The 469,686-nt window shown below is 41.6% G+C and overlaps 4 protein-coding genes, 3 long non-coding RNA genes and 3 pseudogenes across 8 annotated transcripts, besides 26 other annotated features; 6 read left to right on the plus strand and 4 right to left on the minus strand.

Annotated features, from left to right (window-relative positions):
- Positions 9,762-9,821: an enhancer, noted in NCBI's record as "active region_8750". NCBI's record gives its function as "activates an Ori minimal core promoter by ATAC-STARR-seq in GM12878 lymphoblastoid cells {active_cell/tissue: GM12878}" and the evidence as "EXISTENCE:reporter gene assay evidence [ECO:0000049][PMID:35858748]".
- Positions 27,253-27,818: an enhancer, noted in NCBI's record as "H3K4me1 hESC enhancer chr14:75980965-75981530 (GRCh37/hg19 assembly coordinates)". NCBI's record gives its function as "activates a minimal SCP1, AML or CMV promoter by ChIP-STARR-seq in naive H9 embryonic stem cells {active_cell/tissue: H9 hESC(naive)}" and the evidence as "EXISTENCE:reporter gene assay evidence [ECO:0000049][PMID:30033119]".
- On the plus strand, positions 28,477-32,405 carry LOC105370572 (uncharacterized). The gene is made up of 3 exons (XR_944037.3): positions 28,477-28,616; positions 29,174-29,284; positions 30,022-32,405. It is a non-coding gene; the product is annotated as an uncharacterized LOC105370572 (long non-coding RNA).
- Positions 29,904-29,973: an enhancer, noted in NCBI's record as "active region_8751". NCBI's record gives its function as "activates an Ori minimal core promoter by ATAC-STARR-seq in GM12878 lymphoblastoid cells {active_cell/tissue: GM12878}" and the evidence as "EXISTENCE:reporter gene assay evidence [ECO:0000049][PMID:35858748]".
- Positions 35,068-35,397: an enhancer, noted in NCBI's record as "active region_8752". NCBI's record gives its function as "activates an Ori minimal core promoter by ATAC-STARR-seq in GM12878 lymphoblastoid cells {active_cell/tissue: GM12878}" and the evidence as "EXISTENCE:reporter gene assay evidence [ECO:0000049][PMID:35858748]".
- Positions 35,100-59,623, plus strand: BATF (basic leucine zipper ATF-like transcription factor). The gene is made up of 3 exons (NM_006399.5): positions 35,100-35,376; positions 37,715-37,819; positions 59,093-59,623. Exons 1-3 carry the CDS (start codon positions 35,314-35,316, stop codon positions 59,300-59,302), a joined length of 378 nt encoding a protein of 125 aa, NP_006390.1. The 5' UTR covers positions 35,100-35,313; the 3' UTR covers positions 59,303-59,623.
- Positions 46,233-46,302: an enhancer, noted in NCBI's record as "active region_8753". NCBI's record gives its function as "activates an Ori minimal core promoter by ATAC-STARR-seq in GM12878 lymphoblastoid cells {active_cell/tissue: GM12878}" and the evidence as "EXISTENCE:reporter gene assay evidence [ECO:0000049][PMID:35858748]".
- Positions 51,271-51,485: a silencer, noted in NCBI's record as "fragment chr14:76004983-76005197 (GRCh37/hg19 assembly coordinates)". NCBI's record gives its function as "represses an EF-1alpha promoter that drives an FKBP-Casp9 reporter gene in an ReSE screen in K562 erythroleukemia cells {active_cell/tissue: K562}" and the evidence as "EXISTENCE:reporter gene assay evidence [ECO:0000049][PMID:32094911]".
- Positions 51,716-51,765: an enhancer, noted in NCBI's record as "active region_8754". NCBI's record gives its function as "activates an Ori minimal core promoter by ATAC-STARR-seq in GM12878 lymphoblastoid cells {active_cell/tissue: GM12878}" and the evidence as "EXISTENCE:reporter gene assay evidence [ECO:0000049][PMID:35858748]".
- Positions 51,836-51,895: an enhancer, noted in NCBI's record as "active region_8755". NCBI's record gives its function as "activates an Ori minimal core promoter by ATAC-STARR-seq in GM12878 lymphoblastoid cells {active_cell/tissue: GM12878}" and the evidence as "EXISTENCE:reporter gene assay evidence [ECO:0000049][PMID:35858748]".
- Positions 52,186-52,235: an enhancer, noted in NCBI's record as "active region_8756". NCBI's record gives its function as "activates an Ori minimal core promoter by ATAC-STARR-seq in GM12878 lymphoblastoid cells {active_cell/tissue: GM12878}" and the evidence as "EXISTENCE:reporter gene assay evidence [ECO:0000049][PMID:35858748]".
- Positions 61,789-62,038: an enhancer, noted in NCBI's record as "active region_8757". NCBI's record gives its function as "activates an Ori minimal core promoter by ATAC-STARR-seq in GM12878 lymphoblastoid cells {active_cell/tissue: GM12878}" and the evidence as "EXISTENCE:reporter gene assay evidence [ECO:0000049][PMID:35858748]".
- On the plus strand, positions 70,802-72,549 carry LOC107984653 (uncharacterized). Its single transcript, XR_001750830.1, has 2 exons — positions 70,802-70,837; positions 72,259-72,549. It is a non-coding gene; the product is annotated as an uncharacterized LOC107984653 (long non-coding RNA).
- Positions 72,443-72,602: an enhancer, noted in NCBI's record as "active region_8758". NCBI's record gives its function as "activates an Ori minimal core promoter by ATAC-STARR-seq in GM12878 lymphoblastoid cells {active_cell/tissue: GM12878}" and the evidence as "EXISTENCE:reporter gene assay evidence [ECO:0000049][PMID:35858748]".
- Positions 74,908-74,987: an enhancer, noted in NCBI's record as "active region_8759". NCBI's record gives its function as "activates an Ori minimal core promoter by ATAC-STARR-seq in GM12878 lymphoblastoid cells {active_cell/tissue: GM12878}" and the evidence as "EXISTENCE:reporter gene assay evidence [ECO:0000049][PMID:35858748]".
- Positions 87,532-92,219, minus strand: FLVCR2-AS1 (FLVCR2 antisense RNA 1). The gene is made up of 3 exons (NR_110552.1): positions 90,408-92,219; positions 89,036-89,176; positions 87,532-87,724 (listed from the first exon to the last, which is right to left on the minus strand). It is a non-coding gene; the product is annotated as an FLVCR2 antisense RNA 1 (long non-coding RNA).
- Positions 90,357-90,416: an enhancer, noted in NCBI's record as "active region_8760". NCBI's record gives its function as "activates an Ori minimal core promoter by ATAC-STARR-seq in GM12878 lymphoblastoid cells {active_cell/tissue: GM12878}" and the evidence as "EXISTENCE:reporter gene assay evidence [ECO:0000049][PMID:35858748]".
- Positions 91,127-91,196: a silencer, noted in NCBI's record as "silent region_5949". NCBI's record gives its function as "represses an Ori minimal core promoter by ATAC-STARR-seq in GM12878 lymphoblastoid cells {active_cell/tissue: GM12878}" and the evidence as "EXISTENCE:reporter gene assay evidence [ECO:0000049][PMID:35858748]".
- FLVCR2 (FLVCR choline and putative heme transporter 2) lies at positions 91,251-160,798 on the plus strand. 2 transcript variants are annotated; one of them, NM_017791.3, is made up of 10 exons: positions 91,251-92,272; positions 134,710-134,851; positions 137,243-137,383; positions 146,260-146,327; positions 147,541-147,644; positions 151,983-152,093; positions 153,586-153,691; positions 153,813-153,924; positions 154,474-154,529; positions 159,032-160,798. In NM_017791.3, exons 1-10 carry the CDS (start codon positions 91,604-91,606, stop codon positions 159,101-159,103), a joined length of 1,581 nt encoding a protein of 526 aa, NP_060261.2. In that variant the 5' UTR covers positions 91,251-91,603; the 3' UTR covers positions 159,104-160,798. The 2 variants fall into 2 exon arrangements, with proteins under 2 accessions (NP_060261.2, NP_001182212.1); NM_001195283.2 differs by lacking the exon at positions 91,251-92,272 and adding an exon at positions 118,171-118,255.
- RPS24P2 (ribosomal protein S24 pseudogene 2) lies at positions 108,367-108,874 on the minus strand (annotated as a pseudogene).
- Positions 115,131-116,010: an enhancer, noted in NCBI's record as "H3K27ac hESC enhancer chr14:76068843-76069722 (GRCh37/hg19 assembly coordinates)". NCBI's record gives its function as "activates a minimal SCP1, AML or CMV promoter by ChIP-STARR-seq in naive H9 embryonic stem cells {active_cell/tissue: H9 hESC(naive)}" and the evidence as "EXISTENCE:reporter gene assay evidence [ECO:0000049][PMID:30033119]".
- Positions 116,804-125,308, plus strand: RNA5SP387 (RNA, 5S ribosomal pseudogene 387; annotated as a pseudogene).
- Positions 160,977-161,271: an enhancer, noted in NCBI's record as "tiled region #2473; HepG2 Activating DNase matched - State 5:Enh". NCBI's record gives its function as "activates a minimal TATA promoter and a strong SV40 promoter by Sharpr-MPRA in HepG2 cells {active_cell/tissue: HepG2}" and the evidence as "EXISTENCE:reporter gene assay evidence [ECO:0000049][PMID:27701403]".
- ERG28 (ergosterol biosynthesis 28 homolog) lies at positions 162,422-173,507 on the minus strand. The gene is made up of 5 exons (NM_007176.4): positions 173,406-173,507; positions 170,001-170,164; positions 167,517-167,607; positions 164,402-164,520; positions 162,422-164,265 (listed from the first exon to the last, which is right to left on the minus strand). The coding sequence occupies exons 2-5, from the start codon at positions 170,131-170,133 to the stop codon at positions 164,186-164,188; spliced, it is 423 nt and encodes a 140-aa protein (NP_009107.1). The 5' UTR covers positions 170,134-170,164; positions 173,406-173,507; the 3' UTR covers positions 162,422-164,185.
- Positions 173,569-173,618: a silencer, noted in NCBI's record as "silent region_5950". NCBI's record gives its function as "represses an Ori minimal core promoter by ATAC-STARR-seq in GM12878 lymphoblastoid cells {active_cell/tissue: GM12878}" and the evidence as "EXISTENCE:reporter gene assay evidence [ECO:0000049][PMID:35858748]".
- Positions 173,729-173,948: an enhancer, noted in NCBI's record as "active region_8761". NCBI's record gives its function as "activates an Ori minimal core promoter by ATAC-STARR-seq in GM12878 lymphoblastoid cells {active_cell/tissue: GM12878}" and the evidence as "EXISTENCE:reporter gene assay evidence [ECO:0000049][PMID:35858748]".
- TTLL5 (tubulin tyrosine ligase like 5) lies at positions 173,877-467,710 on the plus strand. Its single transcript, NM_015072.5, has 32 exons — positions 173,877-174,018; positions 175,686-175,854; positions 182,047-182,153; positions 194,176-194,258; positions 196,181-196,287; positions 202,823-202,953; positions 211,819-211,901; positions 219,649-219,718; positions 220,254-220,338; positions 230,492-230,593; positions 232,366-232,457; positions 233,227-233,334; positions 244,969-245,050; positions 246,620-246,681; positions 247,826-247,920; positions 257,726-257,839; positions 258,121-258,212; positions 265,524-265,586; positions 277,246-277,403; positions 278,693-278,999; positions 284,365-284,485; positions 288,115-288,261; positions 289,378-289,481; positions 292,206-292,333; positions 295,118-295,204; positions 295,778-296,161; positions 305,547-305,731; positions 332,638-332,792; positions 376,298-376,493; positions 395,316-395,533; positions 414,773-414,855; positions 467,055-467,710. Exons 2-32 carry the CDS (start codon positions 175,781-175,783, stop codon positions 467,075-467,077), a joined length of 3,846 nt encoding a protein of 1,281 aa, NP_055887.3. The 5' UTR covers positions 173,877-174,018; positions 175,686-175,780; the 3' UTR covers positions 467,078-467,710.
- Positions 186,271-186,360: an enhancer, noted in NCBI's record as "active region_8762". NCBI's record gives its function as "activates an Ori minimal core promoter by ATAC-STARR-seq in GM12878 lymphoblastoid cells {active_cell/tissue: GM12878}" and the evidence as "EXISTENCE:reporter gene assay evidence [ECO:0000049][PMID:35858748]".
- Positions 210,363-210,563: a silencer, noted in NCBI's record as "peak2202 fragment used in MPRA reporter construct". NCBI's record gives its function as "represses an SCP1 promoter by STARR-seq MPRAs in K562 erythroleukemia cells {active_cell/tissue: K562}" and the evidence as "EXISTENCE:reporter gene assay evidence [ECO:0000049][PMID:32103011]".
- Positions 224,510-224,619: an enhancer, noted in NCBI's record as "active region_8763". NCBI's record gives its function as "activates an Ori minimal core promoter by ATAC-STARR-seq in GM12878 lymphoblastoid cells {active_cell/tissue: GM12878}" and the evidence as "EXISTENCE:reporter gene assay evidence [ECO:0000049][PMID:35858748]".
- Positions 324,827-325,332: an enhancer, noted in NCBI's record as "H3K4me1 hESC enhancer chr14:76278539-76279044 (GRCh37/hg19 assembly coordinates)". NCBI's record gives its function as "activates a minimal SCP1, AML or CMV promoter by ChIP-STARR-seq in primed H9 embryonic stem cells {active_cell/tissue: H9 hESC(primed)}" and the evidence as "EXISTENCE:reporter gene assay evidence [ECO:0000049][PMID:30033119]".
- On the minus strand, positions 351,159-351,769 carry RPS2P43 (ribosomal protein S2 pseudogene 43; annotated as a pseudogene).
- Positions 376,173-376,677: an enhancer, noted in NCBI's record as "NANOG hESC enhancer chr14:76329885-76330389 (GRCh37/hg19 assembly coordinates)". NCBI's record gives its function as "activates a minimal SCP1, AML or CMV promoter by ChIP-STARR-seq in naive H9 embryonic stem cells {active_cell/tissue: H9 hESC(naive)}" and the evidence as "EXISTENCE:reporter gene assay evidence [ECO:0000049][PMID:30033119]".
- Positions 388,648-388,737: a silencer, noted in NCBI's record as "silent region_5951". NCBI's record gives its function as "represses an Ori minimal core promoter by ATAC-STARR-seq in GM12878 lymphoblastoid cells {active_cell/tissue: GM12878}" and the evidence as "EXISTENCE:reporter gene assay evidence [ECO:0000049][PMID:35858748]".
- Positions 429,890-430,391: an enhancer, noted in NCBI's record as "NANOG hESC enhancer chr14:76383602-76384103 (GRCh37/hg19 assembly coordinates)". NCBI's record gives its function as "activates a minimal SCP1, AML or CMV promoter by ChIP-STARR-seq in primed H9 embryonic stem cells {active_cell/tissue: H9 hESC(primed)}" and the evidence as "EXISTENCE:reporter gene assay evidence [ECO:0000049][PMID:30033119]".
- Positions 445,894-446,075: a silencer, noted in NCBI's record as "fragment chr14:76399606-76399787 (GRCh37/hg19 assembly coordinates)". NCBI's record gives its function as "represses an EF-1alpha promoter that drives an FKBP-Casp9 reporter gene in an ReSE screen in HepG2 liver carcinoma cells and K562 erythroleukemia cells {active_cell/tissue: HepG2 | K562}" and the evidence as "EXISTENCE:reporter gene assay evidence [ECO:0000049][PMID:32094911]".

Genomic DNA, 469,686 nt, shown 5'->3' on the forward strand with positions numbered 1-469,686 from the left:
AATGTTCGAAGTCTTTGCATTTGGAGAGAAAACACCATGCCCATTGCTGCAGCCTGAATTCCCAATGAGTAGTGCCTCTGTCTGGAGTTAAAGGATGATGTACCATGTGGAACCAGGATGTGGTAACTCCTTAAACCCTGCCACTCTTTCACACCTTTGATATGACTCATTTTGATGAAATTCAACGAACTCAGAGCACCTGCTCATGCAGCAGAATATTTTTGAGCTAGAAAGCTCCACGACTTCCTCTCCCTAAGACTGCAGAAAGCTTAGCCCCAGGCTATGAAGAGAGCCAGCAGAATGACCACTGGCACCAGAGGACACTGGTCTTGCCCGCCCACCCTTCGCTGTGCCGGCTCCTCACCCCTGTGCTGGGTGCAGTAGAGGCTGGTCCTCCAAGTCTCACTTGGGACTTGCCCAAGTGAGAGACACTAGGGCAAAAAATATAGCCATATATGCATGCAGATATATACCAGCAGAATGACCACTGGCACCAGAGGACACTGGTCTTGCCCGCCCACCCTTCGCTGTGCCGGCTCCTCACCCCTGTGCTGGGTGCAGTAGAGGCTGGTCCTCCAAGTCTCACTTGGGACTTGCCCAAGTGAGAGACACTAGGGCAAAAAATATAGCCATATATGCATGCAGATATATATCAGCAGAATGACCACTGGCACCAGAGGACACTGGTCTTGCCCGCCCACCCTTCGCTGTGCCGGCTCCTCACCCCTGTGCTGGGTGCAGTAGAGGCTGGTCCTCCAAGTCTCACTTGGGACTTGCCCAAGTGAGAGACACTAGGGCAAAAAATATAGCCATATATGCATGCAGATATATATGGCTATACTTTTTTTTGCTGTTGGGTTTTTGTTGTTGTTGTTGTTGTTGTTTTGAGACAGTCTTGCTCTGTCACCCAGGCTGGAGTGCAATGGCGCGATCTTGGCTCACTGCAACCTCCACCTCCCAGGTTCAAGCGATTCTCCTGCCTCAGCCTCCTGAGTAGCTGGGATTACAGGCGTGCACCACCATGCCCGGCTAATTTTTTGTATCTTTAGTAGAGACAGGGTTTCACTATGTTGGCCAGGCTGCTCTCAAACTCCTGACCTCATGATCTGCCCACCTCGGCCTTCCAAAGTGCTGGGATTACAGGCGTGAGCTACTGCGTCCAGCCTGCTGGCAGACCACCAATTCGTATATACTGACTGATGTCAGTTTCAGGAAATCAAAAAAAGTATATGTATATGTATATGTATATGTATATGTATATGTATATGTATATGTATATGTATATGTATATGTATAATCTAAATTTCCATCCATTTCTACATCTGTCCAGAAGGATATTCATTAAAATATTAACAGCAGTTCTCTCTGGATGGCAGGATTATAATTATTTGACTCACATATTTCCAGACCTCCCAAATTTTCCAAAGTTCCTGTGCATTAGCTACATGAGCTGAAGAACAAGCCCAAAGCCCATTCTTTTTTAAATAGCTGAGACTCCAAGTCTAGGGGATGCTCCGAGTGACGGACAAAGCCCTTCCTTCGAGGATGATTCTAGGAAGATCCTGGGGCGTCAGCCTTCTCTGGGCAGCGTCTTTGCTGCCCTCTGCTGGTCATTTGGAAGCTCGGCAAGTCCAAGTCCAGCCCCTTTCTTGTGGAGCAGTTTCTTCTTTAGGTTTGCCCTCTGAGGCCCAATTTCTTAGAACTGTTTTCGTTTTGTTTCATTTTTCTGAGATAGAGAATCCTTTTAAACTTAAAAAAAAAAGAAAAGGGCCGGGCGCGGTGGCTCACGCCTGTAATCCCAGCACTTTGGGAGGCCGAGGCGGGCGTATCACAAGGTCAGGAGATGGAGACCATCCTGACTAACACGGTGAAACCCCGTCTCTACTAAAAATACCAAAAATTAGCCGGGCTTGGTGGCGGGCGCCTATAGTCCCAGCTACCCGGGAGGCTGAGGCAGGAGAATGGCGAGAACCCGGGAGGCGGAGCTTGCAGTGAGCCGAGATCCCGCCACTGCACTCCAGCCTGGGCGACAGAGGGAGACTCCGTCTCAAAATAAATAAATAAACAAACAAACTAACTAAAAAAAAGTTTAAAAGAAAACTTCTAAATGAGGTGGCTCCAGTGTAAGCCTCTTTAAAGCTCTGATGGAAAAGTCATTCTTTTAAAAACCCAAACCACTCAGCCTCCATTTCACAGCCAGAGAGAGCTGCAGTGTCATTGCTGGAGGGGACCCAGGGCGCGTTCACCTGCTGATTTCTCACTGTTGATTGAGGATCAGTCTTTGGTTTTGGTCAGCGTCATTACTGCCAAAGCCACCAGCACACCTGCCAAGATGCAAAGGATGGTGTTTCTCACGGAGTCAGAGGAGGCCGTCTGCTCCGTGCCCTTACAGAATGCCAAGAAGTCATGGCTGGTGCTGGAGCCCTCAACCCCAGAACACCTTAAGACTGTGTGGCTTTAACAATTTACACCACCTCTCTGTTCCTTCATCTGCAGCATGGAATTGTAACCATGCCTTCCTAGATTTAAACTCCAGTTCCACCATGTACCAGCTGATAATCTTGGACATGTTACCGACACCTCTGTGCCTCAGTTTCTTCATCTGTAAAATGTGGGGGGGAAGTAATTCATAGGGCTATGAGTATGGAATTAATTAATAATTGTGAATAATTAGAAAAGTGCCTGGAGCATAAATAGTTCTCGGTAAATGTTTATTATTATTGTTACTGTTACCAGTTACCAAAGCATATTATTAGTTAAATGTCATTCTATGAATGCATACAGTTTGGAGTAAGGGATTTATTATCTGATAAGCCTTTTGTATTAGGAACCATCCTAGGTTCTATTTATTTAATACTCTCTGCAACCCTTCAAGGAAGATATTCTTTTCCTCATTTTACAAATGAGGAAACTAAAATGCAAAGATATTAAATAACTTGCCCAAGATCACACAGCCAGGAAATATGGAGCCAGGGTTTGATCCCATTATTTGCCTCAGAGCCTCTGTTCTTTCCTGTCCATTTGGTTGAATGCTACCCACTAAAGTTAGGTTGGTTGTTAGTCTTTTTTTTCCAGACAGAGTCTCACTATGTTGTCCAGGCTGGTCACACACTCCTAGGCTCAAGTGATCCTCCCACCTCAGCCTCCCAAGTAGCTGGGAATACAGGCACATGTCACCGCTTTTACTAATTTTTTTTTCTGGCATACTTTATCTCCCACTCCTACTTGGTTATAAGTTAGGGTAATACCAATTGCTGTAACAGATAAACTCCAAATCTCCATGGCTTTACAACAAACTTTATTTCTCATGCATGCAATAACTCCCCATTGGTGGACAGGTCTTCCATGTGGTGATTCAGGGATCCAGGCTCTTTGGTCTTGTGGTTCTACTTTCCTCTGGGACATTGGAGTCTTCTGCATTTAGCTAGTGAATGAGCAAAGAATATGGGCCAGGCCTGGAAGTGGTGCTTCTCAACTGTCCACATTACATTAACTTAAAACTCAGTGGCGTAGTCACACCTCACTGCAAAGGAGGCTAGGAAATGTAGTCTTGTTCTGTGTCCAGGAGGCAGAGGAAACATGAGAGCTAGTCTGCCATGCCGGCCTATGTCTTATAGAGCCTTGCTGTCTTAATTTAAATTTTAGTTCCTCTGGGAAGAGATCCTGACTCCCTCAGGTCTGGATTGGACACCCCTCCTCTGTACTTCTTCCCTTCCTCTCTTGTGGCATTTATTGCATGGAAATACACACACAGACACACACACACACACACACACACACACACATATATATATATATATATATTTGAGACAGGGTCTCACTCTGTCATTGAGGCTGGAGTGCAGTGGCACAGTCATGGCTCACTGCAGCCTCAACCTCCTAGGCTCAAGCGACCCTCATATCTCAGCCTCCCAAGTAGCTGGGACTACAGGCATGCACTACCATGCCCAGCTAATTTTTGTATTTTTTTTTGTAGAGATGTGGTTTCACCACGTTGCCCAGGCTGGTCTCGAACTCCTGAGTTCAGGCAATCCTCCCACCTCGGGCTCCCAAAGTGCTGGGATTACAGGTGTGCACCATCACGCCCGGCTGGAATTATAATTGCTTATGCATCTGTCTCCCTCATTAGACCGTGGGATCTAGGGCAGGGGCTCCATCAGTTTTGTCACTGATGAATTCCCAGCTGTGACATGGAGCCTGGCACAAGCCAGTGTTAAATAGTTGTTCGATGGATGATGTCTGGGATAATGACTGAGGGGGCAGAGGAAGTGGTTGCGATTGGTCTCTTGGGCTCCCCCCAGAGTGGTGTGCTCCCCTCCTCCGCTTTCAGTCAGTTTCAGAACCATGGGACAGCTTGTCCGGGAACAGGGCTGGAAAACCCTCTGAGGTTGAGGTTGGGGCCTCTGTTCTTTAAGAGTGGAACTGAGACGTTGCGTGTGGTCACAGGTTGTCTGCACCTCTGCACCTGGCACCAAGGAGGACCCCACACAGACGTTCCCTCCATCAGTGAATTCCAGCACATGTACCCTACAGAGCCCGGCTTTGAACTTAGGCAACATAAACCACCACCATAAGGATAAAGCAATAGATTGCACTTACTTATTTACGATTTAAGTCTTGTTCACTCCCCAAAATTTTTGCAGTAGCTTACAAAGTGAACACAATGAGAAAGAAGCTTGAATAGAAGAGAAAAACCGGTCAAAGTGATATTAGATCACTGAAAATCTGATGGCTCCAGGAATAACAAGATAAGTGGTGTTTAATTTTTATTCTTTGTTTCTAAGTCTTTATTTTGGGACAAGTTTTAGTTTTTTATAGCTGACCTCTTTTTGTCCTCCTTTCCCCCCTCAATGCCTCTGGGTAGCTGGTATTTGCAAGTCTTGGCATATAACAGATCAGGACTGGGGAGGGGCCTGTGGTCAAGTCTTGGCCTCTCTTTTTGGGGTTCCAAGCACCTCTTCAGACCCAACCCCTCAAGCTCATCTATCGCTCCTTTTCCCTGACTACAGCTCCCTCTCCACAGCCTGATATTAAGATGACGGTTGGCCAGGCACAGTGGCTGACACCTGTAATCCCAGCATTTTGGGTCACTGAGGTGGGAGGATTGCTTGAGGCCTGGAGTTTGAGACCAGCCCAGACAACACAGCAAGACTCGCCCCCTCCCCATCTCTATCAAAAAATAAAAATAAAAATTAGCAAGGCGTGGTGGTGCAAACTTGTGGTCCCAGTTACTCTGGAGACGGAGGCAGGAGAATCACTTGAGCCCGGGAACTTGAGGCTGCAGTGAGCTGTGATTGCACCACTGCACTTCAGCTTGGGTGACAGAGTGAGACTCTGTCTCAAAAAAAAAGAAAGAAAGAAAGATGAAGGTAGTGTTCATGAACAAAACCATAGTCCTTACATACTGTGTATGAGAAACCTCATTTAACAAGACAAGGGGATGGTACAGCATGGTGGTAGGGCAAGAAATCCCAGCCTGGCACCTCCTGGCTGGCGATCTTGGCAAGTCACTTCATGGCTCTGAGCCTCCATTGACTCATCTATGAAATAAGATCATGGGACCCAGATGATCTGAAAATGCCCTCAGAGGGGCAACATATTACATCAGGTGGACTTGAAGGAGGACAAGTGAATCAGTCTGCTGCTCTCATTAGCAGCTTGGCGGTGGGGAGGGTCGCTAAGCCTGCGGGGAGAGGGAGGAAAGAGGGATGGCACCTGTGGGGGCACCTGACTTGGGGCTCTTTGTGGAGAGGAGTCTAGGGCATGTGTCATCTCATCATGTTCTGGGGGTAGCTGAGTTTAGGGGAGGGGAGCCACCGTTTCTCCCAGGGACCTCTCCCCTCTTTATGCATGTTGATTACAGGGACCCTACAGATTGACTTTGGAATGGGAGAGTGGGAGTCTTGTCTCTGGGCTCGCGCCCCTGGAGAAAGGGAGGGTAAGGTGCAGCTTGGGGCCTGGGCTGAAGTAAGCCTGGCCTGTGCCCCTAATGAGGCAGGGAATCTGAGGGAGGACGGAGGTATCTGTAGGCTGAGGTGCACCAGGCCTCAGCGAGATTTATATTCTAGAAACTTCTCTGGCCCCCACACAGGCCAATTCTGTGCTGATTCATAAAAGAGAAGAAGAAGAAGGAAAAAAAAAACACTCTAGGTTCCAAAGGAGCAAATTTGTGTGAGTTTTACAAAGTCAACCTGAGCTGGAGAAGGGGTTTCCCCCAAACTCTCCCTGCACACCCAGCAATTCACTAAGAGCCTGGGAGTGTGCTGGGAGGTGGGCTGGGAGGAGGCGGGGATGGAGAGTGGGGAGGGGGACTGGGGAGGGTGCTTGTCTTCTCCTAGGACATTTATCACCAGGTTGACAGTCCGTGACCCCCCGCTTCTCATAGACTTTCCGCTATGTCACTCTGAGGCTGCAAAGCCCTGCTTGAAACCAACTTCTCTACCCTGTAGTATAATGCATCAATGTACAAAAACAACAGAAATATTTACCAAGGGGAAAAACATCCCCGATAATCTTATCACCCCATCAGATGAACTGTTTCCATTTTTCTGGGCTTCCTTCCATCCCAGTCTTCATAGTTGAATCATAAATCAACTACACTTATGGTATTAACTTTTTTTTTCTTTCCTAACGTGGTGTGATATTGGGCGAGTTTCAGTTTCCTCATCTGTAAGATGAGACCCTCATAATACCCGCCTCACACAGTGGAGTGAGCCTCAAATGAGATTCTGATTGTAAAGCACTTGGCATGGGGCCTGGCATATAATAGGTGCTCAATGAATGATTAGAATTTTTCAACTCTTTATATTATTGTGATAAAGAAAGTTGGAACTATTGTACTAACTTTAAAAGAAGCCTGGTTATAGTGAAATATCTTATATGATTATCCATTAAAGGTTTGCATCAGCAGATGTACATGTGCCCTATTATTCCACAACTAGGGGAGCCAGCCCCTGTCCATGTGGTCATTTTGGGGGTGGGGATGGGGCAAGGTGGTCTCATTATAGCTGAGACCTTTTCTTTTCTTTTCTTTCTTTCTTTTTTTTTTTTTTTTTTTGAGACAAAGTCTCACTCTGTCCCCCAGGCTGGAGTGCAGTAGCGTGATCTCGGCTCACCGCAAGCTCCATCTCCCGGGTTCACGCCATTCTCCTGCTTCAGCCTCCCAAGTAGCTGAGACTACAGGTGCCCGCCACCATGCCTGGCTAATTTTTTGTATTTTTAGTAGAGACGGGGTTTCACCGTGTTAGCCAGGATGGTCAGCTGAGACCTTTTCTGGCCTGAGTGCATGGTAGCAGGCCATGCTGATGTCACCTTTCTTGAAAGATGGGGAGATTCCAACACCCCATCTTCCCATCCCCATGATGCCCAAAGGGTCCCTGGGAATCTCAGCTCAGTTGTCCTCTCATTGTGTGTCATGGGAGAAGCGACCTTTAGATGTTCGCACAGGTGAATCAAAGTGCTGGACCCTTCCTCTACCATGCTGCAGAGAAGGGGTGGTGTTGGGGAATATTAAGTGGTGCATCTCTGCATAGCTAAAAGGCTGAGCTGGAGCATGGGCCACCGGGGCATGTGTGGTTTTGCTGAGCTTCCATTCTCTGGCCAGTGAAATGAAGTCTGTGAACATGGCGGTCATGGAGCTAAGTGATTCTTGGCTTTGGGAAGGAAATTGGCGATGTCACCGGACATTTGCCCCAAAGACTTGTCACATGATGTGAGACCTCTTTGCCTCTGAGTCACATTCTGAATCACAGGATATGGCCATATTAATGATGGCAGAGGCTGCCATTAACCAAGTGCACCCAAGCTGTAAATTCATGGAATCCTCCAAACAGCTCCATGATACATATACTGGTAATATCTTCATTTTTCAGGTGAGAAAATTAAGATGCGGAAAGATTAAATAATTTGCCTAAAGGCACATGGTTTGCAAGGGGTGGAGCTGTGATTCAATTCAGTCGTCTGATTCTAGCTTCCCCCATCCTTTTTGGAGGAGGGAAGTATCATAAAACTGTTGATTTCATTTAACAGAATTTTAAATGAAGTCTCTGCGTAGATGAACATAAGAGATAGCTAAAATCTCAATGTGAAAGGATATCCTTTCATAGAGTTTCTGAGTTTCAAGGTCCTTCCAACTGCTGACATTTGACATTTGACACCTTGAGATTTTGTCTACAGAAAGTAGCAACATCATCCTTATACAAAGACCCAACTGCGTGAGGTTGTAGTTCCGAGAGTTTCAAAATTAGTTTATTTTCTTTGTGTCAAATTTCAGTGCCATTTTCTTCCTCATTACCTCCTCCCCTCACCCTTTTCCCCTTCTCCTTTTTCTTTTTTCCCCTCCCTCTTCCTCCTCTTCCTCTACCTCTTCTTCTTTCTCTTTTCTTCTTCTATAAATTATCAAGCTATTTGAAAACACTTAGGACCTCTGTTCATTTCTCTTCATACATTAAGGTAATAGAAATTGGCCGACTTCCAGTCCCACAACAACCCTAGGGGTCACCTGATATTATTGATGGGAATTTAGCCAACACCATAATTTCAAGTTTGGCAACCATATGGGTAACAGCAAAAGAAGCTGAAAGCTTAAATTTTCCGGAGTGGTAGAATTTGTTCCAGAATGCCGGTCAAGATCCCAAATGTAGGTAGGAAAACATAGATGTCATTTGGGTTGTCCAGAGCTGGCAAGCTTCCAAATGTGCAAAACCACGGGAGGTGGGAGGTCTTCTGCTTTTGCAAAGCTTATAATACCACAGGAAGCAGCCAGACAGTCCACTCTAGAACATTCTGCCAATGAGAAGATACTGCAGAGCATGGATAAGTCACCTTTTGAGAGCCCATGCTCCTAACCAATCTGCCGTGTTGCATTTTCACTTTGAACCACGATAAGACCATTGGAAATTAGGAAAGGAATCATGTTGCCCCGACTTTTCATTCTGAAGAAGTTCTAAGGAGTTGGAGATAACATTTTTCATAGACTCTTAAAGTTTTAAGCCTCCCTAAAGGCTTCCCTAGAGTAGATCAAGCATCCTCAGCCTACAGATGAGGCCACTGAGGCTGGACCAACGGCATCTTCAGGGTCACACAGCTAGTTAGTGGCAAAGCCAGAACCAGGTCCCTAGTGATGGATTCTCAGTCCCTGGTTCTCTCTGCCACACCACATCATGTCCCTCTCAACACCAAAGCTGGAGTGGTGAGAAAAGGCTTCACAGAGGAGGAGGAGGAGGAACGTGATCTAGGCCTTGAGGGATGGGGTGTGGGTGGGCTCGAAGGAGGGGCCAGGCTTTCTAATGCCACTTTAGTTTCCTTTGTGACATTCCCAAGGGATTGTTAGCTCCTTCAAGGTAAGTAGGTCTCCCACCTTCTGCCCTATTGCAGAGTTCCTGGCATGAGGTGGACACAAAACCCTAACCCTCTTCTCCAGGGAGTGAAACTCCTTATTTTTAAGACATTTGCCAAAGCATCGGGCCCTGAATAGAAACTCAGCTTCTATTTTTCTGCTTCCTTCTTTACTTCCTACAGATGACACTTTTGAGAGCGTGCTCTCAACTACAGTCCCCTCAGCCCCTGTCTGTGGGAGCTGTCCAGCGCCCTCTGTAAGAGTGGGCTCTGGCAGCCATGTTTGTAAGACCCCCAATGAGTGACTGAGGGGCCCAGGAGTAGACTCTTGACTCAAAGTAGACTCATGAGAGTCCCTCTCCCAGTTTGGAATTTTGACTTTGAGGGGCTTCTCAGACTCCTCTGATGGCTTGGACTGAGGCAATATTGGCTCGAGGAGCTGGGGGGTGTCCATCCTCAGACACGTGGGGAAGGCCTGTGCGGAAATGGAGGGAGATGAGCAGAAGCAGGGGAGCTGCAGTGATGAGAAACCCTGAGAAGCCAGCCACCCTGGGCCTCTGGAGGTCCCTGCCCAGAGGAGGCCTTCAGCTCTTTTGAAGGCCTCTTTTCCAGTCACAGCAGAAGGACGGTCTGCTGCCTGGAACCTCACCATATTCTGATGTTATCGAGTTTCTGCAGAAGGAGCTCGCTCAGCCTGGGCTCTGACAGAGCCACCAGGGGAAGTCCTTGGTTAGACTTCGTGCTGGAGGAACCACAGTCCTGAGGGGGTGTAGGGGGAGTGTTGTTGAAGGGGAACTTTCTTCTCTTTCTTGAAGAGAGACTCTTGGCCTGGCAGTCACAATTTGACCTATGCTCTGGAAGGAATGGGAGTCTGGAGAAGATGCTCCTTCTTTTCTGCAACGGGTTTTAATCAGTGGTCTTCCTGGCACCATGAATGGAAGAGAAGAGGCCTCCTTGGTAACTTCACCTGCAGGCATTGTAATGGGTACTGAGGAGCAGAGGGACTAAGATGATCTTATCTACAGCTAGTGAGTGAGATGGACCTGTGGATAGCGCGGCAATGAGATGAAAACGCCATGCTAAGGGAATGCACAGGCAGTGAAGGGCTCCCAAGAACCTCCATCCTGGTGCATCAGAGAACGTTTCCCACTGGGGATGGCAACTGAGTGCAGGCCTAAGGAACAACTAGGAGTTGGCTAGGCCAAAGGGGTAGGAGAAAACCCAGAGGAAGCAGCAAGAATAGAAGAGTACTTTGGGAGGCCGAGGTGGGCGGACCACGAGGTTGGGAGATCGAGACCATCCTGGTTAACACAGTGAAACCCCGTCTATACTAAAAACACAAAAAATTAGCCGGGCGTGGTAGCAGGTGCCTGTAGTCCCAGCTACTCAGGAGGCTGAGGCAGGAGAATAGAGTGAACCCGGGAGGTGGAGCTTGCAGTGAGCCAAGTTCGCGCCACTGCACTCCAGCCTCGGTGACAGAGCGAGACTCCACCTCAAAAAAAAAAAAAAAAAAAAAAAAAAAGAGTAGACGAGCAGAGCTGAGAAAGACAATGGTGGGGGTCCTGGACCAGTGGCCAGAGCAGCGAAGAGTGGAACGTCTCCAGCTTCTGGCTGGAAAGCTTACCAGAAAGAAGAGGGACCACATGAGGGAGTGGGGGCTTTGTCCTGCAGAGCTGCCATCTCCAATCCTCCTGGATTATCCATTCCATCTGTTAAATTAAAAGAATTTTTTTAATTTATAAATTTCATTAGAAATTATTTTGCACAGGGACCCATGGCCTGGGACACACTGCCTTAGCCCACCCCACCCCCTGTTAAATTTTTTAGCATGCAAAAATATTTGTACATGTCTGTATATAATATAAATACAGGGCTGGCTGCAGTGGCTCACACCTGTTATCCCAGCACTTTGGGAGGCTGAGGCAGGCAGATCACTTGAGGTCAGGAGTTCAAGACCAGCCTGGCCAACATAGTGAAACCCCATCTCTACTAAAAATACAAAAATTAGCTGGGCATGGTGGTGCGCATCGGTAATCCCAGCTACTCGGGAAGCTGAGGCAGGAGAATCGCTTGTACCCAGGAGGCAGAGGTTGCAGTAAGCCGAGATGGCACTGCTGCACTCCAGCCTGGACAACAGAGTGAGACTCCATCTCAAAAAAAAAAACAAACCATATGTATAATTGCTTACAAGACAGTATACAAATATTTATTTACAAAATAGATGTTTGCTCTTATACTAATTATTAAATATGATCATAGCTTAATTTCTTTCTTATTACTTTTGGATAAAAATAAGTAGACATAGAAATTCTGAAATAGGCTCTACAACCCACTGTACATACAAGAGAACTGCTCTATAAATGAGGTTGGGAGCCCCCAGAGAGTTTGAGGACCATCCCTTTCCTCAGAATCAGCGAGATGTGTAACTGTGGCTTGGGTTGTCAAAGCCACTGCTGGTTGCCTCTGTGCTGGGTGATTCAGAGCAAGAAACCTCAGTAGCAGGCCCAGACTCTGTTGCCTTAGACTAAACATCTAGAAGCCCCTGGGCCTGGTGACCCGCAGTCTGAATTTCTGGATGTGCACACCACCATGACCGTGTGCTTTTCTTTTTTTTTTTTTAAGTCAACTGGAACCTGGACTTTATGGTTTCAGGGCTGTCAACAGAAAATGTAGAATTCACGTAGCTGCGGTCTTGCTGTGAAATTTTTGGGTAGAGTGAGCTGAACTTTCTGCCTGGACCATCTGTCCTGAACACCATACACAGCAGAAAATGGTCGAGCTTTGTCTGGGTCCAGGACATCCAGGCCAGCAAATGGCGGAGACATCATGCTGAGTAGGGGATACGGAGTTTTCCAACCACATCACAGGAACTTTCCCGGGGCTCAGGGCTCAGCTCTCAGTGTCATTAAGGTAGTTAGAGAATTGACTCTGACGTTGTTCTCTTTGTCTCTGGCTTGAGAGTAGGGACTGTTGGAAGCACTGGGACCTTATTTTGCCCTTGGGGCTGAGCTCTTCACAAAGGAGATGCCTAATGAGGCTTGAAGATGGCGTCTCCCTGAGCTTTTTCAGAGGAATCCAGGAGCAGCGGTGACAACTAAAAGGTAGCGGCAGTGACACCAACACAGCAGACATTTAAGGAGCGGTGACCACGTGCTCAGGCCTAAGCGCTTTCTAGTCATCATCTCATTGAACTCTCCCAACAAAGCGTGTGGCTACTTTTATTATTCCCACTCCACAGATGACGCCTGAGCCTGGGAGAGGCTTTCTCAGAGTCCCACAGCCATTTGTAGAGCTGGGGTTGCCAGGAGTCCCGGGCCCCAGGCTCCAGTCGCTCTTCCCACCATAGGAGCTGGCAGGACTGGGCTTTGGAACCTCACCTCCTACCAGCGTGTTTTTGGAAGTGGCTATTCTTTTAGGTTCTGCTAACCAAGCCAGGACTAAACCAAAAGGAGAACTCACAAAAGGGTAGCCTTAGGATGTTCACTCAAAACTGCAGGGCATACAATGGTAAATAAGTAAATAGGTTTAAATGGTTTTTAAATTTTAATTAAAAAAAAATAAGGCTGGGCATGGTGGCTCACACCTGTAATCCCAGCACTTTGGGAGCCCGAGGTGGGCAGATCACTTGAGGTCAGGAGTTTGAGACCAGCCTGGCTGACATGGTGAAACCCTATCTCTACTAAAAATACAAAAATTGGCCAGGCATGGTGGTGCGCATCTGTAATCCCAGCTACTCAGGAGGCTGAGGCAGAAGAATCGCTTGAACCTGGGAGACAGAGGCCGTAGTGAGCTGTGATCATGCCACTGCACTCCAGCCTGGGTGACAGAGCAAGACTTCGTCTCAAAAAAAAAAAAATTAAAATTAAAAACAAAACTGTAGAGTATTATCTAAGCCTGGTCATCTTATGCTTTCCGGGCAACACTTTCGGATCAGGAATAAGATGTGAGAGTCCAGATTGAATCAGTTTATCTGTTGGAAGGAGATAAAAGGAGAAAGTTTTTCCAAGCAGCTCCTAAGGGGGAGATTTTTTTGTTGTTGTTGCTATTGTTCTTAACTACTATAAAAATGGTTCATGTGTGTGGTAATAAAATTTCAAACAGTTACAAAAGGATAAAGAAAACATAAGTTTTCCACATCTCCCGGCCTACCCCTAGACTGACTCTTTAGACGTAAACATTTAAAATCAGATCTAGGTTTTGTCCTCCTGTGGTTATAGGCAGAATTCTAAAATATGTTTATACTTCTCTCTCTTAGTTTATCTACTTTAAAGATTGTTTGAAAACTCCTTTATACTTTGAATATTGAGGAATTTAACTCAGTTATATTTCACCGCATGTTCTCCCTCCCAATTTTTATTTTTATATTAAGTCTATCGGAATCTTTATAACTTTAAATAATATACTTACATCTCAATTTCTTGGCCCGTCACCTTTTACAGTATGTCTAACTTACAAAGTGTAAGTTCAGGAAAATACACAAGGCAGACTTCCTTCTGCCTTGTAATGGACACTGTGGTGTGGCGTGCTGCCCAGATCCCTTTCAGGACCAAGGCCTTGATTCCCCAACTTTGGGGAGTGCTGGCAGCTAAGAGGTCTCAGCTGAGTCCCTCTCCAAGAATTGCTTTTGGCTGAAGGGAGTTACCTGGAGATTATGTGAGAGATTATGCCACCTCCCAGAGGGCAGCCCATATCCAGTGACTGGTCAGTATGGGTTATGTGTTATAATGGTGTAGCCAGCCTATTGGCCTCAATGGAGCAACTTTGAAGAGCCATCTGCCTCCTCCCAAACTTCTTGCAGCATTGACTGGGGCCTTGTATCTACTCACTCCTCCCCTGCCTGGTCTTGGCTCCCTCAACTCTCACAGGTGATGTTTCTGAGAACACTCTCCAACAACCTCCCTATACCCAAGTCTTAGAGTCTCAGAGTCTGTTCTCTGGGGAACTTATAAATACCTTCTCTGTATCTCCTATTTCTATTTCTGATTATGGTCAGCTAATAAACAATTACTTTTAATTTTTTTTACTGTGAAATATTTCAAACATACAAACAAGAAAATATAATAATAAAATTAAAACCGGAAGAAACACCACTATAAATAACATTGTCATTTTTTATTCTACCATGACTTTATTATATTACTTTACTATAACTTAGTCTTCCATGCTTTATTCAAAGATTGTTCCTAAGAATTGAAAACAGAAGACAGTAATTACAATAATTTTATTGTGTATTCTTTAGTGACAATCTAAATAGTGAGGTTTGACCTGCAGACAAGCAAATGTAATCCTATGCTATTCAAACTGAGCCGCCTAAAGGGAACTGTTGCAAGATCAAATGTCAAATGGATTTTTTTTATTGTTACAATCTACCAATTGCATAAAATTGTATTACATTTTGGTTTGCTTCTTTTTCAAATTACAACTTTCTATATAGATTTTTACTGGAGTCACCTTTGTTTCATCTTGGTGACAAAATAACATAAACTTTTCCTACTATGATCATGTAGCATTTTATCACCCATTTTTAAAAATTTTTGGGGAAAAAAGCAAATCAATCAAAAAGTTGCTATACTAGAACAGTGAGCCTCCATTCTGTAATAGGTTCACCAGTTTTAAACACAAACACACACACACACACACACACACACACACACACACACTCTTACATATTTCTTTGTAAGCCATTAGAAAATAACTTGTAGAGAACATGACCTATCAGTCTTAAGTACTTCAGTGTACATCTCCTAAAGACAAGGACATAACCACAATGTCATTATCACACCTAAGGAATTTAACAATAATTTAATAATATCATCTAAGATACTATCTATATATAACTTGTAGATAACATGACACATCACTCTTAAATACTTCAGTGCGCATCTGAAATTAATTCGTTCTGGCCAGGCGCAGTGGCTCACACCCGTAATCCCAGCACTTTGGGAGGCTGAGGCGGGTGGGTCACTTGAGGTCAGGAATTCAAGACCAGCCTGGCCAACATGGTGAAACCCTGTCTCTAATAAATATATAAAAATTAGCCGGGCCTGGTGGCAGGCACCTATAATCCCAGCCATTTTGGAGGCTGAGGCAGAAGAATCGCTTGAACCGGGAGGCGGAGGTTGCAGTGAGTCGAGATCTCACCACTACACTCCAGCCTGGGTGATAGAGCGAGACTCTGGCTCAGTAAATAAATAAATAAATAAAAATAAAATTGATTAGTTCTGCTTCTAATAGAACTAATTGGCCACATTCAAGGGCTCAATACCCACATGTAGCTAGTGGCTATCATGTTGGATGGTGCAACTTGAGGCAGTACCCTGATGCCCACCTTCATTTCTGCTCCGTTTTCTACTCCAGTCTTGGCACTTGCACGTTACTAGTTTTAGCCAAGGCTCTTTCCACCATGGTTTCTCTCTCACGATGGTTCTTTCATTTTCTCTTACCCAGAAATTATTCAGGCTGTCTCCTGACCTGCTCACATTTCTCCCTCCCATTATTAAGCTTTGTTATGAATCTGTTTCTCTCTGCATGTCTTCTCTGTCATCTCAATGGCACGTGAAGCACACGAGCTTAGTAGTCTGTCTTGGATTAGAGATGTGAGGGGGTTTTAAGAGTAATCTTTAGATAATAATGGAATTAGAAAGCCCACTGGTGCATCTATTTTCTCAGGCCTTAACTTTTTTTTTTTTTTTTCAGACAGAGTCTCTATTGTGCAGTGGCAGGATCTCAGCACACTGCAACTTCTGCCTCCCAGGCTTGAGTGATCCTCCCACTTCAGCCTCCAGAGTAGCTGGGACTACTGGTGCACACCACCACTCCCAGCTAACTTTTTTTTCTTTTCTTTTCTTTTCTTTTCTTTTCTTTTCTTGTGTTTTCTTTTCTTTCTTTTTGGAGAGATAGGGTTTTGCCATATTGCCCAGGCTGGTCTCAAACTCCTGAGCTCAAGCAATCCACCCGCCTTTGCCTCCCAAAGTGCTGGGATTACAGGCATGAGCCACCATGCCCAGCCAGTCCTTAACTTCTTAATCCTACCATGTATCTACGTGGATCCAAAAAAGCTATCCCTACCAGTAGAATGAGAGAGGAATAATAATCTTGTATCCTTCCAGATATATCCTTGAGGATAGTAGTGTGCATAGAGAGGCTGTTATATGCTTTATCCTGCCTACTTCCAGGGTGGCAATAAAAACAAAATGCCCCGTAAATCAGTACCACAAGATTCGTTTAGAAATACATTGCTCAGATATATTTCATTTACATGAATTCTATGTTCAAAAGGATGGCGGCTCACAGGGAAATCTCATCCTTTCATTCCTGAGTGGCAGTTAGTAAGGCTCCATGGAACTGGCCCTTTATGTTGTCATTAAGATTCCCAAGGATGTTTATGTCTACCATGGGGAGACTAGATTAAAGGAACGTTGGAAAGGCCACAAAGGGGAGAATGGGCAATGTAGGAACATGTATGTCCAAACATGGAAACCATATGGAGTTAAGACAAATCATGTTCTATTTGCTGAGGAACCAGGTTGATTAAAGACTTTCTTATGACATGAATTGGAAAATTTGACATATGTACACATGAGGCTGATGGAGAAAAAGATGCTTAATCTTGCAAAAGTCTATCAATTTTATTGAGCTATATAAACCCCAATCTGTCCATACTACTGCCATTCCCCTCTAACAGCCACATTCTTAAAATTGCTTGGAGATATTCTAAAATCTGGTCTCCGGTAGGTATATAACAATTTATGGTCATTTCTATTATTACATTATATATGTCTTGGTCCACTTTGTGCTGTTATAACAGAATACCTGATACTGGCTAGTTAATAATGAACAGAAATTTACTAGTATATAGTTCTGGAGGCTGGGAAGTCCAAGATCAAGGTGCTGGCATCTTGCCATAACTTTCTTCCTGTGCCATCACATAGCAGAAGGTGAAAGGGCAAAAGTACAAGAGAGCAAACTTATGCTCTCAAACCCTTTTTATGATAACATTAATCTATTTGTGAGGGCAGAGCCCTCATGACCTAAACACCTCCCATTAGGCCCCACTTACTGGCCCCAGTACTGTTGGATTGGGAATTAAGTTTCCAAAACATGAATTCTGGGGGACGCATTCAAACCATAGAAACTTGTTTGCTAGAGAAAACATGTACATTGTTTGTGTCATTGTTACCATTTTGATGCATAATCTGCCAATTAAATACATAGGTGTTTTCTTAATAAGAATACGAACATGCTAAATACATTGCTTTTTAACTTGCCTTTAAATTTATTTATATTATTATTTAGTTATTATATATTGTATATCAATATATTTATAATAATTTAATATATCGTGAACATCATTGTACATTATTATTTTATCATTCTTTTGCAACATCATTTTTAGTGGCTGTATAGTTTTCTATTGTACTACTGTCTTTCTCTCTCTCTAGTCAGTCTCCTTTCATGTGCTAAACTGGATTTTTACTGATCGACTAAAGAAGGCACATTTCAGCCAGGCACAGTGGCTCATGCCTGTAATCCCAGCACTTTGGGAGGCTAAGATGGGTGGATCTCTCGAGTCCATGAGTTCGAGACCAGCCTGGGCAACGTGGTGAAACCCCATCTCTACAAAAAGTTTTTTAAAAAATTAGCCAGGTGTGGTGATGTGCTCCTGCAGTTCCAGCTACTCGGGAGGCTGAGGTAGGAGGAACACGCAGAGCTGAGTTGTGATCACACCACTGCACTCCAGCCTGGGCAACAGAGCAAGACCTTGTCTCAAAAAATAAAAATAAAATAAAATAATACACGTTTCCAACATTTTTTTAGTCTTCTAGAAATACATCGGAATCTCTAGTCTGCTGATGCCCCTTATTTCCCTGATCAGTTTTATCCTGAGTCAAGTCCTTACTGCAGTTTTTTGCTGTCCTTTCAATGAGAATTGGAAAAGAGCGGGATATTTGGTGGTTCTCTCAGCCAGTCAACAATTCAATGTCAGGAGGCTTGCCTCTTTATATAGCAGCCTTTTTGTGTAATTATCTAATATTTTATTTCATATTGCTTTTTTCTTAAAATAGTAAAAACTAGAAAAGTGAAAGTGCTAACATTAATGATATGAAATGTAGATCTTTCAATCTCCTAGCAACTGAGACAAAAAAATGGAATTGATTGCATATGCTGAGAGCAGTAAGTCTTTACTCATTGGATGTAAGTCAGTTTTCTGGGTATTCCATTGTGAAAGGGAAAAGATAAAAATACATAAAGAATAGGATTGAAGTGCTAGGAACATATCAAAGATGTGCCTAAAAACCCAAAATTTATTCAATAATTGAATAAACAAATAAATTATGGTACATTCATTCACTGGAATATCAACAGGAATCGGAAAGAATAAACTACGACTGTACTCAGTAGAAAAAAGGTACAGAGAAAACCAACAGAGCAAAGATAATCAATAAAATCAAAAGATGGTTCTTTTACACAGTCAATTAAATCCATAAATAGAAAAATCTATAGAGACAGAAAGTAGATTAGTGGTTGCCTAGGGCTTGAGCGAATGGATAGATGAGATTTTGGGGGGGGGATGGCTAAGGGGTGCAGGGTTTATTTTTGGAGCAATGAAAACGTTTTAAAATTGATTGTTGTGATGAATGCGTAACTCTATGAATACACTCAAGGCCATTATATTGTACACTTTAAATGGGTGAATTATACAGTATATGAATTATACTTTTATTTTTAAAATAATTTAAAAATGAAGGCAAAATTAAGGCATTCCCAGATAAACAAAAGCTGAGAGAAATCATTACTAGATCTGCCTTGTAAGAGACACTAAAGAGAGTCCTTCAGGCTGAAATGAAAGGACACTAGACAGTAACTTGAATCCACAAGAAGAAATGAGGAGCGCCAGTAAAGTTAACTACATGGGTAAATATACAAGAAAATGTAAATGTATATTTTGTTTATAACAATTTTTATTTCCAATCTGACTTAAAAGATAACTGCAAAAAGTAATAACTATAAATATGTGTTGATGGACATATAGTAAATAAAGAAGTAATTTTATGATAATATTAGCACAAGTGAAGAGGAGGAAAATGGAGTTATAAAGAAGTAAAGTTTTGTAATTATTAAAATTAATAATCTACAAACTTAAAATTAAAGTTTGTATTCACCTGAACTATATTATTCTAAGCTGTTAATTGTAATCCCCAGGGCAACCATTAAAAAAAAACAACTCAAAAAATGTGATAAAAGAAATGGCAAGTTAGTTAAAATAGTACACTAGAAAATATCCATGAGACACAAAAGCAGGCAGTAATGGAGGAATAGAGGCACAAAAAAGACATAAGACATGTAGAAAACAACTGGCAAAATGGCTGATATAAATCTTACCCTATCAGTAATTACATTAAATATAAATAGGTTAAATACTCCAATCAAAAAACAGAGACTGGCAGAATGGATAAAAAAAAATCCAACCAAATGCTGTTTATAAGAAACATATTTTAGATTCAAAGACATAAATAGGTTGTATGTAAAAGGATGGAAAAAAACATAAACGATGAATACAGTATTTAAAAGAAAGCTGAAGTAGCTATGTTAATATCAGACAAAAATCAACAAATGTTACTACAGCAAAGAAGGACACTTGACAATAATAAAAGGGTCAATCCATTAAGAAAACTTAACAATTATGAATATATATATGCAGCTAACAATATAGTCCTTAAAATAAATGAAGCAAAAACTCACAGAATTAAAGAGAGAAATAGACGATACAAGAATAATAGTTGAGGCCGGGTGCAGTGGCTCATGCCTGTAATCCTAGCACTTTGGAAAGCTGAAGTGGAAAGCTCCTGAGGTCAGGAGCTCGAGATCAGCCTGGCCAACATGGCAAAACCCCATGCCTACTAAAAATATAAAAAACTAGCCGGGCCTGGTGGCAGGCGCCTGTAATCGCAGCTACTCAGGAGGCTGAGGCAAGAGAATCCCTTGAACCTGGGGGACAGAAGTTGCAGTGAGCTGAGATCGCACCACTTCACTCCAGCCTGGGTGAAAGAGTGAAACTCTGTCTCAAAATAATAATAATAATAATAATAGTTGAAGACTCTAATACCCCACTTTCATTAATAGATGGAATGACAGAAGATCAACAAGGAAATAAAAAACTTGAACCTAAATCAGACATTAATAGAATATTCCACTCAACAACAGCAAAACACACATTCTTCTCAAGTGCATCATGAAATATTTTCCAGAAGAGACCATATGATAGTCTCAATAAAGTTATAAGGGCTGAAATCATACAAAGTATGTTCTCCAATCACAGTGGAATAAAATTAGAAATCAATAGGAGAAAATATGTGGGAAATTCAAAAGGATAGGGATATTTTAAAACCACTCCTAAAGAACCAATAGGTCAAAGAAAAAAATCACAATGGAAATTAGAAAATACTTTGAAATTAATGAAAACAAAACACAACATACCAAAACTTATGGGGTGAAGCTAAAGAATGGCTCAGAGGGAAATTAATCACTGCATACAAATATGTTAGAAAAGAAGAAAAATCTCAAATCAATAACCTGATCTTCCACCTTAAGAAACTAGAAAAAGATCAAACTAACCCAAGGGAAGCAGAAAGAATGGAACAATAAAGATAAGAGCAGAAGAAAGTGAAATAGAGAATATAAATGTAATAGAAAAAAATGAAATAAAAAGTTGGTCTTTGAAAAAATTAACAAGTATGAAAAACCTTTAGCTAGTCTGATGAGAGGGAGAAATAAGACTTGAATTACTAAAATAAAAAATAAGAGAAGGAAAATTACTGTTGACCTTACAAAAATAAAAGGAATTGTAAGTGAATACTATGAAAAGTTGTATGCAAATAAAGTGGATAATCTAGATAAGATAGACAAATTCCTAGAAAGACACAGCTACCAAAACTTAATCAAGAAGAAATAGAAAAATCTGAATAGACTGAAAATAAATAAAGAGACTGAATTAGTAATCAAAAAATTGTCAAAAGGGAAAACCTGGAACCAAATAGCTTCACTAGTGAAGTTTATCAAATGTTTAAAGAAGAATTAACACCACTCCTTCTCAAACTCTTTCACAAAGTAGAAGTGGAGGGAACACTTTTCAATGTGTTCTATGCAGCCAGTATTACTCTGATACCAAAGCTAGAAAATAACACAAGAGTACTAAAGGCCAATGTCTCTTATGCATATAGATGCAAAATTCTGGACAAATTACTAGTAAATTGAATCCAACAACATATAAAAAGGAACATACATCATGATCAAGTGGGACTTAGCTCAGAAAATAAGATCGATTCAACATATAAAAATCAATGTAAATATTGGTATTTACATATCAATTTACATATTGATATTTACATATCAATATTACTATATTAATACAATAAAGGACAAAAATGACAGAATTATTTCAATATACACAGGAAGGCATTTGACAAAATCTAACTGCTTTTTATTAAAAACCACTTGAAAAACTATGAGTAGAAGGGAACTTTCTTAACAAAGAACATCTATGAAAAACCCACAACTAGCATTGTGCTTATTAGTGAAAGACTGATCAAAATCTTTCCCAGTAAGACCAAGAACAAGACAAGGATATCCTCTCATACACCACTTCTATTTAACATTGTGCTAGAAGTCCCAGCCAGGATAATTAGGCAAGAAAAAGAGAGAAAAGGCATCCATGTTGGAAAGAAAAAAGTAAAACTATCCCTATTTACAGATGAGATAATCTTGTATATAGAAAACCCTAAGAAATCCATCCCCCCTAAAAAATATATTTTTACATATTATTAGATTCAATATATATCTATTAGAGCTAATAACAAGTTCAACTAGGTTGAAAGATATAAGAGCAATACACAAAAACTACTTATTTCTGTATACGGGCTATGAATAATACAAAAATGAAATTGAGAAAACAATTCTATTTATAATCAAAACAATTTATATCAAAAAGAATAAAATACTTAGGATGAAATTTAACCAAAGAAGTGCAACCCTTATACATCAGAAATTGCAAAACAAAGAAGACTAAAAAATAGTGGGAAGATATCCCTTGTTCATGGATTGGAAGACTTAATATTGTTAAGAAGGCAATGTTTCCTGAATTGCTCTACAGAGTTGATGCAATCTGTATCATTTTCCAGCTGTCTTTTTGGCAGAAATTGGCAAGCTGATCTTATACAATTCATATAGAAATTCAAAGGTTCTGAGTAGCCTAAACAATTTTGAAAAAGAAGAACAAAGTCAAAGGACTCATACTTCCCAATTTTAAAACTTACTACAAGACAGTGTGGAACCAGCAGAGGTAGAGACACATATATCAATGGGAGAGATTTCAGAGCCCAAAAATAAACCTTCACATTTATGATCCATTGATTTTTGACAAGGGTGACAAAATTACTAATGAGGAAAGAATAATCTTTTCAATAAATGGTGCTGGGACAACTGGATATCTACATGCAAAAGAATGAATTTGGACCTCTACCTCACACCATACAAAAATTAACTCAAAATAGATCAAAGACTTAAATGTAAAGCATAAAACTACAAAACTCTTAGAAGAAAGTCGATGTAAATCTTTGTAACCTTGGGTTAAGCAATGGCTCCTTAGATATGACACCAAAAGCATAAGCAACTAAAGAATAAAAATAGATAACTTGGGCTTCATCAAAATTTAAAATGCTTTACAAATGATATTATCAAGAAAGTGGAAGACAACCACAGAAAATATTTGCAAATCATATACCTAACAAAGATCTAGTATCAAGAATATATAAACAACTCTTACAACTCAACATTTTAAAAAATCCATTTTTAAAATGTGCAAAGGATTTGAATAGACATTTCTCTATATATACTTGAATATATATTATAGGCAATAAGGATATGGAAAGAGTTTCAACATCATTAGTCATTAGGCAAATGCAAATCAAAACCACACTGAGATACAACTTCACAACCACTAGGTGATTATAATAAAAAAGATGAATAACAAGCATTAGTGAGAATGTGGAGAAACTGAAACCCTCAGATATTGCTGGTAGGAATGTAAAACAGGGCAACTGCTGTGGAAAACAGTCTGGTAGTTCCTCAACAGTTAAACATAGAGTGACGTATGATGTAAAAGAATTGAAAACATATATCCACATAAAAACTTGTACACAAACTTTGTAGTAGCCTCATTTGTAAGAGTCAAAATATGGAAACAAACCAGATGTTCATCAACTGGTGACTGGACACAGTGTAGTATATCTATACAATGGAATATTATTGGGCCATTGAAAGGAATGGAGTACTGATACATGCTACAACACGATGAGCCTTAAAAGCATCATGTTAAATAAAAGAAGCCAGTCACAAAAGGCCACATATTACATTATTCTATTTATGTAAAATAGCCAGAATGGGCAAATTCAGAGACAGAAAGTATATTACTGCTTTCCAAGAGCTGAGGGGGAGAGGAATGGGGAATAATTGCTAACAGGAACAGAGGGGTTTTTTTAGGGTGATAAAAATATTCTAAAATTAGATAGTGGTAATGGTTTCACAACTCTGTGAAACTCTGTACACTGAATTGTGTACTTTAAAAAGTTAAATTTCATGGTTTGTGAATTGTATCTCAATTTTAAAATACACTAAAGAAGTATGAACAAGTAGAGTGCATTCCAGGAATGCAAGGTTGGTTTAACATTCAAAAATCAGTTACTATAATTCATCATAATAATAGAATAAAGGAGAAAAACTATAAAATTATATCAATAGACTCAGAAAAGGCCTTTGTTATTTTGTTAAATGACAAAATTCAGCACATATTCAGGATAAAGGGTCCCAACACATTAGAAATAAAAGGGAATTTCCTTAACCTGACAAAAGAGCATCTACAAAAAAAACCTATAGCTTACATTATATTTAGTGGTAAGAGACTGAATGCTTATCTCTTAATATCAGGAACAAGGCAAGGATGTGTATTCTCAAAACCTTTATTCAACATTAAACTCTACAAAAAGGCAAATGTGTCTGGGTGCAGTAGCTTATACCTGTAATCCCAGCACTTTGGGAGGCCAAGGTGGGAGGGTCACTTGAGGCCAGGAGTTCAAGACCAGCCTGGGCAACACAGAGAGACTACATATTTACAAAACATTATTTTAAAAATTAGCTGGGCCTAGAGGCAGGCACCTGTAGTCCTAGCTACTCTGGAGGCTGAAGTAAGAGGATCGCTTGAGCCTGGGAGCTTGAGGCTGCAGTGAGCTATGATTCCACCACTGTGCTCCAGTGCCTGGGGAACACAGTGAGAACCTGTCACACACACACCAAAAAAAAGAGGCAGATAGGTTGGAAAGGAAAAAGTAAAACAGTCTTTATTCACAAACAACATAATCATCTAAGAAAATCCTAAGGAATCTACACAAAAGCAACTCAAACTAACAAATAAATATTGCAAGGTTGTAAGAAGTCCCTTCTAGGTATACACCCCCAAAAAGTGAAAGCATATGTCCCCCAAAAGACTTGACATGAATATTCAGTCACTTTATTCAGAACAATCAAAACCTGGAAACAATGCCATTGTCCAGCAACAGGTGAACAGATAACAAATTGCCCCTGGAGGAGGCATCTTTGTTTGGGCCTTGTAGCTATAGAACCTTTACCCTGTGGAGCAGGAGAGGGTGGAGATGCAGGTGTGGGAAAGGTAGGAGACACTAACCCTGGCCTGGAGATGTCCAGCTGAAGAACAGAGAATGCTTGGTTGGGAGGTAGAGACTTGAGTTGCTCAGCAAAGTAGGAATAAAGGTAACAGGGCTGTGAGATTTGGGAGCAGTAACAGAGAAAGCCTCAGAAGGGAAGGGGTAGACAGGCACAGAAGGCATGAGAAGGGTGACTTTCGAGGGAAACTGTAGAAAGAGGATTTTTTGATTTTTTTTTTTTTTTTTGAGACAGAGTTTTGCTCTTGCTGTCCAGGCTGGAGTACAATGGTGCAGTCTCAGCTCACTGAAACTTCAGCCTCCCAGGTTCAAGTGATTCCCCTGCCTCAGCCTTCCTAGTAGCTGGAATTACAGGCACCCGCCACCATGCCCGGCTAATTTTTGTATTTTTAGTAGAGACGGGGTTTCACCATGTTGACCAGGCTGGGCTTGAACTCCTGACCTCAGGTGATCCACCCACCTCAGCCTCCCCAAGTGCTGGGATTACAGGCATGAGCCACGGTGCCTGTCTAGAAAAAGGATTTTTATAGAAAGTTGGTATGTGATGTTATTCCCTTTTTCCCTTTTCTTTTTTTTTTTTTTTTTTTGAGACAGGGTCTCTCTTGTTGCCCAGACAAGAGAGAGTGCAGCAGCATGATAACAGCTCACTGCAGCCTTGATGTCCCAGGTTCAAGCAATCCCCCCACCTCAGCCTCCAGAGTAACTGGGACTACAGGTGTGCACCACCACATCCAGCTATTTTTTAAATTGTTTTTAGAGGTGGTCTTGAACTCCTAAGCTCAAGTGATCCTCCTGACTCAGCCTCACAAAGTGCTGGGATCATAGGTGTGCACCACCCCATCCGGTCTTACTCTCTTTTTTTCAATATTTCTATTGGATGAGACTCTACTTGGATAATCCCAGTTTTATATGGGTTACATAAAACAAATATTACGGCAGTAATAGCTAATAGGCACTGTATGCTTACTAGGCACTAATCATTGCACTAAGCAATTTAAATACATTCAGTGGTATGAGGTGGCACCATTATATAGATGAGGAAACTGAGGCACAGAGTTTTAAGTGATTGTCCAAGATCACAGAGTTATGAAGCGACAGAGCCAGAACATTGGATTTCATATTGAAACCCAAAGCTAAGAGGCCGTTTTCGTGTTCCTGCTTTCCTCCTTGACCATGTCTCTCTCTGTATGCTGTCAGGGTTGAGTGAGTGAGGGAAGGATGCTGAAAAGTCATTTGGTTCAGGCCTCACATTTTCAAAGCACTTAACTCCAGTGAGGCCGTATATCCAGCCTGAGATATTTAGCCGGGCCTGAGAGATGAGGAGATTTACCCAGCTTTTGAGTTACTTTCCATTTATTGATGCTACCACCTCCAGAGACCCAGGAATTAAATACTCATATAAATTCCATCATTTTCTGGTTGTAGTATAAGTACATTACTTTTAAAACATACCATATTTTTTGTTAACCTTATTTTGATATATCTTCATTTTTAATCTGATGGGAAACTGAAAAATGGAGTGGCCTCTCTCTCAACCTTTGAGAGGCCTCACTCCCTTTCCTACTGTCTGAAAGGTGCAGGAAGAGGAGGCCCTGCAGGAAGCAGCTCTGATGCCCACTCCGGCTGCTGCCAGTGGCTGGCTGGATGTGCTATCAGCATGGCCATACCCACAGGTTGAAGTAGGTCAACAACCTGGGGACCCAGAAGCTGCGTGGTGCAAAGTGCATCTATCCGGAAATTTCCTGAGCTTCAAGGGGGTTTATAAGGCAGCCACCAGGCCCAGACTGACCAAGAGAACAGGAGCTTTGGATGCATGTTCTTTAACCCAGTGGCTCTCACCTGGGGCGATTTAGCTTCTCCTCCCCGTAGAACATCTGGCAATTCTAGAGACATTTTTTTATTTTCACAACTTGGGGTTCTACCAGCAACTAGTGGGTGGAGACCAGAGAAGCTGCTAAACATCTTACAATGCACAGGATGGCCCACCGCCACAAAGAATTATCCGCCCCAAATGTCAAGAGTGCCACAGTTGAGGAAATGTGTTCTAACCCTCTGGGGCTGGCCTTATGAAGCGCAGCCACACCCCTCCTAAGAGGCTTCCTCCAAGGCTGCAAAGCCTGAGAGGGCTGGACTGTAGGCCACTCCGCCGCGGGATTTCCCCTTCATCACCTGGCCACCCACTCTGGCCCCCTTACTGGAGGGCTCCGCCCTCAGGTAAATGTTTTCCCTACTTGTTTGGGAAACTTTGAGAAAAATCCCCTTTAGCCATCTTCTGAGCAGTGAAGATGTACCATGTGTGCTTTTTCCACCAAAAAAACATTAAAGCGGCTAGGGGATTTTTATTATTTTAGCTCAAATAACTAAATAGTGGCAGCCAACTCCTTTAAAGGCGACTGTCAGCCCTCAAAGGGGCGCTCAGATGGAACTCAGAAAAAATTAAAAAAAGAGTGAGTTTAGTATCAGTGGATCAGGGGAGTGGGGATAACCTGGGAATTCTGGTCTGGTGGGGCAGGCGACACAGACCGAAGGCCTCCGCCCACCCCCAGCCTCAAGCCCCCTCTGCGTGGGGCCCCTGGGGGCCTGGGGACATTTGCATGTACTCTCAGGAGATTCTCCTTTCTTCTCCCTGGGTTTCATCTTTAATAACTAGATGATGGGCTGTTGGGGAATGCAGGGCCAGCGCTCTAGGAAAGTGAAACTGCCTTGCAGAGGGAAAGCAACCCACTGTGGCCCCGAAAGACCCAGACCGCCAGCGGCCCCGGGCAGCCGCCGAGGGCACCGGCTCACACTTCCTGCATTTCACAAGCTCTTGCTTGGCATGCATTGATGACTTGAACTGGGGGGTTAACCCAAAAAGATCAAGTGCGAGCTCAAGGCGGATGATGAGAACAGATTCGGGGCTGGTTAACCTCAGAGAGCGGGAGTCCGTTGGTGCTAATGAGGCCAAGGGAGCCCGGCTCCTTTCTGCCCCCAGGCAGGTGAGAAAGAAAGAACGGAGACGAAAGAGGGCCCGCTGTGTCTACTCCTCTTGGCCCAGAAGCCCAGCTGGACCCTGAGGCCACAAACTGCCCCCTACTGGAGAAATCGCTGCAGGATTTCTCCTCCATCAAATCGCTGTGTCAGAGCCAGTTGGGGGCTTTTAAAAGACGCCCACGCTCAGGCCCGCACCAGGCCACCTACACTGGAATATCTGAGGCTAAGTCCCAAGCTAGAATTTCCCATCTTCTTTCTGGCCTTGGGAGATTTTGCATCTCCTTCCAGGGAAGGAAGCCTGACTTCTGAAATGATTCTCACGAAGGAGAAGTGCTCCGTTCTGCAGTGAGCCTGGCCAGGGGGGCCACACCACAGACTCCCAGGAGGCTTCTGCTCTGCGTGGTTCTTCTGCTCTCGTTTCCTTAACGATTGGGCCAGAGCATCTCTGCTCTTGTAAAATAGCAGGCAATTAGATCTCGAAGTCTTTGAAGTGGGCAGATTCACCAGGCGTTGGACTGAAGTTTCTATTTGTCCTGGCACTGAGAATAGCAAAGGAACAGGGGGACTGAACTGGTAAGGATATAGCAGGTTTGTTGCACTTTTAAAAAATATGTTTTCAATTACCTTAAGAACCCATTTATGTGCAGTATATCCTGCTGCTGATTTTGAACAAGGATGATCCAATAGGCACTGGTATTAAAACGCTGAAATAGAGGTTGACAAGTAGCTGCTTCCCTAAATCCTTGGAGTTTCCTTCCTCCCTCCTTCCCCTCCTTTGGCACCAACCCCCTTCCCACCTCCCCAAGATCCAGCAACTAAAAGGTTATTTGCTTGGCACGGCAGGGAGTAGGGGCTGTGCTGAATGGTGGGAACCCACGCTACATGGGTTGTCAGCTGTGTCACCCCTAATTAGACATCATTTCAATCTACTCATGAAAGCAGCTTGCTGCAGGACTCTGTGCTGGCCATATTTAATTAGAGCAGTATAAGGTTTTTTTTTTTTAAGTTAAAAACTCATATTGTATTGCCCATGTACCAGAGACTATTCTAAGAACTTTACAAACATTAACTCATTTGATCCTTATAACGACCCTATGATATTGGTGGTGTGATATCCTCCCGTTTTCTAGGTATGGAAAGAGGCATAGAGAGGTGAAGTCTCTTGCTGATATCTTCTAGACCGGGCTGGCTGCAGGGTCTGTTGCTCTCAACCAGAGGAAATAGAACCATGAAAGAACAAGGTAGGGTTTTCCTCCTTCTGCCAAACTGAGATTCACAAAGTGGACTCTAGCATTCTTCCTCTCTGCCATTCCCTCCCACCAAATTTACACCTGGGGAAACAGTGGCCCAGAGAGGGAAGGAGACCTTCCTACAATCTCAGAGTCAATTGGGGGCAAAGCTAGGACCAGAATGCTGCCTCTCAACTCCCCCTCGACCTCATATCATATTGCTTACATCCAGCTAAATGTCTCCTCAGAAATCAGTTGGGGAATATGGTGATTTTAAGTCCATAAATTCTTTATTTAATACTCCTCCCTCTAAGAGGTAGAGACTCATTTGCCTCCCCTCAAGTGTGGGCTGGACTCAGTGCTCCATTCTACTTTTTTCTTTTAGGTCAGCCTGTTGCCCAGGCTGGAGTGCAGTGGCTCAGTCTCAAATCACTGCAACCTCCGCCTCCTGGGCTTAAGTGATTCTTCCACCTCAGCTCTGCCCAGCTAATTTTTTGTAGAGACAAGGTCTCACCATGTTGCCCAGGCTGGTCTCAAACTCCTGGACTCAAGCAATCCTCCTGCCTCGGCCTCCCACAGTGCTAGAATTACAGGCATGAGCCATGCCACCCGGCCCCAAGAGTAGAACAAAGATGGAGGACTAGGTCATAAAAGACACTGCAACTCCTCTCTCTCTCTCTCTCTCTCTCTCTCTCTCTCTCTGTCTCTCTCTCTTTCTTTATTTCTCTCTCTTGTTGTTCACTCTCCAGGGAGCCAGTTGCCATGTCATGGGGAGGACACTCAGGCAGCCCCGTGGGGAGACTCATGTGAGGAGGAACTGAGATGTCTTGCCAACATCCATATGAGGGAGCCATCTTGTAAATGAATCTTCCAGTCCCAATCAAGTCTTCAGATGACCAGAGCCTCAGCTGATAACTTGGCTGCAGCCTCATGAGAGATCCTGAGCCAGAACCACTCAGCCAAGGTGTTCCTAGATTCCTGCCTCTCAAAAACTGTGTGAGATAATAGATGCTTATTGTTTAAAGTTGTTTAGGGTAACTCATTGTGTAGCAATAGATAGCTGAAACAGGAGGCTCTACATTTACTCTTTTTTTTTTTTTTTCTTGGAGACAGAGTCTTGCTGTGTCACCCAGGCTGGAGTGCAGTGGGGCAATCTCCGCTCATTGCAATCTGCGCCTCCCTGGTTCAAGCAATTCTCATGCCTCAGCTTCCCGGGTAGCTGGGACTACAGGAGTGCGCCACCATGTCCAGCTAATTATTTTGTATATTTAGTAGAGACAGGGTTTCACCATGTTGGCCAGGCTGGTCTCAAACTCCTGACCTCAAGTGATCTGCCTGCCTTGGCCTCCCAAAGTGCTGGGATTACAGGCATGAGCCACTGCACCCAGCCTACCTTTATTCTTAAAATGCCATAAATGCACAGAGTGTTTTGAGGAGTCTTTTATCCCAAAGTATTCCAACTATATTTCTTTTAAAAATTTAGGGCAATTAAGGCATTTTAATGCATGTGACCCTCCCCGCCCCACATTCCCCCACCCTTCATTATTTCAAACTGGAGTGGTCTTTTGAATTTTTTCCTGAACGTGTTTCCAGAAAGTTTATACCAAGTAAAACAGCTATATCCAAGTTCCTAGTAATTATTACAGCAATTACAAGGGTTCCAAGCCTAATAAAGTAATCTAAGGGCAGGAGGTTTGGAGGTATGGTTATTTCTTGGCATTCTTCTAATGACAGCCTGGAGCTGAGTAGCATCTTGGCAGTTGTCTACTGTTTGAATACGTTAGACTGCTCCCAACTCTGTCACTTGCTAACTGTGTGACCTTGGGCAAATGATCGAACTCTCTGTGCCTTAATTGCATATAAATTTTAGAATCTAATTATGATACCTGCTCTGTGGAATCCTGGGGAAGATTAAAATGAGATGTGGTAGAGCATGGTGCTTATAAGCATTGAACCAAATTGCCTGAGTTTGAGTCCTAGCTCCAGTGACTTTTCTAGCTGTATGATCTTGGGAATGTTACCTAATCTCCTTGTGCCTCAATATTCCACATACATAAAATGGGGTGAGGTGGGGAAACGGTGCTTACCTCCTGTGACTGTCATGAGAATTAAATGGAGCCAATTCATATACTATTCCCGGTACACAGTAAGTAGCATATGGCAAGGATGCTAGGTATAGTTGTGCAGGTTGTTCACTGTTCAAGGGCTCCAACCTGAGAGGTCAAGTGAGGGCTTGCCAGGCCATACGCTTTGGTATGAGGTTGCCTACCTAGAGGTGGCGCTGTTTTCTAGTTTGTACCAGGCCCTATATCAGCCAGCTGTCAGCATAAGGGTTTGTAGTATCCAGCAACCACTACCTTAATACTATCTTTAGGCTTTAGGCTGATGTTCACTGAGCGCATGCCAGTTTTATTATAACTGTTACTTGGTAGCTTCCTGGAGTTCTCCAGGATAACATCAGTGGGATGTGTATATCCCAAACCTTGCCATTACCATTCAGATACAATGCTGAAAATCAAATAAAAAATATTAGCAAGGTAAAAAGTTTAAAATCCTGCAGGACAATATTATATATTGCTTAGGCATACATACAGGTTTGGTTCAAGTATAGAAAAATGCATAAGAATGATAAACCCCACATCTGGATAATGGGTTACCTGGGGTGGGGAGGAAGCGGAATTAGAAAGGGATGAAGGAAGCTTCGGCTCTATTCATAATTTATTTCTTCAGCTTAATGGTGGCTACATAAGTGTTTATTATTTTTTAATCTTAAATATTTAAAAATAATGTATAATTAATACTATTAAATAAGACCCGTCTTTTTATGTAAAAACTAATTTTGCATTTCTCTCATTAGTCTCTGTTAAATATTAAATCAGTACATTGATTGGGAATGACAGAATCAAGCAATCATTCATTCAACAAGTGTTTACTTGTTGAATGATAGGATGTTCAAAGAGCTAAGAACTTCATCCATACGCTGTAATACTTAGAACGCTTGTAACATTTATAATAACCTGTTTGGTTATTTGACTATGTTTTCTTTTTTCTGTGAGAGCAGAGTCTCTGTCTTATTCATATTTAAGAATTCTGCTCTGTAATAGGTGATAAATAAATGTTAATTTAAACCGAATGAAACATAAATATGACTATTATTGTCCTGAAAGGGCTTTCAATACACTAGGATAATGCAGGTCATAAGTGCCATAAATGAAGAGCAAAGTGAATTCACTTATGCATTCATTCGTTTGAAAACCATTTACTCGGCATCTGTTAGGTACTGAGCATATGACTATAAACAAGAGAAACACAGACTTTGGTTTTTACAGGGCCCACTTCTCACCACTTTCATCACTGTCTAACTGGCCTATGCTGCCAGCATCTTTTGTTTGGATGGTTGCAGTAATCCAATACTGAAATCCTGACTCATCTCCCTGCTTCCACTTTGCTCCCCTATCGTAAAATCTCAACTGTGTCCAGAGAGATCCTCTAAAAACCTAAGTCAGATCATGTCACTCCTCTGCTCTGACACCTCCAATGGCTTCTCATCTGTAGGAGATTGTAGAAATTGCCACAATTAGTTAAATTTTTCCTATCGAGAAGTGAAGTCTGTTTCTCAACTCATTGAGTCTGAACTGGCCTTGTGACTCTCCTCGGCCAATAGAATGTGGCAGGTTCTGAGTTCTGTGCTAGCTCTGAGCCTGGGTTCCATGGGGCTTCGAATGCTTCTGCTCCTACTCTTGGAATCCTGCCACTATCAAATAAACATGCTCCGACCAGCCTGTTGGTGGATGAGAGACCATGTGGAGGAGAAATGCCCAAGGCAAAGCCAGGCCAGACCAGTCAATTATCAGCCAACCTACCAGCTGTCTGAGGACACATGACCGAGCCTAGCCGAGATCAGCCTAGCCCAGCCTATCCCCAAAGAACCTTTCAGATGACCCACAGACTCATGAGCCAAATAAATGGCTTGAGTCATCGAAGTTTCTGGTAGTTTTTTGGGCAGCGAACACTGATAGACTATCTCATTTAGACAAAAAGTCAAGCTTCTTTTTACTAACTGTATCCTCAGTACTTAGTGCCTGGCACATGGTAGATGCACCATGAACGTTTGTTGAATATATTAATAAAGGTGTAAATGGTTTTAACATTCTATTGAGGGAAACAGGAAAAAGATAAATCAGTAAACGAATAAAATAAGTATAAAATTGGGTAACTGCTATGGGAGAAATGAATAGTAGCTGAGGTAGAGGATAAGAATGAAGGTGGAAGGGGAAACCCTCCATGGGCTCACTGTGTCTTTCAGAATGAAAGCTAAAATCCTGATGTTGGCCTCTAAGGCCCTCCCTGACCGGGCCATTACCTCACTGACCTCATCGCCTGCCACTTTTGCTGCCTCTGATATCCAACTACCTGGCCCCCCTGCTCTTTTTCCAATACTCAAGCACACTTCCACCTCAGGTCCTGGAATGTCCTTCCCTGAGACACTCACCATTCACTCCCTCTCTTTCTTCGAATCTCTGCTCAGGTATCCCCTCTTTGGGCAAGGCCCTTCTGACCACCCAGAATTCCCTAACCTCCAACCCTGCTTTATTTTCCTCCATAGGAAAGGAATTTTGTCTTACTTAATTTAACCTTAGGGCAATATTGTCTTAGTCTAGAAATTCAGCTCATGGATACAAAAATCCTCTAGGAGCCGTAACTTCCTGTCAATCCTAAAATTTAATAAGGCAAATGTTTGGCTTCGAGCCATACTGGGAATAAGGTAAGGCCTTTTGAAAAAGCCACGATGCCCAGGTGAGGGTTGAATTGATCACTGAGAACCCTACAAATGCGCTCATGGCAAGGCTGGGAATACCCTACACTTACCCTCTCGGTCATTTACTTCAGAGTCTGCGGGGCATTCTAATCCGCGTTGTCATTTGCTTTGTGCCACATTCCTAAGAGGTAGGCAGGGCAGGTTTTATCATCCTCTGTTTACAGATGAAGATAATGAAGGTCACATAGCTCAAGTGAGCTACCCAGGGCCACAGACATACAAAGTGGTAGAACCAGAATTTAAATCTTGGTTGGTCTGACTCCAAGTGTAGTATTTGTTTCACTTTTTCTTTCTTTCTTTCTTTCTTTTTTTTTTTTAACTGTTTCTGCATTCTGGGTTCTGACCAGGTGACCTTGAATCATAAAGATTCAGGGCCTGTCTTGAGCTGCTCAATATGGAAGGCATCTTTTCTCTAAAGAGTGTGAGCTCCCTGCCAAGCAGCACAGGCGCTTAATAGGCTTTCAGAGCAGCAATTCTAGAACCTCCCTTGTGGCTTTCTGATCTCCCACAGCCCTTGTGTTTGATGGTCAGGAAAGGAGAATACCCTTGGATCGTCTTATCTCCAGACCACCCCGAGGCTGGCTGGACTTAAGGGGTGAGGAAAGACAAGATGGGTGAGCAGCTGCTTTCGGCTGAAAACCAGAAAGAAATCCCAGTGTTTTTGCTTTATTTTGGTTTAAAAATCAAGTCGTATGACAATGGAAACATTTTCCTGGTTGTCCTCTCCTCTCTGCCCATGTTGACAGAAGACGGACTTGCTAATTCTGGCTGGGGTTTTTCCCTGCCTGGGCTGTTTTTCTCTTTTATCTTCATCAATTGAAGAGGGCTGCTGTGTCTTTCAAACTGTCGGAAGGTATCTGTATTTTTTTTTCTTTCACATAATTCTGTAGGTCTTTTCCCAGATATGTATTTTTCTCTCTAACTTCTAACTCGCTGAAGTTTCCGCCCATGTGACTTCCAGCGTGAGTTACCAGAAACCACAAGAGAGAGAGAGAGCGTGCAAGCCCCAAAGCGAGCGACATGTCCCTTTGGGGAGCAGTCCCTCTGCACCCCAGAGTGAGGAGGACGCAGGGGTCAGAGGTGGCTACAGGGCAGGCAGAGGAGGCACCTGTAGGGGGTGGTGGGCTGGTGGCCCAGGAGAAGTCAGGAAGGGAGCCCAGCTGGTGACAAGAGAGCCCAGAGGTGCCTGGGGCTGAGTGTGAGAGCCCGGAAGATTTCAGCCATGCCTCACAGCTCCGACAGCAGTGACTCCAGCTTCAGCCGCTCTCCTCCCCCTGGCAAACAGGTAGAGTCCTCCTTTTTCTCTCTCCTACCTTCTGATTCTCCTGGGGGATGGAAAGAGAGCCAGGCTTCCTTGTCCTGCCCAGGGAGCTGAGGATGGAGGAAGTGGCTCGTTGCACGGGCACTCTGTTAGACTTAGGACATGGAATTTGCTACTAAGCTGTGCATATTGGCAGAGATCCTCATCCTTCCACCCATTCTGCCAAAGCCCCTTTTTCTCTCCATTTTCCAAGGCTGCCTATCACCTCTGCCTCACTGGGGTTGCCACCCTAAAAAGCTTTCTAGGAAGCAAAGAGGAGGATGAACATCAAAGAATGCAGAGAAAAGAGTCTACTGTTCTCCAAGGCTGTAGAAAAGTGAGAGGAGTTTTCAAGTGGGCCGCTGGCATGCACAGCTCAAATCCTAGATATGCAGTTTCCCAGGAGACAGCCAATAGGGAAGGGGAGAAAAGGGGTTAGGGAAAAGTTAAAAAAAAAAAAAAAGAAGAAGAAGAAGAGGAAGAAGGAGGAGGAGGAGGAGAAACCCAGGCTAGCATAGAAGGATCTCTCTACTGGGGCACTGCCTCTGTTGCTAGCACAGCCAGCAAGGGGAGATGCTAGAGGTCCAGCCAATATCTCTTTGCTTGTGGCTTCTGGATAGGAGCAAGGAAATGAATGAGGAGGTGGCTCTGGAAATTTGTTGGAAGACATTTGCTGGTAGTTCATCTTAGCTCTGGGGAAACCAGAGAGACTGAGATAGGGATTGTGGGAGCATTTGGAGTCTAGATTGTGACTTCCAAGTCCAAAGGTTTTAGCTTGAGGATTACCAAAAAAGGAGTGCCCTGCCCATCTCACAGCTTCTAGGGTTTTGTTCTGCACCACACTCTTGACATCCCTTGCTGTAGGAAGCCCTCCTCTTTCTCATCCGACATGTATCCGTGGGTTAAAATTTTCTCAACCTTCATAGTTTAAAAACTTCATTCTTTCCTTAGCACAGATATCCACAAGGGTTTTCAAAATGCTGCAGCCAAAATAAAAGTATATAAATATTGAACAGGGCGTATATCCTAAGCCTCTAATAACGGAGCAGCAGGCTGGGATGAGTCTGGGTGGAGACCTCTAGAAGGCACAGAATCCAGTCTGCTGCTCAAGATGGTGTCAGAGTGGCTCTGACTGCCTGGAAGTTTGTACTTTTCTTAGGAAGGAAATTACTCATGGCTTCCATGGTAACCTGGTGCCCCATCCCCCTTAGAGGAAGAGCACTTCCTTCCTATCTATGCCAATGACCTCCTACCACAAAGGCCTGAAAGTATTGGACATGTTGGTGAGCCCAGTACTTAGTGATCCCAGAGCTTTGCCCTTGGATCTGTGCCCCTCTAGCCTGTGGGAGACGTGGAAGGGAACAGGGCATGAGTTGCCAGGACTCCTACACCTACACTGCAGCATCTGGGAGAGAACTGGAGCTAACCTCTCTGCCCAGGCACAGGACATGCCTCTCTCTGGGTGTAATTAGAGAACACCCAAAGATCCCCTTATCCTACCAAGCACCCATCTACTGCCCACCACAGCCAGGTCACCTCCACCATTAACGTTCTTTTTGGCATTGATGTGCCAGGCATTGTGCTGGGGCCATGGGGAATGTCACAGTGGCTGAGCACAACGGAAGGAAAGAGGAGGCAGATCTGGGATGCACCCTCAGCTCAGGAATGCAGCAGAAGACCACATGGGGTGCAGAGTAGCTAGCGGGGAAGGGTCTTGGAAAGCCATTGGGCTCAGCACCAGAAGATGTAGCACTCTCAGATGACCAGGAGTCCTTGGGCACACTCTTAGAGCCTCAGTTTCCTCACATATAAAATGGAAATGATGATATCAACTTCACAGCATTGGGGAATTAAACAAGAGCACTTCTGAAAGAACACTTGCCCAGAGGTTGGCATATAGTAGGCACTCAACAAAGTCTGAAAAAAAGAAAACAGCTAAAAGAACAGCAAGAAGAGCCTAAAGGCCAAAAAGTGAGAGGGCGAGGGTGGAGCAGCCCTACAGAGGAGAGGTGATAAAACACACTTCATCGCCTTAACCATTTTTTTTTTTTTTGGCCAAATACAGCTCTATTGAGTCCTCAAGTTCTCTTTTCTTTTTCCTGTAGCTATTGGTCAAAAAAGTCAGAGACCTGGGAATGTGTAAGCAGGCATGGAGAAGAGCTCTCCTTCGGGTGCAGGCTTTTGGTAAATAGAGGGATGGAGGGTTCATGCAGAGACGAAGGCATGGAAGGATGGCTGGACGGATACCACACACCACCAGAGCCTGCTTTCACTCAGAAGGGAGATGCAGACCCATGTAATCCTCCCCGTCTCTGCTTCCCAGGACTCATCTGATGATGTGAGAAGAGTTCAGAGGAGGGAGAAAAATCGTATTGCCGCCCAGAAGAGCCGACAGAGGCAGACACAGAAGGCCGACACCCTGCACCTGGTAAGTGTTCAGATCAATCTTCATCCTCGTGAGCTTTAGGCTTTGCCCTCCGCCATCTGGGAACCCTTGGACCATAGCTTTGATTCTGCTTGTGTGGGGATGTGTATGTGGGGTGGGTTAGTGGAGGGTGAGGGCCGTGGGGTGAGGTAGGGAAGGGAAGCTGTCGTGAGAGTGCTTTAAGAAGGCTCTGTAGTCCGGGCGTGGTGGCTCACACCTGTAATCCCAGCATTTTGGGAGGCCAAGGCGGGTGGGTCACCTGAGGTCAGGAGTTCGAGACCAGCCTGGCCAACATGGTGAAACCTCGTCTCTACTAAAAATACAAAAAATTAGCCAGGCATGGTGGTGCATGCCTGTAGTCCCAGCTACTTGGGAGGCTGAGGCAGGAGAATCACTTGAACAGGCAGAGGTTGCAGTGAGCCGAGATCGCGCCATTGCATTCAAACCTGGGTGATAGGAGTGAAACTTCATCTCAAAAAAAAAAAAAAAAAAATAGAAGGCTCTGTAGCAGGGAATGGGCCAGGAGGCTGAACAGAGAAATGGGCCTTTCTACCCCAGGAGGGCTCAAGGGGTGGGAGAAGGCAGAGCTGTATTGGGAAAGAATTTAGAAGGTATCAAGTGCTTTGGGGACGGCCCATTGTCTCGCAGTGCAAGGACCACACATAGTCGCATCCCTTGGCAGAGACCCAAATGCCCCTGCATTTGACACAAGGAAATTCACAGGGCGCTGTACCAGATTCCTCTTTTCAGAGCATTATTAAAGTCTTATTTTGAAATTTCTGTCTTTAATGGTATCCCAAGGGGTCTATGAAAGATGCAATTTCAAGTGCCCTTATCTGGGATGATCACCATCCTAGTTGAGTTGCCTCTAGTCCCAAATTTTTCTAGAGAAAGCTTTTACCTCTGTCTTGAGTGGTCCAGGGGCCTTGAGCAGTGCTGAACTGCAGTTCCGCCAGTGGCCAAGGCCCTAGATGGTGTTTCTAGGTTCTGGCTGTGCCCCTTATAAAGTACTGCTTCCTCCCCATTGCTCATACCTTACCACCTTACCTCTCTTCACTCTGCCCCCAGTATGGTTCTTGTTCAACCAACTCTTCACTAGTTCCTTTCTCTCCATCCCCTCATCCCCTTCCCTAGCAACTCTACCTTCCTGCCCTTGCTCCAGAAACATTCCCTTACCTCTAATAGCCTAGCAATTCCTTTCCATGGAAAAAGTGCAATTGGCACCAAAAATCAATAAGCTTGTATTTATCTGGAAGATTAGCATGATAATCAGCCAGTTAGAATGGCTGTGTTAACCGTATCAAGAATAAGTAAGTAAGATGTAGTTTTAGGGGAAATAATGCATCTTTCAGCTTTACAAGGAAACAGAGCAGACTGCACCAACAGCTCTGATTGGGTGCTTGGGTTTTATTTGAAATGTATTCAGCTTACACTCCATTGCACACTAACATTAAATTCACAGCTATTTGTTAACTTTTTGGAAAGAATGAATGAACAGAAAGTCTGTACTAACTGTGCTCAACAGTCTGAATGTCAAGTTTTTGGTGGCCCTGCTGCTTGTATGTTCTCCATGATTTCACTGTGTCCCCACATTCTGGTTTACCACCTTAAGCTTGAACATCTATGATCCTTACCTCTTTCTCTATCAGAGTCTGATTCTGATTCACTATTCTTTAGGGCAAGCAAACAGACCAATCAAAATTTAAAAGGATAAAATCTTCCTTGTGTACAAGTAGACAATGTCCTCAGACTGGCAAACTGCTGTAAGCTTTTTAAGTGTGTACCTGTTTTCTTAAGTGGAATGTAAGTATAGTTCGGCAGCTCAGCAGTCAGAACAGGGATTGAATCCCAGCCCTGCTGCCTACTATCTGTGTGACAGAGACGTTCTTGGCCTCCCTTGGGCTTGGTTTCCTTATCTAGAAAATGGAAAATGACAATAACTACCCTATACAGATCGTACATTTAAAGAGCCCAACACAATGCCTGTCATTCATAAATACTCAAAAATTTAAGTATAATAAGAGTAATAATAATTATCATAAGAAGCAAGATAATCACAAATTATACACACATTTTATATATATATGAAAACATATATACATTTTGTGTATATTTAATCACAGAAGCTCAGGGTTGAAAGGTTTCTTAAAGGCTAGAAAGTTTAGACATAAGTTTGATGCTTCAGACTTCTCTGCAACACCTCCAGCCAATGGTCCCATTGTATGCCTGGTCACTTCTAGGGCTGGAGATCTTCCTCTCTCCCAATTTATGAACAGAAGAGTCTTTCCTATGTTAAGCTGCACCCCTGTCTCCCTGTAAATTCAACTCACTGGTCTTCATCCAAACCCTTGGGGAACGTATTAATGAGGGTGACACAGATGTCTCTTTGCTGCGGCAAGGCTTTCAGCACTGAATCAGCTCTCTCCCTCTCCAAGACAAATGTCAGAGCCCAAAGAGTCAGCTCATCTAATTATACAAGTCATGTGACATTAGGGTAATCTCTAGAGCTTGAGGGTCCACAGAGCCCCAAGTCATATAGTCAACATATCCATAGCCACACCCCAGCCTCAGTTTCTAGAATGTTCCAATCTTCCCCACATCTGAACACAGATTCCTCCTCCACTGCTTTCTTTTGAGCACCACAGCATCGTCTTTACCTTTTGCCCAATGAGTAGGTCGCAGCGGAGTTGATGCAGCAAGCCTGCGGACTGCTGCCAATGCAACTTATGTTTCTTGGCTTCAGGTAGAAGCTTTTGGCAGCAACGTGTTCAATCTGCCCTACATCAAATTAGCTGTGGTTTGACATCTTCCTTTCCTCCGAGATGACAATCACCTATCTTCTCCATCCATTATCCTCTTAATTATGTCTGAGATTCAGGTGAAAAGTCTTCTGGTTTACCACCAGTGTCAGGGCTCAGTGTGTGGTTTGCCCTTGACTCCTTTCCATGCTTGGCTCCACATGCTGGGGTTGTTCTCTGGCCCTCAGACATGGCCATAGGCCTCGCCTACCAGTGCTTTACAGATGAGGGTTTGGGAGCTACTGAGAGTACCATATCAAAAAAGGACCACATTCCTATTAGGGTTCTAGCCTCATATATACTGGTATGTTTTCTTAGTTTCAACTGCTGTCACTATTATCAACCTTAAAATACTGAAACAATTATCTTGTTCCTCTAGTGAGAGTGTGGGATGCTTACTATTCGACATTTTCAGCATCTATCCTATAAATGGCTGGCACCAAGACACTGTACATCGATTGCTTTAAAAATTGACAGAGTAGGGAGAGAGCCTCTTTTTATGATTGTGTTATAAATCCCTGGCCTTGACTATCTCTGACATAAAATGGATCGGTGATTCCTTTCGTAATTGTGACATCAACAAACAATCTAATTCTGTTTTAATTCTCCTTTTGTTGAGCATCTCACACAAGCACCCTGCACACTTAGTTCCTTTTCTCCTGCAGACAACTGTAGGGTTCATTGTATATAGTACAGATGTTGATTAAAAAAGAGAAAGGCATAACTTGACCAGTTAGTTTCTAAAAGATATCAATAGCTAATAAGTGGACCTAAGATAATCAGCTGAAAAATTATTTGAAATAATAAGAGAATGCAGTCAGCTTCTAAAATTAAAACAAAATGTAATAACGTTCCTATATGCAAAACATAACCAATTAGGAAATTAATGGAAGGAAAGATCCTGTTTATAATACCAATGACAACAGCAAATGGAAGGAAGGAATAATTTAACAAAAATTATGAAGAGTGTATCCTAAATGATTTTTAAAAGATTCAAATAATTGGAAAGATATACCTTATGTAAAGTTAGCAATTTTCCTTAAGTTAATTGATAAATTTAATGAGATCCCAATAAAAAACCCAATAGGGTTTTCTGGGATTTGGGCAAGAACTAGATTAGCTATTCTAAGTTTCCAGTGAAAAAAAATCATATGACAATTGCCAGGAAAATTCTAAAGAAGAAGTATAATGAAAAAAGATTAACTGACCAACATATTAAAGTGAAACACAAATACAGAAATCAAAACAATGTGGAAAAGACAGAACATTGAACAGGATAGAATATGGAAACAGACCCAAAAACAAATTCAGATTTTAAGACCCAAATACATATTTCAACTCCTAGGACACAAGTATAAATACAAAATGGGCTGGGCACGGTGGCTCACGCTTGTAATCCTAGCACTTTGGGAGGCCAAGGTGGGCAGATCACTTGAAGTCAGGAGTTCGAGACCAGCCTGGCCAACATGGTAAATGTTAAATTTTTTAAAAAAAGGAAGCTAAAGAAACTTGAAAAGACAAATAACCATTAAAAATTTATCTTGGAATGAGGAATTATTTTCTAAATAAAACATAAAACCCTGAAGCCATAAAGGAAAAGATTGATATACATTACTTTTATTCATAAAAAGTAAAAGTTTCTTTATAGATCAAAATACTGTATGCAAAATCAAAGGCAAATGACAAGCTGAGGAAAAATATCTGTAATACATATGACCAAAAAAGGTATGTTTACTTACTATATGAGAGAGCTCTTATGAATAGGAGATGATTAACAACCCAAAAGAAAAATGAACAATGGGCCGGGCGCGGCGGCTCACGCCTTAATCCCAGCAATTTGGGAGGCCGAGGCGGGCGGATCACGAGGTCAGCAGATCGAGACCATCCTGGCTAACACAGTGAAACCCCGTCTCTACTAAAAATACAAAAAATTAGCCAGGCGTGGTGGCGGGTGCCTGTAGTCCCAGCTACTTGAGAGGCTGAGGCAGGAGAATGGCGTGAACCCGGGAGGCGGAGCTTGCAGTGAACCAAGATAGCGCCACTGCACTCCAGCCTGGGAGACAGAGCGAGACTCCGTCAAAAAAAAAAAAAAAAAAGTAAAGAAAAATGAACAATGACTATGAATAGGCAATTTACAGAAAAGAGAAATAAGTGGCAAATAAATGTGTGAAAAGATGGTAGACCTTATTTAGTTAGGAAAATGCCAATTAAAGCAGCAGTGAGGCTGGCAAAGATGAAACATGTTGTTGATACACGATGTTGCCAAGGTAATGGAGAAGCAGGCACCATCACACACAGCTAGTAGTAGAGTCTGCATAACCCTGGTAGAAGGCAATTTGCCCACGTCCATTCAAATTATAGGTGCACATACCCTGCGACTCAGCAATTTGACATCCAGGAGTGTGTTCACAAACAAATCCACACATCATACAATTCTGTACATGTAAAGATAATCATTGCTGCATTGTTTCTTATAGGAAAGACTGAACATAAGCTAAAAAAATCCACCAATAAGGGATTCAATAAATTATTGTCCATTCTGTGGAATATTGCAGATATGTTAAAATAATGAGTTACATCTGAATGTGCTAATCTGGAAGGATTATCACTTCTGTACTTTAAGTTAAAAAGGCATAAATATAGTCCATAGTTTGCTACCATTAGTTTTTTAATTTAATGTTTTATTTATTTATTTATTTTTTATTTTTAGAGACAGGGTCTCACTATGTTGCCCAGGCTGGTCTCGAACTCCTGAGCTCAAGTGATCTGCCCTGCCCACCTTGGCCTCCCAAAGTGCTGGGATTACAGGTGTGAGCAACAGCACCCAGCCCCTTCTGTGTTTTTAATAAAAAGAAAAAGTTACATATATGCATAAGTATAAATGCAAACTTTTTCAAATAGATTATAAAAAATTGTTAATGATATTTATTTCTGAAAAGTAGGACTAAAGATCTAAAGCAAGAGGGAGATACTTGGCATTCTTTACCTTTTATACAGTTTGGGATTTTTTATCACATGCTTTTATCTTTATAATATAGATATCAAAATTCTCAGCATTGATCATTACCACACATGCATTAGGAGGATTTCTTTTCTAATTTTGACATCAAACATTGAATAATCTTCCATCACGACATGGAAGAGTATTCAATCTTGACGTTATCTTTTGAACATCATACATAAATATCTCAGCCCTTGGGAGAACCAACTGTAAGTTGGGATTTGAGTGACTCTAAGGTCCACAGTACTATATGATAAAAGATGGCAAATCCGTTTCCTTTGTGTAGCCATCTTGGTTGGTTGGTCATGGCTATCTGGTGCCGTACAGCTGGAAGGATTTCAAGTCAAAGACCAGGATCAGTGGAAAAGAGAGCTGAGGTCAATTAAGAAGCTTTATTCATGAAAAGGCTAAAATCAGTGGAGTTGCCGGGAGCAGTGGCAAATAGCAGTGTTAGCCCTGAGCCGAGCTGTTGACAAGTCATATCTGGCCTGGTGGATGGAGCTGAAAGCAAGTGAGAGTAACAGCCAAGTTTGAAAGCTTGAGATTTAGGTACTGTCTTAGATGGAAGTGGGCCAGGTGCTTGCCTGGGGCTGCCTCCTGAAGGAGTCTCACACCAGTATAAGAAAAAAGAGAGGTTTACAGGCTCCAGGGATGTGCTTTGTCATATATGACAGAAAAGTCATGAGTATAAATTATGCATTAAATGAAGCTTTGAGCTAACACTGTGAGAAATACGGTATTTACAATTGGAGAAAAATTGAGTAATGGAGGAAAAGATGTTTGGGTAGCACTATTGTTCTTGGCCTTCTGAGGAGGCAGAGAAGGATGCTTACGGTCCTATTTCACTCCTGGAATTCTTTTGCTCTCTCTGGGAGACCATGCCATAATGTTTGTTGGCACAGATAAGTCACAGGTCAGGAATGTTCAGGCTAGTTCCACCCTTAAAAAGTTCAATGTAGAATCAGTGAACCATCTATGGAAAGAGATGCGACCCTTCTGTCTCCATTGCTATGAATTTCTTTTAAGAAAAAACCATGTTAATTGAACAAACGACTATGTATTAACCACTGTGCCTCAAGTGCTCTCCCTGCAGCATCTCATTTAATCTGCATAAAAGCTGTATTTTATAATTCCTTGCATTAAGTAACTTGATGGAGATGACACAGCTTGTGACTAGGTCTGTCTGACGTCAGAACCCATTTTCCTAACCATTAAGTTTTACTGCCTCTTTCTTCAAACTCTGATGAAGATGTATTCATCTTCCCTAACCTATATTTTCCTTGAATCTCTACATGAATTAATTTTTTTGTCTTTTAAGCAATATCCTCCAAAATCTACACTGTCCCCCAGCCATCATCAGGCGTGATCAAGAAAGTAAAGACATGTTTACTTTCAATACAGTATATCCATTGTACAATTGATATCATATATGTCATATATATCATGATATCAACATATATAGATAGGTACTATATATAGATAGATACAATTGGTATATCAAATGATACAATATGTCAATTGAAATCTTTTTTGAGAAGTCTGTGTAGCAATAAATGTTAACATCTTTCACAGGAATTACCTTTGACACAACAGAGTTTGAAGAAAAAATAATTTACAAAGATGCTTAGTTCATCATTATCTGTGAATAGTAAATACTTTAACAATGCTATAAAACTTGACAGGGGGCTTACAACAGAAGATGAAGCATATTATGATACATTCATACAATAAAAAAATTTATGCTGGTACTAAAAATGATTATGTAGATCTGTATTTATCAGCATAGAAAGATGTCAGTGATACAGCATTAAGTGAAAAAGGCAAATTACAAAGAGCATGCAGAGTATAACCCTTTCACGTAAAATTTGTGGGTTTTGGGCATGGTCGCATGCATAAAGAGATATCCGGAAGGATATTCTCCAAAATGCTAATAGCAGTTATGAGTGGTTGAGTTTGGGTAGTTCATCTTATTCTTGGTACTTTTCTCTCTTTTTTATTATAATGAATGTGTGCCATTTTAAAAATCAGAATTTTAAAAATTAGGCTATTTTCATTTGGGGAGGGAAAACACATCAAGGAAATCCACCACCCCTAACTGCTTGTCTTACCGATGACGGGTCGGCATGGCTAAGTTTGGGAGGCATATTGGAAATTGGGAGTCCAGCTCCATGCTGGTGTTGATGCTGTAAAGAACGACTGTTTGGGAGGCCAAGGTGGGCAGATCATGAGGTCAGGAGACTGAGACCATCCTGGCCAACACAGTGAAACCCTGTCTCTACTAAAAATGCAAAAAATTAGCCAGGCGTGGTGGCGGGCGCCTGTAGTCCCAGCTACTCGGGAGGATGAGGCAGGAGAACGGCATGAACCTGGGAGGCGGAGCTTGCAGTGAGCTGAGATCACACCACTGCACTCCAGCCAAGGCAACAGAGTGAGACTCCGTCTCAAAAAAAAAAAAAAAAAAAGAATGACTGTCTGTCTACATAGGATGATGGTCCTAGGTCACAAACTGACAGCTGCCTGTTCAGCAGATGTCTTGATGGAGCTATTCTCAGCAGCACCCAGACTTCCTTCTCTTGAGCAGAATGGGAGTCTCCCCAGAGTGCCCTTGTGCAAGCTTCTCAGAGGTTTTCTTACTCCCCTCTTTTGAACTTAGTCTAGTCCCCTGCTTCCTAGGAGGGGTGGGTTGGGTCCACAGTATAAAGGCCCCTTCAGATTGTGGGATATCTGTAGAGGGTTCCACTACGGGTTCACATGATGGCTTGTGGAGGGAATAACAATCATAATAGTCATACTACCTTGTTGATAAAATTTCAGAATTAAGTGGGAACTCAGAGATCTTCTAGGGTGACTTGCCACATTTCCAATGAGGAAACTGAGGACGCCCAAGAACCCAAACCTCTTGCCTTCCCACCAGTCTGCTTTTGTTTCATGCCACTTTGCTGAACAGAGCTTTACTAGGCAGGTGTTTACATAAGGCCTATTGCAAAGGTGGGCCAAGAAGCAGGCCATTAACCAGAACACTTGAACTGCCTAGACACTCATCAGCTCCAGAACATACGGCTATACATGAGACCAGAAAGAGAGTGAGTCCAAACTTGACAGGGGCTGAAGTGTAAATGTTTCTTTGTTTAAAGAGATTTTAAAGTTGTAATCCAAAATTAGAAAGGGCAGTGACATATTGGGGAAAATATTTGCATCAAATTAAAGAAATGAAGGTTTAATATTTATGCTACAGAAAGAAACTCTTATAAAGCAAAACATCAGGACTCCAATAGACAAGTGGGCAGAGGCAATGAACAGAAAGCTTACATAATATTTTTCCTACCAAAATGAAAATACCCTAATTTCCTATTCTGATTATGAAAACGATACACACTAAGGCAGGGTTTCTCAACCCCAGTGGAACTGATACTTCGAGTCCGATAATTCTTTGTTGTTGGGGATTGTCCTGTGCCTTGTAAAATGTAAAATTTACCCACAAGATGCCAGTAGAACACCCCCTCACCCTGCTTAGTTTGATAACCAAAAATATTTCCAGAACTTGCTAAATGTCCCTGGAAAGGCAAAATCAGTCCTAGTTGAGAACGCTACACTAAGGAGAAAGACACATGGAAAGTTGTTCTTTCTCCTTAATACTTGACAACCTGTAACATTAACATGAAATTAAGAAGCCTTCATCAAGCTAATTGGCAACAAGTAAATTATTTAAAATTATAACACCTAAATGCCAGTGAGGTTGTAGTGAAATGGATAGAAGCATTCGCTAGTGGTGACATTATATACTTGATATGACCCCTTTTCAGTAATACTTCTCAGGACTGGGAAGATTGAATGCCTCCTTTGCCTCATTCATTTCATTCCTAGGAATTTCTCCAAGGAAATCACTGAACAGAGACAAAACCCAGTGTGCATCACGATGTTCATCTCAGCATTATTTTTAATAGTGACAATTTGATAGCAACCAAGATGTCCAGCATTAGAAGACCACTTTAAGTAAATTGTGGATAATCAATTTGATGATGCAGTCATTAAAAATTATGTTGACTATGTAGATGTGACAAAGTTATGACAGAAAGCAAAATACAAATTGTATGTGTACTATGATTGAAATTTTGTAAAAATAAGTATGCATGTTTGTTCAAAAGGATGAGATGGCCAAGTGGGATGGTTCATGCCTGTAATCCCAATACATACGGAGGCCAAGGCAGGAGGATGACTTGAGACCAAGCTGGGCAACAGAGTGAGATCCTGTCTCTACAAAATATAAAAATAAAAATAAAAATAATTAGCCAGGCGTGGTAGCTTGCACCCAGCTACTTTAGAGGCTGAGGTGGGAAGATCACTTGAGCCCAGGAGGTTGAGGCTGCAGTGAGCCCTGATTACATCACTGCACTCTGGACTGGGTAATAGAGTGAGACCCTGTGTCAACAAAAAGGATGAGATCTCAATATGTGTAAATGAAAACAGCTGTATTAAGGGACTAGGATCATGGGCGTTTTTAACTTTTAAAAAATATCTTTAATGTAGTTATACTGTATTTTTTTATTTTTAAAGAAACAGAAGAAAATGGCCAAATAGAGAGCTGAAGGAACTCTGGAGGACATCAAGTACAAAGAGACAATATTACTGAGCTCGAATTTGGGGATCAGGTTTTGGTAGGAGACCTTATAATTTATACCCCAAATAGGAATACTTCGAGAGTGGAAGATGGAACTTGTAAATATTACACCAGGAAAACAGGTGTCCCAGTAAATGTCTGGTCACCCTAGACAGGGAAACCAAGAAAGATGACATGAAGCTCTTATGAAAACTCAGAAGTGATAAAGTTCAGAGTCAAGTAGAGGGGACTGGATTCCTATGACCAAAATGTGATTTCCTGCAACTGAGGACCCTGTAACTAAAAAAGGGTACTCAGCTGGCATAAGAATATGTCTTATCATTAAGAGAGTAGGATGACACAGAAAATTATAAAGCAAAGGCCATATTATCAGTACTAGAGCTGAGATCAGCGGAAGTGATTCATCTACTCAACAAATATTTATCAGCCAGGAACAGTTCGTTCTAGGCACTGAGAATATTGCAGGGACAGGACAGACAGAGTCTCTGATTTCACGAACCTTACAGTCAGTTGGAAGTCAGGCTGGAAAACAAATAAACACACTAATCACATGACATGTAAAGTGCTTCAAAGAAGATGAAATCATGCAATGTGGAAAGTGTCTAAGGGACGGGATTGGGGCAGCGATCAGGGGAGGCCTTCCTGAGGCCCTGGAATTTGAGATCAAAGGTGAATCAAAGAGGAGACTGGAAAGATCTGGGGAGAGGGTGATCTCAGCCTAGAGAGCCTTGAGGCCAAGCTGCGAGGCCAGGCAAAGGTCAGAAAGGTGCTTGGTAAGGTGGAGACCAAGTTCAAGACCATAAGGGAGTGAGGAGGAACTCAGTAATAATGGCAATTGTAGGGCTGAGCACAGTGGCTCACACCTGTAATCCCAGCACTTTGGGAGGCCGAGTTGGTTGGATCATTTGAGGCCAGGAGTTCGAGACCAGCCTGAGCAACACAGTGAAACCCCATCTCTACAAAAAAAAATTTTTTTTAAATATCCAGGCATGCACCTATGGTCCCACCTACTTGGGAGGCTGAGGCGGGAGATTTGCTTAAGTCCAAGAGGTCGAGGTTGCAGTGAGTTGTGATAGCACCACTGCACTCCAGCCTGGGCAACAGGGCAAGATCCTGTCTTTAAAATAAAATAAAATAAAATAAAATAAAATAAAATAAAGGCAATTGTGCTGCTAGGAGCAGGAACTGGATGGGGCATGTGGTGGGGACCCAACTAATTCAAACCCTGCCTGGGGGATTTCTCTGAACCTAAACTCTGATCATAAGTTGAGAAGCAATAGCACCTCACTAGGCTGTTTGACCGTTTAATTGAGAGGGCAAATGTAAGAACAAAGCAATATTGTCATTTTTTTTTTACACTGTTCCTTTGTTTAATGCAGACAGCCTGCCCTTTTCCTAGAAATCAATCAGATATATTATCCTACATGAACACACACGTTCTTCTTTCTGGTTGCTTATAAACTCTTTAAGGATATCAGTAGTTTCAGGGGCTTGGCCTTTCACAACTAGGCAAGTCTCCTTTGTTGGGTATGAATGGAGAGAGGGTCAAATTTGAACTAGGGAAATGGCACGACGAAGTTCTTAAAGTGGTTGTAATTCTGCCACTCCCACGCTGTTGGTTCAGTTTGGGGAATAAACAGAGGTTTGACCTAGGCCTTTTGAAAAAATGAATCTCTTGGATTCATTTGGAAGTATCCCAGATTTACAAAGTAGAAGCTATTAAAGTGTTTGAGTGGTGGTTAATCACTCTCTAGGAATTCTCATGGACATCACAGATTTACTCAGCTGACCCTTCTTCATAGGCACATCTCAGATTTTGGAAAATTATTCCAGATTATAAGTTGGCAGTCAAGCAACGTGATTTGATCGAACACTTACTCTATGGCAGGCACTGTCCTTGTCACTGAGAACAAAACAGTGAAGACAATAATAGCTCCTGCCCTCACAGAGCTCAACAATGTAAATGGTAAGGAAACGAAACGGTTAAAGTTATAATTAATGAAACACGAATAGATCCCTGAGCTCTTGCCTTTCCATTATATGAATGAACTGTGCTGGACTATTTAGAATTGTTTCCACCAATTTAAGAATATAATAGTAGTGTGCTTAAATGGACATTTTGTTTTAGAAATTTTTTTAACTAGAAATAGTCTCCCAACTCTTTAAATTTTTTAATATTATACTATAAATGATAAAATAAAATACATATTTAATAAAATGAAAATATGTAAAAATATAAACTCTTTAAGGATATCAGTAGTTTCAGGGGCTTGGCCTTTCACAACTGGGCAAGTCTCACAAATTTAATTTGTTTGTTAACAAACAAATTTAATAAAATCAAACACTATATAGTTATGTTATATTTTTATTATTTTGAGATAAGGTTTCACTCTTTTCCCAGGCTGGAGTGCAGTGGTGCGATCATGGCTGACTGCAGCCTCCACCTCCCAGGCACAAATGATCCTCCCACCTTGGCCTCCCAAATAGCTGGGACTACAGGTGTGTGCCACTATGCCTGGTTAACTTTTAAATTTTTTGTAAAGATTGGGTATCACTATGTTGCCCAGGCTGGTCTCAAACTTCCGGGCTCAAATGACCCTCCTGCCAAAGAAGCCTCCCAAAGTGCTAGGATTACAGCAACTGCACCTGGCCTTATGTTATTATTAAAAGGAATCCACTATGAACATGATTTTTTGCCCATTTGGCTCACTTAGGAAGCATTTTTAAAGTCTTGATGCCTGCAACCACTCCAGAACAATTAAATTGGAACCTCTGGGGGTCTGGCATCCAGGAATCCAGACTGTTTAAGGCTCTCCGGGTGCTGGCAGTGTGCACAGCCAGGGTTGAGAATCAGAAGCAGTACATTTGCAGCCTATCAGGTCTGTACCTGAATATGTGGAGTGAGTAGAATGTGTGGAGTGAGCAGAATGTGTGGAGTGAGTGTGGGGCAATTGTGTGGGTAAGTACACAGATACTCTGTCACATACAGTGGCCTGATGGCTTAAAACAAAACAAACGGCCAGGTGCGGTGGCTCACGCCTGTAATCCCAACACTTTGGGAGCCCGAGGCGGGTGGATCACGAGGTCAGGAGATCGAGACCATCCTGGCTAACACGGTGAAACCATGTCTCTACTAAAAATACAAAAAATTAGCCGGGCATGGTGGCGGGTGCCCGTAGTCCCAGCTACTAGGGAGGCTGAGGCAGGAGAATGGCATGAACCCGGGAGGCGGAGCTTGCAATGAGCCGAGATCGTGCCACTGCACTCCAGCCTGGGCGACAGAGCGAGACACGGTCTCAAAAAACAAACAAACAAACAAACAAACTATTCAAACCCTTGCTTTGATGGCAGTTATTATTTGTTTTGTTGTTTGGTTTTGAACATTGATAATCTTGCTAGTGGTAACCTTTGTAACTCGAAGCATCAGTATCAGCCAAGATTGCATGCATTCAGAGACAAGTGAGAGACCAGCCATCAAATGAGGAATCAACAAATCATGGCCTACTTTTCTCATGTAACAAGAAGTTCAAAAGTGGAGAGACCAGGCTACAGCAAGGAAGAACCAAGCTCCTTCTCTCTAAGCAGCCATCCTCAGTATGAGGCTTTCATTCTCTAGGCTGTGAGATGGGTGCCGAGCCTCTCGGCATCAGTCTATGTTGAAGGAAGGAAGCCTTTGTCCTTATGAGCAGGCTGTGCCTTTTTGGTAGGAAGGGAAGCTCTGCCTTCACCTCCCTCCCGCCCATCAGGTACTTCTGCTTACGTATCTTTGGTCAGAATTCTGTCACATGGCTACCCCTAGCTACAAGGTAAGGTAAGCTGGAATTTTTTTTTTTTTTTTTTTTTTTTTTTAGCAATTCTTTTCCCAGTCTTTCTAGAGGAAGGCAAGGCAGAAGGGGTTTGGGATGGACGCTGAATGAACCAAACTATAGTTTTTTTCACATTTGAGGGCAATGAAATCATAGTCTTGAAAACCAAGGACCAGGCGATAGCCTTTTCACCCTGTGACTAGACAGGTCCCTGAGGGCACGGCTGATGTGGCCAATCTTCTGTAAATGCAAAGGTGCTTATGGCCCTAGAGCTTCAGCTCTAAGACATGAAAGTGAAGGTTCCTCCAGAATCACACACGTGCATTATTCAGCGCAAAGATCTGTGGTTTGGTGATTCTTCTTCTCCTTTCATAAGGTGAGAGGCAGCAGTTGGGGTGAATTTCCCCAGGAATGGTGGGAGATGTGGGCCTAGATCCTCCCGCTGCTTGGGAAGAGTCGTACTTTTCAGTTGGAAGCCTGCTCCAGGAATGGCGGGCTCCACCCTCTGCATGTGACGTACAGGGGCTGGTAACTGATGGAGCCTGAACATATATCTGGGTGTGAGGGATAAGCTTCGAACGCCACTTAAGTGTAGGTGGGAGCCAAAAGGTCACCCTGCCAATACATGATTACATGTCCTGTTGAGGAGAAAATACACAGGGACTATTTTCACCCTTCTGGAAATTGTGATTAGAAAATGCAAGGAGAAGGCCAAGACACTAAACTGGAGCTGGTAGGGAGGAAGCCTCAGCCCTGCTCAGGGTGCCTGGACAGTCCCCACCAGGGCCCAGCTAGGAAATGCCAGCCTTGTCCTTGGTCTTCGTCCCTAATGGCTCCCGGCGGGTGAGGGAACTGCCTGGGGATTCCCCATCGTTGAAGCGCTCTGTGAGTGACCCCCTCCTAAGCCCCTCCAGTAGGGGATTTCCCAGAATGTTCCCACGCCCCCAGGAAGCCTCTTCCTTAGCCACCCCCAAGCTGCTTGCGGTTCATGGTAGAGGTAGGTGGCATCAAATGACCCCACAGGTGAGGGATTTGCCTGAGGTGGGAAAAGAGGGAAGATAAAATTGGAAAGCCACCGGGGCTGAGGAATTATCTCATAGGAGAGAACTGTCAAACAGTATAACGTTTAAACAGACTTTAAAGGCAAGAAAGGATGGAGGGCACAGACTCTGAAGCCAGAGTGCCTCAATTCAAGTACCGGTGCTGCAACTTCCAAGCTGCGTGATCTTGAGCCAGTGACTTAACTTCTCTGTTCCTCTGTTTTTCCTCTTCTGTAAAACGGAGATAATATTTTCTACCACACAAGTTTGTTGAAAATATCAAATGTAATGATAACCATAAAATACTTAAAAGAGTGATTGGCACACGGAAGTATTCAATAAATGTTAGTTATTGGCCAGGCATGGATGATTCACGCCTGAAATCCCAGAACTTTGGGAGGCTGAGGCAGGCGGATCACTTGCGGTCAGAAGTTCAAAACCAGCCTGGCCAACATGGTGAAACCCCGTCTCTACTAGAAATACAAAAAGTTAGCCAAGTGTATTGGCGGGCACCTGTAACCCCAGCTACCCAGAAGGCTGAGGTGGGGAGAATTGCTTGAACCAGGGAGGCAGAGGTTGCGGTGAGCTGAGATTGCACCACTGCACTCCCAGTCTGGGCAACAGAGAGAGACTCTGTCTCAAAAATTAAATAAACAAATAAATGATAGTTAAGTTAACCTAGGCTATTTTTTTAAAAAAATTTTGGTTTCTATCCACCTTTTTCGTATAAATTGAGCCAGGTTACACCTTAGACCTATTAGATCAGAATCAGGCATCAGGATTGCTAAAGCTCCCCAGGGGACCCCAGTGTGTGGATGAGGTTGAGAATCATTGTTTTGGTCCAGTCTTTCCATTTTAAAGTGAGGCAACTGGAGCTGAATAGGGAAATCGAGTCACTGAGGATCACCCAGCCAGGACCAGGGCCCAAGTTCCTATTCCCATTTACCGCTGATGGAGCTCACCGTGGTCATGAGTTCAGGACCTGGCTCTGTGTCTGGAGGAAGGTCTGGCCTCGAGTCAGCCCTTGTCCAGAATATCTGGCCAGGTGACCCCCTCTCCATGCAGCCCAGGAGGCAGATGGTCAGCTCTATGATTGGAAGAATGTGAGTGACTCAGGGATCTTGTGTTGTGTTGTGTTGTGTGTGGGTCACCAAAACCGAGACCCAGCTTTCTCCTGGGAGACAACAGGGTAGCCAAGGACTTATTTTTTTGTTTTGTTTTGTTTTGTTTTTTGAGACAGAGTCTTGCTGGGTTGCCCAGGCTGAACTACAATGGTAAAATCTTGGCTCACTGCAACTTCTGCCTCCCAGGTTCAAGTGATTCTCCTGCCTCAGCCTCCGGAGTTGCTGGGACTACAGGCATGCGCCACCACGCCCGGCTAATTTTTGTATTTTTTGTAGAGACAGGGCTTCACCATGCTGGCCAGGCTGGTCTTGAATTCCTGACCTCAAGTGATCTGCCCACCTCAGCCTCCCAAAGTGCTGGGATTACAGGCGTGAGCCACAGCACCTGGCCAACTTTCTAGTGTTCTCGGGAGACCTTTGCCCACTCAAGTCTCCAGTCTCTCGGGGGAAGCAGTCAGTGTGAGAGAAGGAACACAGGGCCCCGAGCCAAGCCCTGCTCTGCGCCTCCCTCGCGGGCAATGAGTCTTTGCATCAAACACTCAAAGTTTCTGAACTTCTGAGAAAACAAGTGCCTTGAGGTGAATCCTATAGCACAGCTGTCACCAGCCTGTGGTCATTTTGGAGGGTATGTGGCATAGGTTTGTCCCAGGGTCTCAGTTGTCCTCATCTGTAGAGTGGGGATAATAACAGCTGACCTTCCCTATCCCACACAGAGCGTTATTGTGAGGAGTCTGATGGACCTGGATGAATTCTGAATAGGAGAAAGATGGGTACATGGATGCCCAAATGCAGGCTCACCCCCACCCCTCTCAGTAGCAGAAGACATGCATATGGGAGAAGCTGCATTTCCTCCCAGCCTCACTGTGCTCTAGGTGTCCAGCCCTCATTGTTAGGGGATGTCACTGTTGTACCTCTGGATAAACAGCTGCTCTCATGCCACCTTTGCCAGTTGTCCCTTCAGCTGGGCGAGCCCTTTCCAGGGCATGACTGCCCCAAGGAGGGCCAGAGGGGACTGGGCAATAGCAGGGACATGGAGGGACGAGGCCCCAGATCAGCCACTTCCTCCTGCAAGGGAAGTCAAACCCTTTCTCTCATAAGTGTCAGGCTGGCTGCACGGTCCCTGGGCTGGCAGGGCAGGTTTCTTGGGGGCCCTAGCAGGAAGCACTCTTGCTTCCCAAGGTAAAGACAAGTTTCTTATCACTGGCGGTGGTTTTCTGGTTAGAGGCAGCAGGCAGCGGTTACAAACTTTGCCTAGAGCTCTGGGATCTGCAAGCCAGGGAGGGGGAGGCAGACGACAGAGCTAGAGTGAGCTCAGCAGAGCTTGCTTAGGGAGGAAGGACCCGCTGTCACTTCCCGAAAGCTGGGCCAGCCTCTAGGCGGGGAGAAGGTCAGAGTGGCCCTCCCTTCTGCCTCGGGGTTTGCCCAGGCTCTTCAGAGCACAGAATTTACAGTAAATGTTGTCACCAGTGGAAACTCTCAGAGGGGGCGAAGAAAAGGGCTAGAGGAAGGAGCCAGGACTCCCGGCCCCCAGTTCCCGTCTTACCAACACCCCCTAGTCTCATCGTGTTGCTTGATCTTACCTTTCGGTAAAGAGGGGATGCCCTCCTTCTGGGATGTGCCAGGAAATACCCAAATGGTAAAATGAATGAGCCGGCCACACCTTGCAGAAGGCAGGGCTGTGACTCCATCATCGTGGCTCTTGATAACTCCTCTGCCCCGTTTTAGAGGGGCTTCCTTTGTACTGACCTTGGCACACTTTCTAGCTCAGAGCCCCATTCAAGAAATGCCAGGTTGAGGCTGAGCATGCTTGTGTCTGTCCTTCACAGATGATGGAACCTGGCTTGATGAGCAAGGCCATGTTGGTATATGCTTCTCTGCCATTTAGAAAGACCCCCCCCAGGATGTGGGGTTTAAGATGATTGACAGTATAACCGATTAACCTCATTAGCCTACAGCTCATGCACCTGATGGATTCGTTAGGGCAAATTTTATTTTATTATTTTATTTTATTTTTTGAGAGAGGACCTCACTCCATCAGTGAGGCTGGAGTGCAGTGGCATGATCATGGCTCACTGCAGCCTCCAACCCCTGGTGCTCCATAGCTAATTTTCTTTTATTTTTATTATTGTAGATACTGGGTCTCAATAATGTTGCACAGGCTGGTCTTAAACTCCTGGGCTCTCAGGAGGTAGAGGTTGCAGTGAGCTGAGATCGCACCATTGTACTCCAGCCTGGGAGACAGAGCAAGACTGTCTCAAAAAAAAAAACCCAAAAAACCAAAAAACTGCTGGGCTCAAGCGATCCTCTCACCTCGGCCTCCCAAAGTGCTGGGATTATAGGTGTGAGCCACTGCACCCAGCCTATTTAGGGCAAATTTTAAATGTCAAGTTATCTTACATCTGCTCACCACCCACCCTATTTTTGAGTTACCTTCTTCATTCCAGCAGATGATGTCATAAGTCTGTCAGTCAACAAACATCTGAGTTCATACTATGTGCCAGGCATTGAGCCAGGCATTAACAAATAGGCATTTAATAAGTGCTTGAATAATTAAAACAAATTTAAAATAATATTTAACTAGTGCTTTCCAACTTGCCTGATCATTAGAATGACCTGTGGCACTAGTTAAAAATCCAAATTTCACTCCCTAGTAGTCTAGTGGCTAGGATTTAAAAAAAAAATTATTATTATTTTTTTAATTCAGCTCTGCAGCCAGGCATGGTGGCTCACGCCTGTAATCCCAGCACTTTGGGAGACCAAGGTGGGCAGATCCCCTGAGGTCAGGAGTTCAAGACCAGCCTGGCCAACATGGTGAAACCCCGTCTCTACTAAAAATACAAAAACTAGCCAGGCGTGGTGGTGCCTGCCTGTAATCCCAGCAACTCGGGAGGTTGAGGCAGGAGAACTGCTTGAACCTGGGAGGCAGAGGTTGCAGTGAGCCAAGATCACACTACTGCACTCCAGCCTGGGTGACAGAGTGAGACTGTCTCAAAAAAAAAAAAAAAAAAAAAAAAATTCAGATCTGCAGACTTCACTCCGCAAATCCCAAAACCACTGATTCACATTCCTAGATTTTAGGATGGGCCTGAAATTCTATTCTTAACAAGCCTTCAAATTAATTCTCATGATATGGCAAGTTTGGGAAATACTGACCTAATCCAAATAGATTTAGAAAGGTAAGACCTGGTCTCCAAATATCAGGTTGCCTTTTGAACTGAAATTTTTTTTTTTTTTTTTTTTTTGCATCTCCAATGATATTTGCCTTTCCTCTGTGGTTACCAATGCTTAGCAGAGAAAGTCTGTTTGGTTGAGTCGAATAATGTAAACCTTAAAATTATACCGGAATTGCGATCTCCTGGGCTTTCTGAGGATGGGATTGCTTTTCCATAATTGCTAATTACCAGATTGCAATTGTTGATTAATTAATGATGTGATCAGAAATCAGCACTTCTTAGCAGGCATTTTTCTGATTAGCATGTATTTGATGGTTCCCCCAAGCAACAGGGAAAAGAGTTTCCAGAAAAAAGAGAAGCTCACAGGCTTGGGACACCCCCAAAATACCGTCAGAATGCTTTCTGGTAGGCCGGACAGGGTGGAACAAAACGTTGTAGCAGACTTTGACCATTTAGTATTTATTTATTTCATTTTTATTTTTATTTTTATTTTTGAGATGGAGTCTTGCTTTGTCACCCAGGCTGGAGTGCAGTGGCATGATCTCGGCTCACTGCAGCCTCTGCCTCCTGGGTTTCAGCAATTCTCTTCCCCGAGCCTCCCGGGTAGCTGGGATTACAGGTGTGCACCACCACGCCTGGTTAATTTTTTTTTTTTTTTTTTTTTGTATTTTTAGAGACAGGGTTTCACCATGTTGGCCAGGCTGGTCTCGAACTCCTGACTTCAGGTGATCCACCCACCTCCGCCTCCCAAAATGCTAGGATTATAGGCATGAGCCACCGCACCTGGCCCCATTTACTATTTATAAAGACCCTGAGCATTCTAGAATCTGGGTGCAGTAGACAAGTATCCAGTGACTTTATTTGTAAGACGAAATGCAGACACCGGGAGCTTTTGGAAAACACGTGGCATAACACAGTGGAAAAGAGTGAAACTGGTGTAAGACGTTCTCACAAACGACCTTCCATTTCCTTAGGCTCTGGCCTGCCAGCTGCTTTCCCTTGCTGTATTCCCGCCACCTCCCACCCACACACCCTCACAGAGACCCCTACATGCATACACGCAGAGGAACACACTCACACACACCCCTCTATCAGGTTGAACCATATGAAATTGCTTTTTTGCCGGGAGGAGAGATGTAGTCTTGCTGTGTTGCCCAGGCTGGAGTGCAGTGGCTCAATCTCGGCTCACTGCAACCTCTGCCTCCCTGGTTCAAGTAATGCTTCTGTTTCAGCCTCCTGAGTAGCTGGGACTACAGGCGCACTGCCACACCCAGCTAATTTCTGTTTTTGTATTTTAGTAGAGACAGGGTTTTGCCACGTTGCCCAGGCTGGTCTCAAACTCCCCACCTCAGGCAATCCGCCCGCCTCGGCCTCCTAAAGGGCTAGGATTACAGGGGTAAGCCACCGCGCCCGGCCTGAAATTGCTATTCTTATAGGTCACAACAGACAAATATCAGCAGCTTCACGTGGTTCAGCCTCATATCTATGTGTATACATGCACACCCACCCATGTGCTTACGTAAACGCGCCCATACACACCTACAAACATATATACACTTGTGCACACATTCACACGTGCAGGAAAATTCTCTGGTGCCCTTCTCCATGGCTGTGCTAGTGAACAACTAATCTGGCCCCTCCTGTGTCCCTCCGCACCCCACCCACCTTGCCTCCTTCCTAGACACTAACCTCCGGTGCTGATCCCCACCCCTACAGGAGAGCGAAGACCTGGAGAAACAGAACGCGGCTCTACGCAAGGAGATCAAGCAGCTCACAGAGGAACTGAAGTACTTCACGTCGGTGCTGAACAGCCACGAGCCCCTGTGCTCGGTGCTGGCCGCCAGCACGCCCTCGCCCCCCGAGGTGGTGTACAGCGCCCACGCATTCCACCAACCTCATGTCAGCTCCCCGCGCTTCCAGCCCTGAGCTTCCGATGCGGGGAGAGCAGAGCCTCGGGAGGGGCACACAGACTGTGGCAGAGCTGCGCCCATCCCGCAGAGGCCCCTGTCCACCTGGAGACCCGGAGACAGAGGCCTGGACAAGGAGTGAACACGGGAACTGTCACGACTGGAAGGGCGTGAGGCCTCCCAGCAGTGCCGCAGCGTTTCGAGGGGCGTGTGCTGGACCCCACCACTGTGGGTTGCAGGCCCAATGCAGAAGAGTATTAAGAAAGATGCTCAAGTCCCATGGCACAGAGCAAGGCGGGCAGGGAACGGTTATTTTTCTAAATAAATGCTTTAAAAGAAACCAGTCTGACAAGGCAGTTTCTCTCTTTCACCCTGTCCCTTGACACTCTAAATTCTGCGATGTTGGGACCTTCTTTGTTTTTTGGACTCTAGTACCCTCAAAGAGCTCTAGGGACTCCACTAACAGCTCCTCTTTTCCATGGTTTATTGATGTACTTGGGAAGCTTTCAATTCCTTCTCTAGGTGTCTCCTTCTCCTTCTCCTTCTCCTTCTCCTCCTCCTCCTCCTCCTTTCTCCTCCTCCTCCTCTTCTCCCCCTTCTCCTCCTCCTCCTCCTTCTTCTTGACAGAATTTCTCAGATCTTGGCTCAGGCTGGAGTGCAGTGGTACGATCTCCGCTCACTGCAACCTCCGACTCCCAGGTTCAAGAGACCCTCTTGCTTCAGCCTCCCTAGCAGCTGAGACTACAGGCACGCACCACTATGCCCAGCTAATTTTTTTATTTTTAGTAGAGACAAGGTTTCACCATGTTGGTCAGGCTGGTCTCGAACTCCTGGCCTGAAGTGATCCACCCGCCTGGGCCTCCAAAGTGCTGGGATTACAGGCATGAGTCACCATGCCCAGCCTAGGTGTCTTCTGGATTGCCCTCCCATGCTCCCCTCACGGTGACCTCCCACCTTCCATTCTTCACTGCTTTCTAGACCATGAGCAGGTTGTCCCCTAGTCCGGGAGAAGGCCCAGTGCAGGATGGCCTCACCTGGTGAGGTGGTAAGTCAGGTTGACCTTCTCGTCTCCCACTCATGACTCCACTCACCCAGCCAACTGGCTCCATCCTGACAGCCAAGTCTCCGGATGCTGCAACCAGGCCCTGTGCCAGGCTGCCCTTCACATGGAAGGCGGTGTCTTCCTAATGCTCTCAAGGGGCAACATGCAGCTTGGGTCCACAGGGACTTCTCTGCCAGTGGTGTACATGTCCTGCTGAAGACTCCACCTCCCTTAGAAGGCGGTGATACAGAGCACAGGACTTGTCCTGTCCCCGCAGGGCTCCGCAGGCTGCCATTTGAGCACTTTGAGGGCTCAGGGAACACAGGGTCATCTTCAGTTTGGCAGAGCCTGAAACCAGCATGCTCCACCCCCCTGCTCTTCAGAGATCCCCAGGCCAAGTGCCTGCTGGCCTGCCTGACACAGCCTTACCCACACCACTGCCCACGAGCAAAGCCTGCAGCAGGGCCTGGCCACACACAACCCCTGCTGAGCCAGCTGGAGACAAAAGCAACGGAGATCATTGTGCCAGGCGCCCACCTGATTGAGCTCCTTCAGTAGCCACCCTCAGTCTCATCCATTTGTCCTTTAGAGGGACAGCCTCTGCCTGCTGCCTCCCCGGTGGCATCCCTCATGGGGTGACAGAAGGGAGGAGAAGTCCTGCTTCCCTGTGTCAGTGCCCCCTGAACCCGCTGGCCAACCACTCTGGCCGGTTTGAGGCCAAGTTTCAACTCTAGACCTCCCCTGTGTGTGTCTCTCCTGCCCCTCTCAGATGATGCCAGTGTTGGGCTATTGTGATTATTAAATGCCATAGAAGTTTGGATGAGCTGCATCCCAGCAGGTGGTGGGGTCACAGCCCCTTGGGAGGAGTCCAACCCAACAGCCTCTGATGGCACATTGCAATCTTTGGGGCTCTCACCAGAGAAGCTGGTGCCCATGGGAGCCTAGGATGTGGACACTGGGCTGAGCCCCGTAATTCAGAGCCTGGGAAGACAGCCCAGAAGACGTTCCCTGAGTGCTGGCATTTCTCCCAGCACAGAATCTTGCATTGTAACCTTTGGTCTCCCAACGAAACGTGGCAAAACAGGCTCCCCTTTCAGTGCAGAGCCTCCATGTGGACTGGGCAGATGTGTCATGAGGAGGAGCTTTCTTAATTTCCTTCAGAACCTGGATTTTGGTAGCTAACGCTCTGTCTAGCTCTTTCCCACCCCTCTGTTAACGAGAAGAGCAAAGAAGCCGATCTTCACTTCAGATGTTGCAGTCATAAAATATAATTCATTTTTCTTTCATAATTATTATTTTTTCTTTTTTTGAGACACGGTCTCACTCTGTCACCCAGGCTGGAGTGCAGTGGTGCAATCATGGCTCACTGCAGCCTTGACTACCCACACTCAAGCGATCCTCCCACCTCAGCTTCCCAAGGTGTTGGGATTACAGGCATGAGCCATTGCACCTGGCCTTCTTTCACGATCTAAAGACGTAGAACTTTGAGTCCAGCTTTCTTTGCTACTATCTCTGCCAGGGCCTGGCCTCTTGTGGGCAGGCTTTCTTTGAATCAGAGATTTTCATCTCCACCCATGCTCTAGCACTGTGATTTTCCCCAGAAACCCCCACAGAAGGCACATGACTTCTGCCGGCATCTTCTGAATGACATTCAGGGCCAGAACTAGAAAAGCAGAGTTCACGTGCACGGTTCCCATCTCTCAGCAAGGACTTCTCTTCCCCTTTCATTCTCTACTTTCTACTGACCCCAGGCAGTTCCACTTCTCCTGTCTAGTCAGCCCGGTAGAGGTAGCAGGTAGCTGAGCCTGGAGCTGGTGCCAAGGCTGACTTCATGTCCATGCAGGCAAATTGGAGAGGCAGCCATGAATAGAAATTTGAACATCCGTAGCTTTAACCTTGGATGTTTCACCAACCAGGTTCTGTCCCAGCCTTCTACCCATGACAGGGATGGCTCCCTCAGTCTGGTGGGCCACTTGACCCACACTCAAACGCCTTCTACCCAGGCAGGCACTGTGAAAGCATGGGACCCACTGGATGTAGGGCAATTGGGAGTGGTGGAGAATGTGGCAAACTAAGGAGAGTGTGCAGCTGTCTGTCGTTCAGTTCTCTCCCATGGTGCCATGTGGGAATTTAGGCCTGGGCTTGCCATGTCTTCCAGTTTGTCAAGAAAAGCCAAAATCAGAATTTCTACATGAAATCTCTCAATTCTTTTTTTCTTCCCTTCCCTTTCTTCCTCCCTCCCTCCCTCCTTCCTTCCCTTCCTCCCTCCCTCCTTCCCTCCCTCCCTTCCTTCTTTCTTTTTTTCTTTCTTTCTTCCTTCCTTCCTTTTTTTCCTTTCTTATTCCTTTCTTCCTTTCTTTCCTCCTTTCTTTTTGCTTTCTTTCTTTCTTTCTTTCTTTCTTTCTTTCTTTCTCTCTTTCTCTCTTCTTTTCTTCTTTTCTTTCTTTCTTTTCTGACAAGGTCTCACTCTGTGGCCCAGGCTGGAGTGCAGAGCTGCTGTCATAGCTCACTGCAGCCTCGACCTCCTGGGCTCAAGCAATCCTTCCACCTCAGCCTCCCAAGTAGCTGGGACTACAGGGGCATGCCACCACACCCAGCTATTTTTTTATTTTTGTTTTTTTCATTTTTCTGTAGCAAGGGGATCTCATTATATTGCCCAGACTGATCTTGAACTCTTGGCCTCAAGCCATCCTCTCATTTCAGCCTCCCAAAATGTTGGGATTACAGGCATGAGCCACCACATCCAGCCCATGTGTCTAAATAAAATACTTAAAACATTATAAATCAAGCTTACAAGTTGTTAACAAAACACATTCTTTTCTTCTTCCTTGACAAGGATACTTTCATCACAACCTAAAAGGCCAAGTTTGAACTCAGAATTCTTAGACACTTCAAAATTTTATATTAGCACAAGGTAGTGAGAAAGAAGCAGTACCCGGACTGCAGCTTGCCGCTTTCTTGCCCTCCCCTGGTTCTTCCTGTACCACAGCAGCCTCCAGTTCATGCCGGCGGACATGCCAGCCTGGAAGACCAAATTCCGTCCACATTCACCCCCACAGGACCCATCCCTTGGGTCCAGAGATGCACATACCAGTGGTCTGGTCCACACTCGGGAAGAAGTATCCAGGGAAGAGGCTTCAGCTCCTGGAAGCCAGCCCAGGGCCAGTTACTAAGGGGATTCTGGTGTCCTTGGAATGTTGGGCACAGTCTAAAGGGGGACACAGGGTTCTAGGTAGGTGTCTCCTTAGTTCTAAGGACTTTTTGCCCCAACAAGAGGAGCGTAGCAGGAGGAATGGCAGTGCTAGTCCCTGCATTGTCGGGAGTTCAGAGCAGAGACGTCTTTTGTCCAGGTCTGAAGGTGGCACTGCAGAGACCTGCCCATTTGCAACTCTGATCTAGGTCAGCAATATCTCCTGGAAAAGCCCAGGCTACAGGAAGGCCCTGTGTAGCAAGAAATGGACACAAGACAGCGTCGTCAACATCTGTCACATTGAAATGCGGGTTCCTGGAGAATGTTAGTTTCCCCACCTGCCATCCTCTGCATTTATCTCTTACTAGCAGTGTCATTCCCTGAGTGAGTGTCAGAGCAAATTACGAGAAAGCCAGATCTTCAGTCCTCAGGATGAGAAGTGTGGGTGGGGAGAGAAAGGGAGGCAAAGTCAACTCAAAGGTCACGAAGTTGCCGTCTGCTGGACCAAAACTTACCAGCAGTTTATTAATACCTCCAGCCGATGTTACAGTTGTGGCTTTACGGGGAAGGAGGTGAGACTACTGGATGCCCCACTTCTCTTGGGGACAGATAGGCTATCTCTATTTCTCTTCCTTCTTCCCCACGGGTTCAGTGCTCCAAAGCTGCTTGGGAATTCCAAGGGGGAGAAAGGGCTAGTGAACTAAGATCAACACCAACGTAGTAAAGATTTAATACTCGTTTCTGCCAGAGGAGACTGTCATTTTAAGAGACACCTAGGAGCTCAAGGCTATAGTGAGCTATGATTGCATCACTGCACTCCAACCTGGGCAACAAAGCGAGATGCAAAACCCTGTCTCTAAAACAAAAAAGAGAGATGCCTAGAGAAAGTAACACTTGACCCAAAGGAAAGAGTTTTTATGGTAGCATTTTAGGCTTTGTAGCAAGTGAGCAGAGGAGATATTTAATGGAATTCTTGCCATGGGAATGACATGTGACTGCATTGGCCTCATGTAGATACCAGAGGAGTGGGAGATGGGGATGGGAGGGAAAGAGAGATGTAGCCCTTCTAAAACTCTTGTGGGTTTGTGTGTGTGTGTGTGTTTTTTTTTTTTGACTGAGTCCCACTCTGTTGCCCAAGCTGGAGTGCAGTGGTGCGATCTCGGCTCACTGCAACCTCCACCGCCCGGATTCAAGCAATTCTCCTGTCTCAGCCTCCTGAGTTGCTGGGATTACAAGCATGCGCCACCACGCCCAGATAATTTTTTTTTTTTTTTTTTTTTTTTTTTTTTGTGGAGATGGTGTTTCACCATATTGGTTAGGCTGGTCTTGAAAAATCTTGTTTTTTAACCACCTGATATGTGATTTAATTTAATCACTTATAGGAAGATAAAATAAAAACCTGATCCTGGTTTGAACAATCTACTGGTAGGTAGAGATGAAGAGCCCCCTTTTAGAGGACTTCAATAGGAAAATTTGCACAAATACCTTTGCTACCCAGGAGGTTTCTTTGGCTTCCTCTGGAAGATTCCTGTAGACAGATTGCTGAGTTTGTCATTACACCTAGAAACCAAGGCTAGGAGGGGTAGCTGAGACTGATAATTGCCCTCCCAAAGCTATTCTTCCATTTTTCCTTACTACGGAACTCTTGTTTTGTCTAAGATGGCAATATGCCTAGAGAAAAGATTACATATCCCAGATTCCTTTGATGTTTGGGATGGCCATATGGCACAGTTCTGGCCAAAGAGATATGCAAGAATTTGCTAGGTAAGACTTTTATGGGAAAGCTCTTCAAAAGGTGGGGCTGTCTCAGTTGGCACATGCCTTTCTCCTCCTTTCTGTCTGGAAGGCAGATATGGTGTTAGAGGTGAAGCAACCGTGTACACAAAGGAGGAAGAGATTCTGCGTCCCTGGTAATACTGCAGAAGTGTGAAGATGATAGAAGCTCCAGCTGGCCCACTTCTAGACGGCTTCTAAGTGAAAGTGGAAAAGAGTTTATTTGGTTACATCACCTTGAGTTGGGTTTTCTAAGTGCAGCTTAACTCAATTCTGTCTAATGCAGGAGCCAATGGAACAACCAAATAAGGAATTTAAACAATTCCCCTAGCTCAGTGGTTCCTAACTGGGGGTGATCCTCCCCATTCCCCAAGATATTTGACAATGTCTGGAGATATTTTTAGTTGTTACAGCTTGGGAGAGAGGTACTAGTAACATCTAGTGGGAAGAGGCCAGAAATGTTGTTGCTAAGCATGCTGCAATGCACAGGGCACACCCCACAAACAATAATCCAGCTCAAAACATCAGTAGTACAGAGGTGGAGCACCCCTGCAGCTGGCCCTACTGCTTCTAGGGCACCAGCCCATCAGGCCACCAACCTACCCTGACACGCTTGTCCATCCCTTTCTCAGAAACAAACCCTGTGTATTGACCAGGCTGAAAAAGCCACGTCCTTCACCGTATCTGGCACTTTCCTCTCTCTAAGCCTTTGCTCATGCATCATTTCCTCTGCCTAGAATCTCCCTCTCATCTTCTCAGGTGGGGACCATGACTCTTCATTTTTTTTTTTTTTTTTTTTTTGAGATGGAGTCTTGCTCTTGTCACCCAGGCTGGAGTGCCGTGACGCAATCTTGGCTCTCGGCTCACTGCAACCTACACTTCACAGGTTCAAGTAATTCTCCTGCCTCAGTCTCCTGAGTAGTTGGGACTACAGGTGTCTGCCACCACACCCAGCTTTGCTTTGTGTTGGGAACATTCAAAATCCTCTCTTCTAGCTATTTGAAAACATACAATAAGTTATTGTTAACTGTAGTCACCCATCAGTGCTAAGACACTAGGACTTATTCCTCTCATTTAGCTGTAATTTGGTATTCTTTAACCATCCTCTCATTATGTCGTCCTCATCTCTGCCCTGCCTTTCCAGCCTCTAGTAACCACTATTCCACACTTTACTTCTATGAGTTCAACTTCTTTAGCTTCTGCATGTGAGTGAGAACATGTGGTGTTTATCTTTCTGTGTCTGGCTTATTTCACTTAACATAATGTCCTCCAGGCTCATCTATGTTGCTGCAAATGACAGGATTTCATTCTTTTTTATGGCTAAATAATATCGCATTGTGTATATGTACCACATTTTATCTGTTCATCTGTTGGTGGATGCTTGGGTTGATTCCATATAGTACTTTGCATTGTTGCTTTTTAATGTGCATAGAAGATAAGGAATACAGGAGTAAAAGAGTTTGGAGGCAAAAACTCAAACTGTGTTTTTCCTCTGCTCTCACACCACTCTGCAATCAACACAGATGACTTCTGTGACCAAATGTGGGGAGTTTTCCCCATACACCGAGCAAGCAATCAGTTCTGCAGCAGACACCAGCTGAGTATCCTCCAATTCAGTTCTGACCCTGTCTGCCTGGAGATAGCATCAGCTCCTACAGGTTGAGAGCTCAATCCCACAAGACTCCAACCAACTTCAGATGCCAGTCGCAAGTCCAGGCATCCAGAACTTCTGGCCACTGGCTTCAAGTTAGGTTCCCACGACCCTCTCTTTGGATTGGACAAATGTGCTAGAATGGCTCAAAGAACTCAGGGAAACACTTACATTTACTGGCTTATTATAAAGGATATTGCAAGGGATACGGATGAGATGCATAGGGTGAGGTACGGGGGAGGGGTGCAGAGCTTCCATTCCCTCCTTGGGTGTGTCATCCTCCAGGAATCTTCTTGTGTTCAGCTATTCAGAAACTCCCCAAACCATGTCCTCTTGAGCTTTTTATGGAGACTTCATTGGAGAGCCATGATTGACAATCATGTAGAAATGCAGCTGGACAAAAAGGGTCCAATTACATGATCTAGTATGAGTCACATGATCTAATACTAACAGGCTAAGCAGAGAAACCCAGCAAGACCTGTCTGTGCAGATTCTTTTTGGCCTCTCTGTGTAGCATTCCTTCCTTCAGGGTATGCAGCAGGACTGCTTCTGAAGTGAGGGTCTTATGACCACAATCAGAAAAGGGGAGGAAGATTAGGGTCCTGCTTTGCACTAGGGAAAGAAGGGTAGAGAAAAGTCAGAGATAAATTTTGTTTTTTAAGGCCTGCCTCTGAGGACTGAAGTGCCCAACATTATTAAAAAAAAAAAAAAAGACTGTAACAAGGTGTTATATCACAGAGATAAATAAGACCTCTGTGTTATCCAAACCCAAGATTGGCTGTACTCTTCTTTTGCTTAAAAAACATATATATTTAAATTAATAAAGCTTGGCAAATATAGAGTATAGACACTGAAGTTTGGAGGCCTACAAGCATTCATGAAATTTCATCTTTTCATTTTCTCAATAAAGCATCTCTCTCAATCCATTTGTGTTGCTATAAGAAAATACCTGAGATTGGGCAATTTATACATAAAAAAGATTTATTTGGCTCTATGGTTCTGCTGTCTGGAAAAAATCGGGCACCCGGTGAGGGCCTCAGGGTGCTTCCACTTGTGGTGGAGGTGAAGGGGAGCATGTGTGTGCAGAGATCACACAGTGAGAGAGGAAGCAAGAAAGAGCAAGATGGAAGGGGCTGGGCTCTTTTTAACAATCAACTCTTGTGGGAACTAATAGAGTGAGAACTCACTCAACCCCCACCCCAGGGAGAACATTAATCTATTCATGAGGGGTCTACCCCATGATCAAAACTCCTCCCATTAGCATCCCACCTCTGAGTTTGGGATCAAATTTCAACATGAGGTTTGGTGGGGTAAACATCCAAGCTATAGCAGCATCCATGTGTGGAAAGTTAAGAGCATCTTTTTTTTTTTTTTTTTTTGAGACATGGTCTTGTTCTGTCACCCAAGCTAAAGTGCATGGCTCACTGCAGCCTCAAACTCCTGGGCTCAAGCAATCCTACCACCTCAACCTCCTGAATAGCTGGGACTACCAGTGAGTGCCACCATGCCTGGCTAATTTTGTGTGTGTGTGTGTGTGTGTGTGTGTGTGTGTTTTCAATAGAGATAGGGTTTCACCATGTTGCTCAGTCTTGTCTTGAACTCCTGGACTCAAGTGATCCACCTGCCTTGGCCTCCCAAAGTGCTGGGATTGCAGGTGTGAGTCACTGCACCCAGCCAAAAGCATCTTATCTTCTTTCTCTATCTTGTGGCATGTGAAGATACTGATACTAAACTTTGCCAATCATCTTTCAACTTGCAGCCATACACATAGGTACCCATTCCTAGGGATCAGCTCTTCATATCTGGGCCATGGGAGCTGTGAAATTAGATTGCGAGTCACATTAGCACCACGTCAATCCTCTCCACCCCAACCACCATTAGCACATCTTCTCTAAGTGAAGTCAGCATTATTCACATAAAATGTTATCCATTGACTACTGGTGCACAGTGTGATTGGGGTTTATGAGTTACTCGGGGTGATTATATGATGAAGACTCAATTCTTAGTGGGGGCGCTGGAGACCTTGCACCCTCTGTCCCCCAGCTCACTTCATATCACCCTCTTTTCCTCTGCACTGGCATCTGTCCCTTCCCCAAATCTCTGCGTGCTCCCTCCAGCCCAAGAGCCTTGCTCATTCTGCTCAGCCCTAACTGAAATGCTCTTACCCTTCTAGCTCATTCATTCCTACCTTTTGTCAAATACCAGCTTGGGGAAATTTTGCTTGATTCCCAGGCTAGATCAGAACTGCAATTTCAAATAGTTTCATAGCACCTCATGCCCTTCCTTTATACCCATTAACACAGACTGAAAATTTACATTTATCTATGTGGTTATTTGGTTAACATTTGTCTCTGTGACTGGACCATCCATTCTATAATGTCAGGGATTGCCAATGTTTTGCTCACCATTGTATTCTCAGCTCCTTGCACAGTAGCAAAGAGCCTACCACAGAGTAGAAATTCAATAAATATTCATTGGCTGAATGAATAAATGGATGGATGGATGGAACACAGTGCCTGCCTTCTAGGAATGTAAAATCCAAGCCAATTATTATTCTGACGATGGAATACAAATGACAAAATAAATATTCAGTTAACATATAAAAAGTAAGAATCAATCAGATATTTTAAGAGCAGGAATCAAGGGAAGGCATGTATTCTTGTGAAGATGGTAGAGATTAGGGATAGAGTCCCAGGTGGGGCTGGAAGAGGCGAGGGCAGGGAACTGTGTCTCCTCAGTCACAGTGTTATCTAGCTTTTAGTCTGTGTCTAGCTGTCACCTATTAGACAGAGGGAAAGACCAGGATCAAAGTAAAAGCAAGTTGGAATCCTGCACAAGGCCCTGTAGAAATAGATTAGCCCCAGTCCACCCTCATCGCCTATTTTCTATTACTCCAAATCCTGCTTCCATGGTAATGGAAGCTGGTTGGCCTGCCTTGCTGGTGGTTCATGCCTCTACACCCTACAAACACGAACACAACCTACGTACTGCTGTAATTGAATACCACAGACTCAGTAATTTACAAAGAAATGAAATTTATTTCTCACAACTCTGGAGGCTGGCCAGTCCAAGAGCATGGCACCAGTATCTGGCCAGGGTCATCCCATGGCAGAAGGGTGGAAGGCAGAAGTGAGCACATGAGACAGAGAGGGGAGCAGACCAAACTCCACCTTTTTATCAGGAACCCACTCCTGCAACAACCAACTCATTCCTGTGATAATGGCGTTAATCTATTCATGAGAGTGGAGCCCTCATGAGCTAATCACCTCTTAAAGGTCCTGCCTCTCAACACTGTTTCAATGGCAATTAAATTTCAGTATGAGTTTTGGAGGGCACATTCAAACCGAAGTGGCTCCAACCCCACATTTTCACTTGGGATTGCCCTAGTGGGGACTCTCTGAGGTGACCGTTCCCCTGAAGCAGATTTCTACTTGAGCTTCCAGGTGATCCATGACATCCTTTGAAATCTAAGCAGAGGAAGCCATGCTTCTATAGCCCTTGCATTTTGCATCCTTGCAGACTTAACACCAAATGTTTGCCATCAAGGTTTACCACCTATTCTTTCTGGAGCACCCAGGCTGCTTGAGCCACAGCTGGGAGGGCTGAGAGGCACTGTGCTGAAATTCAGGGAGCAGAGAGAGAGAGTTTCACTTTGTCACCCAGCCTGGAGTGCAGTGGCATGATTATAACTCACTGCAGCCTCGAACTCCTGGGCTCAAGGGATCCTCCTTCCTCAGCCTTCCAAGTAACTGGGACTACACATGCCACCACACCCAGCTAATTAAATTTTTTTTTTTTTTTTTAGAGATGAAGTTTCACTACATTGCCCAGGCTAGTGTTGAACTCCTAACCTCAAGTGATCCTCCTGCCTCAGCCTCCTGAGTTGCTGGGATTACAGGTGTGAATCACCATGCCCAGCTTGGGTAATTTGTAGGGAAAAAAAATTATTTCTCATAGTTCTGGAGGCTGGGAAATCCAAGAGCATGGCGCCAGCATCTGGCAAGTGTTATCCCATGGCAGAAGGGTGGAAGGTGGAAGCAAGCACATGAGACAGAAAGGGAAGTGAGCCAAACTCGTCTTTTTTATTGGGAACCCACTCCAAAGATAAACCCGCTTCTGTGACAATGACATTAATCGAGGGACCCATTAATCCATGAGGGCTCTGTCCTCATGACCGAATCACTTCTTAAAGGCCCCGCTTCTCAACTCTGTTACAATGGCAATTAAATTTCAACACGAGTTTTGGAGGAGACATTTAAACCACAGCAATCATTGAGAGAAGATGACAGAGACCAGATATCTACTTACATCGTGCCCAAAACCCCCAGTGGTGACTCATGGTGGACAGTTAAATGGCTGTCCAGATAGGCCATTCACTAACCCATGAGTGAGGGCAGAGACTATCTGTGTCTTGTTTACTGCTATATTCCTAGTGCCCAGCAGAGCAGATATGTGATATTTATAGGTTTGATAAATGAATTAATTAATCATAAATATAAATAATTCATTCATTCATATATTCTCAAGCCTTGTCTACTTCAGGTTGAGAATTTTGAGTTTGGACTGTGACTAAATTACCTATGGCTCCCTCAAAGGTTTGTGTCTCATTGTTTATCCCCAGGGGGTGGGGGAACAAGTCCATAAGAGCCCTAAATGCCCAGGAAGCAGGACTGACTGGGATGATCTGGTGGCCTCAGGAAGGTCACTGCACTACTATAATGGGGATCTAGTTCTGTCTGGGTCTAAAACCTGGGGCTGAAGGCAAGATGTCACGGAATTGTGACCTAGAGCTGAGATGCACCTGATTACAGTGACCCCCACACACTTTTTTTTTTGCTACCCAGAATCCATTTCTTCTCCTTCTCCTTCTTCTCCTCCTCCTCCTCTTCGTCCTCCTCCTCCTCCCCTTTCTCCTCCTCCTCCTCCTCCCCTTTCTCCTCCTCCTCCTCCCCTTTCTCCTCCTCCTCCTCCTCTTTCTCCTTCTTCGAGATGGAGTCTCACTCTGTCACCCAGGCTAGAGTGCAGTGGAGTAATCTCGGCTCACTGCAACCTCCAACTCCCGGGTTCAAGTGATTCTTCTGCCTCAGCCTCCTGAGTGGCTGGGATTACAGGTGCATGCCATCACGCCTGGTTAATTTTTATATCTTTAATAGAGATGGGGTTTCACCATGTTGGCCAGGCTGGTCTTGAACTCCTGACCTCAAGTGATCCACCCGCCTAGGCCTCTCAAAATGCTGGTATTATAAGCGTGAGCCACTGCGCCCCGGCTCTATTACTCCTTCTTCTGACAAAGCATCTGCATTTCCTTTCTATGTGTAGAGCTGTCAATCAAGGTGTCTTCTCTGCCTTATCTGGCCAAGATACAACCAAACACCCAGACTGGGCCAATCAGACTACTGGGAATCTCGCTTTGGAGCAGAGCAAAGAAAAGACCCAGAAGATGTTTGGAGCCCCTCTACTCTAACTGTGAAGCCCTGGCCAGAGAGAGAATTCCTGTGGTGGAGAATTGTCCTGGCTTCTGCCTTGTTCTGGGCCTTGTTCTCTGGGCTTCTTTTGAATTCTGTGAGCCACATACATCCTTCCAATACATTCATTTACTGCTGATGTCAACCAGAGTAAGCTTCTATTGTGAAACCAAAAAAATGGTGACTCATTGTACCTGGGTTTCCCAGAGAGGGGGCGAGGGGGCAGGGCACTGCATCCTAATTCTCAGGGGCTAACAGGAGTAGACTGCTTTCTGAGAGGGTTTGAGGGTGTTCTGTGCTCCACCAGAAACTGGGCATGCAGCCAGAACCACACCAGCCTCTGGATTGCCCAACCTGGATACTACCCATTACTGCTTCTGGAAGGAACCCCAGGCTCTAATTTGAAAACCATCACTGGGAGTTGCAACTCAGCCTCCAGGCTTCACTCCCCATCCTCTTCAGTCCATTCTATGAGGAGCTCAGCCCATCAGCTAAAAGGCAATATTCAAAATCCAGGCCAGGCACTGGCAGTCAGAATGGGGTCGGAGCTGGAGCAGGGTGAAGGCATGCGTCTGCGTTGTTGCATGGAGGGGCACTAGGGTAGGGGCTATCAGTCAGCCAGATGTACATATTTTAATATTTCAACAGCCAGTTCAACTGCACCGGTGCGCACCATCTCGCTATCAGCTTAGCACCTACAGGACTGTGGGGGTCTTGGAGGGAGGGACTCTCCAGTGTGTTCTTGTAATTCTCCTCGCCTCTCCCTCTTCTTCCCCACCTGTCTCTGCCTCGCCAGAGGTTTGCACAGAGCAGATGATTAACATATTTGTAAATAAAAATCCCAAGATAGAAGAAAGAAAATGAAGAGGAAGAGAATGGGTGCAAGGAGGGGAAGGAAGATTAAAAAGTTGGGTCTGTTCTAAAAAAAAAATCACACCATGGACCATTCCTCCTGCCGCCTCACTCCCCCACCCCAAAGTGTTCATCTACATATGCTCATTTAAAATAAGCATTAGGGGCACCCTTGAAAGAAAAGAAAAGTGCAAAATAAAGGTGATGTATGAAAGAGTGAGGGGTCATCTTGCTAGGGGCAGGGATGATACTGGCTGCCATTTATGATCTCATTTTCTGTTCACTCTATTATTTTAGGAAAGATTATTATCCCCATTTTACAGATAAAGAAAGACTCCGAAGAGGCTAAATGGTTTGCCCAAGGTCACACAGTTAAACGTGGAGATGGGACTCAACCTCTCTTTGGCTGCTTGCAAAGTTGGAGCTATATATAGCAAGCGCAAGCGCACCTGGGGAACTCCCCACATTCCAGGATTACAGCCAGGACCATTGGGACAGCGGTCCCGGGTTGGTGCTGCCACCTAGTGACAGAGAACTGCAGAGATCAACTTTCCTCCCTCTCCTCCGTTCCCCCTCCCTCCTGCATCCTCCTTTCCCAGCTTGAGAGAGTCCTGAACCATGGCAGCCAACCATCACTTGTTTGGGCAGAAGCTTGAATACAGAGAATTGACCTCTAGATGCAAGCTGGCGCCTCATTCAGCTTCCTCACTCTATCCTAGGGCATAGCTCTGAAGAGATGTTTGGGTGAGTGACCAGGAATGCAAATCTGCACAGATTTGGGCATCAACCTGGTTTCCAAACACAAGCTCTGCAGATATTTTACTGTGAAACTCCGGGTAGCCGTGAACAGGATGTTGGCTACATCCTGTTTTAGGGTGATAACTACGTTGTACCTGCACAGTCCCAATCATTGAATACCTGCTAGCTCCCCGGTAACATGTTAATAGCAGCCTCTCATTTCCTTTTTGCCCTATCTTTTTTCCTTTTATTTTAGATTCAGGGGTACATGTGCAGGCTTGTTACATAGGTAAATTGCATGTCACGGGGGTTTGGTGTATAGATTATTTCATCACCCGGGTAATACACGTAGTACCTAATACCTGATAGGTAGTTTTTCAGTCTTCACCCTCTTCCTGCCCTCCACCCTCGAGTAGGCTCCAGTGTCTGTTTGTCTTATCTTTGTGTCCTTAGCTCCCACTTACAAGTGAGAATATGCAGTATTTGTTTTTCCATTTCTGTGTTAGTTCGCTCAGGGTAATGGTCTCCAGCTCCATCCATGTTGCTGCAAAGGACATGATCTTGTTCCTTTTTATGGCAGCATAGTATTCCATGGTGTATATGTACCACATTTTCTTTATTCAGTCTATAGCTGATGGGAACTTAGATGGGTTCCGTCTCTTTGCTATTGTGAATAGTGTCTAATTTTATGTGAAGCCCAAACACCAACACATGTTGCCCAAGCTCACTGAGCAAGGCCTTCAGCCCTGATCTTCAGACTCCAAGTGCAGTGCCCTTCCTACTCCGCTGCCCTGTGCTGTGCCCCGCTCCCCCACAATTCAACTCACCCTGTGAAACCTTGTTTTTGTCAGCCTAGTCATCCAGACATGATGACTCAAGGGTCGCTGTGGAACAGGCTGTCAGGGGAGGACCTGTGTCAGCACAGTGGCTTTCTTGACCTTTATGGCAGTGGGGAGTTACCTCAGTCTAAAACGTGTGGCTGCCAAGTGACTTCAGTCTCAACTGAAGCACGGACATGATCGATGGGCAGATAAGGAAAGCCATTCCCACTCCCTGAGCTTTCCACACCTCCTTCAGCGTCTTCTCTCTTCTCCTAAGTCCAAGATCACCTGGAACATAGAAGCCACGGGTTAAAATTTTTCATTCAGACCTGGCTCTCAGAATCTTGTTGCAAATGGAGAATAAAGGGTCACCTCTAGAAGGCAAAGTGGTCTCACCAAATATGTGCCTCACCCTGTCCACAATTAATCTAGTAATGTCTCTGTCTAGTCCTGCATAATTTGTGTCAGGAAATCCACTTTAGTTACCCATAGTGATGAAATAAACACAACAGTCAGATCTGCACCTAGCACAGTGTATATAGTCAGGGCAGATACTAGGTGACAAGCTCGAAGTAGATTTTTAAACCTGAAATGTATAGATTATCCATCTAAACCGTGATTTATTTCATCTGGGGGTCATTGGGCTGCTTTGACTATCTGATGAAACTGTGGACTCCCCCGCCTCTCCCTTTATAAAACATGTTTCTTTTTTCTTTCTTTCTTTCTTTTTTTTTTTTTTTCGAGACAGAGTTTCATTCTTGTTGCCCAGGCTGGAGCACAATGGCGTGATCTCAGCCCACTGCGACCTCCACCTCCTAGGTTCAAGTGATTCTCCTGCCTCAGCTTCCCAAGTAGCTGGGATTACAGGCATGCACCACCACGCCTGGCTAATTTAATTTGTATTTTTAGTAGAAACAGGGTCTCCCCATGTTGGTCAGGCTGGTCTCAAACTCTTGACCTCAGGTGATCCACCCCCTTCAGCCTCCCAAAGTGCTGAGATTACAGGTGTGATCCACCATGCCCAGCCAAAACACATGTGTATTAATCAATTTGGATGATATGATTTCAGGGGTTTGCAGGATTCTGAAACCCATTCGTAGACCCTTAGATAAAAACTCTTCATCAGTCAACACAGCAGTCACCCAAGACTCAAGAAACAGAGCTGCTGGTAGCAAGCATGGCCCAGGACATCGGCATTGGATTGGAGTGCAGAAGCTCCCAGGTCGCCACAGTGTGGTGAGCCAGGAGGGCCTCACACTCCCAGGAGAAAGCCTACTCCACGTGAGGCAGAATCTTTGACTCGGGCCGTTTCCATCTGTCCACTCTGACACAATGTGTCATTAATGGTGAGCAGGAAGGAGTGGAGACGAAGGATGCAAAGAGGTTCGGGAACTGGATGAAGATTTATGTTATGTACATTACTTGATAACATTTTTTAAAAGGTTGAAAGCTTAATAGATTTTTTAAATGATGTACTCTAAAGATGTCCTTCTGATTATAGGTGCGGTTGCTCACACCTGTAATCCTAGCACATTGCGAAGCCAAGGTGGTTGGATTGTTTTGAGTTCAGGAATTGGAAACCAGCCTGGGCAACATAGTGAGACTCCGTCTTTACAAGAAGAAAGTTAAAAAAAATTAGCTGTATGTGGTGCATTCTTATAGTCCTAGCTACTCAGGAGGCTAAATTGGGAGGATTTCTTGAGCTCAGGAGTTCAAGGCTGCAGTGAGCTATGATGATACCACTGCACTCCAGCACAGGTGACAGAGCAAGATCCTGCCTCTTTAATAAATGCTTGAAACGCTTCAACAGCAAACAAATAAATAAAAATGTCTGTTTAATAAACGCTTTCATGCTAAAGTAGCCACGTGTCCTCTGAGGGCCGCAAATGCAGGATTAGGCAAACCTGTGTGAGATGACTGGCAGCCAGGGAATATGATCCTCAGGACATATGAACCTTTCTGCCTGCTTTCCCAAAACAAATAACCTCTTTTATACCTTGACTGATGACTGAAATCCTATTCTTAGAACTTTGTTCCTATGATGTAAGGTATTTATCACCCACCAGGTGCCTGCAAGTGCCTTGGTTTGGATTCTAAGTTGAAATGAGCCCTATTCCTTTGCAGCTCTTAGGAATCAGCTTGCCTCCCCTGATGCTTCTCTTGCACCTGCTGTCCATTCCATTTGCTTATTGATTCATTCATTCAACAAAATGTATTGAGCACTGACTTGTGTGAGACACTCTGCTAGGGAGTAACCAAGGGGCGAAGAAGAAAGCAGACCCAGCACCTGCCCTCATGGAGCCTACAGTCTGCCAGGGGAAACAAACACCAAAGAACTAATTATTCTATTTTTATTTTTTAATTTATTGAAACAGAGTATCACTCTGTCACCAGGCTGGAGTGCAGTGGTGCCGTCTTGGCTTACTGCAACCTCCGCCTCTTGGGTTCAAGCAATTCTCCTGCCTCAGCCTCCCGAGCAGCTGGGATTACAGACGTGCACCACCATGCTCAGTTAATTTTTGTATTTTTAGTAAAGATGAGGTTTCACTATGTTAGCCAGGCTGGTCTCGAACTCCTGACCTCAAGTGATCCACCCGCCTCTGCCTCCCAAAGCGCTGGAATTACAGGTGTGAACCACTGCGCCCTAATTATCCTAATTAAATAATGACAATTGTGGTAAGTGCCATGCAAAAGAAGCATCAGGAGCACATACACTCAGAACATGTGACCGATTTCAGGAAGGAAGTGACATTTCAACTGAGCCTTGAAGGAGGAGTAGAGTGAAACAGATGAGGAAGGCAGGGAAGAGCATTCCAGGCAGAAGGAAAAGCATGTGCCCAGGGTGGCCAGCATGAAGCATGGAGATTCTATCTCCTGGCCTGAGGAGCCTAGTGAGGTCCCCAAGTAACTAGAAAGATGGTCCTACCTCTTCCTAACGTCACCACCTCCAAAAGTTCTGGTGCTGTGTCCTACTTCACGGAAGGAATCCCCCATTTTTCACAGCTGGTGACCCACTGCAATCATCTGGCACAGCCCTACCCGCCTACCTGCCAGCACCCCCAGACCTTTCCTCCAGGCTTTGCCAGGAAACCACAGCAGCCTCCTAACTGCCTCTTTGTCTACTCCACATAGCAGCCAGAGAGATTCCTTTATAGCGCAAGTCCGCCACATCACTCCTCTGCTTAAAACTCCTTCAGGGCTTCTGGCCTCACTCAGTGTCCACATCCTAATCAGAGCCCACAAGGCCCTGCAAGATTTGACCCCCACTTACCTGTCTGAGCCCTTCTCCCACCAGCCCCCTGTTCTGTCTCTCTGCTCCAACCACACTGGGATCCCCGCTGTGTCTGGCCACACCAAGCACGTTCCTACCTCAGAGCCTTTGCACATGCTGTTCCCTGTGCCCGGAACACTCTTGCCCCAGATATCCATTTCCTCCCTTCTGCTCAAATGTTTTTTCCCTAACCACCATCTCACTCTTCATTGTGCTACCTCACATGATATTATGACACTTGTTTATCCATAGACTGTCTTCTCCACAGGATTATAAACTTCAAGAGGCTCAGGACCTTGTCAAGATGTTCACCATTATTTCCCCTGTGTTTAGAGCAGCACTTTCACATAGGGCTAACAATATGTTTTTATTAACATTTATGTGTTTATTTTTGAGACAGGGTCTTTGCTCTGTTGCTTAGGCTGGAGTGCAGTGGTGTGATCATGTCTCACTGCAGCCTCAACTTTCCAGGCTCAGGTGATCCTCCCATCTCAGCCTCCCAAGTAGCCAGGACCACAGGCATGCACCACCATGCCTGGCTAATTAACAATATGTTGAGTGAATCAATTAATGAATGGGTGTCACCACCCCCAGCACCACCCCACCCCCATCCTGCCTCCTCCTCATCCCTCACTAACTTTGGCAAAGGGGATGGAAGGAAATGCATGATGTCAAGACCCCATAATTCTTTCTGGTGCCCCCAAACTTTCCCAACACATTGGTCAGGAGCAGGTCTTCCTTCCTTCTTTCCCCTTCCTTCCTTCCTTCCTTCCCTCCTTTCTCTCTCTTTCTCTCTGTCTTTCTTTCTTCCTTTCTTTCTTCTTTCATTCTGCCTATCTTTTTCCTGCAGTAGGGAGCAGGCTTTAAATAGCCATGGAGAGGGTGGGAACATGTCAGCTTCTAAAGGATGTGCGTGTCTGGGACACAGAGGGAAACACCTCCTTGCTTGGTATTGGGGCCCAGGCACAGAGGTGACACTGAGTCCCAGCTTGTGTGCCACCAGGACTGTGAAGAGATGGAAACAGGTTATGTAAGTACTTTTGTGTTTGTTGTGGTTATCTGATTCACAGGCAGAGCTGAGCCATACTAACACATGACATTAGGTGACACACAGCCGTTGCCATCGCGTGAGCCCAGTGACTGTTTTCTGTCTGGGGTTATACCCACTCCTCTAGCTCAGCATCACCACCCACAGGCTACCACCACTGCTTCTGCTGCATCTATAAACTATCTGTACTATTTTTTACTCAGCTTTTAAAATGGACTCATTTTTATGACTTGAATACATGCATTTCAAAAGGATACTAGGAGCTAAGGAAGACCAACAGACAGGTGTGACAAGCAGGACAAACCTGGCCCCCAAGAAATGGCCGCGTGCAGAGGTCGAAGGCAGAGGCCTGAAGGGAGAGGAAGGCAGGAGCCGCCCACTGGGTGAGGGAGTCCCGGTCCCAAGGGGCTGAGCAGAGGGAAGGAGGAAGGGGGAGTAGGTGAGGTCCTAGGACTCTGGGAATCTCATGGGACTTCCAGGCCTGGGGAGACTGGGAGTGGAGAGTGGGGTGAGGGAGCTAATTGTGACGTGTTTTTGGTGCGTGTGGGGTTCAGGTGAGGCGAGGATGTGACTGAGACAGAGGGCACAGCCTCAGGGCAGAACCAGGGGAACCAGAGGAGGTGTGGGGGAACAAAAGTGGGATGCAGTTTAGGGAAGGAGTACTGAGGAGTTGGGTACAGCGAGAGCCACAGCGCAGAAAAGGACCCTAAAGAGTGAAGCACGGCCGGGCGCGGTGGCTCACGCCTGTAATCCCAGCACTTTGGGAGGGCAAGGCGGGAGGATCACGAGGTCAGGAGATCGAGACCATCCTGGCTAACACGGTGAAACCCAGTCCCTACTAAAAAAAATATAAAAAATTAGCCTGGCGTGGTGGCGGGCAACTGTAGTCCCAGCTACTCGGGAGGCTGGGGCAGGAGAATGGTGTGAACCTGGGAGGTGGAGCTTGCAGTGAGCCGAGACTGCGCCACTGCACTCCAGCCTGGGTGACAGAGCAAGACTCCGTCTCAAAAACAAACAAACAAACAAACAAAAACAGTGAAGCACTTTGGAAGGCCGAGGCGGGAAGATCCCTTGAGCCCAGGAGTTCAAGACCAGCCTGAGGAACATAGTGAGATCCCATCTCTACAAAAAATATTATAAAAATTAGCCTGGTGTGGTGACATGCTCCTGTTGTCCCAGCTACTTAGGAGGCTGAGCTGGGAGGATTGCTTGAGCCTGAGAGGGCGAGGCTGCAGTGAGCCTGGATGACTAACTACTAGCCTGGGCTACAGAGCAAGATTCTGTCTCAACAAGAGAAAAAAAAAGAGTGAAGGGGAGCAGGGCTGGGGGCAGGCCCGTGACAAAGTGGAGACTCTGGTGGGTGAGGGTGTCGAGGAGGGACCGCCCTGTGTGAGCCAGAAACGGGTTTGGAGGGAAGGGGAGTGAGGAACGGAGTGGGTGCTGGTTGGGTGTCCCACCACCCCAGGCAGGGCTGGCTGGGGACTGGACAGTGAGTATGATGGTCTCTGCTGGCAGCTTCTCTGTCGCCCACATGCCACCTGAAGTCATCTATGTATACACTCCTGCTCTAAAGCAAGGAACATCAGTCCACCTAGGACTTTGGAGGTCAGAAAGACAGAAACATATTCTACTACCCTATTGGGGAGATAGAGTTCCTGGGAGCCTTGGTGACTAAGAAGCATGTTAAGGAATGAAAAAAAACTCAAGGAAGACCAGAAAGGCAAACTGTCATACAGAGATCTGTAAAAGCAAGAAATAACCGCGAAGACACAATGCTGGGTTTTGGATTTTAGAGTCGTCTGCAGAATCACATCGATTATGGTGCACGAGAAATTGCACAGACACAGGAAGCCCTCTAAGGTGGTGGTGCTCCCGAGTCACTACTCTGGCCAATGGGATGGGCCTTATTCAGGTGGATGGGGCTTTCAAGCACTGAGAGGGTAGGGAGTTAGGTTCTCTGTTTCTAAAGGCACTTGGGGCGGGTGGAAGGCATTGATTGTTTATCTGCCTGGTTAGTTGCCCCTCTCCTTCTGGGAACTGCCCCTCCTCCACTCCAATACGGATCCCCCTGGGGAGCTGCCCTGTTCTTATGCGGCCTTTGCCACCACGGTCATGGTTGATGAGGCTGGGAATGGGCATCTGGGAGTTTGTATTTAAGACACAAAGGGCAGCTTCTCTCGGGCAGCTGAAGCTGTCATGAGGTGTAATGCCAGGGCTGCTGGCTGCCATGTTTTCTGACAAATGGAGAAACTAGCCTTTAGGAAGAGAGAAAATGCAAGCTGGCCTGCAGGGAACATGGGAGAAGCCGAGCATCCTGAATGTGTTGCAGTCCTTGGTTCTCTCTGCTCTTCTGCTACTTGACCACCAACTCCTCTTGAGGTCTCTGAGAACCTCACCTCCCCCAGCCGCCGATGTTCTTCAGATGTACTATCTCTGAGCTTAGGCTGATGAAAGCTGAGCGTCTGTCATTTGCAATCAACTCAGCAGTGAAAAGAAAAAAAAAACCTGGGGGTACAGTCAGCACTTTCGGTTTTCTCATCTGAGACACTAGAACACACTTTCAGGGACTACTCGGGGCCCAGGGAGGCTGATGGCATCAGGGGGACTTCACACAACTACTGACTTAAGCTTAAAGGGAACCCATAACTATCTGGGTTTTATTTTGGAATTGTTTGTTTATTTCTAATTCTTCTGTTCACAGAATTCAGGGGAACCTGAGCCAAGTGTCCTACCTGTAACCTTGAGGAGGCACCATGCCAAGGAGTGAAAGATGAGGTGAGGAACTCAGGACGCCTTACTTTCCATAGAATTTGATGATTGGATTTTCATGGGAATTCACACTCTGAATTGGAAGTAGGTTCTCTGGCCTCTTGATCTTGTGGTGACAGAGGTCACTGTAGGGAAGGGGTAGAAGGAAGAATAAAGGAATGAGGAGGAAGAGAAGAGCAGGAGGCACGGGTACACAGGCACCTGTCCTTGACAGCCTCGCTTCCCTCTGCGGAAGATCTCAATGTCGAAGCTGGGATTCTCCCTCCAGATGGCAGCTCCATCTGCCCAGCTGGTCACATCTGAAACCCAGGCAGGGCATTCTCCTGACCCCTCCCTCTCCATCCTCCTGCAATTCCAGTCTAGTCCACCCCCATCTACCCCTGCTCACTTCTCTCCATTGTCTTGCCATTGCCCTCATTCAGTTCACAAATTCCATTCTCACCTGAGTGACCATAGCAGCCTCCTAAGAGGGCCATCCCCACCCAAACTGGATTTGCCACAAGCCCAGCTGGAGCAGTCTGTACAGGAGACAAATCTGACAATGTCCTTCATCTGCTTAAAACCTCCCAACGGCTCCCCTTTGCTCCCAGGATAAAGTTAACAAACAAAAACAGAAAAGCCCTCAATAAGGCCCGTGCAATCTGGCTGCTGCCTCTCTCTCCAACCACGTTGGCTTTGCTTCTCACCCTCACTCTGCTCCAGCCTCATTGGCTTTGTGGCTTAAAAGGGCCCTGCTCCCTCCTGGTTCAGGGCCTTGCACATTCTGTTCCCTCTTCCTGGAAAGCCCTTCCCCCCTCTTTCACCAAGTTAAGTCTCACTTTTATTTTATTTTTATTTTTATTTTTTGAGATGGAGTCACTCTGTCACCCAGGCTGGAGTGCAGTGGCATGCTCTTGGCTCACTGCAACCTCTGCCTCCCAGGTTCAAGCGATCCTCCTGCCTCAGCCTCCAAAGTAGCTGGGACTACAGGCACCTGCCACCATGCATGGCTAATTTTTTTTGTATTTTTAGTAGAGACCGAGTTTCACCATGTTGGCCAGGCTGGTCTCGAACTCCTGGCCTCAGGTGATCCAGCCCCCTCAGTCTCCCAAAGTCCTGGGATTACAAGCATGAGCCATAAGTCTAACTTTTTAAAAACGTATTGCTTAAGATCCCACTCATCTGTTCCATCTATATAAATTCTTACAAATAACCCTCATAGCACTTATAATTTTACTTATGTGTGTATGTAAGTGTTTGATTGATGTTTGTCCTCTCAAGGACACTGTAAGCTCCATGAAGGTAGGGAGGGACCACGTTTGTTTTGCTCACTCCTAGGATCTTCAGCACCTGCCACAGGGCCTGGCTAAGTCTCATCTATCCCTCAAGATCCCGACCTAGCATCTCTCTGAGAAGCCCCCCTTGACTCTAAGCTTTGGGAGTCCCATGAACCAGCATGGACCACACATTTATTGTACCACCTGGCAATGATCTGCTCACATAACTGTCTCACCACTACTTTGTGGATTCTTGGAGGGCAAGAGCCTCATCTTTGTTGAATTTGTTTCCTTTACACCCAGCACAGTGCCTGGCCTGCAGGAGATCAATGGTGGGTAAATGAATGACTCTGTTAAGACAGTCCCCTGGGCCCAGGTATTATACCCTGTACATCAAGGGGCTGGCTGAGATGACTTTGTGTGTCCTTTCTCTGTCACTGTGGCTCCAGCATTGCATAACCCTGCCCAGCCAGCACCCCTCTGCTTTGTCATGCCATGTGCCTTTAACTGTTGCCCTGGCAATCAACAAATCTTGCTGCTACCCCCGTTTCTCTATTCCATTATGAAAAGGGAGCCTCACACCTCCGGGCTTTCTATAGATTATGCAAAAAGACAAGCCATTTTAATGTCTCCTTCCTCTTTGACTCATGTTTTTTAGTTAGCTCTTTCTCATATTTATGGGGCAACTTTTTTTTTTGGTTTTCTAATTATTAAGAAGCATTTAAAATATAGAACAGGTATGAAGAATAACACAGTGGCCACCCATGATCACACCCAAGGACATGCAGCTGAGGATACAAAATGTGACCCACGTACAGGGACCTTGTCTTTAGAGGAGGATTGATACCATCTGAGGCCTTTCCAGATGTACTCATGTACTTCCAGGGAACTGAAATGTCTATTTCAAACCATGTGTCCCGGGCAGAGCCCAGCATCTACATGTCCAGCTAGGAGGCCTTTCTTCTAGACTCTCGTCTGAGAAAAATGGATCTTCTTCTTCTCTGAATCCTCAGCAGCCCCTGAGCACATTCCCTTCTAGGACAGACTTGGAGACTCTGAGCTGGGAGGGCCCTGGAGGAGAAGAAATCTAGACTCCCCCATGGCACAGGAATGCCCTCCCAACTTTCCCACCCATGGGCTCTGTGAGGTGTGGCAGTGGGGCCCAAACACCACAGGGGACACATTCCAGAAAAGAGAAAGGAAGACACAATCAACCAAGGAGATATGAGCATCCGGAACAAGCTGGACATGTTTTTATTTCTTGTGAGGCCACCTAGAAATAGGACTCATCTAGGAAATGCATCCAAAAAGTCAATGCAGTCAGGCCTTCATTTTCCTTCTGCGGGCCAGACGCGACACTAGAGGTTGGGATTTGAAGATGAATAGGCCATCATTTCTAAGCTTGAGGAGCGCACACTGAGTCGTTAACTTGAAGAAGTAAACAAACATTTATGAAACTGTGTGACAGGAGCTACCACAAAGCTGCACATGCAGGGATGGAAAGAAATCTCTGAGTCACACTTAGGGCATGGGGGAAGGCTTCCTGGAGGAGGGGACGCTTGCCCTGCATTGTGAAGCACGCTTATGGGGAGCTGCAGGTGGCTCCACCTGTCTGGAGCAAAAGGTGGGGAGTGGACAGTGGTGGGAGATGTGGCCAGAACAACATCACAAAGACCTTGTGTGCAGAGCTGAGGAGTGCTTGCCTCTAGTGGCAGATTCCTGGTTTCCTCAGCCTTAACCTCTCACCCTCTCTAGGTTTCCTTCCTTGTTTTGGTGGCCACTGGAGGGTTCAAGGCAGGGAGTGACCTGAAGAGAACTGGAAAATCCTGTGAGGCGACATCCGGCTGAACTGGAAGGAGCGAGAACAACGAGGAGGCAGCCGTGGGTTGGAGGTGAGAAGCCAGGAGAGGCTGCAGCAGGGTGGTGGCAGTGAGAAAGGACAGGAGGGAAGACTGTAAGGAAAGAAGCATCTGTGACACTGAGAGTGAGTGAAGGGGGATCTGGGGAATCCTTAGTCTTCAGGCTTGGCTCACTGGGAGCTAGTGGTGCGCTTTGTCGACAGAGAGAACTCCAGAGAAGTAGACCTTGGCACAGGTCTTTGGATGATGGGACGGAAGTTGAGTTGTAAGTTGTAGGGATAAGAGCCCACAGACTCTATAAGTATGAAAGACGTTAGAAGCAAAAAGAAGGCCAGGGAATGGTCAAACAAGACTAGGATGTGGGGAATAGGTCCTCTGACTACACACACAATTTCTCTGAGGAGACGCCCTAATGGACTTTGGAGGACATAGCTTGGCTGAAGAGGCATCCCTGAGGTTCCAGAGTTGAAGTCTTGGGTGTCCATCATAGCACCAACAGTATAAACTCTAGGACAAGTTGACCACACTTTGAGACATCACCTATGGGCTCCAGTGAAACAGCTGGAGCTCGGTTAAATTTGATTCCATTTTTTAATTTTAGGATTTTTTTTAAGTTCAAAAAAATTAGTTGGCTGGGCACAGTGGCTCACGCCTGTAATCCCAGCACTTTGGGAGGCTGAGGTAGGCAGGCAGATCACGAGGTCAGGAGATCAAGACCATCCTGGCTAATACAGTGAAACCCCGTCTCTACAACGAAATACAAAAAATTAGCCAGGCATGGTAGCGTGCGCCTGTAGTCTCAGCTACTCGGGAGGCTGAGGCAGGAGAATCGCTTGAACCTGGGAGGCAGAGGTTGCAATAAGCCAAGATCGCACCACCGCACTCCAGCCTGGGCGACAGAGCAAGACTCCTTCTCAAAAAAAAGAAAAAAGAAAAAATATTAGTTATACATAGTTCAAACAATAAAATAATCATGTATGAAACATATCAGTTGTGTACCCCCCTTTCCTGCGCTCCAGAGGCAAGTACTTCCAACTCTTCTCAATTCTTTTGGTACTTAACCACCATAGCTGTAAGTGCCACGGGTTTATTAACACTTCCGGACTTTTTCCATGTTAGGCATTTGCATGCCATAGCCTTTTCTATACGGCAGACAAATCGCATGATTGGAGTCTAGATTCCTTCTCCTCCGGGGTCTGCTCAGAGATTCTCCAAGTTTGTCCTTGAAGGGAATGTGCTTCTGCCAAAACCCCAGGGAAGAAAACCAGCTCTCCTTGTTTTTAGTTTTTGGTTTTTGTTTCTGCTTTTGATAGAGACAGGGTCTAGCTATGTTCCCCAGCCTGGTCTCGAACTCCCGAGCTCAAGCAATCCACCATCGTCGGCATCCCAAAGGGCTGGGATTACAGGTGTGAGCCACCGTGCCCGGCCCCATTCTCCTTGTTTAACTGTTTACCCCACCCTCATCTCAACCCTGCACAGGTGCCCGCTTCCCACTCCCCCATCCTGCTAACTGTGTTATATCATAGCTTTAGATACATCAACTCCCAGTGTTCACTTTATTAGGATTGTGTTCATGCTATGCAAATCAAATCACTTAGGGTATATCATGATTATTTTTTCCTTTTCCTCCATAGTTTGTTTATTCCACTGGAGTTAATAATGCTTCCTTTTCCCCATTTACTTAGTTATATTTATGGTACTTATCATTAGTCCAACCCCTAATCTTCCCCCTATTGTGTAAACCTCTCAATATTTTCAAACATGATTCTTTCAGTGTGACTTTCTTGAAGAACTCTTCCTTGGAGTCTTCAAAGCAGCTTCAGCCTGAGTATGCTGCTTTCTTTTTTTTTCTTTTTTCTTTTTTTTGGGGGGACAAAGTCTTGCTCTTGTCCCCCCAGCTGGAGTGCGATGGCACGATCTCGGCTCATTGCAACCTCTGCCTCCTGGGTTCAAGCGATTCTCCTGCCTCAGCCTCCTGAGTAACTGGGATTACAGGTGCCTGCCACCACGCCCGGCTAATTTTTGTATTTTTAGTAGAGATGGGGTTTCACCATGTTGGCCAGGCCGATCTAGAACTCCTGACCTCAGGTGATCCACCCGCCTCAGCCTCCCAAAGTGCTGGGATTACAGGCATGAGCCACCACGACCAGCCGAGTACACTGCTTTTTATGCCTGGTAGATAGCTGTCTACCCAGGAGTTTCCTTTAGCTGGGTGATTCCCATTGTTTGCCTTTTGTGGCGGATTCCCGGTTTCCTCAGCCTTAACCTCTTCCCCTCTCTAGGTTTCCTTCCTTGTTTTGGTGGAGCACATCCTTCAGCAGCTTCCTGAGAGAGAAGATAAGGCAGTATCATTTGTTGTTTCACTCTCTTCTCAAACTGATTTTTTGGTAGTTTGGATATAGCATTCTAGGTAAGAAACGGTTTTTCTTCAGAAGGCATTGTTCCACTGACTTCAAATTTCCAGGCTTGAGGCAACTGTGTTGATATTTTGTATCTGGTTTTTTTTTTTTAACTTTTTCTGATTTTTTAAAATCTCTGAAATCCTGTTGGATCTCCTCTTTGTCTCCAGTTTTGTAAAATTTCATGGTGATATGCAGTACAACTCAATTCTACAGATACGTATTGAGAGCGTGTGTTACATAGTTTATCTCACTAAACACTCCAAAATATACAAAAATATCCACAAGTCCTGAGACAGCTAGAAATCTGAGGGAAGTGGGGGAGATAAGGCAAACAGAATATTGATGAGCATGTAGTATCACACATATAAATTATGCATGTAAAACTTGTAAGGGCAACATTTTCACAAATTCCAAGTGTTGATATTTTTAAGAAAGAATAATGCCGGCTCCCAACCTGATTCATTCTGTTAGAAATTTGGCCTTCCCCTGCACTCAACAAACTCCTTACCTCTTAAATCTATAGCTCTGTTTGGCTAGTAGTAAGCTATAAATAAGAGGGTGATGTTTTGGCTTTGAATCCAGGAGTTGCTGATAGCCTCCAGTGGGCTGACTTAACTATCATTCTGCAAGAGGCCACACAAGCTTGAGTTCAATGCCAGAGGTTCGTTCCCTCAAGCTTCCTAAGGTGTCAGTTGGAATAGAGCCAGGAACCAGGAACCAGAGCCCCCTTTCAGGAAGCAATCCCTAAAATGTATTTCTCCTTACCCTTCAAAGTGTACCTATAGGTACTGATAGATAGAACATCATAAAGATAGATATGCTACATAGTAAGAACATCATAAAGATAGATATGCTACATAGTAAGCTGCTCAATACATGTTTTTTCAATGGGATGAATACAGAATATTTCTCTCTATGTAGTATCTACCCAATATTTATAGAGATGACCCCAACACCCTACCCCCCACATTAGGAATCAGCCAAGAGTCATCCCTACCCTGGTGGCTCCCAGAATATGATCATTATTATTGAAAACAGTTTATGCATATTAGCTTGTTTAATTCTCACAGCAATTCTATGAGGCAGGTTTTTGTTTGTTTTGTTTTTTTGTTTTTGAGACAGAGTCTCGCTCTGTCTCTCAGGCTGGAATGCAGTAGTGCCATCTCAGCTCACTGCAGCCTCTGCCTCCCAGGTTCAAGTGATTCTCCTGCCTCAGCCTCCCAAGTAGCTGAGATTACAGGCATGTGCCACCACACCTGGCTAATTTTTGTATTTTTAGTAGAGACGGGGTTTCACCATGTTGGCCAGGGTGGTCTTGAACTCCTGACCTCAAGTGATCCACCCATCTCGGCATCCCGAAGTGCTGAGATTACAAGTGTGAGCCACCGTGCCAGGCTGGAGGCAGGTATTTTTAATCCTTATTTGATAGATTCAGAAACTGAAGAATAGAGAGGTCAAGTGACTTGCTCAAGATACCAAAGCTAAGAATGACAAAACAGAGCTTCAAGTCTAAGCAGACCCAACCCAGATCTCACAACAGATCCAGCTCGTTCCACCACAAAAGCAATTCCAAATCTCACTTGAATCCCAGGTTAGACCCCTTGGAATCTCTCACCAAGCTGAAGGGCTGCCCCAGAAGAGCTCATGGGAAAGGCCACGTGGAAGGAGCACCCATTTTATTGCTGCTTGTTCTGATGCTATTTCACTATAGGACGCTGAGTAACACACCCGCCTCTCCAGGCCTCAGTTTCCTTATCTGTAAAATGAAGTTAAGAATATATTATGAAGAGTTTTGGAAGAGGCCCATGATGACCGAGGGAAAAGAAGCAGTGAGAGGTCTCAGAAGGCCTTCTAAAAGAACAGAGTTCTGTGCTCCCTGGAGAATGATGGGAAACACAGGAGGAATAGTGACAATACGAGATGTTAAATTACTGTAGAAATTCTTAGATCTGAGTCTGAACTCCCTCTCCAAATATTCCATTATAATCCAAGACTCTATAGTTTCTACCAAAAAGTAGGTGCCTTCAAGCAGGGAGTGATCATTTGAATCTAGTTCTCTCCTGGGAATCAGTGGTTCTAACTTGGCTGCACGTTTGGATGACCAGCGGAGCTTGTGACATGCAGATGTTCAGGTCCACCCTCGGAGATCGCTAAATGGGGTGTTGCCCGAACACTTGGGATATTAAGAGTTTCTTCATATGATTCTAATGTGCAGACAAAATGGAGAGCCACTTCCCAGAGCTTCAAGTTATTCATTTTCTGGTCTGAAGTTTAACAAAGAAAAAAAAAATAAAGAAGCAGTGATGCCCAGTAGCTCTCAAAATTTAATGTGTAAACAAATGAATCTCCTGGGCATCTTGTTAAAATGCAGCTTTCAATTCAGTGGGTCTAGGTTGGGCCTGACAACCTTCTTGGTTGTTTTGTGGTTGCCGTTTTGTTTTTTAAGGCCTTAACACTGGAGGGGATTCTGGCCTTCTAAAAAGCTCCCACAGGTGCCCACGCTGCTAACCACAGACTGTGCTTGAATAGCTAGGCTACAGCTTGAATGATTACAGACTTGAACGAGAATTATGGCTCTTCTTGCCAGCTGGGACCTTCAGAAAGAAGTTACTTCACTTCTCTGAGTCTGGGTTTTCTTGTCTATAAAATTTAGGCCAGCAATAGTAACTTTATCACAGAATTCTTGTGATGCATAAATGAGCTAATGCATTCAATTTGTTTAGCACTGTACAACAAATGTTAGCTTTTTGCTAGGATAGCCAGCATTCGCGGAATGCTTACTATGTGGCAGGAATTTTCTAAGTGCATTCGTGTATTAATTCATTCAAGTCTCAGAACAACACGGTGAGGTAGGTACTATTATTTCATCATTTCCATTTTACAGATGAAGAAACTGAAGCGCAGAGAGGTGGAGTTCCTTGGTCTACAGTGGCACCTCATTGTAGCTAAGCTGGTGTTTGAACTCAGGGAGAATTTGGGCTCCTTACCAGGATCCCTCGCCAAGGACAGAGGTCAGTGCAACGAGTCGAGGGTTTGCCCTTTGAAATGGGCTAGGACCGGCAGGTGGCAGACTAGGGCTGCTTGAGTTCAAAGACCGCTTCCAAGACCAAGCCCGGAGCCAGCTCTGTGCTAAGCGTTCCATCACACAACCGCGGACAGCTTCTTCGGCTTCTTCAAACTCTCCTTTCCCTCCCCCGCACCCTAGGGTCTTCGCCCAGAATCCATCAGGAAAAATAGCCCCACATAACAGGTTCAAATCTAACCTCCCCAAGACAAAACCACGTCCGCAGGGAAAGAAGCGAGTAAAGCGAGTTTTCTGTAACTCCCCTTTAACCCAGGAGCGCAACCAGCCCGGGAAATCTACAAATCTCTCTTTAGTTCAGCAAAGGGCTGGGAGCCTAAGCCAAGGGGGAGAAAGTTGGGGAATCCCTCTTGAATTCCCCAGAACACTTAGGTGGCGCCGGGCTTTGGTGCACGCGCGCAGGGCATGCGGACAGGCACCGGAGAGGCTCTATTTTGGGCATTACTTCGGGAAGGCGGATCTTCTTGCAGGGTCCGCTGATAGCGGGTGGCAAATGAATATGAGGGGCAGTGCAAAGGGTGGGGGTTAACCGGGCGGTTTCCATGGCGCCCGGGGCGTGGGGGAGGAATGCATCCCGCAAGCTGTGGCGAAACAACTGCTCTGCCCGGAGGACCGGGCTCGAGAAGGCAAGAGACACTGGGTCGGGGGTGGAGTGGTGGCGGGGGGGTTGGGGGCGGAAGAAGCCAGGCAGGACGGGGGCGGGGCGGTCACGTGTGCCCGACTGGGCGAGGCCCCAAGCTGGCCCGGGAGAGGACTCTGCGGGCGAAGTGGCTGCGCAAGGAGAGAACTTTTCCTGCACAAGGAACGCCTCGTGGGGAGACCCAAGGCAGGAGCGGTCCGGAGCCGGCTGCGGCGTGTGCGGCCGGCCTTGGGACAGCGATCGCCGCGGGTGGCAACAGAGAGCCCCAAGCAAAAGTGGGAGCAGGAGCTTGGAGGTGAGCACAGGAAGCCCCACTTGAGGCTTTTACGCAGCCTCTAGTCTCTGTTTCTTCTGGAATAGGCAAGTGTCCTTTCAACTCTAAGAGACCAGCAGAGGCCACTGTCCCTTAAGACTGCCGGAGTCCTCACCACTTCTCCAGGATTCCAGAGGAGACTGTGGCGATGGTGAATGAAGGTCCCAACCAGGAAGAGAGCGATGACACCCCTGTGCCGGAGTCCGCACTCCAAGCGGACCCCAGCGTCTCGGTCCATCCCAGCGTCTCGGTCCATCCCAGCGTCTCCATCAACCCCAGCGTCTCTGTCCACCCCAGCAGTTCGGCCCACCCCAGTGCCTTAGCCCAACCCAGTGGCTTGGCTCACCCCAGTAGCTCGGGCCCTGAGGACCTCAGCGTGATCAAGGTGAGCAGGCGCCGTTGGGCCGTGGTCCTGGTGTTTAGCTGCTACTCCATGTGCAACTCCTTTCAGTGGATCCAGTACGGCTCCATCAATAACATCTTCATGCACTTCTACGGTGTCAGTGCCTTTGCCATTGACTGGCTGTCCATGTGCTACATGCTGACTTACATCCCTCTGCTCCTGCCAGTGGCTTGGCTGCTGGAGAAGTTCGGCCTGCGCACCATTGCTCTCACTGGCTCGGCTCTCAACTGCCTGGGGGCCTGGGTGAAGCTGGGCAGCCTGAAGCCGCATCTCTTTCCGGTCACCGTGGTGGGCCAGCTCATCTGCTCTGTGGCCCAGGTTTTCATCCTGGGCATGCCCTCCCGCATCGCTTCCGTCTGGTTCGGGGCTAATGAGGTTTCAACAGCCTGCTCCGTGGCTGTCTTTGGCAATCAGGTAGGTAGAACAGTTTGTGAATGTTCCCAGGGGCGTGTGTTAGATTGCACCTAACTATTGGGTGTGGTAGGCTATAATTTGCTGATTGTCCAACAGTGTTTGTGACTCTGGGTGACAGTAACTGGGTGTGACAGGCAGTGATTGTGATGCTGTAAGAGAGGCGGGAAACAAAAGCAGGGGGACCTGCTCTTTCATCCACAGTTGCTCTTGCCCCAGCCAAAAGCATGCTTCTAGAACATACTATACCTTCGCTGTGTCGTTCTCGAACCTGTGTCAGTCCACCAACTTAGACCTGTAATTTCAGGAATGCTCTTCTGTCTGGCAGCAGCCCCTGGGCATCAGACTATTCTGGTGTCATCAGAACTTGGCAGTGCTTTCAGTTGGACCAACCAGCTTTCCTAGAGTGCAGTATCTCCTCTACTGCATAGAATTGCAAAGCCATGCCTGGTGGTGTTTGGCACTGCTTTTACCTTGTTTTACACACAGCTGAAGCCAGGACAGTGGGAGCAGTGCTTTGTGCCAAACTCCTTGCCTGGGATTTAGAGCCAAGTCCAGCAGGATGGAGTAGAAATCTCACTCTGAGTTTCCATGGCCTAGAAAGGGTAGTTCATGTCTTAATCTTTTTCTCTTTCTTTCTTATTGGAAGGAGAAGCTCAAATTCTTTGCATCTCAATGTGGTTATGATCCAGAAAGCTGGGCAGGTTGTGAACCTGAATGCCGTCTCCAAATACTCGAAGCAAATATTTATGGGAATATTTAAAGCAAACGTCCTTTAGCCAGACCACTGCCTCCCAGTCTCGCATCTTTCCAAGCACGTACAGTCCTGGCTGTGTGTTTAACAAAGGATTGGTAATCCTGTCTCACACGTCCATGTGAAGAGACCACCAAACAGGCTTTGTGTGAGCAACAAGGCTGTTTATTTCACCTGGGTGTAAGCAGGCTGAGTCTGAAAAAGGAGTCAGCAAAGGGTGGTGGATTATCATCAGTTCTTATAGGTTTTGGGATAGGTGGTGGAGTTAGGAGCAATGTTTTTCAGACAGGGTGGATCTCAAAGTACATTCTCAAGGGTGGGGAGAATTACAAAGAGCCTTCTTAAGGGTGGGGGAAATTACAAAGTACATTGATCAATTAGGGTGGGGCGAAACAAATCACAATGGTGGAATGAAATCAGTTAAGGCTATTTTCACTTTTTTTGTGGATCTTCAGTTGCTTCAGGCAATCTGGATTGCCTGAAGCATGCAGGTCACAGGGGATAGGATGGCTTAGCTTGGGCTCAGAGGCCTGACATTCCTGTCTTCTTATATTAATAAGAAAAGCAAAACAAAATAGTGAAGTGTTGGAGCAGCGAAAAATTTTGGGGGTGGTATGGAGAGATAATGGGAGATGTTTCTCAGGACTGCTTCGAGCGGGATTAGGGGCAGCGTGGGAACCTACAGTGGGAGAGACTCAGCTGAAGAACGGTTTTGGGGTAAGGGGTGATACTGTGGGGTTGTTAGAAGAAACATTGGTCGTATAGAATGATTGGTGATGGCCTGGATGCGGTTTTGTATGAATTGAGAAACTAAACGGAAGACACAAGGTCTGAAAAAGAGAAGGAGAAAAACAGGTATTAAAGGACTAAGAATTGGGAGGACCTAGGACATCTAATTAGAGAGTGTCCAAAGGGGTCCAAGGGGATTTAGCATAATTACTTGTTTGTTTGGTGAGTTTTTGGGCTCTATTCTTGACAGAGTCCTCTTTTTTAAGTTTGAAGCTGAGCTTGGTGAGGTGTGTTTTTAAAAGACCGTTAGTCCATTCTACCTTTCTTGAAGATTGAGGACGGTAAGGGGTATGAAGGTTTTACTGAATACCAAGAGCCTGAGAAACTGCTTGGGTGATTCCACTAGTAAAGGCTGGTCCGTTATTGGACTGTATAGAGGTGGGAAGGCCAAACTGAGGAATTATGTCTGACAGAAGGGAAGAAATGACCGCAGTGGCCTTCTCAGACCCTGTGGGAAAGGCCTCTACCCATCCAGTGAAAGTGTCTACCCAGACCAAGAGGTATTTTAGTTTCCTGACTCGGGGCATGTGAGTAAAGTCAATTTGCCAGTCCTGGGCGGGGGCAAATCCCCAAGCTTGATATGTAGGGAAGGGAGGGGGCCTGAACAATCCCTGAGGAGTAGTAGAATAGCAAATGGAACACTGAGAAGTGATTTCCTTTAGGATAGATTTCCATGATGGAAAGGAAATGAGAGGTTCTAAGAGGCGGGAACCCACATGGAAGAGGTTATGAAATGACAACAGAATAGAATGGGCCTGTGAGGCTGAAAGGAGATATTTTCCTTGGTCCAAGAACCGTTTGCCTTGTGTGGGAAGAGATTGGTAGGTTGAAGTTTCAGTGGGAGAGTAGGTGGGAGTGACCGATGAGAAGGAGAAAAACTGGCCGTGAGGGACAGAAGTTGTAATGCTAGCTGCTTCTTTAGCTACCATATCAGCATAAGCATTGCCCTGAGTGATGAGATCTGATGCCTTTTGATGGCCCTTGCAGTGTATGACTCCAGCTTCCTTTGGAAGTAAAGCAGCCTTGAGAAGAGTTTTTATTAAGGAGGCATTAATGATGGAGGACCCTTGCATAGTGAGGAAACCTCTTTCAGCCCATATAACAGCATGGTGGTGTAGGATATGGAAGGCCTATTTAGAGTCAGTATAAATATTGACATGTAGTCCCTTCGCAAGAGTGAGGGCTCGAGTTAAGGCAATGAGTTTGGCTTGCTGAGAGGTAGTGGAGGGGGGCAGAAAGTATATGCATCAGGTGTGAGGAAGAAAATAGATTTTGGAAGTTATGAGAACTGTAGAGAGTGAGTTGAGCATAGTTTGTGATTTTGAGGGCCTCTAAAAGTATTAGGGCAGTGGCGGCTGCCACACGGAGACATGATGGCCAGCCTAAAACAGTAAGGTCAAGTTGTTTGGACAGAAAGGCTACAGGGTGTGGTCCCGGCTGTTGTGTAAGAATTTTGATGGCACAGCCCTGTACTTTGGCTGTGTGTTATGAAAAGGGTTGGGATGAGTTAGGGAGATCTTGTGTGGGGGCAGCTTCTAGGGCTGTTTTTAAGGAACGGAAAGAGGAGTGGCGAAAGGATTTAGGATCTATGGGGTCAGCTAGGTTTGCTTTTGTGAGTTTATAAAATGGTTTAGTCAGGATGGTAAAACTAGGTATCCAAAGGCGGAAGTACCTAACCATGCCTAGGAAGGAAAGAAGTTGTTTTGTAGAAGGTGTTGGGGTTTGGGAGATTAGCTGGACACGATCAGCAGGGAGAGCACATTGTTTTCATTAAGAATTATGCCAAGATAGGTAACAGATGAAGACGAAGTTTGGGCTTGACTGAAGTAATGGGCGCTGTCCTTGAAGCCTTGTGGCAGTACAGCCCAGATAAGTTGCTGAGGCTGATGGGCATCAGGGTCAGTCCAAGTGAAAGCGAAGAGAGGCTGGGATGAAGGGTGCAAAGGAATAGTAAAGAAAGCATGTTTGAGATCCAGAACAGAATAATCGGTTATGGAGGGGTTGTGGAGGGAGGCATTGAGGATAGGAGAGTATATGGCTTTGGCACCACGGACTGGATAGACAAGACAATTTGGTTGATAAGGCGCAGATCCTGAACCAACCTGGAAGGCTTGTCCGGTTTTTGGACAGGTGAAATGGCGGAATTGTAGGGAGAGTTTATAGGCTTTAAAAGGCCATGCTGTAACAAGCGAGTGATAACAGGCTTTAATCCTTTTAAAGCATGCTGTGGGATGGGATATTGGTGTTGAGTGGGGTAAGAGTGATTAGATTTTAATGGGATAGTAATGGGCTCGTGATCGGTTGCCAGGGAGAAAGTAGAGGTATCCCATACTTGTGGGTTAAGGTGGGGGGATACGAGAGGAAGACGCGAAGGAGGCTTTGAACTGGGGAAAAGGGCAGGAATGAGGTGTGGCTGTAGCCTAGGAATAGTCAGGGAAGCATATAATTTAGTTAAAATGCCTCGGACCTAATAAGGGAACTGGGCAGGTGGGGATAACTAAAAAGGAGTGCATAAAGGAATGTTGTCCAAGTTGGCACCAGAGCTGGGGAGTTTTAAGAGGTTTAGAAGCCTGGCCGTCAATACCCACAACAGTTATGGAGGCAAGGGAAACAGGCCCTTGAAAAGAAGGTAATGTGGAATTGGTAGCCTCCATATTGATTAAGAAGGGGATGGACTTGCCCTCCACTGTAAGAGTTACCTGAAGCTCAGTGTCTGTGACGGTCCAGGGGGCTTCCGAGGCGATTGGGCAGCGTCAGTCTTCAGCTGCTAAGCCGAGGAGATCTGGGAAGGAGTTGGCCAAGGAACATTGGGTTTGGGCTCCAGGGGCTTTAGGAGTGGCCGCGATGTGAGTCGGACAGTCCGACCTCCACTGGGGGCCCGCACAGATGGCACGGCTTAGGAGGAATCCCGGGCTGCGGGCATTCTGAGGCCCAGTGGCCAGGCTTCTGGCATTCGAAGCAAGGTCCACAAGGATGTTTTGAAGGTGCCCCTGGGAGCTGTGGCTTGGATGTTCTGAAGGTTTTGTATGCTGGAGACGTGGTTGTGGGCTGTCTTACAGCAGAGGCAAGTAGCTGTAACTCAGAAATGTGTTACTGTCTGGCTACCTCCTATTATTGTACACCTTGAAGGCGAGGTTGATTAATTCCTGTTGTGGGGTTTGAGGGCCGGATTCCAATTTTTGAAGCTTTTTTCTAACATCAGGAGCTGACTGGGTGATAAAATGCATATTGAGAATAAGGCGCCTTCCGGCCCCTCTGGGTCTAGGGCGGTAAAGCGTCTAAGGGTTGCTGCCAAGCGGGCCATGAACTGGGCTGGGTTTTCGTCTTTACCTCGGGTAGTTTCTCTAAGTTTGTCATAATTAACAGCTTCGTAAGCTGCCTTTTTAAGCCCTTCAACTAGGCAGGAAACCATGTAATCTCACCTATCTATACCTGGGGAATCTGCCTGAAAGTTCCACTGGGGGTCCTCTTGGGGAACTGCTCTAATGCTTCCTGGAGGTCTGGCTCGTGAAGCCGGCAGTTATCAGCGTGAGATTGGGCTAGAGAAAAAACTCTTTCCCGTTCATCTGGGGAGAGGGTAGAAGTCAGGATGACATTTAAGTCACTCCAGGTTAAATTATAGGACAGAGTTAGATATTTGAATTCCTGTATATATTTAGTAGGGTCTGACAAGAAAGAGCCTAAATGCTGGCTGATTTGGGAAAGGTCTGATAGGCACATGTACCCTGACTATGCCTTTAGCTCCAGCCACCTCTTTAAGAGGAAATTGTTGGGCAGGTGGGGGAGGGCTAGTCGCTGAACGAAAACTGTAAACCAGACAGTGTGTGAGGAGGGGAGGTGATAGAAAGATTATAGGGTGGGGGAGCAGAGGCTGAGGAGAAATTGGGGCCTGGCTCAGCCTGGCGAGGAGCAGCCTGGGGAGAAGGGGAGAGATCAGATGAGTCTGTAGAAAAGGAGAATTCAAAAGACTCAGAGCTTGGGGTGAGACTGAAGGAACAGACAGGAGAGAAAGAAGAAAGATGTGGGATGAGTCGCATGGGAGCAGAGACTAGGGAGGGACTAATGTGTAAAAGAATGCCTGGATGTCAGGCACCTCAGACCATTTGCCCATTTTTCGACAAAAATTATCTAGATCTTGTAGGATGGACAGATCGAAAGTGCCATTCTCTGGTCACTTGAAACTACTGTCAAGTTTGTATTGGGGCCAAGCGGGATTGCAGAAGAAAATAAGGCTAACTTTTAGGTCAGGTGTGAGTTGAAGAGGTTTTAAGTTCTTGAGAACACAGGCTAAGGGAGAAGAAGGAGGAATGGAGGGTGGAAGGTTGCCCATAGTGAAGGAGGCAAGTTTAAAGAGAAGGGTAGAGACACAGAGAAGGGGGTGGGGAGCAGCCCTGGGCTGTAATGTGGGTGAGCAGCCAAAGCAGGTGTCCCCGCAATTGACTTGCCACCAAGGGAATGTGGGTGAATGACCAAGGCAGGCGTCCCCGCGGTGGTCAGACACCAATGGAGTGTGGGTGAATTATCAGGCAGGCGTCCCCGCAATGATTAAACACCAAGGGAAGGCTGCCTTCCCGAGTCCATGACCGGTGCCGGAGTTTTGGGTCCACGGATAAAATGTGCCTCCTTTATCTCTACTAGAGAGGAAAAAGAACTGGAATTGGAAGGACAGGGAGATTGATGGGTAGCAAGAGAGGAAGATTGAAGGGTAGCAAGAGAGGCTGGAGAAGAGAGTGAAAAGACCGCTTACCCGATTGAAATTGGTGAGATGTTCCTTGGGCTGGTTGGTCTGAGGACCCGAGGTCGTAGGTGGATCTCTTCACAGAGTGAGGGTGAGGACAGGGGACTGGTCTCCTAAAGAAGTCCCTCTGACCTGGGTCTTCGGCACTAAATGTCTCACGCATCCACGTGAAGAGACCACCAAACAGGCTTTGTGTGAGCAACAAGGCTGCTTATTTCACCTGGGTGCAGGCAGGCTGAATCCGAAAAAGGAGTCAGCAAAGGGCGGGAATTATCATTAATTCTTACAGGTTTTGGGATAGGCGGTGGGTTAGGAGCAATGTTTTGCAGACAGTGGGTGGATCTCACAAAGTACATTCTCAAGGGTGGGGAGAATTACAAAGAACCTTCTTAAGGGTGGGGGAGATTACAAAGTACATTGATCAGTTAGGGTGGGGCAGAAACAAATCACAATGATGGAATGTCATCAGTTAAGGCTATTTTCACTTTTGTGGATCTTCAGTTGCTTCAGGCGATCTGGATGTATACGTGCAAGTCAGAGGGGATATGATGGCTTAGCTTGGGCTCAGAGGCCTGACAAATCCCAGTTCTTCTCATTGGACTATTTTCTCCTATCTATTAATTTCATTTAGAAAATGTAACCTTTAATTTAGAAATTTTTCATTTAAAACAGAAACTTTACAAAACTTCTCTAAAGGCAAATTTCCCTTCTGTTCATCTTTACTACCAGGAAGGTAATCACCTTACTTTGACCCTGACCACACAGATCACCATAACGCTTGTACTCCGGTAATTCTGACCTCTCTGTTCAAATGCTTCTTACATACTCCACGGGAGCATTACCTTCTGCTTGCATTAAAATCCAACATTCTTCCTTTCGACAAGCATTTATCTAGTTTTTGCAAGACAGTGTGCTAGGGCTGCAAAGATAATCTTTGCCTTCGAAGACATACTATACCAGGTTTTAAAAAATTGTGCCAGGAGCCAAGATTCAGATTGTATTAAAAAACAAACAAACACACAACAACTGAACAGATCATAGCATAGAGGATTTGTTTTCAGCTAGAGGATTTATTTTCAGTTCTCCATGGGGTTTTTAGCATTTTCTTTACCTAATTGCTATGGGAAAGGCTGAAGAAGGTAAAGGAAGCTAATATCTATTAAATACCCACTATTATGCAAGGTACTTTTTCATCCATTATTTAACTTAATCCTTTCAACAACTCTGTGAGGTTGGTGAAATTGTCCCCATTGTTGCAGGAGAGGGAACTGTGATCCAGATAAATCTTGCAACTTTATCCAGAGTCCTATAACTACTGAGTAGTAAAAGAGAAATTTAAACCCAGTTCTACCTTCAAAGCCACTCTCAGTAGGCCAGTATTACTTGTGCATCAAGCATACATGTAAAAAAAAAAGAAAAGGCAGATTCTGAGGATTTAATTTTTCCCCCCGTCTCCAGGGTTATTGGTGATAGTTTCCAGCAGTTTTGTTTAGAGTTTGAGGGCCTAACACTTGTCTTCTTTTTTGAAGTTGCTGCTAGAGGGCTGATTCTGCCTCTTCTAACCTAGCATGGTCATTGTATTGTCAAGAAGGTGAGGGTGGAGTCTTTAGCAGGAAGAAACCAGTGAATCCAGAGCTGGGATGAGGGAGGGAAGATGAGCCTGGAGAATACAACTGAGGCCCTTCCCTTTTCTTGGTATGCTCTGACCAGTTGCCCCCAGGTAGTAACAGCCTGGAATTTTTAGCAACACTTGTAGCATTGTTTCAAGGGGAAATGAGCTGTGTGGGGTTTTAAGAGATATGCACACATTGTTACTGTGCAAGGGTCAAAAGAAAACCTTGTTTCCTTGGTAGTACTGGATGAGATAGATGCAAGATCTAAAAAAGATATTCGAGGCTGGTCCTAACCCAGGTGAGAGTCCTATAGGATGGAGGTTTGTGAGGGGACTTCGCCAGGACCTTTGGGTAGCTCATAGCACAGTGCAATCTAGAAATAGAATAGGAAAGAATCAGTTTGCTTTTAGAAGTGAATACAGTCACTTTACAGAACCAGTCTTATAGAAACCACAGCTGTCTGTCTAAAATAGCACTGTCCAATAGAAATATAATGCAGACCACAAATGCAAGTCACATGTAACTAAATTTTCTAGCAGCCGCATTAAAGATGTAAATTTTTTTTAAGTAAAAAGAAAAGGTGAAATTATTTTAGTAAATGCCTTAGTTTGTTTTATGCTGCTGTCACAGAATACCACAGACTGGGTAATTTGTAATGAACAGAAATTTATTTAGCTTACAGTTTGAGAGGCTGGGCAGTCCAAGGCCAAGCGACCAGCATCTGGTGATGGCCTTCTTGCTGCGTCATAACATGGTGAATGGCATCTCATGTTCAAGAAAGAGTACAAGAGAGGGCCAAACTGACTTTTATGACAAACCCACCCTCATTTTAATGACATTGATCCATTCATGAAGGTAGAGCCCTCATGACTTAATCACCTCTTAAAGGTCTCATGTCTCAGTAGTGTTACATTGGGAATTAGATTTCCAACACATGAACTTTTGTTGTTGTTATTGTTTTTGTTTTGAGATAGAGTCTCATTCTAGCCACCCAGGCTGGAGTTCACAGACAGCATCTTGGCTCACTGCAATCTCCACTTCCCGATTCAAGCAATTCTGCCTCAGCCTCCAGAGTAACTGGGATTACAGGCACCTGTCACCATGCCCAGAAAATTTTTGTATTTTTAGGAGAGATAGGGTTTCACCATGTTGGCCAGGATGGTCTTGAACTCCTGACCTCAAGTGATCCCCCTGCCTCGGCCTCCCAAAGTGTTTGGATTACAGGCGTGAGCCACTGCACCTGGCCCCCCAACACATGAACTTTAAGGGACACATTCAAACCATAGTATTCTCTCCATGGACCCCAGAATTTTATGTCCTTCTCTTGGACAAAACACATTCATTCTATCCCAATAGCCCTGAAAGTCTTAACTTGTTCCAGCATCAACTCAAATGCCCAAATTCTAGAGTCTCACCTAAATCACATATGAGGGAGACTCAAGGCACCGTTCATGATGAGGCAAATTCCTCTCCACCTCTGAACCTATGAAATTAACAAGAACCAGCCTGGACAACATTTTTTTTTTTAAAAAAAGAAGCTGTGCATGGTTGCACATGCCTGTAGTCCCAGCTACTTGGGAGGCTGAGGTACAAGGATCGCTTGAGCCCAGGAGGTCAAGACTGCAGTGAACCATGTACATGCCACTGCACTCCAGCCTTGGTGACAGAGAGAGAGACCCTGTTTCAAAAACATCCCCCCAAAACTAACAAGTTATATGCTTCCAAAATACAATGGCGGGACAGAGATAGGATAGACATTCACACATACCAAAAAGGAGAAATAGGCAAGAAGAAAAGGGTAACTGGTCCCAATTAAGTCCAAAACTCAACGGGGAAAACAACATTAAGTCTTAAAGCTGGAGAATAATCTTCTTTGACTTTATGTCAAAGAAGGGCACACTGGGGAAGGGACTGGTCCCCCAAGGCCTCAGGCAGCCCTGCCCTTACAGCTTTGCTGGGCTCAGTCCACCCAGCAGCTCTCACAGTTGGAGTCTCATGCCTGCAGCTCTCTCAGGCCAGTGTTGCACACTGGTAACTCTACAGTTCTGGGGTCTTGGTGATAGCCACACTTCCATGGCTCCACTAGGCATTACCCTTGTGGGGGCTCTCTGCAGTGGCTCTGCCCCTGAAACAAGTCTCTGCCTGAGCCCCCAAGCTGTTCATGACATTCTCTGAAATCTAGATGGAAGCCACCATGGCACCATAGCTCTTGCATTATATGCGCCTGCAGATTAGCATCATGTGGATGCCACCAAAGTTTATAGTTTGTACTTTCTAGAGAAGCAGATCAAGCCACACCTGGGACCACTTGAGCCATGGCTGGGGTAGCCAAGGAATGCCATGCCAGAATGCAAGGAGCAGAGTTCTGAGGCAGCTCTGGACAGTGAATGCTGAGGTCCCACGGTGACTATCTGGAAACCTTGCTGTCTTAGTCGATTTTGTGTTGCCATAATAATGCCCGAGACTGAGTAACTAAGAAAAGAGATTTATTCAGCTCATGGTTCTGCAAAATGAAAAGTTCAAGGGCATGGCCCTGGCTTCTGGCAAGGGCTTCTGTGCTGTGTCCTAACATGCAGAGAAGGTTAAAGGGGAAGTGGATGCATGTGAAGAGGCATAACCTAGGGACATCCTAGCTTTATAACAACCCACTCTCTTAGGAACTAATCCATTCCCTTGAGAACAATCCAGTTTCATGAGAGTGACAACTCACTACTGTGAGATCAGCACCAAGCCGTTCATGGGGGATCTGCCCACGTGACCCAAACACTTCCTACCAGGCACTACCGCCCAACACTGCTCTATTGAGAATCCAATTTCAACATGAGTTTTCATAGGTATAGACTCAAATCATATCCAAACCATAGTATTCTGCTGTTAGCCCCCCAAAACTCATGTCCTTTCACATACAAAATACAGTCATTCCATCTCTATAGTCCTGAGAGTCTTAACTTGCTGATATGGTTTGGGTCTGTGTCCCCACCAAATCTCATGTTGAATTGCAGTCCCCAGTATTGGAGGTGGGGCCTGGTGGGAGGAGATTGTCTCATGGGAGTAAAGTTCTCATGCATGGTTTAGCACTGTCTCCCTGATGCTATTCTCATGACAGTCAGTTCTTATGAGATATGGTTGTTTAAAGAGTACAGGACATCCTCCCTCTCTCTCTTTCTTGCTTCTACTCTGTCCAGGTGATGTGTGTGCTTCCCCTTTGCCTTCTGCCATGATTGTAAGTTTCCTGAGGCCTCCCAGAACCCTAGCAGATGCCAGCATCATGCTTCCTATACAGCCTGCAGAACTGGGAGCAAATTAAACCTCTTTTCTTTATCAATTACGCAGTCTCCAATATTCCTTCATAGCAATGTGAGAATGGAATAATACACTTGTTTCAGCATCAACTCAAATGTCCAAAGTCCAAAACTGCATCTGAAACTCAAGGCACATACTTTCCAGGTATGAGCTTATAAACTCTAAAACAAGTTGTTTACTTCCAATATACAACGGTTGCACAGGCATTGGGTAAAATTACCATTCAAACATAGGGTCTTGCTCTTTCACCCAGGCTGGACTGCTGTGGTGAGTTCTTGGCTCACTGCAATTTCTGCCACCTGGGCACAAGTGATCCTCCCACCTCAGCCTGCCAAGTAGCTGGAACCACAGGCCATGTCACCACACCCAGTAATTTTTGTATTTTTTTGTAGAGACGGAGTTTCGCCATGTTGCCCATAGTGGTCTCGAATGCCTGCACTCTAGTGATCCTACCACCTTGGCCTCTCAGAGTGCCTGGATTACAGGCATGAGCCACACCAAGCCCTGGCCAGCAGACTTTAAATCTTAAACCTCCAGAATAATCTCCTTTGGATCAATGTTTTGCATCCTGGGCACACTAGTGCCAGGAGGGGGTTCCCAATGCCTCAGGCAGCCCTTTCCCCATGGCTTTGCTGGACATAGCCCACATGGCTGTACTCACAGGTTGGAATCACATGGCTTTGCTGGACATAGCCCACATGGCTGTACTCACAGGTTGGAATCAAATGCCTGAAGCTTAGCCAGGCTGAGGTCACATGCTGCCAGTGACTTTAGCATTTTGGGGTCCTTGCGGTGGCCCTACTCTTGTGGCTCCACTAGGCATTGTCCTAGTGAAGACTCTTTGCAGAAGAGTCCTCTGCTGTGGCCTCACATTTCTGCTTGGCATTGTCTTAGCAGAGGCTGTCTGTGGTGGCTCCCCCACATGGCAGGTTTCTGCCTAGGCTCCCAGGCTCTCTTTTTCTCTTCATTCCTTTTTTTTTTTTTTTTTTTTTTTTTGACAAAGGGTCTTACTCTGTCACCCAGGCTGGAGTGCAGTGGTGTGATCACAGCTCACTGTACCTTGACCTCTGAGGCTCAATCAATCTTCCAGCCTCAGCCTCCCAAGTAGCTGGGACTACAGGCATGCACCACTGCACCTGGTTAATTTTGTTTCTTTTTTGTTTTTGTTTTTGTTTTGTAGAGATGAGGTCTTGCCATTTTGCCCAGGCTGTTCTTGAACTCCTGAACTCAAGTGATCCACCCACCTCATCCTCCTAAAGAGTTGGGATTTCAAGCATGAGCCACTGTGCCTGGCCTGCTCCCAGGCTTGCTGATACATCATCTGAAATCTAGGTGGAAGCTGCCATGCCCACCACTCTTGCATTCCACATGCATGAACAATAGTACCATGTGGACATGGATGCCACCAAGACCCACAGCTTGCACTCTCCAGAGCAGTGGCCCAAGCTGTACCTGGGGCTATTGGGCCATGGCTGCTCTGGCCAGAGCAGCTAGGAGAAGCATCCTGAGGTGGCTCAGGGCAGTGGTATCCCACCATTCTGTCCTCCTAGGCCTCTGGGTCTGTGACAGGAGGAATGGCCTTAGACTTTTGAAATACTTTCAGGGCCTTTTTTCCATTGTTCTGTTAGTACCTGGCTCCCTTCTGTCAGAACTAATCTCTTTAGCAAAAGGTCCCTTGGCTGCACCCTTAGATTCCTCTTCTGAAAATGTTCTTTCATTCTCTACCACTTGGCCAGGCTGCAAATTTTCTAAATTTTAATGCTCTGCTTCTTACACATTTCACCTTTAGGTCACTCCTTTGCTGTGTTTAAGCTGTCAAAGTAACCACACTGTGTCTTGAGCATTTTGCTGCTTAGAAATTTTTCTGCCTAGGCCGGGCATGGTGGCTCATGCCTGTAATCACAGCACTTTGGGAGGCCGAGGTGGGCGGATCACCTGAGGTCAGGAGTTCGAGACTAGCCTGGCCAACATGGTGAAACCCCACCTTTAAAAAGAAAAAAAAAAAGAAATTTCTCCTGCCAGATGCCCTAGGTTATCATTTTTAAGTTTGGTATTTTATAAAGCCCTAAGGCATGGACACAATGCAGCCAAGTTCTTTGCTGTGGCATAACATGGGTGACCTTTGTTCTAGTTTCCAAATAAACGCTACTTTCCTTCATCAGAATGGCCTTTACTGTCCATATTTCTATCAGCATTTTGGTCATAACCATCTAACCAATCTCTGAGAAGTTCCAAACGTTCCCTCATCTTTTTGTCTTTTTCTGAGCCCTCATCAAAATTACTCTTAATGCCCTGTTCACAGCAATTCAGGTGTTTTCTAGCCTATTTCTTCAAACTCCTCCAACTTCTGCCCGTTACCCAGTTCCAAAGCTGCTTCTGCATTTTTAGGTATCTTTATGGCACAACCCCACTCCTTGGTACAAATTGTCTGTCTTAGATCATTTTGTGTTGTTATAACAGAATACCTGAAACTGGGTCATTTATAAAGAAAAGGTGTATTTACCTCACTGTTCTGTAGGCTGGGACATTCAAGGGCGTGCCTGCAGCCTGCAGGGGGTTGTAGCTCTCATGCTACATTATAACATGACAGAGAAGGTTAAAGGGCAAGTGGACACGTGCAAAGAGGCAAACCCAAGGGATCTCTTGGCTTTAAAACAACCCACTATCATGGGAACTCACCCATTTCTGCAGGAACTAATCTAGTCTTGCGAGAGTGAGAATCTGCTTCCATGAGATCAGCTGGTGGAGGATCCTCCCCCATGATCCAAATGCCTCCCACTAAGCCTCACCTCCCAACACCACCCCATTGGGGATAAAATTTCAACATAAGTTTAAGAGGGGACAAACTCAGATCATATCCGAACCATAGCACTTGTCCTCAAGGCCCCAGCCTGCTTAGACAATCTCTGAAATGTCTTCAGGGTTTTTCTCTCATTGTCTTGATGAATAGGCCTGGTTGCCTTCTGTCTACTAATTTTTTTAGCAAATGATTTCTTGGCCACGCCCTTGGTTTTTCTCCTACGGACACTTTTTCAGTCTACATGGCCAGCCTTCAGATTTCCCAAATCTTTCTGCTCTGCTTTCTTTTTCATTACTAATTCCACCTTTTAGTCATTTCTCTCCTCTCATGTTTTACTATATGTGCTTCAAAGTAGCAATACAGCTCCTTCAATATTTTGCTTAGAAATTTCTTTCACCAGATATCCTAGTTCATCACTCTTAAGTTCTGTCTTCCACAAATTCCTAAGACACTGACAGAATTCTGCCAAGTTCTTTGCAAGTAGATAACAAGAATGGCTTTTACTCCAGTTTCCAATACCTTGTTCCTCATTTCCATCTGACACCTCATCAGAATGGTCTTTACTGTCTATAACTGTCTATATTTCTACCAACATTCTGATTAGGACCACCTAAGTAATCCCTGAGAAGCTTTAGGCTCTTCTTAAAGTTCTTTTTTCATCTGAGCCCTCTCCAGAATTCCCCTTAATACTCCATTCATGGCAGACTTTTCTCTCCTGATCCTCCAAATTCTTCCACCTTCTACCCATTTCCAGTTCAAAAACCACTTCCACATTTTCAGGTATTTGTTATGGCATCAGACTACTTCATGGTATCAATTTTCTGTCTTAGTCAGTTTTATGCTACTATCACAGAATACCACAGACTGGGTAATTCGCATTGAACAGAAATTAATTTGGCTTATGGTTCTGGAGGCTGGGAAACCCATGATTGAGGGGCTGCATCTGGTGAGGGCCTTCTTGCTGCATCATAACATGGCAGGAGCCGTCACATGGGTGACAGAAAGAATAAGAGAGGACAAACTGACTTTTATAACAAACCCACCCTCATAATAATGAGTCCACTCCTGTAATAATGACATTATCACTTTTTTTTTTTTTTTAAGAGACAAGGTCTCACTCTGTCACCAGCTTGGAGTACAGTAGCATGAACACAGCTCACCTCAGCCCCAACCTCCTGGGCTCGAGTGATCCCCTGCCTCAGGCTCCAGAGTAGCTGGGACCATAGGCACACACTACCACACCTGGCTAATTTTTTATTTTTCATAGAGATGGGGTCTTGCTATGTTGTGCAGGCTGGTCTTGAACTTCTGGGCTCAAGAGTTCCTCCCGCCTCAGCCTCCCAAAGTGCTGGGTTTACAAGCATGAGCCACCATACCTAGCCACATTATCACCTCTTAAAGACCTTAGCTCTCAACACTGTTACACTGGGGATTGAGTCTTTAACCCATAGATTCTGGGGGACACATTCAAACTGTAGTTATATGTAGGATTATGTTGTATTTAGCCCAATGTATCCAAAATATTATTTCAACAAGTTGTCAATATAATAAAGTTAGTAATGTGCTATTTTACATTCATTACTAAGTCTTTGGAAACTCATGTATATTTTATACTTATAGATGGCCGCATAAGCAATGGCCCCTAGGTTAACTAGTTGGATAAACATAACCAGCTGGATAGTCCAGGTCTAGAACAATGATAGTATTTCAGCAGTGGAAATCAGATCCTAGCAGATAACGAAAGGCTCTAGAAAGTGACTCAGGCCTTGAGGAGGTTGTGTTTGCTGGACAGGCTGATCATATGGTATCACCCAGAGAGGCTGAGAGTTTCTGAGGTTGACTTGGGATTCACAGTCATAAAGTGTGTGGTCAGCCTAGTCTTGTTCCAAAGTCATGGCCACTTGGGTATGTTGCAGTCCAGGGTTGTCATTTTGGATCTTGTAATGTCAGAGGTCTTTCAAGGTCTGAGGGAAGTTTGCGGAGGTGAAGGCAAACTCTTTTGTTCACATCTATTGATTGTTATTGCTATTGACAGCAAACAGAGTGCTTGCTCACATGACTGTCTACTTTTTGTTTGTTTGTTTTTGTGTTTTCACATGAAAGTGTTTAGTTTATTAATATTCTTGTGAAAAATCCACAATGGCCACAGATTACACCATTGCAGCACCTTTACTCCTTCAGCTTTTTGCCAGCACCAACATTGGCCTTTGCAGTCCCCCTGACTTTCCTCATTCTGTTCTTGCGTTCCTCTCATTGCTTTCTTGAGGTCTTTTTCTTCTCATACAGGCCATGTCTTGCAAGTCTATGTTTGGGTTCATTTTTCTTTGCATAATCCAGGGGATCATAAATCATGCCAAAGCCGGTTGTCTTGCCACCACCAAAATGAGTTTTGAATGCAAATACAAAGATGACATCCAGTGTGGTCTTGTACATTTTGGCTAGTTTTTCCCAAATTTCTGTCTTAGGCACTGTTGCCTTCCCAGGGTGAAGGATATCAATGACTGTTTGTTTCCTCTGAAGTCGTCGGTTGATCATGAACTTTCTAGTGTGGATAGTTACTGTGTCGTTCATGATGGTGGTCTATCCTCAGACAGCCAGGGAGGAAAAGCATGACTGTCTGCTTTCTAGCCTCCTATTGTGCATTGGAGGAGAGTAGACAAGGGCTGGGAGCAGAAAACAAGGCCAGTAGTGACTAAAGGTAGACGGGGTAGGTCTGAGACCACCCTCTGAAATGGTTATGGGGGCCAGCCAGTCCATATAAATGCTGAAGCAGGCCTAGTAAAAATGATATTGGAGTGTGGTGGGGTCCCAGTGAGCTTGAGAGTTTTCATCCTATCTAAAGGCACCAGTTGCTTCAGCTCCCACCAATCATTGATATATACAAAGCATGACTCGGTGGTGTCAGATCTGCATTTTTTTCCTTTGAAGAGAAATCAGAAATCCAGATTTTTATGTGAAATCTGTATTTTGTAATCATGATAAAATATAAATAATATTTACCATTTTAACCATTCATTAAGTGTACAGTTCAGTGACATTAAATGCATTTGCAATGTTGTGTAACCATTACCACTATTTATACCCAAAACTTTTTCATCATCGTCAATAAAAAATCTGTACTCATTAAGCAATAACTCCTCTTTTGCCCCCCCCCCCCGCCCCCACATCCCCTGGTAACCTTTATTCTACTTTCTGTCCCTATGAATTTGCCTATTCTAGGATCCTTGTAAAAGTGGAATCATACTTGTCCTTCTGTAGCTGGCTTATGAAATCTGTTTTTTAAATGCTGGTAACTAATTCATTTCATTTTTTAAAAATGTATTTTATGTCTTAAAACTGCATCAGATTAAATTGCCAGTTTGAACATCAGGCATGGTGGCATATGTCTGTAATCCCAGCACTTTGGGAGGCTGAGGCAGGAGGACTGCTTGAGCCCAGGAGTTTGAGACCAACCTGGGCAACATAGTGAGACCCTGTCTCCACAAAAAGTACGAAATTAGCTGAGCATGGTAGAGCTCACCTGTAGTCCTAGCTACTCAGGAGGCTGAGGTGGGAGGATTGCTTGAGCCCAGGAGGTTGAGGCTGCAGTGGGCCATGATTATGCCACTGCACTCCAATCTGAGCTATAGAGCAAGACCCATCTCAAAAAAAAAAAAAAGAAGAAGAAGAAGAAGAAGCCAGTTTGAGACTTCTGGGAAAGGTTGCATGGAACTGAATTTCAGTTCTGCTTTCTCCTTCCTCGAAAAGCTCTCACCAAACGTGGGCAGGTGGAAACAATGTCAGAGGCTAGTAACTCAACTTGGGGGATTAGCCCAGAACTTCCAGAAGTGGTTGGTGATTTGCCTAATCCATGGGGATAGATGAAAATACAGAGGTCTGCGGCCCCACACAGACTGTCTTAACCAAACTGTCTAGGAAAGGGGCCCAGCATTTTGTATTCTCTTTTTTTTTTGAGATAGAGTCTCACTTTGCCCCCCAGGTTGGAGTGCAGTGGGGTGATCTTGGCTCACTGCAATCTCCACTTCCCAAGTTCAAGTCATTCTCATGCCTCAGCCTCCTGAGTAGCTGGGATTACAGGTGCCCGCCACCACGTCTGGCTAATTTTTCTATTTTTAGTAGAGATAGGGTTTCACCATGTCGGCCAGGCTGGTCTTGAACTCGCGACCTCAGGTGATCCGCCCATCTCAGCCTCCCAATGTGCTGGGATTGCAGGTGTGAGCCACCATGCCCAGCCAGCATTATATGTTTTCAACTGGCCTCCCAAATAAGGCTCGTGATCAGACACTTTTTGAAACCACGAGGAGGAAAGAGCAGCATGCATGGGAAAAGACTGCCTGCTTGGAGCCATATTCTTGTCAGGGCTGATTTTTTTTTTTCTTTTTCTTTTTTTGTAGAGATGAGGTCTCGCTTTGTTGCCTAAGCTGGTCTTGAACTCCTGGCCTCAAGTTATTCTCCCACCTCAGCCTTCCACAGTGCTGGGATTACAGGTGTGAGCCACTGCACCCAGCTGGTCAGGGTTGATTTATGATACGTTTGCTGTAAGGTTCAGTGGGAAGCAGTGGGAGCTTGGGCCACTCACCCTTCAGATTGAGGGCAGAGGCTGGGCTGAGGCTCATGATTTTGATTCACCTGAGGTACTGAAAACGTCCTGAAAACCTTAGGGTTGGGGAGTTGAGGAGCCCTAATGGGATATGAGCTTGAAACCATGCATATGCTCCACATCTTTTGGGTTCTTTGACATTCAATCCAGTGCACTGGAAGAAGCTCAGATTGGCCTGGCCTGGCTTCTGCCTTGGCTTTTTATATTTTTTTTTCTCTATAACCTAATCTTGGAAGTGATTTTTCTTTTTTCCGTTTTTAGAGACAGAGTCTTGCTCTGTTGCTCAGGCTGGAATGCAGTGGCACAGTCTCAGCACACTGCAGTCTTGACCTCCTGGGCTTAAGCGATCCTTGCCTCAGCCTACAGAGTAGCTGGGACTACAGGTATGTGCCACCATGCCTGGCTAGTTATTTTATTTTTTGTAGAATCTGGGTCTCACTACTTTGCCCAGGCTGGTCTTGAACTCCTGGCCTCAAGCGATCCTGCTGCCTCCGCCTCCCACAGGGCTGGGATTACAGGCATGAGCTATCACCCAGCGCATGCCTTGGCTTTGTTGCCTTGCCAGGCATTGTTATAGTTGCTTGTTAATTTCACAGAATTAAGTCTAAGTCTTCAGTTTCCAATTTCCAGACCTCCGCTCCCCACCTTTTCCTATTTAACTTGTCTCTTGTTACCTCTCAGCCTTGGCTCTGCTCTGACCACTGAGGCTCCATACTATCTCCTTGGGTTATACCCTTTGGGTCTAAGATTTAGGCAGTGGAGAGGAATGTCAGCAAGATGGTGGACTAGAAAGCTCCAGGCCCTCATTTTCCTACAGAAATGTTAAATAACCAACTAGGAAGTGGCTAAAATAACTTCTTTTGACAAGCTTTGGAAGTCAAAGATCTACAGCAACCAAGCCCACCCAACCAAGAAAAAGACACATTCAAAGCCATAGGAAATTTCATGGCTTTTTAACTCACCTTTGCCCCATTTCCTCCCCCATGCTGTGCCTCCAGTCCCCAGTTCTCTGCAAACTGAATAGATGGAATTTGCAACATTTTAACCTGCTTTAACTCAACTTCATTTTTATACACTGACAATGTACAACACCCCCCCCCAAAAAATTAAGAAACAATTCCATTTATAATAGCATTAAAAAATAAAATACTTAGGAATAAACCAAGGATGTAAAAGTCAAGTATATTGGAAACTACAAAATGTTGCTGAAAGAAATTAAATAAGGTGTAAATAAATGGAAAGACATCCTGTGTTTACGGATTGGAAGACTTCATGTTAAGATGTCAAAACTATCTAAAGCAATATATAGATTTAATGTAATCCCTGTCAAAATCCCAGTAATGGTTTTCATAGAAATAGAAAAATCCTTACCCTAAAATTCATATGGGATTTCAGGGAACCATCAGTAGCCACAACAATCTCAAAAAAGAAGAACAGCATCGGAGATCTCACACTTTCTGATGTCGGAACTTACTACAAAGCTACAGTAATGAAGACAATGTTGTATTTGGCATAAAGACAGGCATATAGACCAATGAAATAGAGAAGAGAGTCCAGATATAAACCCTTGTGTATGTGGTCAAATGATTTTCATCAAGGGTGTCAAGACCATTCAATGAGGAAAAGACAGTCTTTTCAATAAGGGGTGTTGGGAAAACTGGATAACCATATGAAATTAGACCCTTGTGTTGTCAGAGGCGTTTGAACAAGAGCGACTCCATCTTGAATAGGGGCTGGGTAAAATGAGGCTGACACCTACTGGGCTGCACTCCCAGGAGGTTAGGCATTCTAAGTCACAGGATGAGATAGGAGGTTGGCACAAGGTACAGGTCGCAAAGACCTTGCTGTTAAAAGGATGCAGTAAAGAGGCCAGCCAAAACCCACCAAAGCCAAAACAGTGATGAAAGTGACCTCTGGTCATCCTCACTGCTCATTATATGCTAATTATAATGCATTAGCATGTTAAAAGACACTCCCACCAGGACCATGACAGTTTACAAATGCCATAGCAAATCAGGAAGTTACCCTATGTGGCCTAAAAAGGAAAGAAACCCTTAGTTCCTGGAATTGCCCACCCCTTTCCCGGAAAACTCATGAATAATCCACATCTTGTTTAGCATATAATCAAGAAGTAACAATAAATATAAGCAGCTGAGCAGTCCATGCCACTGCTCTGCCTATGGAGTAGCCATTCTTTATTCCTTTACTTTCTTAATAAACTTGCTTTCACTTTATGGACTTCCCCCAAATTCTTTCTTGTATAAGATCCAAGAAACCTCTACTGAGATCTGTATCAGAACCCCTTTCCAGTAACATCGTTATACTATATTCAAAAATTAACTGAAAAATGGATCAAAGACTTAAACATAAAAGCTAAAACCATAAGACTCTTAGAAGGAAACAGAGAAAATGCTTTATAATGTTAGTTCTGGCAAAGATTACTTGGGTCAGATACCAAAAGCAGAGGTACTAAAAGAAAAGAAAAAATTAAACTACATCAATGTAAAACTTTAATGCATCAAAGGATGCTATTAACAGACTAAAAAAGTCACCCATATTTGGGAGAAAATATTTGCAAATCTTATATCTGATAAGGAATTAATTTCTAGAATGTGTAAAGAACTCTTTACAACTCAACCGCAAAAAAAAAAACAAACAAACAATCCAATTTAAAAATGAGCTAACAAATATACAAATGGTCAATTGCCAAGACCAGCTCAGTTGGGGAGACCCTAACCTAGCCGCGCTAGAGGAATTAAAGACACACACACAGAAATATAGAGGTGTGAAGTGGGAAATCAGGGGTCTCACAGCATTCAGAGCCGAGAACCCCCAACAAAGATTTACCCACGTATTTATTAACAGCAAACCAGTCATTAGCATTGTTTCTATAGATGTTAAATTAACTAAAAGTATCCCATATGGGAAATGAAGGGATGGGCTGAATTAATTGCAGCAGGAACACGCCTTTAAGACACAGATTGCTCATGCTTTTGTTTGTGGCTTAAGAATGCCTTTAAGCGGTTTTCCGCCTTGGGCGGGCCAGGTGTTCCTTGCCCTCATTCCCGTAAATCCACAACCTTCCAGCTTGGGCATTAGGGCCATTATGGACATATCACAGTGCTGCAGAGATTTTGTTTATGGCCAGTTTTGGGGCCAGTTTATGGCCAGATTTTGGGGGGCTTGCTCCCAACAGTCAATAGCACCTAAAAAGGTGCTCAACATTAGGGAAATACAAATCAAAACCACTGTCAGATACCACTCCACACCTATTTAGGATGGCTATTATTAAAAAAAAAAGTGTTGGTAAGGATGTGAAGACATTGGAACTCTTTTGCATTGCTGGTGGGAATGTAAAATGGTGCAGCTGCTATGAAAACAACATGAAGCACCTCAAAAAAATTAAAAATAAAATTACCATATGATCCAGCAATTCCACTTCTAGGTAAAAAATTGAAAGCAGGAACTTGAACAGATATTTGTATACTCGTGTTTATAGCAGCATTATTCACAATAACTAAAACTTGGAAGCAACCCAAGTGTCTGTGCTTCCAGATGAATGAATAAAATGTAGTGTGTGTATGTGTATGTATGTGTGTATATATATGTACAGTGAAATATATACATATACGTTGTTATATACAATGAAATATATAAAAAACTTCTGGCCAACCAGCTGTGAATTGGGGGTTCCCATAACTCCTCTTCAGGTTTGATTTGCTATAACAACTCACAGAACTCAGGAAAACATTTTACTCACATTTCCTAGTTTATTATACACTTTACTCACATTTCCTAGTTTATTATAAAGGATACAACTCAGGAACAGCCAAATGGAAGAGATGCATAGGGCAGGAAATTGGGATGGGGATTGTGGAGCTTCCAAGCCCTATCCTGCCACCCTCTCAGCACCTGGATGTGCTCACCAACCAGAAGCTCTCTGAAACTCAACTGTTCAAGAGATTTTATCCAGCACGGTCTCTAGCCCCCTCCCCTCCCCTCCCCTCCCTGGAGTGGGTAGGGGGATGGGGTTGTACATTTCCAAGTTCGAATCCATGATCTTTCTGGTGACCAGCCCCCTTCTGAGGCTACCTAGGAGCGCTACCTATGTTGCCTCATTAGCATAAACTCCCTGGAGGGGGTAGAGGGATGGGGTTGTACATTTCCAAGTTCTAATCCCTGGTCTTTCTGGTGACCAGCCCCCTCCTGAGGCTGTCTAGGAGGGCTACCTATGTCACCTCATTAGCATAAACTCTGGTGTCTTGGAAAGGGGCCCCTTAGGAAATGATGAGATATTCCTATCACTCAGGAAATCCCAAGGATTTTTGTAGCTCTGTACCAAGCACAGAGGACAAAGACCAAATAATATTTTTATTATACCACAGTTACCTGCAGTAGAAACAGAAAGTAGAATGGTGATTGTCAGAAGCTGAGGGAAGGAGAGAATGGGGAGTTACTGTTTAACGGGTACAGAGTTTCAGATTGGGAAGATGAAAAAAGTTCTAGAAATGGATGGAGGTGATGGTTGCACAATAGTATGAATGTACTTAACGCTGCTGAACTATACAGTTAAAAATTGCTTAAAAATCAACAATTGTGTATATTTAACCACCACCAAGCAAACGAACAAAAGATACTCTGCTTTTGAGATGTTCCCTTCTAGCTGGAACCCCTGTTCCCCTGCTGCCCTCATCCACATCAGCCTTTATGCTCTAAAGAATGCATTTCCAAGCCTGTGTACCTGCTGGGTCTGTTCCAACACTGGCCTTTGTTTTCTGGTGGTTCGTCTATTTCTCCTTCTTCCTTATCCCTTCTCTTGTCCACCTCCCCTCCATCTCCACATCTTCCTACTAAATGGGAAACTTCCAGAGGGCCAGAACCTTGGCTGATGATAGGGACAGGAGGCAGAGAAATTCTAGGCAGAAAAGGGTGGGGTCCCTGGCGAGGGCCCCACCCTCAAGCCTGAAACCGCAGCCCAAAGTGAGAACTTTACATCATTTTCCTGCTGGAATATTGCCTTTTCCAAAACCACTCCTGGCCAACCCCCATCCTATAGCCTTAAAACCCCCAGGCTCTACTGACAGAGAGCAGAGAAGGGGAGAAGCATTAGCCAGACATCAGAGAGAAGCAGGTTTACTTTAGAGAGACGGCTGGACAGCGGGACTTCAGAGAAGAGTCAGCTGGGGACAGCCAGACCTCAGGGGTGGAATACCTTCCTGCTCCATCTGCTTTCCAGCTCCCCTTCCCACTGACAGCCACTTCTATCGGCAATAAAATCCTCTGCATTTACCATCTTTCAATTCGTTTGTGCTATCTGATTTTTTTCCTGGATGCCAGGTAAGAGCTCAGGATAGAGAAAGCTGTCTCACTGGCTCTCTGCCCTCATGAAAAGGCAGAGGGTCTATTGAGCTGTTAAACACTTAAGCTAAAGGAGCGCAGTGTAACAAACACACTCTGGAGCTTCAGGGGTCACAGATACTCCCCCCTTAGATGCTGCCGCAGTACCCTCATGGAGTTTTTCTCCTGCTGGTGCCCAAAAGCGATCACTCCAGCTCCTGTGCCCGCTTGCCTGTGTGCTCCCACTCCCTCGAGGGGTTGAGAACTGAGGGCTAAGTGAGGCACCCCTGTCATGAAGCCCACAAAGGGGTCAAGGAAAATTTCCTGTTTCACTGACACATCTGTCCTGTGTCTCAGAGCAAGGCCCTGGGCATAGCAGCTGCTTGCAGATGGATGGGCAAATTAACAAGTTTTCACTTCCTGAAAGAAATTAAGATGACCAGTCAGTTAACTGAGAGTTCAGGTGGTTGGAGGAGAAGATTCTCATGCCTGGGTTGTCTTCTTGATGTGACTTGTTCTTATTCCTTATGTGGAAAAAGCTACTGAATCCTTACAGTGTGCGTTGGACTGTGCCAGGCCGAGGGTGTTGAGAATACTGTCGTCTACGGCCATACCACCCTAAATGCACCCGATCTTGTTTGATCTCGGAAGCTAAGCAGGGTCGGGCCTGGTTAGTACTTGGATGGGAGAATACTGTCGCTAGATCTGCTGTGTACCCTTTGACAAGTCTCATAACTTTCATAGGTTTGGGCTTCTTTGGTAAAATAGCATTCATACTGGCAACTGCAGAAGCTACAGGAAGGGATTCAATGAGACAATATGTGGACAGCATTTAGATAGTAGTTTCTCAGATAAGAAGTGCTAAATGAGGTCTGCTGTCATGGCACATGCCTGTAATCTCAGCACTTTGAGAGGCCAAGAGGGAGGATTGCTTAAGCCTAGGAGTTCAAGACCAGCCTGGGCAACATAGTAAGATCCCTGTCTCTACCTAAAAAAAAAAAAGTATTAAATAAAGAACAGATGTTTTCAGTACCATCATCAATAAAGGTAATCGCCTCTGTCTTCTGTTGGTTCTGGATCTAGAAAGAGAGGCCAATACTGAAATCTCTCCTAATACTACCGGACATTGCCCCAGTGTGGGTGCAGTGTGGACAAGCAGGGCAGCTTCCTTAAGGTGAAGGTTGAGCTGATTCCTAATGAGTGAAGTGACCAGGGGTTGGTACATAGGGGAGGTTGGGCCATTCCAGGAAGTATCCCAGTAGTATCCTGATGGAGACTTGTGCCTCTTGAGAGCTACTTAAACTAAAAGCAATATGGGTGCAGGAAGTTGGTGTAATATTCCCAGAGTGCGGTGATGAAGACTTTGGAGACTCTGGGGTGACACAGATACTCACTGGGTCAACCCCTATGCCTGTGCACAAGACTTTAGTCTCACAAACCTGAGACTGAAGGAAGCGGGCAGGGGTAGGGGGACCGGGCGGGGGGCGCCCAGGCTTATCAGGTGTTCACAGCTATTTTCCATCTCCTTGTTCTTGATCTTTTTCCAACAATGCTGTTAACAGGATGTCCTTCCCTTGACTTGAACTCCCCCCAAGCCTCAACATCAAACAGCCCTGTGTGGATTGCAGGATGTAGGTTGGAGTGCCATCAAGGATGATTAAAACAACAACCACCACCACCATCACCATCACCATAGGGTTAAGGTGATATGTGGTGTTTCCTCTTCTTTCTTTCTTGACCTCCTGACTTCTTTCTACCTAGCACCATTCCCAAGTTAACCCAGTGGAATATCTCCCCTCCCTTGATTCTACAGAGCTAAGGGCCTTTTTCTTTGGTGAGTCATTCATAGGTGGGAGGGCACCCTGTAAGCTCTGGTGGCCCAGCCAGACACTTCTGCTTTCTGACTTGATTACAGGCATCTTTCCTTTTTCATGCTGTGCAAAAACTTGAGCTCAGCCTCTCACCCCAACACAATTCAAGACGCAGCCTTGTCCCAGCATGAGCGCAGATAACAGCAGCACCATCTGTGTTTGTAGAAGCGTGAGACAGGAGGTGAGGATAGATCTTACTTCCTTCCCAACTTCTTTGGGTTCAGCCGTGTGTCCGGAGCCTTAGGAGGGAGGAGTGTTTGCTTTGGCTCCCCTCCGATTGCTTCTCCAGAGAGGAGTTGAACACAAGTATTTTTCAGTTCCAGGAGGCTGCTTTTGATTGCACAGCCCTGCCAGCTCCGGAAAAGAGGGACACAGAAGCTGGAGCAAGGTTGGGAGCTGGTTTTCTCCTTTTTTTCTTCTCTCCCCTGGAAACTCCTGATTTCTGCATACAATGACTGGGTTGACATGGCTGGGTCTCCTTTGGCGGCTCTAGAGGTAGCTGTCTGTATGCAAGTCTATTTGCTGTGTTCATCTACTGGAAAACATAGGAGGTGAGCAGGCATAAGGCATTCGTGGGCTTTTGTTTCGTTTTTTGAAACAGTGTCTCAGTCTGTCGCCCAGGCTGGAGTGCGGTAGCATGATCACGGCTCACTGTAGCCTCAACCTCCCCGGGCTCAGGTGATCCTCCCACCTCACCTCATCCTTTCGAATAGCTGGAACTACAGGCTCATGCTACCACGCCTGGCCAATTTTTGTATTTTTTTGTAGAGATGGGGTTTTGCCACGTTGCCAGGGCTGGTCTTGAACTCCTGGGCTCAAGTGATCTGCCTTCCTCTGTCTCCCAAAGTGCTGGGATTACAGATGTGAGCCACCACCCTGGTGAGGCATCCATGTTAAAGCAGGGTTCATTCTCAAGGCTGTTTGTTTGGGCTAGTAGCTGCCTTTTGAGCAATCTAGGCCTCCTTAGACCTTTATCCCGGGCTTCCTGTTGGGTGCTGGACAGGTTTGTGGAGACACCCATTTGAGCACACCCAGGATTCATCCCTTCTCTGCTGAGAAGCTAGACAGGAACACACCTCTCTCCCACCATTCCTGCCTAGGGTACATAGGGGAAGCCAGCAGCTGAGAATTCTCTTGATTTCCTTCCTCAGAGTGGTGGAGATCAATTGTTTCTAAAGTATGCTGCATGAGCCCCTGCACCAGAACCACGTGGGTGTTCATTAAAAATGCAAATTCAGAGACTCACACCTATAATCCCAGCCCTTTGGGAGGCCAAGGCAGGAGGATTGCTTGAGTCCAGGAGTTGGAAACCAGCCTGGGCAACATGGAAAAACCCCGTCTTTACAAAAAATTAGCCAGGCATGGTGGTGCCTGCCTGTAGTACTAGCTACCCAGGAGGCTGAGGTTGGGGGATCACCTGAGCCTGGGAGGTGGAGGTTGCAGTGCGCCAAGATCATGCCACCTCACTCCAGCCTGAGGGACAGAGTGAGACCCTGTCTTAAGAAAAAAAAAAAAGCAAATTCCTGGGCACCAGAGCAGACCCAAGGAATTAGCTCCTCTAGGTTGGGACCCAGGAATATGTATTTTTGATTCTCCTTCTAGGGATTCTGATGCCCACTGAAGTTTGAAAACTCCTGGTATAGAAGCCATGGAAGCTGGACCCAGCAGCCATGTTTGGGGCCTCCAGCAGGATACCTGTCCTCTTTGGGCATCAGCTTTTTTTTCTATAGCAAGAATGCCTGCCTCACAGGGTTGCCATGAAAGCTAAATGAGGCAATGTCTATGTGAAACAGCTCCTGGAACCAAGTAAGCCCTCTGTAAACATTTACTGAGTCCATATCTATCTTTTCCCTCTCTACCAAACTCATGTTCTACAACATGCTAGTGTTAAAAAAGGTAAACGGAGGTGCAATTAAAATTTTTTTAAGAGTTTATTTGAGCAAACAGTGATTCATGAATTGGCTGGCTCCAAACCAGAAGTGGTTCTGGATCATCCTGAGTCTCAGACCATGTCTTCTGGGGATATGATGCTGCTTTGTGCCTTTTTGAGACTCAGCAAGGTTCCATGGGAAGAGAGCAGGGCTGGGAATGGAACCTCAGAAGTCTCGATGTTGATGATTAGCTCTGTGACTTCAAGTTGCTTCAACTCAGTTATGAAGTAGAGAAGACAGTTTGGCCCTGACAGGTCTCTGCTTCCTCGTCTGGACTTTGGGCATCCTGCTCTTGATCTCACTGGGTGGTTTTGAGGCTCTGGTAATATATCGGATGTGTAGGTGCCTTGAAAATGGTGAAATATTTTGCCAGTGTTGACTTTTAGTGCCCTTTCTTGAACTCAAAAAAAAAGGGGGGCTCGGTGTGGTGGTTCACACCTGTAATCCTAGCACTTAGGGAGGTTGAGGTGGGAGAATCACTTGATGCCAGGAGTTTAAGGCCAGTCTTCGCAACATAGTGAGACTCTATCTCTACAAAAATAGTTAAAAAGTTGGTTGGGTGTGGTGGCACATGCCTGTAGTTCTAGCTACTTGGGAGCTAGAGAGGATCACTTGAGCCCAGGAGTTTGAGGTTACAGTGAGCAGTAATTGCACCACTGCACTCCAGCCTGGGCAACAGTGTGAGTTCTCATCTAAAAAATCAAAAAATACTCTGGACTTGCCCTTTGACAGTAGAATAAAAAGGGCTTCTCTAGACACACATCGTGTCCTGCCTGGATTGGGGGCCATGCCCTCCATGTAGAGGGCTCAGCACTCCTGCCTTTACACCGGCTCATGGTTCAGGATAAGCTCCATCATCCTTACCGTAGGAGACTCTCTCAGAGCTTCTGGGTTTCAAAGCCTTCCTCTCATCGGCAAAGAAAGGAAGCTATACTTGCTGATTTGATCCTCTTGAGCTGAGCTGTTCGGCGGCTCCAGGAATCCTGTGGAGCATTCTGGTTCTTTTTCATTCCAGGAAACTGACCGCTTGCTGCAGAGGGGCCTTTTGCCAGGAGTGGCACGATGCAACGTTTGAGTCTATATGTGCCTAAGATGGTTCCTCTCTTCAGTGTAGGAAAATGGCTGTGGTGGCATAGCACAGAACTGATTCATCCCCACCCTCAGGACATAGGCCTGGGAGGGAGAAGTTTTATCCTGAGGGCATGGTGGTCCTGGCCCTACCAAGTTTTCTCGCAGCCCCTCACAGTTAGCAAGTGGCAATGATCGATGGTAACAAATGGGGATCGGTAGGGCTTGGACAGCCCTTGTGAAGATGTTGGAACCCTTAGGAAGATGTTGCAGTTTCCGTTCGACAAGCTTCTCTCTCCAGAATTCTTATATCTCTCCTTAGGGAGGAAGGTTCCTCATTGTCTTCCCTGGGTATGGCTGCCCCCGTATTCTCATGCTGCCCCACCAAAAGCCATGTCCTTTATTAGTGTGCCCCCATCCTGGGCCAGACCTCTGTCCCTTGCAAATAACCCACACAGTCCCCTGGCTATCACATCTTTGTCTCTGTTCTACAACAAGTTCCTTGAATCCTGCTTGTCCTGAATTGCATCCCCTCCAGCCAGCTTCCCTATGTCTTTCCAGTTGACAGCAGGCAATGAGAGAAATGAAAGCCACTAAAGAAGGCCCTCCTCCCCTTGGCCTGTCATGTGTTTTTTTTTTAGACAATGCACCATAGCCTTTATTTTATTTATTGAACAAATATTATTGAGCATCTACTCTGTGCCAAACAACAAACATTTTCACAGCTGGGGATGCAGCAATGAATGGGAAAGGGAAGGTCCCTGTTGGCAATAGCCCTCTGTTCTTGTAGAGTTCACATTGAAGGGAAGAGAGATTACACTATAAGCCAGTCACACCGGAGCGGCTAATGGTGCAAATGTCAGCCCAAGTAGGAGGGCGGGTGACTTCAAAGCAGGATATTAGGAGATGTTTTTAGCTAAGCAGGTCCCTGAGTAACTCCCTAAATAACAGGGCCAGATCTAATGGTGCTGCAATCTCTCTCTTTCTCTCTCTCAGGGCGTTATAGATGTGAGTGACTAATAGTTTTTTTGGTGTAAGCTTGAGATTTCTTTTTCTTTCCAGCTGTCTGTCTGGGATCCTGAGGCAAGCTTAGTTAACTTATGAAGTTGGCTTCTTAGGAAAAAGCTACATGGGTCCCATCCTATCTATTTCTTGAAGTGCATGCTCCAGAGGAACTGGGTTTTGCCCATGGCAGTCCATGAAGCAGCAACTCTTCCAGGGCCTGCCAGTAAGTAATTGGCAGGGTTTTACCCCTGAAAAAATCAGAATAGGAGGGCTATTACCAGAAAGTCCATCCAGATTTAGAAGGAAACATGGGAGGATTAGAAACATTGGTCGTCACGTGAGCATCCCTTTTAGGAATGCCAGAATGTTGCCTTGCAGACAAAGGAGACAATTATTCTCCTTTGGGCTGTTTTATCTGTCAAAGGTCAGGGAGTGGCACCTTTGAGTTGGGGGGGATAGATGGGGGGTTAGTGTTAAGGGAATGCAGAAGACCGGAGAATCCCTCTGTTGGCTGTTGATTGCTGGTGTCTGGGACAGAATTGGTGGGCAATCAGTGCCAAAGCATTTGAATGGCGCTTTGCACATCGCCTACTTCAAATGTGAAAACTTTGGAGTAAGATTTGCATGATGTGATCTGATGTGATCTCAGCTGGCCGGGTGGTTTGAAAGACACCCACTCATTTTTCCTCCTTCCTAGCCGAGTCATGGGGAAGTTCTGTGACCACTGGCTTTCAGCACAGTCAGCTAGAGGGACATTAATGTATTGAGGTGACAGTGATTTGTTCTCTCACTGAAAGAAAAGGCAGTGGATTCTTCACTTCTGCACCCAAAGTAGACCTAGGCTGGCCCTTTGTGGAGTTCACCATGAGGACAACTTCAAGGGGAACACCAAGTCCTTAAAAGGAGGAGTGTGTGCCAGGAAGCTCCTGAGTTCATGATGACAGAAAGCAAGCATAAATACCGGGCTTAGCTAAAAAAATAAAACACGGCCTTTGTCAGTGTTCCTTTTTTTTTCTTTAATCAGAAAACTTTCCTTGTGAAACTCATTTTCTTCACCTAAACTTAGCAACTTCTCTGTTTACAGCCTAGTGTATCTCTGCTCTTCAGCTAACTTGCACCCCCCACAAAGATGAGGAGGAAACCCAACACCAAGGCTGTAGGTCAAGATCAAGGTATATTACATTATAAACCGGGTGAGAGTGAGCTCCTTGTCTTGCATCTTTCTCTTCCCTTCTGAGTAGGGTGCCTAGTATGCAGCAGGTGCTCAATAAATACTGAGTGTAGGTCTAAGAGTGAGAAGTTGATTGGTCTGCATTCGAATCCCCTCCATGCCTGATCTTGGGGCACCCCAAATGAGAGGTCTTCCCTGTCTGGGGGCTTCCTTAGGTCATTTCATCTGGCATCTACTCGCTTTGGGTGGTTAAACTCTTACAATGCAGCAAACTGCTACTGTGCCCAACTTGTTTACTGCAGAGCAGCCTGGAAAGACTTGAGTGAGGTTTGAGCTGCACAGTTCTAAGAGTTATTTCTTCACTCAGAAAATATTTCCTGAGTGCTGTCTCTGTTCTTGTGATTGTGTCAGACGTGGTATGCGGGAGGGTCACATGAGCAAATGTGAGTCAATGTCCCTGTCCTCAAGGTACTAACAGTTTAGTTTGGGAGACAACACACTACACAAAAAGAAACAAAACTAAGCATGACATAAAAACAAGAAACCTGTAAAGTGTAACTGTGGCAAAGAAACCAAACTGTAGCTGGAGACACCTCTCACCCTTGCTTCCTCCGACAGCTACACATTTGGGGACATTTGAACTACAGAATGGAGCATATGAGACTGGAGGGAGTGTCGGGTGTGAGGGCAGTCACTTTTCTGTGGCATTCACCTTGTCCGTTGAGGGCTTTGGAATCAGATAGCCAAGGGTATGAATCTCAGTTTTGCCAGGAGAAGCTGTTTTGACCTTGGGCAAATTATAGAGGCTTTCTCATCTGTAAAAACCAAACCAGAGGCCAAGGCACAGTGGCTCATGCCTGTAATCCCAGCGCTTTGGGAGGCCGAGGCAGGTGAATTGCTTGAGCCCAGGAGTTCGAGACCAACCTGGGCAACATGGTGAAACCCCGTCTCTCCTAAAAATACAAAAAATTAGCCAGGTGTGTTGGGCGCATGTCTGTGGTCGCAGCTACTTGGGAGGCCGAGGTGAGAGGATTGCTTGAGCCAGGGAAGTAGAAGCTTCAGTGAGCCGAGATCGCACCACTGCACTAGCCTGGGCAACAGAGTGAGACCCTGTCTCACAAACAAACAAACAAACAAACAAAAAAACCCACAAACAAAACCCAAACCAGAGATGATGGTGCCAACTTCAGGGGGTAGTTGTGAGGGCATAGATGAAATATCATGTGAAAAAGCCTTTAGCATGCTGTCTAACACATAGCAGACACTCAGTACATATTCACCTCCTTCCTCCTGGTTTGAGTAACATTTAAGACCAGCGCCTTTAACCTAATGGATAAGAGTACAGATGAGTACTGATGGCCAGAGCTTGAAGTTTAGCCTCATCGCTTACTGTTATGTGACCTTGGGCAAGCTACTTAAATGCCAATTTCCTCCACTTTAAAATAGACATTAGGGGAGCACGCCTTCTATTTTATGGAGTGAAGTGTTGCCCCCCAAAAGAAAAAAATTAATAATTAAAAAATAAAATGATTCAAAGAGTATATATATTTATAGGGTGCTTTGAGCACAGTGTATCAGCTCTCATCGCTATTATTATCTTCCCTAGGGATCAATGATTGTAGGCTATCCTAATTTCAGTAGCTGCTGCTTCCTGCATTTCTCTAACCTCTTTCACCCAAAGAACTGAGGGAATCCAGGAGTCAGGGCAGTAAAAGCCACCAGCATAATCACAGCTTTCAGGACAAACCCTGTGACGGGGGCGGGAGCTTGAAGGAAGTCTGGAGTTGGCCAGCTGTAACCCTACTCCCTAAGTTCTTAGAGATCTTAGCTTAGCCTTTAAATCCATAAACCCCCTTCCTGAGTGATTTTCCACCAAATCAATGAGGTTGTTTAGATTGTCTTTGTCTTTGAAGGCCTGCTACCTCCTTGATCCCGAGTTGACCTTTTCAAAAGAAGCCTTGGATTTGGAGATTTCACAAATAACAGTCATATGAGCGGTCTTTGCCTGGACATTATCGGTTACCGTGGAGCCGCCTGGCATTCCTGGGTGCTCGGGGCTCATTCTCATGATTAAGCTCAAGCTCTGGGTTCTTAGTTTTGCAGTGTCTCTCAGCCCCAGCAGCCACCTTGGACTCTCCTTGCTTCTTTCTGGGGCATCCGCAGACTCAGTCCCAAGACCCCCTGCCAAACCTCGACTACATGTCCCAAGGTAGCTTGCCTGGCAGAGTGCCTTCACTCTAGCCTGGTCTCCTCCACTTGAGGTCTTGGAGCCCTTGTTTATTCTCCATGTTGCTAGATCAGTTATTCACTAGCAGGTATAAGCAAACATCTAAATGATGCTGGCCAAGGGGTAGAGAGCAGTATTTATAGCAACAGAATTATGGACTGGAGTGTGCAGACTTGCCTAAATAGTACCAACTTTGTGGTGTTTCAATGCACACAGCACTGTGTGGGCATGGGCAATGAGTGTGGAAGTCACTTCCACATAATTCCCCAGGTGGACATGGTCCTGGGAGATGGAGCTTGTGTTAGTCCATTTTGGATTGCTATAAAGGAATATCTGAGGCTGGGTGATATATAAAGAAAAGAGGTTTAATTGGCTCATGGTTCTGCAGGCTGTACAGGAAGCATGGTGCCAGCATCTGCTTGACTTCTGGCGGGGCCTTAGGAAGCTTCCAATCATGGTGAAAGGCAATGATGGAGCTAGGGTGTCACATGGCAAGAGTAGGAGCAAGAGAGAGTGAGGGGGAAGATGCCACACAGGTTTAAACAACCAGATCTTAGGAGAATTCATTATTGCAAGGAGAGCACCAAGGGAATGATGATGGCACTAAACCATTCATGAGAAATCTGCCCCCCTGACCCAATCACCTCCCACCAGGCCCCACCTCCGACACTGGAGATTACAATTCAACATGAGATTTCTTTTTCTTTTTCTTTTTTCTTTTTTTGAGATGGAGTCTTGCTCTGTTGCCCAGGCTGGAGTGCAGTGGCACATCTTGGCCCACTGCAACCTCTGCCTCCCGGGTTCAAGCGATTCTCCTGCCTCAGCCTCTCGAGTAGCTGGGATTACAGGTGCACATCACCATGCCCAGCTAATTTTTGTATTTTTAGTAGAGATAGGGTTTCACCAGGTTGGCCAGGCTGGTCTCAAACTCCTGACCTCAAATGATCCACCCACCTTGGCCTCCCAAAGTGCTGGGATTATAGGCATGAGCCACCACACCCAGCCTCAACATGAGCTTTAGAGGGGACAACATCCAAACCCATCATGCCCCTTTACATAGTAACACTTTCTCCCAAGTTGTCTGTGCAGCTGAAGTTTTCCTCAGCTGCCCTACTCTGTGAACTTAACTTCAGATTAATCTTTAGGCCATAAAATCATTGGTAGTGTGCATAGAGGTATGTAGATATACACATTTACCTAATAACTGTATCATGTAAAACATCCTTTGGCAAGGACAGCATCATACTGAATGCTTTAAAATTGCTCATTTGGGTTGATGGGCTTACAGTAATCCAATGTGTGAAAGTCTAGATTGAACCTCAATGTATCTTTTATGAGGCTCTTATTTTAAAAGGATCCTCAACCATGCTTTTTAAAGTATCAAACTTTCTCTGAGAACCTTGTCTAGACTTAAATTTCCAACCACATCTTTCCACAGTTCTGGGCTCACATGACAAATGTGCAGTGGCAATGGTGCTTTCCTGACATGCCAGTTAACTGCAGCTCATTCTTTCAACAACCATGTATTGAGTAAGCGCCAGACTAGCAAGTATCAGGAAAATGACTGACAACCCAAAGATTAGAGGAAGTTAGAGCAAGGCAATCACGCCTAGTGAGGATCGTCAAGGAAAGCTCTGTGAGAGAATTCACATGGTGATGGGCTCTGAAAGATTAAAAAGGGGATAACTTGGGATAAAGGTATAGACGAGATGATGGGAAGGTTGGAATCATGACTTGTTCAATCTGGCTGGAATATAGGGGATTTATAGGGATACAGAAGAGAAGGGTCTGGAAAGGAAGGTTGAAACTAGCAAAGACAGCTGTATTAGTCTGTTTTCACGCTGTGATAAAGAACTGCTTGAAACTGGGTAATTTATAAAGAAAAGAGGTTTAATTGACTCACTGCTCCAAATGGCTAGGGAGGCCTCAGGAAACTTACAATCATGGTGGAAGGGGAAACAGGCACATCTTACATGGTGGTAGGCAAGAGAGCGAGAGAGAGAGCGTCTGAAGGAGGAACTGTCAAACATTTTTCTAACCATCAGGTCTTGTGAGAACTCACTACCATGAGAATACCATGGGAGAAACTGCCCCCATGATCCAGTCACCTCCCACCAGGCCCCTTCCTTGGCACATGGGGATTACAATTCGAGATGAGATTTTGGTGGGGACACAGAGCCAAACCAAATCAATGGCTAAGAACAGTAGCTGAGGGGTTTGGACCTGCTTCCTTCCTCTGAGAGGGCTGACACCTTGAAGTTCTTTAAGCAGGGACGGTGGGGTCAATGCAACGCCAAGGACCATGAATGTGAGTACATCATGCAGGTCGGGCAGAGGAGAGATCACAGTTGCCTGGGAGAAAGGCAGAAAGGTCCGAAGTGGGACAGGGCAGATTCAAAGAGGACTTTGCAGAAGGGTTTGGGAGGATCTGAGACGAAGTGCATATAAGAGGGCAGAGTCAAAGATGACTAAGATAATTGAGGAAGGACACGCAGATGGAGCCAGAGAAGGAAGTGAAGCAGAACCAGGGTAGGATGATGGTTTGTATGACTTCCCCAAATAAACCAAGTGCATCTTGGGAGTCCCAGTGGCCTCTGCTGCCTGTCACCTCTGCTGTGTGAGAGTGTGTGGGAAAGGGCCAACCCTGCAGACAGGGAGTGAGCCTCAGCCCGATGAGCTAGGTGGTATTTTCTTCCTCTTGTGGATTAGGAAACACACAGAGAGGTCAATTAACTTGCCAAGCTCTAGTAACTGGTAGGGCCGAGATTTGAATTGAGATCTTTCTGACCCCTGACCCTGAGCCCTTAAGCACTATATTAGTATGATGATGTCTCTGAGGAATGTTGAAGCAGAAAGGAGAAGTGGGAGATTCATTTAAAAAAGCATAAGGCCGGCTGGGCGTCATGGCTCATGCCTATAATCCCAGCATTTTGGGAGGCCGAGGCGGGCGGATCACAAGGTCAGGAGATTGAGACCATCCTGGCTAACACATGAAACCCTGTCTCTACTAAAAATACAAAAAAAAAAAAAAATTAGCCAGATGTGGTGGCGGGAACCTGTAATCCCAGCTACTCGGGAAGCTGAGGCAGGAGAATGGCATGAACCCGGGAGATGGAGCTTGCAGTGAGCCGAGATCGTGCCACTGCACTCCAGCCTGGGTGACAGAGTGAGACTCCATCTCAAAAAAAAAAAAAAAAAAAAAATAGCGTAAGTCCAGTTATGGTGGCTCATACCTGTAATCTCAATATTTTGGGAAGCTGAGATGGGAAGACCACTTGAGACCAGCCTAGGCAACATAGTGAGAGACCCCAATTCCACAAAAAATTAAAAAATCAGCCAGGCATGGTGTCATGATCCTGTAGTTCCAGCTACTTGGGAGGCTGAGGCAGGAGAATTGCTTGAACCCAGGAGGCGGAGGTTGCAGTGAGCCAAGATTGCGCCACTGCACTCCAGCCTGGCGACAGAGTGAGACTCTGTCTCAAAAAAAAAAAATTTTTTTTAATTTAAAAAATAAAAATAGCATAGCATGGGCATGAGGCAAGCCCCAGATTAGGTCATAAAGGGACCAAATTTGATGGAAGCCTTCAGCCTCAGGGACTCTGGTGCAAAGAAAGCAGCTGGCTCAATAAAGGGATACATACATATATATATTTTTTAATTGATACATGGCATTTTACATGTTTATGGAGTATGGACTTTTTTGACTCAGCACTAGGAAGATAGCTCCTGAGAGCTCTGAAATCTAAGGGAACATGTCCAGCCATACCCAGTGATTATGCCCAGGGGAGAGGAATGAGCCAATTGGTTTGAGCAAATTGGGGCCCAGCCCTAGGGGTGAGGGTGGGCTTGCCTTTGTCTGAATAGCACAGCACGTTGGGAGAGGAATGAGTTTCAGTAGGTGAGAACCTGTTTGTGGAGGTTGTTGTCTCCTAACAGGAGCAGGATCCACCTTGCCAGTGGCTTGGGTCAAGAGGATAAGCTGCCTGGGACCCAGCAAAAGGCTCAGATGGGGACTACTGGTTCTTTTCCTGTTCCATTTGGACTGAAGCCCTCACCACTGTGTGGACAAAGAGCTCCTTGCCTTGCCTTTTGGGGAAGCTCTTGGATCCTCCCTGGATGGCCTGGCCATATTCTGGCCCCATGACTAGGTAGGATTTAGGAGGGCATCTGTGTGCTAGGGTTCTGATTCAATTGTGACTTAGGGCTTTGTGAATGGTGGGTGGGGACAGTGGATGGTGGAAGAGGATGGGAAACAGTGGTTCTGTGGATCTCAGAGCTGGCATAGCATGTGTGTTGTGTTGTGTAATGGGTTGGGTATGGAAATCTTACCCCAGACGCAGCCTGATGATTTTCTGGTTTTATTCTTGCTCTGCCAAATGCATGAGCTAGAATCACAAGTGAGACATCATTCAAAGTATGGCTTCTCCCTGTCACCTAGGGCCCTCAGACGACATAGACATGTTTTTAACTGTGACATTTGCTCTGGAAACGTTCCTGATTACTGACATTACAGTAGCATTTAGAGGTCACCTTTGAGTTTGCAGAAAGGGTGAAAATAAAATAGAAAATGAAAATTAAATATCCCAGGCTGCCTCTCCATCCCTTCATTCATCACATTTTTTGTTAAACACCCTCTATTGGGATGAAGTAAACTATAGTTGTAAAGCTTACCTAACTTTGAAATACTGTATGTTGAAAACTCTAGCTTTGCTACCTATAGCTGTGTGACCTTGAGCAAGTCAGTTAGCCTTCCTGCATCTCAGCTTCATCATCTGTAAAATTGGGACGATGTTAGACCCCTCTTTCTGGGGTTGTTGTGAGGCTTGAGATACTCTGCATAAAGCTCATACATTTTACTATGATGAGTATTATCATGTGCCAGCCTGCAGAGATCAGTGTGAGCCCTGCCCTCATGGAGCTTATAATCTGGTTGGGAAGACAGATGTTAATTAAATGATCATACAAATATAAAATTACCTATGCAGGAACCCAACCTCATGTAAGGGATTAGAGCAACCTTCCTGAGGAAGCAGGATTTGCACTCAGACCTGAAGGATATCTGCATTGACTAGCTGAAACAGGGCAGAGAGAGATTCTAGTCCAGGTAGAGGAGCTGGTGCAAACTCCCCATGGTCACTTGAAAGACAGAAAGGAGCTCAGTGTAGCAAAGTCCTGAGGAACAAGCTGGTGACAAGGGTCAGACCATTAGACAGAGCCCATGTGCAGAACCTTGTGGGCTGTGCTTAGGATTTTTACCTCTAATTTAAAGCAAGGAGAAGTCACTGCAGGGTGTTAAGCAGGACGTTTTCCAAAGATGGCTGGCTATCATGGAAAATAGCTAGGAGCAGAGCTGCATGGAAGCTATTAGGAGGCATGAGTCATACTTTTTCAGAGGCCAGTATCTCCCCAACTCCCTTGATGAAGATGGGGATGCCTGCATATGAAAATACAGGTACCTAGGACCCACCTCAGACCTGAGGGATAAAAACGGGGTTGGTACTGGTGACGTTTGTTATGGGACAAGTTTGGGAAATACTGCTATGGGATGGGTAAAAATGAAGAGAGCCTAATTTTGAAAAGTATGTTCCAGAAGAGCTAAGACTATGACTTGGTTTGACCATGAATTTTGTATTTTGCCCATGACTTTGTGTTTTGTTGAGAATGATAAAACTAGAACAAGTGCAGGGATGTAAGTCAACTCAAAACCAGTTAGCAGTGACATTCATTCATTTGCCTTCCCAAGGTGGGTCTCCAGGAAAGATGCCAAATGCTCCATGTGCCCCGTTCTCCCACATTTTAAATTAATGTTTCACTGATTCAGGCCCCAGGTCTCTGATTTGTACCCCAGAGGTTTCCTGTCAAATGAATGACAACCCAAATGGGTGAAAATGTAGACTTCCGTGTTGACTAGTATCACACCAACATTTCATGGAAGGCAGCAAAGTGAGCCTGGGTTCTGACATCAGACAGAACTGGCTTAGGAGCCCAGCTCCTCTGCTAGCTGCCTGTGTGACCCTGGGCAGGGTGCTGAGCAGCAGGGTTTTTTTTTTTTTTTTGCCCTCTCTCTTTTTTGTTGTTACAAAGTTATTGGCGATAGGCTGGGTGCAGTGGCTCACGCCTGTAATCCCAGCGCTTTGGGAGGCCGAGGCGGGCAGATCACTTGAGGTCAGGAGTTTGAGACCAACCTGGCCAACATGGGGAAACCCTGTCTCTACTAAAAATACAAAAATTAGCCAGGCATGTTGGTGGGCACCTGTAATCCCAGCTACTTGGGAGGCTGAGGTAGGAGAATCACTTGAACCTGGGAGGCGGCAGAGGTTGCAGTGAACTGAGATCATGCCACTGCACTCCGTCCTGGTGACAGAGTGAGACCCCGTCTCAGAAAATAATAATAATTAATTAAAAATAAATAAAGTTATTGGGGTTAAATGAAAAGATAAAGTGTATTACATATTCGGCGCATAGTAGATGCTCAAGATACACTAGGGTATCCTACCCTCTCCTTACTTTCCCATACACATTTTTTTTTCTTACCACTGTGAGTACAATGTAGAAAGAACCTGGACCTTAATAGAGAGATGTGTCATTCCTAGCTTTGTGTAGACAGGATTTTCCACCAACGTTCATCTGCTCATCCATCCATCCATCCATCCATCCATCCATCCATCCATCCATCATGACTATGGAACAGACCTATATACTAGGAACTAGAAATAGACTCTCCCTAAACACTGCTCTTAAGAAGCAGGAAAAAAATATGTATTGAAAAAACAAAAGAGGAAGCAGCTTACAGTCTAATCCTGATGTTTTGGTTTTCCACACTGGGCATAAATGTACCTCCATAGCCAATTTCCTCCTTGAGAAAGGTTACCATGAGACAGTGTTGCTGCCCAGCTGGGGTTACTGTAGGCCACTGCTAAGGCCCACCCATCCAACCTGCTGCCTGGAGAAGGCTTAAAAGCCGGAGTTGGGGTGGAACAGCACTCACTCAAGCTTGGTGTATAGATGGAATGAACAGAGTCCAGCTGCCCCAGAGGAGGAGGGCATACAGTGTAGCACCAGCTGGGAGGATTTCTTTAATGGGGCAGAAGATTAACTGAGAATTAAGATATCCTGTGTTGGGACCTCAGAGCTTTAATTTTCCTTTGGAAATGAAAGAGTCACAGAGCCTCAGATGATGTCTGTATCTTTCCTCACTCTTGCAAATGGGACCCTGGGAGATTCTACTTAACTTCCAGACCTCCAACTCCAAAGTGCTTAGAAGGCCATATATGAGCTGGAGTGGGCCCAGCTTCCCAGCTATGAAGAAGGTTGCATTTGCCCCTCTGCTTGTGGCTGGTTTCTACCTTCAATTAAAGTCTTGAAGATGAGCAGTAGGAAGCCTGACTCTGACAAACCAGTATGACCAAGGATCAGCTAAAGCTCCAAGGACACAAAAGAGGCCTCTGTTCTGCAGAAGCCTGCCTGCCTGGGCCTTTCTCCAGGCTCTTAGCCTGGGATGCACTGGCCAGAGAAGCCAGGAGATCTGCTTTCTCACCTCCACTCTGCTAGAACTCTGGGTGACCCTCAACAAGTCACAGAGCTCAATTAACCTCACTTGGCCTTTGTTTTCTCCTGTAATTATTGGGTTTGTAATTATAATAAACGATTACAGATGAACTTTCAAACTGTAATATTCTATCATTTTAACCCACAAATATGGCCAGTTGTGTTATCTGTTGTATTTTTGTTTTAACATTTTTCCTGCTAACAGATTATTAAGCTCCTTGAAGGCAGAAACTCTGTCTTATACCTCTTGGTACTTTCTAAAATATCTAGCAGAGTACGTTTTAAAGATGCATTTGGTTAATTGATTACATACTGGTATAAAGAACTCTACACAGCAACTATGAGTGACCACTTTTGTGAATATTCCAGAACTGAGAACCACTAGTAAACATCTTGAATGGCTGTAATTGACAGAAGGAAAAACGAATCAAGGGGGTCAGCAGATTGGCAGTTGATGGATGATGTGAAAGTGAGGAGCGAAAGCAAATTGTTTCTTTACCTGTAGCTCTTTCAAGTACAACAAAGGAAAAATGAGACCTTACGACAAAGGAATTACTCATCTTCCTTCACTCTTGGAATCTGAAGCTTGCCTGAGTTCACAAGCTATTTTCCCATTTCCGCCTCAATATTATGTGCAGCAGAAGGGCTTTTGGGAATTGTATCACAGCCAGTCAGTACTGAAGCCAAGCCTTTCTGACCTCGGAAACACCCAAGTCATGTTATCTGTCGGTCACTGGAGTTTGGACTCCAACCCAGATAAGAAATGGTTTAGCACTTTGGGAGGCCAAGACGGGTGGATCACGAGGTCAAGAGATGGAGACCATCCTGGCCGACATGGTGAAACCCGTCTCTACTAAAAATACAAAAATTAGCCAGGTGTGGCGCACGCCTGTAGTTCCAGTTGCTCAGGAGGCTGAGGCAGGAGAATTGCTTGAACCCAGGAGGCGGAGGCTGCAGTGAGCCGAGATTGCGCCACTGCACTCCAGCCAGGCGACACAGCGAGACTCCATTTAAAAAAAAAAAAAGAAAAAGAAAAAAAAAAGAAATGGTTTAATTTGTTGGGGGTGTGTGTGTGTTTATAGCCATTTTTTACGTGCCTATCTCCTATGTGTATAAATTTATGCAGTTATGTGTGACTTCACACTACAGATGCTTTAGAAGTTACTACGTTATTCACACAATAAACTGAAGCTTCCATGCTTGTAAATGTGGTAACAGCTTTAGCCTTCCAACTCTTACTGAATGCAAGTTCTTGGGCTTGCAGGGTATAGAATTTCTCCCCAGCTGGGCTCTCAGCTCTGGGTTAACAGATTCAGTGAAACTAAAAATTTGAGTAGCACAAGAAAATAATGATCAATGTTATTTTAGTCTACTCCAGATATGGGAGTAGAGGAACCATTTTTCATCAATTTGCAGCTAGAGAAGAGCCAGCCCGCACTGAGACCATCAACTACATGTTCTTATAATAGGCATTGATAGTGAGGGTGGTCAGAAGGATGTATGAGCCAAAATGTCAGTCAGAAGAAAGATTTCTCTGGTGTTTTGAGGTGAGAAATAATCCCTGCATGGGTGTTAGGAAGGATTGGAAGTTGGAAATTAGATTTCTTATTAGGAATCTCTTTACATTTGTGTTGTCACCTCTTGGCCATTGGTAACTGTGATTGGGTTGTCTCTGTCTTCTATAGCTTGGAATTGCGATTGGGTTCTTGGTCCCTCCTGTTTTGGTACCCAACATTGAAGACCGGGACGAGCTTGCCTACCACATCAGCATCATGTTCTATATAATAGGAGGTGTGGCCACTCTCCTCCTCATCCTTGTCATCATTGGTAAGGTCATTAGTAAACAGATGGGGTAGCAGGGGGCGAAGGGGCAGGGAGATTCTGCTGACTTTGATGGGACCCTTGTGAACATGCCCTGAAATACCATGGATATTTACAGAAACTGGAGTCTGGGCTTCTTATGGTCTTCAAATGTTTTAGCCTGGGCAGTTGTCCCCACACAGTGGTAGCTGGTCCTATGCACTTTGTTAGTGGCTAAGGAAAGGTTTAATTGTCATTAACCAGTTCCCCAGTCCTACCTCATCAGAAGTAATGGGTAGAGTGCTAGTCCCCTTGATGAAACCCACTGAGCACTTAGGCCATCACAGGCACTGTACTGAGCATGCCTGATTTCATTTAGTTGTCAACAGCCCTATCAGTGAGGCACCACTATCAGTCCTATTTAACAAAGAGAAAAATGAGACTTAAGGGAAGTTATATAAACTGTTTGAGATTAGATAGCTCGTAAGTGGCAGAGATTGGATTCAAGTCTAAGCTTGTCTATGTCCCTATTCTAAATTTCTAAAAAAAAAAAACTGAAATTGATCCATAAAACTAATAATTTCATAGATTAACCTGACAGTACTTGGGGATCATAGTTCTTTAATGCCTTTTAAAAAAATTATAAGAGTAACATATGCTTATTATAGAAAAATCTAGAAAATACAAAAAAGCATAGAGAAAGGAATGACCATTAACTTGTCATTGTACAAGTTAATCCCAACCACAAACCTTAGATATCTACTGTTAATGTTTTATTTATTTATTTATTTATTTGTTTATTTTTGGAGATGGAGTCTTGCTCTGTCACCCAGGCTGGAGTGCAGTGGCACAATCTCAGCTCACTGCAACCTCTGCCTCCTGGGTTCAAGTGATTCTCCTGCCTCAGTCTCTCGAGTAGCTGAGATTACAGGTGCCTGTCACCATGTCCGGCTAATTTTTGTATTTTTAGTAGAGACAGGGTTTCACTATGTTGGCCAGGCTGGTCTCGAGCTCCTGACCTCAAGTGATCTACCCGCCTCAGCCTCCCAAAGTGCTGGGATTACAGGCATGAGCCACCACACCTGGCCGGCCACTACTGTTAATATTTTATATCCATGTACATTTAATGATTGAGGTATTTGGTAAGATAATTTTACATCCCTTTTTTTCAGCTGGGTGATATTATATGGGCTATGATAAACTTAGAACCAGCAAGACAGAGGTTTTTATTTTCAGTTAGTCACCTGTCTAAAGGTTAACCAGCTTTCTTCCTAATACTTGAAAGTTCCACCTCACATGTTAAAGGTTTCATTCCTGCCTACTGACCCCACCTCCAGAGTCAAGCAGTTATATAATTGGGTACCTCATTCAACCGTTCTCATTGCATTGTTCCCCACCAAGAATCCAGGATGAGAAAGCTTTTGCTGCTTTTCCATCATGTGTTGCTAGTGTGTTTTTTCAGTTCTCTGTGGTATGTTATTTGCTGGTTATTATGAGTTTCCTTGATCTTTGAACACTGCCTGGGAGGTCCAGTGATTTCAGCCTTCCAGAGGTGATTTAAAAAAAAATAATCAGGGCTGGGTGTGGTGGCTCATTCCTGTAATCCCAGCACTTTGGGAGGCAAAGGTGGGTGGATCACTTGAGGTCAGGAGTTCAAGACCAGCCTAGCCAAAATAGTGAAACCTCGTCTCTACTAAAAATACAAAAATTAGCCAGGCATTGGTGGTGTATGCCTGTGGTCCCAGCTACTCAGGAGGCTGAGGCACAAGAATCACTTGAACCCGGGAGGCAGAGGCTGCAGTGAGCGAAGATCACACCACTGTGCTCCAGCCTGGGCGACAGAGCGAGACTTCGTCTCAAAAAAAAAAGAAAAGCAGAAGTAATCAGTCCGGGTGCGGTGGCTCACGCCTGTAATCCCAGCACTATGGGGGGCTGAGGCATGCAAATCGCTTGAGCTCAGAAGTTTGAGACCAGCCTGGGCAACATGGCAAAACCCCATCTCTATGAAAAATACAAAAAATTAGCCAGGTGTGGTGGCATACGCCTGTAGTCCCAGCTACTCAGGAGGCCGAGATGGGAGAATTGCTTGAGCCCAGGAGGTGGAGGTTGCAGTAAGCCGAGATGGCGCCAGCCTGGGTGACAGAGCGAGACTCCGTCTCAAAAAAAATAAAGAAAAAAAAAAAGAAAATGGCATAAAAAATAAAAAAGTGAATGGTATCAAAGGACCATTCACTCAGCCTCAAACAATGAGAAGCAGCTTCAAGAAGGGGGCTGTTAAGGGTTTAATTAAAGAATTACTATTTCCTTTGGGAGTCTTAGCTCCTCTCAGATGATGGAGCAGCTTTCATTCATGTGGAACCAGCTCTTCTGGGGTGGGACCATGGGAATTTTCAGCCATCTCTGTTTTTTTCCTTTCAGTGTTCAAGGAGAAACCTAAATATCCCCCCAGCAGGGCCCAATCCCTGAGCTATGCCTTGACCTCTCCTGATGCCTCATACTTAGGTTCCATCGCCCGGCTCTTCAAAAATCTCAACTTTGTGCTGCTTGTCATCACCTATGGTAAGGTGTCAATGTGTCTAGGAATGCATTCGAGCTGGAAATGTTAGATGAGAGGCCTGATGTGTCTTCATATATTACTCTTTCTAAATCCCAAATGTGCATGTAAAGCTGTTGTCTAGGGTCAATCCAGAGGACCCAGCTATGCCCAAGGGCCTTTGCATGTGTTGTAAAGTCCACCTAGAAAATAATTTCTTCCCATGTCAGGTTATCTGACAAATGCCTGTTGGTCCTCCAAGTCTCATCTCAGTATCACTTTTGTAAAGCAGTAGTAGGTAACTTTCCCTCTCTTACCATGCTATTCCTTGTACATCTTAACACCTGTCATTAAAAAAAAATTTTTTTGCAGGTCTATTTCCCCATTAGACTGAACTCTCTGAGTGTGGATTTATGTTTTTCATCTTTATAGTTCCTCAGCAGTGTCGGGCCTCGAGTGACTATTCCAGTAGTTACTGAATTAGTTAATTAATTAATGCATGCATGCATATATGTGTCTTGCCACATGAGTCACTCCTCAACCAGTCCTCCCTCATCCTGTAATTGACTTCTATTTTATCTGAATGCACAACAACATCCCTCTTTCATTTCATTTGCTTGGCTCTTGGAAAGATAAATTGGAATCTTTATGCTAACATGTTGGCTTTCTTTCCCCGCATGGTGTTTTCTGTATCTTATTTCAAACCTGTAATAAGATTGTTGGATCGAACAAGGGCAAAGACAGAGCCTCATAGCATTCCACTAAAGAGTGTCCTCCAGATGAATGCCAGTCTATTAGTTAGTACCCTTAGTTCAAGCTGCTACATATCTACCCACCTTTATTGCTATTCAGCCTACATTTGGTCATTTAATCCACCAGTTAAAGTTTGATTAAAACTAAGCGTTAGCAAATCTGTGACATGTACCGTAACCATATGAAACAAAGAAATGAAATTGGTTTGACATGACTTATTCTTAGTGAAACCCCAGTTGGCCATGGCTTCATGTTGCCTATAGACTCAAAAGCTATTGTTTTATGTTTTATAACAACAATAGTGCTTACTATGTGTCAGGTGCTTTTCATATCTGATTTTATTTAACTTCCAGTACACCTATGTGATGTTGGTACTAAAATTATCCCTATTTAACAGATGAGGAAACTAAACTCAAAGTGGCCAAATAACTAGCCCAAGGTCACACAACTTTCAAGTGGCAGAGCCAGAGTTCAAATACAAGTTTGTCTAACTCCAAAGTCTCATTCTTTTGCTTTTTTTCTTTTTTTTAAGACAGAGTTTGCCTCTTTTTGCCCACACTGGAGTGCAGTGGTGCGATCTGGGCTTACTGCAGCCTCTGCCTCCCCGGCTCAAGCAATTCTTCTGCCTCAGCCTCCCGAGTAGCTGGGATTACAGGCACATGCCACCATGCCCGGCTAATTTTTGTATTTTTAGTAGAGCCAGGGTTTTGTCATGTTGGCCAGTCTGGTCTCAAACTCCTGGCCTCAGGTGATCTGCTCACCTTGGCCTCCCAAAGTGCTGGGATTACAGGTGTGAGCCACTGCGCCCAGCCAAAATCTGCATTCTTAATGCCTGTTCTGTAATTGCTGATGTTCCTTCCTAGAATTGTGCCAGAGTTTCATTTTAGGCTCAACAATACATTTTATCTCAACTAAAATGTTTATCTGCTGAAACACTAGATAAGAGGTGGCTTCATCCTGGTAGAGGGGCAATCCTGTTTTTCAGGCATACATAGAAATTAGGTGACCTTTCATCTGGAATAGCTGTAGGTTTGTCTTCAAGATCTTGGTCCTCCGTTCCTCATTTCCTCCAGTTTCTCAATTCTCTGAGTATGTCTCCCCATTCATCCGCAAAATAAAGACAAAGTTTCCAATGCTTAGAGAAGTCCAACTAAGGAAGTTACAAGTTCCCCATCACCGGAAGGTATTCAAGCATAGATGGGACTAACCACTTGATGGGAATGTTGTAGGGGATCTCAGGCTAAAGATGGATAGTGAAACCAGATGGCCTTTGGGGGCCCTTCTAGACTCAGGATTCCATGACTCTAAGAGCTTTTACTTTCGCTAGAGTTGGACATCATGAGTGCATTGACCTCTGACAACCATAAATCTTGCTGCATCTAACAAGAGGATATTTGAGGCCTACCTGGGATTCTAGGGCAGATGAGTGCTTCATAAATATTTTCTATAGCTGAAAATGGTGACAGTGGTGATAACTGGGCAATGGTCCCATTCCAAAGGCTGTGGTCCTCAGTGCTGGAGGTTGTTGGTCTTAGGGCCAGGTCACTGACTCATGAGAACAAGAAACAGAGACAAAATGTACCAGAAACATTGTTGCTCCTGGTCATCGAGGGGTCAAGCCTAGGCCATGCTGTGGGGAGCAAAGCTACTCCTCCTCCTTCCTCTCACATGCCTGTTTGCTTACGTGGTCTTTAATCTGACAAAGTAGTTTTAATCCTGTACTTCTGGACACTTTTCCTTATCTATTTGATTAAATGATAACCGAGGAAATAAATAGGAAAGCACTTCTTGAATGGTGGAGTAAGGACCTTAGAAAATCCGCTCCTCTATAGAAACAAGAACAATGGCAAAAAATATCCAAATGAATTTTTTCAGAACTTTTAACAAATGGCTTGCAACAATCCAAGCAGCATTTATTCAAGAGAAATGGCTAAATATCAGTAACAACAGTGGGCCTTGTGTTTTCACTTGCCCTATTCCAATCCCTTTCTCCCTACTACAGCCTTGCAGCCATGGGGCTGTGACATCCAGCAGCCTCGCAGCCGTGGAGCTGTGAAAACCAACTGTCTCATAGCCATTGGAGGGAGCAAAGTCGATTTGGAGCTCCACCCCTGAGAATTACTATTTGACCTACCTAGCAGGTCCCCGGAAAAGCCCTATTCATAGGACATGTTGCTATTTAACCTGACTTGGAGTTTGCTAATGGGAAAAGCCCTATTGCCAGGGCATTTGTTGAAAACAGTCAATGGCACTGCTTAACATTGTAGCTGCCTGCAGTGGGGATAACAGTTGGGGTGAACAAGAGGCTGCCTGAAAATGCTGAAAGGAAACTCTGGAGAATGTGATGTCCATATGGGGTTCTTTGCCAAAAAGAAAATGATTCTTAGACTTAATCACAGATTTGAAAAAATTTTTGACGGAGGAATCATGTTAATTGCTTTACATGCATTATCTCATTTAATTTTCAAAACAAACCCATGACATAGCCCTTTGTTTCATTTTATACATGAGGAAACTGAGGCTCTAGAGTTTTAGCTTCTTGCCTATAGGGCGAGAACTATAGGCACTTACTCCAACTGTTAATCTTTGCTTTCTTTTCCTACTGTGTTTGTTCCAAATTAAAACAAACAAAAACAAAAACAATTTTTTTTTTTAAACAGAGTCTTACTCTGTCGCCCAAGCTGGAGTGCAGTGGCATGATCTCGGCTCACTGCAACCTCCACCTTCCAGGTTTGAGCAATTCTCTTGACTCAGCCTCCCGAGTAGCTGGGATTACAGGTACCCGCCACCACATCCAGGGAATTTTTGTGTTTTTAGTAGAGACAGGGTTTCACCATGTTGACCAGGCTGGTCTCGAACTCCTGACCTCAGGTGATCTGCCCGCCTTGGCCTCCCAACAAAAACAATTTTCTAAAATGCCCTCTATCAATTCAACTAGATGCTTTGAAATCCTCCAGAATTACCCCAGTCCTCCTAATCCCCTTGCAGTTTCAGATTGGACTTTGAAGAACAAAATGGTTCATACTTTTTACATTGTACACATAGTGTTCATATTTAGCTCTGAATTATATGCATTTAAAGAGCATGTGGCTAGGAATTAAGCAGGCAACAGCATTTCACAGGCACATGTACTGGACATGGGTGGACATGTCTTGGGTTAAGAGCCTTGAGTGCTGGACTCGTAAGTTCAGAGTTGGCTCATAAGAAATGGGAGGTCTGAGTTTTGGTGTCAGCTCTGCCAGATACTGAGTGTACCACCTTCATCCATCTGTGCTGCCCATCCTTCATCTCTTTAATACTCTCCACCCCCACTAGAAAACAGTAATGATACTTATTTCCCATTGGAGTGTTCTGAATGGAAGTGAAAGCTTTTAATGCAGTTGAGAATAAAGACATGGCATGCCTCCAGACTGCCAGTCTGCCATTGCCAGACTGCAATGCTATTGCATTGGTAAACTTACTGGTTTCCAGCGTTGCTTCTTTGGTCCAAACCAGATTTCACTAAGAGGGGGAGTAACTGTCCTGCAGCTGGTGGTATTGTATTTGTAGTGGCTTTTCAAGTGGTTCTCCCAGCTGATGAGTCAACTGCCCAGAACTGAGGTGCAGCGATAATTGAAGGCCTTGGAGGAAATCGAGGGTCCAAGTGTTGCTGGCTTTTCCCTAGACTTCTGGCTACACTCTTAGAGGTAGGGTTGAGAGATAAAATAAAGACCATCCAGTTAATCTGAATTTCAGATAAACAACAAATACTTTTAATATAAATATGTCTTATGCAATATTTGTGGCATATTTATACTAAGAACTATTATTTATTATAAATGTATTTATTTGCTATTTTTTTTCAAAATCTGGCAATTCAGTTTAGAGGGGGAGAGGTGCAGGGGTGGAGCTCGTGCTTGATGTTGCGGAAATATCATATCAGTAAGAAACTGCCAGTAAAACACCCTTCCTCTCTCCTTTAACTTTGGCAATGTGGGAAGACTCAGGGAACCAGAAATTCCACCTGTCTGCCAGTGTCTTTGGTGTGTTTCACAGTAGGGTAGGGTGGGATGGAGAAAGGAACCTTCCTCTGGCTACCTTCTCTTTGTGTCTCTGGTGTGTTTCACAGTAGGGTAGGGTGGGATGGAGAAAGGAACCTTCCTCTGGCTACCTTCTCTTTGTGTCTCTGGATCTTGCATTCACATGGCCTCCTCTAATGTCTTATTATCAATGGCATAACAACTGCCCTGTTGAAAAGAATTGTTGAAAAGGCTTCTCTTCTAGAAAATGGCATACTCAAAGGGCGTACTTTTCCCATAGTTATGCCCCAGACTTGCTGCCAGCAAGATTATTCATGCTTCTGAATAAACTTGCAGTGCCTCTGGCATCTGAACTCAGAGCCTCAACTTGTGTATCCCAAGGTTCACCTTCCCTTGGGGCTCTCAGCACTTTATCATTGCTCCACCTACATGGACCTAGGGAGGGGGCTTCATGCCCCCTCTAAAATCCTGGCTGAGGAGTGGGCATAAAATCCTCCAGATTCCTGGGAGCTTTGCCGAGGTCAAGCTGGCCCTTTAAAACAAGGACTAAAGGGAAACGCAGAATAACCAAAACCCAAAGATATGATCTGGGGTCAGTGTTTCCCAGACTTCCCTGAGGATAGGACCCCCTGGGGTGCTTGATTGAATGTGTGCATAGATTTCTGGAAATTCAGATTCAGAAAGTTTGGGTTGGGGCCTAGGAATCTGCTTTCTACCAGCATCCCAGATAATTCTGACTTGCAGCAGAGTTGAGAACCTCTGAGGTAGCTGTGTGATGGGTCTTGAAGCGCCTTCCCATCCCAGCTGCCTCCATGTTAACCCCACCACCTGGGAGCCTGGGTCTGGTCCCTGATCTTTTGTATCTTGAAGGCCATGTATTCTCAAATTCCAGACATTTTAACAAGTGCATTGGGGTTTTATTGTTGTAGTTGCTAAAGATGCAGATTCCTGGGCCCCATTCCAAGAGATTCTGATTCAGTAGGTCTATGGTAGGGCCTCAAAATCTGCAGTTTTAAACTTTAAGGAATTCTAATGTCAGTAGTCACCGGAACACAGTTTGAATAAAATTGTTATTGGCTGGGCTTGATGGCTCACACCTGTAATCCCAGCACTTTGGGTGGCCAAAGTGGGAGGATCGTTTGAGGTCAGGAATTCAAGACCAGCCTGGTAAACATAGCGAGACCCCAAAGAAATTTTTTACAAAGAAAAAAATTGTTTTTGACAAAGGAGAGAAAGAGACTCAGAATGATGACAGAGTCCTTTCTGCCTCTCTAAAGCCTGCCTCCTCAGTAAGTGGCACTACTCCCAGGTGACTGATTCCAGGAATGACCAGGCCTTTCAGGGAAGATCACATTTTCTCTTCCCTGGCCCAGCAGGCTCACCTTGCTGAGGATGATCAGACCTGAATAGAATGCAGTCACCTGTACTCCTGTAAGGGGTACTCACACAGGAAGGAGCATGCATTTCATTCCTGCCCTTCTGTGTGGGATGCCCAACCCCTTTGTTTTGGCAGTAGAGTGGACTTACGCTGGTTAACTGTGTCTGGCAAACTTTGACAATATGGTGAGGGACATCTAGACCAAAGATGGATTCAGAAAACATACATAAGCTCCTAAATCCTCTAAGGTGGGGCTGCAGAAACAGTGGAACAGATTGGCAGCCCTCCAGGATGAACCCCTGCTCTTCCTTCCCTCTCGCCGCCCTTTAGCCCCGCTTCAGTCTGCTGTCTGGCCTGGAGCAGGGATGGCTGTTGTTTAACCACATTGCTCTAGGGAGCCAGTGCTTCCACCTGGAGCACGATCAGAATCACCTGGGAGGCTTATTCAAATGCAAATTGCCGGGGGCCTCACTCCCAGAGTTTCTGCTGCAGTAGGTCTGGGGTGGAACAGAGACCACACTTTGGAAACTATTTCACTAAACCATTGAGCCCCAGAAAAACCACTCAGCTTCAGCAGTATGGGCCAACCTGTTCAGGACTCTGTTCCCCAGGTCTTTATCAGGACCAGTGAGCACTGGTGTATTTTTTTTGCTCCCAGTCCTTCTGGATAATTTCCTTTCTTTTTCTGTGGATTCTGCCATCCTTGGCTCATCCCAGTTAGCAAAGCAGCTGTTCCCCTGAAGCTAAGCCTGAGTTGGAACATTCCTTGCCCTTTGCAGTATCAGGCTAGGGCAGGCAAGAGGCTTAGAGAGGAGCGGGAGGAATGAATGGGAAGACGGGAGGAGACTATTTTCTTTCTTCTCCTTCCCACGCTCCACCTCACTTGGCTTTTCAGGAATGTCTCCTTACGGGATCTCTTCACTCGGAAATGGACTTTCTAAGTGGCTGAGTATGTACTATGAAGGGCAGATGGGAATGCTGCTTGAATGAGATGTTGCTGAGAGCCTCATGATCATTGCAACCATCAGCCTGTCAGTTGTAGTGATGTTTGGGGACATGTCTGGGTTGGTTGGCCCACTGTGGCTCACTGTGCTGCTCACTGTGTGCACAGTTGGCCCACTGTGCTGCTCAGGAGACTGCATTGAGCCCAACCTTGTAGCATCCCTGGGGTGAACTGCTGGGAGAGGCTGGGACATGAGGAAATTGTTCATGACCTGAGCTGGGAAAATCTGATTCAATAATCAGCTTTGTGAGGATGTAAAGCAGAGTGATTAAGATCAAGAAATCTGGAGCCACAGGGCCTGAGTTCAAATCCAGCTCCATCACTTAATACCTGTGTGATTGCAAAGCAAATTATTTCCCATTTTGCAAGATAATTTGACCTTCGCTTAACTTTGTATCTTTTACTCCCTGGGAACCTGATAAAGGGAGTACGTCAACTACCTTTAGGCAACATTGCTTATGATAAAAATGTCCTCTGGTGATACAAATGGACAGAGAGACCTATTCATTCTTGTGGGAAGCCATTCTTTGTGCTTCTTGGAGTACAATGACTCTTTTCACTGGCCTGTCACTTATGGGGCCCCTGGAAGCTACCCCTACGGAATTGTTACAAGTAATAGTGGTGCCTGTGAGCATTAAGCCAGGGTGGTTGCCATACCCACCTTCCCTTGCACCTTAGCCATCATCTGAAAGACAGTAGCTTCCGGAAGGCTATATGAACTGGGGTTCTATGGATTGGTTCCATTGAAGAGGAACTCCTGAGGCTGCCCTGTCCACAAGCTATGTGTCCTGACTTACACCCTTCCAAGTAAATCTAATATGGAGTGTGCCGGTGGTAGTCTTGTGAGCCTCAATGTTTAGTTAAAGTTAGAAAGACCCCCGGTGGGCATTATGGAGTGGCAGTACTTATTATTTTAACTGTGTGTGCATCTTTATTATCTCTAAAATGGTGACGATAATACTACCTACTTTCTAGAGTTGTCATAAAGTGTCTAATCCATAGGTATGTGCAGCCGCCATTGTCATCATCATCATCACCATTGAAGGGAGGCCAGGAGGCCTTTTCTCCTTTGGGTCAGTTCCAGTCTCAGCTACTCACTTGCTGTATGACTTTGGGCAAATGACCTTATTCGCTAAAGATACAGCCTTTCACAGCATATTCTAGGTGCTCCTTTGGTGAATGAATTGGTAAAGTAGGAGAGTCAACTGAATGCTCTTTAGGATCTCTTCTAGTTTCATGTAATAGATTTTGTGTGACATTGAATCAGCAAAGAAAGTTGGAGGAGGAATGGAGAAAGAGGAGAGAAATCACCTGCAGAGGGATGGTGTCAGATGTCAGAGGTCTGGAGCAGCCTCAAGAAGGGGCAGGGTCATCAGGAAGAGGAGGGTGTCCAGGACTTCTACTGACCACCCCTTAGATCTACCCAACGCTTAAGAAGAATGTAGATGACTCTGCCCTGGGAGTAATACTCAACAGAATCTATTTTCCAGGGCAAATTAAAGGGATCAGAGAGCAATAGTGTGTGGCTAAGGGAAGGTTAAATGGTTACTTTTGGTTGTTTTGAAGTATTTCTTTGAGAAAACTGCAGAGTAGCCTCAGACCTCCCTGGAGTTTTCTTCTCTGAGGATACTGCTCAGAGTGGCAGTGAGATGAGGATTTCTGCCCACCCCCCAAATGCTGGGGGAGAAGTTAGCAATGGCCCCAGAAGAAAGCTGACCCTAATGTTGTATTTCTCGCTCCCTTCTTCAGGTCTGAATGCTGGTGCTTTTTATGCCTTGTCCACTCTTCTGAATCGCATGGTGATCTGGCACTACCCGGTAAGGGAGTTCCCTAAGCATGTTGGGCCTCAAGATGATATAGTTTCTAAGTCTGTCTTGGCAGGACCTGGGATGACCGTTAAGTCTTCATTCCCCCCAGTTCTAGGTAGGGTGATATGGTGGTATGCTTATGGGATTTGGAGGGAGATGGCCCTAGATCTCAACCCTAGCTTTGGTGTTACTAAACTGTGTGATGGCTTGACAGTGTGACAAGCTAGTTAGTGTTTCTGAGCTCTCATTTTTTTTTTTTTCTGCAAAAGAAGCATAATTGCTTCTTGCAAGGTTCTTTTTAGGATCAGAGAGTAAATAATGACGCTTGTGTATGTATACATAATTATATGTGATACATGTATTTATTATACAGCATAGTGCCTGGCAACACTGTTGGCAAATATATATATAAAATATTTCTGAATTTAAATGTTTCCAGAACCCACGAGGGCTGGGCTGGATGCTGGGAATGGAATACTGAGTGGCCTGGAGTCAGGAATACGGAGATGCAACCCTCTTTTGAAAGGACTAGGCTCTCACACTTGCAGAAGGGGTAGACTATATGGCTAAGTGTCCTAGTTTTGGAGTTCAAAGGCCTGAGTTCAGATCCTAGCTTTGAACTTAACATATGCCTTGTGACCTTGGGCTAGTAGGTTAATTTCATTGTGCCTGTTTCTTCATCTGCAAAATGGAGAAGACTGACTCCTAACCTTATGATGGGGAATGGCGAGGAGTAAATGAGATAATGATATAAAACCTTAGGCATGGTGCCTGGCTTATAGTAAGCACTCAAAAATATATAACTATTATCTTTCCATTCCTCTTGGCATTGATAGTTCAAAAAAACCTAAGAATGGAAATTTTAACATATATATTTTAAATTCCCCATCTGTGAAATGGAATTAATGACAGATAAGATAGAAGAGTTGCTGTGAGGTTTACATTTTTTAAAAAATTTGCCTAAAAGTAGTTCTAAGAACAGATTTGGTTCATCCTTGTCACTCCAGCATCCAATATCATGCACACACAGTCAGGGTTATATTGTTGGGAGGAGTAGTTATTCTAGAATTTTCTCCTAGGCCATCTTGTCCCGATATGTTCTGAATATTGACTCTGATGGAGCTTGAGTTACCTGCCTTTGTTCCTTCACCCCATGGTGACTGTGCTCTGTCCTGGGTCTTGTCCCATCGCCGGGTGATCTTTGGGGTTATGGTTTCCCCAGGGGGAAGAAGTGAATGCTGGAAGAATTGGCCTGACGATCGTCATTGCAGGAATGCTTGGGGCTGTGATCTCAGGAATCTGGCTGGATAGGTCCAAAACCTACAAGTAAGTGACTCATCCTCTTGGACTGAGAATTGGGGACCTGTTTTTTGAAATGACATATTCATAAGCAGTGTGACTCCAAGTCATTGTTTGGAGATCCTAGTGGCCAAGCAGGTCATTCAAGTTTGACTTCTCTGAGCCTCACTTTCCTCATTTATCAAATGAGGGAAGCTATACCCGTCTTAAGATCCCCACAGGATCTTAGGAAGATGGGAGCTACTGGACTTGAAGGCCTAGCATAGTCCTCTTCCCCATCCCCACTCTCTAAGTAGCTTTGTGAAAGCAGCAGAGGAGGGAGAAATGAAAATGAATGGGGAAAAAAAATCTCAGCGGTGGAAAATTTGTGGAAACCCCAAAGAGTGGAGATGAGGAGGAGGTGATTTCACTCTCCTGTTCTCATGGCACCTTGTGGACCCCATGGGGTTGACCAAGGTACTCTGAGCTTTCTCCAGTTTGCAGTGTATATTATTGTGCAATTATTTATACCTTGTTGGTAAATATTATAACTTACTTTGGACCTGAATGCCCAGTGCATTTCTAAGAGCCTGGAGCTATTTTAAAAGGTTTTATCAGGCTGGGCGCAGTGACTCACATCTGTAATCCCAGCACTTTGGGAGGCCGAGGCAGGAGGATTGCTTGAGTCTAGGAGCTCAAAACCAGCCTGGGCAACATGGTGAAACCCCATCTCTACAAAAAATACAAAAATTAGCTAGGCATAGTGGCACACACCTGAAGTCCCAGCTATTTGGGAGGCTGAGGTAGAAGGATCGCTTGACCCAGGAGGTGGAGGTTGCTGTGAACTGGGTTCACGCCACTGCACTCCAGCCTGGCTCAAGAAAAAAAAGAAAAGAAAATGTTTTATCGGTGTGCACATGGGTTAAAAAAAAATTAAAAGGTTTTAGTGAATGCCAGGCCACTACCCGCCCCATGGATGCCAAATCAGCAGAAGAATCTGCATTTGTAGAAAGCAGCCTGGGTGCCTCCATTCAGCAGCTGGCCTTGGAGAAAATCCTCTGGCGAACAGCAGCCCAACATCCTTCCCTTGTGATTTTCCAGTGCTCCCCGTTCACTGGGTACTCAGTTAGCACTGGCTGGCGGGGCAGCTGTTGGGCTGTACTGTACCGGGGCAGAGCAGTGTCCCCGGCTGCTCTGTCAAGGCCTCCAAAGTTCCCAGTGTCTGCAGGCAACAGACAGTGGCAGACCTGTTCTCTGCCACACAAACCCGCTTCTGTGAGGCCCTGGTCAGACCAGGTCTCATTCTGGCTGCCCTAATCAAAGGCCAATTGAGACCATCCCTAGGGAGGTGGCGACGAGGAGCCTGGCTCGGCTTAATTACTGCTGGCGGGGCTTGGCTGCCATCTCATCGCTGCCATCTGTTAGTTGCTTGCTTCAGCCAGACACAAGAGCAGTGAGGACTGGCCATCCCCAAACCACTGAATAGCAGTGACCCTTTTTCCGGGGCTTGCTCTGCGGCAGGAGGAGGGAGGGATGGGAATGCTGGCTGGGCTGGGACATGGGCAGCCGGATGATTCAGATGAATTAGAAAAGATAATGAGAGGACTGGGAAGAACACTTTCTCAGCCCTCTTCAGAACCTAGATGTCACCAGTTCCTAGCATCACGTGATGTCTAAATCCAGTGGTCAGCACAAGATATTTTTCTCCCTGTGCCACTACCCAGGCAGAGAAAAGGCAACTCCCAGTGGGATGAGAGCTCTGTGATCCCATCATTTCGGAGCCAGTCCTCGTCACTCTAAGGCTCCCAGATTTGTCTAGTTTTGTTTGGAGGTTGGAAATTGGGTGGTGAGGTCTGTTTATCTCAGACTGGGACTACAAATAGTTTTTCTAAACTGGTCAGTGGTTTAGGATGAAGCTATGGTTAAAGCTTCATCCTGGTGAGCTTGTGGGATCATCGGGCAAGACTGGCGTCCATGACGTTGCTTTCAGCAGAGTTGGTAGGAAGAGTGTGAGGGAGGAGCGTGAAGGGAGGAGGAAGCTCCTCTACCCTTAGCAGCTGCTTTGAAGCACCAGGTGGGAGCAGCATCCTTTGGAGACTCTGACCTTGAGCTTTTCCAAAGATGCAACCACATAGTGCATCGTTATTCCCGCATGCAGTAGCAGAAGGGACACAGGTTTCAAATCCAGCTTTGAGTTCACATCTCAGCTCTGCATTTATTCAGCTGGTGACTTTGGACAAGTAACTTGAGTGGCCTGAGCTTCAGTTTCTTCATTGGTAAAATGAGAAATCATCAGATATTTCTTACAGGATTTTTGTAAAGGTTGAATTGAAATAATAAATGCATGTGAAGTGCTTCACAGAATCTGGCACTCAAGAGATGGAGGGTTTCGTTTGACACAACCGTAGCGTGCCATTTGGTGCCTCCACCATGATTCTGGCTTCAGGGGTGATGTGTAAAGAAAAGCTTTAAAGATTTTGGCCAGGTGCGGTGGCTCACGCCTGTAATCCCAGCACTTTGGGAGGCGGAGGCGGGCAGATCATGAGGTCAGGAGATCGAGACCACCCTGGCTAACACAGTGAAACCCTGTCTCTACTAAACAAACTACAAAAAACATTAGCCAGGCGTGGTGGCGGGCCCCTGTAGTCCCAGCTGCTTGGGAGGCTGAGGCAGGAGAATGGTGAACCTGGGAGGCGGAGCTTGCAGTGAGCAGAGATCGTGCCACTGCACTCCAGCCTGGGTGACAGAGCAAGACTCCATCTCAAAAAAAAAAAAAAAAAGAAAGAAAAGAAAAGCTTTAAAGCTTTCATCATCTGAGTCCTGATGTTCATGGTAGGGGGGCAGAGGGATGTGCAGTGCCTATGCCCTGCCTTAGGTAGTGCAGGGAGAAGAATGCAGGTCGAATTGCAGGAGTCGGGGCTGCATCAGAGTCCTAGGTGGGCAACATGGGAAGAGAACTGCTGGAGGGGCACAGGAGGGGGTGAGACTGAAATAGAAACCAAGACTTGCTGATGGTACTCCTGAGGGGATCGACACAGGGAAATGTAACAGGGAGTGGGCGAAGATAGAGAAGGTTTCTCACATTGGCTTTGGAAGTCAAGCACTCAGTTCAGGCTGAGAGAATATTCTCTCTTAGTTCCTGCTCTCTGGAGTGGAGTAGTTCAGACTCAACAGAAAAAGCTTTGCTGGGCCAGGCGCAGTGGCTCACACCTCTAATTAGAACACTTTGGGAGGCCAAGGCGGGCAGATCACCTGAGGTCAGGAGTTTGAGACCAGCCTGGCCAACATGGCGAAACCCCATCTCTACTAGAAATACAAAAAATTAGCCACGTATGGTGGCGCATGCCTGTAATCTCAGCTACTTGGGAGGCTGAGGCAGAAGAATCGCTTGAACCCGGGAGGCAGAGGTTGCAGTGAGCTGAGATCACGCCACTGCACCCCAGCCTGTGCGACAAGAGCGAAACTCCATCTCAAAAAAAGGACAAAAGAAAAAAAAGAAAAGAAAAAGCTTTGCTGGGTCTGTTGGTCTGTTCAAGTAGGGACAGGAAGAACTTGTAGGTGACAGAGCACATTGCCCAGCATTGTCATGGGTCTTGGGATAAAGCAGACAAGCAGAATTGGACAGCTTCTGGGGTAGTCCTGAATGTCACCGCCACCTCATCATGGCTGATGTTTGTCCTGTTTTTTCTTTTTTCTGGTGAGGGATGGGAGAAGGAGAAAGGGCTTTGCCCTTCTTGTCTGTGGCTAGGACATGACAAGTCAAGGGGCAGATTGATATTGTTGAGTGGGTTCTACAGAAAGGGAACAAAGATATCGTAAGATGGCTTCATACTTTACTAGTCTTACTTACCCTTTGTAGCATTGATCATGATGTAATTAAATAATTTTTTTGTGTGATCATCATCTGTCAGTGTCCATCACCCTCATGGAGAGAAAGTTCTATGAAAGAAAATGTCCAAGAACAAGGCCAGGCCTTGGCTTTGTAAGGCCTGTAATCCCAGCACTTTAGCAGGCCAAGGCAGGTGGAGCACTTGAGGTCAGGAGTTCGATACCAGCCTGGCCAACACGGCAAAACACCGTCTCTATGAAAAATACAAAAATTAGCCAGGCGTGATGCGCACAACTGTCCCAGCTACTCAGCAGGCTGAGGCACAAGAATTGCTGGAGCCCAGGAGGTAGAGGTTTCAGCGAGCTGTGATCACGCCACTGCACTCCAGCCTGGGCAACAGAGCAAGACACTGTCTCTGAAAACAAAACAAAACTCCAAGAACATAGCAGAGGGCTTGACATGCGGCAGATACTTAATAGATGCTTGTGGAATAAATGAATGAATGAGCCTATTAAAGTCAGAAGTGTTTGATTCAATTTCTTTGCCTCTACTTGTAGAGAGACAACCCTGGTAGTCTATATCATGACACTGGTGGGCATGGTGGTGTACACGTTTACCTTGAACCTGGGACACCTGTGGGTAGTGTTCATCACTGCTGGCACAATGGGGTAAGTTTCACCTCTGGCTGATTTATTAGAAAATACCATGCCATGGCTCCCAGAGCTTCCAGCATCCTAGAATGCAATATTGATGCCTTTGCTGCCTTCTAACTGACCTCAGGAGATATGGACATGGTGCCCAGGGGTCTCGGTAATACTTGTAGTACTTCCAAAGGCAGCCTGGGCTGTCTGTTCTTTTGGGATGGAATGAAGCATGAAGCACACCCTTCGCGACCTCTTGGAGGCTAGAACCTGTTCAGAGTCTTTTTCAGTTTTGCCTGGACAACATGGGATTGTGGAAAGTACACAGGGCTTGGAACCAGAGACTCTGGGTCCTGGTCTCAGTTTTGCTGCTGCCTACCTGTTAGACCATGGGCACAGCACTTAACCATTCTGAGCCTCAATTTCCTCATCTGTAAAGAAAGATAATAGTGGCCTGCCTTGTCAAGTTGTTGGACAGATTGAGAAAGATAATAGATATGAAAGCATCAAGAAGCATTGTGAAAATGTAAGAAATTAAAGTTGCCGGGTGCGGTGGCTTAACGCCTGTAATCCCAGCACTTTGGGAGTCCAAGGCAGGCAGATCACAAGGTCAGGAGTTCAAGACCAGCCTGGCCAATATGGTGATACCGCGTCTCTACTAAAAAATACAAAAATCAGCCAGGCATGGTGGCACACACCTGTAGTCCCAGCTACTTGGGAGGCTGAGGCAGGAGAATCGCTGGCACCTGGGAGGCGGAAGTTGCAGTGAGCCAAGATCGAACTACTGCACTCCAGCCTGGGAGACAGAGTGAGACTCCGTCTCAAAAAAAAAAAAAAAAAAAGGAGAAATTAAAGTTGGAATTTTCTAGACCTGTTGTATGAGAAAACATAGGAAACAATACCTCTTTCACAGGAGTCTTTGTTCAGCTCTGCTTCCCAGTTATTTTCCTATGGGCAGTATATGAGTGTTTGTGTGTGTGTGTGTGTGTGTGTGTGTGTCTGTATGTGCATGTGAAAGAGAGAAAGAGGGAGAGAGCATGTGCTGGCACTCAGTCCTCAGCTGGTTCCTCTCTGGATGGAAATAAGGAGGACTCTAAGCTCCTCCTTCCAGGTCCCAGAGAGCCACGGAGATCCTGCTCAATATCCAGGAAGTTCCCACTCCCAGCACAGGGCCTGTGTACCCAGGACATAGTCTCTCAGCTGAAGGTTGAACACACCAGGCATCCTTGCCCCTTCTGTAAATGCTGACTGGCTGTCACTGATGGCAAGATGGAGAAGCAGCAAGGGATCCCAGAGGCCTGCTGAGCACAAGGTCTCCCTGTGAACTTCTTCCTGGCCTTCAGGGGTGCCCGTCTCCTTGGTATGATCACATAGAGGATGCCCAGATCATTAGAGGGCCTAGTATGTCTTGGTGGGAAGAAACAAAACAGCAAAGGGAGTCCTAGGGGAGGAGGTGGGCTCCCCATCCTTCTTGTTCTGGAAGTTCTTCATCCCCTTGTTTCTCTGGTCTGGTCTTCAGCTTCTTTATGACTGGCTATCTCCCACTGGGATTTGAGTTTGCTGTGGAGCTCACGTACCCAGAATCAGAAGGCATCTCCTCCGGCCTCCTCAACATATCTGCACAGGTAGAGCTCGTATTTCCTGTTTGTTTCCTGGCTGGGAAGGCATTGCATCATGGCAGCTCAGTTCTTCCTCATGAGTTAGTTGACTGGGCCCTTGTTTCCTATCTTCTTTATGCCTTTCCAGGTATTTGGGATCATCTTTACCATCTCCCAGGGCCAGATTATTGACAACTATGGAACCAAGCCTGGGAACATCTTCCTGTGTGTGTTCCTTACTCTTGGAGCAGCCCTCACTGGTGAGTTGGAGCCTGAGGGCAAGATGAGGCTCAGGTTGGCCATTTGGGACCCTAGTGTCTCGATGGAGCAACAGATAGGGAGTACGTACGTAGGGGGACAGATGGAAGGGTTTGTTGGGGAATCTGTTGGGAGGCAGCACATTGTTTTGGTAGAATGAGCATGGGTTTTGGAGCCAGAAGACTCATGTTGGAATCCCAGACTGTGACAATGACTTCCATAGCTATTGACCTTGGATAAGTGGACCAACCTCTGGGAACCTCAGTTTTTAATCTGTAAAATGAGGATTGTTGTGATGATTAGAGCAATGTGTGCAAAGTCCCTGATCCATAAGTGAAGGCCACTGTCATTGTTGGCTTCTGCCTGTCAGGGACGGCAGTGATCCTCGGGCTCTCTCAAATTGGCTGATGGTGCCCTCAGTCACCAGCTCTCTTGACTATCTGAAGTAAGTTTGGGATACCTGTGACCCTTAGGAAATGAAGGTTTCTTCTCTCGGATGAACGTGATAACTGTATTTTTGTCTCTCTTCCTTCTCAATCTATCAACCTTAGCATTCATTAAGGCAGATCTCCGGAGACAGAAAGCAAACAAAGAAACTCTTGAGAACGTGAGTATATGGGAGCTTTGTGGGGCTGAGATCGGGGTCCAAGGCTTTTGATGAGGATGTGGCAACATAGATGGGGCAGGGAGAACTCCCACAGGGACTGGTTTTGTCATAGCTGGGAGACCAGTTCATCCCTTACACATGGCATCCTAAGACTTTCCTCAGTGGGCATCTTTGGCATTGCGTTCTTGCTACTGCTACCCTTTCTTGGACTCTTCTCCCACTTCCTGCCCTCTTTCTGGAGCCCCCGGCCTCATCCCCAGAGTGTGTCACCGTTGTCACAGTCTGCTGAACAGCACCCCTGACTGGATCTTGAGCCGAGTCCTGAGGCTCTGGCTCCACTGTTTTCAGCCTGGGGTCAGTGGCTGGGGAGGAAGGGGAAGCCTGGCTCCACCACTCTGTCATGGCAGTGCTGGCCCTAAGGCTGTGACTCTCCTGGCATGTGACAACTCCTTAGGCAGGGCCATGGGGACGGAGCCAAAGAATTGCCAGTGGGGCTCTGAAAGGACAAGTCAGGAAGCAGGAGCTGGCGAGGTAGCAGAGGAGAGGACCAGGAGTATGACCTAGAACAGAAAAGTGTTTTCCATCTGTTCTAACCAGCTGGGAACCACTTTAAACAAAATGTTAGGTATCAAATCTGAGTGATGATGAAAGGAATTTCAAATCTGAGAAAGAGCAAAGGTAAGATATTTCTTCAAAAATTAAAAAAAAACTTATAGAGGTAATACATGCTCTTTGTAGAATAAGTAAAAAATACAGAAAAGTGTACAAAATTTAAAAATCATCCTGTAATTTCATCATTTAGAGATGAGATGCCTTTTTTGCATTGATTGCTGCATGTCTGTATCCACTTATAATATATACGTGGATATATGAATGTGTGTATATAAATGCATATTTTTAAACAGAAATAAAACTGCTTTTTTCACTTATTGCAAGCACTTTATCAGGCAACTAGTCTCTTACAACATACTTTTTTTTTATGAGACACAGTCTTGCTCCGTCACCTAGGCTGGAATGCAGTGGTACAATCTCAGCTCACTGCAGCCTCTGCCTCCCGGGTTCGAGTGATTCTCATGCCGCAGTCTCCCAAGTAGCTGGGATTGCAGGTGCACGCCACTATGCCTAGCTAATGTTTGTATTTTTAGTAGAGACGGGGTTTCACCATGTTGGCCAGTCTGGTCTCAAACTCCTGACCTCAAATGACCCACCAATCTTGGCCTCCCAAAGTGCTGGGATTACAGGAGTGAGCCACTGTACCTGGCCTACAACATACTTTTAATGCCTGCATAGTGTTCCTTTATACGGATAAGCCATGATTTATTTAGCAATTTTCCTGTCTGTGGACATTAAGGTTGTTTTGAATTGTTACAAATAATATTGTGATTAATATGTTGGAAGCTGAATCTTTGTGCATGTTCTCAAGTACCATATTTCCTGGAGAAATGGAATAATGGTCATGCCCATTTCAAAGACTTTGGTATGTGTTGCTAAACTGTCCTCTAGAAAGGTACTTTGAGTACTAGCAATTTCTATTGCTAGGCAGTCATATGAGCGCCAACACTGAGTATTTTTCATTTTGAAAAATCTTCGCCAATTTTCTAAGGCAAGAGATATCTGTAAGGGATATTTTTAGTGTTTGAAGGATCTGTGTTGGCAGATAGATGATAATCTTTAGGTCTTTACTATTTGTCTTTTGCTATTACGTTCTAGAGTTGGCAGGCAGCAGCAGAAAAGCATGTGGAAGAAGGAGCCTAGAACAGGAAATTCACTGGGGAGACAGGGAAGGCCTTTCAGCAGGAATGACATTCTTTAATTCTGTGTCAGGGCCATAGTATGGCCACTGTGGAGATGGATTTTTCACCCACACTGTGTACAAGGGGACATAATGATTTGGTACACTGGCCGGGCGCGATGGCTCATGCCTGTAATCCCAGTACTTTGGGAGGCCAAGGTGGGCAGATCAGGAGTTTGAGACCAGCCTGGCCAACATGGTGAAATCCTATCTCTACTAAAAATACAAAAATTAGCCAGGCTAGTGTCGCACGCTTGTAATCCCAGCTACTCGGGAGGTGGAGGTTGCGGTAAGCTGAGATCATGCCATTGCACTCCAGCCTGGGTGACAGAGCAAGACTCCATCTCGAAAAAAAAAAAAAGAGAGAGAGAGAAATGATTTGGTACACTTGGGTAAATATATGTATAGCCTAGTGAAAGGTTTCAGTTTGGAACGTGACGTATTATGTCAAGTGACATAAGATTTGCTGTGTTGACTTTATAACCTGTGTTTATGTTGGCAGACATAGGCAAACAAAGAAAATAAAAATCACCTATAATCCTGCTTCCCAGAGATAACCTAGTAGCATTTCCAGTGTTGTAATCTATGGACATGCTTGCGTATATTTTGTTTTCTACCCTGCTTACTTAGTATAGCTTGATAACATTTCTACAGTGTTACATTATACCACAACCTCATGTCTACTGTGTATTTCCATCTCACTCAATATTTCAGTTGTTCCACTATTTCATTATTCTTGCAGCCAGCTCTTTGTGTACATGGACCAGGTTTGTTAATCAAGGTTACAATTGTTGGCTCAGTCTCTTTTGAGTGTGGGGTGCTGGAAATAGCGCTGAGTAGGAATAACAGCCTTAGGTTCCAATAAATGGTGCTCACCTGTCTTGTGTCCCTGGATAATTCACTATGTGTCTGTAGACCTCCCTGGCACCTGTGGCAGCATGGTATTATGGGGGGTCAAAGTCATGCTGGGACTGACACCAGCAAGGAAGCCAGGGCCATCACAGAGCAGCCCTCCTCTGGAGCCGTGACATTACGCACCCCATGGCAGCTGGTGTAACTCAGAGACCTGTGGACAAATTCATTGTCAGAGTCAGGTGAAGACTGGGCACACGGCAGATCTGGCCAGACCTGCTCTTTCTAATCAGTGAGATGTATAGTTTAGGGAAAAAGAGATGGGACTTCTGGGACAGGGTAATGATTGACCTTGACTATGAACATCTTACTGGTTTGGGTTTCCATTTTTCTTCTAGCACATAGACAGTAGTTGCACTTCTGTCTCCACTAACTTGTTTCCCATTTGTGATTGTGATTTCCAGGTGATGGCTTTGGAGGAGGCGGGCGTGGTGTGTGTGTGTGTGTGTGTGTGTGTGTGTGTGTGTGTGTGTGTCAGAGAGAGAGGGGAGACTAAGTGACTGAAATAGGCTGTTAGTTTCCTGAATGATGGCTCCTCATGGCTGAGGCTGACTTGATGCCAAGTGTTAGCAAGATTGAGAATGGGAAGGTTGGATTCTACAGCTGTCTCCATTACCACAAACAGGCACTGAGACACTCCCTGGGGAAGAAAGCACCATTTGTCCACTTGACATTGGCTTCTGTCTTAGCCCTGTGCATGTCCTCTAGGCCTTGAGTAGTGTTGGCTGTGTGGTGCTGCACCTGTGCCCAAGGCCTTCTTGTGAATCAGAAGAACCCTTGAGGTCACAGACAAAGTACTTCTTAAAACAGTAGACAAAGGCCCAGGTTGGCAGTATGTACCTAGGGGCCCCACAGGATAATTTCCAGGCCATGTTGAATTCCAAACTCACCTAAAAAGTGTGACTTAGAAGACTTTCCTGTAAATGAATCCTGTGCCATCCCTCCCCTAGAAAGCTAAAGCCATTGAGCTTACATATGCAATTATGCATGCTGCTTTGGCATCTACTGCATGTTCATTATGATAGTATTCCTCAGCTGGGCGCGGTGGGTCACGCCTGTAATCCCAGCACTTTGGGAGGCCAAGGTGAGTGGATCACCTGAGGTCAGGAGTTCGAGACCAGCCTGGCCAACATGGTGAAAACCTGTTTGTACTAAAAATACAAAAATTAACTGGGCATGGTGGTGGGCACCTATAATCCCAGCTACTTGGGAGGCTGAGGCAAGAGAATCACTTGAACCTGGGAGGCGGAGTTTGCAGTGAGCCGAGATCGCGCCATTGCACTCCAGCCTAGGCAGCAAAGTGAGACTCCATCTCAAAAAAAAAAAAAAAAAAAAAAGTATTCCTCATCCTGGGGCTGCCTCCAAGTGGGGGTTGTTGGAAATTCCAAGGGAATCGCAGACCTGGCACCTTGGACAGTGATTTGATGGTTAGTTGAGGTGAGTTTTCAGCTGTCAGAATGTGGAGGGAAAAGGGGCTTTGCTTCTGTTTCAGTCCCGAGAGTGAGCCTGAAAGAGTGGCACTCGGAGCTGGATCATTTGTGGTGGCCTTGGCATCATAGAAAGCTTGCCCCTTTTTCCCTCTGATGACCTCATGATGTTGGGTGGTGTGTGTTTGTGGGTGCATTTATGGCAGGGGCTGGTTGCTTCTTTTCTTGTTCTCTTTCTTGGCTCTCTGGGATGCTGAGTGGCCCCCGGCTCTTGTATTCCCCACTGATTAGTCATGGCCAGGCAGCTGCTCCAGCCAGGGTGGAGTGCTGTGCCTTTACCCACAGCACTGCCTGTTTGTTTTGCTTTATAGAAACTCCAAGAGGAGGAGGAGGAGAGCAACACCAGCAAAGTGCCCACTGCTGTGTCAGAGGATCATCTCTGAGAGGAAGGTGGTGACAACTCAGGGAACACGAACACCCCACCTTTTCCTTCAGCACAGCTCTCACCGCCAGCACAAAGGGCTTCGCTAGAGATGTTTTTGGAGGGAATCAGTGGGACTATTTGTGGCATGGATGGCCTATTCCTCCTAGAACCCACGTAAGAGCTTGGATGATTTAGTTGGAGAAAATTGCACCTATCACCAAATGCAAATTTGATTCCCACCTCCACCCCCTTTTAGGTTATGGGAGTTGGTGTTGGGACAGGGTGGCAGAGAATATTGGAGTCAATCCTAGCTTGGTCTCTTGCCTTCCCTCTTTTCCTCCATCCATCGTGGACAATGCCTGCAAAATTTTCACAGGAAGAAAGCCTATTCAGGATATTAACTTGAAATTTCCAGTGTCCTAAGAGCCTCTCATGAAGCCCAGTTCTAATAAGTGGCAAGCTGCTCTGCCGGGGTCATCTCCTGGGTCATCGGACTGATTGCTCAAGTTCTGCAGGAGAGGAAGCACCATTAGAACAACTCCATCAGAACAGCTCCACCGGGACTTGTGGGCCTAAATTTTCCTGGCCTAACGGGTCTGTCTCCAAACCCTCTTTCCTAAGAGCTGAGCAAACCAACCATAATAAACTTGACAAAAGACTTTGTTGTGGCCATGACAGAGATACCGACTCAGGAGGGCTACCTACCTAGGTGTGATCATGCTGGGGGCTACCTTCTGAGTATATTTGTGAAAGCACATATTTGGGAACTCTGGTAGCTTGAGTTGGGAATGGGAAGGTTCTTTTTTACAGAAGTACTTCCCCAGGGACTTCTGTGTGTCACAGTCACCTCTGATGCCTTTATCTTGATGTTGCATTGGGAATCTCAGCCATCAGCCCAAGTGCTTGTTTTATTCCAAGGCAGGGTAATCCCCGTCAACTTACTCTAACCTTTGCTGAAAACTAATCTTGATTCATTCTACTCTGAAAATCCAAAGGTGCTTCTGAGAGATAAGAGGGAAGGGGTAGAAGGAAAGGTGCCCCTTGAAATGGGAATTGAGCCTGTTAGAATTAAAAGCTTATCTCACCTCTGCTGGGGACAGTATTTGCACCACCAACCCCTCTCCTCACCTGCTTTGAGCGATAATCTTTATCAGATATTCTAAACTTAAAGGGATTCCCTTTAAACCAACTCAAGCTGATCTTTCCTATCTAGCCTGCTGTTTGGCTGTACTCATGGGCTTTGGTAATATCTCCTAAAAATGAGGTTTTGGTAATTTTTCCTATGCATTGGGCAACTGTGATCGTGACCACTGTGCTGTCTTGCTCCAGCCACTGCCCTGGCCTCAGCATATCAGGGCAGCCTGTGCTGGCTGCAATACTGTGGTGCTTGGGCCACTGCCTGAGAGGAGCCAGGTTTGTGTGTGTCTGCATGTGTGTGTGTGTGTGTTTGTACAGATTCAAGCAATGGATGCAAGGAACATGCTGTATGTAATAGAAGAAAGAAGTCCACGTTTTCGGCAGAAGTAGTGAGTCAGTGTGGAAGAGAGGTGAGGGTGTGCTTTACTTTTTGATAAAGAGAAAGATGTTTACTCATAAACCCTTCAAAAGGTATTAACAAAATGTTTACCAAACCTATTGCTTTATTTTAAAAACATAATTTGTGTTTTCTATTTGTAAGATCTGACATTTCGAGGCAATAAAAACTTCTCAGAAAGTGGTCTGCCTTATCATTCAGTGGGGCAGAGATGGCTCTTAGAAGTCCCTGCAAGACTGTCACACATTCCTGAGGCTCCTGTCTTAGGTGTGGGGAAGGGCTGGGCTGGGGCGGGGGAGTGTGAGGCTAGAGAAGCAGCAACTGTGGTCTTCCACAGGAGCATCTCACTGTTGCCAGACCTTACCATCTGGGAGGGATATTTTTTAAAGACAAGGCTGTAAAGGTTACTGTTTGCCTACATGGAGGGACTGCAACTCAACATCCAGCACGACCCTGACCTCTTTCCATGCTGTGTACGCGCTGGAATGTGAGTGACTGCTGATGAGAGAGTCCACTGTTGTTTCTGGCTCTGCCTCAAAGGGTGGTTGAAATGTTTGTTCTCTGATTACCTCAGCCATGCATCAGCTTGCTGTGGCTGGGGCCCATGGCTCAGTCCCAGCAGCTGCAGTCTTGCGTTACCATTTTTCTTCCTAACTGGCCAACGTCCTGTTACTCATCCCTCCCCAGTTGTGATCACCTTGTGCGTGTTACTTGAATATGCTGCTACTATCATCTGTGTTCTGTACATTCTTTCCATAGAGAGTTGTACTGTGCCTGTGGTATTCTAGCATCATATTTATAGCAACTCGTAGCTGGGGAGGAACAATATTATGATTCTATTTTAAATGATCTAGGAAGGGACCCAAGCCTGGGCTGTTAAGAAATCTAATATCCATAGTGTCTGCTAAATACTCTAACTGTACATCTCTTTAGATCCTTTGGGTCCCTGCCTTTACTAATCTGGAATCACTTTTTTTTTTTTTTTTTTTTTTGAGATGGTGTCTTTTTCTGTCGCCAGGCTGGAGTGCAATGGCGCAATCTCGGCTCACTGCAACCTCCGCCTTCCTGGTTCAAGCAATTCTCCTGTCTCAGCCTCCCAAGTAGCTGGGACTACAGGCACACGCCACCATGCCCAGCTAATTTTTGTACTTTTAGTAGAGACGGGGTTTCACCATGTTGGCCAGGATGGTCTCGATCTTTTGACCTCATGATCTGCCCGTGTCAGCCTCCCAAAAGTGCTGGGATTACAGGCGTGAGCCACCACACCCGGCCAGGGCATCACATTTTCATGACACATGCTCAGAGGACCTAAATCATCCAATGTTTTCATTCACTCCTTTCATAAGGTCTTCATGTGGATCTGTGTTCAAACATTAACTGTCATCACTGCTTTTTTACTGCCTCCTAACAATATAGCTGACAAGTAAAGAAAAGATAGTTCTTACCATTGAGATATTTTTCTAGATACAGTGTTCTGGGCATATGAGGCCTGGAATTTCTGCAACCAACTTTGGTACCATAAAAGAAGTCAGCCTGAGGATGCCAGCACACATAGGTAGTGCTGAAAGAATCGTAAAGAAATGGAGCTGGAGTCTTGATCAAACCCTTCCTGAAGCTAATCTTGTAATTTTTCAGTTATATGAGCCAGCTATCTTTATTGTTTAAGCTAGTTTAAGGTAGGTTTTGTCCTTTCACCTAAAGAGACTTAACTGATAAGAGAATTCCCAATGTATTTAAGTGTAAACATCAAGCTTCTTATCACACCCTTATAAGCCCCTTGCCTCCTTTTCTGACCTTTTCTTTCACTTCCTAACTCTTCACCATGCTGTGATTACATAGTTCTTATTCCTTGAATAAGACTATTCTACCTTCCAGTTGCTGCTCCCTCCTTTCTAACGGCCTGCTCCATATCTTAAGACATTTAACTCCTGGGCATTCAAGTCTCAGCTCAAATCCCACCTCTTAGCCTGGACAACATAGTAAGACCCCATCTCTTCCCACCCCCAAAAATGTTAGCTGGATGTGGTGGTACACACTTGTAGTCCCAGCTACTTGGGAAGCTGATGCAGGAGGATCACTTGAGCCCAGGAAGTTGAGGCTGCAGTGAGGTGTGATTGTGCCACTGCACTCCAGCCTGGGTGACAGAGTGAAACCCTGTCTCTAAAAAACAAAAAAATCCCATCTCCTCAGGGAGGACTTTCTGATGATCTAATTTAAGTTACGTTCCCCACTGCCCACCCCACATTCCTTCTTGACCAAAATACCTTGTGTTTGTTAGAGTTCTTATCCCTATTTGAAGTTCTTTATTTTTGTGTTGGCTTGTTGATTCTGTTACCTTGACTATAATATAAGGCCCACAGGGCAGGGGCATTGCCTGTGTCGTTCATTTCTCTTTCCCAAGTGTCCGGCATGGAGAAGTACTCAACAAATATTTGCTGAAATAGCAATGGCCTTTTGGATACACACACTGTGTATGAGGGTCCAGCTGGGGGAGGCCCTCTGGGTAGGGTTTAAGAGCAACTGTCCATTCCAGTGCATTCTCCTCGGGGTTTAGTTGTCTTCTTCCCATGTCATGCAGTTGTTTCATCTATGCTGCCTAGTTCTATTTTTTTGTCTCTGCTCTCTCAAGAATCTGTTTCTTCTTTAGGAGGAAATAAGAAAGGGCACTTAGTGTTTAGTTGTGAACGCAGACTCTTGAAGGTGAGAAAAAAGAAGATTTGACTTCAAGAATACAAGAGGAATGAGCAAATGACAGTAAGGAGCCGGAGGCAGCCAGGCTGACCTGTGTCATGAGCTGTCCTACTCACTATGGTGTATTCAATCAGGCATAAAGCTGTGATTCTCCTAGGGCTCAGAGGAGGCAGCCATGCTCTTGTCTTAGCAGAGGTCAAAGTACAAGAACTGATCAGAGCAGAGGGTTTTTCTATTTATTACAAAAGTTGTTACACAAATACAGCTGACCAGAAGGTCTAAAAACAGCCCAGACTCTTCCAACCCTCATGCATCTGTAGATAGAAGGAGAGCTGTGGTCTTGCTCACACACAGGGGAGCCCTTCTTAGAAGAACTGCCTGTCCCTTGGAAGGTTCAGAGTCTTGGGTCCAGCAGCAGAGAGGAGCCCAACCTGCGTGGACAACCCCTTGAGGCAGCCCTTGGTCACAGCTGCTCTGGGTGGGCAGCAGGTTTAAGTTTCATAGTTCACATGTTCCCACCACACAAGTCAAATCAAGGCATGAAAATAAAAGGGAAAAAGGGGAAGGCTGGAAAAGGGAGCCTGGAAGAGGTTGCAGGTAGGGGAAGGAGACACAGTGGGCTTCCGAGAAGCTGGCAATTTCTTGACTTGGATGGAGTTACGTAGTATTCACTTTAAAATTATTCTTTAAATTGTACGTACATGTTATATACTTTTCAGTATGCATATCTTTAAATTTTAAAAATTAAAAAAAGAGGCTAAAAGTGAATAAAAGGGCAGATGATGGAATAGAAAAGAAATTAAAGAGGAGAGACGACGAAGGAAGAAGATGGCCAAGGTGGAAAACGAGAAAGTCCTGGAGGTGATAATGCTGGCCTCAGTTTCTCTTCTTCTGTCTGGATACTGGTTCTACTTCTAGATACCGGAGCCCGACCAGCATACCCAGGATGGAGAAACCTTAAATACAGAGGAAAGACTAGTGACTAACATACATACGGTACCTTTCTTCTCTCTCTCTCCTGTGTCCACCCTCTGTACTAGCTCTAGAGCTGGCACAGCTCCTGTAGGAGGTCTAGGGTGGTTGGATGCTTACTTGCCACCATCAGGGGTGCCAGGACGCCAATCGTGGGAGCTGCAGTTCCATAGACAAACAACTCAGAGAGGAAATGCCCCAGGGCAAGGAGGAAGGTCCAGAGTGTGATGTGATAGAGCCTATAAGGAAGCAGACAGAAATGGGAACCAAAGTTACTGTTTGTTCAGAACAGAGGAAAAGTATCAGACTTCATACAGACAAATAAGAACCCAGGATGTCATTAAGACTTAAAAGAAAGGACACTTGTTCCTGAGGAAGAGCTGGTTATTTGATCACAACGATATTCTCATCTAGGGCAAAACTGAAGGTTTCAACTGCTAAACTGAGAGGAGAATGGTTCAGGCATCCAGAATGAACGTCCAGGTCTCAGCAAAGTGGTGAACTCAGCTATAGCAAAGCAGAGCCTGAATGATGACAATCGCAGGCAGTGTAGACAACTTTGGATCCAGCACGCTTACATATTCTATTTATCCAAATTGGTTGACTCTGCAGTCTAATCCCACCTGGCAGGCATCTGGCCATGCACTTGTCGGTGTTTATAAGATGGATGCCACAGAACGAACGGCCTCATGGGGAGTAAGGAGCAAGGACACCTCTGGGGCTTTTAGATGCTCTTGCAATATACGTTGGTTACTTTGTGCCTTAGCCTAGAAAAGTAGTCACATTGAGGACATGGTGACAACCTCATGGGAAAAGAACTTATCTTTCAGCTTTGACTATAAGGTAGAGAAGAGACAGGCTACTAGGTGACTGACCACTTTGTTTGCTGATATCTTTTTAGTATAAAATTTTTTAAAATTATGAAATACTTCAAACATACAAAAAAATTACTGAACACTATAATGAACACCAATGCAACCAACACCCAGCTCCCTCAGATCTTAACATCTTGACATTTTGTTTCAGACTCTTCTAATAAAAACTTACAGAGAAGAGTTAAATCATCCTGTGTATACTTATCCTGCTCTAAGTCTGTTCTCCCTCATCCCCACAAGTAACTGGTATCTTACATTTGATTTGTATCTCTCCTGTGCATATTTTTACACCTTTTTTTTTTTTTTTTTTTTTTTTGAGACAGACTCTTGCTCTGTCTCTCAGGCTGGAGTGCAGTGGCACAATCTTGGCTCACTGCAACCTCCGCCTCTTGGGTCAAGTGATTCTCCTGCCTCAGCCTCCTGGAGTAGCTGGGACTACAGGTGCACACCACCACGCCCAGCTAATTTTTGTATTTTTAGTAGAGATGGGGTTTCGCCATGTTGGCCAAGCTGGTCTCAAACTCCTGATCTCAAGTGATCTGCCCACCTTGGCCTCCCAAAGTGCTGGGATTACAGGCAGAAGCCACCCGCGCCTGGCCCATTGTGGAAACAATATGTATGTGTGTTGACTTTCAGTCTCTAGTTAGGGAGGGAATAGGATCAGAATGCACATCAGAAGTGCATCGATCAAAGTCCTAGGCTAGAAAGGTCTAGAAACAGGAGTCAGCGTTTGCAGCTGTCCTGTGTGGGGAGAGGTGAAAGTAAATGGTAACTGAGGTAAAGATAAGTCTGGGTCAGGCCGGGCACAGTGGCTGAAGCCTGTAATCCCAGCACCTTGGAGGCCAAGGTGGGTGGATCACGAGGTCAGGAGTTCGAGACCAGCCTGGCCAACATGGTGAGAACCTGTCTCTACTAAAAATACAAAAATTAGAGGGGCATGGTGGTGCGCGCCTGTAATCCCAGCTACTGGGGAGGCTGAGGCAGGAGAATGGCTTAAACCCAGGAGGCGGAGGTGGAGGTTGCAGGGAGCTGAGATTGTGCCACTGTACTCCAGCTTGGGTGACAGAGCAAGACTGTCTCAGAAAAAAAAAAAAAAAGAGATAAGTCTGGGTTGTCTTCGCTCACTTCAAAAGCACAACAATCAAAAGATATATCCCTCATACTCATCAGCAATTCTTCATTGTGGTACAGGTCTTTAAAATGATTGTTCAATCCTCCCTTCCTCTTAGTCACCCTGAGAGGTAGAACAGATATCTATTCTCATTTTATGGATGAAGAGGCCAAGGTGCAAGGAAGGTGAATAATGGACTTGCTACTGCAAAGCTAGTTACCAACAGAACTGGGCCCAGAACTAAACACACTGCTTCCAAAAGTATGTGTCATTCTAGGACAAGTAAACTGCAGGTTCAAGTTTGAAAAAAAATTAAAAAAAAAAATAAGGTTGAAGAGATCAAACGGCTAATAGCCCTGCTTCAAATCTCACTTGAGTCAGTCTTTCTTTAAACTAACTGTATCTCTAATATTTAGATGTGCAAAATCAGGAATGAAAATCATGACCTCCAGGGCTGCTAAGAAAAGACTTAATCAAGATCACGTAGATAAAAGCTCAGCATAATAAGAGGGGCTCAATAAATATTATCGCCTCCTGTTTTCCCCAGATGCCAAGAGCCTGGATAAGACAGAAAAACATTTTAATGTGAAGTTGGCATTCAGATAGCCTCCCTCGGTGACCTGAACAAACTGTTTCCACCTAGAGTGTGATGATGACTCCCGCTGGGAAGAAAGCTCGAGCCCCCTCTAGTGGCCAGCACTGGTTATGGCTTCTGATTGCCTGCAATTGTTCCACCCTGGTCTGTTTGAGTACCCAAGACAGGTAGATTCAGGAGCCCTAGCTTCTCTTTCACCCTCACCTGCTGATGCTGCATACACATACAACAGTTTACTTGTGGGTTCCTCTTTTTTCATGGATTGTGATTTCTGTTCATTCCTGCTTCTTAAGGAGGAATGTGAGAAAGGTATGTGTGGGTGGCTACTCTAAAAAGAGCATACCACTCTACTTCTTTAGTAGAAGAAGGGCTGATTCTTTCATAAAGAAGTGGAGGGGCATGATGCAGGCCACTGGATAATGGCCTGCCAGTTTGCTATGTCAGTTCCAAAGAATTTTCAGACTTTAATGAAGACCTGTTAGGTCTACTATGTTTTCTAGGCTTGGAGGGAATGTAACCTGTGAGTTTTTTATTATTCACATTCTAAGCTAATGCATTAAAATGATTAACAGTTCCCATTACTCAAGGTAACAGGTATGCCTCGCATCTGATTTCCAACAAAAGGATGCTAAAGCTCTTCCTTCCCTTACATACGTCTTGTTGTGAATGTCAATGGCACAGAGGCAGCGAATCACTGATGAGAGCAGCGTCCAGATCCCAAAGGTCCGAGCTTGGAGGCCATTCACTGTGTAGCAGAAAAAAGCAAGAGTGTTCAGAAGGGGAGACTTGAGGTTCCTTCCAAACTCCTCCTATTTCACTGGTGGTTCATGGGAGATAGGGAGCTGGACCTGACCTCTCTGTGGCTGGGCAGGATGGAGGTCCTAGTGGCAACATGGGAACTAGAAGGAATAGAAGGAATTCCAGAATGAGAACTTCTCAGATTCTCTTCAAATGTCTACAGTTGGAAGGGAAGTTCCAAGAGTGGAAACCCACAAAGAGCCCAGTTAGGCAAATAACTCCTAGATATAGTAATTTACCCCTTTTGTCCTGGAAGCCTAGAGGGTCTGGATCAGGACAGGTTTTGGGGAACGTTGTAGAGACTGATCTGGAAATGCAAGATGCCCAGGAGGCCAGCAGACTTTCAAGGCTGATCCAGGAGAGAACTCAGAGATACTGGGGACCAATTTAGATGCCCATATATGGTCTTTAAGATATGTGAGTGCCTGGGTCTCTTCCTGCATCCAGATCTATGCTGTTGGATGAACCAATACCAGGTTGGTTTCCTGTGTGCATGGCAGTGGGACAAAGCACTGTTTCTTTGGTGTTTGCTGGGGGCATCCTGCTGTTGGTAGCTTTGTTCTGACATTGCTGTATTAAATATCTTGTCCTGAAAGTATAGGTCATATTCCACCATAACAGTGGTTCTTGACTTTGGGCATTTATTACAATCAACTGAGGTAGTTTTATAAAATTACAAGGCCTGGGTACCAGACCAACTATATCGTATTCTCTGGAGGAGGGCCCCAGGCATAAGTATTTTCTAGAAACTCCCTGTTTGGGTAATTTAAATGCAAAACCATTGAGCTAAGGCATCCAGTGGCTCGGGGATGCCAAAACAGTGAAAGCAAAGATACTTCCTTTGCTGGTCTACTACCTGCTGAGTAAGATAAATTTTAAGGGACAAAATTGACAACTGAAAAGTCTACTAATGTTTACTTGGGCTTTAAGGATTTTTCCAGCCTTTGGAAAATCAGACAGCTCTCCCAAATTCACAATACTGAAGACCATTAGATGGTAGTGAGAAAAAATTCCATATGCCAACCAAATATCTAGCATTAGCCCTGGATAGCTATATTCTTTATAAACCAATTTGATAATGAGAAGACTAAGGACGTTTCTCTAGTTAAGAGTACTCAACCAGCCCTAACCAGATTAGGTATGAGGTGAAATTCTGTGGGACACTTTAGAGCACTGCTACTTTCAGAAGAGTACCATGAAGGCCCCTAGATCACAAGGGAGATGGCAGCCTCAGCTTCCGTGCTGGCTGAACACACACACACACACACACACACACACACACACACACACACACATAAAGTTCTGCTCAGCTATATGCCTTTAAGTCACATGACCTCTGGACCTCTTTGCCTCAACTTTAAACTCAAAGGGCTAGACCAGATGACCTCTAAAAATGTGTGAATCTATATAGGGTTCCATGACCACCTGAGGGCAGCATTTGAAGGTGAAAAGATGGAATTATTCTGCTCACTTTCCCAGGTTCTTTACTCTTATTATATTTGAGCTTTCTTAAAATGAGCCTTAGCCTACTTAATTTCATTTTATACTCAGACACTGCAGAAAAACGAGCTAGGTCAGAGCCTGAATCTGGGTTAGCTATAAATGTGACACAGAATTGTCATCTGCTGTGAAACAGTGCTGCAGCTTAAACTACCCCACACATCAGCGTGATGAAGTGGAAGCTGAAATGGACACTCTCAGTAGAGAGGCTCAGGAAGCCAGGAAAGGCTGCCATGGGCCTTCTTAAGTTTCATTTTGGGAGACCAACTTGAAGGGATTTTAAATACCTTCTCAGGGACTATGTCACGGAAGACCTTGAATTAATAACTCTCCATCTGTAACATGGAATATGAGTCATGTAAGCCCCAGAATCATGTAAACCTGATTCTGAAGAGGGCTTTGAGATATATGTAAAGCTTCTTTATGGCTTTCTTGTCAGGCATCACAGAGTCACCAAGTAAGTCTATTTCCTCACTTGCCCTTATAATGCTTTTTTTTTTTTTTTTTTAAATACATGAATTGCCCAGGGCAGTGTAAAATCAATGAAAAGTATTCAGAGAAGCTTGGGGGAAAAAGGGTCAAGTGCTCACCACAAAGTCTATTACTCCAGTAGCTGCCAAAGGCTAGCTAAGGCAGCATCAGAATCATCTGGGAAGTGTTTTAGCAACTGGATTCCTGAGCTCCACCCAGGTTCAATAAATAGGTTTGGTGAGGGAAATGGGTACCTGTGTTTGTTGACGTTTCCTAGGTTACTCTGATGTACAGCCTGGTTTGGGAACCACAGCATAGGGCCAGTCCTATAAGTCCTATAAAGGATGCAGAAATTCTTTGATTTCTTACCAAGGTTTGGCTTGCCAGTGTAGAGCTTTTCATAGAGAAAAGTGTGGTCTCGGAAGCTCTGCAGCGTGTTCCCCATGGCTATGATGGACACCATAACCAGCCAACTTCTTAACACATTCAGGAAACGGCTCATGACTCCCCTCAAACGTGGGAGGGCTTTTTGCCTTGGAAACAAAGGCAGAGGACATGAGACAATGAGGGCCAGTCTATGTTAACCATAAGCAGGAAGGGAGGAAGAATGAAGCAGGCCAAAAAAAGAAATTCAGTCACACTAATAGTGGTGAATGAACAGTATACTTTGCAATAAGTGGCACAGTACTTATCCTTGTCTAAGCAATTTCTCCAAAATATTACCCTAAATCAGAACTCCTTTTTCTGGGTTGGAATCAGTCCTCTATCTTTACTTCTATACCTTCATGTTTTCATGCCATTCCTTCGTAATGCAAATAGCTCAAAGGCGATTATAACTATACTCACAGACACCTGCCTGGCTATTGATGACGGATTCTTCCAAGTGTATGGAACTTTATAAATTTGAGTAGGACTTATGGTGTGAGGTCACTATTTACATCCCTAGGTTTTCTGGACTCTGGTTCTCAGGTATACCATGCTCCATAAACTAGAAGAACAATCTAAAAGTTAAAAATAAACTGCTGTGTGTCAACTCCAAATAAAATCCTAAGCCCATCACGGACTGAACAGAGCCCCTCTTGGCCTAGGGGACCCCAGAAAAATCCTAAAACTGAGCTCCTGGCCATGACAAGATGGGAGGTCTGACATGCCCTGTTATATTCGTTGTGTTTTCAGGTTTAGAGACAGCAACTTACCAGCATTAAAGTTAAAATAGAGATCATAAGAATGACACAACAGATTCTTTGTGCAATAAGATACCAAATTATAAACAAGACCTAAGGCCATGCCAGGCAAGGGTTAAGTTACACACTCCTACATTTAAAGAATAAAAGTTATATTCTGCCACAAGGTTTTTTTTTTCTCCAGCAGCTAGATGAACACTGGCCTTGAGATAAGCAATATTAAAACAATTGCAGCTCATCCAGCTCACAGAGGCTGACTACCTGACCCCTGTTCCACCAGTTGTAACTACAGCTTTGATTGGACAAGAGACTGATTTCAGTAATTTTCTCCAGATAAGACCACCAACCGTGGACTGCTCCTGGCCAGTTTAGCAGGATCACACACTTGAGTGTCTTGGTGTCCTGAAAAGACTTTTTGACGTATAGAGCCTAGGTGTGATAGACTTAAATGTTAGGTCTCCACTCCAAAGTGAACAGGGTTCATATGTGGTTACATATGTTTGTTCAATATGCATGTGTCAGGACAACCTTCAGGAATATTCACAGCTCCTCCTGTAACCTGTCGAATGTGTATGTTTAGCAAACCTGTTCAGCATGAAGCTCTACCCCAAACCCTTCTCCTTCAAAGTAACTGTCTCTGGTCTTGGTGGGAGGCACTCTTCCCTGTTGGGTGGCTGTAACCCTTTGCAAGAGATAAAGCCTCTTTTCCTTTTTTCCAAATTTATAAATTGTGTGTGTTTAAGTTAACGTGTGAGTTTAGGACTAGTAAGAAAATTATATAGCGAAGGAAACAGCAATCTTGGTGTTGGGTTGCAAGAAAATAATAGGTTTCAGTCATTGAGCACTTACACCGTGAACTGTGCCAAGCACCTAACATATATTACCATTTAATCTTTACAATGAGGTAAGCAGGCACTATTAATATTTCCATCTTACAGATGAGGGTTGGAACAGAGAGGTTAAACAAGTTTCTTAAGGTCACACAGCAAAGTTGGCAGAGCTGAGATAAGAATCATGGTCTGCTGGACTGCTGCAGTGCTACCTCATTGTTTGAGACTATTTTAATGAAGTTCCCATTTTTTGAGAAAGAAAAGCATACCATATCCACTTTTGTCTTCAAGTTGTATGGAAAATACAATTAGATTACATACTTTTTGTTTTTTAATTTATTATTTATTTATTTATTTTTTTGAGACAGGGTCTTGCTCTGTCACACAGGCTGGAATGCAGTGGCATAGTCATGGCTCATTGCAGCCTTGAAATCAAAGGCTTAAGTGATCCTCCTACCTCAACCTCTCCACTTGGGCTCAACTGATCCACTCACCTTGGCCTCGCCTCCCAAATGCTGGGATTACAGGTGTGAGCTACAGCACCCAGCCTTTTTTTTTTTTTTTTTAAGGCTTAGTTCAACTCTTGTTGAGTAGTAATTTCAGTTAGTCTGATTTAAATAAAACCAAAATAGATAAATAATCTAATAATGGAATGACTTTTTCCCATCCTCATTATTATTTTCTTGGTCCACGGTTTATCTGTTGTCAGGTTAACCTCTTGGGCCTGAAGTGGTAATAAACTAACAGGCTTTCTTTGTCACTTTGGCAATACAAGTTTCGGTATTGTTCTCTGCTACCCAGTGGGACAGATATTAAAGTCAGCAATGGCCCAAGACAGTGTGAAACACCGCCGCCCCCCCCCGCCAACTCCCCGCCCCAAACAAGCAATAAAGAGATCTAGAGAAGGAAGGGTGAATTGATGAGCCCTTCAGGGAGAGCTGGATCACAAAGGTGGTCTCTGTCGAAGATCAGAGAGACTGAGGGTCTACTGGACATCACAGGCCATTATCATTTGGGCCAAGATCCACCCATCCTCTTTATTTTCTCACTCTCTCTCAAGAGGAGACTCCTCCGGGGTTTAGAAAAGCTGCATGGATGCACCTCTCCACTTTTCTGCACAAGTATGCCTTCCATTTCACAGAAGTGTTATCTGTTAGAAATCCCAACAGATAGCTGATGAGGACAGAGCCTGAGCACTTCTGAATTGCTCTGCCAATTTCTCAACCTAATTTCCCTAAAGCTTAAGGGCCTCTTAGAGTGTATACAACATCTATTTCCAAATTTTGTCCTGGCCCTGGCCCAGCCCAGCCAAGCCCAGCCCAGCATAGGTGTGCTGTTAAAACTTAATCAGGAGAAAGGGATTCTTATCCTGGCCCTACCACTTAGTAGCTGTGTGACCCTGGGTAAGTCATTTACACTTTTCAGTCTCGGTTTCCTCATCTGCAAAATGGAGATAGAAATATCAACCCGAAGGGCTATTGTAAGAATTATATGACAAAAAGTGAAGGCTCTTTGTACAGTGCTAGGCTCATAGTGGCTGCTCATTCGCTCATCCATTCCTTCGTTCCTTGAATTCACCAAGCCTTCTCCATCTTCCTAGCTCCCCCTTGTCATCGCCTCTCGAAACCTTTTCCCCCCAAAAGGTTGCCTTCCAGTTATCTTCCTTCCATCCCACCTCCATTTTTCCAGACTCTCCGGATCCTCTCAATCAGAAGCAACACAGACACCTACATCCCTCTTCTCCCCCATATTCTCCTTACCTGGCGACCGGGCCCCCAGCACAGCAGTGGCAGCAGCAGCCGCTGCCGCAAACAAGCTCCCCCAGGACAGCTCCAGCCCGGAGTCCACCTGAGCCATTTGTCCCCGCCCCCTCCCTCAGCCCTGCTCCAGGATTGGGCCGTTTCCGTCAGTACTCTCTCTGATTGGCTGTCCCGGTTTCGCCCGAGCAGGAGATGGGGAGTGAACCCCTTTACTGCCAATCAGCGGTTGCCGCTGCCTAAGCCTCTCCCCAGGTACGCCGCTCACGCCGTAAGCCCTCCTGTTGGACCTAGCGGAACTCCGGGTTTGGAGTCAACCTCTTAGGGGCGGAGAAAAAAACAGCGGAAAAAAAAAAAAAAAAGAAGACTCCCTTCAGCTGAGGGCAGGGCTCTGCGCCCGCGCTGCGCGGCGGTGACGACATTCGCCCGCGTCCGCAGCTGAGCGTTATGAGCGCCTGCGCAGTGGCTCCGAGCGGGCGGTTGCTTGTTGGTTGTTGTAGTAACCGGGGAAGCAGCCGTCGGCGGCTGCCCTGAGCCTTCCTGGGGAAGGAGGAGGGAGGTAGGCGCAGAGCGCGGTCCACGCCTGCTCGCCCCGAACCATGGGAAGATGAGACAGGTAAACGCCTGCGCCCGCGCGCTTCCCTACCCTAGGGAGGAGCATTCCCGGGTCCGGGCTGGCGCCTGCAGCAGGACTTCCCGCTCAGAGCCCGGGAGTAGCTGTTGGCTTCCGGGCGCGCCGCGTTGAATCGCGGCTGCGGGGTCGTCCCGTCCTTCCCGGGGGGAGCATCTGCGGACCTACGTGGGATTGGGGTGAGCTGGGGGTGGGGCTGAGAAGCAGATTCCTTTCGGGAGAGGAGTCTCCTTAGGTGAGTATCTCTACTCTTCTTCCGATAGACCTGTTTCTCCCCGCTCTGCAGGCAGCCTAGGAGAGGTTGGCATCCCTTCCCGTTTGGAGGTTTTGTTTGTTTAAACTTAAAGGGCTTCCCAGCATTTTGGGAAAGATCAAGAAATCCCGTTGAGAATCCCCTGAAGAAAGCCATTGAAGTTGTTAGACATTGCCTATTGCGCCGAAGATCTTTGATCATTATCGGGGTCTGTTTTTTTTTTGTCTTATTTACAGTCTCATCGTATTTATGAATGCATGGAAAAGTTAAGAAGGATTGACAGCAAGTAATTATCGCTGAGTAATTTGGGATTATGGTCATTTAAACATGTTTCTTTTATTTGTAGTTCCTATTTCTTCTTCTGACACACACAACGAACATGTACTTTTTTACTTTAGAAAAAATATTTTAAGTTAGAAATGCAGTGTTGGAAATTTCCTAATTTCATCGTCTATTTGAGAGTCGTACCAAACTTTGTGATTTTTAGGAAGAATAATTTTTAAGAGTGGAAGGGCATTCCTCCCCTCCCCCACCTATTTATATGGACCTTTGATTCAAGAGAATATATTCATCTTTCGGTTCATTGTTGAATTTATTTTACTGGAAACATGATGGCATCTTGTCAGCGTGCTTGTCATAGAGTCTAAATAAATGTTGGCAGGGGTTTTTTGTTGTTTTTTTTTTTTTGAGACGGAGTTCACTCTTGTTGCCCAGGCTGGAGTGCAATGGCGCGATCTTGGCTCACCGCAACCTCCGCCTCCCGGGTTCAAGCGATTCTCCTCCCTCAGCCTCCCGAGTAGCTGGGATTACAGGCATGAGCCAGCACACCCGGCTAATTTTTTGTATTTTTTTTTTTTTTTTTTAGTAAAGACGGGGTTTCTCCATGTTAGTCAGGCTGGTCTCGAACTCCCGACCTCAGGTGATCCGCCCGCCTTGGCCTCCCAAAGTACTGGGATTACAGGCGTGAGCCACCCTGCCCGGCCTGCAAGGGTCTTAAACCTTGAGTTTTTATTTATTTATTTTTAACCCAGGCCAGGTTTGTCTAGCAAGGAATATATGTTTTAGGGAATCAGTCACCTGCCTCAAACTGAGTGAAAGTGAGGAGTCTATCCTTTTGGTGCATATTCGATTTAGTAAATAATGAGAAACTCAAACTTAGTAACAGCTCTTCAAATATATAGAGCACAGACTGTATGTTTGAAAAAAATCTTGATTTTTGTGGCATATTGAGGCACATATTGAGGCACATTCCATATGTTATGGAAAGTAAACTTCTAGAGGTTGAGCACTGTTTAGGAATATAGTCATTTTCATTACTTAGATTATCAGCAATAACCAATAAATAGACAACTGCATTGTGTTTCAGGTCAATTGATCCAATCAAGTTGATTTCTTGCAGGAATCTGTGCCATCCAAATTGCTTGATCCAGTGAATCTGCTAGGAAAGGTCTCTGAGGCCCCCGTCTGCTGACTGCATGACAAACCCTAAAGGAAATGCCAATCGTGATGGCCCGGGACCTGGAGGAAACAGCATCATCCTCAGAGGATGAGGAGGTCATAAGTCAAGAGTAAGTAATAGCAAGCCTGCTTTCAACCTGTGCTTTGTACTCTTTCACTTATATACTCTTATATACTGTTTTACTATATACTCTTCTCTTTTACTTATGTACTCTTTTATCTAGTGTCATTCCTTGGGGATTATCTAACTCTGGTTTTAGCTTCTATCCATAATGTCATTTAAGGTCTTGTTACTCAGTCCCTATCAGCTATGAGAAATGAGATAAGGCTCTCTTTCTGGGCCCATAAGTGAACATCAGCTCTAGATGTTGTAAAATGCAAGTAGTAGCTCTTGGTGAACTCTTGCTCAGAACTCCCAACAGAAGATTTTGAAATGTTTAAGTATTGAAGAAAAGCATGTCCAAACTCTACAACATTAGTTACGTTTGCTAATTTTCTCAAAAGCCTTTACAATGATAAAATGGTGGTAATATAGAGAGGTCAGGTAACTTACCATAGTAACTCTGAGGCAGGATATTAGAGTTCTATAGCCTGTGTTGTGTCCATTGACCCACACTGCTTTCCTGAGTTCTTTTAGTTAAGAGTCCAATTTCATGATTACTGGATCATCACAATAAGAATGAATAATAGCTAGGTGTGTTGGCTTATGCCTGTAATCCCAGCACTTTGGGTAGCCGAGGTGAGCGGATCACCTGAGGTCAGGAGTTCAAGACCAGCCTGGCCAACATGGTGAAACCCCATCTCTACTAAAAAAACAGAAATTAGCTGGGCGTGATGGTGGGTATCTGTAATCTCAGCTACTCGGGAGGCTGAGACAGGAGAATGGCTTGAACCTGGGAGGTGGAGGTTGCAGTGAGCTGAGATCTCACCATTGCACTCCAGCCCGGGCAACAAGAGCAAACCTCCATCTCAAAAAAAAAAAAAAGAATGATAATGATAAATATAGCTACTACAGATGACGATAAAGGCTTTATCTCATCTATATCTTATATCTTTTTAAATCTGAAGGTGTTATTATTTTCACTTTTTTAAACTCAGTCTTATCAGGAAATTTCCTCAGTGACCCATAGAGAGTAAGTGATGCATTGAGATTTGGACTTAGCTTTTCTGGATTTTGATCACTTTGCTCTTTTGCCTCCTTTAATTATTGCTTGACACAGAGTAAAGAGAGAATCTGGTTTAAAGGTAAAATTCATTTTTAAGATTCTCCCTGAGTCCTTTTGGATATGTGTGTGCTATGTAACCTGAAAAATAGAGATAATATCTCCCAGGCTATTTTGTAGGGGTCTGGTTAGACTCAAATAGCATAATGTATGTGAAATTACTTTGTAAGTGCTATACAAATGTAAGGCATTATTTTTACTGGTTTTAATATTGAATTTATGGTGGGCTTCTTGTAAGATACAAGATTACTTGTAATTTGAAAAAAATTGTTGAAGCATTAAGAAAGCTTTGAGGAAACGTTTCTTATCACTGTTAGGTCATAGAAACTAATAGAGATTTGAAAGTATATTTGGGTCATTCTTGTTCAGGATAATTAAATGGATAATTCCCTCTGGTTACTTTCCCTTCTTCTGACTTTTTGCTTTCGGTGTGCTGCCTCTTACCCATTTCATAAAACTTTTAACTTCTGCTGCAAGTATCAGTCTTTCCCTTTTTAAAGGTTGTTCTTTTACTCCATTACTGTCTCTCTTATTAGTGGGTTTACAGATTGGGCCTGACAAATGTTAGATTGAACTATATGAAACTGCCATTTTGGTAGGTCAGAAACAGTCAAATACTGACGATTGCAGATAGTTTGACCTAATATTATAGTAGGTACTTAGTAAATTCTTGCTGACTGAATAACGAAATGAAGGAATAAATGAAGGCTTTATACTTTACATTACCTTAGATCAGAGTTGTTAACTTTTTTATGCCATGGATTCCTTACCAGAATAATGTTTTTAAGGCTTAAAATAAAATACATATTATTACAAAGAGTACTAATTACATTCAAATGCAGTTATTAAAACACATTTGTAACATAGTAATATGTGCTGTTTTACTAATACATTAAATAATAAGATCATTTCAAATCTGGGAAAGTTAAATTTTGTTTTCTAAAGACAACAACATGAAGACTGTTTTTGTTTAGTTTGTGTAAGATCAGTACACTGGGAGGGTGGCCTTTGATTAACAATCATAGGTCGGGGGTACTGGGAAGCAGCATAGATGTCTGGGTCACCAGTGTGAGGTGTCATCATTTAGTGACTGAATGATTATTAGGAGGAGAGTTGCCCAATTGTTGTCCAACCTCATCACACTAGCATTTAGATAGAAAGACCATGATCACATGTGATCTAGGGGTGAGTCTTAAACTACTATAACTTAGAAGTAGTGACAAATGTAATACCTGTAATTGGCCAGGTGCAGTGGCTCACGCCTGTAATCCCAGCACTTTGGGAGGCCGAGGTGGGCAGATCACTTGCAGTCAGGAGTTTGAGACCAGCCTGGCCAATATGGTGAAACCCTGTCTCTACTAAAATACAAAAATTAGCCGGGTGTGGTTGTGGGTAATCCCAGCTACTCGGGAGGCTGAGGCAGGTGAATCGCTTGAACCTGGAAGGCAGAGGTTGCAGTGAGCCGAGATTGTGCCACTGTGCTCCAGCCTGGGAGACAGAGTGAGACTCCGTCTCAAACAAAACAAAACAAAAAAACTGCTGTAATTTTAGATAACGTCAAAGGCACAGATAATGCTAATATTACTATGGTTCGTTGCCTATATTCATAATTAAGAAATACTGAATTTCTAGTAAAAGTTAGTGAAAATAAAGGTGTAATTTTCCCTCTGCTCCCATCCAAATTTATGGACCACTTCCTCCTTTTAGACTCCTACTGTTGATTTTTAACTGTTAATCTTGTTTCATCAGCTTATGTCTTGTCTATCAGACACTTATTTTTTACATTAGGAAGCTTAAATCAATCTTGTTCACACCTGAAGCAGCAGGCTTACATTTTAAAAGTTGATTTAGAAGTTTGAAGGCCATAAATCATCGGAAGATGTTGACTTGATCCAAAGATGTATATCCATGGACATCTGTTAGATCTGCTCAGATCCCTAGGCTGTGTTAAAGTATTAATTCCTTGCAATCGTGGACTTCAGGAATAGAAACTATCCAGGCAGTCTTGTTTTGCATGGTATTATTTCAAATAGAAAATGTAAAGAGGCTGTTTTTCTATATTTTGCTTGGGGATCCCAAATACAACTCTGTATGTAGATATAGAAGCTTTCGTAGAAGAACGTGATGTAAGATTTCTTTGGTCACTGAAAAAATGTCAACTTTAATTGCTATTGTAAAAGGCTGGCTTTATATCAGTTAAAAAGATTATTAACAATCAATTATAAAGTGGGTGCTATAGGAGTTCAGAGAAGGAAGTATCGTAATGGGCTGAAGGAGCTGGGGAAGGCTGCCTGAAGGTGGTGAGACTTTAGGTAGGCCTTGGAGAGTGGGCTTAGATAAACAGAAGTGGGGAAGGCATTTCTAATAGGGGTAGTGGTATGAAGACAGCCTAGAAGCAAGAATGCAAAAGCTGCTTACAGCTCCATCTTTGAGTTATGTAGGCTGGGTCCCAGGAGTGAATGATGTCTATTTCTCATGAAATTATTCCCGGAAAACCAAAATGTTTTTAGGCTTTCAATAAAGTGAATCATAAAACTGATCTGCTTCGGTAATTATTCAAATCCTTTGTTTTTCATGCCTATAAAAGTGGATTTTAATATGTACCAGTTTCTGATGTGAATGAGAATATAAAGTCCCAATTTTCAGTTTCCTAATCATTCTGAATTTTTTCCTTTTAGCATCACTTGGTGGGAATATGTTTTTCATGACAACTTCGCATATTCCTTAAGTGCTTTTTTTTTTTAGCTGACCTTACTGTTTACTCTCTCTTTTATCTTTCCATGGGTTGGAAATGAAAAGATTTCTCTGTTAGAGACTTGGCTTTCTACAGATAGTACAGTTAGGGCCTGGGCTCTTCTCAGCTGTGTATCTGTTGATTGTGCTCCCCTTGTCAGGCATTTTAAAATTGGAGCAGCAATCCATTGTTTATAAATGCTAAGGCATAGTGGTGCCAGCTGGTAGCTAGTGCTAGATTGACAGAGAACTTTGGATAGTTTCCAGAGTTCCTGTCTGAGACTTTGTAGTTTAGGCTGCCTGTTTTTTTCTGTACTTGCTGATTTAGAAATATAGTGGAAAAATTAAGGTTGGAAGAGATCATAGGAATCACCTGGCTTCATGCCCACATTTTACAGGTGTTAAAGATGAAGAAGCAAGCAAGCCACAAAAAAATCCTTCCTGCTAAAAAAGGTACCCTATCAGCACCGTTTCTCACAAGTGGGTACTGTCACCAAGTCAAAGAACAAGAACAATAAGCATCCACATGCCATTTCTAGAAAACGGGGAATAAACTAGGTATGCTGTTCTTTGCTTTCTTCACTAGAAAGCAGTTGGCAGCTTGTCCCAAGTCTAAAGACTGCCTCACTCCTAAGATTGGGAGCCTTACAGACTGTGCATTCAGAGTGTGGATCTTTTTATGTTTTTTTTTTTTTTTTTTTTTTTTTATTGAGACGGAGTCTTGCTCTGTTGCCAGGCTGGAGTGTAGTGGCACGATCTTGGTTCACTGCAACCTCCGCCTCCCAGGTTCAACTGATTCTTCTGCCTCAGCCTCCCGAGTAGCTGGGACTACAGGTGCGGGCCACCACACCCAGCTAATTTTTGTATTTTTAGTAGAGACGGGGTTTCACCATGTTGGCCAGGATGGTCTCGATCTCTTGACCTCGTGATCTGTCTGCCTCGGCCTCCCAAAGTGCTGGGATTACAGGCGTGAGCCACCGTGTCCGGCCCGAGTGTGGATCTTTTTAAAGTTGGATTGGGAGGGGCTGACTTGGCCCTGAGATTTGTGGTATGACCTTTGTTAAGGGATGTGGTTATGTGAGTTTTTAAGAGTCGAGTGAATCTTGGCCAAGTGGATTGTATTGCATTTAAGGAATTATCAGTTTAAGTTCCCAAATAATTGAATTCAAGGTATCCAATATATACAACTTTGCTGAAATGCGATTAGGGAGGCAAACAGTAGAAAGAATACAGATGTTAGGTTCAAATACCTCATCCCTTACTTAACCAGCTATATGACCTTAGGCAGGTTACTTAACCTTTCTGAGACAGTTTTCCTGCAGTTCATAGTATGGGCAGGGGGATTAAGTGAGATATGAGAGCTCTTAGTTTAAATCCTGGCACATAGTAGGGACTCAGTTCATTTAATTTTATTTCTCTTCCTACCTCCCTGCCCTAATGAGGGTGAAGGTTTTTCTGATCTGTGAGTAAATATTCATCAGCCTAAAATTAAGCTGAGATTTCCTGAGGATAGGGAAAGAGAATAAAGTCAGAGGTCTTTTTCTCCCCTGTGGTTTTATACTGGAGGAAAATATATATTGTTCCATTTAGCATGGGCTTCCTTTAAAATATGTGATTTTAATTGGGATACTTGTATTAATTTAGAGTTCCTAGTTCAGAGTCTTAGGATGCATCATCAAATTGGCTTGAAAATGGACTATAGCGTGTAAAAGGAGTATGTAAATTATTGTGAACTCATCAGTTAGGATTCTTTATGTGTGCAAAGGATTACAACATAATCCAAATGGTCCTAAGTAATAAAGAGAATACTTTCACTCATATTCAGGCATATCTTGATTCTGAAAATCCCACTTTATCTCTTCAGTCAACCTCCTGCTGACTTTCTCCTTCACCAACAGCTACAGGCTCTTCTTTCAAGGTCACAAAATGGTTGTTGCCCTTCCAGACTTCTCATTCTCATCCTATACCATCAAGAGGAAGACAGGCTATCATCTGTAGCCATTATAGAAGAGAAAGAAACCATTGCTTTCTCACAGAGTCCAGAACATGTCTCCTTAAACTTATGGGCTCCAATTGGTTTATGTGCCTATCTCTGAACCACTAATTATACTGGATGATGAAGTATCTTGATTGGCTGAAACCAATCAAGGCCCATCCCTGAACCAGGGATAGAGTTAATTTTAAACACACAGCTAAGAATGGGAGATGTGATTTCCCACAGGATATTTGGGATTTGTATTCCAGAAGGAAGGGGAAACTTGCTAAGCAACAAACCATAGTAATCTGCATCAGCAGTTAGTTCAGGTTTTGAGCTGTAAATTAATGAAGGCTTTTTTGTCGTTATAGGGATCATCCATGCATCATGTGGACTGGAGGCTGCAGGAGAATTCCAGTTTTGGTATTCCATGCCGACGCTATTCTTACAAAGGACAACAATATTAGAGTAATTGGAGGTGCGTATAACCTCTCCCACAGAGGACGGAGCTGGGCATGGCCCAGACGTCCTTGTCTTAAAGAAGTTGATATGACATATATATAGGGAAAGGGCCTTGGCCATGAGAAAAATCAATTGAGTTGTTATACTTCAAACATTATAATTTCTTAAATTGTTTTCTGCTTATGTTTTTCCTCTGATTTTTTTTCAAGAATATTGTGTACATGTGTTTTTTTTTTAATTGTGGTAAAATACACCTAACAAAATTTACCATTTTAACCATTTTAGAGTGTACAAGTCGTTGTTGTTTAGTACATTCACAATGTTGTGCAGCCGTCACCACTGTTTAGTTCCAGAACATTTTCATCATCTCCAAAGTACAGCCAATACCCATTAAGCAGATATCCCCAGCCCCCATACCACCAGTCCCTGGCAACCACTCATCTATTTTCTGTTTTTATAGATTCCCATATTCTGGATGTTTTATATAAATGGAGTCATGTGATATGTGACCTTTTTTGGCAGGCTTCTTTTCACTTAGCATAATGTTTTTGAGGTTCATCCATGTTGGAGTATATATCAGTCCTTTATTCCTTTTTATAGCTGAATAACATTCCATTGTATATGCTAATGAATGCATTCCAATGATACACCACATTTTGTTTATCCAGTCATCAGTTGATGTACATTTTTTTTGTTTCCACCTTTTTTTTTAATTTTGTTTTTAAAATTTATTTATTTTTTAGATACAGGATCTCACTGTGTTGCCTATGTTGGTCTCAAACTCCTGGCCTTAAGCAATCCTGCCTTGGTTACATGCATAATCCACTGTGTCTGGCCTTTTTCCACCTTTTGTCTGTTGTGAATTGTGCTGCTATGAATGTTCACGGAAAAGTCGTTTGGACACTTAATCTTCAGTTCTTTGGGGTATACCTAGGAATGGAATTGCTAGGCCATATGGTAATTCTGTGTTTAACTTATTCCGTGTCAAACTGTTTTCCATAGCAGCTGTACCGTTTTACATTCCCGTCAACAACGTATAGGGGTTCCAGTTTCTCCACATCCTCACTAACATTTGATATTTTCTGTTTCTTAGATCATAGCCATACCAGTGAATGTGATGTGGTATCTGGCTGTGGTTTTGATTTGCATTTCCCTAATGAGTAATTTGAATATCTTTTTATGTACTTTTTGGCCATTTGTGTATTTTCTTTGGAGAAAGGCCTATTCAAGTCCTTTGTACATTTTAAAAATTGGGTTTTCTTTATTGTTGTTGAATTATAAGAGTTTTATATGTTATGGATATTAGACAAGATATATGATTTACAAATATTCTTACTCTGTGAATTGTCTTTCATTTTCTTGTTAGTGTTCTTTCATGAGCAAAAGTTTTTTGTTTTGATGACATCCAGTTTATCTAATTTTTCTTTTGTTGCTTATATTCTTTGTGTCATATCTAAGAAACCATTGCCTAACCCAAGGTCATGATCCCTGTGCTTTTTTCTAAGAGTTTTATGGTTTAAGCTCTTATATTTAGGGCTCAATAGTCTTTGATCCATTTTGAGTTAAATTTTTCATGTAGGGTTATGTAAGGGTTCACCTTCATTCTTTTGCATTTGGATATCCAGTTGTCTCAGCAAAATTAGTTGAAGAGACTATTCTTTTCCCCACTGGATGGTCTTGGCACTATTGTTGAAAATCAGTAGACCATAGGTGTATGGGTTTACTTATGGACTTTTAATATTTCATTGAACTATACATTTATCCTTATGGTAGTAACATACTCTTGATTACCGTACCTTTGTATTAAGTTTTGAAATTGCGGATTGTAAGTCCTCTAATATAGTTCTTTTTCAAGATCTCTGGCCATTCAGGGTCCCTTGCAATTCCATATGAATGTTAGGATCAGCTTTTCCCCTTTCTTCAAAAATGGCTGTTGGGATGTTGATAGGGAGTGCATTGAATCTATAAATCACTTCTTAGAGTGTTGCCATCTTAATGATGTTTTCTATGAACATGGAATGTCTTTCCAATTTTTTGGGCTTCTTTAATTTCTTTCATCATGGTTTTATAGTTTTCTGTGTACAAGTCTTGTACCCCCTTGGTTAAATTTATTCCTAAATATTTTATTCTTTTTGATGTTATTGTAAATAGAATTGTTTTCTCAATTTCATTTTTGGGTTATTCACTGCTAGTGTATAGAAATACACCTGAGTTCTGTATATTGATCTTGTATCCTGAAACCTTGCTGCACTCATTTATTAGCTCTAATAGTTTTTGTGTTTAGGTTTGTCTGCATGTAATATGTTATCTGCAAATAGAGAGAATTTTAGTTCTTTCTCTCCAACGTGGATGCCTTTTATTTCTTTTTCTTCCCTAATTGTTCTGGCTAGAATTTCTAGTACAATGCTGAATAGAAAGAGGGTGTCTTTGTCTTGTTTTTGATCATAGGAAGAAAGCTTTCTGTTTTCTGTCATTGCGTATGATACTAGCTGTGGGTTTTCATAAATGTCCTTTGTCATGTTGAGAAAGTTTGCTTCTATTCCTAGTTTGTTGTGTGTTTTTATCATGAAAAGGTGTTAGTCAAATGCTTTTTCCACATCAACTGAAATGATATTTCCCCCTTCAGCCTGTTAACGTGGTACATTACATTGACTGACTTTTTGTGTCTTGAACCTCCCTTATATTCCTGAGATAAATCCCACTTTGTCAGAGTGTAATTGCTAGTATTTTATTTTATTTTGTTTTATTTTATTTTTTTGCGACGGAGTCTCGCTCTGTCACCCAGGCTGGAGTGCAGTGGCACAATCTCAGCTCACTGCAACCTCCTCCTCCTGAGTTCAAGCAATTCTCTGCCTCAGCCTCCCGAGTAGCTGGGATTATAGGCGTCCACCACCATGCCCGGCTAATTTTTGTATTTTTAGTAAAGATGGGGTTTCACCATGTTGGCAGGCTGGTTTTGAACTCCTGACCTCATGATCCACCCGCCTCGGCCTCCCAAAGTGCTGGGATTATAGGCATGAGCCACCACGCCCGGCCTAATTGCTAGTATTTTGTTGAACATTTTTTGTCTGTATTTATAAGGGATATTGATTTATAGTTTTCTTCTGATGCCTTTGTCTGGCTTTGGTATCAGGGTAATGCTGGCCTCATAGAATGGGTTCCCTTCAACCTCTGCTTGCTGTAGGTCTATTCATATTTTCTATTTCTTCTTGAGTCAGTTTTGGTAGTTTATGTGTTTCTAGGTATTTGTCCATTTTATTTAGCTTATCTAACTTGTTTGCATACAACTGTTCATAGTATTCTTTTACAATCCTTTTCATTTCTGTAAGGTCTGTAATAATGTCCCCACTTTCACTTCTGATTTTAGTTATTTCAGTCTTTTCTCTTTTTTCCTTAGTTTAGCTAGAGGTTTGTCAATTTCGTTGATCATTTTTATTTTATTCTTTTTGAGTGACAAAGTCTCACTCTGTCACCCATGCTGGAGTGCAGTGGTGTAATCCTAGCTCACTGCAGCCTCAGACTTCTGGGCTCAAGTGATCCTCCTGCCCCAGCCTCCTGAGTAGCTTGGTCTGTGGGTGTACACCACCATGGCTAGCTAATTAAAAAAAAAAAAGCTTTTTGTAGAGATGGGGGGGTCTCACTATGTTTCCCAGGCTGGTCTTGAACTCCTGGCCTCAAGCAGTCCTCCCAGCTCAGTCTCCTAAAGTGTTGGGATTATAGGAATGAGAATTTGCACCTGGCTTTGTTGATAATTTTAAAGACCCAATTTTAAAATTCCAACTTTTGCTTTCTCTTGTTTTCTGCATTGTTTGTATTTTATCAATTTCACTTATCTCTGCTCCTCTTGGATTTTAAGCAGTGCTCTGAGCCCTGGTGTTAGTCTGTAGCCATCTTCAAAGGTTATAACACTGTGGATCAGGACTGTCTTGTGGTATGGTGGAAAGAGTGTACACTTGGGTTCTCAGCCATTGGTTCAAATCCCAGCTTTGGTATTTCTTAGCTGTGAGTCTTGGGCAAGTGACTTAGACTCTTTTAACCGGTTTCATTATTAGTAAAATCTTAACCAGTTTCATTATTAGTAAAATCATTAGTAAAATGGAGAGAATATGATATTGTGAGGATTACATGAGCTCATTTAATGTCCGACACATAGTAGGCGCTCAAAACTTGTGCTGCTTATTTTACTGATTGAATAAGATCTACTCTACTTGTAAATGACTTTTGTCTTGTCCCTTAATAAGTCAGGAGTTCAGAGGACTGTTAGCATTGCTTCTGGGATTTGAATCCTCCTTCCTCCCCAAGGATCCTTGTGTTCTAGTCACCTCAGCAAGTTGCCAAGTTACCATTTAAAGGGAAGTGGTTCATTCATGTTCTCTGAAGCCTGAGTAACTGAAGACCCCTTGCTGAGAAACTCCCTCTAAATATGATTTGAGCCAAAATGTTAAAGGTGGATAAAAACAAATATTCCCCCCAAACATACTTCTTTTGGTCTGCTTGTCACATAAAGTAATCGATGTATTCTATGGCAATAGGCGGACCCTTCTTTTTTAGAATACCTAACATTTATTGGAAAATAATATCCATCAATGTCATCTATTTAAGCAATTACTATTTTTTTAGGATCCATAAGTCTTTTTCTTTACACATTCCTGTGATTAAAGAAAAAGCCACCAAACTTTTCTCAAATTCTGTGTTTTTGAGTTTTCTGTATCTTTCCCAGTTCCTTGTGGCTTAATAATTTTCTTCACCTTCCTTAATGAAAAGAACAATTTGAATGACTTTTGGTAGTTGCTGCCTCAGTTTTCTGTATTGTTAAATACTCTCAATCTGCAACTTTTCTTTTTGGCTCTCTTAAATAGCTGACACAGATCTGTTCAGATCATAAGCCTGTGGTTAAATCCCCCTGAGAAGTGTATCTGGGGCAATAGTTACCTTCTGTTGATCTCATCGTGTTAGATGCCAAATTGGTTTTTTCTCTTTATGACATGTTTCATTGAATTCACTATTAATATTTTTGGTACAATATGATTTCTCGTGTTTTATTTGTGAAATATTCCAGGAATGTGGCTTTTCTTCATTATAACCTTGTTTTTTTCCCAAATTGTATGTACTTTAAATGTGTAAATGGGATTGTATTTTAGAGACAACATAGGTATTTTCAGCTTAAAGTAAACTTCTAGAATGAAGCATTTTTCTGTAATTTGTCCCTGAATGTGTTTATTTAGTAAGTTTGTATTTGTATATACTAGCAATAGATGTATGATGCAAGCTATATATGTGATTTGAAATTTTCTAGTAGGAAATTATTTTTAAAAGTAAAAGGAAACAGGTAGGTGAAATTAATTTTAATAATATATTTTATTTAACCCAATATATTCCAGAATATTATCATTTCCACATTTACTCAATATAAAAAAACCATTAATATTTTATATCTAGTATATATTTTAACATAACAGAGCATCTCAATTTGCAAAATTTTCATTGGAAATATTCGGTCTATATTTAGATTTTATAACTTTTATAGTTTAAAAAGTAAATTCATATACTCAATTGTTTCTTCCCCTCCCCACAGGCAAATTGTTTAAAATAGGATTTCCAGTAACTGAATCAAGTATTCATTCTTAAATTTAAATTAACTAAAGTTAAATAAGGACATTTCAAGTGCTTATTAGTCACACACATTCGACAGCACAAATATCCTAATCCTAATTCTAGGTAACCTAATTTTCTGATACTAGGGCACAGCTACACTATGTTGCCATTAAAGGAGTTATTTTTGTGTTCTACAAGTCAAAAATGTCAGCTTTATCTTTATCCTATTTCCCATGCTATTTTTGTTTAAACCCTTTAAGGCGTTTCATTGCTCTCTAGGTACTTCTCTGTGTTGACAGTTAGATTATTGGTTTGTTTTCATTTGCTCTGCTGTGGTCTGTCCTGGAACTTGCTAGGGGTCCTAGCACTTCAAGTTGCCTCTAGGGGCACATGTGAGTGGTTGGAGAAGAGGAAATTCTGTGGTCTCTTCTATGGTGGAATTGATGTGATGCATGTTAAGAGGCTTAGAAATAGGATATTTGGCAGTTTGCTAGTAGTCAAGGAGGACCATGCTCTGCCTCATGTTTTTATACAGAAGAAAACATGGGATGAGGTGGTTCTTTCTTAGGCAGTTGGGCAGCTTCAGTTTACAGTTGCAATCTTCCATTTGACTCTTGTCATGGGAGAGAAAGCCTAGGCATATTAGTCAGAGTTCTTGTTACGGGAGAGAAAGCCCAGGTACATATTAGTCAGGGTGTTCCAGAGAAATAGAACCAATAGGATACAAGGAGACAGGGAGGGGGAAGGGAGGAATGAATGTTGTTATAAGGTTATTGGTTTATGTAATTATGTAAGCTAAAAAGTCCCATTATCTACCATTTGCAAGTTGGAGACCCTGGGAAGTTGGTGGTCCAGTTTGAAAGCCTGTGAGCCAGAGAGCCAGTGGTATAGATTCCACTCTGAGTCTGAATTCCTGAGAACCAGGAGTGTCGAGGGCAGAGAAGGTCTGTGTCCCATCTCAACCAGTCAGGCAGAGAGAGAGCAAAACCAATCACCCTTTTGTTCTATTCTTGCCCTCAATGGATTAAATGATTCCCACCCACATTTGGGAGGGTAATCTGCTTTATTCATTCCCTATATTTAAATGCTCATCTCTTCTGGAGACATCCTCACAGACACCTATAAATGACATTTAACCAGGTATCTGGGCATCCTGTGGCCCAGTCAAGTTGACACATAAAAATAACCATCATTACCAGGTTTCTTAAGAGAAGCCTAGAAATCTATATTTTTATATGAATTTTTCCAATTTTCAATGGCTTAGCAACTAATTTAGTTTTATTTTGAAGCATCGTGAGTGACAGACCACATCTGCAGGCTAGGTCTGGTTCTTGGGTCACTAATTTGTAACCTCTAGTCTAAAATATACTACCCACCAGCCTTATTGCACACAGAGGGCTACCGGACACAGAGTATATATGAACTAAAAATCTCCAGCAGTGATGTTTGCATTCTGTCATTCCACCCTTCTTTTTTTGCACTACTCTTTTGGAACATGTTCAGTGTATCTGAGTTGGGTTATAGTTAGGTGATATGGATTAGAAGTGGCTTGTCACTGCTTACTATTTATGTATTGTAAGAATCAGATTTGCCACTGAGTGTGGTGGCAGTTGTATTTTTCTTTTATATTAGGAGGAGTAGGAGAAATAATATTGATAGCATTTTACTTTTTTTTTTTTTTTTTTCTGAAACAGGGTCTTGCTCTGTCACCCACGCTGAAGTGCAGTGGCATGATTACAACTCACTACTACAGCCTTGACCTCCTGGGCTCAAGCAACTCTCTTGCCTCAGCCTCCTGAGTAGCTTGGACTAGAGACATGTACCACCATGTCTGGCTAATTTTTAAATTTTTGTAGAGACAGGGTCTCCTATGTTGCTCAGGCTGGACTCAAATTTCTGGCCTCAAGCAGCCCTCCCATCTCGGCCTTCCAAAGTGCTGGGATTACAGGCATGAGCCACCACACCTGGCCCATTTTAATTTTTTAATTTGCTATATAAAATGTATAATTATGTACAGTGCATATACTAATGACTTTTATTATTTTTTTACTATATAAAAATAATTTATACTGTGTAGAATAATTGTTTCATAGCTTTACATGTATTAACTGATTTAGTGCTTACAGCTACTCTATGCAGTAACTACTGTTATTATCAACTCCATTTTACAGGTGAGGAAATTGATCATAGAGAAATTAAACAATTTATTGAAGGCTACAGGGAGGAAGTGGTAGAATCAGGGTTTGAACCCTAGTTTGATTCTAGAGATTCTCTTTCTCTCTCTCTCTCTTTTTTTTTTTTTTTTTTTTTTTGAGACAGGGTCTCACCCTGTCACTCAGGCTGGAGTGCAGTGGCCTGATCATGACTCACTGCAGCCTTAGCCTTTCAAGGCTCAGGTGATCCTCCTGCCTCAGCCTCCCAGGTAGCTGGGACTACAGGCGCACAGCACCATGCCTGGCTAAATTTTGTATTTTTAGTAGAGATGGGGTTTCACCATGTTTCCCAGGCTGGTTTCTCTCTCTCTCTTTTTTTAAGAGACAGGGTCTTGCTCTGCCACCTGGGCTGGAGTGCAATGGTGTGATCATAGCTCACTGTAACTTTGAACTCTTGGGCTCAAGCAGTCCTCTTACCTCAGCCTCCTGAGTAGCTAAGACTACAGGCGCCCACCCGTACACTTGGCTAATTAAAAAAAAAAATTTTTTTTTTTTTTGTTAGTGACGAGGTCTCGCTATGTTGCCCTGGCCGATCTTGAACTGCTGGTCTCAAGCAGCCCTCCAGCTCCAGCCTCCCATCGTACTGGGATTACAGGCATGAGCCACCATGCCCAGACTTGTTATTATTCCCCCTTGTCTCTTATTCCCCATGTAACTGTTCTCTATTTTCTCACACACCTTACTGATCACCTCCCCTGTGGCTGGGCAGTGAGGGGCAAGCACTGCAGAACATGCACAGAATTGGGTTCAGTCCTTATTTCTAGCAGTCACTGTGTAGCTGATGATGCTTTGACTTTTCATGTGCAAAAATGTTAGTGATCATGGTTATCATAATGAAAGGACCAGATATTTTTTCATTTTTGTACACATTTTATTTAGAAAAATTAAAAACCTTCAGACAAGTTACAAAAATAGTACAATGAACGCATATAGTCTTTCCCTGGAATCACCCATTACTTACATTTTGCCATATTTGCTTCTCTCTTTCTGAACCATTTGAGAATTAGTAAAATATTGCATGCCCTAATACATTATTCAGCTTGTGACTCCTGAGAATAAGGGCATATTCTATATAAGCACAATAATGTGTCACTGGCAAAATACTGTTATCTAATCCATAGATCTAATCTATGCAGATTTCCCCATTGTTCCAATTTAGTCTTCTATAGTGGTTTTTTGTTTTTCTATTCAGGATCCAATCAAATATTACATTTTGTTGTCATATTTCCTTAGTCTACTGTACAGCCATTTCCTAGACTTTTTTTTTGTCTTCCATGACATTGACATTTTTAAATATTCTAGACTGCTTGTTTTACAGATATCCTTAAATTTGATTGTTATCCATGTTTGATGGTTCCTACATGTTTAGATTCAGATTTTTAAAAATCTGCAGGAATATTGCTTAGTGAAACTGTATCCCCAGTGTATAACATTTGGGAGTATGTGATGCTATTATTTTGCAGTATTGGTGATGGCACATTTGATCATTTGGTTAAGACTGTGTTCACCAGATGGCTTCATTTTAAAGGTGCCTTTTCCCTTTGTTATAAGCATTCTCTGGTAAGATATTTTGAGATGTATGCGTGTCCTATTCCCTAATAGCCTCTCCCCATTGGTATCTACTGATTCTTGTTTGAATCACTTACTCTTATAGTTTTTGTAAAATGGTGATTTTTCATTTCTGTCTTTCCTTCTACATTTATTAGCTGGATTCTCTGTAAATAATAGCTTTCTCTTGTGTGGTAGGCAGAATAATGGTCCCTTAAAGATGTCTACCTTCTAATTTCCAGAATCTGTGAATATGTTATCTTACATGGCATAGGATGAATTAAGGTTTAGATGGAATTAAAGTTGCTAATCAACTGGCCTTAAGATAAGGAGATTATCCTGGACTATCCAAGTGGGCCCAATGTAATCACAAGAGTTTTTTAAAGTGGGAGAAGGAGGTAGAAGAGGCCAGAGTGTTGTGATGTGAAAAAGACTACATGCAACCATGGTTGACTTCAAAGATAGAGGAAGGGGACCATAAGCCATAAGCCAAGGAATGGAAAAGGGAAGGAAACAAATCCTACCCAGAGCCCACAGAAAGGAACACAGCTCTGCCAATTCCTTGGTTTTAGCCTGGTGAGACCTGTGTTCGACTTCTGATGTACAGAGCTGTAAGACAATAAATTTGCCTTACAACAACAAATGTGTTGTAATTTGTCACAGCAGCAAAAGAAAACCAATATTCCCTCTCGACTCCTTGTAAGTGTGGATACATGGATTCTTTTATAAGTACATTATAATCTATCTCTATCACTATTCATTTTTGCATTCAAATTGTCTTAAACTTGGCCCTCAAGAGCCCTTTTAAGCTCTTAGTGACATGTCCCTAATCAGTTTTTGAGTATTTCCCTTTTTTGACATTGCAAGATATTCTAAGCCTATTTTGTGATTCCCACACATGATTCTGCAGTGTTTCTTATGATGATACTGCAAAGACAAAGTAATAGTGACTGATCACTGGGATAACACTGTTACTTGGCTTTGAAAGTTTGCCCACAAGAATGAAAAGGACGAAGTGATTGACATTTTAAATGTTAATCCTCCTGTGTCTGCTTTGCATGGTGTTCCTGCCAGTGCTGAGTAAGTAGCAGCAGAGATTTATGAATATCTTCACATAAACTTGAAAGAGAAATTGTTGTCTTTGACTACAGAGGCTGAATATTGTTCTAGAGTCTGTCCATGAGTGTCTGTATCATTCAGAATTGTTCAATTCAGAAACTGTTCAATATGAAGTCCTCTAAAAAAATTCTTCAGCAGAATTCTTAGCTAACTTTTTCAGTTAGTAGTGGTGCATAGAAAGAGATTGAATTCAGTGGTCCAGAGTAAATACATTGAAATCTCACATGGTTTCAGACTTTCCGCTCCCATAGTGGTCACAAGCACAAACGCTTACTTGGCCCTGGCAGGAAATGTGATTGAGTGAGGCAGGCTGGATCCTGAGCTGAACTGAAGAGTGTGGCCTGTCCTGAATGGGGCAGGTGCAGTTCTCCAGCTGATTCTTGCCATTGGAGAGAAGAAAGCCCAGGTTTCCAGGTTTTTTTAAGAGACGTCTAGAAATCTAGAGTTGTATACGAATTCTTTCCATTTCAGAAGCTAAGCAATGAATTCAATTTCATTTTTAGAGCACCATGAGAAACAAACCAACCATGTCTGCAGGCTGGATTTCATCCTTGGGCTACCAGTTTCTAACCTCTGGTCTAAGATGTACTGGTAATCAGCATTATAGGATACAGAGGGCTATCTAGAGCAGGGATTTTTTTTTTTTTTTTTTTTTTTTGAGATGAAGTCTTGCTCTTGTCCCCCAGGCTGGAGTGCAGTGGCATGATCTCGGCGCTCACTGCAACATCCACCTCCCGGGTTCAAGTGATTCTCCTGCCTCAGCCTCCCGAGTAGGTGGGATTACAGGTGCGTACCACCACACCCAGCTAATTTTTTGTATTTTTAAGTAGAGATGGGGTTTCACAATGTTGGCCAGGCTGGTCTCGAATTCCTGACCTCAGGTGATCCGCCCACCTTGGCCTCCCAAAGTGCTGGAGTTACAGGCGTGAGCCACCATGCCCAGCCTAGAGCAGGGGTTTTTAACCTTTTTGGTACAATAGATCCCTTTGGCAGTCTGGAGAAGCCCATGGGCCTCTTCGCAGAAGAGTGTTTTAAAATAGATTTTTAAAAAGTACGTAATTACAAAGGAAATACATTGTATTGAAATATAGTAATCAGAATATTTTTTAAGAAATTGTGACATGTGCTTTTTTATTAGTGTATTAAATAACAATCTAGTGAAGGTCTATTAACTACTATAATCTTTAAATACTATGAGAATAATTGATATTTTGAGATATACTGTAAAATAATATTAAAAATATCTGATGTCTGTTAGTGGCAGGGTCACAGATAATGTTAATACTGCCTGTTTTGTTACTTAAAATCTTAATTGAAGCCATTGTTAAATTTCAACTAGAAACTAGTGAAAACCAAGGTGTAATTTTTCCCCCATCTATGTCTAATGACCTCCAAAGAGTCTCATTTTAAGAACTCATGGTCCAAAATACGTTCAACTTATTTATAATCATTTTAATGGTAGCATGTAATGTTATTGAGTATAATTAAGCCACCATGTTACAGTTTATTTTTGTTTTTACAGTTAACTTTCTAGTTACTGAACTTGATTCTGTTTTTCTTTAGAACGTTATCATTTGTCTTATAAGATTGTACGAACGGACAGTCGCCTAGTACGCAGCATTCTGACAGCCCATGGATTTCATGAAGTAAGTTTATTTTTAATACCTCACCTGATCTGCTCATAAGCTGAAAATCCCAGCCACCTAACTGACTTTACCAGTTAACAGGGCCAGCTCCAGGAAGTACATGGGACCAATGCTTAGTGGTGGTCCAGAACTCAGATTGAATTTTGGAGTGGCTTTACCAGTTTCTGCTTGCAATACATGGAAAACGTTTCCAGATGATTTTAGAAAAAAATTTTTTCTTGCTACGTTCTTGGGCTTGGGCTAGGGGCACCGTTGCCCATAAGGAATTGTCTGACACCCAATTAAGGTTCTTTGATTGCAGGCAACTGAACAGACTTTGCTTAACTTGAAATGGCAGGTGGATCCCAAGGTCAGGAGATCGAGACCATCCTGGCCAACATGGTGAAACCCCGTCTCTACTAAAAATACAAAAATTGGCTGGGTGTGGTGGTGTGCAACTGTAGTCCCAGCTACTCAGGAGCCCGAGGCAGGAGAATCGCTTGAACTTGGGAGGTGGAGGTTGTAGTGAGCCGAGATCACACCACTGCACTCCAGCCTGGGTGACAGAGTGAGACTCCGTCTCAAAAAAAAAAAAAAAAACAAACCCAAAAGGGATTTGTCAGAATGATGTGCAGAGGGGACTAGCAGAATCAGAGAAAAAGCTGAAAAGGCAGGCCTTTGGAAGGAGAGAGACCAGGACAAGCCCCAAGGATATAGGAACAGGAGTCTTCAGCACAGCCAGGGAAGGTCCCCGAGTGAAGGTCAGATGGGGAGAGGCCTGCATGGCTGGCACCGAGGAGGAACAGGAGTGTTCAGGATCATTTTCTCAAGGCACTGCCATGGGCGTGACTGGACTCCATTCATTGTCCTTTTGTCTTTCCTTGCTCAAAAATCACATTCTGGAGATAGAATGATTGGCCTAGCTTGGGTTTGGATCCACTCCTTGCAGGAGGGGATGGGTGGGTGATTGACAGGTTCTTGAAAACCATGGAGTAAGTCATTCTCCAAAGAAAGTTGGAAGATTGGAATGTAAACATCAAAAAGGACAGGCAAAAAGGCTGAACAGACACTTCCACTATAGACACTTTGTGACAGTTGATAAAAGTCTGGTTCCTAGCTTGAGATTTGTAAGAGACATTTTGAGGAAGTTTTTTTTTTTTTTTAATTTTTTATTTTTAGAGATGGAGTCTCACTGAGTTACCCAGGCAGGAGAACAGTGGCATGATCATAGTTCACTGTAGGCTTGAACTCCTGGGCTCAAGTGATTCTCCTGCCTCAGCCTCCCAAGTAGTTGGTACTACAGGTGCATGGCACCACTCCTGGCTAATTAAAAAAAAAATTTTTTTTATAGAGACAGGGTCTTAATATGTTGCTAGGATAGTCTCAAACTCCTGAGCTCAAGCGCTCCTCCCGCCTCGGCCTCCCAAAGTGCTGAGATTACAGGCATGAGCCACCGCACTTGTCCGTGAGGGAAGTTCTGATACCAGTTTGTATCCTGTCTTGTTGCTGTTTTATTTCTGGCACTTAACATGGCGCCTTATTGTTGAATTAATGGACAAAAGAATTTTAATGGATGAATGGGTGAATTCTAAGTCGGTTTGCTACTATAAGGTTTATCTCTGATCAGCACTTCATACTCAGTTTCTGCAAGGATAAGGAAAGCCTGAGAAAGAAATGCAAGAATATTAAGAGACATCATGGGTTTCTATAGAAGGGTTAATTTATTTTAGTTTCTGCATCGGGGATTTGCCCAACCCTCCCATTCCTTGAACTTGTTCTGTGATACACTGCTTTTGTCTCACTAGGCTCACGTACTAATTGGGCCACCCCGGTGAGTACACTGTGGATGAAAAAATCACTGTGGCTTTTTCTGCCATTGCTTTTCCTGGAGAAGGGGTATCTCTGATGTTTTTTTGCCTTCTTGTCTTTCTGTCTGCCCTCAGGTTCACCCAAGCAGCACTGACTATAACCTAATGTGGACAGGATCCCACCTGAAGCCCTTCTTACTGCGCACCCTCTCTGAAGCACAAAAAGTTAATCACTTTCCCAGGTAATGCTCTTTGTAGCTGCTTTGCTTCATTTAAAGGTACATGACATTGGGGCATGTAGCCAGCAAAGGTAATTAGTGTCCTTAAAGAAGAGGAAGATGAAAATGAAGAAGAAGAAGGACTTTTTTTTTTTTTTTTGAGATGAGTATCGCTCTGTCACCCAGGCTGGAGTGCAGTGGCATGATCTTGGCTCACTGCAACCTCTGCCTCCTGAGTTCAAGCAATTCTCCTGCCTCAGCCTACCCAGTAGCTGGGAATACAAGCTTGCACCACCATGCCCGGCTAATTTTTGTATCTTTGGGAGAGACGAGGTTTCGCCATGTAGGCCAGGCTGGTCTCAAACTCCTGACCTCAATTGATCTGCCTGCCTTGGCCTCCCAAAGTGCTGGGATTACAGACATGAGCCACCACGCCCGGCCAGAAGAAGAAATTTTTCTGGTACGGAACAGCACTCTGCAAATCAAACTGTTGTGTTCATATCCCTGAGCATGAATGAACACTTTCTAAGGGCTATATAGACATGGATGGTTTTAAAGGAGATAGTTTCTGGTTCTCTTTCCTAAAGTTGAGCTGCTTGGGAGTACCTCATGAGGATGGGTTTGCCTTTCTTACTTCCCCTTCACAGTTACTGTTTTTTCACTTTTATTAAAGAATGGCTCACCTAGAATCTTAGTCTGGTATATTGTCCTTAGGTGTAGAAATTTTCAGGGTTCCAAAGAAAGGTAGAAAAAAATTAGTGTCTAATTTAATTCTAGTAATAGCATAACAAATCCTTTTTGCATGATGGTAGTTTCTATTTCTTTGTTTTTAAAATAATTGAAGGATGATATAATCTAGCTATTAGCTGATCATTAAACATAATTTTGATGACAGATCATTTTATAATTTTTTGATGTGTAATTAGGAAGGAGTTCACAGAGTTGAGCGTCATTGGTGTTTGGATGAATTGTATACTACAATACTTGCAATGATAATCAGTCATGTATATATAAACAGTTATAGCCTTACGGTCACAGGGAATTAAAAATATATGCCAATTCCTATGTATAATTTTGCTGTACAGAAGGTATGATATGATGTAAAAGACAAGTATTAAATACGTTAGGCTAACCTGTTGTTTGTGGGAAATGAAAGAATTAAAAACAAGAGTGACTGGGGGATAGTGTCTGTGTGGCAGTCTGAGGGAGGCTTTTCTGGCATGCTGGGAATGTTCTATACAGAACTTGAGTGGTGGCTACACAGTTGTGTTCACTTTGTAAAAATTCATTATGCCCTGCCGTGTTCTTTGTATACTTTTCTGTACATACGTTAACTTCATTAAAAAGCATATTTTAAAAAGTGAAAATTTTACTGACAGAGCTTTTCCTTTAATAACATTTTAAAAATGAGGTATTGAATCTTGATGTTGTTTAGGTTCCCTTCAATATACTTAAAAGTGTGGTGTTGGCTAGGTGCAGCGGCTCATGTCTGTGATCCCAGCACTTTGGGAGGCCAAGGCAGACAGATCGCTTGAGCCCCAGGAGTTGGAGACCACCCTGGGCAACATGGCAAAACCCCGGCTCTAAAAAAAACAAAAAATTTAGCTGGGCATGGTGGCATGTGCCTAGCAACTTGCGATGCTGAGGTGGGAGGATCACCTGAGTTTGGGGTGGTCAGGGCTTCAGTGAGCTATGATTGTGCCACTGCACTCCAGCCTGGGTAACACAGAGAGACTCTGTCTCAAAAAAAAAAAAAAAAAAAGGGTGGTGTTATGATTTTGTCTTAATGTAATATTTACCATTCATCATATTCTTTGGAACAATTTAAATTTATGATGAAAAATCTTACATGCTAGCTTAAACATGCAAGAGGATATATAGTTTCCCCAAATTATTCTAGGATGTACCAAGCAAAGAAGTTTGAAAACCACTGATGTGGGGCATCTGTAGGAGAGTGCATTCTTTTTCTTAGCCTCTGGTTCAGTGTTTGTAATTCCCTAATGATAAGAATTACCTAGGGTACTTTTGCAAAATATGCATTCTCAGGTCCCATTGCAGATTCATGGAAGTTACCATCTCTAGAGAAGGTGTATATTTGAGCACTTTCCTAGTTACCTTACCTTTCCAGGTAAATATGTACCTAGAAAGCTATATATTTAAAAAGCATTGAGGTAATTTGTAACAGGGAAGTTTGGAAATTACTGTTGTAGATTACATCAGCAGTTAGTGTGGGTCCTGGACCATCTGTATCAGAATCTTCTGGGGTACTTGTTTAAAATGCAGAATCCTGGGCTTCATCCCAGAATTTTGAGAGGTGAGACCCAGGAACATGCATTTTTTAGGAAGTTCTCTAGGTGATTCTTACATACACTAAAAATTGAGTACCTCTGCTCTGGATTTCAGAAGAGGGCCGTAGATAAGAAAGAAATGTTTGTGGTACCTAGATTTGCCAAAGCAGTTTCTGAACTCATAGAAAGAAATTTGAACTGTGGAACAGGTTGAGTAAGTTTTTAATGATTACCACAAAGGTTCTTAGTTGGTTTTGAAGGAGTGGAACAAATCATAGATCAATGAGTCCAGTCGAGGCTAACCAAGGTGCCTTTTTGGAGTACTGTACACAAGAATGTACCCCTGATATAATAGTAATTATTACCCTGGTTTTAAGGTGCTAATTGCCCCGATTTTCTTTATAACTTTGCCTCTTCTATATCCATCTCTCAATGATGTAGTTAAGTTCTCAACGGGGTTCCTAACCTGGGTCTTTACTGTAATAGGATCATTATACTCTAAAATTAAGGCCTGTCTTGGGTCCCATCTGGAAGGGTCATTTCAGGCCCGTGGTGCTAGTGATGATAAGAGTTCCACATAGTTACATGAGAGGTTGGGCAGTTATTGCTATGGCAATACATTTATAAACGTGGATTAGATAACCATGTGTTTGATTTTCCTGGACAGTCCTTTTTAAAAATATGCTAAATGCTTTTCCCCCTAAAACCAAATTAAGATAACATCTCAGAAATTCTGATGTTTTAGTAGCTAATCTTTCTCAATTTACATTCTACTTAGAATTAACTCAGAATTTTTTTTTTGCCATGCTATGTTTCTCAGAAGGTCACATCTGTAGATACCTGTGGTATAAAAACTTCCAGAATGCTTTGGTTTGGGAGCTTGCTTTTAGTTGGAGTACTGGTGTTTTTTTCACTATCTGAGTAATCCAGATGATTTTATGCTATTAGAGAATCATGATTCCATTAAAGTAAAACACACAGGGGTCCTAAAATATTTTATAATGATTTATAATAGTGAATAGCACAGACTCTGTTGAAGGTTTTGAAGCTAGAATTTCTTTCACAGGTTCGGTTTTTATAACCTGAAATTTTGGGTATATTTATCAACAGTCAAACTTTTTTGTTGTTGTTTACTTATATTTGAAATCTGTTTTAGAATAGATTTTTATACCTGTGAATCAATTTTTAAAAACCCATTTGAAATAAGGGTCATAGACCTAAAAATAAAACATAAACTGTAAAACTTATAGAAGAAAACATAGACAAGATCTTTGCAACCTTGTGTTAGACAAAGGATTCCTAGATGCAACAATAGAAGCACAGTCATAAAAGGAAAAAATTGATAAATTTGACCTTTTTGGTTTTTTTGTGGGGGGACAGTTTCGCTCTGTCACCCAGTCTGGAGTACAGTGGTGTGATCTTGGTTCACTGCAACCTCTGCCTCCTGGGTTCAAGCGATTCTCCTGCCTCAGCCTCCCGAGTAGCTGGGACTACAGGCATGCACTACGGCTGGCTGATTTTTTTTGTAGTTTTAGTAGAGACGGGGTTTCATCGTGTTGGTCAGGCTGGTCTCGAACTCCTGACCTCAAATGATCCACCTGCCTCAGCCTCCCAAAGTGCTGGGATTACAGGCGTGAGCCACCATGCCTCACCTAAATTTGACCTTTTAAAAATTAAAAATATCTGCTCTTTGAAAGACACTGTTAAGAAAATGAAAAAACAAGCTATGGACTGGAGAAAATATTTGCAAAACACATAACTGATAAAGAATTTGTGTCCAGAATATATAACAAACTCTTAAAACTCAACCATAAGGAAACAAACAACTTTATTTTTCAAAGTGGGTAAAATATCTGAATGGATGCCTCACCAAAGAAGATACAGGGATGGCAAATAAAAGAGGCTCGTGAAAAGATGCTCAATAGCATTAGTAATTAATGGAATACAAATTAAAACTATACAAAGTATCAGTATACCCGTTAGAATGGCTAAAAACAAAAGCCAGAAAACACCAAGTGTGGGCCAGGATGCATGGCAACTGGAACACTTTTGCTGGCGGGAATGCAGAGTGGTATAGCCACTCTGGATAACTGTGATCTTGTGAAATATGTAGTTAGTCTTCCTCGTGTTTCCTGACATATAACTCCTTGGCTCCTTGGAATCTCCAGAGTGAGAAGTGTCCTTTTATATACTAATGACTTAACTGGTGCCTGGCAGTCCCTAGGTAGCTTCCGGATGGGGATTGGTTACAAGAAAAGACCAAGGCATGATTAGAGGGTTATAACTTCCAGCCCACCCCTCAGCCTCCAGGAAGGGAAGAGGGGCTGAAAGTTAAATTAGTCACCAGTGTCCAATCAATTATGCCTGTGTAATGAAGCTTCCATAAAAACCCAAAAGGACTGGGTTTGGAGAGCTTCTGGGTAACAGAATACATGGAGATTCTTGGCCAGTAGTGTGCCTGGAGATCGCATAGAGGTTCTGTGCCTCCTTTCTCATACCTCGCCCTGTGCATGTCTTCCTCTATATCCTTTGTAATATCCTTTTTAATAAACCAGTAAACATAAATGTTTCTCTGAGTTCTGTGAGCTGCTCTAACAAATTAATTGATCCCAAGGAGGGAGTCGTAGGGATGCCTATTTATAGCCAGGTGGTTAGAAGCACAGGTAAAACAACTTGGGGCTTGCTATTGGCATTGGAAGTGGGAGGCAGTCTTGTGGGACTGAGCCTTCAACTTATGGGAACTGACACTATCTCGAGGTAGGTAGGGTCAAATTTGAGTTGAATTAGAGGACACCCACTGCAAGATTGCTTGCTTTGTGTGTGGGGAAACACACATTTGGTGTCTAAAGTGTTGAGTGATTATGTTGAATTGAGAGTAGAGAGTAGGAAAAACACTTTGGTTTTTCCTCAATATCTCAGAATATAGCAGGAGAAACGGAGCTTGTTTTCCTCAGAATAACCATTTGGCAGTTCATTATAAAGTTTAACATATGTGGTGATTGTAAAATGTGTCCATAAATTCTTTGACATTGTTTTCAAAAGGTTTAACTTAATTTTTCTGTTCTTGAGTGTTGACTGGATTTAGTGACTTGCCTCTAACTAGTGGAATATGACAGAAGTGATTATCGCTTCTGAGACTAGATTGTAAAAGACATTACAGCTTCTTGCTCACTTTCTTGGATCACTTGATCTGGGAGAAACCAGTTGTCACGTCATGAAGGCACTTGGCCTTATGAAAAAGTTCATGTGGGGAGGAACTGAGGCCTCCTGCCAGCAGGCAGCCCCATGTGAGTGATGAGCCATCTGGAAGTTGGGTTTTCCATCCTCTCTTGAGCCTGATGACTGCAGTGCTGGCCAGTATCTTGACTGTAACCTCATAAAGGACCTTGGGACAGAACCACCTAGCTCTCTCACTCCCACATTCCTGGCCCCAGAAACTATGAGGTCATAAATATATACTGTTATTTTAAGCTGCTGTGTTTTAGGGTAATTTGTTGTACAGCAATAAATAACTAAAACAACTTACTGAACAACCAAGCAGTCCCACTTCTAGAGAAATAAAAACTTACGTTTACAGTAAAACTTACAAAAACGTACATTCATATAAAAATCTATATGGAAATGCTTTATAGCAACTTTATTCATAATCTCCAAAAATTAAACAATCCAAATGCCTTCAACTGGTGAATGGATAACCATGGTACATCTATACAGTGGATTACTACTGAGCAAGAAAAGGGACAGAATACTGATACATGCAACAATGATACATTTCAAATGAGTTGTGCTCAGTGAAAGAAGCTAGTCTCAAAAGGATACACACTGTCTGATTCCACTTATTTGACTTTCTGGAAAAGGCAAAATTATAAGGACAGAAAACAAATGAATGTTTTCCCAGGGGCTGGAGGTGATTGGGAGGGTCCACTACAGGGGGACTTGAGGTAACTTTTTGGGATGTTGAAACTGTTGTTTATCTTGATTGTGGTGGTGGTTACATAATTGTATGTGTTTGTCCAAACTCATAGAATTACACATTAAAAAGGGCAAATTTTACTGTATGGAGATTTTATCTTAATGAAAAAATCTGACCAAAAAACCCATTTGATAAAAATGATTAATAAGCCTTTTGGATTAACAGCGATATGTTTAGGATACAATACTATCTTCACTAACCGGTCTAGGACTGTGAACTGTAACTCTTTAGAATGTGATAACACAGGAAAATTCTGAGTCATAGTTTACTGAATGGAAATACTTTTTTGATTTTTCAGGTCTTATGAACTTACCCGGAAGGACCGACTGTACAAAAACATTATTCGAATGCAGCATACACATGGATTCAAGGCTTTTCACATCCTCCCCCAGACCTTCCTCCTGCCAGCTGAGTACGCGGAATTTTGTAGTAAGTGCTTGACAGAGAATGCCCCAGTCCCCAGCAACTGAACCTGGGGAATATTTACCCCAAAAGCCTCCTCAAGGTGTCAACCAATCAGGGCTTTCCAAATCCTTAGACAACTGTGACTCTTTAGTAAAACAGTTGCAGAGGTAACTTTAAAAACTATTTTTATTCTGATATGTTCAGTAAACTTGTCAGTATCATTTATGTAAGGGCACACTGGCATCATATAAGCATGCCCCTGTCTTATGTATTTTTTGCTTGAATGTCCCTTCTCTCCATTGATGACTTAGTGCCTATGTAAGTATTATTTTTTTTTTTTTAAGAGACAGAGCCTCCCTCTGTAGCCCAGAACCACAGTGGCACGATCATGGCTCACTGCACCCTCTGCTTCATGGGCTCAAGTGATCCTTCCTCCTCAACCTCCCAAGTAGCTGGGAATACAGGCATGCACCATTAGGCTCAGCTAATTTTTTAATTTTTTGTAGAGATGGGATCTCGCTCTGTTGCCTGGGCTGGTCTTGAACACCTGGGCTCAAAGGATCCTCCACTCTTGGCTTCGCAAAATTCTGAGATGACAGGCATGATCCACCACACCCGGCCTGTAAGGATACTTTATATTCCTGCATGTGAATTATACATGCTTCCTTTTCGGTATCCCTTTTTCGCTTGCCATTTAAGAACATTCTTTCAGCCTTGATTTCTTGTCTTCTGTAATTTATGTTCTTTGAGGGTAGAGATATCGCATATCTTTGGATGTTAGGGTTTGGAGCTACAAGTTAGTCACATTCTCTCCCCTTTGAGTTCAGACTAATAAAAAAAAATACACGTAGGAGCCAAATAGGCACCTAAGTGTCAGCTGTATGGCTGGTAAAGTGACACAGAAACACATGGCCTGGATCCAGATCTAAAATGGGCTTCTTATTTATTTTGCATCATTGTGAACTTACCCACCCAGGCCAGGCAGAGGCGCTGGGCTGGTTTCAGGCTTTCCTCCACAGGGGCAGAGCCTGACTCAGTAGGCTTAATGCACAGAAGAGACATGAGTACAGATGAGATGTGAGGCAGGTCTCTTGTGAAAGTCCAAATTACGGTGGTAATAGCTAACATTTACTGAATGTTTACTTTCTAGTAGGCACCTCTACTCTGGTAGTATTTTAGATGAGGCGACTAAGGTACAGTTTGGTTAAGAAACTTTCCATGAGTTATGCAGCTTGCAAATGGTAGAGTTAGGGTTCAAACTGGCAGTTTGGCTTCAGAGGCCATGCTCTTCGTCTCTGTGCTTCATTGCTAATGGCACTGGGCAGCGTGCATGCAATGACCATTCCCCAGTAGCATCGGTGTGAGAGAAGTCACTTCTCCCATGAGGAACATCAGGTGAGACACACAGAGAGGACAGTTTTCCTCCCAAGAAGTCCAAGAAAGATACTATTTCTGTTTTATGGATAGACGAAGTAGCATGGGGAGAAGAGAGAGTTATCTCTAGACTTCCTGACTTTTGATTCTTTTAACATGTTAGGCTTGCCAGTCTCTCTGGGTCACCTAGTGGGTTGTTCATCTTTTGGCAGAGGAGACCAGCAGTTCATCAGGAATGCCTGCTTCACCATTTATCTAATAGCGTTTGTTGCTCTATCTGGGGCCATTGGTTGGCAATTCATTGTTTGCCCACAGATGGCTCTGCAGTGGGTCACATAGAGCACTAATTAAATGAATCAACTTCAGAACTTCAGTGCACTCAAAGCTGCAAATTTGTAGTCAAGAAATTTTTTGCTATGTGACTTTAGCCAAGTTACTCCAACTTCTGTGTGCCTTAATGTCCGCATCTATAAAATGGGAGTATTGCTGGTGCTGACCTTATAAAGTTGTCAAGATATTTAAGTAGGTTAGTATGTGGAAATCACTTGGGATAGTGCCTGATAGGGGTGGCTTGATAAATGTTTAATACTATTTCCTATTTCAGGCTATGTTTGTATTAGTAATAGTTATGTTTAACTACTCACTATATTAATACTACTATGTTTTTACTATGTTTTACTATTTTATTTTTGTATGTTTTGTTTAACTACTAACTAAAGTTGTAGTTATGTTATTAATAACTACTATTAATTAGTATTAGTTAAACAATACTAATTAATATTATTATGTTCTGGCCCTCCAGTGCTTAATTGAGTGTGGGCAATAGGAAATTTTTTTGGAAGGAAAGGGACACCATAAACAGACTGGCCTTTAGAAAAATAACTATGTGAAATGAGTCGGTGGAAGCAGAGAGAAGAAACTGGTGGTCTCTTTGAAGGTTACTGCAGTGAAGTGGATAAAATGGATAGGTATGAGTAGAAAGGGTGCAAGAACAAACATTACTGCCTGTGTATGGGGAGCGAGGCAGGGGTCAAAGAGGAATCCTAAGGTTTGAGTCTGAGTAGCTAGGAAGACCATTGGGTTTTTAACCAGGGAATGTAACCAGGAAGGCAAAGGAGGAGCTGTTAAAGGGGTAGAGGAATGTTACATTTTGGACAGGGTATGGATTTGGATGTCGATGGGGCATCCAGGTAGTGTGTTTTGCAGGTGGCAGTTGTAAGAGCAGGTTTGAGTTCTGGCCAGAGATGTAGATTCTGGAAGCTGCAGTATGGAGATGGGTGTGATTACTAAGGGAGAGAAAAAAAGCAGCAGCACCGCAGAGAATCAGAGAGGAAAGGGAGATTGAAGAGGAACAAGGGAATGAGGTCTCAGAGGAGGCAGGAGAGGGTTAAATCAAGAACCCCAGTAGAAGGGTGAGCATTTGAAAGAGAAGTGGGCATGTGTCTCCTGAAAGAGGAGAAGGAAGAAGGCTAAGTTGATGACCCAGATAACATTTTAGATGGAGAGGAAAGCAGGTAAATAGGTTTATGTTACAAATTCCTAGCCTTCTTAGTGAACAGGTTGATGAGGTCTTATGCCAGGAGTGAAGGGGCCTAGGGATGGGTGGGTGTCTAAAAAGGCAGAAAGGGATTGGAATAGCCTCTGCAGGGCCTTTGAAAGAGAACTGATAAGGATTGGACATGAGGATTGCCTAAAAACACTAGAGACACCAGCCAAGGTGATCTCATGAAGGTATAGCTTTTTGTTCTAATAAGAGACAACCTGTAAAGATATAGCCTAGAGACTAATCACTGTCTCCAGAGATGTGAAAGCCTAGGTACTCCCCAAACTGTTCTCAGTAATTTGAGTGTAGTGGTTGGAATACATGGCACACTGGTCTATCTAGGCTCCTGCCATCACTGCCAGTTACAGTATTTAGTAGAATAGAATTAGAGGTCTGTGACCCTGAAGACCGTGACTAAGGATCTGTTGCCAACTCCAGCCATTCCCCTCAAGGGGACAGCTTTCTAAGCAGAAGGAAGAAAGAAGCAACAAAGAAGAAGATGGGGTGGTACCAGTATCAGAAAAGCAAAACTTTCCCCAGAATTGGGCTCTATGGCCATCTCTAGTTGTAAGGGAGATTGAGAAGTGATTCTAACATGTGAATTTTCATGTCCGCCAACTAATTACAGATGACTAGATTTCAAAGCAATGGGTAAATTTGTAGAATTACGATTTTAGAATTATAAGAGATCTTAGTAAATCAGGCTAAATTTTACAAATCTCATTTTAAAGATAAGACTAGGTGATTTAAGCAAATTACCTCTAGAGTCATATACTTGAAAAGCCAGAATTACAACTCAGATCTTTCTACTCCAGGTTCATTGCTGTTTCTGTTAGACCAAGCCTGCTGCCACTGTAGGAACTGGAAAGCACTTGAAAGAACTGGGGAGCCTGTTTTAGTACATCTTCATCCTGAAGCAGAGAGTCCTGAGCAAGACTGCCCGGCCTTTGCCTCTGATTTTTCTTGCTTCCTACCCACACATTTAGAACCTGTAAAAGAGAACAATCCTTGTTCTGAAAATATCACAAATCAAGGAGAAAAGCCTAGCATGAAAGACAGTCTTTGATATTTAGAATTTCAAGAACATTCAGGATTTTAATCATAGTGAAGCACCAGAAGAAGCATTAACTTCTTTTTTTTTGAGACAGTCTTACTCTATCGCCCAGGCTGGAGTGCAATGGTGTGATCTCGGCTCACTGCAACCTCTGCCTCCTGGGTTCAAGCAATTCTTCTGCCTCAACCTCCTGAGTAGCTGGGATTACAGATGTGCACCATGCCTAGCTAATTTTTGTGTTTTTAGTAGAGATGGGGTTTCACCATGTTGGCCAGGCTAGTCTCGAACTCCTGACCTCAGGTGATCCGCCCACCTCGGCCTCCCAAATTGCTGGGATTACAGGCATAAGCCACTGCGCCCAGCCAGATGTTGTGGGAAGTCAGGGACCCTGAGCGGAGGGACTGGCTGAAGCCATGGCAGAGTAACATAAATTGTGAAGATTTCATGGATGTTTATTAGTTCCCCAAATTAATACTTTTATAATTTCTTACGCCTATCTTTACTGCAGTCTCTGAACATAAATTGTGAAGATTTTATGGACATTTATCACTTCCCTAATCAATACTCTTGTGATTTCCTATGTCTGTCTTTACTTTAATCTCTTAATCCCGTCATCTTCATAAGCTGAGGACGTATGTCGCCTCAGGACCCTGTGATAATTGCGTTAACTGCACAAATTGTTCGTAAAGCATGTGTTTAAACAATATGAAATCTGGGCACCTTGAAAAAAGAACAGGATAACAGTGATGTTCATGGAACAAGGGAGATAACCATTAGGTCTGACTGCCTGAGAGCTGGGTGGAACAGAGCCATATTTCTCTTCTTACAAAAGCGAATAGGAGAAATATTGCTGAATTCTTTTTCTCAGCAAGGAACAGCCCTGAGAAAGAGAATGCATTCCTAGGGGAAGGTCCCTAAAATGGCCACTCTAGGAATGTCTGTCTTAGACGGTTGAAGATAAGGGATAAAATAAGCCCTGGTCTCCCGTCGCGCTCCCAGGCCTATTAGGATGAGGAAATTCCTGCCTAGTAAATTTTAGTCAGACTGGTTGTCTGCTCTCAACCCTGTCTCCTGATAAGATGTTATCAATGACAATGCGTGCCCAGTGGGACATGAAACTTCATTAGCAATTTTAGTTTTGCCTGGTCCTGTGATCTCACTCTGCCCCCATTTGCCTTGTGATATTTTATTGCCTTGGGAAGCATGTGATCTCTGTGACCCACACCCTATTCGTACACTCCCTCCCCTTTAAAAATCACTAATAAAAACTTGCTGGTTTTGCGGCTCAGGGGGCATCATGGAACCTGCCAACATGTGATGTCTCCCCTGGACACCAGCTTTAAAATTTCTCTCTTTTGTACTCTTTCCCTTTATTTCTCAGACCGGCCAACACTTAGGGAAATAGAAAAGAACCTATGTTGAAATATTGGGGGTGGTTCCCCCGATAGCCAGAAGCATTAACTTCTGATAAGCCTAGTTCACAAAGTAGAGGGTACTGTCTCCAGATGGCTTTGACCCCTTCCCTTCCCTGCCCTCCCCTCCCCTCCCCTCCCCGACTTCCCTCTCCCACTTCCCTCCCCTACCTTCCTCCCGCTACCTTTCCCCCTTCCCTCCCCTCTCCTTCCTTCCCTTCCCCTCCCCTCCCCTCCCTCCCCAGGGTCTTGTTCTCTCACCCAGGCTGTGGTAATCATAGCTCCCCATAACCTCGAATTCCTAGGCTCATGTAATCTGCCCACCTCAGCCTTAGAAGCAGCTAGGACTACAGCCACACACCACCATGCCTGGCTAATTTTTTTATTTTCCATAGAGACAGTCTCAGTAGGTTGGCCAGCCTGGTCTTGAACTCCTGGCCTCAAGGGATCCTCCTGCCCCAGTCTCCCAAAGCGCTGGGATTACAGGTGTGAGTGAGCCTATTAATAACTAGCCTGGTCGTTTCCTTAGACATTTCTGTAGAACCTTGTACTTCCTTTTTATAACTCTCATTGCCTGTAATTACTTGTTCAATGTCTGTTTTTTCGGCTAGTCTAATCTTCATGATGGAAAAGACTGTATTTTTTAATACTGTGCGCCCCACACCTAGCAAACTGATGGACACAGATTAGATACTTAGAGGTATTAAATGAGTGACATTTGGAAAGTTTTGTTATTTTTTGTTTTGTTTTGATATTAATAGCCTCTTGCTCAGGCATTCTGTTCAGTCTGCTCAGTATCTGGGGAAAATGGCAAAGTGAAAAAAATATATAAACTGAATACACATACATATATTCAGTGGCCTCACTTTATGGAAATTTAATTTTTTGTCATATATAACTATAAATATGTCTTCTATAGCAGGACTTATAAATTATATTTTTTGAAAGGTAATATATTCCCATGGTACAAAAGAAATTCCAAAACAGTCATCAGTGAAAAGACTCTTTTCTCCTCTTGTTCCTCAGTCATCCCATTTTCCTCCCCAGAGATGATCAGTGTTACTAGTTTTTTACATACCCTCTAGAGATATTCTTTGCATTTACTAGCAAATAACGTGTGTATATGAACAGATGGGCGTATATAACATACATTGCCCTGCACTTTGTTTTTTTCATTTAACAGGCTATCTTCAAGATCATTCCATATCAGTTCATTAATAATATTCTTGTTTTGTGTGTCTGCTTAATATTCCATTGTGTAGATTAGATGTCTGCAAACTATATCCCTTGAGTGAAATTGGTCTTCTGCCAGTTTTTGTGTGTCCCACAAGCTAAGAACCATTTTTAAATGGTTGGAAAGAAATCAAAAGAAGAATAAAATTTTGTGGCATGTAGAAATCATATGAAATTCAGTGTTCATACATAAAATTTTATGTAAACAGCCACACCCCTTTGCTTACATATTGTTTATGGCTACTTTCAAGCTACAATTGCAGAGTTAGGTACTGCCACAGAAACTGCATGGCCTGCAAAGCCTAAAATATTTATTCTCTGGCTTTTTACAAAAATAGTTTGCCGACCCTTCATACAGATGCATTGTAGTGTATTTAATTAATATTTTGCTGTTATAACACAGCATTGAAAATCTTATATATGCAATATTTTACACATGTGTGAGTAGAACTAGAGGATATAGTTCTAGAGGTAGAATTGCTCACAGAGTTTTAAATTCTGTGCGGCACATTAAATTTTTTCTAATTCTGTTAATTCTGCATCAAGGGAAAAGGCAGAGGAAGATGGGGGAGAGTGGACAAAAGATCTCTTTCTTTCCTCCTGCTGAAATGGTTTGTGGCATTGACAAAGTCAAGTTTGTGTGGGAGGCTTTGAAGAGACTGGCTCATGTCAGAGGGAGAGGAAAGAAAAGGAGACAAGTAGTTGCTGGCAAGTCATCTGGGAAAAGGAGCTGAGCCTAGAGAGCTCCTTCTGAAGACCTGCCTGGTATAGGCCCAAATGCAGGGTGGAGGGAAGTGTGCAAAACTTCAGGACTCCAGTATCTGAAAGTCTTGTTCTGATACTGGAGCCCTAGAAAAGGACTTGCCTCTTAATAGGTCCAACCAGAAGAACAGAAACTATAGGGAACTTTCTTAGGTTTATGCTGTTGTATTCTAGATAAACTGGGACTGATATCTTGGCGCACAGCAACCTAGGCAATTTGGAAAAAGGAAGTCTTTGTGAGATCTGCTCAGAAACATTTGCATTTGCTTGATTTATTTCCCCACACTATTCCTTCCCTTTCTCTCTTCCTTCATTGAAGAAAAATACCAAAAACAAAAAATTCTCTCAATTTTTACCTTTCATCCCATCTCTGCTTTGAAACAGTACTGACTGCTGCCACCTGACGTATTTCATCAAAAGTGGAAGAGGCACAGCTGGGACCAGTGCTCTCTCTCCAGTCTGGGATGTGAGAATCAGCAGCACTGAGAGCTCTAGCCTGCTTCTCTCCCCTGACTTCTGACACTCCCTAAGTGGAAGACAGAGCTGCTTTTCCTCAGACCACTTGCAAGCCTCTGGGAGGCTTAGTGTCAGTTGTCTGCTTTCTCTTTTCACGATCCAAAGGGATATAAAGTGTAAAGCTGAACCTGGGAAAGGAACAGGACAAATGGCACCTTTTAATCACTTGTAAATGATTGTCCTTCCTCTCCACTGGCACATTGCTTGATTTACAGTGAATTTTTTTTTATAAGCTCGAAATATTTAAGGAAAGTAGCTGTATTATAAGAACTAGATTTTGGCTTACATTGACACTGTTTGCCTAAGGTCCTTTAGTTAACAGATGTAAGCATTTCAAAGATTCATGATGATTCTTTGTGACAGTAATAGACTAACATCCAGATATTTGCCTTATTTTGTTTTCATCTTTTCATTCAAGAAAGAGGGGAGGCCGGGCATGGTGGCTTATACCTGTAATTCCGGCGCTTTGGGAGGCTGAGGTGGGAGGATTGCTTGAGGCCAGGAGTTGAAGACTAGCCTGGGCAACATAGAGAAACCCTGTCTCTACAAAAAGTTAAAAACAATTAGCTGGGCATGGTGGCCCATGCCTGTAGTCCCATCAACTCAGAAGGCTGAGGTGGGAGGACTGTTTGAGCCCCAGAGGTTGAGGGTGCAATAAGCTATGGAAGCACCACTGCACTCCAGCCTGGTCAACAGAGCAAAGACCCTGCCTTAAAAAAAAAAAAAAGAAAAGGAAAGAGGCGAAATGGTGGAAGAAATTACTATGGGAGTGATTTTGCTGTCCTCTTTTCTCCTCCCTCCTTCCCTCGCTCTATTTTTATTTTTAAGGCAAGTCCAAAAATACAGGTAATTTTAGTTACTGCCCAACACTTAGAAATTTGTAAGATTTTTGGGTTCCCTGAGTAGATAACCCTTTTTGAAAGTTGATATAATAAACTCAAGTTCATTCTTTTTCTTTGTTTCCTCTGTTTTTTATCTCCCAATATTTTGAGCAGATTCATATTCGAAGGACCGGGGACCTTGGATAGTAAAACCAGTGGCATCTTCAAGGGGGCGGGGCGTCTACCTGATCAACAATGTAAGTATGCAGCAGATGGCAAACCTCTCTCCTCACTTGTTCTTTCCTCCTTCACCCTTTGTATTGGTTACTAATATAGTTCCATTTCATTAAGAGCAGGTGTGCTCTTCTTAAATCTGCATTCAGAAGTGAGTTAAGCGTAGGTATAACTTGACTTGTTTGCCTTACTGGCAGGAATCTTCTGCACCAGCAGTTACTCCATGGCTAAAAAGACACTTGATCAGATTTTAGGGGAGGGCAACCTGTTGTGTCAGCAGAAAAGAGGTACCTTTTCTGCTTTTAGCATATTGTGATGTTAATTCCTACACACCAAGTATTAATTGATAGCGTATGTGTTTAGCATCTGTTGTGAGCAGAACTGTGGGTTCTGTTCTCAAGGTTATCAAACAAGTGAACCTTAATTTGGTATGGTATCCTCGCTACTGCTGCTGCTTCTCCTTTCTCCTCCTTCCTTCCTCTTTCCTTTCCTCTTTCTGCCCTTCTTCGTCTCATTTCTCCTCTTTTTTCAAAAGCCAGCAATATCTTGATTCTTTGCAAAATTCTCATTAAAAGTTGTCTTAAATTGAATACATACACATGGTAAATAAAATCCCTACTGGTCTCACTCCCTGGACTTACAATAGTAGTTAGTAACTTTTGTTGATTTATATTTCTTTCATTGACATTACATTGTATTTGTTAATTCCCAGTTTGGCATTTATTGCATTTACATCATGTCCCACCCTCCCTTGCACATTTGTTTGATTAGTTTTTATGTTTATGTTTTAAACAATAATAGAATCTCTTCAGTAACTATGATTCAGTTTCTTTATTTTATCTATAAGTTGAGTAAAACATTTAAACTCAGTGGAAACCAACTCTTGGACTTCTAAAGGGGGAAATATTAGGATAGGTAGCTGGGCAGACATGAGCCGGGCATGAGAGGGCCCCCGCTACCACCAAGGAGTGTCAGGTGATCATCAGGTGATGGTCAGGCAGTTGTTAAACTGGTCTCTCTAAAATAATAATTGGTAGCAGCAGATGCCAGGGAAAGGCAGGCACCTGAAGCTGGTGATCAGCCATTTCCCAGTAAGATCTCAGGAGTTGGGCGAGTAGGCTCAAGCATGTGCCCTAAGAAGCAAAATGATGGAGTTTAACTGGTATATGACCTTCCTCTAGGAACACTCGACTGGTAAGGCAAAAACACTTCAAATGAGCACGTGCACAGCTGCAGCCAACACACTGTGTATGAGGCCCCTCTCAAGTGCTGGCAGGCCACTGCACATGCAGACAGCTTACCCCATGGAAAAATCAAGGGAGGAGAGATGCAAAACCCCGGAAGCATGCCAACATATAAAACCCCAAGTCTAAGGTGAAACAGGCACTTGGGTCTCTCAAGTTGTCGGCTTGGCCCTCTTCCACGTGTACTTTACTTCCTTTCATTTCTGCTCTAAAACTTTTCAATAAATGTTCACTCCTGCTCTAAAACTTGCCTTGGTCTCTCACTCTGCCTTATGCCCTCAGACAAATTCTTTCCTGCAAGGAGGCAATAAGTGAGTTGCTGCAGACCCACCCATATGGATTTGCTGCTGCCGCTGACAGACTTTGGGATTCTGAAATTTAACCAGGATTTAGGCCTGGACCAGTTTTTTATTCTTCCTCCTGGATATTTGGCAGGCATTTTCAGTCTGGAAACTGGTGTTTTTCTTTAAGGAAAGTTATCTTCTTATTTGTCTCCGCTTTTAGAACTCTTTTTTGAGGCATTCTAGATCTTTCCTTCATGTTAACTTTTCTCGCATTTTTAATTCTTTTCCCATCTTCTAGATCACAGGTTGAGGTTTATCCATTTATTATTCATTTATCTACTGTATTTTTATATTGGGTATCATAGGTTGATTTCCAGAAACTCATATTCTGATTTGCTTTATTTTTATTTACAAATAACAACCTTTTGTTGCATAATGGATGCAGTTTGCCTGCCTTTCCTTCTGAGGATACCAATGGAAATTTTTGTAAAGTTCTCTTCTGTCCTTTAATTTTATTGGGATTGTCTTTTCCCCTGCTATTGGATTTTCTCAGCTTTGATGATCCTTACATGTTGGACCATATTTATGAACAAAAGACTAGACTGAATGAAACTGGCCGCTGGTCTGGGTTTCTACTGTGGTTGTGTAGGACTCTTTTCCTAATATCTTCTCCCTGGAAGAGGCTGACTGTGAATTTTGTGTAAGGGCAAAACATGTTGACTCTCAGGCTTTACTTTAGGTGGACATGGTGAGAAGCACTCCCCTTCCACCTTGCCAAAATAAAGTGGGCCATATTGTGAATGCAGAGGAGGATTTTGGTGATCTCCCTCTTGGGCAGAGCTACCTTTCTTTTCCTTTTTGTGTGTACTGGTGATAAGGTAGCCTCAAGTTCTACTCTTCTCTATCAGATTTCTGCACCCACACGTCTCCTGGCCTCACTGTTCCAAATGCTGTTTGTTAATTATCTGATTCTAATTCCTTGGCTGATCCCTGAGCTTCATGTTTGTTGAGTACAAGCTTGGAAATTTGCAGGAGCCTCCTTGGGAAGGTCACTCTTATCTCTTTTGGACTTTTCTGGCTTCTTTTACTTTTTCCTAGCTTTGATATCATTTCATTCTTTTGAAAATATTCTTTCTGTCCTTCCACTGGAACTCTGGAAGGGCAGGGGTAGGTAGATGTGTTGTATGTGGGACCAGAACCCTATCTTAAATTCCCCACTTGTCTTTTCACATTGAGCTGTTTGCCATATGTGTAGAAACTAACTTTCTGAGGGATCTTTCACATTGGAAAGTCCTTAAATTCAGTCTGGACTCAAAACAGTACCGTAAACAATGATGGCCAGACCCTTCATGCCAAAGAAATATAGGATCTGGTTTTGATAGAGCAACTGCTACAGCCCCAGGCATTGGCTGCAACTTCTGTTACCTGGCCTAGGCCACTCTGGAGGCCTTTTACCCTGAGTCTCCTGTGACATAAGGCCATGGTCATATGCCTTGGCTCTGTCTCCTCTTGTCTCTGCTCTGACGTTGGTGTTGAAGGCCCCTCTCCAACAGCTTTTCCTTCAGCTCTGTGCCAGGAGCTCCAGTGTTGTTTGAATCTCATAGACGGCACTAGTTTGGGTTTAGGTTTTAGCTGCCAAATGGAATTGCTATTGAAAGTCAGCTATGGTACAAGTTTGCTTTTTATTTTCTTAGATATGAGTCAAAAAGAATAGGATCTATTCCCAGCTCATCTGGGACTTTTTTCTTTTGGAATGCTTTTTTGCCCTAGTGATTTGTTATTTTAAAGCTAGCATCATAAAGGATAGAAAAGTTAAACTTTCCTTGGTGGAGCCGAGAACCCTGCGCCCTAACTCTTCCCTGGATGCCGAATCTCAGTGGGGTGACATGTCTTAGAGAATGTGTTTGGCAGGCTATGTAAGAGTCTTTTTCTCCCTCCCACCTCTCCCTGGGCTGAATCCTTTGAGACCCCCTGCATAGATCAAAGTACTTGGCAGGACCTTTTGCCTTCCCCCTCCCTCTTTGTGAAGCTTTGGAATGAGTCTGATTCTTTTAGGTATTTAGTGGAAGTGCCAGACAGAAGCCTGGGAGGATGCCAGGAGGCATGAGGGGAGCTGGCAACATGCGGACATAATGGGAAAATACTCCTGTTTTACCCCAAAACTGGAATTTTACCACCTTTTACCCAGACCTGCAAACCATGTTGTTAATACTCTTCTCTCTCCTTACACAAAAGGCATAACCATCCCCTCTTTTCCATGCCTGGATCCTTTCCCATGGAATATGTGACCCATTAGCCAACTGGATGAAGTAACTCTTTCCAAGGCTGCTGCCTGCTTTCCTTTTAGATTTAAGCAGGAGGGTGAGGAGAGGGAATGCTGAGGCAGAGGGTCTGGGAGCAGAACTAATGTGAGTGAGTGAGGGATTTAGGCAGTGGGGATGGAGTTGGTGTGAGGGCCAAATGAAAATATCTTCCCCTCTCTTCCCACTGGAGTGAGAGGGCCACTTACTAAAACTTCCCTATAGTAGTCATAACCTTTTGGAAACTCTCTGCAAATAGCAACTTTTACCATTACGAGAACGAGATAAAGGATAGCAAAAGCATCACTTTTATGTAACACTGAAAAGAGAAGTGTGGACCACAGATGGAAACATCTCGGTTGGCTAACGTGGTCTCATAAGGATGTGCTCTTTAGAAATACAGCATAAAGGAACAAAGCTGTGTTTGCTCCACTCCTTCAGTAACCATGACTAAATGCCATATTTTCCCAATTTAGTATATTCAAAGCAAGGAGGGGAAAGAATGGGTGTTTTCTGATTAAGGTATGAATTTGATTATGGAAGTCAAGTTTACTCATTCTTGTCTCACACATGATCCATGGGAAATACAGTATTGATACATTCTCTGAGACTTTCACATGTTAGGAGAGTGTTAGGTCACTCTAGTCCCTCCTATATTCGTGAATATAATTCTGTACTCTCTTGTTTCTGTTTGTTTATGTGTTTTTATCTTAGGTTCCCTTTGTTTTTCTCATTGCTCAACAAGTATTTCAGGAGTGCCTACTGTGTTGTCACTCCTTAAAAGCTTTTGAGAAATTCTCCTAATTATTATGTATCTCCAATTTTCATAATAGTACCACTCAGTACTCTGAGTAGAATGGCATGCAGCAGGTAGTGATGAATGCTGTTGAGCTGTGGGACTTTGTAATTAGAACCACATATATTCTGTTAAGTTTGCAGTAATAATAACTAATGTTTATTGAGCCTACCACTGTCCTTTCTAAACATAATCTCACTTAATCCATATATGAACCCTATGAGGTAGTTATTATTTCCTTAATAAGTGGTAGAGTCAAGGTTGTAACTCAGGTCCAGATGATTCCAGCATAGACACTCTTAACCACTATATCATTCTCCTTTACAATGACTTAACAGATACCATGAGCTTTAACCTTAAGGTCCATTTAGAAAGATACCTTTCCAGCCAGGCGCAGTGGCTCATGCCTGTAATCCCAGCACTTTGGGAGGCTGAGGCGGGCATATCACTTGAGGCCAGGAGTTTGAGACCAGCCTGGGCAACATGGTGAAACCCCATCTCTACTAAAAATACAAAAATTAGCTGGGTATGGTGGTACGTGTCTGTAATCCCAACTACTGGGGAGGCTGAGGCAGGGCAGTTGCTTGAACCTAGGAAGTGGAGGTTGCAGTGAGCTGAAATAACACCATTGGACTCCAGCCTGGGCGAAGAAATGAGATGCTGTCTTAGAAAAGAAAGATGTGTTTCCAACTTTCCCAACAATTCAGATTCCTACTTCAGCATTCTTTGGGAGGCAGTTTGAGCTTTGAATTGGAATAATTTGAAATGAGTTAACTGGGGATTGATGAAAGGAAACAGGCTTGAAGATATCAAAAAGTTTTTCTTAGTTGCTCTTCAGTCTGTAACGCTGTGCAAAGAAACTATATCCAAACCTTTCTTTTCTTCTGGGAGTCTACAGTTTAATTCCCAATGCGGATAGAAGTGAGGGATAAAGACAATAGAACACATAGTAAAGTTACCTAAATATTGTAAGGGTTTATGTTACGTGTAACTCAAAGGATAAATGTGTATGGTGAGCAAGGGAGGAGAGGAAATGGGCATGGGCGTTAGATGTGTCATGGAATGATGACCACTATCAGCATATTCTCTGCTGTGGAGAAAAGTTGGGTGAGTAGATATTTATTGTAGCCTATAGGTTCTACTCAGTAGGAAGAGAGCTGTGATTGTTTGATTTTACGTTTACAACATAGCCTGCAGCTGTATAGTGATTGCATCAATTCTCATTGAGCAGATTCAAAATGGAGATAGTACTTACGAGAAGCTGATCAAGAAATGTAAGGGAGTCAGGAAATGGTATGGATGATGAAGTTCATTAGGGATGAATCAGTAATGATGTCATTGTGTTCCTATGATGCGTAGAGATGGGTTGTGAAAGCTGTGTTCTGACTTTGAGATAGCAGCAGTGGGAACTGAGAGAGGACTCTCATTCTGACTTCAGAGCTGCTCATACTGGTTGTGTATAATGTTATAGGTCACAAAATTATCATATGAAAAACAGTAGTAGTATTGAGGGTAGGAAATGCATTGTTATAAAGACAAACTTTTGAATTTGGGGGACAATTAAATTTGAGAGCAGAATATTGGGAAGAGGTAAGAATAAAGCCTAAAAGCGAAGCCTGTGAGGAAGACTCCCTGGATTCCGTTGCTGCTCTATTGCTTATTAGCTCCGTGACTTTGAGCAGGTCCCTAACCCACTCTGATTCTTTTTTAATCTATAAAATGTGGATGGTGATATACCTGCCTCATGGGGTTGGGTGAGGATTAAATGAAATAATCCTGTGAACAGACTTAGAACAGCACTTGGCACATCCACGTGTTTAGTACATTTGTTAAATTTTGTGTCTGCAAATGTTGATGGTTATTTCTGTTGCCTTTACTGTAGCTATTATCAACCTAATTATTATCACTACCACTTCCCTTTTGGAGCCCTTTTGTCCTACATGGATTGTGGTGACTTCCAGCTTTATCTAATCACATGTGAAGGTTTTTTTTTTTCTCCCAGATATTTTAATCTTGCTGTTTCCTTAATCTAGAATCCACAATAATTTCCTGCTTCCCACCATGCTAAATATAAACTCCCTTTGCCAGGGGTTCAAATCCCTTTGTCAGTAGGGTACCTCCCTCCTCATTGTTTAACCATGTCTTTCATAATTTCCCAGTTCAGTCTTTTAGCCCCAGGTCTGTGAATCGGCCCACCCTCCTTTCTACTGGGCTTGGTGCGTGCCATCTTCCGATGATGGGCTCCTTTCTTCTCCACCATGTGCTTCCCAGCCTTCACTCATTTCTGCATCTACTCTTCTGGGACAAGTCTTCCCTGACTGGTCCCACCTGATTGGTCTGCACTTTAACTTTGTAACCTGGCATCTTGTATTTATAGAAATGCTGCTTTGTGTTCTTTTAAATTCTATATTTTGCTGTTCCTCTACCTAAATATTAAACTTTTCAGGGATAGGGATTTACTGAATCTTAAATCTGCCAGGCAGAGATTATATGTGTTATGTTCATCATGGTATCCCCAGTGCCATATGCAGTGTCCACAGTACTTTTCTATTTATTGTATAAACAACTGTTTTTCATTGAAGAAATCTTTTAAAGACCTTATTCACTCTTTGCATACAGTTGCTTAGCAAATACCCTTAAGTGAATCAATTAAACACCTATCTCATTTTACAGAGAAAATGCTAGGATCCATTGTGGATCTGTAAGTTCTCCAAACATGTTAATGAAAGCCTTCATTTAAGAATAGTAGTAGTATTTTTAAATTTCCATTATACTTCAGGGAGAAAGCAAGTTTTCATTTATTTTTAAAGTGGCTCTTATTTTCTTGGCAGGTAACTATTTAATATCATGTATATACATCTTTAAGGCTATTAGGCTTATTTATTTATTTATTTATTTATTTATTATTTATTATGTGAGAGGTACTGTGTAAATTTATTTTTCCTGCATCGTAATTGGATGCCTATAGTGTTATAGAAGTGATATTATATGGCCAACTGAATATATGGGTACCTTGGAGGAAACTTTAACCAGAATTTTAGTTTTCCACCTTACCATTTCTTTAAAGGTTAAGAACTTTGCTCCCTTATTGTAAATTAGGATTCCTGTGTATTTCTATTCTTTCATTCTTTCTCTTTACTCAATAGCCAAACCAGATCTCCCTGGAAGAGAACATTTTGGTCTCCCGTTACATTAACAACCCCCTGCTCATAGATGGTGAGTTGTGATTAGGCCCTTGACCAAATTGGGCCAGATTTTTGCTCAACTTTTTAAGCTTTTCATAGCCTTCTCTAGTAAGTCTTTATTATACTGTTGTGAAATTCTTGACATGTGTGGCTCCAGAAAGGCAGCAGGTTCCTTACCTATCTCACGGGATTTATCTGAAGGTGAAATGAGACAATATAAGAGAAAGTGCTTTATAGGTTATATAGTAGTATATGTATGAAAATTGTGCAGTAATTAATATATATGAAAATGACACACATATGCATTATATATACATTACAGTTATATTAATGTATATATACATTATACGGTTTTTATTATGTACTATATACATAATATGTATACGGTACAATTATATAGTATAATTATTAGTTATCCTCCGAAGTCAAGGTGTGTGAGCAGTGTGTGTTTCATGTGGAGTGTAGGAATGTTCTTTCTTTCATGTTTCTTGGTTTCGTTGTTTATTCTGTAACAGGAAACAAATGAACTTAGTTTTTTTTTGTGAATACAAACTTTTTTTTTTTAGATTTCAAGTTTGACGTGCGCCTCTATGTGCTCGTGACTTCCTATGATCCTCTTGTCATCTATCTCTATGAAGAAGGATTGGCTAGGTAAGAAGCTGTTTGGGGGTGAAGGGGTTGGGTGGGTATATTAAGGGTGGGTATATTAAGAGTGGATCCATTAACAAGTTTATTAAATCAGATCATGCTATTTTTACTTGTCATTACTGCTTACAGATGCAATCCACCTCCTCAACTGCTGTGCTCTATAACATCAAAGCCAGTATGCCTAAAAAGAACTTCAGAAATTAGGCTTATTTGTCTGTAGTCTCACTGCATGTCCACACATAAGGTGTGTAAACATCTTCCCCAGCACTGATCCAGGATCATATGGTATTTTCCTGCAGTGACAATTGTTATGAAGCTCCTAGGATATTAAGATAATTTGCTGTTATTCTTCAGGATAGATGTAGAAAGAAAAATAAAATCCTACCTGTATTTGCCTATTATATGCCAGGCATTTATTTTCATCCTCGCAACAACCTTTTAGTTGATGCATTTTTGCAGTTGAGGAAACAGATTTAGAGGTGGGAGAAGTGGAATGGGGATTTGACCTCATGGATCTGACTCCAGAGCTCAGGGCTCAGACAATTTCATGCCCTCTCATATTTGGAAGGTATTAATTGAGGGTTTTTTTTTTTTTCCTTAACATGCAAGTTACTTTACAGTGGTTGTACATACATTGTTCTCTTTTTGTTAAGGTGCTTTTTTTTGTTTGTTTTTGAGATGGCGTGATCTCGGCTCACTGCAAGCTCTGCCTCCAGGTTCACGCCATTCTCCTGCCTCAGCCTCCTGAGTAGCTGGGACAACAGGTGCCCCCCACCATGCCTGGCTAATGTTTTGTATTTTTAGTAGAGACGAGGTTTCACTGTGTTAGCCAGGATGGTCTCGATCTCCTGACCTCGTGATCCGCCTGCCTCAGCCTCCCAAAGTGCTGGGATTACAGGTGTGAGCCACCACACCTGGCCTGTTGAGGTGCTTTCTAAGTTTTAAGGTAATGTGACTTACAAGATTAAGTTCAAGTTGTTATATTTTGAAGTTTTGTTTCCTCTAGCCACAGAATTTTACAGGTAATTGTTTTTGTAAACCCTTTAAATTGTTTAAAATAAGTATGTAACTACTATGCTGTGTTCTTCCCCCCAACAAAACTAAATTTTTGTATTAGCCAACTAGTTTGCCCTGAAGTTCTTTTTATGCGTAGTGCCTTTGATATAGAGCAGGGGTGTCCAATCTTTTGGCTTCCCTGGGCCACATTGGAAGAAGAATTGTCTTGGGCCATACCTAAAATACACTAACAATAGCTGATGAGCTTAAAAAAAATTGCAAAAAACTCATAATATTTTGAGAAACTTTATAAATTTGTGTTGGGCCACATTCAAAGCTGTCCTGGGCTGTATGCAGCCTGTGGGCCTCAGGTTGGACAAGCTTGTTATAAAGCATAGCAGTTTAGGAGGTGATTTGCATCTGTGAGTGGTCACGACAAGCTAAAAAAGCCTGGTCTGTGTATGTTTCTGTATTTTAGAAAATGCAATTGGAAGATGGGAAATACCATGGATAAAAGAAGGCTACCTATTTATGTACAGGTGCTTTGACAGATATTATTGTACTCTGACAACTATTATTTTAGAATGGTCTTTTAATGATTTTAGAGACTTAGTTTTTTTCACATGTATCCTATGACTTGAAATCAGTGAGAGCAGACTAACCAAACCTCGCTGGTGGAGCTCTGTGTTCCGTTCGCCTCTAGGTGGCAGTCACAGCATTTATAAGTCCTGTCATATTCTTAACTGAGATTTTGAGTTTGAGCCCTGGGAACATTGGAGACTACCAAAACTCCCTAGTTCTGGCCTCTTCCTTGAAAATTGAGAAAGGGAAGAACTGAAACATCTCGCAGTTATTAGATAAAGGGCTGGACCAGGCATCTGAACATGAGCTGACTACTAGCTCTAATCAGGTTTTTATAGGAAAGAAATTGTCGATAATATTTGTAGACACACGTGCTCTCACGTTTTGAAGTATCACTATACAAAATTAGGTATAAAAGCCTATTCCTGGCCAGGCGTGGTGGCTCACACCTGTAATCCTAGCACTTTGGGAGGCCGAGACGGGAGGATTGCCTGAGGCCAGGAGTTCAAGACCAGTTTGGGCAACATTGTGAGACCCCATCTCATTAAAAAAAAAAAAAAAAAAAAAAAAAAAGACCAAGAAAAAGCCTATTCCCTATATTATTTAAAACAAAATGATGGTAAAATACAGTCCTGACTTCTCAGATATGCAAGGTTCTGAGGATTTTCAGCTTTATAATTTGAGACTTCTGAGCTTTCTCTCTTTTGTGTTATGAGTTTCATCATTCTCCTTCCTCTGCTCATCCTCACCTTCACTTCTCTCCTGTGTCAAGTTTTAGAAACTGATTATGTCCTGCCAAAAATTGGACTTTGGGAATAGAGAAAAGAGATGGAGGTTGTGCTTCACTGTTTCTCAAGGACATCATAGCAATATGTTTTGCTTAATATTCCAAAGATATTTTCACCTACAATATTAACAGCCCTCTCTATGGGTAAAATTTGGCATAATTTTAAGACCTTTCTGGTTCAGAGCACAACATGAGAACAACAGTACCAATGTTTATTATAGAATTTACTACAAATATGCAAGTGCTTTGGCTACTGGTTGTGTGTTGGAAGTCAGAATCTACTGAATTAAGTATAACCCTTTTGCTTCCAGCAGAAACAAAAAAATTTATACACACACACACACACACACACACACACACACACACACAATGGATGTTTTTTCACAGAATAATTAGAAAAACAGCTTTTAAAAAACTCAGACCAAGTAGAACCAGAAAGCCACATGAATTTTCAGGGCTTTGGTTAGGTTTACCTGAAAGTGTAGGTGAATATAAAAGCTTTATCAAAGCTTTACAAAAGCATAACGCATGGCAATATGATGCACTGTTTGCGGGAGTCCTGCGAGGGCACATTGTTCCGTGCAGTAATTTCAATGTGCCTAAGTTCTTGTGTCTTCACTAATTATGTATCTTGACATTCACTTGCTTTGTTGTAACCCTCAGAGTCTGTTCAACTATGTCGATAGTCTGTAGCATCTCCAGATCTGCAGCTTTTAGTTATCTTGGGCCACATGTAATTTATGTAGACATAACTGAAGATCATCAGTTTGGGATGAGATTATTGGGTTACGTTGAGGCTCAACAAGAAAAACCATAATCTTTCCTAAAGAGACGGAACAGGAGGCAAATACAATTCATTTCCTTCTTTAGAAATGAATTCCCTTACACCCTATCACTTCTGTTTTGGACCTCAAATTAATACTAGGCGACAGAAAGATTAAATTCATTTCACAAGACAGTTTTGTGATATAAGTTATTTTGTGTAAAATTTTTTAACACAAAATTAAATTCGTGAAAACCCTAGTTTCTGTATAGATGAGTGTTTTCAGTTGTCCTTATTGTTTTATTAACATAAGAAGTGGGAGAGCTCTCACTGTTTTCTCATGTGTGGGTATAGTATTGAAGAAGTGTTGCAATTGTCCCCCTGGTATTTGGGTGCAGCTTTTTGTGATTCCCACAGTAGCCCTCAGAGGTCCCCTGTGCTTTTGAATTTTACTTGCGTGTTGCTGTTTTGCACCACCAGGGGACACTCAGTTTCCACAGAGGGGTGCTATGCTCTACCAAAATGGTGCAGATTCTTTTTCCTGTCAGGGGTGGACTCCAAAAAGATTTTGTCCTGGATTTTACAGCTTTAGGTGGATCCAGTATTGGGTTTAGATGAGTTGACAGAGCCCTTTCTGAGATGAAGCTAATAGCCAGATTTTCACTGAAACAGGAAAAATAAAAATTTCAAAAAAATTAAAACAAAATGGAGTTAAAAACTAAATATGTTGCCAGAGACCCAAAGATAGGCAGCTCTAGCAACTTGGGGGGCATGCAAGTATCCATCCAGGGAGCTGAGTTCCACCCATGCGGCGGAGGTGGGAAGAGAGGATTCTGGGAAGGTCCCGGTTGGAATGGCCTTTTTTCTGCCTCAGCCATATTATTCAGTGGAAATTCAGAAAAGACCCCAAAACATTTGTAGTGCCTTTCCCTTTCTCCCCACCCCCAGTTCCTTCTTCAGTAGCCTTCCTTGCTAATTAACACTGGCTCTGCAGGGATATTTACCTTTTCTCTGCTGGATTCCTGTGGTTTTGAAAGAATTCAGGTACTTGCTGGTTGCCAAGGAATTCAGATTACCTCACAGGCTGCACACTGTCCAGAATCTGCCACAGCAGCAAGTAGGGGGGAAGAGACACCAACAAGGGGGAGAAAACCCTTTCCAGTGCTCATTGTCACCCTCCCTGGCAGGCCCTTGCTGTTTGTGAAGTTTGAGTCATTTCTGGCTCTAAAGACAAGGGATCAGGCTGGTAATCCCCTCCCAGACGGCTCTGTAGGGCGCTGCCTAGTCACTGCAGCGCTTTGGCAGTCTCCCGGCTGCAGCTGGTTGACAGCAGATCAGAGAGCTCTTGGGCCTCTTGTTCTCTTCCATAAGATTTTTCTGGGTCAGGCCAGGATGAAACCCAGTGGCTCCTGGCAAGGCTGCCTGAGGTGCTGTCTCTTCATTGTCCAGGCCTCTCTGACTCAAAATGCCTACACCTGTTGAAGGATAACTCATGTGCCACAGCGAGGTCGAGGCTGGCCTTCTCTTTTCTTGGTACATTTGTAGTGAATGTTTGTCAGAAAATATAACTACCAAAGAGGATGTTAAGCTTCTACATCTAGAATGCCTGTGACTCTGACCATAAGAAGATATTGGTATCAAAAAAAAGTTTTTAAGAAAACAGCAGGACAAAAAAAAAAAAAAAGAACATGTGGGGTCATATTCTTAGAAGAACAAACTGGTTTTTGAATAGGGGAAGAGAGTTTAAAAGATCCCACTAACTCTCTGCTTTCCTTCTTGTTTTGGTTCCATATTGGTAAAGATCTTGGAGCAAGCAACTCCAGTGCAGTTTCAGTTAATGTTTGCCAAGTCCCTACCATATGCCAAACATTGAAATCTTTTCTCCACACAGACATTCAGACTTTTAGACAAATTATCTTGATTCTCTTGATCAAATTATCTTGATCACTATCTTGATTCTCAGTGAGAAACATTAGAAAGCGAAAAGGAAATGTAACTTGTGATTTAAAAATTTATTGTCAAAATAAAGATATTGTCCAAAACAATTCATATTTGTTTTCATTGTGGTTAAAAAGGGGGGAGGGGGCGGCAAATAGTTCTATATTCATCAATAGGCTGCAAAATAGTACCTAGGGTTTCAAATTTAACAAAGAAAGTAGGAACTCTCCCACCTTTTGTTAGCTTAAAGGTCAAAGCCTTAAAGGTCTGTCGTGAGAACTTTCCTAAATCTTGATCTCATTAAGAGGGAGATACAAGACTGACTCCATCGTGTAAATTTTGGTCTACATTAGGATAAGTGTGGTCATGTAGTCATGTGCTTTATAACAATGGGCAAGGAAGGACCACATATACTATGGTATCCCATAAGATTGTAATGGAGCTGAAAAATTTCTGTCGCCTAGTGACATTGTAACATCATAACACAATGTATTACTTTTTCTATGTTTAGATACACAAATACTTACCATTGTGTTCCAGTTGCCTACAGTATTCAGTATAGTACAATGCTGTACAGGTTTGTAGCCTACAAGCAAGAAGCTGTATTATCTATCCTAGGTGTGTAGTAGGCTATACCATCCAGGTTTGTGTAAATACGCTCTATGATGTTCACACAACGATGAAATTGGCCTATCAATGCATTTCTCAGAGCATATCCCCATTGTTAAGTGACGAATGGTTGTATGTGCAAACTTGGTCCTGGGGTACCTAGTAAATAGTGCTCTTTTAGGTTATTGTTAATAGAGAAATGGTGTTGAAACTTCAGACCTAGAGAAGATGAAATTTGATAATATGTGATGGTCTAAATCAAAGGTCACTAACATAAATGCTCACAAGTACATTCACTGAAGGAAGAGTGGAGACTGGAGAATGGAGAGTACATGTCTCATCTAAAGGCATTTACTATTTAGTGCCAGCAGCTGATACTGGTATTGCCAGATCTGGTTTGTTAAGTGAGGCTTGAACATGTAGATTTTTACTGTGAAACAAAGCACTTTTTTACACTTTTAATTTTGAAACCGTTTTGAACTTATAGAGTTGTCAGAGCTGTAAGAATTATATGAAAAATTACCTTTTACCCTATGTCTAGAGATCTCATTCCAATTCTGCCAATTGTCCTAAGATTTTTTTTTTTTTTAATTACAAAAGGATCCAATCAAGGATCACATGTTGTATTTAGCCGTCGGGTCTCCGTAGTCTCCTTCAGTCTGAAACAGTTCCTTAGTCTTTCTTTGACTTTCATGATCTCAGCATTTTTGAAGATTACAGGCCAGTCATTTTGTGGATTGTCCCTCAGTTTGGGCTTGTCTGATATTTTCTCATGAAGAGACCTAGGTAATGCATTTGGGGCCAGAATACCACAAAAGTGATACTAATTCTTGTCATTGCATTATATGTGATGGCACATGCTAGTCATTTAGTGGTGTTTGACCATTTGCTTTAGGTCATCTGCTAGATTCCTCCACTGTAAAATTATTTGGTCTTACCCTTTGTAATTAGTAAGTATTTTATAAGGAGATACTTTAAATCATGTAAAATTTCATTCTTCATCTCATTTCTCATTTTTAAGAAAAATCTATTGATTTTTCTTGCCTTAATGAATTATTGCTGTAATAGTTGCCAAATGATGATTTTTTAATTCCATCATAACTTTTATTTCTTGGCATTTTTCTGTGAGGAAGAGCTTTATCTTCTCGTTTATTTATTCATCTATTTATTTATACCAATGCAGACTCAAGCGTTCCTGTTTTATTTAATGGGTTATAATTCTTTACTATCATGATTTATTTTGATGCTCAAATTGTCCCAGATTTGGCCAGTGGGAGACCTCTCAAGCTGGCTTTGTGTCCTTTTGACATGTCTTTATCATTCTTTGAGCACAAGATGTTTCAGGCTCATCTTGTTCTTTCTCTATTCTATCCCTGGAATCAACCATTTCTCCAAGGAGCACTGGTTGCTTTTTCTTGGAGTATAATATTTAGAAATCAATATCTGGGTGCTAGATACGCTCATTGTTTTGGGGCATTTCTGCTTTCAGACCCTGGCCATGAGCAGAGTTAGGAAATTATGTATTTATGTACATATACACTTGTACATCTGTATTTCTATATCTGTCTCTAATGTATTGTTGAAAAATAGAAGTTTATACTAGTACGCACAATTCTAGTTCAAAACTACAGAGTTCCTTCTTGTTTTTTGCTTTTCATATTTTAAAATCTCTTTTCCAACAGCAGGAAATCTGGCTCGCAGTATCTTTAACATATTTATTTATTTGCTCAATTCCTTTGTATGTGGCCAGTTTCCTGACCCCACTGGGCCACTGTCCCATTCAGATGCCGTTTTTATATGGATTTATACCCTTATTTGGTGGCCTCCCTGCTTAGAAAACCTCCTTGTGCTTCTGGCTGACTTCCCACCCTACTCACCATCTTCCTTTTTTTTTTTTTTTTTTTTTTGTAACTCACCATCTTCCTCATGTGGGCCCTGGCTACCCCTGGGCTGCAAGAAGGAAGGTCTGATTTTTATATGTTGTTCAGGTAATTAAAGTTTAAAAGAAAAAACAAAGCTTTTGTAGGTTAATCAGAACTTGACCAGTAGGTCACATTCAAGACTAATGTGACCTGTGGTCTAGACAATAAAAAAGAAAATAGTGGTCAGATGATGATGATGGCTTATTTACTATGGATTTTAGTGAGAGCTATAAGCTCTTACTGGGGTAGGAGGAAAGATGAACATGCACACCTTTTCTCTCCATAGTGTATGTTCCCCACTAGACTGAGGGAGATATGGAGTGGAGCACTTTCACCCTTCAGGGGAACTTTTCCTTTAAGCTTTTTTGTTTCACTTTAATTTTTGCTGCTTCTGCTTCATACACTCAGTTTAGAATTCCACGCTTTGATATTAGAAATCTTATCCTTGCTGGGGTTCAGAATAAAATGCTCCAGTGAAAAGGAAGATTAGGAAGAAGAAACATGATTTTTTTTTTTTTTAGATGTGCAGCCCTCTTGAAAAAAAGAATATAGGAATGACAAATGTGTTGGTACCCGATTCCAGCTCACCACAGACTTTTGTCAGGCTTTTCATGTTGACCAAGTTAGATCAAGTACTTGTAGTAACTACAAGAGATGAAAAGCCTCTTTTTCTGAAGCAGAAGCTTTCCCCTCCTTCTAATTCATTGTTCTTTGAGGGGAGAGGATGACAGGAGGGATGTCACCTTGAGGTAATGTCTGGCTGAGGCAGGCAGCCAGCACGGGGCCCCTTTGCATCTCACAAGAATTCAGAGAATGACAGTCTGCAACTTGCTTGGACAATCTATTAGAGGAAGATTGGGATGCATAGGCAAGGGTTACTCACCAGGGCACTGGGGTGTGACATGGCTAGAAGTTAAGTGATAACTACTGGAAGTTGGAAGTTTCTAGAAAATCTGGGGTCCTTCTCAAGCACAGACATAATAATGCTCATCAAACTCTTGTCTTTTAGCCTAGTCATCATTTTCTCTTTGTCCACATCCTTTTTCCTAGCCTCATGTTTGTTTATTTTAGTTTTTTGGGTTTGGGGTTTTTTTTCTTTTCACTATTCTTTCTTTGGCTCTTGTATATTTCTGGTACAGGGAATTAGGGAGTGGAGATAGTGGGTGGATGAGAAGAAACAGAGAAGAGGAAAGTTTTTTAATGCTGACCTTTAATGTGGTGAAAATTCATGTTGACTTCATAGTCTGAGTAAGCATATGTAAATAATTTGTAAGTCATATGAAAATAAACTTGTGGCCTTCTTTTTTTTTTCACACACTTGGATATGCCTCTTGGGAAAACCACTCTAGTGAAGGGTGATATGGTTACAGTGGTATGTAAACAGGGGTTGATATCTACCATAACCATTCGCCTTGAGTGTCCTTTTGTTGATACTGAGCATCCTTTTGTTGATATTGAGCATCACTGGAAAGTTCTCTCTTTCCCTGGTTACTTCCTTCAGAGGCACATGTATTTTATACTTTGGTCTTCTTTTGACAACAGTCCGGGATATCAAATTGCTACCCTGTTTTCAGTGGGCTCCATGTTTAATTCCTCTTTTGCCTTCATTTCAAATTCAGGACTAAGTCTCTTGCACTGTGCCCATATTTATGCCGTTTTGCTTTGTCTGCTGTTAATGCTGTCATTATCATTCTTTTTAAATGAGTATTATGGATCAGTTCTATTCTTTCTATGGATGTCAGCTCTAAGCCTACATATAGCTGTGCTGTCATTTTTTCTTTTTGCTTATTTTTTTTTTCATTGAATGCTATAGTACCAGGCACTGTGTGGGCACTCAGTCGGTGTTTCTGTTGCCTAGGCTGGAGTGTAGTGGTGCGATCACAGCTCACTGCAGCCTCTGTCTCCTGGGCTCAAGCAGTCTTCTCACCTTGGCCTCCCAAGTAGCTGGGACTACAGGTGCACACTACCACGCCTGCTTAATTTTTTAATTTTTTGTAGAGATAGGGTCTTGCAGTGTTGCCTAGGCTGGTCTCAAACTCCTGGGCTCAAGCAATCCTCCTGCCTCGGCCTCCCAAAGTGTTGAGATTAGAGGCATGAGCCACCATGCCCAGCCAGTTGTTATTTCTGGACCAGCTAATGCTGCATCTTTCACAGTATCCTACACACAATTTCCCAGGTTGTAAATAGCTATATTTTCAATTTTCATTCTTCCTATTGGTGTAATGTTCTATATAAGAGAAGCAATGTCTTGTTGTGATTAAGTCCATGGGTTTTGGAGTTGGTGTGATCTTGAACAAGTTATTTAATAGACCACATTTAGTTTTCACATCTGTTTTTCAACTTGGATACGATATTATCTACTTCATAGGGTTGCTTTAAGGATTGAATTAAGTATGACATTATAAAACACTTAGAATGGGAGTTAGCACTTAGTAGGCACTTGGTATTTGTTAGGTAATGATATTACCCTCCTTTATTATTATCTCATTGATCCTCAGTTCCAGCCTGTATTTCCTTGAAACTCTGTTCCTGGCATTTAACCTGTTTCCCTTCTATCAGGTTTGCAACTGTGCGATATGATCAAGGAGCCAAGAACATTCGGAACCAGTTCATGCATCTGACAAACTACAGTGTCAACAAGAAAAGTGGAGATTACGTCAGGTACTGGCTGTGTCTGAGCCAGAAGTCAGAGGTGTCAGTCTCAGATGTGGGTGTTGTAGAGGTGGAAAGGTAACATGTGGCACTGGAGGACAACTTTACATTAATGTCCATGTACCATTTATGGAAATCTGTCAGTCATATAACAGTGTTGAGGCATATCTCCTGCTGCTTCTCCATTGCCTCCCCGGTTAACGGTGTCACCTTTCTCTACCAAAATGTGCCTTCACAAGTTTTTCTTCCTCACTGCCTTCCCTCACTTGACTTAGGAATGGGAATTTAATAGGCATATGGAACGTTTTAGAAGTTAAGAAATGAGGTCATTTCAGCACTTGGCAAACATATCAAAAGCTTAAAAAATGTCTGTACCCTTTGACCCCATGGTTCCATTTCTAGGAACTTAACCTTAAGGAATAAAAGATGTACACACAGGATCAGTGATAAGAATGTTCATTACCATGTATTCGTAGGTGGAAAAAGCAGGTTATCAGATAGCACATGCAACTTAACTTTCTTGCTTGAATATGAGATATCTAAAGCTGCTTATTTTTGCTGAGGGGGGAGGAAAAAAAGACCAGAAGTAGTACCGAAGTGTTAATTTAGCTTAACTATAGTGGGTAGGATTGTGAGTGGGTGATTTTTATTTTCTTCTTTGTGCCATTATGTATTTTCTAAATTTTTCTAAAATAAATACTTGTATGATCAAGAAAAAGAAAAGGAAAAAATCAAAGAAAGAAAGAAATGAGGCCATCTCAGAAAAGGATTCAGTGGAAGGGAGTACTAGCCCAGCTGTGTGGAAATATTCTTTTTGCTCTGTTTTCTTTCATGCCGATATTTTTGCCAGAAAGTGGAAAAGTGGAAAAGAGACCCAAATAGTTACTTTCTACTCAGACTAAAAATAGGTTCCTAGCAGGTCCAAGGAAAGAAAGAAAGGAATCTGGAAGTGATAGAATAGTTGCTGAAGCTATATAGGTTTCAGCAAATATCCTGTGAGCAGCATTTGCATTGACTGAAGAGATCATACCTCCACTGTGAAAGATGAGCAAAGGCACAATTGGTGGAGAGTGGGATGGTGGTAGGGAGTGAGGGGACAGCTGCAAAACACAGGTTCCAGATTGCGGGGCTCTTCCAACATTCGTGGGAGGCTGTGCCATTGGCCACTCCGCTGCCATAGCAATAGTATACCTCCTCACTCTTACTGTCACTCCAGTGCACTCTCCCTTCAGTGTTACCTCAAAAAAATCAGGAAAAGCCATATCTACTGCCAAAGAGGAGGGAACCTGCTTCAGATGCCAAAGCAATTCTGTGTGGGGTTATTTCATTAGCATGCTGCACCAGAATAACTCACTCACCCATTCCAACTCAGTTCTGGTCTGAAAATGGCATCAGAGGTTGTTTTGTGGACTCAGGTGACATTCACCTCAAAGGTTAATTGTCTTTTAACTTGTTGTAACCATTCTTAAATTTGTTTGCCTTCTTTCACACATTGCTTTCACTCTTTCTTGATGCATAATTGTTTGGTTAAGAAAGAATTTGCCGCCTTCTTCCCCACCCTCTTGAAAAAGGCAAACTGTATGCATTTTCATTTCCATTGAAGAAATTGGTATGAAAGGATATATGACAAAAAGGACCAAGAAAAAATGAGTAACTGGAAGTCAGCAAAGTGAATTAAAAAAAAAACTTTTTAAAAAGACAAGAAGGCTATTTGCAAAGAGTCTTGTTATTATAGCCAAGCCTAGTTACATATGTGACTTTGATTTATTAATTTGTTTTAGTTGTGACGATCCAGAAGTGGAGGATTATGGAAACAAATGGAGCATGAGTGCTATGCTTAGGTACCTGAAACAAGAAGGCAGAGATACAACCGGTGAGTACTGGGCCTTTTTCCTTCTTGACTTCTCTTCTTTGGATAACTTTATCATTGTCTCTTGCCAGGAATCATTCTCTGTTGCTTTGATAGTGTTGCTGAGACGGGATGATTGTCCTTGGTGTTACTTTTTCCTGCAGTTGACAAGCTGGGGAACAGGTTTTCCATTACCCTCAAAATCCCTTTTCTTGTTTCGGGTCTGAAAGACATAACTTTTTCCTTTTAATCCTTAGTGAATTTACCCTTCTTGAATGTTGAACTGCTGACTAAAATATGGTCAGCTTTTTATATAACAAATTGCCTGTCTCCATATTGGCCCCAAGTTTCGAGTTTTCTAAGTTAATCTCTCTCATTCATGTTGCTGAGTTGGAGAATGGGCACTGTTTGAGCACAGGGCTTCAAATCAAAATGGACACAATTGCTGAGCCTTGAGCAGAACGGGAAACTGTGTGCCAAAAAAGACTTTTCATTTCACAAGGGAAAGGGTCATAGGGGAAGTGTGAGAAGGGAAGTGAGGCTCCTATTCCATTATGTGTCTGTCTTTTGTCATAAGAGGCCACCTGAGGGTATCCCTTGGCACCTACATTCTTGACTGTATTGATCTGTTCACAGATATGCCTGCCTCTATAGCACCCATTCAGAAGTCTGCCATATAGAGGCTTTTTTGAATGAGCACACATGCTTTTATAGTTATATTGTTATCTGGAATCCAGTTCATAATCCATGTATTTTGATATTGAGTCTGAAATTTAAAAATTTTTGTTTGCAGCATTGATGGCCCATGTAGAAGACCTGATCATTAAGACTATAATCTCTGCTGAACTAGCTATTGCTACTGCCTGTAAAACCTTTGTTCCTCATCGCAGCAGTTGTTTTGGTAAGGAGACTCAAGAAGCTTAACATGTTTTGTGAAGAGGATCTTGGGAAGTTGGACGGGATTTTAGGGTAGAGAGGCTTAGTGATTCTATAGCAGTAAGAGGTATGTGATGGACTCTTCTTTCTAAGCTCATGTAGCATATGAAGAGCCTACTAAGAGGCCAATAGTGAGCTTGGTCAGAAGTCCCCTGAGGAGTAACTAGCTTTCTGTGTGGGAAGCAGGGATTGGAACGAACGTGTTGGTCTTTCTGTCAGAGTGCAGTCAGAAAAAGTCTGCAACGGACTGTACAGGAATCCAGCTCTAACAAATATATTCCAGAGCTCCTTGGCAGCCAGGCTGGGAACAGTTCCAAGAAGCTCTGGCTGGTACCAGTATGTGCTTTCTCCCATTTTCCGATGACTCCTCCTTTTTGTTTGAGTCTTCTTTCTAGTGTGTTCCTCCCCCTCCTCTCTTTCTCCCATTCCTCTTCCACTTTCTTTTCTCTTTCTCTTTCTCTTCCTCTTCTCCTCCCCTTCCACTCCACCCCCAACTCCTTGACTGCACAGAGAAGGAATAAGCAGTTCACAACTACAGAATCAGGAAATGTTACCTACTGACCCCCTAGCTATAATGGTAGCACTGAGGGTGCCTATGGACATTGCTTCCTATGTGGAAATGAATGGGTTTGTGATTGCCCATGTGAATGTGTTTAAAGTCACATAGGCTTTTGGCAGTGTTAGGCTTTGTTAGTAAAATACACTAGGGTCTTTGATGGGGAGGATGATTAAAGTGTGGTGTGGAGTAATACAGGTAGTAAGGATATGAGAGTCGTGCTTTGGTTAGAAGGCAGAGTAACAGGGAAATAAAGAATATGGGTTTTAGAGCCTAACAGCCTTAGTTTGTAACCATGTATATCCATATCTAGTTTTGTGATTTTCAGCAAGTTACTCTAATCCTGTTTCCTCAACTATAAAATGGCAGTAATGGTGGTGTCTACCTCCTGAGAATACCATGAAGATCAAATGAGATGATGCACGCAAAGCACTTGACACAATGTCTGGCCCTTACGTTGTACTCAATAAAAATTATTTGTTATTTTTGTAATTAGACATCATAATTCCTGATCTCTTTAACAGATTATCGTTAACAGGCTATATTTGAGGGTCAGTAAACAAAGGGAATTGTTGAGATTGAATAGAAGATGGTAGATAAATCAGGACCTAAAATTATATGGGAAAAGAAGAGGTTGTAATATATTTTTTAAAATACATATCTGATCATGTCTTCTGAAATCCTTAAATGGTTCCTTAGGCTTAAATTGTATAATAGAAACTTGATATGACCTGAAAGGCTTCTAAGGTAACTCAGGTAACTCTTCTAGAATTCCATTTCCCCTCATATACCTTATAATCCAGCTGTACTATAGTATACTTCTAAGCACTCTGTGCTTTTGTGCCACTGTATGAGTTCTGCTGTTTGGCCTAAAAACTCTCCTTCTGTCTCTGCCTTGCATGCTCCCATTTCTTTTCTAAGATTTAGTTCTCCACATTGCCTCCTCCCTCATGCTGTTCTTTTTTTTTTGAGACAAGGTCTTGCTCTGTTGCCCAGGGTGGAGTACAGTGGCATGATCACCGTTCACTGCAGCCTCCACCTCCTGGGCCCAAGTGATCCTCCCACCTTAGCCTCTCGAGTAGTTGGGACTATAGGCATGTGTCATCATGCCTGGCTAATTGTTTAAAAAACTTTTTGTAGAAATGTGACCTCACTATGCATTATGCTTTTCTGTGCTTGTTTGATCATTCTCTTTTCCTATCACATCATGATGTTTTGTTTATACATACACTCAGCCGTGTCTGAGTTTATTTTCTTGAATTCATAACAGCCAGTGTGTCCTTTCTTCCCATTTCACCCTATTTCTGCCAAACCAGAGCTTTCAACATTTCTCTTGTCCCCTTTTTAAATTTTTTTTTTTAGTTTTGTATTAGAGACAGGGTCTCACTGTTGTCTAGGCTAGAGTGCAATGGCGCAATCGTATTTAGCTCACTGCAGCCTTGAACTCATGGTACCAAGTGATCCTCCTGCCTTGGCTTCCCCAAATACTGGGCTTACAGGCATGAGCTACCATGTAAGCCCTCGCTTGCTACCTCTGCACCTGTTTTACCGTGTGTCTGAAATACCTTTCTTGTGTTACTTTACCTAATAAATTACAGACATTTTTCAAGACAAAGTCAAGTGTCACTTCTTTGGTGATGTTTTTTTCTAATGCTCCCAGAGTTAGCCTGCTCTGCCCTTATACCCCCAGCACTCTGTTTGTAACTCTACAATAGTATCTGTATGTTGTCTGGTAGTCATGTGTATATTTGTCTCCTGTAGCCGACTGGAAACTCCTTGAGGACAGTAAGAATATCTCCGTCAGTTTTGCCCCCACCATGCATGGCAGCACTTTTTTTTAAATTGAGACAGTATCTCACTACGTTACCCAGTCTGGCCTTGAACTCCTGGGCCCAAAGGATCCACCTGCCTCAGCCTCCCGAGTAGCTAGGACTATAGGTGTGTGCCACCATACCCAGTTGCATGTCAGCGTCTTTTGCTCTTAGAGAATGTTCAGGAAATGTTTCTTGAATGAATGATTGGCACTTGCTTTAATTGCTTTTTGGTGGCCTGACAGTAGACTTCCCAATGGATCTGGTTTGGTAATGGCCTAGAACTCTTAGAATTATTGCAGACTGTTTGAAGATGGGGATGAGGGGTTGGGACTAGGAGCGTAACTCCAACTTCCAAAACCTCATTAGATTTAAATAATAAATAAAGGTTTATTTTTCTACATCTACTTGGCTCTTATATGAGGGTAAATTTCTGATATCCCTTGCTGTAAAAATCTTTGTTCTAAATAATTATAAAACCTTTTCTGAATGTTTCCTTTTGTTTGTTTGTTTGTTTGTTTTATAACTTGATTGCCTTTTGGAAGCTTGGGAGCTTCATTATTGAACTTATTGGCAATAGAATGTTCCGACGTGGAAGAAGCTGTGACTTTCTCTGACTCAGTGAAATACCCCTTAAGTCCATTTCATCAGCCATGGGTCTCCTTTCTTCCTCCCTACTTGTGTTCAGTTTTAATAAACTGAGTGCATCTGGAGTTTTTTAAGTTGTTGACTATCTTCTTGGCTTTTGTGGTTCTAATTCCACTTCCTGTCAGCCCTGGGATTTTGTGTGCTTCATTAACCTCATCCCATCAGATATGATTTTGTATACGTGTGTATATTTGTATGAGTCTCTGCCTCCCACTGACTCCTAACTTCCCCTGGGGTTTAAGTCACAAGGAATAAGCTAGTTGTTTTTTTTTTTTTCCATTTATTTTAGAGTAAACAGGAATTGAAAGCTTCCCAGAAGATTTTGGCTCAAACAGAGCATTGGTGCTTTTAGGGGAAACCAACAGACCAGACATGGGGTTCGCTATATTCTTTTGGTGGTTGTTCCTGTCCTTCCATCTTATGGATCTCTGCCAGGGGCATTCCCTTACTATCTCAGTGTTTGTATCCTATGATTTCTTTCCCATCCTACCACCTGTAATGTTCAACTATGTTTCCAGGTATCTTCAATATCCCATCCTATTTATTTATACATTTAATTTTTCTTCAGTTCCTGCTGTGGGCAAGTCATAGGTTAGCCTTTCGGCAGTGTATTACCATCAAGTTTGTTCCTCTCAAACCAAATTTTATGTAGGATGAGATACAGATATAGATATATATATACCTCCATTGCACTATTAGTGTTTAAATGTAGACTTGAGAACCTATACAAACTACCCGAAACTTTGTCATTTAATGCTTTTTCCTAGATTTGCACATCTGGCAAGGACCTTAGAGAATAATTAGTTCAGATATAGAAATTGAAACCCTGAGAAATGAACTCTATGTTCCAGGTTCTAGAGTTAGTGAGTGAAATAACTCAGGTCAAAATGACTCAGCTTGTATCTATGGGGCTTCAGAAGATGGGTTTTGGCAATCAGATAATCTTGATCATAAGACTTTTGATTTATAGAATTTTTTATGCCTCCCTCAATAAGACAGATTTTTTACAATCTAATTTTTACTGCCTTCCAAGATCGTGAAAATATGGTACCATGTGAAATAATATGCTTAAACAGCAATCCTTTAAATATGCTTAGGAAATTGGCATTGTGAGATACAACTGGCTATGAGAATAGCTTTTGGATCAGTTGAAGAAAAACAGCCAAAAACAACAGGATGTTCGCTGCTCTTTAAAGATGTTGCTGCTGACAGTGGGTTTATCTCTGTGTATTAGCATGGCTGAAGTCATGGGTTGTGACCCAGGCCTGGGATCATGGGGACAAGTTGTGGAGCCACTTGTAGAACTGATCAGCCTGGACTTGTTCTGATCAGAGCCCAGTGACGTGTTTGCTCCGCACCAGCCATGCCCAGTACACCTCTGTGTTGACGATACCTGGTTTGGTTTTCTGTTGCTGCCATTCTTGACCATTTCACAGGGTAACCTGAGGTTCTTATAGGGAGGATGTCCATAAATAATTGTTGGAGGAATGAAAGCAGGCAGTGTACATTCTCCAACAATGTAAACTACTTGGCCACCCACAGAAAAATAATGAGAGTCATCAATCTCTTCACTTTTTGAGATAATCTCCTTTTTTGGTTTATCATATGCTCCTGTTTAGATGGGAAAGGAAGTTTACTACAGAAGAAACTTATGTAGGAAGTATCTACTGTTTATCAAGCAAACATTGGTTATTTCCTTTAATTTGGTTTCACTGGTTATTTCTTTTTAGTCTTCGACAATTTTGGTTGGTATTATCTGTGTTTTATAGACATGGAAAAAAGATTCAGAAAGGTTAAATAAGTTGTCCTAGGTCATGCAGCTAATAAATGGCAAAGCCAAATTTGGGAGCCAGTTCTCTCTGGCTCTTTCTCCACCCACATAAAGACATGTCCTTATGAGTCCGGCCACTTTTGGCATGCCCCATATCCTGGATTCTCCCTCTGCTCTCCCGTAACTAGATACTCAGGAAAAATGATATCATCCTTTCTAGCAGATCAGGCCTGAAAAGGACACTCCTTTTGCTCTAGTTAAGCATACCCAGTCCTAAATACTCCTTTCAAATCTACCTTTACATCTGGTAACCAGATAGCATATTGATTTCTTGGACTAGTTAACCAATTGGCTGTGGGCATTTTCTTTTCATTTTCTTGTGGGTCTGCTTTTTTCCAAAATTCTCCTTCTGGACCCCATATAAAGACTTCCTCTTTAGCTTTTTCAATTTGAATCCAAAGCCAAGGTAAAAAGAATTTCCTTCATACAATAGCATTTCAGTGACAGTGAGTTCTGGCTAATGTCAGCACTTTCCATTGCCTCAGGGACCACAGCTTCAGCTGGGACTTTATTTCTGGGGAGAGTTAGTGGATTGATCCAAAATTAGTGGTGTGACATGTTTAGTAATCTATTAGGCCTTGGATGGATTATTATTTTCTTGAGAAAATCTTTATTTCCTCCTCTCTCCCTAAACTAACTTTTATCAGGTTTTTTCTTAATACAGCTTTAATATGTAAAGTTTCCTAAGAATCTCTCTTATTTTCTTTATGATTGGTGGCTTTATTATAAATATTTCAAGTGTTGTGATCAGGGTTATTTTGTAGGAAGTGGCTGCCAATTATTTTGTCTTTCTCAAAAACTATGCATTGTTTTTCACTTAAAATATATTTTTTTCATTCAGTATTTCTGAAGTATTTCCTATGTGCTAGTTATGGTGCAGGCTACTTGTAATACAACAATGAATGAAACATGGACCCTGCCCTCAAGTGATAGGGAGGAGCAGACATGAAATGATAAATGACATTACAAGTAGTATAAGTGACTCAGGTGCTCTAGGAATATATAAGATTTACTAGCTGTGCCTAGGGGATCCACAGAAAGCCATTTTTAACAGCAAGAATGTAGTATGCAACATACAGTGTCATGACAGGATGTGATATTTTTTGAAATGGTAAGAAGTATGACTAAATATAGCGTGCATAGAATGGGGGAATAGAAGATAGGGTTATGGAGGTGGATTTGGGCCAGAATATAAAGAATTGACAAGTTTAAATTCATCTTGTAGCTAACAGACAGCCACTGGAAGTTTTTGAGCAGGGGAGCGATAGGATTATTATTATTTTTCTTTAACTTTTATCATAATTTAATCCAAAGCTTAGGATGACAGAATTACAATAAAGGGAATACAGTACAATATTACTAGCAATGACTGACTTAAAATCTTCTAGGAACCAAGCTGACATTAGTTTCTGTTGTTGGACCAATTCACTGCCTACCTCTATGTGACTGCTAAGTTTGTTTTTCTAAGAAAAGTATAATTCTCATGGCCTTGAAGAATGGACTACAATTGAGAGAGGCAAGTGCTAGGGAAATGACTAAGGTGGTAAGAGGTGTGCAGTGATAATATATACTTACCATATGACCCAGTAGTCCCACTCATAGGTATTTTCCCAGAAGAACCGAAACCATATGTTTATACGAATATCTGTATACAAATGTTTATAGCAGCTTTATTAATAATTGCCAAAAATTGGAAACAATCCAAATGTCCATCAACTGTTGAATGGGTAAATAAATTGTGGTATGTCCATATAATGGAATACTACTCAGCTAGAGAAAGGAACGAACTATATTATTGGTATGTATAACAACATAGATAAATCTCAAAAGCACAATGCTAAGTGAAAGAAGCCAGTTTCAAGAAACTACATATTACATTAATTTCATTTATTTGACTTTCTGGAAAAGGCAGGAAGCAGACAAAAATGAGATCAGTGGTTGCTGAGGGTGGGAGTGCGACTGGAGAGGGGCACAAGGGAATGTTTGTTAAAATTGTCCTATGTCTTGTGGTGGTGTTAGACAACTGCATATATTTGTCAAAACTCACCAAAATGTATACTTTAAAAGGGTGAATTTATTGTATGTAAATTAGACTTTGATAAATCTGCCTGAAAACAAAAAGCAATGATAGATGGATGAACCTCAGAAACATGGTAGATGAAAGAAACCAGACTCAAAAGAGTATATACCATATGATTCCATTTATGTGAAATTCTAGAATAAGCAAAACTAATCTGTGATGAAAGAAATAAGACTAGTCGTTGTCAGGGATGGGGGAAAGGGCAGGATACTTACTAGGAAGCAGCACAAGGAGTCCTTTTGGGGTGATGGAAACATTCTATGTGGGCTGACAGGCATGTGGGTTACATGGATATGTCCAATTATCAAGACTTGTCAAGTTGTACACTTAGATCTAACTATTTCATCATATGTAAATTATACCTCAAAAGGGAATAGAGAAGATTAAAGAGATTAAAGAGGAAGAAACTGGCTGGGCACAGTGGCTCACGCCTGTAATCCCAGCACTTTGGGAGGCCAAGGAGGGTGGATCACTTGAGGTCAGGAGTTTGAGACCAGCCTGGCCAACATGGTAAAACCCCATCTCTACTAAAAATACAAAAGTTAGCCAGGCATGGTGGCAGGTGCCTGTAATCCTAGCTACTTGGGAGGCTGAGGCAGGAGAATTGCTTGAACCTGGGAGGTGGAGATTGCAGCGAGCCGATATTACACCATTGCACTCTAGCCTGGGAGACAAGAGCAAAACTCCATCTCAGAAAAAAAAAAAAAAAAGAGAGAAAAAGAGACTAAAGAGAAAGATTAAAGACAAGAAAGAGAGATAGAGATTTGGTGATATCTTGTATTTGGGAGGTGGTAAGAGAGTGTTTCTAGTTTGGAGCCTGGTGGATGGGGTTACCATTCTCCAAGATGAAGAATAATAGCAAACCAAACAGTTTTGGGGAAAGAAAACAAGGGCTATTTTGTTGAGTGTTGAATACCTGTGGAATATCCTAGTGAAGATGTCCAAAAGGCAATTTGAATTATGGATTTGGTGTCCAGGAGACACTTGGCTAAAGATGTGATTTGAATATTATCATCATCATCATCATCGTCATATTAATTGTGGCCATGAGAATACCTGAGATTGCCTAAGGAGAAAACTAGAATTGAGAAGGAAGGAGACCTGAGAGTGTCACCCTGAGCAAACCTACCATTGAATATCTGGGTAGAAGAGAAGGAAGGAAAGGAGGAGTGGAAAGGGGAGAATCAGAAGAGAGCAGTGTCCTAGAACCCAAGGGAGAAGAAAGCTCCAGTAAGTCAGGGGTGGTCATCAGTTTCAGATGTTTGGGCTTAGCAATAAGGTAGTCTTTGGTGATCATATTGAGAACAGTCAGTTATTAGAGAGGGAGCAGAAGCAAATTCTTAGGGCTGGGAATAAATAGGTATTAAGAAGTTCAGACGTTAAGTGTAGATTGCTTTTTCAAGGAACCCTATTAAAGAGGTAGGAAGCTAAGTTTGCTTTGGTTTGGCTAGGGGCTGAAGGAAATATTTCTTACTAAGGAAAATTGTCCTGGGGAAATGTTCCATAAGGCATGCAATAGTCCTTTGAAAACACTTGCTCTTCTGTCATGATAAAGACAACACAGAAAGAGGAGCTCTCAGAACTGGAAAAGCCCAGCTAGCTTGCACCCATTCATGACAGGAAAGTTGGTGTATCTCATTGTGGATACTGAGTTTTTAAAATTCTCGTTACTGCTGCCAAAACACTCAATATTAAAAGATGAGGAAGTTGATTATGCTCAGCACAACCTACTCTTTACCTTTTAAAATCTTCAATGCCCATAGAAAATACCAAATACCAATAGTAAGTTTAAAAGGTTCTTTAAGGACTCTAGTTGCCTGCCAAGGACCCAAATTATTTTTCTTAAGCTGAATTGATTGTGTTCAAAGAGGAAAACCTGATACAGAAGCAATCTTTCCACCCCATTCCCCCCACCAATGCCAGCCTTTGAGGTGAGCTGGGTTTTGCACTATGTTATAATGCTGTCACATACCAATATATATTTCTTCTCCAACTCTTAAATGATAGTAGGTCCAAGCCTGGTATGTGTACAGATGTAGTTAGATTCAAGGCTGGATTTTTTTAGTTTGGGCACCCTCTCTGTAGAGGTTGTTTAGCAGTAACAAGATTTATTCATCCAAATGAAAATTAATTTAGCTTTGTGAAGGATGTTTTCTCTCTAGGTCATTTTCCCCCCTCATATTTCCCAGAATATTGGTTCTCAGCCTGTCAACTGAGATTCTTGGAATTTGCCTCTGGTTTGGGGAAATGGTTAAGTAAACCTGTAGCTGCTTAATGCAAGATACTTAAATAGTGGGTTTCATTGATTGTTAATCTGATTTGAATTTGTCTTCATTTGTAGCTGATTCTGTAAACCTGATCAATATGTGCATCAATTACTATTTTCACCCTGTTCTTCTTACTTTTAATAATATTACCACTTTATGAAACAGTTGAATCCTGTGCTTCAGCTTTTAAACAATGAAGAGAATATTCTTTTTCGTCAATCAAATGTTGTATTCTCTCTTGCTTATAAAATGTTTATGTAGACTTGTAGATTTTGCAAGTAGATTTTTCCTTTTAAATGCCTTATTTAGTGCTATATCACAGATGATTTTTTCTCAGGTTAAAGGGGCAATATTCTAAAAGATTACTGAAGATTAGATCAGCTATTGAGAAGAATGTATTAGCTGTTAAAAGCTATGAATTCATTGCGAAAAGAAGAGATGAAAGAGCTTCCTTTTCTTTACGTTTTAATGTATAGGCAATGTATAAATTTTGTATAGTTACTTGAAGGTGATCCCATCTCAAACTCTTGTATAGTTTGTGATGATTTTTGCAAATTAAATGGAATCCCATATAATTACTATGGAAGCCAACTCATTCATGGAAAATTTTCCCTAGAGGATTTAGAATATGAATGTCTGAGTTCATACTGCCATATATCTGTAAATAGCATCCAGATATTGACAGTGATTAATAAAGAGGCTAAAGGAAACCAAATGATGCCAAAGAAATCTCAGAGAGAGAAATGATTTCCCCAAGTTCCACAGTGTAGAATCATGGGGACAACTAAGGTCTCTAGATTCCCATTCTAGGATTCTTTTTTTTTTTCACCCAGGCTGGAGTGCAGTGGTGCGGTCTCAGCTCATTTCAACCTCCACCTTCCAGTTTCAAGCGATTCTCCTGCCTCAGCCTCCTGAGTAGCTGGGATTACAGGTGCCTGCCACCACGCCCAGCTAATTTTTGTATTTTTAGTAGAGACGGGGTTTCACCATGTTGGCCAGGGTGGTCTCAAACTCCTGACCTCGTGATCTGCCTGCCTCGGCCTCCCAAAGTGCTGGGATTACAGGCATGAGCCACCATACCCGGCCTCATTCTAGGATTCTTAATACATCATGTAACTTCAGACTCCCTGTGTTCTAGAAGAGAGTTTTGGCGGCCATCTTTTTAGAGTCTATTTTTTTGTTTTCTGAGAGTATTGAGAAATTTAAAAATCCTTCTTGAAGCAAGGAAATTTGTATCAGAATTAATTTCTGGAAAATACCTCGTTGTGTTCTGTGGGTGTGAGCTCTGGTCTGTGACCTCTGATCAAACAGTAAGGAAGGTAGTGTGGTAGTGTTTACTTCTAGAGAAAAAATATAAGCAGTTTTTTTGAGGGTCACAGGATGGGATGTTTAGGAGTGATGTTTTATATATATATAGATATAGCTATAAATATACACATACATACACACACACACACACACACACACACACACACACACACACACACACACAGGACTGTACATTACCGTGATTTTTGTAGAGGAAGTCTCAGTAATAATAAGAAGGGTTTCAAAGTTAACCTCTCATCCCTGAACTTGTTAAATGAAACCAGGCATTCTGGGAAGAACACTTGCTTCTGGGTCTTGCTTTCTCTTTGCAACAGTTGGGAAGGTAGAGAAAGAGAATCAATACAGAATCCATAAACTTGATCTCTGGCTCCTACCCTTCTTAAATAATATTAGTAGTGCAAAGATACCTTGTCACACCTGTGCTCTGCTACCACTGATTTCTCTTTCCTTGTCTGTCTTTTGGTTCATGTTGGGCTAGAGTGTTTTATTTTCTGTCTTCAAAGGGAAATTGAAACTGTAGGAGAGGGGAAAGAATAAATACATTTATATGTCTTCTTGACCTAAGTTGCAAAAGCAATATCTTGGTTTAAGAAAATGTGATGGAAGGATTCTAGAGAAATGCCTTCAGGAGATGTTTCTGTTTTCAAAGTTGGCAGGGAGGGATTGGGGAAGGGAAATTCAGAGAAGGCCTACAGCAGTGTTGGTGTTGGTTGTGCTTGTTTCATTCCTTTCCCCGCCTCTTTTTTTTTTTTTTTTTTACGCCCATAAGCACAGCAGAATCGTGCTTGTTAACTATTCTAGAGTCAGGTCGCTTTCTATGTAGGATTTAGGAACATCAATAGACACTGCATGATAAAAACAGTGGAATTTTATAGCATTGTTTTCTTATTCCTAGAACTTGATTAATTTCTCTTGAACTTGAAAGATTCTTGAAAGATTCTCTGCTTCTACTTCCACTTGCTACTTACACTCAGTGAGTTTCTAGGCCTGGGAGTTAATGAGATTGAGTCTTCTAGATCTTTGTGTAGTTGTGACATGGAAAATGATCTTGTGTATTGTGTTGTGTTGTATTTCTAGAACTCTATGGCTTTGACGTGCTCATAGATTCTACTCTGAAGCCATGGTTGTTGGAAGTGAATCTCTCTCCTTCTTTGGCCTGGTAAGTCAGTTCCATCAACTAAAAAAGGACAAATCTTCAAGTAGTACTTAAAGCACTTTTTTTTTTTTGATCATTTCTCTTGGCACTAGAAGACTGTTTTTTTCCTAGTTATTAGGTGGAGATAACCAGACTTTCTTAAATCAGCTGGTTTATGGCATAATATCAAAGTGCATATGACAACCATGGATCTCTGTCTTCCTAGTCAATTTACAATTATATCATTCCTGTTTATTAGGTTTCTAAGGGATGATTCTTGCATTCAGTTTTATCCCTGTAGTTTTTTTAATAGTAGGTCTTCTATTAAGGGTAAAGAAATACATAAGGTATTTCCTTCATTACCGAAAGTTTTACAGGTTCAAATCCACATACACTATAAAGGTATAAACCTGGATCTAGGGCCATGTGGATAATATGTGGTCCTTTTACCCTGTCTCATGTTTAAAGTCATCCAAGTTTAAAGTCAAAAACTTCAAACAACTTAAAAATCTTTTTTTTACTAACCTATTGTTTAGAAGAAAAGAAACATATTTTTCAATACCAGGGAAAATTCTTATTATATTTGCAGCTACAGCCAGAATTTCTGTTCGCTGTACACTTCTCTAAACTGAGAACTCTAGAGATTTATGCCAAAGACCACCCAGCTGCTGAGTTTTTAAGGATGAGAGATATTGGCAAAATGCCAAGGAATCAAATAAAGACAGATTGACTACTTTTGGAGTGGGAGTTTGGCTTAACCTCCATAGTAAGGTGTAGAGCTAGATATTACAGATGCTTCAGATGTTATGCAACTTTCGTCAAGTCAGCCTTTTGCAGGTTGCCCAGTAAAGTATATTATACTATACTTTAAAAGTGAGAAATCCCCAGAACGAGGCACTGAGTATAGCGGCCAGAGCAGTTTGGTTCATGGAGGAACACCTCAGCACTGAAGCCACCGTGGCCGTCACTGCCGCAGGGAGGCCTCTTGCTTTTGGTCGATGTTGTTTTTGTTTTCATGTGGGTTCCCGCCCATCTGGTGAGATTTTGGTATAACTTGTATTTTTTTTTTTCTTTTTTTGCCGTATTTGCAAGCCTGCAAGCCTAAGAAATTTGTTTTAGAGCAGACAATAAAGACTTTAAAAAGTACCAGTGTGGCCAGAGTTGCTTCTCTTGCGTGTGAATGTGACTTGACTGTTGCAGCAGCAAAAAGTAATTTGAATGGTGGTGGACATACTCATAAAAGAGCATACTGAAAATCTGAACCTCTAAAATCCACAGTTTTAATGAAGTGGTATTCTTGACTTGTGCAAATTTTGAATTGCACAAGACCTTCTGGTATAAAGAAAATTGCATGTTAGAGAATCAATGGATGGTGCTGCGTTTGCATTACAGAGGACGAATTTAACACCAGGATTTCATTTCTCATATTTTTGCCCAGGATTTTTCCCCCACCGCCCCCGTGGATTTTATGGGCTTTATGTGTTGCTCTTCATTGACATTTGGAAACTTTGCTATATTGGGACCCATCAGAGGGCGGCTATTCTGTTAACCTACACACTTATCAATTGCTCTTTTCTTTCTCTGTTCTGTTAGTGATGCGCCTCTGGACCTAAAGATTAAAGCCAGTATGATTTCAGATATGTTCACTGTTGTAGGTGAGTAGTAGTATTTTCTGAACTGGACTCACATAAAAATTAACCGGAGCGTCCATTTTATCAGACTCCATAGGTTTTGCCAACTGGCAGGTCCTAAGCCATGCTGAATGGTTTGTACTAAAAAATTATATTTTCAGGGAAATGTTTATATGTTTCTACGACACTTGGCTCCATCCTGTCCTGAGGCTGAACCACAACTAAGGCTGAGACCTGAGGCACAGGAATTAGGAGCTGAGGAAGAGAATTAGCAAAGATCTGGAGAAAGTGTATTTTTCTCCAAGCTGGGAAAGTAAAACCCACTGAAGAAGCCTTGTTGCAAAGGAGACTGGCTATATTTCTGCTAGACAGTCTCTACTGGTCTCAACGTGATCCCTTCTGTAGTAGTTATAACCAAAGCAGCCCAAAGAAGAAATCTCATTTTAAGTAGATAAGCCAAAACTTTGAAGTGGAGATGCGCAGTCAGGTGGGTATTTTGTGGGCTTGTTGGTTTTTTTTTAGGTACTATAAAAAGACATAATAAAATATATTTGAAATGAACTAGTACCTGATGTACCAGCGAATGCTATAAAACTTAGCTACTCTATTCTCCCTGGATGGGAATCTGCTTCTTTTTAGGAAGTAAGTGAAATTAGCTGAAGTCCAATTTCCAAAGCCATAGATAATCTACAAAGCCAATTTTGAAAGTTGCCAATAGACCACCTTCTGCAGTTCCAGAAGTAGATCATGTAACAGGATGAGACTGTTCACTTGCTTTTGTAAAAATAACTTTATTTTCCAGTCATCATCCAGGTAGCCACTTTAAAGTAACTTGTTTTTATTAACAACTGTGTGTTTTAAAATGGTAATTTGCGGTTACTCTTAAGTTCTTCAAAAATCTACATCTCTTTCTCACTCAGAATCACATTTCAGCTACCCAACCAGCAAGGTTAATTCATCTGGAGATTTCCCTTTTCTTCTCTCTAGTTATGGTGGTTCAGAGTTCAGAGGGTGTGTGTGGGAGAGTTGTGCATTATGCTCCTGAGGATAGATCTCTGTGATATTTATGACAGTGAAACTGAGTTTGTGTATCTAAAGAAAAGGTGCAGCCAGACCTGCTAATTTCTTAGAAAATGGCAGGTTTTAATGTTGCCCATTCCCCATTCAGGATTTGTGTGCCAAGATCCTGCCCAGCGGGCATCAACTCGGCCAATTTATCCCACCTTTGAGTCTTCCAGGCGAAACCCTTTCCAGAAACCTCAGGTAAGCCAATTCCACAGCAGGGAGCCTGAAGGAGGCTTACTGGGAAGTGGCGGCTGATGTAACTGTGGGAGCAGAAGCACTGTGGGTATGAGGTCACTTAGAGCAGGAGAATTTGGGGATCACTCTAGACAGGAGGCAGTTATATTCAGCTGTGGCTAATAGCTTATGCTTTCAACATTTTCCAAGAAACTTACTCCCTGTTTTTTGTTTTGTCTTTTCTCTTGGCTTTTTTTCATTATCTTCCTTCTTTCTGTTTTTAAAAATCACGTTTTTTCCGCCTCAGATTGATATGCTCAGAAACAAGGCACAGAAAAGGAGCCTATTAATTCTTAGTCATTACTGCATTCTTTCTGATCTTCAGACTAGCTTTGTAAAGAAGATGCTTTGTTGAAATAGTATCTTCTCTACAAGTAATTCTCCTCAAAGGACCCTCCATGATCATGAGTTATTGATTGAGGCTAAATGAGATAAAAGCCCAAAGAAACTTATACTTGTCTAAAATATCATTTGATCAAGCATTGCTTCGGTCTTTGTGTACTCTGCATTTTTGTTCCAGTTAAACCAATCAGCTGATCCTTCTATTTACTCATTCCATCATCTTGTCAGTCCCTGTCTGTTTTGACCCTGCTAATTTTCCACTTTTGTTTCTTGGCCTTTAACATTTCTTCTTATTTAAAAAAAAATCCACTTTGCTCTTCTCTTCCCATCTGGTTTGATTGCTTTGCCTGCTCAGACATTTTGGAAGTCTTTTCTTATTAAATCCATCGTCACCTTTACTTTTCATTTTAACATTTATTTACTTGTTCTATATTACATTGTTTTGCATTCATTGATTTGTTGCTTTTAAATTGTTCTGTACTCTCCTGCCAGATTGTAGGCTCTTTGAAGGCATAAGCAGCTTTTTCTTCCTACTCCCCATTTTCTCTTTCCTTTTCTTCTCTCCTTTTATCCCTGCCCCAACTCCACTTTAACCCTTTACTCCTCACTTTTTTCCTCCCTTCTTCCACTCCCATTCCTGCTCTTGTTCCTTTTGCTTGCTAGTCTCATTTGGAGTAGTGCTATTTTCTGTTTGCGAAATCCATATACTATTATTTATTCAGATAATTTTTTATTAGAACAGGGTTTTCAAACTCAAATGCTTAGAGGGCCTGCAGGCAGGTAATATAAATGAGTAAATAGAGGCAGGCATAAAACAGCCAAGAGTGATATGACTGAGGTAAACTGGAGAGTGCATACCTCATCTGAAAGGGATGGCTGTTTTACTAATGTGCTCTAGCTAATTACTATCAGGCATAAGTGTGGGCCAGGTGTTATGAGATCTTGCTATTGTCAAGAGAAATCAGAAATCTTACTTTTAAGTATTGGCAGCCACTTCATTAGAAACAATACTTTGCAGGCCAAGCATAACATGTCTTTGAGCTAGATTCAGTCTATGCCTATCTATGACCCCGTGCTGCAGAATTATTCCCTAATTAATGTTGGGATGTGGAACAGGGTGTACTGTATTTTAAAGGCTATTATCTTGGATTAAATATAAAATCAGTTACCAGGGTTGTACTTGATCAGTGCATCATCAGAGATCAAAGGGTTTTCTTTAATTTTTAGTAAGAAAAAGTAGAGGATTAACCTAGGTGTACTAGAAAAACTTAATTTAGGCAGTCACATTCCTTTGCAAATTGTTTCCTGCAGTATCTGTGGCAAGAACCACAGAATTATGTATAAAGGATCATGAACATTTCTGTGCAGCTTTAACACAGTTTCTGCCAAGTTTCACTTCTAGAGGTAGCTGTATTGCCAGTCTTAAATGAATTGGTCCCTTTTCTTAGTTTGCCTGTCAGCTTTATTGGCAACTCTTTGCAAACTCTAGAAAATCTGTTCAATGCTTGTTTTGCCAACTGGTAGGTAATGGCATGATTACATCCATAAGCAGCCTACAGGACACTTACATAAAGGCTAAAGGAACTGTAGATTGGTCATGTGTACTGTGTGAAACCAGTTTGTCAGGTGGACTAGTTGACTTCAGGATCTTCAGTATCTGGCAGTAGGATTGTGCCCTCAGTGGTGAGAAGTTGAAGCTGGAATATATATGGCATAGGAGAAAGCAGTGTGAAAGAAAATAAATGTTCTAACCTTCCAACCACAAAGTGTAGGGCTCTTGCTTTTGGTTTCTGCTTGGAGATTATTTTTTCCTTTTTTATATCATAGATCTAGGAGATGGAAAATGTAGGCATATTAGGAGAAGATAAGGGTTTATTCCATTTTTCTGTCTTTTATAGCGTCCAGTATCTGCACAGTTTCAGTCGTCAAAGGCCAAGCAGGTAAGTTCTAGATCTTTTGGAGACTTCTTCAAATTTTATTTTCATTCTCCAAATGGAAAGTTTTTTAGCTTTAGTTTTTCATGGTACATATTTTTATGTACCTATTTTTTTGCGCAGTTTAATAACAAAGTGAATGAAAATGAATGCATAGAAGTCTTTTTGGTTATAGGATATAAGAGTAGAGGATGCAGGAACTTAGGGATCCTCTTTTCCTGATAGTGATTATACTGAGATGGAGACAGTTGAATTTAAATGAGGAACAGGGGCTTGAAGGCATATCTATCACTTTGACCAAAATAATCCAGGAAGGAAATTTTCCAGTTCACAAATGAACTTCAATTTTTTTTTTCAGACATCTTATGAAACATACTGTTGTCTATAGCTTAATATTGGAAATGTTTTCACATTGGGTGTAGGGTTGTATTTGAGTTCCTTAACAGGTGACATTTCAAATATGTAGTGATCTGCAGTTTATAAATCTTAGAAGCTCTGCCACAATAGTGTCTCAGATGCTACCTTTGAAATACAAACATCTTTCTTTCTGAATGATCAGCATTTGCTTTCTTACTGTTTTTGTTAGCAGTATTTGAGATTAACCATTGCTTTCTTCTGCACAGATTTAAAAAATTCTTTTTGAAGTAATAGGCTAGCAGTGGGGGTCCTGTGCCTGCTATTTGATGCTTTAGTATGAGGGATATAGATATTCTCATATATAAACGTGTCACTGCAACTGTTGTTTAGCAAAAAGCTCCAGTATATTTATTTTGGCGTTTGTACTCTCTGATGCAATTTCTGGTAAGCTTGAATGCTTGACATGTAACTTTTCTTAGCTACTGTTTCTGATAAAGTGATTTATATGGTTTATGTGAATCCAAGAAATGAAAAATAACTTACTGGATGCCTTGTCTAATATTTAGTAACTGATTAATGTGGCTCTGTAGTATGAGTTTTGGTGCTTAGTTGGTGGAATTCGAAACTCTATAATATGTAGTATTTTATATTTAGTAAATACCTAAGTATGCTAGTTGCTCCCATGGCAGAAAACAAAACAAAATAATGCTGTTGACTTCAAAGAGCTTATATTCTAAATATACCTGGAACTAATGTACTGAAAGGAGTACGTTAGGAAAGGGGTACTCTTTCATAGCCTGTGGCATTTGACTGTAAAGAAGTGTCTTTGATAGGTAATTCTAATTTATTTTTACTTACTTATTTGAGACAGCGTGTCACTCCATCACCCAGGCTGGAGTGCAGTGACGCGATCACAGCTCACTACAGCCTGGACTTCCTGGGCTCAGGTGATCCTCCCACCTTGGCCTCCTGATTAGCTGGGACTACAGGTGCACACCACCATGCCTGGCTAATTTTTTGTATTTTTGGTAGAGATGAGGGTTTTGACCTGTTACCCAGGTTGGTCTGGAACTCCTGAGCTCAAGCGATCTGCCTGCCTCGGCCCTCCCAAAGTGCTGGGATTGCAGGCATGAGCCACCATGCCCGGCCTTTGATATGTAATTCTAATCTTAATTTCTCATTATCAATTTTAATTCCATTACATCTAGTTGCATTGCTTGAATTACCGTAGGTTGTAATAGGCTTGTTGGAGAGCAAGACCTCTCTTTAGTAGTAATGTATCTGAATACTTGCTTACGTGACATAAAGCCTTTCTGGCTTTATTCAGCCAGCTTTATACATGTTGAATTCTTTGACTTTTATTGTACTTTGCAATGTTCTATTTTGTCATTGTCTTTCTGTTAACGAAGCACTCTTAACTTCACAGTATTTTCATTGGAGCTAAGTAAAAAAAAAAATTTCTTTGTTCTGACCAGTTAGACTGTGTCAAGCTTTCTTTTTCTGTTGCTGTCAGATTGTGAATTCTCTTAGTCCTTTGCCCTTTTTCTGCCTTTTCCTTTTTAAACCATTATCTCTATATTTCTCCTTTCTCTTTAATGTCTATGGTTCAAATTTTCCACTCACCAGAAATTGTATGGCATGGTACTGTGGAAAGAATATGGACTTTTACAGTCCGATAGACCTGGATTCAAATTTGAGCTCTGCCAAAAACTAGCAATTAGACCTTTGGGCAAGTTCTCTTACCTCTCTGAGGCTCAATTCCCACATCTGTCATATGGGGATAATAATATATACATGAAGTTACAGTGAGGAAGAAATGATAAAATGGAGGTAAAATATTCAGGATAAGTGCTAGACATGTAGTTTACACTAAGAAGATTTACTCCCCTTCACACTTTTGAGTCTTTTGATTTTCCCATTGTCAAGATCTCTTGTTATTTTGATATTCACCTGTTTGTAGTCATGTTTTTCACATTTGCCATCATCCACAAATGCTATTTTGTTTTTCCTTCCAGATGTTAATGAAGATTCTAAATAATGCTTAGTTAATACCCATTCCAGAAATCACTTTCTAACTTGATTCACTGCTATTTATCTTGCAGTTACACTGTTTTCAGTGTTTGTTGATGTGTTATATTCTGGCACTAACCCCTAACTGGAAATATAATTTAGAATAAAAATTTTGTGAAATTTTCTCAAATGCTTCTCTAAAATCCAAAGACATTTAATATATTGCTATAGTTCCCCTTTTAAAAATCTTGTCCTAAAAATGAAACTTTTAAAGCATGTTTTAAAATAAAGCATTCTTCATACTATTCTTCATAAGCCCATTATCCTCTAAGTTATTAGGGATTTTTTCCTTTTAATATTTGTTCCATTATTTTACTAGGGATTCGAGTTAGGTTTACCAGGCAGTAACCACCAGGAGCATACTTCTTACATTTTTGAAGATTAGTACCTCATTTGGTTTTTTTCTAAACTGGTACCTCCTCAGTTCTTCATGATTTTTCAAACATAATTATAAGTGGTTTGGGTAAGTTTTGTTTGTTTTTAAAGCCAATTTCCTTAATAACAGGATGCATGTCTCTCAGACCTGCTGGCTTACATTTATTCCAAATTTCTAGATGCTGTTACACAAGCCTACTTGCTTTCTCCCCTCCACCTGCCAATTTCAAAGTATACCCTGATTATCAGTATGTTTAAACCTTCTCTTAGAAGCCATTTTTTTGGTCCATTTCCATTCAGATTTATTGATAATGTGGTCTTTTCCATTTGTTTTCTTTCATTTGATAGCATTCATTTTACTTTTAAACTTGATTTTACCTGTTGTTTTTTAGATGGTAAAATGTATCACATATAAATTGAGCTATTTCTAGTTCCTTTGCTTTTAATGAAGAATTCCAAACTTTGTAAAACTGCATTGGGAGATTTTTATTCTTTGCATGTGTTCTCTGTCAAGCAAATTTTGTTTTTGCCCCTCAATTATGACATAGTCTTAGGATATCTTGCCATTTTTCCCCATTCCACATTTTGTTAAGTTCTTCTCATCATTGGTACTTGCCAGCTTTTTAAAGGCTGAGAGTCATTTTCTGATTCAACATCTGTTTCTTACTACTTTGATTGAGTGGAGACTGGTGGTTCCTTGTCTCAATAATTTCACACTTTCAGCCAGTTGTTCCTTAGCAATGATGGTTAGATATGTAAGGTTTCTTCTCTGGGAAGATTTCTGAATCGTAAGTTGTACTATTGATAAATTCATCTTTATCCTTGGTGCATGTTGCATGGCAGAATTCTTGACAGTAATTTGACAGTTTATAATTTATCTGAGCACTGGATATCTAAATCATGTATCTTTTAGCCAGAGGCAATGGTTCTCCTCTCTAAGTTCAGAGGACCTTACTTCCTTAGTGCATTCAGTCAACTCATGGGAATATGTGGATTTATTATATCTACCACCCAGAGAATGTAGTTGATGTGCCCAAAGGCAAAGCTGCAGAATGACTTGCGTTTGGACTGTTTTGCCCTTGTTTTTGATAGTCTTGGTGGCCTTTCAAATCAGTCTGATTCCTTTTTTTTTTTTTTTAACTTTGCTTTGTTTTTAATCTCCAAGTGTGTCTCCTTGACACTCATAAGCATTTATTTTCTTTTTTTCTGTCCATCTTATCCTTTCTTCTTCCCTTCTCTCTTTCTCTACCTTTTCTTTCACCTGTGTCTATAACTCAGGTCACAGAATTAGAGACCTTTCTCAGAGCTCTTAAATACCCCAACTAGAAGCACAGACCTGAATTCCTACATGCCTCTACCCGACCCCAAACATTCACAAATAATGTACACAGTAGCTAGACCTAGAATTGTAGGCTGTAACAAAGGAGTGGTTGTGAATGTATATGGGAGACAAGTCTTTGAAAGTGATTGGCAGAGAAGTTTTAAGAGTTTTGGGGTGCTAATTCATTGGTTACAGAAACCACATTAGGTTAGTAGGAGAAGGTTGCCACATCATTATCTCAATTTCTAGAAGCCAGGAATATTAAAAAAACCATTAAAAACAATACCCAGGAATTGGAAGTTCTCATTAGATGTCATTCAATAGTGATTTGACCCCTGTTCTTTTAAATACAGCCATGCATTCCTTAATCTGTTTAATAGTTAATAACTTTTTCTTTAAGTACTTTTAATTGACCTTTGATATAGCTTTTAGTTTATCAACCTTCTAAGTAACATTCTTTCTGTTCTTAAATGCTTAATAAAGATACCTATTTTTATTATATCATTTAAATGAATGTTTGTTTCTTACTCTCTCTTTACGTAATTTGAGATTTGAGGCTGTTTCTTACTCTCTCTTTACGTAATTTGAGATTTGAGGCCCTTAAATAGTGTCATGTAAGAAAGCTACTTAACTGTAGAGGACTGACTGCCAGTGGCTTTATTGTTTTGTTTTGTTTTGTTTTGTTTTTGAGACAGAGTTTTGCTCTTGTCACCCAGGCTGGAGTGCAATGGGGCAATCTTGGCTCAGTGCAACTTCCGCTTCCAGGGTCCAAGCGATTCTCTTGCCTCAGCCTCTCACGTAGCTGAGACCACAGGCATGTGCCACCAAGCCCAGCTAATTTTGTATTTTGAATAGAGACAAGGTTTCACCATGTTGGCCATGGTTGGTCTCGAACTCCTGACCTCAGGTGATCCACCCGCCTTGGCCTCCCAAAGTGCTGGGATTACAGGTGTGAGCCACCACACCAGGCTTTGCCAGTGGCTTTATGATCAGAGACATGCTGTGATGGGTGAACTAGGTAAGTATTTTTTGGCAAACAATAAGTAGTGTGTGATCATGAGAAAAGTCATCAAACTATCCATTTAATATTTTTGACTTTTTCCAAATTATACATTAAATAAGTGTTCACACTTTTTAAAGATTTATAAACAATGGTTATATTATTTATATTTGTTTCCTTCCTAAATCTTTCAACTTTCCCCTATAAACCCTCTCATTTTAACATCTACTGTTTAATTTATTCCCAGAGATTGAGGAAGTAAAAATATTTCCCAAAATCCTTCTGCAAAGTTTACTTCTAGCCATGATTGATGTCAGCACTTTCACGTATTTGTTTGTTCAACCAATATTTCTTGATTGACTTCATGCCAAGTACAGTGTATTGTTCTGGATGTTGAAGATACCACAGTAAAAGCCCCTGCACTTCACATGTTGCTTACATCTGTTGATTTCATCGTTTTCTTGATATAGATATCCATCATGGAGTTGCCAATCAGAAAATTTAGCTTTTATAACTCCCATGCTAGCTTTGGAGATTGGTTAGTTGGTCTCTCTTGTGTCCAAAGATAAAACCATCCATGGTTGGTTATTTGTGTACATGAATATATTAGTCTGTTCAGGCTGTCATAACAAAATGCCATAGGCTGGGTGGCTTAAACAACAGAAATTTATTTCTCACAGTCTGAAGGCTGAGAAGTCCGAGGTGCCGGCAAGATAGGCTTCATTCTAAGTCTTTTTTCTGTTGGCTTATAGGTCTCCATTTTGTTGTATGCTCACATGACCTCTTCTTTGTACACATACTAGCTGGGGTCTGGGGGAGAGAGAGTGAGATCAAACTCTCTGGCATCGCTCTTTTTTTTTTTTTTTTTTTTTTTTGAGACGGAGTTTTGCTCTGTTGCCCAGGCTGGAGTGCAGTGGCGTGATCTCAGCTCACTGCATGCTCCGCCTCCTGGGTTCACGCCATTCTCCTGCCTCAGCCTCCCGAGTAGCTGGGACTACAGGTGCCCGCCACCACGCCCAGCTAATTTTTTGTATTTTTAGTAGAGATGGGGTTTCACCGTGTTAGCCAGGATGGTCTCAATCTCCTGACCTTGTGATCTGCCCACCTTGGCCTCCCAAAGTGCTGGGATTACAGGCATGAGCCACCGTGCCCAGCCACCATCTCTTCTTATAAGGACACTAATCCCATTACACCAGGGCCCCACTCTCATGACTTCATCTGACTTTAATTACCTTCCAAAAGTCCCATCTCCAAATGCTGTCACATTGGAGGTTAGGACTTCAACATGAGAATTTTTGAGAGAAACCAACATTCAGTCCATAACAACGGGTGTTGCTAAAAAGGCCAAAAGTTAGTTACCACAATGCCTTTGAATAGATATTCTACAAATAGAGAGAGAGAAATAATACCTCGTGACAATGGGGCTGCTGCTCTCTGGTTGAAGTTACTTCTAAGAATCAAGAGGACAATTTGCACCCATGTGGGTGAATTCTTTCTTACTTTTTGTACTTGGCAGATTTGTCTTATTTTTGTCTGTCACTTCATCTATTTCAATAATAGTGTATTATTATGCTTTTATACTGACTTCCTTTTTTACCTTCCTATTTCTCCACTCGCATAAAATCAAAATCACTTAAAACTTGTGTTTTCAGATGACCTCCCTCATCATCATGTAGAAGCTGAAATAGCCAAGATCCTCTTCTGGGATCAGTGATGGACAGGGCCCATTTGGCTGCCTTCTTGGAGTACCCAGGGTAGTCACGTTTGTGCCAGGCCTCTTGAAGTCCAGCAACCACAGTGATAGCCTTTTGGCCACAGCTCTTTTCTGTGTTACTGATGTCTCTCATCTCAATATTTCCCCCTCAAATTGTAAAACATTTCACAGCCCAACTTTTTCATTTGTGATATAATAGATTGTTCCTTGGTTTTGTGTCTTATGTCTCAATTCTCTTAATTGTTCATCTCCTGTGCTAAAAATATACCCACTGAAATAAATACACATTTATTTTTCTATTGAGGGCATCTTCAGATTTTTCCATATCCTTGAAATATTGGATGTGCTCTAAAACCAAGGTTTGGGTTAAATACTAGCTTAGAAAGTCACGTGGACCTCATTCTTTCTTTCTTCTCTTTTCTCTCTCAACCCATAGTGTTCTTTTACTGTTCTGTTTTCTCCTCTTGCCTTTGAGTTTATTAGCTTTCGTCTGTTTTCCAGGGTTCCAGGCTGAGATTAATTACAGAAAGTGGGCTATGAATTTGAGCTTATAAATCTTTAGAAAAATAATGATGTTGAGGGAATGAACAGAGGGTAATGAGGAGTAATGAAAACTTAAAAAATTTTTTTTACTATTTTCATTTTCTTCTCCTTAGCGTTGCCGTCCACTCTCTGCCAGTGATGCGGAAATGAAAAACCTCGTGGGCTCAGCCCGGGAGAAAGGGCCAGGGAAGTTGGGTGGTTCTGTGCTTGGTCTGTCAATGGAGGAGGTAAAGATAAGTTCATTTTAGGCTTTTGTGGGTTAACACAGGGTTTAGTGAAAATTAGTGAGTGATTGATAATATTCATGACAAACTCATGTCTTACATTGAAAAGAGAAAGATTCAAGATTGGAGAAATGTTTTCTCAGGGAAGAACATTTTAAATGGAATTAATTTCTCCCTTCATGCTACTTTCATATTCTTGGGTCATAACTATCTTCCTTTGTCCTATAGCCACATGGACTCCGGTTTTCAAAATAGGTACTCATTTTATCTTATTTTTCATCTAGATCAAAGTTTTACGAAGGGTGAAGGAGGAGAATGATCGGCGAGGTGGATTTATTCGCATATTTCCTACATCTGAGACATGGGAAATATATGGGTGAGGTGACTACCTTTTTTTTTTATTCTTTACCTGAGGTCCATAGAATTAGATTAATTGTGATACACTGTCATCACTGCTCCCCCCGATGATGCTTTTCTTATTTTGTTTATTTATAATATGATAAATATTATCCAACCCGAGAACTAGATTATTGACAGTAATTTAATATACCTGTGTATTATTTCTCCCTTTTAATCCTCTGCCTCCCTCCTAACTAGCTTCCTATCCCAGGGTTAGGGACTGTCCTAAACTTTGTGTTTATCATTACCTTGATTTGAAAAAAAAAATTGTTTATCTATATGTGTATCTAAGCAATATATTGTTTTATTGAGATCTAGTTTATATGCAGTAAAATGCATCTATTTTAAATGTACAGTTTGAAGATGATTTTTGGCAACAATAGGCACCAGTTTAACCACTGCTACTGCCACAATGAAGATATAAAATATTTCCATCACCCTCGTAGCCCTCTTTATCCCCTTTTATATTCAATCCTCCACATGACCCTGGGCTTCAGACATTATGACCTGCCTTCTGACATTACAGTTTTTCTACAGTTCCACATAAATGGAATCATACAGTATGTACTCTTTTGTATCTGGACTCTTTTGTTCAGCGTAGTGTTTTTCATATTCATATGTGTTGGTTTATGAAGAATAGTTCATTATTATTATTATATACTATGTCATTGTTTGAATATACCAGAATTTGTTGAATATACCAGAATATACCACTCATCTTTTGTAGACATTTGGGTTGTGTTCAGTTATGGTCTCTTTTGAAGAAAGCCGCTGTGACCATTCATGTACAATTCCCAGCACCTTTAAAATGTCTTTTCGTCATTTTCAGGCTTGCGTTTTTCTGATGAGAAGCATACAGCAATTATTGTCTTTGTTCTTCTATGCATAATGTCTTTTTTTCCCAGCTTGCTTTTAGGATTATCTCTTTATAACTGATTTCCTCTTTTCTTTTCTTTTTTTTTTTTTTTTGGAGACAGTGTCTCACTTTGTTGCCCAGACTGGAATGCAGTGGCACAATCTTGGCTTACTGCAACCTTGGCTTCCTGGGCTCCACTTCAAGCTATCCTGCCACCTCAGCCTGCCAGGTAGCTAGGACTACAGGTACATGCCACTGTGCATGACTCATTTTTGTATTTTTTTGTAGAGATGGGGTCTCCCCATGTTGCCCAAGCTGATCTTGAACTCCTGGGCTCAAGTGATCCATCTGCCTTGGCCTCCCAAAGTGCTGAGATTATAGGCGTGAGACACCGTGCTTGGTCACAGCTGATTTTCAGCAGTTTGATTATGATGTGCCTTGGTGTCATTTTCTTCATGTTTCTTGTGCTCGGGATTCATTGAGCTTCTTCATCTATGGGCTTATAGTTTTATTCAAATTTGGAAACCTTTTGGCCTTTATTTCTTCAAATATTTTTTTCTAATTTTCTCCTTTCCTGTCTTCTTTTGGGACTCTGGTTACATGTTAACTTAGTTTATATTTTACCACAAATCTGGCTGTGCTCATGTTTTTTCAGACTTTTTTTTTCTTGCTTTCCTTAATTTGGGATGGTTTTGTATTTCTGTGTGTCTCTAAGGTCATTCATCATTTTGTCTGCAGTGCCTAGTCCTCTATTAATTCTACCCAGTGAAATTTTCATTTCAGATATTTTATTTTTCATCAGTTTTTGTGTGTCCTTTTTCTCTTTTTCATTATGTTCATGATTTCCTTTACATTTTTGTTTACATGTTATAATATTTGTAATAAATGTTTTAAAATACCTTTTTCTGTTATCTGTCATTTTGGGGTCTGTTTCTATTGACTGGTTTTCCTCATGTTTATGGGTCACATTTTTGTTTCTTCACATGTACAGTAATTTTTTTAATTGAATGCTAGACATTGCAGATGTTATATTGTTGAGTGTTTGGATTTTATTGCCTTCTTTAAACCCTTTTGAATTTTTTTTTTTTTGGTCAGGCACTTAAGTTACTTGTAGATCAGCTTATCTTTTTCAGGCTTATTTTTAAGCATTGTTATGGTTTGTTTATAGTAGCTTTTTGTCTAGATCCAGGTTAGTTCCTCCACTAAAGAGTCTTTTGAGGTGTCTGTTAAATTACCTCCACGTTCAATGAGATCTTTTCATTCTGTCTGGTGGGAACTCAATTTGCAACCTCATGTGAGCTCTGGGAATTATTCAGCTTACACCTTACCTTCTCCTTAATTTGTTCTTTATCCTGATAGTTGCACTTTGCTCAGCCTTGTGGACTTTCACCCTATACCTAAGCAGATTTGTATTCACCCAAACATTCAAGGGGTCCCTCATGATGATTTTTGAATATCTTCTTCTGCACAACTTCTTCTCCAGGACATTGCTCTGAAAATTCTAGCTACTCCCTAGAAATTAGATTTCTCTTGTCTCTTTTCAGAGACAGTTGGGCTCTATTTGCATTTCCTCTCTGTCTGTGTAGTCTGGAAATTGCCTTTAGGCAGAAATGTAGGGCAGTTGTACTTCGTGTATTTCCCTCTGTCAGAGATCACAGTCCTGTGCTGCCAGTTGTTTAATGTCTGAAAACAGTTATTTCAAATAACTTGTAAACTTTTCTAGCTGTTTATGGTAGGAGAGCGTGTCCTGTAACAGTTATCCTCTCATGTATAGAAGCAGAATTCTATTGTTTTGTTTGAATCACTTTTAAACTTTTTCTTAAAAAAAAAAAAAAAAAAGACATGTTCTATGTATTTTTGCTTTTTTCATTCAGCATTTTGTAATTCAGGTTCATGTTACATATAGTTACAGTACAGTTTTTTCAATGCTTTTGTATTTACTGTGTGTTTATATTGCTGTTAATTTTTCTGTTCTCCTGTTGTTAAGTATTTGACTTCTTTCTGGTCTTTTGCTGTTAAGGACAGCTGTGGTGCAGATATTCTTGTATGTGTCTGCTGGGCATGTATCTAGGAGTGGAATTACTGGGCCTTAAAATATGTGAGCCAGTAAATGGCCTGGTGCCACTCATTTCAGATCCGTTGCTGAAGTTTTTGTATAGGCTCAGTGCCTTAAGACATGTGAATGTTAAGCTTTAAAAGGTAATGCTTTAGGAAAAAAGATAAAGCTAAATTGTTTTCCAAAGTGGCTATGTAAACTATCAGCAATGCATAAGAGAGTCTGTTGATCTGTATCTTCTCCAATTGCAGTACTGTCAGACTTCTTAATTTTTGTCAATCTAATGGGAGTAAAATATCTTATTTTGGTCTTGATTTGCATTTCTGTGATTTCTAGTAAGGTTGACACTCTTTGTACTTGTTTATAGGCAACACACTTTCTTCCTCTGGTGACTGCATTTTGACCTAGTTGGGATGTTCGTGGTTCTAAGTATAGAGGTAGAACTTAGAGAAATAAAAGAAAAAGCCATTTTTAAAAATTTGCCTGCTTGTTTTGAAAACCTAGCTGTTCATAGAGAAATCGTCCTTTTATCTTTTAAAATATGCTATTCATGTAGTTATACCTTATGAAGACCTAGGAGTTCAACAGAAAAATATTACATGGGTTTTCTTGAAAATTATATATATATGTATATCTTTTGAAATGTTTTTTAAAGAATTTGAATTTTTGCATTTCCTAGAAAGTGTATCTTTTAATTAATGAAAGGGGGACCATTTACTTTTGAGTATTTCAAGATATAGGACCTTACTTTGAGTATCTTTTTCTATGGAATCAATTACAAATAATCTTGAGGTCTCTTAAGGAAGTCCAACAATGATACCTTTCTTTACTAGGTTGGTTTTGAACTAGTTGAGAAATAAAACAAGGACTAAAATAGATAGAAACCAAAATACTGTATTTTTTACTGATAAAGTCTAGGTTGGGGGAATTGATTGTAACTGTCTACAAGCAAATGCACTTCCTGTTGAGCTTCAGAATTGGACGGACTTATATTCCTATTGTAAGCAAGGTTGGTCTGAGCCATGTATGGGGAGTGCTGACCCTATAGGAGCAGTAGAGGATATGTATTTCCTAAGTGGGGATTAGCTCCCAGGAGAAAAAAGAGAGGTGCTCAGTGCATCATTTTCTGTTTATTTTTCCTAAATTACCAATCACATTGGTAAGTTACTCTAACTCTCTTGGTGCGTTCTGAGAAAAGAGGCTCAATTAATATTAATTGAACTGCCTTTACATAGAATGTGGGAGGTATGTTTATCTACTAACAAATATGCTATTTTATTAGTACACATATATTATCAACAAATGTCTACATTATGCTTGGTTCTTTGGTGTATAAAATAAATATTAGGTGGGCTCCCTGTCAGTTGAGAGTTAACAGTATGTTTATGGAAAATTATTTACACATATAATAAGAATAGCTTTATTACTTTATTCCTAATAATAATCTTAATAATAAGAATAGCTCATATTTGTATAGCTTTTTGTAATTTTAATGTACTTTGTATACTTCATTGTTTCACTCACATTTTAATGACAGGGATTCTAAGGCTCAGTAAAACAATGTGACTTGTCCGTAACCACACAGTGAGACTTGGGTCAGATATTCTGATCTAGATCTACTTTTTTCCTGCTGCATCATACAGCTTTCCTAGAACAAAAAGTTTGCTCTGTAGGCACAGGTTATGAGAGGTCCTTAGGCATACAGTAAAGACACGTTAGGGCATATCAGGGAAGGCTTTGTACAGCAGGGTGGACTTGACCTGCTTTTTGAAGGGTGTAGTACAGTAGAAAACTGCTTATCAGCAGAGGATTATCAGCGGAGGATACCTTCCAAGAGCCCCTGTGGATGCCTGAAACTGTGGACAGTACCAAACAGTTGACCCTTAAGCAACATGGATTTGAAGTAAAATTATACATGGATTCTCTTCTACCTCTGCCACCCCGAGACAGCAACTAGATCTTCTTCCTCCTCCTTATGATTTTCTTAATACATTTTATTTTCTCTAGCTTACTTTATTGTAAGAATACAGTATGTAATACATATAACATGCAAAATACGTGTTAATCCACTTTTTGTGTTATTGATAAGGCTTCTGGTAAACAGTAGGCTATTAGTAATTAACTTTTTTGGGGAAGCAAAAGTTATATGCGGATTTTTGACTCTGTGGCAGGGCCAGTGCCCCTAAACCCCACATTGTTCAAGGGTCAACTATATATACTATGTTTTTTACTATATATGTACCCATGATAAAGTTAAATTTATTAATTAGGCACAGTAAGATATTAATAGTAACTAATAATAAAATAGAGCAGTTAAAACAATATTCTGTAATACAAGTTATGTGAATGTGGCCTCTCAAATATCTTATTGTTCTGTACTTACCCTTCCTTTTGTGATGATATGAGATGGTACAGTGAGATGAGATGAAGTGAGGTGAACGCCATAGGCATTGTGACGTGGTGTTAGGCTACTGTTGACCTTTTGTATTCCTGAATGTGTGTAACCATCCCTTATTTGCAGTAAATGGCTTGGTGTCACTCATTTCAGATCCCTTGCTGAAGTCTTTGTATGGGCTCAGTGCTTTCTGGTGTGACACACTGCTGTCACTTGCTCACGTCTTCCACCCCAAAATGTAATGTCTTTTCCACCTGAGCACTTATCATGCACTGTGGCCATCACTTTTGCAATCTGAGGTGTGACAGCAAAACTAGCATGAATTTCTTTCTTCTTCACGATGTCATGGATAGAAAATTTGTTCTTATTTTAGCAGCTCCAGCATGTGATTTCTTTTTCCTTAAGTCAAGAACTTTTACCGTTTCACCGAAAGGAAGCACTTTACAGTTCTCTTTGGCATATGCAGATTGCCAGCCTCACTACTCTTATCTTTTGGGGCCATTATTAAGTAGAATAAGGATTCTTTGAACACAAACACTGCTAAGTGATTCATGGGCCTGGAGTGTCTACAGTGCAGAGACGCTGGACAAAGGGATGATCCACATTCCTGGTGGGAAAGAGCAGAATGCATGAGATTTCATCACGCTCCTCAGGACAGTGCATAATTTAAAATTTATGAATTATCTCTGGAATTTTCCATGTAATATTTTCAGTCTTTCGTTCACTGTGGGTAACTGAAACATGAGGGAGGACCACTGTATAGATGTAGAGGAGATATGGGGAGAAGATAACCAGTCAGAGGCAAAAGATCAGTGGGAGGTGAGAGAGTGTTACTGGAAAGGGATCCCGATCCAGACCCCAAGAGAGGGTTCTTGGATCTTATACAAGAAAGAATTCTGGTGAGTCCATAAGGTAAAGTGAAAGCAAGTTTATTAACAAAGTAAAGGAATAAAAGAATGGCTGCTCCATAGGCAGAGCAGCCCCGAGGGCCGCTGGTTGCCCCTTTTTATGGTTATTTCTTGATTGTATGCTAAACAATCAAGAAATAAGGTGGATTATCCATGCCTCTCCTTTTTAGACCATGTAGGGTAACTTCTTGACATTGCCATGGCATTTGTAAACTGTCGTGGTGCTGGTGGGAGTGTAGCAGTGAGGACAACCATTGTTCCTCTCACTGCCATCTTGGTTTTGGTGGGTTTTAGCCAGCTTCTGTACTGCGACCTGTTTTATCAGCAAGGTCTTTATGACCTGTATCTTGTACAGACCTCCTGTCTCATCCTGTGACTTAGAATTCCTAACCATCTGGGAATGCAGCCCAGTAGGCCTCAGCCTCATTTTACCCAGCCCCTGTTCAAGATGGAGTTGCTCTGGTTCAAATGCCTCTGACAAGAGGATTCTAAGGAGACTTGGCTGACTGTACTGCAGGATCCGTGTTGGGCAACTGTGTGGAGAAAGTGTGAATGAATTGATGTTACAGATGATCCAACTTTTGAAAGTTTGGAAGAGAAAGTATTTGCCTTAAGCAGTAGACATCGAGGAGCCACTGAAAGCTCTTAATTTGGGAATAACATGATTGAAACAGTCTCTTATCTACATTTTCAGGCCCTTTATGCATCTCCTATTCCCAGTTTCATTTGACCTATATATAAATTTTTGTTAATTTTTCTTTTATCTTTCAGTCTTATTTTCTGAATTTAGTATATTACCTATTATTAATCCAAGAAATGCTGGTTTTTCTTTCTGTTTTCTACATTAAATCCTCTTTTTCCATATTCTTTTTATTCTATTTGTTTCTATTCTAGTATCTTACGATTTAAATTTGAGCAACTGTCTTTTCCTTTGCCACTTTAGAAACAGTATGTTTCATTAAAAACAGTATATAAGTACCCCTGTTATTTCTGTGCTTGATTCATGGTTGTATTTCTACATTTTCCTCTTGAACTAGCTTAAGAAATAACCAGTTTCTTTCTTTGCTTTTCAGGTCCTACCTCGAGCATAAGACCTCAATGAACTATATGCTGGCAACACGCCTCTTCCAGGACAGGTAGAGATTTGCTAAACTTTAAATTTAGGACTAGATCACAAGATTAACAGAAAGTACATGTCAAAGAAGGAAACAGACCTTATAAAAGTCTTTATGTAAAATCTCTGCTAGAAAAAAAAGTCCTGTAGAAAGCATGCTATCATGACTCATTTTTCCAGAATTTATCATGAACTCTCAGCACTTTGTAACATTTCCAAAAGACAAAAATTTAACTATAAAGATCTTTGAGCAATTTTAACAGATGCCTTAAACTTTATTCTTCTTTAAGGAAGGCCTTTACTTAGTGCCATTATATTTTAGATGCAGTTTTAATAGACACGATTATCTGTTTTTCTAGACCTGAAGATACTAGAATTATCAGATTGGAAAAAGTGGAGGGGAGGTAATTCGTAAAATAAATACACTGAAACTTTTATAAGAAATGACAACTGATAATCTCAGTACAAGGGAAAATGGAAATGATGGAAAACAGACATTGGAATTTAAATAGCACAGCAATCAGGGCTGCTTAGTCCCACATACTTTTGTAGCCCCTGAAACATAACTGCATTGCAGTACAGTTCATTAATTGATTATCAAAATAAGGCACCCTAGTTATTTAGAGAAACCTATATTATTTTGAGGATATATGTACGTTTTTGAAGGATTCTTAAAATAGATACCCATGTTTTAACCATCTGCAATTTCATGATCTACTATCAGGAAATACATGGGATTTGCAATTTGTCTCTGTAAATTTGTGGTAATTACGATTGATTAATCACATTGTGTAGATTCTAAAGAAAGAGATCTTTGGATTTACGTAGAAGACAGAATCTCATTTCTTTATATGTATAAAACCTGTGGGTTTTTCCTCCCCTCTATGAAAACTTTTACAAGGTTTCTTTTATCTTTAGAGTTTAGATACTTTGCCAGGATGTGTTCTGATACGTCATTTTTCATTATTTTGGTTATGCAGTGAGTGCGGCCTTTCAGTCTTTCAGCTGTGGGAAGTATTTCCCTTATCCTTTCTTTTCTCTCCTTGTGGAATTCCTGTTAGATAAATTTTGGCTATAACCTCCATATTTCTTTACTGTTTTTAAACTTTTGGTTTTGCTTCTTAGCCTTAAATTCTTGGAGATTTCTTGGATTTTGTCTTCCAAAACTAAATTAATCTTCAACCATATCTATATTGTTATTTATTTCCCACACAGGATAGGGGTGTTTAATTAAGTTTTTTATTTTGGCAAGTGTGTTTTTAATATACAAGAACTATTTTTGCTTTTCGATTAGTTTTAGTATTTCATGGATGTAATGTCTTTTCAGATCTCTATTTTAGATTGTTTAAAGTTCCTTTCTGTTTTTTGCATTATTTTAATTCTTCTGGATTAGTTGTATTTATTCATCTTATTCTTTCTAGTTTTAACTTCTATATATCTGCAAATGTATGGTGATCTTTGTCCAGTCATATTTAGAAGTAATGAACTGTTTGCTTAAGACAGGTAGTTTGCTTCACAGGTTATATAGGTCTGTTTCTGAACTGACATGGACACTGCACTTGAGGCTGGATCTTTCTATACTTGAATTTCCCAGGAAGGGGAAGGAGGGCAGAGTAGGCATTCTGGGGACCACTGCATTAGCCAAAATGAGGAAGTATCTGCCTAGGAGTAGCAAAAAATAAACAATTTGAGGTATAATAATATGTGTGCCTCTTTGTTAACATATTAAATAGTAAGAGCTAGCAGCAGATCTAATACCTACCGTAATTTCAAACAGTGATAAATATTGACAGTATTTCAAAATAGTTGTAAGAATTCTAAAATAATATGAAGAAAGATGCATTATTTCTTTTGGTAATGAAGTCACATTAATCCACTACTGTGGATAGTTTCCTACATTTATATGGAGGAAATGCTAAATTTCAGTTAGAGGATGTAAGTTTTTTTCTATCCAAGTTTGTATATTGCCTGCATTCTTTCTTGAGGCCCCAGTTAACAGCTCCTGCTTATGAAGCATTCTAAAAACTTTGATTAAAAAAAACATAATTTGGCCAGGCGCGGTGGCTCACGCCTGTAATCCCAGCACTTTGGGAGGCTGAGGTGGGCAGATCACCTGAGGTCGGGAGTTCGAGACCAGCCTGACCCACATGGAGAAACCCCATCTCTACTAAAAATACAAAATTAGCCAGGCTTGGTGGCGCATGCCTATAATCCCAGCTACTTGGGAAGGCTGAGGCAGGAGAATCGCTTGAACCTGGGAGGTGGAGGTTGCTCTGAGCTAAGATCGCACCATTGCATTCCAGCCTGGGCAACCAGAGCAAAACTCTGTCTCCAAAAATAATAATAATAATAATAATAATAATAATAATTTTCCCTGTTTAGCTAAGAAAAACCCTCATGGTCTACCCATGCTTACCTTTTTAGCCTAATTGTCACTTTTTCACACCAACTGATGGCCATTTCTACTTGCTCTTTTATACATCCATATTCTTACAAACTCCCCTTCTTTTGGAATGGCCTTCAATCCATCCCTAAATTCTTCTAGCTTTGTCCTTCCTCCTCTATCCTAGATTAGAAAGAGGTACTCCCAGCCCTTCTTTTATCCCTCAGTCTAATTTAGATTCCCAGATTGTATAATTGCCTGTTTACTAATTTGTGCTTTCCAGGTTGGCTCTTAAGAGTAGATACTTTGTTATGTTCATCTTTGTCAGTATCAAGAACCTACCACATGGTAGGCACACACACGGAAACATGCATTGAAAAAAATGAGATTGTGTTTGTAGCAAGTCCTAGTATCTTCCAATAAATCTGTTCTCTCATCAGTCTAAATTGATATTTTCCTTCTTGCAGATCCAATTAATTTTGTTATTATTAGGACCATTTTCAAACTAATTCTCTACTCATTTCTTTTAGGTTAATTTTGACTACCTTCCTTACCTTCTTGACTCCTCCCCGACCTACCCACTCTGTTCTGGCAAACAGTATCTTACATACTGTCTTATACTATGGCAGTTGCTTTAACCCTGGCTTATGTCCTGGCCACCCCCCCACCGCCCCCCACCCCCACCCAGAGTGAAGTATTGGTACTTACTAAAAGCTGCCCAGGTAATTATAATGTAAAGTCATGATTGCAAATTACTGGAGAAAACCATTATCTGGGTGAAAAACTTAAAATCATTTTGAGACTTTCTGATGATTACCTGACAATATCAGGACATTAACATGGATAGAAAACATGGGAAAGGAAAGACAAAACATCTTGGTGAAGACTTACCTTTTCACTGGATTTTTCTTTGCATATCATCTACATTGCATTTGTCTCTTTACAAAAAAAAATCAAAACATGTTATGTGACTCTATATAATATTTTTGAAGTGACAATTTTAGAATGGAGAACAGATTAATGAGGCAGGGTTTAAGAGGTATGGGTAGTTATAAAAGGGCAACATAGGGGATCTTCATGGTGATATAATCATTGAGTATCTTTTCTGTGGTGGATACATGAACCTACACAGGCAGTAAAAATGTACTGAATTAAATACACACGTACATAAATGAGTACAAGTAAAACTGGGGACTTTTTTTTTTTTTTGAGACAGTGTCTCACTCTGTTGCCCAGGCTGGAGTGCAGTGGCGCAATCTCGGCTCACTGCAACCTCCTCCTTCTGGGTTCAAGTGATTCTCCTGCCTCAGCCTCCCGAGCAGCTGGGATTATGGGCCCATGACACCACACCTGGCTAATTTTTGTATTTTGTAGTAGAGATGGGTTTCGCCATGTTGGCCAAGCTGATCGCGAACTCTTGGCCTCAAGTAATCCACCTACCTCGACCTCCCAAAGTGCTAGAATTACAGGCATGAGCCACTGCCTAGCCAGAAATTTTTTAAGAGTGTTAAATGAAAGGAAATTGAATGAGAGTGTTTTAAAAGAAAAACAAAAGCCTATTTTAACATGAATAGCACTCAATTTCTGTGGTTAGAGCCCAGTCTTAGTTTAGAGACAATGGAGAGTATCTTTTTTCAATAGAGGTTTTGTTGTTGTTGTTGTTGTTGTTTTGTTTTTTTTGAGAGGAGTCTCGCTCTGTTGCCCAGAGTGGAGTGCAGTGGCATGATCTTGGCTCACTGCAACCTCCGCCTCCCAGGTTCAAGCAATTCTCCTGCCTCAGCCTCCCAAGTAGCTGGGATTACAGGTGCACGCCACCACGCCTGGCTGATTTTCTGTATTTTAGTAGAGACAGGGTTTCACCGTATTGCCCAGGCTGGTCTTGACCTCCTGAGCTCAGGCAATCCCCCTGCTTCGGCCAGCCAAAGTGCTAGGATTACAGCTGTGAGCCAATGCGCCCGTCCTTTTAATAGAGATTTTTTTTTAATTGTGGAAAATATATTTCTGATGAGCATCCCTTTTGAACCCCATGAGAATTGAGCTTGGTTTCTTTTCCTAAAACAGTTCAGTGAAAGTAGAAAGAGCACTACAGTTTGAGACCTAAGCCAGAGGCTCAGATGTAAGCCCTTTAAGCTCCGGCCATGGCAGGTCAAAAAATTATTTTATCCTGCTCCTTTCTATAAATGGAGCGAATTAACAACCTTCTTCACATGGTGGTTGTGATGAATAAGCAGTTTGCTTTGTAAATAGATAAGCAAGTACAAATAATTATTATAATTTTTCTCTATAATTTGTCCTTTTTTGTTTTTTATTGATGTCCCTCCAGCTCACAGCACTCTACTCTTTTATGAGAATGTTCTCAATTTATCTGTCTGCTTTTCTGCAAAGATGCCCTCCTTGGCCTAATGTCATGTTGAATTTCTGTATTAAAAATTTCTGGAGTGCATGTGTGTGTGAACTTAAGAGAGACTACCTGAATAGCATTCTCTAACCCGGTTGTCCTTTCTGCTTCTGTAGGGGAAACCCAAGAAGAAGCTTATTGACAGGAAGAACACGGTAATTGACTTTTAAAAGTTGAGAAATGCTTTCCATGTGCATAATGTGTGACCATGCACAGACTAAGCATAATACCTTATATAACCATTTTTAGTTTGGTTCAGCTTGAATAGTAACATAAAAATTTTTTCTATTGAAAAAGTGTTTTGTCGCCACTTTTTACAAGCTAAGTTTGAGATTTACTTCACTATAACTACAGGTATACTATTCTAACTGAAGATGGTATTCTCGTTTAGCTGTGTGAGAGAGAGTATTAATGAGATTTTGAAACTACTGTCATGTTAGATTCAAGTACAGAGTTTGTGTTTTGGCCTTGACATACCTGAGGCACACAGCTCTGTGCCTCATGGTACAGAAGAGAACCTGTTTCTAGTTTGCCACAGAACTGAAAGTATACAAAACACCTGTGGACTTTCATTTAGGCAGAGAGCCCTTTAAAGCATAAATCTAATTTTTCTTTAAAGAAGGAATACATTATGATTGCCATTTAGTTAAGGGAAAACTGAGATAAATCAAGTTTGTAGCTTGTTTCCAAATAGAAAGTCACACTTGGTGTATAAGTTTTCTCCAGTTTTGAGTCAAGAAATATGCTTCCTATAACATACTGCTGTTAACTTGGAAATTGAGAAAAAAGAAAAAAATCTTAAACATTAAGAATAAATGAAGAGCACTGAGTTCTGTTGTTCATTTTTTGGCACTCATTTTATATTGCCATCAATAGGGATTTTGGGCCCTGTAGAGGTGTAAGCAGATGCAAGCTGGCATATGATAGACCATATGCTGGAGCATGAAACAAGTCCTAATATATTTAAAAGGATTAAAATGATACAGAGTATGTTCTTTGGCCCCAGTAGAATTGAATATCAATAACAATAGAAAATCTTCACATATTTGGGAATTAAACATTTCTAAATAATCCATGGGTAAAAGAAGAAATCATGAGGAAAATTAGAAAATACTTTGAACTGAATGATACTAAAAATATGTCAAGATATGTACGCTACAGCTAAAGTAGTGCTTTGGGGGAAATTATAAGTTTAAATGCTTACCTTGGAAAATTGAGGACTGAGATCACTGTTCTAATGTTTGTTTTAAGAAACTGAAAAAAGTAGAGTAACTCCAAAGTAAGTGGAAGAAAGGAAAGGCAGAAATCAAATAAAAAACAAACAGTAAAGAATGTTAACAAAATCCAAAGTGTGTTCATTGATAAGGTAGCATAATTGATAAACCCTTAGGTAGACTGATCTAGAATAAAGAGAAAGGACACTAATTACCAATATCATCAGATAGAAAAGAGAGGATTTCACTATAGATTCAACAGACATAAAGTGGATGCTAAGGTGCGGAAAAAGGATATTAAGGCAATATTATTAGCAACTTTATTCCATTACTTTGACAGCTTAGTTGAAATGACAATTCTTTGTGGTGGTGGGAAAGTTGGGGGCAACACCCAAACTGATACCAGCTGAAGTAGAAATTTTGAAAAGCCCTGTATCTGTTGAGAAAATTGAAATTGTCCTGAAAAACTTTCCTATAGAGAAAACTCCAGGCTCACTGGTTTCACTATTGAATTCTGTCAAGCATTTGAGGAATAATAACACCAATCTTATACAGATTCTTTTAAGAATATAGGAAGGGACACTTCCCAGTTCATCTTACGATGCCAGCATGACTATGATTCCAAAACCTGACAAAGACATTAAAATAGAAGAAGAAGAGAAAATTACAGGCTAATATCCTTCATGAACATAGACACAAAATTTCTTAATACTAGCAAATCTAATCTGCCATTATAAAAAGGATAATACATATGACTGAGATTTTCCCCAGTATTGCAAGGTTGGCTTAACATTTGAAAATTAGTCATTGAAATTCACCATATTAATTACAGGGGAAAAACTAGATTATCATTTCATTAGATATCCCAAAAAAGCAACTGATGAAATTCAGCACATATTTATGAGAAAAACTCAGCAAATCAGAAATAGAAGGAAACTTCATTGATAAAGGCCTTATATGAAAAACCTCTTGCTATCATCATATTCAGTAAAATATTGAAGGCTTTTTCCATATGATTTGTAATAGGGCAAGATGTCCACTCATACCACTTTTATTCACGTTGTACATTAGTATAGTAAAGCAAGGCAGTGAAAAAAGAAATGCACACAGATTGGAAAGGAGGAAGTAAAATGTCTATTTTTGGATGACACGATCAGGTTAGTAGAAAATCCTAAGGCATCTGTAACTACAAGAACACAGAAGTGAACTTAGCAAGGTCTTAGGATACAAGATCGACATACTAAAATCGATTGTATCTTAATGTACTAGTAGTAAATAATTGGAAAATGAAATTTTAAATTATATTTACAACAGCATTTGAAAATATGAAATACTTAGGAATAAATTTAACAAAACATGTTCAATACCTATACAGTAAAAACTATTAAATATTACTGAAAGAAATTAAAGAAGACCTAAATAAATGGAGAGATATGCCATATTTGTTGATTAGAAGAATTCATATAGTTAAAATAGCCATTTTCCTCAAATTGATATAAAGATCCAGTGCAATTTCAATCATTATTCTGGTAGATTTTTTTAAAAGGAACAGACCAACATTTAAAAATTTATATTCAAATACAAAGGACTCAGAATATCCAAAGTAATCTTGAAAAAGACTTAACGTACTTGACCTAAATACTGTAATTCTACAGTATTCAAGATATTGGCAAACTGATCACATTGAAACAGAATAGGAAGCCCAGAAATAGACCCACATTTATATGGTCAAAGTAATCCAATGGTGAAAGGAAATTATTTTTTAAAAATGAGGATGGAACAACTGAATATCGTATTTTTAAAAATGAACCCCAACCGCTGTTTCCCATAGAAATTAGAGATGATTCATAGATACAAAAATGATTACTATAAAACTTATTGAAGAAAACATAATATCTTTGTGACTTTGGGCTTGGCAGTGTTTTTAGACATGACACAGAAAGCAATAAAAAACAAATAATGTTATATTTTCTCAAGATTAAAAACTTCATTATAAGATACTGTTAGGAAAATGATTTGGCAAGCCACTGACTGAGTGGAAATATGCATCAAACATATCTGTCAAAGGATTGATATCTAGGAACTATCAAGAACTCCTACAACTCAATAATAAAAAGACCATCAACCCAATTACAAAAGGATAAAATATTTGAACAGACACTTCAAAAGGAAGATATATGAGTAGCCAATATGCTTATGAAAATGTGCTTAACAACATTAGTTATCAGGGAATTACAAAGTAAAACCACGTTATACCACTGAACATCTAGCAGAATGGCAGATATTATACTGACAATACTAAATGGTGGTAAGGATGTGGAACTAACAGAACTGTGATAAATTGTCGTTGACAGTGTAAACTGGTACAAGCACTTTAGGAAGAGACTGGCAGTTTGTTAGAAATATACAAATTTCACTTTGAGATCTACACAGAAGAAATAAACATAATCACAAAACAGCTTGTACAAATAGGTTCATAGTAGCTTTATTCATAATGCTCCAAAACAGGAAACAACCTAAGTGTCCAACAACAGAGCAGATAACTGTGGGTTATTCAGACAGTGACCTACTGCTCAGAAATAAAATGGGATGAATACTGACACACACAAGAGTGAATCTCAAAAGCATGCTGAGTGAAAGAAGCCTTATACAAAACAGTTCATACTGTATGGTTTCATTTTTATGAAATTCTGGAACAGGCAAAAGTAATACATGATGAAAAATTTACAACAGTGATTGCCTTTAGGACGTTAGGGAAGGATTGACTGGATAGGAGTGGGAAGGGGCATGAGAACTTCTGAGTTGATACTAATATTAAGAGTTTAGGTTATATAGCTCTAGGCATTTGTCAGAACGCATTAAGTGGACATTTAATATTTGGATATGTCACTGTATGTAACTTTTAGCTTACCCAACACAGTTCTATAAAACAATTATTGAACTCTAGATAGTAATGATATGCATGTTGAAATGTTTATGAGCAAAATGTACTGATGTCTCTAACTTTGAATTGCTTTAAAAATTAGATAGACTGATGGATGAAGGATATATGATTGGATATATACGTGACGAAACAAAATATAGTAAAATGTTAATTGTAGAAACTAGGTGGTAAGTAGGTATATGGTTGTTCACTGTACAATTCTTTAAACTTTTGTTTAAATATTTAAAAAAAAAATGTTGGGGGCTGGGCGTGGTGGCTCACACCTGTAATCCCAGCACTTTGGGAGGCCGAGGCGGGTGGATCACGAGGTCAGGAGATTGAGACCATCCTGGCTAATACGGTGAAACCCCATCTCTACTAAAAATACAAAAAATTAGCCAGGCGTGGTGGCACATGCCTGTAGTCTCAGCTACCTGGGAGGCTGAGGCAGGAGAATTGCTTGAACCCAGGAGGCAGAGGTTGCAGTGAATCGAGATGGCGCCACTGCACTCCAGCCTGGGTGACAGAGCAAGACTCCGTCTCAAAATAAATAAATAAATAAATAGTTGGAAAAAGTAAATGAAAAAGATGTAGCTAAAAGATATCCAACTTATTTTTAGGAAATTCAATTGTTTGTTAATTAACCAATATTTATGGCAAGTCAGCTGTGTGCTGGACAGTCTCATAAGCATCTAGGATACAGTGATACAAGACAAACATGGTCCTTGCCCTCATAGAACTATTATTCTGGCTTATCAGATTCATATTTTACCCAGCATTCCCTATCCTCTATCCCTTGTACTATTTAGGATTTATCTGTTTATCCAGGGTCTCTTGGTTCTTAGTTGTTATTTTAAAATATCTTTAGAGAAAGAGATTTGTAGTAGCTTCTCCATATCTGTGAGCTTTTAGCGTTCATGTTTTCAGAAGTTTATTTTTTGAGTTTTTGTTGATAAAAAGAAATCTTTTTTTCCTAAAGAATGGAGTTCTTGACAATGTAGACGGTATAATGTAGACAATATAAACTCTTGTTTATATAATGAACAGTGGTTCGTGAACGTAAACACTGGGCTTTAACTTATTAGGGTGTTGAATTAACTTCCACTCATTTAATTAGGATGATCTCAAACATTAGATTGTCTCCAATCACATTAAGTTTTTAAGAGACACGTCATTGGAGAGAGAGTTTGTGTGTTTATGAGATAATGATGTCGGTGTTAAGCTATGCCCATGTTTGTCCATATAGTTATCAAATTTGACCAAGTTTAAAAAAAAATACAAAATTGACCAAGTTAGCCAGACATTATTGAATAAATGGTTTAAATGATTTTATCTTTCTATCAGATTTGTTTTATTTTCTTTATTATTGAATTGGCTAAAAGTTTATTTCTATAGCTCTCTCTCTGTGTGTGTGTGTGTGTGTGTGTGTGTGTGTACTCTTTGGGACTCTGATAAAATACATTGGAACCATTTTTAAAGTTCATTGATTTGCTTCCCATTTCTGCTCCCAGTGCCAGGACCTTCCTGTTTTTGGCTCTTTGTCTTACTCTGGAGAGAAGGCCTCCAAAAGACTTACCATCCATTCCATCCACCCAGAAATCCCTATCAGAAAGGTCCTAAATAGACCAAATGACACAGCCTTTTTATTATACTCAGAGACTGAAAACTCCCAGAGGAGTTAGGATGATTTCTTGACCTCAAAGGGAACACACTTTGAGTTCTAGAGAGTTCAGAGCCAACCAATTAGATATTGCGTTTGAGCGTAGAGAGTTGGCTACATGCTTTCAGTCACTGATATAGATACTGCTTTTCTGACCTGGTGACCCAGAGCCCTCTCTTTGGTGACTTGGTTATGGCTGCCTCTCTTGTATTTTGCTCAGTCCTTGTCTAGACTGGGCCTCATATCAGTCACTGCCTGATTTGTGATTTGTGTTACTTTAATGCCTAATGTAGCTGGTGCCAGCCCCCTTTCCACATCCCATTTCTCATTCTTGACTTGATGTATTTAGCCTTGTCCTATCTCTGCTGCCTTCCCTTGTCTGTGCCTCTGACTGTAACTCCAGACCTGTACTTAACGCCTGTAAAGTCCCTGCCACCTTGCTCCACCTTCTCCTGTATATAATCAGGATCTTAAAGGAGGGTGGGTGCCTTGGCATTTCCTCATGTTGGGATGCTTGAGACTTGGTGAGTCCCTAGGGCTTGGTGACTTTTCACTAAGACACTTCTATGCGTCTCAGTCAACTCGGTGCTCCCTCACGTATTCACAGATCATCAGCCTTTGTTCCCCTCATCTGAACCTCTGCTAAATCCATATTGTTTAGATTTTATATACATTCAAAAGAATATTTATAAAATGCTGAGTAAGTTATAATGGGTAGAAATGAAACAAACACCATTTGCCACCACTCAACTTAAGAATTAAGATATTGTCGTTTTTAAGGTATAAAGTATTTTAAGGTATAAGGTGTTGGGTGGCACTTTATAATCCCTGCAGTAAAGTAATAATCAGTATCACTGAACACTTAAAGGTCTTAAACATTGTCTTTAGCTGCATATTTTTTTAGAACATTTAATAAATTCAAATGGGTCACTAGTGAGGTTTTAACGTAGATTCTAGTGTTCCTCTTTATCTGTCAAACTTTTAGAATTCACTTGAGTTACCATGTCCAGTATGTCAGCATTATGGAATTCTGGGAAGCTTAGCCTTGGAATGAAGGAGAGAACTTTCTGAAGGCCATAGCTACCATGTTGCTTTTCCCCTAGAATGACTGCTGATGGAGCGCCAGAATTGAAGATAGAGAGTCTGAATTCAAAGGCCAAGCTGCATGCTGCACTTTACGAGAGGAAGCTCCTGTCTCTGGAGGTGCGAAAACGTAGACGACGGAGTAGCAGATTGAGGGCAATGAGGCCAAAATACCCAGGTACCTGCTGGTGAGCTTTCACCAAACTCCCTTATCTGGATCCTGCCAGACTGAGTTAACCAGCTGCTTACTCAGTATTTCATGAGTCAGAATCTTCCTGATCACATACACCTTTTTTATATAGTTTTTTCTCTGAAACTTAATTTCAACAAAGTCTTAAGTTTTTAAACCTTCCACTCTATAATATTTGTATTGAAGACTATCTGAAACACATACATTTTGGCCTTTGCTCTTATGTCAGCATCATACAAATACCTGATACTCTAGAAATAATATTAGCCTGAGTTTAATGGAATCCTGAGCATTACTGTTCAGGTTTTTTATAATTAGGTAAGTTCAGTTCATTCTTTAACATTGCTGAATGGCATAAGTATTTTAGATAAAGTGGAATTTCTTTCTCTCCTAGCTTCTACAATGTTGTAGGTCTGTTTATAATTGACTGATATACTGATTTCCTTTTTTTCTCTCCTTCCCTCCTGTGAACGTCTGTGTCAGGCAGTGTGTTAGTCACTGAGGTTTTGCTGGTAAATAAAAAAGATATGGTCTCTGTCCTCATAGAACTTACAAGGCGATAGAGAAGGATAATGAATAAACATAGGATAGAAAGATATTCCCCTGTTCTTTATACCTCCGTGAAGGGTGCTTTTTAAAAAATCTCTAATACACTGTAGAAATTACTAAGCCAAGGGTTTTTTGTTTTTTTATTTTTATTTTTTGCCTTAAGTTGTGAGAGAGTGATGATGAGAGTATGATGAAAAATGTATACTTTAATGAAGATTATTAATAGGTTTTAGAATATGTAACATTAGGCCAGGCATGGTGCCTCATGCCTGTAATCCCAGCACTTTAGGAGGCCAAGGTGGGCGAATCGCTTGAGCCCAGGAGTTCGAGACCAGCCCAGGCAATCTGGCAAAATCCTGTCTCTACAAAAAATACAAAAATTAGCTGGGTATGGTAACATGTGCCTATAGTCCCAGCTACTTGGAAGGCTGAGGTTGGAGGACTACTTGACCCCAGGATGTCGAGCTGTAATGAGCCGAGATCCTGCCACTGCCCTCCAGCCTGGGCAACAGAGCGAGACCCTGAATCAAAAAATGATAATAAATGAAAACAAAAATAAATAAAAGAATATATGAGATTAGAGAGTGACATGTGGGTGCTATTAATTCTGTGCCTTGTTTGTGGTTTGGTTTAGAAATGGGCTTTTACTAAAAAGAGAAAAGGAAGGTATTGGGAGAGAGGAACATTTAATCCTTTTTTCAGCAACATTAGTGATTCTTCGTATTTAGTGATTACCCAACCAGCTGAAATGAATGTTAAAACTGAGACAGAGAGTGAAGAGGAGGAAGAAGTCGCATTAGATAATGAAGATGAAGAACAGGAGGCTTCCCAGGAGGAGTCTGCAGGATTTCTTAGAGAAAATCAAGCCAAATATACACCCTCATTGACAGCTTTGGTAGAAAATACACCCAAAGAAAATTCCATGAAAGTTCGTGAATGGAATAATAAAGGTGGACACTGCTGCAAACTTGAGACTCAGGAGCTAGAGCCTAAATTTAACCTGATGCAGATTCTTCAAGATAATGGCAATCTTAGGTATGTATCTTTTATAATTATATTAGTAAAACTGATAACAGCTAACTTGTACTGTGTACCAGCTACTATTTTAGTGGTTTTACAGTCATTTTTCATTTAATATTTACAGAAGTCCTATGAAATAATGACTGTGATTAGATACTGTTATTATTAAGGAAACTGAGCCTTAGAGAGGTTAGGTAACTTGTCTAAGGTAGAGCTATGATACAAACCCGGGTCTCATTGGTTGGGCATTTGTGTCAGTCACTGAGTATAAGGTAACTGGGACAAGGAGCTCAAGCAGCTCGTCGTTTAGTATCAGAGACAGAGAGCTCAGGCCATGGCCCCACTATGAACAAAGTGGTCTTAGGACACAGAAAAAGAGTGATTGGTCTGGCTTGGGAGGGCTAGAAAGGCATTATGGATGAGGGAAAATTTGAATCAGGCCTTGACAGATGAGTAGGGTTTCAGGAGCTTTGGGAAGTGATGGTTAAATGTGGGAGTGCTAGGTAGAGGCAATAAAGACGTAGAGGTGGCCAAGCTCAGTGTCTCACACCTATAATTGCAGCACTTTGGGAGGCCGAGGTGGTCGGATCACCTAAGGTCAGGAGTTCGAGACCAGCCTGACCAACATGGAGAAACCCTGTCTCTACTAAAAATACAAAATTAGCTGGGTGTGGTGGTGCATGCCTGTAAGCCCAGCTACTCGGGAGGATGAAGCAGGAGAATTGCTTGAACCTGGAAGGTGGAGTTTGCAGTGAGCCAAGATTGTGCCATTGCACTCCAGCCTGGGCAACAAGAGTGAAACTCCATCTTAAAAAAAAAAAAAAAAAGACATAGAGGTGTGATAATACAGTCATTCATTAAGTCCCTCAGTGAGTTTTTATTGAGCACCTGCCCTATGCCAGTTGTGCTAGGCCATATCACATTACTGTGGGGACCAAGATAGGCCTGGAGTTTACAGTCTAGTGGGGAAGAATGACAGTTAACAAAGAAACAAGGTCATTTCAGGTCGTGAGAAATGCTGTCAGGACAATAAGATGGTGTAATGTTAGAATGTAATTGGGCAGAGTTACTTAATTGCAGTGATCTGGCATGAAGAGGTAACCTTTGAGGTAAGTCCTGAATGATGAGGAGTCAGTCGTGTGAATAGTAGGAGGCAGAATACTCCCAGCAGAATAGCAAGTACAAAAGCCCAGACATCGTAATGAGCTTGGTGTGTTTACAAAATACAGACTAGAGGAATTATATAAGGAGAAGAGCATGGTAAGAAATGAGACTAAAAAATTGGATGTTGTTAGATTGTGAAGGGCCGTAAGAGGAGCCTAAGCTTTATTTTCTAGATGACTTTTAAGCAGATAAATGATACGGTGAGATCTTGTTTTAGAAAGTAAATCGTGCTTGCATTGTGGGATAGTGAAACTAAAGGCAGGGGGGTGAGTTAGGGACTGTTAGAATTGTCCAGAGCCAGGAAGATGAAGGCCTTGATCAGAGTAATGGCTTTAGGAGTGGAGAGAATGGGATGGACTTAGTAAAATTTGCAAAGTAAAATTGATGAGACTAAGTTTTTCACATTTGGAAACTTGGTGGTGCCTTTGGTCAATATAAGGAACATAGGAGTTGGTTTCATGTTAAAAACAATGAGTTTGATTTAAGATGTAGTAAGGAAGAAGGGTTCTGGGCTAAAGTCCAATAGACAGGTGGACAGCTTTGTTGATCAAGGTTGAACAGGATTGTATAGTTGGTAGGTAAAGTCTTGCGAATGGATAAGATTGTTCACAAATTTATTTGGTTCAGCAAGGATAAAAAAAGAATTGAGCCCTGGGGAATACCACTGTTCAATGGGTAAGTCAGTAAAAAGGTCAAGATGTAGCAGTTAGAGCAATAGACATAAGATCAGGAAGGAGTAGTATGGTAAAAGCTGCAGAATGAGCATTTCAGGTCTGTAGAGCCTCAAACAGCCCTAGTTAGGATGAATAGTGAAAAGAGACTTCTGGATTTGTGACCTAGGGCCAACTGAGTAGGTGGAAGACCAGTTGTGAGTGGAGAAAATAAGAAAGCAAGTGTGAACTAACTGTCTAAGGGTTTGGCAATGAAAGGAAGGTAAGAATGCATCAGGGAGACAGCCAGCTAAAAGAAACGGATTTTTTTTTTTTCTTTTGAGAAGAGGTTCTGGAGGTTGTTTATAGACTAAGGGGAAGGATTTGAGGATAAGAGGATTAGAAATGCAGAAATGGACATATTGGTAGAGAAGAGTACTAAAGGAAGGTGGGAAGAGGCCAGAGGAGGGAGTATCTCTTCCTATCAGTCAGAAAGAAAGTGCTATGGGATGAATGAAGTTGACAGAAGTTTAAGAGCAAGGAAGTTTAGCCGTTTATGCATGATAGTCTTTATTTCTAAATTAGAGGCCAGTTCTTATACTGAAAGGCTGGAGGGTGACATTGGAGTAGCAGGGGATAGAGTTAAGGTTTGGAACAGTGTCATGGAGAATAAGAATAGTTCTGTCAGTGGAGAATAGAATATGCTAAACTCAGTCAGAAGACCTGAGCTCTGGCTGTTTTAGTGCTACCAACTGGCCGTGTGGTCATAGACAAGTCAAAGAGCTTCTATAGGCCTCAGTTTCCTTTTCTGTCAATCCAAGATGTGGAGTTAGACAAGTGTTTTTTCAAACTTCTTCCTAGAGGGAAAGAAGATTTCACTGAATTGAAAATAGAGCATTTGAAAACCACTGGACTGTATTCTAAGGTCCTTTCCAGCAATAACATTCTGCTTAGTTGTTGTAGAAATAAATTATTTCTTCATGAATCTTGTGGCTCTCGCTTTGAATGAGTAAACTGTTAAAATTGCAGGCTGCGTTAGTGTCAATCAGTGGTTTTCAGACTGTGTTCCCTAAAGCTGCTCATTGTTCGGTGAAGTGTCTCAGAGGCTACTTAGGGGTTTGGGGAAAGTCCACGCACAGCCAGGGTTCAAAACTCTAAGGATCGCGTCATTGTTGCATATCTTATATACTGAGCATCTGCATAACCTTTTGTTTTTTAAAATAGGTTTCTTTGGTTTTTATTCTTTCTGGTTTTTATTCTTTCATCTTTTGGGGGGTTTGTTGCAAGTGACTAGCTGAACAATGTGTCCAATACCTTAGAGACAGTCTCAGAATTAACATTCGTGACGTTTATGGAAATGGAAACCTCAATATTTGTTCATTTGCTTTGCAACAGTGATTCACAACAAAACAATGATTGAAGTCTCAACTTATGAGCAATAATCCCCTTATTTAAAAGATCTTCAAGTTTTAGTATAAAGGGATGAATCCGTGGAATTGGATATTCTGCTACATTTGAAGGTGTCTGAAACATGCTATTTCTTGCTCATTATATTGTAGGTGAATTTATTGACCCAAACTGAGGATCTTTTAAATTTATTTTGACTTGAGAATAATTTGTTGTGGAGACAAAGCTTATAGGATTGATTCAGGGTAAAGTGATATATGCTCTCTGGGTAAACAAGAGTATAATTATTGTCTTTGAGGAACAGTTGAAAATGTACATTTATGGCCAGGCGTGCAGGCTCATGCCTGTAATCCCAGCACTTTGGGAGGCTGAGGTGGGTGGATCACCTGAGGTCAGGAGTTTGAGACCAACCTGATCAACATGGTGAAACTCTATCTCTATTAAAATACAAAAATTAGCTGGGCATAGTAGTGAGCACCTGTAATCTTAGCTACTTGGGAGGCTGAGGCAGGAGAATCGCTTGAACCTGGGAGGCAGAGGTTGCAGTGAACCAAGATCACACCACTGCACTCCAGCCTGGGTGACAAGAGCAAAACTCTGTCTCGAAAAAAAAAAAAAAAAAAAGAAAATATAAGTGTATTATTTCAAAACCATATTATGCTCCCATAAAAACCATCCCTGCTAGTAACAAAGATGTAGCCTTATTCTTAGTTCATGTTCTGAAGCTCTTATGTATTAAACTCTCAAAAGCAAATCTTCTCCCCAGCCTGACTCCCTTGCCCTCCAATTCTCCAACATACACATGGAAGCTAGACTGGAGCCCTCTTAAGATGTGCAGCTTACTTTAGCCAAATCCTACCTCCTAACCTTGTGAAAACAGTCAGTAGAAAGCATTCAGTGATTGCATTTGTGGGGATTGTAAACAAAGTTTGTGTTGGGCCCTAATCTTCGCTGATATAATTTTGGCTACAGTATCAGAAGGCCGATCAGCTGAAGTAACCAAAATCTGGCCTGAAAGAAAACAGATCTGCCATGAACAGCAGCTGAGGTGAAAATCATCAGTGTCTCTCTGGTACTTCTGTCTTCCAAACTATAGCTTGATCAGATTTCCTTATTTCCAGCCTAGGCCACCAGGCAGAAAATAGCTGCGTTCTTTAATGATGTTGCTAAGGTGCTTTTCACAAGACTTGAGGATTTCTTTCGCCCACTGAACATCTGGGCTTGTCCTGCCTGGCCCATCAGTTCATCTGTGCCAAACTCTGTTGGACCTCCCTCATTTGCTCTGGGCTCCAGCCATTCCATCTTGTAGTTGAGAACAGTGTGGCCTTAAATTTGGTCTTAAGAGTCCCTTTATAGGATTTATCTATTTCCTGCTTTGGACACTTTTATATACTAGAAATATTAATTGCCATTGCAAAATCCACACTTTTGCTTTTGTACTAACTGATAAGTTCTTATGGACCTCCAAATGTAAAAAACATTTTCTCATTAATACAGTGGTTTTTGTGAAGATTGAGTACTTCTCCTGTCTGTTCCCCCAAGAAAGTTGTTAAAAAGTTCAAAGAGGGTCAAGCACAGTGACTCAGGCCTATATGTAATCCCAGCACTTTGGGAGGCCAAGGCAGGCGGATCACTTGAGGCCAGGAGTTCGAGACCAGCCTGGCCAACATGGTGAAACCCCGTCTCTACTAAAAATACAAAAATTAGCTGGGTGTGATGGTGTGCACCTGTAAGTCCAGCTAGTTGGGTGGCTGAGGCACAAGAATCACGTGAATCCAGCAGGATGGAGGTTGCGGTGAGCTGAGATTCCACCACTACACTGCAGCCTGGGTGACAGAATGAGACCTTGTCTCAAAAAAAAAATTTCAAAGAGAAGGAGTAAGAAATCTAATTTTCTATTCTTCTTTTTTTCCCTTATGCTAATAATGAGAAAATAAATAGGATTCTCCATCTCTGATTCTTTTAATAGGAAATTTAAAAAGAAAAACCTTCATGTACTGCTTAGAAGGAATCCTTATTCACAGGCTGTAAGATGGGTTTCATATTTCTTAGCCATCATAATAGAAGCATCCTCAAAGGCCACTTGGAGAGAAGCAAGTACACATTTTGTAGTTTTACACTTCTGTCACATAACGGTATGTTGTTTTGGATTTCTATAGCAAAATGCAGGCCCGAATAGCATTCTCTGCCTATCTCCAGCATGTTCAAATTCGCCTGATGAAAGACAGTGGCGGTCAGACGTTCAGTGCCAGTTGGGCTGCCAAAGAGGATGAACAGATGGTAAGGCTTTTCTTACTGAAACCTTTTTACTTTCCCTTTTTCTTTCTTCTTTCTGTATTTTTTTTTTTTTTTCCTATTAGGGTAAAGTGCGATATTTTTCTGGTGAAAGGATTATTATGTAAGAAGGTTTTTAGATTTCTTATAAATCTATACTTACAAGATTTATATATACTTATTTCTTATACTTCAATGTGAAGCAAATCTTTGACCTGGAGCTATGTTCATTACACCATGTAGTGAAGGCATCAATGTATTTCATTTTGAATTGGAAATTGATTTCTCATTGGACGTGAAGCCCTGTGCAAAGCCCTTTAAAAGAATAACAATTTACAGTCTTTTCTCAAGCAACCTCACATTATTAACTCTGAGGTAGGCATTATCATCCCTGTTTTACAGAAGAGCAAACAAAGACCTCGAGAAGCCAAGGTTCCACAGGTTATACGTGATGAAACCAGAACTTAAACTCAGATGTACTTTACTTGCTCCTCCATTGCTTTCATGCATTGTAAAGCATTTATTTTCTGTCCTGAGGAGTCAAATTAGCTCTTTGAAAGTCATCACCTTATCATAGGCCCTGTCAGAATATACCATCCTCCAAGTTGGTATTTTTTACTTTACTAGTTGTAACCTCTTAAGATTCTTAGATTGCTAGAATCAAACTTGTATAATCATTTTTACTGTATATCAGTCATTTGAACATTCCTGGGATTCAGTATTCTAGGACAGTTTTGTGTGTGTGAATCAGAATGATGGGGAGCTTTAAGCTGTTTGGTAAGGTCAGAGTTTATGGAAGAAGCCACAGCCCTTCCATATTCTTTTTTTTTTTTTTTTGAGACAGAGTCTTGCTCTGTCGCCCAGGCTGGAGTGCAGTGGTGCGATCTCAGCTCACTGCAACCTCCGCTTCCTGGGTTCAAGCTATTCTCCTGCCTTAGCCTCCCAAGTAGCTGTGATTACAGGCACCCACCACCAAGCCTAGCTAATTTTGTATTTTAAGTAGTGACGGGGTTTTTCCATGTTGGTCAAGCTGGTCTCAAGCTCCTGATCTCAGGTGATCCACCCTCCTTGGCCTCCCAAAGTGCTGGGATTATAGGTATGAGCCAGCGCGCCTGGCCCCATATTCTTTTTAATAACAGGGATTTGTCACCAAAAGGAGAGGGGCCTTTAAGTCTGAGAAAGCTGCATTCTTTGTTCCACTCAGTGGTGACCTTATTGTAATTTTTAGTCCTCCACATACAAAAGGCAAGTCTTTATGCCAGGCTTATTGTAAAAACATGTTGGTTATCCCAGAAAACAACTTATGAATTTAAAGTAGCCAATGGAACCCAGAGATAAAACCTTGTGTGTTGTGAATAATCCTTCAACCATCAGTGGAAAATGTTAGCTCTGCTCTTTCCAAGTGGAAAATTGAAACTGCCTTTTTGAGAGTCAGTTTGTCTGCTCCACTGTGAAAAAAATAATGTTTTAATATAACAGCTTAAACCACCCTATAGTAAAGACAGCAGAGTAGAACTATGAAATTCAACCCTCTGGTTATGAGGCTGTTTCACTTATGCTGGAGTAAATTGGCACCAAAGGACAATGAACCAAAATCAAATTCAAGAAGAAAAAAAATAGTTCAAAAAAGAATAACCACTGCGGATGCTGGCTTGGAATTCACACAGTATTTCTTTGGGGCTTTCTACAAGAATATTGAGGATCATCACTACAAAACTTAATACCAGTTCTGTGAATTCTTTCTTGAAAATATATCTAGGCTGGGTGCGGTGGCTCATGCCTGTAATCCCAGCGCTTTGGGAGGCTGAGGCGGGTGGATCAGTTGAGGTCAGGAGTTCGAAACCAGCCTGGCCAACATGGTGAAACCCCGTCTCTACTAAAATACAAAAAAATTAGCTGGGTGTGGTAGTGCGCACCTATAGTCCCAGCTACTTGGGAGGCTGAGGCAGGAGAATTGCTTGAACCTGGCAGGCGGAGGTTGCAGTGAGCTGAGATCACACCACTGCACTTCAGGCTGGGTGACAGAGCAAGATACCGTCTCAAAAAAAAAAAAAAATACATATATATATATATATATATAGAGAGAGAGAGAGAGAGAGAGAGAGAGAAAGAGAGAGAGAGAGAGAGAGAGAGAGAGAGAGAGAGAGAGAGCGAGAGTACAAGCCTTACCCCATTCCCTGATGATTGTAGCAGTGGTCTTGCTTTTGAGGAAGGTAGATGTAGAGTTGGCCTCTGTGTTCCAGCTTAGGTTAGAGATTCCTTATCTCATAACTCACAGAAGGCACATCAACAGAACGTCCCCAGATTTATCATCTGAAGGCAGTTTTATTGTGGTTTTTGGACAACAACATCTTTAAGGCTCTTGGCCTTATAAAATCTCTCTTTGAAGCATTTATGATTTCATCAGTAATCTGATTGGTATCTGTTCAGATTTCAAAATCCTTTGCCCCCATCTTCTGTGAGATGTATTCTTTCTTTACCTTAATAACTTTCCACTGTGCCCTCCTTGACAACCCCCAACTCTAAAAGCTCCCTTATTCTTGGGGAAGAAAAAAAGCTATTACCTTTCAAACTACTGTGATAGTTCTTTCTTTGCCTTAATCACGACACTTTTAAAGTCATTAGTTTCTACTCTTCACGTATATTTTTCATTACCCATGCATTTTCTTAATGTCTTCTTGTACTCTCTTTATTGAAACTGTTTTCTTGAAATTATCCCTCAGTGGTCAGATCCAAGGCCTTGTCTTTGTAGTGGGCCTTTCCAGCTCCAGCCTCTTGGAAGCATTTGACATGGAACCCTTTCTTCAGTTGGCCTCCATGGCACTATTTTCTCTTAATTTTCTTTTTTTTTCTTTTTTGAAATGGAATCTTGCTTTGTCGCCTAGGTTGGAGTGCCGTGGCATGATCTTGGCTCGGTGCAACCTCCACCTCCTGGGTTCAAGTGATTCTCATACCTCAGCCTCCCAAGTAGCGGAGATTACAGGTGTGTGCCACCACGTCAGGCTAATTTTTGTATTTTTCGTAGAAATGCAGTTTTACTGTGTTGGCCAGGCTGATCTCGAACTCTTGACCTCAAGTGATCTGCCCACCTCAGCTTCCCAAATTGCTAGGATTGTAGGTGTGAGCCACCATGCCCAGCCTATTTTCTCCTGGTTTTCTGTGTTTCTGGTGTTTCTAACTTTTTTTTTTTTTTTCCTGATACTTCATCATCTTTTCTATCTCTAAATATGAATATTTCTGTATTCTCTGTCTTCTCACCTTTGATACTTTCATCTGCTTCCACAGTTTTAGTTCCTACTACCTGTCTTTGAATGCTACCTTCCCTAAATAGTGCTATTTGTGTATGTACTGTGGTACTTTTACAACTGCTACTTTATTACATAGTTATTTACATACATACTTGATTTAAATTTTCTGATTGCCAGCTGATTGAGGGAAGGGAATAAGTTTCTTTCATTTTTGTTTTGTCTTTCTGTATGCTTCTTATACCTAACCTTTTTGTTCTGGGTCTTGTTTGTTGAAATGTGTAATATATGTCTTCTTCCATCTCTGTTATATAATGCCTTCATAGCTTGTCTTCTGTTGCTTAGCACCATCCCTCCTTTTTTTTTCTCCCACGACTCTTTAATTTATAGGAGCTGGTTGTTCGTTTCCTCAAGCGAGCATCAAATAACCTCCAGCATTCACTGAGGATGGTATTACCCAGTCGACGATTGGCACTTCTGGAACGCAGAAGAATCCTGGCCCACCAGCTGGGTGACTTTATCATTGTATACAACAAGGTAAGTCTTTTTCTGTTAGTCTTGTGCTTTGGATTGCCATACACTGTCAGAAACAGACTAGATAGAAGCCTCTGTCCAACTGGATGGAGACACTCTTCTTCTGTTCTCTGGCATCACCATCCCTTATGTATTACTGTTAGGGGAAGCAGGACCCCACACCTTAACTCAGCTGGTCTGAAAAACTATTTATTACTTCTGAAGGCCCAGTGGCCATAGTTAATTCTTAATTCTTATCAAAAGGCATATTCCTTTTGAGCACTGAGATGAATCCTAGGCTGTGTGAGTCTGCACGGTTGTTAGTGCCTGTAGAAAGTGGCAAATTGACCATTGGAGAACAAATTTGAGCTGTGGATTGAATGTAATGACATATTCTTTCTTGAACGAGTTATACTTTCATCTTTAAAACATTTTATACATTACAGAATTTTACAGTCAAGCCCAAGAAATATACTATTTAATTAGAATATTTTGCAAAGCATTCTATATCCCGGGATCTCAGAATGCATTAAAAATATCATTTTGGGTGTTTGGGTTTGGGAGGTTTGGTCAGTTTGCAGAAGGAAAAGCTGATAGAAATTTAAATGGCTTTTCTAAAGTTGCATGGAATTGTTGGTAGAATATCAGTGCACCAAACTCATAGCCACAATTTACTCCAGATCTGTTGAGAATTTTGTTATGTCTTATATAAGTGAAGAATTTATTCAGTATGGAAGCTGGTATAAGAGTACCTTCCAAGATCTGTCTTTCCTCTCCTAATTGGAACAAAATACTGTGTCTCTGTTGTCATATTGTTAAAGCTACAAGGGTGATCATAGATATTACTAAGCTACTATAAAAACCTCTTTAATCAATGGGCTGTGTAAGTAGAAAGTAAAAACATGATTAAAATTTACATTCATTCTGCAACTTTTACTTGGGAATTTCAAAATGTTTTACAAAATCATGGCCAAAAGTAATATGTCAAATTTATAGGTGGCAAAAGTACATACAAGAATTAAATGTCTTTACTATAAGGACAGATTAACTCAAGGCTATTGAAACTACATGATGAAGTGCATATTTATTAGGAGTCAGTTTTATCTTGTTGTTTTTCTGTGGGGTTTGGGCACTGGGTAGGAAACAGAACAAATGGCTGAAAAGAAATCAAAGAAGAAAGTTGAGGAAGAAGAGGAAGATGGGGTGAATATGGAAAACTTTCAGGAGTTCATCAGACAAGCAAGGTAGTAGACATTCTTGATTGATAAAAGCTGTCTTATTCCATCTTCCATAATGCTCATTGAGTACCCAGCATTCCTTTGTTTCTGATACATGGATGTGAATGAAATCACTCTTAAAGCCGGGCACAGTGGCACACCCCTTTAGTTCTAGTTACTTGGGAGCCTGAGGCAGGAGGATTGCTTGAGCCCAGGAATTCGAGGCCAGCTTGGGCAACATAGTGAGACCCTGTCTCTAAATGATGAAAAAAGAAATCATTCTCAGAAGGAGAAAAGATTGTATGGGTTTGGCCTCTCCATATCTTAGCCAATTATGTTGCTATTTTCATGGCTTCAGTTATCAAAACATTACTGCTGGGTAGCAGGGCTGTAGTTCTCGACAGCCTTCACAGTGCACATCTCTTGAAGTCACATGAGAGCTCTTTGGAAAGTTGAAATTAGAGGCATCTCATATTTACTGGGTCTGAATTTGTCCCTGACCTACTCATGGAGTAGAAATGACCACATTTTGCCTACATTGAGTAGGCTGAGGAATTTGCAATTTCTCCACTCTGTGAGGGTTACACCTAATTTATATAAAATAGAACAAGTTCTTCATGCTTAGGGTTAGCCTTTAGAAATGGAAAATCTCGATATTCATCTCTCTATCTTGATAAAAGTCAGCCAGGCCATTTTGTCCATTTATGTTGGCTTACAAAGGAAGAGATAACAAAGGCACTTAATTTTAAATCTTGTAAAACTTACACTGGAGGATTTTTTTCTAAATAGAGAGATGTGCAAAACCATTAAAATAAAATAGGATAAAAAAACAGTAAGCCCCATTACTTAGGCTTCAACTGTCAAAGTCACAAATAGGGAGAAAATCAGTAGAAAATCTACCCTATGTTGATTGGTGAAGTTAAATGAGGTAGGGGTAGGAGCTTATCAATCACCAGCATAATATAATCTTTGTTTAATACCCTTTTCAGACCTCACTATCATGCGCTTTACAGCAAACAAATATATCATTTTGTAGGAGTCCATAATTGTATGGTGTTATTTGTTGACATTTTTGAGTCTTAAGTAATATGATTGATAAAACAGGTATAGTAACAGCTTCTCTCATCAACGTTATAAAAACAGAAAAGGATTAAAAAAAAAAAACAAAAAACAGATTGTGTCCAGAAAATAGCTCTACTTTTTAAAGCTAAAAGATAATTTTCAGGTTTATCCTAAGGATCTTCAAAATCCCTAAAATATATATTTTAAAAAACCCAGCCTTTAAAAGAACACTATTTCCCAAGCAAGTCTAACTGGACACTAAAAATGAATTATAACATATTGTTAACTAATTATATAGATGTGGAGATAAAATGCATTGGAACATAATTACTTCTGATTGGGGATTAGGTGTTGATTGTTGGGAAATAATGTGGTGACGTCAGTTCTTCTTTTATTAAGTTTGGTTTGAGTACATGGATACTTTTCAGGGCTGGTAAATTCAAATACTTGCTGGAGTCAGACAGGAAAACATAAATTATGAAGTGGGCAAAGGATAAGACAGATATAAAGCAGCTTGTATTTTGACCAACCGTAACCTTTGCCTTTCAGTATTCTGTGAAGGGCCAAATAAAACACACTGACAGGCAAAGGTTTGCACCCTCAGCTGTAGATCTTTGATAGTCACTTGAGAGACTTATCTTGTGGCATTTGGCTACTTTGAAGACTTTAGGGTTTACGCTGAGATTCATAAAGGTGGTTTCTAGGTTCTGGTTAGAGTGTGTTTTCTGAAGATGGGATATAGGTTCTCTGTGATAATGCAGGCATTCTTCACTTAATAGCCACTTTCCTAGAACGTAGCCAAGCTTCAAGAAAAAGAAAAAGAAAAGAAAAAGGCCATTGAGAAGCTGCTACAGATGTTAAAGTCCATGTGTGATATGTTCAATAGAAGAATCCACTAGCCTCTCATCTGTTTCCTTATACTTTCTATTTTGTGGCTGTTCATAAAGAGCATATAATTTCAGTAATTTGAAGTGATTTAGAGATGATATACTTTAGTCTCGTGCATTATATAGATGGTTAGGGAATTCTATGGTTATTGGTGGATTTCCTTATTTCTGACATAGGCAATGAAAATGACAAGTGGCTCTTTAAGTGAAGGTACTTCAATTATCTAGAAGTGAGCTGAACAAACTGTAAAGGTCCAGATAATAAACATTTCAGACTCTGTGGGCTACATATGGGTGGTGGTGGTGGTGGTTGTTGTCTTGTTATTGTTGTTTTGCATATTCTTTAAAAATATTTTAAAAAATTTTTGGCTGGGGGCCATAAAAACAAGTCGCTGGTCAGGTTTAGCCCACAGTGTGTAGTTGTTTGCCGCCTGTTCTAGAATGTGGCTGTCCAATAGAACTTTTTGTGGGTGACTACTGAACACTTGAAGTGTGGCTAGTTTACGGAAAAGAATCTTTAATTTAATTTGAATTTAAATAGTCACATATGACTGAGTAGTCGCTACCATATTAGACAGTGTAGATCTAGAAAATTCACTGCGGGATGAATAAAGCCTTATGCTTTAAATTTTTTAGATTGCTTTCATTTATATTTTATTTTAACCACCTATTAATAGGGAATTTTCAGCTTGTGCTTTTCATTTTTCCCTTTTCCAGCTTGCTCTGTTTTCATAATAAAATCTGGTGGAAAGATTTTCCAGAATAGCTTCCTGTCTGACCATACTTTTTCTCCTCATTTCAGTGAGGCTGAACTGGAGGAGGTGTTGACTTTTTATACCCAAAAGAACAAGTCTGCTAGTGTCTTCCTGGGGACTCACTCTAAAATTTCTAAGAACAACAACAATTATTCTGATAGTGGGGCAAAAGGTGGTAAGTATACTGGTTAATGAACGAAAAATAAGAAGAACAAGTGAAGAAATGAGAAATGCAAAGGAGAATGAGGAATAATGTGTTGGCTAAGCACTAATAGTCCCCAAGGTAATGAGACTTTGCAGCTTGGGGAGGGAGTGGAGAATGGGGGACAGTACTTTTTGTCCTAAAAGCAGAAGAAGGGCATGGTCTGATTTTTTTTCAAGATAATTAACAGCAGAGAGATTTTCAAGAAAAGCTAATAATAGCTGATATTTAGTGAACACTTATCTTTCTGTCTGCTGGACATGGTCTTATTTTTTACTTCCCAAAACCATATAGAGTGGGCACTACTACAGAACCTCTTTACAGATGAGAAAATAAGCTAAAAGAGACTGAGTAACTTGCCCAAGGTTATTCTTTATCGTGCAGGGACAAGGAATTTGATACATAGCCTGCCTGACTCAAAGTTTGTGCTCTTAATATATTCTTCTGTCTCTCTTAATGATTATTTCTGACTCTTGTCAAGTTTGTTACTTTCTCTAACTTAACATCATTGGCATTTTGGGCAGGAGAATTCTTTGTCGTGTGGGGCTGTTCCATACCTGGTGGGAAGTCTAATATACTTGGTTCCAAGCCTGACATGCCATTAGCTTCCGCCAGCCATTGTGATAATCCAGAATGCCCCTACATGTTTCTAAAACTTCTTACTGCTGGGGGATTCCATGGTTGGGGATTTTGGAATTGAATATGGATGTGGCTGTCTAGCTCACGTCACCATGATAAAAAAAAATAGCAGTGACATTCTGTTACAAACAAAGCTCTGTGCTTTAAATGTAAAATTAACTTAAAACCTAGATGGAAGCCTAAGGCATAGGTAATCAACCTACTGATGTTGTCAGTGTGCTAAGTACTAGATTCAAAGATGGAGACTTCTTCCCTGCTCTTAAGTTATGATAATCTAATATGGAAATAGCCAGGAAGATTGGTCATTTAAAATGTGGAATGAATTTTCCCAAAGAAACAGTGTTAATCTTTTAAAAACTGATTTGGTTCATAGGCCAATCCACATAAGCCTGTTTAACTCATGGTATGATTGAATTATTGTATTACTGGAAGTCCTGAATCCAGCCCTTTTCTTTGAGTTTTTCTAACTTCATTCACCTGTTCATTCATTCTTTCTATACTTTTTTTTACTTAGCACCTATTATGTGTTAGGCATTTTCATGGTTGCTAGGGATACAATGACCAGGACTGTCACAGTCTTTAACTTTATAAAGTTTATTGTCTGGTAGGTAAAAGTCAGGTGAGTGAATAGAATAAGAAAGCTGGCAGAAGCTCTGAAAAACTCCTATAAGAGTTTTGGCTAAGGGAGACAAAGGAATTCTTGTAATAAGGTTGGAATAGAGAAAAGCGTGCTAATTTGGGGAGGTAGGGGCCTAGATGGACATTCATCTAGTAACTTCTCCCCTGGCAGTAATGTGGAAGCCCTAACAGCATGTGGTGGCGACATCTTTTATACTGATAGGTCATTCAAAATTCTAGGGTTTGTGTTTTAAGGACTACCTTTACATAAGATCCATACCTGTGTAAACTTGTTAAGGATAACTGGCCGGCGGGGGCAGTAGGAAGACGTCAATCAAGGAAACAACATTATGACATTTGATAGTATAGTATCTGGAGTCATTTCAAACATGAACAAACAAGTGTGTGACAGTGTTACCACTGCTATTGGCGATGGAGGGGAGAAAATTCGTATGTCTTTATTCTTTCACTCTGAAAGATGATCTATAAAATGGCCTTTCTTAAGTTTTTGTATGATTCTAGCCCTTGACAAAGATTTTGGAATATTTTTATATATGATTAGCTCTGGCTATTCTGTTTCAAAATTCTGTAGTGGAAAAAATTAGTTATTAATGTCAAAATTGATTAGAGTGATACTATTATTGAATATACTGATCAACCTATCTCCAGTAAAACTGAAGAGTTTAGGCCGGGCATGGTGGCTCACGCCTGTAATCCCAGCACTTTGGGAAGCTGAGGCAGGTGGATCACCTGAGGTCAGAAGTTCAAGACCAGCCTGGTCAACATGGTGAAAGCCTGTCTCTACTAAATATACAAAAATTAGCCGGGTGTGGTGGCAGGCACCTGTAAATCCCAAGTACTCAGGAGGCTGAGGCAGGAGAATCGCTTGAACTGGGAGGCAGAGGTTGCAGTGAGCCAAGATCGCGCAATTGCGCTCCAGCCTAGGCAGCAACAAGAGTGAAACTTTGTTCAAAAAAAAAAAAAAAAAAAAAAAGCTGAGGAGTTTAAGATACAGAGCCATCGTAGTATCCAGGTATTATGCCAAGAAATAGTGGGACCGCTCTTGCTGTCTCGGGGTAGCTTCGCTGCTCCATATATATTGTAACTTCTTGGCTCCAGGGGCTACCACCAACCAGCGTGATCTCTTAGAACCCTCAGTCTGAATTCCTGGCATAAATCTGACTGCCCTTATTATTATTATTATTTTTCCAGATAAGCCCTAGCTTGTTGGCTGTCCGTGGATGGCTGCCCTGGGTTTAGGTACCGTTCGCCAGTTCAGTTAACTGTAGCTGGGATTGGGAATAGCTGGGAATCATTTAATTGGTTGCCTACTCCTTAGGGCTGTGGGTGTCTTCATCTTTGGAAAAGTGTGATGAGACGTGCCATGTTTCCCAGCATTGATTAGCAGTTGTGTTATATTTTTGGGAATAAAATTATGTATAGAACAGCGGACTTGCAATTGATTATAAGAGAGTCCAAGCTCATTATTTCTTATTTCAGATCACCCTGAGACTATAATGGAAGAAGTGAAAATAAAGCCACCTAAACAGCAACAGACGACAGAAATTCATTCTGATAAATTATCTCGTGAGTGATTTCAAACCTACCTAGATTTGCTGCTCTCTGATAATTTCCTAAAAGAAGGAAATAGTCATCAGATATTAAATATTTCTAAAGCATGGAACATTACCCCAAAGAAATATTTTTCTTTTTCCTTTTCCCTTAGAATTTTCTCTTATCTATTGATAAGCTATTTTCCTTCCAAAGACTTTTTCGTTTTCTTAAGTTTAGAAATTCTAAGTGCATTCTTTGTTCCTAGAAGGGTGAAAAGAAGGGGGAGAGGAATTAGCTGTTGCTAGTGGAGACTTCATCTTGATGTCCTAACATGTGTAAGACATGCCTGCTCTGTTTCATAGAGGTAGTCCCAACTCCAGCTTTTAGAAAGGAATAAAAGTAAATTCCTATTTCTGTTGCCAGGTTGTTTCTGGTAGGCAAAAATCATTAAGTTTATGATGAACACTCATTAAAGTCTGTATTTTTCATGATTTCTGTTTCATGCCAAGATTATTGTGATGTTTATGTTTTAAAAATATTTGTTTTATAGAGATTGTATGTTTGTTTTTCCTATAATGATGTCTTGTTTTGTTTTGTTTTTAATAGGATTTACCACTTCAGCAGAAAAAGAGGCAAAATTAGTTTATAGCAATTCCTCCTCTGGTCCTACTGCTACTCTGCAGAAAATTCCCAACACCCATTTGTCATCTGTTACAACCTCTGACCTCTCTCCAGGGCCTTGCCACCATTCTTCTTTATCTCAAATTCCTTCAGCTATCCCCAGCATGCCTCACCAGCCAACAATTTTACTGAACACAGTCTCTGCCAGTGCTTCTCCCTGCCTACATCCCGGGGCACAGAACATCCCAAGCCCTACTGGCCTGCCACGCTGTCGATCAGGAAGTCACACCATTGGTCCCTTTTCTTCCTTCCAAAGTGCTGCACACATCTATAGCCAGAAACTGTCTCGTCCCTCTTCAGCAAAGGCAGGTGAGTGAGAGAACGAAAGACAGTCCACAATGTGAGCTCCTCCCCAGCCCCAATAAAGAAAGGATGTCATCTCTTCCCTTTGCCTTTTTTTAAATTTTGAAATGGAAATGGACACACACTGCATTGTTCTGACGTGACTAAAGAAGACTTTTGCATTGCATCCAGTAGCATGCCTTCATTGACACAAAGGGAAACAGGACTTCTTTTAGGTACTGGAGATAAAGAGATGAATCTGACAAGGCTTCTGTTCACTAGGAGCCTACAGCCTAGTCAAGAGATTTCCTGTCACAGATAACCATCTATGAGTGTGCTATATGCATTCTCTGTGCTTCAAATAGTTATTCCCAACATCAGACAAGTTAGTTTTTAGGCAAGAATGACCTGAATAAATAACCAAAGAATTCTTAGAATAGGTTATATCATTTTAACTGAAATAGACCTATAGTGTCAAGTTTGTCCTCCATTTTTTAATAACAGCTTTATTGAGATATAATTTACATTCTATCAAATTCACCCTTTTAAAATGTACAATTCAGTAATTCAGTGGTTATATATATATCTATCTTCACAGACTTGTACATTCGACACCAGTATCTAATTTTAGAACATTTTCATCATCTCCAAAAGAAACCCCATACCTGTTAGCAGCCACGGTCTGTTTCTTCCTCCCCCAAGCCCCTGGCAACCACTGATCTACTTCTCTGTTTTTACAGATTTGTCTATTCTGGACATTTTTATATAAGTAAAATCATATAATAGGTAGTCTTTTGTGAATGGCTGCTTTCTATTCTGGACATTGTATATAAGTAAAATCATAATAGGTGGTCTTTTGTGAATGGCTGCTTTCACTTAGCATAATGTTTTTCAGGTTCATCCACGTTGTAGTAGGAACTTCATTCCCTTTATGGCTGAATAATATTCCATTGTATGGATATACCACAATTTGTTTAGCCATTAGTTGAGGGGCATTTGATTTGTTTATACCTTTTGGCCATTATGAATAATGCTGCTATGAACATTTGTTTGTAAGTTTTCGTGTGGACATATGTTTTTATTTCTCTTGAGTGTATAGCTAGAGTGGAATTGTTGGTTCATATGATAACTTTTTGTATTTCCTCTTTTTGAGGAACTTCTAAACTGTTTTCCAAAGTCGCTGTGCCCTTTTACTAACAGCAATGTTTGAGGGTTCCAGTTTCTCCCTGTCCTTGCCAAAACTATGAGTTGTCTCTGTTTTTGATTTTCACATCCTAATGGGTATGAAATAGTATCTCTTTTTTGTGGTTATGATTTGCATTTCCCTAATGGCTAATGATGTTGAATATCTTTTCATTTGCTTATTGGATTTTTGTATATCTTCTTTGGAGGAATGTCTATTTAAATTATTTGCCCTTTTTAAAATTCATATGTTTTCCTTTTTATTGTTGAATGTAAATGTTCTTTATATACTCTAGATAAAAACCCTTTGTCAGATAGGATTTATAAATATTTTTTCCCTACTTGATGGTTATCTTTTCACTTTCTTGAAGCACAAAAGTTTTAGATTTTAATGATGTCCAGTTTATCTGTTTTTTTTCTATTGTCACTTGTGCTTTTGGTATCATGTCTGGAATACTGTTGCCTAATCAAGTGTCACAGAGATTTCCTCCTTTTTTTTTTTTTTTTTTTTTTTGAGACGGATTGTTGCTGTGCCGCCAGGCTGGAGTGCAGTGGCACGATCTCGGCCCACTGCATCTTCCACCTCCAGGTTCAAGCGATTCTCTTGCCTCAGCCTCCCGAGTAGTTGGGACTACAGGCACATGCCACCATGCTCAGCTAATTTTTGTAGTTTTAGTAGAGGTGGGGTTTCACCATGTTGGCCAGGATGGTCTCGATCTCTTGACCTTGTGATCCACCCACCTTGGCCTCCCCAAAGTGCTGGGATTACAGGCGTGAGCCACTGCGCCCGGCCCCTCCTATGTTTTATAGTTTAGACTCTTACATTTAGGTCTTTTGTCCATTTTCAGTTAATTGTCCTGCATGGTATGATGTAGGGGTCTAACTTCATTCTTCTGCATGTGGATATTCAGTTAAATCAGCATCATTTGTGGAAAAGAGTATTGTTTCCCCATGGGATTGTCTTGGCACTCTTCTCAAAAATCAATTAATTATAAATGTAAAAGTTTATTTTTAAGGCCTCAGTTTTATTCCATTGATCTATATGTCTGACCTTATGCCAATATCACATTGTCTTGATTGCTACAGCATTATAGTAAGTTTTGAAATCACCAAGGATGATTGTTCCAACTTCACTCTTCTTTTTCAAGATTGTTTAGGCTGTTCTGGATCCCTTGCATTTTCATATGAATTTTAGGATCAGCTTGTCAATTTCCTCAAGAAAAGGCAGATGGGATTTTGATAGGATTATTATCTGTGGATCAGTTTGGGGACTATCTTAACATCAGTCAAGATTTAAACACTAGTAATAGCTATGTTAAGGTGAGTTACAGCTAAGACATGTTTTATAAATAGCCAGTCTATATTTCTTAATACCTGTTTTCAAATGAAATGGATATTTTAATATGCAGCTTGAGTCAGAGATATTAAATGGTCCACTTTAATAAGTCATAAATATGAATATATACATATGTATATATCTGCTAATTCTGGGTGATCTTGTTCTTGTGATTTAATTTTCTAAAATCGGTAATAATAATGATCAATAATGTTCTAGTTTGAACTATTTTTTCCCCATGTAAGAAATTCAGTAAGATGAATGTCTTCAGTGGCCTGTGTTATCATAAAAACTTTTTCAAAACCCTCCCTTTTGATCCTTTCCAAGAGAATGATAGTGAACAAAAGAAGTTGGTGAGTTCATAAATATTTTCTGATATCTATTGTGATTTCTTTTTTGACTCTTGGATTATTTATAAATATATTGTTTAATTTTCAGGTAGTTGGGATTCTTTATTTTTGTAATTGGTTTTTAGCTTATTTCCACTGTGGTCAGAGAACATAATCTGAATGGATTAAACAGTAGTAGATGACAATATGCGGACAAAAATATATAATTGACAACAGCCTGTAATTGATTGGAGTTAAATTTTTCTGTGGTAATTGAGTGATTTTGGAATAGGAGTAAGATTTTATTTAACTCTATAGACTTTTTAAAGTTAAATATACAGCATCAAATTTCAAAGGTCATCACTAAAAGAATAAAAGTATAAATTCTAATGGGGAGAAGAAAAATGAATTGTGGATAAAAAACATGCAGAAACTTAGGTGTATGCAAGCAAGAAGCATAGAAAAAGCAAGATAAATAGAAATTTAAAACATAGTAAATTGGCCGGGCACAGCGTCTTATGCCTATAATCCCAGCACTTTCGGAGGCCGAGTTAGGCAGATCGCTTGAGGTTAGGAGTTCAAGACCAGCCTGGCCAACATGGTAAAACCCAATCTCTACTGAAAATACAAAAATTAGCCAGGCATGGTGGCGCTGGCCTGTAGTCCCAGCTACTCAGGAGGTTGAGGCAAGAGAATTGCTTGAACCCGGGAGGCAGAGGTTGAAGTGAGCCAAGATCACACCACTGCACTCCAGCCTGGGCACAGAGCAAGACTCCATCTCAAACAACAAAACAAAACAAAAAACATTGTAAATCAAGTCCAAATATATCAAGAAGCAAATAAACATAAATAGGTTAAACTTGACAGATTTTTAAAGTTTAAAAAAATCCAACTATATGCTGTTTACCAGAGGCACACCTAAGTTTCAGGACACAGAACGTTTAAAAGTAAAAAATTGAAAAAAGAAATACGAGATGAGTACTAACCAGAAGAAAGTTGGTATGGTTGCATTAATATATGCTGAAATAGGCTTGAAGATATAAAACTTTCTTACAGATAAAGAGTAACTACATAATGACAAAAGGTTCAGTTCAGTCAAAAGTTAAACAATTCTAAAAGTGTCTGCACCTCATAAAATAGCCTCCAAATATGTAACACAAAAATGGAAACAACCACATGAAGAATGTATAAATCCACTATCTTAGTGGGTGATTTCCACATACTTCTATTAATTATTAATACACTAAACAGATTTTTAAAATGCAGAAAGGATAAAGAGGATTTGAACAAGATGATAAGATTATTTATTGATAATATATAGGACCGTGTACCCAATAATTAGACAAAACGCCTCAAGCGTACATGATATATTTATAAAAATCTGTCATACCCTACATCATAAACAAGAGAACAAATTGCAGAGACTTGGTATCACACAGCCACATTCTTTGTCCACATTGCAATTAAGTTGAAAGTCAGTAACAAAAAGATATAGAAGAAACCCCCATGTATTTCAAAATTTAAGAGTCAAAGAAGAAATCCTGATGGAAGTAAATTATTAAGTTTTAGAACTGAATGATAATGAAAAAGCTGTATGTCCAAATAAGTAGAGAGCAATGCAAGTCAGTATTTGAAGGGAAATTTACTGGCTTAAATAATTATAGTTGGTGTGCACCTGTAGTCCAAGCTCCCTAGGAGGCTGAGGTGGGAGGATTGCTTGAGCGCAGGAGTTCGAGACCAGTCTGGGCAACATAGCGAGATCCCATCTCTAAAAATAAATAAATAAATAAGTAAATAAGTAAATAAAAACTTATATTTGAAAAGAAGACAGGCTGGAAATTAATGTGCTAAATGTCTGGCTTTAGACATTATAAAAACAACAGTATCATAAATCTAAATAAAGGATAAAGAAATATAAAGATAAGAGCAATAATTATAGAATTCAAAAATAAGGCACAGTAGAGGGTGGCAAAGCCAAAAGTGATTTTTTGAAAAGCCTAATAAAATGGACAAACCTCTGATGACACCTATCAAGAAAAAAGAGAAGACATGGATAAATAATATAAGGAGTAGAAAAGCAGACATAGAAAATATAAATACACCCAAAATGACAAAAATAATGTAATCTTAACTTTATTCCAATAAAATTGAAAGCTTACATAAAATGGACCAAACTCATACAAACTATAACTTATGTAAAAATGACTCAAGAAGATGAAGAAAGTCTGAATAGTCCTATAAGTATTTTAAAAAGTGATACAGTAGTTGAAAGTCTTAAAGAAAACATAAGGCCTAGATTTATGGGTAAGTTCTAATCTTTCAAAAGGTAGATAATTTCAATATATTTTTAAAAAAACTCTTCTGGAGTGTGGAAAAAGAGAATTTTCCTCAACTTATTCTGTATGGCTAGTTTTATCTTAATAATACAAACAGTTAAGGACAGTATTAAAAAGGAAAATTACAGACTGGCTTTATTTATTAACACAAATGCAAAAATTTGAATCAAAATAAAAGCCAATCAACTCTAGCAACATCTAAAAGAGGTAGTACACCATGAGCAAGTTTATTCAAGGAATGTAAGAGGGGTTTAACATTAGTAAACCTATAAATATCATTTGCCATGTAAATATAATAAAGAAAAAACCATATTCTTCATCATGGTACATGCAGAAAAAGAATTCGATAAAATTCTGCACTCATTCATGATGATAACTCTCAGCTCATTAGGAAGAGAAGGAGATTCTCTTAAAAAAAGGGTATTTGCCAAAAACCTGCAAGAGCTATCAGCCTAAATACGGAAATGTTGAAAGCATTCTCTTTAACATTGAGAACAAGTAAGGATGCCCATTAACATTCCTTCTGTCCAGTGTTTTACTGGAGATCAGAACCAACATAGTAAGATAAGAAAAAGAAATTATAAGCATAAGGATCATCCCTTCTTAGCCTTTTGGCTAAGATCAAGTATAAGCATAAGGATCAAAAAAGAGGAAACAAAATTGTGTAATTGCAGATAATATATTGTCTACATAGAAAACAAAGTAATTACAGATACATTTTAGAAATAGTTATTTTAGCATAAGATCAATATTTAAAAATTAATTGCTTTCAAAATTACTTGCCAGAAGTGACAGAAAACAATTTTTTGATTGTAGCAAAATATAAATAACATAAAATTTAACATTGAACTATTTTAAATTCAGTGGCATTCAGTACAGTCACACTTTTGCAGCCATCACCACCAATAAAAATGTTTTTAAAAATATCACTAATAATAGCATAAAAACTGTGTTACCTAGGAATACATTTAGAAAGGAAAGGAAGTTTTATAAGACTACATTGAAAGACACAGATATTAGACATTAACAAAAATTTAAATAAATGGATAAATATACCACGTACATGCATAGGAAGACTCAATATCATCAAAGTTTCCATTTTCATCACATTGATCTCTGTATTCAATACGGTTCCAATCAAAATCTCAACAAGTGTGTCATTGGATTTTTTAAGCCTATTCTAAAATGATAATAGAAAGGCAAAGAGCCAAGAATAGTGAGAACCTACTGAAGAAGAAAAATAAGGTGGAGGAGCACCTTATTAATATAAAGGTCTGATACTTAAGACAGTGTGGTATTGGCAAATGTGTAGACAGATTGACCAGTGGAACAGAATAGAAAGTTAGAAACAGTCACACAAGAAGATGGAAATTTCATGTATGACAGAGATGGCATTGTAGATCAGAAGAAAGGGAGAGATGTCTCAATAAATGCTTCTGGGGTAATTGTTATCCCCACAGAGAAAGATGAAATTAGATCCCTGCCTCACACCATGTATAAAATCAATTTCAGTTGTAAAACTTCCATACTGAAATAAAATAATAAAATAAAGGAGACCATCATTAAGAACTTGTGGTATGGAGCAAAAGTAAAAACAAAAACACAAATCGTGTAAGTCAATAAGAAAAAGATAGCCCAATAGAAAAATGATACCAGAAAAGAGGTAGCATGTTCAACATCATCATTAATCAGGTACATGAAGACTACAATGGGAAGAATTAAGACACTTGACAATACTAAGTGTTGAAGAGGCTATGGATCAACAGGAATTTTCTTTCTTTTTTTCTTTTTTTTTTTTAATTTGAGACAGGGTCTCACTCTGTCACCCAGGCTGGAGTTTAGTGGTGCAATCATGGCTCACTGCAGCCTTGACCTCCCAGGGCTTAAGCAATCCTCACACCTCAGCCTCCTGAGTAACTGGGACTACAGGCCCATGTCCCCACACCCAGCTAAGTTTTTGTAGAGAAGAGATCTCACTTTGTTGCCTAATCTGGTCTCGAACTTCTGTGCTAAAGTGGCCCTCCTGCCTCAGCCTCCCAAAGTGCTGGGATTACAGGTGTGAGCCACCATTCCCGGCCCAGGAACTTTTTTATTTTGTTTGTTGGAGTGTAAAAAAATACCATTTTGGGGCCGGGTGCGGTGGCTCACGCTTGTAATCCCAGCACTTTGGGAGGCCAAGGCAGACGGATCACGAGGTCAGGAGATCAAGACCATCCTGGCTAACACGGTGAAACCCCATCTCTACTAAAAAAAAAAAAAAAAAAGAAAAATTACCCGGGCCTGGTGGCGGGTGCCTGTAGTCCCAGCTACTCGGGAGGCTGAGGCGGGAGATTGGCGTGAACCTGGGAGGCGGAGCTTGCAGTGAGCCAAGATCGCGCCACTGCGCTTCAGCCTGGGTGACAGAGCAAGACTCTGTCTCAAAAAAAAAAAAAAAAAAATACCACTTTGGTATTACTACATAAACTTGAAAATTTACATACTTTGTGACCCAACAATTCCACTCCTGGGCATATACAAGAGGAGCTTTTCTATACGTGTGCCAGCAGATGTATGCAAGGGTGTTTATGGCTGCGTTGTTTATAATGGCAATATGCTTGAAATAACCACAATACCCATTGATAGGGGAATAGAAATATAAGTTGTGGTGTATTTATAAAATGGAATGCCAGACAGCAAGGAAAATGAATGACTTTCAGCTGTATTTATCTAGGATTAATCTTGGAAGAGTAGAGTTGAATAACAGAGCAAGTCCCAGGAAATATCTATATTAGGATACCATTTTTGTAGATCTCAAAAACGAGCAAAATTATCTGGTATTTTGTTTGTATATGCATATACACACAAATATATTTGATAAAACTTTTTTTTTTAAAAGAATGTTTGATAAGGGGAGATTAGGAATGGGGAGGAACAACCACATAGGTTAGTACATATTGTTGATAATGTAATTCCTGGGTTGGGTAGTGAGTTCACAGGTGTTCATTACAGTATGCATATAACTACATATACAGCTATTATAAATATTTTGTATGTACTAAATAATATAGTAAACGTGAAAAAGTTACAGATTCAGAAAATCAGTTGTATATGCAGAATGATCATTGTTATATTAGCATTAATTTTAAAAAGACAGGAAATAGGTTATATTATTTCTACTTTTCTGAGTTTAAAGATTTTTTTTGAAGAGATGTGACTTTTACAATCAGGAAAAATGTGAATTTTTATTTTATTTTATTTTTAGAGACAGGTTCTCTTTCTGTCACACAGGCTGGAGTGCAGTGGCATGATCATAGCTCACTGTAACCTTGAACTCCTGGGCTTAAGCAATCCTCCTGCCTCAGCCTCCCAAGTAGCTGGGACTATAAGCATGAGCCACTGTGCTCAGCTGAATCTTGATTTTATATTAAATAATTTCTTTTTGCCAGAATTTCAGTGCTTAAATAATAGAATGCTCTGATATTACAGTTGAAAGAAGAAAATTTAAATCTGAAAGGGAAATCAGTCATTTGAAAATATACACACACTGGGGCCTATCATGGGGTGGGGGGAGGGGGGAGGGATAGCATTAGGAGATATACCTAATGTAAATGACGAGTTAATGGGTGCAGCACACCAACATGGCACATGTATACATATGTAACAAACCTGCACGTTGTGCACATGTACCCTAGAACTTAAAGTATAATAATAATAAAAAAGAAAACATGTTTTGACTAAAAATATAAAAAAAAAAAGAAAATATAAGATTATTGTTATTTTTCTGAGTATACTCGATTTTGTTTTTATCCCTGTTTCCCTTTTGAGCTTTCTAAGTATTATGGATGATTTGACAGTGGATGCCACAGACTGTTGACAAGTACAGTTACATAACAAGAAAAACAAGAATTATAATGAGTTTCAAATATGTATTTTTTATTCAGTAAGATTAGCAAATTATAGGATTGGTATTCCCCACTACATATAATGAAAATTCTTCTTTGTGAAGCTTTCATTATAAGCAAAAACATATTAATAAATAATGCATGTGGCAGTTTGGTAATAGGAAGAGTTTCTAGGTTATGGTAACCATTTATTTTTGTGATCATTTGAAGATAGTTTATTTCTCCTATATTATTAAAGATCCTTAGGGTTCAGTAAAGTATCTGTTGACCTGAGATTTCTGTCATTATCCTAATTTTTTTCAGGCCTTTTTTTCCTAAATGAGTGAAAACTTTTCTCCGTTTTAGCAGGATCGTGCTATCTAAACAAGCATCATTCAGGAATAGCCAAAACACAAAAAGAGGGAGAAGATGCTTCTTTATATAGCAAACGGTACAACCAAAGTATGGTTACAGCTGAACTTCAGCGGCTAGCTGAGAAGCAGGCAGCGAGACAGTATTCTCCATCCAGCCACATCAACCTCCTCACCCAACAGGTACGGATGGTCTGGGGTGTCCAAGAGCTCTTTGGACCTGAGGATAGAATTAATGACAGGGTACTTTGTCTTTCCCTGTCTTTACTATTCCCATATACTGATGCCTCTTGAATGAGTATTATTAATAGTTGGTTTCAAGCTAAATTATCAAGTTTTTCCTCTTCAAATTTAAAGAAAATAACTTTCTGTTACAGGCATTGTGAAGTAAGTCTGCTACTGGATATGATGTACCTATTTCATGGATAAACAGACTTGAATGTTCATCTGTAAATATAATTTTAAAGGATCTTTAAAAATAAGTTCTTTTCTTTGGTAAAATTTTCCAGTGAGTTCTAGTCTTATAAATCTTTTTACCAGAATTTTATAACATTACCCTTTAAAAAAATTTTTTTCTATACTGCCTCTTATTTCATGATCTCAGGATGTTTTATGGGTAACTGATTAATTTCATATTTCATTATACCCTTATCCAATATAATATCATTCTCCCCATTTTACAGATGGGGGAACCTGAGGCTGAAATAAGTGATGTGATCAAGGTCATTCAACAAGCTGGGTGGATAGAAATAAATAACAGGATATTGTCCTTATGCTATATAGATATTAACAATCTTGCAACACAGTGAAGGTAGATGACACTTTCAAGAGCTTTGTGAATTCTCTTTGTCCTTCTTGCTGGTTATCCCTATGGTGTTTAATTGAAGGAAAAGCCATATCTCTTATTCCTTAATGTTAAATGGCATCAAAGTCCTCCAAAGGAATTATCATAATTTAACTCCACAGTTATATTTTGCTATGTTGCTGATGTGCCAAATTCCTTAATTGGTAGTAACTCTGTAGTGATAATCAAGTCTCGAAAAAAGTGAAGCTGAAAATTACTTTAAGTACATGCTAAAAGTAGGCAACACACTGCTCCCTGGTGGTACCCTACTTATCTGTATAAAATTTAGGACCAAAACTAAAGCTAAGCCTCTCATGGAATTAGTTTTACTTCAGCCTCATCCCAGCGTGTGAAGCAGTAATTATTTTCTTTCTCAAATCCTTAGTTGTTTGAAGGGAGTAAATAAGAAGGCCTAATGTGAAATAGGAAGCAAAGAATATTATAAGAACAATGTTGATTCTTGGAGGGAGTTGGGTAGTTAGATTTTAGTGATAGAATTATGGGAAGAGGGAATAGGATACTAAGATATGATGGGAAGGAATTTTCAAATTAAATAAGTGGCTATGAGACGGGAAAGGCCAGTGCTCTGCTACACTTTTATCATTGGGTCACTAACTAGATTATATGTTTCCGGTTTATAAATGGGCAGCTAGAAGCACCAAGACATTGAGATTTTGTGATTGTAGTAAAAAAAAAAAAAAAATACCCAAAATAGCCAATATTAGTGCTTACCTATCTAGCTCCTATCGTTCACTAGACTGCAAAGCCTACAAAGTGAAAAGATCCTAATCCTGTAGGAATCCAAGGTGACTGTATCCTGATTGGGAAGTCATCCCCCTTCAGTTCATTTTTTTCGTCTATAAAGAACTTCAGTGCCAGCGAATTAAAAGTCCATTAGACTATGGTTTGTAGGGATCTGAACTTGCCATTAGATGTCAGTGTTAACTTTTAGAGTCTTGGTAATAGGGTGGTCAGTACTGAGGGAGGTGCTGTAGGATGTAATAAGCAGGATGGAGTAGTGGAGAAAGAGCTAGATTAGCCATCCAGAGACTTGCCACTGACTCCTGTGTGATCTTGAGCAGTTCACTCCATTGTTATTCTGACACTGACTCCTGTATGATCTTTGGCAGTTCATGCCACTGTTCTGTCACTGATTAGCTATGTGATCTTGGACAGTTCACTCTACTCTTCTGACACTGACTAGCTGTGTGATCTTGGGCAGTTCACCCCACTGTTCTCCTGCCACTGACTCCTGTGTGATATTGGGCAGTTAATTCCATTGTTCTGACACTGACTAGCTGTGTGATCTTGGACAGTTCATTCTACTCTTCTGACACTGACTAGCTGTGTGATCTTGGACAGTTCACTCTACTGTTCTCCTGCCACTGACTAGCTGTGTGATCTTGAGCAGTTCACTCAACTTCTCTTAACCTCAGGGTCTTCACTGATTGATGAGGAAAATACAACAGGGTCATGAGGATATTATGCAAAACCTCTAAATGCAATATATGTGGAAAATATTGTTATTTCAGCCATAAAAGGCTTTCAATAGTAAATGGCTTCTAATTTGGTTAGAAACAAGTTTTTAGATAAAGTGTACTTTTTAGTAGTTTTTCAAAAATTATTGTGGGTACATAGGTGTATATATTTATGGGGTACATACGATTTTTTTTATTTCAGTAGGTTTTTGGGGGAACAGGTGGTGTTTGGTTACATGGATAAGCTCTCTAGTGGTGATTTCCAAGATTTTGGTGCACCTATCACCCAAGTAGTGTACACTGTACCCAATGTGCAGTCTTTTATTCTTCACCCTCCTTCCACCCTTCCCCCCAAGTCCCCAAAGTCCATTATATAATCCTTGTACCTTTGTGTCCTCATAGCTTAGCTCCTACTTATAAGTGAGAACATATGATGTCTGGTTTTCCATTCCTGAGTTACTTCACTTAGAATAATGGTCTCCAGCTCCCTCCAGGTTGCTGCGAATACCATTATTTTGTTCCTTTTTATGGATGAGTAGTAGTCCATGGTGTATATATATACACACCACATTTTCTTTATCTACTCATTGATTGATAGACATTTGGGCTGGTTCCATATTTTTGCAATTGCAAATTGTGTTGCTATAAATATGCATGTGCAAGTATCTTTTTCATATAATGACTTCTTTTCCTCTGGGTAGATACCCAGTAGTGGGATTACTGGATCAAATGGTAGATCTACTTTTAGTTCTTTAAGGAATCTCCATAGTGTTTTCCATAATGGTTGTACTAGTTTACATTCCCACCAACAGTGTAAAAGTGTTCCCTTTTCACCTCTTCCATGCCAACATCTATTATTTTTTGACTTTTTAATTATAGCCATTCTTGCAGGAGTAAGGTAGTATTGCATTGTGGTTTTGATTTGCATTTCCCTGATAATAAGTGATGTTGAGCATTTTCTCATATGTTTGTTGGATATTTGTATATCTTCTTTTGAGAATTGTCTATTCATGTCCTTAGCCTTTTTGATGGAATTATTTTTTTCTTGCTGATTTGTTTGAGTTCCTTGTAGATTCTGGCTATTAGTCCTTTGTTGGATGCATAGTTTGTGAAGATTTTCTCCCACTGTGTGGGTTGTCTGTTTCCTTGCTGATTATTTCTTTTGCCTGCAGAAGCTTTTTAGTTTAATTAAATTCTATCTATTTATCTTTGTTTTTGTTGCATTTGCTTTTGGGGTCTTGGCCATGAAGTCTTTGCCTAAGCCAGTGTCTAGAAGGGTTTTTCTGATGTTATCTTCTAGAATTTTTATGGTTTCAGGTCTTAGATTTAAGTCTTTCATCTATCTTGAGTTGATTTTTGTGTAAGGTGAGAGATGAGGATCCAGTTTCATTCTTCTACATGTGGCTTGCCAGTTATGCTAGCACCATTTGTTGAATAGGGTGTCCTTTCCCCAGGTTATGTTTTTTGTTTGCTTTGTCAAAGATCAGTTGGCTGTTAAGTATTTGACTTTATTTCTGGGTTTTCTATTCTGTTCTATTGGTCTATGTGCCTATTTTTATACCAGTACCATGCTGTTTTGGTAACTATATCCTTTTAGTATAGTTTGAATTTGGGTAATGTGATGCCTCTAGATTTGTTCTTTTTGCTTAGTTGTGTTTTGGCTATGCAGGCTCTTTTTTGGTTCCATATGAATTTCAGGATTGTTTTTTCTAGTTCTGTGAAGAATGATGATGGTATTAAATTGCACTGAATTTGTAGATTGCTTTTGGCAGTGTGGTCATTTTCACAATATTGATTCTACCCATCCATGAGCATGGGATGTGTTTCCATTTGTTTGTGTCATCTGTGATTCCTTTCAGCAGTGTTTTGTAGTTTTCCTTGTAGAGGTCTTTCACGTCCTTGGTTAGGTATATCCGTAAGTATTTTATTTTATTTTTTGCAGCTGTTGTAAAAGGGGTTAAATTCTTGATGTGATTCTCAGCTTGGCGGCAGTTGGTGTATAGCAGTGCTACTGATTTGTGTACATTGATTTTGTATCCTGAAACTTTACTGAATTTATTTATTAGATCTAGGAGCTTTTTGGGTGAACCTTTATGGTTTTCTAGGTATATGATCATATTGGCAAACAGCAACAGTTTGACTTCCTCTTTAATGATTTGAATGCCCTTATTTCTCTTGTCTGATTGCTTTGGCTAGGACTTCCAGAACTATGTTGAATAGAAGTGGTGAAATGGGCATTCTTGTCTTGTTCCAGTTTTCAAGGGGAATATATTCAACTTTTCTACTTTTGGTATAATGTTGGTTGTGGGTTTGTCATAGATGGCTTTTATTACCTTAAGGTATGTCCATTTTATGCCAATTTTGTTGAGGGTTTTAATCATGAAGAGATGCTGGATTTTGTCAGATGCTTTTTCTGTGTCTGTTGAGATTACCATGTGATTTTTGTCTTTGATTCTGTTTATGTGGTATATCACATTTATTGACTTGCGTATGTTAAACCATGCCCGCATCCCTGGTATGAAACTCACTTGATGAAGGTGGATTATCTTTTTGATATGCTGTTGGATTAGGTTAGTGGCAGAAACTGCAATTACTTGTGTAACAACCTAGAATTTTGTTGGGGATTTTTGCATCTGTATTCATCAGAGATATTGGTCTGTAGTTTTCTTTTTTTGTTAATGTCCTTTCCTGGGTTTGGTATTAGGGTGTTACTGGCTTTATAGAATTATTTAGGGAGGATTCTCTTTTTCTCTGTCTTTTGGAATAGTTTCAATAAGATTCGTCTAATTCTTCTTGAATGCCTGATGGAATTCAGCTGTGAATCCATCTGGTCCTGGACTTCTTTTTATTGGCAATTTTTAAATTGCCATTTCAATATTGCTGCTTGCTGTTATCTGTTCAGAGTTTTTATTTATTCCTGGTTTAATCTAGAAGGGTTGTATATTTCCAGGAATTTATCCGTCTCCTCTAGGTTTTCTAGTTTGTGCACGTAAAGGTGTTCATAGTAGCCTTGAGTTATCTTTTGTATTTCTGTGGTGTTGGTTGTACTATCTCTTGCTTCCCTTCTAATTGAGTTTATTTGGATCTTCTCTCTTCTTTTCTTCTTCTCTTCTAATCTTGCTAGTGGTCTGTCAATTTTGTTTATTTATTTTTTTTTCAAAGAACCAGATTTTTGTTTCATTTATCTTTTGTATTGGGTTTTTTTGTTTGTATCAATTTTATTTAGTTATGCTCTGATCTTTGTTATTTCTTTTCTTCTGCTGGATTTCAGTTTGGTTTGTTCTTGTTTCTCTAGTTCTCTGAGATGTGACCTTAGATTGTCTATTTGAGCTCTTTCAGGCTTTTTGATGTAGGCATTTAAAGCTATGAACTTTCGTCTTAGCACCGCTTTTGCTGTATCCCAGAGATTTTGATAGGTTGTGTCACTGTTATCATTCAGCTCAAGGAATTTTTACATTTCCATATTGATTTCATTGTTGACCCAATGACCATTCAGGAGCAGACTATTTAATTTCCATGTACTTGCATGGTGTTGAGGGTTCCTTTTGGAGTTGATTTCCAGTTTTATTACATTGTGGTCTGAGAGAATACTTGATATAATTTTGATTTTCTTAAGTTTGTTGAGACTCGTTTTGTGGCCTATCTTGTGGTCTATCTTGGAGAATATTTCATGTGCTGATGAATAGAATGTGTATTCTGCAGTTGCTGGGTAGAATGTTCTGTAAATATCCGTTAACTCCATTTGTTCTAGGGTATGGTTTATGTCTGTTGTCTCTTTGTTGACTTTCTGTGTTGATGACCTGCCTAGTGCTGTCAGTGGAGTATTGAAGTTTCCCACTATTATTGTGTTGTTGTCTATCTCATTTCTTAGGTCTAGTAGTAATTGTTTTATGAATTTGGGAGCTCCAGTGTTAGGCGCATATGTATTTAGGATTGTGATATTTTCCTATTGGACTAGTCCTTTTATCATTACGTAATGTCCCTCTTTGTCTCTTTAAACTGTTATTGCTTTGAATCTTTAAAGTTTGCTTTGTCTGATGTAAGAATAGCTACTTCTGCTCACTTCCGTTATCCATTTGCATGGAATATCTTTTTTCACTCCCTTACCTTAAGTTTATGTGAGTTTATGTGTTAGATGAGTTTCCTGAACTTATATGTTAGTTGAGTTTCTTGAAGACAGCAGATTTTGTATCTTTTAAGGGGAACATTTAGGCCATTTACATTCAACATTATTATTGAGATGTGAGGCACTATTCTGTTCATCATGCTAGTTGTTGCCTGAATACCTGGTGATTTTTGCATTGTGTTATTGTTTTATAGGCCCTGTAGGATTTGTGCTTTATGGAGGTTCTATTTTGGTGTATTTCGAGGTTTTGTCTCAAGATTTAGAACTTTCTTTAGCAGTTTGTGTAGTGCTGGCTTGGTAGTGGCTAATTCTCTCAGCATTTGTTTGTCTGAAAAAGACTATCTTTCCTTCATTTATGAAGCTTCGTTTCACTGGATACAAGATTGTTGGCTGATAATTGTTTTGTTTAAGGAGGCTAAACATAGGACCCCACTCCCTTCTAGCTTTTAGGGTTTCTGCTGAGAAATCTGGTGTTAATCTAATAGGTTTTCCTTTATAGGTTACCTCATGCTTTTGCCTATAGCTCTTAAGAGTCTTTCCTTTGTCTTGACTTTAGATAACCTGATGACTATGTGTCTAAGTGATTATCTTTTTGCGATGAATTTCCCAGGTGTTCTTTGAGCTTCTCCTGTTTGGATGTCTCGATCTTTGGCAAGGCCAGGGAAGTTCTCCTCGATTATTCCCCCAAATAAGTTTTCCAAACTTTTAGATTTCTCTTCTTCCTCGGGAACACCAGTTATTCTTAGGTTTGGTCGTTTAACATAATCCCAAACTTCTTGGAGGCTTTGTTCATTTTTGGGGATGCCTTTTTCTTTGTCTTTGTTGGATTGGGTTAATCAAAAGCCTTGTCTTCGAGCTCTGAAGTTCTTTCTTCTACTTTTTTGATTCTATTGTTGAAACTTTCCAGTGTATTTTGCATCTCTTTAAGTGTGTCTTTTATTTCCAGGAGTTATGATTGTTTTTTATCGATGCTCTCTATTTCCCTGGAGATTTTTTGGTCCATGTCCTGTATTATTATTATTTTTTTAGTTTCTTTAAATTGGTTTCCACCTTTCCCTGGTGCCTCCTTAAATAGGTAAATAATCGACCTTTTGAGTTCTTTTTCTGGCAACTTAGAAATTTCTTCTTTGGATCCGTTGCTAGTGAGCTAGTGTGATCTTTTGGGAGTGTTAAAGAACCTTGCCTTGTCATATTACCAGAATTGTTTTTCCGGTTCCTTCTCATCTGGGTAGTCTGTATCAGAGGGTCTGGGTTGAAGGGCTGCTGTTCAGATTCTTTTGTCCCACTGGTTGGTTCCTTGATGTGGTGTTCTCTTCTTCCCCTAGTAGGGATGGGGCTTCCTGAGAGCCAAACTGCAGTGATTGTTACTGCCCTTCTGGGTCTAGCCCCCCAGCAGAGCTGCTGGGCTCTGGGCTGGTACTGGCAAGTTTCTGTGAAGAGTCCTGTGATGTGATCCATCTTCAGGTCTCTCAGCCATGGATACCAGCACCTGATCTGGTGGAGGTAGCAGGGGAGTGAGCTCTGTGGACTCTGTGAGGGTCCTTTGTTGTAGTTTTGTTCAGTGAGCTGGTTTTCTTGAGCGCTGGTTGTGCTAGTGGTTTTTTGACCTCCAGCCAGGAGGTGGCGCTTTCAAGAGAGCATCAGCTGATACAAGCTTGCCCTAAGGTCGCCTTGGTTAAGTATTTGAGTGTCTCAGGTGGTGGGCGGGGCCACAGAGCTCCCAAGATATTACGTCTTTTTTCTTCAGCTACCAGGACAGGTAGAGAAAGACCATCAGGTTGGGGCAGAGTTAGGCATGCCCAAGCTCAGAGACTCTCCTTGGACAGGGCTTGCTGCTTTTGCTGTGGGGGATGGGGGTGTGGTTCTCAGGCCCATGGAGTTACGTTCCCAGAGGGATTATGGCTGCCCCTGCTGCATCATACAGGTCACCAGGGAAGTAGGGGAAAGCCAGCAGTGGCAGACCTCACCCATTTCCCACGCAGCCAACAAGGCCAATCTCCTGGGGTGCATAAGATATTTTGATACAGGCATATAGTGTGTGTTGATCATATCAGGGTAAAGGTGTCCATCACCTCAAGCATTTATCCTTTCTTTGTATTACAGACAATCCAGTTATACTCTTAGTTACTTTAAAATGTACGATAAATTATTGTTGACTGTAGTCACCCTGTTGTGCTATCAAATACTAGATCTTATTCATGCTAACTATATTTTTGTACCCATTAACCATCCCTACTTCCCCCCACCCTCTGTATTTTGTGTTGCAAAGCTCAATTATAGGTTATTCAACCCTTTCCCTTCAGAGAAAGTGATTCCTTAATTTGGAATTTGGAAAATTCTGTCATTGATTATTCTTTTTCTGGTAAATAACTAATAACATGTTATAATGGTTTAGTATAGATTCTGGTATATTTGTTTACTAACAGTTTCCCTTTTTCTCTAGTTATATTTAAAAAGAAAGTTGCTTTAGTTTCTTACTCACTGAGTCAAGTGATACAATGTCTGTAGCTTTCTAGAAAGAGGTAGATTTCCAGTCAGAAAGTGGTGAGAGTTCTGCTCTTCTCTCTGGAGTTAGGGCCTGAAAACTTAAACTTAGCTATTATCAGAAACAAGTTTGTGTCCAGTAATCACTTTAAATGTTTTTTGTTTCCTCTTACCTGTTTTCATATTCTCGATTCTTATTTTCTGTTTGTGCTTTCTTTTTTTTGTTTTCCCTTTTCTAATAGGTTTAATTAATATTTTCTCCCCTTTTAAAAATAAGATTTATTCTGGATATGTTTATTCATTCTATTGTTTTCTAATTCATTATTTTCTTGCCTTATCTTTACTAATTCCTTCTTTCTGCTTTCCTTAACTTTGTTCCACTATTTCAATATTTCTCCCCACCTTGAGTTAAATGCTTCATTTATTTTCATTCACTCTTGGTATTTTTTTCACTATATAAAAGCTATGAATTTTTCTCTGAACATTGCTCTCATTATATTACATAAATTCTGATCTATCTTTAATTGGCTTTCTGGGCAAGGAGTTAAGAGATATTCTACTAAGCAAGCAAAGTTGAATTTAAATTACTTGTGCTATTTTGGAAGATGAGTATAGAATATTGAAGTTGTTGGGTATTTCTGAAAAATCATTATATTTGGCCTACAATTTCAACTGCTTAGCCTATTAAAACTTTTAGTGGCATTTCCTGCAAAACTTTTTATTTCATTGTGTTTGTGTGTGCATGTGTATATGTATGTATTTAAAAAACATTTTGCTAGGCTCTTAAGAGTCTTCCAGGCTTTGGTACTAAGCCATGGGGATGATATAACACATAGTCCTCAGCATGAAATAACTCACTCTCTTGTAATGGTGGCAGCTACATAAACAGATGGTAATAGTAACATGGAATATGCATGACAGAGATAGTCTGAGGGAATAACAACCACTAAAAGAGGCCCCGAACCCAGCTTGTGGGTGGGAATGGGGAAAAAGCTGAACTAGCCTTCTTGGAAGAGATTATATCTAAACTGAATCTTAAAGATAGGCAGGTAGATGGCAGAAGAAGGGGAGAAACAGTTTACAGAATAAAAACTCACTTGTGCATATGTAGCGAAACGAGTGACAGGCTAAGGATGTCACAGGATGGAGAGTCAGCAGGGACTAGCTAGGAATGAAGTTGGGCGAGAAGGCAAGGGCTGGTTCAGGGAGAGCTTTCATGCCGTGTGAAGGAACTTGTCCTTTGTCTCTTAGATGATGGAGATTCTCTGAGACACAATTGCTTTGCCTTTTAGCTGGACCACTCAGGTAGCTTGAAGAGGATGGATTTGGAGGATGAGGCAGTGCCACTCCTTTTTCCTCCATGCTCGCTGGTGAAGATAATGAGGAACAGTGAACTAGCTAAAGGTAAAGAAGCAAAGTATTCTGACAAGCCAAAAATTTGATGATAAAACATAGAGGGACTCAGAATTTACATTAGAGGTTAGATTCTTAAGAAATCTGTGTGGCAAAAACAGAAGCTCATATCCTGTGTAGTTACTACTACTCCTGCTGTGATTTAACTTTGTTTATAGCCTAAAACACATAAAAATATCAAACTTTCCCTGCCATGTGAGCAGCGGCCACTTCAAAAAATCTGTGCAAGCACGTGTATACTTGAAATATAAAGAGATAAATGTTCTCAACTACCACCATTCAACAAATAACTTAGAAATCTGAGCAGAGAGCAGGTCAAATTTAATTCTTTCCCTTGGCCCAAGAGAGGCTGGTTGTCTTTTGGAGATGAGATTTTTTGGAAATCTATGTGTATGTCCCTGAAAGCAGGGTTTTCTAGAAACATCTTGCACCTGGGCTGGGGGCAGGAGAAGTGTCGTGGTGGCCAATAGGGTACTGAGCTTCCGTGTGAAGTCTCACTATCTCTGCCTGACTCCATGCTGGAAGGGAGTGTAGTGCTCTGAAGAGATGTAGCCCTTTGTGGTTATTGCCATTAGTGAACAGAAGAATGTGGTGAATTAGCCCAGCTTTGTGGTGAGAAGTGGGAGGCAGGGAATCAGAGGGAGCGCTGGCCCTCTCCGTGCAGGCAAGCCTGAGACTGCAGGACCCAGCTATCATTAGGAGCAACTCCAGCTCTTCCAGCCTGGGAGTTTAATCAAAGGGATAACAGCAGACCACCCAGGCGGGGGCTCCAGTGTGAACGAATGTGCTGTGTCAGTCTCTGCTCCCCAACCAGCCAGTGCCCGGGATGTGGCCAGGCCTCCTGGAAATGTGCTGACAGATACAGAGAGGGGAGGAGATACTTTTTGCTCTTCACATTTTTCATTTAGATGGAGAGTGGGAAAAAAAAAATCCATTCTATTTCTTTCATTTTTCTTGCTCCTTACCCTGAGACTTCCCTGCCTGGTCCTAGAGAAAGATAGATGCGGAGGTACATAAAGCTTGATTCACAGCAGTTAAACTCTCTCACTCTCTCTATACAAAGGAATTCTTTATCATTTCTTCTGCTTCCGCAGCTAACACCGTAAGGGTCCACAGTGGACCCTGAGTGAATCTCAATTTCAGAAATTCCAAATGAAGAGAGACGGAGCTAAATCTTTGAAATGGTTACAGATGTTCTCTAGGATTGAGGCAGATGGCGCCCAGTTTATCACAAGCTTCAGCAATTGGCACTGGAAACTCTTTCTGCCTCCTTAGTTTATCTGGACACATTTGAACTTAGGTACATTTGTGCTCAGATTTTGTGGCCGTTTGTTAACCCTAGTTCCTTTAGTTTCATATTCTTTCTTAGTAGAAAAAGTTGTTGTTCTTTTTACCATATACATTATTCTTTCCCATTTCTAGAAGCAGGAAAGGGTAAATAGAAAAAGGCATAAGCTCTTGAGTCAGCAAGACCTTGGACAAGTTGTTTAACCTCCCTGTGCCTTGATTTCCTCATCTGTAAAATGGGGTAGTTTTGGTATCAAGACCAATTCTTCTCTTGGCTACTTGTGCCTCTCTGTTCCAGGACCTGGCTCCAGTTGATCTGATCTAATTTCCTAGCTTTTCTAGGTCTTGAGGCTTGAAGCTCTCATTTTCTTTAGTTCCTGGCCTACTGCATGGTCTCTTGTTTTAAAATAGCCTTTGTTTTACTCTGCCACCCCTTTAAACTCATCTTACTTGTACTGCCAAACTTCTTTTAAAATAACACACCCTTGTTGGCTCTAGTCTCCCTTCTGCCCCTCCACCCCTACACACTTGCTCTTGCAGTCTGACTTCATCTCTTACATTTGTCCATCTCTCTCTCAAAGGCCACTCATGACCTCAGAATTGCCAACTTCAGTCACTATTTTTAATCTTCTTCCTTTAGCATGTGGCACTATTATCAACGGCTTCTTAGGTGAAAATTTCCCTTAGCTTTTCTAACCCTTCAGTAATTCCTCTGAGAAATCATTGCTTCCTCCTGCTCTCCCTGAAAACTAGATTCCATTTTCAACATGTTTTTCAGAGCCACTGGCATATAGATCTTATGTGTATAAAGTTGATCATAGCAGAGTGGCTCTGGTTGAAGAAGGTGGAGTGGCCCCTGGGCATCTGCTTCTCCCTGGTCTTTTGGGATCCTCCAGCATATCTCTGAATTCTAGGCTGTAATCCTCAGAACTTCTTTTTCCTCTCCATACTTTCCCCTGGGATAAAGTTCCTTTTCCTGTGATTTCATCCTGGTACTTCTCTATGGATTTCTCCCAAGTATATATCTTTAGTTTGAGCCTTTGCTGAGAGTCAGGTCCACATTTCCACCTGTGAGACATTTCTACCTAACTATATTGCAGAACATTCAAAATACTTGATGTATTTTGAACATATTTTGAAAATACTCAGAAAAGTCTTAAACATATTTAAAACTTATTTGCCTCTTTTTGTTCTTCTCTATATTAGTGACATTGCAATTCTTGGAATTCTAGAATCCCAGGGAATTTAGGAATGGAGCCATTGGTTTATCAGTGCCTCTCTTCACTTCCTCATTCTATGTCCAGGCAGTTGTCAAGATTCTACAGTGTCTCTGATACCTATCCTGTTTTTCACTTTTCCATCTACTGTCCTGCTTAAGGCCTTTATTATCTCTTGGATGGAGAGCTGCAATTACCTTTTCACTGGTTTCTTGGCCAGTCTCTTCCTGTTCACCCTAGTCTTTGCTTTGCTCTGAAAGATTCTTTTTTTTTTTTTTTTGAGATGCAGTCTCACTCTGTTGCTCAGACTGGAGTGCAGTGGTGCGCGATCTCAGCTCACTACAATCTCTGCCTCCCAGGTTCAAGTGATTCTCCTGCCTCAGCCTCCCAAGTAGCTGGGATTACAGATGCCTGCCGCCATGCCGGGCTAATTTTTGTATTTTTAGTAGAGATGGGGTTTCACCATCTTGGCCAGAGTGGTTTCAAACTCCTGACCTCAAGTGATCTGTCCGCTTCAGCCTTTCAAAGTGCTGGGAATTCAGGTGTGAGCCACTGTGCCCGGCCATAATGGATCCTTTCCTAAATCACAAGTCTCATCATGGTACTCTTCTGCTTAAGAATCTCGAGGGCCTTCTGTTGTCTATAATGGGAAGCCCAGGCTGTTAAATGTGATTCAAAGCCTTTATTTAGAATCTGGCTCCAGGCTACTTTTCCAGCCTGTCTCCCTACTATCACACATGTTTTTGTGCAGCTCAACTAGAATTTCTGTTAGTCTCCATGCCTTATGCTATCTTCTCATGGAAAATGTTCCCCAGTTGCCATGTCTAATCTGGGCATCTGTCCAGGCTCAGTGTAGATGCCACTTCACTCATATGCATACTCTTTCACTCATCACACTAGGTATGTCAAGATAGCTCTCTCTTTTAACAGACAGTGAACTCCTTGAGGGCAGTGTCCTTTGCTGCCTCAGCACCTGACTCATTGGTAGTACTCAAAAAATGTGCTGATTCGACTGGACTACAAGGTAATTCATTGAGAATTGGATCATGTCCATTTTTTTCACCAGTTTTTTCCCAGCCTGCTAGATATTAATAGTATGCACTCAGTACGTATTTTTTGAATAAATAAGTAAATGAAGAACCCTCTGCTGCCTTAGCCAGAAGTCATCTTTCTATTCTGTGTGCTCCTTCATTCCTTCATTACTTTTTATAACAGATCTATTATAATTATTTTGCATCTTTTCTTTCCTGTTTTGCACTAAACTACATGATGCAGTTCTTTCTAACTCATCACCTAGCGCAAGGCCTTTCACTTGGCAGTCATCACATGCTTGCTAAATTGAAAAGAATTTCTTTTTTACATTTTGTAGGTTTTTATATTTTCTTTAAAAACGATTGATGGCTGGGTGCAGTGGCGCACTCCTATAATCCCAGCACTTTGGGAGGCCGAGGTGGGTGGATCGCTTGAGCTCGGGAGTTCTAGGCCAGCCTGGGGAACATGGCAAAACCCCAACTCCACAAAAAAGACAAAAATTAGCCAGGTGCGGTGGCACGTGCCTGTAGTCCCAGCTACTCTGGAGGCTGAGGTGGGAGGATCGATTGAGCCCAAGAGCTGCAGTGTGCCATAACTGCACCACTGCACTCCAACCTCGGCTACAAAGTAAGAAAGACCCTGTGTCAAAATTTTTTCATTGATAACACCATACCTGCCCTTCATAATTAAGCAGTTGACATTAATCAGATGCTTACTTTGTACTAGGCACTGTGCCAAGGACTTTATATGCATTATCTCTTTAACCCTAATGAGGTGTAGGTACTTACTTTTTGCCAATTAAGATGAAGAAATAGAAGCTGGTAGGATAAGTGACTCTGCTAATGTCACACAGATGGCAAGTTACTGTGCTAAGACTCAAACTCAGCTCTGTCTGACTCTGTGCTCTTTACCTCAGTGTTTTTCTGTCTCTTTCGGTGTGAATAAGGACTCAAACCTCTCATTAGACGAAAGTGACCGAACTTCACCCTGTGAGCTTGTTGTTCCATGATGTTGCTACAGAGTTGTAGCCAAGCCTATACTTGTGCCTGCTCAGAGAAACAAGGAGTTGAACTTTGTTTTCTTGATTTGAAATGCTTCTCTAGTTCTTGAAGCAGCTTGCAAAACATGTGGCTCTGTTGAGAATTATCAGTTATTTGTTGGGCAAACTCCTCATCAGATTATTTTATAGTATAGTCAACTGATTCTTCGACCAGACAAAACTCAGCCTTGTTAATCACTAGAGATGCAATAAGAATAGATCTTATGATGGCAGCAGCAACTCCCCCTGTCAACACACAAAATCTACATGTATAAATTGGAAACCCTACGAAGAGATTTGCCCATTTTGTCAGGTTTCCCAGGAATGTCTCTGGCAAATCTTGATCTGGAACTCTGTCTGGATTTTGGAACACTAAATGTCTATATATATACGTATATTATGAAAATGATGGAGCTCAGCAGAAAGAGAAGATATGCCAAGAGAATTTAGTGCTGAGGTATTGGAACTGCAGAGATTCCCTGCTTTTCCTGACCCCCTTTAAAATATAATTAACATTTAACCCTTCTCTCCTGGTGATTGGAGTGTGAATTTCTTGAGGTTTATTTTATCAGCATCCAGGAATTGAAGAAGGAATTGAATTGTGGCTAGTGATTTAATAAATGCTCGTGAAGTGCTTTTGGAGGACTGTTCAAAATGTAACTGTTTAAGATAGTTCTTTTCATTTTTCTGATTGAATATATTCTCTAATATTTCTCCATTGGTGAAAATCTTGTAATTGGTGCAGATCTGGCACTTTTGGTTTTCCTCTTCTTTTACCTTGAGTGAAACAGATCTTGGTCCACTGATATTTCCTATTCAAGGATTACCTTTTGCTCTAGCAAAACAGGTGAAAACAGGAACAGATCCTGTTCCAGATCATTCAGAGCCCCATGGCTGCAGGAATCAAAGCTATGGCATGTTCAATTGATCCAGTCATATTCTTTTTTTCTTATTTTTTAAAATTTTTATATAGAGGTGAGGTCTCACTGTGTTGCCCAGACTGATCTCGAACTCCTGGGCTCAAGTGATCCTCCTGCCTTGGCCTCCCAAAGTGCTGGATTATAGGTGTGTGCCACCATGCCCAGCTGATCCTGTCAGATTTTGATATAGCTATACATATCAGGATATATATAAGGAATATATATATATATATTCTTTATATATGAACACCACAGAGAACATTATTTTCAAATGACATTGAGGTAGTTTTGAGGATAATATGAATGCACATTTAGACAAATTTATCCTTTTATCAGTTGAAGTGATTCTTAACCTTTTTGGATTCAGAAGTCTCTTGGAGAATCTAATTAAAGCTTTATTCCTCCTCCTGAAAAAATATACACTCAAACTTATAAATTTGCATTAATTTCAAAGGGTTCAAATACCTTCACCCTCAATCAGGCTCTGTCTTGATGCTCCATGGACTTATGGTCTCTAAGTTAAGATCCCCTGAAAGTGTTTAGGTAGCATATAACCATTAATATCAATAATTTGGCCCAAACTCCAAATCTATGAGTATCTTTGTTTTATACATTCTTTATATATTTCAGTGATAGCCCCACATTAGGCTGTAATCTCCATGAAGGCAAGGATTTGGGGGTTATTCATATATCACAGTGTTACATATTTTGGGGGGTACATATGATGTTTAGATACATCTATACAATGTGTTATGATCAAGTCAGAGTAATTGGGATATCCGTTGCTTCAAAGATTTATCTTTTCTTTGTGTTGGGAACATTAACAAGTCTTCCCTTGTGACTATTTTGAGATATACAATAAATTGTTAACTGCAATTTTCCTACTATACTTTCGAATACTAGAACTTATTCATTTTATCTAACTGTATTTTTGTACTCATGAATCAATATCTCTTCTCCTTCCCCTTTTTCCCTTCTCAGCTCTGGTAACCATCATTCTATTCTCTATCTCCATGAAATCCACTCTTTTAGTTCCCAGATATGAGTGAGAACATGCAATTTTTGTGTTTCTGTTCTTCACTTATTACATTTAACATAATGACCTCCAGTTCCATCTATGTTCTGCAAATGACAGGATTTCATTCTTTTTGTGGCCGAACTATATTCCTCTATGTATATATGTCACATTTTTTTTAATCCATTCATCCGTTGATGGACACTTAGGTTGATACCCAGCAGTGGGATTGCTAGATCATATGGTTGTTGTATTTTTAGCTTTTTGAGGAACCTGTATACTGTTTTCCATATTGACTGTGCTACTTGACTGTTTTTTGTCATTGTTTTATCCTTAATGCTCAAAAGAATGGCAAGCCCAGAGTAGGTGCCTGAGAAATATTAGTTTGAATTAGTGAACTAATCTTAGGAAACAGCATTCCTAGACCTTCTCAGACAAGAATTATCTAAAATTTTTCTGGACCTGCTACAATGAGGAAATTGAGCTATGGCAAGATTATAAACTGCATTGGGAATGCTTTGCTACCAGTTACTCCCATGTTAAGCTCTTATTAACTAAATCATCTTCTCTCTCTCTCTCTCTCTGTTTTTCTTTTTGAGACAGGATCTTGCTCTGTCACCCAGGCTAGAGTGCCACCCAGGCTGGAGTACAGTGGTGTGATTATGGTTCACTGCAGCCTTGAATTCCCAGGCTCAAGTGATCCTCCTGCCTCAGCCTCCCAAGTAGCTAGGACTACAGGCATGCACCACCATGCCTAATTTTTTAAATTATATTTTGTAGAGATGGGGTCTCTTATGTTGCCCAGGTTGGTCTTGAATTTTTGGCCTCAAGTGACCCTCCTGCCTCAGCCCCTCAAAGCACTGTGATTACACACATGAGCTACTGTGCCTGACCCTAAATCTTTAATGCTTAATTTTCTTCTCCATTTCGATAAATAAGATGCATGAAATTTGCAGACATCCTTAGTGAACCTGAGATTAGTTTGAGTCCATTGCAAATGGTTTCTTAGGCCTTTGCAGTTTCAGGGGCATGAAGAAACAAATATACACATTGTGTGCACAAGGCACAACATCTGTATGTCAAAGCTGTTATTTCATCCATTTAAGATCAAGCAAAAATCCTCTCTAAAATTATTCAGGGCACAGCAAGAGCAACACATCTCTCAACTCTAGTCACTGATCATTTTATTTCCCTGAATTCTAAAGCAGTCCCTCCCTTGTGGCCCAGGCAAAAAGAGGTGATTTGGGACTCCTAATTTCCTTGATAGCCTTGCAGAGACATTAACCACTTTTCTACTCAACTGGTGAAACTAGCTGCTAACTGGAGGTAGGGGGTGGGAGGGAGAAATAGAGGGGGTGGGGAAAGAGAGGGAATGAAAGAAAGAGTGTGTGTGTGTGTGTGTGTGTGTGTGTGTGTATGTGTGTGTGTGTGTTTGGGAGTAGAAGGGTCTGCAACCAAGGTTCTCATATAGCATGGTTCTGTCAGAACCTGTGAGCAGGCTTACTGTTGTCTACTAGATCAAGGACAGAATCATTAGTCTGACATTCAAGGGCCTCCCCAAGCTGTTTATCTGTCTGTCCCTATCTTCTATGACGCGAAGCTTTTGCTGAATTAGACTACTTTCTGTTTCTCAGATGTTCTCCCTGCTTGTCTGACGATTTTTCTTTCCTCCTACCTATTATTTTAGGCCCAGCCCAGATGCCATTTTTTAATTTCTTTAGCTGTTCTTTTATGGCACTTACTGCATTCTGGAGGTCTTAAATACTGCTTTTTGTCTTACAATCTTGTCTGGCCTAGTAATTATAAATTCCAACATGGCTTGAGGGCAGGGAAGGGCCACGTTTTTATCTGCACATGCGTTAGCGCTTTCCTCAAGGCTTTACCTGTGATAGGCAATACAGCACTTACTATCTTTGAGGTGTGGACTTCTCTTAAGCATTCGGGACTGCAGCATTTTTGAGAGCATGCAGCATTGAAATAGCTAGGCTTGTCTTCAAACCCTCTTCACATACCAAAAGGTTATGTATCTGGGTGGATGGTGGGTATCTTCTAAGAATCAACAGGGAAGCTCCATCATATTTTAATTATAGTGCTGGCAGCAGTACGACTTTTAACAAACAGCAGTAACAAGAAGTAACACTTGGGCGGGCCAGCCACCGGAAATTGGCCTCTTTCTCTGGGTTTCTCCTACCCCCTTTTCAATCCATCACCTGGATTTATTCCTGCTATAATTTAAACACCTGTCTAGATGGTATGCATGCAATGTGTCCCTACCCCACACATTCAGATATTTGCTCACCTGCCTTATTCGGAAGATTGGCTCTAAAATAAACAGTGATTTGGTACTAAAGGAAAAACGCACTGAGGTCACCGTGGCAATGGACATGAGGCAGAGAATGGGAGTGGAACATCTGGATAAGCTGCTCCAGGAGAGTGGGAGCAGAGGAAGAGGAAAAGCAGGAGCAGGGGGAGGAGGAGGAGAGCAAGGGGTGAAACATCTGCCAAGCAGGCCCCAAAGCTTAGGTGGAGGTAGGATCTTGTGACCAGATTTCCCACAGGCAGTTACTCACTTAGCAGCAGCCAGCTAGAGGGAGGCAGGGGCAGAGACATGTGGAACAAGTTGACTGTTTTTAGGCTTAAATTTCTTGTTTTTTTGTTTTTTCGTTGTTACCACTATTTCTCAGGGCAGCATAGCAAGTAATCTTGGAATTTTCTGAAGTTTGTCCTAAGCTGTTTTGTCCACTTTTGCATTCTTGGCATATTTAATGATTACTCTTTTTAATGTTTGAGCATCTGAACAACATTGAGAAATAGTAAAACCTTAAAGTTGCTAATGAAACTATTTTCCCTTCTCATTCCCCTTTGTTGTTTTGTAACTTGTCTTCACCCCATCAAAGGCATTTCTGCTGTTTTTTGGAAAATCCCCTGCCCGTGAGCTTTGTGGAGGAGAGGAAGCATTGAATGGTTCCTTTTACCTGTTCTCTCGTTTCCTTAGCTACCATTCCTGGTAACAAGTGCTTCTCAAACTCTGCAATGCAAGTAAGTTTCCCGTGGATCTTGAAAATGCAAATTTTGGTTCAGTGCAGCTGGGGCTGGGGCTGGGGCTGGGGCTGTGGCTGGGCCAAGATTCTGCATTTTTAATATGCTCCCAGTAATGCAGGTGCTCTTGGTCCAGAGACCAAATTCTAAGTCGCAAGGCTCAGTGGTACAAGGCAGTGAGATAACACAGTGATTAAAACAACAAGATTGGGAGAATTTTCATCAGGCAGACCAGGAATTGAATCCAGGGGCTGACACATAATAATTATTTGTTCTTGAGCAAGTTATTTTATCTCTCAACCTCAGTTTCCCCATCTACCTGTCTTGAAGACTAAGTAGGTTAATATACATAAAATATGCTTAGCATGTTGCCTGGAACAAGCTGTGTGTGTGTGTGTGTGTGTGTGTGTGTGTTTCAGACAGGGTCTTGCTCTATTATCCAGGCACTGTGTGTGTGTTTGTGTGTGTGTGTGTGTGTGTGTGTGTGTGTGTGTGTGTGTGTGTGTTTGAGACAGCGTCTTGCTCTATTATCCAGGCTGGAGTGCAGTGGTGTGATCTCAGCTCACTGCAGTCTCAACCTCCTGCGCTCAAGCAATCCTTCCCACCTCAGCCTCCCTAGTAGCTGGGACTAGAAGCATGCACCACCACACTCAGCTAATTTTTATATTTTTAGTGGAGAAGGGGTTTCACCATGTTGCCCAGACTGGTCTCGAACTCCTGGGCTCCAACGATCCACATGCTTTGGCCTCCCAAAGTGCTGGTATTACAGGTGTGAGCCACCGTGCCTGGCCCAAACTGTTTTTGAATTTAGCCGTCATTAGTATTAATATAGTTTTGTTGTTATTATTACTGTAGTGGATCTAAAACGTAGCATATTAAAATTGATTATAGTAGAACGTTTTAAAGGTCCAAACACAGACTTATAAGCTTCTTATGTGTATATACTTGTGTTTTTCACTTAAAGATGTTGATTAGCTTTACCAGTAGGGCATGTTCTTTGAGTCATGGTTTCAATTAAAAAAAAAAAAAAAAGCTATAGGTTTTCAACTATCTCCTGTCTGTTTTCCAGACCCCTTTGTGACCAATAACATGAATTCGTAGGTTGGCAAGCCTAGATTTAATAGCACAGACACTAGTTATTAGCCCAGAGAAGCCAACTGGCCCAATGGCTATGACCTCCACTTTAATATCCTAATATAGGTTGAGTGTCCCTAATTTAAAAATCCAAAATCCAAACTGCTCTAAAATTTGAAACTTTTTGAGCCACCTACATGATATTTCAAGTTTTCAGATTTGGGATGCTCAATTGGTATAATGCAAATATTCCAAAATACAAAAAAATCTGAAATGCAAAACACTTTTGGTCCCAAGTATTTCTGTTAAGGGACAGTTAACCTGTACTACTAACAAAAATGGTGAGCCAGTGATTGATTTTGTGAGTGGTGCTGTCTCTTCATGTACTGTAAGCCTGTTCTTTTAAAAAATTATTTAGCAATGAAATGTTGATCATCGTTGTATATCAGGTACCTGTAAGTGCTCTTTATCACTTTCTCTTCATTTGATCAGAGCTGGTTTTGTTATGTTATTTGGAGAAATGTAGATGGATAGAGAAGTGGATGTAGCCTGGTAACGTCTATAATCATCATCTTTCTGTCCTGTTAGGGAAGAAACCTTCAGGTATGAACCCTAATTGGCTTGTAGGGTTTATTAAGGTCTCATCCGATACTGGGAGATTTTCCCTGCCCTTAGGTCTTCTCTAGGCAGGACAAGGCAGTTCTAAAGCCAGAATTGATGCTTAGATTCGTTTTTGTTCAGTGACTCCTTCTGCCCATTCTGGAAAAAAGTGGGAAGCTGAAAAGAAAGACCAGAGGTTTTCTTACTTAATTTAATCTAGAGATAATTTGCTTGGTGCAAAATTTAGTCAGGTGTAAATCTGTATACGTAACATTTAGCCAGATCTGATTGAGAGTCTAGAGCTGTGCTGTGCAATAAGGTAACCACTAGCTACATCTGGCTTTTAAATTTTAAATTATATAAAGTTTAAAATCCAGTTCCTCAGTCATAGCAGGCATATTTCACATGCATAGTAGTCACATGTGGCTAGGGGTTACTGTATTGAACAGTGCACATTACAGAACATTTCCATTATCACAGATCATTCTAGAAGATAGAAAATGATTTATTTCACTTGTTTTTCTGATAGATCAGTGATGGCTACTTGGAGAAATGTGTAAAGAAGATTCTGAGACCATCTCCAAGTCAGCCCCGAGTTGCTTGATTATGGGTTAGCAGTATGAGTCCTAGGAAGAGACTGCTGGGTGAGGGATGTAGGGGTGTTAGCTCTGGCATATGTGCTGAGTGTCTTCTAGACAAAAAATCCACAAGTCTAAGAATAGAATATTTAATCTAGAGGGGCAGGTTATTATCATTTGGTAGGAACAGATTTTTTGTTTTCTTTTAGCAGGAATCCTTTAGAGAGAAAGGTGAGAAGCTTTTAAAGTTTTCTCATTCCTTGTATAGTCTCTCATTTAAGTAGCAGTCACTTTTGCTGTTTCTCAAATTAACAATGATACTTTGCTTTTGCATAAAACAAAATCACAGTGGCTGCCACTTCTTGGTTTATCCATCACATCAGGAATGGTTGTTATGTGAATAAACGTAACCCTCCAATAATCCAAAAGTAATTTCATGATCAAGTCACTTTTTACCTGCCAAGAAACAAAACTGGCCGAGGATGTTTTTCTTTGTTTTACTTCTTTAATGTCTTCTGATGAAAGATAACAAGTGGGAAGTAAAATCAAAGGGAAAGAAGGAAAAGCTGGTATAGTTTTGTCAATCTCTGTATAATCACTGTTTTAAGAATTTGAGGTCTGTATCTGATGATATTTTAAAAATCTCTAATAATTAAGGGTAACTAGGATTGTTTTCCTACTAGTTTCCAAACTAGAAAAGATTTTTAAAACTGGAGTACCAGTTCTGCAACTTTTATGTGACTTTGAGCAAATTGCTTATCATAACCTCTCTGAGCCTTAGTTTCTCCACTTGTGAAATGGTGTGGAACAGTATCTACCTCTGTGAATAATGGGTAAGGACTAAGTGAAATATAAAACCCAGAGTGCCTAACACCGCTACTGTAAGGACTCATTAAACCATATTATTTGGGAAAAGTAGACCACATGCGCTGGAAGGCGAACACTCTCTGTTCTGTCTTGGCCCTGCCACTTACAGGTGTGTGACTGTTGTCTAGTTGTTTACCCTCTTTTGACTTTGGCTTCCCCTTTTGTAAAATGGGTAACAGTAGAACCTGTTACAAAGGGATTGCTTGGGGTTAAATGAGATAATGCACTTCAAGATCATGCAAGAACCCAGCACTTTGGGAGGCCAAGGCGGGTAGACCACTTGAGGTCAGGGGTTACCAGCCTGGCCAACATGGTGAAATCCTGTCTCTACTAAAAATACAAAAATTAGCCTGGTGGCAGGTGCCTATAATTCCAGCTACTTGGGAGGCTGAGGCAGGAGAATCACTTGAACTCAGGAGGTAGATGTTGCAGTGAGCCAAGATTACGCCACTGCACTCCAACAGAGTGAGACTCTGTCTCCAAACAAGAAAATAAAACCATAATGCAAGATCATTGCACATAGTGAGTGTTCCATAAGTGGTAACTGTTAAGATGCATATGATGATGTTTAAATTAGGGGCAGTCTTGCCAAAGGATAGGTTTACTAAATCTTTTATCTCCTCTCCTTTCCATTCACTAATCTCCAGACGATATCATTTATACTAAACATGGTAAAGTGTGCACATTGTTTATTTATTGATATTCCCCTATAAATTATTAAGCCTCCTTTATTAAGTTCTTGGCACAACTAAAGCAGTAATTGGAGAAGCTGTTAGTTATCATAAAGACCTTTCTCACTGTACTTTTTCTGTAAGTTTCAAGATCATGTCTAATATAAAAGGTCTGATGGTCAAATCAGGGCAGGAAAGCAGAGGAGTCAGTGTGGGGCAGGAGTGAGTTCAGGAGTACAGGGAGTCTGGTTCATTGTCTGAAGGCCTGACCTACATTGCCCCTAGGATATAGGAAGAAGGACAAGGCATTTCAGAGAAACTAGTGGCCAGAGAAGTTACTACCATAATTTGCTACTATATCTTCCCTGTCTTATTTTTTTTTTTTTTTTTTTTTTTTGAGACAAGAGTCTCGCTCTGTCGCCAGGCTGGAGTGCAGTGCGCTATCTGAGCTCACTGCAGCCTCTGACTTCTGGGTTCAAGCAATTCTCCTGCCTCAGTTTCCTGAGTAGCTGGGACTACAGGCTCACACCACCACGCCCAGCTAATTTTTGTATTTTTAGTAGAGATGGGATTTCACCATGTTGGCCAGGATGGTCTCGATGTCTTGACCTCATGATCCACCCGCCTTGGCCTCCCAAAGTGCTGGGATTACAGGTGTGAGCCACCACGCCCAGCCTCTTCCCTGCCTTTTAGTTAGCATATGCCCTTCTTCTCCCCCTTGTAGAAGCAGTAGGGGACAGAAATGATAAGTCATATATGGCCGGTGAGTTTTTCTTCCAAAGACTGGTCCACACTAGAGGGTGCAGCCTCCACAGACACTGGGAATTGCTCCTGACCTATGGAAAACAACTTTCTTTCCAAGAAAATTATTTTTAGTCCTTTGGTGTAAAGACACAGTCCTGAGTTGTTTTCACTTACTGAATTCTATAACTAGGAATGAAACACTATACTCTTGCTAAAAATGACCTTTTTTCTTTCAGAATTTTTAGGGAAAAAAAATCATAATTCTCTCATTTGTAGTTTCAAAATTATTAGGCCCTTAGAACATTTTATAGCCAAACATTTGCCTTGGAATTAACATCTCCAGTCTGATGACTTTCACTACTGTTCTCTAGTGTCTCATGCTTAAAATCCTGCATTCAGCTTTGTGTCTTCTCTCTCTTCAACAGTCCCGGTGCATCTTACTTTGAAATGCTTCTCACAACCATTCTTTCTTTTCTTTTCTTTTCTTTTTTTTTTTTTTTTTTTTTTTTTGAGACGGAGTCTCACTCTGTCGCCCAGGCTGGAGTGCAGTAGTGAGATCTTGGCTCACTGCAAGCTCCACCTCCTGGGTTCACACCATTCTCCTGCCTCAGCCTCCCGAGTAGCTGGGACTACAGGTGCCCGCCACCACGCCCAGCTAATTTTTTTGTATTTTTAGTAGAGACGGGGTTTCACCATGTTAGCCAGGATGATCTCGATCTCCTGACCTTGTGATCCACCTGCCTCAGCCTCCCAAAGTGCTGCGATTATAGGCGTGAGCCACCGTGCCCGGCCCCATTCTTTCTTTTCTGATTCCACTACCACTGCCCAGGTTTTAAATACATCTGTATTTGCCATAACAACTTTAAAATAATTTTTTATTATAAAAGGTAATACATGCTCAGTTTATAAAATTTGGAGAATATAGATAAGGAAGAAAATAAGTTGTAATTCAGAAATAAATGCTACTTATAGTCTGGATTTTTACTTCTAGTCTTCAGGAATGTCTTTTCACTTGTGTTTGTGTGTGTATGTGTTTAAAGAAATTTGGATCTACTCTATACAGTTTCATATTGTGATTTTTGCTACCACGATTTTTTTTACTTGAGATATTAGCGTGTTCCTATATCATTATTTTTCTTTTCTTTTCTTTTTTTTTTTTTGAGATGGAGTCTCACTCTGTCACCCAGGCTTGAGTGCAGTGGCATGATCTCTTCTCACCGCAACCTCTGCCTCCCAGGTTCAAGCAATTCTCTTGCCTCAGCCTCCTGAGTAGCTGGGACTACAGGTGCCTGCCACCACGCCTGGCTAATTTTTTTTTTTTTTTTTTGTATTTTTAGTAGACATAGGGTTTCACCATGTTAGCCAGGCTGGTCTCGGTCTCCTAACCTCGTGATCCACCCGCCTCAGCCTCCCAAAGTGTTGGGGTTACAGGCGTGAGCCACCACGCCCGGACTATTTTTCAAAAAATGTTAATGCATACGTAATATTGTCTTACTTAGGGCAAAATTTATTTAACAATATTGTTAGCCATTTAGATCTCCTTTTTCAGTATTAAAAACAATGCTTGATTTTCAGTATTCACAGTATAATGTAGTGAGTAAGAAAATGGGCTTTGGCAGTTGAAAAACTATGGTTTGAATTCTTGTTCTGCCATTTATTTCTAGGCCTCAATTCAATCATAGGCCTCGGTTTCTTTCTTGTAAAATGAGTATTATGGTACTTACCAACAGACTTGTGGCAATTTAAATGAGATGTGTGCGACGTACTCATTTACACATAGCTTGGCACCTAGTGAGTTCTAATAAATATTGACTGCTATTATGATAGCCACCTGTCATTAATCATCTGCAATTGTTTTGTTGTATAGTTCCCAGAAGCTAGATTGTAGTATCAAAGTATACAAATATTGTAATATATTTTAATAAGGTATTGCCAGTTGATTTCTAGGAAGATTCTACCAATTTATAGTCACACAAGTAGTATAAGTACCTAATTTCACCCTTTGCCATTTGTGGATACTATCTTTAAATATTGTATACCAAAGTGATATGCAAAAATGATGTCTTGTAACTTGCATTTCTTTGTAATTTGCGTGTCTTTCTTATAATTTACATTTACCAGTAGAAATGATGACTAGTTTTACATGTTTAATTGGCTAATTGTATTCCTTCTTTGTACATTATTTATTGAAGTCCATGACTATTTTTCTCCTAACCGTCTTTTTTCTTTCTAAATCAGTGGATTCTTTGTGTATTATAATAATGTTATTTATAACTAAAATTTACTGAGCATTTAGAACATTCAGATGAGGTAACAAGGGCAGAAAGACTAGTTCGCCTCGTTTCTTTGAACATTGTCTACTCAGTAGATTCTTGCTGTTTTTGTTATCCGTCTTTGTTTTTCATAGACCCGGCACAGTCCAGTGCCCTGCACTTAGTAGGAGCAAAATAAATGCTTGTTAACTTACACTGACACTGACCACTCTCACTTCTGCTCTTTGTGCACAGGAGCCATTCCTTCCTGAGTGCCTTTGTCACAGCCACAGCTTCAGCTCAGAGGGGTCAGCATCTGTTGGCCTTGACTTGATTTTGCCTATATGTTGTTAATGATGCTTTTTAAAAACTCTGTAAAGTCAGGTTATTTCCCTCGCTTTATTTCTAGGTAACAAACCTGAATTTGGCAACTGGCATCATAAACAGAAGCAGTGCTTCAGCTCCCCCAACCCTCCGACCCATCATCAGTCCTAGTGGCCCGACATGGTCTACACAGTCAGACCCCCAAGCTCCCGAGAATCACTCCAGCTCTCCTGGAAGCAGGTATGTGAAGGGCCCTGCAACTAGCATTTGGGTTACTCAGGGATGGCCTGTGTCCCAAGCAAGCCATTCCCACCTTGAGTTCTGTATGGAGATAGCACTAAGGCATATGCCCTTTCTCCACCTGCCTCGATCCTCTGGCACCTGACTAAGAGAGCCTCATTTTATTTGTAAGACAGTTTTCAAGCATATCAAATGAAAAGGACATTTCTGAGATAGTTAAGAAAATCACCTTAGGGTAAAAGAGCAAGAATTTACACTATGTTTAAACCTTGCTTATAGTCATCATTTTTATGTGCCAACTTTTTGCACTTTGTCCTTGTCTCTTAGTTTTTTTTTTAATACCTTGTGTTGTTTATAGTTTTTTTTATACTACATTGTGTTTCAGTAACTGTAGACTCTGTTCTTTTGAAGGACATATTTGTTTCTTATTTTTTTATCTAGTTTCATATAACTGAACTCAAACAACCTCGCTGAACAATGCTCATTTGGGAAGTGGGAAGGAAATTTCCTTTATGTAGTTGAGAGATGTGGCTAAAGATAAAATCCACGTAGCTTCTGGCAATAATGTAAGCAGCTTCCAAATTAAAAAAGAAACCACTGTATTGAATTCTGGTCTTGCTGTGTGTTTTAATTACCCCTGTATTAAAAAAAAAAAAAAAAAGAAATGGATTCCCAGCACATCTTGCTTTAGTGCCTATTAAATATGGATTAAATTGCATCAGTCCCTGAGTCGAATGCGCTAGAGAGAAATGTGACTGTTACAGTGAAGTATTTTGACCAGCTGAGATATTGTTCCCTCCAACCAAAGAAGTTTTACCACAGGTGCCCGACCAAGCCCTCACGCCCCATGCCAGTACTTCCAGCCTCTGCCTTTTAGTATGCTGCTTTGCCCTGAGATTCAGAGGGGGTACTGAAGACTTGGACATGGAGGAAATACCTAGTTGTTGGTAAAGTATCTATTGGTGTTAGAATTATTACTTAAGGAACTAATTTGGGAAGCAGAAGCTCTGCCCAGGAAGCAGCATAGATATAAGCACATTACATCATCCTGCGGTACGGTGTCTTTCATACCGGTGATCATTGTGGTCGGGGCGAAAAGAATCATCTTAACTGAGAATTATAAAGAACCGAAGACCAAGACGCAGGACTTTTTAAAGCAGAGCATCCTCCACACAGTTCTCTCCCCAGGAGAAGTCTGCTGTAAAACATCAGTCATAAACAAGAAATTCTGTTTATACCATAGAGCTTTATTTTCCATAAAAAAATTTCCAGATATTCCATTTTCATTTTAAATTCAGAGCCTTGTTTTTATGGAAGACATTTTCACTGCAATTTTGGATATAATGTCTGTATGACAAGGCTACAGGCATTGCTCCTACTGTAAACAAAATGTTAAAACCACACATTTTGGAGAAATTGAGTTTTAGCACTTTTTATACTTGTAGATGGAATGAGGGAAAACATTTTTAATAACAATTGTGGCTGGGTTTAGAGCTTTCTTTTGGTAGCGCCTGTTAGTAGTGAGATGAAAGATGATGAGTTCGGTTAAGGATGTGCCAGGACCTAAGGTTCAGTACTGTGAGTGGCCTTCTCCCAGCCAGACTGCCCACGAGGCTGCGATAATGCTCATGGTGCATTACACGATTTACTTCTGACCCATTCCAGCCAAAAAGCAATCCCCACAAAGTCCCCTGGTCTTTTCCTTTTCTTTTTACCCACAGCAGCCTTCTCTTTACCTCCTCTTCAAACACAAGAGCCAGTTTTCAAGTCCCATTTCAGTTCAGGGTAGCCCTGGGACATTTTCCTCTACCCCCAGGTGACCTCTGGTTGCCAGCACTGCCTGCAACCTGAGCTTGAGAGTCCCAGTTCCACATGGAATTCCCAGAGGCACCCAACCTAAAGGAGCCCTGAGTGAATTCTCAGAGGTCTTTCCAGACTTGGCTGTGATATAGGCCGCAGCCAGACCTGCAGCATACAACCTGCACAGCCCAATGTCCTGGTTTCCATTTATACCTGGTAAGTCACTGTTTTGTGGATATTTAGTCTCTTGTTGTTCCTCCTTTAGTCGTAAGGATGACTAAGTTTAATGAATACAGGATTTGTAGCTTAGAGATCTGAGTTTTATTACTGGTTTGACATTAAGTGACCCTAAGCTATTCATTTAATCTTTTTATTGGGTAAGCATACTTACATATGAAGTGGCCTGTTTTGAGAGCTTTTAGATTGCCTTTAAAGCACTTTGATCTCCCTGGAAGTAGGTGCTAGGTAAATAAAAGTTACTCTCAATAGTTTTTCTACAGTAGCAACAGTGGATTCCAGTTTAGTTCTGATAATTCACTAAACTAGGGGCTGCCTTGTAAACTGTAATAAAATGTAAAGAGAATCCCATTGCTAGCTGTACTTTTCATCTCTGCATGTCAGAGAATTCACTGACTTGGTAGCCACAGGAATGAAAACTGGTGACTCACAAGAACTCTGCAAATGGTGTTATTTTTCATTTCCCTATGGTGTTGCTATTGTTCCCAATTTTATGGATCACACAAGTTTTCATCAAACGACCTTGTTCTCCCGCTGTTTTGACATCACCCCAAATGTAGCCTCAGGGTTGTCGTCTCCCATTGGGTCAGTGTAAGCTCAGCCCAGCGCCTCAAATCCCTTGGTTCCTTTGGTCTGTCTGGAGTCCTATTCAGGCTTTGTTGTGGGAGAAGAAGGCAAAGAGCCCACGACTTGCCCAGACAGTCTGAGGCCTGGCCATGTAGCTTGCAGTTCCCTAGACACTCTGGAGTTGGACTTGGCCAGCCATCCCTCTGTTGTTACTTTTCAGAGGTAATAAGTGAGATTAATTGCAGGCCATTCTCCGGAAGAGAAAGTAGTTAGAGCCAAATACAGTCACATGTTTAGAAGCCTGAGGTGTGCCTCCAAGCAAGGCCGACTTAGAATTATACAGTAGGGACTCCAGGATGCAGGTACCAAGTGTTTATGACCTCTCTCTTCCTTAAAGTGATGTTTTCAGTTTCTAGGTGCTGATACGTGGGTGTGTTAACTTTTCTTTAGCCAATGAGAAAGATTAGATTTTTCAAGCTGCCTTTTAATTATCCATTTTTGGGGTACATGGGAAGTCATTAGGAGCTGAAAGTTGATGTGCAGAGCCATCTCATCATTACTGCCAGCCTTCCATGGAATTGGACTGCATCAGGGAGGATTTTCTAGGTGTGGAGCACTCAGTGGGTTCTTAGTGCGTTTTTCTTTGTGAGACATGGAAGGGTTACTGTAAAGTCTTGGCTGCTGCTTGGAATGATTTGGGAAGAACAGGGCCTCAGACAGCTTGGCAGGAACCTGAGGCCCTGTTTTTTTCCAGTCCAGCCCTTCCTTGTGGATCGAGCTGTCAGGGAATCCCACGAATGTCTGGCTCCTGCCCCTTTGTATGTTTTTCCAGCATTTGTCATTGAATTATTTTTATCCACCTCTGGCTTTTTCACACATGCATCCTGGGCATTTGTCTGTTCCTCGATATGAAAGATGGGAGAATTTGCAGAAAGAGCACAGCTGTGAGTTTGTTCCTACTTTTTTGTGATAGGACAAGACATTGTGGGCATGGGCTGCTCCACCTGGCCAGCTCCCATTGTCTAGAGAACATCTGTATGAACTTGAAATGCCACCGAGGAGTGGGAAATCTTGAGAAGTTGGAACCATTTTCGATGTCACCCTGTCCTTCTGCCCTCTTATTCAACAATAGATTATAAATAGCTTGGTATTCTGCTTTGCGTAATTTTAAGGTACACATTTTTCAGAGATTCTGATTCTAGTTTAGTTAATAATACTTTCCTCCCTTCTTTTAGATTATTCTTAGAAATGTTGCTGGAGATTCAGGTCTCTAACTTCTCATCTTTTCATTCTCAGTCAGTCCTCAGAAATACTGAATTTGTTAATTTCCTTTAAAAATATGTCTTATGCATTTTCTATATGTCAGGCATTGTGTTAGTTGCTGGGGAGGAGCAGTAAATAAAACAGAATGGTTCCCAATCTCAAAATTTACTCTCTAGGGTATATCTTCCATGTTCTCAGCACAGTATTGGGTGCTGGGTAGGGCCTAAAAGACTTTTGAAGACATAATGTTTGATCACTAAGAGGCTACTGTCTGGCAGGGAAAGGGAGTGTATACACATGAAACAATCAGAGCAGTGGCAGGGGGCATATGACAAAGATCTGAATTTTATGGGATAGACAATTTGAAGAAAGGGTGTCAAGAAGGGCATGTAAGGAGTCAGTCCTGTCCCGGATGAACCTTGAGGGTCGTATGCTCAGTGAAGCCAGCCAGTCACAAAAGGACAAATCCATTCATACGAAACATCTAAAGTAGTCAAAATCATAGAAACAGAAAGTAGAAAGGTGGTTGCCAAGGGCTGGGGGAAGAGGGGAGGGGGAATTAGTGTTTAATGGGTATAGAGTTTCAGCTGTGAAAGATGAAAATGTTCTAGAAATCTGTTGCAGAATGATGTGAATGCACTTAACACTCCTGAACTATACATGTAAAAATGGTTAAGATGGTACATTTAAAATTATGTGTTTTTTTTTTTTTTTTAAACAAAGAAGAGTATGTAAGGATTTAAGAGAGCTCCATAGTTCCACAAAAATTACTTAGTGGCCAAATGGCAAGGTTTTGTTTTTATCCTCTGCCTCTGTTATAAGGGAATTATTCTGAACATAGTCCTTTAAATACTTCTCTTTCTTGAAAAGCATGTTACCTTTATAGGAAATGGGCCCAGCAATTTCTGTTAGGAAGATGGCATAGTATGGTGGGAAGAGAAGGGACTTTAGAGTCAGACAGACCTAGGTTTGCCTTATTAAGTGTGTGACCTTGGGCAAGTTGCTTAGCTTTTCTGAACCATAATTTCCCCATCTTTTTTTCAATGCACATAGTTAAACCCACCTCATTAAGTTGTTGTAAGATTAAACTGAGTTGTGTATGTGAAAGTGGCCAGCATGGTTTTTACTTTTTACTTTTTTGGTGTAGGTTTCTTGGTAACTCTCAGTTCCCTTTCCAGAAAAAAGAAAGAAAGAAAGAAACTTAAAATTGAACTTGCTTGGGATATGGTATTGCTCACCACTTAGTTTAGTACCTAGTTTACATCACTCTGGCCATCACCCTGTGCAGTACGCTCCTGGGACTGGATAACAGAAATCTGGCCTTTCTAGCCGAGGATGGGAAGGCATCAGAGTGGGGCCAACAAGAGACTCTTCCTTTTTCTTTGACCCCTTGGTTGGAGGTCAGCTTCTTTCTACTCAGCAGGCCCTTTTTCTCTGCTGTCTCCTGAATGTTGAAATTTCCATTGCAGCTCAATGTTCCAGCCAGTAAACACTCATATTTTCCATCTATCCTGGGGGTCGAGCTTTGGGAGAGCTTTTCTCTGGAGCAGTTTGGAGCTTATAATTTTGTACTTTATCCTGTTATATAAACAATGCTTTCCAGCCAAAGAGCACAATCAAAGAGAAACTACTTTTTGTGGGGGGGACTAAAAAAAATTCATATTCAGAGTCCTGTAGAAGTGATATTTCACTCCTTATGCCTCTTTCTTCTCTTTCATAAAATAAAGTTTACCTCACCTTTCTCCTGAGTCTTAACTCTCACTATTCCTTCCCCTGAGGAAAACGATTTCTCCAGTACATGTATGATAAAGGCCTGTACTTCCATCTGAATTTTCTCTGCTACTTTTCTCACTCAGCCAGACACGTAACCTCTCAAGAGTTATACGCTGCATCAGTTCAAGCTCTGTGACAGATTCTACAGTTCCTCCTTCACCGAGAGAGCTGAGTGCTGTCAGTGTTTGTGCCAAGAGCAAAAGTGATTGGCTTCTGCCTAATAAAGGAACGTTGGGAAGCTTAGGAAATCTGTCAAAGATAGCTGGCTGGACGTCATACCAGGGCCTAGGTAGCATAGGTTCGGGAACCTGGGGCCGAGTGTCAGGAGTGAAAAACGTGGATCTTTCTTATCCACAAGTCAGAATAAAGCATGGAATGCAGTGTTTGCAGTTTGCCAGTGTCAGTTTTTCTAGTTAAGTTTGCCTCTCTCACTCCACTCCACACTGCTTTGAAGTATTAATGATAAACCACCTTCTATTTCCTTAGGATACGCGTACACACACACACACACACACACACACACACACACACGAGTCTTTGTTAGAGGCAAAACCTATGTGAATATACTTACACTCCTGAACTGTACACATAAAAATGGTTATGATGGTACATTTTAAATTATGTGTGTGTTTTTTTAACTACAACGTTAAAAAAAAAAGAGTATGTAAGGATTTAAAAGAGAACCCCATAGTTTCACAAAAATTATTTACTGGTCAAATAATTTTTTTATTTAACTGTTTAATCTTATTTAACTGTTTACTTTATAATTTTGTAACTCTACAAAATGGATGATTATTTTGGTTTTAAGAGGCCTGGTTATGACAAAGTTCCTTACACTAAGCTAAATGAGACTCTGTTTTTAGAATTAGGAAATTATAGGAGTTGTTTTATTTATAATTTAGTTTAATTCTCCTGGCATGGTTTTTCTATCAGCTTCTGTCCCTTCAAGTTAACTGGTTTACCAGCTTTGGAAGAGCCTGGGAAGATCACAGGCGTGATGAAACACAGTCTTTCTTTCTGACTCATGTAGAAGAACATTGATGATCCATATTTAAAGCTTACCTAGTATTGACTCAACAAATTTAGAAGGAAAACCAGCCAGTTTTCCTGATCCTTTAACTAACCCACCTGCCCTTCTCGCTGCTAAAAGACTCTCAGCGTATTACCTACCCAGTACAGCTAAGAAATCAATGCTCTTTTTTAAGAGGTCTCAGGAGTTAAGATGCTAATAAGAAAAAACTCCCTGTATTTATGCTTTCATAAAATAAAACTATAGAACTATATATCTGCAAAGGAATAAAAGTCCTCTCTTTCCTGAAGCTGCTTTGTGGGACAAAGTTTTGGTATAGGCTCTTAGTAGCTAAGTCTTAGTTCCCTTTTTTTGAAAGAAACAAAATTGTACTTGCTTGGTATATGGTATTTGCTACACTGGGACACAGTTTAGAGTCAACTGGCCGTAACTCACGTACAATAAAATACAGTATTATAGCAGGGAAAGCAGTAATATGTAATCACAATACTAAGGTTGACATTATTTATTTATATTGTGAAGTAAGTACCCACTTATTAAAACTGTTATTATAAATCATTAAAATGCTCGTAAAGAAAGATAATTAGGAAAAGCCAAATTTTAAATGTTTATTTAAATAGGGAGCCAACTGTTCTTTGGGTGATGTGTGCAAAGCTAGTGAGAGAGGCAGTGTATGAGAGCTTAGGGATTTGAAATGTCACAACATATGGCAGGCCCAGGTGTTCATTATAAGTTACAAACTCTCGTCCTGCTTGGACCATTCGTATGCTTCAGGAGCAGTAAAGGGACTACTCATGGTTTTCATGAATTATCAAGCTAAGATTCATATTAATTTCACTTCAGAGCCAATAATCAATACCACATTTGGCTTGGTTCTTTTTTTTTTTTTTTTTTTTTTTTTTTTTTTGAAACAAGGTCTCACTCTGTCACCAGGCTGAAGCTCATTGGCATGATCACAGCTCACTGCAGCCTCTGCCTCCTCAGGCTCAAGCGATCCTCCCTCAGCCTCCCAAGTAGCTGGGACTACATGTGTGCACCACCATGCCTGGCTAATTTTTGTATTTTTTGTAGAGAGGGGGTTTCACCATGTTCCCAGACTGGTCTTGAACTCCCAGGCTAAAGCAGTCCACCCGCCTCAGTCTCCCAAAGTGCTGGGATTACAGGTGTGAGCCACTGTGCCCGACCTGGCCTGGCTGATCTTAAAAATAAGTTTTGCTATCTTTCTGTGATGAGAATGAAATATGGGTGCATCTCAATGATGTGACTATAATTTAAAAGGATTTAGATGAGAAAAGCAGGCTTTCTGGCATAGTAGGTAAGGCAGCCATAAAGAGGTTAGTAAATTGGATGTACTTAAAGGCTAGAGGAAATCAAATCACAATTGACCCTTGAATAACTCAGGTTTGAGCTGCTCGAATCTACTTATATGTGGCTTTTCTTCCATCATCTGCCACCCCTGAGACAGCAAGACAAACCCCTTCTCTTCCTCCTCCTCCTCGGCTTACTTAACCTGAGGATGACGAGAATGAAGACCTTTATGCTGATTCACTTCTGCTTAATGAATAGTAAATATATTATTTCTCTTCCTTATGATTTTCTCAATAAATTTTTTATTCTCTAGCTTACTTTTTAGTAAGAATACAGTCCCATAATACATATATCATATACCATATGTGTTAATTACTGTTTATCCGTAAGGCTTCCGGTCAACAATAGGCTATTAGTAGTTGAGTTTTTGTGGGGGGTCAGAAGTTGTACCTGAATTTTCGACTGTGCAGGGGTTGGCACCCCAACCCCTGTATTGTTCAAGGGTCAACTGTACATTCTTTTGAAACTGGGTTGCACCAAGTAAAACTAAGTAAATGAAAGACCCTGCCTATACTGTTGAATACTCTCAAATATCTTACTAGCTGCTTGAGCCCAGTACTGACATTTGAAATATAAGCTTCAAAAAGAGTTTTGTTACCTTCTTCAACAAATATTTAGTAAATTAAAATATGTGCAAAAGCAAGGGTGAAACTGGTAGTAAGTAATGTTTCAGCTAGGAAATGATTTCATCTGATAGTTGTTACAGTAATGTTATCCTCAAAAAGTTAACATGTAAAATTACTGAATATCTCCTCAGTGTGAGAGACTGGGCCCTGAAGGAGGTATCAGACAAATCCCTGTCCTCAAGAAGGAAAATTACTGATCATAAAATTTACTAATGCAAGTACTATAAAGCAATATGTGCTTAATTATTGAATAGGAAGATGAAAACCTTTTCTTAAGTGGTGAGAGTTCCGAGGAGAAATTTATCACTCTGGCTGGAGAAGCTGGCGAAAACTTCATGGAAAAGAAAAGGTGTGAGTTGAACCTGGAAGGGTAGATGGGGCTTGGATAGGCCAACAGGCTGATATTCATCACTTAAGAGATAATTGCACATATATTTGGTGCTTGGCACTATGTGAGAATCTGAGAGGATCAAAGAATTGTAATCCATACTCTTAGTAATAGCTCATTATTGACCAGAAGCCTTATGGATAAACAGTAATTAACACATATGGTATATAATGTATGTATTATATACTGTATTCTTACTAAAAAGTAAGCTAGAGAATAAAAAAATTTATTGAGAAAATCATAAGGAAGAGAAATACATTTACTATTCATTAAGCAGAAGTGAATCATCATAAAGGTCTTCATTCTTGCCATCCTCAGGTTGAGTAATACTGTCCTATACATTTACTTTTTTTTTTTTTTTCATGTAACACAGAAAGCGAGTGATTTTAAAAGAGCATATGGGTTCAGATGAGTTCACAATTCAAAAAAGATACTAAAGACTTGGGTGAAAATATAAGGTTCTGCAGAGGAAGAGTTTAAGGTAGGGTGTAAATTCAGTCCCAGGTGTATAGGCTACGGATAGGTTAAGAAATGGAACAAAAAAGAAGATAATGTGCAAGATATTTAAGGTATTTGCAGGGACAGTAAGTGGGAGCCAGTCTGGCTCAGACAGTGTGTCAGAAATAATGTATTAGTCAAAACACTTGGAGTTTCAAGTGATAGAAACTGAAATCAAGCTGGCATATCCGTAAAGGAGATTTTTTAGTTCATATAAAAGCCTAGAAGTTGGTGTGGGGGAATTAGGAAGTATCATTAATCATTCTCCTTTCTTCCAAGTTCACAACTAAATGAGAAATAGTAGAAAAGTTAGAGAAATAGTGAGATATTGGCTGTATTGCTAAGGATAAATTGTTGGGGATATAGCATAATTAGGCTTCTACCTCTCAAGTCTGAGTCTTTCTAATTTGTTTTCTGTATTCTAAATATTTCCTGTATTGACATTTTGGTCACTTGGATAATTAAAACAAATTTTTTCAAGAAGAAGGAAAAGGATCCAACACACCACAATGTGAAAAACAAAAACAAAAACAAAAATTGTGGCCTGATTTCCAAAGTGAGCACCTGCATCTGGGTCCAGTCCACCTTACCACTTGCATTCTTCTTCATAAGTTCAGTGTCAGCCAAGTCAACAGATCAAAAGTAAGCCTATTATTGTACAACATGGTGACTATAATTAATAACAATGTATTATATACTTGAAAATCACTAAGAGAGTAGATTTTAACTCTTCTCAGCACACACAAAAATATGTAAGGTAAAGCATGTGTTAATTAGCTCAATTTAGCCATCCCACAATGTATAACATATTCCAAAACATCATGGTGTATACCATAAATATATACAGTTTTTATTTTTTCATTAAAATAATTAATGAAACATGAAAGATAATATTTTGGAACACAAATATATAAGCCTTGTATATTTTCCCATCACCACATCCTCACTTATGCCATTCTGTAGCACTTATTCTATTTGTTTACTGTTTACTTTCTATCACTCTTTCACTTAAGTGTATGTTGTCTTATTCATTATTGTATCCCAGTGCCTTGGTAAGCAGTAGGAACTTATTGATGTACAAATATTGAGTAAAAGCATGAGTGAATGGATATCCTGTTCTCACACAGGGCTCAGTTTATTGCAGTCTTCCTGCAACCTTCCCTGATGTCCCAAGCAGATCTTATTAGGATTTCTCATCCTTAATGCCTTTCATCTATTGGAATCATGCTCCTGAGAGATATAATTCACCATGATGTCCAGTATGGTAGCCACGAGCCACATGTGTATATTTAAGTTTTAATTAAAATTAAATAAAATGAAAATTTCAGTTTCTCAGTCATAAAAGCCACAAGTCAAAAGCTCAAAACGAGCTTACGTGGCTCATGACTACCATATTGGACAGCTCAGGACTGGATAGTTGACCCAGAAGATGTAATAAAGACTCAAACTTGGTTAGTGAAATAAAAAGTAAAAAGGAATGAGTTTCTAAGAAAGGTACATTGTTGATATCCTCTTAGGATCTTCTGTAGGTCTTGAGCTTCTTTTGTTTAGATCTGGAGATTTACTACAGATGCTGTTCTTGAACTAATTTGTGGTCCTGGAAGGGGAATATTCTAATGCCTTGGGAATCTCACAAGATCAGAGCTTCAGTGTAACTAGTATTTAACCTATCAGAGCTAGGCCAACTGAGAGGAAGGGGTTTTTAAAGCAGATCCCAGCATTATCTTTTTATTTTCTGAGATGTGTCCATGGCTAGATGTTGGGGGAGTCTTGCTTCTCTACCCTCCCTCTACTGCCCACAGCCACCGCCACCCCCACCTGCCTGGCTGGAGGTTCTGACATGGCTTCTAGAGCTGCTGTAACTCTGGGGAACAGAGCCAAACATGCGGAAGTGGTTACGTGTACTAGCTCCCAGGGAAGCCGTGGCTAGCAGGGGGAGTGGGTGGGGTCCTGCCTGATGGCTTTTCAGAGACGCCAAATCTTTGAAGTTTTGTTTTAGCAGCTGCCAGGTATGCTGTTTCAGCACTTTGCAGACTCTCCCTGTGTTCCCATATCACATTTTTTCTTTACTGTGTGTGCATAGTATACACAATGGAGCTTGGCTGTTGGGAGGGCAAATATAAAATTGTGGAGTAAGGAACTAAACACAACCCTTTTGGCTTTTGGCTTTTGCTTTTTACTATGACTCTGATATGAAATAGCCACTTTAATGCCCTGTTTTCAGCTCTGTCCGTTTCTGATCACTTGCCAACGGAGGGGTAGAGTCCTCTTCTGTTTTGGGAACATAGTACAGTTTGAAAAACTGGAGGTCCTACATTTCTGTGATAGATTGGGGTGTCACTCTTGAGGCTAGAACTTCTCCCTTTTTACGAAAGAACAGATGACACACACCCCCACCCCCACAGCAAGTAACCCGGATACTGCTGGTCTCAGAGTAAACTTCTTGCTCACCATTGGCTCCTTGGCATTGAGCACAATGTCAACAATAAATATTTGTTAAATGATTGCACTTGCAGCTGCTATGCTGGAGGAGAAGGGCTGGGGAGGTAGAATACACCTTTAAGGCCCAGCCTCTGTGCTTTCCCTGCCTTCTTAGTAATCCCTTTCTCCTATCCAGTCTACAGTCACCTGAAGCCTTTCCCAATTGCCCCCAAATTTGCTGCTTCCTCTGAACTCCACTCTCGGAGTTTAGTGTATGTTCTTTTGTGTAGTTAACTGTCTTTTCTTTCTTTCCTGAGATGTAAGCTACATTTTATTTCTGGACCAGGAATGGGAAGACCTAGGTGCCAGCCACAGGTCCACCTGACTTGGGGCAAATCATTTGACAAAACCAAAGCCTAATTTTGCTATGTGGAAAGTGATGCCTGGATTGTCATGGGAATTCGATGAGATCCCATATGTGAACGTGCTTTGTAAACTGTAAAGTATTACACATGATTGGGTCTTTTCAGTACTAATAACACTCATCACTATAAAATAGTAATGTTTGTTTCTGCTGCCGATGTACAAAGACTAATCTCTCCCAGAATTGAGGTAAATCACCAGTTTAGTCTCACGTTACTCAGTTAGTTTGGCACAGGTTTAAAGCATTAAACGGTCCATTCCAGGCACTGTCTGTCATCGCTTCTCTTTCAGTCTGCAAGCTCCTCCTTTTGGAGCTGTGGGGTGGTTGTTTTCTTAAGTCTCCCTTCTTCTCCTATCAGGCCCAGGCTGAGCTCTCTCTTTTAACCACCTCTGTTCTTAGGGCAGCAGGCTTGTCCATCCAGTTCCCAGTTTCAGCGGGAATTGCTGTACTGGTGGGCCAGTCTCCTCAGCGTGGCCACCTGCCTCCCGCAGCTCTGCCCATCAGGAACACCAGGTGCCTTCATCATTCTCCTCAGCCAAGCCCCATGCCCTTATCAGCACCTCTCAGCCTCACTTCCTGCGTTCCTCTCCCTGTGCTTATTTTTCTGCCAGGCCATCCCCTAGCCTCCTCCCTCTTTCATATCATTTCATCCTGCATTTTCTTTCGTTCTCTGAGTTCTGACCTTTCATCCAGAAAGGCTGTTTCATATTTCAAGACTCTGCTGTTCGGTACATCTTCACCCTCCTGTCACCCAGTCCCCAGCATCTGAAGGCAGCTCCTTCTCAGAGAAGAATAGGATAAATAAGTGCTGCCACATTTTGGGACTATCATATGGCCTGAGAAGCTCCCAATTTTTTTTATTTTAAAATATCGAAGATCTTCCATGTAAGTGTTATGACCTAATGTTTGAAAGCATGTAGTTAAGAGGCAGACCAATTTGGATTCCTTCTTTTTTTAGCCACTCACTAGCTATTTTGCCTAGGGCAAGTTCTTTGAACTTAATATTCTTATCTCTAAAATAGAGAATAAATGCCTACTTCCTAGGGATGTTCTCAGGAGCAAATGAAAACTAAATGGCATAAGAAAAGCACTTTTACTATATATAATGCCTGCCATAGAGTACGTGCCCAGTAAGTGGGAATCCATGTAAACATTTCTATGTCATCTACCCTTACCCATACCCATACATTAGAAATGTTAAAAATGGAGACCCAGAGAAATGAAGTAGAGTGTGCAAATTCTCATGCTTACCTAGTGATAAAGTAAGGAGTGGAATCCAGGGCTTCTAGTTCTCTGCCTGATAAATTTTCCATTTGATCTCTCTGACTCCTCAAAGGGTTATTTGTTTGAGTTTCCTTTCTTTAGGTGAAGTATGCTATTATCCCAGATAGAGGCATGTTCATTTATTCATTCATTTTTCATTCAACAGACATTACATGACCAAAATGTTACCAGGCTCTGAGTGTACAAAGACCAGTAATGATGAACTCACTGTCTCAATGGTTAGTCCAGTAGGGAAGAAATCATCACTGTGAAGAATAAGTCACAGTACAAAAAACATGCTAGTAAAAGGCATGTGGGGCCTAGAGGAACAAGCTAAATCAGAGGAAAACCAGGATTGATTTTGCAGAGAGTGAATTATTGGTTTTTTACTAGATGAAAATGGCGGAGATTTGTGCAAAGGCAGGGAGGTATGGAAGAGCATACCTGAAGTGCAGTGTTGTGGGAGCATCACATTCAAGTAGGGGAGTATGTGGTTGAGGATAAAGTGGGAAAGTTGAAAAGTTAAAGTGCTTGGTATGCCATGTTAAAGGGATTTTATCCCATTGTCAGCCCTTTTAATCAGTGTGAAATGAAGAAATCAAGGGAGTTTTTAAAAAACATTTCTGCATCTTTATACCTATGTTTTCATGTTTTCACTGTCTTTCCCCTTCCCTTTCCCATTCTTATTTGGCAAACACTTTTTACCATTGTGGATCTAGCCCAGTTCTACCCCTTACTCTGTATATTTTTTACTCCCTGCCATCCCAGGCAGTCTAAATACATACCTATGCCCAAAATTCACAGACCGGACTTCTACCTGGGCAGTTCTTTAGCCTACTACAAGAAGTCACACACCATCATTTAAAAAGAACTTTTTTATTCTGTAGATGGATTAGGTCAGGACTTTTTCCTTTAACAAGAACCACAATTCAGCATGCTTACCATCATTAGAACTTGCGCTTTGGGCTGGGCACAGTGGCTCACACCTGTAATCCCAGCACTTAAGGAAGCTGAGGCAGGAGAATCACTTGAGCCCAGGAGTTTGAGACCAGCCTGGGCAGTATAGTGAGACCCTCATCTCTACAAAAAATTTCAAATATTAGCCGGGCATGGTAGCATGTGCCTGTAGTTCCAGCTACTCAGGAGGCTGAGGTGGGAGGATTGCTTGAGCCCAGGAGGTTGAGGCTGCAGTGAATCATGATTGTGTCACTTAACTCCAACCTGGGCAACAGAGTGAGACCCTGTCTCCAAACAAACAAACAAACAAACAAACAAAACAATTTGAGCTTTGACTTCCTCTAGTAAGGTACCCTAGCACTCAGCTGGCCAAAAACCTGCTATGGCAGCAGTTGTCATTCTTCATGTCTTTGCAACACACTTCCACATACAAGAACTTTGATCAACACAGTTGAAGGGATCAAAAGATGCAAGACAATACTCAACCCAGTAAATTTCACCTGGTGGAATCAATATTAAAGTAGAGCATTGTCTCCCAGTGTCCATTAGGTGTCTATAGTTATACTCCTCATTCAGTCATCCTTCAGGACCATGTGGCTGTTTTGAGTATTGCTATTTATTTATTGCCCTCATTAGACTCTAATATACTCACAGGACAAAGTTTCTTCAGACTGTAGTAAACACACAATCTCTATTTGTCACCAGGTTGATGTTATGCTTCTCTTCTTGTGTATTGCAAATGGACTCTGCTCTATACCATGTGACAGGAGCCAACCAGCTCAACATTTCATCTGACAAAGAGAACCATTATGTTGTATTAAAATATGTAGTTAAACCCACAGAAGGGAGAAAATATTTGCAAACTAACCATCTGATAAGAGATTAATAATCAGAATATGTAAGGAATTCAAACAACTCTGTAGGAAAAAAACTAATAATCCAATTAAAAATAGGCAGAAGACCTGAACAGACATTTGTCAAAAGAAGGCATATAAATGGCAAACAAGTATATGAAAAATACTCAGCATCATTGATCATCAGAGAAATGCAAATCAAAACTTCAGTGAGATACCATCTCACCCCAGTTAAAATGGCTTATATCCAAAAGACAAGTAATGATGCTGGCGAGGATGTGGAGCATAGTGAAGGCTCCTACACTGCTAGTTGGAATGTAATTAGTACTACCACTATGGAGAACAGTTTGGAGATTCCTCAAAAAACTAAAAATAGAGCTACCATACAACCCAGCAGTCCCACTCCTAGGTATCTGCCCAGAAGAAGGGAAAGCAGTATATTGAAGAGATATGTGCACTCCTGTGTTTGTTGCTGCACTGTTCACAATAGCTAAGATTTGGAAGCAACCTAAGTATTCATCATCAGATGAGTAGATGAAGAAAATGTGATACATACACATAGTAGAGTACTGTTCAGTCACAAAAGGAATGAGATCCTGTCATTTGCAACAACATGATGGAACTGGAGGTCATTATGTTAAGTGAGATAAGCCAGGCACAGAAAGACAAATTTTGCATGTTCTCACTTACTTGTGGGAGCCAAAAATCAAAATAATTGAACTTGTGGAGATAAAGAGTAGAATGCTGGTTACCAGAGATTGGGAAGGGTAATGGGGGTTAGGGGTGACAGGGGGAAGTGGGGATGGTTAATGGATACAAAAAAAAAATAGAATGAGTAAGACCTAGTATTTGCTAGCATACCAAGGTGACTGTAGTCAAAAATAATTTAATTATACATTTTTAAGTAACTAAAAGAGTGTAATTGGACTGTATGTAACACAAAGGATAAATGCTTGGGGTGATGGATAGATACTGCATTTACCCTGATGTGATTATTACACATTGCATGCCTTTATCAAAATATCTCATATAACCCATAAGTATATACACCTGCTATGTATGCAAAAAAATGAAAAATAAAAATAAAATATATGTAATCAAATATATTATACATACTGATCAAACTTTACACACCTGTGAAGTTTTCTCAACACAGAAAAGTTGAAGCCTCTTTCCCAAGACTTTAATGAAGAGATGTGTTGTAATCCAGTGATAGACCATCATGAAAATATGCCCTAAATTGTGCTGTGTTAGGAGAGCAGGCCACTATGACATGATAATGCTTTAAAGCTGATTTTTTTCTTTTTAAAATTTATCAATGTGATTGCATTGGTTACCTATTGCAACAAAACAAATTACTGTAACATTTAGTGGCTTAAAATAATAAACATTTATTATTTCAGCCTCTGTAGGTTTCTGTAAGAATTGAGGAGCAGCTTAGCTGGGTGTTTCTGGCTCAAATTCTCTTATAACATTGCAGTTAAGGTGTCAGCCAAGAGGGTTGCAGTTATCTGAAGGCTTACCTGGGGCTAGAGGATCCACTTCCATGATGTTTCACTCTCATATGCGTAATGAGTTCATGCTGGCTGTCGACAGGAGGCCTCAGTTTCTCACTACATGGACTTTTCCACATGGACTTCTCCACTGGCTGCTTACATGACCTCATGACATGGCAACTGACTTCCCTCAGAATGAGTAATTCAACAGAGAGTAGGGTAGAAGCCACAATGTCTTTTATGACCTAGCCTTGGAAATCACATATCATCATTTAAAAAATTATTATTTTAAAAATTGTGGTAAAACACAATATAAAGTTTACCATCTTAACCATTTTTAACCATTTGAACTGTACACAGTTCAATAGCATTAAGTACATTCACATTGTGCAATCATCACCACCATCCATCTCCATAATTCTTTTCATCTTGATAAACTGAAACTCTATACTCATTAAGCAATAACTCTACATTCTTCCCTCCCCCCAACGCCTGGACACTACTGTGGTATTTTCTATCTATATGATTTTGACTACTCTAGGTATCTCTATTAGTAGAATCATAGAGTACTTATCTTTTTGTGACTGGCTTATTTCACTTAGCATAATATCCTCAGGGTTTATCTATGTTATAATGTGTCAGAATTTCCTTCCTTTTACAGGCTGAATAATATAAAATATTTCATTAAACATATATATATGTGTATATCTAGATATATGTGTGTGTGTATGGGAGTGTGTGTGTGTATATATGTATACACACCCATACACACACACTACATTTTGTTTACTCATTCATCTTGATAGACACTTGGTTTACTTCTGCTTTTTGGCTATTGTGAATAAACTGCTACAAACATGAGTGTACAAATATCTTTTCACCTCCCTGTTTTCAGTTCCTTTGGTTTATGCCCAGAAGTTAAATTGCTGGATAGTATGTTAATTGTGTTTTTTTAAATTAATTATTCACTTTATTTTTCCTATATAAAAGCACTACATGGTAGCCAGAGTTGGAGCCTGCATCCTTTGCACAGAGGCTCTGGTGCAGGTCTTTACTAGATGGCCAGTGAATTCCCAATTAGGTGATTTGGTAAACACAATCTTTCCAGAAGTAAGAGGTCAGATAGCTAAAGATCTTGGAGGTGGCGGCTGGGCGTGGTGGCTCACACCTGTAATCCCAGCACTTTGGGAGGCCAAGGTGGGTGGATCATGAGGTCAGGAGATCGAGACCATCCTGGCTAACACAGTGAAACTCCATCTCTACTAAAAATAGAAAAAAAAAAAAAATTAGCTGTGTGTGGTGGTGGACACCTGTAGTCCCAGCTACTCGGGAGGCTGAGGCAGGAGAATGACGTGAACCCTGGAGGCGGAGCTTGCAGTGAGCCGAGATCGTGCCACTGCACTCCATCCTGGGTGATGGAGCGAGACTCCGTCTCAAAAAAAAAAAAACAAAAAGATCTTGGAGGTGGCATCAAAGGTAGTCTTGGCACAGTTGCTCAGAGGGTGGTGCAACCCCTGGCTAAGGTGTAGCAGTCATGAGTACCAGGTATAAGCAGCAGCTTTTTGAGTGCAGGACCTAAGATGTTGACAGTGCCTTTGGGGGCGAGGGTGAGGCACATCAGCACAGAGCCGCAGCAGCCAGTCACTTGCAGTGCAGAGTGTGGAGCTTGCTGATCTTGTTCCATTGGATCCTTGCTGCATGGGGATGATGGAGAGCAGGGTGATAACCCCACAGATGCTACTGTCCGCCTCCTTGGAGCAATTATCCAGACTGATGTAGCCATTGTAGTCCCTTATGGTAACAAATGCCTTGAACCTGGTCCACTGGCCAGTGTGGGTCTGCTTTTGCCACAAGTATAGTCTTCAAAACCTCACCTGTGAGAGGGTGTCCCCAGAAATGTCGATGATCTCAGATTCCTTGATGGGCAGGGAGAAGAGAGAGATCTGCTCCAGGGACTTGATTTTCATGTTCTTGTCCAGGCAGCCCAGCATGCGGATGGTGACACACTCCTTGTACTTGGTCTTGCTTCTGTGAGCTCTGTGGTGTGGGCCCTGAGCACACCTGCGGTCTAGACCCTCCCATAGCGCTGGTGTCATCTGCCATTTGAGATTTTGTCTTGGAGAAGAAGAGTAATTCTATTTTTAAGTTTTCGAGGAACCATCATACTGTTTTCCATAGCTGCAGCACCACTTCACATTCCCACCAGCAGTGCACAAGGGTTCCAATTTTGCCACATCCTCAAAACTTATTTTCTGTCTTTTTGATAGTAGCCATCTGTATTAGTTTGTTCTCATGCTGCTATGGAGAAGTACCCGAGACTGGGTGATTTATAAAGAAAAAAGGTTTCATTGACTCACAGTTTCACATGGCTGGGGAGGCTTCAGGAAACTTACAATCATGACAGAAGGCACCTCTTCACAGGGCGGCAGGAGAGAGAATGAGTGCCAGCAGGGGAAATGCCAGATGCTTACAAAACCATCAGATCTCGTGAGAACTCACTATGATGTGAACAGCACGGGGGAAACCGTGCCCATTATTCAATTACCTCCCACCGGTCCCTCTCACAACACATGGGGATTATGGGGATTATAATTCAAGATGAGATTTGGGGAGGGGCACAACCAAATCATATCACCATCCTAACGGGTGTGATCTCACTGTAGTTTTGATATGCATTTCCCTAATGATTAGGAATGTTGAGCATGTTTTTGATGCTTATTGGCTATTTGTGTATCTTCTTTGGAGAAATCTCTGTTTAAGTTTTTTGGCAATTTATTAATCAGGTTGTTTTTGTTATTGTTGAGCTTTAGGAGTTCTCTATATATCCTGGCTATTAAACCCTCAACAGATATATGATTTGTCAATATTTTCTCCCATTCCATTGAATACCCTTTTACCCTGTTGACAATGTAACCCTTGATCCACAAAAGTTTTTAAGTTTGATGAAGTCTAATTTGTCTATTTTGTTGTTGTTGTTGCCTGTGCCTTTGGTGTCACATCCAAGAAATCATTGCCAAATCCAGTGTCATACAGCTTTTGCCACATGTGTTCTAAGAGTTGTAATAGTTATAGCTTTTATGCTTGTGTCTTTCAGACACAGTCATTTTTTATATATGTATACTTCAAGTTCTGGGATACATATGCAGAACGTGCAGGTTTGTTATGTAGGTATACATGTGCCATGGTGGTTTGCTGCACCTATCAACCTGTCATCTAGGTTTTAAGCCTTGCATGCATTAGGTATTACTCCTAATGCTCTCCCTCCCCTTGCCCCCCACCCCCTGACAGGCCCCGGTGTGTGATGTTCCCCTCCCTGTGTTCTCATTGTTCACCTCCCACTTAGGAGTGAGAACATGCGGTGTTTGGCTTTCTGTTCCTCAGACACAGTCATTTTTTCAGCATTCTGTTGGTTTATACAGGCCAGCCCTATTCAGTGTGGGAGGGAACTACGCAAGGATGTTAGGAATACTAGGAGGTATGGGGATCGTTGGGGGCCATCTCAAAGGCTGGTTCCCACAATAATTCAGAACTATAGTTTTAAAAGTTAAGGCATTCTATAGGGTTTATAATGAAAATGGGAATCCCTTGCCTTTTCTCTTCCCACTGCTACCCAACCTTAATTTCCATGCCCTAGAAATAATTGCTTTCAACTTTCTTGTAACTGCTTTTTCTGTTATTTACCTTCTGTGTTAATTCATTCTTGCATTGCTATAAAGAAATACCTGAGGCTGGGTAATTTATGAAGAAAAAAGGTTTTATTGGCTCACAGTTCTGTAGGCTATACAGGAAGTGTGGTGCCAGTATTTGCTTCTGGTAGGGGCCTCAGAAGCTTCCAATCATGGCAGAAGGTGAAGGGGAGCAGGTATGTCACATGGCAAGAGCAGGGGCAAGAAACGGGAGATCCCAGACTCTTAAAACAACCAGATTTCGTGTGAACGAACTGAGCAAGCGCTCACTCATCACCAAGGGGATGGTGCTAAGCCATGCCTGAGGGATCCACCCCCATCATCCAATCACCTCCCACCAGGCCCCACCACCAGCATTGGGAATCACATTTCAACATGAGATTTGGAGGGGACAAACAGCCAAACCGTATCACCTTCATAGTTCTAAATCATGTTTATTCTGCCATTTTTGGATTTTAGGTTTAGATATTATCTATTAACTTTCTGTCAGAAAAAGATTTTGCACTCTTACTCTACACCCTTCACACCCACACAAACACACATACCCACAGCATTCTTTCCTTCCTTCCATCCTTGCAGTATACTTAGAATACAGTTTTTGGTTAGATTCGTATTCACTGGTTTCATTACCATGACTGTGACTGGGAACTTTTGGGCCTCTTAGAGTCATTATTTCTTCTTTCCTATTTATTCCTTTCTTTGTCATCTGGTCTGACTTTCTGGGTGATTCCCTTGATAATTTTCCATATGATCTACTTCCCTAAGTCTGACTTAGTACATGTTGTGAAGTTAAGAAAGGTTCTAATTTTTAAATTTCTTCCAGTTCAGGACAGTTTACATGGGGCTGTAAATCGGGGGATTGGGAAGGGATCTACATATTTACTTTTTTTTATTTTCTGTAGACTGAAATATCTATGTCCATACTTAAAAAAAATAGTTGTACAAGTGGTACACACATGTAGCCACATGTTACAGTAGTCTAAAAAATACACATATGGAAAGATTAGGTGGCAAATAAAATCTTCTCAGAGGTAGCTATACTTAAAAGGTTGGTTTGTATATTTTTTCATGTATTTTTCTGTGATGTTTTTCTATCCTAATATGTCTCCATGTTTTTCAGTCTGTTCATATAAACTGACTTAAATATTTTTAACCACTATGTCGTTTTTGAAAGTATGAATGTGCCATAATTTGTTTTTCCATCCTTCTATTAAGAAGCACTAAGCCGTATCCTGATGAGGCATCTGTAGGGAACTCCTTATACGTAGATCTTTGTGCATGTGTGTATTTCTGTAGGATAAACTCCTAGAAGTGGAATTGTTGGATCAAATGTCCACTTTGAATTTTTATAGATGCTGTCAAATTGGCATCCAAAAAGCCTATCCCAGTATATCCTCCAATCTGGAGTACAGAAACATGCCCTTTTTCCACACCCTTGCCAGCATTACATACCATTGACCTTTCTGTCTATTCCTCTGGACTGTCGCTCTCCCACTTTTACTGATGATGAAATGAGGAGTGGACCCTATCTTCAGATATATTACTTCAAGGGTGTTTTGTTTGGGGCAGGAGTACAACTGAGAGGAGGCCGAGAAGCAGGAGGGTAAAGGGTTCTCCGTGGGCTCTTTATTTTCTTAATGTTCCTTAAGACTAGAAGGAATCCCTGTGAGTCAAGTTCATCTTCCCTCCACGCTGCTTAGGTCTTTTCTCTCCTGGTTTTGTTTTTGATTGATTTTACCCAGGGAGCCTGATCCTCTCCCCTTCCTAAGTAATGAATAACCAGAAAAAGTTATAGAACCCAGCAAACTGAATGAAAAAAGCTTAAGGAAAATATTAAAAAGGAAGAAAAGTGTTTGATGTACTTTTAATGTAAAATGTGGAAAAAGTAGAAAATGGGTGGGGGTTGGGGAAAGGAGGGAGGAAAGAGATTATTCACGGTAATGGGAACCAAATGTTGGCTAGGAAAGCTGCAGTATTCTCACACTCTTCCTGTAAACCCAGCGGCTTTTCAAAGTGATAATAATCAAGGGCTGACAGCACAGGACACGCCTTAACCCTTCCATACCTGGACACTTCCTTTGAGTCAGCCTCAAAGGTGGTGTCCACTTTGAAGAAATCCTGGTATATTTCAGTGCCCTTTTTGCCTCCATAGCAAAAAGAAGAAAGGTGGAGGCAAGTTTTGAACAGCAAAGCACCTGCTTGCTAAAACTCCTTTCAGTATGCCCAAATTTCTTTTCTGTGGACAGAGAGCAGCCTGCCTGACCAGTCCAGGATATTTTCTCCCCTTGCTGTCCTGAGAGGAACTTGAAAGGAGTTGAGAACCTCCTTGTGACAGATAGGATTCTCTTTCCATCAGTAATAATCGCGTTTACTTGAAAACCCTCTAGTCTGAAGCCCTCCTAGATGCCAGTGTGGAAGTGCATGCACTTATTTGGAGGCTTAGACCTTTGTTTCTCTTGGAAGTCCACTCTTCCCACTGTGGAACTGAGATGTAAATATACTGTTCAGAGCTGAAGGGCTCCCTGAGCTTATGACTTCCAGCTGGTCAAGAACAGTCATATGCCTCTTGGCCTAACCATTCATCCAAGGAGGGAGAAGGAAAGGGGGTTACTAAATGAAGTTCCTGGTTCAGCTGGATCTTCACATCCATCTAGATTTAAACTTTGTTGAGACACCTTTAAAAGTTCATCTTACACAAGAAGGAAATGAAATCTTATTTTTTGTTGTCAACTATTTCCCATTTCAGAGGAGCAGCCACCACATGTAGGGCAATGGTAGCAATAAGGCAGGTAGCACTGCAGAGCAGATGAGTGCTCAGATTCTGCAGTTAGCTATGCCTCGGTTGCCTCATCTGTAACATGAGGCAAGGTTAAAGTGAGATAAAGCACAGAAACATTTAGCGCAGTGCCTGGCACCTCCTCTTCTTTTTCTCATCATTGTCCTCATGTGGCATACAACTGAAATGGAAGCATCTCCTTTGTTTGAAATGTTTTTAGAAGTCATCTTTGGGATGATTTTATAGTTTCTCATTTTATATTTATTTTATTTTGTTTTGTTTTGTTTTGTTTTATTTTATTTTATTTTATTTTATTTTATTTTGAGATGGAGCCTCGTTCTGTCACCCAGGCTGGAGTGCAGTGGCATGATCTCGGCTCACTGCAACCACACCTCCCAAGTTCAGGAGATTCTCCTGCCTCAGCCTCCCGAGTAGCTGGGTCTACCACTACTCCCGGCTAATTTTTGTATTTTTAGTAGAGATGGGGTTTCACCATATTGGCCAGGCCGGTCTCGAACTCCTGACCTCATGATCCGCCCGCCTCAGCCTCCCAAAGTGCTGGGATTACAGACGTGAGCCGCCTGGCCTGGCTCATTTTATATTTAAATCTGTGATCTAATCTGAGTTAATTTTTGTATGAGGTATGAGATTTTGGTTGAGGTTCCTTCTTTGCCTATGTATGTTCAATTGCTCCAACTTCATTTGTTAATACACAAATGGTTTAGAAAGGTTATTGTTCCTCCATTGTATTGGTTTTGCAACTTTGTCAGAAATCAGTTGAGCATATTTGTGTGGATCTTTGGATGACTTTAGTATTTCTAAAACAAAGGTCTGTAGCAATAATTGTTAGAAAATCTTTAGCAGGGGCTATTTTAAGTTATGATTTTCTGTTTCTCATTATAATTGTGGAGACATCAAGACTTAGGTTCAAAAGCAGCTCTTTCCTTTATTCTGTATGTCCTTAGGCCTTAACCTAACCCTCAGTTTTCTCATGTGTAAGATGGGATAATACCTGTCTCAACAGGTTGCTATGAAGGCTAACAAAGATAAGGCATATAAAGAGCTCAGTTGGGAGTCTGGCATTTAGAAAGCCCTCACACTAATGATGGTAGTGGTGGTGAGACTTGGCTGTCCTCATTCTTGGTCACTCTAAGCCACACTCACTCATGCCCTTTCCATTACCCAAACCTAATTTTTTTTTAGCCTTTTCATTGCAGCTTCATCATAAGTGCATGAATGATTCCAGTTAAAGCTGTTGTGCAGTGCTTTGCCTAAATGGAAGTTTTGACCAGTAACATTTCTATTTCTGAATATGTGAGAGATCTGCATCTTACCAGCTTTCATTACAGCATCTCTCCACCCTCCACACTCCTGCCATTTAGCCACATTGGCTTTCCTATTGTTCCCTGTTCTTTTACATAGTATTCCTAATGCCCGGAATGTCCTTTCCAGTTGGCAAGTTACTGGTCATCTTTTGAGATGCAGATAAAATGTCATTTCTACATGGAAGGCTTCCTTGATTTTTCTCCATAGCCAGTTGTTCCCTTCTCTTGTTTTCTAAAGCTAGTGTCCTGTTCCCAGCACAGTGGCATACAGAGTTGGAGGAGTAGCAGGAGTTTTTTTTCTTAATTTAAAAAAGTGTACACCTATTTTTAAACTACATAAATATATCCATTATGTGTTGACATTAATACTAAATGATAAAGATGAATAGTATGATCACAATGTACTGGTCAAGACTGGAATGAGACATACCGAAGGACTCCCCGTGGCTGTAGAATGGCCCTAGGGGTGACTTTTTTCCTTCTTCTTTGCACTTTTTAGTACTTACACATTTTGGTAGTCAGCATGTTTTTAATTTTTAAATTAATTTTTATATTGTTTGAAATGCCCTACAACTTGATATTAGTTCAGAAGTATTTCTCCCTTATTTTGAAATAAGAATCTGTGCTGTAAGTTGTGAAAGAGAGGAACAGGAGAAGGAAAAGGGAGCTTAACCACATTTACTGAGCGCCTGGTTTATGCCAGATCCTGTGCTTTGTATGATTTGTGCTGAACACAGGGTTGTAATGTGGGTATTGTTATCCTCGTGTGTAAATGATGAAATTGTCTTAGAGGTGATACCATTTGTCCATGGTCACACCTGAGGTAACTGATGGCCCAAGAATTTGAGTCCAGGTCTTTCTGATGTGAAAGCTCATGTTCTTTCCTCTACTTTAACTTTCCTAGTTTTAGAGGGAGGAAAATCAGTACCAGTCTTTACACAATGGCGTCCCAGACCAGCCTAGACCTGTTTTTTTGGTGATAGCGTACAAAGGACAGATGGAAATATTTCTGAAAAGAAACTATCACTGGTGGATTATAAGAATCTTTCTGTGAACAAAAATGAAAAAAAATTAGGGGCTGGTGCGATAGAGTTCAGCATTACAAATATCTTTACCCTAGTCTATGCATTTGTATAGTGTTTTACTTTTGTCAAATGCCAATTCCATAGAGAAGCTTTGAGTGTGGGCAGAAAACATCAGTAGCCTGAAGAGGCTAACTATCAATATATGACTTGTATAATATTTACAATTTAGACTAAATTTTGTCTTGCTTTGTATGCTGACTCTCCTGAATAGAACTTATTTTTTTAAATAGATATAAACCAGCAGGTCAGGCAAGTAAGAATGGTTGTTTTAGTTGGTGGGGAATTACATAAGGGAAATCTTGTGACTCTAGGGGATAGAAATTGTGGATTTTTTGGTCCTGATGAATTTTTACAATGGCCTAATCACACAGGTGTTGGTCAATCAACACTTCTTGTAAATGTGATCTGTCATTTTAGCTATGGTTTAAAAAGCATATGGTTTAATAGTTACAGTATTTTAGAAGCGAACCATGATATCATGATAAGATGTAAAGAATTAAAAGAGATACTGGCCGGGTGTGGTGGCTCATGCCTGTAATCCTAGCACTTTGGGAGGCCGAGGCGGGCGGATCACCTGAGATCGGGAGTTCGAGACCAGCCTGTCCAACATGGAGAAACCCTGTCTCTACTAAAAATACAAAATCAGCCAGGCATGGTGGCGCGTGCCCGTAATCCCAGCTACAAGGGAGGCTGAGGCAGGAGAATCACTTGAACCTGGGAGGCGGAGGTTGCGGTGAGCCGAGATTGCACCATTGCACTCCAGCCTGGGCAACAAGAGTGAAACTCCATCTCAGAAAAAAAAAAAAAAAAAAAAGAATTACAAGAGATAATGAAAGAGTTCCCTGTTGGCCTCCAGGCCATTTATGGACTCGAAGTGTGAGGAATTAGTCCATAAGGCAGACATAGAGATGAATCATGCATTTCTTCCTTGGCAAGTGTAATGTCTGAATTTAGAGCTTTAGAGGCAAAGAATTACATTGGATTAAGTTCCTAAAATACAAGTTCTATATTTCTTTTTTTTGAGAGGGGGTCTTGCTCTGTCGCCCAGGCTGCAGTATAGTGGCACAATCTCAGCTCACTGCAACCTCTGCTTCCCGGGTTCAATTGATTCTCCTGCCTCAACCTCCCAAGTAGCTGGGATTATAGGTGCCCACCACCACACCTGGCTAATTTTTGTGTTTTTTAGTAGAGATGGGATTTCACCATGTTGGCCAGTCTGGTCTCAAACTCCTGACCTCAGGTGATCCACCCACCTCGGCCTTCCAAAGTTCTGGGATTACAGGCGTGAGCCACCGCATCTGGCTGTATTTCTTTTTTTTATCACATTAATACCAAAGCTGATTAGCTTCTTTATACCAAGAGGGTCCAGTTTGCCATAGAGGAATATGGACTTTCTCTTGGTTTGTGAGAAATTTGGATTATGTCTCACTGAACCTCAAAAACTAGATCATAAATAAGAAATAATAGTAACAATAATAATTAAATGCTTTATGTACCTTAACTTATGTACCTTAATTCATTTAATAATTAATGTTTACTATGTATACAACTGTTCTGAAAGCTTTATATGTATTAATGATTCAGTGCTCACAGCTGCTCTATCAGGTAAGTACTGTTATCATCCCCATTTTACAGATGAAGAAACTAAGCACAGAGAAATGAAATCACTTGCCCAAGATAACACAGTTGATGAAAGGCAGTCAGGATCCAAGCCCAAGCAATATGGTGGCAGAATTCGTGCTCTTAACCACTCTGCCAGTGATTCTTTGTGTGTGTCACAATCACCTGACAGGCTTGTTAACACACAGATTGCTGGGCCCAACCACAGAGTTTCTAATTCCAGTAGGCCTGGAGTGAGGCTCCATTATTTTCATTTTTAACAAGTTTCAAAATGTGGCTGCTGCTGTTGCTGGTGGTCCGGTAAGAGAAAGGCTTAATTATAAGTATACATTTTCTTTTCTTCCCTTTGGTGCTGTTTTTTTTTTTAATCTCTTGTGATTTCTCTGGTATTTTCCCCATTTTATAAAAATATCTTTATAAAGAAAGAAAAAGTACAGGTGGAGAAGGTTTAAAAAAAAGGTGGAGTTTTGGAGTTGTCTCCTATTTCCCTTGGCCAACTGAAGGAAGGGGGCAGAGGCAGGTTACTGGAGCCAGAAAAACTGTAGGCCTCACTGTTCCAAGTTGCCTGATATTTTGCTTCCTGGGGAAAAGAGAAGTGAAGGGAGCCTAACTGATGTGATGGGGCAGGAATTCTAAATTTGTGACACTTTGCAAGCTGTTTATGTGCACTAGGTTTGAACCCAGCTACAATTCAATGTAGAAGTTCTTGGAAACTGGCATGTCAGCTGCCCTAGACAATCTGCACATTAACTTCCACTCTAAAAACTTTTCCTGGCTTGCCTTTGCAGAGTGTGAAAGCTAGGTGATGGCGGTCCAGTTTTACAATAAGGGCCAGCTGTGCTTATGTGTGCTGATGTTACTGTCACAAAGACTTTTCCCTTGATTTGATAAAAATCCTGCTGAGCCGGACTCAGTCTTCATTGTTGAATGAACTGGTGTCAGGGAGTTCTCCTTTGGCTTTCTTAAAGGTCATTCTTTGCTCACTTCTTTTTTAGTTCACAGCTACATTTTTTTAGGCTTCATGTGGTATGCTGGTTATGCCAAAATAAAGAACTGGATCAAAGACATTTCATGTTCATAAGGCTGAGGACCAATCTGTCTTTTCAGATCCAGACTCCTAATAGATAAAGGACCAGGGAGTCTCTATCTCCATAACCAGCTCACTGCTAGAATCCTAAGTTGCCTTCTACAACAGTGCTGTGAACTTAACCTTTTGAAAGGTTTGGTTTTTATATCCAGCTTTTTGTTCCATAAAGCTTGCTCCCAGGGTCTCTGCCAGATGTACTAAGAAATCCAGCTTTGTCCTTATTTCTTCCTCCTGGGGACCATTCCATTGATCATGGAGTGGTAGGGGTGTGGAAACAGCAGAAGTCTGGTTCACATTCTCTATCCATTGTCAGGTCCAGCTGGCTGGAATCTCATTGTACTTTTAAAGGACAGACATATCAGCTTCTAGCTTTTTGACATGATACCTCAATGCATTCTTCCCAAATTTATGTAATTGTCACACAGTTATTTAATAAAATCAAAGTAAAGTTAGCCAAAACATCTCCCTCCCCAGCATCTTCCCATCATCACTTCTGCTGCTTTTTCCTTTTCTGTATCTCTGCTTATTGAGTGGCTAATCAGAAGTCTCTCCTCAAGAGCTTGTAATTCTGTGTTTTAAATTAGATATTTTATTTGGATCCTACCCATATTCTTAATCTTTTTCATTGAGTCAACCTTATTCTCTCTGTTGAATTTACTATATCCACAAAGAGCAGTTCTTATGATGGCTAATTTCTGATTTATGTTTCTGGTGCTTGTGATAGTGATTCAGTAGATGATTTAATGCACAAAGAAGGAGGTCATATGCTGGGAAAAGAAGGAAGAGATAGAAATAAGTTAGACGCCGAATATATAAACTGGTAATTGAGATGTCAGTTTTAGGCCAAAATCTAATAGATCAGCAAACCAATGAGTTGGCAGTCCTTAGAGAAGTAGAAGGGAATCATTTAAGCCCAGCACTGATTCATGAAAAAAGTAAGTTATGCTAGAGTAACTTCATTTCCCTTCAAGGTAGAATTACTTTGGTAAGAGAAGACCAGGGGACTACAAAGGAATGACTGTAACTAGGTTTCCCCAAGGCATAATGAAATCTTGTGAGCACAAAAGAGAAATGTGAATGTGGTAATACTGTCATTAAGAATATTTGGTGACTGGTCGGGTGTGGTGGCTCACACCTGTAATCCCAATACTGTGGGAGGCTGAAGCAGGTGGATTGCTTGAGCCAAGGAGTTCGAGGCCACCCTGGGCAACAGGTTTGAGACCATCCTGTCTCTAACAAAAATACAAGAAATTAGCTGGGCGTAGTAGTGTGCACCTGTAGTCCCAGCTGCTTGGGAAGCTGAGGTGGGAGGATTGCTTGAGCCCAGGAGGCGGAGGTTGCAGTAAACCGAGATCATACTACTACACTCTAGTCTGAGTGACAGGGTCTCAAAAAATAAAAATAAAAAAAAAAATCTGGGGCCGGGCACGGTGGCTCATGCCTGTAATCCCAGCACTTTGGGAGGCCGAGGCGGGCGGATCACTTGAGGCCGGGAGTTCGAGACCAGCCTGACCAAAATGGAGAAACCCCGTCTCTACTAAAAATACAAAATTATCCGGGCATGGTGGCACATGCCTGTAATCCCAGCTACTAGGGAAGCTGAGGCAGGAGAATCGCTTGAACCTGGGAGGCAGAGGTTGCAGTGAGCCAAGATCACGCCATTGCACTCCAGCCTGGGCAGCAAGAGTGAAACTCCGTCTCAAAAAAAAAAAAAAAAAAAAAATTGGTAACTAAATGTGCAGCTGTACCCAAACAATAAATCAAAGTTTGAGAATTAAGTTTCTGGGACTCTGTCATTGACTCATAGTTCCCAGTGTTTATCAATGAATTTATTCATTCATATTTATTTAGGTGCCTAGTATATGCTAGGCACTTAGGTAGGTAGAAGACACGTGAATCCTGTTCTAAGATAACATGAAGTAGGAATTCCATGGAATAATGAATACCTGGGATGACAGGCAGGATTCACCGTGATTTAAACGGGCTAGAATAATGAATCTAATTCATGGAATTTAATAGGGAAAAACATAAAGCCTTTCACATGAGTTCAAAAATTCAAGTGTAAAGAAGACTTTAAGGGTTTAGGTTGACTTTAAATATAATAGAATTTAACAATAGAAGGACAGGTGCAGTGGCTCATGCCTGTAATCCCAGCACTTTGGGAGGCTGCGGTGAGTCCAGGAGTTCAAGACCAGCCTGGGCAACGTAGTGAGACCTCATCTCTACAAGAAATAAAAAATTAGCCAGGTGTGTTAGCACACACCTGTAGTCCTAGCTACTCAGGAGGCGGAGGTGGCGGAGGGATTGCTTGAGCCTGGGACTTAGAGGTTGCAGTGAGCCACGATTGTACCACTGTACTCGGCCTGAGTGACAGAGTGAGACCTTGTCTCAAAAAAAAAAAAAAAAAAAAAAGTTAATGGAATAAGAACTGCCAAAAGCACATATTATCTTGTGGGAAAATGTTCATAACATTATCAGATGAAAAAGCAGGTTATAAAGCATAGAGTATGGACTCATTCTGTTTGTGCAAGGGAAATACACACAGAGGAAGAATATACGTCAACATGGTGACAAAATGTAGCAGACGTCTTTGGTTGTTGGATCACGGATGAATTTCTCTATGCCTTTTTGTCTCTCAGGTTTTAGGCATTGAGAATATAATACTTTTATTCTTAAAAAATTGCTTTGGTTTTGTTTCATTTTGAAAAGGTGAAAGGGTATATAGCCGCTGCTGGTAATTTAGCCTTGGGGGAGGGGAGGAAGATTTGGTAATCTTTCTCATTCGTCAGTGCTCACATCCAGTGCCTGAACCATTGCTTCTCTCTGGTAATCAGCATTATTAGTAAACCCCCACTTCCCCACAGGAGCCACTCTGCCCAGAATTAGAGCATTCTGCAGCGGGATTGGCGTGGAGCAGCAGGCTTCCACCATAGGAAAGTCCCCTCCAGCAGGGGCCACCGTGCAGCCGCTCTCTCTGGCGGGTGAGACTGGCAAATGGACTTTACTCTCCTGCTCACACATCTGAGTGATTCTGGCGTCTTTTTTTTGGATCCAATAGTTTGGCTGCCCTCATTTATCACCCAGGTGATCTCACATAGACACAAAACTTGGTGTAAAGGCATTGTAAATACTGCTTTGAAGTAGTATACTTCTTCTTTCTCAGAAGCAGTGCTTGTTGTTTAGTACCCTTATTGGTTACCCCGTGCCCCGAAAGCTTGGGTTCACTTTCCATGGGAAGAATGTTAATAATAGCTAATGTTTACTGAACATTTATTATGCATGCCATGTGCTAAACGCTGTACATAGATTATCACATGTAATTTTTAGACCAACCCTATGAGAGATGGGATTAATTTTTATTCTCATTTCACAGCTGAGGAAACCAAGGCACAGAGAGGTTAAACATGTTGCTTCTAGTGGTAGAGCTAGGATCTGAACCTTGCAGGCTTGCGCTCGATCTCAGCCTTAGTCACTGCATTGCTGCCTCCCCTTCTGCAGGTGGTCCTGTGCAGACCCGTGGTGTGGACCCAGAGTGCAAGGCCTCCTGAATTCTCACTATCTCAGTGCTTGCATTGGGTTTGATTCCTTCCCAGCACCCAAAACCTTTTATTTCTTTTTGTCTTCTTTCTTGGATTATTTCTTTAATCCTTTCCCAGGAGACTTTCATCCTCTCAAGTAAACAAATTATTTAGAAGTTTTTAAGTCCTTTCACCCTGTTCTCAAGCAAGGAGACCAGCTTGCACTTACAATTTCGTGTAGTTATGTGCTTTTGACCTAGCATCAAAAGTTCACATAGTTTTTCCAGATTATTTCTGAGCTTTTCATGATCTCTAACACCATCCCTATTATACTTTAACTCTTCCCATAGAAGAACCATTTCTGTATAACTCCATAGGTTCAAAACAGGAAAAGCAGAAGAGAGTATACTCTTATCTCAAGGTGTAAACTCAAAGGTTAAAAAAAAATTAATTTCTTTAGTATTATAATTTTTAGAGATCACTTAAAAATCTTGTTCTAACACATAAATTCTCTAAGAATCAAAGCACTTGTCACCATGAGTGTGAACTCTTGGCAGGTCCGTCTAACTCACTTAAATAATGTTAAGCACAGATTTCATTTGGCTAGCTATCAGTGTTCCCAGTCAGCAGTTACTGACAGTTATTAACAGTTATAGTTAATTTATAATTTACCTTTTACATTAAGATTTCTTAGTAGACTGTTTCAGTATGTATTAAGTTTATATCTAAGTGCAATTCAGCTTTTCTTTTTTACTAATGAGAGTAGTTATCAATCATTCATTGAACGCATTTCATAAACAGATTTATTCTTTACAGAGCCTCCACTGTGCAATTTCAGTGCTAAATTTAACTATTATGACCCTTGACTCTCTTCTAACTACATTTGACTTTTATTATCAATATATCATCAAGCTTACTTTCAGAGCCAACCATTCTTTCTGCCCTTCATCCACAGGACTCATTTACACCAAGATTGTCACTGTCTTTGCATTTCTCACTTCTTCAGACCTTCATGCCAGTTTACTGGGTCATTCGGACTAACATGATTTTCATCACTAATGTTAACATATAAGCTAGCTCCCCTTGATTCTGCCTAACATCTCCTGGGCTTTAAACCCCTGTGTTAATACCACCTATTCCAGAGTCCTGCTATTCCTGACATTTTTTCACCTCCTCATTCTTCCTGTGGACTCGCCTGACAAGTCACTGCTCTAGGTCATGAGCTTTTAAAAAGCAGGAACTATGTGTTTTTCTTCTTGGTAGTCCGTAAGCACCTAGGAACAGTGTCCAATAAATGTGGATTGAATTGCACTGAAATGAAATAACTGCTTAGGCATGTATCTTTACATATGATCCCAGTATTGCAAAGTACAAGAGAGAAAAAGTTATTTTATAGCTAAAATCAGGAAATTATAAAAACAGGAAATAATAACAAGAGTTTTAATGAAAGATAAGTGAAAATGCTGTAACTTTTTGTTTGCATGTTTGTCTGTTTAAAATTGAGGTATAATTATGTAAACTAAAAAATCATCTATTTTGGCTGGACGCAGTGGCTTACGCCTGTAATCCCAGCACTTTGGGAGGCCGAGGCGGGCAGATCACTTGAGATCAGGAGTTCGAGACCAGCCTGACCAACACAGTGAAACCCCATCTCTACTAAAAATACAAAAATTAGCTGGGCGTGGTGGCACACACTTGCAATCCCATCTGCTCAAGAGGCTGAGGCATGAGAACTGCTTGAACCCAGAGGCAGAGGTTGCAGTGAGCGGAGACCATGCCACTGCCCTCCAGTCAGGGTGGCAGAGCAAGACTCCGTCTCAAAAAAAAAAGAGAGAGAAAATATATATATATTTTACTGTTCAATTTGATGAGTTTCAGCAATTTTATATATCTTTGTTAACCACCATGCAACACAACATACAGAACATTTCCATCACACTTCAAAATTCCCTTGCGTCTTTTTCCAGTCGATACTGCCCCTCCCCACTAGTAATCATTCTTCTGACTCCTCTCACTGTAGATTTGCTGTGCCTGTTCATGAATGGAATCATACAATATTTGTTCTTTTGTGTTTGGCTTCTTTCATTCAATACAGTGTTTTTGAGATTCATCTGTTTTGTTGCTTATATTAGCAGTTCATTCGTTTTTATTGAGCAATACTTCATTGTATGAATACACCACAATTTATTTCTGTAATGATAGGCATTAGGATTGGTTCCAGTTTTTGACTACTATGAATACAAATTCAGTGAAAATTCTTATGCAACTTTTTTTTAGCCACATTTTTATTTCTTTTGGGTCAATACCTAGAAGTAGAATTGTCCTGTCGTGTAAATATATGTTTAACTTTATAAGAAACTGACCAGTAGTTTTCTGAAACGATTGCATCATTTTACACCCCCGTCAGCAATGTATGAAAGTTCTAGTTGCTCTTCATGCTCACTAACATCTGATATTGTTCTCCATTTGATTTTAGTCATGTTAGTAGATGTAAGATGTTAGTTGCATTTCCCTGATGAGTACTGATGTTGAGAACTTTTCATTTGCTTGTTAGCCAGTCACATATTTTCTTTTGTAAATTGACTGTTCCAATCTTTTACATGTTCTTAAATCTCATTATTTTTGTTATTCATATCAACAGTTACCAATAGGGCATTTTTATATTTTATCACTAGAAATCCTTTGTCACATATACATACCTATATTGCAGATATTTTTCCTCAAAGGCATGTCTTGCTTATTCATTTTCTTTTCCTTAGTGATGTCTTTTGATGAGCAGAAATGTCTTGATCATGGTAGTTTTATAGTAGTCTTGAAATCAGGTGATGTAAGTTATCTTTTTCAAGATTGTTTTGACTAATATAGATTCTTTGATTTTTCCCTAATGTGGCAATCAACCTTTCCTGCCACCAGAGGTATGCTAGAAGAAAAAAAAAAAAAAAAGAAATAAGAAAAAAAAAATCAACATGTCAGTTTCTTCAACAACAAAAACAAAGCCTGCTGGAATTTTTATTGTGATCGCTTTGAATCTGTAGATTGATTAGGGGGTAGTTTCCAGTTCTGGCTAAGTCTTTATCTGATCAACCTACTTGATAAAATATAAAATACAACTATTTAAAGGCACTGGAGGGTGAACAAAAGCTGATTGATACTGGAGATGAATCAACATTTGAAAGAAGGGAATTGCCACGGGTGAGTTTTCTGGGTTTTTGTTTGTTTGTTTGTTTTCTGTTGTTGCCTTTTCACTTAAGGGCAAGTCATAGTTTGCACCACATGGAGCAGATAAAACTTGCCCCAAAATCTGCAGTCTAACTGGCTTGGTGAACTGGAAGATGGAGTTCAGGATAACCACATCTGCTGTAGAGGGAGAGGGGAACTCTGGAAATGAGACATCTCCAGAAGAGGGGAGCCTAAATTCTATGTAGAAAGTTTTCCCAAATCTCTGACTGACCCCTGACTAATGCATATGCAAGACATACTTCAAAGCATGCAGGTAACACAAAAAGAACTGATCTGAGCTGCAGCCCACGGAGGAGAAGAAAGAATTGCAATTTGAGTTTCTCCAGGTTAACCATCTACTTAAAACACATACACACACATTCTTTAGAGCGACATAATACAATCCAGTCTCTACAACATATCATTCACAATATCCAGGATACAATATGAAATTATTTAATGTAGGAAGAAATAGGAAAATATGACCTATCCTCAGAATAAAAGATAATCAATGAAGACCAATCCTTAGAAGGCCCAGATGATAGAATTAACAGACAAGGATTTTAAAGTGACTCTTATAACTGTGCACAAGGATGTAAAGGAAAATATGCTTTAATGAATGAAAAATACAAAATATTGACCAGGTGCAGTGGCTCATGCCTGTAATCCCAGCACTTTGGGAGGCCGAGGCGGGCTGATCACCTGAGGTCGGGAGTTCAAGACCAGCCTGGCCAACATGGCAAAATCCCATCTCTACTAAACATACAAAAATTAGCCGAGTGTGGTGGCACATACCTGTAATCCCAGCTACTTGGGAGGCTGAGGCAGGAGAATTGCTTAAACCCAGGAGGCGGAAGTTGCAGTAAGACAAGATCATGCCACTGTGCTCCAGCCTCTGAGGTACAAGAGTGACACTCCATCTCAATAATAATATAATAATAAAGACAGATTTCCAAATGGAAATTGTGAAACTGAGAAAAACAATATCTGAAATACAGAATAGACATTCTAACAATATTGAGTCTCCCAGTGAGTCAACATGGTATATCTTTGTACTTATGTAGGTTTTGTTTAATATCTTTCATTAGTGTTTTATAAATTCAGTGTAGTGACCTTATGTATTTTCTATTAGATTTATTCTTAGGTATTTGATGTATTCTCATGATATTATAAGTTGTATTGCTTTTTTTTTTTTTTTTTTTGAGACAGAGTCTCTCTCTGTTGCCCAGGCTGGAGTGCAGTGGCACGATCTCAGCTTACTGCAACCTCTGCCTCCCGGGTTCAAGTGATTCTCCTGCCTCAGAATCCCCAGTAGCTGGGACTACAGGCACCCGCCACCACTCCTGGCTAATTTTTGTATTTTTAGTAGAGACATGGTTTCAACATATTGGCCAGGCTGGTCTCAAACTCCTAACTTTGTGATCTGCCCACCTCCGCCTCCCAAGTGCTGGGATTACAGGCGTGAGTCACCACACCCAGCCGAGTTGTATTGCTTTTTAAAATTTCATTTTCCAATTGTGTATTTCTAGAATATAAAAATATGATTTCATTTTGTTTATGGACCATGATTACTGCAACTTTGCTACATTTATTTATTAGTTCTAGCAGTATCTCTCTAAAGTTTATAAGGTTTTCTATGTAAACAATCATCTGTCAATGAATAATATCTTTTTTTCTTGTCTTAAACTGGCTAGGTCATCCTTTACTGCTGTTGAATAGAAATGTTTTCTAGTTTACTAAGAGTGTCTGTCAGGAAATGGGTATTGAATTTTGTCAAATGCATTTCATGTCTAACGGTATTAATATATGACTTTTCTTCATTCTCTTAATGTGGTGAATTATATGATAGATTTTTTTTCTAATGTTACCCTTGCATTCCTATGGTAAATGCCACTTGGCCATGATATATTATCCTAGTGTATTTGATTGGTTGGTTGATTAGATAGATAGATAGATAGATAGATAGATAGATAGATTTTATTAGCTAATATTGTGTTAAAGTTTTTTTATGTATCTGTGTTCATCAGGCATATTGGTCTGAAAAGACCAAAAGAAAGTAATTTTTTTTTGTACTATCTTTGTCAGATTTCTGTATTAGAGATATGCTAACCTCATGAGTTGGGAAGTTTTTTTTTTCTCTGCTCTTTTTTGGAAGAGTTTGTGAAAGGATGGAATTATTTCTTCTTGTTTGATAGAATTCTTTTTTTTTTTTTTGGTGGGGAGGGGGAGACAAGAGTCTCACTCTGTCGCCCAGGCTGGAGTACAGTGGCACAATCTCCGCTCACTGCAACCTCCGCCTCCCAGGTTCAAGCGATTCTCCTGCCTCAGCCTCCTGAGTAACTGGAATTACAGGCACCAGCCACCACTCCTGGCTATTTTAATATTTTTAGTAGAGATGGGGTTTCAACATGTTGGCCAGACTGGTCTCGAACTCCTGAACTTAAGCGATCCGCCCACCTCGACCTCCCAAAGTGCTAGGATTACAGGAGTGAGCCACCACGCCTGGCATAGAATTCATTTTGTAATCATCCGGGCTTAGAATTTTCCTTCTATGTAAGAAAATATTAAGGTTTTTAAAAAGGTTTGATTACAAATTAAATTTTTAAAATACGTATTGCAGCAGGTCTGTGATTCTCAAAGTGCTATTATTGGACCTGGGGGCTGCGGAGAGGTTGGGAGGAGGGGGGATCCTCAGGACCCTTTGAGGAAGCCAATAGAATCAAACATTTTCATAGTGGTACTGAGACATTTCTACTTTTTTCACTGTGTTGACATTTGCACCGATGGTACAAAAACGATGGTGGGTTTTGTAAAACTGCTCGTGCCTTAGCACAGATCCAGGCAATGGCACCAAACTGTAGTAGAAGTCACTGTATTCTTGACCACCATAGCATTTTCACTTGAAAGAAATGCCAGTGCTACTTAAGAGTATCCTTCATAAGCAGTAATATTTTCTTAAACTCAACCCTGGAGTGTATATCTTTTTAATATTCTGTCTGACAAAATGAGATGTACACATAAAGCAATTCGGCTGCTTAGTATGTAATAGTTGTCTCAAGGAAAGGCATTTGTGACCCTGAACTTGAAAGAGCATCTATCTGATAGACAAACTAGGGTTATTTGGATTTGGATATTTGGCAGTTGTTTCCTCAAAAGTAAACAGTGAGCCTATCACTTCAAAGAATACAACTGACAGTATTTGTTGTCAATGATAAAATTACAGCTTTTCAGGAAAAGTTTGACTTTTGGAAAACGTGTATCCACCACTGTGAGTTTGACATCTTCCTAATACTTGAAGATTTAAATATCTGTACATTTCACAAAGTGCCATTGAAGTGAATAGACTTTCTTGTAAAGAAATAATTTCTCCCCAGAAAGCACCTCCTTCATGGCCTTATAGTGTTTCTCATCAGAAGCACCACTGGCATTTTAAGCAGCACACATTTTCTTAATACAAGACTATTCCTTTCATTTCTGGATATTTAACACCCTGACCTCCGCCAATTAAATGTCAGTGACACCTCCACCCCCATCATTGTGACAATTGAAAGCACACTCACAGTTGCAAGCACGATCAAAAAGAGCAGGGGCATCCTTGTACATGGTAGCTTGTGTTTGGCTGGACTTGGGTGGAGGAGGCTGGGAAGATGGACCGTGGAATCACCCTCTATACAAGTGTCACAGTCCTCTGCATATCTTTATGGAGAGTGCAACTTCCATTGAGATTTTGCTTTACATTTTTCAGATTCCCTCCAAGTTCCCTAAAACCAGTATCCATTTGATGGAACAGATATTAAACCAGAGGAAAAGTATAGCTCTTCAATGTTTATTGGCTGGAGGTTGCAGGTATGCTGCAGGAAGGGCAGTTGTAGAGAAAAACATTTCATCCTGCAGTGCCACAGTACAATATAGAAAGTAAGATAAAGTTCTAAATGGATAGGCTATTAAGAGAATGTAGTATTTAGAAAAATTTGCAATATTGTTGCCTATTTGCTACATATGTAAAGGGGAAATACAGCCTAATTCACTTTGAATCAGATGTTAAGCACAGAACCTTCCCACAGCTAATTCTCTTGGCTCTGTGTACTCTGTTGTAGAAGTAAAGTAAATCAATTAGAAGATATTTACGGGGCCTGTGTACAATATTATGTTTTAGCATTGAGCAAGGAAAAACACTAAATTTTGGAGAGAATGATTGAACCTCAAAATTTTTGGTAGGAGTAGAAAAAACATTATTAGAAAAATAGAATTCGTTGAGGTTCAAGAATGGGATGGAATTTTGCATTGAAATAGAAAGTATGAGATGCCTAGAAAGGAATATTTAGATATATAAACTTGGGCACCAGAAATCAAGGAAAGGCCAAGTTATGGTACACCTGGCCTCCGCTGTGTCAATCATTATAGCATTAGCATACTGCAAACCCCAAGGCTTGTGCTTTAAGTGTGAGAAACCATGGGCTGAGTGACACCCACTGTAACTCAAAGCAAGCAAGTTTCTCGTGGCACTTATTACATTACACAGCTGAGCATTTCTGCCCCCACCCAGTGTTGCAGTGTAAAAATGCCTGCCTCTTTGCTAAAAGCCTCTACTTGCTTGAGAAACTTCCTTTTGTGATTTGTAGACTGGGCTTATGTTACTGAGGAGATTAAAAACAGATTTCATTATAAAAGTTTATGATGTTCCAGTCCGTTCAATATGTGTGCAGTTGGAGGAACACATCCTTTCTTATCCATAATTCCTTATTTGATCTTCTCTTGCCCACTGTCCTACCCTTTATATATCCACAGACCCCCACCTCATATTCACACACCTGCAAACCTGTCCATGATCATCCCCACATAAAGGGGCCTGGTTTGGTTTCAGACTTTGATTTCTGATACACAAGAAGGCATTAAAGTGAATGTCTCCTGGGGATATTTGTTATTAAAACAGCTTTTAGCAAATGAACCAATCTAGCCAGTGAGATGAATTCTGATGTAAGCTTCATAGTTATATAAATACTGTAAAATCTAATCACTGAGTCTAGATTGCTTTCTGTAGCTAGCAACTTCTGTAACCAGCAAAGCAGGAACGAAAGCAGAACCACTGTTGATGGGCTTTCTGAACTTTAGTCCAGTTGTAACTAATAGTTTAATTCTGGATTCAAAGCAGCACCTGCCCTAATTGGTGTGGAAATCTCAAGGTTAGCCAGCTAAAGCAGTTTCTTCTTTTTCACCTGTTTCTTTCCTTTGTATTCATTTGTTCACTGGATCAGCCCACTCCTGCCTTGAACCTAGATACCTTTCTTGGTGGCTCCCCCTTTCGTTCACAGCTCACTCCGTTCCTTTAGCTGAGCCAGTAGCTGTTGAGTAGTTTTGGGTGTTTTATCTTCAGTAAGCTTTTCTCTTCCCTCACTAATGAGAAAAGAGATAATAGGTTCCTCAGGCTCCTCCTTTCCTAACGATGTCATCCTGTTTTACTGTCACTCAGCACCCTGCTTTGTGAATAATGTTAACATTTCACTAATGTATTGAAGTATTTATTTATATTTGATCAGTGCTCACCATGTTTCTCCATACGTCTAGAAGTCTCTTGGGAAAGATCATGCCCTTTTAACTGTCTGATAACATGCACACTGAGGCACTTCAAGAAGGATCACTGAAGATCAAATGTCGCACTCAGAAAACTTAATAGATAAGCTCTGAGCTTTTTGGTGTGTTCTCCAAGAAGATTAGGAGATGGTATACAATTGAGCAACTGAACTGTGGGAGCCAAACTGTGGGAGGAGATGAGTAAGGGATGTGACATATCAGAGGTGAGATTATGGGATAGAAAGCCGAAAGAATACAGTTCACGGACTTACCCTTAACGAGAGATTTGGAAATCTCTCTAAGAGAGTTGGGAAACCAAAGCAGAGGCCCGAAAAGACCAGGTTGTGAGGGAGGGCACAGGCAACAGAGGAGCATGGACTTCTGAGCTTGGCAAACATTTCACTTTGCTCCCTCCTTCAGTGCTCTGTTGAGTCATCAGGACCCAGGCTATAAATAACCCTATGTGGCTTTTAGGTGAGGACTCTGGAAGGTCTGTGTAGCCTCACTTCAGGGTTCCTACACCTCTGTCATTGAAATGACTTTAATGACAAAGGAAAGAATAACACTGATTTAAATCACTATGAATACTTTTCTCAATTTAGGCACCCTTTCATTTTTCTAAGCCCCCTTAACCAGGGTTTGGAGCAAGGTTGTTCATTATGAAAGTCTTATGTTTCTTCTATGTACAATTTTCCTGTCACTGTACCTAAAAAGGAAAAGAAATACAGTGTAATTAAAGATGGTCCCAAGAAGAATAACCAAAAGTGTTAAGGAGATGGAAGGACTGACAAGACTGTTCTCAAAAGAAATGAGACCTTTAGAAAATCATACTAAAATATATTTAGCATAAAATTTACCATTTTAACCATTTTAAAGTGTACAATTCAGTGGTATTTAGTACATTTATACTGTTTTGCAACTATTAGCCACCATCTGTCTCCAGAACTTTGTCATTATGCCAAACTGAAGCTCTGTACTCACTGAAAAATGACTTCCTATTCCCTAATTCCATAGCCCTTGATAATCACCATTCTACTTTCTGTCTCTAAAATTTGCCTATTCCAGGTACCTCACATAAGTGGCATCATATAATATTTGTTCTTTCGTGACTGACTTATTTCACTTAGCATAATGTCTTCAAGGTTCTGTACATGTGCTGCAGCATATGTCAGAATTTCCTTTCTCTTTAAGCCTGAGTAATATTGTATGTAGATTCATCTGTTGATGGACATTTGGGTTGTTTTCACCTTTTGCCTATTTTGTACAATGCTGCTATGAACATTGGTGTACGGTTATTAGTTTTGATTTCAATTCTTTTCTGTATATATCTACAAGAAAAATTGCTGGATCATTTGGTTATTTTGTGTTTCACTTTTTGAGGAACCCCTAAAGTGTTTTCCAGAGTAACTGTACCATTTTACTTTCCCACCAGCATTGCACAAGGGTTCCAGTTTTTCCACATCCTCAGCGACCCTTGTTATCGTCAGGTATTTTGTTTTAATAATAGCCAAATGGGAATGAAGTAGTATAAATGGGGTCTTTTCTACTGGGAAAAGTGATCTGAGAGGGGAAATGTAGGAGGCTATAGTTGTAAAGACTTCTGCTAGGAAGTACACAGACATGGTCACCAGAATCTAGAATTTGGAGCTGGGTGCAGTGGCTCACGCCTGCAATCCAAGCACTTTGGGAGGCTGAGGTGGGCAGATCGCTTGAGCCCAGGAGTTTGAGACCAGTCAGGGCAACATGGTTAAACCCCCGTCTCTACAAAAAAAATATATAAAAATTAGCCAGGCATGATGGCACACACCTAGAATCCCAGCTTCTCAGGAGGCTGAGGTGGGAGGATCACCTGAGCATGGGGAGGTTGAGGCTACGGTGAGCTGTGATTGCACCACTGCACTCCATTCTGGGCTACAGATTGAGACCCTGTCTCTAAATAAATAAATAATTTGGGCAAGGAAGATAGTCAAAGTATTTAACAAATACTATAACATAGCATAGGTACTGACTACTCAAAAAGGCCACCGGCCCTTCGCCTTCCTCAGGTGTACAGATTGTCAGCCTCAGTGGGGACCCTGTGAGGTAAATTTGGAATAATGAAAAAAAGTGTCTTCCCACACCATTTATGTTACCCAGTCATAGGGACATAAGCTCAAATATAAACAACTTCTAAAAAATATTTAGATATTTAACTGATGGGTGGTTGAGAGAAAACAAATTCTGTGTGATGAACCCTTTTCCTTTTGAAGTTGATGTTAGAGAAAATGATCATGCATCTGTTCCTGCCTTAAGTTAGCCCCCCATCCTGCATTGGAAGCTCTCTGGACTCTTCTTGTAGGTCTTCTGGCAATCACAGGGGAATGAAATTGCTATTTCAGTTGTTTTACATCCAGCTAATATTTATTGTACATTGACTGTGTGCCAGGCCTTATGATACGTGCTAGGAAAAGAAGAGAGTGCAAAACAGACCCTGTCCTTGTCATCATGGAGCTACGGTTTAGTGGGGGAGTGAGATAATATCACACAAGTAGATTTGTAATTCCAAACTGTGCTTGGTTCCATATTGGAAAAATACCTGAGATATTTCTCTCCTTTCCTCTAGATTGTTCATACAGCCACTCACTCTAAGAAACCTGCTTGCTTTTCTCTTCAGGAGCCTGCAGACAGGGGGATTTGCCTGGGAAGGAGAAGTAGAAAACAACGTGTACAGCCAGGCTACAGGGGTGGTCCCCCAGCACAAGTATCACCCCACAGCAGGCAGCTATCAGCTTCAATTTGCCCTGCAGCAACTTGAACAACAAAAACTTCAGTCCCGGCAGCTCCTGGACCAGAGTCGAGCCCGGCACCAGGTAATTCAAGATAAGTCTTTTCCATGTGTTATATCTTCCTGCTGTTGGTAAAAAAAAAAAAAAAAAAAAAAAGGTCAGTGAATGAGAAATGTAGGATTAGTTTTCCAACCCCGTGCCATCCTGGCTTGGACAGCTCATGGGGAGTCTACTCTTGAGGAAAAACTGTTCTGGAGCCATAACACTGGCTTTGCTTGAAAGTGATGCTTAACCAGTGTTTGACATGTTTTTTTTTCATTTGAATGCTTCTATACAAAAATCTCTATTGTGGTGTTTACCCTTTCTGTTGTATGATCTTAGTTTATAACCTCCCATAGGGTCTGATTCTAAGATACCTGAAAGCTTGTATTTTAAGCATCTTTATTTCTAAATGTTCTACTTTCTTGCCTTGATATACTTGGCATATGTGCGTGATATTACTCATTATCTAACAAGATTTTCAAGGAATAAATAAGTTGCAAGTTCTTCTGGTGGGAAATGGACATATGTTAGCATGCAGGTCATCTATAAATGATAGCTATTCATTCAACAAATGTTTACTGTGATTCTACTGTGTACTAGGCACTGTTTTAAACAGTGGGGCTATAAGGTGACTGTACACACAAAAATCCTTGCTGTTGTGCAACTTATGTGTAGGGAGATGTTGATTCGCTACTCACTGTCTATAAAATGCCAGAAACTACTGAGTGAGGGAGCTATATAAGTATATAGCACTAATATATTAGTATGGCCCCAATTGTAGAGAAAGGATGACCTCACCGAAAATTCAGGAGTTAAATTTTTCTTGGTGACTCAGGATCATCATTAGAATAGTTACTGTGTTCTACAGTGGGGTTATTGGAATGAATTAGTACTGATTCTATAAGCTTTTCTGACATTTGGTTATGTGAAGAAATAACTTTTTATCAGTTTGATCTCCTGATCATTTTTTTCTTATAAAAATGTAGTACATAGTGTGTATGAGTTTGTGCAAAATTATTTACTCAAAGACTAAAGCAACATTTCCCAAAGGTTTTTTCCTCTAAGTAAAACAATTATTATTATAGTCTGTCTTATCTTTTCAACTACCACCCATAATAAAATGTCATTTTATTATTTCAACATAGTTCATCAATTGATCATCTTTACCTGCGGTAGTATACTCTGTACATTATATTAATTCATCATAATTGAGAAATTGTAAGTGCCGGCATTTGCAAAGTAGTTCTTTAGACCATTTTTACTGGAGAAAAATAAAATCTCTTAATCTGGAAAGCATAGAATATAGCATCTCATTGTAATCACATCACTTTCTGTCATGTAAAATTTTCTTCATTTAGAAAATCTTGAGGTCTTGAGGATAGTAGACACATTTAAGCCAGTTTGCATTTTCACAATTCCAGATACAAATGTGTGTCTTAGTTGTTGTTTTTTTTTTTTAATCTGTGTTCTTAAATTTCTTAAAGCTTTTTAAACTTTAAACTCCCTGTCATTCAGAGTACTTGAGAATGCCAACTTAATCAGATACTGGATAGTGGAAGTATCACTGTATAGCCTGAAGATCAAAAAACTACTTCTCAGGTCCTTGGCTCATTACCTGGGCCACAGAATAATGTGTGCACCAAACCCCCGCAACACGCCATTTACCTTCATAACAAACCTGAGCATGCACCCCTGAGCCTAAAATACAAGTCAGAAAAAAAAACTCTCTGGCTCTAATGAATCTAGACAGTTGGTACCTTTTAAACTATGCTTCAATACCTTGAAATGGAGGATGACTGGGGAAGGAGAGGCAGTTTTGTTGATTTTCACTTTTAGAAACTGCTTCATTTTTAAGTCCTTCTCATAGTTTTGATTAGCTTCCAGCAACTCACATTCCTTTGAAAATTCAAAGTACTGTACTACTATTCTTGTGTGGAATTTCTTTTCACTGAGGATTATACTGGTTTAGTTTCACTGAATTATGAAGTATATGGAAATTATGTTTTTTAGAATCTGTCAGAATATCTGTTTTAGCGAGGAGGCAGAACTCCCAAGAAGGGAGTTATCTCGTTCTCCTGGAGAGCAAACAGAAAATCATTCATCATAATTGTATATATGTGTGTAACATTATTTCTTCTCCCCAACACCCCGAACCCGTTCTTCTAAACCACAGCTGATTTAGGTAAAAATGAGTAAGGGTGAAGTTTCTGGGACTGTAGGAGAGAGCTAAAGTAACTAAATTCCATTAGCTTCAAGAGTTTATAACTAATAAGATAACAAATAAGATATTAAATATTCTAACAGGAAGAATATGTAGAAACTTAGAGCACTTTATTTTAGAGGGTACTTAGAATCATTCCACAGTGGAAGCAAAGCCCTAGTAGATTTTATACCTTTGTAGCTTAGCTGTGCTAGATCTGACCATTATAATTATCACTAAATTGTTGATTGAAGCATGGTTTACATTCTCAGTATTCTGTATTTCTGTCCTGGGGTTACCCTTTAGATAGCAATGGTACTTTTCCAATGAACTCCTTGCACTTGGATTCATTTCTCTAAAGTGTAGGGAGCCATTGGTATAACTCACAGTGTGGTTAACTGCCTGTTTGAAAGCAGTAGATAGAATTGAAATCTGATTTACCTAGCATTCATCCATAAAAGAGGCCTGTTTATGGAATGCGATGTTAAAGGAGGCCTTATATTTATCTTATATCATATTATGTTTATGAACAGCATCTTTCACATAGTAATCTCCTAATAATGTCTGGGGAAAGTTCATGCAGCCTTTCTCTCATTGTGTACATAGGAAGTTCTCCATTCTTTTCGGCCTCCAGTCAGAACACTTAGATATCCAACTTATTGAAGGTGTTAATTTCTGCTTAAACTCTGATTCAGGATATGAGTTTGGAAATGGACATCTCTCAGTATTCATGGGGAATGAGCTTTGATCTTCATCTCAGTATAGCATTGCACTCATAAATGTAGCAATTGTCATATACTTAATCCACTCCTGCAAAAGACTGATCCTGTGACATGGGAGTGAGAGAGGAAAGTCACCCAGAGCCAGTGGCGGAAGTTTTCAGGAACAGAGATACAAGAAACTTGGCGTGATCCAGTCCATATGATAGAGAGCATAATAAACAAAATAAGACAAAATTGAAACAATGAGCTTTTACACACTGATGGTAAAAACAGCAGTTTGAAAAACATTGTTTTAAGTCAGAGCAGAGGTCAGCAAACTTTTTCTGTAAATAGCCAGATAGTAAATATTTTAGGCTTTGCAGGCCATAGCATCTCTGTTGCAACTACTCAGCTCTGCCATGGTAGAGTGAAAACAGCCATAAACAATATGTAAATGAATGAGTGTGGCGGTCTTTCAACAAAACTTTATGTACAAAAACAGGCAATGGGCTGGATTTGGCCTATAGGTCCTAGTGTGCAGACCCATAGACTAGAGTAACAGAACCATTTGAAGGGCTTGTTAAAACAATTGTTCCTCCATCCCATTTCTGATTCATTAGGTTTGGAATAACCTAATGAATAGGCAGAATCCTCCCTTTTTGTTTTAATAATAATAGCCACCACTTAAGCACTTGCTGTGTTCCAAGCACTATTCAGGGTTCTCTATACACATTAACTCATTTAAAAATGAATTTCAGGGCCGGGCGTGGTGGCTTATGCCTGTAATCCCAGCACTTTGGGAGGCCAAGGCAGGTGGATCACAAGGTCAGGAGTTCGAGACCAGCCTGACCAATATGGTGAAACCCCGTCTCTACTAAAAATACAAAAATTAGCCGGGCGTGGTGGCGCATGCCTATAATCCCAGCTACTCAGGAGGCTGAGGTAGGAGAATCACTTGAACCCGGGAGGCGGAGGTTGCAGTGAGCCAAGATCATGCCCCTCCACTGCAGCCTGAGTGACAGATTGAGACTGTCTCCAAAAAAAAAAAAAAAGCAAAAAAAAAATTTCAGGATGGTTGTGGGAAGTACTGAATCTCAAGAGTTAGGAATGATCAAACAAATCTGTTATATATTGATACAGCCCAATGCATGTCTTCTAATTCTGTCTTTCTTCTCCTGCTGTCTTCCTGCCCCTGAAGGAGAAGGCAAAAGAAAACTTTTCTTTCAGCTGAGTCGGGGACTTTCTTGGGTAACAGTGACTACTGGTGACATCAGCATGAGTAGCTCTCCATGCTGGGGTCTGTGAGGAGGGCTGCACCGGCTGTGAGGCCTGACTGACCTGATTCTAATTGCAGACATTGAGCTGATGTTATTCTTGGCGCAGGACAGAGCGATTACTCAGTAGTTTCTGTTAAAGTGATCCTTTGTTAAACTTCTGCTCCCAACCCACTCCCTGCTTCCTTCCCTCCCACTCTCTTCTCTGCCTCATCCACAGTGAAAAAGAGCCCCAAAAGCAGAAAAATTAAGGACATATTGATGGCCAACACAGAATTGCCGAAGTTTCCTTTAACAATCATGGGAGAAAGGAGAGATTTTAAATACATCTTAATTCTTCACTGGTTCCGGTCTCTTTCGAAACCCCTTCAATTTTTAGTAGACTTAATTTTCAACATTAGTAAATAACTCAAGGTAGGAGAAAACTGTGCGTCCTAAATTTCTCTCATCCTTCTGCCCCATCTGTTCTTTACTTTTCCCTTCCCACCATGTCCAAGTTTACCAAACTAATCTGGATTCAATAATCCTAGCAGAAACTAATGTTCCTATAACAGGCAGGACTGGCAGCAGCTCATTGTTCACATCAAGAGGTCTTTCAGTTTGCTGGTAACATCTTGAGTGCAGTGTGTAACAAGCTTTTTGCTAATGCTGTGTGTGTATATACACAATCCCACAGGTGTGGAAAGGATTCCCATATAAACCGAACCATGTCTTGTTATTTTGCTCCTAAAAGTTCATTGCACGTGTCTAAAAAAATTCTGCCTCCTCCTGCAGGAATGAATTCTGTTTCGCCAAGCCTTCAGCTGCTGTGTGTTTGTGTTGTGGAGGAGGGGAGGGGAAAGAAAGAGAAATTCAGCAGGCACCCTGTCTTTTTCCAAGCAGCTGGCAATAACATGCTAGCTCCTCAGCGTGGCACAAAGAGCAGGCAAACAGTCTAGCCATGCAGGAGGTGTCTTGATACATCTTTATAATGGCGTATCAGAGAGGAAGGTTGGACTGGGGACATGAGAGGGGAGGAGTGTGTGTGTGTGTGTGTGTGTGTGTGTGTGTGTGTGTGTGTGTGTGTGTTTAAGTTCCAGAGCATATTGACTCCGGAACTTAATGTCATAACCTATTGCTTCGTTGTTTTTTTGTTTGGTTGGTTCTTTTGTTCTATTTTATTTTCCCACTTGACTTTTAGCAGGAACTCATACTTAGTGTCTAGCTTTTAGTTATTATTGATTTTCCTAGGACCACTTGATTTAGTAGATTTTGCCAAGCCAAACTTTTATTCTTATTTAATGAAAATACATAGAAAATACATGAAATAATACTGCATTCGGTTGTTTTGGAAATAGGCCACTCTAGACAGGCTTTGGAGTCAGATAACCCACAGCTTAAGTCTTGGCCCTGTCTAGTCCGTGACTTAAGACAGGTTATTCAAACTTTTAAAACCTCATTTTCCTTATCTCTAATTTGAAGATGATGATATATACCTGTGTATTATCATGATTGTAGTTCTCAGGATGTGATATTGATATTACCATATGTCAAGCACCAAAGTGGCCATTTTTTTGTATTATCTCAGTGGATCTTTACAGCTGCCCTCTTATTAGCCTCATTTCACAGATGAAAAAGCATAGTATCAGTTAGATAACTTTCTCTGTGTCACATAAGTAATAAATGGTAGAACTGGGATTTGAACCCAGGTCTGTCAGCCTGCAGCATCCAAGCTCATGGCTATTATGCTATATGCTGCCTCCTGCTGCTAATAAGGCATTCAATAAACAGCAACTGTAAGTACTATTACATAAATTCTAACTTGCAATGTATACATTCAACAAGTATTTTTTTTTTTTTTTTGCGATGGAGTCTCACTCTGTTGACCAGTCTGGAGTACAGTGGCGCAATCTCAGCTCACTGCAACGTCTGCCTCCCGGGTTCAAGCGATTCCCCTGCCTCAGCCTCCTGAGTAGCTGGGACTACAGGCGCACACCACCACGCCAGGCTAATTTTTGTATTTTTAGTAGAGATGGGGTTTTCACCATAGTGGTGAGGACGGTCTTGAACTCCTGACCTTGTGATCCACCCACCTTCGCCTCCAAAAGTGCTGGGATTACAGGCGTGAGCCACCATACCCAGCCAACAAGTACTTACTGACTCCGATGAAACTATGTTTGAAAAGTTATTATCAGGTCTCTTCACCAGTCTCCTACTATTCATAAGCACCATCTCAAAAGAAAAGTTTTCCTGCACTTAGGCCTAGACGTCATCCCAATTACCTCAATCTTTTTTTTTTTTTTTTCCTTTTTCTGGAGAACGGGGTCTCGCTATATTGCCCAGGCAGGTCTTGAACTCCTGGGCTCAAGCTATCCTCCCACCTCTTGCCTCCCTGAGAGCTGAGATTACAGGCGTGAGCCACCACGCCCGGCCTCTCCTCAATTCTTAATGAAAGAAATATCTTAATAAGGTGTTCTTGGGCGTAACAATCTTGGAAATGCCCATCCTTTACCCTCCCTTGTACTTTTATTAAGTAATGGGTTTAGCACCTAACAACACATGCAGTATCCTGACGTTTGTTCTAGAGGTTTGGATAGTAGGAGCACTTGTATGGGTTGTTACTAATTCCTGTGTTATTAATAATACAGGAATGATTTCTGTAATTATTATTTTGTCCTTTCAACACTGTTACTGGTAATGCTATTTTAATTTTATTTCTATGATAGGTGTTTTTCAGAAGACTCCCAGGAAACCTGACAGGTGTCTACAAATGTGACTACCACAGATGACATGTTTGCTTAATTCATATTATGCTTGCTTTGGTTTTTTTTTTTTTTTTGAGACGGAGTCTTGCTCTGTCGCCCAGCTGGAGTGCAGTGGCTCGATCTCGGCTCACTGCAAGCTCCGCCTCCCAGGTTCACACCATTCTCCTGCCTCAGCCTCCCAAGTAGCTGGGACTACAGGCGCCCGCCACCACGCCCAGCTAATTTTTTGTATTTTTAGTAGAGACAGGGTTTCACTGTGTTAGCCAGGATGGTCTTGATCTCCTGACCTTGTGATCTGCCCACCCTCGGCCTCCCAAAGTGCTGGGATTACAGGCGTGAGCCACCACGCCCGGCCTATGCTTGCTTTTTCAATATCATATAAGTCTGATCTTAGTGTATTATTACAATACAGACTTTCTTTCATTGTGTTAACTTATTACTGATAGTAGCATAAGTACCCTGGTTATCATCATGTTGCTTTCTAAGCTGCTCCTAGGGGAATATTCTTCTGGAATCTTAGAGGAAAATGAACACGCAGTAAATGCTTCCTGTGCACCAGATGTAGTCTTATCTCCATTCCACTGATGAGGAAATCAATGTTCAAAGAGTTTGGGTAACTTAGCCAAGATCACACAGCTGCCTGATTGTGGAGATAATATTTTTACCAGGTCAGAGGACTTCCAAAGCCCCTTTCCACTCTACCGTCCTCCCCCACGACAGAATTGACTCTTCGTTTTCTTTTTAGTTTACATACTTATCAGTCAGATAAGGCATTCCAGCATTATTGCTGCTGCACTGCTATATACTCTCGTATACACAAATCTTTAAAAAAAAAAAAAAAGGGTCAGTGTAACCAATTAAGATTCAGAACTCAGCTTGGTTGCTGCAGCTGTCTGGTGACCAGTTTTATTCTCTTCCCTCACTCCGTGGCCTGTGGTTTGTTTGTTTGTCTGTAGGTATATGAGGGACTCCCAGCAGTAACTTTGTGTGAGATGATGAAAGACTTCAATCCATCCATCTGAGATGGTGGCAGCCAGGGGAAAAATACTTAATGAATATGTGACAGTAAGGTCTGTATAAGATATGCACAGTAAACCAACCATGTGAGATCCTGGGCCAAACAAAACAAATTATACATTTGAAGACAGAGACAAGTTAGATGTTTATAACCTCAAAGTTGTAAAGGAAACTTAGAGATTGCCTTTGACTAATTATTTCATTTTAGTAATCAGGACACATAAGATACAGACACGTTAGGAGAACGGGGCCCTGATATACAAATAATTTCTTATAAGTACTAACAAATAAAAGTTAAAACACACAATTGAAAATGAAGCAGACCTATCTTTATTTAGCCAGTTGAGCTTTCTATCTGGGGTCATGGCTGATCCTTTGATGTTATCTGTATACATACTCACACTTTCACTTTAACAATAAGTAACAAACATTTGCTTACAGACAATAATTTTTTTTCAAACTTTCCTTTCCTTCTCAAGAAAGAGAATGATCTTGGAGCAAGGTGAATGAAATTTGTCTTTATATACATCTGGTGGAAACTGGACACATTTCTACGTTTGCTTTAGAAAAGAGATATGATTTAAATAAATTTGCTTTAGATATGTTTGCTTTAAAAGGGAATCAGCATAACATAAATAAGAAAGGCAGCATAGTATAGTGAGGTTCTTAAATCATACTCCATGGGTTTGAATCCCAGCTTACTACTCAGTACCTCTGCAATTATGAACAAATTTCCTAACATTTTTTGTGCCTTGGTTTCTTCTGTAAATGGTGATGATGAGGAGACACAGGTCATATGGTTGGGAGGGATAAATGAGATAACATAAAGCACTTAAAGCAATGCCTGACCCATGATAAAAGGTCAATAAAAGGCCGGGTGTGGTGGCTCACACCCATAATCCCAGCACTATGGGAGGCTGAGATGGATGAATCACCTGAGATTGGGAGTTCGAGACCAGCCTGACCACCGTGGAGAAACCCCATCTCTACTAAAAATACAAAAAATTAGCTGTGCGTGGTTGCGCATGCCTGTAATCCCAGCTACTCAGGAGGCTGAGGTAGGAGAATCACTTGAACCCAGGAGGCGGAGGTTGCAGTGAGCCAAGATCGTGGCCATTGCACTCCAGCCTGGGCAACAAGGGTGAAACTCCATCTCAAAAAAAAAAAAAAAGTCAAAAGTTAGTTGCTCTTATAATTGTGTATCACCTTTTTTTTATCATTTAGGTAGAAAACATGTAAATGTATCCTCTTAACAATTTTTATGTATACAGCACAGTATTGTTAACTATATGCATACTGTACCACAGATCTCCAGAACTTTTTTTTTTTTTTTTTGAGACGGAGTCTCGCTCTGTCCCCCAGGCTGGAGTGCAGTGGCTCAATCTCGGCTCATTGCAAGCTCCGCCTCCCGGGTTCACGCCATTCTCCTGCCTCAGCCTCCCAAGTAGCTGGGACTACAGGTGCCCACCACCACGCCCAGCTAATTTTTTTGTATTTTTAATAGAGACGGGGTTTCACCGTGTTAGCCAGGATGGTCTCGATCTTCTGACCTCGTGATCCGCCTGCCTTGGCCTCCCAAAGTGCTGGGATTACAGGTGTGAGCCACCACGCCCGGCCCTCCAGAACTTTTTTATATTGCATGACTGAAACCGTACTCATTGAACAACTCCCTGTTTTCCTCTTTCCCATCCAGCCTCTGACAATCACCATTCTACTTTCTGTGAGTTTCATTACCTCATGTTGAGTGAAATGATTTTGTCATTAGATTCTTTTACTTAGCATAATGTCTTCAAGATTCATCCACGTTGTAGCGTATGACAGGATTCCCTTCTTTTTTAAGGCTGAATAACATTTCATTGTGTGTGTATACACATATACATACCATGTTTTCTCTTTTTTTAGTTTTTTTTTTTTAGTTTTTTTGGGTACTACATACCACATTTTCTTTTTCCATTCATTCATTGATGGACATTTAGGTTCCTTTTACATCTTGGCTATTGTGAATAATACATCAATGAACACGGATGTACAAATATCTCTTATGTATAATTTTTAACCGTAAATATACATGGCATTATGATGTCAACTTGGGGGTTTTACTTAAACCTTCCGGGCCAGAAACAGAAATTGATTAAAATGATATTAAAGAAAGTGTCTTAGGAGAAGCCCAAGGCTCATTAAGTATTAATTAGCACATTTTTAAAACTAATAGTTACTTACTTGAACAATTAAATATGGTATGCAAATTAATTTGTTCATAATTATTAGAGCTATGAGAAGAATAAAAAGCATGATTAATACCATGATTAAATGGTTATTCTTTATTTATTTATTTATTTATTTATTTATTTTTGAGACAGAGTTTCACTCTATTGCCCAGGCTGGGGTGCAGTGGCTCGATCTGGGCTCACTGCAACCTCCACCTCCCAGGTTCACACCGTTCTCCTGCCTCAGCCTCCTGAGTAGCTGAGACTATAGGCATGCGTCACCATGCCCAGCTAATTTTTTGTATTATTTAGTAGAGGCGGGGTTTCAACATGTTAGCCAGGATGGTCTCGATTTCCTGACTTTGTGATCCACCCGCCTCGGCCTCCCAAAGTGCTGGGATTACAAGTGTGAGCCACCGCACCTGGCCTAAATGGTTATTCTTTAGAATAATATCTGTGTAGATTATTGACATGTTTGTCCAAAGGCATAAATATCTTACAAACATAAAAAGGACAAGAAACAGCATTAGCATCAATTGTGAGCTAGCTTTTCATCGGGTGCAAGCTGCTTTCTCAAAGTAATCAAAGGAATGATAAGTAAATTTAATCCTTTCAGACATACTGATGAAATACAAATTGGTACAACCTTTCCTGAGAGCAATTTGGGAATATATGTTAAAAAGTTTTGAAGCAGAAGAATAAAGAGATTTCTGATCTGGCTATTCTACTTTGAGGAAATTATTTTAAGGAAATGATCCAGCATATGTGAAAAGGTATAGATAACATGATGTTTATCACAACACTATTCTTAAAAAGCAAAGTAAACTGGTAACAACCTGAATGTGTGTGTGTATATATGCGTGTGTGTGTGTGCGTGCACATGTACATATGGTATTTCAAAATGGAACTATAAGATTTTGGGGGTGCTTTTCTGTTTGTGACACAGAGAAAAAAAAAGACACTGGGGGCCTTTTTTTTTTTTTTTTTTGAGACGGAGTCTCACTCTGTCACCCAGGCTGGAGTGCAGTGGCGTGATCTTGGCTCACTGAAAGCTCCGCCTCCCGGGTTCACACCATTCTCCTGCCTCATCCTCCCAAGTAACTGAGACTACAGGTGCCCACCACAACGCCTGGCTAATTTTTTGTATTTTTAGTAGAGATGGGGTTTCACCGTTTTAGCCAGGATGGTCTCGATCTCCTGACCTCCTGATCCGCCTGCCTCAGCCTCCCAAAGTGCTGGGATTACAGGCGTGAGCCACTGCGCGCGGCCTATATTTTTTAACTCAAAAATCTATTGTGGGCTGGGCGTAGTGGCTCACGCCTGTAATCCCAGCATTTTGGGAGGCTGAGGCAGACAGATCACGAGGTCAGGAGTTCGACACCATCCTGGCCAACACGGTGAAACCCCATCTCTACTAAAAAAAAAAAATACAAAAATTAGCTGCGTGTGGTGGCACGTGCCTGTAATCCCACCTACTTGGGAGGCTGAGGCAGGAGAATTGCTTGGAGTCGGAGGTTGCAGTGAGCCGAGATCGTGCCACTGCACTCCAGCCTGGCAACAGAGTGAGACTCCATCTCAAAAAAAAAAAAGAAAAAAATATATTGTGAACATATTTACATATTTCCATAGCTTCAAATATAGATGTATCTCAGTGTGTCAATTTATAGCATTGATGATTGGTGAAGTATAATAAACCATAGTAGAAAAAATGCCATTAAAAACAGCAGTCTAGGTCTACGTTTATAGATAGGGAAAAATGCTCAGAATAGGTATTTGAATGAAATAAAAACAGGCTCCAAAACATCAGGTGTCATGTGATTCCGTGTTTTGTCAGCACACAGAAATACATGCATACATACATATAGAAAATAAGTTTGTATATGCATAGAAAAACATCTAAATGTTAACAGGTTATCTCTGAGAGCAGAATTATAAATCATTTTGAATGAACATTTATTAAAGAAATTTGTTTCAAAAAGAAAAACATCAGTCTGCCAACCTTTTTATGTATGTGTGTGTGATCAAACAGTGCTGGGCATTGAAGGAGATATGAAAGAAATGTAAAGCAAAGCAGAGTCTATGGTCATCTGAGTCTGAATTTGCATCAGAACGTCAACCAGTGTCTGATTGGTTTTGTGGCTAGATGAAGGTGTGGCTGCTAATAAGGGAAGGTCACCCATGTGATGTCTTAGGGCAAGGTGGTTTCACTGGCTTTTGTGGTCATGAACTGCAGCCCTAGTCTTAGCCAGCTGTGTCATAGCTACACTGTGCTGGTCAGGTCACACACTAGTCCAAGCTCAGTTTTGAGTATATGTGAATATCTAGTTGTAATTATCTTCATTGCTTCTTAAATGTTGGCAAGTACAGTTAATTTAGGGACTCTCTGAAGAATCACACTGATCTCAATTGGTTAGTGAACAATAGTTTCGAAATTTTTCTGTCCAGGTAAGCATCTGTCTTTGTATCCTTTAGAGTAGGTCATTTGAGGTAGTAAGAACCTCCTTTCCTACTCACTGAAGGAGGGGGAGCTTCGTAATTGGTTTTAGAAATGAGAGGATATGTTGGAAGGCTTCCGACACCTTTGACAGCTCCATATCCTGTCTCAGGTATTTGTGTGCTTGGTCTCTCTATATGAAGAGGAGCAACTTCTGGATTGCTGTCCCATTCCTATTGGAGTCGTAGTACTGCCCAGTGCTTTATAGCAGCACCAGAAAAGTTGTACTGTTTCTCTTGCTCAGCACCCAGTCTTGTCCCAGCCGACAAACACTGTGAATGGAAGACAGCCAAGAACTCCATACAGTGTGAGACAAAGGCCTTTTGGAAGCTTACTTTTGCCAAAATAGAAACAGTTACTCTCACTCTCACCTTGGCTGCAAGGTTTTTACAGCATCACAGGGTTGCATAAAAGTCTGGATGTGTTCTTTGCTCTGAACAGTCTTGGCCTGATTCTAGGAAGGTGAGTGATTAGTAACTTACATGCTCAAGAAAATGTACCTTCTCAATAGTTTAGCTTCCAGAGGGAAACGGACAAGAAATGTCTTTGCATATGTCATGGGAATTTTATCCAAATTGGGACACAATCTAATGTGGGGAGAATACTGCATAGAAATGTTTGCTTGTCTTAAATTAGAGTACAAGGGTCACAAAGAGACATTAACCTACTCAAATAGAGAGTAGCGTTTGCCTACTTTATCCCCCTTCATTCTCAAAAAATGAATTTACAGAATTATTTCACTACAAAGAGGCATCCAGCTCTGCTCCATCACCAGGAAGCCTGAGTGAAGGCTAAAAGGAGTGTTTTTCTGGAAGGAATTAAAAAAAGAAAAAAGTCCTCCCAGAATTTAATCTCTAAACAGTATTATCTTTCTAGTAAGAGAGCCCAGATCTTGCTTCCCTGGAACCTTCCAAGTTGCAGTCTGTGTTCTGTCTATCAGAAATTTTTCCTTCCCACCCATGAGCACCCTTCTGTTGTGGGAGAAGGAGGGCCTTTCCAGTCTTTTGCCTGGGGCCAAGCCAACCCTCAAACTGTGGTTTTTCTCTGAGTCTTCTTGCTGTAGTATGGCTGTTTCCCACACCCAGCAAAGAAACAAGAGTCATGTATATGCTGAGTGTATGTTGACTAGGTCTTGAGTGGAGGCCAGTGCTTACACAGCTCTCTCATTCCCAGGACATTGACTAATGATGGTGCAGCTCCTATGCCTGTGTTGTTAATATTGTATATCGAAACCTCATGTTTCTTACAAATTATTAGAGAGAACTTCATCTAATTCTTCTGTCCTTTTATGAATGAATATCAGGACAGAACAATTCACATGATGGAGCAGTTCAGTTGGTGGGGCTGTAGGATTGGGGCCAGTACAGGACTCTCAGGGTGCCTGGAGAGGCTGATTTCTGCTGCTAGTTTACACACAACCATTTATATGTCTGCTTTTAACATTGTCTGAGTGTGTTCCTGGGTTTCTTCTTATCAGGTTTGATTGCTTTAATCCCATCCCACTTAGCCTTGGCTTTGGTGAAACACCTGGGGACTTGTCTACATTACCGACTCTTTGGAGTTTCAGATGGCATGCAATTATAATCATTTCATTATCCGTTCAGTGTATTACAGTATAATCACCAAACCACAAGTCGCAACCTAGAGGCCTTTTACTGTATTTGGAAAGAGTGTCTGCCTTCTGTTGTTGTATTGAGGCTTAGGCAAGCTTGAATCTGTGGTAGATTGAGAATTATTTCTAGTATCAGTTAAGATTCCGTTTGGCTGCTTATAACAGAACCCTCTCTACCACCAATAGTTTAATTAAGTTAAAAGGGTTTTTTTCCCACATAGTTAGAAATCTAGAGATAGGCTCTTGCAGACTTCATGGTGCCATCAGAAACCCATGCTCCTTCTGTCTTTATTCTCTGCAATCCTTAGCAAATAACTTTTACCCTATGCCTATCCACCTCTTGCTAGATTCCATGCTGTAGGTGGGAAGAAGAACAGGGAACATGAAAGGGCATAAGGTGTGCACCAGCCGAGTCTGCCCATTTAAAGAGCTTTCCCAAAAACTGCACCCAGAAACTTCTGTTTCCATCTCATTGTCCAGAACATATGGCATGTGTTATCCCTAGGTAAAAGAGAGGTTTAGAAATGTATTTTCTTTAGCTGGGCAAACATTATGACCCAAACAAAGTCAGAGTAGTAATATTAAGAAGAAAGGGAGAAGCGATTTTATCTAGGCAAGTGGCAGTCTCCTAGGCAGTAAGTTCTCCTAAATTATTTTATTTTATTGTTTGAAGTGAAAACTAATCTTATATAAAACATCAGTATCTAAGGTCCTACCATAAATTTTGCATTTAGGAAGGTGTGAAGTTATTTTTGTTTGAGATCTGCAGAAGGGCTGACATATTTTGTGTCTGAGTATGAGTTGGACACAAATAACACACTAGGCACTGTTTAAAGTCCAGAAAATGGTCCTTTTACAAGATTACATCTGGATATAAATACACATTTGCCTATTTTGTTGTGTAGGAATTTAGTTTTTGCTAAAAAAAAGATGAATAGTTGGGATTGGTGTTTTTATTTTTAATTTTTAATTTTTTCCATTTATTAAGCACCTTTCTACTAGTCACTGTAGGGGAAACTAAAATTAATCATATATAAATTCAGCCATTTCCAGTGTGAATCACCCAGAAGGGAGAAAAAGTACACACGTAAGTGGCTATAATACATGGTAGAATGTACTGTGATGAGTCATACAAATACATTTTTCTAAGCATTCAGAAGAGGAAAAGATTATTTCTGCCAGAGAGAATTGAGTAAATATGATCTGGGGAGCCTAAACATATGTTTCCGTTTTAAGAATTTGCTTTCACAACTAGTGAGTGTCATAAGTCTGGAAAAATATCTTGAAGAAATGCATAAGCAACTGCCATTCACAAAGGATTACTGATAGGTGGACTTCGCTGTCATCCCATCCTTTAGTTTCTCAGTAGAACTGAGGTAGGTAGAGGTTTGGGAAGGAATGGAACATTTGTTGAGTGCCTACTGTGTGCCTAGGTCTTTGCTTTATTTCAAGAAATCCTTATTGAATGCCTAGGCTAAGGTTACCTACATGATGACCTCCAAAAATCCAATGAAGTAATTTTTTTTAATTAAGCTCCTCATCTTCTAAAGGTGAAGTAATTTTAACTGCTTATGAGACAGCTCTGAGAAGTTAACTTGAAAAGATCACCCACTTTGTAAGTGACAAGGCCTACATTTGAGCTGAGGTACATTTGACCGCAAGCCATGTCTTTTCCATTTACTCTGGGTCTCTCTGCCTTTCATTGATGACCTAATCTGCTTTTCTAGCCAGTGTTGAACAGTTAATTCCTTCTTTAGCCCAATCTAATAGGAATCCTATACCCAGCTGGTTAAAACTTGGGCTTCACTTGGGTATCTTGATTTGTACTCACAGATAATGTATTACCTGCTTAAATGTTACTGGAACTAGACTTCTTTTGTCTTTTAAATAATTAGTTTATTTTTGTAATAAATAACTATATGCACGCAGTATGAAATTCAAAAGATACAAATGACATGTAGTAAAAAGTTAGTCTCCCTCCTGCCTTGACCCCTAGCTAACCAATTCTTCTCCCTGAAGGCTACCAGTTTTTTGTGTATACTTCCAGAATTGTTCTGTGCAGATACTAGGAGAGAGAGAGAGAGAGTGTGTGTACATACATATATAGATATATATGGTGTGTATGTATTCTTTTTAAAAAAAACAAAAATAGGAGCTCACTAAACTCACTGTTCTGAACCTGCTGTTTTCACTCATTATTTCATTTGTATTTACATGTTTCAGATTTTGGGGGAAAAAATTATGAATTTGAAAATATAGTTGTCACCGTGGCAACATTTATTGAATAGATGTTCTTACCAATGGCAGTTCCCTTACAACATTAAATATATAATTTAATAAAGAATATTTTGATTTCCAAGAGCTCTTAACTAACAACATTTTATCCCCTCCTCTACTACTCACCCAGGGAATTTCTTTATGGATGGCTCAGTGTAGAACTGTTCTTCAGCCCTCATTCTGATTTTTGGTCTCTTCCCATCTTGAATGAGGCACTTCCCAAACACTCCTTACACCTAACCTCAATTATTAGGATGTAGTGGTGAAAATAGAAGCCTGGGGCAGCCTGTTCCTGTGTCCCTCTTTACTTCCAATTGAGTTTCTCACACAGATTTTAAGGCCCTCAAATATGGAAACAACAGCTGCAAAGAAAGGGTTTGTTGTAGACCCTGTCCCAGAAGGCTGCCTCCTGCTGGAAGCTTTGGTTCCTTGTCCTGAGGAGGCCTGCTTTAGCAGGGTCAGGGCTCCTTGATTCTCTTGGACCATCCGGAAACCTCCCCATGTGTACATGCTCAACAGTGCTGCCCTCCTGGCTTTGCCCATGACCTTGCATCTGTCTTTGTTCCTCTTCCCCCCGCTTTTTTTGAGACAGGGTCTAGCTCTGTCACCGAGGCTGGAGTGCAGTGGTGCAGTCTTCACCCTTTGCAACCTTCACCTCCCTGGCTCAAAGGATTCTCCCACCTCAGCCTCTTGGGTCGCTGGGACTACAGGCAGGCACCACCACGTCTAGCTAATTTTTGTATTTTTTGTAAAGACAGAGTTTTGCCATGTTGCCCAGGCTGGTTTCGAACTCCTGAGCTCAGGTGATCCACATGTCTCAGCCTCCCAAAGTGCTAGGATTACAGGCATTAGCCACCGAACCTGGCTTTGTCTTTGTTCCTCTTCTGTGGATCAGAGATGGAGAAAAATTGTAGCTCTTCACTTTCTCCCTCAGGTGGTTTACACAGGTTGGGGACATCTCAGTCAGATTGGTCTGACTGAAAATGCTCAGACCCTTTACCTCTGAAATCTCTTTGTTCTTTGTCAAGCATCTCAGTGAAACACATTTACTCCACACAAGACCCCTGGATCCCCCTCTCATATCTGCTTAGCCTACGACCTTTGACACATTTCCTGAAAATGAGACATTTTATGTCATGCATATAGAAGGGTTGGTGAACATTTTACTAAAATTACCCAGTTCATCTTTTAAATCTGAAAAAATAAAATTCATAAAGGGCAAAAATAATACTAGCAAACTCTGTCTAGAAGATGAATATTTCCTAAGAGCATCTCATATTATTTCATCCTGCCTCACCATGAGTCCTTTACATGTTGTAGGTACAAATGGAAATCAATTGCCAGAAATTGTTTTAATAAAAAATACTATGTATTTTGTCAATGATGTTATTTTTCTCTTAATATTATTTCTCATTTAAAGTTTTTACAATGCATGTTGAAAGCAGTATTAATAGTATTGAAAGACTAGTAACAAAATTGAGACACAAAAAGACCATTTCTAATGAGATAAATAAGTTGTAAGAACTTTTTAAGCATCTACTTGAAGGAAGAATACTTTTACATCCTAATTATATATGTTGACATTTGTGATGTTTAGATGGTGATTTTTAGGTCTTTATTTATAGGCTTACCCTCTGAGCAAAAATATCCATTTGTCGATTGTATTCATGTAACTAGCATTTGTATAGTAATTTTACTTTGAAAGCGCTTTCAAATGTAAAATCTTATGTTAATCTTTAGGTCAACAAAGTGTTTCTAGCTAGAATTCTAAACTAGCCCTCAAGATTATAACCAGGCCTGGCTCATGGTTCCTGTCGCAGGAACCTCATCTTTCTGTATTGCTCACCATGCCTTAGCCACACTGACTCCTCCCCTTGCCTCCTGCCTGCAAACTTTCTAGAGGAGCTCAGAGTTTTGGATTGGGCAGGAATCAAGTCAAGCTGCAAGACAATTTTATTCTGTGCTCTATTTCTAGTACTTCACGCCTCGAAAGAGACATTCATTAAAAAAGTGTTGAATTTAACAATGATGGAAACTACACTGAGAGATCAGATGCTTTTCTAATTCACGCATGTGGACCAACACTTAGTATCGCAGGTGCCCTGATTCCTAGCCCAGTGTACTTTCAACAAGACCATTTCAACAATCTGCTTCAAAATATTCCCCTTCTCTGAATCTAGAGCTGCACTGGCAACATTAGAGAAGTTTTTCCTTAAAAAAAAAATTAACAGTTGTCCTTTTCTTTTTGCCCCTTGACAGGATTACAGACTAGTTACATACAGTAAATGGGTTGTGAAGGTGATGTCCATCGATCATTTTTTTCCTTTTTTTTTTGTAGGCAATCTTTGGCAGCCAGACACTACCTAACTCCAATTTATGGACAATGAATAATGGTGCAGGTTGTAGAATTTCCAGTGCCACAGCTAGTGGCCAGAAGCCAACCACTCTGCCACAAAAAGTGGTACCACCTCCAAGTTCTTGCGCCTCCCTGGTTCCCAAACCCCCACCCAACCACGAACAAGTGCTCAGAAGGGCAACATCCCAGAAAGCTTCCAAGTAAGTTTTTTTCTGTTCAATTTCTACTGAGTTTTATCAGTTCTAAGCTAATAGTACTCTTTATTTATTACTCTTCAAGACCGTTCGTACTGAAGTACTGGAAACAAGAACACCTGCTGGGAAATAAAGGCTAACCCTAGTTCTCAGCGTGGGCTACAAATTAGAATCACCCAGGGAACTACTGAAACAAGCAGATGGCAGGGCTTTACCCTGTGGGAGGGACAGGCCCTGCAGAATCAGATCTTTTCAATTTCATATAAAATTCAACATCCTGCTTCCCCTTGGTTTGTTCACTTTTAGGCATTTGAAAGGGGAGATACAGGATTGAGATTTCATCTAAGAGGATAATATAACTTCATTGACATTAGTCACCAAGCTCTGTGTAGCAACAGTGTTTTTAATACCTTTTGTAGTCTACCTGTTTACACCAAAAAGACATTTCCTTTCCTGAGTCAAATTTTTGTTAAGTCAAAATCCTTCACTGTATCTCCAGCCACTTTTTAGCCAGTGAACTAGAAATAGATTGGTGAAGAGCGTTGGTTCTAGCAGCCCTTCTTCAGTTTAAACTTGGGGAACTTTTAGAGATGTCTGGAAGAGGCACGCATTGCCTGCTGTGTTTTTGTGTCGCAGACATTTGTGTATTTCTCTTGCTGTCATTGAGGCTTCTCATTCATTTGTCCTTCGGAAGATCAATATTAGTTGTGAGAAGAATCCTAAAACATAGAAAAAGTCATTACTGTTTTTTCCTCCTTGGATGGTAAATCAAATTCTGGATTTAGATAGAAAACAATCCCTTGTGGCTGTTTTAATTATATTGCTGCCATTATTCATTTATCCAACAAATATTTATTCAGTGCCCACTAAGTACCAAGCGCTGTTCTGGGAAGAGCTGGCATTGTAATGACTGCAGAACTCTCTGGAGTAGTAGGAAAGGGCAGTAGGAAGGCTGCAGTTTGTGGTTGAATGCCAGTAGCAAAATAGGAAATGTGTGCCTTCTCACCCTGGAAATAGTGGAGTCAAATCCTTAGGTCTGCAGCCTCTGTAGCCAGACTGCCTGGATTCACATCCTCAGGCCACACTTTACTAATATGATACCTTCTGCAGGTTACAAGTTACTTAATCTCCTAGCCTCAGCTTCCTCATGTTTCCATTTGTAAAAATAAAACAATAAGAGTATCTACCTCCTAGGTCAGTTGTTAAATGTTAACAGAGTTAATATGTGTGAAGTACATAGAGTAAGGCCCGGCCCAGGTAAGAGCTCAGTAAGCCTTGGTCACCATCATATGCATTCTAAAACCACACTCTCCTTCACAGATTTGGAAAGCCCGTAGTTAACTAGGAAAATTTTTGAGCCAAATGCGAATGTTGAATTTGCCAGTGTGCCCCTTGTGGATTCTCTGATTATTGCCAGTACCCTCAGAAGGCCCTTGGTGGCCTGTGTGGCTAGCTGGTGGAGAGGTGGGCCCAGGCGGCAGGGCTGGACATTTGAAGACGCTGCTTGCTACTGCCCTGAACTCACTGCTGGCAGGAGAACTCTGCAGCCTCCTGAGATGGAATTGCAGCTCTTTGGACAGACTTTGCTTTGCAGCATTTTTGTGGTTTCTTCTTTGTGACAGGCAAGAGTGTGGGAAAACCGGAAACAGCTCAGCATCAAAAATGCACAGAAGGGGGGAAAAAGCGGAGATTTCTTCAGAATTTAAGTAATATAATCCAGGTATCAAAAGGCATGCTGTGAGGCGTTGTTCCAGGAAATAGTTTCCAATTTGCCTCTAAAACTCTAGGACAAGTCTCTGAAGCTAAGTTAATACTAATAAAGACTTGAACATTCTCTCACTTACATGTGAAATGTACAGCGTTTTGGGGACCCCAGTGTTTTCAGATATTCTCCTGACTTTTAGGAAAAAGAATAGCATGGCTTTTCATCTGAACAGTGAAAAGTTCCCCCTATGAAGTATCCTGATAAAGTTAAAAAAAAAAAAACAACTGGGCCAAGTGTGGTGGCTCACGCCTGTAATCCCAGCACTTTGGGAGGCAGAGGTGGGCGGATCACGAGGTCAGGAGATCGAGACCATCCTGGCCAACATGGTGAAACCCTGTCTCTACTAAAAATACAAAAAAAAATTAGCCAGGCATGCTGGCAGGCACCCGAGTGGTACCAGCTACTCGGGAGGCTGAGGCGGGAGAATGGCGTGAACCTGGGAGGCGGAGCTTGCAGTAAGCTGAGATCACACCACTGCACTCCAGCCTGGGTGACAGAACAAGACCCCGTCTCAAAAAAATAATTAATTAATTAAAATAAAAAAACTGGCCAGGTGCGGTGGCTCACGCCTGTAATCCCAGCACTTTGGGAAGCCGAGGCGGGCAGATCAAGAGGTCGGGAGATCGAGACCATCCTAACTAACATGGTGAAACCCCGTCTCTACTAAAAATACAAAAAAAATTAGCCGTGCATGATGGTGGGCGCCTGTAGTCCCAGCTACTTGGGCGGCTGAGGCAGGAGAATAGTGTGAACCCGGGAGGCAGAGCTTGCAGTGAGCCGAGATCGTACCACTGCACTCCAGCCTGGGTGACAGAGCGAGATCAGAGAGTTCTCACGTACCACTTGCCCAGTGTTTTTTCCATTGTTAACATCTGACATTGCCATGGGGCATTTGAGGAATGTACCATACCAGGAAACTGTCATTGGCACATTACTATGAACTAAACCCCATACTTTATTTGGACTGATGAAGTAATTTTTTTAATCTAGAGAAGCTTTTCATGGCTCTCGAAATCAGGATCCTGAGTATCAGTTGATATATTCTCACTGTTCTGTAGTAATTCTTGTTCCTAGCCAGCATAGCAAGTTACTCAACATCTCTGTGACTCAGTTTCCTATTTTAAAATGGGAATAGTAATAGTACCTGCCTCATAGGGTTATTAAGATAAATGAATTGATGAATGTCAAGCACAAATACAGTGCCTGGTATGTAATACATACTAAATCAGTGTTAGGTACTATTATGCATTTCAAGAAATTTTCATGTAAATTTTTTACTTTCTTCCTACAAGATGTGTTGCTTCATTTGCTTGGATCTTACTGTGGCCTTTACTCCGGCTCAGTTCAGATTAATCAGGAACCCTCAGTTATGACTGGTGATACTGAGTCACACTCAGGAATGCCATAGTCGCCTCAAGAGACACAACTAATGAGAAGTTGTAATGAGCTTTTGACCATGCCAAGCCCTGTGTTTTTGGGTTGAACTTCAAACTTCTTCTAGCACAGAAGTTGGCATTAGACAAATATAGAAGCAATTTCCAAGAGCATCAAAGTTTCCACATCCTAGAGGGTTGAGTTTTGAGTTTAGAGAAGAATAGAACGTTAAAGATGGAATGTCACTTGGATTTTGGTGCAAAGGGAGTTGAGAATCAGAACAGTGGGGTCCTGTTTCTTTATGATAATACTCAAGTTGCTTTCCCTCTAAAGGTTTCATTTTACCATCTGTAAAACGAAACCCACTGTCCCTACTGAATAATTAACCAAAATGACTTGTTTTCTGTCTATTCCATTGAAAGCTTTTTTATGAGCACATTTGCTCTTTAATCCTGATGCTTTCAAGCCATTTTCCTCAGCCCCTCTTGTCCCAGCAGTTCTTTGTTGTAGTTCTCAAATTCATATACTTGTATTTCATTTAGCTAAATCTCATTTGTCAGTTCTGTGAAGGGAATGATTTAAAATTTTTTTTTTTACCATTTTCCTGGTGCCAATAATCTTTCTTGATTTTCTTCTCCAATGTTTGCAACACTTCATAATTTAGTACCCGCTTCAGATCCTCCTTTCAAAACTATTTGTGGTATTTCTTCCAAGCAGTCAGCTGAACTGAGGACGACAGCCTACAAACAACTACATGCATCTGAACTGTCTCTTGTAAATGAGCTTTTTTCAGAGCCAGAATCATACTCTCCAGGAAATATGGAGAAAGAAACCTGAGGAGATTGAAGTTTGCCAGGCACAAGGGCAAAACTCAGACTGAATGAATTTGAAAGGGTGGGGCCAAAGATGTTGTAACCTGGGAGACTTCTCTGAAGAAAGAAAACTGTTTAAGAAACACAGACTGAACTGCAGTACTTTTCCTTAAATAGCTGAGATGACCTTCTTTACCCTGGGCTTAGGTGATTCTCATCAGGGTGACCTGAGTGGAAGTTGGTGGTAACGACTGTTCTGTGTCAGCACCCAGGACAGTGGTGTCTGTTAAGGCTGCCAGGGATTAGCAGGGAGGAAAGCCATCAGGACTGGGTAGCCTGGTAGCACCAAATCCCAATTAATGTTACCTGAACATGTGGTGAGGTCAGCCGTATGATGAAAGATGTTTAAGAGATTAATGTCAGAAGAATATGAAAATAAACACCGGCTTAAAAAATGTTATATCTTTTTAACATATGAGTCATTAAAGTGAGAAGATTTAAGGGCAAAGTAATTAGGACTTAATAATTGTCCAAAAGTTCTTGAGGTGAGCATAGAAGATACCATATTGTGTGTTAACCATGTTCTGCCAGCTTTTTATTATGTGCAGTTTCAAGAAACATAGTTGAATCTATAACATATTCATCCTTAATACAGGCTTCTCTACATTATGCATTTCCAAGGTAGGTAATTATAAAATGTTTTTGGTAGAAGATAAAGGGATGGAGGCATAGTTGTGGGGATATGAGTACAACAAGGTACGCAGGTGTTCAGTGGCTGAGCTCAAACTGGAACTTATATGACCCGCTGTGCTCACCTCAGACTCTTCCCCCTACATCACTGATTTCAAAGGTCCCTGCCAATCTATTCATCTATATCTGTCTGTACAGCAAATGGCAGATCAATTATCCTAAAATATTGCTTTTGAAGAAAATACAATGTATGCACTTAGGAACTCACTCCTCTCTTTTTCCATACCAGTTTTACCACTTAAATGACCAGGAAATACTGAAAATGAAATACTCAAAAGGAGGAAGAATTAATGCCACTCGTATTAGAGGTGCTGGGGGAATTTCTTTTAGATGTAGCACAGGAAGACTGGATTGAAGAACAACATGGAGGGCTTTTGTATAGTGTCTTCTGGGAGAGTGCATTCTAGGAAATGAAAGGGAAACCTGGAATACTGCAGACAATAATACCCTCTGACTCTGAGGGGCAGGGCCTGAGGGTAGAAAGGACATGAGCGCCAGTCAGGAGCTCTGCCACTTAGACTCTCTGTCTTCTAGTAATCCTCGTCATTTGGACCTCAGTGGTGGCATTAGGAGGTCTCTGGGGTTGCTTTTGGCATGGACAGTGACGTCAGTCAGAGGGATGGGTGCTACAACCACACCTAATCAAAAGTTGCGTGATGGTGTGTGTCTCATTGGGGAGGAAAGCTACATGAGAGTCATGGAATGATGGGTCTTCCCTTGCTGATTCATATTGGCATAATTTAAATTAAAATCCGACTTCTCATGCCTGCCTCCTGGGATGTTAAAATGGTTGTCGAAATGGTAATATAACTGCTGGATATTTCCCATCCCTCACTTCCCTCGTCCTTCACCTGAGTATGAAAACGCTTTTTTAAAAGATTTTGGCAGGAATTTATGCTAACCTCTGACAGAATCCATCCACATCAGTTTCTCCGTGAATATAAGCCCTTGGCAAATTTAGACCTTCTTTAAGGATGAGCAAATACTGGAATATCTTGGGGCCTGGCAATAGGTGGTATAGCTTAAAAGAAGGCTTCAGTTGGGCACAGTGGCTCAGGCTGGGCATGGTGGCTCATGCCTGTAATCCCAGTGCTTTGGGAGGCCGAGGCGGGTGGGTCATGAGGTCAGGAGTTCGAGACCAGCCTGGCCAACATGGTAAAAGCCCGTCTCTGCTAGAAATACAAAAAATTAGCTGGGCATGGTGGCAGGTGCCTGTAATCCCAGCTACTCAGGAGGCGGAGGCTGGAGAATCGCTTGAACCTGGGAGGCAGAGATTTGCAGTGAGCTGAGATCACACCACTGCACTCCAGCCTGGGCAACAGAGAGAGACTGTCTCCGAAAAAAAAAAAAGAAGGCTTCATGGAGAAGATTCAGAGGCTTCTAACCTCTGGAATGAGTTTAAGCAAGAAATAATAACATTTTAGAAAATACCTAATGTGTATTCTTAACAAAATGTAAGAGTAGAGAGCATCTGTGTGGAGAACTAGACAAAGCTATCATATAAAAGGAGCAAGGGGCCTGCAGTCAGGGAGGATTGCACAGAGATGAGAACTACGTAAGTGAAAAATTGGGCTGAACACAGTGAATAGAAATTGGCCACTGCAGAAAATTGAATTCGCAAACTAAAAGACAAATGCCAAAAATTTGAGGAGGAAGTATACAAAGATAAAACTGATGACAGAAAAGACAGATTCAACCTAAAATAACAAATTCCAGAAAGAGAATAGAAATAATAGTCAGTAGTATAGGCAAAAAAGACCCAAGATAAGGACATAAAGGGATTAGTTAATAAGATTAAATCAATAGATACATAACTTTGTGCCCTACAGAGATCTTGTGGAATAGTTTTCTAAACTGGAACGTTTCAATTAAGTCCTCAAAAAGTAGAAATTATACATGCCTCATTCTCAGACCACTTTACAATAAAATGAGATATTAAATATAAAGGCTGGGTGCGGTGCCTCACACCTGTAATCCCAGCACTTTGGAAGGCCGAGGCAGGTGGGGATCACCGGAGGTCAGGAGTTCTAGACCAACCGGGCCAACATGGCAAAACCCCGTCTCTACCAAAATATACAAAAATTAGCCAGGCGTGGTGGCATGGCTCCTGTGGTCCCAGCTACTCAGGAGGCTGAGGCATGAGAATCGCTCGAGCCTGGGATGTGGAGGTTGCAGTGAGCCAAGATTGCGCCACTGCACTCCAGCCTGGGCAACAGAGCGAGACTCTTAAAAAAAAAAAAAAAAAAAGAGGAAGGAAGGAAGGGAAGAAGCGAGGGAGGGAGGGAGGGAGGAGGTCAGGCAAAGATATACTCAAAGGTAATCTGTCAAAGAAGGAAGGAAGGGAGGGAGGGAGGGAGTCAAAGATGTACTCAAAGGTAAATTCATAATCTTCATCATTTTCATTACTAAAATACTGAAAGATGAAAAAGAAATTAACCAAGATACAAATGGTAAATTGGCTTCAATAGATAAACTGGCTTCAGGTGATTGCCCAGTGTTGTTTTGGAAAGACCCATGAGGACTTCCCTGAGCTCAGCAAAAAAGAGTGCTTTGATAGGTTAGTAGCATCCGCCACACATAGGGAAGATGCTGAGAGTCGTGAATAGGCCGCATATTTGTCATAACTGAAGTAAGCTTTTATCACATGAAGTTAGAAAAGGAACCATAAAACAAAGCTAAGAAAAACAGATTTAAGGAAATTAAGAAGAAAAGTAATATAAAGTGAAAAGCAAGCAGTAAAATTAGTTAAGTTCAAAACCTTATTTAGTTTGGGTCAGGGGAACCCAGAAGAAGAAAATAAACATACTTCTGCCAGAAGAATAAGAGCAGTAAACATAAGAAAAATACTTTAAAAGTAGATATAGAAGAGACTGAAAAATTAGGAGAACACGGCACACTATGTACAATTTTAAAAACTAGATGAAAGATAATATTTTGAAAAATATCAAGTATAAATTGGTTCTTCTTGAAGAAAAAGAAGATTTAACTAGAACATAGAACAAGTGGAAATTTTCAAACTGCCTAAATTGGTTCTTCTTAAACACATGAGTAGGCCCAGGAACCATTTTTAAAAATCGTCTCCAAAATAGTTCTTCAAACTATTTTTCTGAAATCTTTTTTGTTTTTGTTTTTGTTTTTTTGAGATGGAGTCTCGCCGTGTCACCCAGGCTGGAGTGCAGTGGCGCGATCTTGGCTCACTGCAGCCTCTGTCTCCCAGGTTCAAGCGATACTCCTGCCTCAGCCTCCAGAGTAGCTGGGACTACAGGCATGCACCACCAAGCCCAGCTAATTTTTTGTATTTTTAGTAGAGACGGGGTTTCACCGTGTTGCCCAGGGTGGTCTTGATCTCCTGACCTCATGACCTGCCCACCTCAGCCTCCCAAAGTGCTGGGATTACAGGCGTGAGCCGCTGCACCTGGCCCATTTTTCTGAAATCTTTGGAGGCTTCCAGGTGCGCACAAGATAAAGTTGAGAGTCCTGACTCTGACATTCAAGCCTTCTGCAATATGACCTCTCTCCTGTCTCCTGCCTTCTTCATACTCTATCACCGCTTTGCACACAGACTGTTCCACACACATGCTTCCCATTCTTTGTTCCTACATATCCATGTCATCTCTGCAGAGTGCCCTTAGGCCTCTTGAACCTAAGTCCTGCCTTTAATTCAAGATTGGGTTTTAGTGTCTCACCTTGGTGCATCCTTCCCAGCTGCCCCTTCGTCACCTCCTCATCTGACTCTGCCATCTACCTCCTGGTTTTATTTTTCCTTTTTTCATATGTTCTGCTTTCTATAGCTCTCTCAAAGACAGATACCCTGTCTTCACCCTTTCATCACATATATATTGAATGTCTGTTTTGCTCAACATTGCCCTAGACAGCAGTGTCCAATGGTGATAACACCAGTGGACAAGACAGATCAGATCTCTGCTTGCATGGTTTGTTTTTGAGAGAAGGGATAAACTCATTCCCAGTGCCTGAGATAGCTTATATTCGTAAGTTCTCAGCAAATGGCAGTGGTGATGGTGGAGATGGAAGTGGTGGAGATAGTGATGGCAGTGGTGGTGGTGACATGGTATTCTGTGTCAAGTCATATGCATCAAAGATCAGTAAATAACAATGATCTCATTATTTATGCCTTGTAGAGTAGCGTATGGGAGACAGTAGAGTACAGTTGTTAATAGCCTGGAATTTGAAATGGGATTCGGATTCTGGTTCCTTGGCTTAACTAACTTTTCTAGAGATAGCACTAAGCTTCTGTTTCATTATCTATAAAATATCACTTATGTCTTGGAGTTGTTCATAGGGTTAAATGAGATAATGTGTTTCCCTGACATATATTGCATCCAATGTCTGCTGGTCAGCGTAGTTGTATTCTGCAGCTGCTCTTGTTTCCTACTAAAAGAAATCACATTTGTTTTGTTGGTAGGTTGTTATTTATAAGTGTGATTTGGTTCTGCTGGTGAGCCTGTGGAAATTTAAACATATTCTGATTTCCTCAACACTAATAACTCTAAAGGCAATTGAAGACAAAGGCTCAGTTTCAAACAAAAGAAAAAATTAGATTTGGAGTTACTGACTTCCAGGCCAGTTGGCTCCCAAAGTTCACACTTTCACATCCATTTCCCCCCTGTGCTGCAAATACATAGCTATGATGGATGAACATTTAAAGAAGAAAACCTACGGGACTTAGCTGTGCTTCAAAACAAGGCACATATCTCCTTGGCCCCAAAATATACCAAAATAAACGAGAATCAATGAATGAAGCTGAAGCTACAGGCTTTCTGAAGCAGGCAGTGGCAAGCTCCTGTGTCATATTGGGAGCTGAAAGTGCCCTACAAGAGGAGAACCTAAAGCCACGCTCATTACTTGAAAATAATTGATTTTCAACCTGGGACAGTTTCCCCCCCAGGAGACATTTGGCAATATCTGGAGACATTTATACTTGTCATAACTGGGGGAGTGCGACTGGCATCTAGTGGGTAGACTCTACAGATCCTGCTGAGCATCCTGCAAAGCGCAGAACAGTCCCTCACTACAAAGAATTATCCAGCCCAACATGTCAGTAGTGGCAAGGTTGAAAACCCTGCACTGAAGGATGCAGTGTGCCCTCCTAATGGGAGAGTAGTAAAACTGGCATGAACCGACTAACTGAGTCTGTCTTTATATGAGACTATGGGCCTTACAGAGTCAGGAAGGCAATGACATACCCTTCCAACTGTTCCTGTCTCAAAACTGCCTTTGGTTTCTAAATATCACTGAGGCAAGTGCCCCAAAATGCCACCATAATGCCTGGTTTGGGGCTGGTGTCAGGGGTCTGGGTGAAGGCAACTATATAATCTTCAGACACGGAGGAATGAGCAAGCACAGAGACCAGGGCGGGGAATGATTCCCATTCAAAATAAGCCCGCAAACCAAAATTCCAAAACACATGAAAAAATCTAATTCTAAGAAAGATTGCCAGGAAAATCAAGAACTGGAACGTGAATTCTTTACAGATAAATTAATACTTTAAAACAGTCAGACATGTTAGATCATGTGTCTAATAGGAGTATCTCGTGGAACATGATATGTGACTCTGATAGGAGTATCACAAAAAAGACCTAAAGGATAATTGGACAAGCAACGCTTTTAGAAAATGACAGAATTTTCCAGAATTGAAGAAGACATGAGTCCTCAGCTAAAAAATTCATTCATGTACCAAAATAAATGTACCTCTAGACACATCATAGTAGCAAGAAACCAGAACATTAAGCGTAGAGAGAAGTCTAAATATTACCAGGGAGAAAATCTGCGTAAATGACAAAGGAACACAGAGTACCAGCATTCTTCTCCTCAGCAATAATGAGTGCTAGAAAACAGTAGCCAATTACTTCGAAGTGTTGATAATAAACTTTCAGTCTAGAATTTTATACATAGCTAAACTGGCATTCAAGAGTGAAGGCGGCTGGGCACAGTGGCTCACGCCTGTAATCCCAGCACTTTGGGAGGCCGAGGTGGGCGGATCACGAGGTCAGGAGATCGAGACCATCCTGGCTAACACGTTGAAACCCCATCTCTACTAAAAATACAAAAAATTAGCTGGGCGGGGTGACGCACGCCTGTAATCCCAGCCACTCAGGATGCTGAGGCAGGAGAATTGCTTGAACCTGGGAGGCATAGGTTACAGGGAGCCAAGATCGTGCCACTGCACTCCAGCGTGGGCAACAGAGCGAGACTCCATCTCAAAAAAAAAAAAAAAAAAAAAAATAGTGAAGGCAAAATAATTTGAGACATTCAAAGTCTAAGAGTATACCTGAAATTCAAACTAGGAAATAGTAAAGACTGTATAGAGATAGAAGTGAATCCAGAAGTATTAGGCAACAAGAAACAATGAAATACAACAAATCCGTAAAATGTCAATAAATGTTAATGACTATAAAATAATTATTGGTCTTTAAGAAGATGAAAACCATTTAGAGATAACAAAGATAAGATACAGGGACCTAGAGTATTTAACTGATAAGGGTCCGTGTCGACTTTGAGGTCAGGACAGAAATACTGAATGACTTTACACTTAGGAAAAAATAGCTAAATAATTAAGATGCAGGCTGTAGTGTTCAAACCAATAGAGCAGGGAAAGGGAAATGTAGATACTTTATTAATTCAGTGGAAGATAGGAAAGTTAGAAGCAAAGGAGGCTGGGCGCAGTGGCTCATGCCTGTAATCCTAGCACTTTGGGAGGCCAAGACAGGTGGATCACCTGAGGTTAGGGGTTCGAAACCAGCCTGGCCAACATGGTGAATCCCCATCTCTACTAAAAATACAAAAAATTAGCTGGGCGTTATGGCGCATGCCTGTAATCCCAGCTACTCGGGAGGCTGAGGCAGGAGAATCTCTTGAACCCAGGAGGCTGAGGTTGCAGTGAGCCGAGATCACACGCCACTGCACTTCAGCCTGGGCGACAGAGCAAGACTCTGTCTCAAAAAAAAGCAAAAGAAAAGGATGATAAATAGAAAACAAAAACTAAGATAGTAGAAATGAGTCCAAATATACAAGTAACCAAAATAAATGTTGACAAATTAAACTCTTCCATTAAAAAAGAGATGATCAAATTGCATCTTTTTAAAAACTTAAGTTATTGGCTACATGAAAGAGACATACATAAAGTAAAATATCAACAAAAGATAGACAATAAAAGGTTGGAAAAGAGCAATTATGAAATACTAATCAGAAGGAAAACTGGTATAGCAATATTAATGCCAGATAAAATATAGCAAAAATCACTAAGGAATAAAGAAAAGCACTTGTATGCACTTAACATCATAAACTTAAAAATATAGAAACCAAAAGCTGACAAAATTATAAGGAGAAACTTGCAAATCATTAATATTAGTGGGTAATTTATTTGAATATACTTCTGTCAGTAACAACTCAAAAATTACTGAAGACTTGAATATTTGAAATGCAGAATTAACATTTTGCTTTAATAAGTGGGTTTTCATCTTTTTGGACCAGCACTTAAAATAGAAAATACATTTTAGGGGCACATGTTCTCAGGACTTCCTGAGGGGTATGTCATGGGCGAAATGATCTAAAAAAAGAAAAAACATTTTATATGCAACCCAGCAAAAATACTTATCTATATGTATGTGTGTATGTGCAATTAAAATTTCACTAAATACTGTCTTCTATTTTTTAACGCTGATTCTGAGCCCTGAAATTCATTTTACAACCCAATTATGAATCACAGCTCACAGCCTGAAAAGCAGTTACAGCTATGCATGGACTCCTGCACTCAATGGTATTCGAGTATATGTGGAATGTTTATAAAAATTCAGCACATACTATGTCACAAATGAAGGCTCCGTGCACTTCAAAATATCAATATCAAACGGTTCACACTCTTCAACCACAAAGCACTTAAGTTAGAAATAATAAAAAGAGGTTTTTTTTTAAAAAAAATCCATGTGTTGGAAATTTTAAAAAAATAGAGTACCTATTACTCATGCATTAAAGAGATAATCATAATGAAAATTATAAAATATTTTAAACTGTATGGCTCTAAAAGTACTACACATCAGATTTGTGGAATAACCAAAACTGCACTCAAAAATAAACTCTTAATACATTTATTTAAAAGACAAGAAGGATTAAAAATAAGTGAGTTAATTGTTTAATTCGAAAAGCTATGAAAGGACAACAGAGTAAACTAATTAAAATATAGAAAGGAAAAAAATACAGAAATCTACAACAGTCAGGTGCATGGCAGAACATTAGAGAACAGTGCTTCCAACTGTATCTGGCATGTGGTAGGGGGTCATTAAATACTTGTTGAAGGAACGAATGAAATTGACAAGTACTGGGATGGCCTCTGGAAAGACTAATGAATAAAAAGAGAAAAGGGCCTACTCAGGAATGAAGAGGACTATAACCAGAAATACGGGGGAATAGATAATATGCAGTATATTTATAAAATGGAGTCCTGAGTGCCTTTACTGCACAAAAGTTGACTTCACTAAATGTTTCATGATTTGGTTTTGGAACCTGACCCTAATTAATAATGTTCTAATTGTTATTTTCTAAGGATTAGCATTAACTTCCATTTCAGAATCATAAACCCTAGACTGAGAGATAAAAGGAAGAAGCAGCGTATACCTGTGTGTGTGTGGATATGTCGAAAATTGTAGGCTACTTACTATGAGTAAATGTTTGGTAGGAAAAGTCAGGGTATGTATTTTTTGTTTTGTTTTGTTTCTTTTTTCTTGGGAATTGAAAGAGGTTGGTTATTGCTGTATTTTATAAAAACGATCAGGTTTGGGGGTGTTTGTTTTCAGCACCTTCACAGATGCAGCCATGTCTGTTTTGCCACAGCCCTGGTAAGATCAGCATTTGTAGCTTTGCTCTTCCTGTAAAATCTTGAGCATTTTCCTTTTGTGAGTCCTTCCTTCTACAGAAAGGTCATCTCTGATGTGGTGGCATGAGTCCAAGATAAACTTATACTAAACCATTGAAATAGAAAACTAGTACCCCTGTGTTGGGGATGTGGAAAGCCTTGAAAAGAACCCAAACAGAAATAATATAGCAGCAAACCACAGTCAACCTTGTGAAGTAATGAACAAAACAGACCTTAAAGAAAGCATATCGCTTTCAGAAAAGTTTCCACTGATCAAAATAATGGGCAAAAGAAGAACAGAGGAAACCACAAATAAAGAAATGAAGATCCACGAAAAACATGTCAGAAACCTTACCAGCAAAAGGGATGGTGGGGCTATTGCTCATTATAACCCTCCTGGACTGGGTTTTATGTATAAATATATGTTATATAGTTATATAGGCTGGCTATATGGTGTGGTCTTGATGCCAGTGGAATTCCTAGCCAGCCAGTTGATTGGCTTATATTCCTTAAATAGAGACTTGTACTAGAAAAAATTTTTCAAAATAATTAATACAGGATGTAATATCCCTATAAGATGAAATACAGGCATTTCATCTTACAAGGATATTATTTGTTTTTAATGCATCTTTGAACAACTTCTTTGAAAGGCACAGGAGAGCTGTTCCCTCAGAGTAGGAATAATGCTCATTTGAGGTGCTTTCTCAGACCTCAGAAAAATGGCAGAGGCAAGATGAGTAGATAGATGTGAAGCAAGTGAGTCAAATTCAGGGTTAGGAAGTGTACATGTAATATTTAGGTAAACTCTTTAGCTGCCAGCTGTGAACATGTCCCAAGGAAAGAGATTTTGCCTTCATAGAGAGGAGCATGCGACTGTTCATTGAGTTCTTCGAATTCTTTGTTGCTACTATATGTGGTCATGTGTCTTATTATAGTTTTTAAGTGGCTAAATTAATCAGGCAGTGTGCTCTTAAGCAGTTTTTATTTTATTTTATTTTTATTTATTCATTTATTTATTTATTTTTTGAGATGGGAGTTTCACTCTTGTCACCCAGGCTGGAGTGTGATGGCGCAATCTTGGCTCACTGCAACCTCTGCCTCCTGGGTTCAGGTGATTCTCCTGCCTCAGCCTCCCAAGTAGCTGGTTTTACAGGCATGAGCCACCACGCCTGGCTAGTTTTGTATTTTTAGTAGAGATGGGGTTTCACCATGTTGGCCAGGCTGGTCTCAAACTCCTGACTTCAGGTCTTCCTGCCTCAGCCTCCCAAAGTGCTAGGATTACAGGTGTGAGCCACCGCACCTGGCTTAAGCAGTTTTTAATAATCATTGACAGTTTATCCTCAGAGAAGAACCTAAATAAGACCATTACCAGAGCTGAGATTGTAGTAAGCTTCTTACTCTCAACCTTTCACTACATCAAGCAGCTTTCCATCTCCTAGACAGTTGTACCATTTCCAAGAAGAACAATTAAGGACTAGATATTCACATCTATCACTCTTCTCATGTTTGAACTCTAACTTTTGTGTAGTGTAAAGTTAATGGCACCTTTTGTCCCATCTTTTCAGTATTTCTCACTGTCAAGCTCTTGATACTTCTATAACTCCAGTTTTTCTAACTTCATCTTTAGCCACTTCTTTATATTCTGGTGTACTATGACCAGAGAACATCAGATAATGGAACTGTATCACACACATATTTAACTTTATACATTCAGCTATTCAGAGAGAAATTGATTGTAATTTCAACAAAGTGGCTGATTCCAATTGATTTTACACTTAGGATAAGATGGGAGAAATATCACTCCAGTCAGTCAGTTTCAGTTCCCGTGGGACTTTCTTATAGCAAGGGCATCCCACTGCACTCTTATTCTCACGCTTAAAGATACATATTTTAGGCCAGGTGCAGTGGCTTATATCTATAGTCCCCGCACTTTGGGAGGCCAAGGCAGGCAGACCGTGTGAACCCAGGGGTTTGAGAGCAGCCTGGGTGACATGGCAAAACTCTGTCTCCACAAAAAATACAAAAATTAGCCAGACCTGGTACCACACGCCTGTAGTCCCAGCCACTTGGGAGGCTAAGATAGGAGGATCACCTGAGCCCAGGAAGTTGAGGCTGCAGTGAGCTGTGATTGTGCCACTACACTCCAGCCTGGGTGACAGAGTAAGACCCTGTCTCAAAAAAGTAAAAATAAAAATACATAGTTTATACAACATGATCCCATAATACAAGCCTACTTTTCTAAATACAAACCTACTTCATTTGGTGCACAGTTGAATAAATCATTCTGACACTGGCAGAAAAATACATATTAGATTTATTAAGAGATAACCTGTCAATCTCAAATGTGGCGTCTCTTCCTAAGGGATCTTAAGAATAATTTTTACTATGAGATTTTTGTCTTATAGGCTGCCAGTTAATTACCTTGTAACTTTAATAGCAAATTGCTGTTAACTTCCAGGTTCAGAATGCCTATGGCCATTCTTCTGTAGTTTAGCACTAATATTTCAGACTGATGTTGGAGTCAATGAGTCATTCAATTTGATATTTCTGTATGTAGATAGACTTATAGTGAATGCAGAGAGTGTTAAGCAGTATTGCTAAGTAAAAAATGACAATACTACTACTAGTAATAGTTCATGTATATTTAGTCCATAATATAACACCAGTCACTGCTTAGATGTGCTTTATATTCACCATCTTACGTAGTCTTCAAAAGCCTATAAGGTAGGTCTTGTTATCCAGGTGTTAAACCATAGTAACTGACTTAAAGACAACCAAGGGAACACATACATACCTCCCAACGTAAATATTTCCTAAAACACATGTATTCCTAGGAAAGCAGCAAAGAATCATTGCAGGGGCAAGTGCAAGTTGACATGCAGGCTCTAGACAAGCTGAGTTTCAAAAGTTCTCATTTAGGGGAAGGTTGTCCAGAAGTTGGAATATATTTTCCCAAGGAAATGATGTTATCACAACAAAAGCATATTTACCCATAATGTGCCTAAAGTAGTAATAACAGACCTAAACCATTTTGTGTACCAGTGTTTCCATGGAAAAATTCACTCAAAAGTTTCCCCTTGGATTGCTGTGGACACATTTCTACATCACAGGGAGAATGGGGACTCTATGCTAGAAGCAGTAGAATCATTAGAAGTGTTCAAATTCTGAATCTGTGGTGGTCTCCAAGGCCTTTGATGGGAGTTGATGGGAGGGAAGAGGATGGAAGAGTGAGTGAAACTGGGAACCAGGGACCATAGGGTTAGAGGATCTTCAGTAAAGAACGGGATAAAGCCTAAGAAGGTGAAGGGTGGATTGGGGGTTCCAGAGAGGAGAGGGAAAAGTTTCAAGAGTTTTAAAGACCCAGAATTCATTGAGTCTAAGCCCCCAGGGACTCTTCTCATCCCTCAAGCAGTTTTCTATTATTCACTACCAGTTTCTACTACTGACCCAAAGATTTTGCCGGCTTCTTCCCTTTTTTTTTTTTTTTTTTTAAACCACTAATACTTTGTGAAATTGAGACCAGCCCAGGGCTTTGCTCCACTCAGCTGCTCCTAAAGCAAGCACAGTGGCTCTAATGGTTTTTAACTTCTGTAAAGGAAAGAGCTTATCTTAGGCCCTCCAGAACTTTTTCACTTGGACATGGAAGAGCAAACATCATCTACAGATGCTTTGGGAGAGTTTTTGGGTCCCATAAGGGGCTGAAATAAAATGCGTGAGGATTTCCGATGTGGCTGTCCAAGGCCGAGGCTGATGGGAAAAGGGAGAAGCTCTCTGCCCCTTTCTCTCCTGCCTCTGTGGCTCCCTTGTCCTCAAAATGAAAGTGGAAAGGAGAGGGTAGGCCCCAAATTGCTTGCCAGAGGGGAGGGGCTATGAGACAGTCTGATCCTTGCGCCAATGCTGGGCTAGAATCTTCTCAAGCGGCATGTCTCTTTCAGGGTTGTAGGGACTGTGTGGGCACCTCAGACACCACCTGACTCTCCAGGTGCACCTCATACCACTTTGCTCTTTACCTACTAGCCAATGATGATATGAATCACCTGGGCACCTGGGGCACTGTCCCCAGGCTCACCTGGAAAGCTGTGTGATTAACAAGTGACCCCAGGTCATTCCTGTCAAAGACATTCAGCAAACACTGCCTGACTGTCCCCACCCCTATCCTATCTCCTTAGCTGGTCTTTAAAGGTTCCTGGGACATTCCAAGCCCCTTTCTGCCTCAGAGTCATTATATATGCAATTTCCTCGTGAAACGCTCTTTCCTCTCCCTCCTCCTGGCTAATGCCTACCTCTCCTAACTTCATGACTCCCTTGAAATTATTTCCACAGAAAGACCATCCTTGACCACTGTTCTCATCATCTAAACCAGGTTCCCCTGCCTCGTTCTCATAACACTGTGTGCTTTTTCTCTTTAGCATTTAGCACACACTTTGTGTTTTATGTACGTGCTTTAACGTATCTCCTCACTAGTACAGAACACAGGAAATGCTTGATAAATATTTCTTGTGTGAATGACTGACTGGAAAAATAGTGTCGGGAGAGAGATACTAAAGGTTGGGTTGGATGTTGCTCAACAAAAACAAAGAACTGAGCATGTTGAAAGCTTTGATCTCTCAGGTACAACTTTTACACATCAACTAAAATCAAGGCAGATAGACCCAACAAAAATATTATATTATAAATATACAACAAAAATATTACAAATATTTCAAAAAAATTTATAAATATTTGATGTGTGCAAAATGCAGCAGCAGTGAATAAGACCAATACAATCTCTGTCATTATGGAGCTTACATTCTAGCAAGGGTGATGGATACTAAGCAACCAGTTACACAGTTTCATAATTATAATTTTGAAAAATGCAAAGAAGGAATTAGAGCTGTAAGCGCCTTTAACAGGGAGGCTTGACTTGGGCTGTAGGGCATCAGACTAGTCCTAGGATTTCTGAGACATATGGCTAGGGAACCTCTGCCCAAAGAATCAGATATACTCTGTCATATCTCTTGTCAAAGTTGGCATGAGGGGAGATGCTGTGTACATTTCTCAGTCTTGCGATTATTGACACCATGGAGTAGATAATTCTTTGTTTGGGGCATTTTCCTGTGTGCTGTGGAATGCGTAGCAGTATTCCTGGCCTCTGCCTGCTAGCTGCCAGTAGCACCCCACAGTTGTGATAACCACAGATGTTTTGACATTGTTGGGTGTCCCTGGTTGGCTCAGGGGACACATAATCTCTCCTTCCCCACTTCCCCAGTTGAAAACCACTCTTCCACATGAGACTTGCTTTTTTAAAAATGTGTTTTCATATGATTTAGGTAAGTCAATGCCAGAAATATAATTTTTTCCTTCAATAAACAACTATTTATTGAGTACTTGTTATGTGTCAGGCACTATTCTAGGCACTGGAGACACAGCAATGATGAAGGCCCATGCTTTCTTGATACTACATTTCAGTAGGGAGAAATTAACAATAAATCTCAAAATATATACTATTTCAGAAGTGTGGAGGTTTGTCATAGAGTCTTCTCTGATAAGGTGACATTTGAACAAAGCCTTGAAGGAAGTGAGTGAATGAGCCACAGGAGAAGCAGCACCAAGAGCAAGAAGCGAAGCCATCAGAGGTCCTGCACCTGACCTCACCTTTCCGCCTGCAGGTCTGACCAAGCTCCTTTGTGTTTCAGAGGGTCCTCCGCGGAAGGGCAGCTGAATGGACTCCAGAGCAGCCTTAACCCTGCAGCCTTTGTGCCCATCACCAGCTCTACAGGTTAGTGGGCACCAGCTCTTCTGCAACTGGATAGATGACAGGGAAGGTGTTGGGCTTGGCACATTCTCTCTTCTGCCTCCAAAGAGAGCCCCAGTTCAAAGAATGAAACATCTAGCCTCTCAAAACATTGGCAAATGGGCATTTTTGTTGCATTCTTCTTTAAAATAGTCTTGGCAGCCTAAAATAGGCATTTTCTGGAACTAGCTTGGGGTAAATGAAACCTCGCCATCTTATAAAATGCTGTCAGATTTGCAGCATTTAATACAGATGTCCCATATTGACTGGTATTTCACTGTCTATGTTGTATTTCCGCATGTTGTATCTCTCACTTAATTCTCACACAGCCCTGTGAGTTTGATCTTATCCCCTCCACATGAGGAAACAGGCTCAGAAAGTTGAGGGCTTGTTGAAGTTTATGCGTGGATGCAGAGCTGGAGCTCTGGTCTTTGATCTACGTGTTGTGCTAATGCCATGGTCTGTGGACAGGTTGTTACTGACAGCCTGAAGCCTCTCAGTGTAGGTGCATACAGATAAGTTAGGCAGTGTTGGTCCAGAGATAGTTTCTATGAATAATAATTAATAAAAATGAACTATTAAGTCAGAAAATTGAACAAATATTTATTATTGAGTACCTACTCTAGAGAAAATAACATGCTGGGCACTGAGATACACACCGGGTGAACAAGACAGTCTGCTCTTAGGGAACTTTAAAGGAGATAGAAAAGTCAGCAGGGAATGTGCTGCAAAGTGGGTATTATTGCATGCCTGAGACACATAGAATAACAACAGACTACATTGACTGAGGATTTGCTATGTGTCAGGCACAGTTCTGAATGCTTTATGTGTAATAACTCACTTGTTCACTGAACAGGCACATAATGTAGGAACTATATTCCCCATTTATGGCTGAAGAAATAAAGGCACAGGCAGATTATCAAACTTGTCTGAAGTCTCACAACTAGTAAGCAGTGGGGCATATTTGAACCTAAGCAGTCGAGCCCAGATCTCTAGGGACTGGGAACGGCTTCCTAGAGGAAAAACATCGAAGCTGACACTGGAGTGTGGACGAGTCAGCCAGGAGAGGAAAGGCACAGGTGGAAGGAGTTCTAGGAAGAGGGAACAGTGCAAGCAAAGACCGGGGGGAAGTGAAAACGTGCTGTGTTCCACAGGCTTCCATGGATCAGTGTGGCTGGGGACTGGGGCATGAGCAGGGAGTGGAAGGGGAAAAGGTTGTGAGGTAGTAGGGCCATTTTATGAGCCATGTAGGGAACTTGGTCATTGCCCTGACAGCAATAAGGAGCCATCGAGGAGTTTTAAGCAGGAGGGGGCTGGGTGGCTAGGGGTCAGGGATTGACATAATACACCTTAAAATGATTACAAGATCTCTGAGAAGCTCAGGCCAGGTACAGTGGCTCATGCCTATAATCGCAATGCTTTGGAAAGACGAGGCAGGAGGATCTCTTGAGACCAGCCTGGGCAACAAAGTGAGACCCTATCTCTACAAAAAAAAAAAGTTTTTAATTAGCCAGGTGTGGTGTGACATGCCGCTAGTCCTAGCTACTCAAGAGGCTGAGGTGGGAGGATCACTTGAGCCCAGGAATTCAAGGCTGCAGTGAGTTGTGATCCTGCCACTGTACTCTGGCCTGGGTGACAGGGCAAGACCCTACCTCTAATTTAAAAAAAAAAAAAAAAGCCAGTTACTTGACTACATCCTGGGGATAATTATATGTATCTCATAAGGCTTATAGTAAGGATTAAATGAAGCAATATATAGGGAAGGCGCTATAACTACTGTAACTACACCCGGGCCACTACTACCTCATAACCTTTTCTCTTTCCACTCCCTGCTCATGCCCCAGTTCCCAGCCACACTGATCCATGGAAGTATGATAGGAGTATAAGGATGTGTTCTCCACTGAACATTTTAGAACCTGAATTCAAGAAATACTTGATGGGTATCTATTCACCTCACTCCTCCAAAAAAAAAAAAAAGGAAAGAAAAAAAGAATTACTAGAACATGGTAGTTAACTATATTTTTAAGAAAGTAAACCTTCACCTGGGATTGTTATGAACTGCGAAGTAATGGCACAAGGGAATCATGGCCAAGTGTGAAGGATTTCTGTGAGATACCCTATGAGAACCCCTTTGGCTCTTCAAGTTTGCTTCTGCTGGAGAAGTTCACAAACCCAAGGAGTTCCCTGACTATACTTCATTTGCGTGTCTGATTGATAAATTAAGTGTTGAATTGAACTTTGCATGCACTCCAGCTGAGCCAGTTGGAAACTTGGGTGGTCAGGTGGGTCATACTTGCAGCATCTTGACCGTGAATTACTGTTTACTGACTCTTGGTAACGTTATTTAGAAGATTTTGTGGCACTCATACTGAACTTGGTGTCAGTATGAAACCACAGAGCAAGAAGAAGAAGTTGTATTTCTTCCTGGCTTCTCATAGTGACCTTTCCCTGCTAATTCTACTTTATGGTAACAAGCAGATCATTCTTCTTCATTGTTTAGGTAGTTTATTACTTACTGCTTTTGTCACCAATAGGCTCTGGGCCTCTGAACTTTTCGAATTTGTTTCTACTCTGATTTTTCTGGTGTTCCTGATCGTTAGTTAAAGAAACACTGAGGTGCATGATATAGTAAGCTTCAGGCATTTTCTATACTTCCCAATGAACATTTTACCTTCACAGCATTAGTAACTAAATCTGTTACAGTTATTTGTACAACTAGTAAGTAACTGCCAGGCACACCAACATTTGAACTGAAAATCATTTGCTTTCTGTATTACAAGTAGATTTAAAGCAGTTCTATCCTAGGGGTTCAGAAGGATATCCTACAAAAAGGAGATTAGGTTCCTAGTAGCAACATTTTTCTGTAAACCCACAAGAAAGAAGAACAACTCTCATAATAAGTCTAAAAGTTTACACCTCTCCCTGAGACCTGGGAAGCGTGTGCCTATGTAGGAATCCCTAAACCATCTTTGAAAGGTATTTAGCCCATCTGGTCCAGTTAATTCAATCCGTTAAACATGATATTGAGTCCAAGACTATAGCAGAAGTCTGTTTTCTAGTTCCTTAATTCTTCCTGTAAGTCTTGCCTGCCAGGCTTTCGGCTGTGTGACTGTTCTCTCGCAGTCTGAATGAGATAGTGATTCGTCCCAGGGCACTGTTGAAAAACAACTCAGAGTCCTTTCCTATAGATGGTGGCTTAATGGCATTCTTGGTATTATGAACATTAAATGAGATAGTGAATTGAAAGCTCTTAGCAGAGTACCTGGAGTACTCCATGAATGTGGTTTTTCCTTGACTTACCAACCTCAGGCTTTATATTAGTAGTTTGCTGTGGAAGGGAAGTTTTAGAGTCAGCAAATTTGGAAACTTGAGAAGGAAGCTGGAGTGAGAGCTCTTGGCCCAAAGCCAAAGTCGTTGGCCTTCCTTCTTTATAACTGTGGTGTTCTTCTTGAGTTCTGAGGTGGTGATGGTAAACTAAAATAGCAGAGAGCAACAGATTAGATAACTGACATTTCTCTCATGCTGATTTGATAATGTAAACTACCATTACTGTAGGAGTCTGAAGCCGCAGCAGCTGCCCTCATCCCTGCCCCTTAGCTTCTGCCTAAGCCTTTCCTGTTCTGGAGCCCAACCTCTCCCTCCTTTTATTTTTAAGCTCTTAGTAGTCTGCAATTGGTGGAAGGGACCTTACCACCTTTAGAAAATCAATGATGGATTTCATGTGCAAGCAGTGAGCAGTGTCCTTATTAAATGTTCGTTGTTTCTGGCCCTAGTAAAATGTACTATAGCTTTGTGCTTTTTGGATGGGGATGGGGCAACAGCACATCAGTGTGACTCTGACTGCCCACTTCGTTGGGTCCCTGAGACAACAAGAGAAAGGAACATTACTATATAGTAAACCCTGTGGAGCCAAAACCCTAAGGATCTAGATGTCACTTTAACTTTCAAGCAAAATTACTTGCCTGGCAGCTCTCAACAGAATGGCCTATTTTCATGATCAGATTCTTACTCTTTTCACCACGTGTTGTATAGTTTTTGGAGCTCCTGGGTGGATCTGGAGTACAGTCACATAAAACCCCTGATTGCTCCCCAGATTTTCTTTCCAGAGCCAGAGGGGTAAGAATTTGGGTTGATCACCCACTTTTACGCTGTTCAAAAGCAAAAGAGAGACTGTGAATTGGAATTTGACAGGAAGTGGGGTGGCGTTATCTGGGGGAACGGTGATCCCCTTAACCTAGTTTCAGATTTTACCTTGTGTCCTTTGGGCCAAAATCAAATGTAGTGTTAAGTAGAGATACTTTTTTCCATTTTTCAGGATCTTTGGATACTCCCCAAGTTATTTTCGCCACATCCAAACCCTTGCCCACACAATCTGAAGCCCTTGCTACAGTTATAGGACAGAGAAAATCAAAGTCGGTGAAGTCAGGGCCAATTTAAGGTAACGGTAAGAATAAGAGCATATTTTTATCATTTTCACTTGCTGACTTTATACTACAGCAAGAGACTTAGTGGCTACCAAAAGAAGTTCTAGCTTCTCAAAATGACAGTGAAGTTGGGGCTTTATAAACCAAAACTTAGAAGGATGCTCCCAAACTGGGTCAAAGTTGAGCTCCAAATAGTTTGCTCCTATAATGGTCTACCAGTAGGTGGCGCTGTGGCAGTAAGAACTTTCTCTACTATTACTAGAGGCTTTTGTTTAAAAATACGAGGATTTTAAGACAATTCAAATAAAGAAACTAAAACCATAATTGAGTTATCACAAAGTATAACATAATATATGGGAAAACATGATATTTGAAGGTAAAGTTGCAGTAGTTGCAAAAGAGAATGGATATTTATTATTAAGGCTTTTAGACTAGAATTTATAAACTGGACTTTCAGATTATGGGAGGCAGGGAGGGAACAAATTTTTTTTCAAATTTTGGTGAGGTTGATGAATTGTGTTTTTGCTGAGTTACTTAAATAAACATATGCTATAATTAGCAGCAAAACAAACTGTAAACCTCATCCTCCATCCAACCAAAAAAAGCTCATACACCGAAGGCATGGTCTAACTTGATTTTGTGAAGCTGTTTCCACACTTCACCAGCACTGCCGTCAGTATTTTGTTCCCAGCCATGGCCTTCAAAATTTTCCAGAAAATTCTGCGAAACTTCAAGGCTTTGATAATTCCTTTCCTCTTTGTTCTGCCCTACACACTGATGCATTAACGGCACACCTGCCATGAGGCTAATACTCTTCTTACCTCTGGGGGAATATTTATAAACTTATTTGAGAAACGTTATTCATCAGAATACCCCAGGAGTGCAAAAGAGAGAGGAAAATTATTTACCCACCACAGGATTCATTTACATTGGATCAGCAAGCTTCAAATATCTTTCCCTAGCCCATCTAAACTCTTCCCAGAAAGGAATGAGAAGAGAGAAGGGAACACCAAATCCATGGCTTGGTCATATACCAAAATTTACTGGAGAAACTGAAAACAACCAGAGTTCTTTTGGTAATTCTTAGCCAATGGCCCTTTAATTCTGATACTAAGCAGCCTGTCCAATGATGAACAACTAATAAAATATAGAAGACTAAAGCAAGAAGGTCAGTATTTCCCTTAGGAGACTGGCAGCCAGAAGAACAAATGTGACACCAAGCTCCAAACTAAACTGATGGCCTGCCAAGAAGTACTCATGTCCATCTGCTTCTAGGACTGTGATACTTGGACCTGCCACAGTTATAATATCACTTTCCTTGAACCTCATTCATTAGTATCCTTTACAATCCACCCTGAACATTACATGGCAAAATGGGACCATCAGCAAAAGAAGCCTTGGGAAAGAGCCCATTTCTCAACATTTTGATCTCTGTTGCAGATACAGCCATGCTGAGCCTGAGCTGTGTATAAGCGAGGGATGACTGATGCTGTGCTTTGTGATTAGCTGAGGCGATGAGACAGCATGTGTGTATGGACAAAGAGGACAGAGTGGATCAGAGGGTCTCAGAAGTCCAGCTCCTATGACACGACTGTCACTGCTGGGAAGCTGCAGAGTCAGGCCCACCAGCCTGGCATGTGGCCGATGGCAGTGGGCTGCATCTCTTGAGCAGAAGAATTAGGTTGTTTACAAAGTGAGGAGGCAGAACCCCACAGGCCTCAGCCCTCACCTGAAGCATGCTTTCTTTTTATTGCAAATGCAGTGCAGGCAGCAGAGGTCCCTTCAACCATAATCACGAACGAATGTCATCACCGGCCATGACAGTCCTAGAACCTCTTCATATGTGGGTTTAGAGAGGCAGTCAGGTTAGAGAATTTGAGTTGTGTTTGCATTACATGTTTTATAAAACTGAGAAAAACGTCAGTTGTCCTTATCAGAGTGGAGGGAGCTGTGCTGAAGGATATTAGGAGCAAAGCCTGTGTATGACCCCTGTATGCTGCCCAGGGCAAGTGTCATATTTAAATACCTACATTGTTCTTTGTTTTCTTAGATTCTGTATTTGTCTGTTCATCAGAGGGCTAATTATATTAACTATATTTTCTTATTTTCTGTATGTATATATATATTTTTTTAGACAGGGTCTTGCTCTGTTGCACAAGCTGGAGTGCAGTGGTGTGATCACGGCTCACTGCAACCTCCGCCTCCTGGGATCAAGCGATCCTCCCACCTCAGCCTCCTGAGTAGCTGTGACTACAGGCATGTGCCACAATGCACAGCTAATTTTTCATATTTTTAGTAGAGATGGGGTTTTGCCATATTGCCCAGGCTGGTCTCGAACCCCTAAGCTCAAGCAATCCACCTGCCTTGGCCTCCCAAAGTGCTGGTATTACAGGCGTGAACCACCACACCTGGCCATTTTCTGTATTCTTAGTGCCCTGGCATTTGGGATCCTTGCAGGCCCAGGCGAGAGAGTGCCTTTCACAGGGCTAGTTAATTCCTAAACGTAGTAACAACTTGTCCATGAGCACATCTTTTATATGCAAACCAACCAGTCCTGAGTATCTACACCCAACCTCCTTATCAAACTTTCACACACCAACCCAAAATTTCCCCTGCCCTAAAATCGTCTCAGGGCCAGGTACCAGGCAACTAGATACCATCCCTATACCCTGAAGCCCCCTGGAATTATCTAAACTAGCCAATCCAGCCAATCCAAAGCTGTTTAATTGCCCTGCCTTGCCTTTCCTATGGAAGCCCCAGCAAAGGTTCTGACCTAGGCTTTTCCCCCCACTGCTGTCTTCTGCCTCCAGACTGACACTGGTGCATTCACTGTGACCCTGCTTAGTGTGCAGTGACCCCCTCTCTGGGAGCTGTCAGAATAAACGATACCTTCCTTCGGAGCCTTGTTTTTGTTTTCCTCCTGTGGCCACACCAACTTTGACATACCGTATCCAACATGTACATTCTTAGAACAAACATTAAGAGGATAAATATCTTTAACTTGCGATACAAGGAACCAGGAAGAACCATGAATTAGGTTTACATCACCCAGTTCTAAGCAACTGGGCATAGCACTTCATCCGTAGCCTGTGTTACACAAGTGATGTTTTAACAGTATGTGTTTTGCTGGCATTGACCTGGCTGTAGCCACACAAGAAGGATGTGGATCCCTCTACATGGCAGAATCACCTGGCTGTCAGCCATTGAAGTGCATGCGTTCCTGTCCTGAGGCCTCTTGCATTTCATTTAGTAACTGTTTCTACATTCAGAAACAAAACCCAAGTATAGCTGAACAACCTGGTTGGAAGTGAGGAAGAAGACAGCCTGGCTTTTAGTTTGGGGGAGAGAATAGGGGTACTTCTAAGAATCTATCCAAAAGGGGTTCATTGGCCTTGAAGAAAACCAGAGAACTCCATTTCTAAAATGGATTAAGAGATAGGCTATGGAGGAAGATAACATCTGAAAATTGATATTTTTTTCTTGCTGAACTGGCAAAATCCCAAGAGAGGAGTGATGATTCTTCAGTTATTAACAATTACTACTTTGTTATAAAGAGACACGGGAAGTACAGTGGCCCCTTTCTCAAATTACACTTACATTACAGAAGCACACACACCTCTTGGAAAAAAATGCCTGGCAGCCTGGATTGTTAGAATTGTGCCTACTCCTACATCTTGCTGCAGAGTTGTGTGGTCCTGTGTAATATCCATGCACTTTGGACAGAAGACGATCTAGTCTATTCTTGCAGTCCTGAACTGGGCAAGTAACCAGCATAAGGCTGCCCTTCTTTCTGTCTTTATATATATCACTCCAGGTTATCGATCTGTTCACTGTGGTTATCCATCCTGTGAACCCACACATCTTATAGCCACATACCTTTGCTTTATTGTCCTCATATCCTCAGGGCATAATTGCTCCTGAAAGTTCTAAAGAAAGAAAATGACATGCTAAGCCACGCCTGTCTTTGGAAAAAGCAAGCTTTCCACACGGAAATATTTACACCTCTGCTTACCTGATCTGTAGAGTTTGAACCAGGTCCCAAAAAGTGTAGGTAGATAATAGCAGGGCTTGGAGAATGATGACTTGAAGTGTATTGCCCTGTTGGCATGATTTGTATTGATTTTTATCCTGTATTCTTTCAAATTGTGATTATAAAGAAAAAGACTCAGATTCTCTTAAGTCCTCAAAATGAAGAGCATTACTAAAACTAAAACAGTAGTCTCTTATACTTCTTTGTTCTCGTCTTTTGAACATGCAGGTATTTCCAGTTTGCACCATAGATGTCAAGGGGCTCCCTTCTCTTAAAACTTGAATGCAGGGTTTTTTTGTTGTTGGGGGGTGGGTGGTTGGTTGCTTTTGTTTTTGTTTTTGTTTTTTTGAGTCAGAGTCTCGCTCTGTCACCCAGCCAGACTGGAGTGCAGCGGCATGATCTCAGCTCACTGCAACTTCCGCCTCCCAGGTCCAAACAACTCTCGAGCCTTCGCCTCCCGAGTAGCTGGGATTACCGGCATGCGCCACCATGCATGGCTAATTTTTTTTTTTAATTTTTAGTAGAGACAGTGTTTCACCATGTTGGCCCGGCTGGCCTCGAACTCCTGACCTCAAGCGATTTGCCCACCTTGGCCTCCCAAAGTGCTAGGATTACAGGCATGAGCCACCGCGCCCAGTCTGGTTATGCAGTTAGTTGATACCAGAGAGGAGTAGCTTGAATGTGTGGACTTGCCTTCGCTATAATAAAACATAGCCTCTATCCCCATTATAAAATGGGGAAAGAAGTTAGAAAACCAACCTGATTTTAAGATGATGAGGTGAAGAAAAAGCAGCTGCTTAGAAGTTGCTGTATGTATCATTTAGTTGTTTGGTGTTGGTTAGAAGAATCACTCTTATTTTAATATCTAATGAACTGAAAAGTGAGAGTGAGGTATTTTCCTTCCCTTTTTATTTATTTGTAATTTGATTCCCAGGGAAATTAAGACTTGTGACAAGCCCAAATGAAGATATTTTGGAATTTGACAGGAGAGTTTTTTAACTTATGCCTAAGCTTCAAATTATATTAGGCAATAAATTATTGATAGTTTTTAATCAGATACTGGAATATGGAATTTTCAAAATCACAACTCAGAAAAATGACCGCTCACAGGCCTTCTGTTTTATATTTATTCTTCCTTTTTAGTATTCTCCAAAATTAATCATCATCGTACATGTGTACATTTATTCTTATTATTACCACAAGAGCCTTCTGATGATCGAGAGGAGAGAGACCCTCAGTTCACCTCTGGAAGGGAAGTTGTTGTACATGAGCACAGGGAGGAATCAGTCTCAAGAGCCAGACCTCCTGAAAACCTGCAGCGTTGCTGAGAGAATCAGCAGCTTTACTGGCTGAACAGCAGCTCGGGTTAGCCCATCCCGTGGCCAGGTCATTTGCTGGCTCCTCCGCAGCCAGCTTCCATTGTTGTCTAGGCTGACAGCTCCGCCCTACTCATGACGTGACTCTCTCTATGGGATTGTTTCTCTCCTTTTTTTTTTTTACATTCAGTTTTCAGAAGACAGAATGGAATACTTCTCATTCATTCCTCCAGCAAAGTGCCCCTGGTGGGCAGAGCTCTCTCTCCCAGGCCTTAACTGGCCTAAATAAAGTGGGTGGCAGCTGCCTTCCAGACAGATGCCAGCCTGGTACTAGGGTAGTATGATTGTGTGATACAAAGCTGCCAATGTATGCATGTCTGACCATTTTTTCAGATGGGATTGTAGCTAGGCAGGTACAGCATAGCCTTTTCATGTCCAGCATAGGGTCTTAAAATATAAAACCACATGCAATAAAATAACAAGGTATAAAGGGAAAGTCAGGGCCAAAAAACAAGATAATTCCAAGTTTTCAAATATCAGCCTAAATAAACTTATTGTCGTTGAGGTGAAATTTGGTTCTAAGATTCCTAATAGGCAGGGCAAACAGGGAAACATGATAAATTGGAGTATATAGTTCTCACAATCAAAAAGGAAGAAATACTCCAGGGAAAGTCAAGATATTTCCTAGTATTGGTTCTAAAGGAAGTATTTTACATACTTTATATACAAGACACCTAATAAAGTAGTAGTCAACTGCTAATGAACTATTAAAAAATAGTCAATAGTAGCTTCTCAGTCAACAGGCCAATAGAGTGCTGTGTTTCATATGCCTACTCCTTGGCATGAACTGTGCAAAGATAAAATATTATAGTACACGTCAATGAAGACAGTTTTGTGAGGGGACAAAAGGAATATAGTCTAAGTTTCCTTGTGGTCTTCGTAATCCAAGGGTAAGATAATGGTTATTTAGAGGATTGGGTGAATTGCATGTGTCTTAGGCAATCCTAAATATAACTTCTCTCAATTGATTGCTTGATAAGAACTAGTTGTGCTCTTAGGCAAGGATCCAGATACCTGGTCTTTTATCTTACTGTTTGAAGATGCGTCTATTAATATATGCTTGGGAAAGCAGGTGGCAGAGGTAACATCTTCTGAAAGCTTTGGCAGCTAAGCAGTATTCTCGCTCTATCATGTGGCATGTTGATTGTCTGCTCCCTGACTCCCATACACAGTTTCCTCTGCCTAGGCACCATCTCCCCACTTTTGCTCCCTCCCTCCCCAATATGCCTATTCCTGTTTGTCCTCAACCACTTTTCTCCTGTCCAGCCCTACCCTATGTTAATCTGATTTAGATGCTTTTGACTCTGCTCTTTAGAACTCTGTAATTACCTCTATCATGGCTTTTACAATACTCTAGGATCTTTATGGTTACTTAACTGCTCCCTCTACTAAGCTTGAAATTTCCTGGAATGCGAGGATCAGGTCCAAGTGGACTCTAAAACTCTAGGGTCTAGCATAGTGCCCAGCCTGTAGTAGGGGCTTAAGAAATCCCAATTCAGAAAAGAAAACAAAAAATAATAAGGTGACAAATAAATAACCAAAAATAAAAAAGAAATTCTGATTGAATAGATGAATGAGTAAATTTTCATATTTCTGCCTTTTTTTATTCTTCTACTGACATTTGGAATACCTGCCTACATATGCAAATTCTTCCTATTCTTAGGCCAAGCTCAGTGGCTCACACCTGTAATCCCAGTACTTTGGGAGGCCGAGGTGGGCAGATCACTGGAGGCCAGGAGTTCAAGACCAGCGTGGCCAACATAACGAAACCCTGTCTCTATTAAAAATACAAAAATTAGCTGGGCGTGGTGGCACACGTCTTTAGCACCAGCTACTCGGGTGGCTGAGGCAGAAGAATTGCTTCAGTCCAGGGAGGCAGAGGTTGCAGTGAGCCAAGATTGTACCACTGCGCTCCAGCCTAGGCGACAGAGGAAGACTGTTTAAAAGGAAAAAAAAAAAAAAAAATATATATATATATATATATATTTTATCCCCTAAGGGCCCAGTTAAGTTTTTTGTTTTGTTTTGTTTTTGTTTTTATTTGTGTTTTGAGATGAGTCCCGCTCTGTCACTCATTTATCTTGTCGTTTAAAAAATTCCTAGAGACCTACAATTTATATCACAAAGTTTAACACTTCTTCAGATTTTGTCATCTTTTATCACTGCTTACTTTTTGGGTGAATTGTCTCTTCAATAAGACCATAAACTTTTTGAGGGCAGAATTATATCTGTATGTTTCTTCAATCCCTAGTAATACCCAAAATGTTTCATTACTTTGTATTGTAGACCCTAAAGAAAAGAACACATACATACATAAAACTTTTCTGAAAAATAGTCCATTTCCTCTGTTCTCCTGGATTTAAGTCAAATGCCTAACCTCAGAAGATAAAATCTTCTAATGAAGATTTCATAAAAAATGCATTTTATTATTAAACAGTCTTCAAAATCAGAATAACCTTCCTTATAAATTACCTGGTATTTCTATCCCATTTCTTGCAACATTGTAAAACTACTTCCTGTAAAATAATGAATGATTGATCACTACTCTTGTTTTTTTTTTTTTTTTTTTTTTGAGACGGAGTCTTGCTCTGTCGCCCAGGCTGGAATGCAATGGCCCAATCTCGGCTCACTGCAAGCTCCGCCTCCCAGGTTCACGCCATTCTCCTGCCTCAGCCTCCTGAGTAGCTGGGACTACAGGAGCCTGCCACCATGCCTGGCTAATTTTTTGTATTTTCAGTAGAGACGGAGCTTCACTGTGTTAGCCAGGATGGTCTCGATCTCCTGACCTCGTGATCCGCCCACCTTGGCCTCCCAAAGTGCTGGGATTACAGGCATGAGCCACTGTGCCCGGCCGATCGCTACTCTTTAGATAACAACATCTGCTACACATTCCCAACCTTACTATAACTTGTTACATGGTAGATTTCAGTATGAAGATGTTCCATTTTAGACCACATTCAAGAATCTCATTATAAGGGAACAAAGTTAAAATGAGATTGAATTTATTTGGAAAACATTCGCTTTCAGCTTTTTTTTTCTCCCCTCTACATCACCTAACTAACTGGAATTGTTTATTGCACAGATCAGATTTCTCTTTTGAACACTGAACTGTCTTTCTTATCTTCTGAACTCACCATGAATTCTTTAGGTTCCTCTTAAGTTGTGTAATACCTGAAACTGAACACCACACTCTAATCTGACAGGTGTTGAGTATTGTGTAAAATTTATCATCATGGTTCCGGAGTCATATGTTACACTTTAAATGTGCACAGTATTCCCAGAAACAAAACCAAAGTTCTCTCAACCCTTACTTGTTACCTTCCTTACTTCTTTTTGCTTCACAGGGCCATGCAGCATTACCACTGCTGTTGTCAGTAACAATACCTAAGTTTTGTAAGAATTCCAGAATGCAGGGTGGAAAGATCATAACTGTGAAGTTAGACTGACCTGTGTGGGCCCTGTCACTGTCCAGTTGGCAACTTTAGGCTAATCACTTAACCTCTTTCAGCCTCAGTTTCCTCATCTATACAATAAGCATAAAAATATCAATCTTGCAGGATTGGGATATGAAGATGATAGATTGCCTCAATAGCAACAGCAAAAATTCCTGTATAAAAATGGGTTAGAATAGACATTCAAAGAAGATATGCAAATAACTAATAGGCACATGAAAAGATGCTCAACATTGCTAATCATAAGAGAAATGCAAATCAGAACCCATGGTGAGATACCACCTCACACCTTTAGGATGGCTACTATTAAAAAAGCAAAAAATAAGTCGGACATGGTGGCTCCTGCCTGTAATCCTAGCACTTTGGGAGGCCAAGGCAAGAGGATCACTGGAGGCCAGAAGTTCAAGACCAACCTGGGCAACACAGTGAAACACCGTCTCTACAGACAATAAAAACAATTAGACAGGCATGGTTGCACACACCTGTAGTCCCAGCTTCTTGGGAGACAGAGGCAGGATTGCTTAAGCCCAGAAATTCAAGGCTGCAGTGAGATATGATCGGGCTGCTGTACTCCAGCCTGGGTGACAGAGCAAGACTGTCACAAGAAACAGAGAGATAGAGAGGGATGAGGGGAGGAGAGGGAGGGGAAAGGGAAGAAGGAAAGAAGGGAAGGAAGGGAGGGAGGGAGGGAAGAAGGGAAGGGAGGACTAAAAACTAACAAGTACTGGGGAAGATGTGGAGAAATTGGAACCCCGGTGTACTGTTGGGAATGGAAGATGGTGCAGCTACTATGAAAAACACTATGGTGGTTCCTCAAACAATTAAACATAGAATTACTGGCCAGGTGCAGTGGCTCACACCTGTAATCCCAGCACTTTGGGAGGCTGAGGCAGGAAGACTACTTGAGGCCAGGAGTTCAAGACCAGCCTGGGCAACATAAGGAAACCCTGGTTCTACGAAAAATAAAGTAGCCAGGCACAGTGGCACATGCCTATAGTTCTAACTACTTGGGAGACTGAGGTGGGAGGATCACTTGAGCTGGGAGGTCGAGGCTGCCATGATCCATGATCACACCAGGGCACTCCAGCCTCGGTGACAGAGCGAGACTCTGTCTCAAAAAAACAAAAAAATTGAATTACCATATGATCCAGCAATTTCATTCTGTGTGCGTATGCCCAAAAGAATTGAAAGCAGAGACAGAAACAGATATTTGTATCCTCCTAACAGCATTATTCACAGTAATCAAAAGACAGAAGCATCCCAAGTGTCCGTCGGCAGATGAATGAGTCAACAAAATGTGGTCTATGTATTCAGTGAAATACTATTCAGCCTTCAAAATAAAGGAAATTCTGCAATAAGCTACAGCATGGAACTTTCAGGACGTTATGCTAAGTGAAATGAGCCAATCACAAAAAGACAAGTACTATATGATTCCACTTATACAAGGTACCTAAAGTAGTCAGAATCGGAAAGGTAGAAAGTAGAATGGTGGTCAGCAGGGGGTGGGGAGAGAGGGGAATAGGATGTTTTTGTTTAATGGGCACAGAGTTGCAGTTTTGCAGGATGCAGAGTTCTGGAGCTGAATGATGGGATGGTCGTGCAGCGTGAATGCACTTAATGCCACTGAACTGTACACTTGAAATTGTTAGGATGGTAAAGTTTATGTTACATGTATTTTGCCACAATTTTTAAAGAAAGATTATAGATTGTGTATGTATTATACCCCAGATTAGGTGTTTTTGTTTTCTCGATTTTGCATTTGAGGAAACTAAGGCTGAGAGAAGTTAAGTAGCTTGTCCAAGCCACACGGTCAATGATGGAGCTGAAATTCACACCCAAGCAGTTTTTTTCTAGAAGCTGCTGAACTGCTTCTTCATCTGAAAACTCGGCCCGTCAAGGTGATTTCATTTTATCAGCTTCCTTTCCTAATGGAGCTAAGCGGCTGGTGATCAGGCCCTGTGGCCTCCGCCTCCCTGCAGTGTCTGGTTGTTATCTCAAATGGCTCATTAGGGGGATGCCTGGCAGTAGGGGGGCATGTGTAGTTTAGGCTGGCTGTCTCTTTATCCAGCCATTTAACTTTCTCTTATTTAGATGGAGCCAGACCTGGAGAGGGAGGATAAGGAGCAAGGTGGGCCTTCTGCCTCTACTCCCCTGGGTGGGGGTGATCTGGGATCTTTCCCACATGCCCGAACCGCCTTCGAAGGGACAGCAGTTCTGGTTGGCAGAGGAAACATGGATGTAGATGAAGCTCTGCAGCAGAGGGTGGAGCTGAAGTGAGGAGGTAGGAGGTGGGGGAAAAGCCGAGAGGGCTTGGGAATCACCCCTGGATTAGTTAAGAGAGCATTCCCTGCAGGTAACAGAAACTCCGAGAAATCAGTGGCAGGGTAAGTAAGGGATTTATTTTTCTCACATGTCAAAAAGTCTGGAGACAGGAGGTCCAGGGCTAGTGCTGCTCTTCAGAGACATAACTGAGGAGCCAGGCTGCTCTCTTTCTGCTCTACTAACTCTAATGCATTGGCTTTCATTTTGCTGGTCATAAGATGGTTTCTGTTCCTACCGGCATTGTGTCCATGTTTCAGTGAGAAGAGGGGGAAGGGCAAAAGACAGATGCCAGGTCAATCTGTCCCCCTTTCAAAAACACTTTCTTGGAAGCCCAGCAGTTCTAACTACCATATCATTGGCCAACACTGGCTCCCTTGCCTACTTCTCCTTAGCAACAGAGGTGTCTAGAGAGGTGGTCTTTTAGCTGGGCACATTGCCTTCCCAGTCAGATCTGGGCTCTTTTATTGAGGAAGAAGGGGGGATGGCTAATGATATACATCTACTGGTTTCAATCACAGCACATTTTCTTTCCAGAGACTCCACCCCTGCTGGAGGAACTTCATCACACTTCTGCAGCCCCTCTACCACCAGCTTCTTGACTGCTATAAATAGATACGTTGTTCCTTGACCCAAATTTGCCCCAGTCCTGTCTACTAGTACATGGAGTTGGGGGTCCCTATTACCTTTCAGTTACAGTAACACATGAGAGCCCTCATGTTTCTGGAAGTGTTTAAAAGGTCACCGTAAATGAGGAAGATGGAAAAAATGAGCCATAGAGAAAAAAAGTACCCTATAAATATACTTATCAAAATTATAAATTTGCTCTGAGTACAATATAAAATTATGATATATCACATTCATTCACATAAATTATTTACTATTTGATTATCCTTCAGCTGAATAATGACTATGTATACTCTTAAATTATGGAGATTAATATTGTTATAACTTTAATTTTATTATGATAGTAAATTCTGTTCACGAATGTTGTCTTCCTAAGATTTGCTCACAGTATAGCTGCTTTAAACACTGAGACAAGTTATTAATGATTCCTGTTTCATTTAAAGAAAAGCTTCTGGCCAGTCGCAGTGGCTCACACCTGTAATCCCAGCACTTTGGGAGGCTGAGGCAGGTGGATCACGAGGTCAGGAGTTCGAGACCATCCTAGCCAACATGGTGAAACCCTGTCTCTACTAAAAATACAAAAATTAGCTGGGCATGGTGGCACGTGCCTGTAATCCCAGCTACTCGGGAGGCTGAGGCAGGAGAATTGCTTCAACCAGGGAGTCAGAGGTTGCAGTGAGCTGAGATCACGCCACTGCACTCCAGCCTGGCTCCAGAGCAAGACCGTCTCAAAAAAAAAAAAAAAAAAAAAAAAGGAAAAAGAAAAAGAAAAGAAAAGCTTCCTTGTGCTCAGGTCTTTGCTGAGATTCTCCAAAAAGAATAGGACAGGGAGGGGCCTGGTAACTTGAAAAATCCAAAACAGAAGTTCACTCAGCAGTATGGAGTCATAATTTTAAAAAAGGATTTTAATCTAATAGTGAATATAAAGCTACAGTAACCAAAACAGTATGGATGGGATAGAATTAAATGTCCAGAAATAAACTTATATATCAAATAGCCAATTGATTATTCAGTGGACTAGTCTCTTCAACAACTATTCAGTGGTACCAAGACTATTCAGCGGAATAGTCTCTTCAACAACTGGCATTTGAACAGTTGGTTATCCACATGCAAAACAGTGAAGTTGGACCCCTGTTTCACATCTACACAAATATTAACCAAAAATTGATAAAATACCTACATGAAAGGGCTAAAACTATAAAATTCCTAGAAGAATACATAGGAATAAATCTTCATGTCGTTGGATTAGGCCACAGTTTCTTAGCTGTGATACCAAAAAGTACAAGCAACAACAAAATTAGACAAGTTGGACTTCATCAGAATTTTAAAATTATGTGCTTCAACGGATACCACCAAGAAATGTGAAGGACAAACCGGGTGCAGTGGCTCACACCTGTAGTCCCAGCATTTTGGGAGGCCAAGGCAGGCAGATCACTTGAGCTCAGGAGTTTGAGACCAGCCTGGGCAACATGGCAAAATCCCATCTCTACTAAAAATACAAAAATTAGCCAGGCATAGTGCCTCACGCCTGTAAGTTCCAGCTACTGGGGAGGCTGAGGTGGGAGGAATGCTTGAGCCCAGGAAGTGGAGGTTGCAGTGAGCTGAGATTGCACCACTGCACTCCAGCCTGGGTGAGAGTGAGATCCTGTCTCAAAAGCAACAACAACAACAACAACAACAAAATGAAATGTAAAAGACAGCCCACAGAGTGGCAGAAATTATTTGCAAATCATTTATATGGCAAGGGACTTGTATCCAGAATATATACAGACCTCTTGTAGCCCAACAATAAAAAGATAACCCAATTTTTTTTTAAATTTAAGTTCTAGGGTACAAGTGCACAACGTGTAGGTTTGATACATAGGTATACATGTGCCATGTTGGTTTGCTGCACCCATCATATTTCTCCTAATGCTATTCCTCCCCCAGTTCCCCACCCCTCGACAGGCCCTGGTGTGTGATGTTCCCCTCGACCCCTGTGTCCAAGTGTTCTCATTGTTCAGTTCCCACCTGTGAATGAGAACATGCGGTGTTTGGTTTTCTGCTTTGTGATAGTTTGCTGAGAATGATGATTTCTAGCTTCATCCATGTCCCTGCAAAGGACATGAACTCATCCTTTTTTATGGCTGCATAGTATTCCACGGTGTAAATGTGCTGCATTTTCTTAATCCAGTTCTGTCACTGATGGACATTTGGGTTGGTCCAAGTCTTTGCTGTTGTGAATAGTGCTGCAGTAAACATACAAGTGCATGTGTCTTTATAGTAGCATGATTTATAATCCTTTGGGTATATACCCAGTAATGGGATCGCTGGATCAAATGGTAATTCTAGTTCTAGATCCTTGAATGGTTGAACTAATTTACACTCCTAACAACAGTGTAAAAGCGTTCCTATTTCTCCACATCCTCTCCAGCATCTGTTGTTTCTTGACTTTTTAATGATTGCCATTCTAATTGACATGAGATGGTATCTCGTTGTGGTTTTGGTTTGCATTTCTCTGATGACCAGTGATGATGAGCATTTTTTCATGTGTGTGTTGGCTACATAAATGTCTTCTTTTGAGAAGTGTCTGTTCATATCCTTTGCCCACTTTTTGATGGGGTTGTTTGTTTGTTCCTTGTAAATTTGTTTGTGTTCTTTGTAGATTCTGGATATTAGCCCTTTGTCAGTTGGGTAGATTGCAAAAATTTTCTCCCATTCTGTAGGTTGCCTGTTCACTCTGATGATAGTTTCTTTTGACATGCAGAAGCTCTTTAGTTTAATTAGATCCCATTTGTCTTTTTTGGCTTTTGTTGCCATTGCTTTTGGTGTTTTAGTCATGAAGTCCTTGCTCATGCCTATGTCCTGAATGGTATTGCCTAGGTTTTATTCTAGGGTTTTATGGTTTTAGGTCTAACATTTAAGTCTTTAATCCATCTTGAATTAATTTTTGTATAAGATGTAAGGAAGGGATCCAATTTCAGCTTTCTTCATATGGCTAGCCAGTTTTCCCAGCACCATTTATTAAAAAGGGAATCCTTTCCCCATTGCTTGTTTTTGTCAGGTTTGTCAAAGATCAGATTGTTGTAGATGTGTTCTGTTATTTCTGAGGCCTCCGTTCTGTTCCATTGGTCTATATATCTGTTTTGGTACCAGTACCATGCTGTTTTGGTTACTGTAACCTTGTAGTATAGTTTGAAGTCAGGTAGTGCGATGCCTCCTAAGCTTTGCTCTTTTTGCTTAGGATTGTCTTGGCAATGTGGGCTCTTTTTTGGTTCCATATGAACTTTAAAGTAGTTTTTTCCAATTCTGTGAAGAAAGTCATTGGTAGCTTGATGGGGATGGCATTGAATCTATAAATTACCTTGGGCAATATGGCCATTTTCACTATATTGATTCTTCCTATCCATGAGCATGGAATGTTCTTCATTTGTTTGAGTCCTCTTTTATTTTGTTGAGCAGTAGTTTGTAGTTCTCCTCGAAGAGGTCCTTCACATTCCTTGTGAGTTACATTCCTAGGTATTTTATTCTCTTTGTAGCAATTGTGAATGGGAGTTCGCTCATGATTTGGCTCTTTGTTTGTTTGTTTGTTTGTTACTGGTGTATAGGAATGCTTGTGATTTTTGCACGTTGATTTTGTATCCTGAGACTTGGTGAAGTTGCTTATCAGCTTAAGGAGATTTTGGGCTGAGACGATGGGGTTTTCTAAATATACAATCATGTCATCTGCAAACGGACAATTTGACTTCCTCTTTTCCTAATTGAATACCCTTTATTTCTTTCTCTTGCCTGATTGCCCTGGCCAGAACTTCCAACACTATGTTGAATAGGAGTGGTGAGAGAGGGCATCCTTGTCTTGTGCCGGTTTTCAAAGGGAATGCTTCCAGTTTTTGCCCATTCAGTATGATATTGGCTGTGGGTTTGTCATAAATAGCTCTTATTATTTTGAGATACATTCCATCAATACCTAGCTTATTGAGTGTTTTTAGCATGAAGGGCTGTTGAATTTTGTCAAAGGCCTTTTCTGCATCTATTGAGATAATCATGTGGTTTTTGTCTCTGGTTCTGTTTATGTGATGGATTACGTTTGTTGATTTGCGTATGTTGAACCAGCCTTGCATCCCAGGGATGAACACTTGATCATGGTGGATAAGCTTTTTGATGTGCTGCTGGATTCAGTTTGCCAGTATTTTATTGAGGATTTTCGCATAGATGTTCATCAGGGATATTTATCTAAAATTCTCTTTTTTTGTTGTGTCTCTGCGGGGCTTTGGTATCAGGATGATGCTGGCGTCATAAAATGAGTTAGGGAGGTTTCCCTGTTTTTCTATTGACTGGAATAGTTTCAGAAGGAATGGCACCATCTCCCCTTTGTACCTCTGGTAGAATTCGGCTGTGAGTCCGACAGGTCCTGGACTTTTTTTGGTTGGTAGGCTATTAATTATTGCCTCAATTTCAGAGCCTGTTATTGGTCTATTCAGAGATTCAACTTCTTCCTGGTTTAGTCTTGGGAGGGTGTATGTGTCCAGGAATTTATCCATTTCTTCTAGATTTTCTAGTTTATTTGTCTGATGGTAGTTTGTATTTCTGTGGGATCAGTGGTGATATTCCCTTTATCATTTTTTATTGCGTCTATTTGAGTCTTCTCTGTTTTATTCTTTATTAGTCTTGCTAGCAGTCTGTCAATTTTGTTGATCTTCTCAAAAAACCAGCTCCTGGATTCATTGGGTTTTTTTGAAGAGTTTTTTGTGTCTCTATCTCTTTCAGTTCTGCTCTGATGTTAGTTATTTCTTGCCTTCTACTAGCTTTTGCATTTGTTTGCTTTTGCTTCTCTAGTTCTTTCCATTGTGATGTTAGGGTGTTGATTTTAGATCTTTCCTGCTTTCTCTTGTGGGCATTTAGTGCTATAAATTTCCCTCTACACACTGCTTTAAATGTGTCCCAGAGATTCTGGTACGTTGTGTCTTTGTTCTCGTTGGTTTCAAAGAACATCTTTATTTCTGCCTTCATTTTGTTATTTACCCAGTAGTCATTCAGGAGCAGGTTGTTCAGTTTCCATGTAGTTGTGTGGTTTTGAGTGAGTTTCTTCATCTTGAGTTCTAATTTGATTGCACTGTGATCCGAGAGACAGTTTGTTGTGATTTCTGTTCTTTTACATTTGCTGAGGAGTGCTTTACTTCCAATTATGTGGTCAATTTTAGAATAAGTGTGATGTGGTGCTAAGAAGAATGTATATTCTGTTGATATGGGATGGAGAGTACTATAGATGTCTATTAGGTCTGCTTGGTGCAGAGCTGAGTTCAAGTCCTAGATGTCCTTGTTAATTTTCTGTCTTGTTGATCTAATATTGACAGTGGGGTGTTAAAGTCTTCCACTATTATTGTGTGGGAGTCTAAGTCTCTTTGTAGGTCTCTAAGAACTTGCTTTATGAATCTGGGTCCTCCTATATTGGGTGCATATATATTTAGGATAGTTAGCTCTTCTTGTTGAATTGATCCCTTTACCATTATGTAATGGCCTTCTTTGTCTCTTTTGATCTTTATTGGTTTAAAGTCTATTTTGTCTATGTATTTTAAAGACTAGGATTGCAACCCCAGCTTTTTTTTTTTTTGCTTTCCATTTGCCTGGTAGATCTTCGTCCATCCCTTTGTTTTGAGCCTATGTGTGTCTCTGCACGTGAGATGGGTCTCCTTAATACAGCACACTGATGGGTCTTGACTCTTTATCCAATTTGCCAGTTCGTGTCTTTCAATTGGGGCATTTAGCCCATTTACATTTAACGTTAATATTGTTATGTGTGAATTTGATCCTGTCATTATGATGTTAGCTGGTTATTTTGCCTGTTTTTTTTTTTTTATTGATCATTCTTGGGTGTTTCTCGCAGAGGGGGAGTTGGCAGGGTCATAGGACAATAGTGGAGGGAAGGTCAGCAGATAAACAAGTGAACAAAGGTCTCTGGTTTTCCTAGGCAGAGGACCCTGCGGCCTTCCGCAGTGTTTGTGTCCCTGGGTACTTGAGATTAGGGAGTGGTGATGATTCTTAATGAGCATGCTGCCTTCAAGCATCTGTTTAACAAAGCACATCTTGCACCACCCTTAATCCATTTAACCCTGAGTGGACACAGCACATGTTTCAGAGAGCACAGGGTTGGGGGTAAGGTCACCGATCAACAGGATCCCAAGGCAGAAGAATTTTTTTTGGTACAGAACAAAATGAAAAGTCTCCCATGACTACTTCCCTCTACACAGACACGGCAACCATCCGACCTCTCAATCTTTTCCCCATCCTTCCCCCCTTTCTATTCCACAAAACCGCCATTGTCATCCCGGCCCGCTCTCAATGAGCTGCTGGGTACACCTCCCAGACCGGGTGGTGGCCGGGCAGAGGAGCTCCCCACATCCCAGTAGGGGCGGCCGGGCAGAGGCGCCCCTCACCTCCCGGATGGGGCGGCTGGTCGGGCGGGGGGCTGACCCCCCCACCTCCCTCCTGGACGGGGCGGCTGGCCAGGCGGAGGGCCGACCCCCCCACCTCACTCCCGGACGGGGCGGCAGGCCGGGCAGAGGGGCTCCTCACTTCCCAGTAGGGGCGGCCGGGCAGAGGCGCCCCTCACCTCCAGGATGGGGCGGCTGGTCGGGCGGGGGGCTGACCCCCCAACCTCCCTCCCGGACGGGGCGGCTGGCCGGGCGGGTGGCTGACCCCCCCACCTCCCTCCCGGACGGGGCGGCTGGCCTGGCGGGGGCTGACCCCCCCACCTCCCTCCCGGACGGGGCGGCTGGCCTGGCGGGGGCTGACCCCCACCTCCCTCCCGGACGGGGTGGCTGCCGGGCGGAGGGGCTCCTCACTTCTCAGACGGGGCGGTTGCCAGGTGGAGGGTCTCCTCACTTCTCAGATGGGGCGGCCTGGCAGAGACGCTCCTCACCTCCGAGACGGGGTCGCGACCGGGCAGAGGCGCTCCTCACATCCCAGACGGGGCGGCGGGGCAGAGGCGCTCCTCACATCCCAGACGGGGCGGCGGGGCAGAGGCGCTCCCCACATCTCAGGCGATGGGCGGCCGGGCAGAGACGCTCCTCACTTCCTAGATGGGATGGCGGCTGGGCAGAGACGCTCCTCACTTTCCAGACTGGGCAGCCAGGCAGAGGGTCTCCTCACGTCCCAGACGATGGGCGGCCAGGCAGAGACGCTCCTCACTTCCCAGACGGGCTGGGGGCCCGGCAGAGGCTGCAATCTCGGCACTTTGGGAGGCCAAGGCAGGCGGCTCGGAGGTGGAGGTTGTAGCAAGCCGAGATCACGCCACTGCACTCCAGCCTGGGCACCATTGAGCACTGAGTGAACCAGACTCCGTCTGCAATCCCGGCACCTCGGGAGGCCGAGGCTGGCGGATCACTCGCGGTTAGGAGCTGGAGACCAGCCCGGCCAACACAGCGAAACCCGTCTCCACCAAAAAAGTACGAAAACCAGTCAGGCGTGGCGGCGCGCACCTGTAATCGCAGGCACTTGGCAGGCTGAGGCAGGAGAATCAGGCAGGGAGGTTGCAGTGAGCCGAGATGGCGGCAGTATAGTCCAGCTTCGCCTTGGCATCAGAGGGAGACCGGGGAAAGAGAGGGAGAGGGAGACCGTGGGCCGTGGGCCGTGGGCCGTGGGGAGAGGGAGAGGGAGAGGGAGAGGGAGAACTTGTCTATGTATTTTAAAGACTAGGATTGCAACCCCAGCTTTTTTTTTTTTTTTTTTTTTTTTTTTTGCTTTCCATTTGCCTGGTAGATCTTCGTCCATCCCTTTGTTTTGAGCCTATGTGTGTCTCTGCACGTGAGATGGGTCTCCTTAATACAGCACACTGATGGGTCTTGACTCTTTATCCAATTTGCCAGTTCGTGTCTTTTAATTGGGGCATTTAGCCCATTTACATTTAAGGTTAATATTGTTACGTGTGAATTTGATCCTGTCATTATGATGTTAGCTGGTTATTTTGCCTCTTAATTGATGCAGTTTCTTCATAGCATCAATGGTCTTTACAATTTGGCATGTTTTTGCAGTGGCTGGTACCAACAACCCAATTTTTTAAACAGGCAAAGGATTTGAATAGACATTTCTCCAAAAAAGATATACAAATGACCAATGAAAAGATGCATCATTAGTCATTAGAGAAATACAGATCAAAACCACAGTAAATGCCACATCACACCACTAGGATGACTGTAATCAAAAGACAGGTAATAACAAGTGGAGATGAGGATGTGGAGAAATTGGAATCCTTATACACTGCTGGTGGAAATGTAAAATGGCGCAGCTGGTTTAGAAAACAGTTTGGCAGTTCCTGAAACAGTTAAACATAGAGTTACCATATGACCTTACAGTTCCACTCCTAAATATACATTTAGGAGAAATGAAAACATATGTCCACATAAATGTTTGTATACGAGGGTTCATAGCAACATTATTCATAATAGCCAAAAATGTGGAAACAACCTAAATGTTAGCCAGAAAATGAAGTGATAAACAAAATGCAGTGTATATATACAGATTGCCTAGGAACTGGGGCTGGCGGGGGCCGAGAAATGGGGAGTGACTGCTAATGGCATTGGGTTTCTTTTTGGAGTAATGAAAATGTTCTAAAATGAGATTGTGGTAATGGTTACCCCATTTTGTGTTTGTGTTTTTGTTTTTGTTTTAATTTTTGTGGGTACATAGTAGGTGTATGTGTTTATGGGGTACATGAGATGCTTTGATACAGGCATGCAATGTGAAATAAGCACATCATGGAGAATGGGGTAGCCATCTTCTCAAGCATTTATTCTTTGAGTTACAAAACAATCCAATTATACTATTTTATAACATACAATTAAGTTATTGTTAACTATAACCACCCTATTGTGCTATCAAATAGTAGGTCTTATTCTATTTATTTTTTACCCATTAACCATCCCCCCGTTTTGTGTATACAATAAAAACCACCGAACTGTATACTTTAAATGAGTGAATTTTATTAATATGTGAAATATATCACAATAAATCTGAAAGAATCAATAGTTAATATTTAGAAAGTAAGAGGAAAAAAAAGCCCTTCAACATAAGCAAATTGTCTTCACATCTTAGATGGACAAATTGTTGATCAATACGTATTTAGTGTGTCCTGTTCATTCGTCCAACAAATAATTTGACTGCCTCCCGTGTGTGAAGTGTGTTCTAAGGTCTTAGGCAGAAAGATGTCTGGGCTCTGCTCTGCCCCTGCTGTTTTATCCTCCCAGGAAAGGTGGTGTGCCTAGGGGACAGCAGCTGTCCCTGGGCCTGGCCTCACTCTCTTTTTCCCTGTTTGGAAAGGTGTCAGGCTCCCGAGTATTTCTGTTGCTTTCGTCAGCACAGAGCAAGGAGGACCTTGACTATAGTTTCACAGCCTTAAGCTTCACCTCATGCTTCAAATCCACGAAAGAGCAGCTGAGAATGGGGCTAGCTGTGCCACCAATTGCTTCTCTCCCATTGTTAATCCCTTTAATTCTGCTGTTCCTAGGCACCCCTCCCTGACACCATCCTGTTGCCCACTTGTGATGTGATTGAACAAGTGGTTTGGCCTTTGAAAGGTGATTCTTAGAGATACCTCAAGTGACCCAGCCCCTGGTTTGCTGGGATGCTCTTGGTGTTCGTTTCCATGGAGCACCAGAGATTGTCTGTAGGCGAAACCCTTTCCAACCAAACCCAACTCAAAAAGGAGGTAACTGCCACTGACCTCCTCTGAGATCCTGGCCTAGCCGCCAGGGTCATTAGGGAAAGCAGCATTTCATTGCTTAGCAAAGATAGTGAGAAAGCTCCAGTTCTTTTTGGCTCAAACAGAAGAGTTTATGTCCTGACACCTGAGTTATTAAATTATGGCACAGCTAGCTCTGTGATGAATGAATGACAAAAACATATATATATATATATATATATATATCACTGTATTTCTGCTTTACTCTATCATTTCCTGGGCAAAATGTTATTTTATTTATAAAATTCATCCATCTCTTTCACAAACCTCAGCTTTTATGGCAAAACACACAGACACGCACTGAGCCACTTTTCAGCCTATATGTACTCTTTTCAGAGAGCATTAGAATTAAACTAATTAGAATTCCTCCCTCCCTCCCCTGAGATTGATGTATTTCTCAGCATTCTACGATGCTTATTACACTAAAAAAAAGACAACTTCCTAATGGCGTGAGGACAGAGAAAGTGGCATGTGTGTTGGGGGTAAAAGGGAATATTCGAGCATTAACCTGCCTGGTGATCGCAGGGCACAAGGAAAGCCTCTTCTGTCCTGGGCTGTCCCCTTAGTTGTGATAGGAAGGGGAGTAGCAGGAAATGGAATCTGCCCTGGTCATGGGATTTTTTGAAAGAAACAAAGCATGATCTGATGAAGAGCAGGTTAATCCTGCTATTTCATTTCCCTTGCAGAAAGGGTGGGGGCAGGATTGTGATATGAAGTATTTAGTTTCACATCTGTTCCAGGAATTATCCTCGGCATAAATCCATTTTTCTTTTAAGCATCGTAAAGCATCCCAGGGAGCTCCTCCTCCTGCCCACCCTCCCCACCCCCACAGTTTATTTCGTGGCCACGGAGCAGCTGACATACTTCCAGAGAGATCATCTTGTCATTGTACACAAGGAGGGAATCTCTGAGTCTTAGAAGTCAGAATTTCTGTGGATCAGTGGTATCAATTTTGTGTACTGCTTTCCATGAAGTGTTTAGAATAAAACTAATTAGCATAGCAGCAGCGTAGTATAATGAAAAGAGCTCTCAATTTAAAATTAGAACTGATTCTCATCTCAGCTTTGCTACCATTTGTGTGAATTTGGGCAAGTCACCAAACCTCTTTGGTCTCAGGGTCCTCATGGTTTCCCAAAATGTGTTCACAAAATACAAGTCTTCACAGTCAAATAAGTTTGACAAATGCTATTTACCCTATGCCACTTCTTAGAGTTGTAATATATTAACATATTAAAGACTCTGAAAAGTCTTTCAATAAAGATACCTTTTTTTTTTTTTTTTTTGGTGGGGATGGAGTCTCGCTCTGTCGCCCAGGCTGGAGTACAGTGGCACGATCTTGGCTCACTGCAACCTCCGCTTCCGGGTTTCAAGCAATTCTCTCTGCCTCAGCCGCCCAAGTAGCTGGGATTACAGGTGCCCACTACCACACCTGGCTAATTTTTGTATTTTTAGTAGAGACAGGGTTTCGCCATGTTGGCCAGGCTGGTCTTGAACTCCTGATCTCAGGTGATCTACCCACCTCGGCCTCCCAAAGTGCTGGGATTACAGGAGTGAGCCACTACGCCCGGCCAAAGATACCTATTTTTCACTCAGCATTTCTTAAGTTTATCTGACCTGGAACCATTTTTCCTATAATGCTGATTAGTATCTCGTCACTTTGAGAAAGGAGGTTCAAGTCCAAATTGCTGGTAATCTATATAATCTGTCACACGTCATGGTTACCAAACTCAGTTTAAAGTAACTTTTCAAACTTCAAATCTCATTATTTGGAAAAATAAAAATAATTTTATATATGGCAAGGGGACTTCTAATTTAAAAAACTGAACGTAAGCACCAAAGCAATTAAGCAGACCAGTACAGACTTGTAACTAGAGTTGCGACAAAGTTTCTTTGACTTCTGTTTTCTATTCCCACCTTTCAGATGTTTGGTGTTCTCCTGTGGCCTTGCTTGTATGGTCTATTAATTATTCTTTGAATAACTAATTATGCTCAGCACAATACTAGGTGCATGTAAAGAATAACAAATCCAAAGATCCTAACCTATAATGTAGAGAATGAACACATACAAGGTAAAACAGAATTTCAAATTGTAGAGTAAGGCAAAAGAATGATTACAAATTCATATGTTGACAGATACTAGCACAGGTTGAGTATACCTAATCTACAAATGCAAAATCTGAAATACTCAAAAATCCAAAACTGTTTGAGTGCTAACGTGACACTCAAAGGAAATGCACATTGGAGCATTTTGGATTTTGGATTTTCAGATTAGGGATGTTCAACCAGTAAGTATAATGCAAATATTCTAAAATCTGAAAAAAATCAAAATCTAAAACACTTCTAGTCACAAGCATTTTGAATAAAGGATAATCAGCCTGTATATATTATTAATTAAATATCTACTGACGTTTCTTGCAGAGAACAAGAAATTCACGGAACAAGTGGATCAGAGGTCAAGTGGGAGATAAGTGACGGGGGGAAATGCAAAAATAGGATTAGGCAAAGAAAGCACTTTTATGGTTCTGAGAGAAAGAAGCGATTTCACCTGGTATAAATATTGAGGCTAAGATTAAGTTCTAAGATCAACCTTAGCCGGACAATCCTAACATCATTTAAAAGTCTGGCTATGATAAATCTTTTGAGAAATCAGTAAGGGCAGTTTATTTAATCACTCAGCTTAGAGAAATATCATCCATATATTTAGAGTGTTGGTCTTTAACAACACTGAGTTTTTGGGAATGTTGGCTTTCCCTTTCTACCGCTCTAGCTGTTCCTTCTTCCTGATAAAGCTCCCCATCCTTGCTTGCTTGTTAATTTTCATATTATTCTCTAAGATCCTGTCCTTGATCTGCTCCCGTAGTTTCAGCTGACCTCCATCTAGGACAATTCCAAACCTGTTCCTCCAGCCAAGACTGTCACATATGGCTTCAAAGATTTGTTGTGCCCAGCACAATTCTGGGGCACCATACACACCAAACATGAACATAAGTAGTACTTCTCCTGCTCACACGTCTCTTTGGATCCATGTTCCCCAGCCACCTCTAGACGTGTCTCCTGAAGGGATCACTGGCATCTCAGGTGTAACACATCCAGAACTGACCTTATCATCCTCTCAAGACACACCCCTCCTCTGGTCCCTCCTGTTCACCTTCATTAGAGGTAAAGCCAGAAACTGAGAGGCATGTGAGCTCCTCCCCTCAGTCCGCATATTTGATTATCATTATTATACTTTTCCCTTTAAATATCCCTCAGTTAACAACTTAACAAGTCCAATTTCATTCATATCCACTGCCTTAATTCAAACACATAACACTTTCTGTTTGAATTACTACAGTGTTTTCCAGACGGATCTCTTCATCCTAAGTTGTATCCTGCCTTTATCCTCCACACTGCTCTAAAAGTGGTCTTTTAGAAACAATTATGACTATGATGCTTCCCCACTAAAAAGTCTTCAGAAGCTCCCTTTAAAGTGCAAACTCTGTAAGTGGATTGCCAAAGCCAGTCATGGTTTGCTCATTAAAGACCACTCCCCAGCCACTCCCTCAACACATAGGTTTAAATTCCAGTCATTCTAAAGTACTTGCCATGCTATCCCAAACTTCTTCACCATTGCACAAGATGTTTCCTCTTCCTAGAAATCCCATCCCTTACTATCAACTCCTGTAGCACCCTTTGCCTTCCATTGTAACAGAATTTGCTACAATGTTTTATTTTATTTTACTTATTGCCCTCTACCACTAGATTATTAAGTCCCAAAAGGATTGGGGATTATGTCATTCACCTCTGTATCACCAGTGCTTTTCATAGTACTGGGCATATAGTAGGTATTCAATACATAAATATGGGATAAAAGGTAAATTTCTATTGCTATTGTAAGGTTTAGCATTCACTGAATAAGTGGCTGTACAGTGGTAAGATCAGCTATGCAATATTCATATCTTGTAAATTATGGGTATTTTAACAACTACTTCTGTACTTCTTGTGTCCTTTGGACTTCTGAGAGGAAACAGAAACTCCATGCATCTTTGTAATCAACTTTTTTTCTGATATTCGGAGGCTATTCTACTTCATTCATCCAGAACTTTGGGGTTGGGAGGAACCAAAAAACAGGCCTAGAGTGGAGTACCTATCTTTAATAAGCTAAAGATATTAACTTCACTATATACTGATGTTAAAAAGATAAGGAGATTTTATACAAATCATTTAGAATTGACTCAGTAGCAAACTAGGGTGTATATGTCCATACTTATGAATTCACCATTTTCACGATGGAGTTTTTTGCTGTTTGCCTCTACTTCTCATTCATCCCAACACAGCCTGTATGGGGAAATAAAAAGTAAAATAGAATGTTAACAGGCCATTTTATTTTTTTTTACTGTTTTAACCCATGACTTCAAGGAAGAAAGATGCAAACAAATACACAAGGTGAACTGCTGTGGTAGAAAAACTCCAGACTTAGTAGCTTCTATTCTCATTCCTGGCACTTAGTAGCTGTGCACTCTGAAGCGATTTAGTTAACCTCTCCAGACTGTTTTGTCACTGTGAAATGGAAATACGTTCATTTAGAAATATTTTTAATGCCTGTGTGTGTGTGTGTCAGGTGCTTTGCTATGCACTCAAAATAGTTGCCATGTCTTCTTCATGAGGTTGATGTGAAAGCTGGATGAGATACTGCCTGTGAGAGCGTTGTTGGTGTTGTTTTTTGTTTATTACTATCAAGTGACACCTAGAACGATCTCAGTCTTCAGTCAGCGAAGACTCCGTTACTTTGACAGAAAAGTACACTGATTCATTTGTAGCAAAGTTTGAAGCAAAGAAATATTTGACTTTAGCCCCAATTCAGAGAAAAGTTTAAGTAGCCCCAATCTTCTTTGCCCAAGCATTCTAGTTAATACAGTTTTTTATTGATAGGTGAAGTTGTTATTGTATTATTGTCTACTGCCACATAACAAATTTTACCTGAAAACTTAACGGCTTAAAACAATAAATATTTGGCTCGGCACAGTGGCTCACGCTTATAATCCCAGCACTTGGGAGGCCAAGACGGGAAGATTATTTGAGCCCAGGAGTTCCAGACCAGCCTGGACAAGAGTGAGACCTCATCTCTACAAAAAAAAATTAAAAAATTAGCCAGGCCGGGTGTGGTTGCATGTGCCTGTAGTCCCAGCTACTGGAGAGGCTGAGGCAGGAGGATTGCTTGAACCCTGGAGGTCAAGGCCGCAGTCAGCCGGATCATGCTACTGCAGTCCATCCTGGCCGACAGATTGAGACTCTATCTCAAAAAATAAACACACAGTTATTATCTCACAGTTCCCATGGATCAGACTTCTTAGGTTAACTGAGTGTCTCTGGCTCAAGGTCTCTCATGAAGTTACAGTCAGGCTGTCAGCTGGGAGCAGTGGTCTCATTGGAAGGATAAACTGGTGGGATCTGCCTCCAAGTTGTGGTTGTTGGCAAGCTTCTTTCCACTTAAGCTTCTCTAAAGGCTGCTGTTATGGACTGAATTGTGTCCACCTCAAAATTCATATGTTGAAGCCCTAACCCCCAATACCTCAGAATATGACTGTATGTAGAGATAGCTCTTTTAAAGAGGTGATAAAGTTAAAATGAGGCCATGCGGCAGGGCCCTGCTCCAGTGTGACTTCTTACAAGAGGAGGAAATATGGACACACAAGGAGACACCAGGTATTTGCACACATAGAGGAAAGACCATGCAAGGACACAGCAAGACTGTGGCCATCTGCAAGCCAAGGAAGGAACCAAACCAGCCAGCACCTCCATCTTGGGCTTTGAGCCTCCACAACTGTGAGAAAATGAGTTCCTGTTATTTCAGCCACTTAGTATGTGACATTTTGTTATGGCAGCCCTATCAAGCGAATACAGCTGGCTTATCCCATAGTGGCTGGCCTCCCCTGAGCCAGAAAGCCATGAGAGCCTGAGAAAGCTCCCACAGCAGGAGCCACAATCTTTTTATAACTTAATCTTGGAAGTAACATCCCATACTTTCTGCAGTATTCTCTTTGTTAGAAGTGATTCCAGTGCACACCCAAGGGGAGGCAATTACATAAGGGTATGCCTTCCAGGAGGAGGAGTCACAGAGGTCATTAAAAGGCTGCCTGCCATACTAGTTTGGGGTTGCTTTTAAATAAGTTAAAGTAAAGCATTTAGAGGTGGACAGATTGGCAACTTTTACGTGATACTGTAGATTCAACCTCACCAAATACATGAGCACTCTGACTAACTTAATCTATAAGCTATACTCTCATTCTGTGAACCTAAGATTGTTATGATCTGTAAGATAAAAACTTTTGACATTTAAGACAAGGTTTTCTGGGGGACGAAGAACATTTTAATGGACTAGATTGAAGAGAAAAGGTATTATCAATAAATGCTTAAGTCTAGGTTGAATATGGTGCTTCTCATCCAGGGCTGCATACCAAGAGGAGGTGGGGGGAAGGAAGGAGGGATAAAGTTTATCATTAGTAAAAAAGCACAGTCAAACTATAATGTAATCTTATGTATGGAAAGTGAAAAAAAATTATAGCTTTCATAAACTGCAGAAGGTAAAACTGAAGACAATCTTGGCTGATGGAGAATAGGTCATAAAAAGCTGAGAAAATGCTCTAACCATTCTCTCATTGTTAATGGACAAAAAGGGAGTAAATGAGACTGGGTTCCGGGTGAGCATGCAGTGCACCATAATACCCAAAGAGCTTTTAAGAACATCCGGTGAAGAGTAAGAAAACAGTTAAGGGGCTGCATGGATTAATTTGGGAGATAAATATAAAGCAGCAGTCATATTCTGGAGCCTTTAAGAACTAATAGGAAGAACTTTACAAGAGAAGGATTGGGGACTGTTGAACCCAAGCTTTAGTTCAAAGGATCCAGAGGACATCTGCTTTGTGGTGATAGTGAGCTGACATCTGATTCCTCAGTAAGTACACTGAGTTCCCAGTAGCTTTAGCCTCTAAAATTAGTAGCATTGTCAGCTTGATTGTCTTGTGTTTGTCTAACAATCAGAGTCTATGTGGCAAAGCTGTCATTATTCCCAACCAAGGTCAAACTTCTTTTCACCAACAGCCCTCGTTGGTTTCTTGAGTGATGCTAATATGAGGGGAGATTCTCCCTTTGCCTTTCAGAGAGCTCTAAGGAGCTGTCAATAGTAATAACATCTCCACGTATTCAGCTGCAATAATTTAGCTCCTGCTTCATTGGAACTCTCTCTTGGGTGAGCCTTTAAGAGAGGAAGAAGCTGTTTCCTGTTATCTCCAGGCTGCATGACAACAAGATGATAGGCTGATTCTAGGGCCCATTTCAGTTTTCCATACAACAAGTTGTGAAACTAGAGAGTGAGATGGATGGTGGGAGGATCCCACAAGACCCACACTAAAAAGATGTGTTGGGATTTGGATATTTCTATGGATTACCTAAAGAGTTCTCTTGAAAGTAGATGTTTATGTTGTTGTGGAACAATTTCTGAGAGATATTGTTAAGTAAAAGATGCCCCAAAAAAACCCAACCCACTGTAGATTATGCTCCCCTTCATATAAAAAGGGGAGGAGGAATATATGTTTGTATGTGCATAGACAGTCCTGAGAAGGGTGAGCCACACACCTATGCAAACCAGTAATAGGCAGCTGCCTGCCTCTGAGATGGAGACCCAAGAGTCTAGGGTAGAAGAAATACTTTTAACTCCATAATCTTTTGTATTTTTTTTTTAATCATGCCTAGATGACTTTTAAACCACACAAATAGGAACAGTTTTTAAAAGAGAAAACCCTTGAAGAAATGACACTTAAGTTATGGCATATAGCCCTTAAATTCATGCTCTATTCTCTTAAATAGTAATTTGAGTTTTCTGGTTCTCTCTCCTTTTTGTCATTAGAGTTTGAAAAATCATGGTAGGAATAGCAGTTATTTATTGAGCACCTGCTGTATCCCAGGTGCTGTAATTTTTACATAGTTTTTTTTTTCACTTAATCATCACAACAATCATATGAGAAATACTTCTTAAACTGCCATGTTTTTACAGTGGAGACTTATATTCCTTCTTTGGGTTTTCTTTAGAAAATAGAGAGTTCCAAGATTAATTTTCTACGAAATGTCTGTTACTTTGCTCCAGCAAAGATTAGAATGGCCCTTGTCCTGAGGGGTGCATCGGATCAGTTCTACCTTCAAGTTTTTCTCCTCTTTCTCTGGCTTGTCTTAAAGTGTAGTCAGATCTTTCTTGCTCTCCCTCCCTCTCTGCTTCACGTCTTTCCATCCGTCTCTCTTCCTCGCTTTGTATTTCTCATCACAGCTTCATTGACCTCCCTATTTCTTGCATCATATGGCTTCTTCCATGTGGCAAGATCAGATGGAAGGGTGTGGTTTGAGCATCTTCCATCTTATTCTTTCCAGCAGTGACCACAGAGTGAGGGAAGCATCTCTCTTTCTACTTTAATATATATATAACTCCCTAAGAAGGACTGGGATCGGCTTGGCCTGGGTAATAAGACCACCTCTTGAAGTAATTGCTGTGGCCAAGGGGATTCAGGTTTTGGCCAGGCCTGGGATCATTTTTGCATCAACTTTTGTGATCAAGAGGATGTGGAATTAACATTTGTAGCCTGGCAGTAATAGCTTGGTTGGAATAGAAGAAGTGGGGAGCAATTTCCCAAAGGAAGAGAAAGGGGCTGAAACCCTAAGCAGATGGGAAGTGTCACTAGGCAGACAAAAATAGTAAATTTCCCTGCTTTCCACCCTTAGCTTCTTATACAAATGCAGAGTTAAATTATAAAACAATTCATGCAATAAGCACTTTATATAACACTGGAGCAGAATAAGTGATAGATCAATATCCATAATTATTTAACATCTTTAAAATTGTGGTGAAATATATGTAACATAAAATGTGCTGTTTCAACCATTTTTAAGTGTATGGCATTAAGTACATTTACATTTTTTTTTTTTTAAGTCAGAGTCTTGCTCTGTCACCAGGCTGGAGTGCAGTGGCACGATCTCAGCTCACTGCAACTGCCAACTCCCTGGTTCAAGCGATTCTCCTGCCTCAGCCTCCCTAGTAGCTGGGTTTACAGGCATGCACCACCACGTCCAGCTAATTTTTTTTTTTTTTTTGTATTTTTAGTAGAGACGGGGTTTCATCATGTTGGCGAGGATGGTCTTGAACTCCTGACCTTGTGATCTACCCACTCAGCCTCCCAAAGTGCTGGGATTACAGGCATGAGCCACCATGCCTGGTCCATTTACATTCTTATGTAATCATCACCACCGTTCACCTCCAGAATTTTTTTCTTCTTGCAGAACTTTAGCTCTGTACCCATTAAACAATAACTCCTCATTCCCTTTTGCCCCCAGCCCCTGGCAACCACCATTCTACTTTCTGTCTCTATGAATTTGACTACTCTAGGTACCTCATATAAGTGGAATCATACGGTATTTGTCATTTTGTGACTGGCTTATTTCACTTAGCATAGTGTTCTCCAGGTTCATCTGCGTTGTAACAAGCAGAATTCCCTTTTTTAAGGTTGATTCATAATTTAATGTATGTATACACCACATTATCCATTCAGCAATCAATGGACACTTGAGTTGCTTCCACCTTTAAATATTGTGAATAATGCTGCTGTGAACATGGGTGTGCAAATATATGTTTGTGTCCCTGCTTTCATTTCTTTTGGGTACATACACAGAAGTGGAATTGCTGGATTGTATGGTAATTCTGTTTTTAATTTTTTGAGGAACCACCATCCTGCTTTCTGTAGTAGCTGTACCATTTTACACCCCCACCAGCCGCACACAAGGGTTTCTGTTTCTCCACATTCTCACTAACACTTGTTATTTTATGGTTATTTTAAATGTTTATGTTTTGATAGTAGCCATCCTAATGGGTGTGATGTGGTTTTAAATTAAACATTGGTAACTGAGATAATACTAGTGCCATTTATAAAATTAGCATCATGGATGAGTGGGACAGACAATACTGTTAGAATTTTCAAAGTCAAGTTTCGATGATGACTGAATGTTAAACTCAGCTAGGTTTTTCTCAAAAGAGAAGGAGAAGTCGGAGCCAGAGGTAGAATTGAGCAATCATCTGTATGGAGATACTTGTTAAAACTGTGAGTGGATGCATTCTCCAAGGAAACGAGTTTAAGGATTAGCAGCAAGGTTCAAAGGATGGAGGAAAAGGAGCCAGTGGGGGAGCCCATGGAGGCAGCCTTGAGAGACACCTGGATATTTCAGAAACTCGGAGTCCCAGGATGGGAATGATCAGTGAGCTCAGATGCCAAGACAGATGACTTTATGTAAATTGCCTGTGAATAAAATTTTGTTAAATTGAATCATTTTACATGAATAATAACCTGTAGTGCCCTTTATAATTTTCAGAATGCTTTCATATGGATTTCCTTATTTGGCCCTTGTAGCAATCCAGTGAGGTACACACGTTTTTATTCTCATATTACAGAGGAAGAAACTGAAGCACAGAGAGATTGCAATTTTCCTAAGGTTACTGCTCGTAAATCTCAGTTTCCCAAGATGATCAGTTTTGGGGAGGCTGAAGGCACAGTAGTTCAGAGATGCTTACAGCAGAGTAGGCATGAGTGTCTTCCCATAATGCCCCAGAGGCTTGTCATCCCTAGCACATGAGATCTCTTTCAGTACCTCCTGGAAACAATATACACTGGCCACTCTCGGCTTCCTGTGAACTAGTAAAGAGCTTGATTGCCTATACTCTAGAGCAGTGATTGTTAAACTGTGAGTCGTGACCTAGCAGTGGGTCATCCAATCAGTTTAACGGGTCGCAACCAGGCTCACAAGAGCTGGTGGAAGGTGTCCCTTCCCAACTCTGCCTTCAGTAACTTTGCGTTGGTTATTTGAACTCAATTGTGGTGGAAATTGGCCAACAACACAAAGTTGGGGCTTTCATTTGTTTTACCGTAGAGAGCCTGTTAAACATTTTCTAGCACACCACTGGTCACAATCATCATTCCCCTGCCTCCCCACCCCAGTGCAGCAGAATGAAATAGAAGAATACCAGGGTCTATCTACAGTAAAAGTAAGTGTAAGTATTATGGGAATTTTATTTAAGTCATAAAGATGGTTGTGCATTCAGTGGCAATGTGAGATGTACTTTTTACTATGCATTGCAATCAGAAAAAAAGTTTGAAAGTCACTGTTAGTCACTGGTCTAGAGTCCCTTCATTTCATTTCATTTTATTTGTTTAGACAGCTTTACTCTGTCATTCAGGCTGGAGTGCAGTGGCATGATGACAGCTCACTGCAGCCTCATACTTCTGGGCTCAAGCAATCTTCCTGCCTCAGCCCCTGAGTGGCTGGAACCACAGGTGTGCAACACCACGTCCAGCTAATTATTTTATTTTATTTTTAGTAGAGATGAGTTTCTCTATGTTGCCCAGGCTGGTCTCAAATTCCTGGGTTCAAGCGATCCTCCTGCCTCAGCCTCCCAAAGTGCTGGGATTATAGGCATGAGCCACCATGCCCAGCTGGACCATTTACTTCTCACCTTCTTTAGGTAACTGAAAGTGCTATTCTCCTAATCTTCAGATAGAGAACTGGTATCCAGCACCCTCTTTGACTCATTAATGCTGCATCTGCTACAGGAGGAATGAGGCTGAATTTTTATCAGACTAGAAGCTATTCTAGAAGAGGCAAAATCCACCCCCACCATCAATCTGTCTTTTGAACTCAAAGCTATATAAAAATCCATTCTAATGCCCCACCAAAGATTTTCTCCAGTGAGCAGAAAACAAAAATCATTATCCTTAAATCCCAGAGGTTTGAGGCTTGTGAATAGCATAAATCAATTTATAGCTCGTAGCATTGTTTTACTCTACCACTCTTCATTACCAGAGCTCCCTATAAAGAAATTAAATCTTTTTTTTTTTTTTTTTTTTTTGAGATGGAGTCTCACTCTTGCCCAGGCTGGAGTGCAGTGGCGCGATCTCAGCTCACTGCAAGCTCCGCCTCCCAGGTTCACACCATAGGCTGTCTCAGCCTCCCGAGTAGCTGGGACTACAGGCACCCGCTACCAAGCCTGGCTAATTTTTTTGTATTTTTAGTAGAGACGGGGTTTCACCATGTTAGCCAGGATGGTCTCAATCTCCTGACCTCATGATCCACCCGCCTCGGCCTCCCAAAGTGCTGGGATTACAGGCATGAGCCACCGCGCCCGGCCGAAATTAAATCTTTTTAAGAAAGTGAAGAAACTCTTCATAAAAGAAACTCTCCTTTTAATAATTCAGCCATTTATTTTATAAATCTAGGTTTTACATGTTTATATAAAAATACACCAGATATACTCAAGTAGGTTATGCTTCGAAACTAGCATGGTAGATACATCATAGAATTAGATCCCAAGAACATTGATTTTAGTCAGCCTTAAAATTTTTAAATTTTCATAACAGGGTGGTTATTAAGTATTCTTATGCCAAAAAACCTCTGTCAAACATGTTAATCAGTCTTCCATTAGGATACTTACTATCTAAATGTAGTTACAAAAAGAAACACTTTTCACTGAATGACATTTGAAAGTCTTTCAGAGATTTATATCTCTCTATTCCGTGATAAAATGTTATCATGCCCATCTGATGGGTTTATTATAATAAAATAATCCAGAATAGGGGGAACATGGTTTTTTACAGGTTTGTGAGACTTAAGTATATCTTCAGAAATGAGTTATGTGCATTTTTCTTAGAAGAATTAGGCTTGTTGTATTAATGACTATAATTCTTTATAGTAGAATTCCTTAAAATAGCATTGTATTAAAATTATTCAACACTCATTTGCGAGTAGAAAGGAAATCTTCCCCCATAGATGGACACTTGAGCTCTTGTTGGTTTTAGCATCTGAACTGAACCAGATGCCTGCATTACTCATGAGAAATTAAAAAGGATTTCTGGGAGGCCATGAGGGCTTGGTGGTGCTGCTGTAGTCAGCGGCTCCCATGTCCCATGTGGCTGCATTGCAGAGTTCCTTGGGCTGTCTTTGCTCTGAACAAACCCCTTGCAGCTGTGCCCGGCGCCTTTGTGACAACCCAGGCAAGGTTTCATGAAATGGATCTGATGTTCTTGTGCCTGTGTTATTCATTCCAACATACTGGAGCTATGCCCAGGAAGGTGAGGGGCAGCAGGTTGGCCCACACACCCCAGCTGTCCGTTTCTACTAATGTCACTCAGGATATAAATAAATTGATTCATTCACTTCCTTTCTTATCAAACCAGAATGTTGCCAGAAGATACTACCAGGGCTGCCCAGATCAGTTGGAAAGGCCTTAGGGACAAATCTTTAAGAGGTAAACGTCTTTGCATTTAGGTAATATTTTAAATTAAGTTTTTAATTTTATTTTTCTTATTCACTTCAGACCTTGGAGGGAGAAAAATAACTTTGGTTATATGTTCATAACATTTGAGGTTTGAGCCTTCTTTATTTGTCCCATTTTCCAGATAGGAATTTTTTCTTTTTACTGTATTCTTTTTTTCTGAGACAGGTTCTTGCTGTGTTGCCCAGGCTGGTCTTGAATCCTGAACTCTTGAGCTCAAGTGATTCTCCCTCCTCAGCCTCCTAAGCTGGGATTATAGGTATGTATCACCACACCTGCCTGGCTTAGGGCCTTCTTTATTGGCAGAAAATTCATGATGAACTTTTTTTTTTTTTTTTTTTTTTTTCTGAACTGGAAAAGCTATGAGTCATAGGATTTCATAAAAATGCGGTGGCTCACACCTGTAATCCCAGCACTTTGGGAGCCGAGGCAGGCGGATCACGAGGTCAGGAGATCAAGACCATCCTGGCTAACATGGTGAAACCCATCTCTACTAAAAATACAAAAAAACTAGCCAGGTGTGTGGTGGCTGGTGCCTGTAGTCCCAGCTACTTGGGAGGCTGAGGCAGGAGAATGGCTTGAACCAGGGAGGCGGAGCTTGCAGTGAGCTGAGATCATGCCACTGCACTCCATCCTGGGCTACAGAGCAAGACTCTGTCTCAAAAAAAAAAAAAAAATGTGTATCCCTTAACCTTCAGACAGCTGATGAGTGGTAGAAGCACTGGCCTGGAAGTACAGATTGCCGCTTACCACATCAGGCCTTTTGTTGTTTGTAGAAGCCTAGTTTGTATTGTTAGTTGGAAGTCTTTTGCCACCCATAGGGTAACAGCGCTATTGATCATCAGTCAATCAACTATTTACCAAGCAGCTCTCATGTAAATATTTATAAGGCAAAATGCTGGGTGCCCTGGGTCATGTGAAAATTTGTAAGATGCGATCTCAGCACTTAAGAGTGTAGCAGTGAAAATAAGCAGTATATGCAAGACAAAGTCCCTCCCCATGTGCCTCCAAATGATAAAAGAAACAATGATTTAGATCGTTTAGGAGGGTCTCTCCACCATTCCTCTCAGGTAACTTATGCTTCCAAATGAGCACGACATGTGAATCTGCTCTTGGCTTCAATGGTTCTTCATTCCTAGGTGATTCTCATAGTGCAGTTTACCTTGGCAAATGTTGATCACAATGTCTAAAAATACTTGCATTCTCTATGGCCTAAACACAAGCCAGTCATGTTAGTTGGGTGCTAACGAAAGAACAGAAGGATGGAAGTATAAGTGTGTTTGTTGGACTCCCTGATAGTTGCCGAACTGGCATGATGTATTTTACAGGTGCTTTAAGACTTTTTAGGGTAGTTCTGAATATATTTTATGTTTGTGTTGCTTGTTGACTTTAGGACTAACATAATAAGACATAACTTCATTTATTTCATAAATGCCAAGTGAGTGTATAAAGACAGTATTATCTGTAGACATTTGGCCAAAAAAAGACAGAATTTCCAGGCCAAGCCATTAAAGCAAAAATAAAGATGGGTTAGCTACAGTGGCTGGTATTTCAAAGTCCCACAAAAAAAAGGCGGTGTCGGGGAAGAGCTGGGCTGTAGTCGTGGTCATAGAGGCAGTGAGGGAAAAATGCAGTAACATCGTTGTTCTGTATACCTCTCCTGCTCTTATGACCCCGTCACTGGATCACCAGGCAGGAGTTAGGATTGAAGTGACTCTGTACCCGAATTATGGCAGGATGTAAGGGACAATAGGCAAATCTTAAGGTGAAGAGTCTAGAGGAGACCCTTCTAGACTGGGACCCCAGAGTGCCAGCTATAGTCTCCATATGTAAGTCAACTAGAAATAAGCCCTCCCTCTCGTCCACCCTTCAGTCCCTCAGGCATTGAAAGATAACTGGCTATCTGGAAACTTGGTGCTAAATGGAGTGGAGAAGGGGAATCTCCCCTGGTAATTTATAACCACAAGCTGGACCCCTTGTAAGCTTGGGCATGAATTCACATTCTGGAGGTAGCCTGAAAAACTTCAGACTGAGAGTTTAAGGTGGTCCTAAGGCACCTAGCAGAATCAAATGCATGTTTTATCTGGAGGAATCCTCCTCCAACCCAAACCTCAAATAATTCCCACAGGTAAAGTTTTGTGAGATCAGAGTTTAAAATCACAAAACAAATAAAGAAACATGGCACCATGAGCAAAGCCAGCAAAATAATAGATAACAGTGTTAGACTAAGATAATTGAAATTGCCAAATAGTGCAAAATAACTTTTCTCATATGTTTAGAGAAATTAAAAGAGAGAGTAAACCAAGAGATTAAAATTATGACCAAGCAGATTTGAAATAGAACTAAGTAACTCTTTTGGAATTGGAAAATAATAATAATTAAAGTTTAAAAATCCATGGATGGGCCTACCTGCAGATTTGACCCAGTTCATTGAAGAGAGCTTTAATGAACTCAAAGATGGATTTAAAGAAATGATCTGGGCACTTGTCTTTCGAGTCGCCTGCTTAGCCCTCTTCTAAGTGTGCTTTCCTTCCTGCTCTGAAGCTTTTTGATAAACTTTCCCTCCTGCTCTAAAACTTGCCTTGGTCTCTTCTTCTGCCTTATGCCCCTCAGTCAAATTCTTTCTTCTGAGGAGGCAATAATTGAGGCTGCGGCAGACCTGTACAGATACAGATTCACTGCCGCTAACATATTTTGGTGCCATGTGACTTGGATACCTTCCGCCGGTAACATACTTTGCTGTGTGACTCGAATACATTCCCTACTTGCCATCAAGCTTCAGATGATCCTCAGTGAGGGACACCATCCTCTCAATATTCAAGAGTCACCCTTCTACAAAGGACCCCTAGACTGCCCATCAGTGGAACAAACAGAGGCACAATCTTGCCCCTGTCTCCCTTGGGCCTGGCTGGATCCCACTTTCACCAACCCACGGAGCCTCCCTGCCCTGACAGCTAGCAACAGGCCAAAACCCACAGAACAGCCAACTACCACCTGTCAGTGGAAAGCAGTTACAGAAGACTGACCTTCATCCATTTTCCCCAAAGAATTGGGATCTTGGACTCTTGAGTCAGGAAAGGTTACAGTAGGTAGTCAGACATGAGCAGGGCAAGAGAGGGCTCCTGCCCTACCCCTTCCCACCACAACCAGGAATGTCAGGTGACCATCAGGTGATGATCAGGCAGTTGTTGAAACTGTCTCTCTAAAATAATAATCAGTTGCAGCCAGCACCAGGGAAAGGCAGTCTCCTTATAGATAGGAAAAACCTGAAACTAGTGATTAGTAGCTTCCTGATAAGATCTCAGGAGTTGGGGGAGTGGGCTTGAGCATGTGCACTAAGAGGCAAAATGGCGGCCTTTAACTGGCATATGACCTCCTAGGGACATTTGGCTGGTAAGGGAAAAACGCTTCAAGTGAGCATGCGTACAACTCCAGTAAACACACTGTGCATGCTCATCTCCCAAGTGCTAGCAGACCACTGCATCTGCATATGTGGACAGCCCACTCCAAGGGAAAAACCAGGGGAGAAGAGATGCAAGACGCCAGAAGTATGCCAGCATATAAAACCCCAAGTCAGAAGGTCAAACCTCATACTTGATCTCTCAAGCCACCTGCTTGGCCCTCTTCCAAGTGTACTTTCCTTCCTTTTGTTCCTGCTCTAAAGCTTTTATAGATATATAATATATATTACATATATTATTTTATAATATGTATTTTTTATAATATATATTATATATAAAAAAAAATTTTTTTTGAGACGGAGTCTTGCTCTGTCCCCAGGCTGGAGTACAGTGGCACGATCTTGGCTCGCTGCAACCTCCACCCACTAGGCTCAAGTGATTCTCCTGCCTCAGCCTCCTGAGTAGCTGGGACTACAGGTGCGTGCCACCATGCTCGGCTGATTTTTATATTTTTAGTAGAGACGGGGTGTCACCATGTTGGTCAGGATGATCTCGATCTCTTGACCTCATGATCTGCCCGCCTCAGCCTCCCAAAGTGCTGGGATTACAGACATAAGCCACTGCACTTGGCCTTCTAAAGTTTTTTAATAAACATTCCCTTCTGCCCAAAAAATAATAATAAATTGAAAAATAAATGATTGGGAATGCAGCACAGAAAGAAAAAGAGGTGGAAAGCCATTTGAGAAGGCCTAATAAATATCTAATTGGAGCTCTGGAAAGAAAAAATGGGACAACATTTGAAGAGATAATGGCTAAAAATTTTCCACAACTAGTGAAAGATACACATATTGCAGTGAATCACAAGAAATCCACACCTAGACACATCATACTTTAGAGCACTAAGGTCAAAAGATGTTAAAGCAGCTGGAGGGAGTGGAAGGATTACCAGAGCAATTCCAGTCTGATTGACAGCTAACTTCTCAGCAGCAAAGATGGAAACAAAAATACAGTGTAATGTTGCCATTGAGGAAAGGAAATAATTACCAAACCATAAATGTATTCTAAGCAAAAATATCTTTCATGAATGAGGATGAAACACATTTTCCAACACATAACACGCAAAAGAGTTTGTCACTAGTAGACCTTTGCCAAGGAGTCTAAAGAATGTATTTCAGACAGAGGAAGGTATTATAATACCAGAAGAAAGGTCTGAAATGCAGGAGGAATTGGGGGCAACATAATGAGCAACAAAATGATGATAATGTTCTTGTGAGGTTAAAAAGAAAATGAAAATGTCCAAACCATCATATCATGTAACTCAAGGAGAGCAGATGTTCAAAATTAAAGTCATTTAAGTTCATACTGTACAGTGAAAAGGTAAAGTTATTGATGAATTTTACCTTTATATAGTTAACATATACAATTGTTAAATGAATAAAGTATTTAAAAAAATAGAAAACTTCCAAAGTAGCAGAGAGAAAGTGGAATGAGATAGAGAATAAATCCACAAGGAGGAAAAGGAAACATGGAAGAGGTAGAACAAATAGAAAGCACAGCTTAAAACAGTACGAACAAATAAAAGTATTGGCCCTTTCCAAAATGTGAGTTGACTCAATGTTCCAGTGAAGGTCAAAGACTGATTGATTCATGAATGCAACAAATATGGACCAAGCATCTTCTGTGTGTTCAGCACTATTCTAGGCACTAGGCACAAGCCGTGGAGCAGTGAGCAAAACAGCCAAAAATCCCCAATAGGAGAGACAAACAACAGACCAAATAAGTAACACAAACCGTACATGAGAATGTGGGAAATGTTCTAGAGAGAAAAAAAAAAACAACAACACAGTGAAAGAAGGTAGAGAATGGGGAGGTTCGCTATTCTAAATAAAGTAGAGAAAGTGGCCTTTGCGGTGAGAACTGAAGAAGGGGGAATAAGCTGGCAGATATGGATGGAAGGGAACTCCAGGTGGAGGGAACAGCGGGAGCTCATGCCTGGAGGGAGGGATGTGGCTGCTGTGATTGGGAAATTCAAGTGGAGCTGTCATGTTGCACGAGAGAGCAGAGGAGAGTGAGAACAGATGAGGCTGAGAGATGACAAGGGGCCAGATCATGCAGGCCCTGGGGGCCAAGGAGAGGACTTGGCGCTTGTCTTCTGAGTGTAGTGGTAGCCATCAAGGAATTCTGAGCAGAGGATTTCACAGGATGGCTGTGGCTGCTATATCAGGCAGGGACAAGGTGGGAACAGTGGAGGGAAGAGAAAATGGCCAACCAGAAATAGTTATATTGTCAGCCTGGATTTTTAAAAAATAGACTTTTAGGCTATTAAAACAAGAAAATCTTACATAGGCATATATAAAGGATCAAAGAAAAAGGTTGGAAAAAGATATATTGGGGAAATACCAACCAAACGAAAGCTGATGTAGCTATATTTATCAGACAAAATAGATTTTCAGGCAAAAAAGCATAACAAGAAATAAAGAGGGTCACTACATTATGGCTAAAGGTTCACCAAGAAAGTGCTCAACCTTTTCTCGTCAACTTACTTTAACTAGTATATTTAATGTTTTTTTCATTTAATAAATACATATTTATGAAAAGTACATTGGGCAAAAAATTAACAGAACCATAAGAAAAATAGATAAATCTAGCTTTATATTGGAAGGTTTTAATGTAACTCAGTAATTGCTAGATTGAGCAGTCTGATAATAAGTAATGTTTCTGATAATAAGAACATTTAAGAGGCTGTGCATAGTGGTTCACACCCATAAACCCAGCACTTTGGGAGGCTAAGGCAGGAGTATCACTCTAGCCCAGGAGTTTGAGACCAGTCTGGGCAACAAAGTGAGACCGTCTCTCCAAAAAAATCGAAAAATTAGCTGGGCGTGGTGTGTGCCTGTGGTTCCAGCCACATGGGAGGCTGGCGCATCCCCATGCTTGAGCCCAGGAGGTTTAGGCTGCAGTGAGCTGTGTTCATGCCACTGCACTCCAGCCTGGGCAACAGAGCAAGACCCTGTCTCAAAAAAAAAAAAAAATCGAAATTTTAACTACATCATTAACAGGCTTGATCTCATAGGCGTGTATACAACATCACACTAAATAACTGCATAATGCACATTCTTTGCAATCTTCTATGGGGGAGTTGCAGAAACTACGTAGTAGGCCTTAAATCACATTTCAAACACTACATTCCTTGACCATAACGCAATAACAAAAAGATACTGGAAAAGTCCTCATATTTTTGGAAATTAAGAAAGAGTTAACTAATTTAAAAATCATAATTGGCGGGGCACAGTGGTTCACACCTGTAACCCCTGCGCTTTGGGAGGCCAAGACGGGTGGATCACCTGAGGTCAGGAGTTCGAGACCAGCCTGGCCAACATGCTGAAACCCTGTCTCTACTAAAAATACAAAAATTAGCCGGGTGTGGTAGTGGGCACCTGTAAGCCTAGCTACTCGGGAGGCTGAGGCAGGAGAATGGCTTGAAACTGAGAGGTGGAGGTTGCAGTGAGCCAAGACCGCGCCATTGCACTGCAGCCTGGGTGACAAGAGTGAAACCCTATCTTAAAAAAAAAAATCATAATTTTAAAATGTTGTTTAATATTAAAAACTTGACAAATGTAGGTAAAGTAATACCTAAAGGAAAATTTATGCTTACAGTGAGGGAAGAGGAGGGGCTGAAAGTTAATGTGCCAAGTATCTGGTTTAAGAAGTTAAAAAAAGAAAAACAAAATAAGTCAAAAGAAAGTAAAAACCAAAAATAATAATAGCAATAATAAAGATATAGAGGAAAATAAACATACAGTTGAGAGGAATGAGTTAGGGACATTATTATACATGCTTCGGAGATTAAACAGATTGTAGGAAGATACTGTGAATAACTTTATGATGACATGCTGATATATTTTTAAAACTTTAGTGGGATGAGTACAATTTTAATATTTAACTTACAAATATTTACTCAAGAAGAAATACAAAATCCAAATATTCCTTTAATTATTATGGAAACTGAATCAAGAACAAAAATCTTCCCACAAGTTAATTACCAGGCTTTTGTGTTTTACTGGTGAGTCCTACCAAACATTCAAGGAACAAATATTTCAATCTACAAACTATTCCAGAGTATAAGAAAATTATATAGGATCAGAAGGGAGGAGGCAGATCTGTCATTATTCTCAGATAACATATTTGATTGTAAACCCAAAAAGAACGTTCAAATAGACTATTGGCTTTATCAGAGAATTTTCCAAAATCAATTACATTTCTATATTTCTGCACAAACAGGTAGAACATGTGATTACTGAAAAGATATGCTTTACAGAGCATTAAAGCACATGCCTAGGAATAAATCTAACAAAAGATACGTAAGACCTGTGATAAAATATGTATATATACACATATATATAACCTTACCAAGAGACGCTTTAAGAATATATATATGTATTCTTTATATAAGGTTATATATATATAGGATATAGAATATATATATGGTTTTATAGAGTATATATATATTCTATATATATATATTCTATATCCTATATATATATAACCTTATATAAAGAATATATATATATAAAACCTTACCAAGAGATGCTTTAAGAAATTAATGGAGAGACCTACATGTTCGTGGATTAAAAGTTACAGTTTGTAGCCTGGCCTGGTGGTTCACGCCTGTAATCCTAGCACTTTGGGAGACCAAGGGGGATTGCCCAAGCTCCTAGGAGTTCAAGACCAGCCTGGGCAACATGGCAAACCCCCGTCTCTACTAAAAATGCAAAAAATTAGCTGGGCGTGGGGTGCATGCCTATAGTCCCAGCTTAGTCGGGAGACTGAGGCACGAGAATCGCTTGAACCCAGGAGATGGAAGCTGCAGTGAGCTGAGATCACACCGCTGCACTCCAGCCTGGACAATAGAGCGAGACTCTGTCTCCAAAAAAAAAGAAAAAAAAAAAAGTTACAGTTTTGTAAAGATACCAGTTCTCCCTAAAATTGATTTGTATATTTGAGAGGGTATTAGTTGTTTATTTTTATTTTTTGAAATTTATATGAAAGAGAGAAGAACCCTTATACTCCTATAAAGAATGGGGATGTCAGTAGGGGGCTGTGTGTGACTTGTCTTAACCAGATAACAAAAATTACCATCAAGCTAACATGCTTAAGAGAATGTGATATTGACACAAAATAGAGAAACCTAAAACTGGTCTATATATAGGAAATAACTTACGACCAAGACACATTGCGGTTAGAAGAGGAAGGGATAGATTTCAATAATAACGTTAGGACAATCAGTTTTTGTGTAGGAAAAAATGGAATTAGATCTGTGCTTCGAACTGTACACAACTTCAGGTCAGATTAGAGACTTAAATATGAAAAGCAAAAGTGTAAATCTTTAAGAATACATTAGAGGACCAGATCATTATAGTCACGGTAAAAGGAAAGGGCTTGTAAAATCCAATCCAGAAAGTGCAAACCATAAAGGTAAAAACTGATAAATTTGACCTGGTTAAAATTAAGAACTTCTAAGATGCCATGAAGATATTGTGGGAGTTTTTTTCCCTTTGTTTCTTATTCATCAGAGATAGATTCTGAAGATAATGTTATCCTGAGTTTGCTTTGAAAATACTCCAGGAAACAAATGTGAAGAGATGAAACAAATGGTACGATGCCGATCATTATCAAAGCTAGATGATGAGAACATGGAAGTGTATTATACTGTTTTATTTTTTATGTATGTTTGAAATTTTTTATTTTAAAAACCTTTGTCAGGGCTGGGTGCATTGGCTCACACCTGTAATCCCAGCACTTTGGGTGGCCAAGGAGGGAGGATCATTTGAGTCCAGGAGTTCCAGAGCAGCCTGGACAACATAGGGAAACCTTGTCTCTATAAAAATTTTAAAAATTATCCAAACCTGGTGGCACACGCCTGTGGTCCCAGCTACTCAGGAGACTGAGGTGAGAGGATCACTTGAGCTCAGGAGGTCGGGGCTTCAGTAAGCTATGATTATGCCACTGCACTCCAGCCTGGGCAACAGAGTTAAGACCCTGTCTCAAAAAAAAAACAAATGTGTTTTTTGTTTTTAATCCATCCTGTTTTTATGGTGACTGTCCTGGATTTTCTAATATTTTTTAAAAACCTTATCTGGGCCAGGTGTGGTGGCTTGTGCCCATAAACCCAGCACTTTGGCAGGCTGAGGCAGGAGGCTCACTTGAGCCCAGGAGTTTTAGACCAGGCTGGGCAATATAGGGAGATTCCATCTCTGCAAAAAAATAGAGAAAAAATTAGCTAGGCATGGTGGCACATGCTTGTGGTCCCAGGTACTTAGGAGGCTGAGGCAGGAGGATCGTTTGAGCCCAGGAGGTTGGGGCTGCAAGTAAGCCATGATCATGCCACTGCACTCCAGCTTGGGTGACAGAGCAAGACAGTCTCGAAAATAAATAAATACATAACCTTTTCTGTAAAGATCACTTGTTAAGTACATGTCTAAATACAATCTAATTTTTATCCTGAATAGCACTTATCTTAATAAATTACAAAACAATCTCTTTAAAAAAATACCAGGCAGGGCGCAGTGGCTAACACCTGTAAAGTCAACACTTTGGGAGGCCAGCGTGGGAGGATTTCTTGAGCCCAGGAGTTCGAGACCAGCCTGGGCAACATGGCAAAACTCTGTCTCTACAAAAAAATTTAAAAACTAGCCCAGGCATGGTGGTACATGCCTGTGGTCCCAGCTACTCAGGAGGCTGAGGTGGGAGGATTGCCTGAGCCCCTGAGGTTGAGGCTGTGGTGAGCCATGATTCTGCCTCTGCACAATACAGCCTCGGCGACAGAGCGAAACCCTGTCTCAAAAAACCATAGAATGAAGAGACAAGTCACAAACTGGGTGAAGATGTTTGTAATACATAAAAACCAAAAAGTTAGTATCCAGATATTTAAGCAAAGAACTTCTAAAATTCAATAAGCAGTTTCTTAGATATGACATCAAAAGCATAAGCAACAAAAGAAGAAAATAGACAAACTGGGCATCCTCAAAAATTTAAAATTTCCTGCTTCAAAGGACACTATCAAGGAAGTAAAACAACAATCCATGAAATTGAGAAAATATTTACAAATCATGTATATGACAAGGGACTTGTATCTAAAATACATACAGAGCGCTTACAATTCAATAATAAAAAAGACGACTCAGGTTTAAAGATGAGCAAAGGAACTGAGCAGATGTTTTGCCAATGAAGATATACCATGCCAAGAAGCATATAAAACGATCCTCAATATCATTAGCCACTGGGGAAATAAATCAAAACCACAGTGGTCAGCAGCCACCAGCTTGGAGGATCACTTGAGCCGAAGAGTTTGAGACCAGCCTGGGCAACACAACGAGACCCCATCTGCACCAAAAAAAAGAAAAAGGAAAAACACAGCAGTGTATCACTTCATGCCCACCAGAATGGCTGTAATGGAAAAGAGACATTGGAACCTTCATGCACTGTTGGGAGGGATGTAAAATGGCGTGACTGCTTTTGGAAACAGTTTGACAGTTCCTTAAACAGTTTACGTGAAGAGTTGCCATATGACCCAGCAATTAATTCCACTTCCGTATCTATACCCAAGAGAAATGAAAACATAGTTCAAATATTTTTACATCATTGTTTATAGAAGCATTATTAATAGCCAAGAGGTAGAAACAACCCAAATGTCCACAACTGATGAATGGATAAATGAAATGTGGTCTATACACACAATGGAATATTATTCAGCCATAAAAAAGGAGTAGAGTAGTGATGCATGCTACAGCATAGATGACCCTTTAAAACATTATGTTAAGTGAAAGAAGCCAGTCCCGAAGGATCATTGCATGATTCCATTTATATGAAATGTCCAGAATAGGCAAATCTATAGAGACAGAAGGTAAACTAGACTAATAGTTGCCTATAGCTGAGGGATGAGAGATGTAGGGGGTGGTGGCGAAGAAGTATGGGGTTTATTTTTGGGGTCATCAAAATGTTCTAAAATTGACTATGATGACGGATGCACAACTCTGAATATAATATACTAAAAGCTATTGAGTTGTACATGCTAAAGGAATGAATTGTACAATATGTGAATTACATCTCAAAAAAGCTGTTTTTTAAAAAATCAATAACAATTCAATAGGAAAATAAGCAAAAGGCATATCCACACATTTCATATAAGAAGAAACACTTATGCACAATAGATACTTGAAAAGATGCTCAACCTCATTTCTAATCAGGAAAGTGCTAATTAAGCCACAGTGGAATACCATTGAATACTCATGTGATTCACAGAAATTGTAAACTGAGGCAATACTGCTCCACATGTAGAGGTGTGGAGAAGTGAGGATGCTCATACATTTCCAGAGGGAGTGTAAATTGTATAATCACTTTGGAAAATAAGATGGCATTAGAGAGTTGAAGATCCAAGTGTTTATGGCCCAGCAATTCCCCTCCTAAGTGTATACCCAAAGAAATTCTACCAGTAGTATACTGAGATTGCATGTGTAATCACAGGAGCACTACAAAATTCAAAGCCACATAAAATTCAACAGTATATTATATAGGGGCATAAAGATCATAAACCTGTTTTTTTAAAAGCAAACAAGGGAAGGATAAACACAAAATTCAGGATGGTGAGAATGGGAAAGAATTGGGAGGGTCTAGCAGGGATGCAGGGTAATGGTAAAGTTCCTTTTCTTAAACTAGATGGTGAGCATATAGGTGTATATTGTTGGGATTGAGGGGTTGAGGAGAAGGCAAAGTATTATCTGACACTCTGACATTGAGGGAAAATTTAGAAAAACTCAAAAGCATACATGGAAGAATTTTTTCATGCACTTTAAAAATGCTGATAATACACTGTGTTTCTAGAAAAGATGGACATATTTAGCATTTTTTAATTTGAAAAGGGAAAGATAAAGTGTTTTTGTCCAAGAAAAAAAAGGAAAGAGAACAACACAGAAAAGAAACAGCAGTAGAATTGGGAGTATTTTAGGAAGGTTTCCAACAAAAGTGGTTAAAATTAAGAGCTTTGTGGCCAGGCGCAGTGGCTCACACCTGTAATCCCAGCACTTTGGGAGGCCGAGGTGGGCAGATCACGAGGTCAGGAGATGGAGACCATCCTGGCTAACACGGTGAAACCCCATCTCCACTAAAAATACAAAAAAATTAGCCGGGTATGGTGGGTGGTGGGCACCTGTAGTCCCAGCTACTCGGGAGGCTGAGGCAGGAGAATGGTGTGAACCCGGGAGGCGGAGCTTGCAGTGAGCCGAGATCGCGCCACTGCACTCCAGCCTGGGCGACAGAGTGAGACTCCATCTCAAAAAAAAAAAAAAAAAAAAAAAGAGCTTTCCACTTAGAGGTGAACTTCATTTATTTGGGCCACCACTTCTTTATTCTTCAGTGATGTTAGATAAACCAGACATTGCTGCCTGTAAGTAAAACCCCATGCTGTCATTTCATTCATTTCATGGTTGCCTTTCTCTTTTTCAGATCCTGCTCACACTAAAATATGAACCACAAACACACAGAGAAACAACCTGTTCACCACTCCTGGGTGCATGATTGAGGGTGAAGCATCCACCAGCACTTCAAGGGGTCCATAGTATTTTTTTTTTTGCTGCCTCAAAGTCCCCAAAGCCTTCGAGCAGAAGTGGCAGTAGATGGTTGCCAATCAGCCAATGCAGACTTTCACTGGGACAACAAGAAAGCAGATCTTCTGGGTTTTGATGGAACTTGGCAGTGGGGACATTCAGCTGATGCATTATATACCCCGTCAGAGCACACTTGTATCTTTTACCTTCCCTTTGCCCCATGCCCCCAAACTGCTTAGGTCTTCTCTGTCCCTTTACTGCTGCTGCACAGAGATGATATAAAAGAGGCTCTTTGGCTATTTGCATTTTGCTTCCTCTTCTTTTCCAGATTACAGTATGAAGCTTTATTTTCTTTGTACAAGCTTAAAATTTCAACATCATCATCCGCCAAAGTTGTTCCTCCCTTTTCGGAGGATCTAGGGGGAAAGAGGAGCATTCATCACAAGTTTCCTAGAGAGAGGAGACAAATCGGTGTGCCATTGACAACATGAGCCAGGGTAAAGGCACCCTTTGGAATTACTGATTTCAAAGATTAATAAAGTAATTCTATTTTTATTTTCTTTTTTTTCCCTTTACTAATTTCCCAACAATCAATATTCACAAACAGGACTGAAGTAGAACCAGTTTTTTATTTTACTTTGTGGCTGTGCAATTTTTTAAACATTTTAGAAATGTGAGCTGTAAAGAGATGTTTTATTTTTACATTTCATTTCAGCAGATGGTGGGTCCAGGCTATTCCCAAAGGCAGCTCCTGCACCTGGGGAGCGGGCATGTGCAGATGTCTCCGTTATCAGCCCTCGACAGGCAGGCTCACTCACAGCGTGGGCCTCCAGTGGCTTGAGCCCTGTATCCAGTTGCATGTTGCATACCTCGCAGTTCACCTGAATGATGCAGCACAGCCCCAGTGCTCTCCCCTCAAGCCTCCGCCCTCTTGCTTCCTCCCCTTTCCTATGTCCTCTCTCTCTGGCTTCTGCTAGAGAAAAGGTTGAGAGTTGGACAGCAGAGTCCACTGAAGGATTAACTTAGCTGCCCTAGAGAGTTATCAGGGGAGAACCCAGGCTCTGGGGCTTCTTCAGCAGGGTACTATGGACTCAGTGTTGAAATCCAAAAAGAAAATTGACACCTGGCTGAGCGCAGTGGCTCACGCCTGTAATCCCAGCACTTTGGGAGGTCGAGGCGGGTGAATCACGAGGTCAGGAGTTCAAGACTAGCCTGGCAAAGATGGTGAAACCTCGTCTCTACTAAAAATACAAAGATTAGCTGGGCGCAGTGGCAGGCGCCTGTAATCTCAGCTACTCGGGAGGCTGAGGCAGGAGAATTGCTTGAACCTGGGAGGCAGAGGTTGCAGTGAGCCGAGATCATGCTACTGCACTCCAGCCTGGGCAACAGAGCAAGACTCCACCTGAAAAAAAAAAAAAAAAAAAAAAAAAAGAAAAAATTGACACCTAAAAGGGCAGAAAAGGGACTTTATTGCCTTCTTACTGAATGAAAACAAAGGTTTGGGCACATGGACACATTTTGTTTGCTTGTGAAGGATGAGGTCTATGGGTTTCAGAAGAGAAGTAAGAATGCATTCCAAATGTCCCCGGGACTGGAGAGTAGTTTCAGGACCACCTTAACTATTTGCTCAATTGGTTGTGAGTTGATTAGGGGACAAATTAGAATTCCTCCATAGTCCCCTGATGAGGTGTAGAATTGGGAAATAAGGGGTTTGGGAGGACTCACCACGTGAATCTTGTGACAAGGGAAAAAAGTATGAGCCCAGTAAAAGAAGTTTTAGACTATAATGCTTGAAATTGCCCTAGGTAACCAATCAGAATGAAGTCTTCCAGCTAATTTCTTACTGCACTTACCATATGCTGATCAGGTGCTAAGACACCAGATCTCTCCCTTCATGTGTCCAAGTGCTTTCAAGTCATTTTTATTGGGACTGGACTTCACTTGGCAATAAACCAGACAGATGCTATGAGCCCTCCTCCAACAGAGGTGATATTTCCAATGTCACTCTTTACCCTCCCCCAAAACAAGCGTCGATTTTTGAAGACAGTGATTCAAGTTTCTGTAGCACCTGTCAGTGATGTGTAGAATAGGGGGGCTGACTTCAGACCCCTGTCCGTATTTGTGTCTGCTGCCTAACCTACAAGTAGAGCTCTGAAGAAAAAGACCATTTGGAATTGCACCACGTTCTGTTTTCTTTGGAATAATCCAGGAAATGTATCTAGCTGCCTTGGTTCATTAGGATGAACCACAGGCCAATGTTTTAGCAATGTGCTGTGAAGTTGGATAAAAGGGGGTTTCATCTGGGGCCAAAAAAATTATTTCCCTTTTCTATATTGAAGCCTCAAGTAAGGACGAGTGATGTCGGGTGTAATGCACCACTTCTCAAAATGTGTTAATAGTTTTGAGGCAACCTGGACCCTACTGCAGTCCTAAAGGTACCTCTAGAGCTGCAGCCTGAAACTGTACATTTTAAATAAACCCTTGGGGGTTATCATGCCCAGTGAATTTGAGAATGGCCCTCAGGTGAATAG

Source organism: Homo sapiens, chromosome 14 (assembly GCF_000001405.40).
Source record: "Homo sapiens chromosome 14, GRCh38.p14 Primary Assembly".
NCBI lineage: Eukaryota > Metazoa > Chordata > Mammalia > Primates > Hominidae > Homo > Homo sapiens.

Coding starts and splice junctions, on each gene's coding strand:
- BATF (NM_006399.5), top strand. CDS start 35,314: ATGCCTCACAGCTCCGACAGCAGTGACTCCAGCTTCAGCCGCTCTCCT. Junction 35,377..37,714: donor CTCCTCCCCCTGGCAAACAG/GTAGAGTCCTCC, acceptor TCTGCTTCCCAG/GACTCATCTGATGATGTGAG. Junction 37,820..59,092: donor AGGCCGACACCCTGCACCTG/GTAAGTGTTCAG, acceptor CCACCCCTACAG/GAGAGCGAAGACCTGGAGAA.
- FLVCR2 (NM_017791.3), top strand. CDS start 91,604: ATGGTGAATGAAGGTCCCAACCAGGAAGAGAGCGATGACACCCCTGTG. Junction 153,692..153,812: donor TCCTCAACATATCTGCACAG/GTAGAGCTCGTA, acceptor ATGCCTTTCCAG/GTATTTGGGATCATCTTTAC. Junction 153,925..154,473: donor TCTTGGAGCAGCCCTCACTG/GTGAGTTGGAGC, acceptor TATCAACCTTAG/CATTCATTAAGGCAGATCTC.
- ERG28 (NM_007176.4), bottom strand. CDS start 170,133: ATGAGCCGTTTCCTGAATGTGTTAAGAAGTTGGCTGGTTATGGTGTCC. Junction 167,608..170,000: donor CACTGGCAAGCCAAACCTTG/GTAAGAAATCAA, acceptor TCTGCTACACAG/TGAATGGCCTCCAAGCTCGG. Junction 164,266..164,401: donor GGCACCCCTGATGGTGGCAA/GTAAGCATCCAA, acceptor TCTGTATTTAAG/GTTTCTCCATCCTGGGTATG.
- TTLL5 (NM_015072.5), top strand. CDS start 175,781: ATGCCAATCGTGATGGCCCGGGACCTGGAGGAAACAGCATCATCCTCA. Junction 265,587..277,245: donor ACACGCCTCTTCCAGGACAG/GTAGAGATTTGC, acceptor CTTTTCCCCTAG/AATGACTGCTGATGGAGCGC. Junction 376,494..395,315: donor AGAGTCGAGCCCGGCACCAG/GTAATTCAAGAT, acceptor TTTTTTTTGTAG/GCAATCTTTGGCAGCCAGAC.